Raw genomic sequence first — 487,587 nt, forward strand, 5'->3', positions numbered from 1 at the left:
GGAACCAACCACGTGATGCTCTTTGTGCTGCACGCCTGCTTGTTCAGGCAGAGGCAGCCAGGAGATGTGAGAAGGAATTAGAGTGAGGGTAAGATCAGGTGACATGATGCATAGGTGGAGGTATTGGGCACACTATTTTGCATGCGGGAGAGAAACTCAGGCATAAGACAGCATCTGTAGGAAGCCGAGTTTCATTAGTACTACTGCTTATAGTACAGCATTTTAATAATAGAATTGGATCGTTTAATTTACACAGCATAATAAAACAATATTGCTTGTCTGATAGTACAATGATAGGAAGTTGGACTTAAGTTTGAATATATTTCACATTTATAGAAATCCCATACAAGCTTTCAGACTGTACACCATGCATAATTTTACCCTTTCTACAAAGAAGTGGTTGATATTTAATAGTGCAGGGATTTTTAACCTTTAAAAACAGGCAACTTGTATTTGAAAAGGAAAAAACCCACCAGCAGATTGGTCAGATTTCTATTAAGGAAGACAGAAAGAAATAAAGTTTGCTTGTACAAAAATGAAACCAGTGTCTCTAAGACTGAAATGAAATGATGTGGTTAATTCAGAACTTTGTTCTGTACCTATTTGTTTGGTCCCTTAATTTATGACAGTTCGTATTATTTAATAAATAAAGTTTTGGAGTAGTAAAATTGTATCTGCTTCAATATACGGTGATCTTACGATCTGCATGTTCCTAGGTGAACATTCCTTTTCTCCATCAGAAGACAAAACAAAGAGAGACTGAAGTCCATATTAATTAAACTATAAAAAACCCCCACATTTTGTGAATCAAGTTTAATGTCATTTTACATTTTCTATATTATCTGTTTAGATGTATGTTAAAAGCATTATTCTGTTCTAGATATCCTTAAAATACCTGAAAAATAGTTTAGAGAAATTTTACAGCATCATTAAGGAGCACAGTACACAGTACACCTGCAAATAATCTACTCAAGGACCTAGAAAATGTAATCTCTTCTACCCACCGTAGAATACTCCTGTATCACTGATCCTTGTATGGATCAAAAATGGGTGGGTGTTAGCCTTTACTGTTACTGCTTGTGCTTCCTCCTGAAGGCGATAAGATATAAAGAGGAAATCTGTAGGGAGCTACGAGGTCAGATAGGCATTCTGGATAATTCTATTGCTGTTGATCTGGCAGTTGAAAACTGGTAATGTTTATTAAAAACTTCATTAAAGCATTCAAATTTAATTCCTTCATCTTCTAATCATCTCTTTTACACTACCTTTAACTTCTTAAGTCTTTTTCACACTTGAAAAGGTATTGGCTGTCACTTACGTAAAAGAAGTTGAAAAGTGGAACTTTGTTCTTCCTCTATGTAGTAGCTATGGAGGACCTTTAAAATCCATGTGACAGTAAGAAGCTCTCTAAAGTTTGCAGCAAGAAGACCAATTATGTGGGCAAAACAAGAATTAATTTGTCATGACTGTGTAGCGTTTCTGTATTTCTGCTTCATTCATAGCTGAGAGAATTGGAGTCCTGGATTGCTTTTGCCCTGTTGTGTTGTCCCTCCATCAGATATCAGGGTGGTTGAAGTCCCCCATGAGGACCAAGGATTGTGAATGTGAGGCTGCTCCTGTCTGTCTATAGAGGGCCTCATCTGCTTGGTTTTCCTGGTCAGGTGGCCTGTAGCAAGTCCCTACTATAATGTCACCTGTTCCTGCCCTCCCTTTAATCCTGGCCCATAAACTCTAGGTTGGCTCCTCATCCATCCCCACGGGGAGCTCAAGCACTCTGGCTGGTCATTGACATAGAGGGTGACAACACCTCCTTGTCTCCTCTGTCCTTCCTAAAGAGCATGTGTCCTTCCATTCCAACAAGATCATAGCCCTGCAGGTGTGCACACATCTCTAACTCTTCTTGTTTGTTCCCCGTGCTACTGTGTTTGCATAGAGGCATTTAAGTTGGGCCCCCAATGAAGCTGACGTTGGAGTGGGTGGAATTCCTTTGTGCTGCTCTTCAGGTGCTCTCTTGCTGACCTGAGGTCCTTCTCCAGGCTCTGGGCTTCTATTGCTGGCACTGGCATCAACCTGGTAGGAGTGGGATGGATTGGGACAATACAAAGAATCCTTTTTACTCTGAAAGATTGAATTAGAGGAATAAGAGAAGTAAAAAAACCCAAGCTTTATACTTGTGGATTTGCTCACGTACTCTGGATTCTCTTAACCATAAACATCCTGAGACTCCATAGAGCTACCTCTACTGAATCATTTTTCAGAGGTGAATCATACTTTAGTAGTTTTCCTTATTAGCATATGGTTTTTCATGTTCCTAAAAAAAAAATAATTATTTTCTTTATATTCAAGTTGATTAGTGTGCAAGCTCTTACCTTGCACTACTCAGAACTGGTCAACAATTTAACAGTCAGTTTAACAATTAACAATAAGCTCTTAATCAGAGTGCCATCAAGGTAATGTGAAACAATTTTCTTAATTCAAAAGCTGTGATAAAATGGTTGTGGGGATTTATCTGATAACTTACCAAGTACCTTTGATCCGGCAAGCATACAAGTTACTATTTCAAAAATTTCCTGTGCTGTTAGAAATGGTTTCCTGCCCCTCACTGAATAGGAACTGACTGACAATATAAAAGGTTTACAATACCAATCCACCTTTACTGAGAGGAATACACTCAATTCCTTGGTCTCCATAGAGCTCAGGAATTCAGTTTTTGCCATTTTTATCAAGCACACATGATAAAATCAATGGCAGGAGGTCTGTGTCCTTGCAGACTTACCTTGGCCAATTTGCACATAATTCTGTGAGATAATCTGTCTACAGCTTGATGTCAAGGATGCGACCTTTGTTTTCTTCTGCTCTGATCATGTGTTCCCACTTCCTCTGATGTACTGGATGGTTTGGACAAGGTTGCTGATGTGGTCAGAAAATCTTTACTTTTGTGATGTAGTTGCACATCAGGTTAAGAAGCTGATCATGTGGCTGCATGATGGCTGCGTGATTCTGTCTATCACGCATGTGCATCATGCTATCTGTATTTCTTTAAGTATCTGTCCATAGGAAGCAAATAATAAGCTGTTTAGAACAAAATAGGCCATCCTATGTTTTTTGGTTCTTTTTATTTCTATTTCCTGGAAGTGCCAGGGAGCAGAACATTGTAATTATACAGAAGTTTGGGAAAGTCCTTTCAAAACATCTTGGGGAAGCGACTCATACATATTGCACAGATGACAGCCTGTTTTGCAGTGATGTTCTCGTTATCAAACACATCTTGTATATCAGTCTGAAAGGATTTGAAAAACATTTAAAAATGCGTATTCAAGTATTCTGGCTTTTTGTGTAGGTGTGGGGCAGATCAGCTGAAAACCAAGGGCCAGGCATACAGCTTTGGACATTACCTTTTGGACTGCCAAAATCAATTTTCCTTTTAGAAAGCACTGAGCATAAATCACCTAACATTAGATGTTACATCTGCTGTTCTGGTAAGGACAGCGTAGGTACTCTGAGTTTTTGTTCGGAAAGTTGATGTTTGGTAAAATTTTAAGCTACTGAGGTGAAACATAATTATAAAAAGAAACTTTACCCTATATATAATATTAAAGAATAGAAGAAACAGACTTGGAGGTATTTCCATATGAGCAGAGCTTGCAGCTGTGCACAGCATCCTGAAGGAGGAGGAATTGGGAGTTAAAATTATTTTGTGGCCGATTCTTAACTTTTCCTGACAAGTTCATCTAAGCATTATTATACCATCATATCAATAACTGAATAATTCTGATTTTTCAAATTTCATTGCAGTCCATAATCAGTAAAAGATCAATGGCACCCCAATCACAGTGGTATGAGGCTTGGGAATATTTTTTTTGTTTTATTTTGATGCTGTAGGAATGGAATTGCATTTTAAAATATTACAACAGTCCGTCAAGATTAAAAAAAAAATTATGCACGAAATCATTCACAGCACACAAAGAAATGGGAAAAAAGTGCCCAGTAATCACATTGCTATTTAGCATTTCAAGATGGGAAATATTTCTAATCTATCATGCTGCTAAAATGAAATGGTAACATATTTCTTCATGTATACAAATAGGCAAATATTGAACTATTATTATTTTCAGTGAACAGAGAAATAATTTGATATATGTTACTTGAATGGCTTGTTATTTAAAATGCTGAATAGTTTATGTATTCTATAATATAACATATATAACTTTAGGACAGCTGGTAACTTAAAAATATATCTAAGAGTTCAAAAATGGTGATTAAATTTCTAAAGTACCAAATAACAGAAAATGTTTACTAGTAAAACAGTGTATCTTAGCAAAGTGGGTTTATTCATCCACTTAAATAAATTATCAGATAATAGATGGTGGGAAAAGTCACAGAAAATCTTGAAAGTTGCTGAATCGGCATTTGACACTGACATCAAGCTTAGACAACTTCACAAGTGCATTACATAATCATTGCTGGCAAATGATTTTGAGAAGAAAGTCAAAAAACAGGGTAAATCTCAAAAATAATTTTGATTCACTGGAATTATTAAAAATTAGACTGTGAAAAGACACTGAAAGCACACGCCTAGTAAATTCACATTGCCATGCTGGAGGCACCAATAAGCTAGTGATGCTGATGGCAAATGCTAGACGCTCACTAAAGTAGTAGGAAGAGATTCCCAGATACAAGCTTTCATAAAATTTCATAGCGTCACAAAACAATATTATCACTATAGGTTCATGGTCTTTGCTAAAGATGGAATTTATATTGGTAGAAAATGGAGATGACCTTGAAATTTTCCACAAACGTACAAGATGCTTAAACCATTTTTTCTGTCTACAAACGTACCCTTATGAAAGGTGACAAAGAATGGGAAATGTGGGAGGAGGAGAACAATGAGGCTTATTCAAAGGGATCAGCATAGCCTACTCCATCATAGTTTTGAGTTGGATGTAGGTCCCCTACAGGTCCCCTTGAAGAGTTTTTCCAAATACACAAAACCAGACTTTTTTCATTGCAACTAAGCTATACAGCTAGACTCTGACTGTCTCAGAATCTGATCTCCCAAATACCTTTGTAGTTGTTTTTAAAACTTGTTTTGTAATTTGGAAAAAAATGTCAGCAAGTTATTTTATAAAGGCAGAGATGATCATATAGGAGGCAAGATAGAGGACAATCTATGTCAGTACTTTTAAATATTTCTCAAAGTTTGAATGCTGTGCAGAGAGTTTTTCTGAATTCCCCAGATCTGTTTCTGAGTAACCCATTGCATGAATATTTGCATTCGGAAGGGACAGCTCTTTGCAACCCATGACAAAGTGCCCTTATTCCAGAACTCATAAGCAATATTCAGCAATCCCTATTGTGCTGTAACTCTGTGTGCTGCTTAGATACATATTCATTTCGAATGTAAGTAAGCCCTAAAGCTTCAACACCTGGATGGTTTTCTTGCACAGACTCACTTTTCTCCAGCTTTCACTGTGGGGCCAGGTAAATCAGTCCTGCTGCCCCTGAGATCATGAGTCCACGATCATTAGTACCAGACTTGTGCATTGCCAGATCACAGCAGGACGTGTCTGATCCCCCTCATCATGTATTTGCTGAGTGAACCAAAACATGTGTCAGGGTGTTTATTCCAGCTTTATGCTTTTATACCTGCTGGGAGGATAAACAATAACTGATCTGGCATAACGTGGCAATCCCTAGTCCGGCGTGAACTCTGCTGGTATAAAATTAACCTGTCATCATTGTTTTTGAACAGCATAGAGTGAGCAGACATTATATCAGATTGGCACTTCAGATCGTGTGATTGCAGTGCTTTCAAACTGGGAACAGGGGCCTTCAAAAGGGATTTCCCGTGTTGCTGAAATAGCCTGAGCTAGCTACTGCTTTTCAAATCATGTCCTCTGACGCAAATGTATTAGAAGAGGTGGGGAAATTATAGACATATTTTCTCAGCACTGCTGCAATGGAAGCTCCTTATCTGGTAACTCCATTAACTTCAGTGGCCCTCTGCTATTACTTCCGTGCTCGGCTTTATACTCAAGTAATCCCATAAAGGGACTCCCCTTTGAAAGAAGGCACAGGTACTACTGACTGCCTGATTGTGTCATTTACCTTTCTTCTTCTCTGACACAGCCTCCATTCCTTTTTCATATAAATGTGACATCCTTTGTGGAAGCATTCACTGTGAGCAAAGTTTCACTGATTTTTATTCTTACATGTAAATAAATGCAAGATGCTACTTTCAGAATATTCTGAGCCGGTACTGGGGAAGATTATGGAGCAGTTCATCTTGACTGAGCTCAGCAGGCAAGTGCAGGACAACCAGGGGATCAGGCCCAGCCACCACAGGTTCTTTAAAGGCAGGTCCTGCTTAACCAACCTGATCTCATTCTATGACCAGGGGACCCACTTAGTGGATGAGGGAAAGGCTGTGGATGTTGTCTACCTGGACTTCAGCAAAGTCTTTGATACTGTGTCCCACAGCATCCTCCTAGAGAAGCTGGCTCCTCATGGCTTGGACAGGTGTACCCTTTGCTGGGTAAAAACCTGGCTGCATGGCCGAGCCCAGAGAGTTGTGGTGAACAGAGCTACATCGAGTTGGTGGCCAGTCATGAGCAGTGTTCCCCAGGGCTCAGTGTTGGGGCCAGTCTTGTTTAGTATCTTTATCAATTATCTGGATGAGGGGATCAAGTGCACCCTCAGTAAGTTTGCAGTTGACACTAAATTGGGTGGGAGTGTCGATCTGCTCAAGGGTAGGAAGGCTCTGCAGAGAGACCTGGACAGGCTGGATCGATGGACCAAGACCAATTTTATGCGGTTTAACAAGGCCGAGTGCCGGGTCCTGCACTTGGGTCACAACAACCTCATGCAATGCTACAGGCTTGGGGAAGAGTGGCTGGAGAGCTGCCTGGCAGCGAAGGACCTGGGAGTGTTGGTTGACAGCCAGCTGAACATGAGGCAGCAGTGTGCTCAGGTGGCCAAAAAGGCCAACAGCATCCTGGCTTGTATCAGGAATAGTGTGGCCAGTGGAAGCAGGGAAGTGATCGGGCCCCTGCACTTGGCACTGGTGAGGCCATACCTTGAGTACTGTATTCAGTTTTGGGCCCCTCAGTACAAGAGGGACATTGAGTTGCTCGAGTGTGTCCAGAGAAGGGCAACAAAACTGGTGAAGGGTCTGGTGCACAAGTCTTATGAGGAGAGGTTGAAGGAACTGGGGTTGTTCAGTCTGGAGAAGAGGAGGCTGAGGGGAGACCTTATTGGATTCCACAACTACCTGAAAGGACATTGTAGTGAGGTGGGTGTTAGTCTCCTCTCTCAAGTAACAAGTGATAGGACAAGGGAAGATCATGCTTGACCTTCAATGATGTCGTGACTGTCTGGGTCAATGAAGGGAGAGCAGTGGATGTTGTCTATCTTGACTTCAGTAAGGCATTCGACACTGTCTCCCATAGCATCCTCACAGGCAAGCGAAGGAAGTGTGAGTTGGATGAGTGGACAGTGAGGTGGATTGAGAACTGGCTCAACAACAGAACTCAGACGGTCATGATCAATGGGACAGAATCTGGATGGAGTCCTGTCACTAGTGGTGTTCCCCAGGGGTCTGTGCTGGGTCCAGTCCTGTTCAACATGTTCATCAATGACCTGGATGATGTGACAGAGTGTAACCTCAGCAAGTTTGCTGATGATACCAAGCTGGGAGGAGTGGCTGATACACCCAAAGGCTGTGCTGCCATCCAGCGAGACCTGGACAGGCTGGAGAGCTGGGCCGAGGGGAACCTCATGAAATTCAACACGAGCAAGTGCAAGGTCCTGCACCTGGGGAGGAACAACCCCATGCCCCAGTACGGGCTGGGGGCTGAGCTACTGGAAAGCAGCTCTGTTGAGAAGGACCTGGGAGTGCTGGTGGACAACAAGCTGACCAAGAGGCAGCACTGTGCCCTTGTGGCCAAGAAGGCCTACGGTATCCTGGGGTGCATTAAAAGGAGTGTGGCCAGCAGATTGAGAGAGGTTATCCTCCCCCTCTACTCTGCCCTAGTGAGACCACATTTGGAGTACTGTCCAATTTTCTGCCCCCCAGTTTAAGAAGGATGTGGAACTGCTTGACCAAGTCCAGTGGAGACCTACCAAGACGGTCAGGGGACTGGAGCATCTCCCTTGAGAGGAAAGGCTGAGAGACTTGGGTTTGTTCAGCCTGGAGAAGAGAAGACGGAGGGGGGATTTCATCAATACTTATAAATATCTAAAGGGTGGGTGTCAGGATGATGGGACTAGACTCTTTTCAATAGTGCCCAATGACAGGACAAGGGGCAACGGGCACAAGTTGGAACACAGGAAGTTCCACCTCAATGTGAGAAAAAACTTCTTTCCTGTGAGGGTGACAGAGCAGTGGCACAGGCTGCCCAGGGAGGTTGTGGAGTCTCCTTCCCTGGAGACATTCAAAACGTGCCTGGATGCGTTCCTGTGCCCCCTGCTCTAGGTGCGCCTGCTCAAGCAGGGGGGTTGGACAGGATGATCTCCAGAGGTCCCTTCCAACCCCTGCCATTCTGTGATTCTGTGACAAGAGGAAATGGCTTCAAACTGTGTTGGGGGAGGTTTAGATTGGATATTAGGAAAAAAATTTTTACTGAAAGAGTGGTCAGGCATTGGAACAGGCTGCCCAGAGAGGTGGTGGAGTCACATTCCTTAGGGGTGTTCAAAAACCGTGTAGATGTGACACTTCAGGGCATGGTTTAGGAGACATGGTGATGTTGGGTTAACAGTTGGACTTGATGATCCTCGAGGTCTTTTCCAACCTTAATGATTCTATGATTCTATGAAAATGAGCTGAAACAAGCTATTTAGTTTAGAAACAAACAATCAAGTTTGCACCACACTAAAGAGCTGTGCACCCCTCCTCCACCTCATGCCAGGATCTACCTTGATTCTGTAGCTCTATGATATGATGTACACAAATTGGCATGTGCTTCAACTATTAGTCGTTCACTTCAATACATTGATATGGACATGTATTATCATAGTGGAGTGCAGACATAAAAACTTTCATGTAAATGAGACTCCTAGGTGACTGTTTCATCAGTCCAGTTATTAATTTTACTTTCTTTTTGTAAACTGTAAAAAGAAAATTTTTTTAAAAATCCAATCAACAAGCAAATAAATGGCAGTGCACCTACAGCCTTGAAAGTATAGTATTTATGGAACTCAGAACAGTATTTTCTAGGGCAACTGCTTTGATGATTTTTTTGTAGAAAGAAAAGCTACAATTTTACAGGTGCCACAAGGTAAGTGAGCTGACCCATGGTGTGCAACCCGATCTTCTGGGGAATCCAGTTTCTGAGTGCAGTGGCGTTTCGAGGTTGCAATTTGTTGGATGATGCAGATTTTCAGTCTCAGCTGAGAGCACTGGGAAGGGAGAAAACACAAAAAGCAGTACCTGTGCAAGAGCATACATCATCTCAAACATCTTAGTGTCTGTTCAACGCTGGTTTTTTTCCTCATCAGTTGCTATTCAGACTGAAAGTGTCCAACTGCATTTTTAGTCCAAAAGCACAACAGTAGCCATAGTATGTTATCTCCTGCAAGCTCAGAGGGGAGTCTGCAAAATGCAGTGATTCCCCTCATTAGTTCCAGAGGCTGGAGATAGTGCATGCTTTGGACTGCAGACGGGCAGTTCATCTTGATGTAGCAGTAACTGCACCTGCTGAGCTAACCCAAAAACTGGCTAAGATGAAAGACTTACTAAATTATTGGAATTTCAGGCACTGCTTTTAGAAGTTAGGGATAATTTGTACAGTGAGTTTCTTTGCTTTCATCGTGGATGTATTTGGGTGAAAATCTGGTAGGAAGGGTCTTTGTGTGTTGCTAATTCAGATATGGTTTGGCAAAGTAGTGCTGGTGACTACAGTTGTCTGTTAAAATCTCCCAGTATGTAACGCAAATTGATTACTTCAGTGCTTTGATCTTTATGATTTCCTTTGTAGTAGTAGATCTATATAAAAGTGACATCAAAGCTGTCAGAAATACCAGACCCGATACAGTTATTACTAGATTGCTTTAATGAAAGGATGTATCTCAGTAATACACAATTAAAATGTAAGACGTTTTTATTCTGAATGTGCCTGGAGGCTAGCAATAGGAACACCTGATAAATGAAAAATAAATCATTAGAAAGTTACCTACAAACCAAAATAATCCAACAGAAAAAGAATAATGACCATTAAGCATCCATTAACATTTGAAAATCAAATCATATCAAATCTTTCAATGAAATAGCTGCCTCTTTAGTAATTGCATCTGGACATGTACACTGAAATTATTGGGGTTACGTAAGGACCTATAAAGCCAATGGAAACATGTTGTTCTATAAACATATTATTGTTGCATATGTTGTGATATAACTGGAGAAACACTTTTCATCAATAAGTGACTGAGGGAGGACAGCGTGTTTGTTTGTGGGGTCCTAGTTTGTTTTTTATAAGCAGTATACAATATTTTTCTGAAATTTTTCAGAACAGTGAAAATTATTTGTCAAATTGGCCCTAAGACTAGACCTAAAAGACCGTGAAAAGTCAGAACAGTTTTTTAAAATCTCACTTTTCAAACTTGAAAACCATAGTGGGATTTTTTATTGTTCCTTTTATATATATATATATAAAAGGTGCTAATTTTTTAAAAATGTCTTATTTGGCTAGGCAAGCCAGTTACCAATTTAGAGCTCTACACCAAAACTGGTGTTCTTTAACTAAATCATCCTGAGATTGTTAAAGGGGAATTGTAAATTAGAATATTGACATTCATGTCACTAGACTTCCAATGCAAATAGGCTGTAATGGGAGAGATACCTATAATGTAGATGTCTACATCTAAGATTGCTGCCATAGGCTCTCATTGGAGTAACTGTCGCTGTGTGTGAATCTCACTGTTAATTAGATTTAAAATTTGATTAAATGGGTAGCTTCTCTGAATGGCCTGATCTGATTAAAAAGAGAAAGGGAAAACTGTTAGAAACAAGTGAGCTGAATCCCACCTGAACTGCTTATACTGACAGTACCACTCACTTAGCAGATCATTCACAGCTCAAATGTGTCTCAGATAATAAAATATGTCTGACAAAAAAATGTTAACTTGTCAAATTTTTTTTAAAAAAAAAAATTTATAGCAGGCTGACCCTTTGTGTGTATATGGATACAGTTTCAGTTTGGTACTTGCATCCCTAAAACTGGATTGACCGTGTTGTCACACCAGAATCTGAGATAGTCACTACTTTTCAGGCTGGGTCCTCTGAACTGGAAATACAAGAACTACTGGAAAATAATGTATCTTCCTGTTAGATACAGTGGCTGTCCTTTAGCTGGTAACTCTGTCCTGTTGCTTTCATGGCTTTCAGCAAGTGAATCAGATTTGATCTGTGCTTTGTATTATGTCAGTACCAAATCTGATTTGCATTAGGACCTGAAAATAAGTTTATAGTTTCACAATACATTTTCTTTGGTGGAAAAGGCTACCTTGGTTCTCATTCCCATCGGTATTCTGCAGTTTACTCATTGTGGGTTGGTGAAGGGTATCCTTTGGTATCGTAAAGTGTACAAATCAGATCTGGACCTATAGTGAGAGAGATGAATTTATTGAACCAGGTCTTCCACTCACGAAAAGAGAATGTGTAACCACATCCTTCAAGAGTGATTCAGATGGTAAACTGTGAAATACTGTATTTTCCCCAAAGACACTGGAAATATATTGCTGCCTTCATTTTGTTACAGTTTTTTTCTAGGAGCCTAAAATCTTGGTCTTCTGCCAATTTTAGCAATCATACTGTCCTGCCAATTACACTGCAACTGCTGTCTAAGCTCTGTGGCAAATGAGAGCTGGGTGGGATGAGCATTAACCTTCTAGATCCTTAATTCGTAAATGATACAGAGAAACAGGAGTAATTTTGACACACAACACAGAGGTTTTATTGCAAAACAGAGAGACGGGCAGAAAAGTCTCAAGGAGGAAGTATTAGAAGAAAGTATTTTGTACAATAACTTACCCTGTGGCCAGTGCTCTCATGCAGGAATCAGGAGCTCCACTTGCATTGCCCTTCAGCTACCTGAAAGTACTTGAATGACCATCTCCCAGGGGAATGATCCTGACATTAGATGAGCGGTAAAGGGTACAGTAGCCAGACATCGCATTTATACATAAAATGTCATGACCAAATCCCACTGTAAGTTTCTGCCAGAAGGACCATTCCCAGGCTGCTGAGTCAGGACCGCTCTTGTCTGCTCTTCCCTACTAGTCCTCAGCATTCCTGGCTCAACCCTTAACCAATTTGGAGTGAAGAGTGCCCTTTTGCTTTGCTCAGATCTAGGCTCTGGTTGATTGGTTGAGAAGCAGGACACGATAAATCAAATCCACTCTGGACAATCAGGAAGACATAGAAACCCTACCTTCGACTTTTCAAGTGCCTTTAAACAATTGTGCAAGAAGAATTGTGCTATCTCTTTCTCTAGGTACCCTACCACAAAAAAAAAAAGTGGTCTGAATGTAAATAGGCAACTGATTTTAAGACTTGAATCAGATAGGTAGTCATTGCTCTGAGCCTGGCATCTCCTTTTAGAGGGTTCCAGGTGGCTGGGCATGTGTACCAAACTGCAAATTGCCCTGCAAAGCTGCCTGGAGTCCCCTCACTACCCATGAATGAGATAGCACCCTGTGTGGGCATGCCCCAATTGCTTCCCATTAATCCATGCCTTCCATAGACAATCAGAGGTTCTACTTTAATTGCTCTGAATCATCCTGCTGATAACTTAGGCAAGTTTGCTACCTGAAGCAATGTGAATCTAGCTCGTCACTTTGAAGTATCCTGTACATTAGGATCAGTATTTTTAATTCGACAGATTAGAAATGGGAATCGGTCAACTCTTGTCTAATTGGAAGATCACTGTTGAAAGAACTGAAGTCCTCCCATAGCATCCATATTTAAACTTCCATGGACTTGTAGTGGTTTAACCTAATGGTCATCCCTGACTTTAATAGTGTTAAAGGGTGTTGAAATCCACACTGGTGTGGAAAGGAAACTATGTAATTCTTCAGTCATTTATTTGGATGACAGCATTTGTAATAAAGACGTTACCTCTGTGATAATATGCTTAGAACTGAGGCCTATTTTTCAATTCTAAGAAAATGCCATTTTTAGATACCAAACAGAGGAAGGAATTCTCATTCTTCATTTAGCACAAAATTTCACAGCAACAGAAATTTTAGTAAGGAAGTAATCTTGTCACCGAAATCAGGAATAAACCTTGTAACACCAATGTAGTGTTAAAAGGCAGGCATTCTTTATTTACGGCGCTGGATGCACAGGGGATCACTCCTCCTAACATGCATCCCGTCAGATCTTATTGTGCCAGTTAAGTATATGCTCTATGTACATATTCATTAGTTTTCCAATAAAAGATATACATATTCATCATATGCAGATGTGATTTGTTCATGCCTGTTGGTTTGTCCGGGTGGTCATCAGGGGTCTCTGGATGAAGGATATACTCTTCCTCAATGTGTCTGCTAGTTAACCCTTGCTTTTACGCAAACTCAGTTCTGAGATTACATATGTGCTGCCCTTGAGGGGTGGTCTTTTCTGGTTTAGTGTCTGCTCTGCAGTTCCTTATCTTTATAGTTCTGTACATCTGCTTTTCTTAAGGTCATATGTCACCGTAACTTTGTTTAGGCACTTTTTATCTTGAGGCCTTTCTGACTCCCCCAAAGCAACAAGTTTTAGTCATCGTGCAGGCTGTTCCTGTTAAGGCTACCTCATTATCCTGGCTAAGTTTTGGCTCCGGGCCCCAGCATTTGTTGAGCTACACTAGATTGCATTAGTAACACCCAACCATTTATTCCCTGAATCATTGCTACCTAAAAAATTAGGCTTTAATCCTTAAAACAGAGGTTTGGACCCTAAAAGCGAGGGTTTGGGATCTAAAAATTAGGCTTTGAGCCTTAAAAGAGGGGTTCTGACAGAAGCACATTGTCTATTGTTTCATTCGCATTAATGATTAACTAATGACTAAAATACAGATCAAAGAATATGCTGATTGTCCTCAGACTTAATGTTCAGTTGGATAGTATAGCAGCATCCGTGGTTGGTTAACTTCATCACGCTGGTTACTATCTAATAAGGGAGGTTATATCCACTGTTTTCAACACAGCTGTTACTGCATCGTGACGTATATAAGACCTGAAATGAAAGAGGAATCAACCTCTATTCCAATGTTTGACAATTGAACTGCTTCCTTCGGTAAGTCTGTCATTGATTTTTCAAAAGCTAGAAGTCACAGTGTTAACACTTTTTCTGAATCTTTGAAAGACAAGCAGATGAACCAAGACAAAGAGGTTTGGTCTGTAGGTTTCCAAAATGTAAAAATTTGACAGAAACTTTGGTCATCAAAACTATTAAACAGGAAAGAAATAGAAATCATGGGTAAGTACTACTGCTAAGAATGTGTAAGAAAGAGATAAAACCTGAAATATTTCCAGTTAATTAAATACTCTAATTATTAAGGGCTATGTGTTTAAAGTGGTTTTATACTTTGATTATCCACCATAAGCTCCATTCATGGTTTAACAAATATATAAAAAATAAATTTCTAATGGCGACAGGAATTTGTAAGAGAAAAATCACATACTTGGAACCTGGCTTTCATTTTATCTTCTTCCAGTTTTGCTTCTCATACTTTACTTTACTTTCTTACTAGGCAACCTGAAACAAAAATCAATTACAGAAACCAAGCCTGAAATACCCCCTTTCCAGCAGTAACAAATGCCTGTTCTGAATAAGTTTGTTCCTGCACATTTTTTTTTTTGTTCAAAGGTAATTTGCCCATAGTGAAATGCCACACACCTTAAGGAATTAAAAAGTGTTAGGATGTGAATTTGAATGCTCTCAAACCACCTGTTGAAGAAGGGGATCCCACTAGCACATGAAGAAATAATTGGTATCAGCACAAAGTAACTTTTTTAGTGTGTTTGGTTTTGGTTTTTTTTTTTAAGGAAGAAAAAGACTAATTACCTCCTGATACACAACCCTATGATTAAAGGTGTTTGTCAAAGAGGCATCAGCTACAGAAACTAGGAAGGAGTCTTGCGCTAAGGAATGCAAGGTCGTCTAGTAGTGCCAGAACAATAGGGGGTCATTTGCTCTGTTTGACTCAATACACCCTAGGGTTCAAGCATTTTAAATAGCAGGTCTTTCCCACACAGCCCATTCTGACCAAAGTGACTGACAGCTTGGAGGACACAACTCTGACTAGGAAGCAGTGGTACGTGGGTGGGTAAGAGATCGTCTCACTTGGGGCAATTGCAGCCAGAAGGTATATCATTTTATCCTCATTTGAACTGATTTTTGAATCAGAATGTACTTACTCTTCATAACAAGCTTCAAAGGAAATTTTATCTCTCCTTGTGAGTTCCCTGCTACTTTTCAGTAAAGTTACTTTGTTAGTGTGGAAGGGAGGGGGAGAGGCTTGCCCTTTCTTGAATATTTCTCTTTCTTTTTTTTCTTTCATACATTTTTTCAGAAGCACATGTTCTTTTCAAACTGAATGTTGGTCACTTTTTTTTCCACTTCTACCAAAAATCACGTTCCCCAGTGCATAACTATCTGAGACACTGCAACGTGTGAGCCTACACCTAACAAGGATACTTTCTTTGCTTTCGCAGTGCACTGCTATTCTTGTCTATCCTCCTAGGACTAAGCCCTTTGCAGCTGTGGTGGACAGCTGCGCAGAAGTGACATGTGGCTCTGCCTAGGTGTGTCTTAAGACAAAGTAGGTGACTACATTTCCCCGTAATGGTCTCCATTCTGCCTATTTCATAGCTGTCCTCTCTGGCCAAGATTTTCTGCAGAGATGCAGTTACGTGGATGGCCTTTCCAAAATTATCTGTTGAGCTGAGGAGGAATGCTGTATACATCTCTCATCCTCACAGGCCCCAGCAGCCTACAAGCACAAGGCTGGGGTATACCTCTGTCAGAATCATGACTTCCTACTACAGCTGAAAGCCATATGTTCCCCATCTGTGGTGACAGGGAAGGCTCACACCCTGCATGCAGGTGTCAGATTATCGGTGGAGGGTGGCTGGTGGAGCCCAGGCCTTCTGATCTTGTGGAGAACATCCTGGAGCAGGGAGTGGGGAGTGCTGGGTGCAAGTCCCACACACTTTGTGTGCACAGCCATGTCCCTCTGGTTTCCACCTTGGTGCTTCAGCAGGACCACATTCCAGAGGGCTCATCAGGGTCACTTGGGATGCCTAGGTGAGTTGTCATGCAGGGTCCATAGCAAGGTCATACAAACACTGTAGGAGCACTGATTGTAAAGAATTATTCTCTGTGCACGTTATTCTCCCAAAAGCAAGATGTGCATATTTTTTGTCAGCAGTAGCCTTCATATTCAACATTGCAGTACCTAGAATAAATTTTTCAGCAACATTTACTTACTTATTCTCATTCGGACAACCATATGGATTTGGAGAAAGTCAAAGGATTTACATTTCTTTACGCTGTGCTTCCTTTAGCTTGTGTGTATATATGTAGGTTTATGTAGAAATGTGCTTCCCAGTTATCACAACACTAGAGCAGCACAAGATCTTTGCAGAAATGCTAGGGAAAAGCTCTGTTAAATATTACACAGGAATAAAGTTTTCCTTGCAATTGTTATTTCAGCCATATAGCTAATTATATGAGTGAAACATTCTTTGATAAGCTCAAATATCAAGTACTGTGACTTCAGAGCATGATTGCTTATACAGCTTCAATAAACATTATTTCAAACATGCATTTAAGCATGACTGGTTATACAACTTTAACAAACATTATTTCAAACATGCATTTAAGCTTGACTGTTCTCCGTCTCTAATATCTACAGACATTAAAAACAATGATGAATGCATATGAAAATAAAACTCCTGCTGATTTTATATACAGGGCAATGTCAAACAAAAACAACTAGTGTATTCAGGCTTCCTTAGGAACACCACACTGAATCAAAAATAGGCTAGTGCAGTAAAAAGCACAAATGGCAGTTCATCTCTGTCTCCCACAGACTGATCATGCATAGCAGCACACTGACAGTTCTGGTTGCTGATGGCCATGAGCTATAGTCTGGTACCCATAAACAAAAGGAAAATTTATTAATTCTTCATGTTAGATCAGCTTATTCATAAATCCCAGTATTAAAGAGCACCAAGATGCTCTTGTTCGTAATTTCTGCAATGTTTTAAAATTTGTATTGGTATATAAAAAGGAAAATGTGAGGGAGAATGAGAGCACAGCACAATGTGCTTGGCAGGCAGTATTCTCCAGCAGCCCCCCCCTCAGACCAGAGTGATGCACACCTTCACTTCCGGGCTGATGAAACAGATGAAGGGCGGAAGAGCCACAATGAGCCAGTTCAGAGTATCCCAAGCATTTCCAGAGAGTGAGAGCACAGCAGCCTCTGTGGCTATTTGACCACAGCAACACATATATATTCATCCAAACATGGGTGATGATAATTATTGATTAATCCATTAGTTACTAGAGGTAACACATCTTGCAGCAGTAACCAGTCCAGTTTCTTTCCTGTCTTGTTGATGTTGCTCTCTCTCAACATACCTAACAGGCTAGAAAAACTTACATTGTCATTAAGTTAGGTTTTTGTGTTTGCCCAAGTAGCTCAGAAGAACAGTTCACTGAGAATTTACTTTCAGAAGCACTTGGTAGTGGTCAAAGCTGAGGGAACTCAGGCAGATGTCTATGATTTAAATGTAAAACTCTTCCTCTGCTTATTGAACCCTAATGCATTCATACTTAGCCGAGTGACTATCAGCATATTGCCAACTATCAGCATATTGGCATATTATTTGTTAATACCATGCAGTTATTTTCTTTTTGGTCTGGGTTGTTTTTTTTTGTGCGTTATCTTCCTAGAGCAGTTGAAAAGGAAAGAAAATGTGGTTATGTTGTTCTCTGTACCATGATTCAGCATAAACGAGTAAAATGCATTCAGTTAATACAATGTTCTGCTATTCATCATTATTGCTGTAGTGATTGTGCCTGTCCTTAGAGAGCATTGCACAGCACCACTTTGTATTATACTACCTCTTGTTGTTCTCTGTGGGCAAATACATCACTTGGCGACAGATTGCTATATAGTTGCAAAATGCCCCGTGCAGGTCAGAAAAATGAGAAATTTTAATAACAGTAAGATGCACACACGGTTAACACAAAAATAGATTGTTGAATTTGGGGCCACACAGCTGATTTAGTAGAAATTGCAGATGTTTAGTTCTAAAATATATACGTATTAGAAAAATAATAAGATGCTACATGGCTATTTGACTTCTTAATGCCTTTGCTGCCAAATATAATTTATCTTTTTTTCTCATCCTTCAGTCTTGAGAATTTTGTAGGTTAAGAAGAAATTCTTCAAGTAAGAGCAAAATATTTCCCAAAGTGTTTTTCTTGTTCATAAACACCACTGACAGCTGTCATCTTGTGTTAATAGGAGAACTAGTTTAGGCTCAGAGTTTCAGTTTGGATGTGCAAAGATTTCTGTATAAACAGAATGGGTTCATTTTTAACCAGGACAAAATTAGAAAGATGTAGACTTGCTTTTAGCAGATATTGATTTCTTCTATTAGTATTGGAGTTATCTCAAAAAATTATGAAGATTGCTAAATAATTTTAAAAATCAGCTTCAATATACTTGTGCGATTTGGCAGTGTAATGGATGTATCTACCTGATCCCTATTAGGATGCAATTTTTGATCCACCAACCAAAGAGTAAGGACTTGCCCATGTTTATAATTGTGTAAGGAGTAGACCCTTTAGAAAACATGCCTAGTTTTCACCATTAAGGTGCAAAAGGTCTCAGCTCATAGGCTCTGATCTCAAAACAACCTAACATACACCGTGCAGATGGTTGCAAAACGACAGGTAAAAAAATGATCTTGAACCTTTTTCCTCCTTTTCTAGTGACTATCTCTACCATTAAGAAGAAATGCATAACACCACATTGTACTTTCTTGTGTAGGCAGTCATTTTGGACACTCCTGTGCCCATCTGCAATTTAAGTGTAGTTGAACATGATGCAAAAGCTCATTTGAGGGCAATCCATTACAAAATGATAATTTTATCATCAGCATTGCGCTCTCAAGAATACAGGTAGAATCTTAATTTTTCATTTGAAGATGGAGTCAGAGGAAAAGGAGGAGGAAGTTTCTAGCTCTTCTTGGAAATTTAGGCTTGCCTACATTCAGAGTTCAAGAGGAGCCCAGCCAATGTGAATGAAGAAACACAGCAAAATTCTGCATAGTCTATGCCTGTGGTTCATGCTATGTACACGTCTGAAATTACAAGGTAATGTAAAGATATCTCAAGAATAATTATTACTAATTTAACCTAAATAATAAAAAAAAAAAGAATTTAAATGGCATTTTATTTTGGCCAGAAGCAGATGCATAGAAAAAAATTTCTTTTGAGCTTCAAAGTTTACCTTTTTGATATTTACAAGTACTGATTTTTTTTTCTCCTAGACTATTATTTCTTCATCCTTAGTCAGAGTAGACACATCTATAAAAAATAAATTTTGTTATTTTTTCCCTAGATTCTTAGCCATATGAAAAGTCTGGTTTATTGATCGTTACAAATTGTTCACTCTTTCTAAACTTAAATTTTTATTTTGACATATACTATGCATAAATTTCCAGCAAGCTGACTTCAAAAAGAACTATGTTTTAATCAATGGTTGCAAATCTATGCTAAGATCTTTATAGCACTTTAAAATTATTCACGAAATTTATTTTCTTCAAATTATAGAATAGCCTCCAAGCACTTTCTAAACACTGGCAGTAAATTTTTTGTGCTTTACAAGTCACTACCTTTGCAGTCAACACTGAGTCTTGCTCTGCTGTCATTGGTGCTTGCTACTGTGTTGATGTCATCAAGTTACACCAGTGTTATATACCATTCTATTGTTAATATATTTTTTGTACGTGGAGTCCTTGAAGTTTTATTATGGTTTGTCTGGAGTAACTGAAAGGCAGAAAATTGACTCAGGAGGAATTGCATTATTCTGAAGGTTCTGTAGCAAAAGTAGCATTTTACCCCAGTGTTAAAATATTTCCCCTATCTGTCAAAAGAATGATAAAAAATAGATAGTCAGACATTACTTGATTTCCACCTAATCATGTACTACAGCAACAAGATGCTCTAGGGCTTGCATTGCTGTTCCCCATGTGTGCTCACAGGTAGACTGGGAGGTCAGAGACTGAAGGCCAAGAGCTTTCATCTGTGTAGGAAGTGCAAATTAGACAACAATACTGCACACACAAACTGCGACTCAGTTTTTATAGCCCTAGAATATAAAACTTCCTTGTCCTACAGCAACTAGATCATATGCTGGCAAAAGCTTTTAGAAATTCCGATGTCAGTATTCTCCCAGCAAGGGTTACAGTGGGGTCAGACTGTGGGATACAGTACTGTAATCGTGTGATGATAATTCACTAAAAGCTGGGCAAATTATAATACTGACTTCCTTGTTCCATTCACTAATGAGCTGTAATGGCACAGTTTTCTAATGCATGTCTTGGGTACACTGCAAGCAATTCTGTGCATTCAAACAGGGAAGGTGTTGCCTCAGCAGGCAAATAAAACATTCTTGATCTCCTTATCTCCCTATATTTTAGAGAATCTTAACAGCAACTTTTTATATAGTGATTTGGGGTGGCGGGTATTCACCCTTCAGATGCCATTAACAGTTCAGTAGTGTGCCAGGTATAGTTCTCGTTTATTTTGTAATAATAAAACGCTTCCAAGGGAATTAACAAGCTCTGCAAAGTGTTCTTTCCTCTAATTTTGTGATAGTGACAGATATAGCGGTCCATGGGGGCATTTGCTGGTCATCAGCTCTACTTTTCACAGCCACAGTCCCACGAATTTCAGCGTGACATAAACCAGAAGTTTCTTATGGTCTGTTTGCATTGTTAGTTTCAGACAAAGTCTAGCTTGCATTTCTCATAATCTGAGCTGACAGAATGAGAGTAAGCACTGCTGCAGACAATGTTTACATGTATTAATAGAGAATGGTGATTCAGCTAAGGAAGCTTAGTCTCTCAGCAGACATTTTTAGTTCAGCACAATGTCATGCCAAGATAGATAAAGGGCTTTGGTTTCAGAGCTGTTCTGCATCAAGCCATGTTACAGCACAAAGTCACCCTTTTTGGCCTATCACTGAGTACATACAAATACTCCTGGCTTTGCAAATCCTTTAAACTCTGTTTGAATAGCCTTTCCTGCCTCCAAGGGTTTACCTTTAAATACAATCATACATCTACATGCATACCTTTACCTAATGATTTCAAGAGACATTAGGTCCAACCAGTGTCAGACAGAATGGATTTTCCCCAGCTGTCATAGCTAAGGCATCAGCTGAACATCATAAAAATGGCTCTTTATACAGTGACCATATTCATGTTCTGGGATTCTGGTTCTGGGATGCACTAAAACACAGATAGTTTGCTGTAAATTTTTAAATAATTATGACTACATAAAGTCATCTGATTCCCTGACTTTCCTTCAGAAATCATGGCTATGATAAAATGGTGGAGGAAAAAAGTACTTTTCAAAAGCAGCTGTTGTGTTGTGGTTTGCTTCTTATAGAGTTGCAAGATTTTTGCTCTATCTTTATAATAGGTAATGAAAAAATACCATGAGAACATGAAAGAACTTTCCAGCATCATGAATATCAACTTTAATTTCCTATTTCTCATTATTAACTGAGTCATTTGGAGGCTGAGAATCCAGAAAACTAATCAGGAGTTGCAATAGTGGTTTCTAGGCTTGAACATCAAGGCACATTTTCTGGAAGCTGTATGTTCCTGTGGGAACCTCTGGTGGGCTGGTGCTGCTGGTGAGGGATAGCTTCTGGAGGCTGAAGATTTTGATCTGACAGATTGGAATTTTTTTTTACTATGAGGCTAGATAAACTCTGGAACAGATTGTCCCTACACATTGGAAGTCTCCACCTTTGGAAACATTCAAAGTTTTGCTGGACAAGACCCTGGGCAACCTGATTTAGACCTGCTCTGAGTGGGGATTTAGTTAGATGACCTCCAAAAGCACCTTCCAACTTTTCTCCTGTGAGTTAACATCCCTTTATTCAAGACATGTTTTACCGTTAGAGAGAGACTATTGTTTTGCATGAAGGTATAGCTCTTCTCTAAAATCCTGGCACTCCTGAAATCAATGGAAAGGTCCCACTGGATGTTCAGGGCTTAAAATGTCATCATTATGGCCTATAATGTTGGTGCTCTGTGGCTGAACACTACAACTTTAACTCAAGATTGTTTAGCACTGGTCTTTGCTGTTAGTGGTTTCATTTCTGTTAGATTGCTGCACAGTCATTTCAAAGCATGCTTAAAGTTCCTTGCTGCCAGAATCAATGGCAAAAAAGTAAACAACATTTTGTTAACATAATCACTCCCTGTTACAACTTTTCTTGATCCAGCACAGAAAGTTGTTGGAAATCTAAAGCTCCAGTGTCTACAGTTGGCCTGTATTGGGAAAAAAAAGATTATTTTTTTTGTGCAACTGCCAAGGACAGCATCCTCCAGCAGATATGAGGGTTATGGTTCTGCAGTTTTGCAGAACAGCTGCAACCCAGATCTTTTTCTGTTTCTGTGATACCTCATGGGTTTTAAAAGAGAAAATACACTCTTCCCTCCCCTTTGTCTCCTTTTCTAAGATGGGGAAGTACCTTGGGCATCAAAAGTATGAACATGGAGGAATGCTATGTTTCTTTCAGAGGACATCTTTATTCTTGGAAGCCATAATTTTGCACCACAGAGCATGCAAAGAGGATTACTTTTTTTTTAATAGGGTTCAACTTCATATATTTACAAGAGTATAAGCAGTAGTCCCAAAGGTTTCGCTGAATCAATATTCATTATTGCTTTTCTTTGCATATGAGCTACACAGACAGGTATGAAATGATCTAAAGACGCACTGTAGTGTGGTATACTATTTCTGTGGCTGCTATGACTGAACTCTGATATGGTTCCACACCCATTGCAGCTTTGACTTTAAAATGTAGTGGCTCTTATTTCCATCCAAACACCTTCTCACTTTAGCTATTTTCTCACAGAGATCGTTAGTATGTTTAGTAGAACTTTGAAATGTTTATCTCCACTCTGAGATCTTACTGGAAGATACAAGATGCAAGGAGGTTAGCTATAAGGCAGTGAAGGATCAAACTGTTCTTACACCTTTATTTAATATTTTTGAAAGAACTTTTTAACTTCTCTGAAACCTCTGTTTCTGTTTCAATCCCGAAGACTTTGTAGAATATGTTGTCTTCATCTAGCAGATCAGGATACACCATGCTGTCAAAACACAGTCTTAGCAGAGCTCTTTTTCCTTTTTATTTTTTGGGGGTTTAATTCAAAAAAATGCAAATACTACTGATACTAGCTTGCTATTTAGCATGCTGTTTTCATTGAGTTGTGAAATGCTCTTATGGAAGAAAAAACATGGAATATTTAAAAGATCTGCCTGTCATTCACACACAGATACACAGCTGTGCAAAGGGCTGGAGAAACTAACTTGGACGGAGGGAATCCTTCAGATATGAGACGTCAATTTCAAGAAGTCTTTGGGCCTCCAGCCCTCAGTGCCTTCAAAAGTCAAGAAACGTTTTCCGCTCCTTAAACCCAAAGTGTAAGGAAGAGTTTGAAGTACAGTACAGCAATTACTTTATTATTACTACTTTTTTAATGAGGAATTAGAAACAAATAATCACTGGTATATTCTTGCGGCAAACTCCTTTATCCAAAATTCAGCAGAGGGGAGACAGCGCTATGAATTTGTACTAAACAATGCCTTATTATGTGAAAGGAAGTTATGACCAAGTTCTGTGGAATTTGTATTCTAAGAATATTTTCTTAAGTATACTCCAGAAATTATTATAGGTAAAAAAAAAAATCTGTGAATTTGTGAATCCAACAGAGCTGAAGCATAAAATAGTAGTAATGCAACTGAACTGCTTCTAGAGTAAACTTGAAGAAGGTCTGTGTTTGGTGATGCCTAAATAGGACTTATGCATTTAAGTTTCAGACACAGAAATCTCTGTTCAGATCCCTTCTCATGAGTCATGTAAAGGACATGGGTTCTTCCAACAATAGTTGAAAGGTACTGAGTATCTTGACAAGTCATTAATCAAGGTCCTGTCCTGCTAAAGGTATTCAAGTCTGTGTTGGAGACACCGTCACTGATCTTTGTATAATAGCACAAAGCTGTGGCCTTCAATTATCATTTTTCAGTTTTCATCTGTGTTTATATATAGTATATGTACTGTGATGAAGAAGACCAATATTTCACCATGGTTAGGCTTCATTTGCCTTGAGTTGTTTTGACAAGTTAAGCAGCAATCCATAACTAACTGTGTTTTTTCAAGATCATAACTTACTCTAAAGTCATGATTTTGTAAAGGACACAAAAGGGGCAAAATAAATCTCTTGCTACAAGGTGGTGAATGGGTGAAAGGACATGGTGCTCAGCTCCCTGGCATGCTAATGTTCCAAACTACTGTTCTGCTAGGTTCTGCACTTGTGGTGGATCGGCTGTATTCAAGTTAGAGATTATATTAATTTAATAATATTTAGCTTATTACAACAAAGGGAAAAAATCTAAAATACCCTTGCTGTCCTTATGAGAATTTTGTGCCTGTAAAGATTAGGCATTCATGAACTGCTTAGGGATTTGTGGCAACTGCTGGAAGTATTTGACAGTTGCTAATTGCATCCAACCTGTTATTATTTTTTTTCTTTGTCACTAAGACTTTCAAAAGACAAAAAAATTCTTCATTGCTCTTATAAAATAACATTTTCCATTATTTTCCCTGTAAAAACCTGCTAAGCTATTTTGTCTTTTCATACCAACTCATCTTCCAATTTCTACCCTATTTGTATTAGAGAAATAACTTAAATGAGGCAAGTCTAGACAGATCAGAAAAAAAAACAGTTCTACCAAGGCCAACTGAGTTAGTTCAGCAGAGTATTTGTCAGAAAGAGATAAAATAAGTGTGACTTGAAAAGGAAAAATCTGGAAACATAAGTGTAAGTTTTGAAGGAAAGCAAGAAGAAACTTGCAATAGCATTGTTAGTTAGTGAATGGCTAATAGACTCTTCTTAGATCAAATAAGTGACAAAGGTGACAATAATTTGAAGTTATATATGCAAAGGCAAATTAAGTTGAAGATTATATTATAGTCTGGTACATTTTAAGCAATACCATATTTAACATATTGGGCTCAAGAATGTTTAAGCAAGCTTCTAGGCCATTGTCATTCTAACCATTCTAAGTAATGAGTAAAACACTAAATAAAACAAATTATAAGCAACCTTACAGTGAAATGTGTAGTCAGGATGAAATTCAATTTGACTGCATGCAAGAGAATAAAAAATTCTTACGCTTGTACTAGGAAAGGATATTAGGCAAGTTGCATTTTACAATTAAAAAGAGAGTAATTTTAGAAATATACCAATTATCCCAATTAAAAAAAAAAAACAACACAACAATGCTAATTCATGGAATGGACAAATCAGAACAAATAGAACATAAACCACAAAAAAGGTTAGAGTGTACCAGGGTAATGTAGCAAAAAAGGAAAAAAGAAAAAGAAAAAAAGAAATCCAATAACATTTCAGTGCCTTTATTTCAAAAGGAGTAGTCAGTTCAAGGCTTTTTTCAAAATCTATAGTTACCTCTTTCTAAGTGATCCCTAGGCAAATTAAAGCCACCTGTCAGCATGGATGTAAAACATTTTCACTCAGTTATGATGAAATCAAAGTTGTGTGTCTTCCTTCAGTTCAAACTGAAGTTCAGCCTTTGAAAGGTTATAATCTGAGAGCAGCTTGAAGAAAAGCAATAAGAAAAGCCGGAGAACAGAATAAATTAAAACATTTGTTAGTGTCCTACGTAACAGCAATTCTGTAGTTTTGTAAGAAGTACTAAATCTTTAATTTATCAAATACCTTACTATATACTTGCTTTTAAACCTTGTGTATGTAGAAACTGCTGATGTCCCAGAACACAAAGATTAAAACAGCATACAAGTTTTTGCTAGGTTAGGGCACAAAACCCCATTTATTTAAAGTATACTATTTGGCTAAGGGTGGTGAAAAAAATGTTAAATGGGGCCAATGTCATTTCAGAGGTATTGATATCTACAGGAGAAGAAATAATTTAGGACTATGTAATCTATGAGGTATATTAGGCTCTCTCTTGCATTACCAGTTACTCTAATATTCGATAGTCTTCCTAATATAGTGATTTATTTAGCTGTGCAAGTTTCCCAAAGGAAGCATAGGAACCCCATAATTTAGGTGAGGAATCTAGACTGGACCAAGATTAATGGGTGCATAGCCTGGGGAGAACGATACTGCCCTGCTAGAAAAGTCATCAGGCTTTGTTGGCTCTGCACTTCTCACTGTTTCACTCCGTCACAATAGAGGTGCTCAGTATTCACTCAGGAGGACTGTAAACAATTTCTCTTCTTACTTAAAAGCACAAATCTATTACTTATTGCTGTGGTTAACATTCCTGTCTAATTATTTAAATTAAAAATTAGATCAATATGTAAATATAGACATGTATATTATTAACTCCTCCACTTTTTTCTTCACTAGCGATTGAGTTCTCAACTCCATAGGTCGAAAGCAATGAAGTACTATCTAAGGATGCATTTAAGAAAATTAATTACATTTTAATAAATTGCCTAAATGCAGATTTATCTTTGTGCTAACTGCTTACAGACTTTCCTCTAATGAACAAGTTTATTTGGCTGATGATCTGCAGGGAGTTATTTGACCATTCAGGAGATGTTGAGTATTTCTTAATTTTTATTTTTAACATCAGCATTCTGCAATATTTAGAAAACACTTGAAATAAGGTGGAAAGTAAATCAGCTCACACAAAGAAACTAGGCTGTTTTCATTGATCTGTTCTGTTAGACAAGATTTTTATAGGGCTGCTGAGACTTAGATTTTCTTTAGCAAACATATTTTGTTAATTGCACTGAATAAAAGGTGCCAAGGTAAGAGAATTCAAGGTAGTCTTACTAGTCAAACTACAAAAAGAATTTAGGTTGAAGCTGCTTGTGGAATTACTTGCCCTCTTACTGCTATAAAGGCCTTAATGTGGCTCTTGGTCATAGGCACAGCCATCGTCTGGAATACTCTCTTTAAGGCACATTTGTATAGCTTAACTTGCCAGCCTTAGGCCCAAATGCATATGCTCCGTCTTAAATACAGAATACCATGAACAGTGTTTCCTGAGCAGAGAATTTTTACTGATTTAGAGGTTGCACTCCACCTAAACATAGTCTTAACTTGCCAGCCTTCCTTTTCTTTATCTAGAGTTTCAGAGCTTTACAAAATACTCTGAACAGGTAATTTTCTCCACTCAGGTTTTAAAGGTCTTGTTCTTCAAGGCCTTCCTTTCAAAATCTGTGTGTGGCTAGAAGGCTAAAATAGTGTCTGTGTGACTTGGGATGGTTTTATATTTTTACACTTTGAACAACTGTAGGATACAGGGTGTATGGTACTGGAATAGACCATATATCACGGACTAAAACTCATTACTTTCTCTGAAGCCAGGTGGCAGTCTCTACCTCCAAGGCTGTCATTTATTCTCTTTGGTTTCTTATTCAAATTGTATTAAGAGGAGGATGGAACCCAACAAAAATCTCGCAAATGTAGGACTGTCTGGGAAGTCTGGTGTGCAATTCATACCCCCTGATCACATGAAGTCCCTACAACAGGGACTCCAGGCTGCAGATCCTTTCTCAGTAGGCAGCCAATAAGAGGCGCAGATCAGCACCACCTCCTCTTCCAAGTATTTTAAGGTAAAGTAGCAGCCAAAGTTTTGTTGACTCTAAAGATGAGTTATTAAGTCCCTTCTTCAGTATACATTGAAGAACTTGAGTTTCCTGGTCCTGATGGAGTTCAGGCTTGAGGCAGGCCATGAGCTACCCGGTCTAGTCAAGCCAACACAGACACACACATCAAGCCTGCCACAAACAGGCATTTAGGTGGCTGGGAAATATTGCTGTCTTGATGGCAAATCTGCAGCAACATGATCCCTAATTAGAATCTCGCAAAACCAATACTTTTTGAAAGCTTGTTCTCCCTTTTATGTTGCAAAAAGATTCCTGGCTCTGAGAGTGTCAAGCTGGTAATGACTCTTGCTGCTCACTCAAATTGATTTGAAAGACCTTGCAGCTGCTTGTTATTTAAAGGTCCTATGCAACACTGACAGTCTCTACTTCTGCAAATAATATCTGTGTTTGCAACAGAAGGCAAATATTTGTCAACAGGTGGAAGTGATAGTTAGCCAAGAGCTTTCAGGTGTCTGTTTCCTGGCTTAAACTCTTGGATGTGTTACCACCAGCTAGTGGCTACAGTTCATGTACGTGATGTTTTGAGCTGAGTTAGGCACAGACTGATATTAATTCACCCACTGTCAATGCTGAGCAATAGAAGAGATTGAACTTTCTCAGGTGCAAAGTTTTCTGACCCTCGTCCTCCAGAATAGTTTGCATCCTTACCTGTAAACCCACAGAAAGACACACTAACTTCAACAGTAAGACATATTTTCCTAAAATTAAAATTCTGCTTAAGATTTTTCATAAAATGCTCCTTGTCCTTTGTGATCAAGCAAAAAAATCCAAGATGTAGAAGGTTACACTCTTTCCATAAATGTGTACTGACTTGTTTAGACACTGAAAAATGAAACAAACAGGTCAAAGGATATGTCTTGCAGTGCTGCATATTAATTTTGTGTGATGACCTACTTCCTGTTATATGCAAAGATCTCAAAGTGGTGAAGAAATATATTAAACCTCACAACGTTCCACTAGACATATCTTACAGGTGGGAAAACTGAGATACAGAAGTTAAATAACCTGCCTAGCAATATATAGCAAGTTAAAGGCAGAAAGAGAATTCAACACTTTTAGTCCTACAGTTAAAGCAAAGATGGCCTCTGCTTTTGCTGTAATGCCCTTGTAGATTTCAATTTTGGGTGGTTTTTTTTTTTTTCTTCCTCTTAGTAGTTGTATCTGGGTATTTTTGATATAGAATTTGATGTCAGCACCAGTTTTGCAGCTGTTGAACATGGTTATTTGGGGTAGACAATTAAGCTATTCAGTTCTTTTTTTCCTGTAAATTAGTGGAGGACCAGCAAATTTCAACAGGAAAACAAAGAAACAAACAAAATCCTTCAAACCATTTCCAAACTGTATAATTTTAAGAATTGGCTCTGATTCTGAGCCAAAGGAATTCTGGGGAGAAAAGTGTGGCCCCAGCACACAGCAGCACCCCTTCAGTGATTGATATCTCAAGTTTATGGAAGTGTGATTTCAATTTTCCCTTTAAAATGCAGATCAGGCAATTTTGCCAACAACTATTCTTCTCTGTCATACTTTTCACTTACTCTCAGCATTGCAAACAGCTTGTGTGTTCTGCCTGTTGCCTCTATTTCTGCAGCTCTATGTGCCTTTGATCATCAAACAGAGCTTGGATTTGCTCCAACACTACACCTAAAACTGTATACTTTACCTGATGGGTAGAATCAAAGAATCATAAAATAGTTTGAATTGGAAGGGACCTTTAAAGGTCATATAGTCTAAACCCCCTGGACAGGGATGTCTTCAACTAGGTCAGGTTGCTCAGAGCCCCATCCAGCCTGGCCTTGAATGCTTCCAGGGACTGGGCATCGACCACCTCTCTGGGCAACCTGTTCCAGTGTTTCACCACCCTCATCATAAAAAATTTCTTCCCTATATCTAGTTTAAATCCATCCTCTTTTAGTTTAAAATTATCTCAACAGCCACTGCTAAAAAGTTTGTCTCCATTTTTCTTATAGTCCCCCTTTAAGTACTGAAAGGCTGCAATAGGTCTTCCTGGAGCCTTCCCTTCTTCAGGCTGAACAGCCCCAGCTCTCTCAGCCTTTTCTCCATAAGAGAGGTGTTCCATCCTTCTGATCATTTTTGTGAGCCTCCTCTGGACCTACTCCAACAGGTCCATGTCTTTCCTGTGCTGAGGACTCCAGAGCTGGATGCAGTACTCCAGGTGGGGTCTCACAAGAGTGGAGGGGCAGAATCACCTCCCTCGACCTGCTGGCCATGCTTCTTTTGATGCAGCCCAGGATATGCTTGGCCTTCTGGGCTTTGAGCACACATTTCCAGGTCATGTCCAGCTTTTCATCCACAAGTCCTTCTCCTCAGGGCTGCTCTCACTCCCTTCATCCCCCAGCCTGTATTGATACCAGGGATTGCCCTGACCCATGTGCAAGACCTTGCACTTGACCTTGTTGAATCTCATGAGGTTCACATGGGCTCACTTCTCGAGCTTGTCCTGGTCCCTCTGAACATCATCCCATCCCTCCAGCATGTCAACCGCACCAGCTTGGTGTCACCTGCAAACTTGCTGAGAGTGCACTTGATCCCACTGTCTGTGTCATCGATGAAGATATTAAACAGTACTGGGCCCAGTATGGACCCCTGAGGAACTCATCACTGATTTTCATCTGGACATCAAGCCAATGACCACTACCCTCTGGATGGAACCATCCAAACCATTCCTCATCCACCAAACAGTGCTCCCATCAAATCCATATCTCTCCAATCTAGAGAGAAGCATGCTGTGGGGGACCATGTCAAAGGCCTTACAGCAGTCCAGACAGATGACATCCATAGCTCATCCCTTGTCCACTGTAGTCACTCCATCATAGAAGGCTATTAGGTTGGTCAGGCAAGACTTGACCTGGGTAAAGCCATGCTGGCTGCCTCGAATCACCTCCCCGTCCTCCACGTGCCTTAGCACAGCTTCTAGGAGGATTTATTCCATGATATTCCCAGGCGCAGAGGTGAGGCTGACAGGTTGGTCATTCCCAGGGTCCTCCTTTCTATCCTCTTTCAAAATGGGTGCCATGTTTCCCTTTTTCCAGTCACCAGGGACTTCACCTGACTTCCATGACTACTCAAATATCAATGAGAGTGGCTTGGCAACTACGTCAACCGCCAGTTGCCTCAGGACTCTGGGATGCATCTCATCAGGTCCCATAGCCTTATGTATGTTCAGGTTCCTCAGGCAGTCACAAACCCAATCTTTTCTTACAGTGGGAGGGACTTTGCTCCCAAAGTCCCCGTCTTTTGGTCCATCCGCTCAAGAGATGTGAGAAGAGAGGTTGCCAGTGAAGACTGAGGCAAAAAATTTGTTGAGTACCTCAGCCTTCTCCTCGTCCATTGCAAGCAGTTTGGGTAGTAGTGTCTACAGCATAGATACATACGATGGAGCACACAGACAAGACCAGGACCAGTAGAGACATCAGGAGTCTGACATGATGATTGATTTAACATCCTCTTCACCTCCTGTTTATAAGAGTATCTGCCCTGGTATCAGGAGTGCAGTTAGGCATAAAAAGACTTAAAACTGAGTCAAAACAATTAAATGGAAATAGAAGTGTTATCAGAGTTGCAAGGAGAAGAAAGAACCAACTGTTTCCTGGAACATTTTTTTAATAATAAATGCTGCCAACAGTGAAAATGGCCAGCTTCCCTTTCCTCTACCAAGTGAGAATTGTTTACTCTGCTAGAGAACCGAAAAGAGAGTTCAAATAGAGGTTGTTGCATTACTGACAATATTTGGAATATTCCTTTGATAAGAGACAGGGATTTCAAAGACCTTGAGAACTGGCATGAAGGTTAAAAAGAGAGAAAGGACAAGGAACTGGGAAATGGCACAAGCAAAATCAAAGCGGGGATTTTTCTTTCTCCGTGAGCAGGACAGAAGAAAAGCAAGTCACTCTTTGAGCTTGAATAGCTGGAAGGAGAGTATACAAAAGAACATATGCTCTTAGAAGCCACTTGACAAAATAACCCTGCAGTTTTGTGAAGAAATACCTGTGTAGTCAACAGGCTGCAGGTAGCTCAGCATGGGAAAGACATTGGAATTTCACAGAATGGTTGTGGATAGAAGGTGTCTCAGGAGGTCATCTTGTCCATCCCCCTGCTCAAGCAGGGCCACCTAGATCCTGTTGTCCAGTACTATTTGGGAATATTCAGTTAACAAAAATAATAAATGAATAAACTGGGTCCCATAACCAGGTCTCATCTTCTAATTACAGCTGTTTAGTGACAGGCAAGCAAAATTCCTAGACAAGAATTATCCTGTGTACATGCATGCAGCCAGCCATTGAAAAATCATTCGAGATGCATGAACAAGCAGAAATATTGCTATATCTCTTGATCATTTGTGTTCTAAAACTTCTTTTCTAAAATTTATTTATTCATTTATAGCAGAGGATCTTTCCAACTGTAGGAAATGCAGTTTTCATACCTGTGGCCACAGATGGTAAGAAGTGAGTTTAAAGATGCATCTGGCAATATTATTTGAACTGGTATATACATATGCTGCAGACTGATGTATCTAATTGTCATCTGTGTCATTAGATGTTCCATGCCTATTGACAATTATTTGTTGATATTTGGGAGGTATGCTTAATTCCCATCTGGACAATAGAAAAGTGAAGTAGCAATCCTAGCGCTGTAAAATGTCTTAGTGTTCATGCATAGTATATTTTGTAGAAACCTCATGCATCTGCCATTAAATGGCTTGATCTTTTCCCAAGATTCTGACCTTTTGGGTGTTGGGGATGGTGAGAGAGAGGACACAAAGGAGGAAAGGAGCACAGCACATTTCTCCACATCTGCTCTCAGAGGAATAACGAGGCTTGCACTAACTTCTGGCTCTGTGGTTTTTTAGTGTGGCAGCTAACCTCACTGGCCAGATACGTGCTTGGTCATTCAGCTAGCTACATTACAGTCCCGCTTATATGGTTGCTTATATGAAACAGACACAAACCATAAGTGCACAGCTGGACTTTCCCTTAAGAGGCCTGTGATGGGCAACAACTTCAACAGGCTTGAAGATGCACCTATGAATACCATGTAAAAGTAATGGCTTAATACTTGGAATGTCTCTTCCTGAGCGTCCACCAAGAGGCGACTGATTTGCTTCAATAGCAGCACACAAAGAGCCTTCCCCCTTTCCTGGGTTGTCATTCATTACACTGGGCTTTCTCCAATAAGGCGTTTTCCTTCAAATCTCAATTTTCTCATGGGCCATTGGTCCCAGTTGCACCATCTACAAGTCACTGAATCTTTGTCAATGATTGTGAAGCTTATCTGTACGTTGTTTCTGAAGGCAAACCAAGACATGATTAGCCTATTTCTTGTACTTTTTAGCTCTTCTTTCACAAGAAAATATCCAAATTTAAAAGATTTGCAGGTCATAAAACTTGACATAAACAGTAGTGAAAACTAGTCATTAGGTTAAATCATTGCAATTATGATATATTTGCTCCTATTTCAGATTTTGCTAAACATTAAAAAATATTTTTATAATATACACATGTAAACAGATATTGTATGAGTGTTTTTGTTGATATCCATTTGTTGTGGTTTAACCCCAGCCAGTAACTAAGCACCACCCAGCTGCTTGCTCACTTCTCTCCGGTGAGATGGGGGAGAGAAGCAGAGGAGTAAAAGTGAGAAAACTCAGGGGTTGAGATAAAGACAGTTTAATAGTTAAAACAAAAGCCATCTGCCCAAGCAAAGCCAAATAAGGAATTCATTCACTACTTCCCATGGGGAGGCAGGTGTCCAGCCATCTCCAGGAAAGCAGGGCCCCATCATGCATAATGGTGACTTGAGAAGAGAGATGCCATCACTCCGAACATTCCCCCTTCCTTCTTCTTCTCCCAGCTTTTTGCTGCTGAGCATGACATCATATGGGTGTGGAATATCCCTTTGGTCAGTTTGGGTCAGCTGTCCCAGCCATGCCCCCTCCCAGATTCTTGTGCAGCCCCAGCCTGCTCGCTGCTGGGGTGGGGTGAGAAGCAGAAAAGCACTGCTCGGCAGTAACAAAAACATGCCCATGTTATCAACACCGTTTCCAGCACAAATCCAAAACACTGCCCCATTCTAGCTACTAAGATCAAAATTAACTCTCTCCCAGCCAAACCCAGCACACCATTTCAGTCTAGTAAACTGCTTTTTTGGGGCCTTAAACTTTCTGGATCTCAGCTAAGATATTTTGTAGAATTTTGCTTCTTTTTACAACTTAAAAAATTCCATCACTTCTCTGCAAATTAAAACAATATTTTCTTCAGCAAAACCATTTTATTCTGCTATAAAACAACAAAACACCTGCTGAAACATGCTTTAAACTTTGAGCAAATAGGTCTTACTAATAAGTAACCTTTGCTAGTTTGTAGGGGTGGGTTGGAAGAAAATTAAGAGCCAGAAAGCAGAATTTAATGTCAATGATTTATTGATTTAATTGATTTTAAAATCATTCATGTACACTGGTAGTAGCATAGGATAAAGAAACTCTTCTCTTTTTCTGACATCCTACTTTCCTATGGTGTAGCTGCAATTAAGACAAGCTGTAGCATAGCAACTGTTCCCATCTCATTGAAGCAATCCTTCTCAAGAAGCTGAAAATAGAGTATTTAATTTTTGCCCCTGTTGTTTCCTTCATCTGTTGGTTGCCCAGCTGTGCTATTTCCAAGACATATTTGGATGAGTCTTATGATGCCTTTTGAACAGCGTGCAGAACACAAGAATGCTGACCTTACTTTTTGCTTCTTGTTTTCTGGCTTTGTTGAAAGGTCAGTTCACTAACTCGGGTAACTTGTCAGAAGTAGGTCATTGCAGGGACTTGTTAGATTTTAAATAAAAAATATTTCCTAAGCTGTACTGCAAATTGAGATGTTATGCTACGGGCCAAAAGGTACTGCTTGAAAAAAACATTCTGATGTGATTTACAGTGATACTGAAGTGCACGTGGTTGTTGTGTGTGCTATGTGTAAGTCAGTATCCATATGGACTACTCATCTTTTGCAGTGCTTTAAACTATGGGAAGCTCATATCCAGTGTGTACTTTTACAGATACATACTGTAGCAGTTATATATTTGTGAAAAGGTTTTAATGTCTCTAACAGACTGAATGGTCATATGGGCTTTAAATCAGAGGCTGGGTTATTTTGTACCCTGATGTACAAGAGAATAACTTAACATGACAGACATTTGTAAAGAATCATAGCGATCACTTACCCTTGTTTTTAAATTCTAGATTCAAAGTCATTGAAACCTGTGTTTAGACTGTAGTCTAATTAGTTCAGAAAATTTTATATTGGAGATTATTTGCAAGGTGGATCATGACACTTCATCTAGCTACAGTTGCTACTGTTATTGTTTCCCCAGCCTCGTTCACATTCTCATAAACAGAGGAAAATGAAGTAGGTCTATTTCGGGTCAAAGATCTATAAAAGACTGAAATGCATAAAAAATAAAAACTACTGTGCTCTGCAGTTATATATTAGACTGAGTTTATAATTCAATTTGATTTGAGTAATTAATCCACTGAAATTCAGAAATTATGAGTCAGTGATGAAATCCAGATTAATTTCCTTGTGATGATCACTCTCTCAATTTTTTTACCATTTTTCCCTCCTTTGCCATCTTCCATGATAAGAGATAAAAATAAATGTATATGTTAAATGATGGAGCAAAGAACTGGATTTCATCCTGAATATTCCCCAGCCATCCTAAATTTGACAGGAAAAGGGATTTGAAATGCTGGAGATTTAAGTTACCTGATACCAGTCAAGGCTGAATACAGAATGTGCCCATGATTATTTTCATGTGTAAATTTCTTGCTGAGAGGAAAACCTCCTTGTTATTCTCTGTGTGACTTATCTGATGAATAGTATTAATCATCAAGGAATGCATTAGTAACTACTTCAAATAGGGTTGTGTATAAGTTTTTGTTCTAATCTCTATTCTACTCACAGTTGTTCAAATTTCTTCAGCTTTACTTTCTGTACTTGAAGAAGACTTTTAATTAACACTTATACATTTTACTTGTTTTTCATTTAAGGATATTAGAAATACTAAATCTTATTGTATGGGAGAACTGGAAAGAACCTAGACTTTTCTGAATCTTTCTAACATCGATATCTTGGGATAAAGGACTCTCACCAAATCATCAGAGGTGCCGATCTTATATGGTTTAGCCAACTTGACACATAACTAAACCTGATATATTTTGTACTTGGTGAATATATTTTTAATACATGCAGGAGTCTCCATCTGAACATAGAGAAACACTTTTTTGCTGTAAGAGTGACCGAGCACTGGCACAGGTTGCCCAAAGAGGCTGTGGAGTCTTCCTCCTTGGAGATATTCAAAAGCTGTCTGGACATAGCCCTGGGCAATCTGTTTAGGGCTGAAACTGCTTGAGCAGGGCAGTTGGACCAGGTGACTTCCAGGGATCCCTTCCAACCGCACCCCCTCCAGTTCTGTGATTCTGTTATTCTACATAGATGTACTGCTCTGTAGTGAATTCTGTATTCCCTACAGGGTAATGTACCACCCCCTAGAAACAGTTTATGGCTGGACATTGTCACAAACCTGCTCTTTATCTAGGGACTGGTGAACAGTCGTGCACAGACACTTTTAGTAGCGGGGACTAGAATGCCAGGCTGACACTTTGACCCTGAACACTTTTCTCACTGGGCAGCAAGTGACTCTTCTTGGCTGTTGTCCTTTGGCTCCGGTGTTGGCTGCATTATTAAGGCTCCCTCCCTCTTTCCCTGTACTCCACCAAAAGAGGTAAATGTTGAAGCACTGTCCCTGTATGTTAATTCTGAGCAGACTATGACAGGAATTCAATCCAAGTTGTCCATTTTGGGGATAATTTGCTAGGCAAAATGGCTAATTGATGTGGCTTCTGGGCTTTAAAAAACTCAGTTGGATAATTTTCCTTGTAGAAAGGCCCAACTGCCTGGATCTGGACTACAACAAATGCAGCCTGACTCACAAAACACAGGTTCTCAGAAGGGCTGCAATTAAATACATCCTATGTTTAGCACTTTCTTCTTACTCATACTAGTTTGCTCTCCTTTCCTCATGAAGTCTTTCCTGATTTCCACTTGGAAGCATATGATTCAATCTAGTGTCTCCATAAGGAGCCTTGGAATTTAATTTCGGTTTTCTGAGCAGTTTTCTGACCTTATACAGTAGGTATGCTCCATTTATCTTCCATTCTGGAAAGTTAAGTTAGTATTTGAGTGCCAGTATTTGGGCCACTTGGTCACTGCAACTGCATATATCTTATGGTTATGATGGCAACAAGACTGCTCAAGTGATAGCTGTTATGTCACATAAGGTAGCAAACCTCCAGCTGAATATATATTACAGTGTCAAACATGTGAAAGTGGTATCATGGCATAGAATATTTTCCTTATGTCTGACCCAGGGGAAAATATTTCACTGTTCATGCTCTGCTACATGCAATAAAGAATTGATCAGGCCAATCAGGATGATCACTGTTGCAGCTTTCGCAGCAACTGGAAAGGCAAGAGTTATGTAGGCTAATAGTTCTGTTTTGTGAGCCATGTATTGGTCTCAAAGATTCAACAGATGCCTGGCTTTTCATTTTTGGCTTGTAGCAAGTGGTGATAAAACGGTGAAGGTGTTAAATAGGTACATCACCCATACTTCTTATGCCTTCATTGAGATACCTCCTTCAGAAAAAAACAAACTAAACACAACCGGGTTTTATTATTCTTTGCCTGGGATCTATCCTTTTGAAGAAATTGTTGTATGTGTTTAATTATTCTCCTATTTATGACTTACAGAAGTCTTGCCTTGGTAGGTACTACCTAGTCCATTTTCTCTAACAGGTAACAAATATATTAAGTAGGTATGAACTTTTTGTCAAAGAGGCTAAGTAATTCTGACTGCAGAGTTTGAGCAACACTCCCCAAAACATGAGTGCTACTTTTCTGTTCTATTGTCTCTCCATGCACAAGAAAATTTCCTGGCCATTTTCCCTTACCCAGTCCTCTCTATTCACTTCTCTTCTTGCACTGAGTTAGTGGAATATGGTAAATAACAAGAGACCATGATGGGGGCAGGGAAAGCTGTGACTTTCTAAATACTGGAGGACTGCATTTCTTAGAGTTAAAAGTGCAACCATACAAGGAAGTCCTTTAAGCCAATGAAGGTCCAATTTGTTTTCAACACACTCTTGTCAAGATCACTAAGCCTACGCGTCACGGATCTAGAAATGGATTATACTGATATTAACACCTTGCCTACCATTTGATGTTTCTTGTACTGCTTGTGCATTGCTGCTCTATAGGTTGAATGAATGCCCAACCCCTGTGAAAATAATGGCTTTATCTCTAGTTTGCTCTCTGGAACAGGTGCATACATAAAATCTACTCCCTTGCTTTTGAAACAAATAGACCTTAAATTAAAGAGCACTCTATTATGTTGAAAAAAAACCAAACAAAACTCTCTTTACCTAGAGAAGGTTTTTATGAAGACATTTCAGAAGTTAAAATAGTGAAGAAACAAACCAATAAAATACTATTGTAAGTTTATATATTCTTATTTCAGAGGAGATTTATTTATCAATTTGCTTGCTAATCCTATCAGCAAAGCAGCATAGCCTGTAAGAAACAATTGGCTTTAGAATATGATTCATTCAACCAATACCAGTGAGGACTCTTGCCATACAGTTTTATAGTCTGTGTTCATCTACTTTCAATGCTAAACTTTGAAAGTAATCTTGTGATGTCTAATTTGGCAATAACAGGACATGATTTACAATAACTCAGCAAAATATGTGCCAGCGAAATTCTAAGTTATTTATTTGTATGAAACGGCACAAAAGAGGTTTATATAATCCTACAGTAAACATCTAAAATGGAATATAGGCAAAAAGAAATCCTAAGTTACTTGTCAGCTTTCACAATACATAGTTGAGAAACTGTATTTCTAAGGCTGTTAATCTCTTTGGTTAGTATGTGACAGTTTCTTGAAAGTTAGTTAAAGATGAAGTCCATCTGTAAGCAAGGAGTTAAGTCAAAACCATTGGCTTTCTGCACTTCAGTCTTCTTTCGGTTAATACAGCTCAGACAGCTATGTCAGGCAGTAAGCAGAAGTTCTCTGACATCCAACAGGAATAACAAGTCATTCTGAAATTGTACCTACAGTTATTCAGAAGATCTAGCAAATGTATCGTAAAGCATAGATTTATAAAAACCAGTTTTAACTGTATTCTTAACATCAAAAATTGTGTCTGAGTAAAATACAGTTTCCTACTGAAACGTGCAACCAGGAAAAGCTGAAGTTCTTGTATTAGCTATAGATAAACGTACAGGCACCTAGATGTTTTTACATCGAGGAAGAAAAATGTGGGCCTTGCAAAATGATTTTGGTTTTACTGATCCATATCTCACCTTGCTGCTTTTTAAGGACAGTGATGCTAGAGTTTAAGATCAGCTGCCTTTTGCGTGCTTTGTATTATCTGTTACAAGTGCAGCTTGCAGACGCGGTCTCTGACTTGTATTGAAATGACCTTAAGAGAGTGCCATAAATAGTCGCACACTTGCAATTGATTAAATGTGAAATACCAATTTCTGTTGCTGTTTCTTTCTCTGAAGGACAATAGTTGTCCCTCATTAATCTTTCATTAATATAATAATCCTGCATTAAGAGGGCAACAGTCTTTAATTTAGTTGAAGAACAATGGCTTTTGACAAGAAAGTTTTCTTACCTGGTTAATCAGAATGCTCTAAGTAGATACACTCCACACCTTAACTATCACAGGTTTTCTAATTTTGTTATTGTTGATGTTGGCTTGCTTTAAGCAGCAGAGGAAATGAACAGATCAGTAAAATTTAAAAAATTCTGACTAGTTTCATGGCTGCACAGAGAAAATCTGATTAACTCTTCCCATGATAAAACTAACAGATACTCTGCAGTTGAATCCAACTGCAGCTGCTAATTATGCACAAAAAGTCTTCCTTACTTCATAAACACAGTTTTTCAAGTGTATCTTGTACATTTTATATAACTTTTAATTTTGGTGCATGCCTGTGAACTTTGCCTTCTGATCTGAAATCAGCCTCTGTGAATAATACATCAAAACTTTAGTAAATATTACAGGTGTCTTCTCCTGAACAACTGTAGGGTGGAAGGGTGCTACAGGGCACAGATGTTCTGAATATTTCTGGTTTCTACTGACCTTTTTTTTCTGTGATTTTCTTTCAGTTTTTCATTTCCAGTCTTTCTGTCCTCATTATGCAAAGTCTTTGTTTCTCCCTGCAACCAGAATGACTCTCTGGCTCTGCAACCTGCCTGGAGATTTGTGGCTGTATGTTCTTGTCTCTTTTCACTTACTCAGTCAGCAAGTTTCTAGCTTCTTTGATTAAGGGATGAACAATTTATTCTCTGTGCATGCCTCTCATAACTGCACTTTTCTTTCTAAGTCTTCTTTCATGGAGCCCTAAGAGATAGTCCAAGAAACTTCAATCACACATTGAATAAATGCAGTACTAGATGTTCTTTGCAAAATAAAAAGGATTACAGAATTTCATTTTGCTTCCCTTCTGCTTGTAAGCAAGTCCTTTTTTTACTTTATTTTTTCTCTTGTTTTTCACTGCAAGTATATGCCCAGAAAGGATGTTGGTGAATGGTTTCAGTGAGATGAAGTAACTGTTGAAAAGGCTACTTCTGAATTTCACAGGTGGCAGTTCATTCTTGACACATTAAAAGGAACAAAATAAAGGCATGAAGAACTCACTTCTCTCCATCATTTCTTTACATAAGAAAAGGTCATGGTGATGTTCTGCTTTCATCCGTATCCTGTATCTATGTGTATGTGAATGAATACTTAATAAATTAATACAGTTTCTATTTACACCACAAAGTTCCATAGCATTTAAAGGCTATTACCAACAAAAGTTTTCTGAAAGTCAACTCACTTTCGCTATGTCAAATATTCACTATTTCTTCTAAATGCTTTCTTGGTGTAGGCAGCCAGATACTGGTGGACAAGATGAAAAGGGTATTGAATGAGTTTAGTACAGCTTCCTGAAATTGCCTTCTTATACTTTGGTTGATATTACTCAACAGTGCAGTGGTAAATCTTTAAATATTCCTTCCATACTCATTACTAAGGTGGCTGCCTATGTGAAATTTTTCACAACTGACAAGTCAAGAAATTCTCATTCCTATTGACTCTTTTGACTTCAGTAAAAGTTAAAAGTGTGGCTGAGCAGAGCTTTAGGATGTAACACTGTTAATCACAGAAACAATTCCGTAAATCAGATCCTTTTCTCTGGGTTGCTACTGCAGATTTTTGCTTTAAAATACAGCAAAGTATCCCAAATGCTTACTAGCTTACTAATTACTCCCTTGTGACATGGACAAGTATGAAAAAGAGAGAGAAAAAAAAAAATCCTTGAGATTGACATAAAAATTGAACAGTAACAATAAACCCACAAGGATCTGGGTAGGCTGTAACCTTCATTCTGGAGCACATAATTTTGGTATAATTGTTGTCATCCGTGTGTGCGAGAGAGAAGGCATATTACAAAAACAGTGACAGTATTGCCAGCATTGTATTACCTGAGGATTGTGGCTCACAGTAGAAAAATAGCAGCATATCATTCCAAACGTGCTGGCCTGGCACCCCTTTGACAGGTAAGATGTAGGAATATAACCACTGTTGAAAGTACCTGCTTGCAGCTAGTGGCAAATCACCATAGCAACGACAGCATTTAAAAAAAAAAAAACCAAACAAAAAACCAAAAACCAAAGAAAACCAAAAATTAGTAAACCACTAGCTGCTCAAACTAATGGGAGGATTTTTCCTTTTTTTTTAAGAGAAATGCATTTTATAAACATCGATTGTTTGTGAGAACAGGTAGTGGTAGGTCTCAATATACATTTTCTTACCAAAGTGTTTAAAGAAACTGGTCACAAACTGGGAAATGGGATTTCCTAGTACTGCTCTGTATTCCACGTGTTAGATGTATGCCATGTTCATGGAGAGACATTTATACTTGGGTTCGACCTGGCTCTCAGCATCAGCACTTGCTGCGCTTAGTACTTTTTGCTGCAATGAAATAATTCAGATTCATTGTTTTAGCTGGAATACATGGCCTGTCATTCCATGGATATTCAATTTTTGGTAAATGCCAACAGCCAAAATCGAATGAAGTCATTAACTGAACTTCAATAAACTATACAACACTAGAGGCATGAGAAATATCTTTTATTTCTAATGGCTTTAAAAATTCAGAAGCGTTATATCATTGGCATTAGAACTGAGGGTTTTTTCCTCATAACAAGGACTTCTCTAACCCCCTATTTCTCTTTTCTGAACAAATAGCTGCCCAGGGTGAATGCATTGGCAATGTGTAGCACTGAAATGAGTGATAATATTGCAAACAACTGTCTGATTATTAAGCCAAGGAAATATTCTTGGTTGAAAATGAAGGAAAAGCATGTTGACCTTTGACAGCTTGTATTTCATAGAAGCTCTGTACCTAGCCGAAAGCTGCCACTAGAATGAAGAAATGGTTATCAGCTTTGATATTCTGGCACACTGAAATTCTGTGTAATAGGGATAAACCTTTTCAGGGCAGGGGAGAAGATTGTTCTAAGGGCTCACCCAAGGGTGTGGAATGAACTCTCATAGGAACCAATGATGATGAAAAATAGACTAGAAAACGCATGACTATTTTTCATCCTGTTGCCTTTAATGTCTGCAGTAAGTTATGAGCAGTTAAAACTGCTGATAATTATTAAATAATCTTTATAGACTATTCAGTGTTGAATATTTTTCCCCAGCCCAAATTAAATTTGTGATATAATTTATGAGCTAATAATGTAAAGAATGTTACCACCAGATTAAGATACTGGCTCACATGGAATGTGAAAAATAGTTGTATTGGTAAAAAATCTTCTACATTTTTCTAATATATATCATATGCTTTTTTTAATGCACTCATTTGGGAATTATCCCTTGTGGGTGAATGACAATTCTGAACTATCATCTCTGGTAAGGTCTTTTTGACACCAGTCACATGCCTGGAAAAGATTGTGCTCTGCCCCTTGAGCGTGCACACAGTCAAGAGAGCGACAAAATGTTGCTGCCATTCCTCCTCCCTCTCCATCCCCTTGGTTGTACTTCTGTGACTCACTTTAGCAGCACAACAAAGTGGAGGTATTTTGGGAGAGTCAAGGACAGCACCACAGAAGTGAGTTTCACAGGCTGTTTTGTTCTTTTGGTGTGTTTGACCTGTCCAAAGCCTGCTTTTACATACAGCAAACTCATCAAAATCACTAATGTTCTAGATGGTTAAGGTGGTCTCTCACAACTGTGTCTGTGTGTTATTCATTGCTTGTAATGTTTACAGGAAAAAAAAAGGCAAAATACAACACAGAGCAACACAGTGTATGAAACACTGACATATTTTAAGGGTGCTAAACCATCAAGACAGCCTGGTATAGTTCACATATTTCCCCATAGAAGTAGTAAATTATGTTTAAGCTTTATTATTTGATTTTTTTTCCTTTAAAATAAAACTGTTCTTTTGAAAAATGCACTAGGATAGCTGTTCGTTTTGTGTGACTGGCTGGATAAATGAGCTCTTTTTAGCATCAGAATAATTTATGTTTTGGCCTTTAAAATGCAGTGGTTACTTTAAAAAAATGAAAGTTGAAAGTAGGAGAGACACAGGGGCATTTTAAAAAGACAGTAATTAGTGGCCTCTGTTATTTAGTGAATAATATCTCAGTGGAATTACAGTGAATTACATACTTCTGATAATTATTATTTATCGATTCAGGCAACCTCTGCTCAAGCAAAAGGAAATATAAGGAAGCCAAACAGTCTGAGGTTTTGGTGTCTTAGAAATTTATTGCTAAAGGAAATAAATCACATTTTAAATTTTCACCAAAAAGAAAGAGTTGGCAACAAATCTGACCTGTGGTATTGTTATGCAATATTTTGATTTTCATTTTCATTCCTTTAAAAACACTTTAAAGTGCATATTTAACTAAAATAAGTTTCATATTGTTGCATTTGTCAGCTACAATTTAATTTGGATGCATGAGATCATTACATTTCGTGTCACAATAGATATTGTGCATGTCCCCTAAGATTTTTCCAAAGAATCCTTTCAATTAAAATTGGCAGATTTCCAAAAAATTTTCAACCGCGCGTCTTGTTTAAAAGGTGTGGGTTTCTGTTCAGTCATCATTTTGATATGGAAATGAGTACAGAATCCACAAAATGTTCTTGCATTAGAAACAGAAAAGTGTACTATTGGAAGAGTCCCATTTTTTTTTCCATAGATGATAAGACTCCCTAAATCTTTTCTCTCTTTTGCACTGCGCTAAGAGTGTAAGTACAGGTAGAGGAGGGTAAATGTACATTGTAAGTCATTTACCATTTTTTCCACCCATCTAAAATCGTGCAAGCATTGCTACTTTTCAGGCAATAAATAACTGAAATTTTTGCCATAGTTCAGGCTAAATTGCTACTGAGCTTTTGGGTGTATTATGGTAGTTTCTATTAGTTCTGTTGACACTATGGGACTGAAAAGTAAGCCACACACTTCTGAAACACTATGTTTTATTAAAACAGCTGTGTTAACTGACAGGTGTGAAAGCCACAGCTATCTCTGACAGCGTATTATGTTTTGGAGCTCTGGTCTCATTGAGGCAGTCATTCTGGAAAACAGTATGAGTATTTAGTGACAATGACACTGGGGCTGGTAGGTGATTGTGGCACATGCACCACCTCTTTCTGTGGCTGTGTCTGCATTAAATAACAGTATCATTACTTTACACTTCAACTGCTAAGTGAAAAATATTTTTCTAATTGGCACATAAGCACTAAACCCATGATACTGTCAAGGAACTAGGAGAGGGCAGTGAGACTGATTTTCTTCTGCTTTCACAGAAATTATGTTGAAAGGCAAAACGTATTTGTAGAACATCACTCATATTAAATGTGAGAGTGTGACCATGACAAACAATGCACTGCATACACCGCCTACCCTGGGTAAGTGTGAGAGGTCCTAGCTCTTTACACACCAGTTTTTCAATTTCCAAGTACTGGGTTTCAAGCAGAGCATGGCAGTGTCTTGTTCCTTTGACAAGCGAAGTCCTTTGCGCCAATACTAGGCTCCTCATTTCAGCGGAAGTTTTGTAATACTTCTGCCAAATCTTAAACACAATGCTATGAATTCCTCTGTCTTCTAAATACCACACCACTGTATTAAACAGCCAAATATAAACAAGAATCAGTTCAGCCAAACCGGTTCAAAATTTAAAACCTCCAAATCAAACCTGTATTTCACACTGTACTTCCACACTGGTACAACCCAGTTGCGGCTTCGTAACTTAGAAAAATGATATGACATAGCTTGCACACAATTATGCTAATTTATATGTGGAATATGTTTCATAAAACCCAAATAATTTAGGGTTTTATATTAGACAATACTTTCCAGTGTTGTGTCTTCCTTCTGGGTTACTTTTGTTTCTATGCTTTTAGCAAAGCAGCAAACCAAAACAAAAAGAGAACTGCCCTGGGAGCAGAAACTGGAACTAGCTTCTCTGACCTCTTAAGTGAATATCCCAACTTGTAAACCAGAGAGGTGTCTTTAGGCCAATTCATCTTTGTTTCTCAAAGGCAGGGTGAAATAACTTCCACACAAGGGAATAAGATTTTTGTATCCTTTTCCTAACAGACAAAAAGGAAGATGTGTGAGGATGTAAAGAAAAAGGTTCTATTTTTAAAACACCTTTACTAGTGTTGTATTATTAGTGGTGTTGTTTTTATTTCTGACTGCACTCAGTACTATAGATTAGTACCTTAAGTCCTATTACTACTGTTTGTGACCTTCTGAAACTTTGGCATAAAGTATCAGCATAAAGAAGGAAGAAGCAGAGCTGTAAGGAATGTTTTGTGTCTTTTTTATGGTTCTCAGGATTTTTCACCTTAAAAGGGAGCATTTCCTTCCTCTCCTATCCTGGAATTTTCACATAAACAGGCTGCTATCCTGCTGGCTCCTTCTGATTAAAAGTCTTTTCTCACCATCCTTTTTCACTAAATGAATGGCATGAAATATTAATGATTTATTGAGCAGGGAATATATAAAATCTCCAAAGACAAAATCAGTTCTGCAATATACATGGGCTCTATGTTTGTCACAGAAATGATGTATTCTGTGATTTTAATGAGGGGAAAAAGTGGGAGGTTTTTAACCCCTTCTAAACCTCAAGCAGCTTTAAATTTCCAGTGAAATTGCTTCCACTATAGTTCCAGGGTAAACTTTGAGACATGTCCCATTACATCCAGGCACAATCCGAAGCTAATAGCGAGACCCTTTCAGGGGTTAATAGTTATTATCTCAAACGGTTTAGGAAGGGGGTAAAGGAAAAGGCAGAGTCACTAAATTTATGTTGTCAGGGGCTAAGGTATCTGGTACAATAGTCGTGATCATCCTGATTTTCCTGGTCATACTGGCTATAAAGAGACCAACTTCCAAGGCTAATGCTGATGGGACACTAAGAAGGGATGCAAACTAAAACCCTAAAGCACACATGGGCTTTGATTCTGCATTGCAGCTAATAACAATCTAAAAAGCTAAAAGCAATCACCTGTTTCTTTAAGGTGTTTTAAAAAACACTTAAGATGTCTTTATTACAAACATATAAATGTTGATAATGTGAACTCTGATTTTTTTACTTTTACTGTTATAAACTTTGACTTCATTTATGCCACGGTCTCAGACTGGTGAATGCCTGTACGTGCATTTCCTAAGATAGGGCAGAAAAACCTAGTTAGCATGCAAAACATTACAAAGTAGGGTTGCACAATGCAAATGCCTGAACCAATTAAAGGGAAATGTCTGCTTTGGTCTGATGTCTTAAGCCCCTGGCACTTTCTAGCAGGTGGCAGTATAAGAATGTATTTAGCATTGCTCTTTGTTCCTGCATTAATGTCGCCACTACTGTATTTTGTTCCATAATAACACTCTGGAACATTTTGCACATGAACGACAATGAGGAGAAAATGGAGTATATTATTTGACTTTTGTAATGGTAAGAATATTCATTAATCACACAATTACAGCTGTGCTGTAATGGAGGATCTCAGGTGGCTGGTACAAATGGGTGGTACCTGCAAGAGTATGGTGAAGTGCATAGGCTGTGCCTCACTCATGGAACAGAAAGCCCACAGACATTAGAGTAATTGCTTCTTTGCAAATAATTTTATAGTTCTTGAGAATCACATATACCTATAGCTGCACTGGAAGCTGTATTCTAAAAATCTGTAAAGTCAGAGTATGATAGTCTTAGAATGCTAAATTGATAAAAGCATTAGCCTTCAGCTACAGTTAATCCAAACTTGCAACATAACCAATCTGCACATTCGTCTCAAACTTTTTCTTGTCATGTACACTTCCCTGTGCAAATTAGTCTAAATTAAGTAGCTTTCCCTTTGTTGAGGACTTATTTTACAATATTTATATATAAACGTTTACAAAACCTCATAGATCCAAGTATTTTGGAGGGATCAGTATGCTTGTTGTAGAATAATGTCATAGAAATATCTTGTTAATGTCACCTTCTAATTAATTATCTGAAATCATCTTGAAAGAACAGAATGAAGTTCAGGGAAAGTAAATTCAAGGTACCACATATAAACAGGAATACCTAGTTATGCACATTTATGATGGGACGCAACATGTTCTTAGGTGGTTCTTAAGAAAAAGGTGAAAGTTGTATATGATCATGCTCCTCATTGGCATTTATATATAACTCATAGGATGTGTGAAACAAATTCTCTGTATTGTTGATAAGGCCTCAGCTATGTTGCAAATAAATATATATAAAAATGCATATATGTATCAGGGGATTTAAAATTACTTTAACTGGATTGTTGAGAAGTCTGACAAATTGAAACCAATTTTAAAACAAAACTTTACCAAACTGACATTAATTTACAATATAATTTGTGCTAACAGTTCTTTCACATTACCAGTACTTACCTCTGCCCATATAAAACTGCTAGTTCTTAATATTTGTATCTGAATCCTACATTAGTTGTGAGTATACAGCACCAGGGTGCTGGTGCTGCATATTTACCAGTGATAGCTATGGATCTGGGTAGTTCTCAGTCTTCAGGCTTATTTGCAGAGCCTACTCCTTTTACTGTTCTTTGTTATCTTGCAAAATTGGTTGCTTGGGCCACTGTCTACGTGTTTTCCAATGCCTGCTATGTGCAACTGCACAGATCTCTGATAGGCTAGTGCTCAAATTGCTCACACTCTTCAATAAAACACCCAGACGCTTGGTTTAGCTATGCGAGCACAACATTACAAAATCTTTAGAAACTACTCATTTACATTATTTTAGTACCTTTCAATTCAAGAAAAGCTAATATTTGTTATATCCTAATTAAGATTCTTTTAATTCATAGGCGTCACAAGCCTCTGCTTTGATCACTGTCTGGTTTTGGCCATGACATTTAAAGAGGTGTGGGTTTAGCATGGAAAATTAAGAAAAGAGCAATGGAAATGATCAGAGGTTTAGGAAACATGGTTTATGAGGGAACTTCAGCAGAACTGGGATTGTTTAGCTTAGGTTTTTCTCTTTTTACCTTTGTACAACCTCTCTGAGTGTTGTTAAGCATGGACAGGGCACCTGATAGCACCAAGCCTGGCACTGCAGCCCCTGGGAGCCATAGCTACTGCTGCAGAAAGCACACCGCACCGGGGCAGCAGCCCTCAGAGGGGATGTCACAGTATTTATAGCAGACATAAAGGGAATAGACTAAAGTCTATTCTTCACACACACAAACACAGGTGTGTGTGTGACGACTCGGCTGGAGGACAAAATCATAGGTGGCAGGAGAATGCTGGAAGATCCAAAAATCCCAGCTGTTTTGAGATTTCCTTTGTGATTTGGCTGACATCGCTGTAATCGTGTGCTTCAACTCTCATTTCTATGGTGAAGTTGAACAAAATAGATTTTTTGTGAAGAAAACTATTGTCAGTAAATGAGTTACAGGACTCTCATGCACCTGCACAGTAGCCCTCGGTGTGGATTTTGCTGCCTGTCCCCTTGCTTGGAGGGGTGGGTATGTGTCAAAGCAGCCTAGCAGAAAGGAGGGTGCATAGGAGATATTAACAAGGCCTTTGCAAGGTTATGGCTATTTATTTTTTATTTTCTCATGTATAAAAACTAAGTATTCTCATCTTATTACTATTATCTTGACAATAAATAACCTACTCTGTTCTTGTTTAGTACTTATAAACCTCTGCTGTGGTCTGTGAATGCACCCATGCGCACATAACCTCTGCAATGACATTTTTTGTTAAAATACCCATGAGCTAAAAAAGCATTAGAGTTTGAAATTTTTCTAGCAATTAGGAACATGAGTTAAATGTCTAGACTGAGGAACCTCCGTCATCATGGTGTATGAACTTGGACTTCACGCTGTAAGAGTATATCATGACAGAGGAAGAAACCCCTTTCCAGCATAAAAACTGGTATCACTGTTCATGATGAGCAAGTGTTTCCATGTTTAGATAAACTAAACAATTCAATGTTTATAATCCACAGCCTTCAATGAGACTTCCATGCACTTACCTGAGGGTAAAATGTGACTTACAACCTTTAAGTTATGATATAAACTAAATAGTTTTGGGGACAACTATACCATTCTTTCTTCTGTAGGAAATGACTGAGTGGTTTTAGAAAGAAGACCGTTTGAGGATATTGTCTTTCTGCACCTCACCTGGACATCTGTTTCTTTTTGGAAAACAAAAAAACATCTTTTACATATCACTAAATCATGCAAACCTGCTCTTTTCAGTAATCTGTCCTACCCAAAAGATACCTTGGAGTTGATAGACTATAGTCTTGTATAGGGCTAACATTGTTTTTCAGGTGATTGAAACAAAAAATGTTTCTATAGTCTATCCTCATATAGGATAGACACATTAGATGTGAAAGGCTAGACTTTAGTCTGTAACATTTATGTCCGCTATAAACTACTTATAGATCTTTGATGGATGCATACAAATGCATCATTGCCAGCAATTGTTGGACTGATCTGTACTCCTACCAAAGCTATAGGAAGCATTGAGAATTTGTTCGGTTTAAATCATATAAACCTTTTCATCTGCACAGTTTGCAATACTAATCTAAAGTTTTTGCCTTAGAAATCATTGCAGTAGATGGAAATGTAACTGCCCCAGGAATGAAACCTTTGTAACTAATACATATATTCTGACCTTGCTCCCGAAGAGGGGTTTTTAAAAGCCTTTGCAATATAAGGAAATCCTTGTCAACTATTAGGAATATAAATATTTTTCCTCCTTCCTCCCTGTGCTAGAAAATCAGACACAAAGAGGTGGACTCCTGTATATATACAGCAAATATCCTACAATCATTTTTAATGAGAACTTTTCTGCAAACTTTTGTTCCTTTAGCCATCTCATGCTCCCTTTTCTGTCAGTTATCTGTTGCTTGTTTTCCCCTTGTTTTCCTCACTGGATTTCATTTCAGCAATATTTCAACTCATTCTGAATGTCTTTCTAGGTTAAACAGTGGGGGTGAGGAGGGTGTTTGTTTGTTTGGTTTTCCATTGTGACTATTGAATATTCTGTGTTTCTTTAATTAATTTTAAGAGAGACTCATGTTTGAAAGCAAAGTCTAGGCCAAATGTAGTATGTTTTTATATACTATATTATGCCCTCTCTTGGCAGGAAAAGTAAATTCTAGATTGCTTTAGCAAGAACTATAAAAATGTAAATTACTAAGATCTGATTTGGTCTTATTGCCTTAGCTGAGTTCTAACAGTTAAATCTAGCATATATAGCTGCTGAAGCTTATTAATATGGGGTAATTTACATATTCAGAAGGATCCCGTTGTACTCTCTCTCTCTCAGTTAATGTAAGATGAATGGGAGAAATCTCTGGAGGATATTTAAATAAGGTTCTGAATTCAAAATTTTTGTCTTCATTTAAGTTTTTAGAATTCCTTTAGAATGGTTTCAGCTCATGGTGCCTCATTCCCTTTTTTTTTTTTTTTTGGTAGGGTGTTACCAAGAATGAAGCATATTATTTTATTTCATTTGGGTTGTAATTTTAGAAAAAAAATCATTATATAAAGGAATTTGGCGCTATTGTTTTGTCTTTTGATCTTTAAAGATCTGATTAAAATGTAATAAAATTTGAAAATCATATCTCTGTGAGGTCACAAGGGAAAGGTATAGGTGTACAGAGAGTAACATTCTGCATTTTTGCAGGACTTCTGTAAAATTATTAAAACTTATGCTGCAATATAGCAAAGCAGAGAAAATTCTGGGGTTTTTTCTATATAAACTGTTTGATATTAGATCCTGATCCAGCCAGTCACATAAGTGTATACTCTCTGCATGAGTAGCCATTAGCAAAAGGAATTTGCAAGTATACATAAAGAAGATAAGATTATTTATGTATTTCACATATTGTATATAGTAGTTGCATTAGTAGTAATATTTTCTTCATAAGTGGGTATTCTTTTAGATTAAGTAAACTGCTTTAAACCTGTCTATTTTTTAGTAGAAACGGCTTGTCTTCTCAGTAGTAATCTGATTGATTTCAACGTGGAGAATATAGTCTCTGCAAAAAGCTCAAGTTGTTAGACAAATTTCATGGTCCAATAAACATAAATTTGACAGATGGAACTTGCTGGCATGGGATCTTTTCAATCTTGTGACTCAAAATAGGTCAGACATTTAAGTAGATGGTATCTTCAGCCCAGCTACCTAGAATGGAATTGACAAATACAGTGAAATCCCATAAACTGTTTACCAGCTGTAGTCAATAATATGGTTTTGATATTCTTGGATATTTGTGGATAATACAGCCAGAAGGCAGAACTGGATGCAGCTAATCTAATACTACCTAGGTCACAGATGACATCAAATGATTCCAGTATCAGGCTCACAGCTTTGGCAGAGCTGCCCCGTATTTTTCAGAGATACCACTTCTAAAGACTTTGGTGGTAAAGAACCCATCAGACCTCTACGCATCCTCAAAGGGAGAGAAACAGATCAATAGTAGACAGAATGTACTTTCATTTAAACCGTTTGGTGATCTTTCCAATATCTTCTTTAGATAAACTAAACTTTTACTGTAATAATTGTTCAGCGAGCTTCAAATTAAGTGAATGACTGCAGATCTAAGAAGTACAATCAAGCTGCAGATTACAATCTGTGATTATTTCTGTGGTTATTGGAATTTTTGTGCAAGTAAAGACTGTATGATTGGACTTCATCCTGAGGTAATTTGTTGCCAGTACACAAAAATGACTAAAATTCAAGCTAAACCATCTGTATATATATTATTAAAAAAATGAGAAAGGTATGAAGTCTAGCAAAGCCATGGATATTTAGACTTGCCAGGATGTGCAACAGTACTTGCAAAATACTGTAGAATGAGTTAGTCTAAGCTTATTGACATAATTTATAATTTCTCATAATATTAACATTAAAGAGAATCCTGGTTAATATACCTTGAAAATTTTCTTTAAAACAAAGGTAATCTCTTCCAGATTGTTACTAAAACTGCACAAATCATTCACACTTTGAAAAGAAAGGATCTACATTAAAATATTTGGCAAATTTACATAAAATCTTAATTACTTTAGGAGGGGATAATATAATATTTAATTATTATAAAACCAACTTGAAATAACAAATTATTCTTCTCTTTAATTCACATTTATACCATTTAGTCATTTTATCATCTCTCTATTATGCCATAAAGCTAGCAGTTGACTGTTCAGAAAATTGATATAACAGGAGCAAAAGAAACAAGAGTGATGATATAAAACATTTCTATTATATATTGCAACCCCACTCTATGCGTATGTCATATTTCTACTGATCCATTAGCTAATATCAGGTAACATATATTTTGTACTGCAAATTACACCAAAGGGGTCTTTTGCAATGCCCTCAAATTTTTGTTTACAAAGAAACAAGCAATCACAGACTCTGTCAGAAACACAAAAAAAAGGAGCATCCCACAAGTTACTCATAAAACTGCACATTACCAGTAATAAGATGGCTGCAGGTAGTTTAACTTGACCATGTTTATTCACACAAAGAGCCAGCACCTGTGTCTTATATAAGAAAAAGCCCACACTTGACACAGAGTGTTTGGTTAAAGGAGCATTTGCTACTAGAGTTTATGGTATCTTGGTTAATATCTCATTCTGACACTTTAATTAGAAACTTGGACTTAACGCTTTTATCTTTTTTATTCTGTGATAAATGCAAGTAGTAGTTCAGTCAAGGTTTCTAAAGGTATTCACACACTTCAAGATGCAGACCGTACTGTAGTAATAGGATTTACAAAAGCTCATAGAAGTAATCAGGAATTTAATAGCCAGGTGTTTTTTAAAATCTCACTGGGTGGATATTTGCATTTTAGCAGCCCCAAAAACCAAAATCTGAGCTTTATAGGCTCTAGAAGAAAAATAAGGATATTTATTTAATCTTTTAAATTTAATAAAATTGAATATCCCTTGAAACTTTATTGTTTATACCTCTGATTCATGTTGCTTTGCTGTTTATGTAGCAGTGCAGTGAGGATCTTCACATGCATTAATGCAATTCAGTGCAATTTATTTTTCATAGTGGCTTTTACATCAGACACTGTGAAACCATCAATTTTCTGAATGATAAACTGTATGACATTGAACAATGCATAGTAAAGAAAACATGTTTTATTTTGGAAATAGATAACTTGTGACATTTTGGGAGGAAAAGGTAGTTGTGGTGGGTTTGACCTTGGCTGGATGCCAGGTGCCCATCAAGGCTGCTCTATTGCTCCCCTCCTCAGCTGGACAGGGGAGAGGAAATATAATGAAAGGCTCATGGGTCAAGATAAGGACAGGGAGAGATCACTCACCAGTTACCATCATAGGCAAAACAGACTCAACTTGGGGAAATTACTTTAATTTATTACTAATCAAATCAGAGTAGGGTATTGAGAAATAAAACCAAATCTTAAAATACCTTCCCCCCCACCCTTTCCTTCTTCCCAGGCTCAACTTCACTCCCCAAATCCCTACCTCCTCCCCCCGAGCAGCACAGTGGGACGGGGAATGGGGGTTGTGGTCAGTTCACCACACATTGTCTCTGCCAGTCCCTCCTCCTCAAGAGAAGGACTCCTCACACTCTTCCCCTGCTCTACCATGGGACTCCTCCCACAGGAGACAGTCCTCCAAGAACTTCTCCAACATGGGTCCTTCCCCACGGGCTGCAGTTCTTCAGGAATTGTTCCAGCATGGGTCCCTTCCATGGGGTGCAGTTCTTCAGGAGCAGACTGCTTCAGCGTGGGTCCCACACACAGTCACAAGTCCTGCCAGCAAACCTGCTCTGGCATGGGCTCCTTTCTCCACTGGTTCACAGGGCCTGCCAGGAGCCTCCTCCAGCACAGGCTTCCCATGGGGTCACAGTCTCCTTTGGGCATCCACCTGCTCCAGCGTGGGGTCCTCCACAGGATACAGGAGGATATCTGCTCTAGTGTTAACCTCCCTGGGCTGCAGGAGCACAGCCTGCCTCACCATGGTCTTCACCACAGGCTGCAGGGGAATCTCTGCTCCGGCACCTGGAGCACCTCCTCCCCCTCCTTCTTCACTGACCTTGGTGCCTGCAGGGCTGTTTCTCTCACGTGTTCTCACTCCTCTCTCCAGCTGCTGTTGTGCAGTGGTTTATCCTCCTTAAATATGTTATACCAGAGGTGCTACCACTGTCGCTGATGGGCTCAGCCTTGGCCAGCGGTGGGTCCATCTTGGATCCAGCTGGTGTCGGCTCTGTTGGACATGAGGAAGCTTCTAGCAGCTTCTCACAGCTGTAGTCCCTCTATCACCCCCATAGCACCCCTGCTACCAAAACCTTGCCATGCAAACCAAGTATAGTAGTATACTGTATTTCTGGTGTAATAGAACAGTCTTCTGATGTTGCCAACACAAAGTGAAAAACAGCAATAAAGAAATACGTAGTAAGATTAAAATATAAAAACCGTGTAATAGGTTTGGTTACATGGGTGCATATAACCATAAAACCAAAATCAAGGGAGATTTCAATGACCATTAAATGAAAATCTCCTTATTCTACAAATGTGGTTTAAAAGTAGGAAAAATAAGTTTGGTGATTGGCGGAGGGGTAGTTTGCCTTTATGTGGTCAGCTAAGTGAAATTTCCTGGCAATATTAAAAGTAGATCTGGTGGATATATTTTTCAACAAAATTACCTCAGCTGGCAAATAATTTTTTGGGATCATATTATTAATGGGAAAATATCTTTCTGTGATGAAGTTCCAATAGATAAGGGTGAACTGTTGGTGAACACAAAATAAATGCCTCAAGATTTAAAATAAAGTCCTGGAAAGCAGTGATGGAGTTTCAAATCCCCTAGTACAGTCAGTGCAGTATGTTCTACATTGATTATCTGATTACAGGACTATTGAATGTCATAGGAGGATTTTCTCTCAGCCTCTTCTCTTGACTTGTTCCACAGTACATAGGATATCCACTATTCCTTTGGATCAGATTACTGTAATCAATAGAGATTTGAAAGGATCTAGCAGAGAAAAATCTTGAACTAGAAAATATCATACCCTCTAATAGTGCTTTTAACAATTTAGTAGTGGGAGATTCCCTTTCAGCAATTTATTGAAAAATAACAAGCTGGTGAGTTTTGGGTTTTTTTTTCTTTTGTAGTTTTGATCAGAGTGGTGAGAGATTTTAATAACATTTTATTTCAATAAAGTAGAAATGCTATCTTCTGAAAACTCACATTAACAGTCCCTTAATTCCCAAAAATGTTCACCTAGTCTCAAAAAACAACAGCTATGAGGAGACATTTCATTCATTATTAAATCTGTGTGTTCTGTAGTCCCTGGCATTTTGTGTAATGTGAAATTGCATTTTTGAGTATTCAAAAGCTGGAACATCTAGAGTCCAATAGAAATAATTTCACTTCTCTTTGCTGCTTTGTTTCTATCTCAGATGAGAATTTCTGAGGGTTCTTTTTTTTCTAAAATCAGAGAGAGAAAAGGAGAGAAATGGAAACATATTTCTGTTCAAATGGGGAAACCTGATACAAGTATCCAAAAGTAAAAAGTTTGCCTGGTTCCATCCATTACAAGACTCGCTGTGTTGAACTCTTCAGGTACTCAAGAAAAGAAAGGGATGGTATCTTTATTTGTCACAGGCAGATTTGTCTCTTCTTAAAATAAAAAACAAAAATTACCTTTACAAAGTTGTCAAAATGCTACCTTCCTGACGAGAATTTTGACCACCTGGTTCCTGAGGTACACAGATGTCAAATTGTATTTATTTGCTTTCCAAAACTGTTAAAGAAATCATTGCTCCAGACTGATCAGCTGCTGAGAAGACTTTAGCAATGAAATAAAGCTTGTTAATTGCAGCTGAAACCTGAAACAGATGCCTCCATGACAGTGGCACTTCTAAATTTTGCTAAGCCTGTCTAGGCCTGTATTTAACTTGTGTGGTTTAATCCAATACTCTATTTTCATAGCCTGTGATATTATTATTGTCCATATATCCCAATGTACATTTGAGATCCAAAATGGCTTACCAGAAAAAACAGCTGGAGATAACTGTCGTAAAACAGGCACTCTGATAACTCACACCTTGAAGTTTGATGGGATGATACTGTCTCTGCTGATCGCAGGTGTGCATTATTGCAGATATAAGGAAAAACTTCCATGAGAACAGCCCAAAAGCAGAGCAGTTTTCCTAGAGAGCAGGTTGTGCAGCCTCCGTTCTTGGAGATTTCCAAGACCCAACTGGATAAAGCCCTGAGCAACCTATAGTTGTCCCTGCTTTGAGAAGGGGTTGCACTAGAGTCCTCCTGAGGTCCCTCCCAGCGTGACTTGTCCTATGACCTTGTGAGTATCAAGTCTAATCGTACTTTTCAATGATGCAAATTTCTCCATCAGAGCTAGGTTCCCAGCATTTTGTTCTTGTTGCAGACACACACACACAGATTTTTTTAAAAAAAATTATAATTCATGGGATTTTGAATGGGGTAATGCTCAGTGCCTTAAATAAGTCCACTGCCCCATTTATGCAGAGTCTAGCTGGGGAATTACCGGTGCACGGTGTGGGTATGCACAGTGACAGAAACCCTTAAAAACTGGCTGTGCTACAGCTGTAATTTTTAAAAAATCTTGGCTTTCATCCTTATATCACGATTATAAATTCCATATATGTTGTCACAGTCTTTGCAAAGAATGCATCTTTTATCTTCAAGTAGCTAGGATATATACCTTAGTAATACATATTGGAGTTGAAAGCCTACGTGCTTTCAGAGGAGATCATTGCTATTGTAAGTATCAGCTCTGAAAAGCAAGATGACTTTATGCAGAATGCAGCAGTTTACCTCCTCTGTAACACAGGGACAACGAGCACTTTCTCCACTCTTTCCATAAGGAATGCTGCATCCATCATAAACAGTTTTCATCTGAGAAACCGCTCTTCACTCCATCCACTGAGAAGAGCATTCTTTGGAGCTATTTTAATATTTTTATTCATACATAACAAATCCAGTATATTATATATTCAAAGTGACTTAGTGATATTTTTCAGGAAAACAGTATATCAAGATGATGAGTTTTATACTTGTGACAAGGAGATAAGACTCTCGAGCTTGTTCAGCAAAGACCACGGTTTTGTCTCTCTACATGTCCACGCTCTGTGAGAACAGACTATGGCATAGACTATGGTTGACCTGGCTGGCATGAAGAAAGCTGCAGTTAGGAAAATGCATTTTTTAGATCATCATGTAATACACATTCTTATACAAGGAAGATTAAGACATTACTTTCTTGCTAATTTCTAAATTATATGGATAAAATTCAGTCTTTTGTGCAACCTGTTGGATGTATATCATCTTTGGGACTGTGGATTCTCAAGGTACCAGAGGTAGCTAAAGACAGGCTACTCAAACACATTTTTAAGCTTAGTTCATCCTTCCAAATAGCTGAATATAGGGTGTGAAGGTTATCATAGAAAATATTGTGTGCTTGCACAGTAGTAACAGTTGATTAATACGCTTCACTACTAATATTGCATCAAAACCAAATCCTAACAGCCATTTTAGTCACAGCCCTTTATATTACTAAAATAAGTAATAGATTTTTGAAATCTTTCATAAATACACATGTGAATATTTTCATATTTTAAATTTCTAAGTTATCTAATTTATATTGTTATTTCTGAACTATTTCTGTTGCTGTGCACTTTATATCTTATTTAATACAACATACTGTATTGGTTAACATTACACCTACATTACTCATATCAGAATACCACTCACACTGGATAGATTTATTTGTCAAGCTTTATATATGTGTGTGTGTGTAAGCAATTCACCCTTGACTCTTATTATAGCAGTGGAGAGAAGTCAGCACTTTTAGGATGCCAGTCATCTTGATCTGTTTTCAGTGACTGCTTTAGTATGAGACGAATTACACCCAAAAAGTACTCATTTGTCCAGTTGATTTTAAGCATGCAAAAGGTGGCTGGTTTGGATGTAGATGTTCTTACTGTAAATGTTGATATTTGATTAGATGTAGCACCCCCAAGCCCCAGCTGTACATATACAGATAATTTCCAACAATCAGAAGGTATACTTGCAGTCCAGGTATATCTGCTTGTCATTCAAAGTAAAAAGAAAATAAAATACCTATAGATAAATATTACAATTAAATAAATAAGACTCCTGCTAATTATCAAATAATGTTCAATCAAATATTTTTGTCCTGTAATATAGAATGCAAGTTTTAACTATGAAATTAATGTAATGCTAGAAGTGCTTATTTCCTCCCAGTAGAGGGAGCTTAGGAATTATAGGACATCTACACTCTCCAGCTTTATGGTTAATTAGACTAATCCCAACCATAATGTTGCAAGTACTCTGGAAAAAGCCCTCTTGATACTTGATTTCAATTAAATTTTACTTCATTATTAACAAACATTTTACAAAAATAATTGTCTTGTATTATTTTCATTAATTATATAAATCTCTTCTTTCTTACATGAAAATACCCCATTATGTATCTATTTCACTTTTACGAGCAAGACCATTACTTAGTATAGGAAGGTCTATGTCATCTTTAGCAACTAACAGAACATTTAAGCAAGCCTCTCAAAATCTTAATTTCTGTTTGAATGCCTCTGTTAACAAGATTGCTGAAATCTTCGATGAAACAATAAACACTTTCATGTACGTGCAAAACTCCAAGTCACCAAGATGTTAGGATGATCATATTCCAGTAGATCGTATTCCAGCCTTTTTTTTTTTTCCCCTTTGACAAGAAGTAGTTAGCATTTGCATCACCTAGAGACTCGGACTTTGAGGACCATTGACCAGCATTAGCACTAACCATTGACCTTGCCAACACTGTAGCTAAATTTCTGAAGCCTGTCTATAGAACATCTCAGTCAGCTCTGCAGCAGATGTCAGCCTCCATCTCTGTATTGAAAATAGACTGTAAGGAAAAGAATTAATTGCACGCAACTTTGTATCTGAACTGTTCACTCAAACGGTACGTATTTTGCTCACTTAAATTATATCATTAAAAAAAAATCCAAACCAGCAAAAACTGGACCACAAGTCGAATTTTGTTTAATATAGAACAGATTTCTTAAAGCAGTAAGCTTGGTCAGCAAGCTGTAGTGGTTAGGTTTTGTGGTAAGAAAGGAAACTTTAAGGCTGAGCCCTGTTGTGAAATGGGTGTTGTGGATTTATTGTGGTCGGATAGTTCTGCTGGGTAGAGACTTGAACCTTAACAGAATAATCCTCTCTTAAATTCAGATCTATTTATAGATTAAAGTCTCATAGAAAAAAATGTCATATGACCATATTGCTTTCTTCTGACTCAGTAATACAATAGTCTGAGGTGTTATTCTAAGAATAAGTATTAAGATCAGAGACCCCCTGGGTGAAGCTGTCCCCAAGCTCCCCCTGCAGAGAAGGGTCACTGCTCACATGCCTTTGGTCATGCCATGAAGCAAGGGCGGTGGAGCATGCACCAGGCATGGACAGGGTGGGATGAGGGGAGACAATAGCTTAACTTGTCACCCACTGCACTCATTGGCACCTTCTGCAGCCCTGTGGAACCAGGTATGGAAATTGCAGAAGTGCCCAGAGAAATGAGCTATGCTTTAGCTGAGATAATAAATTTAGCAAGCCATGTGGCTTGTGTCACATGGCAGATTTCTGGATAGGAATAGAAACTTAAATCGACCCTGTGGATTAGTTCATAAAAGAAACTTTTGTAATATGGGGAAAAAAAAAATCTTTCTGATAACAAGACTGTACTTGGAGTGTGATTACCTGCATAGGAAAATACTGTGGTATGAGATTTGCATAGGGTTATTGGGTGGGATTGAATTCCAGTACAAGGTGAATAATGCAGCTTCTGTTCTTCTTGTAGAAATTACAGCCCAAAAGATTACTAACCCTGAGTGAACAGAACCAAAATGTATGAGACAAGATACAACCCAAGAGAAAAAATACATTTCAGGAGCATGACTTCCTGCTACAGAGGGATGAAATATTGCTATGGATATAGCTGGTATTGCACTTCCTGCCACTACAGAGAAAGTTTATACTTCAGGGATTTTTCAAAGACAAATAGCAAGAACATGTAAATAAAATATAACCTATTTATCTCTGTACTGGATTTTTTCCTTGGTAGGTCCTGTCTTTTGCTTCAACGAAATGACAGGCCATCACGCAAGAAATTTATGTTTTCCAGAGTTTCATTTGTTCCTTCTTTCATCTCTGATATGTCATTTTAAATGGTGGAAACCTTTTTCTTTGTTATTGATCTCAAATATTTTTTTTTTGGAAGTAGAGAGATTTGTAATAAAACATGCTAGGAGAACCTATGCACCAGTGGTCTTTTCTGAGCTCTTCCTTTGCTGTGGAAAAAAGAAGATAGTGAGAAAATGAATACAGGCAAAATATCCATGTTGCAAAGGATGTAATAAATCTGACTTCTGCAAGTTCCTACAATCCTGAAATGCTTTTCTGGCAAGTGAGAACTATCAGCTTTTCCTCTACCTGTTAAAAAATTGAAGAAATCCCTCTCTGTTCTTCCCTCTCATCCTGGCTGCTACCAGAGTAGTGGCATGGGCTCCTCGCTAGTGTGGACTTGCCTGGCAGGCAGCGGTATTTGCGTGCTGCTCCCGGGAGGGACGGCTTTCTCTGCCTGCATACACAATGCTCAGTGCCTCCCAGGCAGCAGCAGAGGGGAAATGACCTGATCCAGCTCAGTTTCAGGGCTGACGAGAGTGTCCGCAGTAACATCAGCAAAAGCTGACACATCCAAGCAACCGCAGAGGCAGGGGACTTGTTTGTCTGAGCTCTTAGAAATACAGTTTTCTTCCCAGTTAATTCACATTTAGACAATTATCCTCACAACTGGAATGGGTGAAAAGTATGTTTTGAAATGAAAGCCTGACCTTTGCAGAGGTGATGACATTTGCCAACAGGAAGATGCTTTTTTCTTAAAGTATGAGTATTTTTCAAGCCCTGATTACAGTGTACTTAATATTGTCCAGAGTTTATAGGAGAGAGAGAGAAAGGAAAGGAAGGGGGGAAACAAGCACACTTTTAAACATGCACTCAAATTTGAACACTAGTGCTGCATCTATAGTTGGATTTAGGCATTAAAATTGGAGAGGGTCTCTGAAGTCATTAAGATAAATTCCCTTCTGTCACACACATTTTACTTTGCACTAGCACAGTAGCATCTTGGTTACAAATAAGCAGCAGTACATTCACATGCAGTAACTCTCCCTGTTGATCAGGGATGTATATTATACATTCTTCTCATCAGGTGTCTATTGACTAATGGAGATTCACTGTGTTGTAGAACTTTATTAAAGGTTTATTTTTCAAATAAAATTATTATTCATTAGATATACAAATTGACAGAAAAGTATGGAATGAATGAAGATGTACCTGTGAAAGTACCATTTCTTCAGATGATGTAAACAGATGTAAGCTCATCAAAACCAAAGGGTCTATGCTGATATTCCCAATGTACATCTAAAATAATTTTAAAATTCTAGAAATTTAGTTAAATCCTGACCATTGCCAATTTCTTTGGTTTTCTTTCGGCTTAACCCTCAACAGTCTTTTCAATGATACGTGATATCACCTTGCATGTGGGATGAATGAGGGACAGAAAAAAATTGTCTATTTTATTGATTAGAAGCACCATACATAGACTGGACTCTTTCTCATACTTACTGTCTTACTTTTCTTCTTGTCCTCTCTGTTCATACCTTCTTGGCCAGCTGCAATAGTCCCACCTGTATCTTGACCTCGAACTTTGCTGCTAAAGGTCTCTGTGGTTACAACTGGTGGTAGACCCTGTGGTGTCCCCACAGTTTTACAGAAGTAGTGAAAATAAGATGCACTTGTCAGGTGAAGTATTAAGTACTTTGTCCCAACCAGATCTATTTTAAAATCTCTCCAGTGATAAATTAATCTCCATTATTCTTATTCATCATTACATCCAGGTAAAATTGTGCAGATAAGTTTTGGCCAAAAAGTAGCAGCACTAGTGAAAAAGATTAGCTGGTATTGTTTAATTCTCATAGAATCATAGAATGGTTTGTGTTAGAAGGCACCTTAAAGATCGTCTAGTTCCAACCCCCTGCCATGGGCAGGGACACCTTCCACTAGACCAGGCTGATCACAACTCCATCCAACCTGGCCATGAACACCTCCAGGGAGGGGGCAGCCACAGCTTCTCTGGTCAACCTGCTCCAGTGCTTCAGCACCCTCAGAGTGAAGAATTTTTCCCTTGCGTCTAATGTAAATCTACCCTATTTCAGCTTAAAGCCATTACCCCTTGTCCGATTGTTACATGTCCTATTGCTAAAAAGTCCCTCTCCATCTTTCTTGTAGGTCGTCTTCAGGTACTGAAAGGCTGCAATAAGGTCTCCCCGCAGCCTTCTCTTCTCGAGGCTGAACAACCCCAACTCTCTCAGCCTGTCTTCATAGGAGAGGTGCTCCAGCCATCTGATCAGTTTTGTGGCCCTCCTCTGGACCCACTCCAACAGGTCGATGTCTTTCTTATGTTGGGGGCCCCAGAGCTGAACACAGCACTCCAAGTGGGGTCTCAGGAGAGTAGAGCAGAGGGGAAGAATCACCTCCCTCAACCTGCTGGCCACACTGCTGTTGATGCAGCCCAGTTATATATATATGAACAAACAGCATCTAACTCTGACAATATTTGAGCTTCAGCAGTTTCCTGGATGTACTCCTTCTAGGCTTCAGCCAGAGAGAAGGAATTCATTGCTCTGGTGTTAGATTTCATCAGGTGTAGATAATGGACAGGCAGCTGTTGATCAGCCCATTTCATTACAGGTGCTTTCCGCGCACTTCCCGTTAAAGGCTGAGCTCCTGGCCCGTCCTTAGAAGCATGATACAGTTGTTTCCCTATCTGGTTTTGCTGATGCTCAGGGGTCATGTTAAGTAACTCCTCCTTTGTTCTCATAAAGCTTGTGCAGAAACTCACAGCTTCGATACTGTTTTTCCTTCTGCCTAGCATATGGTTGGCAATCAAGGAAAAATGAAAAATGTTATTGATATTAATATATTTCATATGATTCCTAACGTCTGTTTGAGACAGAGTCCTGACTATTTAACTTCTAGCTATTCAAAATCCTAGCTCCTATTCAACCATACTGCTGAAAGCCACAGTTTGATAATGTTTGTCTTAAGGTATTCCCGTCTTCTGTCCTTGCAACTGTTAGTGGGTTTGAACTCATCAGTCCAAGCCAAGTATTTTCCCTGACCCAGCTGTGCTGCTGCAGCTTCAGTGGTGGCACTGTGGTGGGTGTAAGGGATCAACAGCTAAGCTAGTATGCTGCTGAATTATATGGATGTGGAAACACAACTTCTGTTCCCAGAATAACCAATGGCAAGGAGTAGGAAGCTTTGAATGCCTCCAGAGTGGGTGCTTCCATTTTAGTTAGGCGTTAAAGTAGGTCACTTGGGCAAACAGGATCCTTCTTTGGGAACTTAAAGGCACTCCGTCTCATCCTTGATTATATGTAAGTACTGTGGGTGCTTCCTTTGGAAGGACAGCTTTCCTAGGTTCTTAAAATTTCAGTGCAGATGCATAGATCCTAATTTTGTTTCTTTCTGTTATTAAAGTTCTGTCCTCTCTGCAGACTCTCAAACTGTCTGAAAAGAATCACAGCTGAATGAAAGCAGCTACTGAGTAAAGCTGAAAGTCTGAGCAAAGCTTGTACATGGAGGGAAGCAAAGATCCATCCAATTAGCATCTTGAATTGTGAAACTGATGGAAAATCTCAGAACTCTGATTTGTTACTTTCCATCTGAAATATCAAAGAATGGTGGTGGCCACATTTCTCTGGGGCTTTCTATAGTAAAGAACTTGTGCCTTCTGCTCCTGGCGACAAACGTACATGTCATAATAGTTCTTTGTTTCACTAAATAGCATCATTGCAGTTATTGACACAGGGTATTTTGCAAAATGTTAATGTTCTTGCATCCATTATCTCTCCACTTGCTGTAAGAGAATATAGCAGTAGTGTCTGGTCTATTGTTCATCTTTGTGCTCAAGACCTGCTTCTGGTTAAGAGTGCAGAGACCCAACTCCATTATCCTTGATTTCATAATTTCTTGACATTTGTGTCTTGCCTTTTCATTCTAACTGATTAAGGTTCTTCTCTTCATATCCAGAATTTTGCTTTTTGAATGTCTTTCCTAACACTAAATTACTGACACATTTTTGTTTACAACATTCCCTGAAAAAAGAATCATATGAATAAAATATCTGTACGTGTTTTTCCTTGTCCTGTATGAGTTCCAGCTGGTAAAAACCACATAAATATGATGAAAGTTGAAGTAATGTGCAAATAGTCATTCTTGTACTTGATACTTGGACACTCTTGTGAAAGAAAATATATGAATATGCATATAGGATGTAACTTACTATTTATCATCACTTTTACAGTCACAGCTCCTTATATAGAAGCGCTTCCATGTTTCCCTGTTTTGCAGTTTCTGGGTGCTAATTAAACAAATTAGGTGAATAATAAAGTAAAACATGATGAATATTCAAGTAAAACAAGTGAAAATCCTTTTTCTCATTGAGGCATGTATTAATTTTTGTATTATTTTTCCATAAGAAAATATGTAAAATCTATTACTTCAGGCAGTGAAAATAGACATTCCACAATGATAGAAAAGGCATTGCAGGGGAAAAAAAACTTTCTGTTTTGAAAGGACCTGATAAAGACTGGAGAGATTCTAGAGAATCTCTGGATTGGAGAGAGGCATTTATATTGCCTATTATTTCCCTCCTACAGTCAGTGGGATGAAGGAAAAGTGAGTTATATAAAGCTCCCAGTAATGAAGTTGTCTTGAACTGGTGAGCTAGTACATCAAAAGATAAAATGACCACAAACTCTAATGCATTCCATTCCAAACTGCTTTTATTATATTTGTAATGCAGTGCAAGAATGCTGTTAAATTAAAACAGGTTTGCTTGAGTAAATTTAATCAGTGTGCACACAGTATGTTATTGCTCATTTTCAGAACTTTCATGTCTAACTCTGTAGCTATTTAATTTTTGTTGTTAGGGGATTTTTTCCTTAAAATCTCTACTGTCAAAAATCATTTCCAGCTTTTGATGTTGCATTTATGAAGAATGGCCACTAGAGTGCTGCAGGTATCCATTGAAGCTGCAGTTGTGTACATTTACATTCAATATTTCAGTATCAGATGTATTTTTTATATATACATATAAAATACATACATTTTTTTAAAAGTAGATTTCTGTGCTAACTATATGCTTAAAATCTCTTTGGATGTCTATGTGTATAAGCAAGCTTAGATCTGAAATTTTTGTATGTATAGAGAAGAAGGGTATGACTGCTTACTAGGTAGTCTAGAATTGGATAAGGGTTTAGAGGATGGGCATTACATTACACGTTGTCTTTTAAAGGGAAACCAAGTTAACACTGTTAAATACACATTTTCTTATTCAAGAACTGATATAACTATAATGTGTGTGCTTGCATAACTTATTAGTTATCCTCAGGTCTAGTGTCCATTTCTGAATTAATACCAACAGAAGATACAGACAAAACTTGTTTCTGAAACTTGAGTGCTAGTATGAAACTCATTATAGAGATCTCACTACTTACTCAGTTTTCATCAAATCTTTCAATCAGAACCAGTCCAACAAGAAGTCACAGTTTTCTGTGCCAAAAGGGATATACTCACATTCCCTGAGGTGAGCCCTGAATCCAGTGAGAGCCACTCAACCTGACTTCGTACTGTACTTGTTCCTCCCTGCCAGTGATTAGTCCCTTTTACAGCAGCAGTAGCAAGAGTAGTAACCTGACTGGGAGAGATGATATGAGACCCTCTGCTAGAGCCTATTAAGTGTTGAGGAGAAGCCAAGTGCCATCTCATGTTTCTGTGGTTTCAAGGCTGACCTTGGCCCTGTCTAGTACAGCAAAAACCTCTCGGTCAGACTCCTTCATAGCCACAAGTCAGAGGATGGGACTGAAGTAAAAAAAAAACTTGGCAAATCAGTTTGAGATACTACAGTTTGGAGGCTGTCTGGTTTAACTGAGTCTAAAAGAGCTATAAAAATGTCACTTTAAAGCTACACAAAGCCAAAGCCAAAATATTACTCAAAGGTTAGGAAAGGACAGAATGAAGTTGGGAAGTCTTGTCAGAAAGAAGCTGATACTGGGGTGAAGATGAAAACTGAGCACTTCCGACCCAGCCCTCTCTGAGGAGTCTGTCAGGACATGGCATGGGAAAGGGGGAGACTGCTGGGACAAAAAGATTAAGAAATGCAATAACAGTTAAAGAATTGGACAATCTGGCATTGCAAAGCACTGCTACAAGAGAAAGCTCAAAAAAAATCCTTATAAGACCCTGAAAGATGAGGAGGTCTGAGGTCACTGTAACTATGACGACAAGCAAAATGGACAGAGAAAAAAAAAACAGGCAAAGAAAACCGAAACCAGAATGATTTGACACACACACATGCTCTTTCTGATCACTCAGGGGAAAAGGAGAGTGGAAGGAAGGAGAAAAAGCACTTCAGTGATAAGCAGAGAACGACAGGGTTTCCTTTGCCTTCCTTCTTTGGCTTGTATTCAATTCCTTTCCATTTCACATCCTCTGTCCTAAATTGGCAGTGTCAAACTCTGCTGTAAAGTTAATGAAGGATGTGGTTTTAAAGTGTTTGATTTTTAATATATCTTTTAAATGTCATTATGTGCCAGGAATTTCTAATCATATTGCTAAGTCTTTTATCAACTTTACAATCTTTTTTTCCACTTTTATACTGATCTTGCATGGTAAACTCAAAGACCACGTATGGAAATTTCTGAAAATCCACAGAATTCAGGCTATCTCAAACACACGGATTAATAAGGATTTACCTAATCACCAGAGTGGAATTAATCCATTGAAACCTAAGAGAGCAGGTTGGCTCAGAAAATACAACCAGTATGCCAAATTCTTCTTTCATTCAGGTGCATGCCAGCTCATTGACAGATCCAATGATGGATTTCAAGTGGTTTCATATTTTTATGCAGAATATAATAATCAGTGATTGTGGTAAGGGAGGAGAAAGTGAAATAGAAATGCACTATAGTCTAAGGAGAGAGCAGGGTGGATCTACAACCCTAACGCTGGCATAGACACGGGGCACTCTTTATGGTCACATGAACACCTGTGAAATCATTTTGTCTGGGCAAAACAGCCCTGGTCTGTGGAGTTCTTTGGAGGGACAGAGCTCAAAAGGGCCCAGTACCCTTGTTGCCACACTGGCTCATGTTCTGTGCAGTGTGGCACACCAAAATGTATGATGCCAAATGTTTCTGGTTTAGGTCGGCTAGGAAAACTTCTTACCAGAGGCACTGTCAGGCTATAACAAAAGGAGAGTACTTCACAGTTTCTGTGAAGCAAGGTAGCCATTGCACTACAGTGGAGTTTTTAACCTTTGAGAAGTGTACATTGGTGCCCATAGGTACTCAATGACTTAGTTTCACAGAAGTTTTCTTCTAGGAGTTGGCAAAGTTTGATCCTCAGTAATTCATCAAAAATATTTGTCTGTTGTAAGACTTCTTAAAACAACAATATATGGCTTTGCTGAGCTACAGCTTTAATTTGATCTCTCTCAAGACAACCACTGTTCAGATAAATCAATCAAACTTTTGCAGTGTTTGTGTTAAGCTTCTACTCAGAGGAAAGTGATCTGTTTACCTTACTGTGCTGTATCTGTTGCTAGAAGTGGGGATAACTTTGCTACTCTACCTTTTTTACAGGTAATGCAAAGCCCAGAATGTGAAGGGGTAGTGACATCAAAAACTATGACTGGGCCTGCAGAGGTCTTCTCATAGGTTATTGTATGCTTGGAATCAGTGCACTAATAAGAACATTGTTTAAATTTTTATCAGATTTTTACTTCCATGACAAAGAGTGACAAGCTTTTGTCTATATCCATTAGGACTCTATGTATATCCCTTTGAATAGCATAAGCACTACATCTGTTGCATTTCAAAAAAATACCAGAAGGGATGGTTTGTTCAGAATAAAAAAAGTTATTTTTTCCTTTTAATCTAGGGCTATTTGAAAGTCAAGGCACTCTGTAAACTCCTCTGTAACTCCCCCAAGTGGCTTAAATTGTCTGACATTTTACACATAGTTGAATTTCACTCCAGGTGCAGTAGTAGGCAATTGCTGAAGGAGCTCCAAGCAAACTGCGTTGCTGTACGTAAGAGAGAATCTTGTGGAGAGAGAGAAGGAACAAGAACCAAGGACCAGGAGAAGTGCGTTGAGAAATTCTTGGTGATCTGCAACTAAGTGCAGGCAACACTTCAGGGCCAAAGTTGTGTTTGTTAGCACTCATATTCAGTAGGCATCTATATGTGGATAGTTCTCAAAATTGGTTCTGTTCTAAACATCTCCCTGTATGCCAAGATTTTAACATGGCATGTTTCTTCAGCAGGATGTTTAGTCAGAGATGAGCATAGATAAAAACAGATTTTCCTCTTTCCCCCTGCTTGTCCCTGTTTTCTTCCTTTTTGTTCTCAGCAGATCTCCTGGGTCTGTACTATGGGGATCATTACTAAAAAAAACACAAACTTTCCTTAGATTTCCTAGTGTATGTTGCACTGAACAAATGTGCAAGGTTTAGCCACAAAGCAAGATCTTTAGAAATCTCAAGTTTCTCTGATTTGCCAAAAGCCCAACAAATATTTTTCATATCTATTTAGAACAGTGATGCAAAGGCTAGTGTTGCTCCTCCTTTTGACCGTATCACCTCTTACAGTGTATTAGTTCACTCATTTTTTCTGCTTTGTAGTGTAAAACATAATAGGCTTTTTCATTTTCATGGTCTTCCATGATCTCTCCTATACTATCTATCATTTCACATTCACCGCGAAGATGTCAGTCCTGTCCCTGAGTCTCTCAACGATCTCATTTTTCAAATAATTTTCTTTCAAAATATCTTCCTTCCTCCTTCCCCAGTGTTTCAAATGAAGAACCTGACAACGCCTACAATAAAACTTTGCTGATCTCCTTTAGAAGTCCCTTAAGCTTCTCTTTTTGGCATAATGCCCGCAGGATTTTCACAATGGCTAGGCACCACTACTACTATGTAATGGTCTGAAATTTCTTAGTTTCTTCAGATTTTCATTCTCTGTCTCTCTCTGTACACTATTTCATTTGTTCAGATTCATAATTCCTGATCTGTGGGGCAAGGATAATCTCTCTGTTTGGTAATTGCAGTTGGCTTAGAATGATGCAGCCCTGGATGAAATGCTGATCTGTGACTAATAAAACAAACAAACAAAAAAACAATGGTAGGAAGAGTATCTTTGACAAAAGAGCTGGTTATGTTTTCTGGGAAAAAAATGTCATTTGCTGAGACCTAAAGTGACAATGAATTGTCAAGTTACAATCGGTTACACTTAGAGTGGAAAATGTGGCATCATGTCCCAAATTCATTTAGTTTAGCTTGTATGAGTGCACATAACCATTGATCAGCTGTTCCACAATGCCCAATACTATTAGGCAAATGTAAAGCCTCCAAGAGTTGTATTTAAAAATTGTTATATTACTAGATTTCAGAGTTGTGTTGTCTAGAAATTGCACCAGAGGTACAACAGTTCATTACTACAGTAACATCAATTTTAACGGGTTTTTTTAGAAGCTCCAGAGAAAACAAGGGCACTATAACGCAGTCAATTAAATCTCTATTTGTGATACAATAATCTCAGAGAAGACCTGTTGGGTCTGTTAATGACTGCATAGTATAGGAAAGACTTCAGTTCTCAGTAGTAATTGCTGGATCAGAATATGTTATTTTTCTGAGAAGCAGAAATAAAATGACGTGTATTCTATTTTGGTTTCACAGGTGCCCACACATAGTAGGAAATATGAATTTTATAAGATCAAAAATATGTTAATAAGATATCTAATTGCTAATCAGGACAACCTGAACAAAAGCTAAGGAAAGAAAGTAAAGGAAACACTAAATGGGAAGTCAGCTCAAAGAATTCAGCAACTATTGAATATTTGCATATATTAATTAAAGTGACAAGAAAAGGAAATCTTTTTCAAAGTATTTTGTTCAAAAAAGGAAAAAAACCCAGATTAAAACATATCTGTATCACAAATCCAGTAAAAAAAAAAAAGTAAAATCACGTTTTATAAATAAAAGTAGTATTTCTATCTGAATCTGAAAATTATTTTGCAACCCCTCCAACCTAATCTTGCAACCAACACTATGAAAATGACTTATTATTATGTTCTACATTGTGGAACATATTACTGATGAGGATTTAGTTTTAGTCTTATGCCATTAAAAACAGAGCCAACTTTTTACAGAAGAGGTGTTTGATCCTGTAAATACTTTCTTCATGCGCGGCCCACTGAATTCCAGCAAGATCATCAGGACCAGACTAAAATACATTTCGTTTTAAACCGTAGACAAACGTAATAAAAACAAAAGCCTCATTAAAAGATAGGTAAGCCACAAACTTTGTTTTGAGGTGATAGTACTTAACACAGAAATAAAGTTGAATTTGTCCTCCCAATAGAGGCCTAATTTTAGCAGCTCGTACTCTTAAAACTTTGTTAAAATCCCTCTTGCTAATGCCTCATAATAATCTAGAGTTGTGTTTTCTTGTGGATCTTGGTAAAGAACAATGAAGGAATTTATTTCACAGTCATAATGTTGAATTTAAATAAAATATGGGTTTGAATACATAATTGTAACCTAGCCAATGAAATGTTTGTTGTCTCAGTCATAAATTTCATATTTGGGATTTACAGTGATGAGACTGAACAGGAGTTTCTTGATTAAATGCAAATCAGTCTCGGTTCTTCTTGTAGTCATTGTGTCTTTCATCATATGTCTAAACTGCATGGAAGGAGTTACTTCAGCAGGGTGCATGATGTACAGACCTGTGCTGCCCTTAGACTGGTGACCCTGAGTACTGGTAGGTGTCTGTCTCAGACACCACATAGGTAAGACCCACCAGAGAAACTGCATCTAGAGCCGTGGTTCCTACAACCCTGCCATATGCCAGATCTGGGACAAGGGGGAATGTGCATTGCTCTTTCCTTCTGCAGGATGCTTCCGGGCTTCATATTCACAGATACCAAGCTGAAATGTGTGTGGTTGCTGGCTGAGCTGGCAAACAATATGGAGCTGTGCTGAGACTTGGGAAGGCGCTCTCACCTTTTATGTGTAGACAGTCTTAATTATTCTATTATCTCATGCTATTGTGTCAGTATAATGGAGGAAAAAGTCAGGCTCCAAGTCAATCCATTAGAATGAACAACTATTTTAATTTTAAAAACCAGTGCAATAGCACTTGAGTAAATATGATATATTCATAATTACTTTCCAAAATAATTATAACAGCTACAAAAAGCTAAGAAACTGCTTACATATAAGCCCCAGTTTGGGGAAGACTTCTTGAAAAGAGAAGAGCCAGGACTTAGTTCAGCATAGCAGGTAATCACATGTGTAACATTTAATGTTAACTTTATGCATAAGTGCTTTGTGGTTTTGGGATCTAAATGGGAAAAAGAGCAACAAATGAAGAGCTGAAATATTTTGCTTTGACATTTCTCTTTTCTATTTGGAAATATGTTAAGCAGCCCTTCGTTCTGGAGTAGACCATTTTTGACAAAGTCTGTCAAACTAAGCAAACAGAAACAAGAGGTTTCAGCGTTCGTGTGGGTGTGACTGCACTGCATGCTTTATTTGAAGGTAATCACTGAGTCATCCTCACAGAGGATTTGACTGTTCACAAAGTAATTCTCAGTCTTTTCTTTTTTATTCTGGACATCTGAGGGCTTCTCTAGTGTCACCAGACGATTCCTTTTCATCAGCTTGTTGGGAGATGAAAAGACCTGTGTGCTGTCCTGAGCCCACACCACGGCAGGGGTGATTATGGCTCTCAGCCTTGTAATTCCATTGCCATGCACTTCACTAATGTGCAAATGCAGTGAAGGGTGGCCAAATATGCTCAGAGAAAATACCAGTGAGGAGATAAAAACAAGTCTGAATTAGCTGCCAGCCCCAGAGAAATTGTTCTCCTGTGTTTATTAGCTGGAAAATATTTAGATGCTTGAAAGGCCATTACTGGCTTGGGAATAATTAATTAACCTAATTTCATGGTGCTGCCTTCCTGAATTTTTGTCAAAATAAATATTAATTTATGAAGATCTAAATGCCTAAAAATGCCTGTTCTGTTTCATATCTTAGACTTTACTTTTAGCTCAGGTCTAAGCTTGAATGCTATCAAACACCTTCATTATAGGCAATAACAAGCAATGGAGAAATTTTTCCTGAAATGTATGTTGCCTGTGCCTCTTGCACCCTGACTGCAGTACTGTTTCCCTTCAGTTTATGACAAGAATCTGAATCTGTACTTGATCACTCAAATCTACGGTAGTTCTACTGATGTTTCTCAAATACATAAAATTAAATATATATACAAATCTCTCTGTGTTTAAAATCCTAATTACAAATGAGATCAATAGAACAAAAGAAAGAAGAGAGTGAGGAACAGGAAGAAGCTTTAGTCTGAAACTGAATATTAAAACTGTTGAATAACTGAACTACCAAACCAAGGAAGAGTACTGTTATAGACATATTTTCTGACTATTTATAATATAATGCATTGCAGAGGTCCCAATCAAATTATCAGCCCCATTCTAACAGGTGATTTTAAGAAATACAGAAGGAGCAGTTCTTGTCCCTAGCAGTGCAAGTAGAGGAGAGAGATGAGAGGGAAAAGATTATTATTAACTTTATTTAAAAGCTGAAGAACAAAGGCACAGCCAATACCTGTAACTTGCCTGGATAGAGACAGGACAATTTTTAACAGAACACTGATACTGATTTCCAGTTAGTGCATAGATATTCTCCTTTTGATTTGTTCCTGGTGACCTCAAGTTATAAATTTAGCAATGTGTCCTGGCTTGGGGAGCTCAGTGTGTAAAAGAAACAAAACACCCAGAAAATTAAACCCACCCGAAGACCTGCCTGTGTCTGGGTTCTGTTGGTGGTTGCCTCTAATCACTACAGATTTTAACTGGTTATTTGCTGGATAGAAAGCATCATGTAGAAGTGGGTCTTCAGCCATGATCTGAGTAGAAAAAGACATCAAGAGAGTTGACGATTTGTACCATATTTGCTTATATACGTAGGACAACTCTTAGAAAGAAGCGTATGCAATGAATCACAAGATTTTGTAGCCCTGACCAGAGTAACAGAACATCCACCAGCAAAATCCTGGAGGTGATAAAACATTGATTTGCAGAGCAAAAGAGCAAAGCTGTTTTGAAACCAAATTATTAGAAATTAAACAATAAATCTTCTGTCTAAAAAATTCACAGTACGTATCTTTGCTTTGCTCACACGTATGACCTCTGGTGATACCTATCACTGGCAATGATTCTGATTTAGAATATGAATGTAAGTTGCTATCATTGCACATCACGTTTTTGTAACAGTGATTTTTTTCCACCCTTTCAAGTTCTTAGAAGTTCCATGTGGTTTCCCTTGAATTTTCTCTCTTCCTGGTGAGCACTGCTGTTCTGCGTTGTCTGGACTCAAAGATCTTGAATAGTACCTTACAGTTCTAATTCCTGCAGCCGAAAAGATCATAGAATGAATCACTGAATGTTGTTCAAAGAGCTGAACTCAGAAGTGTACCGTGTTTTTCAAGAAGCACAGCAAGGTATGAAGCCAATCTTTAACACAATAAATCGATTAAAAAAAAATGAGGAAATAGCACCTTCTTACAATTTAATCCAGAGTATTGAAAGTGCTGGATTGTGACAATGTTAGGACTGACCCATTGAACTCAAGCTTGTTTATATTTTCATGGTTTTGAAAAAAAATATATCAACAGGGTTCTATGACACCGCTGAATTTAGTAAATTTAGTAGTATTGACTGTGAAAGCTAATGCTAGGTACCCAGTGAACATTTGTTCTGTAATAGTTATTTTAGTTATTGGCTTTCTGATAGCTGTAACTGTGGTACCATTCTGACATGACCCTTCCCCATCTTTACAATTTAACATTATAATGTAGAGTTAAAATGCTCTCATAACATTGACTGTCAGGAAACTTGCCTATGGAAAAGTCTTAAGAAGAGGCATGGAAATGTAATGGTGGTGATTGTAAATTATGTTGGTCTGATGACTCTGCTATGAATCTAGTAGACTATGAAGATAGCTTAAAGCTATAATAACTCTGTCAGTCATTTCTGTGCCAAAGAAAAGGACGTCAGATTTGAGAAGAACCCTTCATAGACATAGATTATGATGTCAGAAAAATTTGAAATTATATGTTAGAGTTCTTCACCAGTGATAGTGAGCTTCTAGTACTTTCAATATCTTACACAGTTTTATTTTCTGAAATGCTCACTCAGTGTGTTGACTTCAGTGGTGACTATGAGCAGCCATTATCTTTGATCTCCATCGGTCTTGACAACTAGCATTGAAAATGTTCGTTTAAGTTGACATAGATGCATAACATCTACATAAACAACATCTTTTTAAAATGTTTTAAGCATTCAAAAGTAAGTCACCTTTGCAGGAGATGCTAAATCTGTTGGCTTTTTGTTTGTTTTGGGTTTTTTGCTAAACACAACATTTTGTTTTGCTATAGTGCTTTCCTCAGACTTCTGGTAAAAAAATAAAGGTCCAATGGAGACTTCTGTATTTTAAGAATAGCTGGCTCATTTCTGTTCCATAGCCTACAACTGCAGGATTAAAGGATTCCTGGAAACTACTAGGAAAGCAGTAGAAAGGGTAGAAAAGTCCCATTAGGAGGAATGAAGAGCTATCTACTTCAAGTATTCAACAACTCAGGCACTAGGTAAGACTTGTCCATTATTGTAGACACTGGAGTAGTTTATCTGCATGGCACAGTGCAGTGTTGGCAGCCAGCAAAGGTAACCTGGGGAACAGGGAAGAGCTGAACTCTGCTGAAAAGATGCTTTAACCTAGGTTACAAAACCCTACTGAGAAGCACAGTGTATTAATGTAGGTGAAGCATCTTCAACCCATGCTAACACACTCCATGCTAGAACAGTTATCCTCACTGGGCAATGTCTTGTGTCTTGTGCTGTGTAGTTGCAAAGAAAGTGATCTGCGTGCCAACTGAAAATTAGAGAAGGAAAACAGCCAGGTTTCCTAGGCACTGAGCTGATGGCCTGACATCTACACCATCTTTCATTTTCCTTGCAGAACAACAGGCAGAGAACAGGTGGAAAAGTGGAACATATCTTTCAGCACATGTGCCATCTCTTGCTTTCGTTTCACAGTTCAGTCTGGTTTTGAGATGCTTTTTGGGGTTATGTGTGAATCTTAAGCTACTGTTCCAGATAACATTTTACTTACGCTTCCTGGTCTTACCTAGGCTGTACCACACCCAAGTATCTCAGAGTTTACCATTGTATTTTGCCTTCCATATAATCATGACTGTTCTTGAAATGAATGCATGACATTATCTCCTGTTGCTATTGAGCACAGAGGAATAAAAACATGAAGTAGTCTAATGGAACAGCCTTTGAGCACTACAAATTTATCTCATTGGTACATTCAAACCTATATTTTGTTTGTAGCTCAAACCTTTGAAACCCTGGTACAATACACTGTACTTCTTTACAGTAGTTTCTGTATGATGCTAGCTAATTGGTATTACCAGCAGGGCATGTAACAATTATTTATGGTTTCTGTCTGTTGATCTCAATAAAAACAGGAGCTGTTCATGCTGAGGTTTTACTGTTTGGTTGTCAAAACATAAAACAATATTATTAAAAGAGTTAAGGTTAATTATGCATCCTTTTGAACCAAGCATTTACAGCAGTCAAATTTTAGCTTCCTGATATAGTCCAAGAGTGTAATATTAAAGTAATAAATTTTCTTGTCAAGCTCTAAAGCTCCATTAGTTTTGATTTTTTAAATAACTGGCACCAGCCTAAGAAATGACTATGAGCAAAGACGTTAAAAAAAGAAAAAAGAAAAAAAACCAAAACAAAAAACCACCAAATGCTCTGGAATTTAAATTTTTCCCAAAACTTTTCAAAAAGTGCATTGAAATTTTTAGATCAAGAAAAAATCATGGATGCATTCTTTTTCGTAGCATGGATTCAGAAGCATCCTCATCTGGAACAGATAGGAACTCTTTTTGCTTTTCTGGCCAAACAATTCAGAGGACACTGAATTTGGCTGTAAACATCAGCATACCAGGAAAATGCCCACAAGATACAAAGAATTCATAGGATAAAAAATAACAAACAATACTTAATGAGACAATATTTTTAAAATAGACTGATAAATTAAAGCAGCAGTTCTTCTTTCCTTCCTTTCTTCTCTGGTTAATGATTGCTAAGGTCAGCCATAAAGATTATTTGTGGTGAAAAACTAATTGGTTCTCTGCAAATCACAGGTGCAAAGCAGAGTTTTGTAGGATGAATGATTAGAAGACCAGGGCATTTGAGAAAAACAAGGCAAGAACCAAAATGTTGGTGTAAAGTTATTCATAAAATAATATTTTTTAAGTCTGTCTTTACTGTGTGAAAGTTTGGGATATTTATCTCCCTATTCTACTGATTTACCTAAACAATTCTTACAAAAGTCTGCTGCCTCATTTACTAGGGTTTTTTATTTGCAGATGGCTGTTCTTTATTCACTGATGTCCGAAGGGCTGAACCTCTTCAGGGCAGCAGCTGTTTTTCATACTGACACTTCTGATCTTTTTGTCTCTAATGTTATATCAGCAGCAGCCCACAAGCGGCATCCTGTAGACTGCAAGGAGTACAATTACTCCTACAGCTACTTATAGCTAAAGCAGATGTTTTGTTTATTTATATTCATGGATATTTCTTTTTGTTTTTTTTCATATTGGCTTCAGGTTGTGCAGGATAACCCTTCTACCCTTTGTCTTTCACATAATCACAAGAAAAACATCTGTTGAACACAATGTAGCTTTCATGTTTTCCATTGACTGCCACACCTATTTCCATGTTTGTGCAATTTTCATCAATGACTTACTCTGGAGGGAGGCTAAGCCTGCTTTTGCAGTCTAGGTGCTGCAAATTGATGTCATCAGCCTGTTAAATTTCTGCTAGATTCTGCACCACTGTCAGTCATTCTTTCACGGTGAATCAGAAAGGTGTTGTGAAGCAATCCATCATTCAGGTGACTAGCAGGAATGTTTTGAAGTTCCGGCTAGACTGGGACGGAACATGATTTTATGCTGAACTCCTATTTCTCAAATATTTACTAGACTTGAGGAAACATGAAATCAGAATATTGGGAAAATGTTGCTGAAAATAGGCTTCCACTCCTTTCCTGTTACTGCCCTATGTAACTAAGATTAACCCAGACACTTAAGTGTGAAGGATGAAACCCTGTCAGTGGGAGTTTTGTCACTGACTGAAATTGAAAATGGAATTTGTTTGTGGTTGTGTCTCAAAATGTCAGTGTAGGAAATGAGCTTGGCATGTGCTATTTATCTTAGAGGGATTAGAACATCACCCTCTTGTTACAGATTCACCAAAAATATGTAGCAATACAGGTGTCTCTCCTGTATGTCAATTCATTGTTGCAAACTATCAGATATCTGATATATCTATTACCCTATTTATCTTAAAAACTCCCATATTTTAATTTTGGACTTCTGTTACTAAGTGGTAGCATGAAAATTTAATTCAGTCAATTCTCATATCTATTTTTAAAAAACATTTTCAAAATCCAAAATTGTTTATATGCATTAAGTTCAGTACCAAAAATATTTTTTTTATTTATTACGAAAAAATAGAACCTCTCTTCTTTCCTTTTCTGCTCTGTTCACAACTAATGTCAGGAGTTTCATATGATGAGGTCTCCTATATTATGCAAAAACCTTGGGAGAATGTGGTAAGTCTTTGATTCATAAACTAATTCCAAGCAGGCAGTTCACTCTGTGAAGCTAAGCTTGCAAGGAACAGATTAATCCTAATTTTGTGACCCACCTGGGAGTATAATATGACTACTATCTATATTCCTACTTGAATTGTAGGAGTATATTCATATTGATTTGTAACAGTCAAAACCATGGTAACATATCATTGTTCACTCTTTTGTATCAAACAATTACTTTTAGAAATAATCGTTTGAAAAAACTAGACGGGATTCAGTTGAATGCATCAGAATGTAATGTTCTGTAAATGTAAATGTAATGTAGAAAGTAAGTAACCAGTGCTTAGGAGCATCATATAAATTTACTATGTAGTAAAATTATGAAAATGTCCTTTCAGGTCCTGAGTTTTACCACTGATTACAAGAAAACATCACCTGTATTTCTTTAGCATATATTAGGTATGTTTGAAAGATTACTGTTTCAAGCATACAAATGCCAGCAAGGCAATGTATTCAGTATAAGACTCGATTCATGCAGGGATTTCAAGCTCATTTGAGGGACATCAGTAAAGCAGCTGGAGTGGATTCATTTTATGCAAAGTAAAACTATAAAGTTGAGGAGTCAGGATTAAATAAAGCAAAAGAGCAAGTGAATAAACTAATTGGGAAATAAGCACTGGCCAGAATGATAACTCTACACAAAGTAGTTTTTCCACCTTTCGGTGTTTTACTTTGGAGGATATTAAGAACTATTTTAGTGTCTTCCTTAAGCATGAAATAATATTGGTGGTATTATAGAAAATAATATTTATAATGGTATATTTAACAATATAAATTGACAATTTAATTGACAGCATAGTCAACAAGTCTCTGGTTCATAACAATTGTTCCCATGAGTAAATCCACTGAATCATGGACGCCATTCTTTCATATACAGAACAGGATGTACACACTATAGACATCTAAATGTAGATGGATCCCAGCCAAGTAAATAGTGAATAATTATGTATTCATTGATACCTTCTATAACATTGGGATCTTTAGGTTAGGAACAATTTGTTTCATCTTCTGTAGAACCTGCCACTCATAAAGCAGACATAAAGCTAAATCCACTTTAGGACACAGTCACCACTTACACATCTGTGGTAAAATACAAAATAATATTTAAATGCCCCTAATGCCTGTATTTCTCATGAAATTTCCTCAGTCATTTAAAACTCTGTTCTGTGAATGCCAAGGGCATAAGTTTTTTCTTCCTATTTGCCTTCTAAGGCCTTTTGAGATTGAGAAACTCTGGGTCTTGGTGCTTCTAAGGAATTTGGTAGATGTGTTGTGAGCGTAATTAGGAAATGGCTTTGAGTTTTACACACAGTACAACTTACTTTTCAGTGAAAATTCATTCAGTGATGCCTAAGGTCTGGCATAATAATCTAGCCATTGAAACACTTACCTCTACTTAGAAAATGACAGAATTTAGTTCTAAACTGTTTCAATGTGAGTCTACAATCCCTGGTTTCCATTGTGTATCCCTATAGCCACACTATTTGTTGACTGCTAATTCTATGAAATGCAATTCCATGGAAGCAGTAACAGGAACCATTGGGCTGGAGGGCAATCAGCAGCCTGTCTCTCTCACCTAATCTCTTAAATTCACAGTCTGGAGACCTTCTTCTGGGATGAGAGTGTAAGATCACAGTTTTAAGATTAAGTTTGAGGACATTTTTATTTCCAGAGAGCTGCGTGATGGTTTCTCAAATTCCCTGGAAAAGTGACTTCATTTCCCAGCTCAGAATTCAAATTCCATTTCTGAATCTGGATGCTTGACTGCTAGACGTTTCGATGTGAAGAATTACAGTGCTTACTGCTTCTCTGTCTGCCCCTGACCTCCTGCATGGAATACAGAAAACAGGAACATGAAATATGAGTGTTGGTGTCTTTATGTGGACCACAGGAAAACCAGATGTTTCCAAATAGTGTCATCCTATGAAATTTCTTCTTCAGTGGCTACTGTGAGAACAGAACACCAGTTTATAGTGTAATAGATGTATTACCCAGGAAATCTCTGGTCAGTCTCTCTTTCCATTACTACTTCTGTATTTTACTCTAAATTTTCTTAGAAAAAGATGTGACCTAGGGTCTTATCTCTCAGGCATGGACTTTTGTTAATTTACTTCAGCCGTACCTCCTTTCACTTTCTCTCCTGCTCCAGTAAATCTTGAATTCCTTGCTACACGTCAGCCAAATTTCAGCAACAGTGAACTTCCTTTGCAACTTTATAGTTTATAGATTAGTTTCAAGGTACATCACTAAGAGATAGCAGACATAGGTTGAATGCTTTCAAAAGGCTAAGTTTCCTTTAGTTGTGTTAGCCACTAAATTATTACATTTCTTAAAATTGGGGTCTTGCCATAGCGTACAGAATCCATTCCTGTGAAATGTGTTAAGTAAGAAAACTTACTAAGTAGAGCAGATCTGTTTTCTGAATCTTAAATGGGTTTAGGTGCTGAGATGTGCAGAAGCAGAACTCACAGCTGTCTTTCAATTCAAACTTTATATTCAAAACCTGAGATGCGTATGAAATTAAAGCGGCAGGCATTCTGTGTTTATGAAAAAACTTCAATTTAAATGCCACTTAAAGTAATTTTCTTGGATTTAATTCATAAAGATTAACCTTGAAGATTATTAGGTTGGACTGGGATCTTTAAACTGTAAGGTAGTAAAGGTAAGTCATATAAAGCACATCTGAAGACCTTAAAATAAATAATGTGTTAGCAGTTATGCTAAACAGAAATCACATTTTCTTTCTATTGATTTTTCAATTTAATTACAAAAAAGTATGCTAAGAAAAATAAGCTAAGAAAAAAATTAAATAGAAAACCCCAAAGTTATTACAGAATCAATTCAAATAAGAGATACAAAGAAAAAGACTGTGAATGATGCCTGACAGAGAGCTCCCAAATGAGCATATGCATCTTGGCATGAAAAACTCACATTGTGGGAGCAATAGGACTTCCACTCCACTTGAGCTGACGAGACCTAAGTGAGTCTCAATGGGAATCCACCTTAGAATGTTCTCTGAGGCTTCCAAGAAATCATCCTTATATCTACAGTTTGGGGGTATTAAAAAACTGAAAAACACAGATTGTTGTCAGTGGCACAGGTAGGTCTGAAGAGATAGCTGAAAGCTACTCTTTTGCAGTTGTTTGTTTATGTGCAACAAAACCAGAAATTTGTTGCAAATTACTATTTTCATCACTGCCCTTTAAAGCATCTTACCATGATTGTCAGATGTGAATGGGAGCTGTGTATGTGTGTATGAACATCTCATACTTTTAAAGCCTGTGTTTCACAAAACATGCAACAGATGTGTGTAAACATTTGTATTTGCTTTAATTCTACAAGATGCCACTGAAACTCACTCTCGCACCCACAACTGAAGTAGTCCTATTACTATATTAGGAAATACCCACAAAGTTTGCAAGTACTGCTGAAATTCGATGTACAATATGTCAAACGTTTTATTTTACAGAATGACACAGCCACTAGGAAACATGTGCTTGGAGATTGCAGAGAAATTTCATTTTACATTTCCAGAGAGCTACTCATTTCCAGTATTTTTCCTGTGAATCCAACAAAACATACCTAGTACAGAGAATGACCTTTAATAAATAGCTTCTAAACCTTTACAAATATCATAACTGAATTTCAGAATCAGGAAATCCAATTTTTCCACATAATAAAGCCTTTGATGGCTGTATCTGAATGCTTTGAAGCTTTTGAAGATGTTAAAATTTGGGAGATAAAATTTCTTTTTCCATATAAGCCATTTTCTTTCTGTGTGGCTGCACTGTCTCTTCTTCTTACAATAAATCTGTCTTACTAATGGCTGATAGTACTTCATTAATTTGTCATTAGATGTCAGTTCAACAGTGACCAGTTTCTAGCTCAACCACTACAGGTTTGTCATGATGCTTGAACTCCTTTTATCCCTTTGCTTTCAGACACAGAAAACCCTCATTTCCACCCATATTCTCTGTTGACTTGATGTTTTCAGGAAATGTGTTGGTGCATCCCTAAGGATCAATAGGATGTTCTGCATTGGGGAAGATTAAAATGCAAATTATTTATTCCCTTGCTTAGGATCACAGAGATGTCTTGGCCACTCAAACTAAAAGGGAAGTAAACGGCAAAGTATAGCACTAGCAATCTTCCAAGTAATTTGTTCCCCCCTCTCCATTTTGTTCTAGCATCTCTTGCAAAATGAGACTCTATATTATCATAATTTGGAATTAGAATTCTGTAAATAATAAATGAATAAAAGGCTATTCTCTTCCTTAGAAACCTCTTGAGTGCAAATGTGTAACACACAAACAGAAGCACTTAATTCTCACTAAAAAAAAAGAGTGGTCATACTGATCCCTTCTGATCCTAAAGTTCATTAATCAATCTTTAATTTTCAAGTAGAGTACAGTACATTGTGGGTTTTACCCTTTTCTGCTGAGACAATGCTGCTCAGTATTTACCCTCATAAGACCTTTTCTTTCAAACCGGTAATCAGTGAATCAAGAGTTAGATATTTAATCTAGTGCTACCACATGAGGTAACAAATTCTAATGATACTTTTTTAAAAGCATTTATACAGGTTCTCTTTATAAATTATAACCTTTGCTAAACTGTAGTGGTAACATAGTAATAATTATTATGTTCTTAATTATAATACCTCCCATGTGTTTTCATGTTACGTCACTCGAGCTTTGCATATCTGTTGATAAGAAGAGATCTTTAACACATATTAGGAATCAAAATATATATTAATTGTTTAAGTGTACCATTAACAAATAGTTCATTATCTTCCCTTGACTAAATGGTGTTATGCAGGCCCCTAAGATCTCCTTACAATTGGAAAACTGTGTAACAAGGTAATTCATCTGACCTATCTTACAGATGCACCTTTGTATAAGATGCTTCAGATACTGTTGATCCAGTCATCTACTGAATGTCCATGGCATAAAATGCAAATCCGTAATTCACTAGATACAGCACAGATCACATTGTGACGATCATCTCCATATTCCTTGTTGAAATAGAAAGACTGCCTGGCAGAAACTTGCTAAAGTCAGCGTCATGTCATTTAGCCTAGAAGAGTTCACCAACTCATACATTGGTATCTGCTGACTTTTAGAGACGTGCAGATGATGAGTGTGTATTCCTGCAACTTTCTAAAAGAGCTAATGAAAGCTTCCATGACACACAGAAAACCCAGAAGTAACAGTGCTCCCTTTTCATCAGATTTTAGCCTTCAGCTTTTTCTTGGTTATGATAGAAATTACAATGTTGCATTCCAAAAAGGCACACAAACTAGCCAGTATTAAAGCTATGTCAGTGTGGTTCTGCATTATTACCATTTCCTTAGCACTGTTCTGGGACACACCTACTCCAACAAGGGTTGTGGTTTGTAAAAATGAGTTGTTCCAATGGACAGCACTGAAATGTGCTTGGCAAATACCATCACAAACAGTTCTGGTATACTTAACTGCCTCTTCTGAGTCAGCAAAAATAGCAAAATAATTATTCTGAAGTAAAGGATTTTTTTTTTCCCTTTCTAAATCCAAGAAAGGACTTGTGCATGACTTTTTAAAGCCTGACTATGTGGTTGGAATGACATTTAGAGGAACATCTTCATTTCAGCAGCCATCTTGGAAAAGCTACTAATCTGGAAAGATTAATGCTTGATTAAACTAAGAAAATAAATTTGTATGATCCAAATTTAACAAATTTAGATCATATTGTCTCCAACTGATGAACTGATAGAGTTCTTCTGGAATCAGTCAGTTATCAACCAACTGATAAGGACTTTTTTGGCCCTTCTTAAATACATTTCCCCAGAGGCACCACCACCGTGGCTGCAGGGCTCAGCTGTGCCCTGGGGTGGGTGGGTTGGAGCCGGCTGGAACCGGCTGTGCCCGGCACGGGGCAGCCCCGGCCGCTCCTCACAGAGGCCGCCCTGCACCCCCCTGCTAGCAAAACCTGGACACCTACAACCAGTACAGTTCTTTTTTTCATTTTCAAATTAAAGTCTTAGTAATGAAAATTTTGTGTCCATTAGTTCTGGTACTGTTCTCCACAAACAAGGTTGATAAGTTATTCTTTCCCTCTTGTTTCCTGGACTTAGAAAATTCCACTCACTTTGTTTTCCCCAGAAATGATGTTTTATAAATCACAGTGCTCTCTAGATTCTTCAGTTAATCCATGTTTTTCTCAAAGTACAGTACACCAAAGTACAGTCCACCCGAGGCCTAAACTGAGCAAGCAACTGTTATGGACTACAGTACAGGCATTTTTAGCAGCTAGCCTGCTGCCCACCCTTCTGCTTACCTCCTGATTACCCCTTCTGGGAAACCATGGCATCAACTTCAGCTCAGGGTACAATTCAACTCCCAAAACTGCTCTGAAGAAAACAAAATTGTTTCCTCAGCTTTTATCTGTGCAATTGATTATTCCTGTATAATTAAGATGCTTGGCTGACTCTCATACTTGGGACTCTAAAAAGGGAAGAAAGCATTGAGGCTGACGTGTCTGTTCTCAAAACTTCAGAATTACCTCCACAAGTGTCGTGGTTTAGCCGGCAGCTCAGCCCCACACAGCCACTTACTCCCTCCCCCACTGGTAGATGGGGGAGAGAATCAGAAGGGTAACTCTCATGGGTTGGGATAAGAACAGTTTAATAATTAAAATTAAAAGAAACAACAACAGAAATGCAATGTAAAGGAGAACAACGAGAGGCGCAAAGCCCTGGGGGAGGGGGAACGAACCGCCAAAACAAACCGCACACACCACAGCCACCCACCAGCCCGGCACTGCGCCGCTCCCGAGCCGCAGCTGCCCCCCCTTCATATACTGGTCATGGTGTCATGTGGTATGGAGTGAACCTGCCATTGGCCAGTCGGGGTCAGCCGCCCCCGCCATGGCCCCGCCCCTCCCAGCCTCCCCCCCCCCCACCACCACCACGCGGCAGAGCGTGGGAAGCTGGAAAGGCAGCCGACCCCCCACGGTGAGGAGAATTAACCCCCAATCAGCCAAAACCAGCACAACAAGTCAGCATGTTAAGAGGCTGAACACTGCCTGATTTAATTGCAGCAAGCCTAAAATGAAAAATATCCACTGTTTAAAACAAAAAAATTCTTGGAGACATTTATATTTTCTGAATTTGAATACATGCTATGAAACAATTCAGTTTTGGTATTTGTGTGAAGGAAAGGTTTTCTGAAGAAAAGCACATATTTAGAAGCAAATGACTCAACAATTTAAGATAATAATAAAATAAGTACCTTCAATGTTTTGAGTAAAATTATAGTGATAGAAAAACTAACAGCACGTTGAAATAGTTTGTCAAAAACATGTATAACATTACCTAACTCAATAAAGAAATGTACTTGATTAACCCCATGAAGGAAAACATTGTGATATGTGTCCTGTTACTCACTGAAGACATTTGTCTTGTGTGCCTAGACAGACTGTCACCATGTTCTCATCCATCTTGGTTACTTAAAGGGTACAACAGAACTATTGATTTGTATTCATTCTTATACAAATCGTGAAGAGATTTCAGCACTGATAGACAGTTCTGTTGTATTCCTGTGCATAATAATTGCTAAGGGAGGTAAAATTATTTATCAGGCAGCTGCAGTATATTTTACTGTGTCTGTTGTTCACTATGCAGTCAGATAAGAAAATATCGTTATGGCATACTGATTCCCTAATGCGATTATTCCATTTTGTACACATTTGTGATTAGCGTTCACCTTATTCAAAAGTAACATGCATGGAGAAACTTCTAACACTATATATATGTTATTCCTAGTTTAGCTCAACTGATTGAGATTTTTTTACACTGTACCTTAAGCTAATAAAACCAATTTATTTGTCTCTAAAGCACAGGTTTAAGCAACTTGGAAAACAGAAGAGTCAGGCTGTGTGGTCAACTACTCATTTTAAATTTGTAAATTTAAAAATACCTTTTCAACAGTTAAATACATCTGCATTTTTACCTGTTGTGTTCAGTCTAAATGCATACTCAAACCACAATAAGTGAACAGTTTATAAATTCTAACAGCTCACATTAAGCCAGTATTACATCTTTAAAGTTCAGACTCAATGACCTGGCGTGTGCAGCAGGTACATATTTTCTCAAATGAAAACTTAACAGAAACTAATTAATGCTGATTAACAATACCCTTCATTACTTGCCTTACAGCAAAGAAGAATCATGTCCTTGAACGTTTTTAGCACCACTTTTAACAATTACACAGCAGTTTCAAAGACAGAGCCTACCTCTTCTGCCTCGAATAGGCAAAAGAAACATGACATACAACGTTGCTTGAACATAACACAAAATCTTAAAGTTGCCCAATTTTAACTTCATTAACACTTGAAAACACTAAATGTTTGATGGGTTGCATTTATATGAAGGGAATAAGAGGTCATAGTTTAAATAGATGGAGATAAATGTTTCACAGACTGGAGAGCTACATCCCTTCCAGTAAATCGAAGGAGCCTAAGCCAGTCTTTTGCACTGAGGGCAGCTGGCATCGAGCAGCCTGTGATCACACTACTAAACATGTACACTCCTGATGCTGATCTCACACTAACTAGCAGTTAGGATTAGCCTCTGAACCCTGCAGACGGCTGATCCCTGCCTGGCTGCGGAAGGTCTTGCTGTTCTCCCCAAACTATTTGCACGGTCTAACAGGGCAAAGAGCCACCCGGCAGCGCAGTATGCCGGTAACATATAGATTTGAAAATACAATGTTTACTTTGTCATAAAACAGTTGTGATATTAACAGGCTTTTTAAGCAGATGGAGATGATATTCAGGGTATGTAAGCAGTGACTCAGGACATTTATACTGATCAGTCTCTGCCAAAACAAACAAATGAGAGCGTTTTCACTGTACTTTCAGATCAATATGTATTTCATTTCTGGAAACTGTTGGCCTACATCTCAGCAGAAGTTATCTGTGAGGCATCTGTAATCCCAGCAAGGAATGCATAAGAATTTTCAGGAATAAATCCTATAGCTGTGAATTGCTGCTTCTTCTGTAGCTGTACTCTGGCATCCCTGAGGGCACCACCAGCCCTGACTGTCACGGCCTGCCCCTGCTGCCAGGCCTCCCCTCACCCTACCCACATCAAAGGATCCCATGTCAACCCCCGCTGGGGCCATCAGCCCCTGCCCCAGCCACGACACAGCAGGGCGGGTCTCCAGCTCCCCACATACTTCCCTGCCCAGCCCCAAGCCAGGCCTACCACAGGCCCACATCCCAGCCCAGCCTTGGCCTGTGCCAGGGAAGGTGCCTGATGCCTGGGGCTGGGGCTGCCCCAGTGCCCCCCAGCTGGGTGGTGGTATGGGACCTGGCTGCCAGGCCCTGCTCTGATGGACCCTGGGGGCAACCCCACTGCTACCAGCATCCAGCCTGGGGAGCCAGCAGCCCCTGCTCCTGTACATACAAGATCTGCTGCAGAAACCCACTAATCCTGTCTTTTTATGGCATTTCAGAACATTCCAAAATATTAGATCCACCTCCAAAATCCTTTTCCCTGTCTTGAAGACACAAGATCTGAGAGGAACAATTTACTTCCCACATGCAGAAAATCATCTATAATGCCAAAGAGATAAAATAACTATTCAGACATCAGATGAGGCATTACTGAAGAGGGGAATTTTTCCTTAAATAACCTGAGCAAACAAGGTATGTGTGTATGAGTATATATACATATATGTATGTACACACACTGCGTTTATATGCACAGTAAGGTATGTATCTCCTGCAGCATAATTATTGACTTGTAATACTGATGGACTTTTAAAGAAAATTTGTTAAACAACAATGAAGTAAAGACTAATAAGAATCCAGTATATTCAATATAAGCCACAGCTGTAACAAGTAAGGACAGTATTTTGTTAGAACTTATGTTTCACGCCAATATTAATAATTTTTTTTAAAGTGCATAACACATATTAAAATGGAAGTGTCTGGTCTGTTCCTCACAGACTACAGTCCTCTGCAGTTTTTGGTATCCTCAGCATGCATTGAGCATCACAGCCAGTAAGAGCTGCGTTGGTTTACTGCTTTGTGAGGGATTCTCAGCAATTTGCCTTTTAGGTGAGAGTTCTTGAGTTTCTTGGCTGAGGTTTTCATCAAAACAATGACTCATCATAACACAGAATGAGAAGAAAATGGTTCATTTTTAAATGCATGGAATCAATCATTGGTGGGTAATACGCTGCAGTACTGTTTTCACGCTTAACAATGAAAGTCAAGCAAAGCAGATTTTATAAATGTCTTGCAATTTATAGTATTCAGACCTACATGAGGCTTCTTTTATGTATACAGGAGTGTAATTGATGTTGCAGTTCTGCATGTCAAATATGTATAAATGTCAGCAAAGACTTCTTTGCATGTATTATTAGCAGAATCAAAACTATGTCTTTTTAGGTCCTCAGGTATACATTTCCTGATTTGCCACATATGCTTTTAAAAGCTTTGTATTCCTTATAACTGAATACATATATTTCATAGTTAGTTACAGGATGCAATGCAGTTTTATCTTTCACAAGTACAGTTTTCAGTGGCTCAGCATCACCACATTGGCTGTTCATGTGACATCACAAGTGTTTCCGAGACATGCTAACAAGGTATGTCTAAGTGTTTAACAGTTAATATACCTTATTTGTCCCTGTGTCAGTACACGCATACTTGGGACAAGAAACTGAACTACTCCAACTACTTAGCATTCCAACATTCACATTTGAATTATAATGTGACTAAGCATGCACTGTCTTGACACTGAAGGGGATTTGCTCTTCTTTTCATCCCAGTCTTCCCTGATGCTTACAATGAATTCAAGCTGTTTCCCCCAAGGGCAGTTTTAACATGATCATTTTTAGACACTCTGTTCCTCCTGTCATGCCCACAGCCTAGCCAGCCCTTTCATTCTAACAGAGCCCCATGCGTTCATTTGCATGTAAGAGGATATTAAATTACTCTACAATTCAAATATTGCAGAATAGGAGACAAGAGACATAAGTCATGTTAAATATAGGAGGCAGTTATAACACATATAGTGTGCATGTCCATCACTTTTTTTGTTATTCCAATCAAAAAGAAAAAAGTCCTCCTCTTTTGTTATCTTCTAATTTAATAAATCATACCACTTTTTTCTATTTTTGTTTTCTTAATTTCTCTTTCTGAAGAAGTGGCTTTAATCAAACATAGTGCAGCACAGCATGATATCATCTTCTCAATATAGTTTTAGATGGACCCTGTTTGTAACATTTCAGATTTGCCCATCAGTTGGTATAAACTGATCAGCTTGAATTAGGAAGATTTATACCAGCTGTTTTCCTCAATTTTTCCATACATTACATGGGTAAACAGTATAACTTAGAGACAAAAAGCATAATGTTGATACCAGCCCATTAAAAGTAAAATAAAAATTAATAATTCACATTATTAACATAAACAGTGGATCCCTATCACTAGATATCCTAAACCAAAACTGGATGATCTTCTGAAATTTGTGCTGTAGCCATCCACAATTATTGGACTCTGTAAAGGAACACATGAGTAAAAATATTAAACTATTTTTCCTTGGGAATCAGACTATCTCTTCAAATGTTCCATCTGATCTTCAGAATAATCTATGAAAACTGGTTCATAAAAACCACTTGTTCTTTGTTTACAAGTTTTTTGAAAACGGAAACGAATGATATTTCAGTTTGCAGTAATCATTTTATGCAGTTTCTCCTTACAAAAAAGGGGGAAGGTAAATAGTGGAAATAATTTAGATCTCTGTCTTAGTTCCTCTCTAAAATACAAATCAGTAAAAACTTACAATACCAGTCCCTCTGCTCCGCAGGTGTCATGATCCACTGTTGGGTTGCACAATTTGGCAGAAATTGAGCCCCCTTGCTTTCTAACCAACCTCAGATAATCCTGGGTGGCTAGGGGCGGCTGGGCTAAACTTCTGAGTGATGTTCAATTGGATGTGCTATCGTGGCCAGGTTTGTGTTCTCGGGAACAGAATTAAGACTCAAAATGGAGTCAAGTGCCAAGTCACTTTATTTGTCCGCTAACAAGTACGCAAGAGAAAAGGAGAGAAAGAGGAAAAAAAGGAAAAAGAGAGAGTTACAATAGCTACCACCACAGTTCTGCAGCGTCCTGTCAGTCCGACATATCTTTAGTCCGGGGCGGGAGGAGGTTCCAACTGGTCTCCGCTGGTTCCGCCTTCTATAGCATTGTCCCGTTGCGTAGCCCATGAGCTGGTTTGCACGGCCGCACCTCCCGCTCGGCAGTGGGGCGCATGCGCAGTATTGTCACTAGAGGGTGCTCAATGGTTCCAGAGGGTTCCAGGGGGTCCAAGCCCCCCTCCCATATGTTGTAAGATGACCCTGGGGCCAGGCGCATGTGCAGAGGACTGGGCCTATGTGCTCCGAGACAACAAGATGTAGATATATATGTACCTGCTGGGTAGAACTTCCTCAGTTGCCGTTGTGGTGAAGCCTTGGGAGTCAAGCCGTTCTGCCGACAATGTTGAGACAAGTTTCTAGTCCCTTACAACAGGTAGACTTCAGTCTGCAAAAGGTCAGCATGAAGCAAACCTCTGTACCTTGCAATTAAAAGTTATAGGGGGGACAAGCTAAAATACAGAAATTATTTCAGGTCACAATGTATTTGGAACAAATGTAATAAATGCAAACTGAATATTTGAAAGCACCCAAACATTGACCTCAATGGGACTGGATCAATAGCAGTCAAGGAGAGGCCACTGTTCTGTTCCCCTCTGGGCCAGATGTTTCATTTCCTGCCAAGCCTGTTACCACTAATCACTACTGCATTTGGCCTTATTATAGCTAGCTCAATGAAACACTATCAAGAAAAATAATAACATTACAAAAAATGTAAGAAGCATTCCTATGTCCTTTCAGTGATAAGTGTGCTTTATCCATAGATATTTTACAAACTTTTGAATGAATAAATGACTACACAGGACCTCAGCAGCACATGCGAATACAGATCAGTAAGAATTAGTAACCTTGACAGATTTTGTCATGTGCACCCATCATAATTCCCCGCTCTTTCATATGCAACATCAGTTCATATTTGACACTTGCCACTGACCTCGATCCCTACTACTGAAGATATAGGATTAGCTGTGCTAACAAGTAGGGGGGAAAGATTGGCATGTGATATACATCAGTCACTAGAAAGAAGTTTTGGAAATGTAAGTATTGCTTTTGTAAAAGGTGGCACAAACAGAAATTGTATTCTCTTCGATAAATAATACAAAATCATAAGTACAGTTTGAATTTCAGCTTGGGAAAATTCAGTGGAATGTGAAAAGAATGCTGGGAAGGTTCATTCATGTCAGTTGTCCAATATAATGAGCTGTAATTCATGCTTTCCTGCCTATTGCATTTATTTGTCTATGTCTGGATCACGTCCCTCCTAATCTTCAGGAGTGAAGAGGTGGCAGGTAGGACATTGTAGATATCCCTCCCAGAACCCTATGATCACATCCATATCTCTTTTTCTTATAACTACCTTTGCCCTGGGAAGAAGGCTTGAGATTTTGCTCCCAGTACATCTCACTGCAGTGGATGTTAATGTGGCTGTAGGAGGGGCAGGGTTCCATGCTTAGGTGGTCTGTATCTTTGGTATGCTGCCAGTCAAAATGCAATCATAGAAACCCCAACAGGAAAGCAGCAATTTGCTGTAGTTTATTGGCCAGTCAAATCTGAAGGTAATTTCCTGGCATCAGCCACCGGTATTTTCCTGATGCCAGAACTTTTCCCCTGTCAGAGTTCCTACAAATAATGTAGGTATGCAAGCTACCCCCAAAAAAGGCTCCAATAATGGAAAGTGTTTCTTAGTTAACCAAAACAAAAGATCCCTGTGCCTATGATAGAAAAGAGAACTTACTATTAGTTCTGTAACACTGGGCCATCTTGGAACTGGAAGACTAAACAATTTTCATTTCTTTCTGTTCCCTTTGGGATAGAACTATTATTTGTGTGAAGAGTGTGTGATATTTTATATGCAAGGTTCCATATAATCACATATAAGAGCAATGAGAAATCTTTCTGTTATTTCTCCAAAAATTTGAAAATAAATTGTGTTAAAAATACAGAAATACACTAACATTTTATAAAGAACTTTTGGGTACATTAGCTACTGTGTCATGGATTTTTTAAAATATTATATAAATTTTATTTTGTTATTTGTTTTAACTGTTAAAAGCCCACTACTTGTTAGCTGCAAGTGGTACAGGCTAGCTGTAAATTTTGATAATATCTGGACTAGACAAAGTGGCACATCCTAAATCCTCCAGTTAATAAAGAGACATGACACAGAACCACCACTCACAGGAGGCTGATCATGCATTGTGCTTCTGCACATAGACTACTTAGGTGGGGAAAACTGGAGGCTTGGCATCCCAGAAAGAAGAGCTGGTGTTGAAAATTAAGGATTCACAAAAAGAAGTGGTCTCAGAAAGAAGAGATCTCAGAAAGGGATCCAGGAACGAAAAAGGTGAAGATATGCAAGCAGCATCACAACACAAACTGGCACAACTTTCTGCCTGAGCTTCCCAGACCAGCAGCGAATTGCCTGCTGAGATGGAAAGTGGAGACCTAGTGAACCAAAAAAGTTAGCAAATAGGTGCATGAGAAAGCCAGGTAGGGTAAAAGGTCTAATTTTGTTGGTTCTCAAGAGGACCACAGTGTTCAGAACCAACATGGGCTGTTGTGTATTTGTGTAACAACATTTTTTTTTATGATTAGTCTGCATCAGAATATAACATTAGAATAATATTATGAAGGAGAGAGGAAAAGGAAGAAAAATAAATTTAGAAAATCTCTACTTTTACAGTAAAAGCCTTGATATGGGCTTTGAGGTCACTGAAGTAAAGGACACTTTATTTTGCTTGGCAAAAACCCAGGTATAAAAGACTTAAGTGAATATAGGATCAATATTGCTGGAATCTCTTAAGTTATCTCTCTCTCCAAAACGCAGAAGGAATAGTAAAAGAGAATGATAAGACAGCTGTGAATTTCAAGAGCAGGACCACAGAATAATCCTTCCTTGAGCTACTAGATCTTGTAGCATTAGTTTCTTGTTTCATGTGTTGAAATCTCTATTTGTGGAGGAAGAAGCAGAAGGTGTGCTGACATTCCCGGGTTAAGGTATACTCAGGACAAGTATGTTTGTAAAATAGCCTTAGGCTGAATCATCAATGGTCAACCTCAGTTCTTCCTAAAGTTACCTGAATTGTAGTTTACAGTGACCTGAAAAGATCCTTCTGTGAATATGAATCACATGTGATCTGAAGAAGTTTTACTGAGTTTAGAGGTTGGGATCTATCTAACCTAAGGTAGTATCTGAAAATATGTTGCCTAAATCTGTTTTAAAAAGCTGAAGCTGAATTTACAGTTAGTGCAGATAAATAGATATCTAAGGTAAATGAGATTAATCCCCTTCTAGAGGTGCTTATTTCTCTCCATTAACTGTAAAGCAATGTAGCACCAACTAGCTACCAGTCAGGTAGCTGGCTTTGAGATCTATAGTTTCTGTTGAAATGAACCCCAGAACGTGAAAATGCAATCTACTTCTACAAAAGTAGAAGTTTTCCGTTTTCTATGTTGTCTAATCTGCATTTTGACAGCAGAGTCTTCGGGTCTCATCGCTATACCTAGATTTTTTATACAATCCATGAGTAAGGACTTCATAAGTGGAACTAAGTCAACTAATATGATGACTGGAAAGCAAACCAATATCAAAGGCCGTAGGTTATACTTTAAATCCTATCCCTTTTTTCAGTAGTTGAGCAGCTAATATATTAAATCAGTACGGGTTTTCGTTCTGTTCTTTATTTGAAGAACATGCATCTTGCACCTTGCATAGTCTGTAGAGTGTAAACTCTTACAGATAAATAAGAACTTAGTTAAAAATTCCAGAACAGTGAAGTATCCTCAGTGTTGCCTGGGCCAAAGGAAAATTAGGCTCTAGTCTGGCAGTTTAGGGCATTCCCTTGAAAGAACAGACCTGGGTTGCAGTCCCTCTTTTTGTGATAGTCTCTATATTACATGTTAAGCATTTGCTCATGTAAGAGTTGGAAACTGCATTGTCTTATTCTCTGGAAGGTGCCCTAATCATGAGGCTACAGTCACACACACATGCTCTCTCTTTGGCTAGTAGATATGTAATTGCTCCAAACAGTGAAAAAGCTTCAACAGAAGGGATTTTAAGGAAGCCTCACCGTGGAAGGCAATGAAGAGACTAATATAGACTTGGTAAGTGTTTGCAAGTCTAGACTAGTGTTTTTATGACTTTCCTAAAAATCAGTGTATGTATAGGGAAGAGGAGGTGGACCCCATATTCCAAATTGTGGAGGATAGGTAGCTTTAAGTAACATGGAAGTGACTGAGCCGTGCTGCCATCACCTCTTACACTCTATGAAAAAGGGATACTGTTCCAGGAAAGGGGTTTTAAGACTTTGGAGACACTTCGCTGCAGCATGGGAACTAGCTGCCAAAGACCATAAGGAGACAAGGGATAAGACATAGCCATGCAATCAACTCTCACTCAGACTGCTAGTCCTTGTGGATGCCCTTCAGAGCTGCTTTATCCTCCATGTATTGCATAGGAAGCCTGTGTACCTCATGACTGGCTCCTGCCCCTAAGCAGCAACAGGGTTTGTGCGGTTCCAGGCATTTTCCTGAAACTGTGACAGTATCAGAAAGATACTGGAAGCCAAGGGATTACTTTCCAAAATTGTCTTGAAATGACTACTAATTAGTGTTTTGTTTGATATCCCTTTCATAGCTGGATGCAGCTGGATGAAAATAAACCACAGAGGGAGCACGTTTTTGCTTATCATTAATTTTTACTTAGTTTTGTAGACACTTGTGAGACACTGCAGTAATCTTCTTAATTTGTCATATATTGTTAATTGATTTAGTAAATTTATTCATTTCAGGGGTCCTTTTTGTTACTTCTCACTAAACAAATAAATACATTTATAATGAGTTGGATCATGTGATACTGCTCTAAATAATCTGGTGAACTTCTACTTCATTACAATATTGGATGTCACTAAAGTTTACTATTAAATCTTCCAGCGCCCTGAGAAGCAGGGCTCTGAGATGACTTGTTTAGGTTTTGAAAATGAGGCCAGGCCTCCTGCCACATTTCCGTGAAAAAAATAATTACTACAGTTTACAAAATAAACAACCAGAAATACATAACTTTCCTCACTCTTGCTTTAATACCTACACTCCTAAACCATAACTAGATTATGGCACGTGTGAGTGCTTCACAGTTCCTGGGCCTAGCCATCTGCCCCTGTTGTGTCCCGCATCTGTATCAGGTCTAAAACAAGGTATGCACCTACTGAATGATGGTTTCCAGACCCAGGGATCTAAGGTGTATAGGCCAGATGGAAATGTAGGTACAAACCACCCTGAAGGGCTGGAATCCAGGAACATTCTATATTATGGAAGCAAATTCTGATTCTTTTAAAGATGCATCCTTTTAGCCAGAAGTAGGGTTATTTTTTTAAAAGAAACCCAGTGCAGCCTTTGATTCTCTCCTAGTCCTCACAGGCTTAAATCCTGTTTTGCTCTTAACAGACGTTTGAGACATCTCTCTTCTCAGCAACTTAAAGAATTAGTGTTTTGGCACTATCACTTGCGGACAGTTTAGCTACTGTCTTGATTTCCAGTTCAGGCACTTAAAAATGTCACACTACCTACAGATTAAATAAAAAAAATAGCTTTTACCTATAAGCTAATATTCTTAATAATGTTTTAGTGACTGAAGTGTAGTTTTCTCCTAGACTTTAATTCACCTCCACCAACATAATATTCTTCAGAAAAAGCCAAGGATCTTAGGACATGTTAGTGTTAGCTCTCTGACAGGATCTAACAATAACACTTCTGAGTGAAGCAGTTTCACTCTGCAGGGTAGATTCTTATCATGTTGAATGTGTGATCAACCATGACTCCAGAATTTCAATGAGGAAATAGACTGCCACAGAGCTGTGCGAGGGGCTAGCCCCGGCTATGTGGGATGAAAATCTGCAGTTCAAAGAAGCTGTGCTTGTGCAGAAATGGGTCATTCTTCTCAACTGTACTGCAGCGTTGGCAGTACAGTCAGCTGTCAGATTGCTGTGGTAGTAGGTTTGCAGCATGACTCTTTAAGTGTTTTATACATAGAAACTTACATTAGGAGCATTCTTGGAACAACAGCTTGCTTTCGGAAAAGGGAGGCTCTCAAATCATGTTGAGGTCACTGAAAGTGCATACATACTTAGTTTCCCCTCCTTAAAAAGAAGCATGTCTGCCAAGTAATAGGGATAGCTCTCACTGCTACCGTGAGCATTGGCAGATGGAAAGGTCTTACAAAACTATTTGAATAGAAATGCAGTAAATAGCATATTAATAATTTGGGCCTGCAGCACCCAATGGAAGGATAAAGAAAAATATTTTTAGAAGGACAGACCCAGAGCAGTCTTTGCTAGGCTTCAAGCCACTGAATATCTGTCAGTGACAGCTTTAAGCGTACAAGGAACATGAGGGACCCTGTGTATGCTTATGTCCTGGTAGCATATACAATGTTCCATAGCAACCCATTGAAAAAAAATTAAGACAACAAAACCCAAGGTAGAGCTTAACCAGGAAAGCAGTACACATATTTTAAAACTATTTTGTATGCAACCTAGACCTGAATGCCTATAGAATACCTGTGAAGAAGGGACTGCTTTAGTTTCTGAGGAGTGTAATTTTATGGCTACACCACCAGTTGATTTTTTTTTTTTTGCATCTTTTTAACTACAAACCTGTGTTTATCTGTTTTGACTCATGAGGTATCAGATAATTTCTTTTTCTTTTTAATGGAATTGGTTTTATCTGATGCTACAATAAATAATTTTGGCATAAATACAGTTATTGAATTCCTTTTTAGCTCGGCCTCAACTTCATAGAGTAATTCACTAAACTAATAGTATGTGAGGAAGTCAGAAGAATAGCACAGTCAGACCAGCTGCTTCTTAAATTAAAACAATTTCTTCTTAAGCCTGAAGCAAATCATAGAACTGTAGGGGAAAAAATGTCAAGCATTCAAAAGAAGGTCCATAAAACCAGGGTAACATCTATTGTTTACTGGGCTGTTATTTATTTTCCTTTTCCCTAATATGTATATAGAGATTTTGGGTAAGGTCTATTTCCTACTCCTCTCACTCTGGAGCTGCTTATTCCTTCTCCCAAAGCTGAATTTCCCGTCCCTGAGTAGCCTTTAGCAGGTACATGCACAGAGTTGAAGAGTACTGGTACATGTGAAGGCTTCATATGGAGCTGTAGTGAACAACTCACAAGAGTTCCAGCTCTTCTCCTCTCACCCTAGCCTGAACCTCCCTAATTCTCTTCCTTAATTTACATGCAGCGATGTGGCTTTAACAGCACAACATATGTCAAATCTAACATCTACCAAGTTACCAAAGTAAACCACCAACTTCTCCCTCCATCTAGTTTGATCAACATGAATTTCTGCAATACTGAAAATACCCTAGGAGTGTGGAAAAATTACAGATAACTTTGAGGAACAGATGAAGTTAGTGTTGGGTAACTGATAGTTACAATTGCTACTTATCCTTTCCCTTTGTGTCAAACCAGAATACATTTCTTGTGAAAGGTCAGAAGGCAACCAGATAAAACCAATTTACAGGAATGGGGAACTTGATAAGGTTAAGAGGACTTGAAAAAATCCACTATTTTCCAAATGAGAAATTTATCTAAAATTAACTAAGAAAGGTAACAACAATTTCATGATTGTAGTGCGGAATTGTCTCTTGGGTAGGGAAGAAGTGTTCTCTCTTTTTGGTTTGGTGGTAAGTATAATTCAAGGGGACAAAAAAAGGCAAAAAAATGGTTGCCTCTTCCTTAAATAATTGAAATTTTATTTATAAAATTATAATGTGGTTTCTAATCAGAACATAACCTACAGTCCTAAAAGAGAAATGCAGGTAACTTATCCTATTACTGTCAAAGGGTTTTCTTTCTATCTCATCAGATGCAGCCATATGATTCATATGTCTAAAGCAATGTGCCTTGAGGGAACAGGGAGTGAAGATAAGCAAGCAGAAATTCAATAGTTGGCACTTGGTCTTTCCTGAGGTTGCCTACTTCCAACCTTTTGAAGTATTCCTTATAGTAAATACACTGTATTTAAGCCAGCACAACAATCCCTGCTTAAACCAGGAAATTTATAAACCAGAAACAGTGTGGCAGGCAAAATTTAGATTTTCTTCCAATGTTCCTATTTTATGGGCATACATGCAGTTTTTCTGCTAAATGAGTGGTTGCTTCTAGCTATATGTGATCAGATAGGCTTTGTATGGAAACATATCCACACCTGTGTTCTGCACATGATCTCAGTATAGAAGAAGGATTAATTATTTTTTCCATCAGATAGTTTAGTGACTCAGGAAAACTGTAGCATCAACCAAGAGAGATTATGTTCCCAGAGTCTTGCAGAGAACAATTGCCTAGTTTGGTAAGACATCTATCCTGTCATGAAGAGTAACTTCCAGTACTTTATTTAGTACAGCTTCCACCCTATGCTTGTGTACCTACCTAAGTACTGTGTTCATTAAGAAACCTCCTTCCTGTCCCTTTCTTATGTCTCCCCTCCATTTTATTTTTTCTTGTCATTAAATGAAAAAGACTGCTGTTAACTGTATAAAAGATGTAAGCAGAAATGAACTGAAAAACAGATTTAAAGTTATGCCGTTGTGCATTCAACATTCAGCAGTCTCTCTCCCTCAGCTACATACATGCTTTTTATAAATTTATCCAAATATAGGTTTATAGAAGAGGATAAAATCAGTTTGGTTCAGCAGAAGACAGATGTTCAGCAGAGGACAGACAGCAGTGTAGAGGCTAAACATAAGAAGTCCAGCTATTTAATGCATTTAAAAAAAGAAAAAAAGAAAGAAAGCAAGAAAGCAAAGTAGGACTTCATAGTTCTGCAAAGAGTTAGAAAAGACATGGAATTATTTTTAAAGTCACTAGTCAAGATGACATACGGCATGACCCCGGTCATTTGATATATAAATTGAATGTTATATAATGGAAAAGGAAAAAGGATGGATGGAATGACAATTGTCTTGAATTACTTGGAAAACAAATAACTTCAATCAAATGATCGATCTGACATAGCCTGATGCATCAACATTTGAGAAAGATTTAAGTTCCAAAAAGTAAGTGTCTAAATAAGTTTGCCCTCAGCAAAAAAAAAAAAAACAAACAAAAAGTCTACTACATTTTCTGTGGCAGAGAAATACACCTCCATCTTCAGTTTTAAAGACCAGCACAAAACTAGACCTTCACCTAGAGTCAGCGGAAGGCAGCTCTGGTGGACAGCATGACAGCAGTTCCAGCAGGCTGGAGTACATCTGCTGCAGTGTCCTTGTGCCTGACTCAAAGTCCATTGTCAATGACGATACTGATACTAAAACCAGCGGTCGTTCAGGTAAGGAAGAAAAAAAAGAAGAGAGAAAAAACACCAACATATATTTTAAAAACTGCATTCATGACAATTTGTTTATATTTCTCTTTTTAATGGACTTCATCAAAAAAATTTTGGAAACATTAAAGGATTCAATTAATATTGTAAATACTACAGTTATTTTGTGCTTGCACAGGTCTTTTTTGGTGCGGGCAGTCTGTTCTGGGAAATTACTCCAAAGGTCCTCAATAGATGTCCATTCTGCATTTAAAATATTAATGTTTTGTTGTATTGTCATGAGCAAGTTATGTTTAAAATAAGGTGTATGAGGTTCTAAAAGTAAACTACAAATAAAGGAGCAGAGGAAAGTAGTTTTGCATAATTCATTAAAAAATATTTTGAAATAAATATCTTCAAATCCATCAGGCTTTTTATTTTGATATTCTTGAAAAAAATGTAATTACGTTTTAGGTACTCTTAGGTAGCTGACACTTACATAGTTTGGGCAGTATCATTGCATTATAGATTCCTCACAAGTTTTTGTTTTAACAGCTGCCAATTTCCCAATTGTACATGGTACGCTAAATTTATAAAATTACATAGTAATTATTTAAAAAGTTTTGTAAATCTGTAAGTTTGAATTGCCCTTGAGATGTCAAAGTTTAAAATAATAAAACAAAATCATACAAAATTAAGATCAGAAGGCAATATTATTTTTCAGTCATTACATAAAATTGGCGTGATACTGACTGGACTGGTACAGCGCTTAACCATGGGTAACAGTGCTATAATCTGTCCTTAAATTTCATCCCCTCAAAAAAAAATGTATATATAATCACAGAGTTCATAGCGCTTTGGAATTACTTATTTGGAAAATTAAATAATTGCAAGATGAGACTGCACTTAATGCTTTATTCAGAAAAAGAATGACTCATCATACATTTGCTCCATAGGCGATCTGAGCTTTGTAATAGTTGAGACTAATACAGCACAGCTCCTGAAATAAAGCAAATCCATTTGGTCTGGCACAAATGGCAAATAAACTCCATCATTATGAGCAGATTTTACAACATTTGCTGAGCTTTTAACATTTTCATTGTTATAACTTTATAACTGGATCTGGTCAGACAGCGAAGACTCTTCTTTTTTTTCCCCCAAACTTGCTAAATGTTTGCCTGCTTTTTAAACTTCCTCTCTTTTAAGATTCCTGACCTTCTCTCTTTATTATGCACATCTCTAAGAGACCTACTACAAGTACAGCTAAATGTTGATGACTTCTCCAGAAAGAAACTGCTGGGAGCATTAAATGGCTTTGCTGATGTTAAGAAGCAAGAACGGGGGAGCTTGCTAAAAGTTTTGGAAAAGACTTGCTAAAAGTTTTGAAACTACTCATGACCTGAAGGTTTTAAAATTTGGGTTCATACTATTTTTTCTAAATCTTATGTATGAGAATGCTCAGTGCAGCTTAAGGATATTTTAGGAGTGAAAATGCTCTTACCTAAAAAGAGGAACTGGGAATTTAAAAGCATTTTCATAGAAGACTTCTTCTCTAAGGAAAACTGAGTCAGAAAGCTGGTACAGGTTTTTATTCTTCTGAACTGGAAATGTCTGTATCTCCTATTACCCATTAAAAATTGCATTCAGATATGCTCAGTTTTGATCAAATAAATCATTAAATAATTTATAATATTTTTTCCATGGTTTACAGTTAATAAAATCCTAATTTGATTTTCAGATAACTTTGTCTTCTACACACCTTCTTTTGTATACTGCTAAAAGCCCTAAAATCATTCTGTGGCTTTTCCAGAAAATGTTTGTGCTATGATCCAGTAAGACTGAAATATATGCAAAGTCTTGATTCTACGATTTCTTTAGAAAGAGACAAATCCTTATGAGTGGGATGAGTACCCCTTCACAGCCATCTGCTGAACTAGAATATACATTGTCAAAATAAGACATTTTTTTGTGGGTTTTTTGTTTCCTACTGGTGGTAATACCTGCATTTAATCCTAAATTAGACACTTAACTGGTTCCAAAGTTTTAGGTTTCTACTGACATGTTCTGCCTAAAGTAATTCTCTGTATAGAAAGCAGAGAGATTTAGGCTCCTTTAAAGCTCCAAAGCTTCTCTCTCTCAAGGTCCTGGAGAACAGTTATTTCCAATCCTATATTTAGCAAGTAGTATTTTTCTTAAACTGTTGCTAGTATTATATGCCTTAAATATGTTTATAATAAACAATTACATAAGTTTATACTTAAGAATATGTCAATTGATAACAACGCTGTCAAACCCTTCCCCACGTCATGCTTAATTTTGAAATAAATTTCCATAATGTTTGACTATGGTTTGGAGAGTTAGTTGACCTTTTAATATTGTGCAGCATCTTGAAACTTGTTTAGTGAAGAATTTTCTTTTTTCCTCCAGTTTGCCGACGATTTGTATGTCCGCTAGTTTTACATATTTGTTTTTAAGATTGCCAGATGGATACCATGGATAGGTGATTTGCTTGGGATTTTCTTCCCATGTACTTCCACATTTCTAAGTAAGTGGGAACTGGCTAAAGTCTGTAGAGCTGTATACTGTAAATGCATAGGTAGGCATACGTTAAATCATATGCCAAATTTGCTGCATTTCAGTTGTTGCAATGTTGCAATGAATTAATAAAGTATAATTTTATCTTGTTTTCTGGTTATGGGCTCTGTGTACCTGATCAATAAACTAATTGAGCTCAGACAGTTGGCTCCATCGTATCCTTCTTAAGGAAGCAAAGTTAACAAAATCAAGCTGCTAATTAATCAATTACAGATAAATAGTCTCTGACGAAAACTAAAACCAAACTGGATAAAAAGCTACAAATGCATTGCAAAATGCAAACCAACCTACCAACCGAAAAAAACCCACCAGATCCACCCCTCCCACAAAAATCCACAAAAAAAGCAGTATTATGTTGTATTATCAGCTTTCTTGTATCCATACCTACAAGCTTCCCTTTCCTTGCTTTCCAATTCTGATGAGAGTTCACGTCCTAAATGAAATGGTAAAGGTAGCTTGTTACATTCAGTGTACATTTTCCCATATGAAATTTAATCTCCTTATTTCTAGTTTATATCCTTTGCATCCTCTAAACAATTCTATTCTCAACAGTTTCTTCAAGTATTTGTAGATCTACTTACATCTCAGATAAACAATACATATATATATATGCATCTCTTATCTTTTTTTTTCTCAAATAAATTCTATAATTATATTTTTACCATGGTCTGCCTTTCTACCTCTGCATGCTTGAAGTAGAATACATTTTGTCATGCAAATCACATGCACTTTTTGGAAGACTTATTTTTCTGTTCCGTCATCCATCATTATATAACATAATGACAAACTCCTCCGTCCTCTTTATTGTCATACACTACTGATATCTGTTGGAATTCATTTCCACTCATGTTGTTATGTACAAGCTAGATGTTTACATCCAAGCTAGTTACTGACTTTATATCCAGTGGAGAGAAATCAGATTTTGCATAGGGTGACTCATCTTAACCAAAGATAGATACCTGCAGGTCAGATGAATAAACTGCTCAAAGAGCCTATTTCAACCTACTGACTGTAAAGGGTGCCTATGGTGAGTGGAGTAGTCCTAGGCATCGGATTTTTACATGCCTAAAGCTAAGTGAGGCTACCAACTTCTGTAACTTGCTGTGCTAAATAATCGGCGCTTAACTGTAAACTGCAGGATTAGCTCAAGGAAGAGTCGTAGGAGTCTGGAAACTGTAGCTCAGTTATTCTAAATCACATATCACCTTCTTTGTGCCTCAGTTTGTCCATCAGTTCTTCTTGTTGTTATTCTTCAAGGGAGAGATTTGTGTTAAAGGGAGATTTGCATTCTGGGAAAGGATGGTGAAAACAGTAAGTAGAAAGGGAGAAAGTAAAAGAAAGGTACAAAAGGAATCATTTTGCATCATGCAAACAGGAAAATTAGGAAACAATGTAAGTGGAGGTTTTGTATGAAAAGGAACAGTTCCAAATCTAGGAGGCAAGGATGAAGGGAAATTCAGACATCTATTACTTACTGACGGCAGTAAGGTTAGGGAAAACAGGTGAAGGGAGACTGTGCTGCGATCACGGAGATTTTTGTCAAAGTGTTTGAGCTACCCGGCAATGGATGAGCTAATATAAAGGTCAGAAGGAACAGCAGAGACAGAACTTCAAACATGGGTGCGCAAAATTAAGATTTGGTGTTTACCTACATGTGGAGAGGAGAAAACTAGAGTTCTGTCATAAAGTCACAAGTTCTCTGTCACTTTTGGTAGCATCACAAGGAAGAAAGAAGAGAGCAGACATTCTAGTCTGCATTTTATTCTTTGCTGTTCATTTCTACTTAAGTGTTTTTTCTGTCTTCAGCTGCTGTTTTGTAGTTCACTATTTTGGTTAAAATCATTCCAAAATAATGATAAAGGAAATCTTCCAGTGAGGTTATAGTGAGGTTATGCTTCCTTCCATGACATTTACCCTGGGTCACCTTTTCAGTTACTTCTTTACAACATCTCACGAATGCAAAAAATGAAATAGAGCTCTAACATACATAATTTTATTTGACGTGTGTTTCAATGAGCTAAGAACTTGTAATGTAGGTATCAAAAACCAAGTTATAACATAAGCCAGCGTTCATTGTACACCTGGAACTCACACTGAACTCTTCAGGAGTCCTAGGCTTACAAACTACATGAAACTATTTAATGTTCTGGAAGGAAATAAGGACTGATACATTTTTAACTGAAGCTGATTTATACGATCTATATAGATTAAAGATATGGTCTGTATGACTTATTTCTATTTAAGAAAATCAGTGTTTATTCAGTTGTATGAGTGGAGAGATCAAAACTGTACTGAAATCAGGGACTTGCCATGGACATCAGTCAGCCGCAGGTTGGACCATATAGCTGAATCTTTTGCTGTGCTCCGGGCAGTCTGAAGGTGATCTACAGCGACTTGTGTACTTGCTGATGCACACTTCCCTTCTGCATTAGGTGGCATGGTGTTGGTGGTGCAGGGGGCTGCAGGGGTGGCCTCTATGAGGAGATGGCACAATCAGTTCCAGACAGACCAGCTGCTGGTCAAAGCCCAACATGTCATCCCAGTATCATTACACGGAACAAGCTGTGCGTTGACAGCTTGTGCGTGTTCGGCTTCCTCATTATCAAACAGTGAAGCCACATGGTCCAAGGACTAGCACCCACAGGCCAGTGTGCAGAGATCAGATGGAGTCTGGATACAGACAGTATCCCGAGAGGGAATTAAATAAACTATAGTGAAGGAGGTTGTGACATTGCCTCTTTCTTGCACATGCATTGCTGCTTCTTTATTCCTTATATTTGGAGTGGCTGAGCCTCAGTCAGCAGCTAAGCACCACACAGCTGCTCACTTACTCCCCCCACCCCAGTGGGATGGCAGGGAGAATCGGAAGTGCAGAAGTAGGAAAACTTGTGGGTTGAGATAAGAACAGTTTAATAGGTAAACCAACAGAGTAAGAGTAATAATACTAATAACAATATGATGAAAAGGAAAAGCAAAAGCTGCGCACACAAGCAAAGCAAAACAAGGAACTAATCAACTACTTCCCACGGGCAGGCAGGTGTTCAACCATCTCCGGGAAAGCAGGACTCCATCATGTGTAAGGGTTACTTGGGAAGACAAACATCATCAAGCCAAATGTCCCCCACTTCTTTCTTCTTCACCCAGCTTTATATACTGGGCATGACGTCATATGGTGTGGGATATCCCTTTGGCCAGGTGGGGTCAGCTGCCTCGGCTGTGCCCCGTCCCCTTGGGGCTTCTTGCCCCATAGCAGAGCATGGGAAGCTAGAAAAGTCCTTCACCAGTATAAGCACTACTTAGGGAAACTTAGCACCCACTTAAGAACTGAAATATCAGTGTGCCATCAGTGCTACTTTCATACCAAATCCAAAGCACAGCCCCATACCAGCTACAGTGAAGAAAATTAACTCTACCCCAGCAAAAACCAGGACAATATTGTAGATTATAATTCCACTTTAATGGAAGGATATGGTTAACAGATGACAGGAGAAACACTCTAGTTTTTTTATCCTGATCTGTAGTCAGTTCAGGATAACCCTTACCCATAGTTAAAACAAGTGAAACAGAGGAGAAATCTGAAAGCAAATGGAATTTCTGAAATTGAAAACTCTTGACAAATTTGATCTTTGGTGTATGAGGTCCTGGGTGTACTCACACACACAGAGATAACTGTACTGATTTAAATTATCATATTGACTTTAATGTGATGTGTCAGGAGGGTAATTCGTTGTCATTGTGCTCACACACTGACCATTCATTCTACTGCATATTCTCAAAAGATTTCATATTTTTTAAATAAGCATTTTGAAAGTTTGGAGATTTTCCTGCAATTTTTTCCTTCCACTGCTTTTTGTCTTCGGCACTACTTGATAGTACACATATATTTTTTTGGCACTGGCAAAACTAATGATTGTTACCTCTTCTATCTTGAAATAAGCCATAATCTGGTATGCTGTGATCTGCTTCAGTATCAGACTTGGCAATAAAATATAGTAGAGATAAACTTTAATTTGGCTTGACACTTCAGACTAAAAAGTTGTAAAATGTGTCTTTGGTTTTTAGTAGCTATGAAAAAAATTGATCTCCAACTAGCAATGAAGTCATGCTTTTGTCATTAGAAGTCTATATCTCCTGTCTGACAGATTTTAATGCTTTTTTTTTTTTTAATGAGGTATAAGGTAAAATTCAGAAAAGCATCTCAATGGCTTTGCAGTGTAAGTATCACTGAAAGTCAATTTAACTTTATAACTTTTGAAAAATGAGCTTACAGGAAACTTGTCTCTGCTTTGCTGCAAAAGGTTGTGCAAGCAAACCTGCTCTCTACTCCGTTGATCAGAAAAAATTGAGTTTGATGAATGTAGAACTTCATGCTGTTTAATAAACTTAAGGGTGGTTAAATCAAAGCTTCCTAAGATCTAAGTAGGTTAAATACAATTAAACAGGCCAATGTAGCACTATTCTTCTAACACCCCAGATGGAAAGCCCCCAAAACTCATTTTCCATATGCATGACCATATGGTATGTGTTGAAAGCTACCAGACCAGGATTGCTACCAGGTGAGGATGGCTCAGATTTGTCTTGAAGGTGCTTTAAGACAATACGCCTATCACCCATCTTCTCTCCTTTTGAACTGAGGGGCACCAGCCTGAATTATTCAGATGAACAGAGCTGCCGATCTACGATATGAAGACATAGGTGATCTCTGAAGCAAGGCAGTCCGGAGCTGTGGTGCAAACAGTATGCCATTTCTGGTGACACTGTTAACCAGGAAAGAAGAACTATTCATGCGGTAAATTGAATCAGGGTAAATTATTAATAAAATATCTTGGCTCTATGCTTCTCTTTGTTTTTTTTTTTTTAAAGGGGGTCTTATGTCTTCCCTTTATTCCCACACCCAATTTGTAGTAAAAGCTGATTGCCAATTAAAACTTTCCATTCTGCCGTCAGTCTTCTCTGCTTCTTAAGTCTTTTGCGAGTTTCCCAAAATCACACTGTTTTTCTGCTCCTACTCTTTCTCAGCAGGGAAGTTATTTCTCAGGTATTTTATTCCCCATCCCCACCCCAGAAATCCTGTAGAATAATAGCACATTGATCACTGATGTTCTCTACGCATTCTTGTAAACACATGTAGTCCCTCAGTTATCTGCAGACTGAGTGGAACTTGTGTAAAGGCTGCCTACATGTATCCCAGGATTTTAAAAACATCACAGACCAAATTTTTATGCAATGGTAGTACAATGTCTTCAAGACCTTGTGGATGCCCTTGCAGAGTTTTTTGTCTTGATTTTTTACCTTTCTACATTCCTTCATCCACCACCAAAAAGAATCCCAACTGAAACCATAAAATTCCAAACATCTCAACAAGAAAATCTTAAGAGGAACAGTAGTAGGTGTTCCTACTTAGTAGTAGTAGTACAGGTGTTCCTACTTAGTAGTAGAAAAGTACATACAATAAGTGTATTATTGCAGGAACTATCTATTTCATTAGAACAAAACCTAAGTTCTTAGTCTTAGTATTATGTGCTAAGAATCTCGTGTAGGGATCGAGCACAACACACTGTGCTGTGTGGTGGACTGTCTGCTTTCGAGGTCCTGCAAAAGAAGTTGTAACAGCTTAAGATGGGTTGAGCATCTTTTGTTTACTCTCAGAATCAAAACACGTTACTAAATTGCCTTTTGGGGAAAAATGCTGGATAAATATAACCCATAGTAAATGTCTACTTAAAGCTAAATTCTAATTAAAATCGGTTTTATTTACCCCAGCTGTAGAGACTTTAATGGCATAATAGCTTTAATTCTGTAATGTGGGGCGGTGGGAGCTGCAGAGAGCCACTCCTGGAGGTGCAGCACGGCGCTCCCCGGCAGAGCCCGCCCCCTCCCGTCGGGACCCGCCGGGCACCTCCCGCGCTCTCTCCAGCCGTGCACAGCGCCCACGGGCACGCATTTCCAGCGCGCCGTTTAAGCGGCCGGGCACGATCGCTGCACGCCCTCTGCTTCAGCACCGCGGACAGCGGCCGCCGGCCGAGCGGGGCGGGGCGGGGCGCCCGCGGGCGGGCACGGACGCGGACACGGACGCGGACACGGACACGGGCACGGGCACGGGCACGGGCACGGGCACGGACACGGACACGGACACGGACACGGACACGGGCACGGACACGGGCACGCACAGACAGACACCGAGTCACACGCGCTCGCCCACAGTGCGGACGCGGCCCACGACACAGCCGCTGGGGCGTGCACACGGTGGCACACGGACAGAGACACGCAGGGACGGCACGCCCCCGCGTGCACGGGCACGGAGGCCCACGCGGCGACACAGGCGTGCACACGCATGGACGCGCACCCGAGTCACGCCTGCGCGCACGGGCGGAGGGGCACGCGGCCGCATGCACCCACTCGGATGCAACAGCCGACCTCGCACACCGACCCAACGCGGACACGGGCGCGACACACGCCCGCACACCCCGCTCACATACGCGCGCTCACGTACACCGCAACGCACACGGTCACGCTCCCACAGACACCCCCCACGGGCACACACGGGCACACACAGCCTCCCCCATCCCCCGTGACACGCCGGCACGGGCACACGTGCACGCGCGCGCACACCTTTTCATCTACGACCGGACAGGCGCGCGCACACACACGTATCGCGCGGGGAGGCGCGCGGACGCGGAGCCGCACACGGAGAAGCGCGGGAGCACACGGTCGCAGACGACACGCAGGCACACGACAGAAACAGAGACACCCGCGCGCACAGACACACAGACGCACAGACACGCGCGCGCACACGCGCGCGCACACACACTAGCCTTCACGCGCGCCCCACCCCCGCCCCGTCCCCGCCGGCCGGGGCCGCCCGCCTGGCGACAGCCAATGGCGCGGCGAGTCTCCCGCGTGGACCCCCGCCCGGCGGGGCGCAACCGCCAATGGGAGCGGCGGGGGGGCGGGGCGCGCCTGGCCCCGCCTCCCTAGTTAAGGCGGCCGGCGGGCGAGGGTCGCTCACTGGCGGGCAGGGGAGGGGGGGGGGCCGGGGGCTGAGGCAGCGCGAGGCCGGCGGGTAGCGGCACGCGCCCACCCGCGCACCCCCAGCCCCGCCCCCGCGCGGCGGGAGGGGCGGCGGAGGCGGTGCCGGGGCCGCCGAGGGCAGCGCCCCGCCGCGGGAGTGGCGCCCGGCGCGGCGTGGGGCGGCGCGGCGCACCTGCGAGCCGCGGGGCGCCGAGGGGGGCGGGCGCCGAGGAGGCGACGGGAGGCGCGGAGGCGACGGGAGGCGCGGAGCGAGCCGGCGCCCGCGCAGCCCGCCCCGGCGTGCCCAGGCGCCGCGGCCCCGAGGAGATGGAGCAGGAGAAGTACCTGCCCGAGCTGATGGCAGAGAAGGACAGCCTGGATCCCTCCTTTGTTCACGCCATGCGCCTCCTGGCCGACGGTAAGGCTCCGCGCCCGCCCGCCGCGGCTCGGCGGCCGCCGTGGGGCGCTCGGCGGGGCGGGGGCCGCCCCCTGGCTCGGCGGCCCCGGCGGGGGAACCGGGCTCTGCGGGCGTCGGGCCGGGCGGTGCGGCCGCGTTCCCACCCAGCCCCGGCAGCGGCCACCGGGCGCCCGCTCCCTCCGCCGAGCGGGGGCTTGGCCACGCGTGGACGTGGTGGAGCGCGGAGGGACGCGCGTGGTCCCTGACGGACCCGGGCAGCGGAGGCTGGTGGGGCTGGTGCGCCCCTGCGCCGCCGCCGGACCCCGAGTGTCCCCCCGGCGTGGGGACTGTCGCCCCCGACTCCTGCCGTGGGAAGTGTGTGCCCCCCCCCTCCTCGCCGTGGGAAGTGCCCACCCGTGGCCCTTCCCGAGGGGCGCGTCAGCCCCCGCCGCGGCGGGTCAGCCCTGGCGGGAAGGGAAGGGAAGGGCTGCCGCGGTTCCCCGGTTTGTTTGCACAAAGGCAGATGCAGGTTTCTCGTTAAAGTCGTTACGTCTCGTTCCCCACACTTAACTAATAAGGTTTATATGGTAATACTATTATGTCGTTAATGTGGCGCTATTTTAGTTGGCTGCGCAGTGTCAGGCGTTGATTGGATATGGCTTATCAATTTCACGACACTGTTTCATCCAGGATGCGATGATTTTTCTCTTGCGTTTGTACGGCGATCCAGAATATACTGCTCGTGACATGTTGCTTGTTGTAATTCACCCTGCTTTCCTCGCTTTAGTTCAACTAGTTCAACTGGAGGTTCTTCAAAAAGTTTAATAATTTAGTCTCTCTTCTAATAACTGCTCGATGTAGTTATTGAGTGCAGGCCTTGTGGTACGGCATTTCAACTTTTGCAGAAGTGGAATCCAGTCAGTTCCCCTTATCGTCCTGTTTCTTCTGAGGTATATGATATTTTTAAAAATCCCTGTCAAATTTGGAGCCTAATGTCAAAAAGAAGCAGTCAAGAACGATGCATAAGTCAAGACAACCTAGTCAGCCCTTAAATGGGACTAAGGCAAAGAAGTGTATGGTCAGGCCCTTGAGAGAGTCACAAATGCAAATAAAGTCGCATTTGGAGGTGGTGAATGATTTCCAAAGTTCCGTTACGGCTGAAGGGAAATCATAGCTCATTAAAACTTACCGTGCTACCGGTAAGTGTCATTCCCTGTCAGCAGTCTTTATATTGTCTTTTCTTAATACATGTTTTATTGATTGTGCATGAAGGTACTGGGTCCGGGTTTTGCTGGAGTGCTCCTGTGTGATAGCCTGGAAATCCAGTATGAATACTGACGCATTTCGTGCACTTCTGTCTCGGCTACTTAGCATGGCTGCCTCTTCAGCGGCAACTTTTTACACTTGTTTTTCTAATAAACATAGAATAACAAAGTCCTTATTTCTTAAGAGGGATGTATTTTTTTGCACCTTGCAGTTCGATCTTTTCCCAGAGGGGGGAGGTATCTACTGGGAGTGTGTGTGTATGCACGGGAAAGGGAGAAAACGCATGAAGGACAAAATCGAAAGCATGCAACGTAGAGTTAAAAAAAGGAGAAAAAATAGGTGTTTCTAGGTGTCAAGTCCCTGTAGAAATTGCATTTTGGGCAACTGTGAGATTGAATAAATGGTTAGTTTTCTCATTCCTTCTTAGTGTAACTAGGAATGCGTACATTTTAGTGGATTGTTAAAAGATGAAGGTGAGTTGTCTGTAGGGAATGCTAATGTCAGATTCACACCAGATACCTGGCATTATCCTTCAAAACACCATCTGTCAAGCTTTCTAGAGATTCGTTTCATAGTCTAACATATGATGACTGTTAAAATACTTTCATCAAGGTAAGAGTATAACTACTTGAAGGAAACAAGACTTAATGGACCGGTTGCTGCTGGGTATAAATAGAAGGGAAACGTATAGAACAGGCAGAATTTTTTTTTGAGTGCCAGAAGAGCATGGGTCAGTAGTGCAAGGGTCTGTGTAATACTGTATTTCTAGGATATGTCCATGATGAAGCGATGCTTCCAGACTCTGGATTTCTGTTCTTTAAAATATAATGTACAATCAGCTACATACATAACAATAGCAGCCAGGTGTTATTTTTATGGTATGCTAAGCTTTTGTTGATCGCCAGTAGATTTTGTATAAAATACGTAAGTGTAGATTCGAAGGCTTTTGCTTCAGAGTCGAGAGCCTCAAGCATTTGCTCAGACTTGAAAGTGCCGTGATTTTTCATGTCAGTTGCTAAAACCTGAGGTTGAGAAGAGACACGCTGCTGTGTGAAACGGCAGAAGGGCACACGAGTGATAAGCATTCCAGAAATACAGTTTCAATTTACAACTGTGACAGTGAATTTGCTTGTAAAGATAAGACCCCATGTTTTTCCCTATTAATGGTGGTTTTTTTTGTTTGCTTGATTTTTTTGTTTGTGCATTTTGGTGTACTTAATTTGTTGTTTTTAAAATAAGTTACTTGTGTTTTTAATATGAAGGTCTGTGTCCTACAGGTTGACCTGTGTCAGGTGCATACTTGAATCAGTAGCTATTTACCCCTCACCACTGAGGGATGAATAGAAATTATTTACTTTGGTCCTTACCTGGGTTAGAGCCTCCGTGGTGCAATATGTGGTGAAACCCACAGGAAAGGGACACTTCCCATGGCAGACAATTTGCATACTTGCCAAATAACACAAAGAAAGGTGAGGAAAAAGGCTCTATGGCTTCTTAGATACAAAGTATGAAGGCATAAACCAAATAACTTCTCTAAAAATCACAGAGGGAATCTGTGGTGGATTCTGAAAATTAACCTGGTCTCTAAATGGCTAATCTAGTGCCTTAATCAGAAGATACTTTATTTCCCCCGGGTCATTACCTGTTTCATGTAGAAGTAGCTCCTATGTGACTTTTACACTATTAGAAATGGAAAAGCCATTTATAAACCATCCATTAGAAGAACTTGTGAAGTGTGAATGGTTGGTGGTATTTACCTCAGTCTATATTAGTTTATTCAAACTTTTGCAAAATTCATTGAACATATTTATTCTGATAATATAACCTAGTCAGCAATGAAAACAAAAGACCTCTTTTAATTGTAATAGTAGCTGAACAAGGATAGGCAAATCTCCATTTGTTGGAGGGTTGTTTTTTTTTTTTTCCTTTCCCCTGCATTAGCAGAACTGTTTTGTGTACCAGGCTGTTACATGAGCTGGGAGAGTCACACTGTTTTGTGGATAGTTTTAGATTATTTTATTGTAAACTGGTTACAGGTAGTTATTCTCTTAGCTAAGGTTGTACTGCTTCTGGTGAGGAGATACCCTGATCAATGTATGAGGTCAGATAATGGTTGCTCAGCTGAAAAATGTGAAAAATGAGGAATGAATTCTTGAGCAGTGCCTTCTGTACCCAACTTGTGCTTATGCCACAGCTCACTGTAAAGCTCCAGTGAGAATTGAGAGCCTCTCTTTTCTAGTCCTACTTCCTACCATGGTAGCTAATGAGCTGCTTTTGTGTGTTATTTTTACATGTACGTAAATACTGCTTTGTGTAAGATGTCTGTGGTTATGAATATAAAAACAAGCGTGTGACTTTAGCTGTGAAGGCGTGGGTGACAGAAAGCTACAGCTGGCTAGAACTGTTTGGTAGTTCAAAACTTGTTTATATCAGTGTTGTTTTTGATAAGCTAAAGTGTCAGCTAATTGTCTACGTACTTCTTGGGACGAGCAAATTTTATATGTCTCTATATCTACATGTGTGTGGCTTTGGAATATCTTGCATAGTACATTACTAAAGCCAGCTATATGTTTTGTAATATAAACATAAAGGAAAAAGACCTATTGGAAAGAGCTGGCCAAAGTAAGAGCATCTCTCCCCATGGAAATATCAGCATTACTTGGGTAATGAGGTAGCTAATTTCTCTCTATGTAATGACAGTACAATTGACCTCAGACTTTCAATTGGCATTCTGAAGGCAATGAGAATCAGGCCTTTAACTGTAATCTTGAGTTAAATCTCTAGATTATTCCATGTGGCATAGCATGAGTTTGTTAAACCTCCAGTCGTGTCAATTAGACTCCTATAGCTCAGCATCATAAAGCTCCTTGTAGGACAGGGCATGATTATTCAAAAGGTATATAATTACTTAGCCTTTACACTCAATGAGCGTTAGTACAGTCTTTCATACAAGCCTGCAATAATTCTTCTAGATCGTCGGAAAACTGTTGATGTAATGCAAATTCGTTTTGCCTCGTGTTCAGGATTTCAGCTAATGTATTGGCTTATGTGGGTTTTGGATTTCTTCGGACTCCTGGAGGTTTGTTTGCTTTTTGTCTAGGAAGGCAGATTTAGTTCGTAACTCTGTGTTTCTATTGAAAACCTGGGGCAATAATAACGTTGCCATATGAAAATGATTTGTCTTGGCAATACAGAATATGACAATCATATCCTTAGCCCAAGGTGTGAAAAGCTGTTGGTCAAGCCTGTGACCTGCTAAAGTCAGGCCTCTAACACTTTTTATTTTTTACCAGTTTCCATTGAAAAATACTTGAGAAAATATTTTAATCCTAATGCTTGTTTAAAACAGAGTAATAAATTTACAAATATAAGATTGAATTAACATTAACATTTTACATTATATGTTCATATTAATCTGTGAGCGGTCACTTCTCTGCTTATTGTTTCTTTTTGTTTTTTTTTCCTGATGTTTACATCAAGTGAGAAGAAATATGTGTTCACAAAGTAGTTTGCATTAATCATTGTTTACTTTGCCGTCCCAGGAAATGTAGTGTAAATAACTGGAAGATTGACTCAGGAAACACGCTAATGTTTAGAGCATGTATTTTAGATATCTTGGTTTCATTAGAAACTAGATTTATGAATCTATCATTTGGATCTTTTTCAGTAAAAAAGGAGTAATATCAGTGCAAATTCTAGTTGAATACAAGGTACTTACGTTTTCCATAAAGCAGCGATGTGCTAGGCATTGTAGACTTGGTTCAAAACTCACTAAAGTTAATGGGAATCTTTCCACTGCTATAAGTGGGCTATCAGGCAGTCCTTAAACAACTATATTATATTGACTGATGCAGCTAATATCTTTGTAATCATGAAGATCAGTAGAATATACCGTGGGTTTTAGAACTGAGTGATGAATTTTGCTTTTTTAAATGTTTTTTAAAAAGTCATTTTTTCTTTTTTTTTTTAATAGTGATGTGACAACATTGTATGTGTTCAGAACCTTAGGAAGTGCTTTTGCCTTGCAGAATGGAATGCAGATGAGTCTCAGGCGATAACCAGATTTAGGGAAAACAAAATACTATAGAATGTTAGAACGAGTATAACAAAGCAACCTTTGTAAGTGTTTATATTGACCCTAAGTTGTTAGTCATAAAAGCTGGGCTTTTTAAGGGGAGGGAAAAAAAGATAGATGTGATTAAAAAAAAAAGAAACATAATAAAAACCTCTCCCTTTCAGACATCTGAAGCAGCTTAGGATCATTTGATCTGTGATCTTAGAAAACATGTACTTTGAAACACAGTAAATTCTCTTGCAAAAAGGGAACAAGATAAATGCAATAACTGAAGGTTAGATTCTGATACCCTTGTGCAAAGGAAAAAAAATAGTGCTTTACTCTTTAAATGGAGCTGTTTGCATCGGTGGAGCTGCTTAAGGCACGATTCAGGGTAAATAGCAGAATTTAGTATCAACTGTTTAAAAGAAGGTCAAAGGCATTTGCTGAGGCTTATCTGGATGGCCATAGCCTCATCAACAGAGTGCACTGTTTTTTTGGCAACATGAATTTTTTCCTTGGAAGGAGAAGAGTGTCTTTTATTTATCCTGGGAATTCTTTTAGCAAATTTATTCATATTTAGTCTCCTTGGTGTATTCATTCAGGGAACACCTGCTGTAAATGTCTATCTCTCTTCCTTTATGTCTCAAAGTAGATTTTTCCGGATACTTGAGTGTAAAAATTTGATAATATTTGCAGTCAGTACCAAGAGAAGGCAGAATAGCTGGATAGCTGAGTAGAAAATCCCTGTCAACTGTTAACTTCCCAAGCATGGAACAGCTGTGTAATGCGTAGAATCGAGTGGCCATTCCTAACCAGGAGGTGGCATGGTTGGGCTCCGCATGTCAAAATAGAGCTTCATATCCTAGCACCTTCTGGGAAAGGGCTAGTCTGCCCCTACAGATATATCAGATTCCTGTGCATTGGATGCATGCTTTTCTTCTTTATGCAATATGTAGATAATATATACTGACAGATTTGCTATAACTTGCTGGAAGACTTAATAGTCTATAAAATCTGATATGAACAATAACGACCAGAACATAAGACTCCTCAGAAAGGCTGAACATCTACCTAGCCCACCAAAGCAATGCCGTAAGAGGAGAACGGTTCCCCTGGGACATCTGAGGACACAGGTTTCAAGCTCAGAGTATGAGATGTGTTGGGTCTTATTTTAGAATGCATAAATGTAGCTGTTGTTCAGTAGTTCCTCTCCAAGCTTTATTAAAATAGTAGTGCATCGCACCTTTCCATGCCTTGCAGCAGTACCATAGACTAAACATACTGCCTAGATGAAACTGTGTGTTCTTGACCTGCAGGGTCACTGCAATTACCTGGCACTTCAGTTCAGGGTAAGAGTGCCTTTTCAAAAACAAGCAGTTTTTAACTGTTTCAGTTTAAATCTCTTTTCTCCAACAAACTGCTGAATTTGAAGGAAAAATCAATGTCCTCATGGCTGACCTCAGAATATGTATTTTTCTTTTTAAAAAAATTGAGGATAAATAAGTGTGTTCTTCAAGAATTTTAGGTGTTAATAAGGGATGCATGATAAAAAAAATAAGCTGGTTTGCATGCTGGTCCTGCCTAAGCAATGTGAAGGCATGCATTCACCTTTTGTTCACCTTGTGTTTTTCAGTCCTTGGATGGGTATTGTAGATCAGGGTTAGGAGTATCAGCACACCGTATTGGAGTAAGTGAGGAAGCAGACAGCTTATAAAATGAAGTGTGTGAAATAGGGGACTTTAGTGATGCTACAGTGTAGTCTTTGGCTGTATAAACAAATAAGGGCTCTGCAGTCTGACCAGAGAAATGGAAAACCTTGACACTCGGGTAAAGGTCTGAGGTGCATAGTACACGGAGTTCTGACTCGTTTGTTCCTTGTGCTATGTACCTTCAATGAATGCCTTCTAAAACTTCCATCTGTAAGATGTAGGCTAATGCTGAATTTCATTCTAATCTTTGAGATCTCTAAGTGAAAAGAGCTTTATAAGAAAATGTGTATTATCCTTATTACTTTTAATATGAAATTATTCTTTTTAAATTTGCAGGCAAAAATAATCCTGGTTATTACAGTCCTCTGTAAATCCTGTCATATTTTAATAAGAATCCTGCTGGAAATGAGTACAGCTATTTCCTTATCCTAAAAAGGACTGGAACTAATAAAAACTATGGAAAAAAATTATCAAAGACTTCCAGCAGATTAAAAACCTTCAACCCCCAAAAAAACCTCCTGGAATAATTTATGCCTGTTCCTGATTTTGCAAGTTCTGCTTTTAAAATGGAATTTTTTAGTTTGAATACTGAAAAAATTTATCAAGTGAAACTCATAATAATGCTGATATGGTAATACTGAAGATCATCCACATTTAAATAAGATGATACAAAGTTTTGATGGTCATATATGGCTGCATGTGATATAACCAAAGACATCTTTAAAACTTCAAATGCTCTGCTGGCGACGGGCACTCCTGTCTGTTCTTCTTGAGTTAGCATGATCCAAAACCTAAAAGAGACAGGGCAGGTCACTGCTGCCTTTGAATTTCTCTGCACCTGCTGAAGTGTTCATCGGATACTTTGGCATCTATTTCTTGTTGTAAAGGTTACATCAAAGGAGGTAAACCTCAAAAGCTTTTCATTTATAAAATACTTTGAATTCTGGGAATTGATGTAACTATTGGAAGAAGTAATACTTCATGCTAGTCTGTAAAAGATGTATTAAAATCTGCATTCCTCCTTTTAGCTCTGCTTTGGATCTGGAAGGAAAAGAATTCTGCTTCTTCTATAGTAGAAGCTGTTTAGATTTGCTAACTGGGGAAGGCAGGTATGGCTTCAGCAAAAACAAAAGCAGGGATCAAAGCCCTTGGCTCATAATCAGTCAACTTTCAAGGAGCAGCAGTATGAATTAGAGGTAAAGTAGTTTTCCTAGGAGGTGTGAGCACTGGAGAAAGAAAACAAATCCCATCTTAGCATATTCCCTGGGTTTAATGCTCCCTACGATTCAAATGCATGCTTCAAAGCTGTCTTTCAAATGCTTGAAGTTAAAGAACTTGCCATGAAATCGGGGACTGTGTATTTTGAAAATGGCTTTTTGGTGTTGAAAAATTTAGAGTTACCTTGTTACCTGTCACAACATAAATTTTTATGCTCCGTATTTCTGGTAACGTCTGTTGATTTTTTTCTGAATATTTCTAAGCAAATTTCTTTCATTTTGACCTTTTTTAGAGATTGCAGTAAGAACTTCTTGGTGTTGCTGGGGGGTTGTGCCATGTATCCTCTGGGGTCAGAGCATGAGTTCTAGCTGGGGAAAGAGTGAGACTATTTTTCCTAAATACTTAGGACTATGCTGATTTGCTGCAGCTATGAAACTGGCTCCCTGACTTTCCAGTTTGCAACCTAAACCGATTTTTTTTCCCCAGTTATGCTGAAATGAGCTGCACCAAATTCTTAAGCGACTTACTGGATTTTCTGTTGATGTTTGAAGGGTAAATTAAGGAACGATAAAGTGATGCAGAATTCCAGGAGACCTTTTTCCCTCCCTGTCTTCAGAAAGCTGTTCAACAGGAAAATAGAGAGTTAATTTTGGTAAATGATGCTTCTTATCCTGGTGTATCCATAGGACTGTAGAGCTATCAATAGATTTAGCTTTCCCGTAGGTACATGTTTGCAATTATTTTGCTAATATTTGCATGCAAACTAGTGGGCTTTACTTTAGCCCATTTTAAAATGTGAAAGAACTGCCTCCTCATGCTCATAGATCAAGGTAAAAAGATGAATTATATATCCATTTATTACTATACTCAAAAGTGATTGGTGGAGGATTTGCCACGCTCAATTCTTATGTTATGTGGACTCTTTTTCCTGATCCTATGTGCTCCTATTTAACAAGAAGACTTTTCTGTCTCTGTAAATACACTATTGCAGAATGTCCTGTAATTTATTCTAATTCTTTTTTGTTTGTTAGGGGTCCTCCAGATGCTGTGTTACTGGGGTGATTGGTTTGTTCTTTGCTTGCTGGAAGTGGTTTAGTGTAAACACCAATGGGTCAGGTTGTGCAAAATCATGTAAGAAATGTTTTAGTGATCAGTGGAAAAGCAAAGGGGTCCGTAGGTCAGCACAGAACATGGGAAAACAGGTGCTCATGTTAGCTGTTTTGTTACTCTTTTTTTTCCAGAAGACTGAACTTGCAAGGTAACATGGATATACAATAAATTATGTTGAGTTGTGCACGACAAAAAGGTGTTCATACAGTACCAACTTGTTAGAATGCACAAACCATCTGTTCAAGCATGAAAATACTCTTGCTGCCCAAAGTGTATGAAGAATCTGAAATGATGTCAGGTGCAAGGGAGAAGACTAAGGTTTTTTTCTGCTGCTACAAAGATTTAGAAATAATGCTTTTTTTAATAAGGAATGTTTGTGCTGTCAACTAACCAAGGGCTTCTTGTGGTGGCAGTGGAAGGAGATGCCTTCATCAGAAAATGGAAACGGACCAGCTTGGTTTAGACACAAAGCATGAGCTTGACATGATTCTGCATCCATCCAAACACTAAAAAAATCCTGAGTTGGAGACAGAAAATAATTAGAAGCCGATACCAACTTTTGGCTGCATCTTTCCGGTTCTTGGCCTCTGTCCCTTCTCACAGTATTTTTTTTTTCACAAATAGTGAAAAGTAGGATGGAGAGAGGGAAGAATGGGGGAAAGGGAAGAGAAAATGCAGGAAAGGTGGAAAAAGGAGAGAAAAATAATGAAAGATTTTAGAGGGAAGTTGAGAAGGGGGTAGCAGTACAGAAAGACATCGGGAAGAAAATTAAAACATGGTGAAGAATTAAATTCTGATTTAACAGGTGTAAAATGTTCAGTTACTTTAGCTCTAAGAAACTGATGAAAGATAGAAATATCAAACCTTTAATAAGGACTTCTGGAAGCTTTTTATAAGTTTTATTCAGTTAAAATGATAAAAGTAGCTGCTAATAAGCATTTGAAAATGCTGTTGGTTATTTAAGAAAAATTAAAATGAGGTTCATCTTACTGAAAAGCTTCTCTGAAAAATTGCATCATTTTGATACTGTTGTATTTCGTTTGTTCAGAGTCACTATAGGTGTCTGCCATACATACATATGTATTATGCAGTAATTAGACACAACAATCTATTTTGCAGAGATGCTCCTAATTTTATACTAAACAGCAACTGAGATCTTTCTTGTAGTAACATTTACAGTCCTTTGGAATACTATGGCTAGCCAGTTCATAGTTTATTTATGCTTTTTTTTTAAAAGGTAGTACTGTAACATTGAACAGATTGAAGTTTTAGCTATTGAGTTCGTCTGCTTCTTTCCTTGCATAATAGAGCCTTCAAGTTTTGGATTGGAGTGTACTAGTGTTATGAGCTGTGAACTTGGACTTTCATTTGTTTATATCGGTGGTCTTCTCATTACGGATGAGAAAGATTGTCCAGACTGTGTTATTTCAGTGTCCCTCTTCCAGCTTGTTCCTTTGCATTGCCTTCCCCTGGTAACTGATGCCTCCCCAGCTTTCCTCCAGGCAGCTAATATGAGTAGTGAATGTCTCACCCTCGGCCACTTTCATTCCGTTTTATCCGCTTCTCCTATCCTCAGAAGCTCTGTGAAGAGGAGGAGGTGTTTTATTTTTCCTATGGAGACTTGAGCTGTGAGTAAAGCTGGCAGCTTTATTGGAGAAGGATGTCAGAAACGTTGAGCAGAAGGTGTTATGGCGAGGAAAAAGGCAGGTGACTGGGTAGCGTATCTTCAGGAGAGGGGAGGATTGGTTGGTGGGGGAGAACTTGGAAAGACAGAGCAGAGCACAGGGAAGGTGTTGGAATGGAGAGTAAATTAAATACTTTTTTCTCCTTTAAAGGGCATAATGCTTATCTAAGTGATATATTTCACTTACTATATACTCATTCATACAAGCAGATAAATAGTTGCTGGGTGCATATATATTATTTTCCTACCTAAAAAAAGTGATGCATTTAATACAATAGCAGTAGAGTAGTGCACTATCTTATGGAAGAATTTTCACTTCCACTATTTGATTATTCATGTTTATAGGCCATCCCAGTGCATGGATAATTCAGTGTAACAGTGCTAATGGTCCTTTGAAAAGAAGATGGTATTCTCATGGTGAAGTGTACTTCAAGGCTGACTGTTCCAGAAATGGTGACTCCTGTATGTTAAATCTATAGAGATAAACTTATTCAGGTGCTGGAATTTCCAAGCATTCTGACATGTCCCCCAAATTAAATGTATTCATCTTCTGCCAGAAATGTTGTTCAAAGTGCATGAGTACTCCCATGCCTAGATTTAATAATTTCTCAGGTCAAGGATGAGATGGTGGTGAACACATTATCCGGCCTTATGGGGTTTCACAGAAGAAAGGTTAGATATGCTGAGATTATACTGAGAAAGTGTTCAGTTGTGGAGTCTGCAGCTGAGTGGAGAGCAGCAGCCTTCACAGTGATGTGAGCATCAAACAAGCAACAAACTGTCCTATGTGTTTAAAACTAACTTCCGTACTATCCATAATCTGAAATGAAAAATTCTGAGACCACAAAACCGCTTCAAACTGCAAACAGCAAAAAGACCATATAAAGCAGTGGGTTAAAAAGGGGATTGGCAATTGGCAAGGTAAAATTGCTTTGCTATGCTATCAGTTTTTGCATGTTACTGGCTTCTTGCATGGTAAAAGAAAACAATAGTAATGACTCTAGTTGGGTCATTTAAGTTTCAGTGAATGTAAGTTTTTTTTCTCATCTTATGTAATAAGTATGTCATTAAAAATATATGCACATTTCATAAAACATTGGAAGACTCTGTTACAATTTATGCACTCTAAGGGTTTTCTGGCTAGTTCTACCGCTTGCAGTAGTACCCAGTAAAGGGTAATTCAGGTTCATTTACTGGTTTAAAACAAAGTAGAGCTAAAATTAGGAAAAGATGTAATGCAGTAAGGTTCCCGACCCCCCTTCCCCATACTGCTTAGCTGACTATACTCTAGCTGTCAGAGACGTGAAGTGTGTGACCTAACTGATATTTCACGTAAAAAGTTTGTCTTCCTGTTACTGGCATTGACACATGAAGGTATGTGCTGCTTGCATCGCGTTTGTGAGGTAGGTGTATTCCAGTGTAAGTCCTGCAGTCTTATTTCCCTTGGTTGTGTAGGTCAGCCTACCTCTTGGACTATATAGTGCTACTCTCTTCCCTCCCGCATGCTTTTGCTTCTCAAGGAAACAAAGATTTGCCATAGAGAGGAGTGATGCTGTGTTGTAGCATTGTCCCAGCATTGAGCTGGATCAAGACCAGAGCTGGCACTTGCTCACACGTTCCAAAGGGTAGGCTTAACTGGTTTGACTTAAATGAGATATTGACCACATCTAGCATTCCAAGTCAGATTGTGATGTTAGTTCAATTTTCGTTCCTTATATAAATTAAAATTCTGGCAGATAGATTCCTGCATTAGTTTCTGGCAGCATGAGCCTTACTGCTAACAATTTCTGTTGAATTGTTATCTGCTGACTTTTTGATCATGATTTGTACCATTCTTTAACAGCTATGGATCAGAATCAGACTCCAGGACCATTTTAAGAGGCGTATTTGTATTTAAAAAGTGAAAAAAGAAGTAGAGTTAAAAGTTGTGAGTATTGATCATTTGAGATCTGTCTTAAGCCATACTTCCCTATACATTACTTAAGCTATAGTTCATTGGTTCTGCTTACTACAGAACATTTTATGTCAGAGCAGACTGGTGAACTAATAAAATTGATATGCAGGATCAAATGCATAGTGGCATCTTCTCATTAGGTTATTTTATGAAAGGGAGAACAATCATCTAGAAAAAAATTACCAAAGTCTTACAGCTTTACGGTTTGATTTCCCTGTGTCTGCCCTGCCCCCCCATCAACACAATCAATATTTTGCCCATGATGTTCCAGAGAGATGATTTTCCATGTGACAATAATAAGGGTTTTTTCCATCTGTTTGACTTTATTTTTGACATAGTCTACAAGTCTCAGTGGCTTCCTCAATACGAATATTAGTTAGATAAATTTCAATAGATGTTTAATAATCTGCCATCACGGTGATGTTGATATATGCCTGTTAGCATACTTTTTTGAGAAATCATGGTCTTGGAAACTTGGACCAAAATTTAGTTTTGTACTGAGGGCTTAACCTTAAGTCCTTAAAGTGCTTGGCCTTAATGCTTTACCTTAATGCAGCAGGTGAAAATTTATTCTGCCAGCCCTCTTGGGATAAGCATTCTTCTCTTCAGTAACACTTGCAGTAGGAGTCCCCATTTTATGTGAAAACACATTACTTATGGATTTCTCTCCACTGTGTTTTTCTTCAAGTTCTGAAGAATTGTAACTGCCAGATCTTTCCAGCCTGCTTGAGCTTTTAGCTCAAATTGCCACAAGGACATCTAGTTTGATACGTGCCTCCTATTGAATCCTGTTGAAGTATATGAATACTTTGTTTTCAATACAGCCAAAATACAGAAGCCATTGGCCTTTAAACTGTTGCAGGTGGGCTATTCCAGTACTCTCCAAGATGTTGCTTGGCCATTTTGGTCATCTTTATTCCACAATACTAAAATTGAGATAGTTTCACATGCTTCCTTTTCTCATTACTCTGCATTTAGATTTGCTTGTTATGTACTTTGGAGAGGAGTGCTCATCATTGGTTCCTTCAGACAGCTGGATTAGGTGGGATTTTGTTAAACAGTTCACTTTCCCAAGGCACCTTTACACTTTTCCTTTTGTCTTATGGGGCATGCAGCTTAGTTATTGTCTCTTTCTTACAGTGATCTCTCTGCTAAATTTACTGTGTTAATTTTTCTCCTGAGCATCCTACATTTGCTTCTTGACTTTTAACTCAGCTCTCTGACTCTTTCCAGGGATGTTCCAAATGTTTGGGGATTTGTGTAGTTTATCTAGATTTTATTGTCCTCAGCCTCATAAAAATGGATCTTCCTGAGAGATACCAATGGGTGTGTTGTACTTTGGGTTGAGCTCTGCAGCCTCTAAGTACCATGTTTTTTTAATTTCACCCCTGATTTCTTCCCCTGTGAGGTTTGGCTTCTCTGTAGAGTACCTTCTTGTAGCTATAATGTGAAGTAGATGGATTTGTTTATGTGCCAGATTCAGTCTCATTGAAACCTAATACTGAGTTGTCAAACAGTCCTTTTCTGAGCTTCTTTCCTCAGGTTCTAATTCTGGTTTCCCTCTTACCCTGAGATGGTTAGTCTTCCTACTGTTGAAAAAACATGTTCTTCATCCTTAGATAGTATTCACATTGTTCTACATCGTCAATCTTCCTTTAAACAGTGTAGAAAATTATAAATGGAGTTTAGTATTCTTCATTATTTCTAGCAGTTTGACATTTTCTTTCCTTTGCTTCAGTTAAATGAAAACTATTCAAAATGTCAGGAGCTTCTGAAGATGGGTTTTGGGGGCTATGACCTTGCTGATATTTTATGGGGAAAAAAGCCTACTTCAGAATTGTTGAATATTCTTTTCAGAATATAGAAAGCACTGAGTTCTACCAGAGTCTAGGAGTGGTGGAATTAAGTATGACAGTATTTAAGAAGATAATAAATGTTAAATAAAAATAATGAGTTCAGTTGTTACTTAGCTCAGAACAGAAGGCACAGATAAGAAAACCTGAAGCTTTCTGGTAAAACTAATAGGAAAAAACTTAACCTTTTCTAAAAGATGCCATTAAAATTCCTGAGGAGGAAAGTCAGTGAAAAGCTGGTTATTGAGTGTCTGTTGCGCCAAACTTGTCAGATGTCACCCCAGTGCAGTAATGCAGAAGCTTACAATGGGATGTTTTAGCAGCATATGTAGGCTTTGTAAATGACAAAAGGCTGTGCTAAAAACTGAATCAGGACTCCAGAGTTAAATGGCTCATATACTAAACTGCTGTCCCAAGTAGCTCTTCTCATAGCTGACAGCTTTCTGGGACGATTCTGTTCAGGCAGCTCTTACACTGGGAATAGAATTTAATAGTATTTTTTTTTTTTTAAGAAATTGAGCCATAGAGCAAAATGCTAAATTTCAGTCACACTGTTAAGGGTGATTTTCCTGCTTTGCTAGAGCTAGTTTTCTGTTTGAGTTTGATTGTGTGAACTGTTTTCTATTTTTCATATTGCAGTATTTAATACAAGTTTTTTGTTGTTTTTGAAGTCAGAATAACAAATGGTAGATTTATTCTTTGTGCTTTTTAAGTGGGATATTATGCTTCGCTAGTCCACAGTACAGTTTGTCAAGGAAAACAAATTCAGCCACACTTGAATGTTGTGGATTTTTTCCTTTGAGAGTATTTTGTTACTTCCCTTCGAGGGTGTTTTGTTACTAACGTTCCACATTAGGTGTTTCTTTACAAAATCTCCACTTTGCTATATTTTTAAATGTGCTCATAAAGATTCTGTATAAATTTAGCAAACAATTACATACTTGCACATGGATGTCAGGCATTATGCCAAGTACAATGTCCTGCACCTGGGTTGGGGCAATCACCAGTGTCAATACAGGCTGGGGGATGAATGGGTGGAGAAGGACTTTGGGATACTGGTGGACAAAAAATTGGACGTGACCTGGCAATGTGCGCTTACAGCCTGGAAAGCCAACCGTATCCTGGGCTGCATCAAAAGAAGCGTGACCAGCAGGTCAAGGGAAGTGATTCTCCCCCTCTACCCCACTCTTGAGAGACCCCACCTGGAGTGCTGCATCCAGCTCTGGGGTCCCCAATGTAAGAAGGACATGGACCTGTTGGTGCAAGTCCAGAGGAGGGCCATGAAGGTGATCAGGGGGCTGGAGCACTTCTCCTACAAGGACAGGTTGAGAATTGGGGTTTTTCAGCCTGGAGAAGAGAAGGCTCCAGGGAGACCCTGTAGCAGCCTTCCAGTACCTGAAGGGGGGCTACAAGAAAGCTGGAGAGGGACTTTTTACAAGGGTGTGTAGTGATAGGACAAGGGGCAGAGGTTTAAAACTGAAAGAGGGTAGATTCAGATCAGACAGAAGGAACACATTTTTTTTTTCATAGTGAGGGTGGTGAGACACTGGAACAGGTTGCCCAGAGAAGTTGTGGATGTGCCATCCCTGGAAGTGTTCAAGTGGATGGGACTTTGAGCAACCTGGTCTGGTGAAAGATGCCCCTGCCCATAGCAGGGATGGGGTTGGACTAGATGATCTTTGAAGGTCCGGTCCCTTCCAGCCCCAATCATTCTGTGATTATTGACACAATTTGTTTTGGGTCAATTTGTACAACAGCAAAACGGGAAAAATGTTTTCACATTCAAATACAAAATATGTTAATTGCAGCTAAGTGCTACTACAAGGTTGTTTTTAGAAAGGTTGTTTGCAGAAACTACAGACTAGTCCTAAATTTGGCTAATATAAGAGGAAAGAAACAAAGGTCATCATCCTCTTGGGGCCCCAGTTTTGCTTTGTAGCCAGCATATTTAAACAGACTTTTTGTAGAGCTGCAGTTCGTAAATACAGACATACCACTGTGCTTATCTCTGCATAGGTATTTGTCATGCATGTTTTTTGACAAATTAAACAGAAAAAAGCAATTTTAGAGATGAAGAGTTGAGTCCCTGAGAGATTAAATTACTTGCACAAGGTCATGGAGGAAATCTGCGATTAGACTGGGAACTGTCATACATCTCCTGAGTCCCAGTCTATTCCCTTTTCTTTGGGATAAGCCCTCCTTTTTACACAAGATAAAGGAATTGCCTGTTACCCATTGCTTTTGAGTAAACTTTTCAATCTGTAATGTAGCTGCTCAACTGCAGAGAAGCAGGTGTCTTGCTTTTTATCACATATGCTACTTCTGAGGGCCTCAGCCTTCCATAGCTGTGAATGTATGGGCAAAAATTCCTTCTAAGGTTCAGGACTACAAGGAAAGCATATTTTTTTAATCTATTATAATGACCTTTTTATTTGTGTTTGTTACTTAATACATGTCTGTATTGTTTTACTGCTTTTTATGGAAAAAGAAGGAGTCTTGTAACAAGTAGTGGTAGACATCAGGAGAAAAGAATGGAAGAGAATGATCAAGGGTAGCTTATAGGATGTAGCGTTTTTTTTTCTTCTATGCTTAGTTAATTTATTTTGGATATTAGAGAGAGGCTTTTCTAAATTAGACTGTTCTAAATCTAACAATAGTGTTATGGATTCAGAATCTGGTCATAAGGGGATTGCGCTGTACAATATGCAGTCATCTGAATATTGTAGATTGTAGTACAGGTGGACCACACGCAGTTTAACTTTGCAGTATCTGTCTGGTCCTTTTCTTCAGTGTTAAGTGCATTATTTTATTGTTTGTTTTTAAACTGCATTGTAATATGGGCTGCCTCAAACAGCTATCCATTGAGGAACACTCCATCAGGTAGTGGAATTCGGGTAGAAAATATAGTGTGTGACTGAGAAGTAGTAGATGAGGTATTTTGGGCATGTTTTTTAATGTTTGCTACTCAGTTGAAAGTGACATCGGTTCTTCAGTGGTCTCCAAAAAATACATTCTTGACTCCTGATTGTATTGCATAGGTGACTTCTGGGGTCTCTGCCAACAGGTAGAGGCAGAGGACAATAACATTTTAACTCTCTTTTTAATATAACAACAAAGCCTTTCCCAAAGCTTAGCAAAAGTAGTATTATATAATGATATCCTATTCCTAAGTTGGAAAATTAAATAATTATTCTATTATGGTTTATCACCTGTAAAATTTTGCTAAGTAACACCATACTGCTCAGTAGAAGCAAGTTCTTTTTACTCTGAAACTGCTGAGAGTATCTGCATTATACTGCTTCTGCCTTCAGCTACAGTTTAGGCAGCATGCTGCCAGTGATATCAAAATGATTTTAGGTATTGTAAGACTAAAGTGTTTTTGAGCTGATCACTTGCCAAGATGTGAAGTTTTGGATAGTTTTCTTAACACCAGCTGTGTTCATCAACTCATTATTGGGAGACAAAATTTCAACCATTAAAAATTTCAGCGTTATCACGTTTGTCTTAGAAGCTTTCAGTACAGATAGCAGCTCACTATCCATTTCTTTCTATGGAAAAAGTGAGTGAATTCGGGTAGAACTGTCTCATAACTTGTGAGACACCTCTGTTGCTTATGGTATTCCATAAGGTACTTTTTGATCTGGCTGACAAAAGGCCCCTTGGAATTCCGTCCCTCATTTGAATGTCAAGTAGTGTAAATGCCATTACAGGCTCATGACCTCTGAATTCTAGAACTTGCTCCATCTCTCGTGATTTAAATGTTTATAGCCTGAGGTGCATGGACTGGGAAATGATGTTTGCTTCAGAGGCATGTCACAGTACTGCCAAGATAATGATCTTACCCTGAGTAAGAGTTATTCTGGAAGAAAAACAGTACCATTTTACAGTAACTATTTATTGAAGACCTTTAAAAATAATTTTCAGGAGCTAGCTAATCTCAGTTAACTGATCTTAGATGCCTAGAATTAGGAGTCTTGTAGGATGAGAATGTATCTCAGGCAGGAGTTGAAGCAGGCACTAATCCAAAGAGAAACCTATCATAAAAATATTACCATCACTTTAAGAAAAAACCTGACAACCTCGGGGTGGGGGAAGGTAGTCTTTGATGCCCATTCGGGTTCATTCCTAAAGGGATATCTTCCAGCTGTTTTGTACAACTTCAGAAGCAAATCCAAAAACCTGGGTACAGATGATTCAGCACTTCAGAGTTTAAAGTTAATTTTTAAGATTTTTCTTTTGTGCTTGAACATGAGTCATAACTCATGTTCAAGTCTATTATTTCTAGCCCTGTGGAAGTATACTGTAAGTAAATTGCATGAACATCAGCCTGGGAGATGATGCAGCACATGTCTCCTTGAGAAAATATGGGAAGACGTGTTTGAGGAAGATAATCACTGCTAGTGAACAAAACAAGTATTCTTCAGAGCCTGAAATATTTAATCTCTTCAACTGTTGATCACCAACCATCTTTCCTGGGTGCTGTCTTTCTCATGGTACCTTAGACGATGGGCCTGTTGGGTACAAAAGCCCTGTATTGCTTTCTTCTCAGGAGCTGGATATGTGGAAGCCTGTTGCTTAGGCTGCGTAGTGGACAGAAGGGAAAAAAGCCCTAGTGTCTGCCACGTACTATATGTGTATATTTGCATAAGTCACTCAAACTTTTCCACCTTTTAGTGAGGATCTTAATTATTGATTAATATTTACTTTCTTTTTATTGTTCTTTTTCATAATTCTTGCACTTTCCTTTTCCTGAACTATACCATGTGATGCCCTTGTCTCACTTAGATTACAAGCTCTAGGATGCAGGTGTGAGGTGCTATGTAAATGTAGCATGGTGGTACATATAAATGGGTTTTATCATTTGTTTGTCAGGGAACTGATCACTGCAAAACAGAGTTGACTGTAAATGCTGTCAGCAAGATTTGGAGTCTGTTCTGAAGATGCCACCTGCCCAAGTGTTGCTCTGTTCGTATTACCTGCTCACTCAAAGTTTCAGTTCAGTTGAGCCCTTTCCTGTAGATGTGTCTATAAAGACAGTTTCCATTGCCACCTGTAATAGGTCTGTTTGCTTTGGTAACCTTTGGTCTTTTCCATCATCCCTTCAGCTGTGCTCTCCATTTAATATCTTTGGAAGTTGTTCTTGACTATCTCTGCAAATATACTAACTAATAACTGGTGCGCCCTGCTCTGGATAGGAAGGCCTTCCTGCCCTTACAATAGGATCTAGACAGCACTGCTCTTTCTTTTGCAAAATAATATAACCCAGTCATTCTTAATGTATCTCTTGCAACACACTTATCTTTTGCTAGGCATTTATTTGATTCTTAAGTAGCAAGGCCACTTCTGACTTTATTCTACCTTTTGTGCACCCACACATTGTATTTTTGACTTCAACAAATGTCAAACACATTAAGTTGGAAAACAAGTATCTTAATCACTCTTCTGTCACTCTTATTGCTTATATTTTCAGAGATGAGGTACTGATTTCACAACCTCATAGGACTAAGCAAAGCTATGGTAACAGCCTGCATGCTTATGAAATGTATTTCTTTAAAACCAGCATCCAGTTTTTTCATGTTAAATAAACACTGATGTATTCATATTATCAATTTACAGGATTGCAGCAAAAAAGACTGATAATGGATTGGCAGTGGGAAAAGAAGGGAGAATGCTGGGCTGGATAATATCAGTTCCCTTTTGAGGAAACAAAAGTTTTTGGCAGAGAAAACCAGCATGTATCTAAGGCACCAGAGCTTAGTTGAATGAATGCCCTGAAGAGCAGGTAACTCAGTGTGAATTGAATTGTGTGAATAAACAATATTTAAAGAAAAACTTACACAGCCTCAACCGTCTAGATTGGTAGTCAAAGATGCAGAATGGCAGTAGGGGGATATATGCTGAGTTATCACTGAAGGGCTGCCACAGATTGGGATAATAGAGGAGACTTGACATAGGAGGGACAGGAGACAAGCTGGATAACTAAGCTTGAAATAATTGGAAGGGAGCCTAGTTTAAGAGTACAAGCATGTAGGAAGTAAAAACAAGACAGCACATAGTGTAAATGAATTGCAAGAGAATAAAAAGTGAGAACAGGTGAGAAAGTTGAGGAATAGGGGAGGAGTGATCCTCGTATTGCTGTTTGCAGTCTTAAGAAGACTACAAAAATAGTCACAGCAGCAAAGTCTAAGGGCAAAACCAGGGTTTCAGTAGGGTCACAGAAGCAGAAAAGTTTTCACATGTGTATTTCAGTGTTATGTGATGGAAGCTGCAAGGGTAAAATTACTTGTGTAAACAGTGGGAGGAGTTCTGAAAATGCATCTTGTCATGCTGAGAAAATGCTAACAGTGGTATGTGGGAGCATGCTGCACAAATGTACACCTGACATGGCTTTTTGCCACTTGACAAAAGCCAGAACTACACTTTTCTTGAAAAATGTTACTTTGCTGCCATTAAATCCTCTCCATGATAAGTTAAATGATTTAGCTAGAGATGGTATCGTGTTGTTATATGTTACCTTATTGGCTGTTAATCACACCTTAATATTCCAGCTTTCTCCATTAGAGAATTTTTTTTTTTATTAACTGTGATTTGTCAGGTGCTTGTTTTATAACACCTATTCCTTGCGCTCTTATCTTGCTACTGCTACTTGCTCTTTCGGTGGGAAAGGGCAATTCAGGGAAGATTTACTGAGGACCCAGCTGGGAATCTTTTAGCACCACACTGCCATGTAGTTGCTGTTTCATAGCTCCCTTTGAATAAGGGCTTTGTCTGCCACTGGAATGTTGGCTTTGACGTTAGGTAATGTATTTTTTTTCCACCAGTGTATGAAAACATGGTCTTCTCTAACAGTTTAGCATTGTTTTATTAGAACATTTGCTGTTGATGCTCAAGCTAGGATCATGATCATGGTGACAATATTCTCCTTTAAATATCTGGTGCAGAGCATGCACAGAGTGGAAGCTGAGTTGTATGTTAATGTCAAGGCCACGTTTTTCACTCTTGGAATCCTCACTTTCCGTTACCTTTGTTATCACTTTTCTTCAAGAGCTCTACAAAATGTGAAATAGGGAAAAGTCTTCAGTCATATAATACAGGATGCAAAGGCAAGTACTGAGTTATACTTATAGAAACCAAACTCTGACACTAAGGAATGTGGTTCTTCGCTGTGCTATAGTGGTACAGTGATAAGGTAATGATAACGCTAAGGCAAACAGAGTTAACTCTGCAAAACTGGTTGGTTTCAGATGGTCTTTGTAGGGTCTGGAGGTTGTGGGGAGGAAAGAAAAATCATCTTTAGTGTCCCATTTTTTTATCATCTAACAGACTCATATAGAATGGCAAAATGTACATAAACCACAAAACTCTGTGGAGACCACCTGGTTCAAAAGAATATAAGGCAAAAAAGTTTAATGGCTTAAGTAGAAAAAACAATTATAGTGTTTCCTTATGTTTAAATGGAATTTCCTGTATCTGGATTTGTGCCCACTGCCTCTTGTGCTGTCTCTCACTGGATACCACTGAGAAGAGTCTGGGTCCATATTCTTTTACTGTCCCTTCAGCTGTTTATAGACATTGATGAGATGCCCCGAGCCTTGTCTTCCCAGGCTAAGCAGCCCCTGCTCTCTCAGCCTTTCCTTATATGTGAGGTCCTCCAGTCCCTTAATCATTTTGTGGCCCTGCCGTGGTTCAGCCTCAGTTGGCAACTAAACACCACGCAGCTGCTCGTGGGATGGGGGAGAGAATTGGAAGAGCAAAAGGGTAAAAAAAAAGAACTTGTGGGTTGAGATAAGAACAGTTTAATAATAAGATAATGATTATAATAATGATGATTCTTACAGTAATAACAATGATAATATAACAAAAAGGAAAAGGGAAAAAGGGAAAAAAAACCCAGAAACACGAACAGTACAACCGCTCACCACCAGCTGACTGATGCTGCCGGTCCCCGAGCCACGATTGCTGCCTCCCTTCCCTGGCCAGCTCCTCCCAGTTTACATACTGGGCATGACGTTACATGATATGGAATATCCCTTTGGTCAGTTTGAATCCGCTCTCTTAGCTGTGCCCCCTCCCCTCCCGGCTTCTTGTGCACCTGGCAGAGCATGGGAGGCTGGGAAAGTCCTTGACTAGTACAGGCACTACCCAGCAACAACCAAAACATCGGTGTGTTATCAACATTGTTTTCATACTAAGCCCAAAGCACAGCACTATGCCAGCTACGGTGAAGAAAATTAACTCTATCCCAGCTAAAACCATGACAGGCCCTTTGTTGGAATCTCCTCTATGTCTGTGTCTCTCTAGTACCGGGGAGTCCAGGAGGAGACACAGCACTCCCGGTGTGGCCCCACCAGTGCCGAGTAGAGGGGAAGGATCACCTCCTCCAGCCTGCTGGCAGCACTCCTCCGAATGCAGCCCAGGAGGCTGTTGGCCTTCTTTGCTGCAAGGACACATTGCTGGCTCACGGCCAACTTGGTGTCTGCTAGAACTGGTAAGGCATATTTTGCAAAGCTGCTTTCCAGCTGTTTGGCCTCCAGTTTGCACTGGTGCATGAGGTTATTCCGGGTGCTGAACCTGGTGTTTCCCTTTGAACTGTGAGGTTCGCGTCGATGCATTTCTCCAGGTTGTTGAGGTTCCTGTGAATAGCAGCACAACCCTGTATCAGTGTGTCAGTCACTCTTCCCACTTATGTATCATTTGCAAACTTGCTGAATGAGTACTCTGTCCCATCATCCAGGTGAAGATGTTCAATGGTATTGGACCCAATATTTGAGTATTAAGTGCCTTAATCCTGAACAGAATGCTACCCTTACATGGATTCTAAATGTGAATATATTAGGTAGGAAGAATATGGAGAACCATGCAAATATTGTTGAGTGAGTAGACTCTTTTTCCTTGTTTATGATCTCTGTGTGGTTAATGGAGTTAGGAAGATTAGTATGACAAGTAGAACGCTAGGTGTCTGTGTGCACTTAATTTGAGACAACCTGTTCCTGCGAGTTGTTCATAATACATCTTTGTCTAATAGTTAAAATGCTACTTCCACAGTAAACATTTAACTTCCTGTAGACTTTTTTCCCCTGTATTTTCTCCTTTTGCTGTGAGCTTTTTCCTGGATATTTTTTTAAGTACTAATCTGTTTCAGTCCAGTAGTCTGGATTCAGCTAGCAGCCTCCTTTGGAACTTATTTTGTTAGCACTTAATTTCCTGCATTATAATTTTTTGTAATTTTCATTGGTTTTGTTAGTGGTGTCACCCTATTTTTCTTTTAAATGTAGCTCATCTGGTCTTACCTTGAAATGTAACCTGCAAATCACTTGCTTTTGGTTTAAGTAAAAAAAAGTTTTCTTAACTGTGTTTATATGAGCTAAAGGCTGGTTACCACGAATTGTGTAGGGCATACGGTTTTCTTTGTACCTGGGAAAAAGGCTACAATGTTACACTGATTCAGGAGATTTTTGTGGGTACCAGAGAGCTAATTTTGAAGAACTGATGTTTTTGTGGAGTGAAGAATAAACAGTAAGCAAAAGACCAGCAGAACATTAGGCCTTTGGAATAATAGGAAGGTATAGAAGATTTATAGGAAATATACTTGCTCAAGGAATAGGCAGATCAAAATGGGATACCCTCTAATAAAATTCTGTTACTGCAGTACTGTGAAGCTATTTCTTTTTTCCTCTCTTTCATAGAACATGATAGATAACAGTGTGCAGAAATGTTGGGCAGCAGAGTTTGAGACTTAGTGAGCAACACAAAAGGGAAGGGAGGACAGGTGAACATCTCTGGGATTAAATTCCTAGAGAGCTCTGCACCATAAAGAGGGTGTTCATTGCATGTGGGATGAAAGTGGACTACTTCTGCAAGACTGCAGACAAAATAAAACATTACTGTCTCTAACACATGCCATTTAAGATTCTCTTCCTAATATATATGGCTGGATGCAGAAAGGGAATGGTGTAAATTTTACCAAGAACCATAACACTGGTTGACTGCAGCTGTTTTTCCTGCTCATATAATGAATAGTTCTGCAGAAGTGAAGAGCAGCCCAGTTTACTGACTCCACATTGTGGATGCTTCCTCTGTGGGCTCTCTGCTCTCCTCCAGCATACAATTTTTTGCTTACAATGAGATCAGTGTTTAATTCTACTCATTTGACACTGGAAACTCCATCTCCAGATTCAGCAAGGCTAAATGTTAACCTAGTGCAGAAGCTTGAAAAATAGCTTCATATTAAAACTAATGCAGGTTGGAGTAGCATTAATCTCTAGTGATGATGGTATTTGCCAACTGGGTGCCTGTTCCTTTTTAGCATAAGATCCTTCATATTCAGTATCTTCTTTTTTTTCTGACAATATCTTGACTTCTTTATGCCGGAGTTCTTCCCTGCAGGAAGGAGGCCAGCATTTAATCTCTAGAGTTTTATTTAAAAAATGTATTATGTCTTTTAAGGCATGATGGGCTGCAGGCAGTGTTGAAACTGCCACTTGCCAAGTCAACGTTTTGCTAATCATTTATACATTTAGGTCAGATAATAAAATTGCTACTGGAAGTTCTTACAGCCAGCAAAGAAAATCAAATGCAATTATCTCAATGACACCAATAAATACGGGCTCCTTAACCTGAGCTTTTAAAGGATACCAGCTATAAGCCCATATTCATAGCAGTCTAACAGATAATTGCATTTTGAATATGTCAAATGTCTATTATGTTTTACAAACTGTAGTGGTAAACCTTTGTTTGATCTTCAGCCTGAAAGGTCACCATCAGATCATCTGTAAGTCCACCAGGATACTGGAAAAGTGTAATTCAGAGATTGAATTACAAGGATTTAAGAGGAAAAATAGGATTTGAAAGGATGAAACTTTAAACTTTATTATACTGTACAGTCTTCTTACAAATTTAAGCATGGTACTGAAAGCTTGATAGGGTGCCCAAAAGGTCCGGATATCTTCTGTGCCTGCAATTTCAGCTTAAATCTGTGTATACTATTGACAGAACCTTTATTCAAGTAAAACAAAATTAATTCCTAGCTCTTGTTATGTATTTTGTCTCATTTTTAGTGCTTTGTTATAAGTTCAGTTTTCTTAAACTGCTCAAGTTCAATAGAAGGAACATATTTTGGCAACACCTTCCTAGGCATTGCATTCAGAGCATGACATGCCATAACCCTTCCAGAGTACTAGTGCAAGAGTGATTTTATATTGAGTGCAAATGAACATTATTAATCTTAAAAATATTTGGTTTAAAAAGCTGAACAATTTTCAAGTCTTTAGAAGTTTGAAACTGTTTGTTATAAACGCAGACATACCATGATTTGTAAAAAATTTGAGTTAGCAGTTATTCAGTATCTTCCTAATGTTTACAAATATTTTGATAATTCCTACTACTAATGTATTATTTTGTTTAAATTTGTTATTCTTTCCTTTTATCCTTTTGAAGATGAGTAGTATTTTAGCTTTTTCAGTCTTCTGAAAACTCATCTTGAATTTTCAAAAATACTTGCTAGCACCATTAGCATTACCTCAGCCAGTTTTCCAAGTCCTTTACAGTGGTGTCTCCTAACACTTTGATATGTGCTTCGTGTCCTGTTAGGTGCAGTTCCTTTCCTCCTTTTTCTTCCCCAAAGACTTCTGTCACTGTCTCCTTGCCTCCCTCTTCTTATCTTTCCTCTTCCTTTGGTACCAGCTGTCACAAAGCAGTTGCAATCTCTTTGGCCCCACTTGTAGGGGCCCCGATGACAGCTGAAGAAGTGATACAAAGGTGCTCATCATAACTAGAAACACCTGATGTCACTGATAACGCAGTTCCTGGACCACAGTGCAGAGAGAGAACTGCCTTCTGTGGAGCAAGTACATCTTTAGTCAGGACTGTTTGCTTGAGCTTTGTGCCATGTCTTTCCTATGTGAGCATAGTGTAAATTCCATGAGGTTCAACCAATCTGAAAATATCTCATTAATCTAAGTGGTCTTTAATCCAAAACCATTCCAAGATCTTTCACTTTTTGAGATAATCTTACTGTGGTAATCGTTTAATCAAAGCAACTCTTCTTTTAACCAAAGCTGAAATAAAAAAGGAACTCAGTAGCTCGGGGTATCTTGATGTCATCCATTATTAGCTTTAACATCCTTTTTGTTAGTCAGAAATGTGCTTAGTAGTGTTTCCTTAAATTTCAGCTTAATCTAAGAGCATGACTTAGTTTATAGTGCCAAGAATTAAAAAAAAAAAACAAAACAACACAAAAAAGCATCATTTCTAAAACACATTGCTAGTAAATCTAGATTTCTTCTGTAAGGACAAAAATATATGTGTGAATTCTTGGGTTTTGATAATTGTATTCTTTTAAGGTAACATCTTTCATATATTTTAAAATACTAATTATAGTATGAAATAGATGAATAAGAAAAACTGTAATATTGAATAACATAGATGAAGTATTCATTGTAGATTATTTTTCTACCCAAATACAACTACTTTACTCCACAAACACATTTGTTTGAAATTTTGAGTATTAAATTCACAATTTTTATGTTCTGAATTAAAATGAAACAAATTTTCTGTTCTGCAGATGCTGTTAGTCCCCCGCTCCTTCCAGAACTTCCTCCTCCAGTATTGACCCTGCACATGTTTACATTCAATTGCAATTATCAGTGATTGAGAAACTAAGTCACATGTCTGTTTGAGATATATTTCTGTCTTGTACTTATCTTCAAATCAGTAAGTGAGAACGTTTCATGTGTCTTTGCAACTCTTCGTCAAATCTGGACTTTCTGTTGTCCGTGTCAGGCAAAGATATGTCAAGCAATTAAGAAACTTGGAAACCATCATCATTTAGAAGGAAGTAAGTGTCAATGTAGCTCGAGACCAGAGTTTACATAGAAATAGGCTCATACATAACTGCAAACAGACATCAGTGGTATCTAGTGAGCTGTTTTCTTTGTTTATCATTACAACCCACAAAAAACCTCATTGAATACTGAGTGCAGTTAGCCATAGTAGTAGTGATGAGCCGTAAAAATTAATATAGTAAAACCAATCCAGTTAGATAAAACAGATACTTCCATCTTGTCTGCCTGGTCCCCAACACCAAGTTTCCCTTCCTATTTCTAACTCTGTTACTAAAGCTGTGCTTATGTAGGCATTAAGTTTTACACTGCTTTGAACACAGGAGGGGGCTGTCAGTGTGTGTTCTCCACATGGTCAACTGTTGCTGGTTTTCCTGTCCTTAATGGCTTTTTCTAAAGCAAACTGATTATTTTTCTTTTTTTTTTTACTTTAATTTCCCCCCATTTGTTCTGGAAATAGGGTGGGAATACTAAAGTGTGTGTACACACATACATGTGTTTTTATGTATGTATATATGGAAAAACACAATGGAGAAACAATAGTTAGCCACACAACTCCTAAAAAGCCCACAGCAAATCAGTTTGGTATAAAGATAGCATAGCAGATGGTATTCACTGGGGTAGTATAGTTCAGCATTCAGTCACCAGCAAAAAATGTAGCATCCATTTCCAATGAGCAGTAACATCTTGACATAACTATGCAGATAGTAAACAATTCCTCCCCAGTAGTCAGATTTATATTAGTTTGCTTGGAGGTAAAACTGCCAGCTTCTTTCTCTTTTGTGCTGCTCCAGCTCATTTTCCCCCAGCGAGGATTTTCAAGAATGACTGCCAGAGAAGGCCGCTATTCCCTAATCTGCTAGGATCTTCAGAGGCGCTTTGCCTCTGCTCCAAGCCACTTTCTTTTATGTCAGTAGGCCAGAGAGATGAGAGTTAGAAAAAAGAGAACAAACAAACTGTAGTGCTACCTCGAAGTATGAAGTGTACCTCAGCCCATCAAGTACTTAGAGAAAATAAGGTCTGAGCATGAGCTTCATGTTTTCCAACTGAATCAATCCCACTTTCCAGCCTGATATTTGAATCACACCTTTGAAAACTACTGTGATGTACTAAGCAAACAGCTTTTAGAGTATGTTTTGACATTGATGGTCTCATTTGCAACACAATATTTTAAGGTCAGCTATTGGTATATGTGCTTTCCTTCTTGTTTTAAGTAACCAGTCTTTCATGTCATGAGAGGTTGTATTGGTGATATAACTCTGTGTATGTGTATGTATGTGTGTATATACACACATACATACACATGTATAATACAGCTTTCTAGTTGTATACTTACTTGTATCGCCTCTACTTTCTGTGAGTCCCTAAAGTGAGAATCAAAATTGTTATTTCATAAAACATCCAACTGAATAATGTATTTTTTTTCTCTCCATAGAAATAGACCCATATGAAATAAAGCAGAAGTGAATTAGATCTGGATAATATTCCTCTAAATAGCCTTATGAACTAGGTTATAAATTTCACAGGACAGAGACTTGGCCTGTTGTTACGTATCTATGAAGTGTCATATATGCATTAGAGCATTATGCAAATTTTAAATACCCTGAACAAAACCATTTATGAAAATGGAGAACTGGTAGAGCACACTGTATTTCTTAACCAGTAGTTGTTGCAGAAGACTGCAGTGTCACTACTTTGATACTGTCCATACAGGAGCAGGCTGGAGATTGAGAGTTACATTCCAGGAAGTTACTTGAGAATTTCAGATAAACTGAAGATTATAATTAAAAACAGAACAGTACATTTGTGTAGCATGATGGGGTGAAAGTATCAGAGTTCCTCTAAGGAAGATTGTGCTTTTTCAGCTTGCTGGACTTCTTTGAAATAAAAGCATGTAAAGCACGTAAGGGTTACCTGTCAGACATAATGTTCTAGGATTTTCACAAAGCCTTTGATAAGATTCTTCACGGTAGCAAAGAAAATGAGTAGCGACAGAGGAAGGAACATAACTTAGGTATGGTTTAAAAACTGATTATGCTGAAAACAATTGTAGAAGTAGTCTGCTTCTGAAACAGCAGTAGTACTGATTCTGATGAAGGGGGCTGCACAAGGGCAAAAATTTCTTATACGTGTAACTTCTGATTAGGAGTAGCTGTTCAGAACTGTATGAAACTCCAGATTATAAATGTAACAGATGCACCTGCGTTTGGGTAACTAGCTTAATGGGTAAGACTTTTAGGACAGAAGGCTATAATTTGCTGTGGATATATAGTGCAGGATGAAGTACCTTACTACCAACTGTGTTTATGTGACTAAGTGCTAACACAAAAATTACTCTACTTGGTAAGGATGAGGTATGAAAATATATTCTACCAGAAGTAACTGGTGTGTCATTTTACTTCGAAGAACCAGGGAAGCACAAAATACAGTTAACCATGACATGACTGTCTTGCAATGAATTATGAAAACACAACTTTCATTTATTTTACAGGAAGGTTAAAGAATCATAGAACAGCCCAGGTTGGAAGGGACCTTGAAAGATTATCTGGCCTAACCTTTTATGGGAGATTAGCACCCTGTCCAGTCATATGTTGAAAACCTCCAGTGATGGGGACTATACGACATCCCTGGGACATTGTTCCAGTGGTTGAAGACATGCTTTAGTGAGGTATTCAGGAAAATTAATTGATTGTATCTTTTTACCCTTTCCAAAAAAAGAATAAAACAAGCAGACAGTTGTAAAATTAAGGGGTACATTAAAAACCTATAAAATGAAATAATTATGCACTATAGTCATCCCATGAAACTAATTAACTCTACAGGGCATTTAATAAAAAACTGAAGCTTGACTTTAATTTTCTGTAAGTACTGCATACCTAGCAACAACTAAATCAAGATGATTCTCCATTGCAAAGTGATTTATGTAGTCTTTTAAATCTGTGTAAGTTTGGTGGAAAAAATGCTATCAGGTTAGGAAAACAGTATTCTGTTGTTCCTTTTCTCAGGTGGAAATGGTTAAGCTAGTTTACAATCAATGGAATTTCACACTGCATCTGTTTATAAGTTTGAGTAGGGACTTCTAAACTGCTAGTCTCAGTGTGTCATAACTTCTGAGAAGCATTCGCTTCAGTCGGTCATTTCACTGGGAGCAATTGGATGCTGGAATGTTCTTAAGTTGACTCTGTATGTGCATGTTTACCATGTCTTCATGGGTCATGACATGATCCTGGTCGTTTCATAATCCAGAAGTCCCACATTGCTATTGCAAAGGAGCATGGATGGTTATTTGGCTATACCTGTACGTGTGTATATATATAAATATTAACACAAGGTCTAATGCCTAAATGAATTCATATAGTTTGAGTGCACTGTTGTGGATTTTGTGGAACAGACTGATGAATTAACCCCTAATGACCACCACCCTGCACCGGATCATATTTGCCTAATGTATTGGCAGAGGCATGAGGCTTGGATGGAAGGATTTGAAACCTTCTCACTCCAAAGTGAACTGGAACGCATCCCTGCTAGGGAGCCTGTGTAGAACGTGGAAAAGTGGTGAGGGAATAGAAAAGTGCATATTCTTCTGTAATCCCCTGCCTGTTCCTCCTGTGTGTACAAAGGCTGTATCTATAGTAGTGAATGGAACAAGACAAAGACTTGGGTACAAGGGCTGGCACTTTTACCCACTCTGTTAAATCTGTGGGATATTTCCTGACATGGTTTTGGGGCAGTCCAACTGGAATTCTCCCAGTCAAGGCCTGGGAATCATTCAGAGTTTAACACAAGCTGGGCACGATTCAGGATAGGCTTTTGCCTTCGTTAGAAGAGTTTAGGTGAACAGAAGTGAGATGTGCGTGACGGTTGGTCTCAAGGCCAGAGAAAGGTTGTTGGCCCTCTTGTATTTAGTTAATAGATGTAAATTGAGATGTTGATAATGTCAAATCCTTTTCATTTGTCCTTTCTCCTGCTGTCACGTTTGAACAGCTCCACATTATGAGACTATACATTCCTCATCCTATGCTTTCCCTTTCCATTCCCCACAAAGCAGCTTTCATATGACAGTCATGACTTTTTTCTGCTTTTGTTCTTCAGTGCATTTTAGGTGATTCTTTCCACCCTATTTCCCTAAGCTGCCATTTTGATTTTCCCTCATTAAAAACTCAGTTACTCTGTATTTTTAATAAGTGACTCAGAACTGCTACAATTTGAAAGAATGATTTAAAAAGAAAAGCATGTATGATCTCTTTCCTAGTTTCCTGATTTGTTTCCCCTCTTCCCTTACATGTACATACTCCAACAGGGTTTTACTTTTGCTATATTTTAGGTTCTAATTTCCTTAGGCAGGAAGCATCTGTACTTTGTTGTGGACTTTTTTCATAAGTCGTGGGAAATGGTGATAGGGACATCTCGCTTCTGCTAATGTTTCTGAGGACATAATGCTACTGATAGCCACAGAGTTGTCCATACCTGTTATTTAAAACTACAATGAACTAAGGTCAGTTTTGTGTTGGAAGTAGATGACAGAGAAATGGGATGTTAGAGAAGAACCTCAAATGTTAGAATAGAATATATGAGTTCATTTGGAAAGGGCCTATAATCATAATCTAGTCCAAGTGCCTGCCAGGTGCTACATGCAAAAAAACAGTCTTGCTGCTTCCAATTTACTCTTCCCCCCAAAAATATCAAAATTCTAGTCTTTATTGCAGAAAAGAAACATAAAGGTTAAAAATACTTGAAAATGAAATAAAGGTAATTTTGGTTTTAAATTATGTCTTCAGAATCAGTAAGTCATAGAGCAGGATGCTTGTAAGTATGCTTGTTTTCATTGACTGCTTGCAAACCATTAACAGAAATTAAAGGCAGCTCTCAAACTTTCTTGCAGAGAGTGGCTGAAGAGAAAGTCTGTTTTGTTGGGTGTAGTCACAGTAGGTGTAGAATACATAGCACAAAAGGAAAGTAAAGGAGCCTTACCTCTTACATAGTTTAGGTTTGGTGAATTGTGAACACAGGGTTAATCTCATTGTTTGCACATCAAAGGAATGGTCCAGAAGCTGTGGAGTTTATGCTTGCTTAAAGCTGCTGATGTTGAATTGGAGACTTGAAATATCAGACTGTTCAGTTTGATGATGGGCAATATGGACAAGAGACAATGCTGTCCACAGCGTATTTTTTTAGCAGTGCTTGTCCAGCTGCAGGAAGGGCTGGGATTACAGAATTTAAAGGAGATCAGGGCCCCTGCAATATAAGCAAACCAGGAGAATACACATGGCAGAACAAGGGGACAGAAAACTCATTAGGCTTAGCTATTGAAATATATGCTTTTCTCTTAATATTGTCAGTTCTGCTGAAATGTACTCACGTAACATGTAAGTAGCTTTCAACATTGTATCTGCTTGTGTTAACTGATTCTTAAAAATTTTTCCTTCTAAAGTCAGTTCATGGCTCAGCACCAGCAACTGCTCAGTTCTGAACCTAATATTTGTCAGTTTTTGGTTTGGTCAGGTTATTCATATGGAGTCGAAGTGGAATGCCCAACATTTGGTATCTTGTACCAATTTAAAAAGTCATCCCAAAAGCACAGATTTCTGAAAACATTATGTATTTTGTTTACATAATGAAGTTTGTTAAACATGGTTTAAAAATAGTCTTAAACGCTCAAAATTAGAAAAATATAGCCTAACTGTCGTTATGTTTCTACAGCTATAATTGTATTATGCTGTATGCTCTCTGCTGCCTGGTAATATTAATACCAAGATTTGTATATAATCTGAAAGACTAAGCATGGCATGAGTACTTAATTTATATTTGTCTGAACTAACTAGAATACTGACAACTTTGTGTCCAAACTGCTCTCAGGATGTTTAGGGAGAGGGGTGTGCTTTTCAGGTGTCTATGCTGCATGTGGTAATGGATCCTGCAAGAGCTGAACAGCTAGCCAGGTGGTTTTGTCCTGGCAATGAATGGATGTGGGGCCATATACCCGCCTCTGCATAGTTATCAGTTCCTACATTTACTCTGGAGCCAGAGTCCTTCTCCAAGGAGATTTTTTGATTTGAAATGAATTGCTAGGACACCCAAATAGACTGAGAAATGAAGCTTTGAACTGTAGAATCATTAAAGTTGAAAAGACCTTTAGAATCATCAAGTCCAACCGTCAACACAACACCACCATGCCTCCTAAACATCTACATGTTTTTTGAACACCTCCAGGGATGGTGATTCCAGCACCTCTCTGGGCAGCCGGTTCTAAAGCCTGACCACTCTTTCAGTAAAGAATTTTTTCCTAATATCCAGTCTAAACCTCCCCTGATGCAACTTGAGGCCATTTCCTCTCATCCTATCGCTTGTTACTTGGGAGAAGAGATCAACACCCACCTCACTATGTTTTAGAGAGTGATAAGGTTTCCCCTCATTCTCCTTTTCTCCAGGCTAAACAACCCCAGTTCCCTCAACCTCTCCTCATAAGAGTAGCTCTCCAGACCCTTCACCAGCTTCCTTGCCCTTTGCACACGCTCCAGCACCTCGATGTCCTTCTTGTACTGAGGGGCCCAAAACTGTACACAGTACTCGAGGTGCGGCCTCACCAGTGCTGAGTACCGGGACATGATTGCTTCCGTCCTCCTGCTCGCCACACTCACTATTGCTGGTACAAGCCAGGATGCTGTTGGCCGCCTTGGCCACACAGGCACGCTGCTGCCTCATGTTCAGCTGGAATAAAATCATCTTTATGACAGTACCTGAAAGATAGAACAGGAAGTCCTAAAAATTGTCAAATAATTTGAACAGGCTGCTGTAAAAGCTGTCAGTTATCTATATTGTTGTGAGAAGACAAAAAGTAAATGGAAATAGATTTTGCCAAGGATTGTTAATTTTTTTAGTTAACAAATGTCTTTTTGTTTAAGATGAGAAAATATATTTTTAAAAAGTTTCATTTTGAAATGCAAATGTATTTCATTTTGTTTTCTGTAATCACTGTGAACTTGCCAGTTTCTTGGGGTAGGGATGGGAAGAAAATTGTATTTCGTTTGCAATGTGTTGCTGAAGTTAACAACAAGCATACCTTATAAGTTGTGTGTAGATTGGCCAATCTGTCTTTTAGTATGTTAAAACAGATCAGTGCTGATGATTTTTATTCAAGTCAAGGTAATTGACAAGAAAAATATTCAGTATGTTGTATCATCATTGATGATTGAAAAATACATGCAGAGGTATTCTCCACCTGCCAATATATCTGTCTGACAGTTGTCTGGCTTGGATGTTTGCAACCTACTTGAAGTCAGACTGTGCCCTGTAACTGTTGCTTGTGTCTGCAGTGGTTGGTTTCTGCCTTTCAAGAACAGTAAAAGTGGTACAGACAGATAACTCGAGTTCTGTGCTACGAGTCCTATTAAAATTTAATGAATTTTGAATATCTAGGAGACCAAGGAATGGCAGTGCAGGTATTGTCAGGCATTAGGTTAGCCTGGAGAAGACCCTGCTGCTAGAAACACATTTTTCCTTAGAAGAAAATGGTGTGGTGTTTCTCTGTAGTGCAAAGGTAAAGTAAGGTTCTTTCCTCTGTAAGTTGAAGAGGGAAATGTACCTTTTTTTGCCTCTTCTATTACAAAGACTACGAAGACTGTATTAAAACTGCTTTCTCTTGGCATATGAAAAATAATTTAGAGAACTGGAAGGAAATAACTGGGAAGAGTTCATCTCATAGAATCATTAAGTTTGGAAAAGACCTCTAAGATAATCAAGTCCAACTGTTAACCCAACACCACCATGCCTCCTAAACCATGTCCCGAAGTGCCACGTCTACACGGTTTTTGAACATCTCCAGGGATGGTGACTCTACCACCTCTCTGGGCAGCCCATTCCAATGCCTGACCACTCTTTCGGTAAAGAAATTTTTCCTAATGTCCAATCTAAACCTCCCCTGACACAACTTGAGGGCATTTCCTCTTGTCCTATCACTAGTAACTTGAGAGAGGAGACCAACACCCACCTCACTACAACCTCCTTTCAGGTAGCTGTGGAATCCAATAAGGTCTCCCCTCAGCCTCCTCTTCTCCAGACTGAACAACCCCAGTTCCTTCAACCTCTCCTCATAAGACTTGTGCACCAGACCCTTCACCAGTTTTGTTGCCCTTCTCTGGACACACTCGAGGAAGTCTATGTCCCTCTTGTACTGAGAGGCCCAAAACTGAACACAATATTTAAGGTATGGCCTCACCAGTGCCAAGTGCAGGGGCCCGATCACTTCCCTGCTGCCACTGGCCACACTATTCCTGATACAAGCCAGGATGCTGTTGGCCTTCTTGGCCACCTGAGCACACTGCTGCCTCATGTTCAGCTGGCTGTCAGCCAATACCCCCAGGCCCTTTTCCACCGGGCAGCTCTCCAGCCACTCCTCCCCAAGCCTGTAGCGTTGCATGGGGTTGTTGTGACCCAAGTGCAGGACCCCGCACTTGGCCTTGTTAAACCTCATACAATTGGCCTTGGCCCATTGATCCAGCCTGTCCAGGTCCCTCTGCGGAGCCTTCCTATCTTCGAGCAGATCAACACTCCTGCCCAGGTTGGTGTCATCTGCAGACTTACTGAGGGTGCACTCGATCCCCTCATCCAGATAATTGATAAAGATATTAAACAAGACTGGCCCCAACACTGAGTCCTGGGGAACACCACTCGTGACTGGCCACCAACTGGATGTAGCTCCGTTCACCATAACTCTCTGGGCTCGGCCATGCAGCCAGGTTTTTACCCAGCAAAGGGTACACCCATCCAAGCCATGAGGAGCCAGCTTCTCTAGGAGGATGCTGTGGGAGACAGTATCAAAGGCTTTGCTAAAGTCCAGGTAGACAACATCCACAGCCTTTCCCTCATCCTCTAGGTGGGTCCCCTGGTCTTAGGAGGAGATCAGGTTGGTTAAGCAGGACCCGCCTTTCATGAACCTGTAGTGGCTGGGCCTGATCCCCTGGTTGTCCTGGTTGTCCTGCACTTGCCTGCTGAGCTCAGTCATGATGAACTGCTCTGTAACCTTCCCGGGTACTGAGGTCAGGCTGACAGGTTCCCTGGATCCTCCTTCCAGCTCTTCTTGTAGATGGGTGTCACATCGGCAAGCCTCCAGTCATCTGGGACCTCCCCTTTTAACCAGGACTGCTGGTAAATGGTGAAGAGTGACTTGGCGAGCTCCTCTGCCAGCTCCCTCAGTACTCATGCATGGATCCCATTCAGCCCCATAGACTTGTGAGCGTCCAGGTGGAGCAGCAGGTTGTAAACTGCTTCCTAGTGGTTTATGGGGGGTTTATTTCGCCTCCTGTCTTATGCTCAATATTGCTTAAGTTTGTAGGCCTAGAAACAGGGATAAGAAATTTCTGAATTTAATGGTTCCCCTTTAAGGACAGGAGCTGAGGTGCCATCCAAAGTTTTATACAAAGTTTTTATACAAAGGGGATGTAGTTCTCTAATGTAATTTGAGAATGAACCATGAACTGAGATCATCATCCTCTCAGGAACACCCTGTTCCTTTACAGAAGAGTGCTTAGGACTGCCCTGCAGTATATCTTAAGATTAATTGAAATATTAGGAAACTGAGTGGGAATTTGTCTATGGGTATTAATATCCCAAAGTAAATGTTACTAATCAAAAGCTTCAGCTTGATTATGAGGACTTTCTGGATGAGATAATTTTGAAACCCTGAGCAGAAATCAGTCTGAAAATACTAACATAGGAAAGCCATTTTCCTTCTAAAATATTTATTACTTTGTGTCGCAAAATACTGATTCAAAAATTAATATATTTAAAGTATTTAAATAAATTGAACACCCCACCCCCCCGCCCTCGAATTGTTAAAACTTTTTTAATAGTTGAAAACTCAAAGAGGTTTGGGATTACGTTTTTCTTGCTGTGTGAAACATTTGGGTGCAGTTTAGCTCTTTACTAAGGCACCTGCAAGATAAGCTCTAGGCTGTCATTACAGGTGATGGAGATCTAGTTAATGGCATCTGTGGAACAGGGAGAGAGTCAGCTGAATGTCCACTTCAGTAAGCTAAGCTATTTTCTTGGCTTCATTTTCTCTGTTGATAAGATATCTCAGGTGAGATTGGTTCATTTATCTGAACGTGGTCCAGTGCCATTTTAGATGTCCTGTGGTATCAGAGGCATCACCTGATCTGACAGGTACGGGTATGACACAGGCCTGTGGGAGACCCCTACCCTTCCAGAGTGGCAGCTGGAGGTTGGACAGGGTACCTGACATCTTGGGTAGTAGGAAATTGCTGTACTTAGGTAACTGAATCAAATCCTTACACTTTCAGTAGACATCAAAACTTAGGTATCTTAATCTGAAGATGAATTCCACTCAGATCTGAGACATCCATGAAAGGCTTGCAGGTAAGACATGGAAACCTACAAGAGATTTGCATTCTGCTGCACTGGCAGCTTCAGGACAGGTGAGATGGCCTTCTGTATCTCAAATGGTGTGAGGGGCTTAAGTTTAAGCAACTGAAGGAAGGGCAGAGTATGTACTATTGTGTGACTTTCTCAGAGTAGTAATAAAAAATAAAAAATGATAGTAATATAAAGAAAATTGGTGAAATTAGTTAAATATTGTGTGGTTATTCCAGTCCAGGGAAGTCTTTGTGACTGAACTGTCTGAAATCTGAACAAGAGTGAAGTGTTGATGTTATTTTGTGTTGCAGAATTATACCATTCTGCCCTCAAATAATACAGTGCAATTTACCTTACATCAAGACTGTATTCATAATTGTGGTTACCAGGATTTTAACGGTTTATTTAATGTAAAATCTATTTTAAAACCTATATTGTGAAATCTGTGTTAAAATTTGTGAAAATAATGTTTCATTTGAATATCAAATATGTGTTTCAAAAATTATCCTGTATACTTGCTAATAATATATGTGACTATAAGAAAGTGTGGTTGCTCTTTTTTAACAAATACCATATGTGACTTGCGTTCCTATTTAATGTTGACATGCCTGATAACCAGTATGTATTAAGGGATACACTAGCAGGAAAGGAAACAGTGGAAAAGATAAAATACCCAGGATAAACAGCTTCAAATGAATTAAGATAGCAGTGTCTGTGATATCGTTTCAGAACTAATTACTCATTTGGCTCTATCCAGGCTGGCATGTTTTATTATTCTCAGGACTGGCAGCCTAGGAACTAAGGGAATCCTAAACCTTACAGTAGTATCTTAGGTAAACAGAAGAGATGGTGTATTAAAACAATCAAAGTAACTGCCTTTTATAAACAGAGTGCGCTGGCAGGGCAGGGTGGCTGTCCTTATGGCAATAATCAGTTGCCTTACACTGTAGGAAGTTTAAGAATATGAAAGAAATCAAGCAGTGAAGTGTTTCATTGCCCTATTTTTTAAGCGTTCGCTTCCTGGTCTTCGGGTAAAAGAATATTTTCTCCTTTTTTCTTGTTGAAGATTCTACAGATGAGTTTTAATGAAAGGCGTATTTGGGTCATGAGTAAAATTGTTAGCTAGTAATTTTATTAATTAGTCAAACTATTAAAACTAGTTTCAGAAAAAGCAAATTTATGGCATGATGAAGTAATTGAGTGTAGGATAACCACAAGCCTTTTAACATTGAAGTACAAGAACAAAACGATATAACTTTGGCTGCTTTTGTATTCTAATAGATTAAACATTAATTTCTGTGTTGGAGGATTTGTTTTTTTAAAATGCCGCATAGAACTAAGAGTATTCATGCATGTATTCAAATTGTGCATAATAGTATCTGTCCATTCTCTTAAGTTTAATTGTTGAAGGCTCTGAAAATTTTGAAGTTGGCCATCAAAGGGTGATGGGACCATCTGTAGTGCTAGGCTGAAGCTTTATAATTATGATCTACACTTCAGTCTTGTGGAAAAAATGAGGTTCAGTGCAGAAACAAATGCATCAACTGAGCATTGTATCCATATGGTTCTTCCTTCACGGTTGACTCAGATATTCTGATATCCAAACACATGAACAATGCTGATTGCAAACAGTTTGGTCAGGTTTTTTCATGATGGTATGTGTTACCACTAAAATTTAGAAAGCAAATTCCTTAAGCTGATCATCATAAAATAAAAACAACAGCTGTAGGCATACAGACCAGTTTAGGTCTTAATCTCATCTGAATTATTGGGAGGACAAGAGGGTATAAACATTTGAATATACCTCTTCATAGTGTCCCTGAGGTTTGCAGAGGGTGAAACGAGAAAAGATACATATCAAAAAGTGTTGTGGAGAAGCACAGAATGATTACAGTGAATTTGGTATTCTAATATTGTGGACAGGTATTTATGTCATTGATTTAATATAAAGCAGCATTAAGGTTTTTAATAAGATTAAAGTAGCTGTTTATAAGCCTTTTTGAAATTCATAGCTGGACCTAATTATTTTTTAATTAAAAATGAGAATGGAGATTAAATTCAGATTTTAAATTCTGCAGGCAAAGCAGTTAAGGAGTCTAAACTAGATTTCATTGCCTTTTGGACAATAAAGAAGCCTAGCCTCTCCTTACGACTGTGGTTATATTTTGAGCTCTTTTTGACCCTCACTTTCATATACTCTGAAATCCACAGAAATACTAGAAAGGAGAGAGATGTGAAAAATTGCCATACCTCATCTGCCATTCTCTTATTATGGGGCTGAGAGTCAACAGAGTTGCAAAACTAATGTTTTAATTGAGATCACATTATGGAAATCTTTTTTGTGTTTGATATCAAAAAAATAGGCCAGAAAACCTTAGGGCAGGCTTTTATCTCAAAATACATGGGATCCTTCTCAACCCTTGGCTTAACCGTTCATTGCTTCTATTTTGGTAGACTTTCCGACGGCATCAAAATGCCGTAGTAATGAATGTAGGATGGTCTTTACAGAAGTATATGTCATTAGTGTGGAAGATAATACAAATGGAATACATTCCAGTAAATAAAATGCAACTGTGATTGGTGAACGTTTAATAGTGGTGGTGATAGAAGTGAAAATTGCTTCATAGTCATATATTAATTAACTTGGGGATGAAGAAGTTTATTCATATTTAATCCATAAGGGAAAGTATTAATGAGTTTTTCTATAATATTGAGCCAGTCACTGACTTCTCAGGCACAGGTTCCAAGCGTCTGCTTCTATTAACTCATGTTTTCTAAAAGGTAGATTTTATATACTGCTGATACCTATTGCTTGTTGTTGACACATTTCACAGGGGCATCAATATATGTAATGCAGTGTTTCAAAATGCCTAAATATACCATAATTTTTCTTTAGACTTCTTAATACCACTGGTACACTGAAATAGTGCTCAGATTTAACGTTGATACATTGTACAAGACTGCTTTATATTATTTAAATCTCTTAAATCCTATTAGTGCCAAGAGGAGATGCCCCAGAGACAATCTGGTTTGCAGTGCAATCAAAATGCAGGCATCCTACTTGGAACAAATTACCCTGTGAATCTTTATCATTGTAAAGATTGTTTACAAGAAAGATGTAATTTTTCAGAGTTTTATGGGAAAGAATGGGAAGGAACTGAGCTAGCCGTAGATGAGAGCAATTGCATATCCATCTTCTACTTCATAAGAGTTACTGCTTTGGGAGAAATATTAGTGGCTTGCTCATGGACGCTTAAGAATTAATAGTTGAATTAAAGAAATTATAATAATAATTGTAGGGTTTTTTTCTGGGAAAAAAGATTGCTCCTGAAATAGTAAAATGGAAGCATCCTGATATTACTCACTTTGCTGCTCTTTTGTGACCTACGTAGAGAAACAGTACTGTTATTACCAACAGATTTATCTTTATATTAAGAATAACAGACCTTAAATTAGTTACTGAATCTAGAAGTAGTATAACATGAATGGCACCAGGTGAAGTGCACAAACATTGAGTTTGTCCCTCTGATACATCCTCTTCCCAGTTCACTTGAACTTACACATTAAAATAAGGTGCATTCTCAGACCAGTAACGCTATTAACATGTAGTGAGGCTGTTATATTTCCATGGGACTATGGCATCTAAATGTAGGATTTGCAGTCGTCTCTTCAACAAGAAGGAGAAACAGAATAGAACAAGAAGGGAAACCTGAAGTTTCTGGTGCTTTTGTTCATTTCAGATGGAGGGGAAGAGATACAGTAAAGTACATTGCACCAGGGGAGGTTTAGGTTGGATATTAGGAAAGATTTCTTCACTGAAAGGGCTATCAAACATTGGAACAGGCTGCCCAGGGAGGTGGTTGAGTCATCATCCCTGGGGGTATTTGAAAGATGTGTAGATAGGCTGCTTAGAGACATGGTTTAGTGGTGGATTTGGCAGTGCTAGGTTTATGGTGGGACTTCATGATCTTAAGGGTCTTTTCCAACCTAAATGTTTCTGTGATTAAGGCAATTTGCTTTTGTTTCGTATGCCCTTAATCACAGGTATCTTACCCCGTTAGGCCTTACGTTTTAAAATATATAGATGTTGGTAATTTTAACTACATCCGTCACCATCATCAACCCATCTGCACTGTGTGTATCATTAAATATGTATGTATCAATTACCATTCATCCAGAGGGCTTACAGCATTCCCTTCATTCAACCTCAGTGATTCTGTTAGCTTTCCAAACTCTTTAATACTCCTGTACATGGTGTTTAAAAGGTAATTCTTCATTATGGAATGCAATTTGCAAAAAATATATTAATTTACTTAAATATTTTTATTGGTCTGATTTGTTGAAGAGGTTGATATATAGTCTGTAGTCTGCTGAGGCTGTGTACATGCTTAAGTTATGAATTGGAACAGTGAGTGAGTCAGTTATGAAAAAGAATCCAAAAGGTGCTATTTGTCACTAAGTTGTGACAACCTGGTTGCAAAATTTAATCTAATAAGAGAAAGGTGCCTGACAGGCTACAGGTGATCTGTGATCACAGGGAATTTTGGGCAATTAGTCATTCCTGTGATGGAAGGAAACCAAACATGCACTTTAGATTAGGCAGTCTGTTCCTTCCTTTCTTGATTACCTGATGTAGAGGCTAGTTGTCCCAGTTCATCAGTGTGAAGAGGTGAGCTCTCCATTTTTTCTTCCCCAAGAGATAAAATGTTTTTAATACAGAAAACAGATTTTGTTGATGTAGTAATCTTGTTTCTTTCAATCAACCTGTTGTTTAGCCAGCTGCAACTTTGGGGAATTACTTGGTGCTGAAAAAGCCACAAATACTTGCTTTTCTTCTGGCTAAGAGGATATGAATCCCTCAGGTTTAGTATGAATTTTTTTTTTTATTTTCATTAAACCTGTAGTCCATGCAGAGCAATCTAGTTTAACATCTTTTAGGTAATTAGTAGAGATATCAATTAGTGATAGGTATCGTCATCTTTTGACAGTCATTTAAAGTTGGGGATTGGGAAATCAACCTGTGTTAGAACAGTAACATTGTCTTTTCTATTGTGGCTGCTTTCTATTTTCTGTCTTTTCTCAATGTCAGTGCACAATGTGGAAAGGGACTATAAATTATCACATTGCAGAAAGATGAAGGATATTCTATGATAAACTTTCTCACTGGGCTGAGTGTTTATCTAGACTTTAATTTCAGTTATGGTCTTGGGATCCGTCGTTAAACCCTGATATTATCATGCAGAATGTGGTGGTGCTCTAGTACAGCAGTTTATGCATGCCACGGTTGCAGTAGCCTGGGTTTTGACTATTATTCCTACATATGTTGGGCAAGTTGTTTGGCCTCTACTGCTTAATTTACTGTAGTCAGCACTGACCAGTTATGCCAAAGGCTTTTTTGTGAACAGAATCATGAGGAAATCCTTCTTTAATGGGACAGTGGGATGTTTATGTACGAGTTAAGCATGGATAGTATATGATTGAGCTATGACTTAGCATCCCTTGCAAATTTAAAGTAAAATAAACATCTAGAAAACTAAAAGTAGGTTTGGTAGTAATTTGCTTGGAGCAGCTTTTGTGGTCAAGTGTGAGTCAGAGCAATTTATTAAAAAAAGTGTTTTTTCACTTTAGTCAATACGTTGCAGTTTTTATAGAAATTTCTTTCTATACCCTAGCTCTAGCTGACTTGCACAGTCAGTTAGGGGAGAGATGTTTAAAAAGCAGTGCCTACTAGGTCTGTGGTGTTTTTTGGATTATTTCAGATTGACTGTTGCCAGAGGACATGTTTAAATTAGAGCTACATTTATTAAAACTTCAATATTACCTGTGTATAGTATATAGTTCCAGTAATACAATAGTTCTAGTAATACAATAGATCTCCTTGTTACAAGAGAAGATACAAGGTTGATTTTTATTTTGACATTCGATAATGTTGAATGAGTTTGAGGTACCTGGATGTCTAATATACAGGGAATCTAACTTAATTTTAAATATAGGGAGAATAGCTCTTTAGATTGGCATGATTATGGAGCTCCACCCAATAAAGCTCTCTAGTCCTTATGCTCTTTACTTATCTCTTCATTTTTCTTTATACATTCATTACAGTGGTGGGTTTTTTTAGTAAAAAAGCTTTTGAGGAAAAAAATTACTAATTTTCAGGAGTTTTATAAATTATTTGCCATTTTGCTTGTTACCTGAAAGGCATTTCATACACAATCTTTGTGTAATCACCAGAAGCAATCCCTATGCAGTTGACCAGACCCCAAAGAATAGTGCTGCTCTTCTTACATTTAGAAGGAAATAACTATAACGCCGTGGGGCGACTTCAGCAGAAGACGTTAAACACCTTCTGCCATTCCTAAGTAGCCTCTTCTCAGAATTAGTAGATGTGTATTTGTATCCCTTCAGACCAAAGAGGAAGTTAATCAATGAATGAGGCTGGCTGCCTGAAAACCTCCAAAGTCCCGGATGGCAATTTAGTTCATCACCTTTCCTAGTGCTGCCTGACTGAAGCGCAGGGTGCTTTCCTGCTCAGTCTGAAACCTTTCTGCCAATGTTACTGCATTCATCCATAAATGCTCAGAAAAGTTACATTAAAGGTGGTTACCACTGTTATTGTACCCCAGAATTATATCCTGTGTGTCTGCATGTAATTAACATTAGTTCCTTGGTTGCTCAGTAGGGAGCAGTGGGCACTGAAATTTGGTGGATCAGGTTCTGTCTACTATGTAGTTAATGAGTGGTTTAATATCTTCAGAGTGTAAAAGCTACTACTTTCTCCAGGATGGACAGCTTAAGAAATGTTGACTTCTTGGGATTGCTTTGTGGTAATTTTGCATTCGTAATAGTGCACTGATTAGTAAAGCTGCTGATGCTTGCAGAGCCAACAGCAGAGCACTGTTCTAGGTTTGGTAATAGCATTACCAGAGCCTGAAACACTTAACCAGGCTGCCTCACAATTTTATCTAACACAGCCAAAAAGTGCTGCATAGTTATTGCTACACTTCATCTGATTCAGTACAAAATAATAATAATAACCACAGAAAATATAGGAAAATAAATACTACTTTTAGATTTTTTGTGAGAAAAAATAACTTTTAAAGCTTTCATAAGTGTATTGCTGTTAGTCGTTCATGCTTAAACCCATTTGCTTGTATTAAATTTCCATTACCACTTTAAATTCTATTTATTAGTTGGACACAGTGAGAAATACTTTGGTTTCTTGATTGCCTTTCTTCCTTTGTTACTTACTCTGCCCCTCAGGAAGAGATAGTACTAGATTTTCGTTATATTTTAATAATTTTTCTTTGCAAGGTAATTTTGTATGTTGTAAATACATGATTGTGATTTTTTTAAAGAAATGCTGAGAAGCTTCCAGTACACTTATGTCGTTACAAGGTAAGCACTGGAGGTAATTCAGCATGAGGACTGCCTGCGGGCAGAACTCTAAATCACAACCCAAAGATACTATTTTATTGTTCAGTTTTTTACTAAATTCTTACATGTTCCACATTTCTGCCAAGTCCTGCGTTCTTTCCCTAAAGAATAGTTGGCTTCTGTCTTTATACACATTAATGTTTCAAGTTGACCTTTCTCAAGTGTATATTTTATAACATATATTTGATAAATCAACACATTCATCATTGGACCTATTTCCAGTCCAATGATGGTACATGCAATACATGATATTACGGCAAGCGCCATGCAAATTTTGGCTAAATAGAAATGTCTCAGCAGCATAAAATACTAAAAATATGTTGTATTACAGAAAAATAAAGCTCTTGGAAAGTTGCATCTTCTAAATTGCCATGCCCTAAACTGAATCAGTGATGTTGTTATAAGATTCCTCTGTCTAGACTGATCTTGAAAACGCCAGGTGATAGGCATTGCACAACCTGTTTCCCTGGATACTCTGTGCCACTGCTGTTTTCAGGAAACATTTCTTCTCCCATGGTAGCCTTCTGCAGATACCTTTTGTAAAGTTTAAACTACTGTAATTTCTTCATTCAGTTATTCCTTCTTAGCTCTGCACCTTTGATTCCTTACCCTCAGCCCCCCTCAGTGGAGCTTGGGAAGCAGTTCAGGAAATTAGTTCTCCAAACCCTGGGTGTGTACTGGTCAGCTTAGTAGTCAGTGTTTCCAGCTTTATATGGGATAATGGATATGTACTCTCTGTATGTATTGTACTCTCTGACTGTGAACTCATTAAAAAGATGGTTGGGCACGTGTATTTTCATTTGAATATCTGCTGATGAAAATGTTCTATTGCAAACATCTGTCAAAAATTATGTGGATTAGGGACACTCTTGGGGAGGATTTTATGTCCATAAAATATATTGGTACTTTGTGATATATATGATCTTTCTCCCATAAGTTTTAAATAATTTTAAATGAATTTCCAATTAATTGCAGCATGATGAAATTCCAGTGTGGTGTATATAAAAATGAACTTGACAGCATCCTTGAAAGTGCAGTCCAACACTGTTCCTGATCAGTGATAGCTTAAATCACTGACGGCAGGCTGTGCTGCCATCCAACGAGACCTGGACAGGCTGGAGAGCTGGGCCGAGGGGAACCTCATGAAATTCAACAAGAGCAAATGCAAGGTCCTGCACCTGGGGAGGAACAACCCCATGCCCCAGTACGGGCTGGGGGCTGAGCTACTGGAAAGCGGCTCTGCTGAGAAGGACCTGGGAGTGCTGGTGGACAACAAGGTGGCCATGAGGCAGCCATGTGCCCTTGTGGCCAAGAAGGCCAACGGTATCCTGGGCTGCATTAAAAGGAGTGTGGCCAGCAGATCGAGAGAGGTTATCCTCCCCCTCTAGTCCACCCTGGTGAGACCACACCTGGAGTACTGTGTCCAGTTTTGGGACCCCAGTTTAAGAGGGATGTGGAACTCCTTGAGCAAGTCCAGCGGAAAGCTATGAAGATGATGAGGGGACTGGAGCATCTCCCTTATGAGGAACGGCTGAGAGACTTGGTTTTATTCAGCCTGGAGAAGAGAAGACTGAGGGGGGATCTCATCAATAACTATAAATATCTAAAGGGTGGGTGTCAGGATGGTGTGACTAGGCTCTTTTCAAGGGGCAATGGGCTCAAGTTGGAACACAGGAAGTTCCACCTCAGTACGTGATTCTGTGAAATGCTTTTTAGGGGATGAGAATCTCAATGGGAGCTGGTGCAGTAGGGATGTAGATGTGTGCATCCACGTGAGTATAACACAACAGGAAGAGGAAAGAATGTGCAGAACAAGAACATCACAGGTTTTTCATTATCCAGATGATCCTAACAAAATGAGAGTATTTAGTTGTTATAAATTAGAAGATGGAAAATGGCCATCACCTTGTAAATGACTTTGTACCTGCCTCCCATATATCCCTTTTCACAGTTAGTGTTAAACTGGCAGGGTGCACATTGCTGCGGTCGGGGGAAGGCAGGGAAGCATCCCCGTGAGCCCCTGTGCAGGTGCTGGGTACTCCCTGCTGTGGGGGAACATCACAGGTCCGACTCTGGTAGGCTGTGGTGCCCGCCTTGCTGCTAGCCTGCGCGCTCTCTGTGCCTCGTGAAGGAGGGAAGTGACACTTGAAAGGATTTAACTGAGGGTTACAAAGTTGTGAAGGTGGGCTGTCCACGCAATAGAAACTGACCCTACTTCTGATCATCGTGCAGCAAACTCTTTATGCGTATAGCTTAAAGCTGTTGTTAATTTCTGTTTCTCACCTTAAATTTTGCCATGTTATTCCGCTGTTGTAACAGTAGCATGCTCTTTCAAACATCTAAAAAGCAGCTATTTAGAATTTTTTTATTTCTTCCATGCGGCATTCCATCATATGTTTTACCAGTTGTCATTTTGTTTTTGGTCTCCAGGAGGAAACACAGAGATCCTCTGCCATATAAAAAATTCACATGGGTAATCAAAAAGAACACACTGTGTAGGAAGATCCAAGAATTAGAATTTATTGTTGCTTTAATTAGTGCTTTAACAATCTAATCAAAATACAACATCCACTTATTTTTACTCCAGTTGTAACAATGCTAACACAGTCAAATTAATACCATTTCTACTGAGATTCATGAGTAATACAATACAATAATACAATACAAATAAGTAGCTGCAAATATCTGCTCCTCTCTTCTAGTTTCTCACACCTCTGATCATCTGTAGCCCTAGGTCAAAGGCAGGATGGTTTTGTGAGTTGACAACAGCCCAGTTCTGCACCAGGAATACAGCATCAGTGGCAGTGGAGGCTTTCCTCACTGATACTGAGTTTATGCAGGGTTATTTTTATTTATTTCAAACCCATATTTAGTAATGGATTATATTTTTTATTTTTCTGTTGATCTGTAGGGCTTCTTATAGCATGATTGCTGAGGTCCATGAGTCTTTTCCCTATATGGTGGTATTTTTCCTGGCGAAGAAGAACCATGCAAGTGGAAAGCTGAGGAAAAGCTTAATAAAAAGTTAGGTGATAACCAGCACAGCTTAGACAAGCTCAGAAGCACAGAGTAGATGCCAGACCTTTGGGTACTCTTGCTGTTTTAGCTAGGAGAAGCTAGACAGGAGTTACCTGATCTTAGAGCAAGTTGCAGCAAAAGTTTCTCAAATAATTTTTGCAGATACAGCTAAAATAAAACTAAGGAAAGTCCAAGACCAGACAAGGCAGTCAAAGCTTGCAGCCTGGCATGACTAGCTATCGATATAAAATTGAAGGCCTGTTGCTGCCACTTGGCAAAACCAATTTCCTGAGCCACAGGGCTATACTGCTGCTGGTCTGTGATGTTAAAGCAGATCTGTTCAGAAGTTTTATATAGGACTGGACAAATTTGTCCTTGGGCTACCTTGATAGTAGTGTTTCAGAGATACTTTATTCTTTCTATAGTTAACAGAGCAACCTGTAAAATATGTACTTATTTTCTAGATATATAACTCTACAAATTATCTATTATAGTGTATTTTAATAATAGTGTTTCATGAACTGTTAGCAACTATCATCTATTGTTACATACCATTGCTGTGATGGACAGAGTATAAATCCAATCAACCTGGGGAAGCAGAGCAACAACTTCTTCATTAGAACCAATAAAACGTCACCTCAAAGTCTTCCATCATATCCGTGTGTGCTTGTGACTCTTTCACAGGCCGTCACTCCCTTTTTCTCCCCACGTAACTTTTTAGTGTTAGGGAAGCCTAAGAGTGAAAAACGAGGGGGAAGCATGGGCAAGTCAGAAGAGAGCAGGGACAACTTGAGTAGAACGTGAAAGGAGCCAAAAGCATGTGTCGGCTGAAGCTAGAAGATGAGCGCTGGATAGAAAAGGCCAGGAGTCTTGTTCCAGGGTGCCAACCCTTTGGCTGTATTCCTCTTTCAGGGCGCTCTTTTCCACTCTCACCAGCCGGTTCCCTGTCTGTGCTGTTCTGTCACTGTATTGCTGTCTTCCCTCTCATGCCTTTCTGCTGCCTTGTCTGCCTCCCGGCTTTTGGAGCAAGACGTGTAACTGTGCCCTGTGGAGCCGCGATAAGCATGCGATGAGTAATGTGAAAATAGATGCCTTAAAAAATGCCTTCCATTTGAGGTGGCAGATGCTTTATTCATTAATTGTGTCAGTGTTCCATGATGTTGTTAAAAATGGAGAACCTCAATAGTGCATTTCTGTAATTTGGATTGAAGGGATTACATCTAAGATTGGCTTTAGAAGTATTCCTCTAAGCCTGTTTGAGTGCTAATGTTTGTTCATAATGACCATATGGCTGTCTTCTCTGTTATCCTTAATTTACTGAAAAGTCCTAGGATTTTCCTATCTCCTGTCATTGTGTTTTGATATCTTTTTATCTTTGTGGCACATGTCTGCATTTAAATCACTTTCTTCTTCAAATAATTTTTCTCCTTGTTACTAAATATCTTACTGGTTATTCTGCTCATTTTACTCTGACGTTTAAGGTCCTGTATTTTTTTAGCTTGAGTGTTTCTTCAGAATTCTTGCTATGAGTGAAAGATAAGCTCAAACAAAAGAAGGTTATTTTGGTTGTATATTTAAGCAATATGAGTAAAGATTTGCTGATAAAACCTGAATAATTTATTTAAAATCGGTGAGATGACCCATTTCTGTATTTCTTGGTGACTTATATAATGATATATACACTTGAGATGTAGATCAGATTCATAATTTTCCAAGCAATACTAAATGTATTCAAGTTTCAGTAATCTAACATTGTGTTTCAGCATTAGGTTGCATTGGACAGCCAAAAGATTTCAAAATACATTAATGTATTCAACAATGCCTATATTCATTATGAAAAATGGCATATTAATGTTTATAATAAATATTTATAACATCACACTATAAAGAATTCATCATCAGGCAATCAAGACAGATTAGTATCTGAGGAGTACCTAAAAATAGCAATGCAATTTATTTTAACCTTATCACAATAAACATAAGTAAATGCATTTTCAGTAAAGCATAGACCTACTGTCACTGGGAAAGAGAAAACATACAGTAGCTAAATTATGTTCTCATTGTACTTGCTCTGCCTGATCATAAGAATTGAAAAGAAATGTACGTGACCAAGCTGTAGATTGCATGCACAGATACTTTATTAGTGTCTCTTACTATTTTGGTGATTATACCGCGAGATGCTTCCTAGATACTTGTACACAGATGGGTTGGGCTTTAACCTGCTTACTCAACGTTTTTCGCTTACACTTTGATACTTAATGCTTTGTTTGTTTAATTTTTTTCTCTTTGGTTTGAAATACCATATGGATTTTCTGAAACAGAAAGTGTATTAGAACACAGCTTTTTTCCACAGTATAGTTTAGAGTTGTGGGAAGACAAGTGGGTAGGATTATACGGTACTGAGTGTACACATACCCCTTTTGAAATAAATTTAGTTACCCTCATGTATCAGCTAAGATCCTAGACACTGTGAGAAACCATCTTCTGGGGGTTGTTAGACATCTTCTAAGCACAGTCTCTGCCAGAAACTGCTGTTAAAATTCATTCTTTTCTTCCAGCTCACTGTCCCCCTCATGTTGGAGTACGAAGGCTGAGATGGTGCAATATTTAGTCATTTTACTCTTTGAGGATTGGGCTGTTCTGACGTTTATTTACACCTGTGTTATGATGCAAGGTGTAAGTTTTCATGGTTCCAGTAAAAGCGTGATAATTCACACTGCCTGAAAGTGGAGTTTCTAGTATCTATCAAATGGTCTGTGACTCTCTGGAGGTAAACTGGTATTTGCGAATGTACTTTTTTTTCTTGAAATATCTCTAAATCAGCTTCTTCATGAAGCCAAATTATAAGTAATATGGGCAATGAATGTCTCCTTCGACAAATACAATTTATATTTGTCACAAATGCCGTGATTTTTTTTTTAAAGTATAAATTAAAATAGTGTACTTTATAACAGAAGCCTGTAAAGGCAGTGATGAGACAACAGATCCATTATTCAGAGCCTCATATGAAATAGCAGATCTTGCCATTCTTCACTTCTGTTTCGTGCAGTGTCTTAGTATTTTGTATTGGTTTGCATTCCAGCCTTCAATGCTATCTTAAGTGACAGGGACGTTAAGACAGAGTGATTTTTCTGTACAGTAACAATACAATTGCGGACTGTACAGAAAGCAAATAGCACTTGCAATATTTAGAAGAATTTTGATTTTGCTTGGAGACTTCTGGAGGTATGTATTGTAGTGTACAGATGGCTGCCAAATGTCAGCCTTCAACAGGTATGTCACTGAAAATAAGGTAGGATTGAGAGTGCAAATACCTCATATCTTTTTACAGTATCTGGTATTGAGTGGAGTAGAAAATCAGATGTCATCTTCCTTATCACGATTTAAGCGATGTATGTGGAGGCATTCGGATGAAACGAGCATGTTTTGAGGATGGTAACAGAGGTGTGTGTGGACTAGAATCTGATGAAACTTGGGACCCACAGAGAGCAACCAGAGCGCTTTGCACAGTGAGGATCCAGCACACCGCTCGGCAGCGCTGCTCTCAGGGTAGGAGCAATAGGAGTGAAGCAAGGGTATAATTGTCTCCATAAGAATTGGACTGATCTTTTGAATATTTGGTAGAAGTACCGTGTTCAAGACCACCCTTAAGGAAACCCAAATCTTTGGATTTTTATTATGTGCCGTTTATTCATTCGTTACCATTGGCAGCTAATGAAAACATTTTAAAAGGCATATTTTGATTAGAAAGAAAAATAACAAAAATACAGGAGATAATTCTGTGTAGGTGGACAGCCAGTTTTTGCCATGATCATGTTGGCTCTGTTGTGAAGTGACTACCATTATGCTCAGGTTATTTTATGCCTCCCGTCATTGCAGACTCTTCCACCACTTTGATTAAGGGACCAACATCTGCTGTGAGGTCTTTTTCTTCTTTCTGCGTTACCCGTGACTTAATCAATTTTGGACTATGACAAACACAACACAGTGCAGAATAATTCATAACATTGGCTATATTTGACAGCTATAATGTTTACGTTATTGTTTTTGTAATTTGTTTATGCATCTCGCCTAGCTAATAGCGAGATGGGACTATTAAAATGTTTACTACTGCTTCCTTCAACTCGCTTCTTTACAATTATTATTCTAACACAATTACTATAAATAAATATCTGTCTCTAAACCAAAAAAATAGTGATCATTACCCTGTTAGTTTATTTTCCAGTTGAATCTTGAATTCAAAATTAATTTAACTTGAGCACATAGTACTCTCATTTCCTGCCTCAGTTCAGTATGAATTCATACGCAGTGAGCAGCTGAATTTACTTACATTGCTCAACCATCCTTATGCAAAGTTACTGGCATTGTTTAAGGCCACCCTAGGACAAAGACTTGATGGCTTAGTAAAAGCATTTTAAAAGATCAAATGATTTATTTAATACTTTCTTTTATTTATAAAGCCAAAATTCCATTGTGCTTGATGGCCTTTTGCACATTGAAATAATTTTAAACAGTCACAGTAGAAAGCATGTCTCACTAGCATAAGGAATGACGTAATGCACTTTAGAATTTCACTGATACTGTGCCCACAATACCTTATGCTCTATAAAATAGTTTGAGAACTATAATCATCATTAAGAATGTAGTGTTGTACCTACCCTACTAGCTTTTCACGCAGAACAATGGACATTTGGGGGGGAAAAAAGAAAAAAGGAATGATTTCTTCTTCATTTCTGCTTGCCTTTATTAGGTGTATTGGAGATATTCATCTGCTACCAGGAAAAGGAGTAAAGCATTATAAAATGTGCCTGAACTATAAATAAAACAAGTGACTTATTAATGAAATATGATTATTAACATTCTGCTATGAAAAAATTTAATTTTTAACCATCTGTATTTGTGACAAATCATATACAGGAGAGACTTTCTAAAATTAGGAATAGCTTTTGCTGGCAGTGCGTAATGCAATACAAGATGAATATTTATCAGTTACTGAAGGCATGTGAGTTTGGTCTCAGGTTCCGATCAGGGAGTATCACATTGCCTTCAGTCCCAAATACATGCAGGATGATTCAGGGTGCTACCCAAACCCAGGGGTGTCAGGAGAGTAGGCAGGTTCACTTCCCTCTTTCCCACCATAGGCAGACAGGTGAGCAATGTAGGATCAGTTTTTCCTATCCATCCATCCATCCAGCTAATTTTCTCAAGTAGACTGTTTTCCTCTCTCATTGCTTCCACATCCTTCTCTCTGGATAACAGGTTAAATCTGCCTTTTTTGTAACCCTTAAACACTTCTGAAATAACCTTCTTAGTGGGTATTGTCCTCCCTTAGAGTTTCATCTGTGATTTTCTCTTTTCTTTTTACACCAAACAGGTTATATGTTTCTGTTTCAGATCCCTTCGTAGCATATTCTCTGCTCTGCCACCCACGCAGCCATTCATCATTCGTTACCAAGATGTCATCTCCCAGCTAAAATCTGCCTGCCGAGCTAACCTCCACCACCCTTCTTACTGATCCTCGAGGAAATATCTTAATGCTTCTCATGTGGTGGTCCTCCATGGTAACACCTGTAAACTGCATCTCAATCCCTACACTTCCGATTATTATAAAAAATTCTCTTCACTCATTATAGCAACAAAATTACTGAGAAGCAGTGGCTGAATTGTTACACTTAAAAACTTTTCTCTCTCTGGTGATATATACCCTTTTATTATTCCAAACGCAGGAGCTTCCCGTTTACCTTTCTACATAGTTTAATGTGTTGTTATGAACAGATTTTCAGAAAGAAGTGTTCCTCTGAGTAGTGGCTGTGTGTTTCCATTCTACTGTTAATTGGTTCATCAGTTTCATATCAGAAGACAATTCTTAAATTTTAAACCAATACTTGTATCTCTTTCCTAATATTTAATAATGAAGATTTAATAGGAAAAATAATATAAACTGACATTGAAGTAAAAGCTGATATTGTTTACTAGAGGCAGCTGCATTTTGCAAATCTAGGAAAAAATACTGCAAATGGATGAGCAAATAAGTTTTATTGTGCACATAGTAATAGGTGTATTAATTTTTGTGCTGTTTTGTATTACTGTTTATGACTAGGTAGTATTTAAATACTAACAGTGTTACATAATGGACCCATTTTATAGGATGTGACCAGCAGTGGAGATTTTAATTCTTGACCCTTATGTTTGAGTAGGGTCCAGGTTCATGGAAATGCCTAAGGGAAATGATCTTTTAAGAAATTTTAAGATGACTCCCCAGTCGTCACTTTGCCAATGATTTTGTTTGTCTGTGTAATGTTTGTACTTTTCATGCAGTGCTTCATACAAGGGATGAAATTCCTTTAAAAGCTATGATGCCATTACTTCATCCTTCTGCAAATGCTTTCTGAAGCGTCACCTCCACTTCAGTGCAACTCCAGAACGCTGCGGCAGGATGCTCTGTAGGCAGGTGGCAAGCTGAGATTTCCCCTGCCACGCAAAATAGGCTGGTTTTGCCTGCAAATTCCCATCCCTCCATCAATAACTTTGTTTTTGTTCTCCTAATATGTCTTATTTGATAACTTGATTAGGGATTACCAGGAACAGGTTCAATCTGTGTTTGGTGGGGTTTTTTGTGTTTTTTTTTTTTTCCCCGCCTCATTGTAATGGAGACCAGATTTGTGCCTGTACCCAAACTTGTGGTCTTAAGAACAGGATTATTGAACTGCCTCACTTTAATTTCCTCTGAGAGTTACACTATCCAGAATAGTTAAACTCTTTCAGAGGTTTATTATACTTCATAAATATTCTGTCTAAGTCCAGAATTGGACTCAATTCATGGAGTTGAACTGGGTGCTCGCACTATCATTTTGAATTCCTTCAAAAATCTGGCTCCTTGAAGACAATATAGAGTCAGTTGAGTTTAAGATTAGAATTAGGTGCCTTCTTGAGTTTTGAGGGTAGGAGCTAAGCTCCTAAATAATGCCATGGTTTCCCTGTTTAGCACCAACATAAAAAAGGTTCTCATTTGAAAGACATTTTGTGCTTTTTTTTCTAGTGAGAGGAAACCAAAAAAGATCTGGTTCTGACCATTGCGGAGAGATTTCTGCTCCAATGTGACAAGTGGATTTAGGATCCAAACATGGATTTATCCTTTGGTTCTCGGGAAATAAGCAGATATCCACAAGGGTTTCCATCTATCATAAGTACAAAAATTAATTGTAAATTATGAAAATGAAAGATTTCAATATAAACTTAGCTGTTCTTTGTGTATAGAGATCAACAGGAGAAGAAAAAAATATTGTTGCTATGTGTTGAAGGTTTGTTTTCTCACAATTTCTTACGGTGATAACAATATAAACAAGATTAAGAGTAGTTGTTTCCTTTCTGTAAGTGTAGTAGGTATATGTTCATGGCTCACATACCACTGTTTGGTTGGGAATTTGCATAACAGACAAGCAAAACCAGGGGGTGGATTATTTAATGTTCACTGAAAACAAGTCATGAATTTTTCTTGTCTTACTCCCACTGTTTTCTTAATGTTTTCCTAATGGTGTATTTCTTGATGTGAGCATAGTTGGTGGAATCTGAATCTCAAAAGAGCCTTTTCATCCTGCGAATGAGGCTGTGTTGGCACAATGGTGGGAGTCCCATGCAAGTTTCATAGTGTTGGATCTAGTGCTGTACTTGTCTGTAGAGAACTTTATGATGGAGTCCTGACTGTATTTGTAAGCATAATGGACAAGGCTTCAGAAGTTATTTAGTCATCTGACTCCTCTTAGTTTCAGTATGAATCAAGCACTAAAATGCCTTTAAAATCCAGGGCTAAATTAATTTGTCCTTAAACATGACAGTTCTAGAATGTACCTGTTAGCACTAACGTGTGTTTATATTTCTCTTTAATTTAGGTTTTTCTCGGCACATTTTATGCTGATCCCCATGGCATACAATTGTTAGAGCTGCTGTCACAGAAGTAAAAGATTTTGCTCCAGTTTCATGATGCCCTTTGTTTACCCCATTCTGTACTGCTTATGATTTGCTTCTGTCGACTGTTTCGACTACACATAGCTTTCTCAGATGCTTCTCCTTTAATAAAAAGTGTAGTTTCTTCTGAAACACTGATTTTCAAATCCGTAGAATTTGTCATTATGAAATGTTTTCCATATGGTATGAGGAAGAGAAGATTAATAGAGCACAATAGACAATACCCAAAATATAGTATAGATCACAAACATAAATCTGCATATTTTCCATTTCCTCTTGGCAGGCAGCCAGACAACCACTTATGAAAAGTTACATTATTCCAAGTATTTCAGTTAACTACATGAATGATTACATTGTTTTTGTTTGCGCATATTGGAATCTGTCTTCATATTATAACAATAGCCTAGCCTTTAATTTGTGTGCTCCAGTTTTAATTGGTAAAGTAAAGAAATTTGCTGTAGCAGCATACATCTTTTGAAACAGAGCAGCATACATCTTTTGATTAATGAAGGCTAAGTCACTGGAGTTGTTATATTAGCAGCATGAATTTCTAGATGGAAAAGCTAGAAAGAATAACAAGCCTGTTATTGTTCTGCATCACTTTATTGATATGTTCATGTTCCAAAATCTGAATTTTTGCCTGCCAATGTGCCATTCAAAGAATATTTTCTGTTAGGAAGTTGTTGATTTTTTTTTTTCCCCCCGTTTTATTACAGAATTATGTTTTTTCCTGCAGCACTCTAAACTACTGGTAGATAGATGCATGGTCTCAAATGTAACATGACTTTTGTTTTCCAGAAGCTGAAATTAATCAAGTCTATGGAAAATTCTTTTAATGTCTGTCTGTATAATTTCAGTTGTAGAAGTATTTTAAAGTAGGACTTTGTTACCTGAACTGCTGAGGCAGCTGAGTTCATTTGCTTGACTTGGATGCCTTGGGCTTTCTAGGATACCCTAGCATATACCACAGTGGCATTTAACATGTAGGCTATGCTTAAGCTCCATTTATGTGAAGCATATAATCTGACGTAATGGATTGGTTTTGTTTAGTTTCACACTTGGCAGGTTCCATGTAGGACCTGGTCTTTACACCCTCCTTTCATTGATCTGCTACAGCTTCCTTTATCAGGTCTTGCTTCTTGGCAGTAACACTAACCAGGTTGTGTACTGTAGGGTTTCTTCTCCAAAGCGTTGCTGCTTTGTCCTTTCTACCCCTCCCTGCCCCTGCCATCCCTGAGATGATAGAACTGTTTTTGAGCATCTGCACTAGCAGAAAGAATAGGTAAGACACACAAATTACATTTTTATTTTTAAACCTTCCTATATAAAGTCCCTGAGAAGAGGCTCTTAAGGAAATGACATGGCCATAGGGAAAAGGCAAAAATTACCTAATCTCAGAGTGAACCCCATCCATTATATTTAATTTCAAAAAACCTGAAATGAACTTCAGAATCACTAAACTGTAATTCTCAGTGCAGCAGGCTCTGATCCATTCAGACATAAGCTATGTCTGCAAAGGTATATTAAGTATACCAAAGGACCATTCTTTGGTACCGAAACTAACTGGCATGAAGATTTCTGCATCCATGCTACTAATGTCTCCCACCCTCCAAAACAGAGGGTGCGTGCAGACTTTGTGTTGTGAGTGGTCCCTGGCCTTTGATAATGTGCTCCTCAGACGTGCCCCAGAATTGTCTAGGCAAATGGTAGTGAGTCTAAGTCCTGCCGGGTCCATTCTGGAAATTGGGTGGTGTAGTTGGTCAAGTTCTAGTTCACAGGGACACTCCCTGACACTAAGGGATTTTGTGATTTGAAGAAAGCACTGTTTAGCTTATAATAGAAAACTATCACCCACTCTTCTACCTTTTTGCAGTAGTTTGGGCTCAGGTGGAAGAAGATAGACTCTTCAGTGCCCCTGAGTGTCCCCTGAACCCTCAATCCCATTAATTGGTGCACCTGAGTGTATGCTCTCAGTCAAGATTGTCCTGAGTGTCCCCACCCTTCCAGGAGACAGGGAGAATTGCCAGGCGCTGGAACACTTGGCAGTTTCCACCTTGACGCATGAGAATCGCCAACCTCAGCTTTTTATCCTTGGTGCCGTATTTAGATCGAAAGGCACCATCTAAACCTAAGAATATTGAGTGAGGAACAAAGTTTGCTAGAAAGTTAAATCTAGTTCACACATGCAAAAACTGATGTATGCATTAACATTTCATATATATAAAAACCTTACATATTTACAAATATGGATAGCGTAAATTAACATTTAACATTGAGTTCAAAGTGTGCTTAATCAGTGAGAGGGTCTACACTTGCCCATTTCTCTTTTAGCTCCCATTCAGAAACAAATCTGTTTCTCTTCTCTACTTGATATCCCTGCTTGTTTTCTACCTCAGGCACAGTCTTCAGATTTGTTCCGTTGTTTTCTCATGTCCTGCCTTATAACCTGCTGTCTTCTTCAAACAGAAGACTGATGAAGTATGACATTTACTTTTGCCTTTCCTTTTTCTGGCTTCTTTTTTGGTTGGGTTTTTTTTTTTGTTGTTGTTGGTGGGGGTTTTTTGTTACCTTGATTGATCCTATTCCTTGTTTTCCTGCTTCATATTTCCTTGAGTGTCTCTTGGCCATCTCCTAACATGTTTCTCTCCAGATTCCTTGACTTCCAGCTTGATCCTGGATTTCTCCTTTTCCAGAAATATTATATAATGAAGACTAAGCTGTATCTATAGAGTGTCCAGTGCCATTTCTTGTACAATATTTTGCAACCTGTCACAGTGCTTCATTTTACTTTCCAGAATTAAAGAAAGTCCTTTCAGCCAAGGAAGTATTTCAAACCATTGGAGGTTTCTGAGAAACCAGAAGAAATTTAAAGTGCAAGTATCACTTTGTGTGTCTTGTCTATCCTAAGCTGCTTCTTGGTTTGTTGTTTTTTTAAAATCTTTTAATTATTTAGTTATTTTTCTTTTAAAGTTGCTTACACTTTCTATTTTTGTAGGTGCAATAAAAGACCTATATTTCTGTCTTGGAACATCCTTTTAAACAAGTACTTTTAAACTGGACGTTAATATTCTTTGTCACCCAGCTGGGCAGCCATGAAGCTGTGAATGTGCAAGAATTGACATGCTCCCAGTGATTATCAACAATTCTACCTCTCCAGTAATGAGACTGCTGAAATGAAACAAAAATCTATCTTCTATTTTCATTACTCCATAAAACTGAAATGGTGAACCTGTGGGTGCTGTCAGCTGTTGCTATTGGTGGCATCTATCCTAAAACAAATGGAAAGCTATATGATTTTTATCAGCATTAAAAAACCCCAACAATATACATACCAAGTCCTGATGGAGTATTTTTTCATACGAAATGGTTATCATTTGTTGAGAAGAGACAGACTTCCACAAAAAAATTGAATTCCTTATTAGCTCAGCATCAAATTGCCATTCTTGTGTTGAGCTGTGCCTGAGCAGACCTATTTTGCAACAGAACAGATTGTCTTGCAACACGGTATGCTCCTGGAAATTTTCTTCCTCTTCGGGAATGAGCCCGTGGCATTTTCTGAACTCAAGAGGCTGTTTCCTGTACTAATCAAGGCAGCTGACAAACTCTTCAGCATGCTTGAATCAATGTGGGTTTGCCCAAGCTCTTTCTCTGCCCTGTACATCCTTAGGAACAGAAACAGATTGACAGATGTTTCTTTTTACCAGCTGCTGAGATCGTCAGTGGCAGACACGTAACCAGATGAAAGGCTTGTTCGTCTGAGACATAAAATGCAGGCAAACTGAGCAATTTCCTTTAACATTTTCATTGTGAATTGCATTTTTCCCTGTTTATTAAATATTTCATGTTATGTAAGCTGAAGCAGCATAAGCCATTTCATCTGGGCATGGTTAATTAGGATGTTTGTCGCGAAGCAGGACAGTTCTGAAATCTGGCCAGCCTTAGAGAGCTCGCTGCTGTTTCCCCGGTGTGCTGGGAAAAAAACAAGAGATCTCAGCAGAAGGACTTCTTTGTATGCCTTTTAATGAACAGTAATAGTGAGGTGATTCACAAAGGTGACATGTAAAGTGGAAGAGACAGGAAAGAAGAAAAGATGTTACTAGATACACAGAAGTATAAGGAGTGTTTTCATTAGATTGACAATTTTAAATATGGCAGTTGTTCTTTTTCACATTTACAATCAAAGGCTTACCTGCCAGCTATCCTTATTGGAGGAAAGAATTGCTTCTAAAGAAAAGCGGGGCATACACCGGATTTGTATGGCTAGCTTCTGGATAACAAAATAAAACAGCATTCAAATTGGTGAAAAAAACAAGCAGAAAGGTAATTCTGCTTTTTAGTTGACAAATAGTGTCTCTGTTTTACTTAGTTTCCTGAATTCCGTTCTAATTCTTTGTCCTGTTCTGCACAAGGATTCATACTGGATTCATAGTGCCTTACCTGTCTCCTGTACATTATTCACTAAGCAGTTTAATTATAGATATGCTAGTAAGGAGAAAGGTAATGAAGAGCCTACATAGCAACAGCCTATGGGTTCCTACATCAAATATAATTTTACTACATTCCCTCCCACTCATGTAACCTGTGCTTCTGCATTTTTCAGGTATTTAGTGTTCTCAAGTCCTAGGGAGAAACAAGACTATTGAAATGTCTTTTATGGGAATGTGAAGGAAAAATTTCTAAGGAAACAGTTAGTTTGTACAATTAAGCAATCTATTTGTCTGCCAGGCTCCTTTTCCCAAGTAGTTTTTGAACACGTTGGCTAATTTCAGCCATATTTGATATAAGGATGAAAATCCACGCATATGAAGTTCCTACATGTTTTAAGCAGGAAGACTGGTCATTTTGTCTAGAGGAGGTATTCCAAATAGTGGCCATGTTGAGGGAAAAACAATAGCTCAGCCCATGTCCATGCTGAAAGGCAGAAAACAGATGCTTAAACTAACCTCTGAGTCAGCCGAAGTATCTGCTGGCTCCTTATCTACCTTACGCAGAGGAAGGTGAAATGAAAGGGACACGTGGAACAAATAAGGATATTGTGTGTAAGGACAGGTGATGAGAGATATTGCTCACAAATCTAGAGGAAACCAAAGTTCATTAGTTATGCTCTTTTTACCATATATTTTTGGTAGTGACAACAAGGTGAAAGCAATGCATGAGGTCAGGTATTTGGAAAAGAGTTGTAAGAGACCTTAGTCTTCTGGAAAGACTGGCTCCTGGAAAAACTGTTATCTCCTACAGAGCTGAACACAATGTTTTCCACACTGATAATATAGTGAGTTACTCTGTGCTTGAGGAGTGAACTCACTTCTTATAGGGTCTGGCGTAGATTTTTAGGCCAGCTTTTATATACCTTGGGCCATGGGCTAGGAAGTGAAGCTGCGTGTCATTGCCATGAACTTGACTGGAGATGCTGAAAAGCTGTATATAGGAGCTAAGAATATATTTGGTTGTATAATAGGTTGCTGTTATAGCTGCAGTACTTCAAAGTAGAGTTGAGAACAAGAAATGCATCTATGAATTTTGGACAGGGTAAAAAATGATACCTAGCTCTCATGTGCCACCATGGCATCTTCCAGCCAGCTGGAGTTAGGAGTATAAAACCTAGCGATCATATATAGATACCTGTGTGTGTAAGGGCTCAGCAAGGATTCAAACTTGCTCCCAGAGTGTAACAAATTAAGCAGCTGTGTAGATTGATCACAAGCGTGTTTCACTGCCGTTGGGAGCTTCTTGGGTTACTCGCTGAGTTTCCTGACTGTCAGCATTCTTGCTTACTCTGGATTCAGTTTCATCTAACTGGCCTTTGTTAGTGAGCTTGCCTGTGATATGTGTATTCTTGGCAGGTCAACCCATACTGCCTGGTTAGTACAGCTGTGGAGATGGATCTTAACTCTCGAAGGTTTTGTGGTAGTTATTCAATTAAAAAAAAACCCAACAGCAAGGCATCTAGTGGAAAAAAGGGGAGGCATTCCAACATTGATTTTTGGATATATGCCAGGAGCGTACACTGCACTCGTATTATTTGAAAACATTATCCTGGGCTCCTTTATTCCTTTTGACAAGATAACAGGCTTTCATGTTTAGCAGTGATAAAGTGGGTTGCAGACAGGTTCAAACAGGTCTTCTTCACCTTTTAAAATTGATTCTTAGAAACGTAGTTGGAAGAATTGAAGGACATTTGCAGGAAATTAAACAAGTGTCCTTGACATCTGTACATTTTAATTTATTGCTGTGGCCTCTTCAATGAAAACAAGTACTCCTAAAGCAAGGTGACAAACCTATGAAAGACATGCATCTTGTTTGCCGCAATATCGGGCTGTAATACCACTGTAGGATGAGTTTTAATTTCTTGTGTCAAATAACCTGGTGTAATGAAATCACATTACCTTGTTCTAATGTGTTTCCTTTCCTATGAGTACAAGTTCTCTTGCTTGAAATTTTCTTTTCCAATGTTGCCATAGAGAATCCTTTTTCAGTCAGGGACTCAGATTTCCTGCTTTTTGTGGAATAGTTTGTAGATACAGGGTTTATATTCCATCCTAAGAAAGGCCCTAATCTTGCCTCAGTTGCCAAGTGCTCTTTCCTGCACAGGTGTATATATATATGGTAGCCAAGAAAACTCAGGGTCACTTAACTAAAACTAATATATAGTTGATAAGCGTATTTGTTACAACTAGCACTTGTTCCTGCTTCTGGGGTGATTACTGGGCTGGTTTCTGTATCCTCACATTCTGCCCATTTCATCAAACCGAACAGGAATGGTACGCTGGCCCAAGCATTGGCACCTTGTTAGCATGCCCCGGCATGTCTGCAGACCAGTACTTTATCAGTTAATACTTAGACGTGGCCTGAAGAATAGTATGGATGAGGAAGACCTAGCAAGTGTGGTATGCGCATGAGTGTGTTCTTCAAATTCACTGAAAATTCTGCAGAAACATCCACAGGAGACTAAATACAATAAAATCTCTACAGATTTTAAAAATATCTTAAATTTTACGCATTTTCACCATTTCAGCTTCTTCAGTTTTCCCTGCACATTTGTAAGTGTGTGAATTTATGTTGCTGCATAAACCATGTATTTTTAGATTTTGATGACAATTACTCCTGAAGAGGCAGTACAGGAAGGTAGATCATCTTCTAGTGTACGCTGCTGATCCTCTTGAGCAAGGATATATTTGTACAGGCTTCAAAGTGGAGCCTCGGAGCAAAGATACTTACAGACCCACTGGAGAGACTGAAGGCATTCATCCCTCTTGCTTTTAGATATCACTAGTTTAGTCCTTCAATTAAAATATCAATTTATCCAAAAGGTATTATTTATAATTGTTGCTCTCAGTCTGAAAAAAGGGAAAGTAAAATCTACCGCAAGGGAAGCAGATCAGTAATCTTCCATTGAGATAGGAAACGGTGTAAACATCTGGATGAATTATGAAACCCTGGTAACATTTAGTGACTCTCTAAACATCAGTAAGCTTGACATCTGACAGAAACAAACTTAATGTGTATGTTGGCTATATAGTATTAATGAGCCCCTAGATGCAACTTTTCTGTAAATTAACTCTTTTGTGATGAAGCAATTAATGTTTAAGAGATAATGTCATTGTAGGGAGGTAGATATGGTATATATGGTCATATATACCAGTCCTATGTAACTATATATATCCCCATACGTATGACCGTGGTATATATGGTCATATATACCAGCACTGAATCTTTGGTTTCCTTCTTCCATGCTTTTTTTTTTTTCACCAGTTTTGAATAGAAAGTATATTTAGTTTATGTATAACTATTTGTTTTGTATATGAGTATGTGTACACACACAGAGTATTTTCCTGTCTGTATAGCAGTCAGAGCCAATCTTTTCTATTTGCTGACAGAAGCACATTAGGGAGCAAAAGGCCATATACCGAGACACTCTAAATCTCTTCTACCTCTCTGCAATTCCTCTCATTTACTTGAGGTTTCATCATCTCTTCCCCAGTTAACACCAGTTTTCCTGTCACTTTTTCAGATTCAGTTGACTTTCTGAGCCCAAGATCAAATACTAAATGGAAACTACTGTTTTGAAGGTTTGTAAGACTCTTTTCGGATACTTTGAGAACTGTGTGAGCAGAGGTTATTAGTTCATTAGTGGCACTGCTAACTGGAAAACTGAGAGGTCAGTGAGAAGACTGAACTCAAAGCAAAATTTTGTACGAGTTCTTAACTTCAGTCAGTGTCATCTTTTCATAATTTTCAATACTGTATGCTTCCAGATGTCAGTCTTATTCTGTAGCTGTTCTACCTCACAGTACTGAAGAACCCTAAAAATGCTAGGTAAGAGCAGAGGAAAAAAGAAAAAAATTGCCTGCTGTTCATCTCTCTCTCTTGCTCTGAGGACAGAATAGTAGACATTTTTATCACTAATAAGTTCTAGTACTGAAGAGAGAAAAAGAAAGTATTTCCGCCTTTCCAGAAACTGTGAAGAGACAGAAAAGCTTCCTTTTTGCCAGTTGCTCCAGCTAGGCAGAGCCACCCTCTCAACAATACCATCAGTTTTCTGATAGTCAGGGATAGGTAATGAATATCTCACTGGGGGACTTACCAGTTACTTCATTGACAGATTCGTCTTTCACCCCTACTTATCTGTTCCGCACCATACAATATGTAACACAGCATTGATGTTTTCTCTTCGGATTAATCCAGGAGAGCACTTCAGTATGTCCTAAAGTGCCTTATTGAATGGGCTTAGAAGCTACAAAAATCTTTGTTGACAAAAAACTACATTCCATTTTTTACCCATCATAGCAACGCATTTTTCTAGGGTGTTAAATTCAAGGACACCTAGAGATAGGTTCAGGAATAAACACACTCTTGATATTTTTGGTGGTTTTTGCTTTCTTTTTGTTCTTGTCTGAGTAAATCTTCATGCCCTCTACTTCCTCTTTTTATGAGTAGTCTCATTCTCAGATGAAAGAAAACCAGAATTAAATAAAAAATACATCGGCAACTTTCAAGTTTGCCTTTCATCTAACTGGTGGCGTTATTCATACTATATAAGCTGCTCTGAAGGTAAGAGGTAAGAAGGGAGAACTGTACTGAGTTCAGCTACTTAGTGAACTGCACACTGTAGTTCTAGCAATCCAACAGCTGACAACTCCAAACTTTCATCACAGCCTATGCAGGGTAACTCCCCAAAGGAAGATATGTTGGACTTCAAAGACACTTTTGCAAGAACCTTAGTCTTTAAAATCTTACCCTGTGGCTTGCTTTCTTTTTAACAATTTGATAAAAAATTTATTTAATCAATGTTGTAATTGCTTAACCTTTTTTTTAGTTTAAAAATTCAGTATTTTTGCTTATTTTGATAACAATGTTCTCCCAAAAGGAATAAGAGATATATCTTGTAGCTCACATTGTTGTGACTCTATTTTTGTCAATGACCGTATTTAGTAGGACATTGAACTCAAAGTGCATCCCAGATCTTTTCTTTACACTGCATGTGCTGATGCTGAGCTTGAATGATTGCTGTTTGTTATTTTTACTGGGTGAGAAAGACTCTACCAATTTGCTACAGTAAGTTTCATCATAAATACTAATTTTTTCGTGATTACAATTGGTATATATCTAGAATTACATGGAATAGTGTATTGAGGAATTACTTGGCAATCAAGGTAGAATTACATGGAATAGTGCATTGAGTTGATGCTTGGCAATCAGGCTTAAAATGCTCCCTGGAAAGCTGTGTCTGAGCAGATAATGTTCATAAATTTAGCAAGAATTGGTATTTCTACTTGAGAACTTTTCTAGTTATTTAACACTATTAATGTTATCTTTATAGCTATGTTCATCTAGCCATAGATCAGTAGATAGATCCATTAGGTAACTGTATTTCTATTGATACTATAATTTGGAGAGGGAACAACCCCTTTGGCATATCTCTGCAAGTTTCTGAGGTCTATGGGTAGACTCAGAATAGTAACCAGGCAGTTAGAATCAGTTGCATCTGTAGAGGGGATAGGAAATCCAGATTCTGCTTTACTCAGTCCGTGCTCACTTTCAGTTTCTCCTTTTTTCTTGTTAGTTCTCTTCGGTTTTTAATCAGTTAGAAATATAAAGTTCTTTATATCTTCAATTTCTTTCTACCTATACTATTCCATTTTGTTAAAAAAGTTTCCTAAGGATACAGGACTTATGCGGTCAGGCTGTTTCTGTGTCCTTTTCTGACTTTATCAGCAATAACATTTAAATCTTTTGGACAAGTTCAAGCAAATTTGACAGACAAGTATAGGTCTGAAAGGTATCATGTTTATGGGATCATAGGATGGATAGTTCAGGTGTGAAGGGACCTCAGGAGGTCTCTAGTCCAACCTCCTGCTCAAAGCAGGGCCAGCTGTGGGGTCAGACTGGGTCATTCAGGGATTTATCCAGGTGGGTCTTGAAAGCCTCCAAAGGAGATGACACAGCCTCTCTGGGCAACCTGCAGCGCTGCTGGGCTGTCATCACAGTGAGAAAGTTTTTCCTTATAGCCAGTACAAACCTTTCTTGCTTCACCTTTTCCATGTTGTCTCTTATTCCCCCAGTACACATTGCGACGAAGGGCCTGACTCTGTCTTCCCATAGGCACTGGGGAGCTGCTGTTAGGTCCCCCAAATCTGTCTCGTCTCTTCTCCTCACAGGGCAAGTGTCCCAGTCCCATCTGTCTTGGGTGGCCTCTGCTGAACTCACTGTACTTTGTCAGTATCTTTCCTGTTCTGGGGAAGAGGGAGGCAAACCTGGACCCAGCATTCTAGGTGTGGTCCAATGAGTACTGACTAAGGGTGTGGTCACATCCCTATGTTTCCTCTACGTGTTGTAAAATAAGCAACTTGATAGAGGGTAATGGTCGTTAGTACCAATGGTGAAAAAAGCCTGCAATGTGAATGAAGCTTTCAGTAGACACTACATTTTAGGATGCGCCCAACTTGAAAAGACCTTCAGTCAGACATCTTGCCTTATGGGATAGTATGGATCTGATCGTAAGAGAAAATCTGTAAAAGACATGATTTCATCAGTATGGATGCTTTCAGTAGTTCCGCAATGTAATTACATGTTGTATGTAAAAGTGTTTTTTTGTTGTTGTTTTCAATTTGTAACAAGACAAATTGATGCTTTGCCCTCCTGAGAAACAGTGACTACCCATTTTCTGCTCCTTGTACCATTCCTGATTTTACAGGTCTCTGTCATTCCTTTTTTGACTTGTCTTAGAATTCTTTCCCAACATTACTTTAATAGCCACTTCTCTTGCCTGAGAGCCAAGGTAGTTCAGCTTGAGTTAATACAGTTACAAAGCTGGTGATTTTGAGTGTAGACAAATCCAGTTCATGTCTGTCTACAGTAGATAGCATGGACACATAGATTTGACCTGCAGTTTGGTCACAGGTATTAAATTCATCACTGGCAGAGGTATCGCAAGTGGCTGTTGTAATAGGAATTGCTCGTTCATCTTCCCTGAATCATCCCAACTAGCTGTGTGAGTTAACGAGTATGTGCATATGTAGCGGAGGAATGTTGTTAACAGATGCATGTGTTTCTGGGTGAATGCAGTGAGCCACTGGCTAATTATTCAGAGCTTGTGGCTGATTGTGCTGTCTTGATAACGCCTCCCAACTCGTGTTAGACATTGAGTATTTTTACTTTTAAATTACCTATCCTTAGGGGTTTGGATGTCTCTTTCATGACTGGAAATCTCTTAGGATGCTCCCTTCTCATGAATTAACTTACATTTAATTTGTCTGTTTTTATCGAGCCATCTGCCTTTTTTTTTTTCTTTCTCTCAAAATCCAGTAGCCCTGCTTTCAATTAAAACTGAAACACCTTAGAAGATGAGTCTTCATGTTTATTTTTAGTATTTGCTGTTTTAAAAATACGCTGGGATTTTGTGTGATTTTAACATTATTGTAGGCATTCAAGGCTCCAACTATGTAATTTTTTAATGATCTTTAATTGTAAAGGTCCTTTCTAAGGCAGAGATGTAAGTGATTTAGGAATTGTTATTTTTTGTACTGGCATTGGCTCATTCTTTCTCTTCCAGTTCAAACATTCTTCCATTCACCTAACTAAAATCACATGCAGAAAAAGTGTACTTCTCAAAGTACTAGATAACTTTGCTCTGCATAATAGTACATACAGGCAAGAGGTTGGTAATATTCCCATTCTGGGAATCACTCCCATTAATGGAAACAGATCATTCTTTAAAAGGGCCTGACCTTGTAACAGCAGCTCATGTTTCTTCTATAAAGTAATGCCAGTACTATGAACACAAGAATGAGGAAAGCCAGACATGTAAGGTGCAAGGTAGGCTTGCAGAATTCCTTTAAGTGGGAGGCAAATGTTGACAGCAGAAAGGGATATGTAGATTTTATTTTTTGGTAGGTTGGACAAGCTGTTAAAAAGAACATTTTTTTAAATGAGTTTTGACATGACTCTACGTGTAACAAAAGGATGTTTTTACTGTGGGATGCCTAGTTTTAATGGAAAAACTATATTCATGACAGAAGTTTTGTAATAGGTGTCAAGTACTTTGAAGTGAACTATAATTAACATCATTTTATTGGCACTGCAAGAGTAAAGCAGATAGTTTTAAAAAAGCAAGAGCTACTCACTCAGCTATTCCATTTTATGCTAAATCAGTAAAGAGAAGAAAAAAGAAGCTATTCCCAGGCTGACAGTATTTCCAGAATTTTACAGTTCCAAGTCTGGAGAGAGCTGAAGATCAGTTTTCATAGGGAAGAATATCTCTGAAAACATGTTACGAATGGTTTTAGTCTCTGACACTTTTCTAGTGGTGACCTCTTTTGCGTGACTGTGATATGCATGTTCTCTTCCAATTAAGAGGACTGAGATACATATGGATTATACAGAAGCAAGTGCAAGAGTACTGTGTTACTGATAAAAGGCGAGAATGAAGCATACTTGGGGATTGACAGGTACTGTGGGAGGTAATTCAATAGCCCTCTGTCTCCCTGCTTTAATTCAGTTAGCTCAGAGCAAAAGTGGGTGGTAAATGTGCGAAGTTTCTTCTCAGGGAATGTTTTCTTTTCTGTTTTTGCCTAAGATCAGCACTGGTGAAAATGTACCATTGAGTTCCTTGAGTTTGCGCGTGCTGGAAGAACACTGCTGATTACGGATAATCTTTTTCCATTACTCTCAAAATCCTCTACTAACTCTGGCTTTGAGTAAACACAAAATGTGTAATGGTTGCATTCATAAAAATAAACAAGTAGTTTTAAAACCTAAAGGTATCGGTTATGTTTTCATAGTGCACTTTACATCTGACCGTAGTTTTCAGAGTTGCTTCGCAGGTCACAGTTTTTAACCAGTGCAGCTTGCTGCATGTCAGTGCTGTGGGCCAGCAAGTTGGCAGCTTGATCCTGATCTGGATTCCTTCATGGCAGCATCCTAGTCTTTCTGATCTGTGGTGGTCCTAGCCATGGAGTGACACAAGGAATGTACAGAACAGAGTAAATACAAAATTTAATACAAACTGTTAAAAATTTACCCATTTGTTAAATACCAAAATTTAGTAGAGTTTCTCTTGGTCCAATAATGAATTTATAGCATCACCTCTGCTCTTCAGAGAAAACTCCTCTTCCCACCAGTCTTACTTGGAAGTAACAGATTTATCAGCACACCAATGTTTTTCAAATGAATTTGATAGTCTTTGGACATGGTCTGAAGACTCTATAGCATGTAATTCTTCTGAGGGAATTAAATGTGGGATGCTGTGCAGAGCATACCGCAGGGGCAAATTTCTGTATAAAGGCTTGGGGGGTTACTTTTAAAGTGTCTAAGGTGGAAGGAGAAGGAAACAAGCTTTTCAAAGGCTTGTTACCAGCCATTACATTTGTACTGGCATTATAGGCTGTCCCTTTGCAATAGAGCAAAGTAATCTTACATCGACTTCACTTGTTATCTGCCGCCTTGAGAGAAGAGTGGTCAGTAACAGGGGGAGTTATTCTGGGGGATATTTGGGGTAAACCGTGAGAAAACAGGTGGTGTGGAAGGGCAAGAGGTTTTCTGATAAGGCATTGGTGTCTGTCATTGGTACCAGGGCAGAAAGGAGAATAAGTGACAAAATCTTCAGTTGATCATACTGTGGAAATGCAACATAAGGAGAAAAGGTACACGCATATAAAATGTTCAGTATAACATTTTGTAAGCAAGTGTATGTACTGGTTTTGGCTGAGAAAGGGTTAATTCTCTTCCCTGTACTGCCTGTAGTAGTCAGGGACCTTTCCAGCTTCCCGTGCTCTGCCACGTGGGCAGGAGGCTGGGAGGGGCGGGGCCACAGCTGGGGCAGCTGACCCCGACTGGCCAATGGGGTGCTCATTCCCTACCGTGTGACGCCATGACCAGTACATTAATGGGGGAGGTTGGCACGTGGGGGTTGTTGCGACTGGGGACTGGCATCGGGTCGGTGGGCAGTGAGTGGCTGCGTCAAGTGCAGTTTGTTGTTCATTCCCCCTTGTCGTTGTCCGTTTCCCCCCCCCCCCCCCCCCGGGTTTCGCGCCTCTCATTGTTTTCCTTTCCATGGCATTTTTGTTGTTGTTGTTTTATTTTAATTCTTAAACTGTTGTTATCTCAACCCACGAGCTTTACCCTTCTGATTCTCTCCCCCGTCCCACCGGTGGGGGCGTGAGCGAGCAGCTCTGTGGGGCTGAGCTGCCGGCTAAACCACAACAAAGTATAACATAGAACAGTATGAGAATACCAGCACCCAAGCCTCTATCCTGTATCATCATCACCCTAAAAGGCCTTGCAAGAATCCCTCTTGATTTTCAGCTGAGTTTTATAATGGAGAATAGATGCTTGGCCCCAAGCTTTATAGTTAGAATTGAGGGGGTTTTTTTGGTAATTGTTAGTAGGAGCAGTTTTGGTGTATAGTAGTATCATTTCTGACACTAGCAGCAGGGTGTACAGCAGTACCCTTCTTGCTAGGCTGTGCTACCAGGCCCTGCACGTGGCAGGGCTGTGGGACCTGTGCCAGGATCGGCTCTGTTGTGGTTTAGCCCCAGTCAGCAACCAAGCACCACGCAGCCGCTCGCTCACTCCCCCCTGGTGGGACGGGGGAGAGAATTGGAAGAGTAAAAGTGAGGCAGCTGATGGTTTGAGATAAAGACAGTTTAATAGGTAAAGCAAAAGCTGTGCATGGAAGCAAAGCAAAACAAGGAATTCATTCACTACTTCCCATGGGCAGGCAGGGGTTTAGCCATCTCCAGGAAAGCAGGGCTCCATCACGCATAACAGTTACTTGGGAAGACAAACGCCATCACTCCAAATGTCCCCCCACTCCTCCTTCTTCCCCCAGCTTTATATACTGAGCATGATGTCATATGGTATGGGATATCCCTTGGGTCAGTTGGGGTGATCTGTCCTGGCTGTGTCCCCTCCCAGCTTCTTGTGCACCCGGCAGAGCACGGGGAGCTGAAAAAGTCCTTGACCAGTGTAAGCGCTGCTTAGCAACCACTAAAACATCCCCACGTTATCACCACTGTTTTCAGCAAAAATCCAAAACATAGCCCCATACTAGCTACTACGAAGAAATTTTACTCTATCCCAGCTGAAACCAGGACAGGCTCCTTGTCGCTTGCTGTTCCCTGAAGGAAACCCGGCCTCCCCGCTGGTGGCACTTGCTTCTTTTGGAGTGAGCTGGCACGTGCTGTTCGGGGCTAGAGCTCATCCCTCATCGCGATCCCTCCTTCTCTGCTACTTCCCTTGTGTTCGGCGCCAAGTGCTGTGGGATCTGCGCTGGGATTGGCTCCTTGTCACTTGCCGTTCCCTGAAGGACACCCGGCCTCCCTGCTGGCGGAGCTCGCTCCTCCTTGAGGAGGCCGTGGCATCCCATTCGAGCCTTGGAGCTTGGCCCCCGTCATGAGCAGTGTTCTGAGCCCTGCTTTGCTGCTGTCTCCTACTGCTCGAGTGGTGGTAGCCCTGGGCGTGCTGAGCCCTGCTGTGACCATCGCGGCGCTGCCTCAGGGACGTGCTCCCGCCCCTCTCCGAGGCCCTGGTGCGGCCACCGCCATGGTCTCTTCCAGAAGACCTGTGGTGCTGGCGGGCTGGGGAATGATGCCGGCTCCTTCCTGCAGAGCGAGGTCGAGATCTCCGTCCTTGAGTGTGGCTGGTGGAGCTGTTGTACTGCACAATGTGGTACATCTCAGAGTTACTGTCTCCCACCTTGCGGTAGATGTGGTGGAAAGGCAGCTTGCAGATGGGGCACTCAGCTGTGCTGCGGCACCACTCCATTATGCAGTAGAAACAGAAAGTGTGCCTGCAGCTGCTCACAGAGGCTTTGTCGTTAATGGTGCCCCCGCAGATTGGACATGTTAGGTGCTCAGAAGTATCCAGTGGTGCAGTCTGGGGCACCTGGCTGGTGCTGGCACCAGGGGAAGAGGAGCCTCCTTCTGCTAAGTCTTCAACACCATCTTGCACTGCAAACAAAGACAGAAATATCATAACCTGCCCTGGAGACACAACCTGTAGGAAACATCAAGGCTGTGGAAGTCAAGTGCTAAAGATTTGTCTGCCCTGCCTCGGGGCTGTGCTTGTGCTGCCACAACCACCAGGGACCATCCTGGAGCAAATGGGTGGCAGTGGGGGCATCTTTGCATGTTCCTGCTCTCAGGGCCGGGTGGTGAATTACCTCTCCAAGATGTGAAGGCAGGAAAGTGGTTCCTGGCCTCACAGCAACAGCAGCCCAAGCCTGGGGGTGCAGGAGGTCCCGGACCAGAACCCCAAGTCCTGCTGTTGTCCTTGTCTGGCAAATGCTCTCTGTGCCCTCAGAAGGGAGCCCGTGGGATGCAGATGTCTGTCCCAGATGGATGAGGACAGCACTGTGGCCCTTCAGGGCTGCCCCGTGTCCCTAAAGGATTGATGTCACGGGGGTCACAGTGACTTTCTGGTGACATCACAAAGCATTTGGGGACCACACCCAGAAGACAGAAAGCCTGGTCTCGCCGAACAAAAGTTCCCCAGGTAGCAGGGAGGGTGAGTGATTGGCTAAGTGGTACTTGGTTGCCAACTGGGGCTAAACCACGTAGACTACTTTTATTCCAACACTTCTATGTAGTCCCATTAAAAAAAGGAAGTGCAAGAGTGTGAAGGGGGGCGGGGGGGGAGAATCACAGGGGCTGCTGGAAGTTTGGAAGTGGAGCAGTTTGACCTGTGCTTCAGTTGCCCTCTGTCTTGCCTACTGACCATACAGACTTATAAGTATCTTCAGCACCTTCTCGAGAGAAAGAGCTTAATAACGTTTAAGGCCAATACTGTCCTGACTTCTATCACAAATACTGTGGCCGGCAGGAGTTGGGAAGTGATCATCCCCCTGTGCTTTGCACTGGTGAGGCTGCACCTCGAATACTGTGTTCAACTTTGGGTCCCTCAGTAGAGGAGAGACATTGAGTTGCTGAAGTGTATCCAGGGTAGGGCAACGAAGCTGGTGAAGGGTTTAGGGAATGTCTTAAGGGGAGCAGCTGAGCGAACTGGGGTTGTTTAGTCTCGAGAAGAGGAAGCTGAGGGGAGACCTTATCATTCTCTACAACTACATGAAAGGAGGCTGTAGCGAGATGGGTGTTGGTCTTTTCTGCCAAGTAACAAACGACAGAACATGAGAAAATGGCCTCAAGTTGCATTAGGGGAGGTTTGGATTGGATATTAGGAAGTATGACTTGTCTGAAAGGGTTGTCACTTGTTGGAACTGGTTTCCCAGGCTATTGGTGGACTCACCATCCCTGGAGGTATTTAAAAGAGGTCTGGAAGTGGTGCTTAGGGATATGTGTTAGTGGTGGACTTGGCAGTGCTAGGTTAACGGCTGGACTTGATGATCTGAAGGGTCTTCTCCGACTTAAATTATTCTATCTAGTTTAATATATGTGTACAAATAGATACACTTTCCTCAAATGTGTACAAAAAGATACACTTGTCTTTGAGAACTACCTTGCTTACCAGTGTTCACAATGTGTCTGAGAAATTAATTTCATTCCAATACTTGTTGCACTTGCAACACTTTTCCCTCTTTTGCTCACCTTTGTCTCTCCCACTGCAAGCCCATAACACAAACCTTTGTATAACTGCGTTGGAGCTATCTTAAAAGAGCTTCGTATCTATGAAACCTGCCTGAACTAAGTATGATACCACAGAATATTGCTTTGTAAGCGCATACTTAATTGATGCTTACTCCCACGGAATGCAATATACCACATTTTTCCAGGTATATTAAAACTATTTTAGAAAAAAATGAAACTTGTCCTCCTGATGCTTTTAGTGATCATTAAAACAACTTTTTAATCCTAAATTGGGGAAGGTGTTTCCCATCTGCATTCTTTTAGGTGTGTTCTCTGAGAAGTTTTAAAAGAATTTATAACAGTGGCATTGGAGATCTGTCTGCTGGTGCAGGCGTTAAATAAATTCTGTGATCTGGAATAGGTAGCATAAACATTTATTAACAAAACATGACATGCGTTGTTGTCTGACATACATTTTTCCTTACTCTTGTCGTAAGTCAAAGAAATTTGTATATGTGTTACAGATTGCTGACTCTGTGTTAGTCTTCTCCATGCTTGCTTTCTGGACCTTGAAACTGCACGTTTCTCAGATCCACAGCTGTCCCTTTTCAGCTGTAATTCAGCTATAATTAACTCATTATAAGTATTGGCATTTTCTTTGCTGTCAATAATGACACTACTGCAAGTGTGGCTTTTCCATTATTACCTGTATTATCAGGAAGCTGTCAGGCACCCTATTGGATGTTCTTTGCAGGGTAATAAATTAAACTGTTTGTTATTATCTGTTGCTTATAGAGCTTTAGGGAATAAAGAACTTAAAATTATTCAACCTGAATATATTTTGGGGTTTTTGTAAATTCTATCTAACGTTCTACATACCATTAGTATTTTATATATAATGATTACTTACTGCATTTCCTTAATGAAGAATCTATTTGTGCAAGAGTTAGCTTTATTTCTTATCTTATTTTGTACAACTTTTAAATAATTCAGAAGCATTTGAATGGAATCTCAGGAACAACAAGAAGTTTCTTCAGTTTTTTACTACTCTTACTGAAAGTTAGCCATTGCAATTAGAATCCGACTTAGTTCTGGCAGGTCACATTTACAAAATAGCATCAAGCCGTGACGATGTGATCCTCTTTAAAAGACTGATAGACTGAATTGTAAGCCTCATCTGTTCCTGCTCCCACTGAGATAATTTGGCTTCAGTTTCAGCTGGCGAAAAATTAGTTGAGGAGTATGACTTGGATTGTCACCTCTGCCTCTCAGCTCTGGTGACAGTCCAGTTTTTTCAAAGGCAACAGTACATGTCACGTGAGTGCAAACAGCACAGGTGTTCAGCACACAGTCTCTATTATAATGTGCAAGTTTAAAGTTCCTGAGGATGATAAATACCATGTCACTGATTGCTCTCTTTTTTAATATTTTTCAGAAATTGAAAAATTTCAGGGTTCTGAAGGCAAGAAAGAAGATGAAGAAAAGAAATATCTTGATGTTATCAGCAACAAAAACATAAAGCTGTCAGAAAGAGTTCTGATCCCTGTCAAACAATATCCAAAGGTACTATAAATGTTGTCTAACACTTGTTTAATCTTTCTTACTAGAACAACGCAAAAGTCATACACTTAACCATTTTTATTGACTCTTAGTATGCAGGCTTCACCATATTAAAAACCAACGAAAATAGAAATGAAGCTCCTATTTGAACTTACCTGTTATTAACTATTATATGTTCTAACTTTTGTCTCAGGGCCTCTCAGAAAAGCTGTTGAAGTAAAGGAGAATTTTTTTTTTTAACTTTAAGTAGGTTTTGTAGCTGGTCCTTAGGCAAACTTTTGAGATGTTTTCTTATAGTTGCTTTTTTTCTCATGTAGTGTCTTCTTAGAAAATAAAAGACAAGTTAACAAAAAAGTATTCTAACAGAATAAAGAAAAAAATGTTTCAATAACTTTGAAAAGTCAACCTAAGTGTGCTGTAGCTTCCTCATACAGGAATGGGGGAATTTTCTCCGGCGTAGTAAGTTTTAAAAGAGAAAGTAGCACGATTACTGCAAGCTATGACTTTGACAATGTATGTCCCTGTTTATAAAATTGAAATCTTTCCACCACATACTTTCTTCATATTATATTTTGTCCTCCTCACTGCTACACACTGTGATTTTAAAAAAGCATTTTTTTTTTCTTGCAAAAGAGCACCAAATTCAGCTGCTTGTCTGAAGTTTAATTTTTATTTTACATGAAAGAAGAGAATGTTGGGGGTTTTTTGTGTGTGCGTACAGTGTGGTATTTTACATAAACAGTTGTTCTAATAGTATTCCAACTGAAATGGTAAACATCTCCATTTATCTCTAGAGTATTTTTTTTTCTTGCTAATTTATTATCACACAGTATTTGGTTCACCATTAGCCTTGATTACACTCTTAGCTTTTTGCTTTATACTTTCATTGGTAAGAGCAATAAATTACAATGGGTAAAAAGCCTATCAAACAAAATGAAAGGTGGAAAAAATTGAGATTCAGTGATTCCAGCTGACATTTACCTCCTGACTAGTGAATATAAAACTGAGATAATGTAATCATCCAAATGGTAAAGTCCTATAAGGAATTACTTTCTTGCTGCATAGCCTGAGGTGCTTTGACTAGATTTGTGGTATTTTCTGTAAATGCTGTAGATGACCTGAAGTTCTTAATATAATAGTGCTGTAACTTTATAATGGCAATGTGATAATTATTCAGAATACTATTTGATGAAGATAGTAGAATGAAAGACAAACTATTTAAAAGACAAATGCAATAATTTATCCAATATAGCGCCTGAATATAATTAAATTAACCTTCGTTCACTTTAATGAGCTTGTTATATTAATGAGCGGTAAAAGATATAAGCATTTCTACAGGTTTTGAGCAGTGAAACAAAAAAGTAGTACTTTTGCTTTACTGAATAATATACTCTTGGAAAGTTTCTGTAGTTGATTTGCTAGCAATATTCCGTGCTCGGCATGGAGTCATTCCTGGAACTGCAGGTTTCTTGCTACCATCTAGTAACCACCCTTCAATCAAACTGCTGATTACTATAGTCTGATGTCTTATCTTTTCTTGATAAATTGTATACATTAGGATAGTCAAAATCAGTACGCAGTGCTAGCTTCAGATTGCTTTATAAATTACAAAAAAAAATAGAAATTGGGTTAAAAAGAAAAAAGACGTTAGTTTCATATATTTAGCAGAATACGGTAATTAAAGCAGTTGATCAGGCTTGTACTTATAAACAGTTAAGAGGATTGCTGTATGGTTTCACCTGAGAGGCATTTATTTGGAAGAGCATTATTTTAAATTACTCACTCATTGTTTGTTGATAAGCTTTTTTGGGCAGCGCTAAGTGAGCAGGGTTCTGTAAATCTGAAGAAAGCGTCCAAGAGTATAAAATTTTGGAAAAAAATTCTGACCAGTAAAAAAAAAAAACGCACATGGTTTATAGACTCTCTGTTTAGGAATGAGATCAATCCTTTAAAGATATTTGCTGTTATTTTAACTACGTGTAGAAAAATCAATTGCTCCAAGGGAACCCTTGGCCTAAATGTTTATGATGGTCCATAAGCTAAGCTGCAGTGAGGGTAGATCCCTTCAGCTGTAGAGTCAGAAGCATCATTTTAAGGTTTGAACAAAAGTTAACTGAACACAAAAGGCTTCTAGTGGCTAAACAGCTCTTGAAGTTGCAGAATAAGTATTATAAAATGGTCACTACTCCAGTGTCTCTGGTCTGATTTCTGAAATTGCTGGTGCAGAAACAGGAAAACAAAATCAAAGACTGTTTAGCAACACCTGTGTTATTTTACCAGCTCTATTAAAGATACAGGCCTCTCTCTTCTGCAAAATAGCGATCTAAAGGATAAATAAGGGTGTTACGTGCTATTTCAGCAATGATCTTTTCTGAGATTAATTGTTTGAAACCTCAGCATCCCAAGTAAAAACGGCATCTCATTTACACACGCTCCTCTATGCAGCAGATCTTTTTAATGTCCCCAGAATTTCTTCTGAAACAGTGATGCAGTGTCTTGTGTATGTTGATCCTTTTTCCTGTCCCATAGTGCCATTTCTTCTTTTTTTTACTTTCATGATATCTGAATTCCAACTAAGGCAGACCAATAAAAATACTCAGAAGCCTATTTGTTACTGATGTTCCCATTTTTCAGCTTTTGTAGCTGTTTGTTTTAAAACTTGCATGAAAATAGCCAGGGCTCATTCATAAAGATTTTGCCATTTATCATTTGAATGTTGTATTTCAAATACATCAAATATGGGAAAAGAGTAGGTTATTTAAAAAAAAAAGAAAGAAGCAAACAGAAATCTGAAATGATCGAGTGTAACTTACACCTTCACTTCTTGTCATGAAAATTTTTCTTGAAAACCTTGGATTTTCAGTAAGCATTTTCTTTTCATATGAATTACAAAAAAGAGTTACACTTTGGTTTGAGTTACTACCAACTCCCAAAACCACTAGTGTATGTTCAAGATGAAGGAAGCCAAGTCAGTTCAAATATTTAGATTTAGTGATTTCTTTCCACTTGTTTTTTCTCAAAATTAAATTCTTGTTTGGTTAAATCTGGGTTTGGGTATTTCTTTTCCTTCTGATCTATCAACAGGTAAATCAGTCTAAATCTAATGGACTTGTAGCAACACAGATTTAGAGTGAAAACACTAAGTTATTTAATTCTACGGCAGTTCACATTTAAGATAAAGAATTTCCAGTTTCATTAAATTTCAGTTACACTGAAATTGCACATTCTGGGGGAAGAAAAACCAAAACAATCAGAACAAGAACAAGAATAGCAAAACAAAAAAAAAAACCCAACCAACCAATAAAAAAACCAACCAAAAATGAACAGCAGTAAATTAAGAAAGAAATATTCCAAATTACTTAGTTACTGAAGACTGGGAGGTGCAGTGAAGTTGGAGGTGATGACTCCTTTTTGACAGAAATCAGTACAGTGGCTTCTGAACACAAGACGGTGTTTAACAGTTTTCTAATGCTATGATTATTCAATAAAAATAGATTTGTCTAGAAATAGGATATTTGTTATATAGATATAAATATATAAGTATAATACTAAATGAAATTAATTACAGCTTGCTCTGATGCTAGAATGAGTCATAAAGTTAGAAAGTTCTAAAACAAAATCTCCATTTAACTACAGAATTATATTTCAATTTTCCCTCTACTGGTTTAGGTAATGAAAACTATCAGAATATAAGATACTGGAATTATGTCCTCCTAAATACCAGGATCTGGTAGGGGTGGTGAAGATGACAAGCAGGTAGATTCTTTTGAATTACTTCCCTGATGTAGAGTTGCAAACTGGGAGGCACTGTGTCTTCAGAGGATGCAGTGTCATAAAGCCTCTTCCCTGCACAAAGGTTCAGCTGATGGATAGTAATGGTCTTGTTCAGAAATATGGTCTGGCTTCAGCTGATATTCCTAACTCCTGCTGGCTTCCTCCTGGATGTTTAACTAACTTTTTTTGTTTTGTTTTGTTTTTTTGTTTGGAGGGGGATGACGACGTGACACACGGGCAGGAAGATATAATCCAGCCCCTTACCCTTTGAAAGGCTGGCACCCTGCTTTAGCATATGTGTTTCTGGGGAAGAGACTTAAGCTAATGTTGATGAGTACTGTAAATAAAATCCAGATTCCTGATATTCCTTGTTTTGCCTGTCTCATGACAGTGCCTTGTATGATGAATGACTCGGCTGAATTCACCTTTCTCATTCTCAGTCCTTTTTTAAGCTGGTTATGTTGTATATTACATGTCAGGTTGGAGACAGTGCTCTTGAAATGAAATTTATTTGTTCAACTAAAATCTTGTAAGGTATTTTAATCTCTGTGATATATTAAAACAGGGTTCACAGGTGATTTGAACAACAAAGTATTATATTTCTTTTGTATACATTATGCCTCAGAGTGAATCTCTCCACGAAAAGCTGTCTTAGAGGGCATTTGAGACAAATTTTGCATGAAATAACCATTTGCAGGAGAAGAACTGTTTTTGTACTTTTTCTAATAAATCTTCCTCAGTAGAAAAAGACCCTCATTAAGGAGGAGAGAGTGAAAAAGGGTTGTCATGCCTGAGACAGATGGAAGAGCAAATAGGCTGGAGGATGGGAGAGAAGGTTTGATGTGCAAAAAGGAAATACTGTATGTGCAGTGCTATTTCATTACATGGGGAAGTAATTAGGAAAAGGGACATAAAAGAGGTAAGAGACAGGAAGGGTAAGAGAAATGAAATAATTGAACGCAAAAGCAAGGGAAAAAGAACAATTCGCTACTGCATTAAGAGAACGGTCAGGATTGGGTGTGGGGCCAGTCTGAACTAGTGGGTATGCTGATTCTCTGGCAAGCAGTTATCTACTGATTGACATCTGCTGCCGAACAAAATGCTATTTTCCAACAAATTGGACCTCCTTAATTTTTTTATTTTTGGTTCCTTCTACAAAGACTTTTGAGAAATCAGGGTGAATTGTGTTTCTCTTGCATTAATTTGTGAACTGTTTTTTATTTATTATAGACATAGCTCCTGATACAAGTGTGTGAGCAAAGGAAAAAAGATCTAGTGTGGAGGCAGTTCAGTTGTCCCTTAGTATTTTCATATGTGTATGTTTCTCTGTGTATCTTTGTACAGTTCAAGAATTTGAGATGTTGTTTAAAACCTTAGCTTTATGTAGCACATAATATAGAAAGTTTTTGTTTACCAGCTTCTCCATTGCATAGTGTCAGTTAACATGATTTTGACTTCGGTGAAATTCTGCCCCCTCTGTGATTAGCTTCAGCTTAGCTGGATTTTATCCTTTAAGGGATGGCTTGTTTTGGTCATTACTTTTGCTTTCTGTAAGTGCAGATACATAAAATAGCTGACAAGTCAGAAAAATAAACAGTAAGCATATAAAAAGGCAAGACAAAGGCAGGGATTGGGAGCATGAAGGACTGCCCACTGCAGGAGATCAGGTTCGAGACCATCTAAGGAATCTGAGGGTGCAGAAGCCCATGGGACCTGATGAGATGCATTCACAGGTCATGAGGGAACTGGTGGCTGAAGTTGCTAAGCCACTATCCATTGTATTTGAGAAGCCATGGCAGTCCAGTGAAGTTCCCACTGACTGGAAAAGGGGAAACATAAACCCCATTTTTAAAAAGGGAAAAAAGGAAGATCTGGGTAACTGCAGGCTAGTTAGTCTCACCCCTGTGACTGGCAAGATCATGGAGCAGATAGATCCTCCTGGAAACCGTGATAAGTAAGGCACATGGAAAATAAGGAGGTGATTGGTGACAGCCAGCATGGCTTCACTAGGGGCAAATTATGCCTGACAAAATTTGTGGCATTCTACGACAGAGTTACAGCACTGGAGGATAAGGGAAGAGCAGCTGTTGTCATCTGGCTGGACTTGTGCAAAGCATTTGACACTGTCCTGCATGACATCCTTGTCTCTAAATTGGAGAGACATGGATTTGAAGGGTGGACCACCTGTTATATAAGGAATTGGCTGGTTTGGCTGTTGTGGTCAACAGCTTGATGTCCAAGTGGAGACCAGCGATCGGTGGCATTCCTCAGGAGTCAGTATTGGGACCGGCGCTGTTTAACATCTTTGTCAGTGACATGGACAGTGGGATTGAGTGCACCCTCAGCAAGTTTGCAGATGACACCAAGATGTGAGGTGCTGTCAACATGCCAGAGGGGTGCCATCCCAGAGGGACCTTGACAGACTTGTGAGGTGGGCCTGTGTGAACTTCATGAAGTTCAACAAGGCCAAGTTCAAGGTCCTGCACATGGGCTGGGGCAATCCCAGGCACAAATACAGGCCGGGTGGAGAATGGATTGAGAGCAGCCCTACAGAGAAGGACTTGGCAGTGCTGGTTGGCGAGAAGCTCAACACAACCTGGCAATGTGCACTTGCAGCCCAGAAAGCCAACCGTATCCTGGGCTGCATAAAAAAAAAGTGTGGCCAGCAGGGTGAGGGAGGTGATTCTGTCACTCTGCTCCAGTGTCATGAGATCCCCACCTGGAGTACTGCCTGCAGCTCTGGTGCCCCCAACATAAGAAGGACATGGACCTGTTGGAGTGAGTCCAGAAGAGGATCCCGTGAAGATGATCCATGGGGCTGGAACACCTCTCCTATGAAGGCAGGCTGAGAGAGCTGGGGTTTTTCAGCCTGGAGAATAGAAGGCTCCAGGGAGATGTCGTAGTGGCCTTCCAGGACCTGAAGGGGGCCTGCAAGAAAGCTGGTGAGGGATGTTTTTCAAGGGTGTGAAGTGATAGGACAAGAGGCAATGGCTTTGAACTGAAAGAGGGTAGATTTAGATTAGATATAAGGAAGAAACTCTTTGCTCTGAGGGTGGTGAGGCACTGGAGCAGGTTGTCCAGAGAAGCTGTGGATGCGCCACACCTGGAAGTGTGCATGGCCACGTTGGATGGGGCTTTGATCAACCTGGTCTAGTGGAAGGTGTCCCTGCCCATGGCAGGGGGGTTGGTACCAGATGACCTTTAAGGTCCTTTCCAGCGCAAACCATTCTATGATTCTAGAAAAAAATCTTTAATATTGCAGTGCATCTTTTACTATTTTAAAGACAACTAAACCAAAAAAAAATTGTCACACCACTGAGTACTATTTGTATATTTTCTTACTTCATAAACCCATGACTTCAAGCAAATAACTCGTACAAAGTCATCAGTGCTAAAGAATCTATTGTGAAGGGTGAGCTTTTCTGTTCGTGTTCTGTGTTTAACATCTGGCTCAGACAATTAATATGGTGATTTTTCTTTTTATTTAGCATTCTCCCTCTTTTATATTATGTTTCTCTCAAACCTGACCGTTGCTATTCTGCTTTCAAAGCAATTGTTGTCATATTAATAATCTCCAAGTGATTTGTGCATTTAGTTCCCTTTTAAATAAGATAGGAAGAAAAGATATAGTGATAAGTCCATTAGATGGATGGACAAGAAAATTTCTAAGGAAAATGGGACCTGGTCTGTCAGTTCAGTGAGTAGCCAGGACTTCAAACTATGATTTGTATTGCTGTAATGAAATGAAGACATTGTTACTGAATAAGGCAAAGGAAAGTTTGAGCTGTCACTCTGTCCTGGAGATGTTTCAGTAGATTGGGAAAAACTCCAATATTTTTAATAAAAAGAGTGAGCTATGTGTCTAATTGCAGAATAAGGATTTTTACCTGCCCTACCAGTGGTTTTTTCCTCCCATGTAGGATAAGAAAAACCATCATACTTGGAAGGATGCTAGAATTTAGAGTGATGCCAAACTACATCTAAAGATTACGCTTTTTCTGTTTTTCAACTGGATTCCTTGAAGGGAAGCCGGAACAATGGAAGGCAGAAAATTATTGATTTAGATAAAGTGTACTGCACAGAAATGGATGCTGTGAGTAGTTTAAATAAAAAATGCTTTCTCATATGTCTTAAAAGATTTCTACCCCTACCAGGTCTTGATAAAGTAACTGAATGTGCATCTTTGTAACAAAATATCACTTTTTTGTGTTATAAATTATGGGATTTTTCAAACTTCCTTTTTAATTAAGACCATTTTAATCTCCATATTCAAGTGTAATTGTTGCCCATAATCTCTGGTGCACAAAACACCAGGAATATTAGGGGCAAAAGCTTGCTTATGTTCTGTGTTTAATCTGGAATTTAACAGTATTTGATGCTTTCATTAAATTTCTAGTTTCTGGAGTCATTGATATACAGAAGATTATTACAGAAAATTTACATGAAGTGATTAGTACTTAAGGTTCAGAAAAATCTCTTGAGAAGGTACTTGAATAAAAATTATTCAGTGATGGAAGACCAGGCCCTAATTAAGCTGCTCAGATATTAGAAAAAGTATCTTTGAGTTGTATACTATCTCATTTCTGCTTCATACCAAATTTCCTATTAATCTGTATTTTCCATCCTGACCATTAATGTTGTTTCAAATACACTAACAGAAATATTTCAAAATTCAAATTAGTTTTTCAGTATTGTCAGCTTGTTTGCTATGAATAAACGGCTGTTTATGACCGAGGTATTTGCTTTAAATCACTTCTGTATGAACTATCCAACTAATTCTGAAAAGTGAAATCAAGTGTGTGAACACCTGAATAGCCAAAAAGTGTAAAAGCAGTTATCTTCATTTTTGTTTTTCTCTATGCCTTTCTGTATTCCAGCTGAAAAGGCAAAACCTCTTAAACCTCAAAACCTCATTCCATCTCTGAAATATTCTTACAAGTGATGTAGTTCTGCTGTTCAGTACAGTTTCCCAGTATTTCCAACTGTACTCAAAAACCAAAATACATGTGAATCTTCTGTCCTGCGTTTAATGACAAAAGGTATTTGGAAAATCCAGCATGCCAGTCATGCGAGCCATCCCACCATGTCTCTAATTGCAATGAGATCGTGGCCCTGTGACTGCATACAGACCTCTAGTTCCTCCTGTTTATTCCCCATGCTGTGTGCGTTGGTGTACAGGCATTTCAGAGGGGTGATTTTGCACACCCTGGAGGGGTGCACAAGGACCGGCGATAGCCATGCACACCCTTGAGGTGGTCGGTTTTCTGACTGTCGTCTTGTGAGGCAGCTAAGGCATCTTTGTCACTGCTCTGGTTGGCCTGGCTTATTGCCCCATTGGATGTGATGGCATTAGCATTGCCACGTCAGACCCTGACCCCTTTAGTTGTTCAGTTTAAAGCCTGACCTTCCATCCATTTTCCTACTTACCTTTTCCATCAGTAGATGAACCCTGACTCCAGTGTTTCCAGGGCCTATGCCAATCTTGCAGAACTTGAGTGGGTACAGAAAGTAACTTGATTTAATTAATTTGTTCATGATTTATTTGTTTTCATAACCCTGCTGTTGAAATCAGCTCGCACAACATTAGCTAACCTCTTTGTCATGCGGAGAAATTTTACTCTGTACAGGCCTCTTTAGAAATTGCTGTATAAAATTGTTCTTTACTGCAGAGAATAACATGTATTCCAGACAACATTGTAGAGAGTCACCTCTCTTTCATTTAACCATCTGTGGCTGTATAAATCTTTAGCAACATAATTAAAAAGAAGTGGCACAAAAAATATTCCCAACATTAAAGGACTTCCCCCCCCTTTGATTATATGGTTTTTGAAAGATTTTTTGCAGGATCTCTGTCTTTTATTCATACACTCAGATATATATTTCAGCCTCCAGCTTTTACTGTTTTCTTCCTTGAACTCATCCTTAAAACTACAAACAGGGGCACTAAATTGCTACTTTGTGATTTACAAGGACTTACTCTGTACTATTATGGTGGGACGTGGTATTGCCTTCCATATTTCAAGGACCTTTTGGGGTAGTTATAATTTAACATTTCGTATTGCAGAGCACTCTAAGGCCAAAACTAAGTTGGAGACACCCTTTGTACTCAACATGCTCAATAAGTAAACTGGTCTTACTCCAAGGAGTTGACAGGCTGGAAAACACAACGTAACTAGGAAATGAGACAAATAGATCGGCAAGAGGGAGATGGTAGCTGGTAGCAGTAGTGTGGAATACAGAGAAGTTCTAGCCACTTGCCAGTGGGAATGTTAGTTGTGTGTCTTGTTTCCTAAGCCATCAAAACTCTTGCATTCCTCTCTACTCTTCTTATTCCTCTTTGGGGGTGGGGGCAGGGAACCAGAAAAAAAATATAATTCATAACACCACTTAAATAAAATAAGTTTGAGAGCAGGCAGGAATTCAGCCTGCATTAACAGACAGTTCTAATGAGGAGCTTGACTTCATGTTGATGGTACGTAGATTGTGTATGATTGCAGAGATGTGCTCCACCTTCACCCAAAGATACTTGGGTTTTGTGTGTTGTGTGTTTGTTGTTTTTTTTAACTGACAGCAGCATTGCTTCTTCCTCTCCTATTTGTATTGAGGATTTTTGCACTATAATTTGTCTTCAGTATCACCAGTGCAAGTTCAACATTTTCAGAGGACTCAGCTTTTGGAGTCTGAGGGGAGTTCAGTCTGTTGGTTGTTTATGATAAGAAATAGAATCCACCTCACTTCCACTTACCTGTGTTGCTGCATAAGGACTAAAAAGGGTAGCGAACAGTAAAAACTAAATTTTGTCTCTAAATACACAGTGAATCAGATCTAGTAAAACTCAGATTGGACCTATGCTTTGTGATAAGTATAAAACAAACCCTTAGTTAGGGTGTATCAAAGTACTGTTGACCTCAGTAGGAGCGGAAGTAAGCCAGTGATGTGTACTGACCAAAAAGCTCACCTACTATCAGAACAATTTTGGATGACTTCTTATTTCCTTTTTTCCTTCTAGCTTTTAAGAGGATGAGTTACCAGTTTTGTTAGCATTTATAACAAGAGTATCTTAAAGTTGCGTGGCAGTAGCAGAAAATATTTTATGGTAAACTGGTTCTTCTACATCATTTTTTTATATCGTTAAAAATAGCAAGTTTAAAAAATATACAGCAGACTTATCATTTCATAGACAAGGAGAAAGAAGTGTATCTTGTGGAAGAGAGTTTGTATAATATGGTAACATAGGTAAGAACAGAATGCATGAGTTCTATATTATGCTACATTGTGATGAAAGAGAAACATGCTTTTCCTATAAGTGTAACCAAAATACATATTGCAATAAGTTTAAAACAGCTGAAAAGGCTTTTGTTGTGGGTAGGTAGCTAAACTGCTTGCTTACTCCCCCACAGCGGAATGAGGGAGAGAATCAGAAGAGTAAAAGAGCGAAAACTTGTGGGTAGAGATAAAGAAAGTTGAATAGCTAAAGCAAAAGCTGCATGTGCAAGCAAGCACAGATTTTATTTGCACAAAGGAAAATAAGGACTTCATTCACTGCTTCCCATCAGCCAGCAGGTGTTCAGCCACCTCCAGGAAAGCAGGGCTCCATCATGTGTAATGGTTACTTGGGAAGACAAAACACCATAACTCTGAATGCCCCCCCTTCCTCCTCCTTTCCTTCAGCTTTTATTGTTGAGCATGGCACCATATAGGCGTGGGATATCCCTTGGGTCAGTTGGGGTCGGCTGTCCCAGCTGTGTCCCCTCCCAACTTCTTGCCCACCCCCAGCCTATTTGCTGGCAGGGCAGAGTGAGAAACAGAGAAGGCCCTGGAGCTGTGCAAGCTACAGCTAGAACATTGGTGTGTTATCAACACTGTCTTGGTTACAAATCCAAAACACAGCGCCATACCGTCTGCTACGAGGAAAATTAACTCCAGCCAGCCAGTTCCACTACAGCTTTTCAATTCCAAATGCTGCTACCATATAGTGTATGAGATTACTTTTAGTTATGCTACTGTTTCATATAAATATTGTTAATAGTAATTTTTAAATGAGGAAATCTAGATCAGTATGAATATCATATGCTTTTTTTTTCCTCATAATCAGTCTACTTGGGTATTAGCAGAGAATCAAAGAACGGTAAACTGAAAACTTCAAGTAGTAGGGTTTCAAGAGTGTCTTAGTGACTTGCTAAATTTGCTATTAAAATAAATATTTTACTTCCATTCAAACATTGGAAAAAAGATTTAATATTAAAGGGAAGAAACCCCCCATGGGCACTTCAGAATTATATGAACAGGTCATTTTTTCATATGCTTTTGCTGTTCTAGTCTAAACTGATCAACTGTTTTGTAAGTGCGGAATCTGCATGAACTAATCAGTTCTTGAAATCAAATGTGCTCTTCTGGCTTGCACAAACACTCTTGAAGAATGTTTCTGCCTCTTGAAGCTGAAGATTAAATCTGTTTTGTGTCTCTTCAGGATTTTTTTCCTCCATTCAAGTGGGTTACAAGGTCACTTCAAAGTAGTCATTAATGCAATTTATAACAACTCTCAGCTAGTTAGCTAAAATTTTTGAAAAGTGTTTATAAAATAAAGTATTAACACAAAAGCTAATGCTCTTCATTGATCCCTTTGCAGTATACCTAAAGATTAGGCAGGAAGTAATATAGCTCATCATAGAACAATTCAGGTTTCAACAGAACCTAAATACACAAGCAGTTCCTTCAGCATCGGAGTTACGGAAACTATTTTACATATCTGTGTCTTGTGGTTAGCTGTGAGCTCTCATTTGGCCTTTTCCCCATGGCTGTATGGTGACAAAAGTTTTCTCTTCTGTGGATTTTCAGGCCTTTTATAACATGAGCTTATGGCATAGCCTTTGCCTTAGTTTGAATGTGTCCTGTCCAGCTCCATGCTCCCTTCAAACTTCAAAGATCTTACTTGTCTTTGAAAGGGCTACCTCTTTCAAACAGAGCTGAAGTCGACCTATGAGGTCGATAGTTACTGAGGAAAGACTGCACAAGGTGCCTCATCACCTTGCCTTGGTTCCCTGTGAAAGGCTTGAAAAGCACGTGGCCTGAAGACCTGTGGGTCATTTGTCTCCTCACACAGGGCACAGAGAAATCCTGGGCCACATATGGCAACCGGGGCACACAAGCAGCCTTCTCCAGAGCTGTGAGTGCCAAGCAGTGTAAATATGAGTCTGTCTGGACCAGTTAGTGACAAGGGTCTCCTCCTTCTTCAAGACTGTCATTTGAATGGTTTTGTAACTCCATTGCAACTTCCTGTAGATTTTGATGGCTTCTTTCCTATTTCTCAAGCTTCCCACATATCATCAGAGATCTTTAAAACATAATTATGTGTTGCTACCTAGAGGATGATGGCAATGAAAGGAGTTTAGATTCAAAATGCTCTTTTACTTGCTGAATTGCAGCTAGATAGCCTAGTGTGTGTTTGACCTCAGCCTAATTCTTTCCTGTTTTGTTTTTACTTGCATTGAGCAGATGAACAGGTGACACTTTCATGTGATGAGCACACAAAGGATGTGTGCTAATTATAGAGAACCCTGTTTCATAAATATATCTTTCAGGGCTTTATTGGAATATATATTTCATTGTGTTTTATTAAAACTTATTAAAATATGTCTCACATTTTCAGCCTTTGTAGCCCAGTAGTAGCATCAGTATATAAATATTCTCAGGAACTCAAAGAATCAGTTGCAAACCTGTTCAGTTGATAGATTTAGATTTTCAATTAATAGTAGAACCACAGATTTATTCAGAAACTACTGTGTTTCTACGGTTTGGGATTGGGAGGCAGAAGGAAAATATTACAAACTGGGAGGAAACCATGCCCTCCTCCTTTATTTCAAGAAATGTAGCAATGCACAGTGCTGTCACTCATACGTTCTTAAAAAAAGACCGGGGGGGGGGGGGGGGGAGGATATTCTTCCTTTACTTTTCCTAGATATGAAATCATAGTTTTGTTTCAACAAGATGGATTTAGAGAGGATGATGAATATTTCCTGTCGTGGTTTAGCCAGCAGCTCAGCCCCACACAGCCCCTCGCTCCCTCCCCCACCAGTAGATGGGGGAGAGAATCAGAAGGGTAACGCTCGTGGGTTGGGATAAGAACAGTTTAATAATGAAAATTAAAAGAAACAACATCAGAAATGCAATGTAAAGGAGAACAACGAGAGGTGCAAAGCCCCGGGGGAGGGGGAACGAACCGCCGAAACAAACTGCAGCCGCCCGGCGCCGCGCCGCTCCCGAGCCGCAGCTACCCCCTCTTCATATACTGGTCACGGTGTCAGGTGATATGGAATGAACCTGCCATTGGCCAGTGGGGGTCAGCCGCCCCCGCCATGGCCCCCCCCGCCCCGCCACGCGGCAGAGCGCGGGAAGCTGGAAAGGCAGCCGCCCCCCCACGGTGAGGAGAATTAACCCCTTCTCAGCCAAAACCAGCACATGCCATCATCCAATGATCCAATCCAGTGATATATTTCCATCTACCTACTGAGATCATAATCCAGTTACCTAGGTAAGGAATAAGTAGCACTAAGGTAAATACTATAACATCTGAATTATTCTACTGCAAGAAATGTACACCATAGCATACATAGCATGTCTGCACACCTTTTGCTCACTAATCACTGGTTTCCAAGCTGATAGAGCATCTACTGTCTGATGAGAGAAACTGTTTATTGTTTATGTCAACTCAGCAAGAGAGAATTAAATCTTCTTCAGCTGGTTATTTTTAACAGAGGAAAATCACTGGAGCAATGCTTAATGAAATACTAAAAGACAAATGATACAGGGTATAGAGGATCATTCATTCAATAATGATAATAGTAATGAACCTGTTTCTTAGAAGTTAAAGAAATTTAGTTTTAGTTTTGAATGAGCTATTTCTCCATCATTTATTGAGAAAGAAAGTGGTGGGTAGTAGAGAGCCAGAAAAGAAGTTCTTTCTGAAAGAGAATAATATGTTACTGCTTTTACCAGCAAAGAATTCTTTTTGTCTTTTTTCTTTTTCTGATATACTGGCAATATTGTTTCAGACTGAGTAAAAGAGAACCCTGCCTTAGGTTACTCCTTATCACCTTGCTTTAAATACTCATTTTCTGATTGAGTGAAAGTGGCCTTTGGAAGAAATAGAAATTTATTTTTTCTGTAAGCTGTAAAACTTTAGCTCGATTACTCCTATGGATACTAGATATTGTGAATGCATAGCTTTATATATAAATAAAAAGTGGTTATAATGCAAGACCATATTTTATGTCATGTAATGCAAGACAGTGCTTTTTGTTTTGCTAGTTTTCAGACCTGAGAGTCTGCGTTCTCAGGTATTTCCAGTGAATTTGTCATATTGCCTAAAAAATTGACATACTGAAGTAGAGAGGTTATCTGCAGATTTCCGGGGTAAAAACTTACTAAAAAAAAGTACTTACTTCCAGTAAGTACTTTTACAGATACCAGAAAGCACACCAGATTTTTGCTAGAGAAACGTCTTCACATGAGAAACTTACAACACTGATGTATGATGACTATATTGGAAAACTTCATTTGACATCTAATGCTTATAAAGCTCCTTCTTACTTCCTACTATCAGGAGTACTTCCTACTCATGATAGTATTACAGATTTTTCAAAGGGAACCTCACTTCTTTCCCTAACATTGTGTCTGGGTATGAAGATACTGAAGGTGATTAGTATATACAGCAAATGTCTCCATGTCTCCAAACTTTGCAAAATATACATTTTAAAATTCACGCCTATATATCATATTTTGGATGGGTTTTGTCCTACTGCATTGTCTTACTTTGGTCACAAGTTGCTCGTGATTTACACCATGTGACAGTGAAGGGAGTTACAAAATTTCAAACTGAAATTTAAGCCATTTTTAGGAAAATGTCACTAATGAAGCCATTAACAACTGTGTTGTGCACTCCCATAAGAGTAGCTAACTCACGTAGAACAGAGTTATAAGCCCCTGAAACAAGGGGTTCATAATGTAAGTGCTGACACTAACAGAATTGTAGAGGCATGAGTGGTGTCACTGTAATTAGCTTAGTGCTAGTACAGATCACGTTTTAGTATTCTTTCAGCCTCTGTGAGGAGAGATGGTTTATTTCTTTCAGGCGTAATTACATTTGTCACATTTTTTGCGATTGCAAAAATCATACTAGCGTAAAACGGCAAGATGACTTTCAGAGCACTTAACATCATGTTGTTCATAATATCATTAGAGGGAAGAGATGATGAGGAAAAAAGTGGGAAACAGCTTTCTACTTTTCAGATAATTTCTCTGCCTTTTCTTCCCTATTTTTAAGGATTTCTTTTCAGAAGAGTCTATAGGATAATAGGAACAGAAAATAGGTTCTCCCGGGGATATACCTGAAGGTTGAGATATAGGGAAGAGGGAATCTCTGCAAATCCTTTCATGATTGTTCCGTCAATGGAAAGAGAAAATTCAGGTTTTTTTCCTGGAAGCTGGTTACCAGAACATGCCATATATCTGCAAGGATGTGATTTGGTAGGTTTAGGCTTAGGCTCAAGCTCACAGACCAAGTACATGGAGTCAGTTGTATCGGCAGAGGCAGAGCTAGATGCACATTAGTGCTCCAAAATGCTGAATTTGTCTGCTTAGTAAGCAAGTTGACTCAACCTGCTCTAGAGTGAGAGTGCCAAGATTTTCTTCACATTCAAGATAACATATGGGAAAGGAATGACGATGGGACAATCAACATGTCTGTCTGGTGGTAATGCAAAATTATTACCTACATGCCATGTCCAGTTTTAGTTCCCTGAATAATAGAAAGACACAGACAAGCTGGAGTGAGTTCAGTGGAGGGCCACCAAGATCATCAGGGAGCTGGCCTGAACAAGTCAGAAGGGTTGGCTCCAGGGGACCTCAGAGCAGCTTCCCTAGTGTCTGCAGGGAGGGTGCTGAGGAGTCCCTTCACAGTGGTGCATGGTGGGGGAATAAGAGACAGCAGGCATAGCTTGAAACAAGAAATGTTCAGACTAGATAAAAGGAGAAACTTCATCAGGATGAGGACAGTTAAGCTGAGGAGCAGGTTGCCCTGAGAAGTTGTACAGGTAGAAGACATTCAAATGGTATTTCACTGCAGCCCATTAAAACATACCAATTATCTTTAAATTATCTTATTGGGGTTTTTTGGGTAGGTTTTCCCTCCCCACCCCCCCAAGTAATCCAGTTGCAATAGCTCAGAGTTCAGTAAGGGTTTGCCAGCTGCAGACCCAAATTTCTGAGTGCACTGAGTAGCTCAGGGCAGCTTCAGTGCTTTTGTATCTTCATTGTTACCAGTAAGTAACTGCTGAACTTAAAGGTAATTTAGGTGTGGCCAACAGTGCCCACAGCTGTTTTTTTATAAATACTTTTAATTCTGTCCAGGATAATGTCACTAGGGTTTTAGTCTATACAGAGGCCCAGCATATGATCCAAAGAAATCAAGAAAATAAAAAAAAAATCTTTTTTTTTCCCAGCATCAAAAAGTAGCATTCAGAATAGAGAGAGGAACTAATAGAAGTAATACCAGTATAAGAACATCCTTATATAATCAGTCGCAGAGACTTGGTTACTTTCATATAACGGCTGGCAAGAGAAAACTGGCAGACAAATCACTTTTCATAGCAGATATTCAGCACAATGAAGAAACAGGACTATTTTTAAATAATATATGACATTTTTATTTGCATTTCTGATGTATTAGGAGTACTGTAATCTCAAAATGCCTATTTAGTCAGACAAGAAAATGAATGCTAATAACATGAGGCATCTACGCATATGAGCTTTCTGCTGCAAATGGGATCATAAGGGATGAATTAACTGGTACCACAGGGGGAGATAGTTATGTTATGGGGAAGGAGATTCAGAAGGCATTTTTGAGATAACAGTTTGGCTTTGAATTTATCACTGAACAAAGTGATCAGTCATTAAAGTAGTTTGGAAACTGTAAAAGATTCTGTGAATGCATTGCCCTTTCATGCTTGTCAAGTTTGGCTAAAGGTAATGCTGGAACAACAGGGGGAGAAGTCCCTTCACTCCAGTCAGAGAGGGAAGGAAAAGGAGAGGAAGGATCCTCCTAGAAAGGATTCCATCTCAACTATGTCCCCTGCAATCCCCCCAAAACCCACATGTCTGCACACTGTATGATGTACAATTTTTGAGGGAGGCTGTCAGTATAAGAGCACTTTTTTTTTACCGAGAGCACTTCTGTTGATTGTAGATGATTGGGGTTAAAATGCTACCTCATCCTTGTAGGACTAGAAGCTTGGAGAAAGAGAAAAATAGGCTCTTTCAGGGTGATTAATTTAATCCTAAATGTTCATATGTAAATAGGTTTCCTAAAAACACCATTTTGTCTTTTTTGACTAGAAAGCAGACAACTTCAACTCTAAAGTCAGTGAAATGAAACCACTTAAGAAAAGGTAATTACTGTACTCTTGGAAGTACCACCTAAGTAACGAACCCAATCAAAACCATTGAAAGCCATTGGAAAAGCCTCTCCCGTTCAGTTGTTTCTCTAAGGGTGTTCTTTTGAAGATGCCAGCTCTCTTGACCCATGTATCTTTTTACACCTTACAAGAAGAGGTTTTGTTTCCTGGTATTTGCACATCTTTGAAGGCAACACCTCACAGACCCACTTTTCTTTCCAAATTTCTATACAGCGTTAAAGAAAGTTACTATGGGATGAAAGGTACTGAAAACCAAATGTTTGTTGCATAAACCACGTGCATGTGCGCACACACACACCTTTTAAGATGAGCAATTCACATGTCATTATCAACCGACAAAATATGGCTAATTTTACCACCATCAGCTGATTTGTGTTGCATAGAGGCAGTGTGCAAAGGCTGCACAAACTACCAAACATAATCACAAGAAAACTAGCTTATTCATGTCTCGTGCTATCCCGTACTTTTCTGAAGGAAATTGCTCCTAAGTTTTTATTGTAAAATCAAATACCCTTACACCTAGAAAGCTGCATCACTATCAGCTCCCCTGTCTTATCCCAAAAAAGGCATATATATGGCTTTTTTTTTTTTTTTTTGGTGACAGTTAGAAAATAAAAATCAGTTTTGCTTACAGGCTAATTTCCCGATCTAAGATGTTGGGGATGCGCTGGTCGAGTATAGAAGGAGCTAGTTCATGAATCTAAGAAAGGCGTATGAGCCATATTACAAATGCTACAACCAAGGCTTTGAATACACTGAAGAGAGTTGTGGAGATCTTTAAGTTACTGTGGCGTTGTACCAGCAACACTCGTACTTGGTCTTTTCTGCTAGATATTGTTAACTTAGCTGTTATGTGAAATATTCTTTAGTATTCTGGCAGTAGTGACTTTGATACTGCTAAGGGTCAAGCTGAAGTTTCAGGCAGTTTTGGGTTTTTTTCCCCCCAGTGTGCTAGTTTAACTCCTGTCAGTGTGATGCTGTTGTAAAGGTGGTGTGCAGACATAGATGTATAAACTGAAAAATGTATATAATAGAACTCTGGAAGTTATTCTGAGACCCAAATGCTGCTGCTTCATCTTACTGTGTAGTGTTCTTCTATAATATTCTGTATTAATGTGGTTAAAGACTTTAGTCTTTTTCTCTCTCTCCCCCCGCCCCCCTCCCCATCATTATGCCCTTAAACTGTGTTTCTGCAGCTATGATAAACACGTCTCATACAGTGCATGGTACATGCATGATACATATGGCTTGGATGTAGTACCCCAGGAACAGACTCCATTTCTACTCCATCTCCTACAGGAGAACAATGCTGGGCAGCTTTGAAGTACTCTGAGAAATGGGAGTAAGTTTTCCTCTAAATCAGAGATTCTGCTGCCAGCTGGCCATAATCAGATCTTAGGTTTATACAGGGAATTATTACATCTGGAACGATGTATTTTTACTGATATTGGGATAAGTAGCCTACAGAAACTTTTCCCTCATTTATCCCATTATTACATTTAAAATATATGATGTTCAAGGAAAAGAAATACTAACACTGTAGGCATCTATTTGTAAATGAAGACTGCATTTATTACATCATTTACAGTGAAGAAACAAATCAAGTTACTGAGGAGACCTTTATCATAATAAAGTTTGTTGGGTTTTGGGTTTTTTTTTTTAGCCAAAATGGGATCTCTCTGGAAACAGATAGTCTGAAGTGACATTAAAAATAAATCATTGTTACGTATTGGTATAACAGCTTGAGATTAATGGCATATTAGGAATTTGATGGTGGCATTGCAAAGTCCTGCATATATTTTAGATTTTTACATGCTTTGTTTAGTTTTACTGAAGGCAGTGGGAGTATTTTAGGATGCATAAAACCAGATTTTTTTTCTAAAACAAAGACTTCACTTATAGTAAGGAAAGTTTAAAAAAACAAAAAAGGTATTGTAGAGTCAGCTGTGCTTGAAAAAAATCTGCACAAAACTGCTTTCCTAAAATGATACACATTAAGTTACTGTTCAAGCTTATCATTAACATATTCTCTTCAACAGTTAATTTCAGCCTGAAAGTAAATAACCGTAGCAGTAAGGCCTTTATTGCCCTGCCTCAAGTAACTTCAAATCTGTTGAAAATTATAGTCTCTAACATGAATAAATAAATTACAAGTAAATTTTTTTCTTCGCTTAGTATGCTGTTTCTTATTTTCTGAATAATTGCCTCCGTCATACTTTTATAACTAGGAAAATAGAAAGAAAACACAAGCTATATCCATCTGGTACTATAGCTGTGTATAACAGGAGTGTCAGAAATATCAAATATTCCGTTCAGGGCTTGAATGGGGAAAATATATAGGATTTGATTTACTAATGTACAACTTCACTTTTCTTCACTTTTGTATTACTTGATTCCATGATCTCTGGAGTCTATTAATTATTCAAGAAATGAGCTAAGATAAAGTTGGGAGTTTATCAGCGAGCACAATGGCTTGTAATGAAAACCAGCAAGTATAGGACTCAGGAGATATTGTAATATACCTATTAACCATCCCTTTTGATTTTTAGTCAATTTTCAATTAAAATCTTTCTGTAACACTCGTTATTACTCTGTTATGTAACTTACAGGGAGAATGAGGTACTCTGTTTTGGTGAGATGCTGCTCGTGGACACATCCTACATCTTTTCTTCTGTATGAAAGGAGGTATATTTTCTGAAAATTACAGAATAGCAGTAACAGTACTTCCAACAATTATTATCAACTCTTTGCAGTAAGCCTTAAGGAAAACAGTGTACTGGTCTTAAATTAAAAATAAATTACTAGTCTAGTAGAAGACTGAAAAGATGATGAGGAAACAGAAGAGGTATTGTGCGGTTTTTCTTTCCAGGGTACAGAAGGCCAATGGTTATTTTGAAGCTTCAAGGATTTGTTTTTAGGAGTGTGGTTAGAAGATGTAGTAGATTTCATGTGAATTGTTATTACTATGTTATTCTGGCATCTAGTATATTTGTCAAGTTTTAAATGAAATTTCCAACACAGGAAGTTTAAGGTCATCATTTGACATACATCTTGTGTTAATTCAAAAAACAATGAAAAGTGGTTGTTTCTGTATCCATCTGTAGCAGTGTAAAGCAATTTTACTAGGCTTTGGAATAAATACATATAAGATGATACACATTTTTCAGTTGAGTCTGACATCTAACTTCATGAATAAAACAGGCACTATTAATCATGAGGTGATAGAGTTACATACATTGTATTTATCATTCTTGTAAGAGTGAGTTGTCTCTTGTTAATGTTTTGAGGAAATGCATAGTAATTTTACCGAACAAGTAAGTCAGGAAAGTAAAAAATACACTTAACTTGTACAGAAGCTTAAACGTTGGTCTCTTAATGTTAAAACTTTACAAGTGATAGTATGTGCAAATGGTGAATGTAATTTCTTAATGAATATTTGAGTAGTATGCATATGTGAATGGATATGTGAACAGTATATGTGAATAATAGTTAATTCCGTGGCCTGAAAACAATTTAAGATAACTATATATACCTGATGTGTATCATCAGCTGTGCTCATGCTGATCTAGCTACATCTACAGAAAGTAGACAAGGACTGTGCAGCAAGGATACAGAAATAGTATTTTAAAATAATCTTTAATAGTATAAATGATCAATAGTTCAATATCACAGTGTTTATTCCCTGGAATCAACACAGCATGTTGACGTGTGTGACCAGAAAACATGGGGAAGGGTCTATTATCACTTAGCTGGGAACACAAGACTACAGATATTTATTGAAGTACTCATCGTTGATCTATACCAGACGATTTCGTGGGAAATGTAGAATCTTCGCTTCTGGACCAGACTTTCAAATATGAGTTTACTCATATGCTCCTTGAAGCAAGCAGAAGTCATGACCACCAGACTACCATTCTGATACACAAATGAAATAATTTTAGTATTTAGATAGATTTGTAATAATCTTAGTGTCTTTTCAACAAAAAGAAATGCATTAGAAACCCCAGTTTGTGCACTTTGTCTAACCTTATTTTGTACATCTGGATGCATAACTCTTGGGGATTCCTGAATGTTTTACCTCTGCCTCTAGATCTTGCTTGTCTTTCTTCAAGGAAGGGAAAAATTCAAATCCCTAGTCTTAATGATAAGTTGATTGCATAAATGATTTTCTAGCATTAGACAATTTCTTTTCTACTCCCCTTCTTTGAACCTCTTCTTCCATCATTTTCTTTTGAAATTTCATTCAATGCATTGTACTGATGGATAAAGTTTTTCTTCAGGTACTGGAAACAATCTTAGGATAAATATTGAAAATTTGGTACCTCACCTTACTAAGCTGAACAGTCTGCCCAAAGTCAGAGGATCACAGGCTGGACTCTTGACTAAGTTTGAAGGAACAGAGAACAGTTAAACAGTTAGCTATAAGTGTTTAACAAACCAGTGAAATACATCCTTAAGTCTTAAAGAGCTTGGATTTAGGTTCTTTTTTAAACCTTCCCACATCTTTTCAAGGTGTACTCTCTAACACTATTGTTCATGGTATTGTGTTCTGCAAAAAGAAGAGTACTAACACTTTACTGCTACTCTCTATTTCTTACCTCTTAAAAGCATTGAAGTATGTCAGTGTCTTTTTCTTTCGTAGATGTGTAACGACATTCTTTAAAGCTGCATTCCTTAAAAATGGACTTCAAATGTTATGGATGACAAGGATGACAAGGTGTGCAAGTATCAAAAGTATCTTCACTTTTAATTATTTTAAAATAACTGTAAACAAGCCTTATCTGTTGTAGAAGTATTATTCTTAACTCCAGTTTAATACCAATACACACTGTAAGTTAGGAGTCATCAATATGTATGGCAGGGTGGCAGACATCAGCTTTTAGAGCTGAAAACAGATTTAGTTAAAAATGGAGAGCTAAAACGAGATACAGGAGGGCTGGCAACATAATTTCCATGATCCTTTTAAAATCTTTTTTAAAGTTATTCTAATGGTTTTATTTTCCTGAGAGCTTTTGTTTTCTTCTGCCTCTTGCACATACCATGGTTTCTGGCTCTTGGTCTTTTCTACTAGGACTTAAGTCTGTCATAGGATGTTGGTGACTGTTTGGTGTCTTTTTGTGTGTAGGAGAAACAGAAATTTTGTGAGCACCCATAGAGAGTAAGTCTGCATTCAGACTTCGTGATCCACATGGTCCTTCTCAATTTTGTGTAACTATGAAAGCTCCTTACATATTTTCATCTCACTGGTTAGGGAAAACTAGAACTGGAAACTGAAAATCACCAAGCCCATCATTACCTTTGCATGGTGCCAGTTATAAGCATCAGACGGTGTGAATTTCCACAAGGGGAGCGGCACTAACGTAGGCACATGAGGCAGTCCCACGTCTGCATCTGCGTGGGAACAGCAGTACATCTTTACATGCCATTGGCCACTGCTAATGCCAGTTATTTGTCTACTAAGACATTAATTATGAGAGCAATTTTGAGGCCATAAACTGGAATTCAGCAGGAGCTGAAATTATAGATTGTATATGATGGGTAACACATAATTAATTACTTTTTATTAGCTGTCCTGAGTTATGGGACATGCAAACCAAAGGGGCAGTCATCCTCTCAGTGATAAAGTAGCTGAGAGTTAACCACTGCAAGTCTCCCTCGCTTTGCAGGCCTTTCTGTACTCTTGCTTAGCATCCCTTAGTACAGTTATGTCTGATAGCTGTTTGCTGATACTCTTGCTGGAAAGTAGCTACCATGAGTATGAATGACTGGTTTTCCAAGCCATTAGGTGGCTCTGGGCAGGTCTCTGCTGGGTTTTTACGTGCCTGAAATAATCTATACACAACTTGCTATGGGTTTAAAGGGAGTTCATTCCTTGCCTCCTTAGATATGTTTGAAAATTTCACGACACACCTGCCTATACCTGTGCATAGCAAATTACATGTACAAAATGCAGTCTTAAAGCCTCACCTGGTATGTGAAGTGCCAAGACATCAGCAGATGCAGTGCCAGTAATATCAAGGGCACCATTTTTTCTCTTGGCTTCTTGCTAGTTGTAAAACTTTATAGAAGCCAGACTGCAGAACAGGTGTTGCCCTTTTACTTTCTGTGTTTATTATGTATCCGACACCTGATTATGTGTTTGTTTTGTCCATCTTTTTGTTGGTTGTCCCTCACGCACTCTTGTCTTCCTATCTATTTCAGATAGACCATTTTATCTCTCTGTAATATGTAACGCTTCTTTTATGTATTTCCTTAACAGCAGATGATATGAATTCTTGTCTATATGTATTGTTCTGTCCTGACTGTATGTATGTATGATCTAGGTATGGGCACCTTCATTCTTTCCAGGTACACTGTTCTCTCTGTGGAAATTGAAGAAAAAAACTGGATTTTTTTTATTTTAATGCTTTAAAAATGCATTGTAACAGGAAGGGGAAATGACTGGAGCATCTCCCTTATGAGGAAAGGCTGAGAGACTTGGGTTTGTTCAGCCTGGAGAAGAGAAGACGGAGGGGCGATTTCATCAATACCTATAAATATCTAAAGGGTGGGTGTCAGGACGATGGGACCAGGCTCTTTTCATTCGTGCCCAATGACAGGACAAGGGGCAATGGGCACAGGCTGGAACACAGGAAGTTCCACCTCAATATGAGAAAAAACTTCTTTCCTGTGAGGGTGACAGAGCAGTGGCACAGGCTGCCCAGGGAGGTTGCGGAGTCTCCTTCCCTGCAGACATTGAAAATGCGCCTGGACGTGTTCCTGTGCCCCCTGCTCTGGGTGTGCCTGCTCAAGCAGGGGGGTTGGACAAGATGATCTCCAGAGGTCCCTTCCAACCCCTGCCATTCTGTGATTCTGTATATCAGAGATTCTTACTTATAGGGGCTAATATAGCAGGTTCTGCAGATGGGTTAATGTGTCTAGCTACTGATGGTAAATTACAAAGTAAAGAATTTCTTAATCCATGGCTATAGCTATGCATTTGTGCATATACTGATAGTCATATAACATAAATCTTTTCTTTTGACTCTGCTCCAGTGTTGTTCACTATAGTATTTTATGTATCTTCTGTTAAGGAACTATATTTCTCATTTTATGGAGCACTGTCCATGCAACTCTTTAGTGGGCTCCTATACTCTGTGCATCACTGAGTTTGCTGTTCTCAGGCCCCCAAGAGATGCATGTCTTCTTTCCTTACTAATTCCTAACATCCCTCATCCTTCTCTTCACAAAGAGGCTTGTCACCACTGAATAATTCAAAAATCTGCCTCCCACTCATATACAATGTAAACTGTATAAATTAGAAATGAAAGTTAAGTATTCCCTGCCAGAATTTTGAACATAATTTTCTTCAAAATTTAACTTTATTTTTAAAAAGATAGTGAAATTATGTGGTAAACATAACCCTTACAATGTTGCCATTTTAAGGGTTCCTAGTCAAACTGTGTAGTGCATTAGGTCCTGCAGACAGAAGCCACTGTGGCCATTAGGGTTGTATCGTGTATCACAGCCTTGGGATTGAAATCTTATATGTTCAGACACTGCTCTTTTCTTCCCAAGAAATCCTACTTTCTTCTTGGCCTATTCCTGCTGTGTCAGATAACACATCAAGACATAGTAATTTTTTCAGCCAAGCATATCGATGTCCTGAGGATGACTTCCTCCAAGTATTGGTGTGTTGCCTGTAGACAATAACTGTGTATCTCCACTACGTATGTCAGTGCTAACAGGCGGCTTAAAACAACACTGACTTCATGAATTCATTAGGGATCTGCGTTATCAGTATGTTTAACTGATATTCCTTCACTTAAACCACAGGAAATTAAATAAATGCAATGGAAAAAGCCTTACATGCACTTCACCATGCAAGTAATCAGTGTAATTAAATATGTCTTTTCAGGATTATTAGTGGAAAATTGTTGCAGGAAAAGCTATGAAAAAGCATTATAAAATGTAAATAGCATATACTTATATGAGAGTACAGTTGTTAGAGCTATCTACTTCATAAATACTCAAGAAGGTATTAACTTCCCTAATTTTGTATGTAAGTTGTTCTCTTTTTTCCATGGGAATGACTGCTGTTTTATTGTTGAATATCCATCAAATCAAAATAATCAAAAAGACAAAAAGTCTACGTTTTGATCACTATGATAGAGGGTATTTTCTTTTGTTATTTCCTTGTTTTGATTTGTATCTTTAATTTTGTATGAATTTAGATAGTACAGTACATGCAACGAGTCTGTGTTTGTCTTGATATGGGTCTCTAATGCACTTCTGGCCTTAAATGGTTACAAAAATGTTTTTATACTGCAGAACGATATACTATAGTTGCATTTTTTCATGTTGCGTTCAGAGGAATTTTCTTCTGGCTTCCCTACACTTACTGTCCAAGTGAGTTACACACACACAGGAGAAAAGTAGAATCAAATCATAGAATCATAGAATGGCCTGAGTTAGAAGGGACCCACAAGGATCATCAAGTCCAACTCCTGTCCCTGCACAGGACAACCCCAAATTCCCACCATATCTCTGAGGGTGTTGTCCAAGTGCTTCTTGAATATCACCAGGCTTGGCGCCGTGACTGCCTCCCTGGGAGCCTGAGCCAGTGCTCCACCACCCTCTGGGTGAAGAACCTTTTCCTAATCCCCAACCTAAACCTCCCCTGGCACATCTTCCTGCCGTTCCCTGGGGACCTAGTAGTACCAGATGGTTGTGCTGTCACTGCAGGATACTCCTCAGAGTCCAGTAGATGACTTAAGAACTATTTCTCTGCAACCTGACTAGACCAGTTTGTTTAGGGAAGTGTGGATAAAAACTGGATCTATTTAGTATTATCAGAAGACACCTTAACACATGGTAGTGGTCAGTGTGGGGGGAATGTGATGTGGAGCTGTTCACTCTACCCATTTCTCAATTGTTTAATCAGCCTGGCTTCTTTTTTCTTCTTTCTCTCCTTAGTTTTTTCCCTTTTAATTCCATAATGATTGAGCGGGTGTTCTTGGGCAGATAAATTATGCTGTCCCAGGGAGGGGGGACAACATTTGGTTTTTTTTTCTTTATGTGCAAGAAAAAAGCGTGGGGAAAAAAAAAGTGTTCAAATTGCTGCAAAAGATTTTGATATGATTTATTGCTTATACGTTTGTTATAGTTCTGGTAAAAGAAATCACTATATTGCTGCAATGGGAAGTAATTTGTGGATTGGAGATTAGAGCAACAGTATATTTCATTTGATCAAACCTTATGGATTTATAAACCATCGATACATCTAAGAACTCAGAGTTAGCAACATCTTTTAAAGATTTATTGTTGCACTAGCAACATATTTGTGGAGATAACAGGGGGCCATGTGCCATTTCTGAACTGCACCTGCAGTTCACACTGATGTCTGCTCAAGATGCACCTGAATGGGTTTAGTCTATATGCCCTCTGAAACTGAGGTGAGCCAAAACTTATCTGTCTGGTTCAGTGCCCCATAAAGATTGTGTGACTTAAAAAGTTCCTTCCTTTCTAAGCAGGGCAGATCAAAGAGAAAATGGTGATGTGGCTATAGTGATATTATACTTGGTAGAGAGAAACTATTAACATGAATTCCTCATCCTCTGAGCAGTTTCATGACTCTTGGTCACACAGCTTGCAATTCCTGCTTCTTAAACCTGCTAAAATAATTCATTTTCTCCCAAGCAGACTAATCCACTGAGCAGTTACTAACCTTGAAAGTTGTATCTTTTTAATATATTTTTAGGAACTACTTCTAGCTTGACATACTTATTATTCCCTTCTTGGTTATACCAAATGCATTATAGTTTCATTTGGGGGAAATAACGATATAATTTTCAGCACTTGATACGCTCAGTTGATACAACAAGAATAAACTGTCCTCGTTCCATTTTGAACCTAGAAAGATTTGTTGACAAGTAGTCTGTCACGCTTTTGTCATTTCATAGAAAATTCCATCTTGTATAAGGTTCCCTTGTTAATATAGGAGGACGTATATAGAAGCAGGACATTTCTCTGTAATATTTAGTCCATCTGCATAAATTTCAGGTGCCTTTTCCACTAAGATTATTTTTCTATTGTTCCATTTGAATTCCTCATGCCTTTATTGCCTTCTTGACAGGGTTTTCTGTTTCAGCGGATGTTGTAATTGAGGGAAACTAAATGAACCCCCACTATCCCCATTTGTCTGTAAGGCAAGATAACCACTTATGCAACTTTCAGTCCAATTTTGGTCACTGAAGCATTTTACTGGTTCTGATTAGTCCCACAGAGTGGGAGCATCCTCATCTTGTCAGTTCAGCAGAGTCATTAAAACCTGTGTAAGCTCTGGTGATGCATGAGCTAGGGGTTCCCTGTTAGCGAATGCATTCCTCATCTTGTCAATTTTTTGCTACCTGCTGCTAACTCTGTAGGTAACCCAGTACAACTGATAGAGGGAAAAATATGGAAAGCAGATTGCTTGTAAAGAAATAGCAGAGGTGATCCTTACTCATTCATAATTAAGCCTCTTTGGAAGACCTTGTATTAAAACTGATCTTCACATCATTTGGGTAGAATAACAATGCAACGTAGCTTCTGTAAAAATAGGTTATAGCAAATCTTAAATTCTCCCTGAGTATAGACAGGAAAAAACAGAGGAATTAGCACAGCACTTAAGTAACACCACTTACTAAAAATACGTATTTAAATAGGAAGGATTCAAGTAATATCTTTCTTTTCAGCTGCTTTCTTTTGTGCTGCTGGTACTCGGTGCATGAGGTTGTTCGTCTTAGCTGACAGCAGTGCAGAGTTACAGGGGTGATGTGCATTTGAGTTGACCTTGAAGAATATCTCCACTGCTACTGAACGAAGCAAACTACTTAAAGATTGGTTTTGTTGTTTGTTGTTTTTTTTTAACTAAAACTTGCAGTGATTTTGAACAGTTGTTTTTTTTTTCTAGTAAATGCAAGGTCAAAGTCAAGTACTGTTCCTTGTGCACATTTCAGTTCTCCAATGATTACCCATCAGCTTGGCAGGACAGTGATTCTATATAATAAAAATCAGTACAGAAGCCTACCAGCGTTTGATTGAATGTAAAAATATTTGACAATAGTTAGATATGAATGTCGATGCAATCCACAGGATAAGAAGGAACAATTGTATTTAAACTGATTAGTATTACCAGTGTGCAAAAAATTAACTGTGGTATTTTTTCTCATTCCAAATAATTTTCCAAAAGCAATTCAATTAGCAAGTACCTGCCAATTTTCATATAAATTTGTTCATTGCTCTTGTAATGCACATACCAGCTGTATTGTAATGTCCTTTCAATATTATTCGAGTAAGTACGTATCTTAAATCGAGGCTTTTAATTCTGTTTCAAAAAAGTAAAGGCAAACTTTTTTTTAGTTACTTCAAATCAGAAATTGTGGGAGTATTAAATGTCATTAATGTCATTAATGATATGAACAGCAAAACTTGACATTTTTAATGTATTCATCAATATACAGAATAGTGTTTTTATACTGAATTAGACTTCTTGCATTGCATTTGGTACCACAGGAAAAAAAAAAGGGTAACGTACTAATGCCACACCACGTTTTTGTATTTTTCTTTGTAGTTGTGCACATATCTAAGAAGTAGGAAATGGACATATATGCATAGGTTACTGGGTTAGGTTCTATGCAAAATCCTAAAGATAGAAGGGGGTTTTAGGATTTTTCCTGTCAAAAGTGTTTGTCACATTGTTCTTGTATATCAGTTCAGAGAACTGGGGTAATCTCTCCCTACTGGCATCCCTGCTGGCATTCCTTCAGTGTCACCAGTTACGAGCAAGGACCTGAGTGGAGTTGGTTTGCCTCACCACAGGCGTTTTATACCATAGCAGATGCTTTAGGCATTTTTCAGATCTGACAAACAAAACTGAATCAATGGTGAAGATGCTTGCCTTTCTGAAGAGGTAGCCCAAGGCCAGCCAGGATGCCCAGTTTTAAGTGTCTGTAGATCTCTGTGGCCAGGTGTCTCAATCCCACCTCCTCAGTGATTCCCATAGTCAAGGTTCCCCACTCTGTTTGTTCGTTAGCTAGTAACTGCTAATTTTTTTTTTTTTTTTCATGATAGTGTGTTTGTGTGTGGCAATACTATTTTGTCAGAATCTGGCAGTGGTACACAACACCACGAGAAATTGCCATTCAGCATAGGTGAGGTAGAAACACACCCTTTAAGTCTCTGCGTAAAAGCCTCTGCGTGTACCCATTACGTTGCTTTAATTGGAGCACACCAAGGCACTGCTGAGGCAGATGAAGAATTTAGCTACCTAAGTTGACTTGGTACCTCAAAGAGTGGGAATGGCCACACTTGTTCCTTTTCAAATCTTGATTTGTTATCTGACTTTCAGCAGTGGAAATCCTGGTACCCTGCTGGGCTTTCCAACATGTATGTGCATTTAGAGATTCCTGATGTTGGAAACCTTAAACATAGTAAATCCTGCAGTATACTTTGTTGAACTGCTAGAGCCTGATGGCTATGTAGAAGACTTCAAAGTCTTAAAACACACAGATTTTTTCTTTAACAAGGTAGGCTCTTACCTAACTGCTTTTTAACTCTGTATTTCATCATTGGCAGGTCAAATCAACAAAATGGTGGCCAATAATCTGTTCAGAAATTTTGTGTCATCTTTAAGGTACAACTGTATTTAAAAGCTGTTAACAGCAAGGTTTTCTCAGTGCATTGACTTTCAATTCGATTTATATCTGCACATTTGATAAGTTGTCGTGCAGAGAAGGAATCTGTCTTCCAGGTGGATTCCGGTCTACTAACTCTTTGATTCTGAAAAATAAGAATTGATGTCAGGAGCAATATCTGAATGAGCAAAGAGAAAATAAACAAACAAGGAAATCTTCACCAAACAGCCTGGGACATAATGCTTTCTTATTGTTTTCTCATCAGCTTTTCTTTGTATCATAACCACCCCTGTAGAACAAAAGTTAGTTTTCCCTTTGTGGGTCAGTACACTGAGAATGAGATATTTGCTATTGCAGCTAGAACATACGAATGAGAAAAATGAATGTTTTCCTTATTGATTTTCACCCATTTAAGTGGTTTCTCTTTCTTTTTAATGTCTGAGCAAAGAGCTCAGTTATTTTGTAGTGCTTTATTGAGGTCTCTAGGCAGCTTGTTTGTAGAGACGTCATACTTTAAGCCCATATCAGCTTTCTGTCTCTCTACCTTACCACAGAGAATCTATGACACTACTTAATAGGCTGCTCTAGAATCTAGAGTACAGAACTTGAGGTGCACATTTTATATTGTTGTATTGTTGTATGTTTAAAAAAATTATTTTCAGAGTAATATAATGTATTTGGATATTGCAAAGTATTTCTAATAGTTTCTTGTAAGTTATTAATTCATGATGTACCAGAGGCTTTCTCACTGGAACTGTGTGTGTCTCTTTAGAAGTTCCAGCAGCATAAAACTACTCCTACTGTAGTTTGTAGTGGCCTGCCATATCAGTAATTTGTTTTCCACAACACGAAATTGGTTTTCCTCTTATCTGTAATGATCCTCATATACACAATGAGCGCACGGTGATATTAGTAGTGCAGAGGCATGCAATCAGCACTTTTTTTGAGTATCACCATAATGACAGCCTGGTGAAGGGTTTTGCCTGTTAGAATTATACCTTTTATGTTCAATTTAACGGGACAATTGAGGGTGGCTTTTTTGTTTTCATTACTGGAGATTATTTGCCTTTTTTCTTGTTTCAGATTCCTAATAACATTAAAATTTTATGAGCATTTTTTAAACATTTTGGGCGTGTCCACAAAAAATACAGTACATAATTCTGATGATTATTACTTTGTTACTAGCCTCTAAGATTGTTTCGTGTAAAGGCGACTTTTGTGAAAGTCATGATGATTAGCAAGTGAAAGTAAATAAAGGGCAATTTTAGTTTCAAAGAGCATGTTTTGCAGGGTTCTGTCTTGGCTTAAATACTTCTTGATTATTACTCAAATTTTTTGTACTTATTTTAAAAGAATAATATTGGGTGATTTTTAAATTTCCAATAATTGTCATTATTGGTTTGTTTCTGACAAACATTCTGTCTTTGAGGTATTCCCTTTTCTAAAATACTTTTTAAGGTCATGAACCTTCATTTTTTAATCAACTGGGCTATAAATGCACCCCTAAAAAGCTTCATCCCACTTCATTGTGGGATAAACACTGGAAGTTTATTACATTCTAATATTGAGTTTGTTTCAGAAATAAGTATAATTCAGGAACAGGACACATTATTCCAGTATTTTCAGAAATGGCAATATAGCATCTGCAAGAATTTATAAAGGGGAAAAAAAAAAAGGAACATACAAAAATCAGTCTTTGTATCTTCTCCCAGCTCTCTTCCCTCACACAGAGGCGTGGAAAGAAAACAGGTGTTTGGAAACCATGAATAAGAAAAAGCATTAGGTGGATCTAGTATAATTTATGTACTTGTAATCAGTATAAACTTTTCAGTAAATGACTTGTTCCCTATTTCATAGAGAGGAGAGCAAACAATAAGGTGTCTTGAATAGAAAAGTGGTGGGGGAGTGCTGGGAGATGAAATATCTTGGAGCAAGGCCCCAAAGGAACTGGTGTGAGTCTGTAGGAAGGTTGGACGGTGTTAAGTGGAGGAACAGGAACTGAGCTGTGGTTGGATAGGCCTTGTGGAAGACAGAGAACATCCTAATGGAAATGGTAGACTGGGGTGAGAGCCTCTGGAGTTTATGAGTGGATTTTTAAGACTTAACAGTCTTTTTTTTCTTTTTATGGAGGTCACTCTCATGCCCTTATTCCAACATAGCATCACTTATATCTTAATCTGTACTGATGGATTTTTACCTAATGTTCTCTTAAAATAGTCTTGTTTTACTTAATCATGTTTTCTTCAGTGCAAGGGGTGTAAATTAGTTGTTCCTGTTTAAGGATATTCTAACAAACTGCCAAATGTTCCCTGACTTGTTTTTGACCTGGCCAACTTTCAGTCTCCCAGACAGGTCAATATTTCACTGAAATTTAAATTCTGTTAGATTTCAATTCAACAAATATTGAAAGATTTCTTGTGTTTGAATTCTGTGCAGATTCCATAAAACAGATTAGTTTTTATCAAGGCAAAAGCCGCCTGTGGCAAGGCTTTATCTTCTAGTCTCAGCTTACATGCAAAATGAAACTGCTTCTTCAGTGTAAAAAAAGGAAATTAATGCTTTCACACTGCTTATGAAATTATTTCTAAGAACTCCTGTTATGTGAAAATTCAGCATTGATATATACTTTTTTCAATATTTACATATCACTGCTAACTCTTTTAGGTCACATATTGAAAGCAGCAGGTTTAAAAGTTAGGTTAATTTCTACAGTTATTACCTCTGTGTGTGTATATGTGTGCAGATATGCTTTTTTACAGCAAAGAACTGCAGGTATTTTTCTTTCTATTGTGAGTCCATTTGTAATAGTAGTATATTAGACTAGGAACCTCTTGATCGAATTGTTTGCTTTCTGTGCAGTTTCCATTTTTTACTCTGATAATTACTGGTTCTTTTTGTTGGTGACACTGTTGCTCTTGAGCAGGAAGTGAAAGACTGAATGGAAGTAGAAGAATATACAGAAGATAATACACAGTGTATAAGTGTTCTAGACTACAGAAGAGTCTCCTAAATGCATGTCTCTCTCTGTGAGCCAGCCCAAATGAGGCGTCAAGCCTCTGAAGTACTGAGTGGCAGGTGCTCATCAGCAGCTTGCTCTTAGCCTTCTCAGTCTCCTTCTTCTGATGACTGTAGAAATGCAGTTGTGACATGATTTAGATTATACTGCAACTTAAGAAGTAGATCATAGCCTTAAATGCAGATTCAGAGAGAAAGCATAAAACTGGTGCTTTTGGAAGGCAGTACCTTTGTATTGCAAGTAGCGCCAAGGAAGACCTAACACATTGCTGGGTACATGGATAAATCTTTAGTTCAGTCTCTGTGTATGAATTTGTATATAATGTCCCTGACCATGTCTTTCCCAGGGAATACTCCAGGAATACAACTTATAATCGTTTAGGTCACATATTTAAATAGTAGAATTATTACAAGTAATAGTAGTAATAATAATTGTGGTACTTACTGACTACCTGCCCTTTTTGTTAGTTGAGATTGAAATATCCTAGAGAGCTCTTGGAACGCTCTAGTTTTAGTAATTGGTCATTAGCTACTCTTGCGTGTGTTCATACGTATGAACAATAACACAACTTGTATGTACATTGAAATAAAATGAGATACCACTAAGACATGTGGATTAAAATGATGAAGGAACAATGATCAGTAGGGCTGATGGTGCAAAATGCACTTTTGCAGGATAAATAGGTCTGGAGATCACATTGTGCAAATTGATTCCTTATACCTGTGGATCATCATCACCTTGAAAATTTTCTGTAGATGCAATCTTAATGAAACTAACGGCCAAGGACTTAACATGTAAAGAGCAGTAGAACACTGGAAGCAGGTTGCAAGGAAAATATTATATATGTATTATATGTAATGTTATATATATTGTTATATATTATATATTGTTGTGTTATTTATGTTATTATATGTATTATAAAATGGATATATGGAGATATATATAAAATCATTTCCATTCTCTTGTAAACTATACCTGATGAGGTCCTCTTTAAAGCCATGGAAGTCTGCTTGTCAGTTTAGTTTGGGAAACAAGATTCACTCTTAAGAGTGATCCAAACACTTTTGTTAAAGGAGGGGTAGAATTAAAAGGATTAATTATACAGTAGTGGACCACAGGGTTTAGGCACATTACATCATTCACAGAGTAATGACAGTTTTTTTCCAGTCTATAGAAAGTTCAATTATACTTCACTTCAAACTGTTCAGAAATCTAAAAAATGCAAACAATTAAGCCAGCAATCATTCAGTTATTGAATTTTAGTTACTTAGAGGAGAGTGAACGAAACTCTCCATAAGGAATAGACAGCATAGAAATCAAAAGGTCACACAGATCATATCTTAATTGAAGAGCATCTTTATGATATCAGGACTGATGAGTATTTTAATTAAGAAACACTTCATCAGCCTAATAGTATTCCTCAAGAACTGGCTTCAGTTCATTGGGATTTCTAGGATTATTTTTGCAGTGCTTCTGTAGCAATATCAGTATTGGAGCCACTGAATTTTCTAATTGCACAAAATGCAGCAGATAACACTGCCGTGCTGAAGGACAGCAAACACACTACAAATGGCGCACCCAGACTTGTGTTCTGCCAGGCCTCTCAGTGCTGAGGACTAGTTAGCAGATAGGCAAAGGTTACTGCTCCGTATTTTCCTACCCCCACAGTGGCTATGTAAAGTACGATGGATTTCACCAGCGACGATTCCCCAGAGGTCACTGAGGCAGTGGAGAGCAGGTGTAGAATGAACCAGACTGTGCTGTGTAAATCTGCAACACCGTCTAATGGCATCACCCTAGGACAGATTAGTAGCAACTGGCTGGTGTTTGGAGATAGCACAGGTTTAAGTGTAGCATTGGGCTGAACAAGAAGATGAAATGTTGGCAAGAAGAGTGCATAAACAGCTACTGTTCTTCTAAAAAGGGTGCCAGTGTATTATTCCAGAAGTCCCCTTGTTTTCAAGATCTCCTGTGAAAGGTCTTTGCTTTACATGAATTAATTTTAATGGACATGAATAACTGAATGTCTGGTTTATGTGCATTTATAGGATGGAATTTTATCTTGTAATGATGTATTAACATAATCATTGGCATTACTGGAAAGGAATTCCTTCACAAATTATTTGCCTTTATATTGTCTGCTATCTTCTTAACATGCTTTTCAAGAATACTCAGTTATTGAAGATACTTCTTCACACAGAGAAGGAAAGGTTTAACGAAATAGCATTACTGAATGGCAAGACCAGCTGTTCTGGATAGTTTTCAAAGGAAGGATCTGATGCTTTGAGGCATGAAGCTTCTACAGCGTCTTTTAAATTTGCTGGGTTTGAGGGCATTAAACACACTGCTGGAAGAGAGATAATTTTGTTTTGATTTTTTTTAATCATAAAAATAAGTTGATAGCCTACACTGTGATGTTAGTTGTCTTCTGTTACTTGACTAGCCAAATTACTCCAGATATTAGTGACCCTTTCTCTGCCCTATATTTTAATCTTTCTTTGATTCTCCAGTTCTTTACTTGAAACCATGATCTTAAAGAAACAGCTTAGTACTTCTGCGTAATCGTCTGAAAGAGCAGTGATTTCTCTGAACACACATCACTACAACTGGTTGCTACCTTTCTCTCAAACAGATTTTTATCCAGAAAAAAATATTTTCTTCTCAAAAGATAAGCTTTCAATGAAACCACTTTTTCCCTCTTAAAGTTGTATTAAGATTAGTCCAGTTTGCCTGAAACTGTGCAATGATGGGCAGAGGCATGGAGCTGCAAACGCTCAGAACAGTGGCAAGGGTCAAGAAATGTCCATATTGGCAATTTTCCCCTTAAGCTGTCCTTGACTTAGTTTGCTTGGGAGCCAGTTTCTTTTGCCACGCACTGAGTGAAGCCAGTTGTCAGAAATAGTTTTGAAATACAGGAATTTGTTGAGGACTAGAGATTTGTGCAGGGTGTACCAAACATGGAAATCAAAGCCAAATGTTATTCTCACAGAGCCTGCCTAGGTTAGAAGATATAGAAGTGTCATGGTTTTAGCTAGGATAGAGTTGATTTTCTTCACCGTAGCTGGCATAGTGCTGTGCTTTGGGCTTAGTATGAAAACAATGTTGATAACACACCGATGTTTTGGTTGTTGCTGGGTAGTGCTTGTACTAGTCAAGGGCTTTTCCAGCTTCCCATGCTCTGCCGGGTGCACAAGAAGCCGGGAGGGGAGGGGGCACAGCTAAGAGAGTGGATTCAAACTGGCCAAAGGGATATTCCATATCATATGTCATGCCTGCCCGCCCCGGCCAGCTCCTCCCAGTTAATATACTGGGCAGGAGACAGTATTCAGAGAACACATGCAAGTTTCTCTGGTAACGAGGGCTGTGGTTACAAACTGGGGCTGTTACAGTGCAGGCTGCAGGGAACGAGAGTACAACAGCATCAGAAATACCATATTATTCTTCGTCAGTTTTGTGGAACAACTTTCTCCAAAATACCAAGCTTAAAATAAAATTATAACTATGCCAATTAGATCTGAGTCATAAGAACACTCCCATGACTTGAATGAGAAAAGATAAATTCTAAAGGTAAAAATGCAGTTATTTCTTTATGTTAAGTAGGCCATTATCTAAGCTCTGACTGCATAGCATAAAACACAATTGCATCAGTACTTTTAAGACAAAAAGTTCTTGAGCCTGAGTAAGTGAGAGGTTTTATAGCGATATGTATTGGAATAGAATAGACTAGAACAGAACAGACCAGAACAGGCTAGACTATTTCCATTGGAAGGGATCTACAATGACCATCTAGTCCAACTGCCTGACCTCTTCAGGGCTGACCAAAAGTTAAAGCATGTTATTAAAGGCATTGTCCAAATGCACCTTAAACACTGACAGGCTTGGGGCATTGACTACCTCTCTAGGAAGCCTGTTCCAGTGTCTGACCATCCTCTTGGTAAAGAAATACTTCCTGATGTCCAGTCCAAACGCACTCTGATACAGCTTTGAACTATTCCCATGCATCCTGTCACTGGATACCAGGGAGAAGAGCTCAGCACCTCCCTCTCCACTTCCCCTCCTTGGGAAGCTGTAGAGAGCAACGAGGTCGCCCCTCAGTCTCCTTTTCTCCAAACTAGACAAGCCCAGAGTCCTTAGCGAGTCCTCACAGGGCATTTCATCCAGCCCTTTCTCCAGCTTCGTTGCCCTCCTCTGGATGTATTCAGGGACCTTCACATCCTTCTTAAATTGTGGGCCCAGAACTGCACACAGCACTCCATCCGGGTGAGGCTGCACCGGTGCTGAATACAGCGGGATAATTGCCTCTCTTGATCAGCTGGTTGTGCTGTGTTTGATGCACCCCAGGATGCAGTTTGCCCTCTTGGCTGCTCTCCAGCCATTCTTCTCCGAATTTATACCTGTGCCTGGCATTACTTCATCCCAGGTACAGAATACTGCATTTCAACTTGTTAAATTTGATCCCATTAATCACAGGCCAATGCTCCAATCTATCCAGATCCCGCTGCAAGGCCTCCTGTCCCTCAAGAGAGGCAACAGCACCTCCCAGTTTGGTGTCACCAGCAAACTTCCTAGTGGTGCATTCAATAATTGCTAAAAAGCAACTCTGTTCTTTTGGAGACTACATAGATTACTTTTTTAAAACTTAAAAAATCTGTCTCAAATTCATTTTATAATGCATTTAAAATATATTAAACCATTAATGGCAGTAGATTACTACTGTCTGAGAACATGAAACAAAACCATAATTGAAATACGTTTGGTTTGATATTTAAGCTGTGACAGCTTCTAATGAGTACTGTTTGAAACATCTTTTTCTTGGAAGAGAAGAAGCAATGTTAACAAAACACATCAGATATTCAATTTACATTCATGAAATAATAAAATAATGTGAAATAATAAAAATATAAAATTGAAACATAAAAATCAAATTTCAAATAACTAAGTCATAAAAATGTTTTAAATCTCTGAAGAGTAGTTTTTAAACCTACTTCATATGTTAATAATTTAAGTTTCACTATTTTTTCTGCTTTGGTCAGAAGCAAAAAAACCCCAAGAATTTCTCATGCAGCAGAAGCTCTTCATTTTGAATCATTCCATTTTCAACTTCTTTTGAAGAAAAAAAGGTAGAAAGAAAGGTAGAAAGACTTAAAATTAAAACAAAAACTAAATCCCCCAAAGTGGTGCAGTTAAAAAGCAACAAGAAAAAACCTTTGTAGATATTTTGCTTTTTAAAACATTTTTATGTTAAGCCTTCTGAATGGCTTATTGGTAGGGACTGTTTCTATTTCCATGTGGAGAGATCTCTTCCTACTTCCAGTTTAATGTTTTTTCTCTAAGTGTCATGAAGCCCCTATCAGAAAAAAGAGCACAGATTTATAAGAATTTGCTTGGTGGTGAAAATCATGGTCTATAAATTTTTCTTCCTAAAAATGGTATTAACATTGTTTAATATCCTTATATTGTGTTTGCCTTATGTTGAAGTGTCTTCAACCCAATAATTAAGTTGTTTCACTGAAGTAAGAAGTATTTGTTATTTATAGGAAAAAAAATGATGCTTCTGAACTGAGGAGAGGTTAATATGGTGAATATGAAATAAATGTTAAAGAATCTGACTAATACTACAGTTGATGCAGCAGTGATTGCTGCAATTAATTTTATCCAAATATTTTCTGTTACACAGCATAACTTTCCAAAACCTGTACTATTTGGCTGAAAAATTCCTCATTTAACTATGGTGGAAGGGTGATATTTTGTCCTTGAAATAACCCTGTTAATTTATCAGTCAGTATTGAAAAATAATAAACTCCAGTTAACAGGGATATAAGATAGTTTTAATTTCAATGTCAGAAAGGGTTTATACGGTGTTCAGTGTTCATGTGTTTAAAAAAAAAAAAAAAAGGCAGAAAATTTAGATTCCTACACTTTTTGGCATGAAAGGAGCATGATTGCTCTGGAACTCTTAGGAAAATTAAGTGCAATGAATTGTGTTGTCCTAATTAGTTCTGTATTTATTTGGTTCAGAAATTAATTCAAATTAAGACCACATCAAATCTGAGTAACTGTGTCCAAACAAGAGCTAAATGCAGTTTAACTGCTCCACAGTTTTTGGTTTGTTGATACTGCATTTTCTTTGCCATTTTAAATATAGAGAAGATGAGATCGCAACACCTGATCCTGAGCTGTGAGATGTCCCCAAAGTGGCTAGCTCAGGTGTATAGCTGAGTAGCACTGTCTGCAGGTAAGGCTGTCATCACTTGGATGAAATCAGTGGCAGACTCTTAGGGGTTCTGGGTTAAGCCTTCCACCTGCAACTGGTATGCTTTGCAGCTGCTGCTCCCAAGAATCTTCTGCGTTGTTTGCCTATTGCTTTCAGCCTTCCCATGTGTCTGTATTGTGGGTTTCTAACAGCAGCAGCCATAGCCTCTAACTGCAGCACTCTCCACAGGTATTCTGATGCAGCCAAAACTTCTGTGCTCCCTTGGAAGTCCAGACCAAAGTAAAGCTCTGTTCCTTGCATAAGTGATTTGTAGAACACAAAATCTGTAGTGAAAAACTCAGTATTGGCATGGGACAGTCCATCTCTTCTGGTTATGTTCTTCCTTAACTCTTGACCTGGGTGAGGTCCATGAGAAGGAACTTCACCTCCCATTCTGTGGTGTCTAAGCTTCCTCATTAGCATCTTGAGAGCACCCTACCCAGCACATCCAGGAAGACAAAATATACTCATCTACAGTTTTCCTGAGTCCTTGCCTCTATTTTTGTGTTGTACTGAATTGCATGTCTTTCATTTCTCATAATGCCTGTTTTTAATGAGATAGTGGGCTTTACTACCAAGGTGTTGCAGAATGTGGTTTGACAAAACTCCTTAGGTTTGGTGATGCACTCACAATTATTTTTTCAGTGTGCTGCTACAGCTCAGTAATGTGGTGGTTGACTTAGCTGGGTAGAAAGGGGAAAGTCATATTCTGTTCTTCCTTCAAAACACTTCAATTATGTGTATTTGGAATGTTATGCTTCCTGTTTAACAGTTTTTAAAAGTGCTTAAGGATAAGGAGTGAGTTCATACCTTCTCTCTCATACGGGTATGAGAGTAATCGATAATCTTGTCTCAGCCTTGCAGGGAAAGAGGCTGAAGTGATTAATATTTATGTGTAGTACTTTAAACACTGAATGAGTTTGTATATAGGAAATTCTATTTTAATGCAAACATTAAAATGGCTTTGAGAGTCTTATAACATTAATCTAATCAAGATGGAACTTTAGTACAGCAGAGACAATATTTTGCTCTTGGATTTCAACTGTAACCAATGTACACGTGGCTGCATCTACACTAGCGAATTAAGCAGTGCCAGAGCCGTTAGTCTCTGCAGCTGGCTGTTATGGTTTAGCCACATCCATAGCATTGAAGCTCCTATTCTCTGTAACAAGATGACTTCATAAAAAATGCATCTTGGAAATCATTCCTGGCCCAGTTAATTCCCAAGGGCTGCTCAGAGATTGTATGGGAGAGGGCTCGCTGACTGGTCCAAAGCCTTGCCTCAACAGTTGTAACGATGGTAGCAGTACTGATGCCCAAGTACAGTGCCGACTTGGTCTCCTGACACTGTGTACGTGCATATATGCAGCCTGTGCATCCTTGTCTGCACAGTGTTTAATAATTTCAAAAGTCTAGCCAAAGCAGAAGCAAGAAATGCTTGACTGTGCGAGAATGATGTTCTACCCACTTGCTCCAGTGTGGAGAAATGTAAACATGGGTTTTGCAAATCTGCGCAGATGCATAATCCGAATCACAATATGGTCATTATATTGCATTTCTTTTGAATGAAATAATGAGCTGGAACTCATCAACATGAATCTTTGAAACAGAAAATAGGCCTGTGTTGCATATGATATACTCTATAATGCATATTTTAGTCAGCTTAAAGTTGAAATTCTCCAGTTAACAGTTCTTACACAATTTCCTTTGGGACGCTGCTCCCCAGTGTAATATAGCCCACTAACTTTTGGCAATTTTTAGCTTCCTTCTATACATCTATATGAAGTAATTTGGATTGTGCCAACATGGAATTAATGAAATTAAACAGAAATTGGTGGTTTGGCAAGGCTAGAACAGAGTCTTTATTCATGAAGTTTGTCCCAAATAGTCTTCTATTTTAATAATTTTAATATGTAGTGGTTTTTATTTTTAATGGCTAATGGGATTGAAATTGCAGTTGCAACTAAAAGGAAACCAATCTGATTAGCTATGTGCAGTCACTTTAACCAAGTAAGGATTCATAGTAATTAGCTAAATGTGTTAGAATTGCTAATGATACAGGCTAGGACAAAGAGCTAAGAAAGAAACTGCTTAAAAGGGGAAACATGCCCAATATGTTTTTAGCTGGTACATTTTTTTCTGGCTTGCATTTTCCAGAAGTACAGGGAAATCTCAGTTATAAGGAACCATTTTGTAGAGAATGGAAAGATATTTATAGCTCCTAATAAATTATTGTTTCTGCTTAGTGCTTGTTTTAAAGTATTTGTTTTCAGATATGCTGTACTAAATTTTGCTTGGAGACACTGGCACATTGATTACCTCTAGCTTTCAGGTCAATGGGGACTGTGATCTGCTTATAAAGAAATGAGAGGTTACAGTAAAAGATTTTTGATAGAGTTCATTTAAGATACACAGATTTTTTGTATACATACAGGCCTACTGACAATGGCATTTAAAATATTCTTTTGAATATAAAACAAAAAATATTGATTATCTCTGAAAGCTGTCATTTAGCTGTTTACATCAGAGCACTTAAAAACCATTTACATGAAAATAAGGAGTAACTGAGTACATTGAATGTTTCATTAATTTTCTTTAATGACATATCTTTTTCTCCAAAGTGTAGACTCAGATTGAGCAAATTAAGAGTAATTATGATTGAGAAAGGGTATTTTTCTCGTGTTTTCTTAAGACCTACCATAGAGATCCCATGCTGTAAACATCGCTGAGTCACTTTCTTTTTGACTCATTGCTCATCTTCTCCATATCTTATAATTTTGTATAACCTTTTTTGTTTTTTGCGCTTTTATGTTATTAATAACCAGTTCTTCATCACATTGTAACTATCTCTGAAAAATAATTATTTAGGAGTTTGCCAACTACCTCCTGCTTATGGCTTATAATGGCCTCAAAACCTTATAAAGATAAAATAAATATTAAAAACATATATTTTACAGATAAACCTTTATGTCTACATCCAATATAAAACACATTTTCACATCTTCACTCTGTCATGGTGAATTCTGTCATATTGTGAATAAATTTGACACTTTTCAATGACAAAGCAAAAATAAGGAATTTTAATTAATGTTACTACTTGAAAACGCCATTTCACAAATATATTTATTTTGGGTTACCTATTAGTTCTTTGTCTACATGGCAAAGCTATAAACTGCTATCTTTGAAAATCGTATTTACAAGAGCTAATAATAACAAATTTTTTAATATTAATTCTTATAAATTTTACATCAGACCAATTAATCGTTGTATTTTTAGTAAATCAATAAGAAAAATAAGGGAGAACCCTCGTTTTTTCCATCTGAAGCAGACCGATATGTGCATGGGAGTTGTATAAGAATCTGAGTGTTGGATGGTAATTCTGTGGCAGGGTTACATCTATATTAGTTACTTTATGTCCATTTATTATCCATAAAAATATGATCATTCCTGTACAAATAGAGAAGTAGGATTAGGTCTTCAGCCTAGTTATATATGTTGTAGTCTGAAGAAATGCAAGGAATTCATTTATTCATCATATTCTATCTGCATGAAATAAAAAATGCACATTGACAGCTCCCACTGAATAGCGGAAGGAAACATGCCTCTGTAGATGAATGTAATTATTTTTTCTGGGCTGATAATTTATTAAAACGAAGATTATAATTTATTTAATTGCCATCACTGTTGTAAATTGCTGTCTTTGTGTCTGAACAAAACCTGGTAGATACAATTCCAGAGGACTGTCAAAAATTGTATCTTTAGAGATTAATATTCAGATCAAAGTATAATGCAAATATGTTGGGGTTTTTTTTACCATATCTGTTTAAGACAATTATGTTTGGACTAAAACACAAGAATTCTATATATATACCTGAAGTATGAAAGCAGAATATTGTATCACATGTTAAAGCAAAATGTTGCATAAAACCATCATTACTTTTGCAGTACAATACACTATGAACAAAATGGTTTTGCTTTTTTTGTTTCTAATTTTGCATTGTAATGTTTTGGTGACCATACACCCAATGAAAATAGGATGGATGTAAGTAAAAAGAGGTCAATACTTGCTTCACTATGACACACAGATTATCTCTGACTATTGCAAATACCTGCAAAATATTGCAAATCACATTATAATCCAGTTACTGCATGCCACGACTTCAGTGCCTTATAACAAAAACATTGTTCTGCTGTGCTGCTCTTCCAGGAGTGACCAACACTGGGCACCTAAAACTGAATGTGACTACAGTCAAACTGCAGAAATACGTCTCCAAAATATTATCCCAACTTCCAACAAAGACGTCCCGAGTGCAGGGTAGTTTCTTCTGATGAATCTGTCAATACTTTTTAAAATTCAAATTTGGAGGAATCTTGTGCAGAATGTTTTCTTCTGCTAGTTTTGAGATGGCAGCTTGCTGGGATCTTCTGCTGTGCCCGTTTCTGTCGTGGAGGAGGGTCTGGAGGTCACATCCAATTGACTTTCCTCATGTTCCTCAGGAATTTAGAGTTGTTTAGAGATCTGTTGCAGTTCTCAGTTGTGTTTTCCACGATGAAGAATCATAGCTCAGGACTCACTCAGTGACACCTGTTTAGTCACTGGTTGTACAGAAACATAATTTTTTTTCCCAAATTGCCTGGTCCTACTATGGCCTTTCTGAAATCACGAGGTATAACTGTAAACAGTCTTCAAGGTGGTGTGGTATTATTGATTTATAAAGTAGCATAATGCTATTCTCTCTTTTTTAGTTACTCCTTCCCAAAAATTCATAACGTAGCACATACAGTTTGCTTTTTTCACTATTACTGTGCACTGAACTATCTGTTATTTTTCCTGATATAATTTCTAAGCACTTAAAATCAGCCTGTCATTTTATTTATAAAGGTTGGATGCTGTTTGATGTGTTTTATATTTTTTACATTGAATTTTGGCTGTCAGTTTGTTACCAAGTATCATAACATGTAGTTCTTTATAGCCAGTCCTGCCTTCAGAGCCCTGACTTACATTAGCATCATCAGTAAAGTTTTTCTTCTCACTGTTCAGTGCTTTTTCCAGCTTCAGTCTCCCACTGGATCCCTGCAGGACTCAAATAATGGCTTCCTCCAGTATGAATATTGACCATTTACTGCAAATTTTTCCTATTGTTTAAACTTTTTTTTTTTAAACCCATGAGAGGGCCTTCCTTCTAATCGCATGACAGCCTGGTTTCATCATGAGCCTTTGATAAACAACCTTGTGAAATGGCTGTCTTTCGGAAATCGGGTATATGGTATCGGCTTTTCCATGTTCGTTTATTCTTTGGAGAACACTCTCCCTATCCTAGATGTGTCCTCAATTCCAGGTGAATCTCCTAACACCATTATTTCAGCCTGAGATTTCAGCTTTGCTTCAGTGCATCCCCTTCTCTCTGAATCTGCACATGGTGTAATGAGAATGTTGCAAAGTGTGCTGCTGTGCAGGTCCCGTTTTCAGCTCCCAGACGACCTACATTTGGCCACGAGAAGTTCTCTCCAGCATTCCTCAGTTTATATAAGGACTGGAAACTGCTGACGCTAGCATGTCTTTGGAGTCTGTGCAGACTTCTTATGAGGTCCACAGGATGTACGTTTTCTTCAGAGCCACCAGTACAGGTCTCTGTCCATGTCATGGTAGATGGGACATGGCATGTTGTCACTTCAGGTGTTCCACCTGGCCTGTCCTGAGAACATGAAAGAATGAAGTTGGTTTGGGCTAGCAGTTTCCCTGTAAAACTTGTCCTCTTTCCCACTGTAGACTGCAGATGGACATCCAAGATAATGTATTTCAGTTTCAGTTGTTTGTTTTTTTGTTGTTTTTTTTTTTCTCCATACTTCCATCATTTAGGAATAGGATTTTCATAGAACAATCCCTTTTCTAATTTATTACTGTTATTTTTCACAGTGATTTTTTCCTGTCATTTCATTTTTCTTTTCATAGTCCTTTTTTTGTGTGGATGTACTAAATTAGAAATTTTCATGTGGTACATATTCTGTGGTATTCTTAGAGAATATTGAAGTTCTAGGCTGACAGGGCTTGGTTGCTGTGACACTGGAATTCACCAGCAGAAAACCTCTCTGGGATTTGGGCATCCATGTTTGTTAGCATGCTTGGAGTTCATTTGTTTTGTATTTCCTAAAGATTAATGAGTCAACTGCTTTCTGTGATTCTAAGTGTGGGATGGAGAAGCCTAAGAATAATCAAACAAGGTGTAGTGTCCATACTCTGCATCTGCAAGGATTTGACAAACCTTAGTCTGGAAATTATACTTTTAGAATACATTCAGAAATATCTATTTGCTGTTGTAATTATAAACAAAACTCAGGATGGTACATGCCATGAGAAAAGACATAGCAAAGATGAAAGTTGTCATCTGAAGCAAATATCTGTGAATATAGATGCTTTAAATGAAACTTAAAGTTAGGCACTGGCTTTTAAATAAAATAATATTTTCATAAGGAAGTTTTTCATACGAATCTAATGATGAAAATATATACCACCTTAATTGTGATTTTATGGATGGTGCTTAAATGTGAGAGTACATTTGCTAAGTTGTCAATATCATTGTATAGCATTTTGTTATGGAGAAGATTACATGAATCAGTAGCTGTCTACTGATTTCATTGTTGTTCCAGGTTGAAGTACACTGGTCTGTTCTTATTTTGGTGCAAAATTATTTACAGAAGCATTCAATTTTAAGAGGAATAGGATTGGGTGGTTGGTTTTTTTTTTTTAAATTTAAGAGGAATAGGATTGTTTTATTTAAAATTTGCAGTGGGAGAACTTTCCCAGAAACTTAGAGGTCGAACAAATCCTTAGTTTTTACCTTTAAGAATGTATCAGTTTGCTTCCTTTACTTTGCTATAATCTAGATGATTTAAGACATATATGGTCTTTATTAAATTAAAAACTTCAATGGGCTTTTGAGATTTCCACAGAATATAACGTTCCACATAAAGTTATACTTATACTTTCCCCCAGTGTCTGTTGAAAGTTAATCTTGCTTATTGTTTCATGTATTTTTTGTCACATATTTGTTGTGGGTTTTTTTAGTTCATTTCAGTGGCTACAGAATTTTCAGACAGACAAATATAAGGGTTCGGTGAGGTTATAAATGCTTGGAGTTTGGAAATCAAATCACTTCATCATTTATAACTCCATGAAAGAACTTGAAGTCAGTGATTTTCTGGAGGATCATAAAGAGTGCTGCAGGGTGCAGGTTCCCAAGAGGGCTAGAGGTTGGTCTTCTGTCCATTGCAGGATCTAGACACTGAACACCTAGCTCCAGACCTGGAATTTATGAATCTCATAAATGTGTGTGAGATACCAAAGTTCATGAAGTTAATGAAATGAATGACACAGCTAAACTGGAGTTTTACGGCAGCCCACACTGACTGTCTGTGGCCCAAGGCAGACAAGAGTGTTGAATAGGACTGATGTGCTTGAAATTTGGGAACCGTGGACACCAGCGACCTGACTGAGTCAGATGCCAATGTGAAAGTGAGTTTCAAAGGCTGAACCATCTTCCTAGATACCAAGTTAATTACTTGGGTATGGCTAACCCTGTCTCTTTAACCCTTCCAGGATAACACTCCTGGCTCCCTTGAGCAGCTGGAGCTGGGGACATACTGGCTTGACAAGGACAATGGAAAATATTCACTGCCATTTTTTTGTATTGATGGCTAACTTTAATACATATTTTGCAAACATATTCATCCTTCTTGAAGATTGTAGATGTGCTGAAGCAGGATAATTACAATGGAATAAATATTAAGTTAAAACTAGATAGTTATTAAATATACCTGAGGCGTTTCTTGATCTTCTGTTAGAGGAGAATTCAATATTACTTCTATGATATTCTTTTAAGTGAGAATCAGATCTTAGCCTGAGGTGCCAGGATAAGAAAAAAGGTGCAAGTGAAAAAAAATTAGCAGACCATTTAATATTTTATCAGGTAGGAGCATCCTAGCCACAGTTTTGTTCGCTCTGGAGTTGTATGGCAATGTCAAGACTGTTAGATATTACAGCCTGTGTTATTCAAAGCCACTCAGGCCCTCCAGCTCACACTTGCCGGCTCATTTGTCGCATACAGTATGTCTTGTTCTTTTTTCAAAGTGTTGCCCTGAAAGTACTTTTTTCTGTCTTATGTTAACTAAGTTTGAAACACAGTTATGTCCCTTGCAAAGGAGTGCCATCAGCAAAGCATTACAAATTAGTCTCAGGTCTTTAGATGCTATTGATACTCAAATGTTATAAAACTCTATAAATTTCTATTTTTTTGTGAGACTGAGTAGGTATTCTGAATTGCATTTAGTGAGTACTATGGTCTATCAACTTGGCAAATTATAAACATTAACAAATATTGATAATGGGAAAAAAGAATCACAATCCATTTATGCATATTTAACGCTGTGATTGTTTCTTCACTTACTAAATCTGTTAAGTTTATATCAAATTACAGCGTGACTACTCTATATATATGTTAAGCTTGTTTTTACGATCAGCAGTGTTAAATGAAATATAAATTCAGGGATCTGCTGCATTGGTTATGACTATTGCAGTTAGGCCTGTGTACAATGGAGGAAGAGGCCCTGCAGACCCTCCGGTTTGCATGCTGTAGAGCAAGCCAGGGCAGTTTCAATTTGGAGAATGCAAAGGGTCTTTCTGTGTCCTGTATGTTTGCTATGTAAACCAGTGGAAAACCATTTGTGCCAGATATTGAGTTAACGCTGGTTATTTTCCTTCCATAGCTCATCACCATGAGCAAAAAAGCTAAGAAAAAGCATCTATTTGGTTAGTGTACGGTCTGCTCTTGGAACAGAGTGCTGCAGTATGTGGCTTTTGAGAGCAAGCTTGTGAACAGTGGAAATATATCTAACAGTATTTATTCTGCATTGCCATGTTTGTATTCTGTCCTACCACATTTGATTGAATGGACTAGAGGATAATATCTGTTGTCTTAAATTTGTACAATTTTCACTTAATAGAATCATAGAATCATCAAATGGTTTGGGTTGGAAGGGACCTTCAGAGGTCATCTAGTTCAACCCCCCTGCAATGAGCAGGGACATCTTCAACTAGATCAGGTTGTTCAGAGCCCCATCCAAAATGACCCTTAATGTTTCTAGAGATGAGGCCTCCACAACCCCTCTGGACAACCTGTTCCAGTGTTTCACCACCCTCATTGTAAAAAACATTTTTCTTATATCCAGTCTAAATCTACCTTCCTTTAGTTTAAAACCATTACCCCTTGTCCTGTCACAATAGGCCTTGCTAAAGAGATTGCCTCCATCCTTCCTGTAGTCCCCCTTTAAGTAATGGAAGGCCGCAATAAGGTCTTCCCGCAGCCTTCTCTTCTCCAGGCTGAACAATCCCCAGTTCTCCCAACCTGTCTTCACAGGAGAGGTGCTCCAGTCCTCGGATCATTTTTGTGGCCCTCCTCTGCACCCACTCCAACAGGTCCATGTCATTCTTGTGCTGAGGGCTCCAGAGCTGGATGCAGCACTCCAGGCAGGGTCTCACCAGAGTGGAGTAGAGGGGTAGAGTCACCTCCCTCCATCTCCTGGCCACTCCTCTTTTGATGGAGCCCAGGATACGGTTGGCCTTCTGGGCTGCAAGTGCACAGTGTTGGCTCAGGTCCATCTTTTCATCCACTAGTACCCCCAAGTCCTTCTCTGCAGGGCTGCTCTCAATCCCTTCATCCCCCAGCCTCTATTGATACCAGGGGTTTCCCCAATCCAGGTGCAGGACCTTGTACTTGGCCTTGTTGAACCTCATGAAGTTCTCACAGGCCCACCTCTACAGTTTGTCCTGTCCTTCTGACATGTCAACTGCACCGCTCAGCTTGGTGTCACCTGCAAACTTGCTGAGGGTGCACTTGATCCCACTGTCTGTGTCATTGATGAAGATATTAAACAGTACTGGTCCCAGTACAGACCCTTGAGGGACGCCACTCGTCACCAGTCTCCATGTGGACGTTGAGCCATTGACCACTACCATCTGGATAGGACCATTCAACCAATTCCTTATCCACCAAGCAGTCCACCCATCAAATCTGTACCTCCCCAGTTTAGAGAGGATGCTGTGGGAGACCATGTCAAAGGCCTTGCAGCGGTCCAGATAGATGACATCCGTAGCTCTTCCCTTGTCCACTGATGTAGTCACTCCATCATAGAAGGCCACTAGGTTGGTCAGGCAGGACGTGCCCATAGGAAGCCATGCTGGATCCCTCAAATCACCTTCCTGTGTCCTCCATGTGCCTTAGCACAGCTTCTAGGAGGATGTACACCATGATCTTCCCAGGCACAGAGGTGAGTGAGGCTGGCAGTTTGGTAGTTCCCCGGGTCTTCCTTTCTACCCTTTTTAAAGATGGGCACAATGTTTCCCTTCTTCCAGTCCTCAGGGACTTCGCCTGACTGCCATGACTTTTCAAATATCATGGAGAGTGGCTTGGCAACTACATCAGCCAGTTGCCTCAGGACTCTGGGATGCATCTCATCAGGTCCCATATACTTGTGTATATCCAGGTTCAACTTGAAATATAGTTGAAATTTAAGTATGAATTGGAGAGGTGTTCTACCTGAACACCTTGGGAATAGAATTCAGCACCAGTTGGAGTCTTTGAATTAACACAGGTTTACTCAATTGTTTTCACCATGTGAATGTTGTTTTGTAATGATTTGATCCTCTTAAAATATTTTATTGCATTACCACTTCAGATCACTCAAGTCCTCATTAAAAAAAATCTTGAAAGATACTTGGTTTTCCTCTCTAAGTGTAGGAAAAGTAGAAGGTATTGAGGTATAAGGAAGAGAGATTGTATTTTCTTGCATTTTCCATAGTAAAAAAGAACAAAAAACCCCCACAGTCTAGAAAGTATAGGGGGGGGAGGAGGAAGAACTAGAATTTTGTAAAATGCTTTTGAGTGCTTTCACAGGCTGGGTTAATTTCGTTAGGGCTATGTGAGTTTGCATACATCAATCAATTTAAAGTAATGCCTTCCTTCCATTGTGAACATAACTTGAGAATAAAACTAACCTTTGCAAAGTGCTCAGTATATGTAAATTGATATATAAATGCTGCTGTAAGTATAATTACTTTAATAATAAAAGGCAAAATCTAGTTGACTAACAGAGTTTTTAATTAGATAAATATAAACCATTTGTGGTTTAATACAGTGCTGTCTACAAACTTAGATAGTATATGCATATATGTTAAATCAGTTCATTAACATACTGGGTCCAAATTAACTGTTGTTACAGTTTCCTTGACTGAAAGAAAATTTGAGTTTTATGCTGCATTTTTACTAGTTTGGTATCACTAAGATATGTGGGAAAGATATATTAATTTTATGGTTGGGTATTCAACCCCTAACTTATCCTGGTTCTTGTTGACTTAGAACTTAACTTTGCAAATACAGCACCTGGCAAAGAGAAATCTTTTCCCCAATATAAAATCATATTCAGCTCAGTAAGAGTGAGATGATGTGCTTGGAAATGCCACCGTATTACAGCTCCTTTAGATCTTCCTTTTACATTCCAAACTCTTCAAGTTAGAAAAAAGTTGGTAGTTTGCTGCCAGTTAGCAAAGAGCAGATGGTGTTTATTACTGTGACCAGTAAATCGTGTATCTGTGGGAGTAATAAGCCCAATTAGCCAAATGTTGATTGTGCTTTTAAGTGTTGTAGTCTTAGTACTTATTTCCATACCTGTGCATATGCAGAATTTAAACTTATTTAAGTGTGCGCTTTGAAAAAAGCTTAGTGGTGCTCTTCTGCAGTCTGAATTGTTAGCATTCACACAAATATCGTTTTATATAATGTCCTTCACATGAGCCAGTCTTAAATACAAAATTGAAGTCCTCATTATTTACCTTGTATTTTATTTATTTCAAAACAGTAAAAGTTGACTACTTGAGGCTTGGCTAGGATGAATGTTAAAAGGCAGGTGGCCTTTTTGTCCTAAAGAGGCCCCTTGCCCTTGATTCAACCGAGTACGACTTAAATACAGGGGCAGAATCACCGTTAGCTCAGCATACTCTGCAGTTTTTAAAAAATACTGCTGCTCTTTGAAAGTTTTCCATTAAGGACCAGTCAGCCCTCAAAGAACTTTCCAACTTTTTGTAGACATGGGTTGGTGTCAGTCATGGCCTCTGACTGGCGACTAGTTTGCTAACATGTCTAACCTCCCCAGCACGGGCAAAGAAGCCTGAGAACTGTTCCTGTCTGCCCTCATCTCCCTCACTGCCCCAGCTGGGCTGGCCAAATAGGGGTAAGTGTAGGAAAGGTAAATTTATTCCAAGTTACAAAAGAATTATGAGAAAGGCAAAAGGGAAAGATAAAATGTGACATTAGCATCTTCTTTCCCGTTTCTGAGCTGAAAAAGCAGGCTCTGGCATGGTCCTCCTGTCAGCAGAAGCTGGTACTACTGTACTTACCTTGAGTAATACTCAGATTCACAACCAAGCCCACTGATTTTAACGGCAGTAGTTCCTGCAGTCACTCCCAGATCATCCAAATAAGCAATAGTAGCCACATACATTCCACAAGGTTTGTTTGATTTTTTTTAATGTGTTTGACAACCCTTCAGGGTCAAGATTATGTCTTCCTGTGTGTCTGTGCAGTGCCTGGTACGATGAGTGTCTCTGGATATCTCTGCAATTAAAATAATAAATGCCTTAAACTTGTTAATTGCAGATTTAATATAGATCTGCAACTTTAATTGGTTCCTTGGCTTTTCCTCAATTACCTCATGTCAGAGTTAAAAACAGAATCCCACAAAATAAAATCTTTGAGTGTCTGACAGATTAGCAGATTATAATAAATTGCACTGCTAATGCATCTATTAGAGAAATGGATATTCAAGTTCTCCTGAGTTAAGAAAGTTTAACTGATTAAAAATACATTGACACCAAACATTTTTTTAATCAGAAAATGTATTTAAAATTTAAGACTCATTTCAATTGCTTTATTTAAATGCCACAACTTGTTACCAAAATCTGACAGAAAACTGCTAAAAATGAAAAGCTGGGGGATATTTTTGCTATCTCAGTGTGGACTTGTATCTGGAAGGTGTTTGTTTGGAGTTGCTGACCATCTGTTTCATGGAGTTATGCCAAAAATGTATTTTCGCTGTAGATTCAGATGCTTGCTATGAGCTAGTAAATAGCCAGACAAATATTGCAGCATCTTCTTCAAGCACACCGTAAATATGAACACCCAGCATTTTTCAAGGTAAAAAAAATGTCTAATAAAAAATGTTTATTTCTTGGGTAAATTTTCTAGTCACAGTAACTTTAATGATTCTAACTTTGTTACTTGGATTTAATTTATTCTTGAGGTAATTCTATTGATTTAAACCAGAAATTAATTTGGCCCGGAGTCTTCAATAAGCTGTATTTTCCCTTTGAGCATTTAATTTTGAGCCCATTTTTCTCCCCGCAGGCTGACATCAGGTTATTGTTCAAAGCATAATGAAGAGAAGAGGCTTAGTGAGCTGTGTAGGAAAGGGCAGCTTTCTCCTTTGGTTCTGGGACTGCTACAGTGAAGTTTCAGTGGTGCAGTACTTGAAGAAAGCGTTAGCACGTGTCCTTTGGAGTAGACCTCCAGAACCCCTCTGAAGGAGTACATTAATTTTCTGCTTCTGCTGTTTGCTGTCTCCTGACATGCCTTGCTAAAGTAGAGCCCTGCAAAATTCAGCCCTACCAAACAGGTTTCTCGTAAGCTCTTCTCCAAAGACAGCAAACATCGCATTGCTGTAATAAAAAAATAACATTGCATCCTTTTCTGGAACACTAAATTCATTTTGGAAAAGCCAAAAAGAACTAGATATTGAAGAGGTATTGGGGTAAGCAGCTACATACAGAGGAAGGCAGATGTGAACTCTGCACAATCTGCTGAGCAATGGAATGGAATAGAATGGAATAGAATAGAATAGAATAGAATAGAATAGAATAGAATAGAATAGAATAGAATAGAATAGAATAGAATAGAATAGAATAGAATAGAATAGAATAGTTCCATTGGAAGGGACCTACAATGATCATCTAGTCCAATTGCCTGACCACTTCAGGGCTGACCAAAAGTAAAAGCATGTTATTATGGGCATCGTCATGCTTACAAAGTGTTGAGAAAAATAAAATTTCCCTTCATATTCTTCCAGTACTACCTTAACCTGAGGGGAAGTCCCCTATGCATATCAAAAGGTGAGATACTCTTAAAATAAACGCTATTCTAAAATAAATGAACTATCAGAAGTCCTAGAATAGGACCAGAAGAGAACTAATGTATAAGCAGGTCTCAGTCAGTAAGGTTTTATTCATGAGTGACTAATATCTTTGTCTCCTCCCCTTTTCTTTAATGCAGGACTGAATTTAGAAGGATTTTTTTCTTTGATTTCATGAACAGGGAGAGGTTTCTGTGAGGATAAGTAGCTCTGCCAATGGAAACACACTTTGTCGCCCCTCAGAGGAACTGATACCTATGGTGAATAGAACATGCTGAGAAATAAACCTATTACACATTGCCTAAGCCAGTTCTGTTTCTATTTTGCTGTTTCTGGGAGGAATTAATTTATTATTCCAGTTCAGGGCTTTGTGCTGCTTTATCTTACAGCTGGAAATGCTTGTCTGACCCATTCTTTATTTGTCAAGGTTTTTTTACTGTTCTGAACACTGATCTGTGTATAAAACAGAAACAGTCACTGACACAAATAGTTTTTCTGAATGGCAAGCATATTCCTTGTTTCTGCTTGTAAAACCCAATTAAAGTGATGTTTATAAAATATGAAATGTTACAGTTCTAGTAGGCATGTATTTGGGCTACATCAAACACAGAAACAAATATTCTTCTAAATATAAACATGCATTTTCTCTCAATCACTATATTTAGTTTGAGGCTTGAATGTTAATACTGTAAGCCGTGTGTTAGGTCTGTTATACCTATGGTATGCTGTGGTGAGGTGGTCAAAATCCTTACTAACACTAAATGGAGGTTTTCAATCTTGAAAGAACTGGATGCTAGAGATTTATGTTGCAACATAACAGCAAATTATATGATTCTTTGCTTAAATGATTACCAGCATTCTTGCCCCCATGTGCAGAAGGGAGGTGGAGTGGAAGACAGGTGTGGTTTTAGATTGGATAGATTTTATGGGGAGCAGGTAGGGCTGCTATATGGTGGAGTAACTTCTGATGTGCTTCTGATGGTGCCATGTCGCTGGGCAGTGTTTTAGCCCGAAGCAGGTGAGACGTGTTGATGTGCAACATGTTTTACTGCAAGGGGGTTTGGAGATGAGCAGGTCTGTGATTATATATATATATTCATGCATGGAGTGCAGCTCTAAGCTTTTCACTAACACAGGCAGGTTTTGGGTAAGAAATTTCATATAATTAGTTCTTAAGACTTCTTAATTTTCCTTATACTTCTTGGCTACCTAATCTTTGGTTTTAAATATTCAGTCCTAGCATATAGACTCAAGCAGAATGTCTCACACTGTCAGTAAGTGTTCTCTGTAAGTGTGTAAGCACAAAGCTTTGCAGAGGAATGGGAGCAGCACACTTTGGGGAAAGAGAATAATTTTTGTGTGTCCATGTGTGTGATATCATTTTTGGCTATTTCCATGAGAAAAAAAAAGTTTTGTGAGTAAAAACTTTGATGGAGACTGAGAAGCCAGAGTGTTAGCATTGGGCGCCTTACAGTCTGATTGCTTATCTGGGGTGGAGTGTGGAAGTAATCAAGATGCAGATAAACCTGGTGAAACTGTGTGTATGGGGAAGACACTGGGGAAACTGACTGTGGATACTCAAAAGATGTATTGAGCTATATTCTCTGTCAGGTTTTATTCTGCACAAGAGAAAGTTTATTGCACAGCTGTTGACACACGAAGCGTCATGTGCATTTGATTATAAGTAAAGCATCCCCTGCTATCACCAGATAATTTTCCCCTGAAGACATGCATCTGTCTCCCACAGACAAATGATAAAAAAATCTAAGAAAATAATGTGCAAAATCTTTGCCATAAACCAGGAAGGGTATCTACAAGCACACAGAAAGCCTAGCTCACGTTCATAACTACGATTGAAAAGTTAAGCCACCTCTAAAAAAATCTAGTAACACAACAATAACCATGTTTTCCAAGTGGAAGTCTGTTTTCTCCCCAACAATGAAAGTGTTCTGTTAACACTCTCTCTTCTGTATGTCGTCATTTGTCAGCTTCCCTCTCCTAACATGACCAGGTATTATTCCAGAGACTTAGGGCTTAGATTTGGAGAAAATCTATACACGTGGTGGAACTGGATCAGAACTAAGATTGCAAAATAAGATTTGCAGTTACAGTGGCTGTGCCAGGAACATTCGTCTGTGAGCAAGGGTCGTCATATAGAGTCAAACTGACTGGATTTCCACATTTTCCTTCACTGCCGCTCTATGCTTTGGCTGTGTGCGTGTGTGCGTTTGTGGTTATAACTGCAGCCTAAGCCTTCCAGTATTAAGATTCGTTCTGTTCAGGTTGTTGTCCAGCACATTGTAATAAAATAAATAAGAGGAATAAAGTGTGTTTCAAATTTCTTACGATTTGTGCTGTTCACTGAAACTTTCTCTTACTTGTGTGCTGGTTTTATCCACATGTGAACATGAAGGATTTGATTTGTCGTAAGTTCTTGAGTCAAAGTTACTCTACCAGTATTTTCAGACTTTGGGGAATTTTGTGATTATAGACTGGTGCTGAGGATAGCCAGTGGCCCTAGACTGGCGATGGGAAGACCAAGCACAACAGTTGAATGTCTGATATAGTGCACTGGCTTTTTTGCAACTTTAGACGGAACCAAACTAAGAGCAAATCAGTTATTCAGTGGTAGGTAACTGCTTGCTTCCTGATATGTGTTTTTTTAGAAGGTGGATGAAATGTGAGTGACTGTCTGCTACATAATCAATAGAATTAAAATCCCCAGGCACTTATTTCCTGTGAAGTGATTAAAATCCACTTACCACATGGTTTATGCTGGCCATACTGCTCCTTTGCAGCAATATGTCAGGGTAATTATTAGACAGTTTATGAAGTACTTAAATGTAAATGGTCAGCATAAATCTTCATAAAGTGTATTTTAATAGTTTTATTCCATTCAGGGAACAAAGGGAGTCGAGCTTTGCCTGGCCTTCTTGTAGTCTCCTCCAAACTTACATAGCAGTATAGCTCTTCCAGCTTTTGAGGTGCAGCTTTTCTTAATATTAGGAGTCACTGAAAGGATGCAGCAGTAGATGGTTCTTCTCTGATCGGGGATGCGTAAGTGGCACAAAAGATTTGGTGTTGTAACTTGTGAACAGCCATTCTGCAGGTAAGATGCTCTCTGCCAAAGAGCAAAAGCTCTCCTGTCTGCTCTGCCTTCTCAAATAATCCTTCACATACATGAGATGTATAGTTTTTGAAATCTTATTTCTATCAATAGATTAAGTCCAACGTCTAGTACTAAAGTTGAAATCCACTCCTTACCTCATTGTTTGGTTTATTTTCATATGAAATTTAATAATCAGTTTGAAGCCAACAACTTCTAAGCCAAGTTGTCCTTGGAAGAAGCATAGCTACAGTTTCAAGACATATTATGGTTGTTGCCATGATAGGGCATCATCTCTAAATCCTGCCCCAAAATGGAGTAGGATTTATTGAAGAGTTCATAACTTCTATTAAGTCAACAGAGTTGGGAAAAAAAATACAAGCACACAAGCTTGAAAAATCCTCTGGGAGCTTCAAAGCTTGTTGGGGTTTTCTGCAATATTACCACTTACCACTTCCCCCTATACATGTTACCTTGCTGAAATCAGTTGTGTTGGTTTAGGTGGCAGTGGATTTCACCTTATATATTTTTTTTGTTCTGTGATTACATATTATTTTCTTTGATGGCTTAACAGGGTATGCTATAACATCTTTTTAGACATTCAGATGAATTTTTGACAGCAGCATATTCTTGACTGCTATTTCTTATCATGCTCTTTATCTCTGAAATGAAAATAAGGGAGTACTGATACAATTACACACTTTTTTCCTTAGCTAAGCTTATTCTATGCTGAAAGCCAGGAAAAAGTATTGTCCATTCATTGAACAAAATTAGAAACATCCTAAGGAAGTGCTGATGGTTTCCAGTCAACTTCCAAAGACCGCATGCCATAGAGTCTTGAAAAAGATTTTGGAAAGCATAAAAAATAGTAAATTGAAGAGACTATTGATTACAGAATAAACAAATTACTGTTACTTAATAGACTACCTGCTTTTCACTTGTTCGTGCTGACGTGACATGACCACCTCATCTATTTAATGTTCTGTCCTCTGATTTTCATGTAGACATCTCTTCTTCATACAGAAAAAAGAGTTGTATGTCACATGAGCTGTGCAGTGTTTAGGAACATTAGCAGCATGTCAGACAAAGCCCAGCACTCTTTAAAATCCCCTCAGAAAATAGCCTTGAGTATCTACAGTGATCTATTGTTTCTGCTTTGTTCCATTGCTGGCAAAACAGATATTTGAAGCCACTAAACAAAGCAGTACTTATTGTAAAATCAACATGTAAAACATCAGTTCCTAATAATCCACCTAAAGTTCGAACTTTGCAGAATATATTACTTTGCCAATAAAGCTGGCTAACTCAGGAAAGAATATATGCATTCTCTGGGTTTCACCTATACCGACTGCTAACCAAAGACCTTGTGTAGCAGTTAGCTAAACCTAAGCAGCCACTGGCCATTTTGTCCTAGGGAGGAGCCTCCTGGTGTTCAAATAAACCATGAATGCTTTTGCTGCCTTTTATGATAGTTGAGAGGATACCTTGGTTCTCCAGACTTGTATCCCAATGCATTAGGCTCAGAACTAAGTAGCAGTATTTTTTTTAAAGGAAAGTAAACTTTTCTCTTTAAAGCAACTTGTCTGTAAAGTTTTACTATGTTTTTGAAAAAGCAGCTTTTGGTCTAAAATAGTTCTCTTATTTTTTTTCTAGTTCAATTTTGTTGGGAAATTGCTTGGACCAAGGGGAAACTCCTTGAAGAGGTTACAAGAAGAAACCGGAGCAAAAATGTCCATCCTGGGGAAAGGATCCATGAGGGACAAAGCTAAGGTACTGTGTCTGTAATCTGGTTGCAATTATTGTCAATACATTTGTGCTTTATCTGTTACACTTAGATTGCCTGTCTACTTATTAATGGCTCATTAATAGACTAATAATAGACTCTGACTCCAAAGCTTGTTTGGTTTTTTCAGGTTACATCAACTGCTTAAATCCAGTTTTTCTCTTGCTACGCAAAGCTTGCTTCCCATATAGTTGTAGACCGCCACAGTTACTATAGTACCACTGTTATTTCAATAATTAACTGAAAAGAGAAAGCAGCTTTAAGTTCATTTGTTCTGAGAGAATTCCATTTCTCCTGAGAAAGTATAACTTGTATGGATTACTGCTGTAGGTTTGGTGTACATAAATAAGGTTTTTCTCTTGTTTATTGTTTCTTTAGAGATGGGACTTTTTAAAAAGATTGAATATTTATTCAGGGCATAGTTCTAAAAAAGATAACAAAGTGGACATTTTGCTTAAATGTGTGTAAAAATGCACTATAGATAAAAGAAAAAAATGTGTTTGGAATCGCTGTCTGGTCAATGCACCTAAGGCATTTCATATATAGGCAGCTTCATATATATCTGATCCAAAGAACAAGTACCGATTGCATTGTGGCATCTTTCAGTCTGTAGAACAGCAGTATTATGGTCAACACAGAAATAATGACTGCTAATTTCACTGAGCTGTGTATTGCCTTTAGTAATGTAGTGTGTTATTCTGCTTTCCTGTCACCTCTGTCATTCGTCTCAGCAGCTAAAATAATGAAAGAAATAATATGCCAGAATAAAGGAAGGACTAATCAGGATTTTATGGTTGGCATTGTTTGGTCTCGGTAATGCATATCAGAAGTCACACTTGCATTATAAGGTCTCCAGTTGCAATATTAAAAAAAAACCCAACCACAAAACAGACGAATTAGGCACACAGAATGTATTTCTTTTTTTTTTCAGAGATTTCTTTATGACATTGGGAATACTGACACTCCAATTATCTATTTAACTGTATATTTTATGATAATAAATGTTGAGTACACTACAGATTTTATTTCTAGATATTGACAAGTAAAATATTTTATGACTTTTGGCTTATTTCTGGAATGATAAAAAATGACTCCCTGGATGAATGAATGCATGTGCTGCTAAGTAGCAGTAATTTGCATCAGTACTGCATCTGCCAGTTCCATTCTCAACCACCCACTCAGGTTATTATTGCCAAGAGCAGCAATTGCCCAGACAGGGGAGTATGAAGGGTTTGTTACCAGCTAAAGATGTTTAAACACAAATAAATTGATAGACTAAGTCCTCTGATTTTGAGATTGGTCACTCATCATATTTCATTTCATCTGATGATAAAGAACAGTGCCAGCATGCCAGTTATTACATTCACTCATGAGTATGTCAGAAAAACCAAAATTGAGGTTGGTTTTTTTTTTTCCTCTCCATAAAGTATGTAGTCCTTAAGTATAATCTAAAGTTAAGTATGAACTTCATGGACACTCATTCATATGAGAATGGTGTAAAAAATGAAGTTCTAGAGTTAAGTAGCATAAAATATGGCAGTGATGAAAGCAAATTCTGTAGAGAAGGCCTCATAAGTGACTGTTATCTTAATCCAATTTCAACATTACTGACTCAAAAGAAAACAAAATCCCTATGTAGTTACAGTGAGAGATAGGAATTATCTGATCCATGTACATCAGTGTTACCAGTTCCAAACAAAAGAGTCTGAGAATGATCACGGGATGGGTAATAGTAACAATTAGTGTTTCAGAGAAGATATTCTACATTGAGATACTGGTAAAACTTAATATATTTGACTGTGAGCATAAATAATAGCGTGAATTGCTACATCGCTAAGGAAAATGCAGCTTGCTCTGGTTAAAACAGTTTTCTTGCCATAAAACAAGCCCAATAGTCTCTTTTATGCAGTATTTTTTTACCGATTTAAATACAAATTTAAAAAATCTGGAGGCTTGTTGTGGTTTTTTTGTACCATACAAGAAATCAGCTTATGTATATTGGCAGATGAGTCTTCCTTCTGGAAGAATTTTCAAGAAAAATCTGTGTAATTTCTCTCTGTAAACTAGAATTTCCTTAAAGCTTTCTATATTATACTGTGAACCATAGTAATTCCTAGGCAGACTGCAGACACGTGTACTTTTCCCCTCCAGTCCAGTGCAGCTGGATGCTGAGCTGTGTTGGAGCAGCAGAAACAGAATTTCTGCTGGAAAATACTAAATACGTTTACGCCCTAAATCCTTAGGTACTTAGTGTTTGAAAAGAACTGATCCGCTGATTTAGGGTTTTTTAGTGCCAAAATGACAGCAGGCAAATGCTTGGCTCTACAATGAACCACTCTGGCCATACTCTCTAATTTTGGGCATATGGAGAGGCAGTTTCCAGTTCTGGGAAATGGATGTTGTCAAGGGAGGTATAGCTGCATTTCAGAATTTCCTTATCTTTAAAAAATACATCTATGGGTAAATGTCAGAGACCAAAGAATTTGGGCTTTTCCTTTCAGGGCCCTCAGGGGTCACCTGTTAAGAGTGACTTGCGATTTTTGAGTGTCTGCTGGGCATACAGTGTGGGAGCAGGACAGATTAATTTGAAAAGGCAATGGAACTTACTTAAAAAGAATATTATGCACAACTCCACTTGTGCACTAAATACCACAGAGCTTATGTATGTGTCACAGAAAGTTGTGTTAGAAATTGTTGAAGAGGTGCCCAAGTGTAACTGCAGCAGTTTTGTCGAATGTTATTTGGGATATAAGGAAAACTTACGATTCTTCCAGAGCAGCGTGACTAATGTGAGCGCTTAAATCTCTTTGCTTAAGCTAAATGCCACTGGCTCAGCAGTTTAGTCTTCTGTAACAGGAGAAAGATCCTACAGTGTTCTGACAGGAAAAACAAGCACCATCATGAAATGTGTGCAGTCCACTAGACACAGAACAGAAGATGATGCTGGCTTTTAGATACTTCTCCCTTTTGATTTGGCATGCAAAACTGTAGCTAAAATCGGAAATATTTATTAGCTGAATAACTGCCATTTATTTTCAAATCACAGAGAAGGTGGTGTTCAACATGTTGAGCGTAGCCATGACCACTGAGAGTTGTGCCCACCATAAAAGAACAGCCAGATCTTCCTGGCTTACATGCTGCCACTAAAAATTGTCAGTCCTGTAGTAATATAATATTATAAATATGCAATTACATTCTTCAGAACAGGTAGTGATGAGATTGAATGCAGTCATGTGGAGTTGCTTGGCTTTTGATTCTTTTGTGTGTCTTTTTCCTCTTTTTCCAAACAGCATGGGATGCGATTGCAAAGATAAACAATCAAACTGAAGTGATAGGAGAAATCTCATTACAAGTGGAATGAATTGATTGCTTTCATACATAGATACATATTTTCTCCTTTTCAGTCATGCAATGAATGCTTTGCACTGTGCCATTAAAAAAAAAATATGTGTGTAGTGATCTGGAATAGCTTTTTTTACATAAACTATAGCATTAAGAGAATGGATTCTCTTTAAAAGAAGCAGAAAAATATGTAGCAATGTTCCGTAAGCACTTCTATTTCTTGATCTAGTTACCTCCCAGGATTTCATATGAGAGAGCAGTCTTGGGGCTTTCACCATTTCTGCATACTCCTTGGTTTTAGATTATTTACATCAGTGGTAATTTTTTTATTGAGGTTTATTATACACCAACGTGCAATAAACTTGCACTAGATAATACACATAACTTGGTCTTTGTGTTTTGTGGAACTTCAGAACATCATATGTGAGGAAGCGAAACGGCAATGATTTCATGCAGGTGGGAGTGAAAGGAATTTTTTGTAGGAAAACTAAGAACATTTAGGGTCAGGGATAAAATAAGCACACTGGCGTCATTAGAACTGCCTTTAAGGGCTGCATGACCTGACTTCAGGTTGCTGGAGCTTGGGGAGAATATGTGGGAAGAGTCAAAAACACAGTCCTACCCTTACACGTTTCTCTGAGGTCCCTCTACTACTGACTGGAGAGAAAATACTGATCGAAGGGACACTGGTCTGAGGTGGGACCTCTCCCTAAGTAACAGGAGTGAGAACAGATCAACAGCAGTGATCGTAGTCCAGCCATGGTACTTACCTGCAGCATGACTTCATGTCTTTTTATTATGTTTTTTTCAGAGGTGAACTATACCAGGGTAGGTGAGAGTGTATATGGGGAGGCTTGCCTGGAATGACTACATGTAGCATCATACCAGTAGTTCGTTGGTATGGATAATACTGGTAAAAGAGAGCAAATGAAGGCCATAATCCCAGATTAATAACTGAAATGGTGAACAAGGCATAGTAAAAGCAAAAACATGTTTAGAAAGGGAAGAGGACTGGCTTGGAAAAAAAAAAAAAGGCAGGTATAAATCTTTTGCAAAAGAAAAACTCTACCTGGTACAGAATTTTCTTTTGTCTTTTGTCTTTTCTGTTTCATGTGTAGCTTTATGGTGGGAACGCTCACAGAAAGAGATGATGGAAATTTTCCAGTGAACACAAATTATGTAGAAAAGAGGCATGTGGAAGCTCCAGATTATGAAACAAAGGATGGTTGTGAGAGAAAGAAATCTTGAAAATGTGCAAATGTTGTAGTTGAAAATTTTTCAGAGTAAAACACTTGTGCCTTTATTTTTTTAAAAGGGACTTTTTTATTTAAAAATTAACCTAAGTGAGTATGTTTGGAAGAGTTCAATAACCTAAGAACAATAAACTATTTTGATTTTGCTTTAATAACATTTTGAGTGTTACCCAAAGGAAGATTTTTGATAGCTTTTCATTTTGTTAAATAACTGAAAAATTTATTTTTAACCTCATTATTTTTTCCTGAAAAGTCATTCTTCATCACCTGTAAGACACTTCTTGCAAGACATATTAACTATTTAAGCTAAAGAGGCCCACATTGTCTTTGCAGAAGTCACTGATAGGCCAAGCATCTTTTTGAACCACTTTTTACTTACATAAAGCAAGTTTTGGAAATTAATGTATAGCCTGATTACAAGACTATATATTAGATAAAAGAAAGCCAAAACATCAGTTGCTACAGTAGCACATGGGCTGTCAGCCACACATGAAGGAAAATGTAAGTCATAGTGCTTGAGCTAAATCTCCTGAATATTAATGTATAATTGCACCCCAATTTAAAATCTCACTTTTTACCTAGAGAAATTGTGTCAACACCAATTCCCATTTTGCACACTTTCTGTTTATTACCCATTTCTTTTATTGTTTATACTTCCACTTACGTCTTTTGTCCTGGCTATTCAGAGGATGCTGTCAATAAGGATTCCTGTTTCTTTCCTATAAAAAACAGGAAATTAGAGAACAAACTTGCACTGCAGCTTTGAAAAATCACATAAAATATTTGTCTGTGACTCAATGTTTTGTCAGCTACTGAGTGAACTTTTAACTGCTTTCTTTGTCAAGTTTTATTTGTTGTTTAAACTAGTTGTTAATGAAAAGGTTTCATCACAGAAGAGTTAATTGCAGTAGAACTATCTGCCTTTCATTCTTCTGTGGGTTAAATACTTTCCAAAGAAGCTTCACTGCCACTGGACAACAACTTGTCCCATTAAACAGGATTTCTTGCATTACCTTTTCTTTTTAATAAGTGCAGGTTTTAAGAACTTGTTGGCAACCAAAAAGATCGGAAGTCAGCACGCAGAGAACCTACCTAGATTCAGTGATTAATGTATTGACTTAGCATGGTTTTTTAACAGCCATATTATGTGACTGCCTTCTAAAAGATTTTGAAAACATGGGAGAGTTGCAGCACACACTGGTCTGTTCCCTGCAAATGCAAAGTACCCTGACTTCAGTCCCGCAACCTTTAAATGTGTGCTTAAATATCTTACAGGATTAAGTCCATATATATAATGTGAATAGAGCACAATAACTTTTTGGTTTTAAGCACAATATATTTTTTCATTAGATCATGTCTACCGTGAGCGTACTGTCCTAATAGTGGAGAGTTAATTCTCTGATAGCATTCTTTTGACTTCACTGGTTTTTCAAGAAGATTATGTAAATAATGCTCAGCAAGCCCAGAAGGGAGGAAAAAAGTTGCAGATTTTGTCTATAGGAGGTGATGATCCAGGTATTGCATTATATTCTTTCCCAATCCTTAATCTTTTTCTGTTAGGTTTTCCTTTGATTTGTGTAAAAGTATTATTGACTTCATATTTTTATCTCTACAGCCGTGGTACCTTACAGCTTACAGCCATTTTACCTCACAAACAGGTTTATGACCAATGGCAGGATAAGGCCCTCAGCATATCTTCAAGGTTTGAGCAGAAGCAACAGCAGCACACTGCTTCTGCTGCAACATGTTTTTTTCCCCTCCTAAGTCTCTCCAGCTTCCTCATACTGACTGCTGTTAGGCTTTAAGGACTAAAACAAACAACCAGCGACAGAGATAAATGCAAGCAAAAGGAAACAAACAAAAAGCAGAGCACCCTATATTTTGAAATTGAAGTCTTCAAAGGACCATTTGCAAAAGGATGTTAACTCTTTCATGTCTACTGTAATCCGCATTCTCGAGGTTTTTCCTTTAAGTGAGCATGTCAAAAGGTACCAAAGGCTTTTAAACTCTAAATCTAGGTTTTACCTGAACAGAATCTCCAAAGAACATACTTTCTTTTTATACAGAGAAAATGTAAACCTGTTGGCAGGCAGAGATTAAAAGAAGAGACTGTTTTTATCACTGTTTCCTCTGGTGTTACTCATGTTCTAGCAACTTTCTAGTTGCTCAACCACCTGGTGTCTTTGGAAAATACCTCTGTGTATCACCTCTAATGTGTTGTAAACTCTTTTTTTGCCCTGATAAGGGAGGAAGTTTGAGGTAGATACAGATTGCAACCAATATTTCTTAGAATAGCTTTTATTCTTTAAGCTGTTTTTACTAATAGCAGATAACTATTCTCACAGCACATTCCCTTATCTATCAGAAGGCTCATCTGTGTTAACAGGCATCTCCTTAATATCATTGACCAGTAACTTTGGATTTGGAACCTGGCTAGAAAGATCAATTGCCTGTTATCCTTCAATTTATGCAGTTTAACACAGTAACTCCTGGCTTTTCAGTTTGTGGTATAAAATTTTGGGAAAGTCCATTTGTTTCTGTATCTGTCAAGTTTATTTGTTTCCTTGCAGTATGGATTTTTCCTTCCGAAGGTGGTTTGTCAAATTTATGTCAAAGATTTAAGGTGTTTTCTCTGACTCCCCTCTCTGAGTTTTAGAACCCATTTAAGTACATAGCCCATCTTACTGCAGAGAAAAGAGTCTTTTCCCTGGTCCCTCTTGGGTTAAGAAGAGGCCTCCTTTGTTTTGGCTGGGTGGCTCAACTGCTCTGACCTTGCTTAGAGGAGTCAGGCTTGAGGAAAGCTTTTTAAAAGCTTTTTATCTGTATGTGTATGTGGAGAGAGAGAGAAAGATTGATGTGTGTGTAATATACAGCTGTAATTCACGGTTAAGCATAAGTCATTCTGCATTTGCCAGTTCTTCCTGATGTCTTCTACACAGTGACTAGGGATATCTGTCTTTTATCAACAATTTGAAATTTGCATGCTATTTAATGTTTAACTCTTCTATCCCCAAAAGATGGATAATTGCTTTCAAAGTTTCAAGATTGTTTCATAACCCATTTCCTAAATGCGTTCTACAGATTGGTAGGAAATTCCTGGTGGATGACACCACTTCCATTTTAAGAAAAGTACAGCTAAAGTAGCATTACTCTCAGATTATCACCAAATTATTCAACAGTGTTCCTTTCACTTTGGTATAAAACTTACTGCCTTTTCAACACATACTTGAATTAGCCTGTAGACCATTCCATGTCCTAAATGTGGATGATGTGTCACCTTTTTTCCCGTTGTGAGTTTCACACAGCAAGTAAAGAAGAAGCTAAAGGTCAATACCAAACCACCCTTTATACCAATATCAGTATCGTTCTAGATCCTCAACCCCGCAAATTACTGTTTCCTGTCTGTGTACAAGGCACTGTGGCTCTTGTCTCTGCCACAGGGAGTTCTACCTTGCTTGAGTCTCCCAAATTCTAGAAAAAAAATCTCTTCTCTAGAGATGTGTCTTGTGGCTAAAGCTGACCATCAGCTCTGACCTGGATTTCAGGACCTAGGTCTGAAGGTCGGGAAGTGGGGGCCATCTGTTGACTTCTCCAGTCGGGTTTCAGTTCTCTGGATCTTCTGCTTGGTCACTGTAGAAGTATATGAACAGGACTTTGTTGTCCCATTAGAGAAGTGATTTATGTCTCTCAGTACGCAACCTGTTCTTACCCTCAGGCTTTTACATGTTACTTATGAAAACAAGTATTGCAATATAGAGCCCAAGTTACTGCCGTTTATTTTCATACAGCTAGATACTTACCTGTATGCAGTGTTCCCTCCTGAAAAAGGTACACAGGTCACAAGGTAGCTGTTGTTCCTCAGTCCTGGAGCTTGTTTTCACTGGTGCAAGATCTGGCTTACCATCACAGTCGAGAATTAGCCATCAGGAATTGCTGATTGAATCAGAAGCACCATATTTATCTCCTGACCATCTCTCAGCCAGTCCCTCCCTGAGGCACCAGTGGCAAAAAAATGTCAGTGAGGTTGCTATGCTGGCATTTTCCTCAGTGAATATTCCCCAGGAGAGAAAAATCCTAAACTGAACAAATAAAAAAAACTTTATGGCCTTTTTGTCTCTCAGTGACAAATTTTGGACTGTAAATTGTGGGCTGTAAATATTGGAAACAGTCTGCCTCATTGATTCTATAACTTATTCACCTGTGATTTCTTGGAAAAAGCTATAAACACCAAGCAATTTGTGCAAGCCTGTGTCCTTATTAAAGGAAACTGAACTGAAGCCTCTGACCTTGTTCATATGCTGTTTTTTATGAAATTATTTTATATTATATAACAAAATCTTATGCTTCTGCATACACATCGAAAACTGGAACACAAGTTTTTATTTTAAATTGGAAAGATGGCGGAAAAATTGAGATTACCATATCTTCCTAACCTTGACCTATATTAATTACTGATGAAAAATTAAAGTTCATAGGTTGGTTACATGCAAAGGTAGGTTAAAAAAATCATGAGAGTGGGACACTCATTGAAGTACTTAAAATGTTTGTAATTTAAATGGAATTTAAAAATTGTTGGAATTATCTCCTTTGACTCATAAGGAAAACTATAAGATCTCCTCTAATACTCTCAGTATCCCAAAAGTGCAGTTCTTGTACTGCTGAAGCCAGTGGCAGTTTTGCTGATGACCAGTGAGACAAATCACTCTTGGTATTTTGCTGAGTGAGCGAATGAAATTCACATGCAATCTCCAAATATTTCTCTATTAATTTTCAGGCTAAAGTCCCAGTCTGAAGAGTGAGATGTTAGAATGACTGCAGAGATTCAACCAGATATATCCCTTTAAGTATTTCCTGCTAACTTGATTCATGGAGCGATATGATACTTCCATGTAATTAGTGATGGCATTTTCAAAACGGAATAACCAAGAGGCCAATTTAACTCTGTGTTAAAAATTTCATACTCTGAGTCTGATAGTTAAGAAAATGACATTGTCCTTACAAAAGGATTATATCAGACCTCAAACAGGTACTGAAAAATCTCTGTTTTATTACTGATGCAACACATTGGTGATATTAAGTCTTCAGTGCCTCCCTCGCATCAAGTGTTAAAACAGACTTATATATTTCTTTAGGTCTGACAGGATATTTGTAAGACTTACACTGCTGTTTTTAAAAATGTGGGACTAATTCTTCTTTTCTGCTAAATTAGATTACTTTCAAAGGACAAATTGTTGAGATAGTGCTTCAGGTTTATTCTTTCTCTTCTGAATTAAAAGTGATGGAGGAGCATGAAACTTTAAAGGAGACAAAGCAAATAAATGGTAAAAGAGAGGAATGTGGGAAGGGTAAAGATGGCCCTTAGTGAAGAAAAATATGTATTATTTGAAGTAGTGAAAGATTACATGCTTTCTGTTTTGCCAACTTGTAAACGTTTAGTAACTTTTTGGCCTGAAAACAGTTTAATTTTTTTGTTTGTGGGTTATTATAAGGTTTTGTGAATACCCCAGCAAAGTAAGCAAAGCTGTGTACACATGTATTATGCATTAGAAACAAGCTGCCAACTAACTCAGCTGTGATCTCCCTCTGTATGTGATGGTGCCAATTTGACACCCAAAAGTCCGGGTTTGATATCCAGCTCTGTGACAAACTCTTCTTGATTTCAGGCCATTCAGATTTCATGGGCCAGAGAATCATTTGGTGCTTGTTGGCGCCGTTCAGTTGCTGCCACTGTCCAGGGGGTTACTCTGGTGCCGCACCTCGCCAAAGAGGTTTGGTTGTGAGACCACACTGCCAACTGGGAGCTCCCCTTCTCCTGCACGTGGCATTTGCAAACCTGAACAGCATGGTCAGTGTGAGTCCTGACACTAACATCAGTGCTCTTTGAGCAGGCAATAAGTTTTCTTAAAAAAAATAAGCTTGGGGGAAAAAAAAAAAAAAGCAGCACATTATTGTGTCAGAGAGAGGAAATAAAAAAAAAAAAGTTCCCAGGAAATTATAAGTAAATGACTCAATGGCTTACAGCAGTTTGGGGACTGTAGATCTTTTCACACTGATGTTTTTTTCCCATCTGTACATTTTCAGAACAGTGATTTATGTTCCAAAGTATCTTATTTATCTGCATGAGGCTTCATAAAAACCAGGTTCGATCTTGCTGAGTTTTGTTTTATGATTATTGTTCTTGCTGTTTTACGTATAGATAAATGCAAAAAGAACTGCTTTGAATTATTTGCAGCAATTACGTTAAACCCCAGTTTTCCGTGCATAATGCTATCTGTACTCTTGAGGATCATGATAAATACTTTTAATATACTTTAATGGGTTACTGTTACAAGGAATTTTGCATTGCCACAATAGAGGCAGCATTACAGTAAATTAAATTACAGTGCACACAATTAAATAGAATAATGAAAAAAATCAGAATTGAAGCAACAGCTCTTTGGAGTCCTCTGAAATTTGATTCCATGATAAACGTAATAGGAGAAGATGGTGAGTGGAATTTAGATAGCTAAGCTAGATATTATTTTGTTTGTAATATCTCCATCAGGGATTAATGTTCTATGAATAAGAGACATTGATTAGTCTCTGGATTATTTTTCTGATTGATTACTATTGTAGTGTAGCATTCCCTTTTCATTTATCTACCCAACATCAATATAACTTTAGGGCTATAACTTCATCGTGCTACAGTTGTTATGCAATCTGCAATAATTTGTAGCTTCTCAGTAACAGCTTTAAGGAAATCTGTACAGATTTAACTTGAGTTTATAGCCATATATTACCCCAAAAAAACCCACCTTCGTTTCATCTTCCATGATAAAGAGAAATATTAATTTTACATATTCTCTGACAACAACTCCTTTCCAAGAACACTTAAGGATGAGATACATTTCTGTTTTATCAAACATAGCTGAAGTAAGGCTGCTCTGGACAGTCATTATTATGAATATACAAAGAAATCAGAAGGTATGATATTAACATTACAAATGGCATTATTGTTTTTTTCCCTATTTTTCTTGTTTCTGTTTTTTTAATTGAAGGTGAAAATTAATTCAATCCAATATTGAACTGGCAGGAATATAAATTTAGCATTTAGTTCCCATCGCTGTGTGGCTATGGCTTTCTTTCCTAGATTCTTAGTTTCCCCCAAAATAAAGGATAACAGTTCTTGCCCATCTACTTTAGAGGTGTCTACAGAGAATTAATTCATTGGTAATTATAAATGTCTTTATGAACACTGGATGATGTTGCAATAAATCCAAAGTTTTCTGAGTTCAGAAGAATGAGCTGTTACCTCTGCAGATTACATTCCACTCCTAAGGACGCCTGTGGCTCTTCTCAAGGCTTTCAGGTTCTTTTATCTTTTTTGTACTGGTATGATATATTACCTATTTATAAAGTTTGATATTCCATTAGTTTAAATCAGACCAACTTCATTTATAATCCAAAACAATGAATTTTTATTTTTACAGAATTTGGGGAGGAGATGGGAGGGGTAGTGGTTGGAGGTTAAAATATGCACAGAAAGCCTAACCCTGATCCCCATCTTCTGTTGTCTTTTGCCTTTCACATTATCCAAGAACTTTGACACCAAGTCTTTAGAAGTAACCCTGACACTTAACACCACACCCTGATCTCATAAACCATGTTTGGAAGTCATAGGAACATGGTTGGGATTTTTTTAGCTTATGGATGTGCAGATGCTTTGCTGAATTTAGGCCTTACAGGCAAGTCCTCCCTTCCTGTGCCTACAAACCCTTGCTGTGAAAGTCAATGGCTGCGTGTTGTGTGTTTCTTCTTTGGTGCTCTGATGGATGAATGATTTTGGGGATATCTATAAATGAAGAATTCACTTAAGAGTCATTTTCTGAAGTGGGGGTGAGAGTGGGGAAACAAACCAAACTGCTCTGTTTTTCTGTCCAGCTACAGGTCCCATTTCAGCTCCTGTTATATTAAAGAAGTCTGTTACCAAATGCTTTTTATCTGGCATGAGAGGGAAAGAAAAAGAATGTTTCCTTTCTATTATGTTGTTAATCCTTCTCCAGAGGTCTGTTTATAGGATAGGGAGACATAGGGAATGGCTGGCAAGCCTTACTTCCTTAATTAAAAACATAATTAACCATGCATAGAACTCTCTCAACTCTAGTGTAACGCTGGTCTTATATTGAATCTCTGGCTATTAAGAGACTTGATCCATAGGTACATATGTAAGTCCAGAAATAATGTTTCACATTTCTTTAAGTTGATGTAGCAAATGTGTACTCCTGAATATTTTGACAATAAATTATCAGTTCTGTTTTACTGTTTGTTGCATTAATGGTAAGAGTCTGAGGAGTGGCTGGGGGGACCCTACCGTTGAATCATGAGGTTCAGACAGGACCCCCTTGCTTTCTAAACTCCTTCTCAGAGAGGAGTCTAGGTGCAGCTAAGCCCAGTCTTAGTCTCAGACCTGGTCAATTGTTTATTTTCTAAGGATTGTAGAAGTAACCACTCATCAGAGTATTTGTTGTTAGTAACTAATTTGCCAGATGCCCCAGCTGGTAGCATTCAATGAGAATGATCACGGTTAGGTTAATGAATAGTACAATATATTAAAGCAGCAGATACACAGGTTCTTTGGATCACCGGTGATGAGATTGCTGGTTACATGACACACAGAAATGCTAAGATGATGAGTAACACTGCTAGGCTACAAATGCATTAAGCAAATATGAAGCATTGGAGATTTAAAGTGAAGCTATAGAGAGGTTTCTAAGTTTTCCCAGAAAAACAGATGGCATACCCAGATGTTTTAATCTTACCCAAAGGTGTCCCAGTGTGGGGGGAAGGAGGCTCAACCTGTCGACTGGTCCCAGAAGTCAGAGTGGTATGTGATGGTATCTTCCCCAACACCCTCTTTCTCTTCACATATTTTATACTATTTTTTACCTGTCAGGTGGAGCCTGAGTGACTCTAGTCATACACACCTTTATTATAATTGGTGTTGAATTTCCTCGCTTTGCTTTTAAAAGCAGAGACTAGAAGAAATTCAAAGCGCATGCCCAGTGAGGGGTAGTTGCACCTTAGAGGCGGGTAACTTCTGGGATGGAGGTGTGTTTTGGTATTCTAATGATATTATAATGAGCAAAGTTCACTATAAGGACAGCATTTTGTCAAAAGTATGATGGACTGTTGGCCCAGGCTGGCAAATATGCAGTGTACCAGCTCCATGGTACCTCGAGTTCCCATTTATCACAGAGCCTGGCCACAATGCCTCTGCACCACTCCACCCTCTGGAAAACTCCTCTTAGAGTCAGTACACCAAGTTCTCCTGGCATTGCTGACATCTATGGTTACTAGGGAACTTCCATGGAATGGATTCCTCACAGAGCAGCTGCACCTTACCCTGACTGCTTCCTTAATGCTGTACCTTTTCTAAAAACATAAGTTTAATTTCTAGGTCACCTCCAGCAATTATTCCACACTGTTTCAAGGCTAAACTGTTGGTGTTAACTTCTGTTGTTGCAAACAGAACTAATATTTTAGTTTGTTCTTTCAAAGATTTAGCTGCAATTGTTAAAACATGATCCACAGAAATGAATCTCTTGCAATCATCACACAATGAAATATAGGAATTTTTTTCCAAATAGTTTTAATTAAGAGGCTCAATCATGGTGCTAAAAAGTCCATGGTAAAAAGCTGTGTGATACTGAACCTCTGAATCAAAATCTTCTTTTTGTTTCCCCTTGACGATCCAGACCCAGATAATCTGTAATGAAGAACATATGAGTCTACATCTTTTATAGTTCCTGTACTGGGAACTAAACCTTTACTTTCATCTGTTTTCTGCCATCTTCTCTTTCCTCTTTCTTATTACATGAGCAGAGCAAGGTAATGAACCTGTAGATTTGCTTTCTCCTCCCATGATGCAGGTAGCTATCACAGGATGTAAAATGGTGTCTCACACTGCTGGCTCTGTGCTAGCTAGATGATATACAGTCATTAATACATTAATAATGTAGGAGGATAATGTTTATTATATACACCAAATATTTTGGGGGGAGCAATTTTGTATCATGAGTTTTCTACTATTCCAGTTCTGAGTGGTCTGCTTGTCCTGCACCTACAGCCCAGCACTGCAATGCAAAAAGATGGATAAATTCTCACTTGTGAACTCTTTCTTCTGAACATCACAGAATGTACGTGGGGAGAGAGAGTCCTCCTTTAGCTCTCTAATGCGGGTTACTCTGTGGGCCCTCTCTATAGTGAATGTCAGCCACGTCCCTAAGGCCATCTATTCCCTCTTTGGACATTTACATCCTCTAGATACATGGGATGAATCCCACTGACTTACATAGCAAGTTTAGGCTCCACACCTGACTTTTGGGAAGCTAAAAATACATGGGATAGATACTGGCTGTTTCCGACCTCACAGTCCCTGAGGGAGTGACACTATTCAAAATTCCCAGTTCACTTTGAAAAAGCCAATTCTGTTCCAAGTTCTAGAAATAAAAAAGGAAAGCATATGCCAAAATATTTCTCCTGAGAATCCACTTTTCTTCAGTATTTTAGGGCAGAATTAATGTTTTAAAATTTTAGAATAAGCCTTTATTTTTTCTTGTCTGAGTAGGAATTGTATTAATTTCATCTACCTATATGTATTTCTTGCATTTTTGTTACATCTCTATAGCTTCAGAACAGAGAATCATAGAATCATTAAGGTTGGAAAAGACCTCGAGGATCATCAAGTCCAACTGTCAACCCAACACCACCATGCTTCCTAAACCATGTCCCGAAGTGCCATGTCTACACGTTTTTTAAATACCTCCAGGAATGGTGACTCCACCACCTCTCTGGGCAGCCTGTTCCAATGCCTGACCACTCTTTCAGTAAATAAATTTTTCCTAATATCCAATCTAAACCTCCCCTGACACAACTTGAGGCCATTTCCTATTGTCCTATCACTTGTTACTTGAGAGAGGAGACCAATACTCACGCAACTACAACCTCCTTTCATGTAGTTGTGGAATCCAATAAGGTCTCCCCTCAGCCTCCTCTTCTCCAGACTAAACAACCCCAGTTCCCTCAGCTGCTCCTCATAAGACTTGTGCTCTAGACCCTTCACCAGTTTTGTTGCCCTTCTCTGGACACGCTCCAGCACCTCAATGTCCTTCTTGTAGTGAGGGGCCCAAAACTGAACACAGTATTCGAGATGCAGCCTCACCAGTGCCGAGTACAGGGGCACAATCACTTCCCTACTCCTGCTGGCCTCACTATTCCTGATACAAGCCAGGATGCTGTTGGCCTTCTTGGCCACCTGAGCACACTGCTGCCTCATGTTCAGCTGGCTGTCAACCAACACCCCCACATCCTTCTCCACCGGGCAGCTCTCCAGCCACTCTTCCTCAAGCCTGTAGCATTGTATGGTGTTGTTGTGACCAAAGTGCAGGACCCAGCATTTGGCCTTGTTAAAGCACATATAATTGGTCTCATCCCATTGATCCAGCCTGTCCAGGTGCCTCTGCAGAGCCTTCCTACCCTCGAGCGGATTGACACTCCCACCCAACTTGGTGTCGTCTGCAGACTTACTGAGGGTGTACTTGATCCCCTCATCCAGGTAATTGATAAAGATATTAAACTGGCCCCAACACTGAGCCCTGGGGAACCCTGCTCGTGACTGGCCACCAACTGCATTTAGCTCTGTTCACCACAACTCTCTGGGCTCGGCCATGCAGCCAGGTTTTTACCCAGCAAAGAGTACACCTGTCCAAGCCATGAGGAGCCAGCTTCTCTAGGAGGATGCTGTGGGAGACAGTATCAAAGGCTTTGCTGAAGTCCAGGTAGACAACATCCACAGCCTTTCCCTCATCCTCTAGGTGGGTCCCCTGGTCACAGAATGACATCAGGTTGTTCAGGCAGGACCTGCCTTTCATGAACCTGTAGTGGCTGGGCCTGATCCCCTGGTTGTCCTGCACTTGCCTACTGAGCTCAGTCAGGATGAACTGCTCCATAATCTTCCCCAGTACCGAGGTCAGGCTGACTGGCCTATAGTTCTCTAGATCCTTCTTCCAGCCCTTCTTGAGATGGGCATCACATCTGCAAGCCTCCAGTCATCTGGGACCTCCCCTGTTAACCAGGACTGATGATAAATGATGAAGAGTGTCTTGGCGAGCTCCTCCACCAGCTCCCTCAGTACCCTCGGGTGGATCCCATCTGTCCCTATAGACTTGTGAGTGTCCAGGTGGAGCAGCAGGTCATGAACTGCTTCCTACTGGATTATGGGGGGTTTATTCCACTCTCCGTCCCTGCCATTCAGCTGAGGAACATAAGACTGCATGTACTGTAAACCTCCTATGCTTAACTGAATTCATAGAAAATATTTAACTGGTGTTTCAGTTCAGATAGGCATATGAAACTGCAATTTGCAAACTGTCCCTTCACACTAGAATATATATACCCTACTGTAAACTATTGTAAGAAATTAAATATAAACACCAACCAACCAACCAGCAAACCCTACAATGTGATGCGGAAAGAAAGTAGGAGAGATTGAGGGCAACCATCTGTTCTAAATGCATGAAATGATTCCAGTAGAATTTATAAACATATATTAAAACAGAAAAACATATATTGAAATAGAGTGACTATAATGTCATTTGGTTATGTACACAGATCTGCATTCCAATCCAGATTTGTTTTCTTAAGAATACAAAACCAGCTACCCCAAATGCCAGGCTAGCTGTTCTTTATAACTTGAAGTGTTCTGTGAGTTATAGTGAAACTACTGTATGAAAGAAGAGAGTTTTACAGAGCTCATCTGGTTGGGACACTCAACCCATTATCAGCAGTTAATGTGCAACATGAATGAGATTGGATGTACGTTCAGAATATACAATGCATGTAAGTGTCCGAGAATTTCAGAGGCTTTTCAAAGTGTTGAAGAAAACTGCAGCTCATATAATCTTCTGCACGTGAAAGTACAATTAAAATTTGTCTTTAACACACGATCCTATCTTTTTCAAATTTCACGTTGGTAGTGGGGCTAGAAATATTGGTGCCATTGGGAGGATACTCACAAAATTATCTAGCATACCACATATATAGTGGTAGTCTGAAATGCTTCTCCAAAATCATGAGGAATCTGTGGTGTCCCAAAAAGCATTTATATACAGTTGCTGTTGATGTTTTTGACTTGGTCGTGGTGGCCACATTCATTGGAATAACACTTGTAATAATATTGCCAGCTTCATATTTTGAAGTATTTAGGTGAAACATTACTATGGTATTTTCTGCATCAAATGTAAAATAATTTAGAGAATGAACTTCTGAATTATAGGGTTTTTAAATGAGATTCACATTGATAATTTTCTTTCTTTGGGGTTTGATGTTTATTACTTTCCTGCTTAGTCTAGCAGATATAAAATAGGTATTGTCATCTATTGATGTATACTGAGATACAATAATTTTAATGCAAATTCATGATTAAATGAAAATGCATACATTCATTACATTGAAGCATATCAGTATTAAGAATTGCTAGAAAAGTCTATAAATAAGGTTCAGAAGTCTTCTCACAAATAGATTTAAATGGTACACACGTGACTGGGAGTTCAAGTACTTCAAGTATAGTGAATAAGGTATCATTTATCATTGGGATTATATAGAATTTTGGTCTAATTCATACACAGAAATATATTTCAGATGTATCCTGGCAATTTATTCATTGGAGGAGATAGTCTAGAATCATAAATAGATAAAAGGATTTTACATATGTAGCTTAAGAATGCAGCAATAAACCTATGTAAAGTTAGCTACTTTTTGTCACGCAGGCTTCAGTGAGAAAAGACTTGTGATAGATCATAGACCAGGTTATTTGTTGTATGGACTTCTGTTTCCAAACTGGTCTTCTCCAAGGCTCAGCTATAAAATTTGCTTTTTTTATATACCAATAAGAGCAAATTTTCACATTTTGTATTGTATTATTTGTAGAATGTAGTACAGCACTTAAATCTAGGAGTTGTCATACTACACTGAATTATTAACTCATCTAGCATTATTTCCTGGCTCTGGAAATAGTAGTTAGCGTTTTAGAAAATTACAAGGGGAGAAATAGGGGCAAAAAATATTCCTGGATAATTGAAAAAGCTAATATGATTGAGGAAAGAATTCCTTTCTATCATCACCTTATACCATGAAATACAAGATCAAATGACCCTTCACAATGCATTAGCTAGCATAGAAGCATATGTTATGCTTTTCCATTCAGCATGCCTAATTAAATTTTGCTAAGCTATTTGTGCAAAGATTTCATGTTGCATTATATCAAGAATTGACATTAGAAAAGAAAAAAATGTCTTTTGTGTCTTTGGAATAGGCTATATATGTGAGACTGAAAGTATGGCAGGAGTATTACAGGCAAATATTAGCAGAGATTCCTGCAACCAGAAAGAAAATCTAAGACAGAATATGTTTAGATAAGAGTTGAAACAAAGCTCTGACAAGTGATACCAGTCTAATGGGTTTCCATATCTTGAATTTGATTTATTTCTTTCATTTTCTGTAAGTTAAAGAAAAGGGTTTATAGACTTCAAGGAAGTGTCATTGCTTTAAGAGTCAAATATTATGGGGCATGAAAACTGGGACTTCTATACACCATGATATATTTGTGATAGTTTGTTCCTTTATTTCTGTGAATGATTTGTGATGTGTGCTCTCATTTTAATTTTAAATATAGAAAAGTCATTCATTATATGTTGAATAGGCCACAGTTGAGTGTCATTAAGAAGATGAATGTGCTTCTGGACTGATAGGAGTGTATCGGAGTGATTTGAAATGTTAGAAATTATCCTGTCAGCTTTTAGCATCTTGGGATAAAAAAAAAAATGCTGAGACTACACATAAAGTGATACTTTTACACTGTTTATTCTTTTCTACTTTGTTTTAGATGCCTTTGGTGTCTGGTTTGCTGTAGTCATTAGTTGGATCTTTGAGATGCTTGTAGTTATTCATATGTGTTCGGGTTTGTTTTTTTTTTAATGTAGGAATTTATTTCTGCCCTATTTATTAATCTATTCCCAGTTCAGGGAGGTTGTGCTATTAAATCTGGACAATTTCTAACCCTTTAGGTATTTATTCTTTCTGGAGGCTCAGAGTGGGCCTGACCTGGAGACAGTAAATTCTGCAAGAGTCAAAGGACATGCATGTTTCTGAAGTTTGAGGAAGCTAAGGCATAAAAACAGAGGAAACCTCACATTGTTTCATGTATTGCTATTCACGTTCCCACAGGTGAACGCCTGCATTGTGCCATCCTCCAGGAGAGGCTATGAGTCTCTACTGGCTATAACCCAGGGGACGTCAGTTTTCTCAATTAGCTAGCTGAGGTCAATGCCTGAAATTTGGTGGTTTGAACACTATTTTGATGCACACAGAATCAAATTTTCATAGCAATGAGATCAAGCTGCTCAATTGGCCTGGCAGTAGTTATATGACATCACTGCAGGGTATAATGAAATATATGGATGAAAATTGGACATGAGCCAGCAATGTGCGGTCACAGCTCAGAAATCCAGTTGTACCCTGGGCTGCATAATAAGAAATGTGGCCAGCAGGCCAAGGGACCTGATCCTCATCCTCTACTCAGCTCTGGTGAGACCCCACCTGGAGTACTGTGTCCAGCTCTGGGGTGCCCAGCACAGGAAAGACATGGACCTGTTGGAGTGGATCCAGGGGTCCATGAAAATGATCAGAGGGATGGAACACCTCTCCTGTGAAGACAAGCTGAGAGAGTTGGGGTTGTTCAGCCTGGAGAAGAGAAGGCTCTAGGGAGATCTCATTGTGCCCTTTCCATATATAAAGGGGGCTTATAAGAAAGATGGAGAGAGCCTTTTCACCAAGGCCTGTAGTGGCAGGACAAAGGGCAATGGTATTAAGCTGAAAGAACATAGGTTTAGGTTGGACATGGGAAGACATTTTTTTACTCTGAGGTTGGTGAGACACTGGAACAGGTTGCCCAGAGAAGTTGCAGATGCCCTGTCATCAGAAACATGCAAAATCAGGTTGGATGGGGCTTTGAGCAACCTGGTCTAGCGAAAGATGTCCTTGCCCATAACAGAGAGTTGGACATCTAGATCTTCGAAGTTCCCTTCCAACCCAAACCATTCTGCAGTTCTATGATTCTGTGATATAATTGCAGGTATATTTTTGCAACATCAAGCCTGAATGTTTATGTCTATCCTAAGGGATGGTGAGAGCATAAAGTTTTCACCTTCTTAAGCTCCAAAGACGTGCTGGAGCTTGAGTTTGAATTTAAGCCCATATTCGGATAAAGTCTAAATATGGTCAGGTAGCTTCTTCAGTGACTTTGGATGGCTTGAGTAGTAGAAAATCTAAACCGTCAATTATTTGTATTCTACTGTTATTTCTCAAATAGATACTGATTTGGGAAATCTCTGTTGTCTCAGATTCTGTGTCTGAAAAAACATCAGTAGTATAGTTTTCAGTTTTGCTTATGATTTTTATATCCTTAGATTATTATGTTTCCCAGAATATTTTCCCATTCCTTCATCCTGTTACATAGTTTTTAATTTATTCATATGTTTAATGAAATCTCATTAAGAGGTTTGAGTGGGATGAATTTTTGACAGGCTATAGTGTCGTCATTGGGGAAGACTTCTTTATTGGGCCTGAGGAGGACATGGGGCTTGTACAAAAAAAAAATAGTAAGTTTTTTCTTACCTTAATCAGGTATTAAGATCGAGGTTACTAAGATGAGTAAGAATAATAGTTCATAAATACTAGATTGCTGTTTATAGTTTTCTGAATTTTCGTCTAAAAATAAAAAGCAGGCTACTTGGCTGTTATCGATGGTATTCATGTGTAAAAGAACATAATAAATCTCACACTGCAGTTATTACATAATTATACATTACTATATTGTTATGCCTTGTTTTAACTTCCACTGTTTTACATAATGAAATATGTTCTTATTGTCTCTCCATTGCTAATTACTTCACTGGCCTTTATTTTTCTGTTGTTCCAAAATCTTATGAACATGAATATAATTTCAAAAGTGGTTTGAGTGTTCTTTTTAGGCATTTCATAGACATTTTTCTGGCAGACTGTTGGTTCAGGTGAACAGTCTTTATGTACTGCATTTCAATTTAGTTCTGACACAGATAAAGACTTACCAAGCAGGTTTTGTAAAAATTACAGCACCAAGTACTTTGTGCAACATAACGTAAAGAGAACACTGAAATACAAAGTAAAGTGACAATTTTCTAGAGGATATGCCGATTGCAATGTGGTAGAAAATATTCTGTAGAACAGCATATAATTGTATTTTGAAATTGTATGTAAACTCTGAATCTAAAACTGTTCCTGAAGATGGAAAATAATTAGCTTCTGAAAAACAGCATTTGTTAAAGGTAAACTTTCAAAAGAAGAATTATCATGACCAACATATTTAGCCACAGTAAAAAAAAAAAAAAAAAGTACGTACAGTATTATCTCTGACATGGTACAACAGAGAACATAGATTAAAAAAAAAAAATTAAGAGTGTCCTCCTATATAATGAAACTAGTAAATGCATCTGGATTTCATTCAAGAAAAAGAATACTGTCTACTAGAGATTGAATAGTGTATAATTTGGGAAAAAATAAACATCCCTTTACCTGCCAAGGCCATGCATGCCTTGGCCATGGTTTTTGTATCAGATTCCTGCTCTACTTTCCGCAGTCCATCTTCTGCGCTGCCAGTGACTACGCAAAACTTTGGCCATCTCATCTAAATCCATGCTGTGAGTGAATATACCTCCTGATTCAGATGCATAAACGTAGGCGTCTCCATGGAAATGAAGTGCATGAACTCCTGTTGGAATTGGTGGAGTGCAAAGATCTCTTCATCTGATTAAATCCAGATGTCTTACTTAAGGCAAGCTGAATTCTGGACTCCTTGAACAGTATTAAATATTGATTTGCTTAAATATGGGTGTCTAGTGCCATTTAAAGTGCCCTAGGGTATCTCACCTGCCTTATACTGTGAACTTGGACCTCAGCACGTGCTTGCCTCCCACTCTTTATGTTTGTGAAACTTCAGATACGCACTGGTGTGACCTGGCACACTCCGCGTTACGTGCCTCATACTTCCTGGACCATTACCTGTCGTGTGTAATATACCTTTTGGCATATGGGTATGGTTGTGGACCAAGTATTTCTTCAAAATTGAGGGAGTTAATGTTACTCCTCTGACTACTCCTAATTTCTTAAATTCTTCTGAATTTCTTCTGGCTAGATTTTATTTTTTGCCTGGTTACTCTTTCCTGGGCATACCTTTGTTCCATATAATCTTCTGACTCAGGAGCAGCTTAGCTGGAACATAATGTGGAATTCCAAAATCCTTCTTATATGTCTGATATCTACTATGAATGCCAGTTCCATCACCTGCGGATGTTTAAACAGTTGCTTTAATATCTGGCTCTGCAGTTTCTCAGTGTTTTCAGTCCCCAGTTTTGCTGCTAGGCTGAACTTCTGAGTCTCCTAAACATGTTGCCAGCTATTCAGTAGTATTCATTTCAAGCCACCAGTGTTGCTACTGTATACACAGCAGTTGTCTTACTTGCTGTGTCCTTTCTTGTGCTTGAAAGCCCTTTTCTCTTCTCTAATCACTGGGCTTTGGCAGCCTGGGGTTTTGAAGGGCAGGCGTGGTGCCAGGTTCTCACAAGCTGTTGGTCTTGATTTCCACAGTAAGCCCCATAAAGAGGGTGCTGTGGATAACACCGCCAGCATTAGGAAGCGTGGCTCTATTTTTTTCCCCCATGCACACAATATTCTCATTAGCAAAACGTGGTATCGGTGAGCGTGATGTCAATTAAGGCGGCCACAGCGGTCATTGGGGATTGGCGGCAGTCATGCTTCCATGGTCTCTCCTCTCCCCGGCCCAAGGGGGCTGCCTTCCAAAGTGCAAGCAGAGATGGCTCTGCGTACTTCACAGAGTTTGTACTTTCACTGAGGAAGTCGATGTATATAAAACTGCCTCTTAAAGCATAATAGTTCACATGGGAATCCAGATTTTCCTCTGAGAATTTGATGCCACAAAAAGGAGGTACAGAGTGGCACTAGCTTGCTTGATGCGGAAGGGGTAAGCCATTCCAACAGCTACCTGCAGCCTCCTGACCAGTCCACAGTGCCATAAAAATCACACTGGGAAATTCTGGAAATCCTGGAAAGATGAAGTGGCAGATGACAGCTTTTAAGTCACATAATTCAGTTGGTATGAGGCACTGTTTCACGAAACTGGAATATACAAATAAATGTCAAAGTCCTGTCAGAAGTTTGTCTTCTGATGTGGGCCTGTCCCACTGATGAGCTCTTCTATACTTTGGGATTCAGTTTCTCAATAGACAGAAAGCATGCACCACCAGTTTCTGGCCACACATGCTCATTCTAGAAACTTCCAAGTTGTTATAAAATCCTTACTTCATTTATTTTTGCCTAAATGAAATAACAGGAAAGAGCTATCAAAGAATACCCAGCAGTGCTGTAGTCAGGGAAATTTTCATGACACTTGCTTGGGAGCGTAGCTGATAAACCATTCTCATGAATTAAACATTTTTCTGCTTGCTTTAGTTTTGAACAATTCCTCTCCTAAAGCATGCATCAGATATTATACTCTCTTTCCAGTCTGGGTGATAAGGATAAAATCATTATATTTTTCCATTATGTCAGAGTATTCATCTGAGTAATTGTCCTTACTGATTTTTACCATTCCCTCTAAACAGAAGGTGGGGAAAGAAATTTTTAATGTCTATTGGTATATACTGAGATGTATTTCTGCCTGAAGAAAGGTTTCATGCCACAATACCCAGTATTTATATTGGAAGTGGTTTGACATGCCACGTCTTTGCAACTGTGGTGTAAGGCCATAGCAAAGACTCAGGCGCACTCTCCTGACCCTCCTTTTCTGGTGGTTTGACATGTGTTGTAATAAAGGGATAGCTTCAGAGAAGGCTTCTCTCAAACCATAGGCACACTTAGGTCAGAAGACGTGGCAAATTTGCCAGGTGGACTTTATCACCACCGCTCCCTTCTACCCCACAGATCATCCAGCAGGCTCACTGACCTGTGTGTTGCAACGCTGCACCTGTGCTATCATTTCCCTTGCGTTTTCTGTAATGTTTGCATTAGATCTTCAACTCAATTTTGGATTTATTAAGAAAAAAAAGAAAGTGTGGGGCATGAGAAACTGGTGTTCATGAGCCTAGAAATGAATGTGATACTAATGCTTACATGATGTAAAAAGAGGGGCTTACCTTTTAAAAGTAACTAGTTAGAATATAACTTAAAAATAAACCAAGAAGAATTAATGACCATGGGCCACCTTCACTTAATTTCCAGAAAGCCAATGACACTCCAGCAGTGTCAAGGGGAACTTAGGGTTTTGATATCTCCCTGAGAGAACGACAGTACAGGGCAGGGTGCTGGGGAAAGGTAAGCTGGGTATTTATTTAAACAGTGAACCAGGGCAGCAGGCACAAGTTGAATTAATCAGTCTTTTGTATTAATCCCTTTTCTAGTAGCTTCTTTAGTATTAGAACTATCAAGTTTTGCCAGAAAATTTTAGAATCATATCCAGAAATACTCTCACTTTTGCTAATTCCCTGTGCCTAAAATGCTCATCCACTTTGGGAAGTGAAATAACATTGTGGTCAGTAAACAGTAGAGAAATTCAGCTCACTGGCTGATCTCATGTAACAGACATTGACATGAAAAAGTCTGCTGCTAGGTACTTTGGGAGGAAAAAGTAAAGGTCAAAATTCAGTAAATTAAATACTCATCGCAGATTGTTTACACAGCTCTATTTCATGCCCATAAATTAGAGACCTTTCAAACCAAAACTTGTGCCATTGCTGCTATGTTAACATATTTTTGTATGCAACTTTATATGAGCAATAAGTCCAATTTTTATTTTACTTCAGACAAGGCTAGTAATATTTTCCTTTTCTTTAGAATACCCCTAGAAAACAGAAAGGCTTCAAGCCCTGTGGTGTCTAAAGGATGTTTTTCCTTTGTCCAGCCTTCTCTCAGTGAACCCAGGAACATACTATTTATGTTGAAAATTGCTGCATGTGGGATGTCATTAATTATTGCTTGTGAAGCTTGGTATGTTGTTTCTTTTTTCCCTTGTACTTTTACTGATCAGATAACATTCAGGCAATTTAAGAAACCACTTAAAAAAGGTTAGCCATTTAAGCAAAAGTTTTTATCCTTTAAGTATTTAAATTGCTATGACCTTCTCAGCAGTTAACATATGAGACTTTCCTAGGTGCTTAGAAGGTAACTGGGTTTTGCCTTTAAGTAAAAAAAAAAGGGATATTAATTTCAAAAGCTTTCAAGTATGGGTCCATTCACCTCACAAAAGGAAGAAAAACTTCTCAACAAAAATTTAATGGCATTTATCCTCTAGAAAACAGCATCGTGAAATGAGGTCTCAGCTGGCAGGGCCTGAAGTCCATAGGCTGACTCACCATGCTGTGACATGGAGACTTTTCCCGTCTGTGTTGATACATAGTCCAGTGTTGCGAGTGTGGCATTGTATCCAACTTAGAGTAGATCCAGACTTACACCAGCCAAGTCTGCACTTCACCAGGCTGTCCGATGAAGCGTAACCAACTTGCCTTGTCATTGTCTTGGAGCTCCTTGGTCCAAGGAACTTATTTCCATGGTACACATATTCTCTGGGATCTAAGGTAAAAAGGAAAAGAGGAGAGGAGAGGAGGAGAGGAGAGGAGAGGAGGGGAGGGGAGGAGGAGAGGAGAGGGGAGGGGAGGAGGAGAGGAGAGGAGAGGAGAGGAGAGGAGAGGAGAGGAGAGGAGAGGAGAGGAGAGGAGAGGAGAGGAGAGGAGAGGAGAGGAGAGGAGAGGAGAGGAGAGGAGAGGAGAGGAGAGGAGAGGAGAGGAGAGGAGAGGAGAGGAGAGGAGAGGAGAGGAGAGGAGAGGAGAGAGGAGAGAATTTGGACTGGGGATGCTTCCTTTTGCATCCATTTCATAGGGAGGATTTTGAGATACCCAGCACTGTGGGACACAGAAGCTGTGCAAAGTCCATGGGACTTCCCCTGAGTGGCACTTCCCTCTCATGTCCCCAAGGCACGATTCGGTTGCATTCAGATGAGAAGAAGAATGGAGGATGAAGGGCAGAAGCAGTCTGTGGTGTGTTTTTAAAGCCCACGGAGGATCGATGCTATGGTGGATAATACTGCGGTCATACTAGTACTCATTTTCCTAACCACCCCTTCCAGTTTTTCTCCCAAAGGACTCTACAGCTTAATGCAGGAGTAAAGATAACACAGAGGGTTGTTTGAGTGGGCAGTTGTCCATCCCCTGCAGCTGCAGGCTGTTCCTTCTGCCTCCTCAGAGCAGGCAGCGCCTTCATTGCCAGACCTCCAGCTGGAGCTGGCGGATGCTGTGGGCTGTGCTGGTGTCTGTGCCTGGCCCTGAGCAAAACTCAGCTCCCTGTGGGTTCAGAAGGTAAGAGTCCGAGAAGAAGTTATAACTGAATGCATGACTAATTGTTAGAGGATCAATAACCGACCTATTTAGGATACTCTTTCATTAATTTTCAGTGCAGAGGTTTGGCTGCACTCAGCAGTTCTACAAACTGGTTTTACCTTTCAAATAAGCTGTCAATGATAACCTTTTCTCATAATAACCTCTGGAAAAAAGGGGTCCCTCAGCCAGGCCATACCCAGTACTACCCAGGTTCTACACTTGTATGGGGAAACCTGCATATTTTCATTACCAAATGCAGATTTTCTTAAACAAGTCACATACACTTTTGCTATTAAAACATTTTGTAGGAAACGCTTTTTAAAAGAAGCAAGCATGCATCATCTCAATGCATGTAACCTAGAGAATAACTGCAGTCTTTTGGAAAGCACTCAGTATTGTAGCCCCTCTTCAATGCCTCACTATATAGAAAATAAATCTGGGATGAAAAATGCTACCAGTTATTCCTTGTCATTCTGTATTTCTGGCGCTTTCCTAGTCTGCTGTTGGCCACTCTTCTTGCTGGCTTTTGCCCCAAGGTCAGTTCTCAGACCATCCCCAACCAAACCTGAAAGCTCTCCTGAGACGGAGATGGGTCCTTACTGGAGGCAGTGTCCCCTCGAGCGGTGCTCCAGTTCATTTTGCATTGTTAAAGATGAAACGTGTAAGCATTATGTGCTACATGGTATTTTCTTAGGCAGTGTGTGCTTTTAAGGAGTACCTATGTTTTATTTCTCCATGTACAAGCAGAAAATTTTCCCATTACCTTTCAACAAAAAACAGACTGTGCAACAGCAATTTCCTTTCCCCTAAGGATGGTAGACTGTCATCTCTATTAATCTTTCACACATTATCATCACCTACATGCTTTGTTCCAGTTTAATGAATTTTTACACCAAATACAGAAAACTAGTGATATTTGAGAGAAAGTAATACCCGACAGAAGGTTGTAGTCAGAAAGGTGGAAGTGGACAGGGTCAAATTTGTGCCATATGGTGTCCCCTATGGCCTGTTTTGTTTTCCTTCTCTATTGTGGTTACTGTGGGATTTCTGAATCTCAGAAACAAACTAGCTGAGAATTTTCCTGTTTCTTCCTTTTTGTTGGAGGTGATTTTATATACTTTATAAATGCAAGTTATTCTATGGACTTATAAGGGACATTTGTCCTTTTAAAGTTGTATATATACATTAGAGTCCACATTAATGGGGCCGTTCATAGCGCAGCACCCAATGCATTTAATCCGAATGAGAGCTCTGCGCATCATCAGAATAGAAGAGGATAAATCTGAGTGTTCCCATCCATGTTGCTATTTTTCTTTCACGTTTGGTTTTTTTTTTTTAATTACTTCCAGAAGAGAAAGGTCTTGAATGTTTTTGTTGTTCAGGTTATATTGTTGGTGTATGCTGGAGGTTTGCAGTGATGCATAGCAATGCACTTTATTGTACATTACAGCAGTGTGTACCACAGCATTGAGATCCTATTAGTTGTTGAAGACATTTTGTGAGATGCTGACTTAACGCCTTAAACAATGTTAATGTGGGTTATGAATTGTCTTTGCATTTATATTAGTACTGCCTCTAACTGAAAGCAATGTTAATTTTCAAAATTAAGAGAAGATATTAATGCTTCTTTTCCCACTAAGTTGTTTACTATTAAATGTAATTAATAGCTGCATTAAGTATTCTAGTTCAAAATCTTCCTCTGCATTATTTTATCCCTGATCTTTTGTCTGTCAGTATTAAAAACGTGTTTTGGTTAGGATGATTTTTGCTGAGGTTTCAGTTATAGTGCCCTACTGACTTGTTTTTCATTGCTGAAATTGAGCTCAATACCCATATTCCAAGCTAGTTCACAGATATTTCTTAAAAGTGTCATTCCCTATAAAAATGCAATATTTTCTTGGATATTTTGCAGTTTACTGGTTTACTGGCAAGTTACAGAATTATTGCTTCTCTGCTCCAAGTTGAAAGAAACCTTTGTTAAAAACTGTGAAATATAAATGGCCAATTACATCTCCTTGCGGTTCTACAAACTTGAAAACTTTGGATCCAATTTATTTCTTTCAAAGAAGTACATTTTTTTGTACCAGTTCGTGCCAGAGTTACAGAACCAGGTAGAGAGAACATTAGAATAATCCTAAAGAAGGAAACCTTGAAATAGCAAGTGCAAGGAAAATGCTTAGCTTTGATATTAATTAAACACTTAAAATTATCTTTTTAAATATACAGTTAGAAAATTACCCTCTGTACTCCCCATTTTCCTTCCACACCATTTAGTATTATCGCTTTGGGATTAGAAAGCTGATAAAAACCAGTGAGGAAAAACAACATTAGGAAACTCATCAGCTCGTCCGTTCTTGGTCAGGAGATGGAGAGCTGTCCTAGCCCTGGAACAGGCGGCTCGACAGCATCCCCTTGGCTGGGAGGGAGCGTTCCCCATGGTGATGCTCTGCTGTATTGAAACCAGAGGTGTTGCAGTTTGCGGTTGCTGGAGGGTGATCAAAGCATTTCCTTCTTGGGATGGAAAATAGGGAAGGAAATTGGCTCTCAGAAGTAGTCTCTGAGACGGAGTACTTCTTGGGGCTCTTCCTATTACTGAAGCAGCCTGTGTGTGCTGTGTTCAGGTTGACTAAGTCCATCACCCCTCACTAAATAACTAGTGCAGGAGCACAAAAGGAGTTCATGTCACAGCTGAGTGCGGACTACGCATGCTTTTAGGTCTTTGTTGTACACTCTAGGTCTGGTAAATGGTGGATTTCTGGAAGAAAAAAAAACAATAAACACCTACAAAACTTTTTAGGACATTCACCTCTAATAAATGAAGTGAAATTAAGTCAAGCAAGCAAGACAGTGGCACATTTTTTTCATATAAAATTAGAACACAAGAAAATTAGGAGACTAGAACACATCCATGTATAAATATGATGGTATGGGTTTTTTCACAATGTAATACAAAATGATATTATGAATATAAGATATTTCACCATCAGCTGAAGAAACACTATGCAGGAATTTACTCTAAGTACAGAACTGCTTTGATAGTTAAACATAATTAAATAAGCAAAATTAATGTAAGATAAAGTGTACTCTGTTCAGATTCAGTGTTTTAAAATTCTTGCCATATTTTTCTGATCTTGTCATGGAAATCAAAATGAAACTTAGAGGCACTTGAGTCTCTTGTTTCCTGCCAATTTCAACTGCTGGCAGCCGGTACCTATTTTCTCAGCCTGTTGATTGGAGAAAGATTAACTAAAACAAGCAGCAAAATTAAGTGGTTGGATAATTTCTCCCTAAAGCTAACAGCCTTAGTTTTAAGACTGAATTTTTACCTTATAAAGAGTCTGGTTTTTTAATCGTTCCTTACAAAGCTAAGCTAAGTTGAAATATGTGCTATAATATGTATATATATGTAATATGTAAGTCCTCTAAATGAACCAAGTAGTATTCTGCAAACCATATTCTGGTTTTCATTCTCTTTATTTTCTCACTGAGGGTATTTTTATGTAAGTAAAAGTACAATGAAAACATAAAGCCCATATAAAGTATAATGTAACTCATACCCTATGTAACAGCATAAAATTGTCATGTCCTGGTATAATTACACTTGCAAACAGATGATTTTCCTTTGTTTTGTGTCATGTTGGATATAGAGGAGTGTGTCCAGCATAGACCTAATCATAAGCTTGTCACTCCATTCTGCAAAAGAAGCAAATACTCTGGGTTTATTAGCCATCCTTATTCTTGCCAGGGAGTTTTGTTGGTCTAAATGGTTAAGAAGCGAAATGACCTTGAATAAGTTTGCAGGTTACAGAAGTGGGTTCATAGTCACTTGACTCATTTTCATTTCATACATACTGGTATGCTGCGTAAAATAGGAGTTTTATAGTTCATCTTGATAATACAGTAATTACTGGGATCTTCTAATTGAAAAAGTCATTCTTTAATGTCAGAAAGCTGTCAGCTTTGCCTAACTAGAAACATAGAAAACCACCATGGCTATCTGAAAAATTCAGTAGCGAAATAATTGGTGCAAAATTGCAATTCAGCAAAGCAGTAACCAGCATGTGCATAATCTGTTGAAATGCCTATTATGCCCACTTTATGTTCAGTTCATATGATTTACAGATTCACTGGGAGTCAGATGCAAGAATAAGCTGTACAGCATGTGCACAGTGGTTTGGTCATCGGGGCACACTTTAAATCACAGCACACCTCTGGTGGCTGATAAGGGTAAACGGAGTAAACCACTGTGCTCCGGCACAGGATGGGCTGTGCTGCTCAGGCATGTGCTGGCTGGGAGCTGAGCAGCGTCCGTCCCTTACAGTGAAGTCAGTTTTATTCTGCATGCGCCATGCAGTTGATCTGCACAGGCTCTCAAACACCAGGCATCGTGTTTGGCATCACTGGGAAGCTGGCCCAGTAAAACTCCCTGGCAGGACGGATACGGTTAGAGGAGGAGAGGGTGACCGAGGCACTTGGTGGTCCTGTAATGAACACAGTGCAAATTAATTATAGTTGTATCTGTGTGTGCATGTTAAGTATGCTTTACTTAGAGAAAAATTGGTTCTAATATTAAAATTAAATTTAAAAATTACATGTATCAATCACAAGGCCCTACTAGAGTTTCTCATTCTCCATTTTACTCCATTATATGTGTCTTAATATTATTGCTGCAGTACCATCCATTTTGCTCTTTCCTTTGAGCTGACAGGAAATTGCATGGTAAAAACAAATTTGGCAATATATATATTTCTTGTATTTTGGACAAAATACAAACAGAGGAGGAAATGAAAATACAGTTATTTTGGAAAAATGCAAAACAAATCAGTACGTTTGTCCTTTACTTTTTTCCAAACAAAACCATTTCATATTTAAGAAGTTCACATGTCAGCAATAATAATCAAGTTACTTACCAGCACTCTGGCAATGCACTGCTTCTACAAAAGAGGATACAGCAGCTATCTCATACATTAGCCTGAAGCTCCAAATTCTCCAAATTCTCTCTGACTGAGTGTCTCGGTAGGCAACAGAAGTTGTGACTGTTCCAGGAAATCAGTGAAGCTTCAGCATATGTTTAATGCTGAATTGCTAACCCAAAGAAGGGTGAAGTTAAGACTGAGCATGACAACTCTGTGTCAGATCACACTTCCCTGCTCTAGAATGGGACTTGCTGATCCTGCTCTCTCTGTAATTGTATTACATGGCCATTTTGATGACCTGATTAAACTCATTGTGTTTTGCTCCGATTACTGGCATCTGAAGACTGTCTCCAGACAAAAATAGTCTCTGATAGTTAGTCAGTCCTTCAATTTTATTTTCCTTCATCAATGTTTACCATTTTTCCTTTTTTTTTTTTTTTTTTTTTTTCCCCAGAGACAACATATGTCCCTTCTAAGTCTTGGCTTTGGCTAAACCAAAAGCCCAAGCTATTTTAATTTCCTCTCCTAAAATAGAATTCCAGTACTTCTAAACATGCTAGTCATTTGCCTTTGTAGCGGTTCCAGCTTGAATCCGAAGCTCATCCATGTTGCATTGGCTGCGATAGCTATTTTCAAGGAATTATTTTTGTTCAGGATGTCTTACTTTGCAACAAACTTCACTACAAAAAGTCCAACGAACAGCTCATTTCACTTATTGTTTGGTTTAGAAACATAAAGCCAGATTATACTAACAGTTACATACAATATTGTCAAAGGATATAAGAAAAAGACAAAGAGCTTTTGCCACCAAAATTACAAGCAAGCATCTAAATAAAAATGCTTACTTTTCAATACAGTGTAATTTACATAAAGCACAGGAATAGATATTTAGAAATTCAGAATAAAATAGAAAATACTAGATTTAATAATGTATAATGTTGGTGGCAGCTCCAGTATTTCTAAGCTATAAATGTATTAATTCAATATATCTAGTAAAATATTATGTATCTTTTCCAGACTTGATTATTGACGTTTGTATTTTCTGAGGCCACTTGCAGTTTTACTTTTGTATTGGGTTCATTTTGTAGATACGTTTTCAGAGATGCAATGTCTAAAGAGGAATTTGGGTAGGAAAAAAGCATGCTCATCTTTTCTACGTAAGCCTAGTAAAGCATTGCATAAATCCTTTTAGTCCTGTGATAAAGTATGGAGATGCTTTTAGAGACTGGCCAGGAGAGCATTAATACATTAAGCACTGTGATCCCTGCGGCTGCTGTATCAGTGAATAATGCAGAGGATGTAACACATTTTGCTTCTGGCCTTTGTGATTTCTCTCTGTTGCTTCTTGTATTTAGATCTTTTTGGTTTACAAATCTTTTTTTCATTTAATTAAACCTTAGCACAAGTAGCACATTCAAACTGAAAGCAATTCAAGCTGTGGTAGAACCTGCAGTGTAACTCCTTTATCACTCACTATCTTAAATGTTTTTACTAATTCATATCCAGTCCATGGCCACGGAGCAGACATTGTCAATTGCCTGGATGGTTCTAATGAAGCCACTTTCCTCTCACTCCTTAATCTCACTCCCTTTTCCCAGACAGGCTAAATCAGTAATGACAGTATAAGTCCATTCGCCCAATGTGTGCTTTAAGGAACATACCATGGTTTATTTTTTGAAAAGTAGACATCCAATCACAGTAAGGGGATTGTGGGCAATTAATTCAGGAGCTTGAGTTTTATATATAATTAATGGAGAAAGCAGGAAAGTCCTCCAAAGGAAAATTAAGATAGCCTAATCTGATCTGTATTTTTCTGTTCTCAATATAGGAAAGAATGGGTCATGGTATGGTGGCTAAAGCCAGGCAGAAGGCGACAGTGGGCACACTGAAATGTCTGAAGTCATGACAGATGTGGGGTTTCACAACTTCTAACCAGCTGAGATTTAGATACTGCACTATCTGCCTCCCAACAGACAGTACTAGTGTGGGGTCTCTGCTGTGCTGATGGCAGCTCCTGACTTTCAGCTGATGTGCCTGTGTTCATCTCAGACTGTGGGCAGGGTTCACCATTTAAACGTGTTCTCCTTAGCCAAGTGAAAAGGTGACTCCTGGGAGGATGAGTTGTGCCTCCTGGTCATTCTGAAAAGAAGTCTTTGTTTATTCCTAGTGATTTTAGGTGCCTTCAGAAGCCAGCTTGCATAGCCCAAACTGCTCTTTGAGACCTTGGTCATGCAACATATCTCATGTCCTTGCTTTTCATTTTTAAGTAATGATGACGTTAATGACATGGGAGCTTAAAACATGATTTTTCAGATGAAAAGCACAAAGGCAAATGTATGGGTATAGCTGTCAAACAGAGTTACAGGTTTATGAAGATCCATGGCATCATATTCAGTGGAATTATGCTAGACTACAAAGGGCAGGAAAGCTTATCTAAATAGAAAATAATTCTTAAAAGCTTTTTAAACTTTTTTTAAAGTCAAGAAAAAGTCAAAGAGTCAAATTTTTGAAGTGAGACTGTCACTCTTCATCAATATTCCGTAGCTATTTCTTAAACTTGTCTTTTAATGTCTAGCCTTGCACCAACAGCAATGAGAACTCTGCTAGTACTTCTAGACCTTGTTACTGGTGCTCCTTAGTGAGGTAATACCAGGCTTCCCTCTCTGCCTATTTTAGAGGAAGAAATAAGTAGCATTTCTCAGGTTTTTTACAAATAATCGGTGCCATACCCCCTTTACCTGAACGTAATAGGAAATAGCAAACAGGCAGTTTCTTGTTCAGAAACCCAAGCTTTCCTTTAAAGATCCTACCTCCAAACAGGACCTTTTTCTTGGCTTCCTCCTATGAAGATACTCACATGACTACTTTGTTGCCTCTGTTTTTCTTTTGCTGGGAGGCAAACAGACCTCTAGCTGCATCCAAATGGGTACTGGGTCCTGCATTGTCTGCTGGTTTGCAGGATAAAGACACACAGAATTGTTTCATTTTCCATTCAGGAGTCTTGCATGCCTGCTGGTTTTAACCCCTCATTAGTCAACGTGGTAACTACACCTTCACTCATGTAGCCCAAATGAGTGATGTCGAGCATGCCCACAGATCTGGTAGCCATTTGTGAAAGGTACAGGCTCTGGCTGTATCCAGCCCAGACTGTATTTTGTTGAACAACTCTCGTAGCTATTCTACCAAGTTTTGCTGGCAGTGCTACTGGTGGCACACGTATGTCCGTCAGTGTTTTGGTCTTCAGCTAGCTCTCCAAGGCTGCCCCAGAAACTCTGCCATGCTGCTTCTGTGGACACTGAGCTGCCTGCGCAGTAACAGCCGGCTGTCAGCAAAACAGCATCGCACAACCTGATGGCTGTGCCTGGTCAATGTCTTATGGTTTTCAGTTTGTCAGAAACAGGGGCACACCAGAGGTAATTCTTATATTGCGCAACAGTGAAGTAGCTGCAGTTATCTCCTCAAAAGACAAAAAAAGATGGGAGAAAATCTAGTGCTGTCCTCTAAAGCCACCATGCTCAATTACACAGAGCATAGTCACATCCCTTTGCCAATCCGCTAGTAGCAGAAAATCAGCAATGAAGATCTTACAGGTCTTCAGGTAGTCTATGCAAAACTAAGTAAACAATGTACCAAAAAAAGAGAAAGGTATTATTTTCTGCCTTCATTACTGCATACTGTCTTATGTACGCTTTTGTTCTAGGCCTCTATCTCTTTTCCCCCTGAAAATGAAAGCTAAATTTCTATGAGCAAGGAACAGAAGGATTCTGTTTCCAAGTCACCTGTTTCTTTATCAACATGCTTGGGAAACAGCTAAAACGATTCCCCAGAGTGTATGTTTGCAAATATGTTTTACCCATCTGGGTAGAAGGAATGAATGGAAGTAAGAGAAATAAAATATAAAGCAGTCTACTGAAAATAAGCAAGAAAAAACCCACACTATTTAGATGAACACTGTAATGAATTACTCTGGAAACGCTAAAGGAGACTGCTGTGCGTAAACCATTCATTGATCATTCGGATTCCATAATGTTGACAAAAAAGTGTTGTAAACATAGAGGGTGCAGGCTTTCAAATCCAAAACCAGAATATATTGATTTTCCAGTGCAGAAGACCAAATCTGAATTAAAACACTTGCATGCTGTGCTTAGATTCAAAACGTGATAGAAACAGTGGGTGGCTGGCTCAAAAGATGGCAAGGATAGATTACAAAACTAGTCAGAAGTCGTAGGCCTTGTGAACTGACAGATGTGATGATTTATTTCATCTTGGACATTGTTTCTGTGCCGACCCTTTGTGCTCTGGCCTGGAAGTAAATGATGCTTAAAACCATGCTTTCGGTTTTTTGGACAGTACTTGCGGTTTATAGTAGTCCATTTTGTGTATTGCGGGGGACACTATAAGTCAAAGGAAAAACCTTCAGATTTAAGATTAATGCATAGCACTTTGTAGCCATACACCCCCCTAAGTCCTGTATGTTCACAGCTTAAAATGAAACTTAAAGCTCAGCCAACTCATGACATGAACATGTACTCCAGTGGCTTCCTTTGGCTCTGCAGAACCTCAGGGAGGCCCAGCTGTTGAGCTTGTGTTGGACTGGCTAGGTCTGGCAGGCAGCCTGTCTGCTTCTCCCTTCAACCTGCTGGGAGTATTTCCAACTCAGCATCAATGTTTTTAATTTTTTTTTTGAGAAACATATTTTGCAATAGCATGCAATATATTGTGTAACAATAGCAATAACATTATCTGACTCCACATTAATTTCATAAAATATATACTCTGTAGTCACAGTTTCTCAACCTCTTAAATCTTTCTGTACTGTTACTGCCAGTATGGCTTCATAAGGTAAGCAAGAAAGCACTCTGGGCCTCCTCAAAGTTAAAATATTTCAATCAAATGTGCTGACTTAGGGAAAAGGACTCCTGAACTTTGCAGGCAAACCCATTGCATTCCTACAGCTGCAAACATCTGTCCAGCCACTGATCTCTTGATACCTGCATGATCTGAAAAAAAAAAAAAAAAAAAAAAAAAGCAGCCTCTTCTGTGCAAAGGAAAGATGGGGGGACCTCAGTTAGGAAAGTCCATTTTATTAACATCTTCCTACACATTGTCTGGAGTCCTGTATCATCCAGTGTGATAGAAGGTGCTAGCAACACTTAGTCAAATATATTTGCACTATAAGAATGGAAAAAGAGCAATTCCTAAGCAGAGAACTAAGCACAAAACCAAGAGTTTTGGGGCTTTAATTGAGCCGACAGTCTGAAGCTGTCATTTAGATAGTCCAGGGTCATTGCTGCATTATACATAGATGGTTGGTTACATTTATTTTCCATATTATCCACCTGAAAGTGATATTTATTTTTCTTCCTGAACAGCAGGCAGCAGGCTGCTACAGTTGCTGATCTGCACTTCCACAGACACAGAAGAATCAGGTCTCCTGTCTCTGCAGCTAACATGAGGGTTCATCTCATTTGTAGCCCTCCATGTGTCTGAGGAGACGGTGGTGAAAAGATTGAAAACCAGTGTGGGAGGGGATTAGAAGAGTTGTGGGAAACAGACTCTGAGGGACCCCATGCCCTGGTGGGAGGTGCTCCATCACCCCTCGTGCCTTTCTTGCCAGGTGCCTGTGGCGCCAGCAGCGGAGGCAGGCAAAGGCAGGCAGCACTGGCAAAGGCAGGCCCTGGTGAATGTCTGCCAAAGCACCACTAGCAAGAAATGGTTGACGGGAGGACTTCTTTGCCTCTGAACATTTCTAGCATAGAAACAGCCTCCGGCAGAATGGGATTCAGAGAGCTACTGTGACATAGCATGCTAATGGCAACATTTTAAAAACCCCAAGCAAACATAAAAATACGCTTTCGCTACAAATGAAGGAAGGAAGGCATCTTTCTTTCCTGTTAGTCATGTTAACGTATGTCCCCAGCTGGTGGAGTGCTTTCTCTGAGGGTATGGAGGAAGGACAGACATGCCAAGGAAACACAGGTGCTGTCTGGTGCTGGAGGCAGAACAGTTCCAGGGGCAGGTAGTAAAGATGCAGGGAGGGACAGTGCAGGACCTGGAGGCATGTGACCAAGGAGGGCAGCAGTCCCTGAGCATGACCGGGGGATCGAGGAGCACTGTTAATGGAACAGATGTCACACTCTGGTTACTGGAGAGACATCTCAAATGCTTTTCCAGACTGCTCTGTGCGTCTCAGGTCCTTGCAGTAATACAACGTGATGGCGACTGTGCCGTTGTTCAAACTGCAGGTGGGCAGAACATGTCCTCGTGTGACGGATTTATTGGTGGTGAAAGTATATAACTGGTAAACCACAGCAGAGAGAGGTTTAATTAATCAGCTGTTGTTGCGCAGCAGTGTTCCCACAGGTCCCAGGAGAGAGTTCAAAGCCTGAGCACTGTGTGGCTCTTCTGCTGGGAAACTCCATCATTGTCAAACCCCTCTGCAACTTACGTAACATGAAAATAAAACAAATTGAGTTTCTCATAATTAGATATATCGTCCCTCTTCAATCATACCAGGATCCGTTGCCCAGTGTTGCTTTTGCAATCACCAGCTGTTTCTGAGTGAAATCAAAGTTTCAGAACGCAGCAGAAAAAGTATGTTTGAAGCTGGTAATAGTAGCATCTCAACCAGTGCTTGCCTGATTCCTTAGTTTTCCACCTACTTTTTTGCTCTCCATGGCACCAGCAGTGTAGCATCTAGGTCACTTGTAAAACAGTGCAATTTTCTTCTAGCTTGCCCAGTCAAAACAGTAAATGTTTAAATATGTGTTTGAAGGAGAAAATTGATCTGTGCAATATTTCAGATTCATGCTGGTTCTGTTACCTTTTTCCACAACAGTTAAAATGATGTCTACAATCCTTCAGCCAGTTTCAAAAGTGATGCCAGCAGTCTTTAAGTTTGTCAAACATGGCTCCAGTACTTTTTCTTTTCCCCTCATGCTAGTAATTATTATAAAAGAACCAATGCTAGGCCTATTTTCTACATTTTTAGAGTTGCCAATTGTACTTTGATTACTTCTTTATAAACATCATTTGGGCAGATCCAGAAAGATATTTAGATCCTTAAACTGAATTATTCACCTAAACTCCCAAATCATCTTGAACACCAGCCTCAGCTTGAGATGAGTCACCCTGTTAAAGTGTCTGTTTCTTTCATTTGAGAGCTCCACATTACTAGTTTATGCTTAAATATCTAGCTTATGGACACCTAAGTCACGGTAAATGAATCCCACTCAGGAAACACAAATAATTGTTCAGCTATCCCGGAACTATCTTTTAAACTGGGACCTTTGTCTCAGATCCAGCACATCAGCAAAGACTTGGGATTGAACACAGCCTGGGGAGTTTGATTGTGTCCTCAAAGAACTTGAGTCATTTGTTCTTGGCATGCTTTCAATGAAAAAAACCCAAAACATTCAGATGGAAAATATAACACAAGGAGCTAAGTCTGTTAGGAGCCGAAGCTCTGCTGAGTTTCTGTGGTGCACGTATTCCTGATTTTGGATTTTTTTATTATTTTCAATTTAGGAGGGAGGGGAAGAAAGGAGAGGAAATGTGGTTTTCTTCAGCATTTAATATCAGTCAGAACATTTGAGGATGCTCATACAACAATAAAAATGCCCTCATCTTTTGTCTCAAAGCTATGGAGAAAGTCTGCCATAAACAGGGCTGCTGTTCAATTTTATTTTACGTTCATTTGTACTGGTATTGAAAATGAGCAACAAGGGAGACCACAGGTGCTAAAGCACTAAAGAACTGGAAAACAAATGCAATGCTTCATTTTCAGCCAGAGGCAGGTTACAATGTTTCCTGGGAAAAACCTTTTAATAGAAGGAAATTTTGTGGTAAACTGATGGTGACATTAAGCTGAATTGACTATAATTGATTAATGTAATCTGCATATTTTGTGATTATCTGAGATATGGCTACCGTATAATGAAAATTTTGCAACACTCAAAGCTTGTGCACAAGGTTATGTCTTCTTGCATAAATCTGAGAGTATAAAGGGGGTTGGAGGAGTGCTTTAAATTGCCAGGGATGATCTGGATGATAAAACTTAAGTGCAAAATGAATATTAATTTTTAGTGCGGTAAAATTAGCTGACTCTTCAAAGATTGCTGGTACTTAACCTTTTCTGGAGTACAGTGATCTGCTTTACACTGAAATTTTAAATTATTTTACTTTTGCAATGTTACATTTGTTTGGTGTGTTTGTGATAGTCAGTTCTGGTTTGGGCCCTGTAAGAGCACTCGTAGGAGATGGGAGGTTCTGGGGAGGGGAGCAGGAGCAGCACACCATGAGTTTTTAGAGAAAATGCCCTGTCTGCACTTAGTCACTGACATCTTGGCCAGGCCAGTTTAGTACCAGTGACCCCTTCAGCCAGGGGGAAGCTCTGAGGTGAATGCGCACCTGATGTTTCCTTCAGGACAGTGCAAAGAACAACATGAAATTTTGGACATGTGACTTCCCAGAGGAAAGCCCTTGCCATCCTCTGGGCGACTTTTTCTGTGATACTAGGATTTTGTGTCCCTTGCCAAAGGGGTCGGTGTGCCTTTCAGCAAGGATAAATAATTTATTATAAAAATTTGCAGTGAGGAACACTGGAGTTTCTGTTGGAGTCACAGACTGAGCTACCCCAACCAAAAGCTACCATCATCCCTCTCACTCCCTAGCCAAGTTAGCTGAAGATAAACTTGTCAGAACTCATTTTGACTTCCTTTACTTTTGTTTTAGGCATGGTAGCTTCTTAAGTCACTCTTTAATGGTTCAGAGTTCGGGTCAGGTCTAGACTGCGCAGCCAAGAAGCTGGATGTTACCTGAATTGTCCATGGTCTGAGTACTCTGCACATTTCCTGAAAATGAGCCTTCTAGTAAATTGCTATTAGAATTGCTATAATCACTAGTCATTAAAAAATTCAGGGTTTTTAGTCAGACTCATTTACAGCTTATATTGGACTAATATCCTTACAGTTTTCCATTATGAGAAGATTAGAAAATGTGTTCTCCCATCTTTGCAGAGCAGATCATCATCATAGCTGAAATGACCGAGAATCTATTTGCAAGCAATTTTATTTGCACTCAGTAAATCTGTCAGACATAAAATTATGATATATGTAATGTTACTATCACATACTCATCTGTTAACTACTTCTGACGCTTTTGTGAGAAATCACCCAAGAACTTGCACTCTCAGTAAAGTTTATTTATCTAAATGAACATGATGTGAGTAGTTAGATTTTCTAGATAAAGGAAAAAGTAATTTTGCCACTGAAATGCATGTTTGTGTTCTTTGTAATTATGCAAAACCTAATCCTACAAAGAAAGAAGAAGCAGGTGAAACCTGCAAAGTCATGTGTGACTGTCACGTGTGAGAGGAAATGTCTTATTTGCAAGAGATAAGAATTCTAACCCAGAAAAAATACATGTTTGTGAAAAACAGACACACTGGTTGGTTTTTCAGGTATTTGATTTATCTGTTATTTGAAATACTTTTTCAGAAGATAGTGCGTTTTTTAGTAATTTCAGATATTTAAACATTTTAGCCTGTGTAAATGCCATTAGAGCTACACTGTTTGCCAATTATTTATGAGCTTCCTTTTCCTCTTTCATTCCCCAGAGTTCAGTTTGCCTCTGCCAACGTGGCTTCCCTCCATTGATGTGGGTTCCACATCACTGCATGAGAATCAAGGGGATATAGAAAATAGTTGTCTCTTTCTGTATTTGGTGGTAGGATCCTCAAATCCATTTGCTGCTTTCTTTTGCAATGTTGTGGTTAATCAAGGGACAGCCCTAGGGAAATAATTACTGGCAACCAGCCCACTTGCAAGAAAATGAACTTTATAATACAGCTTATCAGCCGGGTCTTCAAACTGATGGAAGCCAAACCATCCTGTTCCCCCCGCCTAGGCCAATACAGCTATCAGGGAGAAATCCCTTCCCTTATCCCGAGTGTTCAGGGAAGGACCTTTCCTGCATCACGGTACTGTTGCATTTCAGGGTACAAAGCCTTAATGTGGAAACCTGCTCAATGGTGGAGACTCCCTAGAAAAAACAGCGAGGAGTTAAATGGGTGATCAGTTTTAGCTTTTAAACCTTGCACTTGCACAAGCTTTCCAGCTGAACTTCAAGGGGTTGATCAGAGACACAACAACATTATCCTTCAAAACATCCCTCTGGGTGGGAGGGTCCGGGGAGCCTGCCACCACAGGAAGCGAGGAGGTGAAGGCAGCAGTGCATTCTCTGCCTGTCTTGCAGCAGTTGTGATTCCGGAATTTACATCAGAAAGTGGCAGTAAATCTGTCTCCTCTGCACTCTCTCAGCTCTGTTTATAATGAGCAATCAGAGTGGCTGAAGTGTTGTCTTGCTTTCTAGATGAAGCGCTTGTAATGCTACATTGAGCTCATTTGAATACTAATTAGTAACAGGATCTTTTAAACAAAATGTGCAGCCTAGGGAGAAACATCATTAGAAGTGAGTTCCATATTTGACACATAACTGCCTTAAGTGTACACATCTGTGTTATAGGGGGCGTTTAATAAAAAAGATAACACCTAACCCAGCAGCAAGCAACTACAGATATAGGACGAAACCATATTGTATTTGCATGTTTTATTCTGTATGTATACAACAGGGCATGCCCCACTAGGTGTGTTCACGTTTCCAAATGAGATAGAATAACATAAGAATGGGCTCAGTCTGCATCTCCTGCGAGTTGCAGGACTGAAAGCTTGGGTAAGAATGTAAGAACTATTGAAAGTTGAGAGGTATTCCAAGAATTAGTTGTTTAAGGACGTAGTGAACTGCAGGAACATCAAGATTGCCAAGACTTTTGCGTTCAGCTTCTCATATGGAGATATTTCTGTATTTATAATCATTTTCATCTTGATCTTTTTTTTGCTCTAACACTGTTTTCAACTGGGGCACCAGAATGGTTTTCAGTATTGAAGGTGGGGGAATCGTACAGGTTTTGCAGTGGCATAATCCTGCTTGGTGTAGCATTTCTTTTCCTTTCTTAAAAACACCTAATAGAGTATGTCCTTTTAATTGCTATTGGACACTGAACAAATGTAATGCCTCCAAGATCTTTCTCCTGAAATAACATTATCTAGAGCCTTTCATTGTGCGCACAGATAGAGCTCTGGTTTTTATCACTTGAGAATTTTTATTACCGTTCAACTCACTTTCTGGATCACTTATGAATAGTTCAACAGAACACGTCCCCAAATGGTTCTTGCGGGATTCATCTAGCAACTTCCCTAAAATGAACACCTATTTCCTAGCTTTTGTAATGCATAACTTGATGAGTGCTCCAACTGCTACCTCATTAAGGAAAAGGGCAGCAGCATTGCTTTTTTATTCAGTAGGAGCGTATTCAGAACATCTATCTTACTTAGTCCCTCACTAGTTTATGAATCCCAAAGAAGCTTAAGCCTCAAATAAGCATCAGATCTCCTTCACCATAATGCGGCACTGCTGGTCAGACACTTCTGTGTCTCAGGAGTATTTCTGTGGACAACTTTGGCGTCTATAGATTTCAGGGATAGGAAGCAACTGAACAGGAATTGAGATGGCCACAATCTGGTATTTAGGATCAACATAATTCCTAAATCCTGGGTGTTTAAGTTCTTTTGCAGCTATAAACTGAGTAGGTTACACAGTTACATCAGGAAAGGCTTGGAAATCTCTCTATGTAGGCCCCTACAATACTACAATAGCAATTAGGCACCGAAGTAATGTTACATGCTTCAGTGGATTTATTCTCTAGGCTGGTATTTGGGGAAGCATCCTTCATCAAATGGGCGGTTAAGCAAGTAGTTACCTTTAAGTGTGTACTTGGAGCTTTCATTGTGAAATTGGGTTTAAATATACAAATAAATGAATTCCCAAGGTGAAGCTTCAGTTTCCTTCATAGTCAAAGGTAAGTGCACACATTAGCCCTCTGGTGACTGATACTTTGGAAATACAGGGTTTTCATATTTCTTATACAGAAAATAGCTTAGGCACGGATCTTTGCCTCCAGAATTTTCTCTATGGTAGAAATACTGCTTCTACTATTTCCTTCAGGTGACCAGAACCAAACTCTTTAAAGTACTTGAATACTATAAAACTGGAGTTGACTTATATTTTGGTTCGATAGTGCTTAGCAAAAGAATCCATTCAGAGCCTTGAGAACTTAAAAACATTTAATTTCATACAAGTATCTATACTTAAAGACAGAATGCCCTTTGCAGATCTTAAGATACAAATATTCTGTCTCATTCCTTGGAGAAAAAGCTGTGTTCTTACAGGACCAATAATAATAACAATAATAATAATAATAATAAACTTCATGACAGAGAAGAAAAAAAAGAAGGTATAGATATTTAATTTAAAATTTCCTGTTTGTATATTTTAAATGGCAAATAATATTTTTGATTAAACACAGTTTTTGAGAATGCCATTTATACTTCACAGATACCAAGACAAATGTTTCCTGAATAATAAGAATTGTAGATAAATATCCTACTGTTATTGTCAGTGTATAGAATTCTTAGCATAAATACAGTTATTCTTCTTTTCAAGTTGCCTGATAATTTCATTCAGCTGGGTTGTTGAATTACCTAAAACATTAGTAGAACTTTCTAGGGTCTATAACATTTGTATCACTTTAAGGTGACTGTTCACCTTCTCTGTCTCTAAAAGAAGGGATCAAATTTTATAAAACCAGGGTAACTCGGTTCCAAACACAATGAAATAAATAGAGCTAGAAGTATGTAATAGAACTAGTAAAGTGGTTTCCAGAAAGTAAGACTGATAGCAGCAGAAAAGAAAGTATGTTTTCCTCTAACCAGTGTAAACAAAGCTGTGTCTGCTTTGCTCAAAGGATCTTTTTCTCCTGTGCCACAAGCTCATTGCTTTATTTTTGACACAGTAAGCTCTTCAAGTTCTTACAATGTTATCAGCTATTATAAAATCTCTCTAGTCTTAATTTTTTGAAATCTCTAAATAAGTGTATTTATCCTTTCGAATATGTTGATTTGGCACCTGACTGTCAGCAGCCTGGTGTAGTTGAACAAAACCCTGTATCATAGTGAGGAGCCCTTCCTAAAGTGGTGATGAGGTGTGGGAATGTGGTCTGTGCTAATTAGCGTTGGTCACTTTGTGCAGAGACTCATGCTCAGCAGCAGCTCTAGCAATCATAGCTCACGCTGTGGCACAATCCAAATGATTGTTTTTAAACCCTGAGATATTCATGTGTATAGATCTGCTGATTGAACAAGGGAGGGCATTGAAAGCAGCAGGCCTCATGCATATTGAGGTTGAAAATTAGACATTTGTAGCTCGAAAAACAATCTGTGTATCCCTGGAGTATTTTTCAGACCTGCCCAACAAGGGCAATAAGTAGTTTCTGTTTTCTTTCCACTGACACTGGTAGCCCTGTATCTCAGTAAATATGGTGTTGCCATCACTCTTTGCAGGCTGCAGGCTTTGTGCTAATGCAGCAGCACAGGGCTTGGGACCTGCCAGGCCTGCTCTGGCCTTGGTCTGCTCCTACCTCCCTTTGAGCTTGCTTACTTCTAGCAGCAGTTATCTGATGGCCAAGTGATTCTTACCTATGTTGTTTTAGCTTTTGCCTGGGTTTATACTATATTTGTAACTAATAGAAAGCAATTGTAAGTTGTTTTTCTGTGTAGAGGGTGCTGCCATGGCCCTAGAATAAAACTGCAGCATAGAGGAGTACACGGGTGGGATGGAAGTGGAAGCCTTGAAAGCAAAGGCACGGGATGATTAGGCTCCAGGGCTGTGAAGAGGGACTTGGCATCAAGGTCAGTTACTGGTCATTAAAGGAGTGCAACCTTGGGAGCTGGGCAAAATCACTTTATGAGTAACAAAGAGAGCAAAGAAAAAGTAGACAGCATATGTACAACTTGCCATATATAGTGAATTTGGATGGGGAATGGAGTTGCAAAATTATGGAGAAAAAGCAATTTATGTAGTGTGTTCACAAACCTAAAAATTGCCCCAAGTGCTTCCTGAAGAGAGGAGGAAGACATTATCACCATCGGTATTATACATCTTGCATCAAAGGACTCAAGGTGCTGCCAACTCACAGCAATGCCTCCCCTCCACCAGCCAAAACCATTAACCTTAGGACCCCCTTAGGGCAGTGGAAGGGTGACTATAACACCAGGGAAAGGGTCAGACACTAGAAAGTTTGTGTATATGTCATTTTACCTGCAGGTATTTTGAGCTGCAAGTGTTAGTATGGAACTAGACTACTAATAATTCTTTGATTCACTTTTACAACTTCATTTAAAAAAAAAAAAAAAGGTATGTTTTTGCTCATAGTAAGAGTGTAACAGCTTAGTGGGAGTTCAAACAACCTGATTTGTAACTTGGTTGCAACAAATTGGTAATTAGCCTCTCATAAATAAAACCATGACATTTTGTACTCTCATTAATTAAAGCAAAGTCTTCTTCCTAAATCTGAAGGTACCCTGAATTCAGTCATCCCTAGTTGTGATCATAAATTTGAAGAGAAACGTAATCTTTTTAGAAACCATCTTTAGGTATGGAAGTTGTGCATTTCTGGTTATATTCCTTGAACATCTTTGGCTTGTTTAGTTCTAGCAGCGGTTGTCTAATGACTAGGTGATTCTTACCTTTAGCTTTCACTTAGATTTTTACAAGTGCAGAACCATTTGTAGTTTTGTTAACTCCATCTCTGCTCTATCAATTTTCTGGCAGGTAATTTATACATAGTTCACGAGTTGTTGGTCACAGTGATCACTGGTTGTAGCCTCAGTTTTGGTAGATACAACTGTAATGTCTTAACTCTTCTACACATTTATTTTCTTTCACAGAATTTTAATCTAATGTTCACCACAGGTGTTCAGGCTTTTTCAGTAGTGGTTCAATGGTTGTGTTATCATAACATTCTTCTACTGGTTTGTCTTTGTTTTCTTTCTCACCTATTTAAACAAAAATGATCTACGTACAGCTTAGTACCACTTTACCATTAAGCTGTTTTTGTATTTCATTATGAAAAGCATCAGGAGATAAAGCACCCTTGAATGGAATGGCATGTTTGCCCAAGACAGTACTGAATGTGCAGAAATCTCTGCTCAATTTCACCAAAGTAACTACGAGAATTTTAATGATGCGTCAAGTATAGAAAAATAATTGTTGTCACCTGTATCTCTAGGAATTTCCTCTGTTGTTGGCTATGTTCTTTCTATATGCCTGTATTTCATTATGGGGTCTCAGTGGCTGACTGCGGCTGTTGTACACCCACCCTCTTAGCTCTGCTGTGTGAGCTCTCCTCATGTATTCACCATCTCCGTCTTCTTTATTCTTCTTCCTGGAGTGAGAATAACTGGTTTAAAAACAAAAATCAAGGGATGGCTAAGCTTCTTGAGCTTTGCTCTGTACTCTTCTGAGAACTGTCCCATTCCACGTCATCCATCCTCAAATTGTTCTTCTGGTTTGGTTTTTTTTTTTTTAATTGTTCTCAGTTTCTCCACTGATGGTTCACAGGACCTGAAACCTTTTTTTTAATCCCAATACAGGTACCACCAAGAAATTCTGATTTACTTGTTACTGTATAGTTCGCTTGTTACAACATCTTGATTTTTGCATTTATCTTCAGATTAAAAATTAATAGGTTTGCATTTGTCAAACTGCATGCTCATTAATTTTCTTCTGTAGCATTGTCCATTGGTCTTATGAATAATGCCTCTTCAGCAACAGCACTGTGATTATCATCTTTGTCTAGCCTCTGTGCTATGCTTTTATTTGCAAATTCGTTCAAGATATGAAATCCACTGCAATTCTTGTATTGTTCTTCAAGTACCCATTGTTTCTTTTCATAGCTGTATTTGTTACATTATAGGAATCTCTATGCATTGTATTGATGACATTTATCACTGAGATCTACACAATTCCTGCTGCAGCTTTCTCTTCTATTATTCTTGGATATTCTGTTATTTGAATTTTATGAGGACATTTTATTCATCAATCTGGATTGTGTAATTTTGTTTGCTATGCAAACTCCATTTGTTCTTTCAAGTTCCTTCCAGTAGTTTTATTCAAGCATTTTGGCTGGGGTTTGAGCCAGAAATCAGTTCTCTGTCAGCACACATCCTTTTAAAATGGTAGGGCTGCTTTCTCATCCAGAGATAATTCATCATTTTTCTTGGCCTTTATGTTCTTATCACTCTAACGCTTCACTTTTGCAGAGGTCGGTACTCATCAAATTTCTGCTATAGAGTTTCATAATTCATTTTCCTTGCTTTGGTCAACTGGAAATTATAAAACACAGCAGGTGTTTCAAAATACCTGTTATCTTTTATGAGGGAGTGGGTCATGGAGCCGTGCATCAGGTTAAGGTTGGGTGGACTTCAGCACCATGTGACAGAAGCTGTGAGGCAGCAGATGAGCATGATGGAAGCCTGAAGCACATAGTGTGAGGGGAGCTGGGTTTGGGTATGGAATATAGCACTGTCAGACTTGAGAGAGGAAGGGAGTTGGCATGCAGAAGGGACTGGGAGAGGGTCAGGAAGAGGGGGCAATTGTCTCTAGAGACCAGTGTGCATTTCCTCTGCTTTGCTCAACCCGCAGTGGAGTTAAACATTATCACCATGCAGTAAATAAGAACCATATTACTAACCTGAGGGTCAGTACTAAGAGAGTACTATCACAGATCCAGAAGCCCAGGGAATCTATTCCATTCATTTTATAATTCAGAACTGATCAGGTCCTGAATTTGTTGGGTTTTTTTCTCTAAGATCCATTGCCTATAGACTTAACTGCATTTTATTTGTTTTCAGGGTAGTTCTCTACAGTGAATCCATCAGGCTTTCAATGCACATTGTCTTTTACTGTGTTTCGTTTCATGTCTACATGAGTAGCCTTAAGCAGTTGCAATTCCCTTGCTAGTGCTGTGGGCAAATGACTGGGCTGCTGGATAGATCCTGGCCAAGGCTGTGCAAGCTGAACAGGGACTGGAAGACTGCTGGACATGACATGGGGAATTGTAGAACATGAAAAGCTATGAGAATCTGACAGAAGTTACAGACAGCACCATGGGGAATAGCTGGATCTCACAGGTGGTTAAGGCAGAATTATATGAGAAACAGCCAAAGTCCACAGGTAATTAGATTGGTGCATTAGGAACCTTTAGGGGTGCAGAGTCTTGCAAGGCCAACAGCACCCAGATAACCTTATAAATAACACCTTATAAAATAGATATATGACAATCTCACTCATTGTGCCTTCTTGTAATAGATGCTAGAAAGTCTCATAATCTGTCTTGGTCCTTACCAGTACTACATCACTAGTAGTACGTCATTAGTGTTTTAGTTTGACTCAGAAGCGCAGTTTAGAGGAGAGCCTCCTGATCATTCCCAGTGACTGGGCCATTACTTACAGTGAGCAGAGATCACAGGAAGTGAACTGGACTCATCTCCTATGAAACAAAACCGAAGTTGGGCGGCAGGAAGGCTCTCTGACTTCTAATGGGAGCTCAATTTCTGCAACCGGGCTACACCTAGCAGGAAGCAACACCCACTGAAGTGCTAGGCAAGGGGTGGTGCTGTCATCCTAAGCGTAAGCAGTGTGGATGTCGGGTCCGCAGCACTGACCATTTTGCTGTGCAGTGGCCTGTGCTGCTTGCTAATGAACGCAAAGGCATTGTCCAACTTCACGTGCTTCTGGGAAAGTCCATTCATCCATCCTGCACTTGGAAAACTGTATTATCTGCCAGTAAGTGTAACCCACAATATCGACGAGTGTCTCCTCTCACTCCATGAGTTATGTCTGATGTTTTACTTGCTAGATACCTGATACCTGGCATACAATTAAACGTATGGCCACATTCAGTCCCAAAGTACGTAGTCATATTCACTGGCTTTTGGAAGCAAATCTTGGTACAATGCTCACATGGTCTGAGTCTTCCGTGTTTTTCCTGTAGTGATTTATGTTTCTCTCTATCAACACACACACTTGCAATAAAAGAAGTATTTTTCTGACATTTTCCTTGTTGATGAGAAAAGGTACTGTGTGAAAATTCAGTCTTTAACCCCGTGTGTTCCACAAGAAAGAACATCATTAGATATCCTCTGAAAGAAATGTTGAGGATCTCACAGCCCTAGCCTGCTGTTCCCAACAGCTGTAGAAATGACTGCTGAGTAATCAGACAGAAAGGATGTACTGCACCTAGGAGGAAAGTTATAAAATTACATGTTTTAAGAATTCCTGAATTAGGTGAGAAAATGAAAGAGAAACATCGTTACCATTGCTACCACCATACAAGCATATACCTAACTTCCTGTAAGACAGGTCTGTGTTACAAAATCATGTTAGTGATGTCTTAGTTGTGCAAAATCCTGATCAAAATAATGACCCAAACATTAATTTTTACTCTTTCTACATTTGAAAAAAAGATTCAATTTATACTTTTTACAAAGTTTGTTGGTATTCTTTTCCAGAAAGACAACTTTTGGGACTTTCTGGTGTTTTTTTAAGAATCTTAAAAAAGCAATATGAAAGAAACTTCTGGCAATTACTAGGATGTTGCTTTATATCTATTAAAACTTAATTCTGTTTAAATAATTCATGTCAAGTTATTCCGGAAGCTGCAATCAAATGTTTTTTTCCAGAAAAAAGTACTGTAACATCTCATGATAGACTGTTATATTATGCTCTGGTCCTTATGGGCATTTCAATGAGATTCAGCTAAAATGCTAAAGATACTTTAACTGTAAAGATAAAAATACTCTACCATCTGTGCTGCTTATCTTAATGTTTTAGTTTTCAGTTGAAAATAATTATGTCAATTTCCAACTTTTTAAAATAAAATCATGGATCACATTTATTGAGTTATGATTTTATCATCATCTGCAAAATGTTGGCTTATCATGGAGTCAGATCTAGGGCTCTGGAGCTAATGGATGTAACCATTGTGTATTCTGTGAGAAGTCCAAAAGTCCTTGGGGTGGATCTTCTACTGCAGATAAAAAGAACTGTATGCATATTGTTCGAAGCATAGCATCATGCAAATATTTTTGGTGTCAAGCAGTGGTGTCAATTAGGCAAGGCTAAAATAACTGAAGTTAATGCGGAATTCAGTAAGCTAAGTAAATAAAAATTGTAATCTAGTGTTATAATGTTTATATCTTAGATATCTAAATGTTTGTGAAGTATTATTTTAGTATACACTAAAAAGCTATACTTCTTAGCCAGTTTAAGCAAATTAGTTTACTTCTTTTTCTGTGATTATGTTTTCCATCTATAAAATGCAGATACGCATACATATTTTCTTCAAAATGACATTTCTTGAAATATTTTTGAAGACTGAGTTTTCAACTCATCATTTCTTCACCATTACTTATTGATATCTTGTGTAGTAATGACATAAATTTTTCATTATGTTGTCATAGCCAATGCCATTAACATCATCACTATTTTATGTCTTTGCTTTTTATGCAGAGGTAACTAATATGAATGTGTATTACGATTTGCACTCACTATCTCAAAGCCTTGTATAAGAAAGTAGATTGATATTTCAGGACATTAACGTAAAGTAGGATTATTAGGCTTATTTTATAGATGGAAAACTCAGACCCAAAGATTGTCAAGGTATTAATCTAGGTGAGGTGAATCACCATCTTAACCAATGTGGACTAGATTACATAGGTACCATATGTCAAAACTGTGACTGAAACTCAGACCTCATGTCTCAAATAGAAGTGCTAGGGCATACTTCCGTTTAGCGACACTAAAATGTACAGCCTGCAGATATTCATTAAATAACATTAAGACTTTAATGAACAATACCATTTGTTAAAGTGCTCCAAAATGGTTAAATAGACTTTTTTTTTTTTTTTTTTTTTTTTGTGAACAGCTAGGTTTCAGACAGATTAATGCAGCTTTTCCATTATGGATTTAATATTTCAGTACTCACTTCTGGAGGATTTAGCATTTTTTAACTGTGCTGATTAAAATCTGTTGTAGATGATGATTATGCTGGTTTTATCATTCAAACACTCAAAATTGATTTTTAAATCATTCAGTGGCTTGTACTAGATTTTTATTTCTCAAAGGGTTTAGAAGTCTGCTTATATTATGTCCTTTTGTCATGTTCTCTGTAAATGCTAAATCAATGCAAAATCAGCAGATTTTGAGTTCTAAAAAAAAAACACCCTTTTTTTCATAGGAGGAAGAACTAAGGAAAAGTGGAGAAGCCAAATATGCACACCTGAGTGATGAGCTTCACGTATTAATTGAAGTGTTTGCTCCACCTGGGGAGGCGTATTCTCGTATGAGTCATGCCTTGGAAGAAATAAAAAAATTCCTCGTCCCTGTAAGTGGTTTATAGCATTCTTCTGTGACTGGTTATGGTTTTGCTGCATTGAATTTGTGCCTTTTTTAAGCACCTTTAGCTCAAGGGGAAAAACAAAGTTCTGTTCAACATTCATCTTCCATTCTTTTGTCTCAGGGAGATGCCAAACAGGCCATTAATTGTCACAGTTGATTCCCTGGTATATTTTCTGGATGTTTTATTATTTCCATTTGTCATTGTTTTTTTCTTTTCTTTCTTGGTTTTTTAGAGGGAATAGTACATTACTTTTTTTTTCTGGTTGCAGACATTAGTCATTAGTATGCGAGAACAATTTCAAGGTTTTTGAATATTTAAGTCTGTAAAAACTTTTTTGTATTTGTAATGATTTACTTGAGTATCTTGCTAATGGAGATAATTAGTTTCTTGTGGAGCAAAGAGCATGAGTAAAACATTCCTCAGAGGTTTCTGTTCAGACAGCTCGTCATGACTCAGATCACAGATTAGCAATCGTCCATCAGCTAGGAGAGTGCAGAAATGTTTTAAACCTGGGAACCTTTTCAGTTTGATTTATACTAAATATATCACTTTCTGAAATATTTACCTTTTTGTCGATTGATTTTCCATCAAACTCTCTGAAATTTATTTTCTCCACATTTATACAGTATTCCATGATACTTTCATACTTAAAACTTGTCCTAGAATTTAAGCATATGCATACGTAAAGGTTGCTTTGTGTAGTACTAGAATTATGTAAGTTGTTGTCTGAGGTCTATCCTGAGACTATTTAGCACTCTAAAAATGTTCGGAAATTGCATTCCTTAAAAAAAATATAATGGGAACTTGTTTCTATTTGTGATAAAAAAATGAAGTGCAATAACTGTTAATGTCTCTTGATAATAATGGAAGGATTCAATGAATGCCTTTTTATTGTAAGTAATATGAAGCCAAGATGTTGAGGTGAGGCATAAACGTATTTGCACAGTAGAACTTAAACATTTTATTTGTTGGGGGCTTCTGGGCAGGGTAAAAGGAGACTACGTTACAAGTACAATATTTGAGTACAGTATTTAAAATGTTCAAATTTTTTAGAAAAACTAAACATTGTTTAAGGATACAAAATAAGTAACTTAAAATTGTTAAAAAATAAACAGCTGTGTGTTCGTTTTAAATACTAAAGTTTATTGGCACCAAGTGAATGCCCATAAAAGAGGTACGTTTTAAACAAGTGGACTGTATCTTTCTGCTTCTCCCTTTTCCTCCCCTTATTATGCCTCCAGTTTGGGAACACTGGTAATAAAACACTATTTCCAATTCTGGGAAATAACTATGAGACAAGAAAGCATTTTCTTCATTATTTCTGACTCTGTTGAGCATACAGTATGAGGGACAAATTAGGTCAGTGTCGTAATGCTGGCAACATAACGTGGAACGGCATTTTGGCTGCAAGCTAATGGTGAAGATCTGCCAAGCTCTAACACCGAAAGAAAATTTATAGCTAAGTAGCATGTTCCTGAAAAGTCTGGAGTGTTATAGCTAAAAATGGCAACAGGGCCAATTACAAGGATTGCCAGTCTCTTTCATTTGAATGACCCTATTTCCAGTTGTTCTTGACTTTGCCAAACTTTAATTTGTTTCTGTAAGAGGTTCCTGTTTAAAGTTGTCTTTGTATGTTCTCTTCATTCTGGAAGAGAGCTCCTGCATTGTAGCATGATGCAGTGAGGACGGTACCCGTTCCTATGCCCCCTGCATTTTTAACATCCATTACGTATTCCGTCCAGCCTGAGAAAATCTGTTCTGGGTGAATAAGGGAGAGAACAGTGTATGATGAGAGTGGTGTTAAAATCTGTGGCATGTGGCTGTTGTAAATATTCAGCATCTGCACAAGCATATATTTTGTGTGACACATTATTTATTGATAAGGATTATATGTATTTTCCAGCACAGGTATAATAGCTACACTGGAGGAAATATAAAAAAAGGTTCTTTGTTACAAGATTTTGAACTTGGTAGGCCGTGACAATAATGACTCCAAACAAGTAACAATTGTACTTTATGACTTGTTTGTTAGTTTTATCCCCTCTGCTTCATTTGAGATTTATAACAATTTACAAAGCAATTATTAACTGGCTGGTTACAACATGTGTCAAGGGGTTTACACTCCAAAAGCTTGCACTAGATAATTTCCTTTTTGTTCCCTATTTACAGCATCTCTTGAATTTGTTTTATGTTTTGTTTTTTATAAGACCTAATTTATTGCAGCAGTGAATACATGAAAGGGATGAAAGCAGTAGAATCTAACAGTTTACTTTTACCAAATCAAGGATGTAATAAACTATTCAAATGATTTTTTGCATTGCCTCTGATTTTTGTGAAGTTTAAGTGAAATATTGCCCTCAGAAATTACACTGACTGTCAGTAAGACGCAGTAATGTCTTTATAATTTATCCATAATTTTTAATGAGACCAAATTTTAAAATAAATGCCTAGAAAATGTAATAATAGAAAAAGAATAAATGTAGAACAGGACTGAGGGAAAAAATTTGAACATTTATTAACTGAAGCAAAGTTTTAATGAACAAGTGCTTTTGATTTAAATGTAATTACTTAATTTTCACCTTTGACCTTGCCCAAGAATAGTATCAAAATGTTTACGAGTGAAGATTTCACCTCCAAGTCAGAGGTAGAAACTGAGTACCACTATTTGCACTGGCTGTTCCACATGTTAACACGTTTCAAAGTTCCAGGTAGCTCGGCCTCAGGTGGTGCGGTGGGATCCCTCCAACAAGCACATCAGTGAATGATTGAACCCCCAATGTCTGAAGCCTTTGTCGTTTGCCGACTGACATGCTTTTAAAGCCAAGCTTTACTATCATTTACTGTCCGCTGCTTCCATTCTGCAAATGGAATGGAAGAATGAGGTCTGCATGGGAGCTGCTGTCAGGGCATTGCTAACTGGTGGATAAGATTTATTTTGCAACTGACTTTGCTGTATCTTATGTGGGTTTTATGCAAAACTTTGGCTTTGGCGGGGAGTCATATCCAATTACTAGCTAGATATTGTGCCCCAATATTGTTTTGATGTTTACTCTCAATATAAACATTTGAATATAATCGAAATATATCAAAAAACCCAGGATTCAGTAAATAGGATTAATACCTTGGAGTTCAGAAACGCAACTGTCAGCTCGCTTTGGGTTTTTTTGGCAACCTAGTAAAAGGAAAAACCAAAATGTGCTTCCCCAAGTCGAGGTTTTAGGGTAAAGATCAAATTTGGAGCTCATGTTAACATAATGTAAGTTATCCAGTATTAGCTACGTGGAAAGTATAAACAGTAGGGATGCTTAGGAGGAAGACGTACTTTGAGATTCAACTCTGTGTCCAACAAAGATTCCATGAAATCCATAGGTATCTGGCTGCCAAGTACTTCTGACCCCAAACTGCCAGGGACCTAAGTCTGGGTGAGGAACCTAAGGCTGTTGTTATGTCTCAGTGCCTCAGAATGGGATGCAGGGTCAGTGAACTAGAAGGGGAGGCATTTAAAATGGCCAATATGGGGGAGTGGGGAGGGGTATCGGAAATACAATCACAGAATCGTAGAATCATTAAGGTTGGAAAAGAGCTCTACGGTCATCAAGCCCAACCATCAACCCAACACTACCATGTCTCCTAAGCCACGCCCTGAAGTGCCACGTTTTTGAACATCTCCAGGGATGGTGACTCCACCACCTCTCTGGGCAGCCTGTTCCAATGCCTGACCACTCTTTCAGTGAAGAAATTTTTTCCTAATATCCAATCTAACCCCCCCGATGCAGCTTGAGACTATTATAGCTTAGAATAATAGCTTAGAAACTTTTGAAGCTCTGCTGACTTTAGAAGGTTCATAGCTATTAAATGCTGCGAAACTTTCTTCACCATTAATGAGCAATGAAATGCTATATCATTTTTATCAGATATGACTATATTATTCTGATTTACATCCAAACATACAAATATATTTTCTGAACAAGCTATTATTTCCATACAGTAAGGGGCTGTACCGTCTTTAGGAGTTCTGTGCTTCCTAATACATGCAAAATCTTTTTCTGATAACCATTTTTATCCCTTCATGCAGACCATTTTTGTTTGACATGGTTAGCATCCCTTGGGACTAGGAGGGAAGGAGATACTGATCATTCATTTTATGTGTGAGTGCTCTGTAGTAGGGAGCTATTATGTAGAGGGCAGGTTGCAGCTGCGGTGACACGACCACTTTAAAAAGATTGTTTACAACTGTGCAGTCAGATGATCAGAAATGGAACCAATTACCACTTTGAGAGCTACTGTTCAAATTGTTTGCAGACGTTTTCCTAGCCACTTGTAAATTGAGGCATATTGGCAACATGCTAAGGCTAGGAATAAACACATGGTTATTTAATGTAGTCCAGTTGATGGGTGATCACTCATGATGATCTGACTGTATACCTCAGTATTTTCTGAAGGTGTTAATCAGATCAGATTAGATTCCTTTATAAGGAATTATTGCGATGAGGCAGCAGGTGAATACAGCTTTTTATGTTGTTGCTGTGAATTTAAGCTACAATGTCTCCCAGGTTTTCTTGAGGATGCCTAAATCTCTTATTGAATAGTTAACTTCAATCCTTTTATCTCACCTTGCTTCATACCATTGACTGAAATAATTTTCTTACTAATAATTTAAGAAGAATAAGCCTTCCCACTGATCCAGCTTCCAGCATCAGCTCTTCAGTCTTTGTAACTAAAGATGGAAAATTATTGAGGAAAAAGAGCCTTTCAGTGAAAAAAAGAAAAAAAGTTACGGATTTCATACTGGAAGTTATTCATACCAGAAGTTGATATGAAAAAATTGAGGTTCAGGAGAAATTGAAAACAAACTTTGATAGCAGTTGGTTTCAATGGGAACAATTAAATAATCTTAGAGTTTAATCCCTTGAAGGTCTTCCTCTAGCCAGTCTTTCAAAAGAAATTGTTGTACTTCAAACATAGCAAGTTATGTATACCACAGACCAAAGTTGGTAATGATCTGTTTTGCCATGTTGTTCTGGCAATATTGTAGGATATACAGCACACAGTAACTATTTCTTTGTCAAAACAAAGTTTTGACTGTTTTATAACAAGCGTATGTAGGTACATGTCATTTATTTTGCATGGCTTATATTAGTCATCTGAATTTCTTCTGTGCTACAGTGTAATACAAAATCTGTATTTGCATAGCATTTCACACCCCATGGTTTTGTAATCTTAGTTTTGTTTCTAAATGAGCTATATTATTTGGGTTTTTTCAGTCTTTTTGTCCTCTTTCGAAGATATCTCAACAGGGGAAATGCTTCCCTAAATATGATGGTGAGCAGCGGCGCAGCTCCATTTCTAAGAATAGACATCTTTTATACCTGTCAAAGTAAATAACTTATACTTGTACATTCTGCTAAGGTACTTGCAGTAATAAACAATTACTACAGTAATTATTTAAAAACTGCGATAAGGAAATTATTTGAGCAGCTGTTTCAGTTGCGCTGGGTTCTGGTTTTCCCAGTGTGCAACATCTTGGGGAATTTCATATACAAGTTTTGATAATCAAGGAAAAAAGATTCAGAGATTTGTCAAGGCCTAAAAGGTCATTGCACTTAACCTCTTCATAGCTTTTTTTTCCTAAATGTTACTTGTCAAATCAAATTATTATAAATATGTTCAAACACAAGCATACTCAAGAGAGTTATCATAACTTGTGGACAGTGGTTCTTAATTTTTTAGAGACTGTGGAGCTTTTCTTAACCACGGTATTGGCTAATGGAGTAGTTTAAATCACTCGTTTTAAGCTTGATGAAAATAATCCTAAAGCTGTCCCTCAAAGTGAAGGTTTGGGGGTGGAGATGTACACTAAAATGGCTTTTTAACTGAAAATTAAACTCCAGTATTTCTCAACTGAATTTTTATGTATTTACTGATATACAGTATAGGTTCTTTCTGCTGCGAAGCTGTAAAATGGATAGCAACACAAAGAGCACATGGTTCCTCAGATGTCTTCCAATTTGTGTGATGATGAGTGGGTTGCCTGTTAGCACGCCAGACCAACAAGTATCTTCTGCCTAGGCTTAGCTCCCCAGCTGCCTCAGGGTGGTATAGCTACTTCACAGCCTCATGTTGATACTCCTGCTCTGAGTGGATTAAGACCTTTTTAGGTATGCCAGAGACGTATTTAGTCTGTGAAAGCAATCCCTTGGTAGTGTCTCTCTGACACACAAAGGAGTCAATAGTAAAGGCAGAGCCTTAATGCCAGAGCCAGCCCTTTGTTTTGCCTTTCAGATTAACCGGAGACGTTAACCTGATTGGGGATTTTACTCTGACGATTAATCTGAGCATGCTATTGAGATGTGGCTGTAGTTTGAAGAAATATTTACAATTTGCTTGGTGAGTCTGTATTCATCAACAGTTTTATAGGATCGTCTTGCTGCTTCCTCTTGCTAGGGTGTAAGTTTTTTACCAGTGACAGATCAGAAGCAATGATTTGGGTGTAGGTGATAAAATTTATGCAGAGAAATTTGAATCCTATGGTATTGCTCCTGGTTTCTTAACAGCAGGTCTGTAATATGTAGCAAGAAGTTGGCTTTGATATTTGCACATTAGACCATACAAACCCCTTTGCCTCACAGGGACCACCAGACCCTCCTACACACCTGGCATTTTTAAGAGCTGTGTGTGTGAGTACGAATTTGGCCAGTCTCATCAATGGCAGTAAAGGTCAGGTATTTGACCCAGTGGAGAGGCAGCAACCTCACTGTCTGAAAATAAAATTGCATGTGGTTCTATATAAAACTAGGCATGAAAAGTGTATCTAAAATAATTGTTTTTCATGCAAAGAATTACTTTGTAATATGAATTAAAAACGATGTGCAAGATGTTGTTATGTGTTTCCATCATATATACTAGTCTTGTTTTCCAGCCATCAATATGAGGAAAGAAAAGGACAATATTAGGGTTATAAACTTAAGATAAACACAAGACTGGAAGCAAGGAGATAAGAGTTCTTTCTTTTGGTTCTTTCAAGGAATTGGTTTATGGCTTAGCCAGGTTACTTTATCTCTGTTTCACTTATTTCACCAAAATAACAATGGGATTTTTGAGGTTTAATTCATTTGTGGAGGTAGACTCAAAAAACAGATTTCTTTTTCAGCTTTAATTCAAATGGAAAAGCATACAAAAAATAATACCTGGGCAGTGTGCAGGGTTTTTGGTTTTGTTTGGGTTTTCTGTTTCCTTGTTTGTTCTTAAAAAAAAAGGGGGAGAGAGTAGGGTTTGGTGGCATTTTAAAACTTTTTATCTATTTTTTTTAATGTAGCAAAGGTCAGTGTAGCCAATTCTGACAATGCCAAGTTAGCTTGCTTAGGAAAGCATTAAAGAAAAGGCACAAATACAGACTAATCTTTCCTCTGTTGTGTTCTTTCAGCTTCCAGCTGTCAAAAATCAGATTTTTTCAAGGCTGTATCTAGACCATCTTGCCTTACACCCTGTGGTAGATTTTTCTTCTCTTCCCTGAGCCTGTCAAATGCTTTTTTGAACCTTAGTAAAGGTTCTTGGCCTCAGAAAAAATCAGGTGTCAATGAGTTTGACAGTTAATTATGCACCATGTGTAAAAAGAAAAACCCAAACGCCCACCTCCTCTTGTTTGTTTTAAAGCAGCTGCTTAACCCCTTATAAGTGCCCCCATATTCATGCACAGTTAAAAGCAATGGATAATCTTATACCCAAACTCTCTTTTACATTGCTGTTTCTTTTTTAAGCCCCACATCTTTTCTTGTACAGAAGAGGGGGTAGCTCTGATTATTCATGACATGCCTCTGACTATCCTTTCCTCATCTTTCTGTGTCTTCCCTAGCTCACCACTTTTTTTCTGTTGGGATGGGATGGCCAAGATGGCACACAGTAGCTTCACCTCTGTAGTCAAGAAGCAGTACGCTAATGAAATGGATATTCTGTTATCTTATGGTTTAGTGTTAGTTTTTTTCCTAGTACTCTCTGCCATTCTTCCTGCTTGCACTGATTTGATGTTTTCCAAATGGCACTTGTAAAAAATCAAGGGCATCTTTCTTGAATGATAATAACTAATTTAGAGCTATTTACTTTCAGTATTTTATTGATTATCAATACTTAATTTTAATTATTTTTTGTATATTATTTTGCATTCATCAACACTCAATTTTTTTCTGCCAGTTTTATTCCTAATAATTGAGTATAGTGAGATCTTTCAGCAGTTCTTTGCAGTAACATTTAGATTTTATTGCCCTGAATAACTTTAAATGCAATGCTGTCACTTCACTATTCAGTTTTTATATATAATTTTTAAATGTGATGAACAAAACAGATTTTTTAATCACTCAGTAAACTCTTCCCCTCAGAAAGCAGAAAGTTATAAAAACAGCCCAGCTATTCTTAATATTCTTTTTCCTATAACCAAAGAGTATTATTAATCAACAAGGTGCTCTCTCTTGCTTTTTGACAAATTTTGGCATGGCTGATGAGAGTTTTGATCTCCATCTGCAGAGGTCTTTAAAAACGGATGTCTCGTTTGCTCTGTGCCATGCCATATGGCATAAACCTGTTCAGAAATTATCTGTATGAAGGATAAAGGTACATTCATCACAGAATGGACTTCTACAATACCAGTGACAATAGCCTGAATACATTCAGAATGTGCAAACATAAGACTTCAGTAAGAAAAGGGTATGTATTTGTAAATACTCCTAATGTTTTGAAGGCTTTAAAGTGTCCTAATGGTGAGGAATAACATGACAAAACTTCGTTGGCATGAGGGATTTTTAAAAGAAAAAATAAGTTCAAGTATCAAGTTGAAAAGAAAATGTTGTTAGTTGACTATGAAAACAGCTTTCTACAGAAGAGCGATAACTTTAATATGTTTTTGGTTCAACTTCAGTGATGAAGGGGTGGCAAGAACTTATAAACAGTCACTGTATAAAAATAAGGAAAAATGCAAAAGACAGGTTAATAGCAATTAAATTTATAAAATAAAAACTCCATATTTAATTGAATAGTGAAGGAAATATGTAGCCAGCAGTGCAATGATAATACAAATGAGTTCAAGGAACATTAGAAATAAAAGGAATCCTAAAAACGATAGACTTCAATCCCTAGACATGGCAACTTTATCAAAACCATTAATGAGGCGGAAAAAGCAGAATGTTTCTATAAATGTCAGCTGTGTATCTGGAAAAATACAGGATGGTGTGTAGTTGTGTCTTACCAAAACGATGCAGTCCTTTGCAGTTACTAGTACAGCAATGTTAATTTTAAAACCTGTTTAGGAAAAGGTCAGGAAACTGGAGAAGAGGTCGTAGCGTGCTGGTCTGAGAGCAGTTCTGTGAGCAGCAGAGCTAATGAAAGCTGATTTCTAACGACTTCATGTCGTGTGTTTGGATTTTGGGGATCAGATAATGTATGTTCTCTCTCTGAATCGTTTTTGTATTTCAGACGTTCACCGTTCATTCATTTGGGGGGCTTTTTGGTTGACCTTATGTGGGCATTTGCTCTTTAGTAAGGGCACTAACAGTGTCTTCCTCACCCTTCTGCACGAGCACTTTCATGAAATTGGGTCGGACTGACTGTTTTAGGACTACTGGACATCTGTCAGGTACAGCTGGAGTTGACCAGTGAGTCAAATGTTAATTGGGTTGGAGTGACAAGCAGTATAATAGAAGCATGGCCACTGAAAGGAAAACTTGCAGTAGCAGCGTGACTATGTGGTGATTATGCTGTGACCAGCCTGACACCAGTCCCTCACTGAATAGTTGGGAAAGATTGCAACTTATTAAAAAAAAAAAGAAAAAAGGAATCTAACCACTGCTTTAATGTTTTTTGGCTTGATAAAAATAAACTTGTCAACAAATCTGATTTCATATTCAATGTGAAAGTTTGTGTTAGTAAAATCGTGTTAGTGACACCTGATATTCCTGTAAAAATCTGTCACTGGTATGATGTAAGTGACAGGGCTCAAAACTTCTTAACAAGAAAGTTTCCCTAAATAGGTGTGTCTGTAGCAACTTTCTTAAGGAGGCGATATGTGAAACATTTTTGTCTGTCAAACCTGGTTTGTGTTTCAAATTTTGAAGATGGAGATTTGCATCTTGATAGTAGATTATTTCATTTCAGCATATTCCTCTCTCAACAGAGAAGGTTCCTTTGGGTGAGACCTACAGGGGGGCACACAGGTGGCGCAATACTTGGACCCTGTAGCAAAATCTACAGCCATTAAGCAGGTCAAGAGACTTCCTGTGTGAGAGTGGTGCCCCAGAGTGCATCCCCAGCCATCAGCCTGCTTACACTAACGTAAAAAATGCTGAGAATTAGGATGCATCTTATATCCTGCCTCCTTGCTAGGTTTAGACACTTTACTTCAGAAACATCAAGATGAGAGACATATCTCCAAGTAATGTAAGTGTGAAACTAGAAAAGGTTTTTAATAAGAGAGGAATCATTCTCTGGAGCTGCCCATAGTCCATTGACTACAAAGGGAAACCGCTAGTAACTTAGATCAAAACAAAATGAAACTCTCATAGGTGCATAAGCCTTTTTTTAGAAGTAAGTCTATATGAAATGTAATCTTTCTGAAGAGTCGCATGATGATACTACAGTCTAGTGATCAGTTTTGTTCAGAGCTGACTGGAGACCTTATGGAGAAAGAGGAGTGAGGCAGTCTGGTACCCAAAGCTGTAAATGGGAGTCAGCTGGGATATGAGGAGACAAATTCTCACTAGTCAACAGAGGCAGGAACTCATTCAGAGAGGAAGCTGAGGATGGATGCAGAAGTCAACAAAAGCATGCTCAAGAAGTAGTATTTCATGTTTCCTATTTAAATGACTTGAGTACAATTACTGTCTACCTACTTGCTTGCCATTTTCTCTCAGCTGTTAGAAAACTCTTTGATGCACACAGTTTGAGTTTACACTTCTTACTAACTAAACACAGAAACAAATTGGAACTGTCTCCTTCAGACATGCTAGAACAAGATTTGTGTCTGTTGAATGCTAATTCAACTTCAGCATAATTTTCATGGCTGCATAACTTGTGAATGAGCCAGTGAGTAACAACTCAGTTATAGCACTGTTGAAAATCAAGGGGTTTAGGCCCAGATTGGAGGAAGTGAGAAATTTTTGGAAGCAGGATCTCTGGCTATTTCTGATTAAGGTATGTACTTACATTTCTGCTTATAATGGATACTTACCACAGAGTTAGCCTGAGCAGGATAGTACAAGGAGGAACTGAAAACAATGAGAAGTCCTTATTTTTCAGAATTTTCCTGTTGATTGTTTCTTCACTATTACAAACTGTATTAAAATTCAAAAGTAAGATTTTGAACAGTAGTTGACCCCAGGCTCTTAATTAGGCTCTAAGATTAGGGTTGAATGAATAGACATATACTGTCAGTGGGAAAATTGGCAGGGAAACACAGGGAGAGAGTGATTTTGTCCAACCAGTAAGGGCTTCAAAGGGTCATGGAGAACTTTGCAGAAGAAAAAAAATCACTTTTAGACTGACAAATAATAGCTGTTCATTTCTTTCATTATTTGCTTTACATCATTGTTGCTTTTGAGGAAGTGAACAAATAATGCTTTCTTCTAAAGACACTATTTCTGAGTTGTTTTAATCTACTTGCAAGTCCCTACCCTGATTTCCTTAGGTGCCAAAGACACGTGTGCCGCTCAGGAAAAGCAGTCAAGAGGTGTAAAATAACAGTAGTTACATCAGGTTCATGAAACCAGAGCTATTATCTCAGAGCAGCTAAGAAAATCCCCTCAATGTCAAAAAGGGCAACTGCATGTGTAACATGGTGCTAAGTTACACAATAAACAGCTATAATTTCTGCTCAGTCATCACCCTTAAACTGATCAGTTGAAAATCGGTGAAAGGAACCCATGCTAAATTAAACAAAGATTTTGGTCTGATTTTCGTTGAGATTTCTTTTCTGCCTACAAACACATCAGAAAGACAGATTGTGCCTCAGGTATTGGCTGGTCTATGCTTTTCTGTGTATCTTGCTTTGAAAAGCACTTAATAGATTTACATTAGTTTGTAAAATGAACTGCAAGCAGGGTAGGAACTTGCATACCAAACTAAAAGCAGGTGCAGTTAAAAACAAAGGTGATATAAAGCCCTGAAAAATATTTGTGCAGTGGGAATTCTGACAGTCTGCTTCACTACAGCATCTTCAATGTGGTACACTGATTCGTGTCATAAAATGGGATGGGTCCCAGATATGGTATTGCATACCTACATACGATCTCCGTGTGCCTCTAAAACAGTCTGAATATGTTGCAGTATGACTAAAGAGATCTCTTTTAATTTGGGCAATCGATCTTCACTCAGAGCTCAACTTTTTGCATGGTCAGAAATCATATTTTCTGCTGGAATGCCAAAGCGTATTTTGTTTTGTAGTGCAATCATGTATTGCAATATCACTTAAAAAATAATTTCTCCTGTGTCACATATCAAACTAAACAGCTTTCTGAGTCATATCCTTATTATTAAAATGACAAACAAACAAAATCTGAGTGTATTTAGTTTTCTGCCAAACCCTAGCCTGCTTTTATGTAAATTACTGTATCCAGGAGCCATAGTCGAAGGCTGTTTATACAGTATATCAATTAAATCTTGACTTGTACTTCAGCCCTTTAATCAGTTCTGAGCTAGAACTGATTTTATGTAGTTTAAGGCCAGAGGGAACAAAGAATCTACACTGAGTTTGTGTATATTGTTATAGTGTGTGTATTGCATTTCGCATAATGATATATATCTCTATACTTACTAGAAAGTATATTACTGTAATATAATGCAGTATATTATTGTACAATTTTAGCCTGCTAGATTTCATGCAGCTACCCTTATACTGAGACCACCAGATTTAGTTGTGCATCTTGCTCTCAGGTCATCCAACTGCTCTGCACGACAAGTGCAACTGCCTGGCACCCACAACAGGTGAGGAAAACTACCTGAATGAGCTGCTGATTACTTCTATTTTTGGAAAAGTAAATCTTTCCAACCAGTCTGATCAGAGACTGAGAATCAGGAAGGAAGGGAGGATCCCTTTTTGATCCTAAACCTGGCAATTTTCTTTCTGCATACAGGAGTAAAGCATGGTGTGATGCACCTGAGAGGATTCTCTCTACTGGCATAAACTGACCAGTGTACTGTCTCTAAGGGTAGCAGGTTTCTTGTGGCTCACAAGTATTTCTAGGGAAAATAATTATAAGGATAGGAAAGAATGTATCTGCCTGGTACCGTACTGGGGTCAGAAAAGATTCTTGACCCTTCTAAGCAACTTATGCACATCTTCTTTGGGCATATATTGAGCATCATGGCAATAATCTAGGTAGTTCTGTGTCCCCAGAACTTGCAAAGAGGAAATCAAGGGAGAATTTATAGATTCACGGATTCTGAAACCAGGAAGTACAACTACTCCCTTCACGCCCCAGCCGACACAGGTACCTCCTAAAAACTCCTAAAGATTTCTCCTGAAAACTGTGCTAAATACATGTTTCTGAAAGATACCAAATCTCACTTCAAGCACTCCAAATGGTATGGAGTTCATCATCTTCCTGCTAAGCTTTAGATACCCTTCCTGGTAGGAAACTCTGTCTGTTTTCAAGGTTGATGCTTTTTTGACCCTGAATTCGGTTTCCAGTCAGTAGTTCTGTGGTTTTGCCTCATTAAAAGTATCTCCTCCTCTCTCCAGTTATCAGTTATCTTTTGTGGTCTCCAGAAAGAGAGTCAGACAAAGAAATCAGATGTTTCCTCAAACCAGTTCTTCAGTAAACAGAATATTGTTGTTAAACCTCATTTCAAAAGGCTTTTTTTTGGGGGGGGCGGGGGGGGAGGGGCGGGGTGGGTGGTGTGTGTGTCTTGAACTAATTTCCTCAGCCCCTCCTTGCACTCTGCAGTAAGGCTGAATTCTGGACACAGTAGTCTAATAGTCTTGTGTAGAAACAGAACAGCACAGACAGCCTTTCATTAGACCCTTGACCATAATACCAGCTAAGTAATGCTCTCCAAACTAGTCTCTCCTCTCTAAGAGAGTCTACATATGCTGTTGACAAATGTTTTCAAAATCTATTTGACCGCTCTCTCATGTCAACTCTTGAATCCTGACCCTGTAGTCAGAAAAGCCACATAGATCTGTGACAGTAATTTAGCCTTCACATTTTTACCACTCACTACTTTACAAAGCAGTACCAAAAAAGATTTTACATAATTGTCCAAAGGGCTAATAAGAATAGTCTTGGTCCAAGAAGTGATTTCTGAGGATGTTGCTCTGCATTTTGATTTCTCTCAAATAATGATAATTAAAAAATAAATATACAACAATGCCAGCTTGCAAATCATTCCATGTAATCCCTGCTAATTCCATTTCAGTTTTAAATCAAGACATTAAGTGATAAAAAGTTCAACTGAGGTGTTTGATCTGGAAGTGATTGCATAGAACAGAAACTGTCTCATGTCCTATTCTATTAGAGAGGTAAAACTTTCCATCCACATTAGTTGGGATAAATAAAACCTCAGTTTTCATTGTGAAAACAGGACTGAAACATGAGTTAAATATCTCAGTCTTTTCTGTAACAGTATTTACAACTTAGTCTAGAAACAGAACTCTGACCTCTATTTTGGAGTGGAGTGGGGTGGTGGAGAGTTGAGGGGGGTAATCATATGGTATTTCCAAATGCCTCTATGTTGCCCTTGATTGCACTGATCACTCTCATTTCACTGATACCGTTTGCTTCCATCATCAGTCACCAAGCAGAAAAAATACTTGTCCATCCTTCATACTATCATTTGTATGTTTGGTTTTTTTTCCTGAAACAGGCATTTAACCTAAATAGCTTATTGACCAGTGCTGCCTTTTTAATATCTGTGGCATTTGGGTTATGTGGGCAGCCTGCAGGAGTCTCTTCAACAGCTCTCAGCTTTCAATAACATTTCTGGCTGCAGATTCACATTCCAGACAGGTATACCAAGAACAACTCAAGTTTCAAAAAGGTCACCCTTTTAAAATGTTGAATGTATGCCTGATACAAAATTACAGAAAACATATCAAGGTCAGTGTGTACCTAGGCATCAACTGATTTTCAAGATGAGCCTCCACTGTCTGTCAGGATAGTTTCACTAATGACTTGCTCTACATTGAACTCAGACTTTTCTTTAAGCAACTACAACCTAACCTGTTTTAGCAACATTATAGTTTTGTTTCAGTTGCATGTTACGATATCTAGCAGATAGCCCCAAGATTAAGTCAGTCCCATTATACATTTTTTTCTTCCCTTGTAGTAAGAGCAGAAGTTTAAGGAACATTTTGTTTTCTTGCACAGATGAAGTGGTCTGTAACACATGCACACGTATACTTCATCCTTTGCCGGAAGAAAGGTCTAACTTCTATTATGAAGGCCTGAATCTTCTCTTGCGAACATTGTCCTTGAAGCAATGTACCATATTCCTCTCTCCTCTTTCCCACTGGATAGTGCTTAAAAGAAAGGATCTTTTCTGCACTTCATTTGGGGTACCGTTATGTACTGTGCTAGATCCCACCAGTGAGCTTCTCATTGAGATCCTCTAGTCTGGCGTTTGCCCAGTCTCTCCCATCTGGAGATCATTGGGTGGGCGGTTGGACTTCATCGACCTACATGTCTTTTCCAACCTTGATGATTCTGTGATTCGATGGGGCCACATATGAGGCATAGAAGAATGGAGGAAATAAAAATAATGGGATGTGAAAGTGAAAGGAAAACCAAGGGGAATAAATTAAATTAAATTAAATTAAATTAAAAATAAAAATTTATTAATAGCAGTAGAAAGACACTATCTGTAGCTGCAGCACCTATGAAAAATCTAGGTGCCTTAAATTTTGTTTAAAATTTCATGAAAAGTAATTTTTAAATCACTTGTAGCATAAATATTTGTAATTCTTTTAGTTATGAAGAATGAATTCCAAAGTCTATGACAAAACAATACTTGTTTATTTTTTATATTTTTCATTTTAAGTGATAGTGATGGAAACTTTTCATAGGAGGGCATGTGCAACAACTGGTAAACTCCACATAAAAATTACACATTGCCATTAATATGTTACGCATTGCATGTTCTTTATCTGAAAGAAATTATGATCAATTTTTACAGCATGCTCACACTTTTGGTGGAATATTAAAAACTTTAATTGAGATTGACAGACCAACTGGGGTCCAATTTCCCATTTGAATTTTGCTATTTGCTATTTAAAAAACTGTTTGAAATGTTGTAATACCTGCAAAGATGTTGTGAGAAGGCCAGCATGACATCACCTTTTTGTGCATTTGTGTTGGTTGAGAAATAACTGGCCCTAACTGTAAAATTTTCAAATTAAAAAAAAAAAAAAAAGAAAACAAAAAAAAACCAACCCAAAAACAAACCACAAAAAACCCCCAAGCAAACCACAGAAACCCACAGTAGTTAGAATGTTGTCATATTTTCTTGAGCGAGGTTGGGAGTATGGGGGGAGGATTAGAATGGCAGGGGTGGTGAAAGTCAGGAATAAGCACAGCTGGCAGGAAAGATCAAATGCACAAACTATCAGATGACTCAGAGAAAAAGGCACTAGATGGCTTTTCCCCCCCCCCCCTAGACAATAATATTAAATGGAATCAGGTGAGTTTTACTCTAAAGAAAGTTCTGTAGTGAAGTGACAGAGTACTGCATCAGAAATAAGATGGGAGTTTAGTAGTTAACAAAGCTATCAGGGGAACCAAAGTTACTCATGTATACAAATACTTCATAGTTTGCAGAATTTAGAAAGTAAATCTGAATTTTGTTCACCACAACGCTATTACCTTATTTATTTTTTTTTTCAGTAACTTGTCTCATAATCTGTTAACCGTCCAGAAGTTAACATCTGTTCCTCTTGCAGTTAACACTTGAAACAGCATTACTAGAAAACTTGGGTAGGGGACTGCTAATGGTTGTCCAAGAGCAGAAAACCATAAAAGCTCTGCAGAAAATATTTCATTCTTGAAGAACGGAGTTAGCCTCGTGGGCACACATTTATATACAGAGCTGCCCACACTCACACACCCAAATGCATCAGCTCCTACAAAACACAAAGTCACATGAGCTGGTCTGGGCTCTTCCCACTGTTTTATACTCCAGGACAAAAATATGGAGAGCCTTCAGACTTAGCGACTACAAATGCATTATTCTTCTGAGTTAACCCACCATCAACTATCCACTCCAGAATAGTTCTATTTATAATCTGGGCATACCTACATAAGATTAAGTACATACAGTTATGCACTTAAATATCACTGTAATTATCTCAGCATGATAACAACAGAAAAATAATTTTAAAGAGTAACCACCAAGTTCATGGCTAAAATTTGTCCCATTAAACAAAAAGATGGATCTGATATGTGAGCAGTTGTATGAGGATGTTAGGAAATAACGTGAGAATTTTGGCAGGTTTAAGCCATTGAGAAAGACTAGATAATTTCTTCTGGAGTGATGGAAAGTCTGCAAGTGAGAAGGCAGAATGTGGGGCTCTCACAGGTATCAGGTTTTAGTGCCGAATTGTAGCCACCATCCTGCAGGAAAGATTGAAATTTCAGCTGTTCCCCCTCAGTCCTATTCAAACTAGACAACACTAACTCTGAATGCAAGATCTGAGAGGGCAAAGGCAAAATGACCTCAAAGGTCCTGATGCTGTATCACAGTAAAGAGGGCACATTGCTGCAGGAAGAATTCCTGGCTTAGAGTCCCTGTTCCCAGGGCTGGTTCTGTGTTTTTTCTGATGGCACTTAAGTAGAAAGCTCTAAATGCAATCCTGGTAATGAGGCACGGAGCCTGCAGCTTTCTTCTCACAGTGATGCGCTTTCATAGTTTAGAGATCTATGACTTTGATGATCCACAGCGGAAGATGTTACTGTGCAGGCTGGTGGTTTTATAGTAACATCTAAGATTTATCTGTTTAATTCTAGCAACCAAAAGAGTAGAAAAAAAATCTTCAAAACACTAACGCTAATAAAATCTGCTTTCCACTGGGATGTCACAGGATTACAGGGTGTTCAGATGCTTTGTCATCTGGGAGGATGGGGCAGGTGGCAATCAGGTAGTCAGTTGTCCAGGGTATTTATTTGCAAAAGGCCGTTCAATACATGGGCATAGATAGGGTAGAGCATTGCTTGGTCTAAGTCAGACTCAAGGGGTAGGAACTTTTGACAAAGATTACTGGAAAATAAATCTTTGTTTACTAAGTTATGTGTTTGCAATTCTGAACGCTGAAAGACATGTAATAGATTTCTATGATTCGATGAATGACAAGTAGCTCAGAAGTTTTATGCACCCCAGGTAGAAGGTGGGTATTGGTGAGAGAAGCCTGCTGGGCTCCGCTTTCAGGTCAGCTGAAAAGAAGCAACTCTTACCATTACTCCCCATTGCAGAATTGCTTCAGAGACCATTCTAGGCAACTGCAGTCGGGGGAGATCATAGATATAAAAGTTTAAAGCAAAGGTGGAAAAGAAATGCATTCAGTGTTCAAGAAGAGGGTTGGAATGAACTTCCACCGCAATGGATGGATGAAAGGCAAGGCAGGCTCACACTTGCTGGAGGAAAGGAGAACACAGCAGGATATAGTTGCTAGCGGTCTGCAACAGTTGCAAATAAGGTCTGCAACAATTTAGTTAGTATGATCCGGGAACGCTCTCGGTAGGTAATCAAGGAAATGACAGTACTTAATGTTGCAGTTTACCTGGTTTTGGAGAAAGAGGGAAACCTCATGAGTTAGTGTGGGTCTCTCTGTCAGTCTCCTGGGACTCTTGCATTTGGGAGTCTTTCTCCTCTTGGGAATGACAGTTTGACTACAAGGTCTTTTCAGAAGTTCAGTGATCATCTTTGTTATGTGTTCATGTGTATTTGTTCTTTCCCAGACTTCTCCAACTAGCGTCTCACTGCATTTTTGGAAGAGTAATTCTGACTTTTTTTTGAGCCTGGGGAACATAGTAAGAAAATTATGCCATTCCAAGCCACGCAATGCAGTCTAAAGCTACCTGCTAATACATTTAATTTGTAGGAAATAATAGAAACTGGATAAGGTGAATAACTAAATTACATTTTGACCTAGGATTGTACCAAAGTTTGTGCTGGAATTGATCAGCGTGGAGTTCCACTAAGTACAAACTCCTCTGGTAACAGTGTTAGCAGAGTGAGACCCTGGCATTATGTCCCAGGGAAATGCAAGACTCGCTTTCTTTTGTTGTTGGGTCTTTTCTGTGGACTGTGTATAGCAGGAAAGGATTTCCAGGCTTATGTGTATGAATAAGGGATAAAGGTGACTGCATTGTGTCCATGGACAGATGTCATAGCACAGATAAACAGCCCAGAAGTCAGGTATCTATTACAATAGTTTCTTCGTGCTTTGAATGTTTACTTGTTGCACTCAGAAAAGCAGATAACATTAGAAAGAAGAGATATGCAGATGGAGACAAGATTCCCTGCAAGGCTTTAGTTACTTTAGGGCTGAGATATTTTAGTGGAGAGTTACTAGTTGAATTAAAATCAGAGAAGCAATTTATTTTCTTCAAGGTTAACCTAGAAAAGATGGAGCCTGACACTGTCATAAAGTGTTGATTTTAATAAAAAGCACTCTTTTTGTCTCATTACTTTAATAGGATTTGCTTAGTTATATTTCCCTTTTGTAAAATTGCTAGTTAAATTTATACATTGTAAGGCCATAAATATAAGTTAGTGAACAACTGAATAGTCTCTTTTCCAGTTAAAAAGCATGATTTGGAGATTATGTCCTCAGGAGATTTTTGAGTGTGCTGCTAATGACATTTCATATTCATGAAGTTCATGTGACTGAGGTTGGGAACAGTCTCCTATTTCTTCCCTTCCTGAAAAGGGCCCTGGGAAGAAATAGGGGAGGAATAAAAACTTCCCCACCACCACTTTTTTCCCCTCCTGTAATAATCTATATAGTTTCTTTTTTCATAAACTTAGATCTTGAACTGGCAGAGCCGGACAGTGACATACTACACACTGGCTCAAAATGTAGGACGACTCTTGACCAAAGGGACGTTGGAAGCATCTTCTAGAAGACGACTGGCCAATACAGAATTGTCCAAATTATACAAATGTCCCAAAGAAAGGAATATTGATAAAATAGTATTTCCTGACATATACAAGGATGTTTACAGTTGTAGATATTTTGAAATTGTGCATTAGCAACAGAGTTTTAGTGAATCACATAAGTGGTAACGATTGTCTTTTTAACAAAATTCTAGCATTGCTAAAATATTGAAAGCTTACTCTTAATAATTTAATTATTTTCTTTAGTGCAATAAATACAGATCACAGTGTATTAGTTTTCAGATACTTGGTGATTGCTTTATCATTTTTCTCTCCCAACTTTCTATTGTTAGTTCATACACTCCAGGAAAAGATGGACTTTATGTGAAAGCTTGACTAACTTAGCATTGAGTCTTTATCATCTTTTTTTAATTTTAAATGAAGCATTCTCCTAGGATATTGTGAGGAAGAAAATATTAAGAAATGTGTTTTTCACCTATTTCCTTAAAGAAATGAGAGTAACGTAGCTGTGACATCTATGTGTCAGTCAGAAAATTTGAAATTGAAAAAAAATCAAACAAATTGGAGGAGTACAGGTTTTAAAGATATTGTTTATGTGCTATGTGAAAACTGTTTTCTTGGTCAAGATGAGTTTCAAAATAGTATCTGCATCGAGTAAAACTAGCTTCTCAAGATAAACATTCCATTCAAAATTTAGGCATTTTAGTTTTCCCAGACAACATCATGTAGCAGTAGTAAATCTGTGTATTGGGTTTGCGTGGCAAGGTTTGGTAGTGGGGAGGCGGGGGCTACAGGGTGGCTTCTGTGAGAAGCTGCTAGAAGCTTCCCCCGTATCTGATAGACCCAGTGCCAGACAGCTCCAAGACAGGCCCAACACTGGCCAAGGCTGAGCCAGTCAGTGATGGTGATAGTGCCTCTGGGATTTAAGGAGGGGAAAAAAAGCCTGCACAGTTGGAACTGGAGAGAGGGGTGAGAATATGGGAGAGAAACAGCCCTGCAGACACCAAGGTCAGTGCAGAAGGAGGGGGAGGAGGTGCTCCAGGCACTGAAGCAGAGATTCCCCTGCAGCCCCTGGTGAGGACCATGGTGAGGCAGGCCATCCCCCTCCCAAGGGAGGGACCCCATGCTGGAGCAGGGGAAGAGTGTGAGGAGTCCTCCCCCTGAGGAGGAAGGAGTGGCAGAGACAACATGTGATGAACTGACCATAATCCCTGTTCCCGAGGCCCCTGTGCTGCTGGGGAGGAGGCAGAGAACTTGGGACTGAAGTTGAGCATGGGAAGAAGGGAGAGGTGGGGGGAAGGTGCTCTAATATTTGGTTTTATTTCTCATTATCCTACTCTGATTTGATTGGTAATAAATTAAACTGGTTTCCCCAAGTCAAGCCTGTTTTGCCCATGAAGGTAATTGGTGAGTGATCTCTCCCTGTCCTTATCTCAACCATGAGCCTTTCATGATATTTTGTCTCCCCTGTCCAGCTGAGGAGGGGAGCGATAGAGCAGCCTTGGTGGGCACCTGGCATCCAGCCAGGGTCAACCCACCACAATCCATCCTGTCATCTTAAAAGCCAAGCAGTCAAGGCAGTTGGAGGCACACTTGCAGTACAGAAGTGAACTGGGTAAGATGTGGGCTGATGGCCTGGGAGGGATCTGAAGCAATGCAGCCAGTGTGTTTGGGGAAGGTGGTGAATGGAGGACTCTGGGGCCAAGGATGTGGGAGTGTTACCTTGGGGCTTTCGTGGTGAGGTTTCAGGTAGAAGTCAGCAAGGCTGCATTTAGTTCAGCAAAACTCCATGGGGAGCAAAAGAAACCAAGTCTTACATTTCTTCTGCTAGAGGGAAAAATGAAGATTGTTTTTTATTATCTGAAGGCAAGATGACTGTGGACGGCAAATGCAATTTTGTACTAGAAGTAACTCGCATAACTTTTTTTCTTTCTCTCTCTTTCTCTTTCTCTCTCTCTCTTTCTCTTTCTCTCTCTTTCTCTCTTTGTTTCTCTCTCTTTCTCTCTCTCTTTCTCTTTTTCTTTTATCCTTATTTTTTCTTTTATTTTCTCCTTTTCTTTCCTTTTCTGATTTTCCAATATTAGAATCTGATGGCTGAGAGAAACTTTTGCAGTAAAATATTCCAACACTTGGAAAAAAGTTTGCTCATTTATTTCCTTACCCTGAGATGAAACATATTTGGAAAAATTTAGCACTACCAAGTTCCTTTAAAGTCTTACTATGATGACCTCATGAAGAGAGTGAACTTTCAGCAATGATTAATGTATACATGGGGGCATTAAAACCATTTTGTTCTACTGATTTTGGATGGGGGCAGGTCTGCTGAGGAAAGAAAGGCTGTTACTAGCCTCTGAGCCTCTCAGACCATTAACTGCCTGTAGGCATACCAATTAAGTGGAATTATCATCCCAATTAACCATTGTCCCTTGCCAGTCAAAACTCATTTGGTTTAATTCAGCTCCCTAGGAAACGTCCCAATTAACCAGATTTCCTAATTTTCTGCGTCCTGATTAAGTGAAGTGTACTACTACAGCATTAATAAAGGAGCATACTCATGTTGATGCTTAAATCTTTTTTCCAAAATTTTGGTTTACAGGTGATCTCAGAAAATTAATGTCCCACTTCGCGTTTTTGTTCCAGTAGCTGTAGACTTAAAAGTCAGTTGGGTCACTGACATAAGTAATTTCAGCAGGACTTGCCAAGAAAGGGTTATCTGTGAACAGAGGCAGCAGAGGTGTTTGTAGGTCCTGTTTTAGACTGAAGATTTCATTCAGGTGAGATGCAGCCATGAGGTTAGTACTTCGGTTGGTAAACCATCGCATCTTGATCTCAAAAGATCTGTCCAGACTCATGTGAGCTGAGGGGCCAGACCTTTTTATATATTTGGACACAGAATTAGGCACAGAATGTATTTGAAAAAGTGTGGTTCTGCCACACAAAACACATTCAGACTGTATTCAGCGCTTAGTCATTATGCTGTTTGCTTCAAGGTATGGTTTAGTTTGTTGACAGAGGACTTAGATACTCCCTGGGTCTGTGACCTGTGAATAAACATGAAGCTGAGTTGCCTCCCAGTAATGTGTGACCCTGATACTTCACATCACATAAATGAAAGAAGGTGATGGTAGTGGTTGGAAAGTGGGGGAGCACTTGAAGAAATTAAGAGCCTAAGATATCCCATTAATTTCATTAGATTGTATTGTGAGTAGAGTGTACTGCCTTTGTAATGTTATGTAGCTAAGTCTGCTAATTATAGTGTTATAATGACTTTCATCCAAGAATCTCAAATCTTGACTACACAGGAACACTTGGGGAAGGAGATAGAGGTGAATCAATTACAGGTATAGAGGAAAGTTCCTCTATGGATTTCTTCTAAATAGGGAATAAAAGAGCTGAATACAGTTCTGCACCAAACATTTCCTGTGCCTTGTCATGACATCTTAATTATTTGCCTGAGCTTTCCTGCAGTTCCTTGATCAAAAAAACCCTGAGACCCTTTCTGAAGCCTTGTATGACCACAGTTACCCTCACTGACTTGCTCGACTTGGGCTTAAAATCAAGCAAATTTGGTCTTGAGTTCTGAACAGGTAATTGCAGGCTGGGGGGAATTCACCACTGTCCCTGTTTTGGCAGAGGTATGACCTGAATCTGCCAGCACGTGATAAATATGCACAGACAGAGCTTTTCAGCGATACAGAAATTTTCACAGTGACTATTTATAATCTCATACATCATTCATTTGTCATTCACAAAAAAAACAGGTTTCCAAAATAGTCTCAGGACCTAGCACATAAACCCACAACCACTTTCATTCTCAGATGATGGTGATGGGTACCAGGAGGCCTCAGCTGGTGGAAAGGAGCTCTCCTGGATGTCTGGGGGAGCTCTGCTACTTTCACCAACTCTAAATGTTCCACTTTTTGAATGAACATTTTTTAGCATTTTCTTTTATGGCAGTCTAACCATGACCAAGATGAGTCAAGCCAGCACAAGGAGCCCCATATACAAGAATTAAGCCCCGCACTAACCCAGGTAAAAGACAACCTATCAATCCTGAAATATTAAAAGTGCAGCATACAGCAAAGGGTCATTATTGTGCAAAAGTGATAACCAAAACAATCAGGAAGTAAGCAGGCTTGCAAAAAAGATAAAAGCTTGTTTTATCTTTTCTGGATGGCTTAGGTGTCTCTATTTATGTTTTAATCAGATAAAAGTGGTAGTGAAAGAGGAAAGAAAATGTCAGTGGCTTGATTGCTTTCACGGTTTTTACTGTGGGAGATATTAAAAACATTAACAATAGATAGTATCATAAGAGGTTTCTGATAACTTATAATTCTCTCCATCCAGCTGGGAACGAAAAGCTTGAAAATGTTTCCCATGTGAAAAATTTCTCTGTCACAATGAAATTTTCATTTTCTGTCTTTTATGCTGTGACTTTTCTGTCAGGCCCACTTGGGGTGTATTGAGCAAGGCAATATTAAAAAAATAATTCTCTAGAGTACTCCTTCAGCACTGTCACATAACTTGAAAACAGCTGAACCGCACTCTTGTCATTCTCTCCAAGCTGAGATTAAATATTTCATTCATGTTTGTTCTTGAGGTTTCCCAGCTCTCAAGATTTGCTTAAATTTTTAAGTTCCTCAAACCCTAGATAACACACAAAATCCACATTGGAAATCAGCACACTTAGATTAAGGATTATGGCTTGTACATGTGTCATCCTCAGAGGTGAGGGATCAAGGTTCAACTGATATTTACTTTTTTATTTTTTGAAGATTGATGAACCAAAAGAGGATTTACTTAATTTTCTGTTGGCTGGATGTGTTGGATAGTTATATTGATGACAATGACTGAAGGTGTGAATACCAAAAGATAAAATTACCAAACCCAGAATTTCAAGTATTAACCTGCCTAAGATTAGCCAGGTACCCATATCCTTATGTGCATAGTCTTTGCAAGCAAACTGTGCAAGGCAGTTTAGAATGGAAATGTTTCTTTTAGGTGTCTGCACATAATTTATCACTGAAAATTAAAAAAAACCACCACTTCCACTTTTTTTATTATTTTTTTTGTGTTCAGGGTCACGCAAATTTAACTATTGCTTGTACAGGGAAAGCAAGAAATGTGATACTTTGCAAATTTTTTCTTTATTCTCACTCCTATGTTGGTTGTTGGAGCACATCAGTGTTCAAAGTCCTGCCTCTTTCAAGCATTCTAGCTGCCAAGTTCTGTTCTAATTGCAAAAACTCAAGGGAAATAGCAGAAAAGCTTTTGAAGGATAAACCATAATGCTTGAAATGTAAACTTCTGAAGGCAAGATAGAGGAGTAGCAGCGCTCCAGAAGCAAAGCCGCATAGAAACCTGGAGGTTTTCCTGATCTAAATTACTTTGAATCTATTTGTTTGAGTAATACCATCAATAGGAAAACACTCAGCATGAAAACTAACACGCTAATTATAACTTTATGGGATTTAGAGATGGAGGAAAGTAATGCAGGTAATCTGTTTACCCCTGCCAATGCTGACTTGTTCTTGTGAAAACAATCTGCGTTCCTTGTAAAAGGAACATTAAAAATAGTATCCAGCCAAATCGAAATTAGAGACATTAAATTTGGTTTATTGTTTCTGGCTGTAGCTTGTGAAAATGTTGCATTTAAGTAACAAAAGAAATTAAAATTAAAAAATATTGATATGTTCAATTACAAGCAGTACTGTTTTGAATTTTCATCAGCATCCTGAAAGAAATAAGCTCTAGATTTCAGCAAAGACTTATTAATGACAAATCCAAATTGTAGCAATTGATTGTGGTCTTATCCCATTTTTAATCTGCTGATGCCATGTGCTTCCTTATGTTCCTGTGAAAACAAGTTCTAGTAATTTTGTACCTGTTGTGTAAAATATTTTCTTTCACCTGTTTAAACCTCTCTCCTGCTAGTTCAATGGACTGCCCTCTGCTACTTGGGATGGGAGGGGGGGGGTGGACAGGGGGAGGAGAGGGATTTGGTGCATTACAGTTCCTTGTTCAGTTTATCCATGGTCAAATTATTCAAACATTTTGTAAACTTCAGTCTTATCCCCTTCAGTATTTACTGTGTTCAGTTCTGTGCTCCCCAGCACGAAAGATGAACACCCTGGAGAGAGACCAGCAAGGGTCATGATGATGATTAAGGGACTGGAGAATCTCTCTGTGAGGAAAGGCTGAGAGAGGTGGCACTGTTCAGCCTGGAGACGAGAAAGCTCGGGGGCGCTTCATCAATACATATAAATAGCTGAAGGGAGGCTGCAAAGAAGACAGAGCCAGGCTGTTTTCAGTGGTGCCCAGTGGCAGGACCAGAGGCAATGGGCACAAACTGAAACACAGGATGCTCCATCTGAGCATCAGGAAACACCTTCTCACTGTGAGGGTGACTGAGCACCGGCACAGGTTGCCCGGAGAGGTGGAGTCTCCATCCTTGGAGATATTCAAAACCCATCTGGACACAGTCCTGGGGAACTGGCTGTAGATGGCCCTACTTGAGATGGGGGGTTGGACCAGATGACCTCTGTAGGTCCCTTCCAACCTCAACCACTCTGTGATTCTGTGAACATTCACCCCTCTAAACAGAAGAGTCCAGGTGTCTGAAGTCTTACCTCATAAGTAGCTGCTCCATCCCCTGGTTTGTTTTAGCTACCTTCCTGTGTACCATCTCTCCATTTCATCCTCCATTATATAGTTATCCATCCTCCATGTGACTCCATTACATCCATCCTGAGATGGGCAGACCAGAGTTTCACTTGCTACACAGGATTTTACATAAGAAGTAAAATGAACTGTTTTGTTCTCAGAACCCATTTTGACGATTCCTGATGCTTTTCTGGCTTTTTAACTCACTTCATATTGAGCTGTTTGGGATATTAGGGTCAATGTTTTTACTCCCGTGGAGCACTTAATCTGAGGTACTTTTAACCTCATTGACCAGAGAATTCAACATTAAGTGTTTTGAGAAAACTGTTCATTGTAGCAAGGGTCTCATTGACTTTGATTGCAGTTCTGATTGCTGCATGACATTAAGTCAAGTTCTGGAAAGCTCACTTTGCAAACTGAAACTCCTAAGCACAAGTGTTGGCATAGCTGAATTGCCTGGGTCCAACTGATCTGTCTATCGCATGCTGTCCTTTCTCATTCACTGTATAGTTTCTAACTTTTGTAGGTGATAAAAAAATGGTTCTACAAGCAATGTTTTACAGTACACAATGTACCTTGAGCACTCTTAAATCAGTGCAGTGACTTACAAGGGCTCTTGTTGAAAAAGCCATTTCTTCCACCCTGTCTATAGGTTTATTAAAATTAATATAAAGCATGTATTTTCAGAGTATTGCAGGAAATCAAAGATAGTGGATAGGAATATAGGCTAATACTCTTCCTGTCTTTCAACTGTAACTAAAAATTCATGTAGAAATTAAATAAAACTGGTAGTTAATTAATATAGACCTTACGTCTGCAGTTTTTTCCAGAGTGCATTAGCAGCATATTTTTGCTTTTGTGATTAAATATTGTACTTTATTGAAGGTATAAATATTTGTTTTAGCAATTGCAGACTTCTGTAAAACTCGTATATCTACCATTTAAGACTACAGAGGAAATACAGAAATCACCCCATACTTTTTTATTTATGATGTTGTAAAAAAGTTGTTGGCAGCTGTGAAATCCCCCGGGGTGAACTGAAGGAAGTAATTGTAAGAATGAACTGTAGGGGTATGCAGTTCTTTGTGTCAGTGAGTAACTGTTCTTCAGTTTTTATTCTCTGGTAATTCTTAAATAAGTCTTAAATCATTGAACATATCCATAGTTATTAAACTATTTAGAGAATATTATAGCAAATCTAACTTCTCTTTTTCTCAGGTTAGTATGGTTAATATTAATTCACGCTTGTATTCTGTAAACCTGTCATATTTGGAGACCTTCATCTCCAGTTGCTTGTAGAGAAGCTATGAGTGTTGTATAGTAGTCCAGACATAGAGACAGGTACTTCATTATTCTACTTGCTATATTTCAAGCTTAGGGAATCTGGAAATATTCCCCAAACAAAGAGAAAAGCAAGCGCTAACAGGACCATGGAGTCTGGAGTGTTGATAGAGTGTTCCTTCCACTCTGGACTCATTGTTGCATGTAAATACATAAAAAATCCTGAAAGCATAAGCCAGAGTACAGGAGTTCTCTTTTCAAAGTATTTCTAATAAATTCTAACTGACAAGGAGAAGAATTAATTTTTAGCTAATGTTACTACTTTAATACTGAGGTTAAAACACATATCCAGAGAGTGGTCTTCAGCTAAGGGGATATTAAATTCTTACCTGTAGGTTGTATTAGTGCAACAGAAAGAGTGGGATGTGTCTTCTCCGTACTGTTCTGCTCGTCTCATAGTGTATGGGTTGACAATTAACATACGCCCGTGGGAAATGACAAAATGTGGTTCTGAACTCCATCAGCAAAGCTGGTGCCAGACTCCCAGAGCAGAAGCTCCAACAGGGAAGCTGTTGCTTCACGTACAGTGTTCTCTCTTGCTGCTTTTGCAGTTTAAAGAGAGCAACACTGACAGGGACATTTCATGAGACACCTAATGCTGGAAGTGTGTATTGGGCATGTGCTGATATACAGTAGACAGAGCCTCTCAAGGTGCTGTAGTGAAGGTAGACCTGGTGTTCAGAAATCAGGCTGAAAAGCTCATACCTTTTGAGCCTGTGCCAGTTATGAATGGTTGCCAACAGAAAAGTCTGTGCTGTAGTGAACTTTGAGAAAAAACGTATATGGAACCCATGAAGTTTCGTTGCCTTCAAGATCAGATAAATCTGAGCAGGAAAAAGTTCGGGATTGTAGTTACCACTTTAGAGCTAACTCTGCCTTCCTCTCAGTTTTGGTGTCTATGGCTTTCAGTATTCAAGAATGCTGAATAAGAAAAAGGCAGACTTAACCTTACATGTAGAAAACTCTTGTTTTATCATCTACAATTTATAAAGAGAGGGCAGACACTGTAATACTCCAGTGTAGGTAACAACTCTAACATTAAATTTTCCAGGTTTGCAAAGAAACTGTTTTGATCAATATTTTAATTTCACTTGGGCAGGACGGTGAAGAGATCTGAGCAGATGGTTGTCATAAACTCCACACCTCATTTTGGAATTAATGTACAAAGCTATCTAGCTTGGCACTAACTATACAGCATAATTTTCCTGCATGTTCATGCCAAAAGAAATCTGGCATAGAGAATATTTTTTCTAATTATTTTCAGATTTTATTAACCAATATCAGACCTGCTTAACCTGTGGTTGCTCTATCCATAAATCTATATGTTTCATAGTTTTATGAGAAAAAAACCCCAGTCAGTTATCGTACAGCAGTGACCCAAATCAGTAATTGTTAGCATTATTGGGTAACATAATTAGAATAATCAGTAAATTTTCTTGCTACTGTAACATGCTATTGCCAAGTAAAATGCTTGTGCCTAAATCACAAGTAAACTTTTTGAGGAGAGAGAAGTTTAGAAGACATAGTAATACTTGTAAGGACCAAGTTGTCATTGTTAGGATTATTTAAATAAAACTTTTCTTATTTTTGTAACACTTTTGATTTTTTTAATGGGAGAACAATTCCTCAGTGTACATTTGTGTGAAGGGAAGAAAGGTAGTCTCATCATCAGAAACTCTTCTCCATCCATTGTCCATCTCATCCATTGATTCAGTTTACATAGTATCCTAACAAGTATTTTCATTTCATCCTAGCTCTTAAAGTTAAAAAAAACACAACCCATTATGCAAATGGAGAAGGTTCTGAAATTCCATGCTTGCTTATGTAATTAGTATATTCCAAAACTAACAGCATGTTGTCTTCAGAAGTACCCCTGAAGTAAGGATAAAAAATACCTCTGACAGATATTAATACCTCTGAACAAGATTAGGTAGTTATAGAAAAGGAATCAACACCAACAAAGGCCAGGAGCTTCTTGCTTACCGTGTCTTTTCTGTGAACAAAGGTTCATAAGAAAACACATAAGAAAAGAGTATGGATAACATTTCAATATCAAAGACTGATGATCAAAATAATAAACAGAATCTCAACAGAGAAATTGGGATGTCTGTGTTTTAGACCTTTAGACAGAGACCATTGATAAGCTTTTCAACAACATAATAGAATCAAAATAGGTGGAGTTGAGTCCCCTGAATGCCCTAGCACCAAACTCCTGTCTTCTTTTCCATAGTTCATTAAAGACAGCCAATAAGCAGCAAAGGTAAACAATTTCCTTCTTTGCATACTGGGACACAGGCACCCAGTGGCAAGAGCTGTGTGGCAGTAATCCCACCAGCACTCAACACCCTCTGCCAGAAGAGGAGGGGAAGCCCAGGGGGGTTCTCCCACCACCAGCTGATACTCATTCTGCTGTTAGAAACTCCTCCTGGATTTTGGTGTTTAATAGGGCGTATCCTCAGATTCTTTGGTCTCTGACTGGTGTGGCTTAATACAGGAAGTTGATGTCTTCATGGAAGTGTGAGTAATAATGCTATCAAACTTGGATTTGTTTCGTCACTTATTGTGTCTTACAGAGACACAACTGGAATCATTTATCTAGGATATGGCATTAAAAATGAGAACCCTCCTTTGAATTTGTCTCTTCAACTCAGCTTTGTAACTCTGTCATTCATCTCTCTCTGGAATCGTTCAAAATATCTGATGTAAGAAGTTTGGATCCAAATGTCTCAGCATTTTTTTCCCAATTGTTCATTCTCTAACAAATGGCTAACACAAAGTTGTTTAAAAAGAAAACAGAACTGTGGAAAAGAGGATGGCCGTTTCTTCATGAAAAATTATTTTTCATGTCTGGACTTTACTGAGATATTAGATATGCTTTTTCCTATCTTGAAAAGGAAAGTTTGGTATGGTCATCTTTGGAATACATGTGCCTGAGTGTGATGTGTGAGTCAGGCCACAACCTCCCAGAATTCAGCGATGTGAAAACTAGAAGAGTTTCCCTATAAATCTTGAGTCTGGCAACACGTGTTGGCTTTAAGACCTACTAATGGGATAACAGAAACCGGGGAGTAAAAGTCCAAGAGAGCAAGCAGGGCTTCCTATTTTCTGTTGGGTACAAATTAAACTTTATGTGCTTTGTAAACTGATATTTTAACTGATATGACTGAACGAAGATGAGGGAAAATGAGCCCTTTATGATTATTATCTTTTTATTCAGGGCCAGAGGAAATTAATCTATAAATAATGTACCTGCCCTTTACACTGTTATTCACATTTGTGAAAGCTCCACTGGCTGTTCTGCAATTATGCTAATGATAGCTTTGACCCGCTGTTCAGTGCAGGAAGCCTGATGCTTAAACTATGCTTCTGCAAATGGATTCCTCTATCTGTTTCCAGCCTTTTAATATTTACTTTTATAAGTATGCTAAAAAAGAAAAAAAAGCTAATGTGATAATTAGTAGGAATCAAATAATATATTTTGCATAGTTATTTTTACATATGTTTCAACTTATCCATATTTTGCATTTTGCTTATGCAGGGGTGAAACTTTTTAATGCATAGTTTATCTTTTTCTTTGGGAATGGACAGGACAGATAGTTTGGATGAGGGCAAGAGTGGGACAGTCCCATAGGGGTTCTGCATCACATGACTAGGAATGTTTGACATATTTAGGGGGGTGCTAAAGGTGATGTTGTTTTAACCCTTTTAGTCCTGATGACTTAATATGTTCCTCATAGAGAAAAATCAAAATAGGTCCCCATGAACTTGTAGCTGAGTTCCCAGATGCCCATGAACTTGTAGACAAGTATTGGGGAAGGGTAAGAATTCCTGCTTTTGATTCGCTGTATAACCTTTTGGAAGATATTTAACATTGATGCAACTTGATACTTAATTAGGAAAATTAGCATAATCATGCTTAATTACTGTGCCTATTTTACAGGGGAGTATGAAGATAAATTAGGTATAAGAGCTTGAAATATAAAAACTTTCATAAGTGGGTAATATGATCCACTTGTTCAGTCTGCTGGCCTGAACTTACAATGGAGAAGCTGCAACAAATAAATGTATGAGAAAGATTTAAGTAATGCTTTTTCTACTATAATGGGGCTTAACATATCTACATCAGAGCCTTCTCAAATTGTGAGAAAAGAATCTGTGGCAACAACTCAGAAAATGGCATCAAAAGAGAAAAAAAAAGCAAGGAACTGAAAATTACATTAAATTCCTTTCTTTGTAATGACTTACAATTCTGTTGTCAGACTTACATAGTTTTCAACGAGGACAGGGATGACTGCTGACCATAATATTTGTGTCTCAGATGGTAAAATAAGCAATGCCTCTTGAGATGTTGCATCATTTGCAATATGCTACAATATATGTACAGATATATAGATTATTATAACCTGTTGCTGAAGTGCAGCAAAGATTCATTGCTAAGAAACAGTGTGTGTGGACAGACTAGATCAAACAAGCACAGCAAGTGAAGATGATGATACAAGTGACCCACTTAGGCAGGGAAAAAAGAAGAATGATAACTATGAGAAACAACAGACAGATGGCTATACTAAACATAACAGACTTCTTGAAATGTCTGTAGCCCAAGGGTATACACTTAGCTACAAGTTGAATATTGGCAGGTCATTTATCCAGCATGTCAGGGAGAAAAAGGCTGTTCTTTAGTAAAGAGGAAAAAGCAGGAACTGAACGTGTTATCATTGTGGTGCCCACTGTTTTCCCAGGAGATAAAAATGGGTGAATCTTGTGTAGAAGAATAAAGGAATCTTTAGGAAAAGGAGCCTGTAGAAAGGTTGTTAGTTTAAGACCCTCATGTACCCTTATTCTGTTACATTCCCTTTCACATGTCCTTTCTTACAAACATGATGACTGATCTACGCTGAAGTGTCTGGATACCCTATTTCTAGCCCATAATCCTGTGGTGGAGTGCCCCCATCCTAGACTATAAGGTTATAAGTGGGACTCCACTGATCTCAGACAGTGATGCTTTTCTGTGTTCATTGTAGATGTCACGAGGTCGAAAAGGTGTTTAATTCTTTCCTTTAGCAAACTCCTCCTAATTTTAAACTGAGAAAAATCATGTCTCCTTGGAGAAAGATATGAGACTGATGATGACAGCGAGATTGGAATAACAGGTAGAATCGCAATAACAACGGTGAAAGCTGAATGATGCTTAAAGTGATGAGAGAGTATAAACAGACCAGAGGAAGAGGATGGAACTGAGAAAGGAGAAACAAGGAAAAACTGCATCCAGCTTTGGAGCCCTCAGAACAGGAAGGACATCGACCTGTTGGAGCAGGTCCAGAGGAGGGCCACAAAAATGATCAGAGGGATGGAACACACCTCACCTATGAACAAAGGCTGAGAGAGTTGGCATTGTTCAACCTGGAGAAGAGAAGGCTGCGGGGAGACCTTGTAGCAGCTTTTTAGTACCTAAAGGGGGCTTATAAGAAAGATAGGACAAACTTTTTAGCAGGCCCTAGTGCAATAGGACAAGGGGTAATGATTTTAAACTAAAAGAGGTTAGATTTACACTAGATATAAGAAGAAATTTTTTACAGTGAGGGTGGTGAAACACTGGAACAGGTTGCACAGAGAGGTGGTAGATGCTCTATCCCTGGAAACATTCAAGGTCAGGTTGGACGGGGCTCTGAGCAACCTGATCTAGCTGAAGATGTCCCTGCTCTCAATGCAGGGGGATTGGACTAGGTGGCCCCTAATGGTCACTTCCAACCCAAACTATTCTATGATTCTATACGGAGTGATTGCAGGGTGAGTCGTGACTGGAAAAAGGAGGGGAAATTATTCCCGCACAGCAGATTTCACCCGTGACCTTGCAAAACCCACGGCCAGACTTAGGGCAGACCGACAGGACAGACAACAGCAGTGGCAGAGAGCGGCAGCTGGGCAGGATGCAGATAGCCAAGCAGGTGCTGCTGGAGTCACCGTAACACAGTGACATCCTGACAAAGCCTGTGTCTCAGTAATGCGCCCCGTGGCACCGCGAGATGCCTGTGGAGTCTGTGTCTGCCCAAGTGTGTCTTTGCTATGGTCGGTACTTGTTTGACAGTTCTTGATTTTGTGGTGACTTTGTTCCTTATGTCTTGTTTATTCGCTTGTGATGTTTTGAACACCATCTGTTTCTTCCCTCTCTGCTTTTGCTTCTGTTTGTAAGATCGTAAGTCGTGTTCACTGTAAATATGTATGTATAAACTTCATCCAGTATTTTAAATAGCTTGGGTTTTTGATTAGTACAAGGCTTAAGTACCTGCACGTGCTTTGACCTTCAGACAAATGGCCAGATTTCACTTTTACCCTTATTGTAAATCCTAAATACCTGTATTGGATGTAATGCAATTCCACTATACACTGCTATAAATGGCAAGATAATTTAACTGAGATGCAGGCCACATGCCCTTTCCATCTGGCCATAGGAAAGTTGGATGCATGGCATTTGAGGAAGACCTCGAATTCTCTTCTACGCTACATAAAGCTTACAGCCCTAGCTCCGGTCATGGCCACAGACACCACCATGTCAGTGTATGTGGACTTGTGCAAAGCATTTGGCACTGTCCTGCATGACATCCTTGTCCCTAAATTGGAGAGACATGGATTTGATGGATGAACCACTCTTGAATAAGGAATTGGCTGGATGGACGTACTCAAAGAGTTGCCATCAATGGCTCGATGTCCAAGTGGAGACCAGTGATGAGTGGCGTTCCTCAGGGGCTGGTATTGGGACTGGCACTGTTTAACATCTTTGTCAGTGACATGGACAGTGGGACTGAGTGCGCCCTCAGTGAGTTAACTGATGACACCAAGCTGTGTGGTGCAGTCAACATGCTGGAGAGAAGGGATGCCGTCCAGAGGGACCTTGACAAGCTTGAGGCAGGGGGCCATGCAAACTTCATTAAGTTCAAGGCCAAGTTCAAGGTCCTGCACATGGGCTGGGGCAATCCCAGGCACAAATACAGGCTGGGTGGAGAATGGATTGAGAGCAGCCCTACAGAGAAGGACTTGGCAGTGCTGGTTGGCGAGAAGCTCAACACAACCTGGCAATGTGCACTTGCAGCCCAGAAAGCCAACCGTGTCCTGGGCCGCATCAAAAGAAGCGTGACCAGCAGGGATTCTGCCCCTCTACTCCCCTCTGGTGAGACCCCACCTGGAGTGCTGCATCCAGCTCTGGTGCCCCCAACATAAGAAGGACATTGACCTGTTGGAGTGAGTCCAGAGGAGGGCTGTGAAGATGACCGGGGGCTGGAGCACCTCTCCTATGAAGACAGGCTGAGAGAGCTGGAGTTGTTCAGCCTGAGAAGAGCATTAGCCTTCTCTGCAGCAGCCTTCCAGTACCTGAAGGGGACCTGCAAGAAAGCTGGTGAGGGATGTTTTACAAGGGTGTGAAGTGATAGGACAAGAGGTAATGGCTTTGAACTGAAAGAGGGTAGATTTAGATTAGATATAAGGAAGAAATTCTTCACTATGAGGGTGGTGAGGCACTAGAGCAGGTTGCCCAGAGAAGCAGTGGATGCGCCACACCTGGAAGTGTTCATGGCCAGGTTGGATGGGGCTTTGATCAACCTGGTCTAGTGGAAGGTGTCCCTGCCCATGGCAGGGGTTTGGAACGAGATGATCTTTAAGGTGCCTTCCAACACAAACCATCCTGATTCTATGATTGCAGGGGGCTACAGAGGGTGAGCTGTCAAAACTGGAATCACAGCTACTTCCTGTGTTCTGCTACAGAGCTTTTAGTTTGAAAATTCATGCTCATTTTCACCTTTAAGTCTACCATACAGTGGCTCAGCATGATAGGCACAAGCTCCAGTATATCATGTACCATCCCAACCTTTTACCATCCTTGTAGCCTGGCTTCTTGGACCATCCTGCCCCCAAGTCCTAGTGCAGTTGCACACTTATTAGCAATACCATTACCACCAGTACTTTTAACGTCTTCTGTGTTGGTTTTCTGAACGAGAACTGCAAGATATATCTGACCTCATTTTCTTGAAGCTTTTAGGAGTGAAACAGGAGGCTTGTACTTATGTCCTCTAAGTAGTTGGGAGGATCATGATGCACACAACTTTACAAGGAACATCAGCCAGTTATTTCTTTGCTGCTCCATGTCTGGGTCATGCAGGTCCTGATGTTAGAAGTAGTGATGTGCTCTATAGAACAGGGAAAGAACATTGAGCCTTGACAAATCTGTGCTGAAATGAGCATTTAAAGAATAGGTTGTTTCTTCAGATGCCAGAAATGCTGAAGGACAGCAGTGTTGGTGGGAGGGTAGGGAAGCAGAAAGAATCCCTGTATGTCAGAGATCAACAGCTGTAAGAGTAGACTTTTGCACTAAAAAATAAACTTGTAGGTTACCTGGTTTTGTCACAGAGGTGGGTGAGGGAAGCAGTCGAGAAGTTCTGGGAAGTGAACTGGTGTTTGGGAGCCTGCGCCTCTTGGAGGCCAGCGGTGCTTCCTCATTGACCGCAGCAGCTGCAGCAGTCCAGAATCAGTGCTTTTTTTTTTTTCTTTTACTGATGTTAATAAAAAGTGAGAGACAGATGATAGCAGTTATAACTGATGGTCTCTAGGTTTAGTGACAAGTTTAATAATAATAATTTTGCTCTTCATCTGATGCTCAGTGATTCTTTCCACTGTTCGTAATATTTTTCAAAACGGTGACATGACTTACCAAAAGAGTTTTTTCAATATATAAAAATTTTTAGCAACATAATTCAAAAATCTTTCAAATAAACATGGATTAAATAGAATAATTGAAGTAAACAGATATTGAATAGAATATATTTAACATCAAGCAGGAACTATGTGTGCACACAATCAGTGAAGGAACTCATTAAACAATATTGTTACTCTTCTACTTATGATTCAGGTTAATCAACTAGCAGAAACATTTTAAATAAAAAAGGAATAAAAATTTTCTTTCCTTTTTTTTTTCATTTCTATGTGTATGTGAGTTAAACTGGAGTTTGTGTTTAGTGATTCTTGCCCTCCACGAAGGAAGGAAACTCCAACATATATCTTCTCATACTGTGTTCATATATGAGGAGCAGACCTGAGCAAATACACCACTTCCACAGGCTTTGTGCTAGTTGTCAAAGACCTCTACCACATAATAAATGGGAAGCAGAAGATTGGAGGATAGTGTCACCAGAGATATTGCAAGGTTATTCACTGACAGTTGTAAACGCATACCCGTAGTTTCACACACATAGGCCCTGGATAATGTGAAAAATCAGAGCAAACAAGCTGTCAGTGCAGGTGATTGCATGTGTTGTTAATACAAGGAGCGGTTTACCCTGGAATCCTCTTTTTCTGATTTCCATAAATCTTCTCCATCCCTCCGGATAATCCCCTCCATTTTTTTGTCTTTCTTTTCCCCATTGGATTATCTCCAGTGGCTCCAGGCTAAATCCCTTGCCTGTGTTCACATAAGTGCAAATTTTTCCTGGCCTGCGTATGGTGAACATATTTTACCTGTCCAGGACAAAGAAGTGGGTGATGAGTCAAGGAAGATATTCAAGTCCTAGAAAGGTTATGGTTTCAGGGTTTCCCACAAACAAAACAGAAGACGACAGAGTTAAAGGAAGACATATTGCTCTTTTTCTTCAGTATTTTCTTAACTGGATTTCTCACAAGCCTTTTGATGGGAGTGGGAAGGAAGTCCTCAAACAACACACTCTTCTCCACTGACATGCCTCTGCATCAACCAGATTACACTGTAAGATCTGTCTTTACAAGGGAAAAAGCCTAGAAATATTGCATTTTCATTTCAAATAAGAAATTATGAACTCTGGGATTTCTTTGATGTTCCAGACAATGATTACTGGAACTGGCACAGCCTGACTTAGTTACTAAAAGAAAGTTTGATAACTTCTAATAGGTTATTCTTCAAACTTGTGTTAAAGGCATTCAGATTGATTTTTGTTAGTAGAATTCACTGAAGTCAGACATCTCTTTTCCTTGATTTTACTTTCCTCAGGTTTTTCTGTTAGGTAGAAGAGTAAATGTCATTTGTAATGAAAACCAATCTTCAGCCTTTACTGTAGCAATGAATAGAAATATTTTACTGTCTACTAGTGTGTGGTGTTGCTTCCTATAGAATACATAAAGAAGCAGCTTCTTTCCCTGCCATGTTTAATAGATTGATGAATATTCCATCAGCCTCAGAGTTAAAATCAAGAAACCTGTGGTTTAGGCTGGCTTTAGGTGAGTGGGCTTGTTCAGGTGTTTAAGTAAGCAAAGGAAGAGAGTTACAGTACTACAGGACATAAATGTGTTGCAACTCTATCATACTAATAGCAGTTCTTTTTCTGTAACATGCCACATATTGTGGCAGTCTTCGTAAAACAATTATGAAACCTTTATAATAAACAGTGTATTTTGTCAGCTGATTAGGACATTTCTGTGAATGCAGACATAAAATTTTACTTCATTGTAACAAGCCTGAGCAACAGAAACTATGATTATGGGGCCTTTGTGATGGTTTTGTGATCTTAACTGAGTGAGTGCCAAACTCCAAGAACAAGAGGGATTGCTTATGTGGACTCTGATGCCTTTTTATTTGCTCCAGGTTAAATCGTGCATCTAAAACAGTGCTGTAAATAGCTCTGCCAAGGTCACTTTATGGCCAGTGCCCAGCAGACTTGTACATCACATGGAAGTGTTCAGTAATTGAGACTGTATTTGAATTTTTTTGTAATTTGGCATTTTAAAGCCTTCAGGTACCTTTCCCATCAGGATTTAAAAGATCTGGACAAATGAGCAATCTAGTTGTGTTAGATGGCTAGTGTGCTCTACAGCTGACACTTTTCCTCTATTGTTATAGATTAAACCACTAATTTTTGCTGTACTGAAGGAAAGAAAAAAGCAAAAAAAAACCCAAAACACCAAAACCACCACAGATTATTTACCACTAAATAAAAGACAAATTTATCTATTTTAAATAAGCTTATGATAATGCAAAGAACCAGACAAATATCAAAGCCAAAAACAAAATAAAAAAATGAGCTGATAGATCATGTACTGCATATCTGTCCTCATGTGAGGACATTCTCTGTCTTCAGGTCTCCAGTCTCTCTAAGGATCTCTTGTCCAGTTCAGTTATAAATTGTCCTAGGTGATCCCTAAATGACTTTGCTCTTCTGTTATTTCCCTGTGTTCCTTATAGAAAATTCCTGCAAAATCAGGTAAACATCCCTACCAAGGGACATATCTTTAAACTGTTCCTGTATTCTCATATTTTATGTGTATTCTATTCTGCAGACAATTGTAATTTACACTTTTAGGCAGAGACAGGCATTGCATAGTGCGGTCCACACGTTACTTAACTGTTTACTTTGTTCGTGTACATGTTTGGTGAGATTTTTAATACCTGCAGAACTGGAAGCAATTTTAAACAGAAACTTATAACAGAAGGGATCAGTCAATAAGTCTTAACTATGTCTCTTCCTTAGTTTTGAATTGCATAAATGCATACATTACCTGGTGGGAATGAATTCAAAGGATAAACTCCAATCATAGCACCAACTTTACATAGTACTAACGAGAATATGCATGGAGCCATTCACTTGTTGCGGGGCAGACCAGTGCCAGCAGGTTAGTGTGAGCATTGTATATGCATATATATTAAAAAAAATAAACAAAATAGATGATTAAAATAACTGTTAAAGTTACAGTGATCATCGCAAAAAGTCATGATTTCTAGATTCCTTCCCCATTATGGCAATTCTGATAGAATAATTGTATTTTATACGGAATGCTGATCTTTTAATGCTGACCTTCAACTGATGGCTGAATATGGTTGAATGAATATGATTGAAAAAACTCCTTTAAGTTACTAATGCTACCAGCAGAGAGCTAAAACAAAATGATTTGTGTGGCCTTAAAAAAGAGACTAACCACAAAGCCATTAGAATTCTCTCTTAAAAACAACAGATAATAGAAAATTGATTGTTATTTTTCAGTTTTCTTATTTATACTATAAGGACAAGACAAGTTCTCAAAAGAGCACATATCTATGATAACACAAATCATCGGGAAGTCTTCTAATATGTAAGAGTATTTTTCCATATATATATACACGTACATATATTCATATGCATATGTAAGTATGTATGTGGACACACAAATACATATGTATTCATTGTGTTTGATGTTTGCCAGCTTTTAAATAGCAGTGCTATCTCGGCCTAGAGGGAGGACATGTAATATTTAATACTTTAGCCAAACATAATTGCTAGGAAATGTCCTCTTGCTAAACTGGCATCAGTCAGTACAACAGTGTAATCATGTGTACTTAATCATAGGTAGAAAATGCTAAAACAGTGAAGAAAATCTCTTCCTTAAGCATTTCATTATCTGAAGGCCTAAGTGGACATAAAGCGATGCGGGATAATAACATAAAGCATCATTACCATGTTATTATATTCAGGCTTGAGTGACACTGAAAAAGCTGAATGTGTCTGATAAGAAATGCATATTATTAAATTTGATATGTTTTAAAATAATTACCGTATTATCCATCATATAGCACTTAATCTTTTATTTCATGAAATTAAAAAAAAAGTCTGTTACAGAAAAGTTCACACAAAAAAACCCTTCTTCTAGCGTGATTATGAAAGAAAGAAAAACCTGGGTATGTGATCCAGATGGAAGCCATTGCAGTGAAGTTTTTATTTTGGATGGCAGTGTGTTTGAGATCCATTTTCCTTTCAGCCTATATAACCTTGAGAAATCCTCAGCACAGGTGTATTCTGTGCTTAGAATGAAACAGTGCACCTGGGCAAAAAATGTGTGATATTGTGAAAACTTCATTAGTTGTTTCTGTCTCAGGCTCTGTGGAGCTGGACTGTGCCAGTACTCAACCCTAGATACATATGAATAATTTCAAATTAGGAACTGGTGAATTGGTTTGTTATTGCATCTTCTTGGTCTGTGCCAGGTGAACGTGAAATATATACGCTGTAATTTTATATCAGGCTTGGTACTTGCATTACAATGAGAAGTGTGATAATGTATGATGATTTATATCTTCTTCAAAAACCTGTTTAATCACATCAGTGTCTTAAATGGATGAGCATCTTTCCATAACTTATACATCTGGTGTATTAACTTCGAGTGTTGCACTACTCTGCTATCTTAATCCATGAAATTCATAATCCAACATCTGTTTTAGAAGGCAGGTTGCAATATGACTTGTGACAACTAGTTTCAGTAGTTTCCACAGAAGTAGTATGTTGTATTTTCCACATCAGCACTCACTGCTGAATAGCAAACAAGTCAAATCATGGAGCTATACAATAACCAAAGAAGAGGAACTACAAAGTTTTTCAGATAATTAAGCTATTGTATCAGATTTCAGCAATGAAAGACAAAACCATTGTCATTACAGGAGAAAAAAGAATCCAACATTTCTCCTAGGTTACTGTGAAAATCAGGTTCTAGCACTGGATTTACTTTTGTCAGAGTTATACTAGCCTACAGGCTCAGACCATTGACTTTATACTTAGATAGCAAGCTATTTATTGAATTTTATACAGCAAATGTCACACATAATTTTTCTGTTCTACTTTTACACCCCAAAGTTTTCCTGTAAAGCAGGATTATAACTCTTAATTGCTATAGGACAACTCCATTCCACATTAATAAAAGCACAAAATATTTGGCAGTACAGAGGATGAATAAACACATTTATAAATTAACTGACAGAGTAGAAATATTTGCAGTCATAATACATATCACTTTGGGAATGAAAAAGCAAAATCCAGTGATTTTATTCCTGGGAAACAAATTGCAGAATCCAGTGCTGAGTATTTTTATTGTCTGATTTTTAAATTTAAATGATTCACTAAGCATGTAAGTTCACTTACGCTTTCTTAGATTCTGTATGCCACGGGACAGAATTGGTCAAGTATGCTACCGCAATATAATTAAAAGCTGTATAAGGTGAAATTAAGTTCCCATTTAAAACCTTGCCTTTAACTGTAGAAAGACATGTTTGTCTGTGCAAATGTTTCTCTGACTGTCAGTGGTGTAGATCAAATACTGCTTTCAGAGCATTCTTATGCTCATAACATCACCATTGCTACATTTTGAAATGGCCTTTTGAACTGAAAAAACAAAAGCTTCAGAGAGACTTTTCCTTTCATTGGTATGGTTTAGGTAACCAGAAAAAAAATCTGCAGTAAGTCAAAAAGTTTGATACTTCATTAACTTATGACTGTGTATAAAACCGGTTAGGAAAATAAAATGTGTACCATATTGAAAAAAGCAAATACATTTTCAAAGCAATGAACACTAATTCCTTGCAAAATCTGTGTTTGTGAATACAAGATGAGTACAAATAGAGGCACACACAACTGCACATAGAGCTAGTAGATTTACAACAACTCTGTGCAAATACAGGTTTTTATGTTTCAAATCTTCTGTGGCTACAGAACCATGTGCTTTGAAAACATGGCTGTAAATGCCATGGAGATAAGCACTAGCTAGTCTTAGCTGGGCATGTTGTACTGTGATGATCTGAAACTTGCATGGCAAGAAACAACACCTAAAAGAAACAGAACTACTATGAAGATTAAATTACATCTTAAAGGAGGTGGGTGGGATGCTGTGAATAAGAATTAATTTACATTTTCAGGAGAGTGTGATGACAGTTGAACTGATCCTTTTTCAAAATTACTTAAGCCCACATTCTGGGAGTGTTTAATTCAGCATAAGAAATGAGTCATTCAGCAGCAAGAGTTTTGTATGGGTTATTAGTAGGAACCTGAAACTCATTTTTAAGCTGCCAAATAATTTATAATATAGGCTTTCCTTTCACAGAATCACAGAGTGGTTGAGGTTGGAAGGGACCTACAGAGGTCATCTGGTCCAACCCTCCTGCTCAAGCAGGGCCATCTAAAGCCAGTTGCCCAGGACCGGTGTCCAGATGGGTTTTGAATATCTCCAAGGATGGAGACTCCACAGCTGGCAACCTGTGCCAGTGCTCAGTCGTCCTCACAGAAGAAAAATGTTTTAAAATGTTCAGATTGAATTTCATGTGGTTTAGTTCGCACCCATTTCCTCTTGTCCTGCCACTGGCCACTACTGAGAAGAGTCTGGCTCCCTCTTCTTCACTCCTTCACTTCAGATATTTGTGCATGTCCATCCATCAAGACAGTTCTTCTTTGTTAATTGTCAAGTAAGTACCCATGGAAAATAACAAATTGTGGAAAAATTACTTCTTGAATCAGGTTTTTTTTTTTCATCTTGATCAAAGCACTATCTTCTTTCTAGAAGCCTAACAAAAATAGAGCAGATTCAAGCTGAACAGTTACGCTTTCCATCTCTAGCCTTTCTTCCAAGTTCAAAGTAGAGTGGCAAGTGCTGGCTTTAAATGGCCATGGAGTGCTTTTCCACAGTGATGATTGTGTTCCCAGCCAAAATATTATTCCTATTTTTGACTCTTGAAAATATAAGTTCTTCTGCTGACATCTTTCTAAAAATTATTTTCTATTTAAAAATATTCAGTGCTTGAAAATCATGTGTTTTGGGTATTTCTTCTTTTTTGTGATCTGTGGAAATTCTGTTTCCCAAATCTTCAAATATGTGGCCCTGATGGGAAAAAAACGGGTTAGTGGGAGTTAGTTAGGAAGAAAGAAGTGTTTTTCCAAAAGCAGAAAACAAAATTGTAGTTAAATAACAGTTGATTCCAGTAAAGTAAGGAAAATGAAAGATCCTTTCTCCTAAGACCTAGCAAATTTGGGAAATCTTAGCGACCAAAGTGGGTTTGAATCAGGATAGATTCTTGTTCCTGTGCTGAATTTCGCTGATACTGTGACCTGTTGCAAAATAAGAACCAGAACATCCAGTAAGATGGGGATATTGAAAAAGAAATAATGAAAGAGAAAGAATTAAAGTGTTTTTTTCTAGTGCACTGCTGGAACAACCTGAAGGATTTTCTGGTTAGAAGTTCTCAAATGAATAGTGTCTCCTAACTGTGAATTATGTTTGGGGAAATAGAAAATTCAGAAATTACAATAAGCAAAAAGACCCAATAGGATACAGACAAGATGTTCTAATAAGTCATGCTTGAGTATTTAACCAGTCCCTGAGCTCCCCTCAGATGTTTTGGTTTAAAAAAACAAAGGGAAAAAGGGCAACCTTTTCAAATATCATGTTGGCTGTGTAAAACTGAATTGATGGTGCGTTGCATTGCGTCCTGTAGAACATACAACCTTTTTCCTTCATTGTGGATATTTTAAGTTGGTGCTGGGAAATGGCCACAGAGAGGTGAAGAAAAGGTTGCTTTGCCAATAGTGTAAAACCTGGAGAAATTTGAAGTGCTCCCAGTTTATGCAGTCCACCTGGCAACGTTTGAAAAGTTACTGGATAGGTTTCTATGGTGTATCTTTAATTTCTTTATATCCAGGTTTATGGTTAAATGTTTAACAAGAACTGATATATTTACAAATACTCTCCAAGATGCTTAATCTCTGCCAATCTGAAATCTGATTGCCTTCAAATGAAGGCAATTGATGAGGTGAAATTTCCACCTAAAAGAAGAAGACATGGTGCACTCCCCAGACAGTTGTAGAAATGTGGCACTTACAAGCGCTCTGCTTATATTAAGGAAGGCTTGTTTGGAGGTTTTCCCAGTATTGGAAAAACTGTGGGATGGGCTCGGTAAGAGAGGAAAACTAATTTATTGGTCAGTAATACGTATTGTAATATTTCAAAACAGTTCTAACAGCTCGCTCAGCCTACTCTTGCTTCAAAGCCCTTTTCATAAGGGTATAGATTATAGTCCTTACCAGTCTGGAGTCAGTATATATTCAAGAGCACAAATGACATTAAAGGGGAGCAGTTTATTACAGCAGAGTCCAGAGTCTCCAGAGGAAAGGTAGAACCACTTGAAAGTAAATAAATAATTATGGGTTTGCTTTTCGTTTGCTCCTGTTCTTTATACAGAAGGAAGTGTAGGATTGGGATGGGCTTGCTTTTGGGGTTCTTGAGACTGAGGAATCCTGGGACACAGTTTGCCAAATATTTCAAAATAAAAATAAATTCACAGTCACCCAGCTGGCATGCACATCGTGACGGCAGTTGTCCAGAGAGCATTTTGGGGAAGTTAGTTGCGAACTCTTCTTTTAGCAGGGAGAAGGAAGTTGATGCTCAAAGGAAAGAGTACAGGCAAGAAGAGGTGTCTGATACACATCATCTCATTTTCATCATGTGCAGAAAAATAAAGCTAATGGTTTAGCTGCTGGTGAACAGGCCTACAGGAGCAGACTTGAGAGCAGTTAAACTTTCCCAGTTTGTGTACCCTGAAATCACCAAGTTGAGTGATGAAAAACTCTGGGTTTTTAACAGCAATATCAGGTATGGTAATTCTCAGAATGCCTCAGTGAGGCTCTGGGATGACAGTACGAAAACCTGGACTTCAGAATTTCAGGATAAGACAGAAATTTTCAATGCAAGTTATTTATAGGAGGTTTTAGGAATCCAGGAGAATCATGAGACTTTCACCCAATTCACTTAGCCTGAGCAGTGGTGAGTGTAAATAACAGTGCGGGTTTGTCAGACCTGCCCGAGAGAGAGCTGGAACGGAGAATTTAATCTCATAAACCCCAGGGCTGGAAGGCTTAAATTCAATAAAATAATCTACCTTTGCTGCTAAGTAGGATTAGTTGCAGCCACCAGAAGCTGAGAATACTTAGCACCTTAAGGTGTGATGAAGTCATATGTGTTTGCCTTGGCTTGCTACGCTGGATTGAAATGCATAATGAGACATTGATATCCAGTAGCTGCCCAGATTTGACATTAAAACAAATGGCAGACATTGACCATTTAATGAAATTAAATATATTTCAGTTTTAATTAACTACATTTCAGTTAAAATAATTGATCATTTGAATTATGAAAAAAAGAAAGAAACTGGTCTCAGTTAATTCCATTTATAGCGCTCTTTCCTTCAACAAAGCAATGGTGATGAAGTTACTGTTATTTATTTAGTGTCCACTCATATTTTCTGTGATGAGGTGAATTATTATATTAAAAGATGAGGTGTTTAGTTGTCCAAAACTTGACACATTTAATTAAATTTGGGACATTTTACTTGAATTGAATGGAAAAGCAGAAGGTATGTCTAGCACAAATTTCCATGCTTCTAAAATCAATATTGCAGGACTGGGTTAATTATAGTTAAATAATAGCTTGGAACTAATGGGTTCATAATCACTTGTTTTCAGTTCCAGATACTTACTATCTATATAAATTTTTAGTTGGAAAACATGTAATGTAAGGTGATGGCTGTTTATTCCATTGATATCAAAATAGCTAACCATAGGTTTTCTAGCAGCATAGAAGGCAGGTGAGGAACCAATAGCCAGTGCATCATTCAGCTAATAATTTTGTGTTCACAGCTGAGGCTTATTAGCACTACCTATTATTTTTCAATAAAAATGAGGTTATATTTTTAGTTATTTGACTGAAACCCCTGTATCTCCACAAGTTGCTACCTGCCCCAGCTCTTTGTCACAGAAGAGCGCTCAAATCAGTGGGATCTGTTTTCTTAGTCAAGAACGCAGGGCTGATTTCAGACCCAGTCATGATTCTAGAGCAAAATCGGGTGGGATTTGAGACCATCAGGGGTTGGCCTTACAGCCAGCAAGGCCCTGGGTGCCTGGTTTGGATGTGTTTGTGGGGTTTGGATGTGTGGAGTAACTGTCCTGGAGTCCTGAACACAGGAGGAGTCAGTGGCTCTCACATGTGGGCTCTGAATCGGTGTATCACATTTGTGCTGAATGGGAAATGTGCTTGGCAAATTCAGCTTACCTGGCACTTGGCTAACAGCTGCTGGGATCCTCCTTCCAGCTGGAATTAATGAGTCCAGGTTTAAGGTGGCACTGAGCTCAGCAAGGTACTCCAGTACTGACGAGTCGTGCTCACTCATATGTTAAAACACCTCCTCAATCTGACCTTGTATTTCTAGTATAAATAAAAAAAAGAGATCACTCTCTTAAGTCTCATTTCCTTATTATTTAACCGTATTTTCACTATCCCAATTCAGACTGCGAATTTACGAAAGGAGATTTATGGCCAGGATAATGTTAGCCATATTACTAGTTAAGAATATTCCCTTAGGAGCCGGTCTACCATATATGATGAATTTTAAATCCTTATACCTGTTTTCATACAGATTTAATAAAAAATTGCAGAATCTTTTTGCTTTAGCTATTTAGGAAAGACTGGAGAATTAGTACTAGTACAAAAGAGCAATTAACATTGAGCTTGGAAAATGATCCGTGAGCATTCCTTTGACCCAGTTCTCACGTGTGCATTATCTGCTGTAACATAACAAAAAGAAAGCAATATTTCATCTCTGTGAATAAAAAATAACTTAATAATTCCTTTTTTTCTGAGTTTCTGACTTATAGCACAGAATTAAATTTAATAAGGCTTTTCTTTGATAAAGGGCGAGATTAATAGCTTCAAAGAGACCTAGGCGTTTTGATACGATTCAGTGATGGGCGTCCATAATATGAATGGAGGACCACCATATATGCAGTTATATACCATTATTTAACTATTATAAAAAATTAAAACAAATGTAAAAAAATGTTTGCAAATGCAGAACTGTATGCATTGCAGGAGTTAAGAAACTAGGTAGGGTCACTCTTTTAAAATACTTTTAAATACTTTGAAAATACTTTGATATGTCTATACCAGTATAAAAATGTGAAATGGAAAGAAACTGAATATGTGTTTTCCAAGCCCATTTTACCTCCTTTCCCTCTTTTCCCCTTTCAGTGCCCTGTGTAATTGCTGGTTGTGTTGCTTGGAAAAGTATTGAAAGCTACTTGTTTCTTTTAATACAGGAAATATCTTCACATATTAGGAAGTTGGAGTTTAATCTTCAATGATAAGATTAGCATCATGAAACTCTTTGAAGGTTCAGTTTAAATTCTATCATCTTGTCTTTCTATAAAAATAAACCAGTTTATGCGAAAACACACCAGTGGCCTTGCTAGTCAGAAGTGAAGTTGAAGAAGTTATATGCTAATTAATCCAGTATTATCTAGGGAATATGATAGCTAAGTCTGACTTTTTTTATCCCATTTGCATCCCTCCAGTATACCTGAGGTTTTCCTTTTGAGAATACAGTTTGCTCCTGTGTCCAATGCATATCATCGAGATTACCTGATGCAGAAACATACCATATTTGGAGCAACCCTTCAGTGTATGCAGAAGCTGGGATGAAATGTGGAAGCTCATACACTAAACAGAATATCTTGCTATAAATGCATTTGTTTAAAAGCTAGTTTTCCATCTCTGGGTGCTGTTTATATTTTACCTGTAACTTTTCTGGCACCATTCCACATGACAGCCTACATTTCTCCCTCCGCTACGCTGCCGCTCTTCAGGTTAATAGTTATGCTTGATCTGGATCTTCAGTTGCTTCTGTTCAGATGTTCTCAGTGAGAGGGTCCTTCAGCTGTGGAGCTTATTCCACTCTTCCCCTCAAGCCTAGATAGATTGTATTTGATCTAAAGCTGGTCTTCTTGTGCAGCCACCTGGGAAAGGATGGGTTAGATGCAGTGTCCATGAAGCAACATAAAAAGCTAAAAGATTTTGAGAGGCAGAACTTTTTGCTGCCTGGTAATAAGCAGGAATTAGCTGATATTCTGTTTGGGGAAAAAAAAAAAAAAAAAGCAGGGGTAATTTTGCTAAAGTATCTGAAACCTTCTTTAATGCATGCTGCAGAGCAGAAAAGGAGACATCATTATAAATATAGATGCCCTGTCTCCTGGTGCATAATCTTATTTACAAAGGTTTATGCAACAGCAAAATAAAATGTATTCAAATTAAATAATAGCAAATAAAGAGCTGATAAGATGTTTATCAGGTTACATGTTAAATTGTTCAGCTTGAAACTCTGACAATATTTTCACCTATATCTGGCTGCATTAATTATAGCACTTGTTTAGTTTTACACACTTCATTCCTAATCTTTCATACACCATGTACTTTAAAAAGAGTGGAGAGACACTTGGGAATTAGTATATCTGTACTTGGTACATGGTCTAAGCTTTTCTTTGTAAATAATTTTCTATCTCCTGTTACTGCTTGCCATTTCCTTAATCATCTTTCCTTTTGTCTCAAATCTTGTTCTGAAAAGTCAAAACCTACAATATCTTATACCTGACCTGATGCATACCTGCCTAATGGAATTACTAAATCAGCTTTTTTAAAACTTACATACTTGAGAAGGTACTTTTTGCTAATTTATTGAGCTTCCAGTTTATTTTGTTTTTCCAATGGCATGATTTCAACTTTTCATATTTGATGTTTCTTCCCTTTCCTTTCAATACTTTTTGTTTATTTATTCCTATATTTGTACTCTTTCTCACCTGAAGTTTGGCATAAACTTCAGAAAGTTGAGTTTAAATTATTTTGATATTTTTGGTTTCTGTGACAGTTTGGACAGTGACCCTGAGATTCAATAGCACATCTTTTCACTGTCTTTTCCTCATGCTTATTGAATTTGGGGTGGGGAGTAGGACTCCTCGCATACCTGCTTGTTCTGCTGTGATTGTCCTCTGTATCATTACATTGGCTATCCATAAATCTCTCAATACTGAAACTAATTTAGATTATAGCAGTTCAAACCAAGCAGATTTAAAATATCTTTGATTCCAGCAGTGAAAATTGCTTTTGTATTTTTATGGTGCTATTACAGACCATCTTCCCAGCATGTTTAGTTTTATATTTTCTTTAGTATGCAAAAAACTCTTGGCTATGGGGAGGATGTGCTAATGCTGTTTAGCTTGGGTTAGTCAGATTTCTGTGTAGAAGGAGTACATGAGAAATACGGATACTGTGTCTTCTGCCTTGACCTCTGACTAGGGAGAATGCTGAGGCACTGCTGCCTCCCTAAAGCCAAGCCCTGATGGCAGCCAGGCATTTCTGGAAGGAGTTTCCATGCCTGCCGCTAAGGAGAAAGGAAAGTCTTCATCCTTTTTCTCTCTGTCAGTCTAGCTTTGCCTCAGTCTGTGCCACCAGTTTCTTCTCTGCCAAGCAGCTGTGCCAGGCAGCGATGCTGCTGGTGCTGGTGCAGTGCCATCAGGAGAGGAGAGAACACTGCTCTGGTCAGAGAATCAGCAATATTTGTGGTCTTGTTTATTCTGAGCCTACAAAAACCTGCCTAGATGCAGGCTATGGCTAAACTGGATGATCAAAGAGAGATTCAGCATTCCTGAAGGGATCCATATGCAGGATCTAGACCAGAACCTGGGTTAGTCCAGGGAAGTCCTTACTCTGGAAAAACAGAGGAGCAAACACACTACCATGTGTGTACCATGGACAAACAGTTCCTGCTCCCAGGATGTTACAGCTGGGCCTGTGGTGACTGAATTTAAGATATTCTTTATCTATCTCCTGAATTAGAATCAGACCATGGTTATTAATAGATTTCAGTATAAGTTAGCAGCATTATTAAGAACATTTCTGCTCTGCATTTGTAATAGACTTAGTGCTTGCCAAGGCAGTCCTTACTGCAAAGCCAGCTCAAGTTATCTTAACCCTATATTGGAATAAGCAAAAAAAATACTAATGTTGCTTTAAAAACTAATTCCTGTGTCATGTATCAAGTTCAGTCCCAATGTACTATGTGCAGTCAACTTGTACAGATGATCACCTAATGGGATTTTTAAAAGTTCTAAAACAATTCCAAAGCCCTAAAGGAAAGGGTACTCAGCAAACCCGTAGTAAGATATTTTCTTGCCCAGACTTCCCATCCTTCATTGCTCTTTCCAGTCTTCTCAGGTTGAGCAGCATCTTCTGTTTACTGTGCCACGTGGGACCAAGAGAGCGTAGCCGCAGTCAGGCTGGATGAGACATGCACACTAAACAATAGTAAACGCATCTGAATTTTGCTGGCTCTTGTTGCCATCCCTGTTACCCTTAACGGGGGCTGCAAACCTACAGCAGTGGGTTAGCAGGAGGCATATGGGTCCCACCTGGCATAGCTGGGGGAAAAAAAGATACATAGGCACCACCTATAGGTTTTTACTTTCATCGGCTTTAATGTAGACTACAGTAGACAGTTGTCCAGCCTTAAGAGCAATTACTGATCTCATTAGTAGTGGAGCTCCAACAAACAGCTGGGGAAGAGCAGTGGCAGCCCTACTCCTCTCCCTGTCTTTGAAGCAGCTGGGTTTTCCCAGAGGAAGACCAGCCATACCACATCCCTTCCTTTCTGTGAGCCAGTGTAAACATCCAGTGCGAATGCATAAAGATTTGTTTAGGAACAGGTGGCTACACCACCCTTCCTGCAGCCTGCTATATGCCCTCTGTTCATATTACCAGTTCCCTTATAAATCCCCTTCAAGTGACAGCTGTAAATAAGCACAAGTCGCTGGTAGCCAGGATTCACTCAGAATGAAATTCAGGGATAGGGAGCTGTCAGCAAACTGACTTCTGTGGCATCGTAGCTGTCATTTGAATGAATTACAGAGGGGTGGAACAAATCAGGGCAAATGGCTGAAATTTAGTACAGGTTTCTGCAAGTTTTTCAAATGTCATGCACCCTTCTTCAGTGTGGTTGTTTTGTGCGGTGAACAGCATTTCCATGCAAACTGCAATAGTCTTCTGTTCAAAGCTCTCTTTAGGATGAAAAAAATTTGATTATACAATTAGATGAGGCTTATTTTGCTCTGTTCTAGGAAAGACTAAAATATCTGGACTGAAGTTCCATAGCAGTTGCCTATGCACAATTTACACTCCAGGATTGGCAGCTTCTCTTCAGATGCCGAGGAGCAAGACATCCCCCCTCCCTTCCACACTGCTTGTAGAGTACGGTGCCCCATGCTGATGATGTCAGGCAGATTTAATTGTGCATGCTCAAAGAGAAAAATGACATCCACGCTTGGGTTAGTGCTCTCTGTGGCAAGCTGACAAATCCCCCAGCTGTCAACTAACCTCAAAGGCAAGTGTACGTGGTTTCAGCTTATGTCTGCTTGCATTCTGCCCATGGGCATTTATAAGCTGAAACTCATATTGGCTGCAACACATTCAGATTGTGACTGAGAGAAATGTATGGGCTATTTTATGTGTTTCAATCTCTAAGGGTGACCCACACAATTAATGTTTATTTTTCAGACAGACTATGAGTGGGTAAAGACAGCAATTTTTTGCATACGTGGCAAGTGAAAGGGCATAATGTTTATGGCTATGGATCTGGCTAAGTTTCCAGTTGCTTAGAGAAAATTGTTTCTTCCTTGGGCTCAGATGGATTATATTTATATTTTTGTGTATTTATTGGGGTTTCTGTCTGCCAGAGAACTGCATGCACACAAAATGGCCTTATGTAAGTGCCAGTATATATGGGCAAATGCAAAGAGGCATGTGTTGCTAATGCAATATTGGACTCGCGGAGGAGGACTTCTGGCAGAAGTGTTGTCACCTGTGGTGCACTGCAGGCTGTCCGTCTAAGCCTATCATTACCTGGCACCTATGCTCTAGTGAAATAATCAGACCAATCTGTGAATGGGCAAAAAGCCATTTTAACAGATGGCTCTGACTGTAGGTAACCAGGAAACCATGCATATACATTAAACATGGGTTCAGAGAACATGGGTCTTATCTGGGGACATCAAAACAGCTGTAGGTTTTGAGCTCCTCCATATACTGTTGAGAACATATGCCATACCCATCAGACACCCACGTAGGGTGGGCTAGAGCCAGCTCCCACGCTTCTGATGAACTTTGTAGGAATTGCTTGGTTGGCCGTGGTCTCAGCTACAGACTAAACTCATGTTTTGCAATGAACTTTGAATTTGTATTAGAGAGACAAAGAATGAAGTTTGAGGATGCAGTTGCATCCACCTAATTTGCATGCCCAGCTTGGGCACTGTCTCACACAAACTGTAGGTGATGGGGAGGGCTGTCCAACCTGCCTGGCACAACTGTCTTAAGTTTCCTAAGTAGAGAGCGATAGAGAGAGGCTTTGCGTATGTGCAGGGAAAAGTCCAATATGTTTACATTTTGAATGCATTGGAGTCTTAGAACAGGATCTTAGAATACAAAGAAATAACAGAAAATGCCAAATATCTCTGTTGATCAGGATTTAGATCACCAAGCTCTTCTTGTACTGAGCAGCCAGTGCTATTCTTCTGTTTTTGTAACAGTCTGATATTAAAGCACTCACCTAGGAAGTGGCAATTCCTGGGTTCTTGGTCTCTTTGGTGTAATAAACTGCAGATCCTGACCCCATGAGTCCACATGAGTGGTTCTCACCATGCTTTGAAGATGAATCATAGTACAGCTAACTCTTGTGAGGCCACAGTGAACACAAAGCAACTCCAGGGAGGTGCTCACTGCCAGTTATTTTCACAGGCTTAGTGCTTCCCCATATACACAAGGGAGCATGAGGATGACTAAAAGAGGTTTAGGGTCCAGAATTAGTGTGTATCTAAAAACAAACAAGCAAACAAAAAAGGTCCGTAATTACATCACCTAGCTCCACCTCAAATTCACTGGAACTTCTGTGTCCTATTGGCTGGCTATGGGTTTTCTGAAGCATGTACTCAGTGGAAATTTTAGGCTAATTGGAATTTAAGCTTCCTGAAAATAGCCCCAAGGCAGCAGCATCAGGTTTTAGGGAAGATACTTTAGCTTCAGTGAAGCTGTGCAAATACACGGAGCCCTGGAGCTCTTTTACTGATGCTGGGAAATGGGCAGGATGCAGAAGTGCCACAGGAGTCCAAATCTGTCTCCTTTCTGCTACCTGAGCATGGAAAGAGAGGATTCCAGATGGGGCGTACTTATTTCTGTGAATGTGGTGCTCTCTGTTGGCAGCACGGAGCTTCAGAGGATATTGCATGCCTGAGAGAGGAAGAGTGTTTTGTAGTTCAGGCAGCGCAGACTGGGATTTCCAGGACCATAGGACCTCTGCATAGGCTAGCTGTAAATTGGAGTTATTGATGTCTCGGGACCTTTGGGAAGCACTTTAGGAGTTATAGAGAAAATAACCACAAGAGAAGCACTTATTTTTGTGACTACTTTTTCACTCAGTTAAAATCAAGGATGACTTAAATACAAGGTGTTAATATGTAGGTGTTTTTCTGTAGAATTAATATACATGTAAATCTGTCCTAGTAGTATCAACCCTATGTGGAGAGTAATCTGCTCTTCACATAATAGATGTCTAGCTTAACTGTGTAAGGAATGTGTGTATTCTATAAAATATCATCTGTATAAGGGACCAAGTGAGCCCTATTCATACTTCACATTTGTCAGTGTGAAGAATTGTGATTATCATTTCAGGTCTGACTTGCATAACTCTGCACTCTAAGGTAGTTTGTGTTTAATCTAAATTACTCTCCCCTTAACTATGGAGCTAGAATGAAATTTAGCTGTCACAGATAAGAGTAATGATATTTATTAATAGTGCAAATCATTCATACACATGGAAGGAACTTAACATCAGGACAGGAGATCACAGTCCTTAAGGGATTGATTTATCCTTGACTTCTATGAGCCTTTGTTATGCTAATGATAGATATATATTCCCAAAATCCGTTGCGTCTGTCTATGCCTTACCCTTTGATTTCTTTATTAACTCTCCTCCCTTGTCACTACGTGTTCTTGGTAATTCAGATCAGGTTTTGCAGCTTGCGTCATACTTTGCTTTTTTTTGCCAGAATGGTTTCCTGAGTTCTGTAGCAGTTTACATGCTTTCCCCTCTTTGCTGCACCTCTCTGCCACTGCTGCTAGAAGGGCCCCTGGGTGAGCTGCCACCAGTCAGACTCTGATACTAATGGGTTTCCTTTGTTCCTAGAGCAGTCAAGGCAACCGACCTCATTAATCAGTCCCAATCCTCATTAATAAATATAATTCTGGTAATTTGGGGTAAACATGTTCATGTACTCTAGACTACTGAATATTTTATCTAAAGATGTAATTTGCTTTTTAGGCACTTACATAAACATTACAATTTACGCTAGCCCTGGGGGCTACTGACTTTGCTACGGTTGTAATTCCTTGGTGTTTCTAAAGTCAAGATGCATGTTTAGGTGAATAGTCATGGGCATGGGTGGTTAGCTCACCTACAGCAGTTATTTGCAAACACTGACCACCTTGATGTAAGTAGATGGCACCCTTAGTATCGTCAGTAAATGGAAAAGCTCTTTATAGGTAATAATGTCTCTAAGGATATAAACAGGAGCAAAACTTCCAGGTTAGTGTAGATTATCAGCTGTAAGGATAGCTATAGGACTATCAGAGAGCTATAAGAAAAGCTAAGAAGTGCAGAACATTTCTTATGAGCTTATTTTAATACAAGGAATAGGGTTTTTTTCTGAAACAGTATACTACTGCAGTGTGTAGCTACTTCATTACACTTCCTTCAGTACAGGTATGTCTTGCAACATCTTGTACTCTCTCTTGGGACTAAATATATATGAAACATCAGCAGCATAATTTTGCTTCACGTGCTGGGCTCTGAACTCAGCTGCAATTAAATATTCAGCAGGATATTCTCTCTCTATCTAGACTCATGCAGCAGTTATGAAAGATTAATTCAGTGTTATGTTTCTGTTTAATGAAAGAGTTGAAGTGAGCATTTCTGTTGAAAATTTAAGATTTCAGGTTTAGAAATTATGATCTTTATTATGCTTTTTCAAGGGCACATAAGATAAATGATCTATATAGCGCTGTAACTTTTTATTGAAATCTTTCTTTTTAAGCATACCCATCCCAGTATCTTAATGACAGTCTTCCGTTGTCTTTACCTTGCCATTTCACAATCCAATGTACAAATTTCTTAAATGGACAGGCAGTAAATAACCTGTAAAAAAGCTATGGGCATTGAATAATAGAATGATGCAGATTTGCAGATCCTGCTGTATATTATAAATTTAATTTGGCTTTTCTCTTTCATCAGTCCTAAGATTTTAAATGATATGTGATTCTGAGGAAGGAATAGCAGCTTTGAGGCAATTTGTGGTAGAATTCATTTTTGCAGCAATGTTCCAAAGGAGAGAGGTTAAAGAAGCAACACAGAAAGTTCCAATTTCTGTCCCTTGCGGGTCCTTTCTCTCCCCACTCCCACCCCCCATCTTTCTCTTACAAAATTTACTTGCGTTATTAATGAAGTTCAGTCCCAGCACTGGTGTGGAATCTGAAGGGTAAACTCAATCAGAAAGTTTGAAGTCCTAATCCTTGTAAAGCCAGTGTGTATAACAGATGATATTAAGCAAGGCACGGTAGGTGGTACCTGTTCAGCAATTGCTGTAAATGTGACCTCATTGATTCTATCTGTGTTTTCCCTCTGTGTTTTACAGAACACATTGATTTAGGAAGATACCTTTGGCTTGTTACCATTAATGATAGAATGATAGAAAAATGTGCAAAAAGATTTGGGGATTGTTGTGAACTGAAAGCCATTGTCTGGTTCATTAGCAAATTAGGAATTTGGTTTTAAATATGATTCTGCTGCAAATGTCACACTATATTGTATAAATGGAGTTATTTTCTGAATTTCATTAATAGATTTTACTCCGGCTGCACTCTTGAGAAATTTAGAAGGGAAATCATGACCAGGCCTACACTCTCTTAGAACACAGTAGGGTCAGAATCATATCTTTAAACTGATTTCCTGGACCTCCTCAGGAAGGAGAAGGAATGAACAAGGCCCTGGTTCCATCTCACTCTTCGCTTGGTCTTTAACTTGGCTAAAAAGAGGTGTCACTTGTAACGCATCCTGGACAGTCACCCACCGGAGAAGCAGCAGGCACCGTAGCATTTCCGGACCCTTGCATGACAGTCAGTGGCAGTTGCCTGTGGAAGGATGGAAAGACCGAAGGGTTGAAATTCAGTAATCCTTTCTGTTTCCAAACACTAATTAGCTGTCGCACAGCTCTGCTGCCAGCGAGCCAGATGCTGCAGTGGGCTCTTATTACCGTGATCAGCAGGCGAAGAGGTGAATACAAAAGGAAGGAAGCTAAAGAAGAAGGAACTTCTGACTGAGACAAAGGTTGCAAAATAAGTAAAAACTGCCCAGTGTTATGTATTTTGTATCAGTAAGAAAAGGAAGTTCATCCGATGTGCCGTTTACTGAGCCAGCAGAAGCTTGCAGTGCTAGAGTTGATACCCTGCAGTCTTAGAATGGCCTATTTTATATCATTTAACAATTTTATATAGCTTTTTTACTTATGAGTCCTAAAGAGAGAGCCTGTTTCAGAAGTTGTTTAGTGGATATACAGAATAACTGAAGGCTACTTTCAGTTATGCAAATTGGTGTTGGATTAAATCATCTAATCAAATGACTCTAGTGTAAATTTTGCATGCTAAGGTGCAATGTAAGGTGGAATTTGTGTTTTAAGTGCGTAAAGGTAGCCAGGGATGTCTGCCACAAAAATATAAAATATTTATAAATGCATTTTTTTAATCTGATTTCAAGTTTTTTGAGATTGGTGCTTTTTGTATGTGAAAGTCCATATCATCTTCTATACAGTTATGTTCCTAGAGTCTGCTCTGTGTTTATGCCTTCTGTGCCGTGTGTGTTTTATTTTGTGTCCACATGTTCTTTATGGCCACCTTAACTACCCATATAAATTTGTCTGTCTACATATTATAGGTAATTGTCCCCTTCCTCTGTATGGTTTTTCAGCACACAGGTGATAATGCAGAGCAATTCACTCAAATGCCATCCATGTCATTTCTGTTTTGGGTAGTTTGGCAGCTCAGCCAAAATACAAAGTTTCAGCAAGTCCCACTTTTTGTATTTCAGGATTATAATGATGAAATTCGCCAGGAGCAGCTGAGAGAACTGTCATATTTGAACGGCTCTGAGGATTCAGCACGTGGACGGGGCATTCGAGGAAGAGGGATCCGTGTGCCACCTGCAGCACCTTCAAGGTGTGGTAACCTGAGCTATTATCCTAACAGCTTTAGAAAGTGTAAACAATGGTAAAACAAACATAGTTTTAAAAAAATACAAAGAAAATCACGTACACATCATGGTCAATAAACAAAAATATTTTTCTTCTTATACTTTGTGTGGTCTATATTGTGCCAGGTTCTCTGATCTACAGTTCACAGGTTACAGTGGGTGGTGTACAAGTATCGAACAACAGATCAGAGCAGAATATTGTTATGGCAGCACAGAATCAGTATGGTCAGTAGCATAAAATCATTCGTCAATAAAATAGTATAGACAGAGAAGGATACATAATCCAGATGGAAATTTATTTGTCAAATAATTACTTTTTTGTATGCATATTATATCTATGATATATGGGTTGCATTATATATTATTTTGTTGTATGGGTTGTCAGTTTCATATGAATTTCATTGGCATCATCTACAAATATTGGTGGATGAATGTTTCCTGAATTCTTCCATGTATTTTTTTCATATATAGGAAACAGCTCTGCTTGTTCATACAGCCAGTGTATAATCTTAATACACTCTTTCAGACTCATTTTTTGCTGTGAACCCTTAAGAAATTTGTTTCCTCAGGCATCTAAGTTACCGTCTACTTCTAGGCAGCCATAGAGATCATTTCAGGATGGGTCCTAAGAAATCCACTTTTGTTTTGGAGGAAATAGGATATGGAGGTACCTTATTTTATGCTGACAGAGGAGTTTTCTTTGGTAATTGAACTGGCTGATCTTGCCTATGACCTTTGTTTCTTCCCCCCCCCCCCCCCCCGAGGCTGTCTATCATGATCTTCTGAATGGAATTTTTTATCAATAGTACAATGCACATACATCGGATTTTTCACACTTGTCATTCGTGACCATCATCCAGTCAAAGTCTTTTTGGACTCAGAAAAACCAGTTTTCCTTACACCTAAGGTCTCTGAAGGGCTTGCCTTAACAATGATGTTCAGAACACCACTGCAATAGACTGGCAGCTTTTAAATTAGGTTCAGAGCATTATCAGTGCAGTGCTGGCCCCTACTTCCTGCAAAATACCTGAATGATTGGATCCGTTGAGCAGATACAGGATCTTGAATGCTTTCCCTATTTACCAGTCAGAAGTCCCAGGAGAACATAAAAAACCTGCAACTGAAGTATTTTAAGCTAAATACTTCTGCTAATGATTTGTGGTGTTGCAGCTGATATGCTTGAGGGAAGGGATGCCATCCAGAGGAACTTAGACTCTTGAGAAGTAGAACCTCATGAAGTCGAACAAGGCCAAGTGCAAGGTTCTACTCCTGGGTAATCACCAGTCAGCATAGACTGGGGGATGAAGGGATTGAGAGCAGCCCTACAGAGAAGGACTTGGGAATATTGGTAGATGAAAAGCTCAACATCACCTGGCAATGTGCACTTGCAGTCCAGAAGGCCAACTGTATCCTGGGCTGCATAACAAGGCGCGTGGCCAGCAGATCGTGGGAGGTGATTCTGCCCCTCTACTCTGCTCTGGTGAGACCCTGCCTGGAGCACTGTGTCCAGCTCTTGGGTCTCCAGCACAAGAGAGGCATGGACCTGTTAACATCCAGAGGAGCACCACAAAAATGGTCAGAGGGCTGGAGGACCTCTCCGATGAGGACAGGCTGAGAGAGTTGGGGTTGTTCAGCCTGAAGAAGAGAAGACTATGGGGAAACCTCATTGTGGCCTTTCCATATATAAAGGGGGCTTATAAGAAAGATAGAGAGCATTTTTACCAAGGCCTGTAGTGGCAGGACAGGGGGCAACGATTTTAAACTGAAAGAGGATAGGTTGAGTTTGGACATAGGGAAGAAATTGTTTTCAATGAGGGTGGTGAGACACTGAACAGGTTTCCCAAATAAGTTGTGGATGCCCCATCATTGGAAGTGTTCAAGGTCAGGCTGGACAGGGCTTTGAGCAGCTTGATCTAGTTAAAGATGTTCCAGGCCAGGGCAGGGAGTTTGGACCAGATGACCTTTACAGGTCCCTTCCAACCCAAACCCTTCTGTTATTCTATGATTCTAAAATTGGCTACTGAAACTTGTAGTAAGGTAGTGAACATCACAAGCTAGTGCTATGGGTTTCACTGTTTCAGCAGGGAATAAGCCACAGCTCATACTGCTGTGGGAGACCTGAGTTCCACTCACAACTCTGGATCTGGGTGTCACGCATGGTTGTAGCCAGCACTCACAGTCTTCAGAAGGGGCAACGCACTCAGGAGCATACTGCTCTGAAACAAAACTCACAGATTGCTTCTCTGATATATCCCCCTTCTGGTTTGTCATATGGTATAGTTACAAGAACCTCTTTTTCACCAGTAACAGCTTCTTCTGACTTAGCCATTAGTACAGCAAGGTGGATATAGCATAAAGGGAAGGATGCTAAACCTCTCTGTGCCTGTCTGTATGTGCTGTTCTCTCTGCACAATGGGGGGAAGCAGAATCCCATGCTACTCTTCCTTTGTGCTGAACTAAATTAGACAGGAAGAAAAGTTCTTACTCTCCCTTTATACTCTTGCTCTACTTTCACTTGCAAGTTTCTGCCATCCTGTGTCATCTGCAAATCAGTTTCTCCCAGCCACCAATAAACACAAGAATGAGAGTGATGACTGCTCTTGTAAAATAGTTTGAAAGCAAGAGAAGAAGTTCCTCACTTTCTTCTTCCTCTAGAACTACTTTGGAGTAACTCTGCAACTCCATGAGTTACAATAATCCATAATTTCATTAGTACAAGCAACATGAGGATTATGTGTAAAAGGCATTGGATGGCTTAAAAATAATGCCTTTCCATAATAAGAGTTCTGCCTGAGATATTGCCTAAAAGTGCTTGACTTTGTAGCCGCCAAAACCCCAGAGTTATACTGTATTTTAAATAGCAGTAAAAATATGAGAGCCTTTAACATGGAGTAACATTTGCATGCACTGTCTTGCCATACACACCAAAGTGACCACTCCTTTTTGCTCTCCCCAGGGGACGTGGGGGTGCGATTCCTCCACCCCCACCCGGACGAGGTGCCCAAGCACCCAGAGGAGCACCGGTGACCCGTGGAGCCCTTCCCGTCCCACCAGTGGCAAGGGGCGTGCCCACTCCCCGAGCAAGGGGTGCCCCAGCTGTCCCAGGCTACAGACCACCCCCACCACCTGCACACGAGGCCTATGAAGAATATGTAAGTAACCACATACATACATTCATAGCAGATGTGAGCCAAACCCTGTGGTGAATATCAGGTGCCTCTGAGCTGGAAGACTCCAGGCCAATAATTCCTCTATCTCTGCTACTTACCTCCTGCTGCTAAATTACAGTCTGGGTGATGTAGTGTGTCTGCAGGCCTGTGTTTTGGGTGATGTGGGTTTGTAGAATTGTTCGCAGCTTAGTTTTGGATATGAGAAAGACATGCTGGTTAGCTCTCAGGGCATCGCAAAAGAGCAATACAGATATTTAAAAGACTATATTAGAACTAAAAGTAATTCATGACTGTTGGCAAGTTCTTAGGAATAACATATTATATCCTTAGTGAGAAAATAAGGGGGTTGTTTTGTTCTTCTGAATCCTTTTTATTACATATAAATATATATATTTGTATTCAACATTGTGTTACAAATACATAACATAGAAATTCAGGTAATTTTCATGAAAGCTGATATAATAGTGTGTATTTAGCAAGGAGCATTACTAACCATCATCTTTTCTTACAAGGTGTTAAAAATATTGTGCTGTAAAGATCAAAGCTTGCAAGTCATCCTCATTAATGTTCCTTCCTGGAACTATCACTGTAACAAAAGTGTTGTGGTTTAACCCCAGCCGGCAACTATGCACCACCCAGCCACTCGCTTGTTCCTCTCCGATGGGGAGGGGGAGAGAATCGGAAGGGTAAAAGTGAGAAAACCCAGGGGGTGAGTTAAATACAGTTTAATAAGAAAAGCAAAAGCTGTGCACACAAGCAAAGCAAACCAAGGAATTCATTCGCTACTTCCCATGGGCAGGCAGGTGTTCAGCCATCTCCAGGAAAGTAAGGCTCTGTCATGTATAATGGTTACTTGGGAAGACAAATGCCATCACTCCAAACATCCCCTGCTTCCTTCTTCCCCCAGCTTCATATACTAAGCATGACATCATAAGGTATGGAATAATCCCTTTGGTCATTTGGGATCAGCTGTCCCAGCTGTGCCCCCTCCCAACTCCTTGTGCACCCCCAGCCTGCTTGCTGGTGAGGTGGGGTGAGAAGCAGAAAATGCCTTGACTCTGTAAGCGCTGCTCAGCAGTAGCGAAACATCCCTGTGTTATCAACACTGTTTCCAGCACAAATACAAAATATAGCCCCATAGTAACTACTATGAAGAAAATTAACTCTATCACAGCCAAAACCAATATATTCTCCACCCTTTATTCCATACCATTTACATCATGCTCAGGTCTCACACTATCCAATACATCCTCCTTAACCACCACCACCCATCCCATCATTTGATATAATACACAGATGTCATTCCCATAGTCTGTGGACCACCCTGTGCAATGTCTGTAAAATGTCCACAAAATGTTCGATGAGTTCATTTAGCCCGTGACTTTGGGCCCATCTGTTCTGGTAATCACTCAGGACAGGAGAGGTGGTGTGTTGTGTGGAATTCTTGGGCACCAAAGCCAGCTCAGGTCAGTGCTGCACTTGCACTGCTTCTTGCAAGGCTTGTCCTCAGTTGGTTCAGGTGGTTCCTCTGACATGCAACTCAATCATGGGTTACAAGAATTTAAAGGTATTTTCCATTACAATCTCTACCCCTGGTCCATTTGGACCAGACCATCGGGTTTAACATTGTAATCAACTCCTCCCCTTGCCCCTGCTCCATCTTGGACTTATCCACAGACTGCCATCCCTTAAGGGAGTACCTGATCCAAGTGGAGCCTTATCTATGAGTCACAGTCTCTCCAGGGGCACACCTGCTGTAGCATAGACTTATCCACAGCCGCAGTCGCTTTGAGGAGCACCTGTTCCAGTGTGGCCTTCTCCGTGGGCCACAATCCCTTCAGAGGTATACCTGCTGTGGCCCAGACATAACCATGGCCACAGACACTTTGAGAGGTACCTGCTCTGGTGTGGGCTTATCCGCGGCCACAGATACTTCAGAGTGTCCTGCTCCCACATAGACTCATCCACAGGTCACTGTCCCTTTGTCTCAAGTTCACACTGGAGTTCCAGCCTGTCCAGCACAGCAGCACAGGACAGGAGCGATGCCCTGGCCATCTGCCAGCCCAGACGCCTGCCCATTGCTGTTATCAAAACATTCCCAAGCACAGCAGAGGAAGCTGATCAGCAGTACAGCTGTACAGCAAGCAGCAAAAGCAAAAAGCAGCCACTAACGAGCACTAGACTCTAAGATACAGTGAGACAAGCAAGCCCCATGGCAAGAAAGTACCATCAAATAAGATGTCTGACTTTTTCCAGCTGTGGCACATCCAAGTGTAAGATGAACATCTCATCCACTCCCTAATCCTGTCACTAGGAGAATCACTGAGAAGATACAGTATAATTGAGAAGATGCAGTTTTATTCAATTAAATATCTTCCTAGAACAAAAGAAATGAAATTGAAGTAGAAATTAATTTTTGTTGGTAAAGCAGAGATTAGATCATGGCCACTTCAAAAGAGGGACACACATTCTGTTAATGCCAAAGAGTCACAGCTGAACAACTGCTGCAAAAAAGGAGGGGAAGAAAGTCACTCTCTGTTATTATTTACCTCAACACAGTTTCCATCTTTAAATGAGATAAATGTCCTGCTGAAAAAGGAATTTAAAAAGTATACCCCTCCTTGATAGGTAGTATATTATCTTTTAGTCTCAAAATGTATGAGACCTTCCTTCCTGTGCAGAACTGCATCTTTTCCTAATCCGACAAATTCAAAACAGAACCCTGTAATATGTAAGATTAAGATTATAAATTAAGTAAATCTTTTTCGTCTTTTTTTTTTTTTTTATCTACAGTACTGGTAAATGTCCTAGGGTATTAAACTGTTTTTAGGGAACATTTCTTACACTGTTTCTGGATGGTAAATATACGGAAAGCAGAAGGAGAAGTTGAGGCAGCTGGATTATCAAGTTTAGGAAAGCATTCAGCCAATTCCACATCATTTTGAAGTGCTTACACTGTCAGGAGCACAAAATATACACACAATTAGAGTCAGTTTGTAATATATTATTCCAATAAAAACAAACAAATGTGCTTGTGTTTCTTATTTTGCCTACTTAGGTAGTAGCAAGAAGCATCTTGCCTTGTAGGACAAATTCAGATGTTTTGGAGATCCTTCCATCTCCTATGTCCTTTCAATATCCATATACCACAGCTGGGAATATATGGGCTTCCCCTGACTTATTGTCATGCACCAGTTTGCAATGAAAATCTGTTGCCATTTTGCAAAGACTTGTAAGTGCAATCTAAATCATCTTGATATCTTATGGACTGAGAAAATAATTAAAACTATGTTGGTGTGCAGGTAGAATGAAAAGATCACTGTCATATATCTATATGTGAATTTGTAAATTATACTGTAGGGGAAAATATTTTTAATTTTGCAGGAAATAATCAACACAGTTTTTCTTTCCAAATAAACCACTACATCACATATTTGTCTGGATACTAAAAGCAAGTGGATCTATTTGTTGACCAGCAACAAATGTCATGTGTAATTGTTGTTCTTTCACGCTGAATCCTACAGATGAAAAACTAATTTATAATGAATAATTTATCCAATTTACTTCATCTCATTTTCTGCTTGTAGGCAACCCACAAGCATATTACAATTTCTTTATGTGTTTATGTTTTTGATTTTTGACTATAGTATTTCACTCCAATTTTTCCTACTGTATGCAGGCACCATTGTTTTGATTAGTTGTGCACATGAATGCAATGTCATTTATTGTGAGTATCCATATTTTTTATTTTTGTTTGCTGCTAGAGAATATAGTTGTTTGAATGCTGAGCTGAAAGTGAACTCAAGAAATAGAATAGAATGGCTGCAGCAGATTTTTTTAAATGTTTAAACAGCATTTCCTGAAAAAAAATCTTTAGATATTTGCTCAGCACTACTAATCAGAGATTGTGTTGACTGTTAGACTGTGAAACACTGAACTGTTGAAATTGGTTTGGAGAAGCATTTAAAAGTTTGGATCACTTCTTTGTAATTATCCAATATCTAAATATTTTGAGGTTTCCTCATGGCCTTTGATAGAGTCTGTAAAAACAAGTGTCTAAAGGTTTCTCAAGAAAAGTAAAGTTTTGTCATTCTGGTGAATATATTTTCACATTCAACATTTTGAATGTCAAGCCCAACCAAAGGGAAAATAATTTGGAACAACTTTCAGAAAAGAAGAGGGCTAGAGAGGAAAGGGGGAGTGACACACCTCACACCTTTATCTTTACTTGCTTTTGAAGCAGATGCATAGCTTTTATTGGGAGCAGCATAGATAGTATCTCAGAGGAAATTCAGAAGACTACCCAGTGGAAGAGGAGGTACAGATATTAGAAGGTATATGCAAAAGGAAAGAAGTAGTTACTGCATGAACCTTCCTCACGTTAAAAACAGCTCATTGTGTGTGAATTTGGATGGAGAGCTTAATTAACAGCTGCTGTGCAGCTTCTGGGATCAGAGAGGCATCCTGGGTTTGTAAACTGGTGAAGAAGAGTGCTCTTCAAAGTGACTAACCTTAGTTCAGCGTGACCAATCTGTACATGCTCCTCTTGTGCTGAAGGAGAGGTCCGCTAAAGTGCAGTCCAGAGAAGAAGCTTGAACTGGTCATTGTGAATCTTCCTGAGACAAAGCTTCTTTCACAAAGTTGAACTTAGCCCTTTGTCATTACTCTCTGAAGTGTAATTTTACACCTTTAATCCACAAACACCGCCATACTGAAGATGTCCCTAGCTGCTGAAATGGATTCAAAACTTTATTAAAAAACAGCCTTCTGGACCTCAGGTTCTGTTGTGGTTGTTTTTTTTTTACTGAAAACCACTCAGTGTGGTTCCCCATTAAATGCATTACGGATCATATTCCTACTCCTTCCACAAATGCAGTACACAAATTAATTTGAATTTTTGCTTAGTTGTTCTTTCCATTTGTGGCAATACATGCCACAACCACTTGGCAGCAACAGCTCAGTCTGGAACTTTTCAGGAGCACTGAGTTACCACTGAGCCATGTTGTTACACCCAGGATGCCGAAGAGCCTGTAATGGATGGGAGGGAGGACAGCGAGCACAGCAATGCCAGCAGGCTCCTCAGTTAGAACTAATGACAAGATGGCTGTTTGGAATATATCAAATGAATTTTGTAAATTAGGTTCATATTCTACACTGCGTTGGGCAGAGATGTTTTGGATAGAGAGAGTGGTACTGGAACTGCATTTTAATTGCCTCTTTTAAACTTACATCTTGCGCAGTTGTGGTCTGAGGTATTAGTTTTGTCTGTTAGACAGCTGATGTCCCATCTACAAATCTTACAGTGTTTCTGTATCAGTGCACCAAGATAGGAGACGGTAAATGAAAATTAGTTCAAATATTGTTTCAGTCCTGCATCATGACCTTTATGACAAGGACAATGGTAAGACTGATTTTGTGCCATTTTTTCATTACAAAGGTTAAGATTTGTTTGGTTGGACATCTACTTTTATCATCTACTCGAAATATAGTAAGGAAAATTAACACTGGTATCATCTTTACAGATTGAGGGGAGACTTCTGGAGTCTTTTCTCAACAAGAGTAAGCAACTTAAAGTCTTGTTGGCCACTTATGAAACAGGCAATAGACATGACTGATGGAGGTTCATGATTTATACAGAAGTCAAGAGTGAGAAGTGCTTGAGTAGATCTTCCGCTGGAAGGAGCATCCTACTGAGGCAATAAAGCCAATGTTCAGCAAGATATATTTTAATCTGAGGTTCCAGACTTTTTCACTCAAGATCAAAGCTAAATATTTGAAGGGTGCTTAACCCACATATAAGTCAAAAATACCATGGCTTTCAGATCCTGTTTTGGAAGGCATTTAACTCTAGAGCCGTATTTTTGCCTTCTGAATCAGAAGCTAGTAATGAGCTGTGCAATGATATTTTTCTTTACATTTTTTAAGAGCTGTGGTCCGCCTTGCTAAGAGGTCTAATGCGAGTCTGGAAGTGACTTAACACTTGTTCCCTTACCCCAGATGCAACGAATTATCAAAACAGAATAAATTTGGTACTAACATACACATTGCTTTTATATTTTACTTGTATTTGCATTTTTACTCCTGGATAAGAAAGGACACTTTTTACTCCTGGGTAGGAAAGGGGACTTTTGCTCAGAATTCACTCAACTTAATATGAATACTTAGATGAGCTTCTTGTATTTACAAAGAAATATATAATTTGTTTGCAAGAAATAGGCCAGTCTGTCGAGACAGAGAGCTGGTACAGCTCCTAGGTCTAGGACAGCCAGATTAAAGAGCAATTTTAAATGCAAATATTCTTCCTAGCCTCTCATTTCACTGATCAAACCAGCCAAACGCAGCTTCTTGTTATCTTCTGGAACAAGTGAAGAGCAATGCTTTTAGAAAGTCACTGGAAAAGAACCACACAATAAGATAGATTGTGCTTTTAATGTCATGCTGTTCTTCCTCTCATTTCAAGCTGTTTAAAACGAAAGCAAATGCCACATTCGACTGTTTATTCTAAGCTCAATAGTTATTTACATTTTTCAGTACTTTTCAAACAAACTGAGACAACTATGCTCATGTTTACTCAGTACAAACCTAGGCAATGAAAAGACTGACAATAAGAGGCATTTTTTCACACTTCAACATTTTAAACAGAATAATCAACATTTACATGTGACTGTAATCCCCAAAATTGTGGTTGCAGAGGCTTCGTTTAATATTTTGAACTGGAACTCATAGGGCTTTTAAATCCATTCTGTCTGCCACTTCTGAATGTAGATGGAAACTGTGTATAAACACATGCACTTCCTCTTCATGAAATGTTTGCACCTCTGTTAGTGCTTTAATGAATATGTTAAAGTGAGCAATTGGTATTTGATTCTGCTACTTCTGAAGTCCATTCCTGTAATCCCAGTAAGACATTCTCAGTGAGAGTGAGGCCCAGACAACTAAGACGACATGTTCCAAACCGTAAAAGAGTGAAATATACTGGATATAATGACAGTCAAAGAAGATTATTTTAAGTTTGGGGGTTTTTTTCTAAATTGGTATTTCCAGGTTTTAAGATGTACCACTAATTTATTTCTGTGCCTCTTGGATGAAAAAAAAAAAAATCAATGAAGAATTTTCTGCGACTAAAGACCATTTGAATAAAGCTGGAATTATAGACATGGGAATCTGCATGGCTGAACAACATATTGATTAAGTATGATTGATTACCTATTTATGCCCAAGGCACTTAGAAAAAGAGCTAAGCTATATTCAACTTATATCTGCTGTGACTTGAAAAATCAAATTTTATTTTTACCATAATAGCGATAAACAGGATAATGTTTATATTATCTGAAAGACCCCATTGAGCTTTATAAGAATACTGTGAATTATGTTCTCATGAAGGTAGAGTGGATTTTTCTGTTAGTTATTCAAACTTTGGAGAATTTGGTCCGTCAATAGTATAAATATATTTATTGTGAAAAAATCCAGCAACATAAATACAAAATAAAAGCAGTAAGCAACTTTTTCATGTTTTTCTAAGAGCAAAAACCACAGTCAGCATTAAACCTTCAGTGTCTGGGAACCTGCAGTTCTAGAGTATTTTGCTTACCTGCGCAGACTGTAGTTTGGGACTTATTCTTATAGATGATATCTGAATAAATCAGGCTTGCCCCATGAAATGAAAGGAACTGTCCTGAGAGCAATGCATCAATAAATGTGAATACTGCTTTCAGATTCATCACTGCTGTGAACTTCTAACAAATTGATAACGTGCTCTAAAGTAGACTTTATTATATAATTTTCTTGTTTTGACTTGATTGTAATAATCTAAACTTTACTTATAAAATACATAAAACACTAGGACTTACTTATAAATGTTACAGAAAGATTTTGTGGAGGATAAGCTCTTCTGTCATCCTCTTCATGCTCTCCTTACTTGGCAAAAATAATTCTCTCCTTGACATTAGTTATCAAGTTTTCAGTTCAAAATTATTTTCTATGCTAGGCACAGTATAAAAGAAAATGCTGATGCAGCTGAACATGGTTTAGTATTATAAATTATGTTAATACAACTACAACGTAATAAATATTTATATTTGTTCTACAGAGATCTAAGTGAAGGGCATCTCTCAAATGATCATCCAGCCTTCTTCATATGGTCCTTAAATATTCATGGTGTATGTGGTTATATTCATAACATCCTACATAGAAAGTATACGGAATATTCCCCATAGAGACAGAATCTGTCTGCATCATGCAATCACAGACTCACAGAATGGCAGGGGTTGGAAGGGACCTCTGCAGATCATCTTGTCCAGCCCCCCTGCTTGAGCAGGCACACCCAGAGCAGGGGGCACAGGACCACGTCCAGACAGGTTTTCAATGTCTCCAGAGAAGGAGACTCCACACCCTCCCTGGGCAGCCTGTGCCACTGCTCTGTCACCCTCACAGGAAAGAAGTTTTTTCTCATGTTTAGGTGGAACTTCCTGTGTTCCAGCTTGTGCCCATGGCCCCTTGTCCTGTCATTGGGCACCACTGAAAAGAGTCCAGCCCCATCCTCTTGACACCCACCCTTCAGATATTTATAGGCATTGATAAGATCCCCCCTCAGTCTTCTCCAGGCTAAACAAACCCAAGTCTCTCAGCCTTTCCTTGTAAGGGAGATACTGCAGTGCCCTGATCATCTTGGTAGCTCTCCGCTGGACTTGCTCAAGCAGTTCCCTGTCTTTCTTGAAGTGGGGAGCCCAGAACTGGACAAAATACTCCAAATGCAGTCTCACCAGGGTGGAGTAGAGGGTGAGGATAACCTCCCTCGACCTGTTGGCCACACTGCTTTTTATGCATCCCAGGATACTGTTGGCCTTCTTGGCCACAAGGGCACATTGCTGGCTCAGGGTCACCTTACTGTCCACCAGCACTCCCAGGTCCTTCTCAGCAGAGCCACTTTCCAGCAGGTCAGCCCCCAGCCTGTACTGGTGCATGGGGTTGTTCCTCCCCAGGTGCAGGACCTTGCACTTGCTCTTGTTGAATTTCATGAGGTTCCCCTCGGCCCACCTCTCCAGCCTGTCCAGGTCTCGCTGAATGGCAGCACAGCCTTCTGGTGTATCAGCCACTCCTCCCAGCTTGGTATCATCTGCAAACTTGCTGAGGTTACACTCTATCCCATCATCCAGGTCATCGATGAATATATTGGACAGGACGGGACACAGCACAGACCCCTGGGGAACACCACTAGTGACAGGCCTCCATCCAGACTCTGCCCTGTTGATCACAACCCTCTGAGTTCTGTTGTTGAGCCAGTTCTCTATCCACCTCACTGTCCTCTCATCTAACCCACACTTCCAGTGCACTTTTTGATCATTAAACAGTGTGATTGTTCAGAGGCCTGTACCAAAAATACTCGTCTGCTGTCACAACTTGTCACTTGGCTATTTATCTGGTAGAGAACAGTCTTGGTTGGTACAAAATAACTCCATAGGTATTTGCTGGCTAAACATTATCATGTGACTGTATCTCAACCCATGTTATCATTTTTATGACAGGTTGCAAAGGTGCGTTATAAACTTTTTTATATATATAAACTCATACAAACTTAGAGAATTGCTGATAAAACTTGGGACAAGTCCAGTTTAATTAGAGTTGAGAGTTTGGTTACTGTGTGAATTCAACTCCAATAGAAGACTTGGGTTTTCACGTCTCAAAGTTTCTTATCCAGATTTAGTCCACCGAGGTACTAAAAAGTTTAGTAATTTTGAACTGCAAGTTTCGTCATGACTGGTGAGTTCCTGGGGAGCCAGACACATACGAAGCCAGTGGTAATGAGAAAAGCTCAGTGCAGGCTGCTGTTTCTTGCAGTCTGGTAAGTGCAGAGACTTCATCTGTGCCAGGCAATTACAGAAGCCTCGAGTTCTGGTTTCAGGAAAGGCTCTGGGTGATAAGATGCCATAGCATTTAGCATTATCACACCAGCCTTGCCTCCAGCATACTGGTCTTACTGATGTGTTTTTCGGTCTAGCCTTTTGGTAAAGTCATATTAGTGAGTTTTTATTATAGTAGATAAACAGAGTGCTCTTTATATCAATAGATTGTGTGTACAGCCAACAGAGTACTTCTGTTTTGCGTATTATCTTTATTTATTAGGAATTTTCACTGGAGCTAAAACATGAGCTTTATTAATATAGTAAAATGTACAGTTTAGGAACCATTTTATATTAATTGAAAAATTTTATGAATTGCTCCAAAATAGTATTTTAGTTTTACTGCAATTTTAACAACATGTATATTAAAAATACTTGTTGCAGAAAGCTTTCATCACCATTCATCTATGTTCTTCCCTTCGGTACATTTGTGACGTTGTCATCTTGCAAAAAATACTTCTGCATGAAACTGCAGAGATAGATATTTAGCAACTGCACTTAAAATCAAAGGCAAGCATTACAGACCACAGTTCTGTTTCATTCTCTGGCTGATGGGCCTTTTAGCCAGTTGTCTCTATCCATACAGTTAATGCTTACTCAGGATAATTGAAAAAGAGGATTTGTATTTGGTGCAATAAAAGGCCTGAAAAGTAGTCTTACATGCCTGTAACCTTTTTTCCCCCATTATGTTCAGTGCATTTGCAACTCTGAATTTCAGTTATACAGAGGAAGGAAAAGGTATATGCTAGAGGAATTATCTCATGTATTTGGGTGCAGAAGCACCTGTCCAGCAATATGCCTGTTCTTTCTGGGTGTTTAAGGGAGGCTCAAATATATATGTGAGCCTAGATTTTCATACACATAAGAATGCATATATATACCTGGTATGTATATTGTTACAGACCAAGCTGGCTCAAGCTGTGCCTTGGATTCAGGCCATCTGCAGACACATGGCAGCAATTGCTTCCCCAGAGGCAGCATGTGTATGCCCTGTTATCTACTGCTTCTGGGAGGAGGAGGGTTTATGTCTCTCCAGCTGCCTTAGCATTTCCAGTAAATCTTTGCTCTGATATAGAGATACATGCTTACATTCTGTTATGGATATGCATATATGTTATCTATAGCTACAGCACAGGAAAATACGGTCCATTTCTTCCAGCACAACTGTTTATAAGGACTTTATATTGCACAGAGCTCCTCTGCAGCCAGAAATGTGCATGAGTAACTGTGTAAGGAATCATTCTGAAGGATCAAAGAAATAAAATCTAAAGCAGATATTTTCTTTCTTAATAATACAGTTTTGGAAAAAAAATGTAAATATAGACAATAAATAGAGAAAGGAAAAAGTTACTAGCAGATATTTAAAAGAATAGTTTTTCTTGTATAATCTGATGGGCTGGATGAAGTACACATTTTTTTTCCATCTTTAACTTCTTCAGCAGCGGTGGTATTAAAGTGACTGGGAAATTCATATGAATACCTCTTCGTTAGATAAATAGCTCAATGCTGTTCTCAGATATGCTTATTTTTAAAACAGTAAGATCAGTTAGATTTTATCAAAGGTGCAGGCTTAGTGTACCTCTTTAAACTGTAGAAAAATGTTGTGAAAATTGATCTTGTTATGAAACACAGTACCTTGAGTTTGACCTATAGGGCTCTTAGAGAGCGTAGCAATCACTAGAAGAAGGAGATGCAGTATAATGGCTCTGGGACAATAAAGCAGAAGACTAGCGATGACAAATGCTCTTTCTCCATGCAGACCTGTTTTTTCCTGATGAAATTATGGCTGCCTGCATTTTAATAGCTTCTACATCATTATAAGTGCCGTTACTCATAGACAGCTGATAGCTCTCTCTGGCTACCTGCTGTTGTTTTGTAGCTCTTGGTACGGTGTAAAAATCTGTGGAGTGCAACATCTGAAATTATAAAGAATGCAATGTTTGTTAAGTGAAATTAGATAAGCAAATACTTCGTATGTATTAGTATCATAAGAATACATTAGTATCCCAAGGGCAGACTTGCAGACATACCCCTGTACTACCCTATACAATACAGTAAAACTGCTGGGAGTTTTCTGAAGTAACATGTATTTAAAAGAAAATACATTGAAATTCAAACTATATTTCTTTCTATTTTACCAACCAGTTACCATCAATCATTCTACTTTTTGGACAGACACTGCCTGTACTATTTAACTGACATGCAGGGTTAAAATATATGTTTGTTTCTTTTAAAACAAGCCTTATTTTAATAATAGATAATTCCATTTTTATTACCTGTTTGCATGTCATTCAAAAAATGGCTTCAGGTTTGGTTTGGCTTGGTTTGCTTTCATTGTCAAAATTGCTCAGGTATGTAAAAGATTACCTTCTTGTTTTAATTTTATTTAATTATCAGTAATAATTAAAAAAAAATAAGTGCTTTTAAACTGCAACAGAATTTTGGAAATTGGGATTTCCAAGTATTTTTGAATCAGTTAACCAGGTGGTATACAAATTTTACCTCTGTCATGGGGAAAATTCCCAGAACAACAGCCTTTAGTAAACTAGTACTAATTTTACTCCAGTCTGTTGCAATCTGGATATAAGTAAAATACTAAAATTGACAGTCCTGGTGAAAGAAAATTATTATAAACAAAAAAATTAAGTGAAGGCTCTATAAATCAGGCTGTAGGGGAGATGCAGAAAGCACCTTTGTTTCGTTGCAAGTTAAATTTCACCAAATTTAAATGTGGACACTGTAGCTGGGAGGAAAAGAAAAAAAAGCAGAGAATCACAGAAACACAGTGGTTGAGTCCGAGTGCATCTATCAAATAAATTAGAAGCCGCAATACTTTGGTCATTTTTTACTTTCCTTGAACAGCCCTTTCACTTTCTTGCAAGGCCACCCGTCATGCAAACACCCTAAACAAATGAATCCAAAAAGTCATTCAGAGCTCTTCTAACTTATTTCTCATGAGGTAGCTGTTATATGTTGCCATTCTGGAAAAAGCAGCAGAGGTGTCTTGTATGTGTAAACATAACAAAGAGCAACAAGAGCAAAAAAAAAAAAGTAATTTCCATTTTTCACTCATGTTTCATTTGTTTATTTTCTAAAGGGTAAAAAAGTCTCTCTGATGCAAGCGATTTGTCTTGTATTTGCATAGTCTTATTTTGTGTAGTGGTGGAGTGTCATTACAAGTGAGGTTACTGCATCAGATGTAGATGCAGTCAATAACTGTATGGCTGAATCAGTGGTTAATATGTGTACTATTTCTATTTCCATGCACAGTGCAGTATGAAGGGGGGGGATGAGAGTGTTTTCCTCCTGCAGAATCTATTGCAGCCCAGTGTTGTGGTATCCACTTGGGTAGGAAGCATCGCGAATGAAGCTTTAAATCCCTAAAGGCAGAGGAAGAACTGGAAGTCTATCTCACATCTTGGATGAATGAAATGCTAGATAAAAAAGAGTGAAAGAACTACTTTATTCTAGATTTCTCTTTAAAAGAAAGAGATGACCTCTTGCAGAATTTTTACAGAAAACGTGCACACCTCGCCACCACAGAGGTCTCAGTGCTGAAAGCAGGACTTGCCTTCCTGCAACCTGAACAATGGCACCTAAATCTTGGAGACAATCAAGGTCTGTTTTCACCCTTTCCAAGAGGACAGCTAAAGGGCACTAAAGGGTACAGCACTGTAGGGTACCATTCCTAGGTACCAAAGTTTTCCTGTCATCATACAAGAAAGTACCTCCATCTTGGATGTACAGTATGGAATGTAAGATCCTAAATCACACAAAGTCTGCAAACAAAGCAGGCTTCTAAGTCCTAAAATTACTTCTGAAATAACTTAGGTTATTTTTTTAAAATGCCATTCATTTTTTAGAAAACTTATGGGGAAAAAATCATTCTAGCTTTAAAAAAAAGAAAAACCCTACCTATCTGCTTTGACGAGTCTATCACCTTCCTAGGAGGAAAGCAGACTGCAGTGTGGCAAGGAGGCAAGACTGTTTTGATAGACCTGACTGAATGAGGGCATTGTTGAGGTGAAATTCAGTTCTGAAAGAAAAGACTTTTAAAGGATCTGCTTTCTTTCCTCAGGACCTCAGTCAAGCTATAGACAGAGTACACGGTCATTTGTTGTTTGTGTTGGAGGAAGGAAATTGTTACAAAGAACTAAGCTTCCACTCTGGGAAATACCAATTCATCCATACCTGATCAGAATTTATATATTTGGGGATAAGCAAACAGGTCACTGGATACAGTCTGAGAAACTGATTAACATTCTGTAGAGCAGAAGTAATTAATGAAAGCTGAAAGATGTTAAAATAAACTTGCCAGCTTCAGTAACATGAGACTTTCCCTTCCTTAGCTGGGAGATGATTTTCTTGAATATTTCCTTCAAAGCTGTGTATCTGTGTTACCATGGTAAGCATGAGCGTATGAATTTGTATCACTTAGATGTTAAGTTAGGTATGATATAAAACTAGAATGTTATTTTTGGGAGAAAATTACCTTTAGTTATTATTCATGTATTTTCCATCCTCTCCAAATGATGAATGCTGACATAATAATTTGTTTGGTAAAGAACACTTTCGCTCTTCAAAAAGTGCTGCTTAATTTTACACTGTAAGTTTTATTACTGGAGGTTGACTTCTTGAACTGTCCTGAGATTTGCTGACCTTCTTAGAAAAACAAAATGAATAATCCAAGGATATACTTTGTTTCTAACTTCAAAGCATTATGAACGTAATGCTTATTTATTTCTTGAAGCCTGCTTGATGCAGTCTAGAATTTTATGACTGCTTGAGCATTTCCTTATTAAGTAAAAAAATTTCTGACAGTAACATAAAAAATGCTGTTAAAAAAAACCCCAAGTGTTGTGGTAGCCTACTGCATCTGCTGAGAGGAAGAGAAAGTAGAGGCAAAGAAAATGAACCTCAGATGAACAAAACCAGCAGGATTCTCAGGATGCATACAGGTTTGCGTATATGATCTGTAAGTTGTCTAATCATCATGGTCCTCAAGAATGCATATTCAAAAAAAGAAACCCAACAAAGCAACAAACACATTGTGCTTTTGGAGATGAGGACAGTCAGCATTTTGTGATGGCAGGGGTCATGCAATTCTGTATTGCATCTCCTGAGCAGAGTTCTGAAGTACAAGCAATGTAATAAGTAAAAAAATCCATGAATACATCATTGTAAATCCAGAGTGGCTCTTCTGAAAAATGAGATGGAGATTAATGTGAGCACAGTTGTATTTCTAGGTAGAAAATTAGATATTCCAAGAAAATTACTGCTAGATGGGCTGAAGCAAGATTTGGTCCCCTGAGATACTTCTGGTTGGGCCACCCAGCAAATTGCCGAAAAGCTTACGTTGTCTTATTCTTCTCAGCAATAGGCTTAAAAACTCTCCCATCTGGGAGCAGCAGTAACAATTTTCTGGCTTTATGCAATCAATAAGGAATTCATGTAAAGCAGGTGCATGTTTTTGTGGATGGAGTTAGAAGGACAGTGGGCAGAAGCTCCTAGGTTTTGCTGTCCTTACTCCAGTAGGTTGGAAGAGGTCAAGAGACATAGGTTGGAAGAGGTCAAGAGAAGGGGGAATCTGAAATGTTATCTTTTATTTTTTTTATCTGTTATCTTTTACTCCACATAGACTGGGGCTGCAATAGAAGCCATAGTCTTCAAAGTAACATTTCAGTATGTGCCAAGCAGGAAAGGACTTCCTTCAGGACTGTGAAGCAACTTGCTTTTTCGACATGATTTCTGAATAGACCCAGTTAGCAGGAGCAGGGTATCTCTGTCAGACAAAGCAGAAAATGTAATAGATTGACTAAATATTAGTACAATCTAGCTGTAATGGCTTGATTTATTTATTTTAATTGATATAGTGCTTCCAGGGTTTTAGATTAGCAGTTTAGATTTAAATGCACCTAAAGCAAATCACAAAAGACAAATTGACTCTTTGGATTAGAGCTGCTTGTCCTTTATAGTCCTTGGAAGGGTACAAGTACAGATAAATGCCCAACAAAAAGCCTTGTTTAAATTTTAGTAACCAGCTGTCAAAGACACAGGAGCTATACTTTACCAGTCCTGGAGAAAAATCTCATTGTGTGATCTTTCAACTAAGAGGCTTATTGAACACAACAGGAATGTAAAGATTATTCCAAAGAGTGCTGGACACTGTATGAGTTGCCCTTGTGATTTATAGCTGCAATACCTACCGTGCCCTGCATGAATTTCATGACATAACATCTGTCAGTTCTCAAAACTATAAAGTCATCCCTTGGAGATAACTGAGTCAGCCTCACACTGATGGTCATTTCAGGACATGACTATCATTTCTTTGCTTAATAATAAAATGGTGATGTGATTTGAAATGTCATGCTTTAGGCATAAGACTAACAATCCTATTAAACCATAATACAGACGATAGATATTGTAAGATTCTCTAAGTACTAATCTAGTCTGAAGTAATGTATTAGATCCATTTCAAAGTGGATAGATAGGAACTGACAAGGGCCCATAAGCAGCTTGGAAAAGAAATGGGATGTTGTAACCCAGTTATTTAGTGAGATGTTAAAAGTATTCACAATGATTTTTACTTGGATATGGATAACTGAAGAGTTCCAGACACCTTCAGCTGTGAAGTGCTGTGATTTTATTTATTTGTATTTAGTTAAGATTCCAGAGTTGTTTAGATAGTGTACAAATACAGGACACAAACATGCATGTTCTCCAGAGTGTTTCCATTGTGTGTGAGACCTCAATGTCATCAGCATGGGGATTGAGCGCCTTATAAGAACACATTAAATGAGCCTGATTCTTTTAAATACAATTAATTATTTTTTACTGATGCCTACTTAAGGATGAACGTCTTTTAAACTAGTTGTATCTGATTGAGAATTTGTATGTATTTAGAGAAATTAGCAAGTCTTCTTTGCAGTTGGAGAGCAGGAGAGGAAGCTTGTGACAGCTTCATGCTGGAGCTCACTCCCTCATCTCTGTCTAGTCCCTGAGGAGTTTCTGTCTCAAGAACGGGGCAAGTTTCTTTCACCTTGTGATTTACAGCTGCAATACCACCCCTGCATGAAAGTCATGACATAATCATATGTTGATGCTAGAAGTTCAGTTCTTCCTGATAATGGAAGTTTTCAGCCAGCCTCAGGTCAGTAGAAGATCTTTGAGATTTTTCAGTCCAGTCAGCATCTGGAACAGAAAAATCACCAGCTTTGAGGCTCTCTAGAGAGAGAAAGAGAGATATATTGTAGGCTGAGGAATGAGGACGTAGGTGTTCCGTGTGGTAGTAGTTAGATTTTGCTAAGAACTGATACCTTTATGCAGATATGCCACATTATGGCATCGTATACCAGTCTTCAGGCCCGTGCTCTCACCCGGTTCAGATTAATAGTGAATACATAGCTGGGGGAGCTCAGAAACTATGATATTCTCAACTCAGAGTATACTGATGTCTATGCACAGGATGTGTTAGGCTATCAGATACACTTGTAATAGTCTTTAACAAAGCAACAAGAAGTTTCTTACAGAAGGATAAATTCTATTGAACTTTTCATTTTGAGAAAGATGGGTTTTTAATAAAAGTTATTACTCAAGTAGTTGGGAATGCAATGAAAATACACTCAGGCCTCTATTCACAAATTGTCTTAATATTGTCTAATCATTGAGGTGCTTCCTGCACACCTGCACTTTCTGTGAGTCATATACTCTGCACATGAAAGTTATTAGCATAATGACTGACTCTTTAAAAATGTGTTTATATTAAGTGCATAGATTTTCTTTTTTGGGCAAATAACCACAATATGGGTAATGAACAATTTGTATCTGCAGTTAATTTTTTAAAAGGCAAAACAGAAACTAATAGCTATACACTTGATATTTTTCATTGCAGGCCTACTGCTACCATACAATTTTTCCTTCACGGTAGATTTCTGACAACAAAAATACAAGGGTAGTCTTTGTTCCAGACATACACAATAAATATTGCTGATAGCACACTACTATCTGGATGCTGATCCTCTTGATCTGCTTGGGCTGGATTTATTCTTGGTACTGCTGACTTCACTAAAAAGCCACTTCATGTTGTGGGTGAGACAGAAAATTCAGTCATGCCCCAATCCCACCTTTTTCAGATTTTTGTTTCACCTCCTCTGTTCTCACCCAGAAGCTTGCTACTCCAAATTATAGATGGTGTCTCTTTTGGCTTATTCAGAAGTCTCTTCTGAATCCCTGACTTGTGTCTGCAAGTTGCAGTTTGTAGACAGTATGTCATCACTGTCATGATGAATATGGTATTAAAAAGCACATTCGTCTAGCCAGAAGAGACTTTTCAGTAAGGTATGTAGAAGATTCTACAAGTAGATCTTGGTATCAGAGGAGCTTACAGTGAGAAGAAAAATAGCCCAGAAAACAAATATACCTTTTGTATTCCATTCTCTTGATTACCTATCCAAACCCATAGAATTAACACTGTAGTTATCATGCATTATTTATATGGCATGGTAGGCACTTTGAAACATACATTAAAGCAAAGCTTGAGCCAAGACATGTACATTCTAAAACGTGCGGACCAGTGGCTGAGGGTGAGAAAGGCGAGTGAAAGCTCACTGCTATCAATGTGTATCAGGGTCCAGTCCTTAAGGAATTTATTTTGGAAGGATGGTTGGTTGAAAAGTTGATACAAAAGAGCCAAGAAATCTCAAACATCTTGCAACAAGTAAATCCAACTTATGCACGTGACTTTTAGTCTTCAGTTTTTAAAAAGTCTCTTAGGAATTAACTTTTTAAAAAGTCTCTTCGAGGAATCTGTTCACCAAACACGGGGCCCAAAGTTGCTTTATTCCTATATTTTAAATTGTGGGGGGGGGGTTTAATTAAAGACAGCTCTCCCTATACCCTGAACTTTCACAGATCTTAGATCTAAATTGAAGAGAAGCTTCTGGTTCTGAACGTCTCTGGTTATAGACGAAATCATTAAAAAGGAAAGCTAGTTCTAGTGAATTGGTAATGATCATAACTTTAACATCTGCATATTCCTGTAGAATTGTCTCTTCTTGCACTGAAAAGAAAGGCTAATGTCAACACCGCAGTTATTTCACAAACTGTTTTCCCCCATTTGCACCTCAGCTAGATGCAAAACCCCATCCTTTTCTGTATGAAAATACACAAAGGTAAACTCATGAAGCAGCAGAAACCTAATAGAAAAGTTAGTCATCTTCAATCTGTCCAGCAGATGCCTTTTCAGTTTACTTGAAAATCAGGTCTGTAGCTAAAATTATATAATAAAGTAGAAAATAAACGAAAGGAAGGGAACATTGAAAATATTGCTCAAAATATTAAAGAGGAGACAGAAAATTTGGGGTTGTATCTCGGGGATTGAAATCTTCAACAAAGAATAAGATTTAGAATTCAAAATTAGGATTTCACAGTTCTCAGTATTTGCCCTGGACTTCAGCCTGCTCATATTTCAGTCAGTACTACAACAGCACGCTAAACGAGTCATTAAAAGGAAAACCGTACAAAAGAAGGTGGTTTGTTCATCAGTCATTTTGTTGTGTTTCTGTAACACTGGCAAAGAATAAAGGTCATTTTTATGAGAAACACTTGCTCCCAAAACACTTAGTATTCTGTATGGACTTACTATGCAGTATTATCAAATCACATTAGATTGCATAAACTTTTCTGCAGTGTAATCAAATGGAAAAAATTACAGATGCAGTCCATCAGATTTGTTTCACAAGAGCAGTATTTATATCTTGCAAGCAATGACATATGCTGAGAGCAATACTGTTTCCAGCTTGTGAGGCAGCACTGTTTTTTCCTGAGAATTATTCTGTTTCCTAAAACTGCAGCAAACAGATATTTCAAGAAGTGTACAGTTGCAAGACTATCTCAGACTGTTTTTGCATCCATACAAATTATGCATTCACTGATAGTGTTTTGAAAGAGAATCAGCAAGAATAAAATAAACCTGCAGACTGTACCATTTTCTAGCATCTGAAAAGAAAGTGCTAGAATACATCTTGAGTAGGCAGTGGACCAGCTTTTTTATTCTGGATTTGAATTGGTACAAGTGTACTGAATCAGATTTAGGCAACACAAAGAACCTGAAGGAGATCTTGCAGCAAAAGAAGAAAAGAGACGTGAGGGAGCTATTAAAGTAAGATAAAGAAAACAGATGATGAAAGCAAGCAAAGGAAGCAAACTTGAGTTTTCAGAAAAAAAAAATTTAAAGATGGTGTTGAAATAAAGGAATGAAGCTTCGGGAAAGACAAGCATTTGGAACAGTGGAATAACATGACTCTGTGTGACAGAGAGAGATTAAAAGCCCAGCTGAAAGAATGAGAGCAAAGCAACAAACCCCGCTGTGCTTATATTGAGGAACAAGGGTCACTCATAAAGAGAAGAGAACCAAAGTAGCGGGGTGGAGGAGAGATTGGAGAGGAGGAGTGCATGGGATAAGAAGTTGTGAGTACAGAAAAATAAGAAACTATAGACATTGAAAGACTGAATTCTTTCAATACCAAATAAAGTTCAGTGGGTGCCAAAGGACTTGGCATGTTGGCAAATCATGCCTGAAGGGGGGGGCGGATTTTGTTATTTTATCTGATTCTCCCTTTTCACTCGCTCTGGTTTCTGGTACTGTCTCCTTGCACTCTTGCCTTGTCAGTGTAGACCAGGTCAGGACTGACCAGCTACTCTTCTCCCTCTGTCGACTGCAGACACAATGTCCATTAGCTTAACCTCAGGTCAGGGCTGGCCATCTGCACATGTGTTGTAAAATATATCTGAACAAGACTGGTCAGCTGTTCATAACGGACGATACCTAGCACAATTCCTCTGAATGGGCATTTCTGAAATATATGAAGTTCAGTGGTTCAATCAGCCTGATGCTTTGCAGAATGTCTCCTAACAGCCAATACCTTGCAGGACCAGGGCTTATATTACTGAAAAATTGAAGCCGTGATGCATTATGGGGTTGTACATCTTTCTCTCCATCTTTTTCACATCAGGAAAGACCAGCAAAATCCCAAACTGCATTTTTCTCAAAATTCAAAAATTAAACAAACACACCTTCACACTATATCTGATACACATTTCTAATGTTAGAAACACCATGAAATTCTTCTTCTGGAGATGTGGGCTCTTCTTTTGGGCTGAGGACAGTAGTTTGTCCAGGATTATTAGCAAATAATTGTTCATTGGGCTTGAGAATTTTTGGATTATTTTCCTGGAATATTTTAGTAGGCCATTGTTTTTTTCATTAGACCCATCTCCCATCAAATTTCAAAAATACATCCTTTTGTGAAGTTATAATTTATGATGTTAATATGAATGAGATGCTCCCTTTCTAACTTGTCACCAGGCAACAGTTTAGACTACCCATTCACTTAAATCTATTTGGGTATGACTATTTTGAATAGCCAGATATAGTTCTTTCTCAAAACATACCAGTTTCATAAAAAACTGATTTCTCTTGAGCTCAAACTCTAGAACCATCTGTAACCACTGTCTTACAAATTGTTGGGCCTGGCTAAAGAAAGGCTTATTAAAAAGACCATCAATTAAATACTTAAAACTGGCTTAATATAGGTTGACCTTCAGATATTTTCCTCTGGTACAAGAAAGTGCAATGAATGAATCTGCTTGCTTGTTGTTGTTTTCAACACCGTGAAGGTTGTTGGTGTGATTTGAAAAGTATCCATTGTTGCTTGTCACATCAATTGACCATATTTCCTGGCCTTTGTGCTTAACATCCCAAATGTATGCATTATGTACGAACCATTCATGTGGAATTTATTGGTCTGTTATAGCATTTTGAAAACTTCATGTGCACTCTCTGATATTCATTTATCAAGCATGTCATCCTCCCACTTCCAGCACTAACCAACTTGATGTTAAATGTTTTTTGCCTTGTCTTCAAACCAATATCCGAGATCAGTTAATGGCTAATGTGGGAGGCAACTTGCAGAAACTTACAGAGTTTCATGACATTTTTATTTATGTATTTTAACAAAAAGTGGCACAACTATAATCTGGATTACTTCAATATCTGCTAGGGAGCTATAACACAGACACAAAATGCAAATTGAAGAATCTAAAGGGTAAAACAAAGCTAGTTTAGTAAGGGTCAACATATGTCAAGAAAGGTTGCAAACATCTTCCTCCTTCCTAAACAGTTCTAGTACTAGTAATCACACAAAATCCCAATGCGTGGAAGCAACCTTTGAACAATTAACAATTTTATTCTGTTCTTTTATGTGCAATTTAGCCCTGTGAGCATCATTTATTTCTAGGGGCACTTTACTCCCACCAGCATCTCTGTTTTCCAGTTACTTATACCAACCAGCAGTAGGAGTGGCAGAATAAAGTAGCACTAGAGCAAGATAAGTGAGGTCTAACCTGCTGTTCTGCTGGGCTTACTTTCAACACTTACTTGCAATACTAAGTATTCTGATCTGAACTTGCAAATCCTATTTGGATGTGGTTGCATGTATTTAAATTCTGGAGCCTTTGAGCCAGTAGGAGAATATTCTGCTGGTGCTTTGAGTCATCTGAAGCCCTGTGGCAGTGTTGGAGCAGCATTTCACTAAACCTCATCTGAATGTATGCTACTGAGTCAGACACAGGCATCCTCACTCTTTTTACTGACTTCACATTTACTTTCAAAATACCATCTAATCATATGCATAGGAGGAATAAATATCCTAGCTTTAAAGAAATCCTTCTCAACAAAGTTCTGCATTTTCCCCTGCAGGATTTAAGGAAGATAGTGACTCATACTCCAAAATATTTATGGGAGCACATGAAGGCCTTCAGTCATTGAAATAATATCAAGCAGTGCACCACATTTCTGACAGTGGTCTGGTATGTGTTATACTGATGACAGTAATGTGTTAGAAGTACAAACTGCTAGAATGTGCTGGGATGAAGATTAGTTTGCTGCATATATCATTAGCGCTATAGTAATCTGCAAGAGTAAGTCTTGGCAAGTTCATTTTTAGTATTGGAAAAAAGAGTATTATACTCAGAACTGGCCCTTGAAGAATTTCAGGAGGAGGCGGACTGAGGAATTCGTGGTTCTTATGTGTTTTGTGTTGGTGTGAGGATGAAGGCAAAATTTTTGTTGAAGGAGGGATCACATAAATGATGAGAGAGTCCACAGTTCATTTCTTGTGCAAGAAATTAACTACATTTCAAGTGATTATTTAAACTAGCAGGTGAAGAAAAGGTGACATTCTTAGGATCGTACACAGAGACTGAATCATGACACCAGTAATATCAGAGTAATTCCTGAGAAAGCCTGGCACTAACAAGGAAACAAATAAGGTGACAGGGTTGCATTCCAGAAAACGTGAGAACAGTTTGATACAGGGGATAGACAGAAGAGAGTCCTGGCCAGTAACAACAGCAACCAAAGCAATATTTTACACTGCAATGATTTTTTTTCTTGTGGCAAATATCAAATAAGTGTTTAAAAAAGTTGTTTATTTTCAAATCATTATGGCTAACTCAGTGTCCAGAGACTTTGTTTTTTTAAATGTAACAGCACAACGTAAAAGACTCAGAATAGATCTCTGCCTTAGATGAAATGTCATTCCACAAGTTATCATTAAATTAATCACGTGTTGTTGTCACAGAAAGGTGCCATTTTTCAGAATTATCCAAAAATGAAACTAGGCGTGCTGTCATCAGTATGTTCCATTATTGCTAATTTAAATGAGAATGTGTGAGTTTTCACTGGCTTAAGTTATTTCTTTTACTACAGTATCTTATCAGCAACAGGATAGATTTACAGGTTGTTGTCTTCCCTTCTCCAGAGCATTTATGTTTTTCCTTAAGTTCTGTAAGACAACTGGAAGATCCATAGTCTGGATAGACTATGGTTTAAATTGCATTTCCAGTCATTTTATTTTAGCTCTTCATTTCTCAACTCAAGTCCCTAAATTGTATACCAAACACCTTTGAATGAAAAATCCCCCTTATTCAAAACACATCCGTTGTATCTGCATAAGCCCAAGCTTTTTATTGAGTACCTTCTACTTACTCATCAGTGATGGGAAGAAATAAGTGTGTGTGGATGTCTTATTAGAGGACTGTGCATGACTGCAGGAATATCCTACAGCGGTTTAGGTCTGGCTTGCAGTGGTTTGGAGGCCAGACCTCTTGTAAAAGTGGTTGCAAAGAAGAATACAGCCTGTCTGGGGCTGAGACTCTGGTTCTTGGATTGATACAGGCAGTGCATTTCAGTTCTCACTGTCCCCACTGAATCTATGCAGATCACCAAGGATAACATTAAAACAGAGCACATACGGCTCAGCACCTATTAAGCAACTAAACTCAGATCACCTGGTACAGACAATCAGAGAATTAGCTTGGGATTACCTGGGGACTTCTCACACACACAGCAAGGATCCAGCAGGCCTCATAAGGGCACCATGCTGGATCACGTGATGCAGAGCAATATTTAGAGTAAGAGCAATATTTAGTATGTTGCAACAAAAATATGCAACTACTTGATGTAAGTTGAAGGAGAACTTATTACATATGTTAAAATACATAAATTCATAGGTAGGGATCGTTACAATCATCTTGTCTGACTGCTTGTGTAACCAGGACCACTTTTCCATGACTGAACATAACAGTCTAGCAGCAGCTTTTTGTTCTACAAAGGGGTAAGACCAATGGGTTAAGTGGTGCTCCAGTAAAGTAGAAATACAGAAATTACTCCCTCGCACTGCAGCAGCTGTAGCTGGGGTTACAGGCTGTTACCCTCCCACTTAACAGTGTGGTAAAGTTGTCTGAGGTCAACCCAACGCCTGTCCTGCTACTCAGTGGCCACCTGGGGTCAAAGTCTGGCTCAGGACACTATTTAAATGAACTGCAGTTTAATTGACATGCTGTGCTGTTGTTCGGATTGAGATTCTTAAACATTTTAAATTTCTCTGCAGATCTGATCAGGGTTTTTTTCACAGTTTCTGCTAAAATGCATAGAACTATAACATGTTAGCTAGGCTGAGGTTGATCTCATATAACTTAGCGGTGCAAAGTTTAGCTGTCTGATGGCACAGCTTCATAATGCATGTCTAATACATCGGGGTTTTAGGTTACAAACGAAAATTCCAACTTCAGTTTTTCAAATTGCACCTAAAGACTGTGATGCCAGGTGCTTTTTTCTTAGAAATTGTTTGCTCTGTTTCCAGAGCTTCGGCTCAGTCACCTGTTTTTGGGATAAACTTGTATTATATCCAATTTTAAATTAGGTTTAAAGAGATTTTTAAATTGTATCTACAGAAAGACTTGGAAACTTTATCAGAATTCCTAACGGCTTAATTCATTCATAGGTCTTTCTAGAGGCAGTACATGGAAGATACTGGGGACAACAGGCTTTAATTTTAACCAGGGTGCTTTGTCCAGCGGATGATCTCCTTCCTATAGTATCACTTGTCAGCCAGAGGCTCTGTTCTGCCTCACAACATGTGTACAGAAATCATGTTGGAATCACCAAGATTTTAAGACAAACTAATAGTGAGGCTGAGCATGTGTTCCCAGGAGGCACACATACAAACACCTGTATGCTGTACACGTATGCACATATATATGGCCAGCCATAAAGAACAGAGAGAGAGTCACACTCAGCACTCACACAGATACAGGCAGCACCAGCAGCCTCATCCTGCTCCCGCTCTGGCTGAGCAGCATTAGTGGGAAACATGCACATATGTACAAGATGGATCTCCCAGCAGCTGGTCTCAGACACGCAGTCTGCGCAGTACCTGCCTCTGGATCCCAGTCTCCCCAGTTACTGGCACCTAAGCATGCAAGCCCCTGAGGTCGTAGCCCCTCTCCAGCTGCTGATGCTCAGAGCCCTTTGCACACAGTCCCCAGTGCCTGCTGATGGGTGCTCCCTTCTGTGATGGGAGGAGCTGGGCAGGGTGGTATCTGGGCTCTCCCACCTGCCATCATCTCCCTTGCTCCTTTGCTGGCCTACAGAGGAGCATTTTATCACATTACCTAACAGTACTAATTAGGACAATTAAACAGACCCACTACTTTTTAATTAATTTGCTTGCATTTTACAATATGCTAAAAAAATGCCTTAGACAGCTACAGAAGAACAAACGGAAACAACCAGCAGGAACCAATTTACTTTTCAACATGAATTTCACTAGGGCACTGAGTAAGCAGTAGCTGTTACTTCCTAGATAAACTCACTTTGCATCCTTCTGTTGTGATAGGTGGCAAAACGGGGATTTTCTGCAGTTTAGGAGGAAGCAGCAGACTAAACACCATTTAGGGTTAATTCTAGCAAGAATGTAACAATTTTACATGTGAGAGAAGCTAGAATCACATAGGTTGGGGGACCTTTTTATGCAGCTTAGAGTGAAAGGACAGTTATTTTCCTCTTATGGCACTAAGAATGGAACCGTAATGGCTTAGCGTTGTTTAAAGCTCATAAACTGCAACCATATATCAGCAAATTAGCTAATGATTGCCTCTGGGTAGCAATACATGATGAAAAACAAATGAGGAAAGGTACTCATGCATTGCACTTTGTAGCTACTGGAAAAATTAAAGTTCTATCTTCATAAAAAAAAAAACTGTTAAAGGGATGTTATGAAGGGTTGTGCCCTGGTAGCAGAACAATTACTGCTCCAAATGAGCATGTTTTTTAATAAATGCTACTATAGCAAGTCTGCAATTCAGTGCTATCAGTTTTAAATGATTCATGCTGTAACTGAGAAGTTGTATCTGCAATGGGAAACTGTGAAGTAGAATGCTGCATGCCCAGCCCTTTCTAGACAGTGACAACCTTGAGTACTACAAATACACATAACTCAATAATCAAATAATACCACACAGTGATGTCACTCTAGCAATAATTTTTGAGTGGAGAGGCAGTAATGGTAAGCAAGACCCCAGACCTTTCAAACCATAAAATGGTTTGTTGCCATTTTGAATAAAATAGAGTAACAATATAATTGTAACAAAGCAGTAACACTTTGATCTCATGACCACACACCCACCAGGCTTCTACCTGCAGAGCACAAGGGGTTCCTGAAACTTGCACAGTGATTCTTCAGTTCCCACGCTGCTTGTGCTCAGCATCTTTCTATGGTGTTTTTGCCTCCCAATTACACTAGTTTTAATGTGAGTTGACTATAATAAATTGTCCATGTTGTGGAACAATCTAAGTAAAACTTGTTTCTCTTTGCTGTTTAACATCTTCTCAGAGAAATTCTGCAGCTGAGATGCCCTGTATGTTTTTCGTCACAGCATGACTCACGACATTTTTTACATTGTCGTGCCTATTTGTTTACAGTACACCATGCATAGTAATCAAGGGTCTGATCAAATTTTATATCTCTTTATAGCAATGTAGGGTAAGTGACATGATGATCAGCTCGTTCAAGTAAGATGGATACCACGTACACAAACTGGTATTATTTTGGCTTGCTAATTTCTATTGTGATAGATAAAGACTAATATTTTTAAATGCTGCAGGGAGATATTGCTAGCTTCATGAAATTCAGATGTAGCACTTAAATTTCCATACAGTATTTGAAGATCAGCATGATAAAAGAAAAAATCCCTTTTAAATCACATACCTCTCCAGGACTCAGAAGCCACTCTTTACAGTAAGACTTTCCCTCATTTTAGTATCCGTAATCCTACCTTTAGGCACCTCACCTCAACTCTGCACAAGAGAGCCAGGATGTGACATGTCACTTACCCTTGGAGCCAGCAGCGGGGAGTGCAGAGCGCTCGCACAGGGCTCTGCAGGGCTCTGGGACACTGGCATTCTGTGCCGCTGGGATATTTAAATATCCCAAACAGGGAAGAGTTAGGTTTTTTCTATTCCATGTCTTGGATAGTCAGCTTAATCATTGACTTTTTAAATAAGGGATTTGTCCTCTCTGTTGGTGGGAACTGGTGAAGCAGGATTCTCTGGAATCACCCATTGGGTTAGGTGCTGCAGATAAAGGATTTACCTTGTGGGTAGGGTCTGGAGTTTATCATATCATGAAAGTAACATTAAGACAATTCTGGTTACACCCAGAAACTGATTTTCAGACATCTGAAGGATTTTAGTTATAAAAAATTACATTTTTCTGGCCTAGGTGGTATGTGACAGTGGCAATTTTAAGAATTTGAATTTTAGACTTGAGTATCTAAAGAGGCAGTTACGCAGATTTGTGCTTCAAAGCAAGTGTAATGCTAAATGTCTTCAACCTAAGGCATTTGCAAATGCTGTGAGTCATGTTTTCCAAAAACTTTAAACCACATCAGGATGCTGTCGGAAAAGATCTGTTGCTACAAAATTAAAAATAAAGAAATCTACAGGCTAGCGACTAGTAATCTCATGTTAGGTATCAGGTACAAAATAGTATCCTTGGATACTACTTTGAAACAAATAACCAGAGGCTATCTTCAGAATCACTGTCTCTATTGACTATATATGGATTCTAGATTTCTCATGAGGCATGTAAGTAAATGTTGTGGATTAGCCCCAGTTGGCAACTAAGCTCCACACAACTGCACACTCACCCTCCTCTCCTTCGGTGGGATGGGGGAGAGAGTCTGAAAAGCAAAAGTAAGAAAACTTGTGGGTTGAGATAAGAACAGTTTAATAATTTAATGATGATGATGATGATGATGATGATGATGATGATGATGATGATGATGATGGTGATCATAATAATAATAATGGTGTAATTAAAAGGAAAACAGAGAGAGAGAAATAAAACCCAGGAAAAACAAGTGATGCAACCACTCTCCACCTACCAACCAATGCCCTACCTGTCCCTGAGCAGCGATCACTGCCCCCCAGCCAACGCTCCCTCTTTATATATGGGCATGACATCATACGGAATAGAATACCCCTTTGGCCAGTTTGGATCAGCTCTCTTGGCGGTGCCCCCTCCCCTCACAGCTTCTTGTGCACTGGGCAGAACCTGGGAAGCTGAGAAGTCCTTGACTTGTGTAAGCACTACTTAGCAACAACCAAAACATCAGTGTGTTATCAACATTATTCTCATGCTAAATCCAAAACACAGCACTACACCAGCTACTAGGAAGAAAATTAACTCTATCCCAGCCAAAGCCAGAAGAGTATATTAAATTGTCTTGTGCTTTTACTAATTGTCCAAACTGGCCTACTTCTCAGGAAGGGGAACACTCTTACATGCTACAGCATTATGCAGGACCATCCCCAGTCCTAGGGGACAGTAGCAACTGCTAAAAGTTGCTGCTTTTTGCAACTTCTAGTAGACTTAAGTAGACTGTGTTGTCTTGGCAGTATATTAATTGACACACAGAGGTAAACAGAGTTATATTCTAGTTCTTATCAGATATTTTTGTTTGGGCTTTTGGGTTTTTTTTAAATGAAAGCCATCTTCTGTTGGAAAAATGATGCCAAGAAAATGTTAAACTGTGGTTTTTCTCCACAAACAATACATTTTCTACAGAGACCACTTTTGACTGTACATACAAGGTACTTTACAGTTAAAAGAGAAATTGCTGGTATTTTAACATTTTAATAAAATACAACCTCAAAGGTGTCGACTGAGGTAATGTATAGTGTGATATAGTAGAGTCCTGGGAAATATGCACTGAGATGTTGCCGGTAATGAAACTAAATCACTGCTTTATATTAGTCTGTTTTATAAGATCAAGAGCTGCAATACCTAACTATGTCAAAAAGAAGCAGCCATGTAGAAAGGTACTGGTCAAATAATGGCACCTGCAAATTAAAGCAATAACATTGGCGTGGGCAAGAAGTCAAAGTGTTGATACCTGTACATTCAGAACTACTTTTCTTCCCATATGTAACTATGAACTCCACTTAGTAACTAAATATTAGTGTCTTTGAAATGAGGTTTTTTAAAGTTCCAAGGGGGCTGGTAAAAATAAGTTTCTGTTTGCAGACATGTATCTTCTCCTTATGCTTGCTGAGGGCGTGTACACAGACAGTGGTGAGTAAAGGTTAAATAATTCCCTTACCTTTGGAAAGAAGGATTTCATGTCAGCATTAATTTCAGTCAGCTGCTTAGCAGGTGATGATGCGATGACTTCAGTGATAACTGAATCTGATGCAATGAACAAAAGGTAAATCATGAGTTAGGCTTAGATCCAGTGTTGTACACAATGGCACCTAACAAAACTATAATGAGCCTGAAATATGGGTGCCTAATCCTACCACTTTGTCTAGCCTTCCTAAAAACATAAACCCTCTATAAAGTCATCTAAGAAGAGTAGACATCTCTGAAGATCAAGAAAGAGCAGTCATTTGAATGGAGAAGCTTACCACTGACCTGACTGGGATGGAAGAAGACATTCTGGGACATTCAATCTCAAAAGTGATACAAATGAAAGTATGAATATGATCTTTTACAGGTTTACTACAAGGGAGAATTAATTCTCATGTATCCTTGGAGATATATATAGAGATAGATAGATAGATAGATAGATAGATAGATAGATAGATAGATAGATAGATAGATAGACAGATAGATAGATAGATATGGGTGACATTCTACTGAAGAAAAAATAAAGAAAAACGTCATTTTCTGCAGTAACTTGCTCTACCAAAGCAAGAACACAAAATAAACTTGCCACAATGAGCATGTCTACATTACTGCTTCAGTACCGCCCAACACTGAATATAGAGGCAAGGCAGATTCACACCTAAGAAGATTCACACTCAGGCACCTTAGATCACTAATGTAGATACACCCAACCTGCACACAAGATGTATTTCATACCACCAACCAAAATAGTGATCATGATGGAAAAGGTCTGCTTTAGCTCCTTTACTTTAAGAGACCCAATACGGAGCTGAAATCCAGCTCTGCTGCAGTGAGGAGATTGGAGCTGAGTATCCAGTTTTATGCTCTGTAAAGATTACATCTAAGGGGCACCTTCTGCTGCCTTTTGAATCCTGAGAAGCCCTTGGGGATCCCCTGGGTGCTGATGGAGTAGAGCAAAGAACATAGCTGAGGGCGGTCCATAGAGTCATTGCAAACTGTCAGAAGTCTGAAGAGGATGACGCTGCAGTAAAATTTTACCATCGCTGAAGGCAATATGCTCTTTTTTCTGAGTATTATCATTTTAACATTGTGTTAGTTATTTGTAATTAGGTAGCTATCACAGGATAGGGATGAAGAAGTTGTGAATAAGGCTCAGTTATGACACAAGTTACTGACTAATATTTTACAAATACAAAAATTAAAAAATTAATATATTTCCAGGACAATCTCAACAATTATAACAAATAAATGTAAATATTCCACTGAATGTTCACCCTACCCTACTTGAAATCTCTTTCAAGACCCTCCTTCTTTCATTAAAATGGCCTTTCTCATTATCATTCTCCACATCTCCTGCACTGTCATTACTGACATATATGATGTCCATCTGCAGTATTTGTATGCGTGTTTTGCACCTCTTATTTATGTTTGGCAAAGGATTGTTAGCACTAGACACACTATGTGCTGAACCATATATTTTAAAAGGAATAACTATTAAATCTGAAACTATTTATGGGTTTTAATTTTCAATGTATTACTCCTATATAAGAATTTTTAAACAGATGTAGTTTAGCATTTATTCCTTTTCCTTGTAATGATTGTGATCTTTACAGTACAACAGACAGTTAAGCATTAGCTTCACTGTGAAAAGATGAGTATAAACTGAAGTTATTTTTAGCTTATTTATTTTTTATAATGAAACGAACTCAAAATGAACAGGTTGTAATTTTTAATTGCTAGTCTAAGATGAATACAATTAGCGAAAGTCCAAGTTGGAGTCCCAATTATAACAACAATGCAATTATAATAAATATAGCTTATTATATAATATACAAAAAATGTGTGCCTCTGCACCATCTTATTTAAATGTGCATATGTCAGAGCTTGATTTGAACTACCAGAATTTGCTGGACTTATATCAAGCTGAACATATATTAATACTTAGAATATTAGGAAAAAAAGGCTCCAGTTTCATTGGCAATTGTCCTTTATTCTGTACTAAAGCAAAAAAAGTCATGAAATCAAAGTCATGTATCATTTTAATAGAGGTAGGAAAAGAAGCACCTATAGATCATGTTAACAGAAAAAATATGAAAATTGTTTCATGAATTAAACAACAATACAAGTACAAAATAGATTTCAAGAACACAGAGCAATTTCAGACCAAAATGGCTGGTGTTGTACTTGCCCTTGTAGCAGCTTTTTGTATCATTAATAGCTGCCTTGTTCAAGAATCCTGAATGATTAATGTTAGAAGAGTGTATGCTAGCATTTAGTTTAATTTGTATTTAGATGGTATCTTATACCTAGTGACCATGTGCAGTGCAAATAAGCAGCCCTCTCATTGCTGGGCAACATTATTAGTGACAGTGATTTGTGAACAGAGGAGTATAACGTAAACAGTGGAACATACGGTATGTAGAAAGGAATGTGCCAGAATATATGAATGACACAATGTTATCAAAGCTATTTCAAAAGTATATTTTAGAGGCTGCAGCAACTGCCTGTCTTAGAATTTAATCAGAAACCGAAGCTTTGAAAAGACTCCAGGACGAAAAATTGAGGTAATAGAAAAGTGTCACTCAGGCCAGCAGGCAGTGCTAACAAATCGCCATGTCTTTGTCAAATGCTCATCACTCATTCTAGTGTCAGGTAATGACCATACAAATGGTAATTGTAAAGATAGGGCAAGGTGTTTAATCCAAGCAATCATCCTTGCTATTTTATTATATGACTGTCTAGTAAACTCAGAAAATGTTGAAAGGACTATAGTATTTAATAAAAAAAAAATCTCAGAAATAAATGCACTGTAAAATAGGATTAATGGTTTAAATTTGTGGATTAGCATAAATCCTATTTACCCCTACTTAATAAAGCATTATAAAGCAAGCAAGGTTTATGTAATAGGATTTAATCTTATTTAATTTCCTTTTTTAAGCAAATACCCAGTTGACCTTAACATATATAATGCAAAAGTCAATTTGTGAAATATTCCGTAGACCCGCAAAATCTCTTGTGATTAAGGGTAGTGAATATACTTGACACAGTTGTGTACAGGCTCCAAGTTATCCATATTACAGCTTCATTCCACAGTTGACTTGCAGGAAAACCTGTCACTAAAATCAAAGGGAACTGTGTTTTCCTACTAACTTAATAGTCTATCCCTTCCCCTGCTCCCCCATTTTTGTTTAATTTATTTTGTTTGGAAAGACTTGGAAATTTAGACTCTCCAGTTGATTGTACACCCATTAACATGATAACGTTTAGTTGTTTAATAAATGCACTGTGTTTGTGTGTACTTAATCATTTGTTATATTTATGTGTATCTGAGAATAAATAGTTTTCCAACCAGTAGTTTTCTACTCTGACTATAACTCATGAAATTAGCTTCAACACTGAATGATGATAACAGGCTTGATTTTATGTGGATGGTAGACTTCATTAGTGGCTTTCTTACAAATATCTTTGTGAATTTATATTACTGAATAATAAAAATGGTCTTGTTTGCATTTGAGTAATACTTCTGTCTCAAGATAAAGGTTAATCATGAGGTTTAGGATATGTAGAGCTGAAAATGTTTTGTTTATTACTGGACAGTTTCTCCTCCAGGATGTAAATTTCTTTTTATCCAATGTCTTTTAACAGTGTACATAAACAACAATGTTTGAAAGTTAGCTAACCCATAAAAATTACCACAATTTCAAAGCTGACAGCAAGGTATTAATACCCAGAAATAAGTCATCGCAATTTAGCTACTTGTAATGAAGTTAACATCTTTTAGATTTTTTTAGACATCTCTCTGCTCTGCCATTGTTACTGTCATTTTCATTGTCAAAATTAGTTTCTAAGGCTTTAGGAACATTCAAAAAGCTTCGTTTGCGTTTGAATTATTAAGTATCTTTTCCCGGGATAATCCTGCAGAAAGTGTTATTAGTGTTTATGACTGCCCCTATACTCCCTTGAATTCTTCACGGCCATGCTAATGATCTTCGTGACTTCACATTTGTAGTGGTACATTCTAAATACCAGCTCTCAGGTCTATTTAGTGCCTGGAATTCCTTTCACCATGTGGGCATTTCTGTTATTAACCCTACTGCCCATGTGCCGCTTATCTTTATGCCCCTCTCTTTTAATTAGCGATAGACTATTTTGGAGAGTCAGGCTTTGAAGGTACTTTTTCTGGTTGCTTATGAAAAAGCAACATTAGTCTTGTTCATCGAAGATGACTACAGAAGAGAGCTGTGGCTCCTCAGGTGCATAAATGCACAAATCTACTGCACTGACTGAGGAAGCTGCCACCACATGCATCCTCCAGGAACGCATCACTCAATGTAAGCAGAATTCTTCCAGTCTGGAGGATTTGAGGTTTTTCAGAAAACTCCTCCCTAGTAGCTCTTTTTTTTTTTTCCCCCATCACTTCCAAAGATATTTTCATTTTCCTTCAGGAGATTTTTTTTTTATGTTTTTCACCTATTTCTCAGGCAACACAAACTACATGAATTGTTGCTAATGTGTTGTTAACTAGAGCATCCAAAGTGATTTTCTTGGGATCAGACACAAACTTCCTAACCCCCACCTTCCATATGTTCTATGACAATTCCTGGCTGCTGAAGCTGCCTGGTGCAGTTCTCTGGGAATGCTCTCATTTCTTCAAATGCATTTCAGTATATAACATTTTCTTTCAGTATTCATGTGTGGTGATTGGCCCTGGATGGATGCCAGGTGCCCACCAAAGCCACTCGATCACTCCCCTCCTCAGCTGGACAAGGGAGAGGAAATATAATGAAAGGCTCATGGTCAAGATAAGGACAGGGAGAGATCACTCACCAGTTACCGTCATGGGCAAAACAGACTTGACTCAGTGAAATTACTTTGTTACCAATCAAATCAGAATAGGATAATGACAAATAAAACCAAATCTTAAAAAAAAACATCTTCCTCCCACCCCTCCCTTCTTCCCGGACTCAACTTTAGTCTTAAATTCTCTACCTCCTCCCTCCCCAGCAGCACAGGGGGATGGGGAATGGCAGTTGTGGTCAGTCATCACACATTGTCTCTGCTGTTCCTTCCTCCTCAGGGGCAGGACTCCTCACGCTCTTCCCCTGCTCCAGCATGGAGAAACTCCCATGGGAGACAGTCCTCCATGAACTGCTCCAGCATGGGTCCCTCCCATGGGCTGCAGTCCATCAGGAACAGACTGCTCCAGCGTGGGTCCCACACACAGTCACAAGTCCTGCCAGCAAACCTGCTCTGGCATGGGCTCCTTTCTCCATGGGTCCACAGGGCCTGCCAGGAGCCTGCTACAGCATGGGCTTCCCACAGTCACAGCCTCCTTTGGGCATCCACCTGCTCCAGCGTGGGGTCCTCCAAGGGCTGCAGGTGGGTATCTGCTACACCATGGACGTCCCTGGGCTGCAGGGCCACAGCCTGCCCCACCATGGTCTTCACCAGGGGCTGCAGGGAAATCTGCTCCAGCACCTGGAGCACCTCCTCCCCCTGCTCCTTCACTGACCTTGGTGCCTGCAGGGCTGTTCCACTCATGTTCTCATTCCTCTCTCTGGCTGCCATTGCACAGGTGTTTTTCCCCTCCTTAAATACATTATCTCAGAGGCATTACCTCCATCACTGATGGGCTCAGCCTTGGCCAGTGTTGTGTCCATCTTGGAGCTGGCTGGCCCTGGCTCTGTCGGACATGGGGAAAGCTTCTAGCAGCTTCTCACAGAAGCCACCCCTGTCGCCCACTACCAAAACCTTGCCACGCAAACCCGATGCATCATGAAATGAACAAATACAGTCGGTGCTTTTTTCCACGTCATTCCTGATTTTCATATTTAATGCCATTTCATTTCCACTTTCTCCACGTTTAGTTGATGGTCCGAACATTTTGGATAGATGACTAATAACTACGGCAGAGAAGTTGCACAGGTTGTTTCACAAGCTGTTCTGGTATGTTATTGGTATTGCTAACAGCCAAAAATTTCTGACTGCATTTTCCATAGAGTAGACAACTTCTAAATCCCAAATAATTTAGTATCTCCTTTAAGTTATTGAAAACAGTAATTTATTGTTTCCAAAAAGCAAGGAATTTAGATTGTTAAAAATCCACTTAAAACGTAAAAACTGAATATTCAGAAGATATTAAAATAACTCATCAGTAAATAACTCAGCAACGGTTATTGTTCGTGAAAGGCACTTCTACAGAGCATTATGTCAGCACTGTGAATGGTAGTGCTGCTACAACCTTGAGAAATAGACCTGTCACTAATTTGTTAATTAAATATAATTACAAAATATAATCATGAATTCTAGGTGTATTTTATAGGCTGTGGTAAAGGAGAGGTGATTCATTTTTAAAAAATTGCATTGGCCTAAGTCTATGAAAGAAATTAGCTTGTGATATAAACTTCAGAGCTGACATCTGATACACTTGTTTATTTTAAATCATGTATCGCTCTGGGATTCAGTGGAAGTGTTTGAAAAATCCCTACAAATACATCCTTTGTGCTCCTTGTTGATATGCATATTTAGGAATGACCTTCCATGTCTTTTTCGTTTGCAGAAGCTCTCGTGACACCATTAATGCTGCGCAGGGATGGCTAGGGACAGAGGACTTGCAGGCATGCTCTTGTGATCAGATCTGAGTTCCTGAACAGCAAGCCCTCAGAGGGCAGACTCCCTGGTCTCCTCAAGATACTGGTGGGAGAGGGGTGGGGATGTCGCAATCCATCCTTACCCTTTAAACCACTTGCCATGGTCCAAGAGTTGATTGTCTTCAGTGACTCTAACAACAATTAATGTATTCTCACTGTGAGGGTGCGGTGGGTAGGGTGAATAATCTAGAAACATAAACCAAAATCCTATCCACTACCACTACTGAATAAAAATTAAGAAAGCTTTTTTTTTAGTCATTTGCTCTAGACCTCCCTGTTCAGACAAAAATATAATCTACTTCAGTAGCTCAAGTGCTGTGTCTGATTAGCTCTTTAAAATACCACTAAATGGTGAGGCTTTATTTCCCTTGATATATCAACCTATTGCCTGATGGCCCTCATGGAGAGGAAATATTGTCTGTTCTTCAACTTACACACTTCTGATTTCATATTAAAGAAAAAAAATAGTTCTTTTTAATGCCATTCTCTTGGGTAGGAAGGAGGTCATGCTCTAATTTATGTTGCACTACAAATGATAAGGTTTGAGCTCTCCCAGGTATCTCAAATATGAATCTGAGGTTCTAAAAGAATCAAAGTAAATATTGTATAATTTGTTCATTCATTCTCTTCTTTTCTACTGACACTTCCTTATACTTCCACTTCTTTCCTTTTTCTTGCCTATCTCATCTTCAAATTTTATTTGCTCCCTTTCTTCTTATGTTACAGTCATTTTTGTGAAATCTAACCACTTCATAAAAATGTGTCAAAATTGCTTCAGCTGAGATTTATGTATCTTTCCCACCCCTCTGTTGTAATTTCAAATGTATCTACAGTTTTTTTGTAGAAGAGTGAAAGGGGATTTTTTTCATATATTTTTGTAGTTCCTCAATATTACCAGAAGTTTTTCATCATGAAAAGAGGTGCAAATTCTGATAGATTCATAAGTTACTCTTTCTTTTAAATCAGCTTACCCTGCTAGTATACTAAATGTGAATTGAATTAATAATTTTCTGCATCAGACGTTATGGATAATGTATTTTTGCTACATGGTTTTAATTCATTCAGCAATATGGTATAAGCTGGAATTGGATTTGCTGTGCTACTCGTTTTCATAAATATTCCAGCATCTTCAACAACATAATCCCACTCCTTGAATCCTTTCCCTCTCTCTGTGTACTTTCATGTTAATTTGAAATGTCTCATCTTTGCTTCTAAGTGCATGATGTTTTATATTGCATCTTTCATGTCCTGAGACAGTGTACTCCACATCTACTTCTCTTTCTTGCTCCTTTCCCTCCTTTTCTTCCTCTGAGTCATACTATTTGTGGTGGTATTCTCCACATCTGACATTACAGCCACTTTCAAGGGTCTGCTTCTCATCTTTAAATCAACAATAAAATAATGCATACATGTACAAAAAGGAGGGAAGATAAAAATAGTAACTGTGAAAAAAGGCTTCTGAGAGAAATGAAGTCTGAACTGCTTAAGATGCCAGCTAATGTATGTAATCTTTTATTTAGGCAAATATTATTACAGAAACCTGAAGTGCACAGGTATGCTTTAGAAAACAAATTTGAAACATTATGTCCAATATATCAAGATGTGCTTCAAGTTAGAAATTTTAATTTCCAACATATTTGCCTGACCATTCTGTCTTGATATCATCTATGTAACTATATATTTAATAACTCTACCCAAGTAATTAGATAAAATATGGAATAGCAGTGAACCAAGAATAAAGCCCTGTGGCTTTTATTGCATCTTTCTATTTTGATAGTGATTGTTGATAATTTTTCTTGTGAGTATGATTTTTCCAACATTTCTGAACCCATATTTTACATGAATAGGTGTTGTTTTATCAGATGTGTTTCCCTAGCAACTCCACCAAAGGGCAGTTCAGATCTTACACAGGCCAAATTATCTATGAAAATGCCAGGAAATGTAAAGCAAGAGTGCTCTCCAACTAACTCTCTCAGTCATATACCTAAAACTAAGTGGAACGATTCTGGGCCTTTGTCAAAAAGTAAAATCTATGAATTTCAATAACCAAGAATGAAAAGTTAAAAAATAAGAATAAGGGAACAGAAATGTCTTTCAGTGGACAGAGATTCTTAAAGATATAATAAGTCAGAGTCTAAAAAAATATTTTAGTAAGTATTACTGCTTGAAATTGTGAGTCCGAGGGCATGCAAAATAAGTTGGATTTTCACTTATTTATTGGTAGCATACAGGCACTAATTCAAGATGTGAATATAGATGAACTACTAAATGATAATGAACACCTTATAATTATTTTTGCGAATACTGTGCTGAAGAGTGAAAATGAGATACAGAATATTTTTTTAAAAATAGATTTCAATAGATACCAAGAATGCAGTCCAAAGGATAAGTTTTAAATTTTTCTTAAATTTAGGAATGAAGGAAATAAAATCCTCAGAGATTATATAGTTGCTTCTTAAGAAAATAACCTTAGCCTGCAACAGAACTTAAAAACCAAAGATTAAAGCAGTATGAATATCAGATACAAAAAGTCTGTGAAATAATCAGTTTTATTTGCATCAGTGGGAATGTTAGCAAAAATTATTACAATTAACTTTATTTACTTGCAGGGAGTGGAGATCTTTTTGGAGAACAAACTATCAGAAAAAGGAGATTTTGACTGTTAAGAAAGCAAGGGTTACTCAGAACTCATTGAAGATTTCTGAACAAAATGAGTTCAAAATAAGCTAAACTGTCAGAAAATGTATATGGTCTCTTACTAAAGGAAAATTTCATAAGAATGGAGTGCCAAAAATATTTACACCTGTATGCTATAATCACTTAGCATGCAGCGAACATGGAGAAATCTCCACTATAAAAACCAGCGATAGAATAAAATTATGTCCACGATGAATTAAAAAAACCCTCAGTGCCACATTGTTCCTGGAACAACAATTTTCCTACACTTAGAAAAAAAATAATTGAAATAAAAGAAATTACGAACAGAATAAACATTCTAATGCCCATAGTCAAAACAGCCATATATGAAACAGCTACATCATGTGTGTAGGTGTGTGATGTTCAGCTAGACTGTGAAAAGTTAAATCAAACCTTGCTTCTTAGGTTCTTTGATAGTTTCGGTAAGGTACTGGAAGAAGACTGAAATACTTTCTGCCTGCAAAAAGGCTTTTGCATATATTGCTACTTTTGTCTGTTATCTTAATTATCTGTATTTGTTCAGTCTTCTCAGAAATGAAACCTTACTCTATTAGGCAAGGTTCTTATTTTCTATAAATAGTTCTTAGTATTAATAATTGCAGTGTTTAAAACTTCTGTTTCCATTCCAAGACTGATTTTGTCCTCTATTCACCAACAACTAATAAAGTATTTTCAGCTTTGAATAGGTGTATCTGATGTGTGGTCAGCAGGATGGGGGTTTTTTTTAGCACTCAGGTGAGTTTATTCATATGAGGTACATCTAGCTATAAAATATGTAGATTTAATAACGTATCAAAAAGTCTTTCCCTTTCTATGCTAGATCTTAAATATACAACAGTGCCTTCAAGAGATTTGATATGAGATTGACTATATTTACCCATGTAAGCATCATAGCAGGCTCTAAAAATTCATTTAATACCTTATTCTGTTGAGGTGATAAAGCAATCAGCAGCTGAGAGTTTCCCAGCAAGTGTCCCTTAGACCGTCTGGCTGCTTCATCCCCTGAGGGAGGATATAAGCATGGAAACACCCTTCTTCATTCATTTTCAGTAACCAAAGTTGAGACTATCTCAAAGCTGCTCTGAATTATGCCAGATCTATTAAAATCAAACAAACATAAGCTTTGGTAGGCATATAGCACCAGTAACTGCTCAGAAACTACTGAGAATGTGAACCAGACATAATTGGTACATTTAGTTACCTATATGTGATGCCTGTCCAATCTGCTGAAACTTCGCAGTGGAAAGGATGTCTTAGTTCATCTACTCTAGGTCTTTACTACCGCAGTATAGTATATCTGTCATAAACCTATGTTACGTTTACCTTCTTCTGTTAACTTTCAAAATTTTAATTGTACTTTCATTTGCAAGGTACTCCAAAGCTTACTGAGGTTGTGTCAGATAGGCTTCTAGTTACATTCCTTTAATGTAAGTGCTCTCTTTATTATCTTCCTGGCATTGGGTGCCATCCCCAGCTTGACAAATTTATCAGAAGTGCTTGTAACCACTCTTCAAATAATTAATTTTCCAGGTTGTTGGGGTTTTGGTTTGTTTGGGGGTTTTTTTGTTTGGTTTTTTTGGGTTGGTTTTTTTTCCCCCAGAATTCTGGTGTGGAGTTTGGCCAAGAATACTGGAGAAATAATTAGACAAAATCTCAGGTATTATTCAGAAAGATTTAATCCAGCCTCAGTGCAGGGGCAGGGACTAGTCCTCCATTTCCACAGTTCATTGCTAAGGCTGCCTGTTTCCCTTGGACACTCAACTGGTTGGAACCTGGGCACCCACCCAGCCACTCTGAGCACCTCAGAGTCCCAGTACAACAGCATGGTAGCGGCCCTTGAGGTGGAGCCTCTTGCTATCAAGACCCATGGATTTCTCACATTTATCTCTAATCATAGTACTCACTGCAAGCCTGAACCTGGATTTCTAAGGAATTTCACTTATAAGTAATTCTTCAGTTACTTCTGAAATTTATTTCTCTGCTTTTAAATCCAGGGCCTGAAATATTTTGTGCAAGTACTGTATTGTCATTGAGATGTTTCTCTGGAACACAACTTGCAGGTCATGTGGCTTTTTACGTGGAATTTATTAACAGAAATTACCTATATTATCTTTACCTAAAATTTCTGGCTAGTATTCAAAATGAAATATGTGCACACCAAGAAACACTGTTGTGGACATAGTAAGTATATAAGTTGTGGACACCCCTTCATGTTTAAATTATTAAGGATTGTATAAGTATTGTATTTAGACCCCTGTCATTATAGACACATACATTGTTAAATTTTTTTTTGTCTAAGTTTCAGGGACAGGTGAATGACTCAGACCACTAACCAAGCCAAAACAGACTCCCTGACAGTCAATGGCAACAGATAGTTGTGACGAGAGTAGGTGTTCTACTTTATTCCCACATCTGCTTCTTTTTTTTTTTTTTAAGGCAGAAGTGGACCAAACAGTGGAAGTCTAGAGTTAATACTAAACATTTGGAGAAATACTGAATGCTAGGACTGATTTTGATTCCTGAGACTGAATAAAGTCTTTTCCCTTACATATGCAAGTAATATGGAAAAGCAAAGAAAGTCATAGCAAATATATTGTAAATCTTGCCATAATAAATTGCAATTTCTTAGAAAACATTGTATGTGATCAGTGAATCTGTTAATGTTGTCTAGGAAATTTATGCAGTGTGCCACCTAACAGACTGTACATCTCCTGCAGAATAATCAGGTTGAATATAATTTAAAACCAAAGAACTGTTTTAGTTTTCTGGATTGAAGAAGGGATAGTGTGCATCTTATAAATCATAAAGAACTTGAACCCAAATATAAATGACAAATATGATACAGTGGTTTTGCTGGATGCTAGCATGCAAGAGGAAATAAACAATTTTAATTGCTTTGGACAGTTGAAGTTGTCAATCTATAATGCTACACACCACATAGTCAGCCTTGGGCACATCAGTACTCTAATTACAGAAAGTCTGGCTCTTCACCAATGTTTTAACACTTGATTTATTTCCTGTTCAAGTTGTTCAATAGAGCCAGAGTTAATTGGTTTTCCAAATGAGTGTTAAAAATATAAAGATCTGGCTTCATTAAGTGTAGGCTGTACTTATTATGCACCACTGAGTTGTAAATCCATGTAAAGGTTAGAGGGTGAGATTTCAGAGCCCTGTGTACAAAACCACAACTTGAATTGGTTTGTTTTGCTTATAAATTATAGTTAATATCTGATAATTGACCCTAGCTGCCTTTTCTTTTTTAAAGATTAAGTTAAGCCACCTGGAGAAAAAGATCTCACTAAATATATTAAAAGTAGGGTAATCTATTTCAGTTATTTCATGTGATGTTCACCATTTATCTAAAAGCATCACAGTATTTCTTTGCAATCCCAGTGTACTTTCTTTATTCATAAAATGGAACAAGCATGTTACTGTGTCCTTCTTTTCAAAAGATTCCAAGTCCCGAGCACCTTGCAAACCAGCAATGTATCACAAATGTCTCATGACCTACATGCTGTTGGAGTGCAGCAGTCTGATGCTTCTAATAGTAAAATTGCAATTCAAGAAACAAAGAGAGTTGGCAGGTATTTTGGACGTTTTTAAATTCCTACCAATGCAGTGGAACAGGGTAGAAGGATTTACCTGGGTTTTTCTCAGGAGCAACTAAAGTTTATTTGCTCTTTTGTTCTGTGTGGGTGTGTATGTGTTTTTGTTTTGCTGGATATTTGGCGGAGGAAGGATTGCACTACTCCCTCACATTACTTTTTTTCTTAAAAGATAATCAAACTTTCAGTAAGAAAAAGTTTGATTTTTAGGACTCCTCAGTTTGGATTGAATAAAAGGAGTGCAGAACACTCTGTGGTGTTTATGGCTAACTCCAGAAAAAAAAAAAAAAAAAACAAACATGCAGACAGTGTGCTTTTGCTTAGGAGCAAGGGGTAGGAAGATATGGTGAGAATGCCTGCTGAGCCAGGGCTGGAGCTGATCTGCAGGATGGAGGAGGTAGTGAAGGCACGGAGGCACAGAAGTACCATGATCTGTGGGGTGTTACCTGATGAATCCATAAACAAGGACCTCAGAGGAGCAGCGATGCAGCTGCACATGTTTGTGGGGTTCAGACAGTGGCTGCAGAGGGAGAAAAAGGGTCTCCTGATGAAGCATATTACTGCAAGAGTGTGATGGGAGAAAAAATTCGTTAGTGGCAAAGTAATTTCTGAGTCAGAATTTTGTTTCTCTGGTAGGTGGTAACACAAGACAGGACAGCAGGGAAGAGCAGAATCAGTCTCCGTAAGGAAAGTTGAAAACTGAGGCAGAGACCTATGGCCAAGGAATGATGATGCTGGTCATTAGGTGAAATTGGGTGAGCTCAGGAGAAGAAAGGACAGTAGGCAGAGGATGCAAGTTTCTCACCAGTGCAAAATAATGAACATATGGACATTTGGGTTTACCTAGCTGGAAGGTTGTTGAGCTGATAAACTCAGCAGCAGATGTGGTTACCTGGGAAGGTACTGAGACATTGATGTGGTAGACATGAAGAACTTGAACAGCAAAATGAAGGAGATAGAGCTACTCTTGTACTTTTAAAGCCTAGTCTTGTAAGGAGAGAAAAAAATGTGGCATAATATAATAATTATTACAGTACAGTAGAGTATACTTTCTTTTAGGGAGCAGGGAGGGCCAGCAGCTCCTGGGGGCCTGGGGGCTGACAGTGGCACATGCTCCCCTGGGGTGGCCTTGGAGCCAGGGCCCACCCCACCATCCCAGCCAGGGGCAGGGAAACTGGGCGCACTGGGGCAGCCCAGTCCTTGAGCATCGGGCATCTCCCAGGGCAAGACACGGGCCTGTGGCAGGGCCCGGCTCGACAGGGCCCATGGCAGGGCAGGGCAGGGCTGTGGGGACCTGCAGACCGGCCCTGTTGTGGCAACACTGGGGCAGGGGCTGACGGCTCCAGGGGGCTGACGTGGGGTCCCGGGCTGTGGGCAGGTGGGGGAGCCCCAGGAGGCTGAGCAGGGAAAGTCAGGGCTGGCAGTGCCCTCAGGGCCTGGGTGTTTTCAGCAAAAATATAAAAATAGCCACTTGTATAGCATGGTATGTTACTGTGATGTCTATCAAAAACTAAAGGACAGAGGGGAAAATAAATCAATGTAAATAAAAAATCACTTCAGGGAAAGATTTTTGTGTTTAAAAGCTCTCAGATCTGCTGGAAGTCTGCTTCAGATATGGACAAAGATATCTGAATGTCTTTAGGGAGAAATACCATGAAAAATTGTATCAGGCTTTAACGTCACACCTAGAGGTCAGATCTCAAAAATTATTAAACAGTAGTTGAAACAAATGGGAAACTTTTTTTTTATTAAAATATTTTAAAAGTGCAAGTATACTAAGATAAGCACTATGAATTTCCTTAAATTCATTTTCCTGAAATTTCCTTAAATATTCTGTAAAAAAAGAAAACAAAATATCACCTGTTTTTTTTTTTTTGCCACATATAATTCACACCCAGGTTATAGATTATTCATAGCCAATAATATTTGGGCTTAATCTTCAAATTAGGAGCTACTGTGAGATGTAAACATGTCTAAACTATGATGTGCCAAATAAGCTCCATTCTGTTTTGTCAGAGAAGTATTTAGAAACAGACACTTTCTCCAACCAGCACTTGAACTTGACATTGAGTTTGCTGGAGATAATCAAAGAGCTTATCAAAATGCATTGGCTTAAATATCAATAAAACACTGGCTTTGGATCTTATTACTGCTCAGGTTTATCCAAAGCAGAGCCAGATTTCAAAGGTCATCTTTGTATCAGACTACAGCAAATATTTTAGGAAAGTTTTCAAGGTTTGGTAGCCATCGGAAATTTGTCTTTGCTAAATTCTTTTACATGGAAAAATGTTTTAGTGTGACCAAACTCAGACTACGTACTTGGTCAGCAGACTAATTGTGGTAGTACATCTCATTAACAATGCTTAATGCCATAATAGCTTTTCTTCAGTTGCTGCTGCATTTAATGAAAAGCAGCACAACGCAAGCCACATTACTGGCCTGACAATTTGTTCTATTGATTTGTCATGCCTGTTTTACTGCTGCCTACCCAAAAGGACTGCACAACATTTGGCAGATATTTGTGGGTTTTGACTTCTTAGCTCCACAAATGTACAAGACTATCTCTTTCAAGCATTGCCACATAACCTGGCTTTTAGTCTTACCTGGATTTTCCTTTTTCCCCTGTCCCAAATGCCAACTACAGTCTTCACTTCATTAAGGTAGACTGAGGAATCCATTTTAAAATATCTGAGATAAATGCTGATGGAATTTTAAAAATGTTAGTAATGTCATAAAGGATGCTTCTTCCATTTTATAAAACTTAGTTCTGCCAGCATTTTACATTATTACAGTCTTTGTTGTAACAGTCTAAATATTTCCCCTGCACTGTGTGTAAAATACAATAGAAGAGACATTTAGAGAAAGCAGTGCTAAACGTTCATAGATTTTTCTTGGGATGTAACAAGGACGAGACTGTACTTCCAAGCACTGAGTCATATACAAGTGTCAGAAATGCCTAGTTGCCATAGCTCACATATAATAAATGTTCCTTGAGCAATTTCTCAAGTGAAATGAAACATCACAGAAGTGTTTCTACTAGAAGGTGCTCGTAAAAGCCCTGGACAGGAAAATGAAGCCACAATTAAAATTTTACAATGAATTGTAATTAGAAATATGCACAAAAACTTATAAATGCATGATGATTCATTGGCTGATGAAATCAATTGAAAGATTCCCTTGTGAGGTCTGCCTCTAGAAGCTTCTTACATTATTGTGACCTAACATTTTGGCAAAGAGTATCCAGAAAGGTAAGACAGTCTGTTATTCATTTAGCTGCAACAGCATCTTTGGACACATTTAAGATAAACTGAAAAAGAAAGAAAGTTGAATTGATTCAAAGGGCAGGCTAGGTAGTACAGAACCCAGCCCTGTCCTATAAGAGGATGTTTAGGTGTCAATATCACACATCGGAGGGTGCCCTTTTGAAATAGAAATAGTAGGAAGAATTACATAGGATGTGGAGTGTTTGAGAAAATTGATGCGATTTCTGTATTAATGAATATGAGCATAGATGAGATTAAAAAAAAAAACTTTTAGAAAAACATAGGGATAACCTATATAAACTAGTTACCTTTGCCTAATTAGGTGGCTTTCTAAAGTTCAGAGCAGCTGTGGTTCCTGGATCCTTAGCACTATCTACTGGACTCATGCTCCTCACCAGAGGACACAGCTTTCAAAGCAATGAGGAAATCTGTTTTACCACTATGCAAGTACTGTACAGTATCTGAATCATCTCCTGCCTATCCTGGAAAGAGATCTGAGGCAATTGCTGCAGCTCTTACTTTCTCAGAAAATCTGCTTTGGCAAAAGAATTTAAGATCAGGAAATTGAATAGGCATCTGGGTGAGCAGTAGCTTCCAATTTCCTCTGAAAGTTCAGATGCCTTCCTTGACTGTGAAAATTAACTCGGTGCTTCTTTTTTCTTTTAAGTGCTCATAACTTAAAAATATGTGAGAAACTAGTTCTGAAACTCTTGCAAAAGAAAATTGCAGTGATACCAAACCATCAAAAGCATCAGAAAAATAACTTGTGGCATCTTGAAAATGAGATATCTGGAGGTGTATTACCTGACAGACCTCCTCCCAAATCCATGACATTATTCTAGCAGGTTGTATTTCACACAGCAGAGCCCAAAGAGACGGGTCATAGCCACCTGAGGGGCTGGAGATGGATGACAGACATGGAAGATTGCCCTGATCGTGACTCAAATTAACTCATGCCAATGCCTCGGGCGTACATGCTAGAAATAGGAATAGACTGCTGCAAGTCTAAGTGTTGCCAAAACCTTTGTATTTTTAAGTCTTATACACTTATAAGGAATAAAGAAAGAAATTCTAGAATAGATGTTGTATTTGAAAGAACATTGTAGCATGACTGTCCTTGTGTAGATGTCAAAATTCTCAAGCAGGTAAAAACCAGTGATGGAATCAAAAGATTTGAAGAAGCAGCATCAGTTTATCAGAATAGTAATGACAAACTCCAAATTGTGGTGCAAAACTTTTTGCCATGGATATACTTAACAATTGGCTCCTAACTTTCTACAGTCCAAGTAAAGGAAAATTCACCCTACAACAAAAATTAGCATTACCATTTCCTCTTCCGTTCCCCTACTTTGTTTAGTGATTTTGAATAAGCTTTTACCTATGACATTCTCTAATGATTCTTGAAGAGTTATGATAGGGTACCTTAGTATAAGGACTTTGTTGCTATCTGTTCTGCTAAGTCTCCAAAAAGGTTAGCACTGTTGTTTGTAACAAATATCTTTTTCCGTCAGTCCCTGTCCTTATTTGATACTGAGTGACAGTCTTTTGAGGTGATCTGTTCCACAGGCTCATGTTTGTGCTGACAATTCCTGTGTCTGTGTAGGATTACCTGTTCCTGATATATACAGATGTACTGCTCAGTTTGTCATTAACTGGGAATTGGTTTTCATTCCTAAGATCTAGAGAAAAGCTGCAAAGATACAAAAAGCTATGAATGGCTGTTGATACATATACAACAGCCCTAATTTCATCCATGTCTTCTGAATTTTGAAGCACAAGCCTGTGTATTTTCAAGTACCCTTCCTCAATCTTGAAAATGGTATATAATAAACTTCTCTTTATTTTATTCCAAATGTTCATTGCTATGCTGTCAAAATCTTTAAGGTTAGTGATCTATAGTGGAACAATGTCCTGATTGTCTGTTTCCTGTCTTTGCTTATCGTAATCATACAGTCTTTGCAATTATCACTACATGGAAAATAGAAGAAATCATCTTTTTCCTTCAGAGGTGGCTGGATAAACCGATGCATCATCAGCATATGTTGCTTGCATGCATTAGTCAGGCACAGGGGTATGAATTATTTTAACCAAATATTTGACAAATTAAGATTACAGCTTATTTTAAATATTGTAGCATTCCTCATCTGCCTTGATCCAACAAAGCAGTGATGTAGTCCGACAAATTCGTAACTGTAGCAGCATCTAAATGTCAGTAGCTTCACCAAAAATTCATTTGCACTTTGAAGAGGTATTTACATCAGAATCTTCTCTCACGAGCCTTAGATTTGGCTGAGTCAGTTAATGAGGAAATTAGCCTGTGCATCCAATTTGCCTAAATCAGTAAAGAAGGCACCACTATCAACTGCAATTGATCAAACTCCTTCACTCCTTATCAGTCAACTATATAAATCAGAAACTACTAGCTGCCTCTTTTCTACTAAGTATATCAACTGTGCTGAAGAGAAGAAAGAAGATGCTTCAGTCAGGTGGATGTTTGAACATATGTTAGTTTGCATTGTTCTTTGAATTCTTAGTTCTAAATGTTGGTCAAGGATCTTGAGCAAGTGATATCTGCAAGTTGTAAGAAATTCTGCAGAAACTGCTGATCATCAGTCTCCAACCATGTCTAAACTAGAAAGTTTGTTAAATTCAACATTACTTCGAAGAAGCCATCTAATTCTTTCTTTCATGAGTCAATACGCTGTACCATTCTTCTAGGATTTTTGTATTATATATGTCAACAGAAAATCTCATGCTATTACTAATAATAATGATATGTGGTCCAAGTAAGCAGTACTGATGTGTAGTGTATAGTATTTGATAAGAAAACAAGCAGTACATAAGGTAAGAACGAGGGAGATAAGTGTTTCTAATATATAGCTACTGGGACTTTTGTTTATGTAAACAAAAAAAAAAGTTTCTTCGGCTGCTTACTACACATTGGCACAGCTATATAGGTTCTGTGGTAGAAGTATATAAATGAATTTCAATCCTCCATAGGCCCGTTGGTAAATGTGCACACGAAGTTTATTTGCTCATACATCCATGCAGACATGGTCAAGAACGTAGTACAAGAGAAACTGTAAGATTCAGACCTACCAGCCCTTTAAAATTTTTATGGTAGTTCACTAACCTCACGGATCTGGAGAACTGAGGTATTTTGACACTTTTAATTACTTCTAAAGGAAGATTATCGATTGTTTTCTTCTCTAGTTTCTTTGGTATGTGGCACTACATCCTTCTAATTGGCAGTGAAAGGAAGATACTCCCCAGACAAAAGTTTTCTTGTCAAATGTGGCAGTCAGATGCTTTTGCGGTTCTTATCTCCTTTTTCTACATTTATTCTTCCTCCATAAGTGGTAAATTATTGACTGTCAACAATGCATAATACAAAGTTCACAGATTTATTTTTTTTAACAGCAGTCCTGTCATTACAACCTTCCGCTTAACTTAGTTTTGTGCACTTAACTTGGTTGCACTTAACTTAGTTTTATGTATTTTAATGTTAGGTGTTCTATTGGCTTCAGTATGTCTGCCTTTCTCCCTTAAACATAGTGTTGCAACCATGAACTTGACCTTAAAAAGGCAAAAAGCCCACACTTCGAAAATGATCACTTCAGAACAACTATATATCAAAAAATGAATAAAAGGTTCTAGTTATTGATCTAATATAGGTATCTGATATCTATGTTGGAAAAAGATACATTTCAGAGATGGAGGAAGTGACCAGACTATATTTTTTATTTCACCATTTTGGTCCCGCTTACATTTAATGGGCACATATCTTAGTGCACACATTTGTAATGACTCCTTGGATACCTTTTATATAGCTCTACATATATATATCAGTGAATGGTTTGTGTCATAAAAGAAAGGTTGCACTTTTTCTTTGGTCAACAGTGTTTCTGAAACTGACTGCTGAGATGGAATTTCATTATAATTAAACTGATTCTAGGCAAAAATCAGACCTAAACTACTACTGAGATTGAATTTAAGACGGCTTGGAATTTTCTAACTTATGAATTGTATATTTTAACAAAAGCTTCCTGCTTATAGCATTGCCTTTGTCTTTACTATATTCTCTGGTTTGGGTTTTCATTTGGGTTTTTTTTCCCTTTTTTAAGCTTGTATGTTCTTTGTGGAAGTGAGAAGTTCGCTAGCTGTCTGAATATCACATGAAAATCATTATGTATTTAAGAAAAGAAAATATGTACAAGCTAAAACTAATTGGTGGTTGGATCTCAGCTATTAAATCATTATTTCTTTTTTTCAAGCAAAAAATAAGGGGAAAATTAGCTACTTGAGGCCAAATTCTCTTTGAATGGGCTGCCCACTGAGCTGAGCACTCCCTCAATAGATATGATACCAAGCAAGAGCAGTTTTCTTTTTTTGAAGACTGAATTGGAGTTTAATTTGTTCTTCGAATCCCTACTACAAGAAAGCTAATTTAATACTTTTATCGAGAAATATTTCTTTAAATACATCAAACAATCTATAGGCCATTTGACATTTATAGCTTTAACACAAACTGCATTGGATATTTGAAGGTATTTATATTTGATAAATATAAATATCTGAGAGCACAGGTATCTAAAGAAACAATAGCTGTGTGTGACATACTACTTACAGAGCTGTATCCTGTGACATTCTTCCAACTCACCTGTGCATTCACTACTTCAGTTCCATACAGACAGCCAATCAGTTCATGGAGCACAAAGGTAAATTTTCTACAAAATCTGATGTCAAGTCCCACCTTGAAACCTGACTTGCCTCCCCTTCTAGCTGTATTCTCCTACCTCCAGTTCACAGTGCCTGTAGGTCAATTCTGTAGATCTATGTGAGCGTCTCCACCCTCATGTGACCCAACCCAAGCTACTGATGGAAAGTCCAGCTAGCTGCTGCTTAGCTGAGATCAGAATTTGCTGCCAGAGGGCAGCAATGACATTTCAAGTCAGGCTCCCATTTCATATGAGTAACTTACCCTGTCTCTGAACACCCATGAGTCATGTATGCCTGATCAAAGCTGAGAACTGTAGCCTACTAACTAGTTTATAGCACACTGTAAGCATTGCCCATATTCTGCTTGAATATTCAAATAGAAAAATGTGGGACTTCAGTGGCATGTTAACTAGGCCTCTAGGTAGGAAGAAAGTGGAATCAGAACGTAGGCAAAAAAGCTTTCTCATCTCCGCTAAATATAGTTGCGTATGCCACATGTGGACTTTTTTATTTAAGTTCTGCCGTGCAGTTTGATTAGGTCAATGTCATGATAATGGCAGTACTGAACACATGGCACACAAACTGCACTGATGTAAACTACACTGCTAATTTACAGTGCAGCAGCCCTACCATGGTAACTTACTCTGCTTCTAGTTTTACTCCCTGGTAAGTATAGCTAACAGAGGCAGACAACAGACACAGCAGCCCACAGAGCAGCTTGCACAGATGGGGGCCAGTAACTGTGCAGAGCACAGCATACACATGCTCAGCAGGGGTGGTGATGCACCACAGGGCACAGTCCCACCGCTTGCTGGTACATCTTTTGCTGATGCATCAGAGACCTTGATTCAGTAGGCGTTCCCAAGGGAGGATGTAGTTCTGCAGGTGTCAGCTGCAGGGATGCGCCCGACCTTTCGCTGAGGCTGAGGCAGCAAGTACTGGACTTCTCAGTTGCAGAAGGTGTGCGCTGGAGTCACCAAGCTGTCACCAGGCAAAGGATTTGAAGGAGGAGGTCAGCAGGCTGCACAGCGGCAGTGATAATGAAAAGAGCAAAAAGGAGATTAACCACATCTTCTCCAAGACCCTGCAGATATGAGAACCTGAGCCCCCGACTGTACCAAAGGAGGGGCAGACAGGGCCTGTGCTTTTTGCACTGGGAAATAGAGACGTCTGGTGATGGCAAAGGCTGGAAGTCTGTAACTGTTGGCAGCAGAGGACTGTTCCTGCCCCATCTGCAGCTCTGCCGCTCCAGAGTAGCTTCAGCACCCAGGTATCAGAGGAGGGGCTGGGAGGTCTGTCCAATGAAAATTCCAAACCAGAAGAGGCTGAGCCACACAGTAGTACCAGGAGGAAGCAGTGAGTGAGTTCCTGCTAGCAGGGATGAAGACCCCACTTGCTGCCCTGTCCAGCTGTCTAGGAAAGCATGTTGCTTGCTGGATCTAGGACATTGTGGAGAGACTACTGAGGCTTGCCTGACTATTAGACTATTACCCACCTTGTTTTTCTGTGGGCACCAGTGGTGCTGTCAGGAGAGATCTGGGGTATATTGAGGGTGTCTGTGTGGGTCTGGGAGTGAGGGCCAATGGCATGGGGGCCCAAGTGGTTTGCTCCTCAGTGTTGCCAGTGAGGGGGAAGGGCTTGAGAGGGATTGGACAGATCCAGTGGGTCAACAACTGGCTGTGCAGCTGGTGCCCACAGGGACTGAGCTTTTACAACTGTGTGACCCTCTTTGAGAATTGAGGACTGCTAAGAAGATACAAGAGCCTCCTGACAAAGTGGCGTGGAAGCATCTTTACCAACTGGCTGGCCAAGCAGGTAGGGAGAATTTTCAACTAGGAACAATGGGGAAAACCAACAATTGTGAAGAAGTGGTGGAGCATGGTGGCAAGCAAATGGTGTAGAGTGGTGTGAACAGGAAAGACCTTTAAAACAATAGAACAAGGCAAAAAGACCAACACTCAATTGTATGTGCAGGAATAAGGAAGTGCTGTGTTATGGGGGAAACTCATTTTTTCTGGGAAACCAGTACAACTGGGTGCCTCTCTGAAGTGCTTGTACAGTAGTGCATGAAGCATGGAGAACAAGCAGGAGAAATTAAAGTACCATTACAGGGCTACAAATTTATTGATTACACGGTGGAATAGCTCACGCAGCTGGAGTGGTGCAATGGATGGATACAGGCTCTTTAGGGAGGGCTGGCTGGGATGGCAAAGAGAAGGATTTGTCCATGTGAGAGCAGCAAGAATGCATGCAAGGGTGCTTTGGGACTGGTGATGGGCCAGCTAAGAGCTTACAGGTTAGCAAGCAAACCCACAAGGGTGATGTGGTGGGTGTCAGCTACAGACCACCTGATCAGGGAGGAGTGGAGGAGGTCTTCAGACAATTAAAGAAGGCCTCATATTCACAGGTTTGGGTCCTCATGTGGTCCTTGAATCATCCCAGTATCTGCTGCAGTGGCAACAGTAGGGCACAAGCAATCCAGGTTTCTGAAGTACATTGGTGATAGCTTGCTGACACAAGCAATCGAGCAGCCAACAAGGGCAGGTACTCTGATGAACCTGATACAAACAAGGATGAACTGGTCAGGGATGTGAAGGCTGGGAACAGCCATTGCTGCAGTGACCATGAGAGCGAGATGGTCAGGATGCCTAAAGGGAACAAGGCAAAGAACAGGAGTACTACCCTAGCCTGTCAGGGGAGCAGACATTGGCCCCTGGGGAGCTGCTTGGATGTATCCAATGACATCTAGCCCTGGAGAGAGGAGGAGTCCAGGAGGTTGATTTTTCCAGGATCACCTGCCCTAAGCTCAAGAATGGTACAGTCCAGCATGCGAGAAGACAAGAAAAGGTGACAGGAGGCTGGCATGGACGAATAAGGCACTCCTGATAAAGTTCAGACCTTAAAAAGGAAGCATACAAGCAGTGGACACAGGGACAGATGACCGAGGGGAGCTACAGAGACACTGTCTAAGCATGCAGGGGTGGGGTTAAGAAAGCCAATGCCCATCTGGAGTTGAATCTGGCAACGGACGTAAAGGTCAACAAGAATGACTTCTGGAGGTATATCAGCAGCAAAAGGAAGACTTCAGAAAATGTGGGCACACTGCTGAATGGGGCAGAGGACATGGTGACAAAGGACATGGAAAAAGCCAAAGTACTTGTACTTTCTTCACGCTGATCTTTATTTGTAATGTTTGCCTGCAAGAATCCCAGGGCCCTGAAGAATGTGGGAAGCCTGAAGAAATGAAGGCCTTAATGGAGGACAGGAATATTTTAAATAGATTGGACATATGCAGGTCTATGGGACCTGAAGGGATGCACCCGTATCTGCTGAGGAAGCTGGTGCTGTCTGGTGAAGCCACTCTTTATAGTCCTTGAGTCATGGCAATCAGGAGAGGTTACTGAGGAATAGAGAAAGAAGATGTCACACCTATCTTCAATTAAGGCCATGATGGAGAATCTGGGGAACTAGAGGCCTGTGATATTTACCTCAGTCCTGGGAATGTGATGGAGAAAATCCCGGAAATGTTTTCCTAACATCATATGGACATGACTAGGAGTTGTGTGCAGGGCTTTACAAAGGGGGACTTGTGCCTGACTAACCTGGTAGCCTATGAGGAGCTGACTAGCCCAGTGGACAAAGCGAGAACAGTGGATATTGTTTATCTTGACTTTAATAAGGGTTTTGGCACTGCCACTCATAAAATCCTCATAACCAAACTGTTGATCAATGGACAGTGAGGTGGATTGAAAACTGGCTGAACTGCTGAGCTCAAAGGGCTGTGGTCAGTGGCACAAAGGCCAGCTGGGGGCTAGTTGCTAGTGGATACCCTAGGGGTAGATATGGGGACGAATACTGTGTAACATCTTCATTAATGACCTGAATGATGGTACAGAGAGCTCCTTCACCAAGCTTGCAGTTGGTACAAAACTGGCAAGAGTGGTCCGTACACCGGAAGATTGTATTGCCACTCAGAGGGACCTCAACAACCTGGAAAAATGGGCCGACATGAACCTGGTGAAGTTCAAGAAAGTGAAATGCCAAGTCATAAAACTGGGGAGGAATAACCCTATGCATTAGCACAAACTGGGGCCAACTCTTCGGAAAGAAGTTTTTCAGGAAAAAAGACCTGGGAGTCTTGGTGAACACCAAGTTGACCATGAGCCAACAATGTGTCCTCACAGCAAAGAATGCTAATGGCATCCTGGGCTGCATTAGGAAGAGCATTGCCAGCAGGTGAAGGAAGGTGATACTCTTTACTCAGCACTGGTGAGACACATCTGGAGTACTGGGTCCAGGTCTGGGCTCCCCAGTGCAAGAGAAATGGACATACTGGAGTGAGTCCAGCAAAGGGCCATGAAGGTGATTAAGGTGCTGGAGCATTGACATGATATGAGGAGAGGTTGAGTGAGCAGGGACTATTCGGCCTGGAGAAAAGAAGAAAGAGAGATCTTAACAATGCTTATTAATACCTCATGAGGAGCAGTAAACAAGATACAAGTTCTTTTCAGTGGCACTCAGTAGGACTTGCAAGTAGAAATACAGGAACAGCAAGGGCTGTCTGGAGCCAGGAATCAAGGCTATATCATGGCCAACAGGGCAGGGGCCTTGCCACCCAGGGACCTGTCCCACAGTGTGCCAGCAGGCCAGACCCAGAGACGGTACCCAGCTTCAACCAAGACTTGAGATCATCAGCCAAGTTTGTAGCAGAGGCAGATCTGAGGTCAAGCCAGGAAGACAAACCACAGGTCACAATCACAACTGGTGAGGATAAACAGGGTCAGACACAGCCCCATGACTGTCAGGCAGGTCCATGGTGACAATGCAGGCCCATGGTCAGGCTGGGAAGCCAGTCAACCAGTTGGGGACCAGATCACACAGTCTGTGGCCAGGCACAGGCACACCTGTGGCTGAGCTGGAGACTGACACTCCTATGGTGCCACTGGGGCAGGGAATGAAGGCCAAGCTGAAACTGGGCTCATGGGCCCATGGGCAGGGGGTGTGGATGGAGGCTCCAGGTGAGGCTGGTCACAGCCAGTAAGGTCTGTATGTGCACCCTGACATACAGGCAATTCCGCTTAAATATAAGACACTTCTTTCACTACGGAGGTGGTCAAACAGTGTAACAGCCTGCTCAGAGAGGTTATGAAGTCTCTGTCCTTGACAATATTTAAAACTAGACTGGTCCTGAGAAAACTGCTGTGATCAAGGGGGAGTTGGACTAAACAATCTCAACCTTCCAATGTCCAGATTTTTATAATGCTTTGATGGCTAGAAACAAACATGAGATTATATTGAGGGTGAGCATGTGCCCATAGGTAACTGCTATGGTATAGCTATCTTTCAATTCACATTCTGTCTTACCCATAGTAACTCATAATTTTTCCAAGCCCTCAATTCTTAAATATCTTCTTCTGTTCCACAAATGTACAACAGAGATTCATATCCAAGCACATTTTTTATTTTAAGCTATTTCATAAAAGTTACAATTCTTAAATGCATTAAATGGGCATTAAATTATTGAATTAATTTAAAGGATGATTATATATGTACCTACATTCTGGAAGTTAGACGTTTTCACTCCAAAAATACTTTTCCCCAGATTCATAGGCATGTACAAACACCACACAGAAACATTACACTCAGGAAAAAAAGGAGAGTCTACTGCTTTTGGAAGAAGGGGCAGGTAACACAAGAAGAGTACAGAGACCTCATTAGGTCTTACAGGGAGAAAATTAGGCAAGCAAAAGCCCAGCTAGAACTCAACCTGGCCACTGCTGTAAGGGATAACAAAAAATGTTTTTACAAATATATTAACAACAAAAAGAGAATCTCCATCCTCTATTGGATGGGAGGGGAACACTGCAACTGAGGATGAGGAAAAAGTTGAGGTATTAAATGCCTTCTTTGCCTCAGTCTTTAACAGTAAGACCAGTTATCCCCAGGGTATTCAGCCCCCTGAGCTGGAAGGCAGGGATGGATCGCAGAATAAACCCCTCATAAACCAGGAGGAAGCAAGTTTACAACCTGCTGCTCCACCTGGACACTCACAAGTCTATGGGGCTGAATGGGATCCATGCATGAGTACTGAGGGAGCTGGCAGAGGAGCTCACCAAGCCACTCTTCACCATTTACCAGCAGTCCTGGTTAAAAGGGGAGGTCCCAGATGACTGGAGGCTTGCCGATGTGATGCCCATCTACAAGAAGGGCTGGAAGGAGGATCCACGGAACTACAGGCCTGTCAGCCTGACCTTGGTATTGGGGAACGTTATGGAGCAGTTCATCTTGAATGTGCTCACCAAGCATGTGCAGGACAACCAGGGGATCAGGCCCAGCCACTACAGGTTCATGAAAGGCAGGTCCTGCTTAACCAACCTGATCTCCTCCTAAGACCAAGTGACCCACCTAGTAGATGAGGGAAAGGCTGTGGATTTTACCTCCCTGGACTTTAGCAAGGCCTTTGATACTGTCTCCCACGGTATCCTCCTAGAGAAGCTGGTGGCTCATGGCTTGGATGGGTGTACCCTTTGCTGGAAAAAAAATTGGCTGGATAGCTGAGCCCAGAGCGTTGTGGTGAACAGAGCTAAATGCAGTTGGTGACCAGTCACGAGTGGTGTTCCCCAGGGCTCAGTGTTGGGGCCAGTCTTGTTTAGTATCTTTATCAATGATCTGGATGAGGGGATTGAGTTCACCCTCAGTAAGTTTGCAGATGACACCAAGTTGAATGGGAGTGTCGATCTGCTCGAGGGTAGGAAGGCTCTGCAGAGGGACCTGGGCAGGTTGGATCAATGGGATGAGGCCAATTTTATGCGGATTAACAAGGCCAAGTGCTGGGTCCTGCACTTGGGTCACAGCAACCCCATGCAATGCTACAGGCCTGAGGAAGAGTGGCTGGAAAGCTGCCTGGTGGAGAAGTACCCAGTGGTGCTGGTTGAGAGCAGGCTGAACATGAGGCAGCAGTGAGCCCAGGTGGCCAAGAAGGCCAACAGTGTCCCGGCTTGTATCAGGAATAGTGTGGCCAGCAGGAGTAGGGAAGTGATTGTGCCCCTGTAGTTGGCACTGGTGAGGCCGCATCTTGAATACTGTGTTCAGTTTTGGGCCCCTCAGTACAAGGACATTGAGTTGCTGGAGCATGTTCAGAGAAGGGCAGCGAAGCTGGTGAAGGGTCTGGAGAGCAGGTCTTATGAGGAGAGGTTGAAAGAACTGGGGTTGTTTAGCCTGGAGAAGAGGAGACTGAGAGGACACCTTATCTCTCTACAACTACCAAAGGAGGTTGTAGTGAGGTGGGTGTTGGTTTCTTCTCCCAGGTCACTAGCAATAGAACGAGAAGAAATGGCTTCAAACTGCATCAGGGGAGGTTTAGATTGGATATTAGGAAAAATTTCTTCACTGAAAAAGTGGTCAGACATTGGAATAGGCTGCCCAGAGAGGTGGTAGAGATGCCATCCCTGGAGGTATTTAGAAGATGTGTAGCTGTGGCACTTCAGGGCATGGTTTTGGAGACACGGTGGTGTTGGGTTGACAGTTGGACTTGATGATCCTATAGGTCTTTTCCAACCTTAATGATTCTATGATCTTCTTTACATAATATATTTGTGCTGGGAGAATCTAAATTGGGTCACAAGAAATCTTGACTCTGCTATTTTGTTCCTGCTGACTCCATGGACCTCCTGTTGATATCAGTGTGAGTTCTGCATGCTGAGGGAATGCAGAATATCTGAACTAGGATCAGTCATGTAGATCTAAGAGAATTTTCCCTGACTGTACAGTATCGCATATTGTGGGCTGTTTTGCTTATACATTATAGATGACCTGTTTTCTGATAACTAAGCTTTCATCCTAAAGTTTTCACATCTATATTTTTATAATAAACTCAGATTTCCATCTGCCATTCCCTCAACAGTATTTGTGCAAGACATATTTGTCTCCTTTTTGGAAGGGAAAAAGAAAACCCAAAAGAGCTATATAAAAGCAGTTAGTTTTCTTTATATAGGATACCTGCTGTGCTGATTTGTTGCCCATTCTGGGCACCAATTTAGCAGTCATGCACTATACTGGATATGTTATAGGAATAAGAAATCTACTTAATCCTGCAGAACGTACTTGCCACAGTTCCAGTACAACTCCCGTCCAACTTGTGTTAAAGTTTTAACTCTCCTTATGCTCTTAATGACCTAATTTTACACCCCCTTAGATACAAATCTTTTACTCTACCAAAGTTAATTAGTAGCCAGATATGCTTGAGAAATTTGGCCCCAAAGCACAATCCTAATAAAACTAGTCTAAAGTACACCAAATGATACAGGAGTGACTGGAATAACTGAAGATTTAAATACCTTTTTTTATATCTTCTCATCTTTCTAGGTAGCATTTGTTTGAATGTACATGTAAAATACAGGTGAAAGACTGAGCTATAGTCAGCACCACTGGACAGAAAAATAGAGGTTTTCCCCATGTAAAAAGTAGCAAGAAGACAAGAAGGACAAGATTACCAGCATGATTGCCATAATTTGTCCATGTGTATTGAGTGATTTATTTTTGCATTCAGTAAAGTTAGTTTGTCTGTAGCTCTTAGGACCCTCAGTCAAGGTGATGCAGTTTTCTTAATGCTGTTGTTGCATACTCCTTGATTCTGCTGCCTTTGTATTGCTAATTGCCCTATAGTGGAGAAAATATTGGGTTTGAGTTTTTTTGGGGAGAGCAACAATCTTTAGTTTTTATTTTAAAAAAGAAGGAATAAGCATTTGTTATAGACACAAAAGCTGACATGTTCAATAGGAAAGATACTAATGGGCTGTTTTCCTGCCACTTAACTTTTGATGTAATTCTAGTGTCAGCACTTACAGTAGTGCTGTGCTTCTAAGAAGCCAAAAGGAACAGAGAGAAGCCCTCGCGAGGTCAGCTAGAATCACAGACTCAGATAAAAGGACCTTTTTCCCGTGCACCACCATGTACTTCTACCTTTTCTGTAGGAATATACTAGCATGAATTTTGGCCATTTGAAATAAAGTTCAGCAGAACTTAATATGAGATTATTGGACAATTAATGTCATTGAAATAGTGAGCAAGCCATGAACTGCCAGTGTAGTTTGGCCAGGAAAAATAGCTTTATGCTGTGAGGGTTATAAGTTTTCTAACCAAACAGCTGAAACCTTTTCTAAACCAAAAATGTTTCTCTTGAATTCAAGACAAAATTTGATGTGTGACAGACTGGTAGATGCCACTCAGACTCCTTTCCAGATACTCTGCAAGTTCAGCTTTCCACACAGGGCTCTGTCTTCAATTGCCTTGAATTTTGCTATGCCAAAACTGCACCCAGCTTCACAAGACTAAGTCCTACGGACTCTGCTAGTTAATCACAAATACTCAGTTCAAAAGTTTTATGGTTAGGATTTTGCTGCTAGATTCATCTTTTTCATGTTAAATGCTTTCTTATCTGCTGGTCATATGTTAGCAGTGGCTGTCATTTACGGGTCTAGACAGACAAGCAAGCATTCTCCAAATGGAATCAGGCATATTATGCACACAGAAATAATCCCATATCCCCTGCAATTTATATTACAGAATATGTTTCTCACTCCTGAAACTAGTTTATTTATAGTTAGTTCCTTCATTTGCTATCTTTACAGCCTTCAGTCTCTGTGCATTTCATGAATTATGATCATAAGTTACATTTATGCATTTAAATTTGATGTGTTTTGTACTCCTGTCTGAAGCTAAAGTTTGTGGGGTGTGCCTTCGAGAGAGAAATACTGTGAAAAATACAGTTACGGCACAGTCAAATGACTTGAGGCAATGCTACGTTTTGCTGTGCTGCAGTTTTCCTTGGCTAGGATTTCGGCTTCCCAGCTTCCATCAAGCCAGCTCTAGGGGAAAATGCAGAACTGGAACTGAATCAGCAACCTGCCTGCCTCCTCCCATGCCAGGGTAATGAGCTTGCCTGTCAGGAGGAGATAGCGGGTCTGCTCTCCCCCAGGAACAAGTTTTGCTATCGTATCTGAGTTTTTTACAACTCCTTCACAGGTAATTTCCTCAACCCCAGCACATAGGTTAGGCACAAATATACCTCAGTAAAAGTAAGGAACTAATCAAGTCGCTTTAGCTAGAGAAAAGATTTCTGTGGTTAGAAATTCTTTGCAGTGCACAGAAACACCATTTCAGTACAAGGAAAGGGCATACATTGAAGCTTAATGTAAAATTATCTCGTTTTGTTATGCAAGATGATTTGACTTAATTAGATCTCAAGCTTTCTATCATGAGAACAAAAGGACATCAAATTTGCATAAAATATGTAAGATGCAGTTACAGAAAGAAGACAAGGATGTTTCTGAGGCACTACATAAATATCTCACAATTGCACAATGGTGACATTCAAACGTACAGATGCACAGATACTTTCCTTGTGCTTTAAGGCATTGTTGTGATCCATGCTGAACAGTAAGGATGGCCATCATATGAGGATGCACAGCATAAGATAATATTAAAGAGCTTCTAAGTGTAGCTAACAATAAGTCTGGAAATTCAAAAATAAATGTTGAAATGTAGTTATCTGTCAACTTTCTGTATGACCAAAAGGTAAGTTAAAAGCAATTCTTGCTCTGCAGCATGCTTCCTCATGGCAGGTGTAAGGCATTTCTCCAAAGCAGCTGCATCCCAGGAAGATAATCAGATACAGAAGCAGAAAGAGTCATCCACCTGCTTACATGAAAGATGAGTCAAGTTGTGCAAAATTTTGTTGAGATCAGAGAGAAAGAATGAACAGACCACAAAGTTCAGTGCTAAAGATGGATTGAAAACAATGTCATTGTCTTTCCCCCACACCCCCCTGGGATTTTTGTTGAAACATGGTGAATTAAATTTTTTTTGAAACATGTATTTGGAATAACCTGGAGAACTATAGGTCAGCAAACTGGACATTTCTACTGGAAAACTGGTAGAAATTCTGAAGAACCAAACTGACAGATTAAGCTCACACGTGAAGAAAAAGCTTTGACACATGCATAGGTTACTCAGGGAGAATCAGTGCAGCCTATCTAGAGGCTGTGTTTTCAAAAATATTCTCTTTGCATGAGGCAGTGAAAAAGTTAATGGGATGAAGGTTAGTCCACTGACATTTCTGAGCAGACTGTGATTATGATCTTTAAAGAGAAGTTCTTAAATGTTTCAAGCCATCATGTTATATGAGGAGTAGTTTTCTCATGGATTTAATTACTGAATAAAAGATAACAAAGTGTGCACAAATCCCATCATTTGCCAACATATGGAATGGTGTAACTCCAATTTAAAATTGAAAAGGAAACATTTTTTTTTCCACACAGGAAAAACTTTTGGAATCTTGGTCACAGGATGCTAGAGGTGCAAAAATAAGTTTAAGATTAGTTAAAAAAATTATTGCAAACATTCATGGAAAGTAGGTCCACCACAACGGGCACATGCAACCACTGACATAGGAAGTCCTTACATTGTTGTTTGTTAAAAGTCAACAGACTACTTCTCAGACTATGAGGGATCTTCACTCCTTATTTATTCTAGATGGTACTTCTGTCTAGCTGTCTATGCTGTTTATACTTTTTCTCAAAATATTTGCTACCTTTTGGAGTCAGAGGCAGCCTACTGGGCTAGCTGGAACTTTTTTGTGGTCCACGATGTCTGATCTTATATAGGGTGGGCAGGGACTTTTATGTCACACAGTCATTAATTGGTATGACCACAGTTGTTACACCTCAGTCGTTTTGCTACATTACAATAAATTGCAGTCACAAAGATATGTTCAAGTAAGCACTTCCACTACATGCTTTGCCTGTAGGCATGATGGAAAATGACAGCTGATACCAAAATGGAACTGTGAATAGTGCATGCGGCCACTATGCACCTTAGCAACACCTTGGCTTGGCACAACAGAATTTCGAAAAAAAATGTTACCTATCTTTAGGGATTATTATCTCTGCTGAAACCTAAGAACATGATTTCCGTGCCACAAAACATCATGGCTTAGATTGCTTTTGAAGATATTTTTTCTCAAGCAGACCGCTTTTTCAGAATAGTTCTCCTGGGTTTTTTTAACATTTTATGGTAATGTTAAGCCTGACATCCACAGAAACACTTGAATCTCTAACACCCTTTGTTTTCATAGTGCTTAGTATTAATCAGTAGTAATTAAGCAGTAGTTAAATCTAGCTGTAAGGTCTTTGGGGAGAGGTGTAGCCTTTGTTTTTTCTTAGTGTGTTTGTGATATTTTGCTCTTTCCCCAGGTTTTCTTAACATCACTTGCACTATTTACCTGAATAAAAGGCTAGAAATCACTCTTGTGTTTTACATTTTGTCTCCAGATATTTTCATTTTTGTTTTATGATGATCTCAAAGGTCTTTTCCAACCTAAATGATTCTGTGATTCTACTTCACAGACTTAAATCCTACAGACTTCTGCTTCCTCCAGACTCAGGCTGTTACCTTCAGCTCTTCTCCTAAGCTTTCTATCTTAAAATGGGAATCAGTGTCTTAAGCTTTTGACAGCCTTGTTCACCACAGAAGATTGTAAATTAAATTTGCAATGAAAAAGACAAGTATCATATTGTTGGTTGTAAATGCAAACTCTACAAGATAGACTGTTTCCAAGATAAATGATGCTTAATAGCACAATAGCACCTAGCACAAGAGGTTATAATTTAAGTTTTTAGAAAGCAACTATGTAACAAAAGAAATTGGATTTGATGTCCTTTTAACCTGGAAAAGTAGTACGTGGAGGCTGATTTGGATCCAACAGCCAGAAAAGTGCAGGGGAGACACCATCAGGATATATTTTTGTAACTGGGACACAGGTCACCTGTAGCATAGATAACTGCTGGATTGATGTTTCTATTGGAACATGCCTTAAAGCAATGGCTTTTAAATTTGAATGTATGTTTTTTCTAACTTTTATATTTAGAATCTAGCATCTTTATTTTTTCTTATCTTGCTCTATTTTATGTGATGATGATGATGATTATATATAAGACATACCTTCCCAGCTCACCAATATTGATTAGCAAAATTATTATTTGTAGGGTTTATTTTTAAATGGCTCCCTAAGGTGCTTATGACTAAAGAGAAGAGTTCAAAGTGGTCTTTGAAGAAGAAAGGAAATCATGATAACAGCAAAGTGTAAAGAAGTAAATTTAGGATATTTTACAGCTTGAAAATGATCCTCTCATGAGGATGACTGACTTCCTTGCAGAGTCTTTGGTGATTGCAATGTAATCCATAAGTGGTGGTTTCTTTCTGCTCTTCAGTCCTTCTTGTATTCCTCTGCTGCTCCTTGCTTCCTTCTTCTCTTCTTCCCTGGCATGGGTTGTCCACGGGCTGCAGACCCTCAGGCGTGTCCCAGCCCCAGGGTGGGATGCCCACAGCCACATTCCCCTCAGAGGTGTACCTCCTCCAGCACAGAGCACCTCCTTCCAAGAGTGAGTCTCCAGCCATGTATCTTCCAAGATTTAAAATGTTCGAAGGCTTTCTTTAATTTCTTTTTTGTTATTGATATACCTGGCAATTGAACAACTAATATGATCTTTACTTCCTTTTCTTGACTATTACACCTCTTACTTAGGGAAATTATTTTTTTTTAAATATATTTATTCTCTGTGGAGCCTGTATTATCCAAGTAGTCCATGGTTGTTTCATTCTAATTATTGTACTATCATAAGACTGAAAAATTAAAGTGTCATGGTGCCTTTGTATTTGACAGAAAGAAATTTGATTAGCAGATATTAGTAAGTGTGCTGGTTTTGGCTGAGAAAGGGTTATTTCTCTTCGCTGTACTGCCTGTGGTAGTCAGGGACCTTTCCAGCTTCCCGCGCTCTGCCACATGGGCAGGGGGCTGGGAGGGGCGGGGCCACAGCCAGGGCAGCTGACCCCGACTGGCCAGTGGTGTGTTCGTTCCCTACCGTGTGACGCCATGACCAGTACATTAATGGGGGCAGTTGGTGTGTGGGGGTTGTTGTGGCTGGGGATTGGCAGCATTGGGTTGGTAGGCAGTGAGCAGCTGCATCAAGTGTGGTTTGTTCCCCCTGCCCTGGGTTTTGCGCCTCTCATTGTTTTCCTTTCCATGGCATTTTTGTTGTTGTTGTTTTATTTTATTTCTTAAACTGTTGTTATCTCAACCCATGAGCTTTACCCTTCTGATTCTCTCCCCCGTCCCACCGGTGAGGGCGTGAGCGAGTGGCTTGTGGGTCTGAGTTGCTGGCTAAGAAAGTGTAAGGTAGTAAATTAATTTTTGTAAATACTTCAGCAGATTTCTTTGAAGGTTGTTCTAACTTTATGCATACGTGCCTTGTAGCCATTCTTAAGAAAGACCAGCTTTCAGTCATATTTATTCCCAGAAGGCTCTTCATTTCAAGGGAAAGGTTTCACTTTTCTGAAAGGAAAATTTGACTGAAAAGCTTGGGGTTTATTATAAAAATGTAATTGTATTTTGATCTAGTCACAATGTAATTTTATTTCAACTTTGGGTAAATGTTAAAGAAGTTCCAGTGTTTCATCATATGCTCCCTTTTGTGCCAGCATCTACCAGAAATGGCTGGACACACATCAGAAGACCTTTAAACCCTCTTGATAGTATTTTGTAAGTAGAAAAGTGTAGAAGTACAAAAGACATTTATCTAAAACACACACACACAAAAAAAAGTCTAAAAACCATACAAAGCTCCTGAATGAAATATTTTAATAGAAATTAAAGTATTAGGAAGAAAAATATTAACTTTTAAAAATATTAACCAAAACCAAGTGTTAGGGTAAGAAACAGACTGAAAGTTCTTCACAGGCTGTTTCTGGGTGGGTGAAGCATTTGGATTTCTTTGTCATATTTAATATGACTACCCTATGAAATTTAATGCTAAAGTCTACGTACAGGTAAAGGTTCAGAGAAACCAAATTTCAGACGTATAGATATCAGTGTATGTACATGAGTGCTCCTGTCACAATCCTGCTTGTAGTTTCCAGTAATGGAAAAGAATTAATATGATGTGGTGTGAGATTAATTTAAAAGATAAAATACAGATAAAAAGTGATAGTAATCATAGTATTGGCAAAGAACTCTTCATTATCATTCACTTTGGATGAAATAATTTGGAAAAAAAAACAAAAAACAAACCAAAAATCCCCACCTATTTTCAAATACTTATTATGAGATACTCTGTCAGCTCGCAGACACACTGGCGGGCATCACTAAGTATACTAACCTTTTTGATAATCTTGCAATCTTATTCTTTTGTTCTTGTTGTGCTGTTGTTATAAATATGCGGTCAAAGAACATTAAATGAAGGTCTGAAGGGCAGCCTACACCATTTATGTGTTAGTGAAATCAGATAAGGAAATGCTTTGACAAACAAAACAATACTACATCTGTCAAGTTAGCTTAAAATTATTCAAAGCCTAACGAATAAATTTGAAAATTCATCAAGTGTTATGAGATAAAGGGGAAGTCATATGAGGATAGACTGTAATCAAGAAAACCACACCCTTAAGCTCATCAAGATAGAGATGTATGTCAGTGCAATTTTAAAACATCTTTTTGCAACAATAAGTTGCATGTTTTAAGGTGATATAAACCTCTTGTTGGCTGTGAACTTGTAATCATTGATCTTGAAGTGTTTGAGTTGGTGAAGCTCTTTGAGAAGATATTCATAAATGGTTTATAAAACAGCCTTTCCAATAGTGTCAACATCTAAATCTGCTCTTAAAGCTGATGTGAGCAAGAAATGACTCATACCATTTAGGAAGGTGGTGATAAGATCCAAGTAATTCTGAGGTTTTGTTCACTGCTCTGACACAGATTTTCACTTTGATTTTGAGCATGTTAATTACATTAACGCTTCTAAATTCTGTTTTCTGCATCTGTATAACAAGAACAGTGATAATTAGTTATATCACAGGTTTACTTGAAAGCTGAATTCTTTAAGACATTCAACAGAATCAGTATAATTATTTGTTATTCATACATTAGTTTTTGTTATAAATAATGGCAACTAGAGTATAACACATTTTTTAATTTCTGAATTAATACAGTTATATTTCCCAGATTTAAAAATGCAAAAAAAAAATCTCCCATTTATTTATTTTTCTGGTTTTGATGCCACTGAAGTCCATGAGTTTTCCCACTGTTTTATGGAGGAACTACACTTAACTCAGTGGATAACTTGTTGCTCACATGCTGTAACTTTATAAAAATACACAGACCAAAATGTAAATGATGTTTCTACCACATGGACTGAACAATCCAGGAGACAGATTAGTCATGCAGAAAAATGTTTTTCTCTTCTATTTGTTATGTCTGTGATCAACACTAGTTGAGATTATTCAGGAAACTGAATGCAGTGGATTTTGCTTTTTCAATAAAAGGGAAAGCATAAGCAAAATATGAAGGATCTCTTCTCTTTGTTGATTTGTGTCAAATCAACATTCCAAAAGACAATTAGAAGACTATCTGCAAACAAACAAAGCTTTTACAGAGATATTATATACTCAAACACCAACATTTACACCTTAGATTCAAAGTTCTTTTGAGAATGGATATCAAGAACTTTAAAGATTGCTATTTCCTAAGTTTTTCTGGGCTAAAATTGTAGTTAATATCCCAATTGCAGTGTTATAGAAAGTGGGTATAGCATGCTTCAATTTTGCTCAGTTATGAGTAATAGTTATAAGTATCTGTTTATGAAGTCCATTAGGGATAATTATGAATTACAGCCCTGAATCTTCTTCTGCAGCTAGAAAACTAAGGAATAAAGAGGATCTGTATCTTATAAAATGCCATAATTTTATGTCAGTGTTCTGTTTCTGCTTTAAGGATGTTAACATGTTATGAAATAACTAGCTACAACTCAGAATAATTACTGGACCATGCATTGCAATCTAAAACTTCCTTCTCCAAGAGTGTGTCCCAAAACCGAAGTTCGATATTCATGCTTTCTTTGGCAGCCTCTCTTTCCTGAATTAATCTTTAAAATTGGAAAAAAAAAAAAAATCAACTAGGTAAGGGAACCAATATCACAGTATAGCTTAAAGCCTAGTTCTTGCAATAGCCATTCTCATTAGAAATGTAGCTTCAGGCTGAAATAAGTATTGAACCAGGTTTGGCACTTCACTGGAGCGTTGTGGTATTGTGCTCTTTTGGAAAGAAAGAAGTGGAATCAGCTGTGTTTTGCGGGCAGACTGATTATGGATGTATGTATTATATATTCCTGGGGCATGCCAACTGGCTCAAAACCTTCCTGGATGATAAGTGGAGAACTTCTATTTAGTGGATACTAATTAGGCATTAGTAGTATATAGTTGTTGAACTGATCAAAGCAGCTACAAGCCTGCTCAGAAGAAAAGGTTTAGGAATATAAACCTTAGGTTTATATATTCCTATATATCTTAGCTGCTTCAAGACATGTTGATAGTTAGCCTCAGTTTTGGGGGAGCCAGTGCTTGATTAAGACATCTCCCAGCTCAAAACACTAATGTAGGTACACCCTTCATCTCACAATTTAGGTTCTGTTGGGCTGCCCAGGCACAGGTTCTAATGCTATTTGAGGCACCCTACAGCCTTCAAGACATCCACAGTGGATCAATAATGTCACACAGGACCAGGAGGGACCTCTGCCCTGCTGGACTAGAAGGCAAAAGCCAGACAGGATGTGTTAGGATGTCTAAAATGACAGCAGATAACTATGTGCAGCTTCTGATTTGAGCTCTCAAAGTCTGCTTTATGGTGAGGTGTGAAGTATTTTCACACTGACACCAAAATGAGTTAACTCCATTCTTCCATATTCCATACAATCCAAATTATTACACTAGACAGCTCCACTAAATTGTGCCTTTGATGTCCAGCAGGCACAGGTGAGAAAGACCTTTTTCAACGAAGAAAATTGTGTTGCTTATCCAAATGGACTTCAATTTAAACCTTTTCATATGGATTTTATTCTTAGACCTAAAGTCACTTTTATGTTGGCCATTACATTCAATTTCTGCACTCCACATCTTGAAATACAAGAATGCCTTGGATCCTCAGACACTACAGATGGCCAAGAGGATAACGGACAAGAAGAATGTTGCTTTTATTTTCTACAAGGGGTGTTTTCAGTTCTGTCTGCTCTGATTTTCACTCCTGTGTTGACTACAGGTGTATTCATCAGGCTTCCTCAGGGTCAAAACTGAGATATAGCTTTCTTCAGCTAGTAAGGTGACTACCATTTCAAAGCTGAAGGCTTAATCACCAGTGTTGTAACACTTCATGTTTATTTGAATACTACTAATTTAGTATCATTTCAGCGATGCTTGCAATTAAGTGCTGTGAAAGTCCTTCCTACATTTGATAATTCTGAGCCAGGTTGTGGGCTTCCAGGGTGTTCAGGGTGATGCTCAGGAGTTTACCAATCACTCTTTACTGACACATCTCCAAACATTTTACCAAGGGAATAAATAGCACTAACCTCAGTGGAAACTGGGAAGAGAGCTTAATTTTTTTATATTTTTAGAGGGGTATCTTATGAGAAATCAGCATCAGAGTTAAGTCAGCTTCTTTTGCTTCTTAGATGCATTAACAGAGTGAGATGTTGGTAGAGAAGATGGCTTCATTTCAAGACAGTGAACTTCCAGCTGTTGTTTTGCTAATCCACTCCAGCCTCTTGCAAGTAGAGTTCTTGGACTCCACATGACTCAGACATGTCAAATATTTTCATGAGCCTGACATGGATATTTCTTATGATAAAATTTGAATACAGAGAGACATTACTGACAGAGTCAGCTTATTTTAAATTCATATACCCTTAAGTGAGCAATTTGTTGCAGTCATCAAGTATATTTTTATGTACTTATTTCCTTCAGTGTTTTAGTATCTTCAGTGTTTATACTGAGTTTTACAAACTTATGCAACACAGCTTTTTAAATTAAAAAAAAGTAGAGTTAATTAAAGAATTTGTTTTTATTTCAAGTAACAGTTGGATGTTCTGTGTAATTGTGTATACATTTTTACACTAGACTAATACCTAATCTTGAGTAGGAAAAAAAACCTGAAGCCTCTGTCCCATGGATTTTCTGTTTCAAAACCCAACTGAATACTGTAATGAAGCACTATATAAAGTGCTGACACCACCTCTCTGAATCATTGAGGTTTTTTTTACATGGATTGCTGAGTCATTGACCATTACAATCACAGCTAAATCGATGCCTTTTTTCCCCTCCAGTGCATTAACAGAACAAGGACATGCCAATGAGGAGATAATACTGCCATTGTGGAATAGTGGGCTACTGGCTGAATAGTTAGTGATGAAACATTACCAGCATGAACCATCCCTTTTTAGACAATTTTGAGACGTTAAAGAATAGTGACAGTATCTTCAATCTCTGTCATTAGAGCTTGTAAGATGAGAATAACCTTCTGCTCATTTTTTAAATATTCAAGCAGAGTCTAAGTGTTAATTGGCCTCTTCTCTGAACTGATAGTGAAAAAAAATGTATCCATATGCTTCTCCTCTTCTACTTGAATACATGCCGACTTCTCCTCTTTGACTTCATTATTTTGCTACGAACACTCCATCCTTCAGAACTTCCAAAACTGACATAGTGGCTTGTTGAACTTGCTGCCTAAGACCTGATAAAATTTAAAAAAAGTTCAATTTAAAAATTCCTTTTAATATTCTCCCCTTTAAAACAAAGAAGATCCGAGACACAAGTAGATTTTTACCTTATCCAGAGCAAGGTATTTTCCCTACATAAACAAGATATAGGTGAGTATATAAAGTGGTGAAACAATGTTTAAAAGAAAATAGTAATTAACAAATAGATATCTTTTCATTCCTTTGCCCTGCTTTCTTTTCCTGAAGTAGAATTGATTAAGATATATTGTAGTCTGTATTTCATATCACAAAAATATCTCTATAAAAATACAAACCAAACAAACAAAACAGTTGGAAGCTGCCTCTGTAAAAATAAACAAAGGTTAAAGCTAAGAGTCTTTTATGACATACAGGGAAGCATAACTGAGGATATGGCCTGAGTGGTAGGTCATGATGGAAAGCCTTTTGTTATAAAAATCTCAGGTTTTTTTCTAGAAAGCTGGAGAGACAACAGAAGTGCTTGGGTAGGAATTTCTTTCATAAGTTTCTGCTCATGTGTGTATGTTTGTATGTGTTGCAGGGCAGGGAAGGGGTGACACATGGTTCGTTCTCATTAGAAGATTAATGCAAATTGACTTGGCATGCAAGCTTTAAAATTTAAACTCTTGAAGAACTAAAATCACACAATTATTTTCAATGTCGAATATGGAGCTAAAAGGGTTCTGAGCTTAGTGAGAAATTCCAAGGAATGACAGCGAAATTTGTTCATTCAGAAAAACAGCAACACAAGATTTCAAGTACATCAGTCAAATGTTCTCTGCAATCTATATTGTGCTTCCACTTCTATGGCCAGAGAATAACCTCTTCAAACATTTTTTTCCTTTTAGAAGGTAGTCAGCCTGTCACATTTGACACTATTTATCTAATGTAGTTGTTAAAAAGAGGAACTAGAAATTACTTCTGACCAGAGATTTAAGTTATGGTGAACATAACTTTCTGCCTTCCATCCTTTTTAGTGAACCTCAAAACTGTGTACACTCATACAATGTAATTGAATGAAAGGGATGCAAATACTGCTGTTACCCAAGAGCAAGATAGATGCCTCTGTGTGTATATATGTATATTAATTTCTGTGTATATACTAATATATTAGTATAAAGAGTACAATAGAAGAATCTGTTTCTTACAAAAACTTAGTTTTCCACAGCACAAAGCATTTTTGTCACACTACCAGACATTATGAATGCAGTGGTCAGCTAGAAACCTTGCTCTTAGTTCATAGAAGCTCTCAAAATCTAGAATGGCATCTTTTCCAAAACATAGGTAAGTGTAAAGTAGAACAATGAAGTTGATATGATTATGCTTTCTATGAATCAGTGCATGTTAAAATGTTCCTATATTCAACATCTTGTTAATTTTTGACTGGTAAATATACTAAAATAGTTGAAAACAAATGGAGATATATTAGTAAAAATTAAATTGTGAGCTAAAGAGGTGGACTAAAAGAAACATTGAGATTCTCCAGGACCATTTTCAATCACAGTGTTGGACACCATCAGTAGACTGCACAGTGACTGGATCATTCATGGCCTGGGATGGTCTGTACAGCTTCGGGAATGCAGCCCTAGATACGCTTGAGAAAGTTGCCAAACTCTGCTTTTGGTGTCTCAGTTGCAGTGTTTGGAGTAGAAGAGGTGTTACTAGATGTAAACTACTATTTACATATATATATGGTAAATGAAAATGAGTACTAGTATTAACTGGACTCATTGGCAGTCTATCAATATTTTCAATTATTTTTTGTTCTTCATTTTTTTGGCGGGCTGTGTCAGGAAAGGTCAGAATTGCTATTCTGAGATTAATAGTCTCACAATGAATGGGGCTGTTGGCCTTCTTTTTTTGCCTTTTCTTACACTTTTTCTTTCTTTTTATTCCTTGGCAAGCATTAGAAGAACTAGCACAGAGATACAACTTAGTGTTTTCAGTATGTCAATTTCACCCGATTTTTGTGTCTTTACTGCATTAACTTAATGTATCAAATATCTGGTCTATTTTCTGAGTTTTCAACCATGAATGATAGCCAGCAGGTGAAGGCTAAGCTAGACCAAAGTGATTACAGCTGCATGGTAGAAAGAGCATAACATTCAGTGAGGGAAACTACTATTCAACCTTCCTTCTTGTGTCTTGCTACAACACGGAATCACAACACATCCCTGTTTGCAGCACAACAGTCAGGCTGCACCAGAGTCTAGGATATGCCATACATAATAACAGGATTTTCATTCTCTATTTAATATGGATTTTTGTTACTGTGATCCATATCTGCATCACTTTTATCACCTTAAAAAAATCTCCAAATTTAATCTGGTGCACAGCACAAAGGCTTGCTGAGTAAGCTGAGTGTCTTCCTATGAAAGCCATATTCTGAGGTTTGTATGGACTTCCTGGGGGGATTTTAATGCAGTAAAATTCCATCAGACTTCAAGGATTTAATTCAAGCAGGTCATCTATCACCACCTGTAAGCCACTTGCGTGAGAAGGCTTTCATTTCAGGGGGCTAGTTGTAGTGTTGACGCTCTCGATCCAGTACGGTCACATATGATTGGACGTCCTTTCTGATACATCTGATACATCTGGGATTTGTGGAGGTGTGGATCTGTGTAAGGTTTGTATGAAGATGTGGGGGTTCTGGCTTGTGCTGTGCTATCTGCCGATCAGTATATTGCTGTCTGTGTCAGGGTTGCATTTGATTTTGAATCTTTATATTTGAATTATTTTTAAAAGAAAGTGCAAAAATATTACGGACATCAGAGAATACTGAGAACACTGAGTTGGGAGAATACATCTCACTGGTACAGAGAGATATATTTAGTCGTATGGGATAAAGTTAGCAGAGGTGTCTGACACAAAGATCTATTAGGCTGTCAGACAGTCTCCCAAGAGAAATGGTGGAATCCCTACTACTGGCAATATTTAGAATTTGATTAGAGAAAGCACTAGAAAATGTGCTGAAAGGAGCAATCATATCTGACAGGAGCTCCTAATAGATTATCTGTTCTTTTCCATCCGTAATTTCTCTAATTGCATGTTTGAACTTGAGGGGATAACAACTTAAAGACTACTTTTAAGTATCTCAATAACTGTTAACCACTTTTTACTGTTTTGCTCATTATTATAGTCACAAATGAGAAGTTCCGTCACATTCTGCGTGTCTGCTTTTAATTATACCTGGCCTTTCTGCAATAATTCCTCTACAAGATTGTGCTGGTTAAGTTCTTTCTCACATATCTTTTTAAACCAAGAAGAAAAATCTGCATTACCTCTAATCCTTGCATTTTATACATCATGCTAAACTATATTTCCTAGTCTGACAATATCTGTTAGAAAATTAAATATTACAGTTAAGATGGTGCTGTGAGTAGGCACTTCCTTTTTTTGTTCCTGTACAGTACACAGGACCAAGAAGAATTTCTAGGAACATTTTCAGTCAAATGTGATTAGCAGCAGTGCAAACATTTCGCATTCACTGTAAGCAGCAGTTGTATAATAAGTTTAATCATTGTCACAAGCAGAAAAAAAGGAGTTCATCTCTTCTGCAACTGATATCAACTTAACATTTAGTTTCCCTAGTACTAGATTAATTTCATAACTTTTAAAATCTACCTCTATTTTGCACAGTAAGTTCCATTATGTTAACTCTTCAAAATTTAAGTTTGAATGAAAAAAAAAAAGTTTCATCAACTCAAATATATAAATTGATGAGACATACTACTCAGGTTGCAACTTCAAAAATTAAATCAAAGGTATAGTTAAGTATACCTGAGCTCTCATCTGGACCTGCTTCAGGATTAATAAATAAATAAATATTTATTTGCCTTGTGTTTTGAGCACTTTAAACAATTTTGCCTCTCCACTGTGAAGTTTTGTTACTGTTCTTTATTACTGATTCATGGAATCCTTAATGTTTAAATATATTTAAATAGAGGATAAAAACTGATCAAAACCAATGGGATTATGCATAAAATTGACCTATGTATTTTATTTTCTTGACATAGAAAATATCAGGCTATTATTGTGAAGCTTTTTTGTTTTAATGATGCAGTAAAATTGGACAGATCTCCTATCTGTTAATCATGATGAGTCCTAGAAGCCTTTCCTGAGGGAATTCTGTAAATTCAGAGATGAGCAGTTTATAGAATTTGAGGCTGTATTTACTAGAGCACCTTATCTTGCATTTGGCCAAGTTGTATTTCACCTGCCTACTTTCAGCATTCATAATACATCAGAGTAAAATTTGATTTAAAATTAAATGCAATTCAAGGTCCTGTAAAGCACCTGTCAAAGCATTTCTGTTCTGAGTACCTCAGCATTTACTTGCACATTTACAAGCTCTGAGATTGACAGTCTTGTGGGCCAGTTTTCAAGGGTTGGAAAACAAAAAGGAAAATTCCTTGGAATTCCCAACCATTTAAGACCTGGAAATTTGATTTCCTGGATTATTATAACGCTTAATCAAGGTTGAAATGGTTTACTTTTAAGGCATTTTGTCTAGCAGATCAAACCATTGTGAAATGCTTAAACTATCAATACGTTGCTAAACTCGGACAGAAGAGTTGTTAGTCTTTAGTAGATTCTTGTAATGATTTCTCTATCTACGATACAAGAAAGCTTAGTGCTCCGTGGACAGATTTTGTGTCAGCTCCATCTATCGATTTTACAGCTGGGGGAGCATCAGGATGAGCAAGAAGTTCACCATCTGCTTTGCTTGAAATTTTGGAAAGAGAAATATTAGATATGATAGAGAGATTAAAACTAAGAATGGGTCTATTACACCCCATCCTCCCTTGGCAGCCAAAGGCTTCTTTCTACACGATTCATTTCAGTTCACAGGAAAAATAAATCTTTCATTTAAATGCCATTTATGTGATATATTGTCACCAGTGCAACTTGCTGCTGTAATATGTTATGACTCAAGTACTATGTAAAGCAGTACAAGTCATCAGTAAAAATAACAATTAAAAATCATTTCTTCAGGAATAGACAAGTGCAAAAATGCAACTTATTGCAGATACACAAAGAAGATACCTTGGATTATTTTTAATCTCCACTTAGAATCATAGAATGTCCTGAGTTGGAAGGGACCCACAAGGATCATCAAGTCCAACTCCTGTCCCTGCACAGGACAAATGCAGATTTACACCATATCTCTGAGGGCATTGTCCAAGTGCTTCTTGAATATCGCCAGGCTTGGCGCCGTGACTGCCTCCCTGGGGAGCCTGGTCCAGTGCTCCACCACCCTCTGGGTGAAGAACCTTTTCCTAATATCCAATAGCCACTTGCTGTTTATTACTAAAATAAGTAATTTTATTGATACTGGAAGGAAGAGATGTTTCTGCAAGACATTCCTGTGCAATAGGAACTGAGTAAAGGATTGACACTGAGGTTAGGGTGTTATTCCATAAGGAGAGGCGATATGAAAAAAAGCATAAGTAAAATTGGAAAGGGAATGGTTTCAGTGTTGACGGTAGCAAGGTTAGGGGACAGGGAAAGTGCAACGAGTTAGATGGATGTAAGCAGCAGCTGATTATACAGAGCTTTGACACGTGAATTAGAAGTTTTGGTTTGACTTCATGAGCATAGGAGAGCTAACAGTAGGATTTGAAGAAATGAAGATGTTAGATGAATGTTGTAGTATAATTGCAGCAGCAAATTATGCTGTAGGCTACAGTCTTACAAATATAGGAGTAAGAAAACCCTCATTCCTCATTTCTGTTAAATTTTCTTTTACATTTTCATTCCATTCTGATTTTCAGTACACCAAAATGTATTTTAAGTTTTCATTCATTTTGCATTTAGTTGAAAAATTATAGAAAAATATAGATAAAAAGAAAGATTGCTACACTTAGGAGAGTACACAGCAATTTCTTGAAGTATCTGAGATTCTGTTTTACTGTGACTGCTTTGGCACTGCACAGCTATTTACTTCTGTGGTCCCTGCCCTATCTTTATCTTGCCTACAATCAATTTTAGGACTTCTGGGTACTAAACTTGTTTAGTTTGACTCATTCTTATTACTCTAATTGTTCAACATCAGGTCTATTTAAACCACTGAAATATGAGGACATGAATAGCTCATTTATGTTCCCTGCTTTGAATTTGCAAAATCTCCATGACTGTGATTATAATGAAATTTCAATTATATTTCCACAACTATGTGAAAAATGTTCATCTGTATATGTTTTACCATTCAGTTATAAAGGTGTTTCCCATTGCTGGTATATGAAGAATAAGACTGATTTCGTTAAGAGATTGAATGTGTCGAGATTACTTCCTTGCCTCTGGCAAGCACACCTACTCTGGGTTGTCTCAGCGCTGTAGACTGTATAGTTCATATTTTGCATTTATGAAGTCCATAACATAGAGCTCTGATTTTGCAATTGATCAGTATTCCCATTTTAATTCCAGCATTATTTTATTATATTATTTTGATTGATACAGTGCCACTTATCTTTGAGTTCATCTTCACAATGCTTAGTAGATCTCACTAGTGCAGGGGATATATATCATCTTCAACAAACTGATAATATCTAGTTCCTCTTTTTTCTGACCCTGAAGGTATAGCTGAGCTAAGGGCAGCTGTGACAGCAGGCATACGTACTTATTGGATAATTTAGCCAGAATTTCAGTTTCTAAGCATAATTTACGAGTCTGGGAATCCTTGCTCAGCAACAGACTAACTTCCCAGGTACTTCAGTGAGATTTCTCTGCTCTAACTGCAGGTTTTCAACACTGAATAATCCAAACCTAAAATAATTACAGTTTTTACCCCTCTTTGTAGTCAGTAGAAAGAAATTGCCATTTGTCTAAATTACATAAAATTAATATATTGAAATGTGTTCCTCTACATCTACTCAGAGCTGCCCCACCTTAGAATGACCTGGGGACTGAGCACCAGACTCGTGACTGTGACTGTGATAGAAGGCAAGTCCTCCCCCTTACACCCTTAGAACTCTCTAGAGAGGCTCAACCAGCTCTGCACTCACAAGACATTGTGAACACACAATGAGAGTGCTGTCTGCTGCTTTTTTAAAAGGAACAACTCGAGACGGAGGTGACAGTAGTACAGGTCCAAGTATAATAGCTGTGATCTGCTTTTAACTTTGGTTAAAATTGCCATTTCTCTGGGACATGGTTTAATCCCCTTAGATGCTCTTTGCAGGAAAAATTTCAAGATTCATTAAGCCAAACAGGCAGTATTACTAGCCAAGGGCATGAGTCATACATCTGGAAGGCTTCCCAGATGTATTTCTCTATTTTCTCTCCAGTGCTTTATCTACAGTAAAAGGAGTGGGATTTAAGACTTCCCATAGTTGTTAGCATTTCCTGAGATGTAGGTGTGTAGTCAGTTGCGTGCCAGACTGTCTAACCTGAGATCTTCTCTTAACAAAGTGCCATCTGTTTGAGATGCTATTTTGACATGCCCACCTATCCCCATGCATCATTCACAGCATTCTGATTGCATTCTGGGTGTCAGGTCACTTCAAAATTAAGCTTAGCAGCACAGATTTTTACAAGCTTAGTTTTCTCTGAGCAATAAATTCTTTCGAATGATGAACTAACTTACATACCTAAAGGTTAGTTACCTAAATCTAACACATCTGCCCCAGTAAATACAGAATTGCATAACTCACTTTGCTTTGGCTTATTGTGTTTTGCTTTTTAAAAATGAAAAAAGTCTAGATATTTTGTAGTTTGCTACTTTAGAAAGAGTTGGCTGTCTTCTTGAAAAAACTAATTAGTTTTTGACTTCCTTATGGTGTATTTTATCATGTATTATGAAGACATACCTAAAATACTGTGACTAGGGCAGTTTTCATTGGTATTGTACCAATATAATCATTATTATAACAACAAATATCAAGTATTTGAATTATTTCCCTTCTTGGTTTCTCAGAGGTGAAACCTACCAATTTTCAGGGCATGCTGTGAAAATCCTGTTTTCTAAGACTATTCAGGGAAGGGGTGATTTAAACTTGGTGCATTTGAGTGTGGACTGTTATTGTTTGAAATAGGGTTTTTGCATTAAGTAGCAAAGTCATGTTTAAAGAGATTTGATTGCATTAGATTATGATACCCTTGTTACTGATTATACTTATTTTGTTTGTGTTTGTAATGTTTGTTTCAGCATCTGAAACTTGGAGAGGATTTGAGTAAATCTGAAAAAATATCTTTCTCAATGATATCTTGGGTGGGGAATTAAATTGATACTTAACTTTTTCACAGGTAGTAGAATATAAGCCTTTTTCCCAATGTCCCTTTTTCCTTCTATACCCTTTTTTCCCCTGACTATAGTTTTCTTTATCAGTGGTACGGTAGCGTCTATTTGCTCCTGAAGTGAGTGTTCCCAATGCTGATTTCGTGTGCTATTCTGAGATTCTTTTAAGAGTTTTCCCTATCTTTGCTTTGTGGGGAAAGACTGTTAAATACTTAAATATGCTGACTTTCAAAATAGTATTTTCTGGAACTGAGCTATATTTTAAAATCTTGCATAATTTTTATTATTTTTTTTATTTTATTATTTTGTAATTCTAAACTATAGTAAAACTCCTCAAATCATCCATAATGGTTTACAAACATTGTTGGCCCCACTGCAGCTCCACATGTATATTTCTGTTCCTTATCTCCAGTTCAGGATGTAGCACTGGAAGGCCAGAGCAAATCCTAGTCATTGAGACTCACTTTCTTTCTTCCTGACACAAAGTGGTCTTTCTTATGTTTTGGAAAGATGTTTTATTAAGAAATTCCTGAGATAAAGATACTCTGGCATAAAAACCTATCCTAGACACCGCTATCAGTTTGACTTTGAATGTTTCTAATAGTTCCCGTTTCATATTTTTCAGTTCATTCCAGTAAGCTTTTTCTTCTGAATGATGGTGTCAGCTACCATGGGGAAAACCACTCCTCACACAGGCAAAGAGGCTTCCCAGGCAACCAACCCCAGTCCTTTGGACAGCCTTGAGAATCAAACCTCATTAGTAACTTTTTGGAGTTCAAAGGAACCTGTTTCCCTTGGGTCCTGCTTATCTGTACCCTCAATAACCTCTTCAAAGAGGTCTGAATATTTAGGGAAGTGTTTTCTTCCCCTTCACTGAAACCAGGTGGCTTGACATTATCAACTTTTCATACAAGTTTTCTAATATTCTAATGAACATGGTGATGGATTCTCCAGTGGTGGACATGGATCAGATCAGGCCCAATGTCACTTTGTCTAACATTTCTGCTTGAAAAACACAGACCTCAATCAAAAGGCATTAGAGCTTAGATACAGACTGAAAGGTCTAAGTGTTATACACATATATGTGAAGTTTTCAGGTGAAATAAATTAAATTGTAGAGATTATGGAATAAAAAATGTCATATTCACAACACTGACAGCATGGGTAATCAATCCTTTTGCCTTCAGTGAGGTGAGGATACAGCACTAGTAACTAACTTGGATTCTTTGAGGACAGCTCTGTTCCTATCAGCATACATATACAGAACATTTGTCAATTTAATAAGGTTGGTTTGGTTTTTTTAATACAAGGACCAGTAGACCTAGAGACTGCATGAAGGAGTCTGACTCTATTGCTGAGTAAAAGATTGCACTGCATTTGGAGAGGGCATCCAGCGTGCTGGTCTCTGGATCTACAGAGAACTGCTCTTGGAAGCACCATCCTCATCACACAGTGCGGAATATGTGAATTTGGACATCCTCAAACTTGTAGCTTCTGGATCCTAACACGGTCTACATGGGAGCCAGGCATTTCGTCTCTCAAAGTGTGCATGCAGGAAACACTTTCAAACATTAAAGTTGTAGGTTCTGAAGGTTAAAGAGAAGAAAAATGCTCAGTGAGTTTGAGGCACTTCAAGGATGGGAAAGGAGCTATTTGGATCTCAATTCTAGATGCCTCAAGGGTTCCTGGGTATGATACACCATATTAAACTTTTAAAAAATGCTGGTATGTACCCTGCATAAATTGTTCACCTGCAGGATTAGAAGATAATTCTCAGATTGACACAAATAAGAGAACATTATTCAGAAAATATTTTTCTTTATTAAAGATAAGTTGTGCTTTTTGACTCTGTCTCTGTTTTCCAACCATTCCACTTGAAACATTTGCACTGTATTGACCTGCTCTGAGCCTTAAGGGAGGCTGTTAAAATCTGTAATATGAACCCACAGAACTGTCAAATATTAACAATTGTTCTCTGCCCTGCTGGTGCTGCATGTTGATCCACCTCAGGTGTCAAGAAACTGAGAGAGCTAATTTGTAATTGTTGCTTTTCCTGTTCTCTCATATGGTGGGTAAGCACGCAGAAATGTCTTTCCTCTAGCTATTCGACTTTGCATAGGAACTTGCATCACCCTCATCTTCACAGTAGCAGCATCCCACCCAGTAGTGGGCTTAATTGATGTGACTAATATCTGTCTCTTGTAGTTCATTGTTTCCCTCGTCCCCAGAAGCAAGATTGTGTATTTGGCCATATAATGTTAAATATATCACTGTAGTCTGCAGGGATATGTGTCTAACTGGACTTTTTGCTATGAGCTTATACTAACAACGGCAAGTGAAGTGGTGCACTTGCATCTGAAATGGAAGATGACAGGGTTTGTGTGGACTTCAGATTCTGGGAGAGGCCATTCCCCAGTCTCAACACAGGACTCTCCCTCCTGCTCGGAAATGCTTTCCCTTACTGCAGGCTGGCACAGGTGCCTGAGAAGTGGAGTGACCATATGAAGTCCTGTCCTTCCTTCAGGCCACGCAGCACCACAGGGGTAAAGTCTTCCACCTGGAATCCACACTCACCCTCCCTGCTGGGTAGGAGACCAGAAGGACAAGCAAAGTTAATATGCTTGACTTAAGGAGACATAACTGAATACTCCCACCTTTGAATGTTTTCTTTAAATCAGGAGTAGCGGTGAACTCTAGTTCAATACCATTATGGAGTTCAATTAGCAGAAATAATGAAGTACCAAAGTAACACTGTACTTTATGTGGTTATGATAGTGTACCAGAGTGATTATTTATTGGACTGCTGTTATTTTGGAGCTGCCTCATGGTGTCCCTTCTACCCCAACCTAGCTAAACTTCACATAGCTTGTGAGGGGAAAAAAAAAATTGCCTTCTGCTGTAATTAATATTAAGTCAAAGATTTTTAAACCCCCTATTTCCTTTAGCACTTCCCATAACAGGAAAATTTTCTTGTAACTATGAAATGTTTGGTTTTCATTTAACTAAAAATATTGGCTCCTGAAATTTATAGGAAAAAAAAAAACAAAAACCCCAGAGTGTTTCCACACAGCATTTCTTGTCTAGTCTGCTGTCCTGTCATGAAAAAAGCGTATCAAAAGTCATCCCTGGATTACCTCTTTATTTATTGTCTGTTCCTGAGCTCGCTTTGGTTCAGAGGCAGCTACAATGGATCATAATTGCCCTTGGCTCTCTCAGTAGAAGATTCAGGCATAAGATCAGCTGAACCACCTCCTGAAGTTAGTTCTGTGTCTCTAGCTTAGGCAGACTAAGCGTTTGCCTGAACCCTTCAGTTAGGACCCTTAAGTCACAGAAAAAAAATGCCTTTAAGAAGAGTGGGATGCTCAGTGAAGGAAAAGATGCTTACTCTAAGTTATTTATAAAAATCATAAACTATTACTTCCGTCACAAACATGCACAAATATTGTATCTCATAGGTTGTTTGGTTTGTTGGGTTTTTTTTAAATAGACTGAATATCATGATCTTATCACAATAACATTCTTAATAATGTTGTACAGTCAATATATTTTTCCTGCCATTTATTCATTTCACTTATAGGTATTCATGGAACCATTTATATAATAAATTGCTAGGAAATTGATTTCATTATCATTCATCAGCATTCTACATAGATCTCACTGAAGCACTGTGGTTTGGACAATACACCAGTTTATCAATGAATAAGCTGAGTTCTTAAATGAGTAACTGATTTCTTTACCCTTGAAACGTATAGGTTGTTCATCATGATTCACAATTCTCATCAGCAGGCTGCATGTTTTACATAATACTGGGCAAACATAGCACGTATATGTTGATGCAAGTTACTTTTACAGCTCGATAATATGCTTTGATTTATCACTCTTCTAAGCTGTGTTGTTCTATTTTTCCCTTAGGGATACGATGATGGATATGGGGGTGAATATGATGATCCAAGCTATGAGGCATATGATAACAGTTATGCCACCCAAACACAAAGGTAAGCATTTGTACATTAATTTTTCAAATAACACTTTTTTACTCTTAGCTTTTCATGTAAATTTCCTGGTTTATTTTCCACATTTAATTCTACAAAATTTCAAAGTACTTAAAAAGGCTGTCAAAAAGTAATAATGGCAGTCAGAGTTTATATACAGAATTATGCAGATGAAGCAAAAATGCAAGCAGCTATGTTTTTAAAATTGATGCAAATTAAGTGTATTCTTTTTTTAAAAAGAAAGTGATTACATTATTTTCCTATCTGATGTCATTCTGAACTTGTTTGTGCAATTACTTTTCCTTTACTAGTGTGAGGTTGTAAAGGGCATCTCATATTTATGGCTTTTACAATATTTTGGGCAAAATCAGAAGAAAATAAAATAAAAATAATTATAGTCGTAAATACCTGCCACTGATTGACATCCACCATCAAGGTAAACTATAGAAGGAAATCGCATGCCTGAAGGCGGAAACTACCTGTTCTCAGCCAGTTACTTTCTCAGCAATTCTCAGAATTGATAAAAGCAACCAAGTTTGGAAATTTATGTCCTTACTGTGTGTGATAATGGGCAAAACTACATTCACATCTGTTATGATTTGTGTCACCAAAATGAGGCAACAAAAATGATGGCTTTTTATGTACTCATACACCACATGCACTCATATATTAATTCAATGGTTGGTCTGTGTTTATTAAATATGCAATGACATCTTTTTCACAGTTAAGCTGGTAAAAGGGTGCTTCAGCTAGGTATTCAGAAAATGCTCGTATTGGTCGCTAAGAGTACATGTAAGATTGTGGAAAGGCAAATGAAATTTTAACAAGAAAAGACACAGATTTTAACTGAGTGCATGTGATTCTCACTGAGCAAGAAAGCGATGTATATGTACAGAGTTCTGCACTTCAAAGACCAGCGGACCTTAAACTTGCTTTTAGTTTAACCATCTTTTTTGTCAAATGCGTTGCTGATGAAAATGCTTGTCAGAATTACATTCAGCTCCAGAACTGCTGTAGCACCTGAGCTGATAAAAAATACTTTTAAAGTATTTTTATGAGCAGTGAAGTATATTTAAAAGGATTTGTCACACCTAAATGTGAACCCCATCAAGTATACTTTAACAACACTTTTAAGTAATTATACATTACTAGCTGCACCCGTCATGTCATTGTGTAGGTAGATATTCTTGTTGTCAAATGTATTCCAACTTTTTTGAAAATAATTCAGCCCATCTTTTGCTACAGTAGTGAATTGTCACAGGAGATATTGCCTCCAGTGTAAAAATAATAATTAGTCGGAAATCTCTCTGCTATGACATTGCTTGATATTATCTGAATTAACCTGCAATTTCTTTGCAAATTGATGTCCCAGTCAACTAAATGACAAATCTATCAAGCTTATGAGTGTATTATAATCCATCCAGAACTGGCAGTGATAATTTGACTCAAGAAAGAAAATGTATAAAGAGTCACATAATTTTGTCAGCTAAACAGCTATTAAGTTTAGTCATCAGATGTTTTCTACTAATGTGAGCTACCTCCAGGATACCTAATCTATTTAAAATCTGCAGCTATAACATTTCCTTTTGTAATATATGGCAGGACACGCAGTCATACTTATCCATATTGAGCGGCGCTGAATGCTGCAAGTAATTTTGATTTCAAAGAGAACACTTTCAGAACACAACTCTCATTTCAAAGATTTAAAGAACAAATGGACCATAAGATATGCAATTTGGATTTCTAGACCTTGTTGGCCATTTAGCTTCACAGAATTGCCTTCCTGCTGAGCCAAAATAATACAATACAATGAAATAGCATGTCCAAAATAAGTGGTTAGATGTATATATCAAAGTTTTCTCCTGATCTCAGATCTTGCTTATTAGTATACTCCAAGACATATCATGCACACACCTAACATAGAAAGTAGTAGTACTGCTTTGAATCATTTGTTCATCTCATCTAGTGTGTGATTTACAGGAAAAAAAATAACAAAAACGTATAGACAATATCTGTGCTCAGCAAGAAAAATATCATTACTGCCCTCTGCAGGGATTGACTGAAATTATAAAGCATGAGACAAGAAAAATTTGTAGTTAGTGGCTTAATGCAGAGCACCAAGATTTCTGTTCATGTTAAGGGCAGAGTTTCCACTCACTTTTCATGGCTCGTTAAGGAATCAATATGGAAATTTTTAAAGAAGGTACAAACTCTTGTCTGACTGTCTGCCTCACCATGCATGCTGACCATCCTTACTCTCTTTATTGTTTCATATAGAAGAATGTGTTGGAGGGGGGGACACGGGCAGGTGGGATAGGATGGATGGTGTGAATGCAAGCTGAATTCAGTGTGCTTTAGAGCAGAGCACACAGTAAGTTGTGCCTTGTTCCCCTACTCACCCAATGCACCAAGTAAAGATAGTGTTTGGGCAGACTGCCACCACCACCGCTGTTACCTATACCTTTGTCTTCCAGACCTTATATCTACTTCCCATTTGCTCATCAGAGGCTCTCTGCCCACATATATTCCTTCTCGGCACCCTTAGTCCTTCATAGCCCAAGAGGTCTGCTTTAGACTTTTTTATAAATTAGGCTGTGCCAACAGCAGAGAAAATGAGCACACTATTGGCATATACCACTGTGCTACAACACAGGATTATGATTTAGTAGGAGCCCCAAAAATACCAAACCCCAGGAACATCAAGATGCAAGTAGAGGTACATACTGTAATTTTATGCACAATTATCTGAAGATTTGTACTAAAGGCCAGGGACAGTATTGCAGGCCTAGCTATACATTTTGTATAGGTCCTTCTCTAATGAACTCTACCACTGCCACCCTTCCAGACAGAGAGCTCTGTCCTTCATGACAGCAGACTGATTTTTAGGCTGAAAATAGGGGGAAGGGGTCACTTGCAGAAGAGACTATGACAGAGTCTTGGGATCAGACTGGAATGAAACCCACAATAAGTCTGCGTGGCTGAATGAGCTAAGAGGCACTCCAAGAGCACTTTGAAATGGACAGAATAAGCAGCTTGAAGACAGAGAGCAGCAGGACCCCTACTATGGTAAGTGCCACCTGTATCTTATTATGTTTGGGGAGACTTATTTTAGGAAGGGAAGAACTAGGGGCCATGGTAAATACAGTCTATATTGCATGAGGTATATCTTGCTGTAACTAATAGAAGCTGTATTTCTAAAGCCACCTTTTTTCCTCCTCATCTTCCTGTTCCATAATGACAACCCAGAACACAGGATGGAACCTCAGGGCGAAAATTTAAATGACAACTGGTTGCTCTTCCCAACTGTGTCTATAACCATTATTTACAAGATTCCATGAACGACTATAGGCTTAGCAAGGACATTTAGAAACCCTGCTCATTTTAGAAATTTGTTCATACTGATGTCAAAATACAGCTTTTTAAAGTAATTAGAATGAAAACTTTGTCTGATGCCAAAGAGAATAAGGAAACAACCATTTCAGTGGGCAGGGGAAGACATCAGATCTGACATACTTCCCATGGGCAATGCTTCACTGCGCTTCAAATTTCATGATGAAACCCCTTTTCCTCTCTCCTCCTCTCCGTTCCATACAGTGTGAAGACAGCTCTCAGTGATAAATACATCTGCCTGCCCAGACATACCAAGAGATTCAGTAGTTCTTAAGTTTATACACTACTCCCTAGGCACTTGGCAGTCAGGCAGAGAACACTCAAACCCTTTCTGCCAGCTAGATTTACCTCCTGAACCTCTAGTCTGACACCTTTGGCTAAAAATATAAATCTTAGATGTGCTATTCAGAAGTAAAAAACCCTTCCTGAATATGATTGCCATCCCTGCTCCTTCCTCACCACTGCCTGTCCACATGAGTCAGTGGTGAGGCACAGAAGAGAGGCAAGGGAAAGAATTAGCCTGATGTTCTCAAACAGCAGCATCAAATCTCAGCAACCAGTTAATATCCATCTAAGTTTTCCACTCCCCTTAGACTTAGTACTTAACTTGCAAGAAGTATATTCCGGTTGTCTAACAGAATTCTGGCATTAAACAAAATTACTGTCACTGCACAGGTGTTTAGCTAGACTCAACCCTCCCCTGTGAGCCATACTATCAGATGCTGCCCGATTTCCATTGCTAAGGCAGATGTTGTTCCTGTGCAGGCCTGTAAAGGTATGCTGCTTGTCCACTTTTTGATGATTCTTAGCAGTTGAAACACACTGATATTCTCAATGGCTTCATACCTTCAAACCATGTTGGAATATGTGGTGGCAACCATTCTTTATATTTTTTTAAAGAAATAAATATGATTTTTACTGGGCGACAAGGAATTTCATAAAACAAAACTCAAAAATGGTATACATGTCAATTGCCAACTCAGCTGTAACACAGAAGATGTAGGAGAATCCTATTAGTTTTCAAAATATAGTATTTTTTTATTTTCTTAGCAGGAACTTTAAAGTCTGTTGAACCACCACTGACCAGGATCCATGGGCTGAGAACACTAGAGCACCAGCAGAAAAGGATGAAAAGTTTTGTGAGAGGATCTACAAGATCTGCCTTTTTGGTTACTCAGAGGTTGGTAGGGGATCAGACTGTACTACGTGCAAGGTGTGGCCAAACTCCTCAGCCAAGACCAACAGAAAAATTTTGCAGAAATGGATCGGTTGCTGATGAATCAGCTGAGAACTGTGATGGCCAGCAGAGCCATCTTCAGCTCTGCTACCACATCTATAGTCATCTCCACTGACCTTTGTATCTCTGCTGGCACCAGCAGTTTCATTTCAAAGGGGTACCATGTCTCACAACCAAAAGAGATACTAAGGAAATCTGGGACTGACTGGCCAGTCATGGGGCAAACCAGGAAGGGTATGTTCTATTTAATCCTCTTGTGCATAACTTATCCAACCACATGTAGTGTTAACAATGGTGCCTGACAGGGAAAAGCAAAGGAAATCAATGATGGTCCACTGAAGCTTAAAATTTCAGTTTGATATAATTTCCTTGTTCTACAGTGCCTGGCATGAACATTCACACACCAATCAGTTCTATTTTTTTCTGAACAGGTAGTTGGTATACCGGCAATGGCTTTCAGGGCTGGTTGGCTGGATTGTTCTTCTGTCTTTTGTTCTGTCTGGCTTTTGTTAAAAAAATCATTCATCTGCAAAATGAATTGCTGAGTGGGTGCTTAGTAAAGAAAGAAGAGTCTGTGGCTCTCATCCTAGGCTGGAAATAGACTTGCAAATATCAGAAAATCTGTAACATACTGACAAGAATAATAAATAATTCAGTGATAAAAGATAGATTAAAATAGTGCAAAACATTACTCTTACACATGCCATCCCACAGTGACACAAGCCTTCTCATGACATCTATGCTGTGACTGTAAGATGACATTTCTCTTGCCTGCCTGGATCCAGCCACACTAATGACAGTAACCCAATTTTAAGGCCTTGAAGTAATTTCTGGCAAAATATTTACTGTTAATCTTGCAAATGTTTTATGTAATTCTATAGGCAACAGTCCTCTGGACACACCTTCTATGCTGCTATGCAGATCGTTTTGGGACAATGACTTCTTTTTAGTCTGTCAAGTGCGCGGTGCAAACCCATCCTGCATCTGCTAAGCAAACAACCAAACTTCTGCTTCTGATGCAGAAATGCGTGTTACAGGTCATGTCACTTCTGAACTTCCTCTCTAAAGAGTTAACGGTAACACAGAATCTAAATCTTAACATAAAGGTGATATTAATACATCTGAAATAAATTCTAAGTTTTTACATTATCTGAAGGCTACACGTATTGTGTTAGATAACTGCCAAAACGAAATTATCTTAGAGGACTGAAGAAGAGAGAAAGGAAAGGTGCAGCATCAGAGAATTTCAAGTTGACTGGCATACCTTTCATCTACCTGAATTATATTTAAACCAAGAGATACAATTATCCGTGGTTCATACCAATAGCTGTGCTGTCATGTGCAAAGATCCATTTGGTTCCTGTTTCTCAATGCTAGTAAAAAAAAATATAATGAGAGAAAAAAGTTTCAGGGCATATATGCTTCCTATGTCCACTTTCCTGCTATGGCAGACAGTTGCTATGACCGCATCAGTGTAGTAGTATGCCAGTGACTATGTGTTCATAGCAATACCTATCAATTCAACCTGTAATAGGCTCTGCAATTCTGAAAATTTCAAAATTAGACTATTGAGATTGAATATATGACAAGTTATTGACTTTGAAAAGAAACACTGTTTTCCTGGTTATTCTTGTGTCCATTGTTAAGTTCATGCTGTCTACTGTACAGCTTGTGTTTACAGCTCCTTTTTCTGCAGTGTGGGCTGCTAGTACAGGGGATCTAGGGATCACTTATTTCTGATTGGATATGCAGGAATATAACAAGGACCGCAGTTCAGCCTGTGCCACGTAATTGCTTACAGTACAATCACTTCAGTGCAGAGACATGCTGCAAAATTATTTAGGAAGTAAAGGAAAGGATGTTTTTATCCAGATGAATATCCAGGAATTATTTACATCAGCAGTGTATATTTGCTTGAGCTCCAGTTGATCCTGGTTACCCTTGCTTGACCTCCAGGTATCAAGACTTTGTACGTACATCTGTTTGCAAAGATGAGTTCTTCACAGTGCTGCAAGTAAAATAACACTTTTAGACTCATTCACTTGTGAAGACAGCAGTACATAGTTCTGCTGAACATACATGTTCTCTGATGGACCTACCCAATAGACTATTCTTCTCTCCAAGCTCCTTTTGGATTCAGCAAAAAATGATGGCCCTATGTTTCAGTAACAGAAATTTAGTATTAACGTTAGGAGGGAGTGAAGAATAGTAACATGGGACTGGAGTGCTTGGTAATCTCCATCACCGTAGCTTTTAACACCACATTAGACAGATTTCAGTAAAGAATCATGTAAATAAATTTGTGTGCTTATAGGTATCTGAAAAGATCTAGGTGACATCTGAGGTCCTTTCTAGCTCTGTTACCTTTTCCCCTTTTTGTTCAGGCATGACGAGGTTTACTTCAAGATAACAACACAGCATAATCTAATTGGACTAAGGAAGATTTTTTGTTACAAATAAAAAGAAAGTAACCCCATTTTCAAACTCCATTTTTATTTGTGGGGGTTTTATGACTGATAGAAATCTTTTTAGGAACAACTAAAATAATTCTCATGTTTCAAGCACTAAAAAAAGTAAATGTATTTTTAATAGAGTAGGATATTGACTTTGTCATGTTGTGTTAAATTACAGCAAATAATTCTAGTCCATTCATTCAGGATGATCTCATAATAAAGATATCGTGTCTTAATTTTTCACAGGTAACATTTTCATCTAGATACACAAATGTACGCAAACTGAAGACTAGAATACATCTTATAATACAGTACAATGCAGCACTAGATGAACTTTCTGTTTTAGACTGTTTCCTTACTTATGCTGAAAAGGGGAAAAATTCATTAGAGGGGAAAGAAAATGTTAGATACAGAAGTATCAAGAGACTGAAGAGTTATATTGATTTAGGCTGAGTATAAGGAAAAAAAATTTTACACTGAGGGTGGTGAAACACTGGAACAGGTTGCCCAGAGAGGTTGTGGAGGCTCCAACCCTGGAAACGTTCAAGGTCAGGCTGGATGGGGCTTTGAGCAACCTGATCTAGTTGAAGATGTCCCTGGTCACTGCAGGGGGGTTGGACTAGACGACCTCTAGTCTTCCAACCCAAACCATTCTATGATTCTATATTAATTTCATTTGCCACTACAAAGGAAATTAATATCGTGGCCAACTCATGTAAAGCATAAACTATCTTAGATGTCCTTTAAGTTTCAAGTACTGATCTAGACTTCTTACAACAGTGCCAGGGTACATGCAACAATAGTTAGTGCAAATTACAATACAAAACCTGTTTTGTCAGTCTTCTCACTGACATCTATAGTCATGAGAAGAGTAAATAAATCTGCCATGATTCTGCAAGAATAAGCTGCTGAAAACCTTCTGCTGTGGATTTAAGGGACAGATAGCAGCAGCATTCAGATTGCTCGTATCTTTTACTGATGTGATAGCTGTCTTGGAGCCACCCAGTTAAGAGGCCACCTTTGTCCTTGTAAGTGATGTAAAAGCATTGACTCATCAGCATCACTGTAAAGTCTAGAAATCCAAGTAGCTGATCAGCACATTACTGTGCTAGAGTTGTACAATAGAAATTTACACGTTCTTCAAAGATCTTTGAGTTAAAATTCCTGAAAAGCTTTCTCTTGAATGACAGAAATTACTCTTACATCCCACTTTGCGCAGAACCTTTTTTGATAAATTTTTGAAGGAAAACTTCATTTGAAAATTTCTCAAAATCTGATTAGAACACTTACTTCAGAAAACCATTGCCAGTAATAAAAGGCTGTTGTACAGCAGACAAATTGTGATCCCTGTTTCTGGATTCAGTCTTCAGATGACAGCTATCAGATTCCTTACCTGCTGATTGACATTTGGGGAGGGGGGAGAAGCCTGGCAGACTTCTAGTAAGTTCCTATCTCTTGCCAATGTTTCTAGTATGTTTCTACTTACCACTTGCAGTGTAGTTCAGTGTTCCCTGAGGTGTCAAATATCTACCCTTCCTACAATTAAATCCCCAGCTATAATGCTATGGAGGGATTTCTAAGCAAAAGATGGCAGAAATGCTGGGGGTAAAAATAAGGTCTTTGGCTGTTTAATTGAATACCAAAGAACTAGGGAGCAAATATTTCTGAACAGTCTTAAGACAAAGACTTAGAGTTGCTGTTGAGAAACTCACTATCGTGTTCACATACTCTCTCCCGTAATGTCTTTAGTAAATGACATTTCTCATATTAATATGTTCTGGTGCATTCAGAAGGAAAACACTGAGAGAGGTCAATGATCTTCCTTGAATGCAAAATTAGTCTAGTAAATGCTGAAAGCAATGATCAGATACCTTTAATTAATCAGCCCCACTCTTTTTGACTACTTGCATTGTAAAAAGTTCCAGCAGACTAGTTGTGGAGAAAACTATCCATAGTTAAATGAAACAGTTTTGGCCTTAGTTTAAAAATTATGCCTAGACAGGACTGTGAATAATCATTAATTTATTCAGTAGATTATCACACGGTTAAATCTTTTGGTGGTATGATCGGAGGTTTACTCACTTCTCTCTGAATATCAAAATATTACCATATAGTGAAATATATAGCCACATAAATATAATCCAAGCTGCAATAGGTAGAGTGATTACACCGGTTCTTTGTAAAATGGGATATTCATTATTATTTTCTGTACTGTGCACTCTCTCACTTTTTAACCAGTACGCATTGTATTTATACTTTGTCATATTTCATTTTGGCTTTGTGCTTATATCCACCTGTTCATAAATAAAGATTTCCCTGTATTTTATTTCCAACATGTTGAAATCAATCAAGCCAGGAAGCCTAGAGTATGACATTTTATGTATCTTCACAGCAATCCACTTACGGCATTCATCATCAGAAACTGTTTTCAAATGCCACTTCTCATTTATTTGATTCAATGAGCAAAATGGAATAAAATTTCATTACTCTGAAGTAGAGAAAAGTTTTTCCTCTAAAACTGTGTAGGATTCGTAAAATTCTGCATCCTTCCCTTTGCAAATACTGTGCCCGCAGACATTTCACATTATATTCTGAAATATTCAGTCATAATTCTGTGTCTATGAGAAAAGTACAGCAGAATGGAGGATATTTGAATAGAGATCCTCATGTGTGTGTGGTTGTAGCAAATAAATGGCAGACTGGTTTCTATTTCAGATTTTGCAAAAAGTTCAGAACCCGAAGTCATCTTGCAATTATGACTCCACCTCTATGCTTGTAAATCTACTGGCTTCATTACTTGTTTTATTTTTTAATTCAGATTTGCAGTATCATGAAAACAAACATAGTAAAATGCTGGACACAAATGAGATCTAGTTTAACTTCAGGCATGTTGTAAGCTACTAAATAAAACTAGGGAGTGTTGTAATGGAGACATTCTTCTCTGTTAAAAATATTGGATACAATCAAACTTGAGTTCCAGAAAAAGGAAGACTTTAGCCACTAAAATGTTCACAATATTATTCCATTAGTTCTAAAGATCTATTCAGTAAAGGACTATATTTGTGATTTAAGGCTGAATCCTACAAGAAGTTCCTTTATTCAAAAGGCTTCTCATCTTTCCTATAGATATAATGCTCTGTTAAGTAGAGATGTTCCAGTAAGTTTCAGATTCCTGGGATGATTATTTCTTTATTCACACATTTCCACTATGAAATATTATGAAATATTATTTTATAAAAATTGCATATATTGCAATTCATGTGAATGCAAATCTTGCTCACCTGTTTCCAAGCAGAAGCATTCCACTTTGTGTAAATAGTTTTTCTTTCATGGCCAACTACATGTTAAATCCTGCTGGCTCCCTCGCTTGTGTAGGAGGGAGAAGCATTACAAATGCATCCTTACATAAAATGACTGCAGTAGTGTTAGACAGGATCCTGTTAGCATAGGAGCCGAGTACTGGATTGTATTAATTTTTGATGTTGAAAGTTGTAAATTCCGAGGAATACTCAACAGAAATTATGCTGAGAAGGAGAGAGATAACAGGAGATAGGAGACCAAGACCTCAAAGGATCCATTTGAGGAAGTAAAAAAGAGTGAGAGCTGTCCAAAATATTGAATCCCACCTCTAGGGATCTTCATGAATTATCCTGGGTGTTAGCTTGACTTAAGAATCTGTTGTCTGAAGCTAACCCAGGCTGGGATATATCAATAAAGACTGCTAAAGTTTCATTTATCTGCATCTGTCTAAATTATAGATGCTGATTGCAACTTGATAAAGACCAGGAATCCCTCTTCAAAGAGTGCCAATCCTAAAACACAATATTGGTTCACTCTCACATTATTGAATGCCACAACACAAAAAGGGAAGTTTCTCAAGATTTATTTTTGCTTCTTCAAAGGCTAGCATGGAAGTTTTTAATCTGTTTGATTATGAATCTGAACTGTGGAACTTCACTGACATCAGCTGAATCTCTAGATTGGACCAATTCAAGTGTTTCACAAAAGAAGCCTGATTATTATCCAATGGCTGTTATAACTGCAAGGTTGATCTAAAGTCTCTTTTCTAATTTCCTAATAAAAGATTCCTGTAATATTCTGGAATACACTCTCCCAGGTAAAAAGTACAACTATTAAGAAATTAAAATAAGATATAATAATGTTGTCATAGAAAAAAAAAATCTGTTGAATCAATGGCTTTCAGTTTCTTAGGATCTTTCAAGATAGGCTACAGAACACACTTCACCTATACGGATTCACATGTTAGCAGTGTTTAAAGCAGATGAACCCTTTCTTGTACCTTTCAGCTTGGGCTTTGGGGGGCCCATTGTATGTCTGCAACCACATTTTGTGCTCCGCAATTAGAGAATAAAAAGTTAGGTGTATCTCTCAGCAAGTAAAAGCAAAGAACAAAAAGAAAGGAAGAACAAGAAAACCCCAGAAAACATAAAGGAACAAGAAGTACTCAAGTTCTTCAGTTTTTGTAATGTTCTGCTGCCTTATATTGCAGAAGCTGTAAGAGCAGTCAGGGAACCAGATGGTAACATTGCTAAACTGGGGTCTCTTGCCAGCAGCTTCCTGCAGGTGCAGGAAGAGATTGGTCAAAGGCTAATGCAGTCTATTCATTAATGTCATGATTTCCTATACCTAACACCATTGATTTCTGAGTGGCAAACATCACCCTTCCCCCAGGTGGCTTGTTGACCCAAGAGTCAGGGTTTTGTGGCTTCAGCATTAACTCTTTTGTTTGCAGTTCACTGCTTAAACCACCTTAAAGCACCATTCTCTACACCCTTTTGAATAACAAGCTGTCATGGATTCCCATGGGTGTTGACACAGTCAAACTGGAATTTGTTTTTGCTTATCTGGTGTCAATTTGAAAAAGTCCCAGTTAATGAGAGGTTAAAAGCCTCTGTTGGCTTTTAAGGTTGCTGTTTAGATACAGAGTCTCTGTATTTAAGCCTTTTTTATATCATAGGAGCACCAAATAATTTGGGTTGGAAGGCACCTCAGGGGACCTTTATCTCTCAAATAAGGAACATCTTTTGAGTCCTGTGTTTTTTGGAACTGATCTGGCTTTATCTGCATGAAAAGAAGACATCATTATGAAAACTTTGATCCCAAATCTTTAAAAGTAACAGGTTCAAAGGCACTAAACAAAACCAAAAGTTAGGTTAAAAGTAAGTATAAATAGGCTATGATTATTAATTTTCTTGCCTACAGAATAGGAAGGAGAACAGAATCATACATCTTTGTTGCAAAAGTTTTAAATAGAGGAAAAATTACATCAGAGCTTCTCAGTTTGCAAGCCATCTGAGATATAAAAATAATTACTTACAAGATTCATAGTCCCATGTATATCAGTTCTTGCTTGAGTGGTACAGGTAGAAGTTTACTAAAGTCTAAATCATGGCACATCAAGATCAATATGTTTCAGAAGTCTGGTGTTAAAGTATAATGCAATGCTTTGAAAACATAGGAGTAAAAGCTGAGAAGTTGGCAATGAGTTAATCTTATCTGCTTTATAAAATGCATTGCATCCTGCTTTCAGGTGGGTGCATGTACTTAAGTAAATTACACTTCATGTTGCTTGAAAGTAATGAATGCTAATGACAGATAATGGTGTCTCGTTTCCAATTAGCACTGCCAAGAGAGCCTGAGGTTTCTAGAGCTCATGATCACCATATTTTCCAGGAACAGTCTGAGAACTTTAAAATTATATAAACAAGTTTTATTTATGCTGAATGCATTTGCTGATTGTTTCCTTCCACAATTGGGCATAATGTGAACAAACTACATCTCCCTGTAGTTCAATAGTTTAAAAAAAGACCTTATGTATGTAAAGCCATATTCTATCACCAATTTGTTATAAAAATCATTCATTGTTTACTTTGCTAAAAACAGAGGAAAATGTTTACATATAAATCATGTCATAGATTATAGTGAATATTCAGAAAGGTTTAAAATAGAGCAGACTAATGGCTAAGGAGTCTGACTCAGAAAATTTGACTTTAAATCAGGTATTTCATACTAAGAAATAAATTTTCTTCGCTTATGTATTGTTCAAAACACTTTCTAATATGAGTTGGCAAGGAATTTGAAATACCGTTTTGGCCCAAATCTATGAAAAATGTGTATTATTCAGGGAAATAAAGATGGAGAACCTAGAACACATGTACTGTGCTATGAATTATGTGTTTTCAGAAATGTGTTAAGTACTGTGCTCACAGACATCAAATATGCAGTGTATAACAAATCACTCCTTTTCTACAGTTGCAGTACAGCTTGTTTCTTATTTTAATGGTTTGTATATTAACTTTACATTCTGTTTATAATGTATTTCAGTTCAGAATGTTCACTATGCAGAATTTTTATCTGACATCCTTATTGTCTGTATGATTGTATGTTTTTTTCTCTAATAAAAATGTACAACAACCCTAATGTAGCAATGAATTTTTAACTGCTCTTGCAAGTCTTGCAGTTTGCTGGATGTTATATTGGTGGTAATAACTTAAGGCCCTACTCAGTGACCACTGGAAGTAGGATGGCTGTTGATAACTTATTGACCTTTGGATTAGGTCCCAAATGAACTCCTATTAAAGCTGACCGTTGCATGCAGCCTCTTTGTTTTGTAAAATGTGTCAGCAAGAAATATTAGCATCTCATCTGCTGACAGAAGATAAGAGTTCTGGGGTTCCTTCTCCTGTAACTCCACCAACTAGTCCAACACCCTACTCTACCCAGAAGAGCAGGCAGTATGCCAAAATGCTGCTGCTTAAATTGTATTACGTGAGATTTTTCTGTCTGCCAGATCTGGGTGGTATGTCATCTGTCTGTTCTGAACATCTCAAGTAATTTCTTAGGTCTAAACCATGAGCTCTGTAGATATGACTAGATACATGATTCAACCCTGATGCTACCGGTGCTCTAGTTCACCTTACATAATCCTGTAATTTTATTTAACTGGCTACTAGAATAATTGCAAAATCGTACAGAATGCTTAGTATGTTCAACAAATAAAAGATGTATTCTTCCTGTTTGTTTCTTGCACCACTTCAGTAAGAGGGTGTATATACTTAGATAATTAATTTTCCAGCAACTGGATGACTCTCATTATCCAGGAAGGTAATGCTCTGCAGTGATTACATCCTATGGAACTTGGCTGGCATTGGGAAAAATCTTTAGAAGTATTAACTTTGTTTTCGTTCATGTCACTCGTATGTCCACTTACTGCAACTGCTTTAGTAAATGAATTTCATCTGTCTGAGATATTGACGTCAGTGTACTATCCATTCACATGAATGACTTCTGGCTAGATTACTAAATTAATGCACAATGATTATAGTTGCATTTTCAATTCAAAAAAAGCCCCACAGATATTTGTGGATGAAAAACTGACTATGAGAGCTATGCCTAGCCAGTCGGGATGACATGTCCCAAATCAAAACAGCTTGACTGACAGTTATCAGATACACGTAATCAGTTCTCAAGTGAGATAAACCACATGAATTATTCTCGGAAATTATTCCAAGAATAGTTTTGGATAGCTATTAAGTTCAAGAAATTAAAAATCTGATTACAGGCAGTTTGGGAACAAAGTCAAAATTCATTTAAGAGAACAATTGTTATAGATTTCTTGTTTATCTCTATTGCATTTGTGAAATATTTTTACTTACACTCCACTGTCAACTAAGCTTTGCTTTCAAGTGTAAACTAATATTTTAAAAATCATAATCCAATGTAGAAAACTGCCTGAGCTATAATATTATAAATAATGCAGTATTGAGCTGATTGCCTGCTTCTGTTCATTTTGCAAGAGTCTGTCTCACACAGTGTCCAAGGAAAAAGAAGCAAAAGTGACAACAACAAAAAGTAACAACAGGGAAAGTGTTACATTTTCTGTTTGGTTCACTGCAGATGGAAGAAATACAATATAGTAGAATTCATGGAGTTTGTAAATTTTTCTGGGCAGAGACCGATTTTTGTTGTGTCTGGCATCTGATAACAGCAGTAGTCTGATCTTGAATTTGGTACCAGGTACCAAAACCACAGTGCAGACTGTAAATAATAATAGCAGTCAAGCAAAAGTGTGAATAATTCCATTTCATTATGTCTTAGAGGTCAAATTTTCTGTGTGTCCACTCCAGATAATAGCTGGCGGTTGCCTACTGTCAGGACGGAACTATGATCTGAAATCTTTTGAGAACATAACTGTACATGATCTGTGTTAATTAACACAGTGAATTAAGTTAATTAAGTTAATTAAGCAGTGAAAAAAATGGGGGTTTGAGACTCTAAGTCTGATTTTCCACTCCTCGACCCTCGCTACTTTCAGTATGCATTTTATTGATTACTGTATAAAACCTTACATGGGTGTCTGATCACTGCATAAGGAAGAAGGCTGTGGAGAATAAGGTTTCTTGCTACAAGCAGTGGAAACATACTTTCTTCTTCAGGAGCAAAGCTGAAAACCTGTCAGTGTTTTTGGTAAAAATAAGTAACTTAGAGGTCCCACACGATATAATACAGTCAGCTTTGTGGAAAACAAATTATGTTGAGTTTGATACCTCACAGATGTTTGGAATTACAGGTAAATGAGATTAACACCTCTTTTTGCAGTTTAATAATAGTGAATAATAAAGTGGATGGTCTTTTTTCATACTTTATTTTTGCAAATAGAGTTTCTGTCAGTGTTTGTCACATCTCCTAGGTTTACAAATTTAGGACCAAATTTGTTTTATGTTCACTAGGTAAGAAATGTGATGTGCTGTGTAATAGCTTTATTGTCACTGATACATTTTCCTTCATATTTTTTAAATTTTCACTATCCCTGAAACTAGGTGGACTATGCTGTTGTGTAAAAGTGTTAAAATACATTTAACTTTCTGTGCTCTGTTTTTGTTTTGAGTTGGTTACGTATGGTAATAGTGACATGGCTATCTGAATCTGTTACAGTGTGCCTGAATATTACGACTACAGTCACGGAACAAGTGAAGAGGCTTATGACAGCTACGGTAAGGTCTATTCTATCTTCAGCAAAAGTGTGAAATCAAAAGAAAAACCCTGTCACTGACAGCTCAGAAATTACTTCCACATACTTTTCTTTCTTTCTCTGCTTTTACAAAGACCAAACAAAATGGATTTGTGTAACTTTAGGGTGAGGTTTGACTTACTGAAGTAGGACCAGAAAATTGAACAGATCAGTTTTGATCAAAATTGCAAAGCCAATTAATCACAGTCACAGATCAGTTTAACAGCAACACTGAAGTTTCTGAATACTGCCTGAATATATTTCACAGGTTTAAGTTTCAGTCTGCTTGATGTGCCAACAATACTACGCATCTGTTAGTCATATGCATCACTTCAACCACAAGTTTTGTGAGATTGTTGAAATATAGACTTAATCAAAGTGGAAGGAGAGGGTGCTGTGCCACCATGGGAAACCCCACTGCACCAAGATAAAGGAGTGTCTCATGCCACATGAGGCAGTACGATTGGAGGGAGCGCTGTACTCTTTGCGCCTCCCTACGAGTCTGCATCTGAGCTGGAATAGTTCCTCTTCACGGGAACTGAGGCCATGAGAGGTGTTGCTCCAATGTGTACAGCCCATTTTCTAGGTCTGTTGTTTGATATTAGTGATGTGTTTTGATAACTAATTAGAATCTAGTCCATCTTTTCCTATAAATACCTTTTCAGTACCTTGTACCATCAGATGGCACAGTGAATCTCACTCTGACATTTTCACTGGAATAATAGAGCAAAGCTGACTATTGTCAGCTTAAAGACTGACCCTAGGACATTCAGCAGAGATGACATGCTTGATTTACTGCTGCTAATAAAGTATCGTAAGTTTGCATGGTGACTTTCAAAGCATTGTGAAAATGTGAGCTGCTGGAAATGACACTGCAAGTAGAAGTTACAGTAAGGGGTTATATAATGATTGCTGCTTGAAAGAAATAATTTTATTCACGCAGCTGTGAAGCAAATGTCACTGTAATGCAAAGTTGCAGTTTCCTTTGTTTTTGTTCAGAAATCACAAGACATTACTGAGACATTGTCAAAATGATTGCATTCCATAATCAGAAATAATATTTTGTATATCCAGTACTCGAGATACATTTGAATAATACAGTGTGCAGTCAAGCACATTTTCAGTGCTAATCAAGTAATAATAATAACTTATCCATATGAATGTGTGTGGTTTGGTTACTCTTTCATTTCCTTTTTGTACATACTTTTTTAATACCTGCAGTGAAAGACCTTTCCTCCCCTCTACAGATGCTCTCTCCACTCTTCCTCCCAGATGCATTGCTAAGGTTTTGGGCGATGCACAAAAGCATAGTCTGAGCTCAGCAGTAAGAATTACCCACTGTTTAACTTTTAACTAGAGTCCCCCCACGCTGAATCTCCGTGTGTTTGGGCAAGACATTTAAAGTAATATCACTCTTCCTTCAATCCCTCATTTGTAAAACTAGAAGAATATTACTTGTTTTCCCAGCAGGGATTTTGAATGGACTAATTAGCTAAGGCTTCCAAAGTGTTCAAAGGGTGAGATCATGATTAAATTTATGCTCAGCATTAAGCTACTTTTTTTTTCCATTCAGTAGCTGGAATGAACTCAAAATGCCTGAGTTTACTTTACTAGACTTGTCTTAAAATACATGGTTGAAAACTGTGGACTTGCTTTTTTGTTTAAGCTATTTTCTGAGCTGGCATTTGAACACAAAGGTCTGGAATAGTTTTAGCAGTAACCTTAAATAAACTTAAAAATGGAATAATATTCCAAATTGTGATTTTTCTATTTTCTGAATGCAGACACATTTATATGTGAGTGTTTGTGCTCCTGTTGGTTCACCTATTTTAGCAGATTAGTGAATTTGCTAGTTCTCTGGTCAGGAAACCTGTGTGTGAAATTCCTTCATCCCAAACTCACCACCATTTATCTGAGGAGGTAATATGAGTATATGAAGCTATAGAATATACATTTAACTTCCTTGCTGTCTGAATTCTTGGTACATATACTGATGTTCTCTCTGTATTTGACTTTTTCAGTGCCTCCAACCCAGCCACTAAAGAGTCTGGTGCTACCCCTTCTCATCCTCATGTAACTTTTATCCTAATTCTCTGTTCCCAGAGAACTGTTCCCAGTTCTCAACTTCTTTTTCAGGATGTTTTGCAATTCATTGTGAGTCTTCTGAATCCATTCCACTGTATAAAATCAGCTGTCCCTACATTTTTCACCATCCTGCAGAAATCAACAGTTTCTTCCACCCCAGTTCAGTTTCACACCTTGTTTTACTTTCCACAACAAGGCTATATCCCTCCTTTACAGTTATTTCTGGCACACTTCTGTAATTCAGAACTCCCCCAAACTCTGAATAAGACTACACACAAATGGTACATGAACACAGAACAGGTGTCCTGTTGTCTCTTAGACATTTTGTGTAACACCTTGCCTTTTCACCCTTATCCCTTTCAATAACAGTATCTGAATTATCAAAAATTGACTAGCATGGCATTTCTTTATTTTTTCCTGTGCCTCCTCTTGCTTCCAACTTATCTTTAGTAGAGTACAGTTCTCAATCCCGAGAAAGTTTTCTTTTATTCTTTTTCATGAAGTAGATTCAACCAAATAACAATGATACTTCAAACTTAAAACTTTTTAAAAGTATAATATAGAGCGCTCTGCATTTTGTTAAGTATTATGCAGCACCATAGTACTCCTATATCAGCCGCCTGCTATGACTTTTCTTTCAATCTGGGCTCCTGAGAAGTAGTACATGTTTTTTGTCTCATGGCTTCTTCTATGCTCCTTTTAAAAGAGCTCATGGAGAGGTCTGATTGGGGGGCACTGTTTCCTCAGAAGTTCTTAAGATTTATGCATTTATGGATTGTTCACAGTAGGGTTGTAAAAATCACAAGGGTGTTTCAGAGCAGAGCCCACTTGAACACCTTGTTGTTCTCAGAAAGTTCATCTCTCTTTTGATTAGATGGAAGTACTAAACAAGAAAGGGCCTAAGTCACTTATCTGAGGCTGGGCAAGATGAATTCTTACACGCTGTTCACTGCTGTAAAATCCACAACTTTAGTTAACTGCCTTGACTACTCGTTCAGTTTCTGATGTGAAGGTTCCTGAGAATTCAATCCTCTCCATATCCAACCAAGGAGTCTCCCAAGACAAGAGCAAAGTCAGCTGAGAGGGACATATGTAAAATCTCACTGTTTCCCATGACTTGGGAGTGTTCCATAAATGAAAAATCATAGCACAGACCCCTCTCGTGCAGTTAGACACTGAGACTCTGTTGTGACTTGTTATGCTTGCCACCCAGTTTTTCAGAAGAGTCAAAGTAGAGATACTTCAAAGCATTCCCTGCAGGAGCCTCTGGGCACCTGGAAGTACTCTACTAAGGAACGATGAGATTCCTACAAATTTTTAATAGGGCCAGGATTATGCAGCTACTGCTAGAGAACTTTGAAGATCACTGTTCTGGGCTGAGGAACATAAATTTGGGACATATGCCCAAAAATCTTCTTGTGGGCATAGCCCTTATAGGCTTCCTCATGTGAGTGATAAAGGAATATCTTTAGCATGCACTTTAAAACTAAAAGGCCAGTCACTTAAAGTACTGTACAATTTTCAGAAATATAAAGCATCCTTACCTCTAATCACACTCAGTAAACATTTATGTTTACTTATGTCACTGAGGGTTTTGATATCTGTAGATATGAATTTAAATCTCAGAGTTTAAACTAAGGTGTCAGTGTCATTTTAACTTCATGATGATGCTTATGTTTTAAAACAGAAGGCATGAAATTGGATTAATTTATGAACAAAAAGTTTATACTCATTGCTGTCACTATACTTTAATAATTTTGTGGTTTCCTTTCTGGCGCTGTTGTCATCTGAGGAGGAACCTAGTGAAAACATGAATTTAATGATTTGTCTTATAAATTGATTAGGATAAAATGTACAACTAAAAATTTGGTAACTAAGAACCTTTCCTGCCCATGTGTAATTCTCAATACAAGTGTTGTGCTGTGTTAGGTCATTTCAGAAAGATAACGACTTGTTAGCAAAGCACATCCAACACCTCATAAGCTATATTAATTATATCTGACCAGTCTCACAGATTTTTCATCTGAATCCTTTTTATCCCTTACACTGGTCAGAGCACTCAATGTTTAATTTATCAGATACTGTTTCTGTCTTAGTTATTCCAAAGGCTGGGGACTCTAGCAGATGAGCTCTGCCAGTTTCTGCTCAGAAGTTGAAGAGGCTCCTGCCTCTGCTTCCAAAGGCTGAAATTGCCGTAGCAAGGATGGAGGAAAGTAAGAGTGTGCCTGTTGTCAGATGTTATAGTTCACAGCCTGGTGCATATACTGCCTTGTGTACTACTTGAATATTATCGCGATCTGTGTTTTATGCCAAGTCATGAACTGCAGTATCTGAGACACCAGTACACATGGACTTCTGTTGCTACTACCAAAAAAGCAGAAACCTTAGGTAGAGGGTGAAAGGAGAGGGTTAAAGTCTATAACCTCCTAAACCATCACAATTAAATTAGAATAACACCATCTGCCAAAGGCCTTAGGCAAGAGCTAGGAAGGTTAATCTGTACCTTGTCTCCTGCACAAAGAGAGAAGACGTAAGTGAACTCCACTCACACTCCTGCTGCTGTTCAGGAAAAGCTTGCAAGGCTGTTTATTGCATGTGCTGCCGTTGCAGCAAGGAGGCATTTAAATGTGTTCTATCTTCACTAAAAATCTTCAAATGTGCACATTTTCTCTAATTACCACATTTTGTAGTGCATATTCTACTCCAGTTCAGCATTAAGTGCTCACTTGTAAGCAACTGGTATTTGGTTTTAGGATAATTCCATCTTTAATTAAAATTGGAGAGTATAACTGTTTGGTATAATTCCTTTTAATGAAAGACATCATTTAAGTTGTAAAATGCTGCTGAAATGATTTAACTGACTATTTCACAAATAATTCCCTGCCAGTCACTCAATATGAGAGCTTTGCAGTTGTGATGACAATTAGCTTACTAAGTAATGCCCTACACAGACAGCACTTTATAAACAAATTCTTTATGGGGCTTTATAGGGCTAGCAACTGAAAATGTACAGCAATGTTCCACTACTGTTTTATTGTCTTGTTTATTTTTTTATTTTATGTTTGTCCTCAAGAGTGTATTATCTAGTTTGGTTTTTTTTAAGAATAACAACAAAAATAATTTCTGCTGAACAAGTAAAAGTGAAAATGAATATATAATGATGAAATTTGGGGAGGCAAGAGCGTATGGAGGGTTCAAACTTCAGGAATTCTGATAAATAGGTTGACTGAAGAGCTGTTACCTTAGGAGACATAAATTCTCATACTTTGTTAAGAGACAAAAGAATGCTCATTTCATGGAGACACTCAAGTAATACCATCCTAGTGTGAAATAAATGCTATATTGATTAATCTATGCCAGTGACAATGCCAGATGAAGCCATCCTGCAATGTATGCAGATAAATATTCGTAAATTTTGAAAAAGCACTTCTTAGCAATTGCCCTGCAGGTGAAGATAGGTTTGTTCAGCCGCCAAGACCAAGTTCCTTCTTAATTTTTAATAACAACTTTGGTATTATAGGTCATTGGTCCTAATATTTGTTATGCTCAGGGTGGTAAGGGTTTCTTACCCTATTTTTTTCTTGCCTAGTCTCATTTAAGTCTTCAAAGGCAGTAAATCAAGTGCTCAGATAAGGTAGTGACTGATATGCAGATGCAAGAGGCATAGGTCTGATTCTCCTCATTAGAGTGTTTGACTTCACATAGCTTGTGATTACAGACAAGATCTTTACTAGCACTAATTAATAAAGACTTACTAATGTGCACTGATTATTCATTTATATGATCTGTGTGTACACATTTGGTATCTGATAGAAAATATCACTAGCAACATACCAAAGAAAACTGTCTTTGTTTTCTAGGTCTTGGAATTTTATCAGTTCTTTGATTGGAGGAATAACCTTAGCTGTCCCCCAAATAATATTCATTCCTTCAAAAGAGATTTATGATTTTCATAAGATCATGATTTTGAAACTCTGCAGGAAAAGGAGCACTTTTTGAGTTCAGCTGTGATGGCTGCTGTGGGGATGATACTAAAGTTATTGCTGTTTTGTCAAATTAGTGTCTTAATTAGGCTATAATTCTTTAGGAAGTTCCATTTTTGAACCTGTCACATTCTTTTAACTGATTGTATATCCTAAAACTTTTGTGCTTCAGTTATTGTGCTACAACACTGAAAAAAAAGCCACACGTAGCCCAAGAAAAGAGAATCCTTTTCATTTATAGCGACTTGTATTTCCTCTATTACTCCTGAATTACAATAATTTTCTATGCCAGAATAAGAATAACTGAATCATGCGAAACTTTCCTATGTAGTATTTCAAATGTAATTTCACTGCCTTTCACTGTGGGAACTGTAGAGCTGGAGAATCTAAGACAAAAGTCCTGTAATACTGATGTGCATGTAGTGTTGACGATCTATATAATTTCAGGCACAGTATATCACTACGTTTCATGTTGTATTACCATAAAGTAATAGAAAATTATTTTCTCCTGAAAATAAGAGAAAAATAAAACTCCCTCCACACTGTCACTTTCACACTCACCTCACAGCAACACTGGTAATAGTCTGTCTCCTCCCTGTGTGGCAGTTTCTCAAACTAGTTAGCTGTGAACTCTGATGCTGCTCCTTTCCTGTCTGAGGCAGATGGTCACTGCAAAAGTGGCTGAAGCCTTGTAAGAAATTATTTTCACTGGTAGTCATTACTGCTCCTCTTGCTGACACTACTTAACCTGCAGGGAGAGCTGGCAGAGTGGAGTCCATGAGCACTCCTCATCTGCTCCAGTGCTAAGTCAGCTGGAGGATTTCTGCGATCGTCCACGATCAGTTAAAGCCAGGGCAGCTCACAATACTAAAGTAGATTTGGAGTACTACCCATGCAGCCTAATTTGTTAGCCCTCCTGAAGAGAAGATACTGTCAAGTATATGGACAGTAGTTTTCTAAAACAGTTACAGCTAGTTCAGTAAACAGACTATTAAACCACAAAGTTTTCGTAGCATTTCTGGTTTTTGAGCCATATATATTGCATATGCAGTGGGTTTAGTAAAATAAGTGATATTTAGCATGGTATAGGTAAGCATAGTGGGTTTGAGCCTGTGTTTTGAAAACATTCTTTGTCTTCTGACAAGATTCCACATTTCAAATAAGAAAGGTACCATTTGTGATTTGAAAGACAGCCACTTCAGCTATTCTTCTCAAAACATTATGAAATACAGAGATATCAAGTCAGAAAATCTTGTGCATGTTGCAGGCTTTGCAGATATGCAAAGAGAGCAGAAGAATGGAAAAATAAGCAAATGCTCTCCCTAACAAAAAAAAAAAAAGACAAAACCTGTTCTTGAATTTTTGCCTTAAATAATATGTACATGTCCAATTATGACACAAGAAAAATGCAGCTGTATTTTCTGTGTGGATTTATGGGGTGAAATCCTGGCTTTGTCATTGTTAGTTGAATTTTAGTCATTAGCTTGTGTAGGGCAAAGTTTCCAACTGTTGCTTAACACTTTGTCTCCACCCATCTTTTCACGGAGGGGGAAGTTTGGAGGCTTACTAGAAACTCAGAACAAATTGAATTATCCAGAGAAAATAATTCTAATTTTCAGTGTTCTCATTTTAAAGTTAAATGTCTGGTTTCTATTGGGTCTTCTGCTCAGTACAGCTATAGTACTTTTCTCTTACTGCTCAGGCAATTAATTACATCTCAGAACACCCCAGGGAGGTAGGCATTCCTGTCTCCTTCTACCAGTGAGGAAGCCATACCACAAAATATTAAACAATTATCCAAGGTCACTGAGCATACAAGGAGTAGAGCAAGTAATCACAATTCCTGAATTCCATTTACTCTCCATCTCTAGTGCAGTATGCATGTATACAGTATAATGACCTTGCAAAGAAGGTAGAGGGTTTTTTCCTCATTGGAAATAAAACTATTTTATTCTGAATTAAAAGCAGCTTCTATTTTTCTAATAACACTAGAAGCTAAATGGCAAATCAAATTAAACCATTATCTTAATTGCTGCTATATACATCTTAACCCTCTAAACAGAATAGCTCTTTTTATCTCTTCCTGGCCACCTGTCCCAAAATAATTGACCAGAGATGAATAAAATTGTGCCCAAAAATTGTGGGCAATACTCAGATGTTAAATAGGTTACCAGGAAGAAGATGTGATCAGGCCTTTCTTATTACAGGGAATCAGCAATGAATAAAAATGTAAAATCATTAGGAAATAACATATTCATATGCAAATCACATGCTGTTAATATGTTTTCTTTTTAAAGCATCTGTTAATATGATCTGCCTTTTAATTACTTGTATTGTGGTCCTCTTTGAATTTGTGAGTGAGTTTTATTCAATGCTGGAAAATTCCATACCAAGGTTGCAGAATGCTGACTGAAGAGCAGAAAATAAGTGCTCTGAATATGTGGTTTTCTTGGATCTTGTACTAGAAGACATTTAAGCATGTGATGATAGCCACTGCTTGGGGTAGAATTTGGGGGTAGATGGACCACTATGAATTTTTCTGTGCTTTCAATAGTACACTGGTAAAACAGTAAGACAGAAACAACTTCATATATACCTCTCTGTTAAAAATGATACCATTTAGTGACCCCACATTCAAAGGAATTTCACAGGTTAAAAATACTATGACCTCTTTTTCATTCTGACTCTGCAGTAAGAAAAAAATCTAATTTAAAATTCTGTATTTCAACAGTAGAACAGAGCTACTGAGTCTACTAGCAATTGATCAAACAATAATCTTTAAAGATAGTCTCAGCTAATATATTAATAATGTCTGTAATAGATACACACAGAATCATTAAGGTTGGAAAAGACCTTTAGGATCATCAAATCCAACTATAAACCTAACACTGCCAGTTCACCACTAAACCATGTCCCTAAGCACCACATCCAGACCTCTTTTAAATACTTCCAGGGATGGTGACTCCACCACCTCCCTGGGCAGCCTGTTTTAATGCCTGACAACCCTTTCAGTGAAGTAATAGTTCCTAACATCCAGTCTAAACCTCCCCTGGCACAACTTGAGGCCTCTTCCTCTCGTCCTATCACTTGTTACTTGGAAGAAGAGATCAACCCCCACCTCGCTACAGCCTCCTTTCATGTAGTTGTGGAATCCAATAAGGTCTCCCCTCAGCCTGCTCCAGACTAAACAACCCCAGTTCCCTCAGCTGCTCCTCATAAGACTTGTGCTCTAGACCCTTCACCAGCTTCGTTGCCCTTCTCTGGACACGCTCCAGCACCTCAGTGTCCTTCTTGTAGTGAGGGTCCCAAAACTGAACACAGTATTCAAGGCGTGGCCTCACCATCATTGAGTACAGTGAGACGATTACTTCCCTACTCCTGCTGGCCACACTATTCCTGACACAAGCCAGCATGCTGTTGGCCTTCTTGGCCACCTGAGCACACTGGTGGCTCATGTTCAGCCAGCTATAGACCAACACCACCAGGTCCTTTTCTACTGTGTAGCTCTCCAGCCACTCTTCCCCAAGCCTGTAACTTTGCATGGGATTGTTTTGGTCCAAGCGCAGGACCTGACACTTACCCATGTTGAACCCCATACAATTGGCCTCATCCCATCAATCCAGCCTGTCCAGATCCCTCTGTAGAGCCTTGCTTCCCTCAAGCAGATCAGCACTCGGGCCCAATTTAGTGTCATCTGCAAACTTACTGAGGGTGCACTCAATCCCCTCATCCAGATCATTGATAAAGATATTAAACAGAAGCAGTCCCAACAATGATCCCTGGGGACCACCACGTGTGACTGCCTGCCAACTAGACTTAAATCCATTCACCACAGCTCTTTGGGCCTGGCCAGCCAGCCAGCTTTTTACCCAATGAAAAGTACACCTGTCCAAGCCATGAGCTGCCAGTTTCTCCAGGAGAATGCTGTGAGAAACAGTGTCAAAGACTTTACTAAAGTCTAGGCAGACAACAACCACAGCCTTTCCCTCATCCACAAAGCAGGTCACCTTGTCATAAAAGGAGATGGGTTAGTCAAGCAGGACATGCCTTTCCTAAACCCGTGCTGGCTGGGCCTGATCACTTGGTTATCCTGTACATGTCATGTGATGGCACTCAAGATGATCTGCTCGACAACCTTCCACAGCACTAAGGTGTAGGCTGACAGGCCTGTAGTTCCCCTGATCCTCCTTCTGGCCCTTCTTGTAGGTAAGCGTCACATTTGCTAACCTCCAGTTAACTGGGAGCTCCCCAGTTAGCCAGGACTGCTGATAAATGATGGAAAGCGGCTTGGTGAGCAATTCCACCAGTTTCTTCAGTACTCTCTGGTGGATCTTATCCAGTCCCGTAGACTTGTGTGTGTCTAGGTGGTATAACAGGTCACTAACCTTTTCCCCTTGGATTATCAGAGCTCTATTCTGCTCCCCGTCCCTGTCTTCCAGCTCAGGGGGCTGGGTACCCCGAGAACAACTCGGGACAAAGACTGAGACAAAGAAGACATTAAGTACCTCAGCCTTTTACTCATCCTTTGTCACTATGTTTTCTCCCACACCTAATAAAGGCTGGAGATTTTCCTTAGCCCTCCTTTTGCTGCTAACGTATTTATAGAAGTATTTTTAAATTGTCTTTTATGGCAGTAGCCAGATTAAGCTCTAGCTGGGCTTTGGCCCTTCTGATTTTCTCTCTGCATAATCTTGCTACAAAGGAGGACCTTTGTAGTCCTCCTGACTTGCCTGCCCCTTCTTCCAAAGGTCATAAAGTCTCCATTTTTTTACTGAGTTCCAGCCAAAGTGCTCTGTTCAGCCAGGCCGGTCTTCTACCCTGCCGACTTGTCTTTCGGCACATGAGGACAGCCTGCTCTTGCATCTTTCAGACTTCTTCCTTGAAGAATGTCCAACCTTCCTGGACTCCTTTGCTCTTCAGGACTGTCTCCCAGGGACTCTGTTGATCAGACTCCCAGACAGGCCAAAGTCTGCCCTCTGGAAGTCCAAGCTGACAGTTCTGCTGACCCCTCTCCTTCCTTCTCTGAGAATTGAAAACTCTGTCATTTCATGATCGCTGTGCCCAAGACAGCCTCCAATCATGACATCACCCACAAGTCCTTCTCTGTTTGTGAACAACAGGTCCAGTGGGCGCCTTCCCTAGCTGGCTCCCTCACTAGCTGTACCAGGAAGTTACCTTCCACACACTCCAGAAACCTCCTAGACTATTTCCTCTCCACTGTATTGTATTTCCAGCATACATCAGGTAGATTGAAGTCCCCCACAAGGCCAAGGGCTAGTGATCGTGAGGCTAGCAATCGTGAGACTTCTCCCAGCTGCTTGTAGAGTAATTCATCTGCCTCTTCATCCTGCTTGGGTGGTCTGTAAGAGACTCCCACCATGATATCTGTCTGGTTGGCCTTCCCCCCGATTCTTACCTATTGTCAACCCTATCATGACCATCATTAAGCTCTAGACAATCCAAACACTGCCTAACATACAGAGCTACCCCACTGCCTTTCCTGCCTTGCCTATCCCTTCTGAAGAGTTTATAGCCATCCATTGCAGCACTCCAGTTGTGCGAGTCATCCCACCATCTTTCTGTGATAGCTACTATATCATAGCTTTCCTGCTGTAAAACAGCTTCCAGTTCCTCCTGTTTATTATCCATGCTGCATGCATTTGTGTAGAGGTACTTCAGCTGGGCTGTCATCTGTGTCACCTTCTTAAAGGAACACCCCTTGATTCCTTTGAGGTGTTTCACCAGTGTTCCCCTCTTGGCTCCTAGTACCTCAGTAGCCCCTAACTCTTCTGCATACAACTGCAGCTGTGCTCCAGTGAATCCAGCACATCTTAGAGAGAGAAGCTGAGTGCCCTCATTAGCACCCCATCCCTCTGACCTTAGCGTGTTGTCCCTCAGCTTGTCGGGGCAAGCCTGACATTAACCCCTCTCTCTTCAAGCGTAGTTTAAAGCTCTGTCAGTAAGCCCTGCAAGCTCGTAAGCAAACACTCTCTTTCCCCTTATAGAAAGCCTTGTGCTGTGTAGGCCACCCTGTTATCAAAACAACCAAAATGGTGGCGATGACACCAGCCACAGAGCCATGCATTAATAGACTAGGTGCAGCTGTTCCTTCCAGTGTCACTGTCCGCAACTGGAAGGAGAGAGGAAAAAATAACCTGTGCTCCAGAGTCCCTTGCTAGCTGTCCCAAGTCCCTGAAATCTCTTTTGATTGCTCTTGGACTGTGTGTTGCAGCTTCATCACCTCCCACGTGGAAGAGCAGTAATCGGTAATAGTCTGAGGGCTGTCCCAGGCCAGGAAGTTTCCCAGCAATGTCCTTAACCCAGGCCCCAGGGAGGCAGCAGTCTTCTCTAAGGGGAGGGTCTGTCTAGCATATTGGACCCTCTGTTCCCCTCAGAAGGGAGTCGCCTACAACTATAACCCATCTTATCTTCTTCATGGAGGCAGTTTTGATATGGGGGGTAGACCTTTCTAACCCTGGGAACACCACTGGTATAGATGGACTGTTATCCACATCTTCTGTTGACTAGTCTTCCACCTGCAGAGCCTCATACATGTTATACAGTAGCACCTGGGAAGGTGGGGTGAGCAAGGAGGGTGTGTGCCTGCCACCCTGAGCGTGGACTTGCCTCCATTCACTCTTTTCCTTTGAGCTACTGCCTTCAGTTTGGTGTGGGAGGGTTACAGGAACCCCTTGATCTTGGGTTTTTTACTGGAAGTATTTATATAACTCAACGAACACAGCAGCTAAGTGTCAATATGAATTGTAAAAAGCAGTGCAAAAATACTAACATGTAATTTCAATCAATCATAAACCAAGGGTGCTGATTGCCTGTGATAATAACAATTATTTTATGTATCCTAAAGGTGAGCTTCAAATATTGATTCAGAGGGAGCATACAGCAAATTGAAAGAAGTATCCAAGGCTTTGCCCATTACTTCATATTTCTTATCAAAGTAGCCACCAAAAGATTTGCTGACACTTGTTGCCACACCCAAAGCAATCCTCATGCTCAAGCACACTCAGATTCCTCAACTATGAACTATCTTACGTTTCCATCATGCTGCCATAACTTATACTTTTAGTTTCTGAAAGCGAGCGTACAATATTTCTTCTTAGCTAAGAATGGCAGTGTCTGAGAGATGTTGCAAGTTAGCAGTAACACCAAATTCCTGGAAAAACTGGACCCTCGGCCCTCAGTTATTAAGCTGCCAGTGTGGATTTCTTTTCAGTCACAGTCTCTGACACTTGATAGCACTGCAGGCAGTCAGAAGTGAAAAGGATGGGGGTGAGAGGAGCCCGCTAGAGTAGGACAGCAGGCTGGTCATCGCCGAGGGAGCGTGGAGATTGGACTCCACAGGGTTTCTTTGTGCAGGAGTCAGAAGGAGGAAAAGGAATCAGCATTAAAACACGATGACAGCCCTGCGTATTCCTTCAGCTCTTGGGCACACTGATTGACAGACTCACTAACAGTTCTCCCAGTTGCCTTTCTCTCACCGAGGCTACCTGCTTTTCACCTGAAATGCCTCCCAGTTTCCACTTCATTAACATGTCACTTTATTAAGATAAAATATTTCCAGGCTCTCTTTCCTGTCCGTTTTGGCACAGTCTCTCAGAGAAAGACCAGACTCCACTTTCTCATATGTTCTGAAACACAATGGAACTCAGCCTGGGAATCAAAAAGGCTGAAGGGTATTTCAAGCTTTCTGCTACCCAACAAGCTACCCAAATCTCTGTGTGACTACTAAGGTAGTCTATATGGCTTCAAACCTTTAAGACTATTCCTGAAGATAGAGTTTTTCTATTCTCAGGAGCCACCCTTGATGCTGAAAGAAAAAAGGTTACCTTGCATTGCTGGAACTGAGATATGAAAAAGCAACTTTGCACATCAAGGAACCTTTAATTACTAGGATTCAGATATATTGTTCTTCATTAAAAATCCCTGTAGGAAAAACCACTAATAATCTGATTTCTTTTTTGGCCTGGCTGCATCTTGTAATTTATTGGCATCGTGTGGTTCAGAGACCCTTTATAGTGTTGCTCCATATCATCTTTCTTTCTCCACAATAAATATATAATCCTTTACTGCTGTATGAGTGGTAGAGGCCAGTGTTTTCCCAGTTGAAAGCTGTAATCCCAAAACTTTCAACTATGTTTTGGCTTTGGATTCACCTGTTAATGCAGTAGGGACTATCATGCAATATCAACAAGAGCTGTTAGCTGTAAACCATCGTCTCATGTTTTGATGGTGGTACTACCAAATAGATATAAATAAATTGTGACCATCATCCTTTCTTGTTAAAGTTTGAAATCAAGCAAATAGGTCCACCATGTTAATGGAAAAAAGAGTGTAAGACACTTGTACCACAAATTACGTTTCTGTTCTTGTTCTGTATCAGAAGCTGGTACAGCCACAGCAGCAATTTACTTTAAAACGCTGTTAGTCAAGGAAAAACAGCTTCTTCCAATGGGTAATATAAAGTAATTTTTTACTATATGAGCACTGCCAGAAAGACTGTATGTTTTACCTTTTTATGAAGGTGTTTCACTCTGGAGGTGGGGGAGGGGACACGAAGGGAACAAGAAATTGGTTTGTCTTTGTGTTGTACATTTAGTGAGTATTTTTACTACTTTTGTCATTTTCATTTATATAAATAAAGCTTCTCCTTTTTTATCTAAATCTTAGTTCTCCCCAAGGCCTCTCTGTAAACGCAGTGACACTTCAGCAAAGGGTAATTGAAGCTGCAGCACATTTACAGCAAAATGCCATTTTTAAAGGGTGTAATGAAACATACTGCAGAGGCAGGATTTTTAAATTCACTATATGGGAACTGATTCCCTGTAGGAATGAGGAACCTGAGGACTTAGGTCTATATCATATTGGCTGCCACTTCTTCAGCCCTCTAGGCAACAGCTTTCTACAGTAAACTTTGGTTTCATGTGACCATAAACCCCCTGATCTTCAACAAGACAACATCCTGAGCAGCTCAAAGGAAAAGAAAACAAATGGAATGCACAAAAAAATCACAACAGGAATGTTTCTTGTTCCATAGCAAGATCAGCTGTTACCAAATCTGCTCCAGAGATGTCCACTCCTAATACATGCTAGCCTGAGCCTCACTTTAGCTCTGCAGCTGACATTCCCCCTCCCCAAGCTTTCCCCTCACACCCCAAGGCAACAGATAATGAAATGTAGTGGCAGAGAAGATGTCTTGCAGAGAAGAAATAGCTCTCAGAATTTTAACAGGAGTTTTATTTTATATTTTCATTTTTCATTTATCTTTTTACAAAAGTAATCTTTAATACCTGTTTTAACTGTTCAGTATTTTAGTCTACAGTCAGCTAATTATTTTCTTAGTGACCACAAAAGTCAGCAGTGATTAGCAAAAACAAGATACCAGCAATAAAATCGTGCCCATTAAAAAACAAAATCATTAACTAAAATGCTTCAGTTCAGTCAAACTCTTTTTGTATTACCTCTGCTCACTCCTGGAGTCTTTGGAATATAGGTAATTTTTTGCAGTTGTAGATCTGTAGCAACATTAAATACTCTAATTAGTCAGGTAAAAAAATGACAGGTATTTTGATTTTCTAAGAAGGCTACTGTGTTTTGTTTCCTACTAAAAGAAATTGTATATATGGTGAATTTTATATATTTGGGGAGAATTCTTAATGTCCTAAAAGTCTTTAAATATTATTTAAAAAAATAATACTGGGCAGCAGCAACTTTTAAACTTCAGTGGTGAATAGCCAGAAAGCATAAGTCTTTCTTAACATCAACAATGTTTTTATTCCTTTTTAAAATGAAATCTGGACAATAAGGAAGTCAATAGATATCTAATACTTCATTTACACTAGAAGAATATCCAGTACATTAGTAATGGTTAACTGTCTTAAACTGAAACTGGAAAGATATCTGCATCACAAAACTTTAAACACTTTTTTACAACTCTGATGTGAATGGAGGGGCAAATTCACCCCTTGACTCTGGGAAATATAGTTCATTTCTGTGAAGGAGTATCTGAGATGAGGAAGTTAGTGGGCCAGTAACACCTGTACCCAGAGAAGCAAATGAAAGTTATCAGAAGATAAGAGGAAGGAAATAAGCGTCCTCTCCAACCTGCATTTGGGCCCATTCATAAATCAATATGATAACAACATGCGATAATATTGTGTGTGTGCCTGCACTGCTGGTTGGGCTGAGGGCCTGGATCTGGTCTATGATCTAATGGCCCAGCTGACCATTCACACTCAAAATTCACTTGAATAAATAATCTGACCACAAGCAATCCCTACATAGTATAAATCATGCTCTACGCTGTGATAATTTGGGGAATTTGCTTCATCACTGGCAATATCTCCAGTCACCAGCGTCTCCCTTGGTGAAAGACCATTTGCTGGAGCTTATTTTACTTCATAAGCTCTCAGGTTTTGCTTACTGCTTCTCAAATAAAACATGGCATCTGACCCTGAGCACTGTTTCAAGTCAATGTAGTTTACTTTGCTTTAAAAAATGCATACACTATTTGCACTAATGCAGTCACTCACCATGCCTCAAATGAAAAGGCGTTTTGTGAATCTACCTCTTAACTGAAAGCAAAGGTGTGAGGGCTCTCTTAGTTTCAGAGGAAGGTGAAACATTAATTTACTTTCAGTGTTGATTTGAGGTAACCCATTTCGCTTTGCCCTGAAATGGAGGGCACACAAAATGTTGCCACTTTTCCATTCATGGTGTAGATTCTTCAACCATAAAGCTCCCCAACTATTCTGCAAGAGCTTCTCTATACTAAATATCAGTAGCTTTGTACTTTTCCACCCACACAACATTTAAAGAGAGTTCAGTTTCCCTCCCACGGCTAGAAGACCTCGGTCTCCTTTACCCAGGAGGACTTACTGACCTGCCAGAGAAAGAAATTATGACTTCCATTTCCCATGTGGGTGGACAGTATGTGGCCCTATCCATGTTGGGTAAGATTTCAATTTCGCAAAGTTTCTGCTGATAGGATGAGGTTTTAAACTTATTTACGCACATACTTCCTGTGTTAGGGCTAAAAGTGTGGCATGACTGACAGCAAAATATATTGTATTATAAAGGTTTTGCAAATAGTATGCTGAAAATGTAATATCAGCACACCATTCCATACATGTAGCTAAAATGTCACCATATTGCTCAAAGATTCCTTTGGAACTTGGACTCTAACACATGCATATAAAAAGAAAAATTCAAACAATTGGTTTCTGTGCTTGTACTATGCAACAATATCACTACCATGTATTTGGAATCCTATATTATTATCAACAGACACATTAATCAAGATGCAGAAGAGTAACAAAGGCCTTTGTATGTATTAGTTTCACTGGGGACTCTTGTCATCTTAAGCTCATCATAACCAAATTATATGAATAAACTATTTAAGGAGAAACTAGTGAAGATTGAACTTTAATAAGTTATCTATAGGAACTGAGCCCAAAACAATCAAAATATGGATCTTTTACTGAATTCTTGTTCTGCTTTAGAAGGTATATTTATGAAGTCTTCACTTCAGAGGAAAATTCTGCTATCACTCTAAAAAACTTGCTTTAATAAAAGAAAATCTTTGACAAGTCTTAATGGAGATGAAGATTTTTTCAGTTCTTTTTTATATTTAAGGCCATCATTCCATTAATCAAATAGCTGACTAAATTTAAAGCAGTGTAGTTAGCCTTCATTGAAATGTATGAATAGTACAATTTTGGTTTTTTAATATTCTCACGTACTAGCCTCTGGATTTTATTTTGCAGAGAAAGCTCTACTCTTGTTTAGGTCATTCTGTTAAAAAATTGAACAATATTCTTCAATGCTTTGAGTGAATTGCAACAGATACACTACTTTCCAAAAGTTACGAATCCATCACTGCTTTCTGGCAGTGACCTGACACTTGAAAGCCCAGTCTGTCCTTCCAGTAGTGGGGATGGAATACAAGAAACAAAGAAAAATTAACTGAGGTTGGATTCACTCTACAGATACATCAGGAATCAGATTGAACTCAAGAACATCTCTGCTTGGCCTATTAGAAAATAAGTGAGAAAGGTGCATGTAACGTGAAAAATGTAGTAAAAAGCCATTCTTCTTGGCTATGAGCAATAAATATTTTTGCCCCTGCTCACTGTTGCGAATATGTCCCACACTGGCTCACAGCTTATCCCCTTGCATCTGGGAGTTCAGCAAGTTTCGCATTTATAGTCCATATAAATGAATTTTATTGACCATGCTGAGTCAGGAGTACTCATTTCAATGCTTGGTGGCTGAGTGGGGTACCAAAAGTCTAAAACAAGACCTGAGCAAAGAAAATATGTTCTGAAATGTTAATTTCTTCACAGGCACTTAAAAATTTTGTATGGATCAAAGCAGAAAATTTATGTACCTCTTAAAAAACAGATATAACTGGATTTTTAAATTTATGGGGCAAGGGCTTCAAATGTTTCAAGCCTTCAGCAGTAGTTCAAGGCTGGATAGTTCAGCTTATTACTGTGTTACCTATTTATAAATGAAATAAAATAGCCCCACTTTAGACTTAGGAAAAAGGATCTGTTTTAATATACCAATCAATTAGATTTGTTTTTGATAGCAATAGCAAGTATACTGTTTCATCATCAATTCAAATCTTCCTTTCCCTTTCCCACTGGCTTCAAGTCACCTTCCAATCTTTTAAACTCTTCTCCTTTCAATCTCTGCTTTTTATGTACCTTAAAAGGCGTTCTTTTTTTTCCCTAGCATCAGAAGGCTTGACCTTTATCTTATATTTTACAAACATTAATACGTTATGCATACCTGTAATACAAACATGTTGATCACCAATAAAATAAAACAATACGGAAAATAGCTAACATTTGCTGCACTGATTTCTGAATAGCTTCTATACTTCATTACAAAGAGATAGACAGAATATCATATAACTTTGAGGGGGTTTATAGAGATTTTTAAACTTGACCGTGAAGATGTGTATGTCAGATGTATTCTATTACTATTGTAATGGGGGTAATGTTGCATTATGATGTGATATAAAATAGATTATATACTGTGACTTCTGCATTTCCATTTTAATCACTGTACGTATGATCAGTTGAAGTCAGTGGAAGACAAAGCCAGAAATCAATTGACAATCCACTAGCTGATTTAGGAGAGAGTTCATGTTTAGGTTTCCACCACTGGACCACAACTATAAGTAGCTTCCTGTTTGTTCCTTTGGAGGGCTTAACTTCCAGAAATACCTTGCCTTTGGAAACAACAGCAACAAAAAAAGGATTTTTAGAAGCTTTACAAAGACTGACCTAGCCTTACAGTTTTTAACTTATTCTTCCTGAGCATATTTCATTCACACAAATTTGAAAAAGTACTCTAAAGATAATGCAAAGTAAAAAGTTTTTTTGCAAAACTCTTTTGCTTAATGTAGTAGCTTCATTTCTACACATTAGTTTTCTTCCATTATTTTCTTACTTTTGGTCTCAAATGGAAGTAAAAAATCAAATGTATTTCTATTATCTTTTCATGATTCAACTCCTCATCTTATTAACATACCAACTGCATTAAAAATTATTCACACTGGTGCTTTAACTTCTCTGCTGAAAGTGAAGGAGTAAGGTTTTTTTCATCCTGAGATAGACAGGTTGCCTGTGTAGAGAAGTAGAAAGTTAGTTTTTCCATAAGATTTTGTGGGAGCATAAAGAAATGGATCATAACACCATCCTCATTTTATTTTTCTAAAGCTTTCAGCCAAAACCCTCGAGAATTTTGACAGCCATTAGCAGTGGCATCATTTTGTTCTTTCAAGTTTAGATATTTACAAAACATGTTTTTCTCTTCTGTTTTTAGCACAAGAAGAATGGGCCACAACCCGTTCCAGCCTAAAGGCACCACCTCCAAGGTCAGCCAGAGGGGGTTACAGGGAACACCCCTATGGTAGATATTGAAGGTCCTCCTCATCTGTGACCTCATCTCAAAGACAATTAATAGCCTCTGGTCTCCACATAAACAGCAACAAGACAAGTAATAGTCCATTTCTTTTCTATCCTAGGGATTACTGCTCATTATTATCCTATGTACTACTTGTATTTCCTATAACATTGGAGTGACATTGGCATTAGTATTATTTTATAACACGGACTTAAAAAAACAGAGACAAAAAACCTTTGGCAAGCATTGTCTATAAATCATTCAAAGATGATGTTCTGTTGGTTGTATTCATTGCTGTGTGTAACTTAAAAAGCATGACACTGTTACAGATCTTGAGTCTCTCTACATACTAGCTAAGGCTGAGTTTTTGTTTAGGGTTGCTGAAAGACTGTAATGATTCTTTTTTTCTTTTTTTTTTTTTTTTGAACCAGACAATAATCAAGCTGTAGATAAGATGTTTTAACCTGTCTTTTTTAATATATGTTAGTTTAGATTAAGATGTTCGATATTAAGTTTGTAAATTTAATTTTAAATGCTGTTTTAATGGGGTTGAAAACAAGCAGCTACTGTATGTATGTAGCTAACTGAATTTGTTCAGTGTTTTAACCTGTATTTGTTAAAAAAAAACTCACATAAAGTTCCATGTGTAAGCTTCTCTAAATAGGAAACCATAATTTTGTCAAATATGTTTGCCATAATTTGTCAATAAAGCTGAAACCTTTTGTAACAAACTAAATTTGGAATTACTTGTTTTCTAGCTTTAAATGCCTGCTTTATTTCTTTTTCAAGAGATGCCTAAAATGTTTTTTATATAAAAATTACAAAAATGAACCCAAGCCTGTTTTAAGATTTTTTGTGTAAGACTTTAAAAGTTGTATTAATAACTTTTGGTTGTTAAATAATTTAAAAGTTAACAAACTAAACTGTTACATGAATCATGGTTAGTATCCACTAATGTATAACATGTTAATGGAAAAAAATGCTTTAGAACAATAAATGGATTTTAAACTATCCTCTAAGCTTGATCTTGCTAAACACAAACTCTGATTGACTTGTTTGTATTAGCATGTCTCTCGAGAGAATGTAATGGAGTTTAAAGAGGTAAGATTACCACTTACCACTGTTAGACTGTCTAAATGCTAGTTCTTCAACCTTTGAGTTTCCCCGCACATTAAATATCCCATTCAACATGTAAGCATTGCATAGATTCACCTATTTGTTTTCACTCAGAAGAGTGCGTTGACTGCATTTTTCGTAGTATATAACAATTTGTCTTGATAAACAAATCATCAGTGTCACTGCCCAGTTGTTGGTACTCAACTTCAAAAACTTTATTTGTAATTTTCAGTGCTAAATATCACCGCCCTTGAAGGCAGTTTAGAGGGCTGATATTTCTTTTGAGACTATCAGACTTGATGGCTGATGATTATTAAGGAAATATGTCGCAGGACTCAAAGGATGACTAAACGTTAAACAGGTAACACTAATAGTAACTCTGTAATTTTGAGTATGCAACAGCAATGTTAAATATTCTCAGTTATTAAGTTACTGATAGTTAAAAAAGTAAACCTACCAAAATATAACAAATAGGACTATAGGCTATTAAAACAACTAATTAACATTAACTAGTGACAACAAAATTATTCTACAATATATAACCCTCAAGGTAATAAACAGAACTAAAATTAACAATAATAGTAATGCAACTCTTGCTAACAACAAATATATAACCTAAATTTTGATGACAAAAACAAAAAAAGAACAGAAGACTTGATGGTAGGGATGCCAAAACTGTTAATCCTTTAAATACAGTCTTTTTGTTTACAGTGGCTTTTTGTCAATGATGTGATTGGTTTACTTTTTTGATGAGAATAAAGTACAGGCCTATTGCTGTACAGTTTGTGAACAAATCTCTTGCAGCTGGAGTTGCATGCTAACACTTTTTGAATAGTTTATGAAGCATATGTTTTGTTGTTTGAAGTGTTAAAGTGAATTTAGTAGGCTACATGATGGTTACATTGAGTTTATTCTGTCTCACTATTTCAGGGACTCACAGGCACTGGACAGCTAAGCAGCAGATCTGCTGAGAAGTGGTCAGGTAAGCTCTGCCGCATCTCAGGGGTTTTTCCAACTTCCTGTTTTAACTGTGCATTTGTTTTCACTGACACAGAGACATGTATTCAGCTAGTGTTTTAAAATAAACAATTCTTTCCAGCAATGTTTCTCTGAATAGCAGCATAGTGACTGTTGTATAATGGCAATCAAAACATCTGCTTTTATATGGTATGATACCCTTCATTTAAATAAAAGAAGTGTTGTGGTCTAGCCTTTTAATGGTAAATATTAAGATGGTATGCTTTATAACTGCTCCTGCTAAAAACAAGAGCCGGTGTTTATTAAAAGCATGTCTACATTTTGGAAACAAACTAGTCACATGACATAGAAAAATACAATACTGGCTTACCTTTGCTTCTCATAATATTTATCATTCCTTCCTATGACAAAAGTGTCTATAAAGACACAGGAAGTTTGTTATTTATTCTTTTGCTTGGTAGGTTTTTCTTTTTTGTGCTTTACAATGGCAGAGACATTAATGGTATTACCATGCAATGACATGGATCAAGGCATAACATTCTATATTTCTCTGTTAAATACATTTAAACATAAAGGTGTATCTTGGATAACCTTCTTATACAGACTTCAGATTATATATGAGATTTCTGACTGAAGACAAATGCCATTGCTGGAGGCATTAAAAAAAAATCAGCTCAGATATTACTTCATCCACTCACTCAGAAGTGTCAACCTAATCACAATACAAAAGGTACAAATTCTCTTCCTCTCTCGTGTTTGTTAAACTAGGTAAGAGTTAATAAAAAAGCCTGTTGATATTGTGCACCAAATACACAAACCTAGACACATTTATTACTCTGGCAGCTTTTCCGATGAGCGTGGTCTGGCAGATTTGACATTTTCCAGCTATCAGTGTATTCAGTGGTTACTTACAAACCACAAGTTGTGTTGTATAATAAGATATAAAGGGCTTAATTTTCCTCTCCAAAGGGTTGCCTCAAGACCTTTAAAAATTGGTTTGGTTTATGTGCTACAACCACTCTGCAGGCCAAAGTGATATTACACAACATTAAGATTTGTCTGCATATTACAATCACATCAGTGTGAGTGTGCCACTAGAGCAAAAAGCTTCTATCTCCCCACCTTGGGTATAGTTATACAAATGTGCTTCAGTCAGTATATGTTATATCTATACAGACAAGAAAAACCCATTCCTCTGCTATAAATATAGTTTCATACCGGTATAACTGTGATTATACATTATCACACATTATAGATTTTACTGTATGGGTATGTCAGGAAATGCACATATGCCTTACTGAAATGATTAATCACACAAAACTGTGAGCAGGTCATACCTGATGTAAGGGAGATTCAGGGCAAAGTGTATAAAATTAATTGCTCACTTGTGCATCATATTTTTATGTGGGAGTAACTAGTGTGAACTCCTTGAGGAAGGACTCCAACAAATACAGCTTTATGCAGAGCAGTGTCATTTAATATTATTGTCTCAAAGTCCACTTGACAGCCATTATTTGAGTAGATTAAAAAAATGCAGAATATGTCAGTAAAATGATGCCTTGTGGGATATTCTTACAGAAGAACTATTTAGAAAAAGTGGGTTAATAACTCAGTGCAGGCAACTGTTTATGCAAACATTTGTTCTATTGATTTTCAGGAAAGGAGTATGAAAAATTACCCATGACTACATGTGCTGTTCTGTGCTAACTGCAGAGTGTATTTCACATCATTTTCTGTAGAAGTCTTACAGTTAATCTGCTCCGTCTTAATAAAAAAATCCACCTTCTTAATTTGTGAAAGAGTAACAAGAGAGTCTGGTTATTCTAATTAACAGCCATCTTTATGTCTTCTATGAAAAGCCGTGATGTATTCCACACATCCACCAGTCGGGTCAGCCATGACCCTGGTGTCCTAAAAACTTACATGCATCATCAGAAAACACAGAACTTCACTTGTGCTACAGATAATTCCAAGACACTAGTCACCAACCATTTTCTCTGGTTTCATTTGTAATAGGAGGAAAAACTAAAATAAAATATCAAAACAATGAGTAAAAACACTGGAAAAGAGAACCAGAGTTGAAAAAGCAAAATTTCTATTAAAAGATTTCTGAGACTTTTTTTTGTCCAGGTTGACCTCATCTATAGAACAGTTTGATCTTTAAAATAAAGTAGTGCATTACAATTTTCAGTACTTAAAACCACAAAATATATTATTGTACAGAATTGCACTAAAATATTCTTAATTGTACTTTTGCAGCATCAAGGTAAATATTCTTTTCATTGGTTTCTTTTTAAAATGGAGCTGTCTACTTTTGAAAAATCCTTTACTTTCATGAGATAGTAGATAATACATGCACTCCTGGGTGAAAACCCTTATTACCGTAAATAGGCAGGCTGTTGCATTATAAATGCAAACAATGCATATTCCAAAAAGTATTTGCTATGAATAGAATCAATGAACCAGTTTCTAAACTTATGATTTCTGGGGGTGGATTATGCAACATTTGACAGTCTGCATTGTTGAAGTGGTGATCGGATAGTGGAGGGATGGCACAGTGATAGAATCTGTAGCTTTATATGTCAGACTGACACAGCTTCACTTGCTTGAAATTAGTCTGACAGGAGGGAGCAGTTTTCAAGTCCGGCTAGAAACAGAGTAGGAAGGAAGCGCCAAGGGGCTGAGAGCATTGTCACCTGTTGGAGCAGAACCAACAGACCTGCACCACCAGGGACAAGCTCTGGCAAAGTAACAGATGAGGAAAAATCGCACTGCTGGGCTGTTTTGTCTAACAGACTTGTTGCATATATTCAGGAGGCATTCTAACTGAAAAAACTAGGTATCCCTAGAATAGCAACCTTTATCAGAAAATGAAGTAGCAGCATGTAACTCTTTCTTTCCTATGCAGCTTAACTGTTTAAACAAGATCTTAAATCTTAATATGAATAAATGAAGAACCTTAGGAAGTACAGTATACCTGACCTCACCTCAAAGGATATTTTTCTAATGTTTCTCTAACTCAGTGAGATCCTCAGACTCCATTCGGAATAATGGTGCAATAGCCATAAAACTAGGAGATATTCCTTACTGCGCATGCCCCATTCAGTCTATAATTACTCCATTATACTTGAACATGTGCTGACTTCTAAACTGAGTAACACCGATGTTAGTGAAAGTGAGTGAGTGAGTATGTGTAAAACAGATCATTGTGTCTTCGGTAGCCGTGACAGGACAGACATGAAGACCTGGTCAGTAAGCACAGCAGACTGGAAGAGTCTGTGTCTCCCTATTGCTGGGGAGCTGCCGGACCGCAGTCAGGACTGAGGTTCTGAGCTGAGAATCTGGAATTTAATAAAGTAACTAAATTGCCATTAAAATCAGGATAAGGAGCACATATGAGTGCATCAGTGAAAATGCTTAACATTTTGTCATGGTAATATGGATTTATCGTAGTCCTCATGAAATATCATCCAGGCTTATTATCCGAAGGTTTAAATCAAGAACAAGCAAGTGATGTATTGTATTCAAATAAAAAACAATTTGGTCTACATTAGTGATGCATTTCCTTCATGTTTAACAGTAGGAGTGTTGTTTTGTGTACTGTCTTTCTAAGAAGCCCAGAGTGCTGCAAGAGTCAAATAACACAGTTACAAAATTATAAATGGTGGCAAAGGAGAGTCATAGTGTAAGCTAAACATCAAAGAGAAAAAGTCTTTGTTAACATCTGAAAGAAGAATATGATTAATTAAGGAAGTCCTAGAAAGTTTTCCATATTGTATTTTATTGTATTGTATTAACTTGCAGAAGCAAGTTAAGTGAAGACTGTAAAAAGATTAAATAGGGGCATCACTGGATATCAGTGTTCTCCATATAACCTACTTAGAGATACCTTTTACCTGTAAGGTTTACTGGTACATTTCCTTTCTTTAACAGAAAAATACTATCTAAAAGTAAAAGATAACTGAGAAACTCTACCTGAAAATCCTAAGCAGCTACATATTTTGACAGAAAATTTGTTTTCCTGTAATATTGTGGAACAAATACCAAATCTAAATAAAATTATGTTCTCCTTACAGTATTTATTTACTAACAACTTTCTAGCAAAGCTATTGAAGAAAACAGTGTTTTTTCTCCCGCAAGTATTATGGGAATTCTTTTATAATGCTATAGAACTTCTGTAAATGGCTCAAGATTGCATGAAGATGAAGTAGTTTGGGAAAAATGTTCATACAGTCAGAATCATAGAATAGGTTATAAATTCATCCTATGTGACAAAGAACCCCCTTATCCATATATCAGAACACCTGTATTTTTAAGGTTCAGGAGGGTAGAGTTCATTTGTAGAGGCATTTTATCAAGGCAGGAATAAAAACAATTTACTGAGAGATTACAAAATGGAGTAATTTTAGTTTACAAAAATTGAAAAAGCTGGCTGTAATTTTAAAGATATGTCAAAAGAATGGAGATTATATTTGTTACTATTTCAAGTCATCCTCTGTTGTCAACAGAGTAACCAAAGTACAAAAAGAACCCTAATTAATAAGTAAAATCACAGGAAAAACTGAAAAATATTTGAATGCTAAACAGAAAAACAAGTCTAATGTCTTCTGAAGTTTTTGTCCTCTGAGAACTTAGATGCACTCTGTAACCTCCATCAGTTATTAGAACTCAAGAGTTATCAAGAAAAACATCACACGTTAGCCATTTTACTGTATTGGTCTACAGAGACAGAAGAGGCACATAGGTAACTTTCTCAGACCAATTACAGCTTCAGAGACGATCACCGTCTTCCACTCTGTTGTTAGCTAATTACAGTTTTCTAGTCATTATTATTGCTCATTGGGACCTGACTGAAACCTTTGAAATCATTAAGCCTTTCCTTTTTCATCAATTGGTTTTGTTTCTGGTCCTGTAGGTTAGATGCTAACATTCATTTGGAGACATTAAGGAAAATGATTCCCACTGAAAGATTTGCTGATCTACGTAGTTATTAGAGAAATTATGAGCTTTACTCATGAATATGCTGATACTTTTTAGTGAAGACATGCTGTATACAGTATTTATTTTCTGGAACAGTGGAATCTAAAGATGAACTGTGGATCCCCATTTGAGTACAGGAAAGTTTTTCTACCCTTTCACAATCTCTGGCTGACTGAGTAATTTACATTATAATTCAGCAGAACATTTTAAAAGTGTTGAAGTACGTCTCTAAATCATGTATATCTGGAAGAAAATTTTCATTCTCACACAGACAGAATCTCTGTCAATTTAAGCATAAGAAATGCAGATTTCTAGACTTCTACTAAAAACAAGTCACTGCTTTAAAGGTTTGTTTTCCTTACATAAATCCTAATAAAGGGCTGTGTTTAGTAGTTATTGAAAGGCATAAATGCCTCCTTTCCTAAAATAATTGAATTAACTTGGAAATCTAGGATGCTTTACCCGAGAATAGAAAGATTCATTGAGAAAGCAATTTCAGGCTTTCATATTTCAAATCCATAAATCAGAAGGAAGGTTTATTGAAGGAAGATCACACCCATGCTGTAATGGTATAGGTCATCATTCACGTATTAAAAGGAAAAAAAAATTCAAGAAAAGGCTGAGTAGTTGATTTTGTAAATCCTGTGTAGCCCAAAGAATTTTTTAAGATGCTGTATAGCAATGAGCAGAACTTTCTGACATCTTTTAGCAACATTTGGGTATACAAGTAGGATAGTGGAAATGCTTGAGTGCTCTCATAAGCATAGACTTAATTTTGAAATCAGTGTTTCTTGTTTCTTCATGTGGCTGCTGTACCCTATTGATTTAACTGAGATATAGTTTCTTATTATACAGTGTTATTATAAAGTGTGAGAGTACCTTCTTATATCTTGTCTGGCACTGTTCTTGCCATGCTGGATGCATTAGCTGATGATGGATGGCTTACTCGCAGGAAAACAGTGAATACCCTTGTTATATGCCCTTGCATTACAAGACCTTCACACTGTGTTACCACTAAGAAGTCAGAGGTGAAAACTGCTGAGCTGCTCATTTATGACTTCTTAGCATTCTGGGTGGTTTGTTTTGTTTTTTTTTTCCTTCTGCACAGTAAACACAACAAAAAGTATGGATATTTTCTATCACGATTTACTATATTTACTTATGACTCCATATGCATTGCTCAGCTAATAACTCATTATATCTCTTCTTGAACTTTATAAAAATCCTGTACAACCACTGGCAAAATTCAGCGGAAAGGTTTTGCCTATGCAGCTTCTTTCTTTTTATTTTTCTTTTCCTTTTATTTCCTCTTCTTCCCAGGAGATCATAATTGTTCATATACCTACTTTAGCTGAAAAGATAATGAAAGACGGTCTCATTCAACAGAAATGCTATTTTCTGGTAAAATAGGACTTCAGCTTAGTATTCTCAGAGTATTTAAAATGGATAGGGTTCTTTTCCTTAGTCTGTAAGGTATTTTGAGCATTGTATACCTTTTTAATATCTCTATTAGAATCTGTGATGTAAAGATACAAACAACTGACAGGAATACTCTGTTAAGTTGGATTCCAGTTGAGCAAAGTAGCTGTTTGATGGAGAATTCAGTCCTGCAGATCTTACTCAGGTTTCATTCTTTAAAATTTCATCCTGACATTAATAAATGAGAAGGGAATATGAAATTCAGAATTTGATCTGCAATAATATTTTTAATTTAGTTAAATTCAATCAGAACACATATCTGTTAAGGACTGGATTGTGTCATTCTGGCTGATGTCCTGCTTAGCAGGCAGTGTGAAATAACCTTGACCCAGGAAGAGTACTTCAGTTACAGTACCAACATCAAGACTCTACTTATTATCTCACTTCAGATCTCAACTTGGCAACCAAGGTCATCCATTTATGGTAGTTACAACTTTATTTTCATGGAGTGATGTAGGGGAATAGACAGGGATCGGCGACCGGAAGATTACGGGATGTGACGGAAAGATAGACTCCTCCCCATAGGAGTGGCAGGAACAGGAAGCACAAGAGCTATATAAGCGTGTGACGCAGCTAAATAAATGGACATTTTGTATCCATCATATTGATGTCTGTGCATCGCTGTCCCCAGGGTGGGTAGAGCCCTGAGTCCCGGAGATATGCGGCCCAAGATAAGTTCTCCCGTAGAAGCGTACAGCTACAGAGTGAGAACTAATAAATAACTTTCAGAAGGAGGCACAATACTTTTCTTTACATAGTCTTTAATGACAGTATTACTGAACTTGTTTCCAGATCTAAGGCAAAAATGGTCTGCCCACTAGACTGTGAAGGCCTGGGGGATACGTGCTTCAGGGAATCTAGTACTCATTCAAAACAAAGGAAGACAGATATCTCTTATTGTAACACCAAGAATACTGCATAGTATTATAAAGCTTGAATAGGACCTACAGAACTTTAAAAAAAATGTTGCATAGAACTCAAAATGTTTACTGAAGGAACCGGGTATTTTAATCTCCACCTTGTAATGGAGAATTAGAAAAACAGCTGAATAATGTGGCTAAGGTCACTCCACAGGTCCAAGAGATGCAATAAAGTGCAACTAGCAAAGCAGCTGGCAGGGGTAAGATGTTGCATCAGATGAAACACAGGATGTACTCAGAGCTGTGATTTGTTTTGTGAACTGAACTCTC

General features: G+C 38.6%; 1 protein-coding gene across 4 annotated transcripts; it reads left to right on the forward strand.

The window, feature by feature from the left end:
* The first annotated feature begins 109,840 nt into the window (after window positions 1-109,840).
* KHDRBS2 (KH RNA binding domain containing, signal transduction associated 2) lies at window positions 109,841-479,942 on the forward strand. Of its 4 annotated transcripts, XR_010372297.1 has the most exons (10): window positions 109,841-110,090; window positions 186,003-186,130; window positions 245,292-245,408; window positions 297,644-297,790; window positions 355,698-355,825; window positions 358,816-359,011; window positions 441,654-441,736; window positions 457,769-457,827; window positions 477,764-477,937; window positions 479,891-479,942. XR_010372297.1 is itself a non-coding variant. In XM_064447858.1 (9 exons), the coding sequence occupies exons 1-9, from the start codon at window positions 110,000-110,002 to the stop codon at window positions 477,859-477,861; spliced, it is 1,047 nt and encodes a 348-aa protein (XP_064303928.1). In that variant the 5' UTR covers window positions 109,841-109,999; the 3' UTR covers window positions 477,862-478,580. The 4 variants fall into 4 exon arrangements, 2 of the variants coding, with proteins under 2 accessions (XP_064303928.1, XP_064303929.1); XR_010372298.1 differs by lacking the exons at window positions 457,769-457,827; window positions 477,764-477,937; window positions 479,891-479,942 and adding exons at window positions 444,579-444,799; window positions 446,174-449,093; XM_064447858.1 differs by lacking the exon at window positions 479,891-479,942 and having other exon boundaries at window positions 477,764-478,580.
* Window positions 479,943-487,587: the final 7,645 nt, after the last annotated feature.

This window comes from Phalacrocorax carbo, chromosome 3, assembly GCF_963921805.1.
Source record: "Phalacrocorax carbo chromosome 3, bPhaCar2.1, whole genome shotgun sequence".
In the NCBI taxonomy this organism is placed as follows: Eukaryota; Metazoa; Chordata; class Aves; order Suliformes; family Phalacrocoracidae; genus Phalacrocorax; species Phalacrocorax carbo.

Bases quoted from the DNA above. Each gene is read 5' to 3' on its own strand.
- KHDRBS2 (XM_064447858.1), top strand. From the start codon at position 110,000: ATGGAGCAGGAGAAGTACCTGCCCGAGCTGATGGCAGAGAAGGACAGC. The intron at 110,091-186,002 runs GTAAGGCTCCGC...AATATTTTTCAG, and splicing joins CATGCGCCTCCTGGCCGACG to AAATTGAAAAATTTCAGGGT. The intron at 297,791-355,697 runs GTAAGTGGTTTA...TTTGTATTTCAG, and splicing joins TAAAAAAATTCCTCGTCCCT to GATTATAATGATGAAATTCG.